Genomic DNA, 576,716 nt, shown 5'->3' on the forward strand with positions numbered 1-576,716 from the left:
CTTGAATTCTCGCGGCACAGTCATAGATATTATTATTATTATTATTATTATTATTATTATTATTATTATTATTATTATTATTATTATTATTATTATTATTATTATTATTATTATTTGCAAGTATAAAATACCATAGTATTTCTTTTCTGTGATTACTGATCTTCTTCTCACAGAGATGAAAGCTCGATCACTGGTTTTCCACTATGCTAATTCATTATGATGATTTTTTTTATTCTAATTTTAAAATAGCAAAGAATTGCAATGAAATATAGGACTCAGATTTTTAAAAATACGCTTTCTTTTTCGAAAACTGTATCCAATCTTTCACTAAGAACGAAGATCACTAAATAACGAACGAACAAACAAATGTCTTGTACTTTTAACTTTGCTGTTTTTACCAAAATCGGTGCATATTATTGCAATCACACAGCTTGCGATACTTCGAAGTCAGAACATACCTGTTTAATAAACTGTTGTTCTGTCATTCACGTGCGAATGAGTGTTCTACGAACGTTCACTTGACGCGTACCGTACAAGTGCTTTCATTTCTCGGTGTAAGTATAACTCTCAATTGAAGCGTAACATAGCAGCTAACCGTGGAAACGTGTACGAACCAAAATACTGTCTGCTACATAGTAATAGATGTAGAATAATATATTACAATTACAGAAATTTTTTCCATGGTAGAAATTCATAGTAATGTGAAATACAAAAATATACATTTTTTCGTATGTCTTGCAATTTGGTTGCTATAGAATTAATAATTTTGTTTCGATTTCCTCGCGGCACACCAGCGGTCCATTCGCGGCACACCAGTGTGCCGCGGCACGCCGGTTAGGAAACGCTGATATAGATAAACGCTCAGCGTTAAAGAAAAAAATATGGAAGGAAGTGTGTTTCGCTGTTATAAGAAACTAGAATGAGCTTTCCAGCCAAGAAAAAAACACAGGTAGGTACATTTTTCGATAATGACATATCGCTGTCATACTACACACTACTACTTTCATTAATTTCCCACAACTAGAAAAAAAAATACAGATATAATTATCATTTTCAAGTTTCTTTCCATTTCAATTATAAACAAGAAAAAAAACTGTATTGTATAAAAATGGCCGATTTTAAAACGTGAAGAATACGCGGGAAGAACGAAGAAAGCCAATTTTTATTTTATGGCTATACATAGAAGATTGAGAGTACAGTTACTGTACAGTGTTGTCGGATTGCCGCTTTTGTTAGTTTTGATCTCTTAGTTATTTCCAGTCGTTTTATATTTTCGTTATTCTTGTTATCTTTTGATTCAAATAATTGTTCCCGTTCGTATTAGCTTACACAATGCCGTTATTTTTGTCACTCATTGACGTTCATTGACGTCATTTAGGGGGGGCAGGAGGTGCAATTGCTCCCCGAGAGCTTGAGGAATACATATACTTTAATCAATTGTCTACTAATATACTAGTACAAAACGTGAAAATCTTATGTCGGTGGTGCTCTTGCGCCCCTAAAGTGAAGACTGAAATAACGCCCCTGTTGAGACTACCTTCGAAAGTTTATTTAAATTTATTTATTTAACCATTGGAATGGGTGGTAGTTTTTTTTTTTTTTTTGTGTCCGAAACCAGCGATTATGTGAACTGTTCCGGTTGCCGATTATGTAAATTGTGATATGAAATGCTTGGCAACTTTTCTGTTGCCGTCGCCAGTGAGCGAGGGTATGGCAACAAAACTGTTTTGTCTCCGTGAAGTTGCTGACTGCAGGCGACAGCGACGAGATAGTTGCGCAACTGTTTTGTCGCCAGTGAGCGGTAGGCCTTAGACGTCCCAAATTAAAAAAAAAAAAATGAAACGAAGAATGAAAGGAAATCTTTCAGTTTTACGTTCCACTCATATGCCCTGTATCCTAAGGAACATGAAGATGATGATAATGAATGAAATCGTGGAATGAAAAATGGGAGGAGCAGGGGCGGATCCAGGGGGGCGATCGGGGCGATTGCCCCCCCCCCCAGAAGAGTAAACTTTCTTATTTTATATATATAAATAAAATCCATCCCAAAGTTTGGAGCCCTTAAAAGTAGCAGTATGACAACCCACCGCCCCCTCCAGAAATCGGTCCTGGATCCGCCCCTGGATAAATCTCGTGTAATCTCACGCACACGGTGCTTGTCCACAACAAAGACCACTTGGCACGTGCTGCCATCGATCGAACCAGGGACCCCACGTATCAGATGTGAAAACTCTACCACTGAGCCGCCGCGGCCCCTTGATTCTCTATTAGTATGGTATTCGAGTACCTGTAGCCATTCTGAAATTTAGTGTTGCACACTTTTCTAATAATTAAAACCATTTTTTCGTCTCTTTCGGTTCTATAACCTCCAAGTCCTGTAACACACAGTGATGGAATGGGTTTACGAACTCCGTTACCCGTGACTAGGAAGACCCAGAGGCAGTCAGACCCATGACTTTGAGTGACTCAAACAGACCAATGACCAGCAGTAACCCAGACAGACTCATGACAGGGAGTGACCTGGACAGATCACTGACCCACAGTGAACCGATCTGACTCAACAGACTCATGACTCAGAATAACTTGGACAGATCGATCTGAGCTGGATAGACTCATGACTAAGATTGAGCTGAACAGACCCAGTCTGACTCATGACTCGGAATGACCCGGTGACTCGACAAAACCCAGAGATGAAACGTCGTCACACACATGAGGAGTATCTGTGAGGTTAGTAATGCAATCCCGAGAAACATGATTCTCGCCTCTCTCATTGGCTTTTCAATAAATATAATTTTCTTTTGTGTTGTTTGCTCATTTCTGTGTCAGACATTGCACTGAAAGAAAACTACAAGGTTTATCGGGTTACAAACCCATCAGAATAACAGAAAAGGTAAGGTACATGTTCCTCTTACGAGGAATCGTCAAAGTTTAATCGACCTGTAAAACTTGTCATTCAGAATATAAAACATACTGCTGAGGCCAAATAATGATTTGTTAATTATTTTTGTAAACGCTATGTGCAAAACCCCGTTTCCACCCACACTCTCATTCTATCAATTATTCCATCATCATTGACTTACCTTGATCATCCGTGGGACGTTAAACAGGAATAAAAGTGGGACATTCAACTAGGGTGACCAGACGTACTGCTTTTCGCAGTACAATACTGTTTTTTAAAGAATTGTCCTGCGTGTTACGAAGACGCCCAGAAAATCGAGAAATGTTCGTCTTTTTTTTTTTAAATGTCCAACGAAATGTCTTGAGTTAATTTATTTTCAATATTTAAATGTTTCATTCTTTATTCACAACATTTTGAATCACAGGCACTCTTTTCCTGAATGATGAACCGCTGTTTTATAACCTCATCAAAAGTTTAGGAAAAGAGAACAATCAACAAACCATTTTTTTTTTTCAATACATTGATTTTACCGAGAAGACGTTGTGGAAATATTTTAAGGTAGAAAATATTTCTAGTTGAAGTTAAGAAAGTGATGCTAGGCCAGTAGAAGTTCCCTTGTGCCTGTTTAAATTTTCCCTCATTCCTTAAAATAATCCCAGGCTCCGAAAATCGGTTTTAAAAAATATTTAGCCCTACACGAAGTTTCACTGTACGTTCATAAAAATGAACCACTTTGTCAATCATCAAAGCATTTGAAGTTGTCTTGAATTTCTTCAGTACTTTTGTTGAGTACCTCCTTAAAAAAAAAAAAAAAAAAAAAAAAAAAAAGTGAATGGTTAACTTACGGTTAAGGTTAAACGAAATAAGGACTTGCGTATTCCCGAGGCAGTAAACTATCGAATACTATTATATTTGTGTCCTACTTTTCGCTTGTCAGAATCTGGTCACTCTACATTAAACTGAAAGATTTCACTTCATCTAAGTGATGGAAAGAAAGCAAGACAATTTAATTCATATCGCCCTGTATCATACAGGGTGTCTCAAAAGTCCCCTGATGTAGGGCAACTCTGTTATTATCAGAGTTACAACAAAATGTAAGAGCGGAATCCGCCTCCAAATATGACATTTTCAATCTACAGTGAAGGATTTTTTTTTTTTTTTTAAATCGGACAAGCCGTTTGGGCTGTACACTCTTTATGCGCCTGATGTTAAATGAAAATGCAACGTTGCCATTCGTTGCCATTTACCTGGACCCACAACATGACAGGATAAAGTTACTCTCTTTTGCGTAGCGTGTCGATGGTCACCCTCCATTTCAAACATGCCCCATTCACTATACTCTTACAAAATTTATCCATCTCCCAGTAAATGGTAACGTTGCCTTTTCGTTTAACATTGGACGCATAAAGAGTGTACAGCCCAAACGGCTCATCCGATTTAAAAATATCCTTCACTTTAGATTGAAAACATCATATTTGGAGATGGTTTCTTCTCTTACATTTTGTTGTAACTGTGATAATAACAGTTATCCTATGTCAGTAGACTTTGAAACACCCTGTATAGTACATGATAACAAGGTATTACCAACTTATGTAAATGTGTAGCCTATATACAAACTTTCTCTTGCCGGGCACCTTGCTACCTGTACTTGTCTGCCGGTGTTCTGAAGTTTTCTTTTATTTTCAAGGTCCTGTACAATAATGTAGTAACTTAACCCTCTCATGCGTACTGGCCTGATATGAGGACACATATATAAGAGATCGTTCCTTATCCAATTCAAAGCGGAATTTTCTGTAAATGTACGAGTGCCTTGTAGAAGAACAGGAAAGCATCGATGAGATGTCAGAAGGTGGCAGCACCTCTCTCTCTGTTGTTGCAGTTACAGGAAGATATGAAAACGTGTCTGAAGGAATGTTGAGCATATGCTCGTAAATAATATAATTTTTTCAGCGATTGGAATCACTTTTTGACGTAAATATTTTTTAGTTTGTTACTTTGGTGTAGTTTTATGAGATTGTCTTGTTATTTTGACTAAATGTATTATACGAAACGAGATAATAGCGACAAAAGACGTGTCTTCAAGTGTGAACGTTATGCAGCTGAGGTTTCAAAACTTTTCTCATTGTCATTATATTGGATACGCAAATATTGCATCTTATATGCTTTATTTTCAGTCTTTATGATTCGAAATTGTAAAAATCAGTAACATAAAACGAAGTACGGTCAAAATCATATAAGTCTGTGTATTTTAGAATCTCTTTTATCATTTAATTTGAGAGCACCATTACGAAATGGAATGTGTACAACCACTGCCTTACAAGATTGACCTGTTACCATACGAGTGTATAAAACCATAATTCAATTTTTGAATAAATATGGCAATTTTGGAGTTCATCCATTGTAACATCATCTGATGATGTAACAGTTGTGCGGTGGTTGGACAATTCTTTAGTTCATACCGTATCAAGTTATGCTGCACTAGAACCTCACGACGAAGCCTCAAGATTCTCCAGAAAAGAGAAGAAAGTTATCAAAATTCAACGTCCATTTGCAGTCTCAAAGTACAATCTTCATATGGGAGGAGTTGATTTGATGGAATCGCTTGTAGCTCGTTACAGAAATGACGTTAGAAATAAGAGGTGGTATATGCGTATATTTTATCATTTCTTGAATGTTACTGTGGTAAACGCCTGTATACTATGGAACAATTCAAAAGATGAGCATATGGATTTGCTTGAGTTCAAAAGTCGTCTGGCTATAGAAGGAAATTCCACTACACCTGCAAGACCTAGAGGAAGACCCAGCAGTGAGACTTCGCCACTTCCACTAAAGAAGAAAGCAATCCTGACCGTACCCAGGGAGAAAAGATTTGATGGAGGAGGTCATTACCCAAAAAAGGTGACTCAAAATAGGCTATGCAAATCATTGTCGTGAGCTGTGATGTAAAAGTAAGACACGACACATTTGTGGCAGGTGTGATGTACCATTGTATCCAGAGTGCTTTGAAGTGTTTCATACAGCCCAATAAATGATCGTTCTCATTGTTTAGGGAGTTAACATAAACTTTTTTTGGTATCATTTTCATTATTTTGTTGCTTCAAACAAAGCAATAAGGATTTATATTACTTTTTTGATGCTTCATAAAAATTATACTCCTTATTTTATTGTATTGATGTTCTAAATGTTCTCTTCCATTGTTTTGGCTTTCCAAGGATTCATCTTAACTGACTTGCAACAGATTTTTGCCTTTTTATGTAGTTTTTCAACAATATTTCACACTTTTGTATCTGTTATATGTCACTAGTAAATTCGTCTTTTGAAACAATATTTTCCCCTTTACTGCATAGCGTCCTCATATGAGGACATGTCATATCTCAGTTATCAAACCACAATTTTCTTTTCAGATATCTATTTTAAGGAATCTGCTTGATCAGAATATCAAACAAAAAAAAAAAAAAATATTTTATAACTTTTTCATAATTCATGCATGAGAGGGTTAATTCCAGTAATAATGATAAGTCACCTAACTTAATCAATAACTATGAAAGTCTCGATATTTTAAAGTCCTGACAGAGTTAAGTCACGACGTGGGACATTTATTCCGCAATCGGGACTGTTTGGACAAAATCGAGACGGTTCGTAATCCCACTCACCCATATAGAGGTCTGCACAGGCTCGAGCCAAGCCCGCAGGCCTAGGCCTGACCAGACTCGCGGACCTGAATCGGGCCTACAAAACATATATCACTTCGGGCCGGGGTTGGGCTTGGGTAGTAAATTTTTAAATATACAACCATATTTCTTTTCGGGTCTAAATTTGTAAATATACCGTACTGTACAACGATATTTATTGGACCATTTTTCCTGGAGAACTTTTAAAGCACAAATGCAAAATTAAACCTGTAATTGCTGTAAACAAAAATATAATTTTGCGTTAATTATTAAGTTTCTGTAATTCGGGTTTATTTCGGGCTCATTTGATTATCACACGAGCTTGGATCTAAATACTAAAACATATTTCGGATTTGGGTCGGGTCTCACATTATAAATTCATAGACCAGGTTGGGCTCGGGCTAAAAATTCCAGCCCGTGCAGACCTTACATCCATAACACATTTTGTCACCTCGATAAAATCTATGGTCATTTCTTTGGGCATTTGTTTCGATAAATGTTAATATTAGACCTTGTACAGTCAGTATAGACAGGTAATGTAAATTAGTGATATTAGCAACCGACAACTATTGCATAATATCTTTAGTGCCTAACGATAAAACAAGTGAAAAAATTGTGTTGTGCGAGTATCTTAAGCGTTCAGGAACATTGAAATGTTCTCTCGAGGACACTGCTTTATTTCAATTCTTGTAAAACAACAGCACAGTGTGAAGCACTGACAGAGATGACTATGCTTATTCATTCTCATCATCTGATAACATCTTCTTTTACTATGACATATGACATTTTACGAGGTAGACGACATGATAGTGAACGAATGTGACACAGACAAATCGTTATAGATGTTTTACCAAGGTGTCTTTTACGTTTTTTTAAAATTAAAACGTAGCCTTCCTTTAGCAAAGCGGAAACTCTAGTCTAGAAAAAGACTCAGTGGCACATCGTCAGATATCGTAGATATGATCCTGTAAGGCAACATGGACAATGACAAATTTGAATCGAAGAAGATAAAATATTTCGTACAGATTGAGAAGGAAGCAAGTTCAACATAATGTAACTACAAAATAATGCTTATTTTTGGCAAAACTCTTAACCCCTTGACTAGGCTCAATATGTTACTATCTTGCTATGCTTCTCTGTAGAAAAGAATTAGCGTATTAAGTGATTTTTCTTTTCTTAGCTTCTAGTGGTAATATTAACCGATATAGACTTCTCTCATGAGTAGAGACCGGATGTTTAAGCATTAGAAACCTGGAAATTAAGCAGACTAATGGGCACTTAAAATTTAAAAAATAGGCAGTTAAATAGGCACTAAAATGCAACTCGACATAATGAACTTAATTACTCAGTACAATTAAAAAATTAATTGAAGTCACAGACAATGTTCAAAGAATATAGAAACATGCCTGTTTCTTATTATTTTAGTTATATATAGTTAGTAGTCCAAAATTTTACGAAATCTTATCACTACAAATAGCACTTATCTCGGAAGAAGCGGAATCCTTTCTTGAAATACTAAATTATATATGTTTTCCCAAATAAAGTCTTACTTGCAAAAAAAAAAAAAAAAAAAAAAAAAATCCATAGAATAGGCAACGTTAGGCACTAAGCCAACCATTTAAGCAGGAATGGGCAAAATAGGCAAAATAAAATTGGCTTAAATTGAAACTATAACCACCCATATAAACTTTAAAACGTTATTTTTGATCATATCTTTAATATTAACGAATAGGCATTTTACGTAACATCCGGTTTATCTACTCATGAGTAACCAGTGATCAGAGATTAGTACCTACATTCCCTATTTAGTAGATTAACATGTCAATGGGTCTACTAAACACAACATTACCATTAATGAGTTTTTTTTTCTAAAATTATTTATCCAATTATAGGCCTACTATGAAAAAATGCAAAATATGAATTTCTTATATACTCATGGAGAATTGTATCTTTTAGTTTTCTTAACAGAAAAAGCACTCGGAAGAGCTTTCTACATAATTATATATTTTACATGTTGTTCCAAGGTTAGTTGGCTGTCTATCCTCATATCAAGAAATTTAACCTCAGTTTCATTATAATTGTCTTTATCATTGCAGTGATTACAGTGATACTTTAAAGAAATAGCTCCCAGAACGACTCAGGGAATCGTTTGAAGCAAGAAAATTTGAGGGAGCATTCTGCACCTATAAACATTTTGTATATATATACAGGGTGTTTCAAAACAACACCGACAATGTTTGGGAGGTGATTCCTAACACGAAGATAAGACAAAAAGTATAGATCAACCTGGGTGCTCAAATGCTTCCTCTCGGAGTTATAAGCTGTGGAAAGCATGAAAAATTGAACTGTAAAGATCCATAGCTCCAAAACTATGGAACCTACCGAAGTGGGTCAAGACTTTATTGAGGAACTAGTATGTGCCCTATCCTGCGCTACTTCCCCAACAATTTGTATGGAGGTGGTTGGAGAGTACTTCTAATTATTTACCAGTAGCCAAACTCCCTCTATAAAACTTGCTATTTGAGTACCTTAAGATTCTGAAACATGTATTTTTGGGTAGCCCACATATTAGTTCCTAAGTGAAGTCTTGACCCGACTTTGGTAGGTTCCATAGTTTTGGAGCTATGGATAATTAAAGTTCAATTTTTCATGTTTTCCATAGCTTGTAACTCCGAAAGGAAGCATTTGTGCACCCAGGTTGATCTATACTTTTTGTCTTATTTGGGTGTCAGGAATCATCTCCCAAACGTTGTCGGTGTTGTTTTGAAACACTCTGTATATATATATACACAAAGTATTCGTATAATTGGCAGACACACAGACTGAGAAATATATTCACGTCTTACATACAGAGTGTTACAAAAAAATTGTCACTATTTTGGAAATAGATTCCTCATTTCAAAATAAGAAAGAAATTCAAAGGTACCTGTGGTCTGAAGTGCATAGATTCCTAGTTATACAGTACAACCCCTCAAATCCGAACTAATTGGGGCTGAAGCCTGTTCGGATTTCGGGGGGTCGTATTACCCGGGAAATAATATTACGTACTTATTTCGTCACTGAATTGGCGGTAAAACAACGACTGAGGTTAGACAGGGTGGCCCAGTGGTCGAAAGGGCAGTGGCCTTGACTGGCGGGTGTACACTCATGTCCAAAATCATTGTCGCATATCTAGAACTGTCTTCTTATAAGAATATAATTAGATAATGATTTTGCAGGATACTTTTAATGCTAATACTATGTGTATAACCGGAAATGTATATTTGTGGCAAATTTCACAGGAATACAATTATAAATACGAAAATTAGAGTGAGTAAAACAAAATGTTGCTAAATGGACAAGAAAGTTTTATTTTTGTTTTATTGTTCTTAATTACTGCTCTTTTGACATGAAATTTGCAACATACATGTCTTTGTCGATTATAAACATACTAACATTATAAGAAATACCGGACAAATTCGTTATCAAATTATATTGCTACAACAACATATTTATAGATATATCACAATAATTTTGGACATGAATGTATATACATGCATTAATATGCTTGTATATGCATTAATGCATGCTTAATATGCATTAATAAGCATTAAGTCTAAAAATGTTAAAACCTTAAAAAAACTAAATTTGTGTGATTAAATCTATTTTTTTTTTTTTATTTTCCAGCTGTAGTTATTTTTTCCCCCCTGAGAACGTGTTCGGATTTGCCGGGTTTTCGGATTTCCGGGGTTCGGATTTGACGGGTTGTACTGTAGTGCGCTAAGGTCAAATAGTTCCACTACTATAGGAGCAATGGTAATCGAGTCAAGACGTCACTGAGGAACTGGTATGTGAGCTATCCAAATATTCATGTTTAAGAATGTTCCAGTAGCTGCACAATCATGTTTAGAGAGGATGTTTGAGAGTACTTGATCACTGTCCAGCTACCTCTCTAAAAATTGGTGTGCAAGTACTGGAGTATTCTTAAACATGGATATTTGGACAGTTCATATACCAGTTCCTCAGTGATGTCTTGACCCGACTACAGTAGGTCCCATAATAGTGAAGTTAGGAATTTTTAAGTTCACTTGCTTCACGTTTTCTGCATCCTATAACTCCGAAACTATGTATTGAACTTTTGAGCACAGGTCCATTTGAACGTTTTTTTCTTATTTTGATGTAAGGAACAAGGCCGGATTTAGCATTTTGGCGCCCCTAGGCGCAATAACACTGGTATACAAAATTTTGCTTATTATTATTTCTTGATGAATTTTTATGTATTTTGACCCCCTGAACACGAATCTGGCACTTATTTTTATGTAGTGTCAATATTTTCAATGATATAAGCATGTTTTATTTTTCTCCTATACTGATTTATGCAGAATAATTTTTGTTCTTTTACTTCGATACTCGCTAGGTGGTATCGCATTTGTTATTAAAGATAATTGTTCGGAGTACGAAACAGAGAATATAGATTCTAAAGATACATAGCAGAATTGTAAATTGATTAAATAGAGTTATTCAAGTGTGAAGCTGATTTTGGAGAAAACAAAATATAAGGAACATCAATGGGACGTGTGTGGGGATTTCAAAATTATTGGTTTTCTTCTTGGGTTGCAAAGTGGTTATACTAAATATTCCTGCTTTCTATGTCTGTGGGACAGTCGGACAACTAACCAGCATTATGATCAAACCACGTGGCCTGAAAGAATGGAGCTTATTCCAGGAACACATAATGTGATAAATGAAGCATTAGTGCCCAGGGAGAAGATTCTCATGCCAACATTACATATTAACCTGGGATTGGCAAAACAATTTGTGAAAGCTCTGGGTCGCAATTCACCTGCCCTACAATGTATCAAACAAATGTTTCCAGCTTTATCCGAGGCAAAAGTTCTGGCTGGCATTTTCACAGGGCCTCAGATTCATGTCATGCTTAATAGTGGTCCACTTAAACAAAAAATAACGGAGTTGGAAAGAAACGCTTGGGGGGACCTTTCATAAATTGGTGACGGAATTTCTTGTGCAGAACCGAAGTGAAGCGTTTGAACACCAAGTTAAGACACTCATTGATCAATATCGAGCATTGGGATGTAGAATGTCTTTAAAATTACATATGCTACATTCGTACTTGGATTTCTTTAGGGAGAATTAAGGAGATGTTAGCGAAGAGCAGGGGAACGTTTCCATAAGGGCATTGAGGTAATGGAAAGCAGATACCAAGAAAGGTGGGACTGTGCAATGATGGGTGATTATATTTGGGGGTTAGTCCATGACGAAGTAAACGTTTCCCACAAAAGAAAAAGAACCACTAACTTTCACTTTTGACTACGGAATTCCAGTACTTGATGAACACTTTCCTCCAATCTCAGTACTTTTGTATATAATTTTTATAAGAAATGTAATATTCATATATTTTAGTATTTATGTATTGTTATGTAGATTTTTGTTACCCAGAAAGTTGATGTCCAAAATGTGTTATGTTTGTAATTCCATGTTCCTATAAGACACAATTGTATAATATATTACTGTTTGAGTAAAATCTAATATGCTTATAGCATTACAAATTTTGACATTACGGGAAAATAACTGTCATACTCGTGTTCAGCGGGTGCAAATCATTAAGAAACCAATGAAAAATCAACAGAAGCACTACTACAATGTTTGTGTTATGCTTGTAGTTCAATGTTCTCGTAATATACAATTGTATAATATGTTACTGTTTTAATAAAATCTGATATGCTTATACTATCACAAATTTTGACATTACGGGAAAATAACTGCCATACTCGTGTTCAGCGGGTGCAAATCATTAAGAAACCGACGAAAGACCAACATAAGCACAACCTTGATCAAAATTTGTATACCAGTGTAATATTTTCCGCCCCCCTAGTGTGGTTAAAGTTACTTTCCTAAAAACCTTTATTAAAAAATTATATCAGGCATATATGTTAATTGCATAAACACCACTCCACGATGCAATTTTATCATTGCAAGTTTTTTGAGGAATTTACTTGGTTCTGGGCTTAACAAAATACCGTTAATGTATTAACAAAAGATTGGTGAACTTTACCAACAATTATTTATTCCAATGAACTTAAAAATCAGAGTGCTTTATTAGCCTGATTTTTTAAAAATCAATTCAAAAAATATGTTAAATTATGTCTATTTATTTTTATTTCTAGATATTTTTTTAATTTATTTTCTCTCGGCCGTGCGCCCCCTGCGAGCTTGCACCCATAGGCCCGGGCCTACCAGGCCTATTGGGAAATCCGCCCCTGGTAAGGGTTCTGTTCTCAAAATATTGTGACAAGTTTTAGTAAAACCCTGTATACTCTGGGACAAGCTCACTTTTCATTTCCGAAATAACCGTGCACTTTATACATATTTCAAACAAATTGAAGATATGCACAGAAAGAACCAGTAAAATTATTATTTTTATCACGAACAATTAATGCAAGAAATAATATACTATCAACATACATAATTTATATATATATATATATATATATATATATATATATATATTTCTCGATATAATTAAAGTAAACTATCGATTGAATTCTACATAAAAGAGAAAAAAACTAAATCTCCTCTGAATTATTATCATGTTAAGAGAAACATTTTTTTAAAAAAACGTTATTCTTTTGTTTATTTATCGAGGAACAAAGAAAGATTCTCAAGTATTATACAAGGAGTGGTAGAGCTGCTTTTAATGACTCCAAGTTAATTATCAAACCCGTCCCCTCAGTATTGGATATTTATATTTTATTACTTGTTTGCACATACAACGAGATGAAAAATTGGTACTTCAAACCAGCTGATATTAATGAGGCACGCCATTTTGGTACGTAGGTACCACCTCTGGGAAAAGGTAAGACTTATTTTTGTAATAAGTGAAGCCGCTTTTTTTGTTAGTTCATGAACTAAACAAAAAGATAACAAAAGTCATATGATCAATTTGTGTAAAATAACGAAACCTATCATTGAGGCCTATAATATATTAGGTGTTAAATTGCGCTGATAATTAAACGGGGTCGTAAAGGTTATCTTGTTATGTAATCCGGTGCGTTAAGGCGTGATTCTGTTTTTTGTTTTGTTTTCTTGTTGCTTCTTCTATTGAGGTTATTTAGAGGTTATTCGGAGCGTTAGTCACTGTTAAGTGAGGACCTATCGTAAGGAAAGAGCTCGTGCTGTTAATAAGATCAAAAGATGTTTCGTTTGCTCGAATCCCGCCGTGTTCTATATAAGTAATTGTCTGTCGGTGTTTCCCGCCTCTTTCGCCATTTGCCCACAATTCCTCATCCAATGAGGATTCAAGACGACCGACATCTTTCTTTTATTACTCTCACATTATTGTTAATATTCTAGTAGTAGTAGCAGCAGCAAAATAATAATTTTAGAATAACGAGAACAAAGACACAGGGCCATCCCGTCAATTTGCGGGGCCTAGGTGAAAGTAAATTTGGGAATCATTAATACAGATGAAAATTCCATATCCAGTAGGCAGAAACGACAGCAAGACTTACTAAGGATGGGGGAGGGGATAAAAAACCGACATACAAGCGAAGTCGAGAATTTACACATTTGATGCGCATACATAAAGAACATATGTCATTGACGCAGATTGCGTAACTTAATTAATTATAGTAAATATAGTAAATACAGTACTACAATGTGTGAGTCAGAGATGGGTAGGATCAGTGAGTCGTGGGTCAAGATTTGTGAATGGGTCAGTTTGTCGTGGGTCAAGATTTGTGAGTGGGTCAATGGGTCGTGAATCAACAGGTGACCCACTGTGACCCATCGCCCATTGTGACCCATTCTGATTCAACGACCCACCATGACCTACTATGTTCAGTGCATTGTAGACAGCATCTGAACACTGGTAAATTTGTCTACGATTCACTTTGAAGGCCTAAATTTTTCTTCCTTTTTCATTTGTCTCTACTTATCTGAGATGATTAAACCTATATGTAAGTGAAAAAAGAACTTCAAACACTCTTGGATAATGATATTTGTAATTGTAATAATAGTAATAGGACTTACTACTTGGCTTTCGAGAGACAGTCGAATTTTACACTTTTATTTTAAGTTGTTCGACTTTACCTTAATTTGAGATTTTCAAATTTCATCCTATTTTCCACTAAAAAGTACCTGTAATTCCACAACGAAATAATTATATTTGATAATTAAATTAAAATTAATTGTAATATGGTTCATGACAAACACTTTACATTTTATATCATAAAGGTCAGATCCACCGATATTGTAACAAAGCGGTGCTTGAGCAATTGACCGTAAAAATTCAAACTCCGTAGTGATTAGTGATAATTTCACAGCCTTGTTTTACAGTATTACAAGTGTTCACTCTTTATTCAGTGGACAGGAGGGCGCGCGTCATAGGTCTGAGTTGATGACGATGGGCTTTGGTAGGTGTGGGATCATGGTGAATCATAGGTCAGATTGGGTCACGGAGGGTGGTAGGTTCAGTGGGTTGTGGGTCATGGTGTGTCCTGGATAATGGTAAAGTTTTCATTGATCCTCGCCATCTCTGATGTTAAAACAAATGCAACATATTTTCACATGTATTTCGAAGAACGGAATTTCTTTATAAAATACAAAGAGGGGAAATATTCCCCGTGCGCCCGGATGTGGGTGGCCTGCAACACAAATAAATTATTTTCTGAAAATTTTGACTTTTTCATATCAATAATATTCCAATGTGAGTGCATTTCGCGGTAAATATACGAAGGCCATCCAGAAAGTGGTATCGAAAGTGGTATCGACAGGCCTGTATGAAGCGCTGGCGACTCGGAGAGCCGCTGGGTAAGGTCAGACTGCGTCAGTGGCTTGTCTGCCTGCTCTGTGCGAGGTTACGTGACGCTGGCAGTGCCTGTGTTGTGTCTGTGCTCGTTTATAATGATTAAACGAATTGAGAACCCCGCCAATTGTGAAGTGAGGGCCGTGATTAAATTTCTTAATGCACGAAACGTTCGACCTTCTGAAATTCATCACCAAATTAACGGAGGTGTATGGCGACAATGTGATGGACGAGTCGTCTGTTCGGCGCTGGTGTCGCAACTTCAACCTGGGAGGGGGATACACACGACGAGGAGCGTTCAGGGAGACCATCTGTCATTACAGACGAACTTCTGAGGTCACTGGACGAATGAGTGAGGAACGATCGGCGCTTCACAATTGATGAACTCTGTGAACATTTTTCTAATGTGTTTCGACTTTCTGGCGGGAAAAAGACAGCGATGAAGAACTTAAACGAGGCGTGACTACGTATCTCAATACGCTGGCGGCGGAGGACTATGATGCTGGAATGCCTCGTACTTGTCACACGGTGTGACAAATGCCTCAATTTGCTTGGTGATTATGTGGAGAAGTAGTGTAAAGTATGCTCTTTCAATTAAAAATGTATATATTTGTTAATATATACTACTGTGTCTTTATTGCACAAACGGGTACCACTTTCCGGATGGCCCTTGTATATACATTGTGACTTCGATTATAGTAAATAGTCGTAAAAGTATCTTATAAAATTATTGTCGATCGCCTCCAAATGTTTTGAATCTAAAGAATGACTTATTGTTTTGTTCATTTTCCTGAAGACCATAACTTTCCTGAGACTCCACTTTCGCCTCTTACAGGACGGTTGTGATTTGACATAACATTATGTTAGTGAATATGAGATTAATGGTGTAAAACTAGAAAAAAATAGTATAATAATTAACATAAAATTCAAATTCGATTATCAGATTAAGTCCTACTATAAGTACAATCTTATTAAAAAGAAGAAAAAAAACTGGCCACAAAACTCAATTGAAATATTCTTAAAAACATTTAGGACGATATTTTGGCTTGAAACAAGGACAATTATAAATTATGAAAGTATAGTCACAATTGTTTAATTTAATTTCTCTTTTGGATAAGAGTATGACTAGAAATGGTTGGCCAGTACCTTTTAGGTTATATCGCCTATTTTCATATGATAGAGTAGTATCTTCATTATTCGATTTTTTTTTAAAACAAAAAAGTACTGATAAAGCTTTTTACTTCGTTTCTTTTCTTTTTGTTTGTTTTTTAAAGCCTGGAGGCATTGTAGAACACGCTATGTGTACTTTCACGCCTTTTCTGCGTCGAGACATAGGGTGTGATGACGTCATAACTTGAAACAAAGGAATTTTTTGGTTGGCTTACAAAACGGTTTTGGTTGGCACGTAGAAGATTGAAATTTTACACACTTTCAGTGCTTCTCTTAGTATTTATCAGATTTGTTTAAGATCTCTACGTTAGCATAGTTGGATCCAGAGGGGGGGGGGAAGAATTATATTTTTAACAAAAAAGAAAGCCCATTTTCTCACCTCAGATACACGATGGAGACATGTGAATGATACTGTTTGAAAGGCTGTTCTATTCTGAACAGAATGATGTACGAACCATGATCCTAGGCTAAATAGGGATGTTTCAGGAGGTTTTTATCTGAGATCCTGTTTCATTCAGGAATCTTGGGTATAGTGGGGATATTCTTAACACATTGGTAAATATTGAAATTTTGTACATGCATTCAGCATACACCTTAGTATTTTTCAGTTGATTTTGAGATCTGTGCGTTAACACACGGCAGATCCAGAGGGTCACAAACTTAGAAGAAGGATTTTTTCACCAAAAATCCTCATTTCCCTCCTTAGGGACATGATAGGCTCATGTGAGTGGTACCGTTTGAAAGGTTATTCTATTCTGAAGAGAATGAGGTACAAAACATGACCCTAGGATAAATAGGGAAGGCTCAGAAATGTTTATATTACATCTGGGTCATTTGGGGTCATCTGGGGCATTGTAGGGATGTTCTTAGCTCATTGATAATTTTTCCTCCTTTACTATTCAAGATAGAAGCTTGAAATTTTGTACACACATGTAGTACATCCCTTAGTATTTTTCAGTTGATTTTGAGATGTGTGCGTTAACGTACGGGGTCCAGAAGGGCTAAAAATTTGAAAAAGAAAATTAGAATAAATCCCAATTTCTCTCAAAATTTTAGAACTCAGGGACATGATAAGAAAATTTCAATGATACTATTTGAAAGGGTGTTTAACTCTGAAGAGAATGAGGTACAAATCATGATCCTAGGACAAATAGGGATGATGCTGTAGTTGCTTGACTGAAAGTCTATAATTTACAAAGGGCATAATTTAAAATTGTTAAAGAATACTGTTACTTTAGTTTTCAAAATGGCCACCTACTTCCCTTTCAAAGGATGTATTCTGAAGAGCCACAAAAAATACAAGTAAATCTTAATAATAATCCAAACAAGATATGAATTTGTTCAATTTAATTCCATCTTTAGATAAGAACATAAAGCTTATCAAAATTATATGGACTCGAGATTTGAAATATACTGTACAGTGAGGTAGAAAGCAGATAGGTTTCATTTTGAAGTAATGATCTGTTTTGTTCTAAAATGACAGGATGTATATGTATTTACACAAGCTTTTCTATTTCAACTTTGCCCTCGGAAAATATATGAAACATATTTCGGACCCACCCACCCACGCCATCCTCCTTTGGAGGAATCCTTCCTTTTGCTTTGGGGGAAAGAACTCTGTCTGCATCCAACTATTGAAGGATCTCGGTCACACTACCTTGTCCATCCTCTTTCGAGGAGGTACGGGGAAAACACACATTGGCAGAAGCGCCAACAGGGGCACACTTAATAAAGAAAGGTTCTAGTTATAAAACCAACCGATATTAGCATTTTGGTTCTGTAAAATAGAAAAGCATTTCTTCAACTTTGGCAGTCAGTGTGAAATCTATACTAAAGAATTTTATTAGATTATGTTTCAAAGTGAAAATGAATCATTATCCCCACAATTTGAGGCATTGGAATAATCACGGAGTTTTAAGACAACCTTAGTGACAAAATCAAAAATTCTGTTCAAAACATTTTCTCTAAAACTTCTACTACTTGCATATGTTGACATTAAGAAAAAAATCCCACATACACGGTTGCCAGTGCCAGAAAGTCACGTTACCCTTGAAAATAAGTAACATAAACCACTAAACGTACATAAATAACTACACGGAAAGAACTGAATGACATGAACAACACTGCTTTCGAGAACTTTTATTGAGATAGGAAGCATTAAGTGTCCAAAGGATCAGTCTGTTGACCGTCATTCTTATGACAAAGGATAATACGCCGACAGGTTTTGTGCGACACTTTCGGGAGCATTGCAGATGTAACTTCAATGAAACCTTGTTTCACAGCTTCTGTCACTTCGGTAGTGATATCGCAACAGTTCGGTGCAACGATGTCCTTTATGAAACCTCATAGCGCATTATCGCAGGTGGTGAGGTCTGGGCACCCAACAACTTGCAATAACAAGTTTCTCAATACTGTAACTGGAAGTGTCAGCCATCGTTCACACAATCTGAAAGAACGGAAAACCTTACATTAGCATTTATTAAGGGGTAACGGGAAAACTTACATTAGCATTTATAAAGGGATGACTGGACTTCGTGGCCACCCTGTATATGTGACAAAAATTATCTGTACACCATAAAGTAGGGTCATTTGGGGCAAATACCGAAACCTAAGGACATTAACGCTACTACAAGATTGTAATGAATTATTAAAGAAACGAATTATAGTCCATGGTTAAGTATATTATTTCAGCTAGTTGAGATAGAATACATGTTACACAAAAGCAATATCTAGCTGTGGAGCCAGAATTGAAATAAACGTTGAAGAAGTGTCGGTCTTCCCCATAGAGTTGGTAAAGACCGACAAGTTGTTGGGGTAATACCAACATCAACATTAAAACCTTACATACTACGATAGTGTCACTAATAATTCCACAACGCACATTACTATTCGTAAAGTAGTTCATATACTTTAAACAAACACGGGAATCTATAAGTTTAGGAATGTGAAATACCTTTATTTACAGCTCCGGAAAATATTTAAAAATGTCACTGAGTTACAAATGAGGGAAAGAATAATATCAAAATCGTTCAGTTACAAGAAATAGGCCTATATGAAACAAGAATTTCTTTTAAAAATTAATGTACTAAATGTAAGCTAGTGTAGAGAGCAGAAAAATTCTGTACTTCATGATAAAGTATTTGTTAATTTATGTTAATCATATGTAACCAAAAGTGTGGTTATAGATTAAAATATTAATGTTAGCATCATATACAGGAAAGAGCAAACATTGTACCTCTATTTGTTTGAGATTTCACATTGTTGACAAACAAAGAAGGGATCGTCTGGATGAAGAACACAGTCCTCGTTAAACCGATGAAAATATTTGGTACATTGAACTCAATCAGCGGAATTGTTTTTGCCGTAAACTAACCTCGACAGATAGCACAATAATTTTCTTTTTGAGTTTTCTCATTTTTGTTACTGTGTTTTACAACATTTTTATATCTGTTCATTCTTTTATGTGTCACTACCTTTTGATTTTTCTATCTTATTATTTTTCTGTGCAGATGTTAAAAGTTTGGCACTATTGTCTTTCGCTTTACAGTACCACATCTCATTTTCTTGGATGAACCCATACCCGTCTAATATAATTAACTTTTTTTCTAGTGCGTGTTCATATTCTTCAGTAAATGTTGTATGTTCACCAAAATGTTTTTTGCAGTTAACTTTCAATAACCTGTCACGTAATGTATCCAAGGGACTTGAAAAGCACTTGAAGCAGTAGCAAGTAGCATTGCATTCTTTACGGCCTCAATGGTTACTGACATTTTGTTCAAATTCCAGAAGCATCTCATGCAATGGAAAAAGGATGCAGATATTTTATTTTCTATATGTTAATACTAATGTAGTATTTTTGATATATATTTATTAAAAATCACAACGAAAGGGGGGGAAAGCATCTGTCGAAAGTGCCCCAAATGTGAGTGTGGAAAGTACCCCGAATGTATATGTTGCACTTAACTATATTTTTTGGAAGTTAGAAACACTGCACACTGATGAACCAACTACCTGTGATTGCACAACTTTCAGCTGTATGTTGTCCACCATGAGTGCTGAACAATACAACTTTTACTACTAAACAAGAGCTTAACAAAACATACTCAAATTTTACAGTGACCCTTCACTTCTCACATATCCCTCACACCTTATCTCATAAACTTAGACCTTTGTCGTCAAATTATTCTACTTATTTTTAAATTTTTACAGATAAACATTCCATACACTCTACAGTTTCATTTAGTACTGATTACGCCAACTCCTTCACTTGCAGGTAGAATTGATAGCGCTTTATGGTTGCTGTAAAGGGACAAGTTTTTCCAATAGATGTCACTACAGTCTTCGTATCTCTCTCATGCATTTTTTACCTTTCACGAAAATTTACAATTTCTCTTACAAATTTTAACGTACAGACTTCAAATTTTTGGAGAAGGAACTTCATAATCTATCGAAGGCAACAATCCGTCCCGATTTCTTATCTAGAATTTTCTTCATTGTTGAAACAGTTATATTGTTAAAGGTTTGGATATCCCTTTCAACAAATAAGCCATTTCAACAATGAAGAAAATTCTAAATAAAAAAATCGGCACGGATTGTTGCCTTCGATAGGTTATGAAGTTCCTTCTCTAAAAATTTGAAATCTCTAGGTTGAAATTTGTATAAGAAATCGTGAATTTTCGTGAAAGGTAAAAAATACATGAGAGAGATACGAAGACTGCAGTGACATCTATCGGCAAAACTTGTCCCTTTAAACTAACCTTAAGCTTAGAAGTGTCGGTATTCCCCAACTGTCACTCATTCCCTGAATGACTATATTAAATAAATTAAAAGTTAGATATTCTATTATTTCCCTTCTCCCTATTCTATATGATATAGAAACACACAAAGTTGGTTCTGTTTCAGATGAAACATTTCCGACAACCAGGAACCTCTTTTCTTCATTTTTGTTTTTGTTTGCATTCTTCAGTGGTTAGCGTACTTGCGTTCGAGAAACTAAGGTTCGATTCCCGTTTCTGGTAGTTCAAATGATTTGTAATCAACATTGAAACTATAGGCCCTACCAGGGGTGTAGTCAGCAGGTTTTGGTAAGGGGGGCCCGTCGTTTTTGAAGGGGGGCCAGCTGCAATGTACAAAATTAAAAAAAAATGTGTTGCAGCTTGTGTTTCTGAGCCCTGAAAAACCGGAAAATTTTGGTTTCCTTCATTGTTTTTAGCTTATTATTATTATTATTATTATTATTATTATTATTATTATTATTATTATTATTATTATTATTATTATTATTTTATTTATTTTTGTTTTTTCTTCATAAATTATATTCCTGGTATTTTTATTATGTTTAACTAAGAATACTGCCCCGGACCAAACATTATACCTTTGTGCATAACTATTTCAATTTAAGCCCTTGTACACAGAACCTATCTATAAAGGTAACTAAGAAAGTTTTATCGCTTTCTCACCCACCACCTTCCAACATCCATATGTCACCTAAGACGTACCATTTCACTAATCCACCCACGCCCTTAGTTTAATATCATTGTTTTATGGTATTCATTAGAACGTTTGTCTTCAAACTGTCAAATACAAAGCACAGTAAATTGTGCAATCTGTTGTCACAAAAAAGTATACCATACTATTTTCCGATCGGTATAAGGAAGAGAAACCATAGCTACTATTTTTCGAATGGTATGGTAAAATACTATTTTTCCATACTATTTTACCGTAAATTATTAATACGTAAACTTTGTTATTTTTAAATGATTGAAGCGAGGTAATCTCACCACAATGTTTTGAAAGCTGGTCATTTGGGGAGGCCAGGAAATCATTTGGGGGGGCCTGGCCCCGATGGGCCCCCCGTGGCTACACCCCTGGGCCTTCCTCTCATTTATCCACAATGCTGAAAAGGAGCACTAAATTCATAAGAATAAGTGTAATGATTTTGCAGAATTTAAACCAAAAAGAAATTAAAGAAAAATATATATCACTGAATGTTAAAATACATAAATTACTTTGACAGAAGAACCATAGAAGATGTTGTTATACAATGCTTGCAGCCGACTAATGAAGCGTAATTTGCTTTTACTTGGTAGACCAAACTACTTCACCTCATGAATAATAACTATATGTGTACTTAACTTTACCTGCAAGTAACAACCTAAATGACGATCCGCATTCATTTTCATACACAAAACTTTTTTTTTTTTTCTATTCATATGTAAAGACCACACTTTTAATGTGATCTTGCGCCTTGTATTCACGTACATCCGCCACATTGTTTTATAAAGCTTTTGTTTATCTTACTTTGATGAATAATATTCACTATCTTGAATGGCGGCTTTCTTAGCTTCTTTTTTCTAAATCAGAGAGAAGCAATTTAATGAACTTTTGATTCATTATTCACTAAAAACATATTCAACGTCTATAAATTTTGTCACGTAAAAAAAACTCATGTGATAAAGTCATATATCAAACTTAGGTGTGGTCCTTAACTTCGCGGTGTATATATATATATATATATATATATATATATATATATATACCTGGTATATATGTATATATTTAACTCCATTATGCACAAGCTATTACCTACATAGCTAACATTAGAGTTACCAACGAGGAATGTGTACAGCTTTTTCGTTTCTTTTTTATGTGTCTACGCAACGCTTTCATTTCGTTAATCTTTACTTCTGTATGTATCCCGCGTGCATCACAGAATATACGCAGATCATATCTGAACAAGAATTTTAAGAATGATCTGCCCAAAAAATGGATCAAAAGATTGCGATCTTGGCCAATAATTAGTTTTTCAATCAGGGGCCACAAAATTTTTGAACGACCCCTAAATCGAGTTTTCATATTTTCTCCAGAATGAGCACATCATACTGAGTTAAGTGATAATTTGAGTTCAGCTACACTATGTAGTTCTCCAGATATAAGACCTACAAGAATTTTTTTAATTGAAATATAACGGCTCTTTGAATTTAAAATTGGATCAGGGGCCACAAAAATTTTAAACAGACCCTAAATCGAGTTTTTCGTATTTTCTGCGGAATAAGCACCTCATACTGAGTTAAGTTATAGTTTGCTTTTGGATACACTATAATTCCCCAGATATAAGGCGTGCACAAAATTTTTTTATTGAAATATCATTTATCTTTTTGATCCAATAAAACCACAGATTACTGTTACTACTCACCTGCTGTTAGAAGAATTAGGCTTATTTGTTGAATATGCAATTATAATATCGATCACCTCCTCCTTCAATATCTCCACCTGGCCATGGTGGTGGTGGTGGGGAGTTTGCATCCCAAGAGCTATAACGGAGATAGCTTCGTTGTCAGAGGGCTTGCCATGCCGGACAGGTCTTTAGGGGTAGGAGACGGACAAAGAGAAATATTATGGTAGTGGGCAGCAGCTCTACCATTACCACCAAGGATGTTATAAAATAGAAGATCTGCCCATACAACAAAATCGTCAAGCCATACGTCACAGCTTCGCCACACCTACTCTGTCCACTCTGCGCCACTAAGATCGCGATGTTTCGAGCCAACAATCATGTCGGAAACGAGAGTAGCCAATCAAACGTGCCGGCTCAGACGATGCTCGGTTGTTTTATGGCTTCATTGAGTTCATATGATGAAGATACGTATTGGCAGATCCTCTATTTTATAACATCCTTGATTACCACACTGAGGCCGAAGATGATTGACGTCGGCAAGGCTCAGATTTGGACAAAAACAGGCACGGACAGGGTGCCCTATATGGCTGTTTCACTGCGAGGTGGAAAATTTTAGATCCCACCACCACCACCACTACTGTTTCACAGAGGGTCGTCCCCGTCAGTGGAGGGAAACAAAGCAAGGCCTCCTCGGTCGTCATCAAACGAAACCCCTGCTGGATATGAACTTGGAATGTGTGATCGCTTGGAATGTGTACAGTATGGGAAACTGGAAAACCTGAAAAAAGAAGTGGAATGCATGAAGATAGATATCTTGGAAATCAGCGAAGTTAGGTGGCTTGATGGAGGTGACATGTGGAGCGGGGAATTCAGAATGATAAATTCAGGAGCTGTAAACGGTACAGCAGGAATCGGTTTTGTCTTGAATAAGAAGATAGGACAGAAAGTTATAGGCAGCTGGAGATACAATGAAAGGGTAATATTGTTGAAGATAGCATCAGAACCGAGGAATATAACGATAATCCAAGTATGCATGCCTACATCAAATTACAGATGAGGAAGTAGAAGAAACCTATGAGCAAATAGAAGAAGTATTCATGAAATTTCAAGACAAGGACAACTTAATCATCATGGGTGACTGGAACGCAGTAGTCGGCAAAGAAGAGAACGTCACTGGGAATTTCGACCTAGGAGAAAGGAATGCGAGATGTGCACGATTAGTTGAGTTCTGCAAAAGCCATAATCTGATTGTAACAAACACTTTATTCGAACAACCACTAAGAAGAAGATACACATGGACAAAACCAGTAGGCAAAGAAAGATACCAAATAGACTATATACTGGTCCGACAAGTATTTAGAAATCAAGTGAAAAACAGTAAGAGTTACCCAGGTGCAGACATTGACTCAGACCATAATTTAGTTTTGATGAAGAGCGAACTCCGACTAAAGAAGAAAAGAGCGGTAGCACCAAACAAAAGATGGAACACAATCAAATTAAGAAGAGATGAAAACAAGGAAAGAGGATTTGCAACTGCGACAGACAAAAAGACGTCTAAGGTAGCTTTAGCAGGTGATGACATCATCTCGAAATGAGAAGCCGTGAAAGCAGGGATTACAAAAGCAGCAGATGAGCACATAGGGAGAGAAGCGAGAAACCAACATAAACCCAGAATAACAGCAGAAATATTGGAAATGATGGAGAAAAGAAGACAGTTCAAGATAAACAAACAAAGAAGAGGAATACAGAAGGTGCAGGAATCACATCAACAGAGAAGTTAAGAAATTGAGGAAAATATAGTCAAAGACAATACAGAAACGGCTTATAGAAAGGTTAGGTTAGAAAGGCTGAAAGGAAGGAAAACAGTTCGGTGAGAAAAAGAAACACACAGACACTATCATAGACAAGAACGGGACAACGCTAATAGTGAACAAGGAAGAGATAGAGAAGGAAGAAGACGTTAATGAAAATGAATTAGGACCATCAATTCTACAGTGCGAATTTGACAATCCTTTGGAGAAAATGCAACAGGTAAAGCCCCAGGAACAGATCAAATACCAACGGAAGTGGTTAAGAATCTCGGAATAGAAACAAAGAAGAGACTCTTTTAATCTTATTAATGAAATGTACATCTTGGGAAAAATACCAAGAGACCTCGAGGAAAGCATATTAATCCCTATCTTGAAAAGAAAAGGCGCACGGAAATGCAAAGAACACAGAACGATAAGTTTTCTTTTCCATGCATCAAAAATACTGTGCAAAATTATCGCACAACTAATGGAAGGGAAAATCGAAGAATGGCTATCGGAGGACCAGTTTGGATTCAGGATAAATGGGGGATCAAGGGAAGCAGTACTAAGTCTACGGTTGATCGCGGACCAGCATATCCAAACAAACAAACCAATTGTGATAGCATTTGTAGATATAGAAAAAAAAAACTTTTGTCAACGTAGACTGGAATATCATGTTTAGAGCACTGAAGAATCTGAAGGTGGATTACAAAAACAGAATAATAATATACCAAGTTTACAGGCACCACATAGCTATTATAGGAAGAGATCAGAAGGAAGCAAGAATAAGTAAAGGAGTAAAGCAAAGGTGTGGACTTTCACCTCCTGTTCAACGTCTATATAGAAGAGGCAATGAAAGAATTCTTTGATTTAAAAAAGAAAGAAAGAAAGGAGTAAAAGTAAATGGCCAGGTTTTCAGCACAATAAGGTTCGCTGATGACATAGCACTGATAGCAAAGAGCGAAATGGACTTGCAGGAAGCACTTTCAAACTTGAACAACCAACTGAAGAAAACATGCTAAATGAAGGTAAATAAGAAGAAAACCAAAGTGACAAAGTGTACAAGAGCAGAACAGGAAGGGGCAAACGTATGGCTAGAGGGAAAGAAAATCGAAGACGTTAAGACATTCCCCTACTTTAGGAAGTCTAATATCCTCGGACAGAAAAAGTGAAAAAGTTCCAGAATAGCGCAGGCTATCAAGAATTCAATAGGAAGAAAGGACTGCTAACACCAAGAAATGTGTCGTTGAATGTTCGAAAACAATTTATTAAGACCCTGGTATTTATCCTGACGCTTTACGGATCAGAGACGTGGACATTGAGAAAAGCGGAAATATCCAAGCTGGAAGCATTTGAAATGTAGTGTTGGCATAGAATCCTGCGCATATCATGGACCGAAAGGCAAATGAATGAAGACGAACTAAAGGAAGCTAATGAAGGGCGACATATTATGAAGAAACCGCATGCTTGGCCATCTTATTAGGCACTCCGATTGATCACCGTGTTGATAGGGGAAAGGCAGAAGGAAAATCAGGAAGAGGAAGACCAAAGATAGAATATCTAGATGCAGTTACGAACAAGAGACCTCATCAAAGTATAAAACAGCTCTCCAAAGGAAGACAAAAGTTTTAAAAAATTTCCGTGTTGCCCACCAACCTATGGTTGAGGTGAATAACAAAAAGAAAATTGATTATCATTCACATATGAGCATGAATCTCCTTGTCATTCCTCACAACATCTGTATATGTCCCTTTACAGACACAAGTGAAAGACGTCTTGATAAAAATCGGCAAGGGGTACCATAAAGGGGAGATTTTTCCTTTATTTTTTCAATATCTCGCACCGTTTGCAAGATTTGAGCCTACTTCCAGTTGGAGTTTCTAATTCATATATGATCGGTGTTTTCTTTCTTCTTGCATGCAGTATGTAATAAGCAGCTACATCAAACACACAATTAATTATAACGTCAATGGTATATGGTGTTTATTTGGCAAAACCCTCCAAACAATAGATTCATGTTAGATTGGAAAAATAGTTGTCCTTAGTCTTTCATTATCATTTGGGCATGAAACAAACGCCGGAGAGATATACTACTCCCGTATACAATTATGTTGTGTTAGAATGTATAATTCGTAGGATATGATGCTTTACTTTTTTAAAATTTCAACATTTCCAGTATACCCCTAAAAATGTAATTAAGAAATAACGGCCATATATATATATTTTTTTAAATATATTCAATTACGACTGAACAATCTACACCAAATTTGCAATCGATCATTTGAAACGGCATCTTTCTAGATCCTATAGTTCCCGAGAACTCACTGTCGAAAGGATTGGCCACAAACATATAAACCTAGCAGTTTAATATATAGATGAGTGCAAAATATATAATATAAATATGTACTAAATCAGCAATGACTAGTTCCTAGGAAATAAAAATACTAATTTTTAGGAAATAAAATATTTTGAACTTTAAAAATCGTTTCCTGAAAAATTAGTAAAAATGGGCATGCCCCCTTTTCCCCTGGACTCTTCTTATCTGTGGGGGGCGCGATGGCTCAGTGGTAGAGCGTTCGCCCCCGGTGCTTGGAGTCCCTGATTCGATCCTAGCTCGCACCGTGTGGACTTTGCGGTGGACAAACACCGTGCTCGTGAGTTTTCTCGGGGTTTTCCCGTTTCTTCCCACTTTCTTTGTTCCATCATTTCACTCATCTCTCATCATCACCGTCTACTTTAGCCTAACCGGCATAAGCTTGGGACGTAAAACTTAAAGATTTCATATCTAAATACAGTACGCATTTCACACATCAGCTGCTGCACCTAAACTATAGTAGCCTCAGTCTATGGACAGCCACTTGCTCACAAAGGGATGCCGCCCCCGTGTGAGGTTTCTTTTCATACTGTCCTGTTTGGTTTCCTCTCCCTTGAAAACTAACTGACAGGCAATAAACTGAACCCAAACTGTAGGCAAATTTTTGCCAATGATCTTTTTTCTTTGACACAACCTCACCCCAAGACACATGGATGAAAGAGAAAGAGAGGGGAAGAGGGAGAGGAAGGCATTACGTATGGCAACGTTTAGTTTTGTCTTCTCCCAAAGGAACCACAAACTTTATGACGGCTCCTTTGTGCAAAATTCAAAATCTCCCGACTGGCTATCATCTGGGCGCGCTTTCTATACCTGTCTTCGCTCTCTCAGATCGGTGCACAAGTAAAACTCCTCGTGCAAAATTCGCTTCCCCCTACCCAAAGATAAATAATACATACGCAGTTATGGAATATAAGTTTAGATCTTGTTTTGAACCAGCACGAAAGAAATATCTTAATATAGTAAATTATTTTACAAATAATGCAGAAAATTTATTCTTAACGAAAAACTTCAAACAAAGTTAGCTTCTCTCCTTCCAAATTCCTTATTTTTTTTCTACCATAACTTCTGCATATTTTTCTTCTTTTTAAGTTCTGCGTATGACGTAACACTCTGACAAAGTTAAATGTTTACACATTTATTTAAGGATTAACTTAAGTGGGAATCGTGTTTCAAGAATCTCAAGTTACAACGAAAGTAGTAGATGTCTCCATTGTTGTAGAAATTGTCATACCTGTAAGCAAACTAACAGTCTTCGTTGGTAATAACCTCGGTCGAATACAAAACACAAAAAACGAAGACTTGTAAAACGTACAAACGGAAAAATGAAAGCGTGTTGTTCCATTCAGAGAACACAGAATTAAATATTGTGATCTGGTGTGATAATTCGTGAAACAGTGTTTGAAAAATGGCTTGAGGTAGATGATGTTAATTTTATTTTTGATTTTTTTTTTTTTTTTTTTTTTTTTGTCAGACTTTTGTATTATTTTGTTGATATGTGAAGCATAGGTCGGGATGTTAAACTGATGGTTACTAACTAACCTTCTGTTTATCTTGATGCCAAAACCTGAACACTTTATCTTCCTCCGAAAAACTTTTCATGCTGCGAGAAAGTAGATGCTGTCATTTTTCAATGTTACCAGCTACTTATGAAGCGAAAATTAATCTTACGCCTCTGATACAATGAGATAAGAAAACATTTTTTTATATTTATTTGCTTCCTCTTTGTATATACAAGTATTTTTCTAACAATCGAAAATAAGAAAATGTCTGCTGTTAGTCTATGAAAGCTATGTCTGCTGTTAGTTACTATTTTGGTTATCTTTACCTTTATAAATAATAATAATAAACGAAATTTCTAATGTTATATGTTTTATACTACAGATTAAGAATATGTGGTCAAATTCGTACATTTAAAATCACATTTCCTTGTGGAAACGCTATTCTAATGACTTTTCTTGGAGTACTACTACGTACTCTACTTGGTACCACTGGCGCAAATCCCGGAGGATGAGGGAAACATGTCTCTCAATCTTGGGACTGGGGGATTGGGCTGGGCCCCCCATAATCCGATTTTTTTTTTTTTTTTTTTTTTTTTTTTTTTTTTTTTTTTTGGAGAAATGTGATGATTTGTGTCCAACTACCATAAAGGAAGATGGAATTGATGTCCCTTGCTGTACAATAACATTATACAACAGGTTCATCTCAGAAATCAGATTAATCTACCGTAATATGAGTCTCATACCCCCTCCCCAAGAATAAGCTTCAAATCTGCCGGCCTCCCAATAATCGATACTACTCCCCTGATCCTTCACAGCATTGTTTTTCAACATCATAAACATTTTGAACATCGCTTAAAAAAAGACAGATTCTGGGAACTGTCTTACCCCCCACCCCAATGTTGAAGACAGATTTGCGCCGATGCTTAGTACAGTAAAACTAACCTGTTAGCCTCCCCCTTCCTCTATGTAAGCAAATTTCATTGGAATTGGGTCAGATTGTATGATCGCCAACAGTTATCGTTCGATCACCAGATCAAACACCATCAAACGATCTGGCTCAATTCCAATCAAATTTGCTCACATGAAGGGGGAGGCGGTAACAAGTCACCGGTTAAAATTAAGGAGTACTATCTCGAAGATAGCTGTCCAAAAATTGAATTTATTTCAGTGTCTCCTAAGCCTTCTATACTTATTTTCTTAACATCTGCCCAACAACTATCTACCGATTTATAATGTCAGTAAACCTATATACCAGAACTAATATGGTTGCGAACTTACATGTCATAAAAACGGTTGGTGCAGAAAAAAACTACATTAGGTGTACACTACAAACTAGATTTATGTTTCAATTGTATACTATCTACACATTTTAATGCTTGTCTATGTTCATAGATATTCTGCATAAATAAATGTGTTAAGCATTACTCATTTGTTCTCTGCAACAAGATCTCTTTACGTTTAAAATAATAATGAATTACGAGTTAATTTCACTATATTATTAAGATATTTATTAATTACTCAATTACTATGTCCAATATCTTTCACTTACGTGTACAACGTCGGTTCTCAACCTGAGGTACGTTCTGGACGCAAGCACGGAGAATAATTATTCGTACTGATTAAAAAATACACCTTTACTTTTGTATATAGAGTAATCAAAATTATCATTAAAATTTAGGCTGCGGCGAAGGAGGGGGTTTGATATGATCCAAACAATGACATACTTCCGGTGTAAGCTTTACATAGAGCTGCTCACAGGAGATAATGAGTAATAATTTTTGTAACGATATTGAGTTCTTCCAGTAAGCACAGATACACTTTCCGGCACTTCCAGTAGACATTTCCACGACACCTTTCTGCGAACGCGTATTATTCTGCACCCGAAAACACGATAACTAATTGAAAAATATCTGCAATTATATTTCGAGAAAAAAATATAAAACTAAATTGTTTTTAGAAGACAAAGAGTACAGATGAAGTGTAAGATTAAATTTTAATGCTACATCGATAATTTCTTTGTCAGTGTAGTTTTATTGACAAAGTGTACATATGTATGTTAAGTTAAGAAATGTTTGAGAATCCGGCCCCCACACATGGAACATGCTGCATGTAAGCAGAATCCATTTTCAATATCACTGTACTAAATGGGGCAATTTAAAAGGGGTAAACCCCCTGCTACGACAAAATTTTATAGAAGGAAGTCTGTATACGTGTAACGTAATTTTAACAAAGTAAGTAACACTTAAATAAATTGTTTCAGTTTTAGGTTCCACGATTATGCCGGTTAGGCTAAAGGAGACGATGATGATAAATGAATTGGGTGAATAAAGTGGGAGGAAACCCACGAACACGGTGTTTGTCCACCACAAAGTTCATTTGGAGCGAGTTGGTGTCGAGCCAGTGAGCTAGAAGTGAACGCTCTATCTCTGAGCCACTGTGGCCCTAAATAAATTGAAAGAAGAAATCAGTACCCTTATTAATTTCAAAGAAAACCAAAGAATAATTCTCTCCAATCAAAGGACTAAAATTAGGGAAGGCTCAGGTATTCGACAGAGTAGTAGTAGGTCATTTAAAACAAAACAAACAGAGAAAAAAGTATGAAAGTTATGATTTTATACATAGATACTATAATTTATGTCAGCATGTTTTAGACTAAACAACTTATGATAAATTAAGAAAAATATGAAATAACAAATATTTGTAAAAAGTCTCTCATTAGCCATTCAAGCTCTAAATAAATTATTTCCTTTCCTGCAGGCAGAAATTAGAAGTGACAGTCTCCCATCAAACCACAGAATGGATACAGGATTTTTTGTGATGTTCTTATGTTTATTAATGACGAATTCTCGATCATTTCTTATATCTAGCCGGGCCTTTTTCTCTTACAACAGAATTAATTATTGTGCTTTTAATGTGATTATGAGATTACATTATGAATTTAATTAACCGATGAATAAAACATAACTGTATGATATTCCCCCGAATGGAAACAAATGTCGGGTGTAATCAACGTTGACAACAGCAGCGCCCTCTGTGAGGCGACAGAAGATTTACGATCGAGATCCTTCGAGAACAATAATTCGTTGCGGACTTAATGGGAGAAGAAAGGCTTTTCTTGTTTCTACGATAACAGAATTAATGCAGTGCCGAAAACTCCACATGACTGGTCAATGCGTACGCACGCTTTTGTGGTCACGATAGCAATCGTACTTTTTTCAGTCTACGCGGCAATTTCGGAGCCATCTTTCGTATGCAGCCAAAGCTACTGTTGATAATAACTTGAATAGATTTTAGTACTAATGAGACGGATATTATCATAAGAGAGAAGCATTTAGATAGCTAGGCATAAATTTAGTAGATACAATGCCAACATTAGAGTATCCATTTGCGCAAGTTAAAATAAAATAAAATAAAATAAATAAAAGCATGCTTAGGATCTGTACCTTGAAATACAATAGTGTATCAAAACATCGGCCACCCATACTTCAGTTTGTTCATATCCCAAAAAGTAGTTACTACTACTAGTAGTAGTAGTACTAGTACTAGGGGCCGCGGTTGCTCAGTGGTAGAGCTTTCACCTCTGGTGTATGAGGTCCTTGGTTCGATCCCAGCTCGCTCCAAGTAGGTGTTGGGGTACACAAACAGTGTGTGGGGATTTTCTCGAAGTTCTCTCGTTTCCTCTCACTTTCTTCAATCCACCATTTCATTCATTTCTCATTATCACCGTCTCCTTTAGCCTAACCGGCATAACCGTGGGACGTAAAACAAAGATTTCATTTCATTTTCATTACTGGTACTAATACTAGTAATAATAATCTGGGGCGTCATTTAGGGAGGGCAGGAGGGGGCAATTCCCCCCCAACAGTTTGAGAAATACATATACTTTAATGGATTGTCTACCAATATACTATAGTACAAAACGTGAAAGTCTTATGTCGGTGGTGCTCTTCCCTCGCTCAAGCGAAGTTTGAAATGCCCCTGCTAATAATAGGTCTAATCAATGCCGTCGTGACTCAGTGGTAGAATATTTATTTATTTCGGAATTTCATCCCAGGTTCCTCAAAGTGAGATTTGCAGTAAACAAATACCGTGTACGTGAGTTTCATAGGGTGATCCTATTTTGTCCCACTTTCGTCATTTCACCACTACTGTGTATTTCATCATTACTGTCTTCCTTAGCCAGTACAAAATCGTGGACCATTAAACTACAAAGAAAAAGAAATCTTATAAGCCGTAGACTAATATAATCTGCTGACCCAAATAATCCGCTTCCTAAACTTTAACGGAGCAAAAAAGAAGAAATGTGATACCTAAATATAAGCCAAGGGGGGGGGGGAACGGGTAACCATTAACCGGCAAGTTCAGGGGAAAAGGAGTATAATTATGTATATATATATATATAATTTTATCCTAAGCTTGATTATTTTTCTTCTCTGCACGATCATCCATATTGGCCCTACACCTATAGATATACTTCAGTAGAAAAATGAAATAAAATGAGAATCTTTGAGTTTAACGTCCGACGATTATGCCTATTAGTCTAAGAGAGACGATGATTAAAGCAAGTCAATGATTTATAGAAGAATTGGTGGAATGAAAAAGTGAAAGGAAACGGAAGTATCCCGAGAAATCCCACGAGCACGATCTTATCCACAAATGTGTGTGCATATGAAAGATGACTGTAGTAGATAATATTTTCCACCGGCGGAGTATTTCTCCACAGTGTACAAAAGTTGTATTTTATGTTTACAAGTGTAGCGTTACTAGTGTGATACCGTTACAAATGTTATAGGAACGCGTATCATTGCTAAAAGCAACGTGTTTTCACTACACTCGCTTACTCATTTTTCACTACACCATTGCTGATAGGGATGGGAAAACCGGTTTTTATAAAAATCGGAAACCGGTTTCTAGAAAAACCGACATTTCGGTTTCTCCAAAACCGATTCGGTTTTTCACCGAAACCCCTTCGGTTTTCTAAAAAAACGGTTCGTTTTTTCGCCGAAACCGGTTTCGGTTTTCAAAACCGGTTCGGTTTTCACCGAAACTGGTTTCGGTGAAAACTTTTGGAAGATACATAAATCTATTTCTGTGGAAACAATTCGGTTTCCGGAGAAAAACAAAACACTATTCTGGTCAGAAATAATACAAATTTTGGAAAGAAACGGAACGGGTTTTGAAGGAAACCGAAACCGGAACCGCTGAAAAACCGAACCGGTTTTGGAGAGAACCGAAACCTTATTTTTGAAAATTTTCAAAAACTGGATTTGGCTTTTCTAAAAAGCAAAAACCGAAAAATTGGTTTTTGTGCCCACCACTTTCATTCATTCATTCACTCTTTTATTCATCCATATCGTACATTATTGGTCAGAAACCAGTACATAGGACTTGTCAAATAATAAGAAGACATTTCAATATAATTGATATTACATTATTTTACAAACTATCACCCAAGTATTCATTAATATTATAATACATTTTGTTACACAAAAAATTAAATAGTTCATTTTTGAAACTCCGTATGTTTTTGATATCCGTCAAATAACTTGGGAGCTTATTAAACAACTTAGCGGACATAGGAAGAACACTTCTTTTGGTGCACTGACGGATCTGCCAGATTCATAAATTTCAGGAAGTAATGGTCGATTACCTAGACCTAGTATTTACGCATACCTATTGTCGTTTCTCGCCTTTCTCTACTCATATACTGCAGTGCAATCGCGCAGATCCAGTGCTTCGTCACAGCATGAATCAGAATAAAGAGAAATAGTTCTTTTTAAGGATCAACTAGCACAGATTGATATGTGTTCTTCGCACTAAACCTCATTTATGCACATACCCACCATCACTTTACACCTAATCCCTACGGACGCGCCTCATTTATGGCATGGTCACACCAGCTTCACCCTTCTCTGAAGCAGAATAGATAAAAATCATACATAGTAATCCCTAGCACGGTATTTGTGATAACTGTTAACTAACTACATACCTGTAGTAATATTGATCTAGTATAGCACTAGATAGGCTATACATCGTCTACTTCCAAACATGCACTGTAAAATATCATTCGAAAGTTAATACGAAGTTAAAATTAGTTATGGTAATGTGGAACTTCGATAATCAAGATTTGACTATGGTAATAAGCGAGAATGATATATAAGATACGCGAGAACGACCCTGGAGGCAACCTTCTCTTGCTCTAAGTAGTGGAGGATCTAGCCCCCGCCCCCGCAGTTTTTTTAGTGACAAAAGTAATTTAAGCTATTATTTGGAACTTTATAGTAATCTCATTATATACTTTCCATATTCTGAATTCTGCCTGCCCTCTCCCCAGTTTTCAATTTCTAGATCCGCCTCTACTCCAATGTAAGTACTGCTACAAATAGATGAATTAACAAAACAGCTTACATTACTGTATTGGTCCTTTTATTCATAATTTTAGAGAAATTTCAATTAGTGCAGCTAAGCCGAAATAGTTAGTAATTGGTAAATTTGAATATAGGATTGTTCAAACTTATAGATAATAGCTATATGTTATATGTTTTACTAGCTAAATACCATGCAATAATTACTAGATATAACAATAGAGAGACAATATTGATAACACTGTTGTTACTTTCGATTTTATTTTATTTTATTTTATTTATTTATTTATTTATTTATTACTTAAAAGAGAATGGAACTTAAAATAATCTGAATTCTAACATAGAAACAACTGTTTAATTTAAAAATATTGGAAGATATTGCGTTTATTGTAGGTTTATTGTTGTTCTTGTTGTAACTAATAAGAAATATAAACAATATAAATAAAATAAAGAGTTTGTCTGTGTGTGTGCGACCTGAGTACCAGTCGAGTGGACCGAGAGTTACCTGGCCCCAGACCAAGACAAAGTTTTTTTTTTTTTTTTCAAACTCGAACCAGGGGGTTTCAGGGAAGCGTTTACCGGGACATGTAAAACTAGTAGAAAATGACCAATATTCGTTTCTTTCGTTGTTCAGTTTGTTTACGTAGATAGTACTTTATCTGACCCATGCAAAAAAATGGATATTTCAGCTAATAAATAATATTATATCGAGAGGGAAGATCCATCTGCTATTTTAGATCGTCTATCGTTTTTATAAGTTTTTAAATTAAAGTAACTATATAACAAAAGAATTATTTACGATCAAATTCAGTGATATTAGTGTTTGGGATCTCGGTCCGCACCCAAGGATAGAGAACGTAAATTGAGGTTAAGAAAGTAAAAGAGGGTTCAACAGTGGCCGTTACGGAGAGTGCCTCGTGTCTAGTGGTGCTCTATGAGGCAGCGAGTGGGTCTTTCTTAACATGTACGCTACACTGACACTCTTTTTACCTTTACACGTACATACATTTCCTATCTCTTCTACTTTATTTTCCTACATTTTACACTTCCCACTTTTCTCTTACTTTTGCCCCGTCTACCTGGGCCTTCTGCCCTCACACTGTTTGAGCTTCTCTCCCGATTTTGACCTAATCCCGACTTTGACATTCCTTTTCCCGATTTTGACTTTCTCTTTTACCCGTTTCTTACAAAAATCCTCCTTTGTGGGGTGTACACAAGACTATTTGATTATTACATTTATTCATTCGGAATCAGGCAATTCGGTTCGTCCGTGCCAACCTTTCGCAGTTTACTGCACATAATTAATCAATTTCTATTCGTAATCGTCTTTTACACAAAACAATTTTAGTGATTTGGCTTACTTGACCCTATGGTTGAGGCCTAAGTGTTATTTGATTCTTCGTGAGTTTTGTGAAGTGAAATGAAGTGAAGTGAAGTGAAGTAAAAGAAACATTCAATAGGAAGAAGGTGGATTATAGTATGAGAGAAATTTCAAACAACTATGGATACTGTTAAGAGTTTGGCCTTTATTATTTCTTACATAATCATTTTACCTCAGGAGCTGTCTTGTATCAGGTGTAACGATTGTACTTTCAACGCAATTGCAACTCCAGGTAAAGAATGTGGATTGAATAATGAGACAGCATGCGATAGCGAAACCATGTGTCTTCAAGTGTCAATACTTGACAGAAACAAAACTATGGTTCTTTTCCACTGTCTCCAATGCCTTGAAAATTTGGCGGTCATGACTCAGGGAGTACTAAAGTTCATTGGCGATCTTTGGAAATCAGAAATAATAATCGAACCGTTTGTTGATCTTTGTACCTGCGACGAGGAGCTATGTAACCTGGGCTATTGTAAAGATACTAAAGCTATATTAGCTAGACAAAAGTAAAAACAAACAAAAACGCCTGTTTTAAATTTCACAGTGTTAAGTAGTGCATATTTAGTGAGTTATTTCATAAGGCAATTGGATCATAAAGATATTTCATTATAATAAAAAGTTATCGGTAATTTGAAACTATTTCAATGTTACTTTATCTCTAATACGAAAAAAGAAAATTTGGGGCATTTATTCCGAAATTGGGCGTCCGCTTTCGCCACGTTTTTTTCACTAACATTATCTCCTTTCCACACTTTCTGCAATTTGTTATTAGGTTCATTAATCCGTGCTCTTTACAATCTTTTAAAAGATTTTGCTCGTTATCAGCGTATTGCTTCACAAATGTTAAAACTGTTAGTTCATTGCCCTTGTAAATTCGCCATGTTGATAACATAAATGCTCGTTTCTCTCCCACAATGCAACTGTTCGGTTACCTTGCGCCAAGTAGTTCCCTCCGCTCGGCGTATAGTCCCATGTTTATAACCACTTATATATAACAAATAAACAGAGTTTTCGAGACTCTTATATATTATCAAGCACAGAAACGATCAAATTATCCATATGTTTCCTGTAGATTTTAAAAATTTTGTCGGAAACGGACGCCCAACTTTGGAACTTAACCCAAAAAAAAAACACCATGTTTACAGGAGAATGAGTTGATGTTACGTAAGGGTAACCACGAAGTAGGCCCTACTAACTTAACATAACCTAATGTAACCTGACCTAACCTAACCTAACCTAAATCATCAAAACCATAGAAAATATATAAAGTACGAATTTTAAGCAAAGAATTCTAGCTCCCCAGATCCAAAAATCCTAACCTATCCTACCCTAAACTAACCAAACCTAAACCATCCAAAATACAGAAAATGTAGCAAGAAAATACGGATAAAGTAATTGAGTATATGAAAGATGACTAGATACTATTTTCCGCCGACGAGTATTTCTGCACAATGTACAAAAGTCATATTTTTGTTTTAAAATATATCGTTATTAGTGTAAAGCCATTACAGGTGCTGTTGGAACTCGTATCATTGCGAAAACCCGAATGTTTTAACTTACGCGTATACTCACCATCGCTGATGTGCCTGCTCCGTTCGGACGCACCTCCATGCTACCATGCTGCCTCACCAGATTCGGCCTTGGTTGATACCATTCGTTCTTTTCAGTGGCCACCTAGTACATGTTGGTTTGTGTTTTTGCACTGTAGTTTTCATGCCATACATCTGGATACACAAATCGTAAAAGAATTGTAATTTTTCAACAAATACTTCTGGTAGCCCCCATAAATTTCATCTATGCTAAGTGGAATAACTAATATCATGTCGCTTAGTGTAAATCTTTTGAAGGACAATAAGGAAATATGTGTAAGAATTATAATGTTTCAACAATTATTTTGAGTGGTGTACATAAACTTGACCTGCACGAGCTTGGTGATGTTGATCGACTGTTCCTAATATTTTTCGGTCCAACACACTTGTTTCTGCTGCGATTAAAGATGTGGGTCGGGTAAATACCCAGTGGGTGGGTAAATAAAAAATGGGTATTTGCCCTTTTTGTATTTACGTACCCCCAAAAATGCGTATTTTACGAAAATTCAATTATTATGAATTTTTAAGAATTATTAACTATACCGGTGACTTTTTTCTGTATTTTATTAATTACTGAAATTGTTACAAACATTACACTACGGATATTTTACACAAATTTTAGGTCTAGAATGCGAAATGATATTTTAAGTCTTGTGCCATTTAGGTTTTGTGCCTTTTCTCAATCACTTGTCTTAGTTCTGAAATTCGCCACCACCACACGAAATTGCGACGATGCAGTAACTATAGTACTCGCGCCGAGTCGTGAAGCTTGGGTTCTAAACCAATCAGAAATATTAAGCTTGAACTCCAACACATCGGAAAACTTCGGTACAATTCGTGGAGCCGCTTCCCGAGCGCACACTTGCAGAAACGTCGAACAGCAGAAATTCACCAACGGAAATTGACGCCAATCCGACATCGCTGTAGAGCTCCTTCGTGGCTAAGTGGTTAGCGTACACGCCTTTGGCGTGGGTGACCCGGGTTCGATTCCCGGCGGGAGCTCATGTGGTTCGGATTCCACGTTAATCAGTAGGTCCACGTCTCATATAGCCTCGCTGCTGAACGGGACGTAAAACTCAAAGTCAACTCAACCGACATCGCTGTACTCTCGGGAGATGTTTTCCGTGTAGCGCGAGAGAAGACACTGATAAAATTTGATGGGTGGGGGGTTGACGACTGGAACACACCCTCGCATTCTATTGGGTGGTGAAATCGGTAGATCTAGGTCAAGCTTCACGACTCGGCGCGAGTACTATAGTTGGCAATAATGTTACGAACGTAGCTAATTCCAACGGTGATTGCTATATTTGTACTACTAAAATTATTATTATCATTATCTGTTCTACAGTTATACATGAATTACATAATATAACCTATTTCATTCTATTAATTTATTATATAATTGGTTAAGAAATTCATTTCTTTCAAATGGATATACAGAAATCCCAAGACAAATTCCTATAAAAGAATTAAATAAAAATGTTTAAAAAGCATCTTTTTCGAGAGTCGTCTCAAACGAAGCTAGCATTCAGAAATGCAATATATACTCCATGGGGTGTATTTTATTAAGAATAGGACAAAAGCCCTACTCACAAGTGAACATTAAATACCGACTGCATACATTAAGAACACAGTAAATTTAAAACTGAACAAAGAACATTTATTATGCAATACAGTTATTATATTTCACATTGTGTTTTGATAGAGTTGATATGTATAAGCAAGAAAATCAACAAATAGCGCTAAATTACTAATTTAATATGCAACACAGTACGTTTAAAAAAACGAATATACAGTCATTTAGATGTGTAGCCTCTTTTCAAGGAGAGCAGGCTTTTTTCATATTGAAAGCAAACCAAAATTGTATTTCCAAATTACGAAAATCTTTTGAGTTTTACGTCCCACGGTTATGCCGGTTAGGCTAAAGGAGACGGTGATGATGAGTAATGAATGAAATGGTGGAATGAAGAAAGTGGGAGGAAACGGGAGAACCCCGAGAAAACCCACGCACACGGTGTTTGTCCACCACAAAGTTCACTTGGCGGGGGCTGGGATCGAACCCGGGACCCCAAGCACCAGAGGTGAACGCTCTACCAAATTACGAAAGTTTCAATTAGACAATAAATATATACATATTACACACGTACATAAATACATATATTATTATTATATTTCCAGTTTGTTACCTTTCTGAAACCTGGGTCTTGACAATGCCTGAATTTAAAACCACAGCTTGTGGGAAATGTGGGAATAAGTTAGTCATAAGAAATCGGAAACTATTCATGGAAGTACATTTGTTTGACTGTGTTTGTCTTCTGTACTCTTATATAAGAGAGTAAAGGTGAGTGACTTTCTGGGCATTCTACTACAAGTAGAGTCGTTAAATTTTAATTTTTAAAAAATCATTTTCTTACGAAAGAAGGATATAAGAATTTTTGGAAATACGTTTTTTAAAAAGGGTGGGGTAAGATTTTTTTAAAGAGTAGTGTATCTCGCAAATCTCCGAAGCTAGTATAATGAAACTTGGCATATAAAAGAAAGGATTTGCTTAAGGTGGATGCGTGAAACTCGGTATTTCAACTTTTAACTAAAAGTAATAAAATATATGTTTCAGCGTCTTGAAAATTACAATTGAAGGGAGGTTAATTTCTGTAATATTAAAATTTCCCACAGCTTATGAGATTTGGACAGAAAACTCTTTTCCTGTTTTCTTACACTATCTATTATAAGCATTCTTAATTTGCTGTAATTATTAAACACGTTTAATAAACATAAAACAGACTAACACCCATTTGGAGGTCCTTGAGTTTGTTTTGGGTGTTAAGCCATCATTTGCCGTCCGAAACATAATCTTTGATTTTAACTTTGCAACGGTCCCTCTTTTTGCGTTATTATTTTGCGATAACGAAACGCAAAAGTGTAATTATACAAATATCTCATAAACTAGTAAACTTAGGGATAACATTGCAAAATATGCAAAAGGAATTATAAAAAGGGGAACAACTAAAGACTCATTTTATTATTATTATTATTATTATTATTATTATTATTATTATTATTATTATTATTATTATTATTATTATTATTATTATTATTATTATTATAGTTAATTCAAACGGAGCTATATTAGTAATACTAAAAATATTATTAATAATGGTAACGAGTAATGAGTGGTTAAATACAATTATGACAACTTTTTTGCTACAAAAAGAGTTCAATACAATAAATACAATGTGTAGAAATAATTTACTTCAAATCAGTACAAACAAACAAAATTTATGACGTATATAATTAAAACACAACATTATGTTACAAATACCAGGTCAATGGTATGGAAGTAGAAAGAAACAGACATTATGAAGGATCTGCACTGTTAAAAATAATTTCTTAAATTTGAGAAACCATTTCTTCTCTGTACACCGAGACAATATTTTCTTAGAAATGAGATTTGTAAACTCCCATTTATAAGGAAAGTAACAGTATATTTTCTCGTTTCGCTTTATACAACCTCATCTACTTTTCTTCATTTCTCATTAATGAGAGTTTCAAACTTAAGGAAGTATTTTTAACAGTGTGGGAATCACATTTAATAGGCAGTTTAAATTCTGTAACCATACAAAGGCTATCATGCAAAGAGCAAGTAAGGACAATAGGCTCTATTATTTATTTATTTTTTATTTCAGAACTATAGAATATTTACTTATACAAACTCCTTAAAAGAACTAAGGTAGAATCTGATTTTATAATATAAAACAGTATATCTAAAACTTTGACTAACAGATTGATAGTATTCTTAGCATGGACTCGATGGTAGCGCCACAAGAGATTATTAGGTCTAATGCTGCTTAGGACTTGTGCCGCGAAAGGATTTGTAAGACATGTGCTGTTTAGGTCTTATGCGGTTTAGGACTTGTGTCGCGAAATGACTTTTAGGTCATGTGTCGTTTAGGTCTTATGCCGTTTAGGACTAGTGGCATTTAACTTGTTCCGGGAAATGATTTTTAGGTCTTGTGCCGTTTACGACTTGTGCCGCGCCCCCGAATAAAATACCTTACTAATGTATGACTGAGATCAGAATTGCGAACCTCAGAGAACAAAATTATCGATTTTCGTCTTATCATATATTACAAAAAACATTTTTGTTATGCACGTGATAACTGTAGAAATGAGCATAATACTGTATTGCTAATAATGGCAATAATATATAATAAATTTATCTAGTAATCTTCAGCTTTGAACTCCAAATCTGCGTCACTATAATAGCTATTTATTTTTATCCTTATTAACTCTACCATGAACAACATTCCCCACCCTCGTGAACGTGGCTAGTTGAATTTAAAGAATGTGTGCAAGGTTCCCATTTGCTAATTTTTAAATCGTTATTGATTTGTTTAAGCGGGAATGACTGTTAGAAACTTCAGTGTATTTGTTTTATTGCACATTTACAATTTAATTGTACATTTAAGAACTGCAAACAAAAACAAAAAATAGGTCGTTCCAAAATTATCGTATATTCAACTATTATCGCAAGGGTATTATCGTATATAGCAGTGGTTTTTAATCTAATTCCTATAATGACATTCAGTTTAATATATCCTCTTGCCAGCGACTGCCTTATAATTTCTGGTTTGTAATAAGCTTGGGATTTTTAATATAGCTATTGCGGAAATCTGACGACAAGGGCGCCGATGCTGGGGGACCGAGGGGGCCCGCCCCCCCCCCCCCAAGCTCATGTTGGCCCCTATTGTATTTATAAATATACACACAGAGAAAAATCCGTTCTCCGGACAGCGGTATATTGTACAAATATACAGTATCCTCTTGCTTACTATAGAAATCAGTACGGAGCATACTTTATCCGTATGCTACATAGGCACTACCGTTAGATGTTAGACTACATCATGCCGTTATAGGATGTCTGACATCTAACAGTTTTCCGTATAACACATACATATACTTACGTTACCTTCGTCGGCTATATGCTATATACATCAATTTGTATGTGAGATCCTGACCACCTACATTGTTTCATACAGAAAGTACGTATAGATGGAACACTTATACAGAAAGTAATATAAAATATGCGTTTTCAGTTATACGTCTGCTGTACGTTGTCTAAAAACTACAGGAATTACGCATGTAACCTATCTTTTTAAGTACGCCACCTACAATTTTTTTCTCAGTGCAATATTTGGCATAATTTGAGTGCAATTTGTCTTAAAATCTTCATATATATACCTTCTGCATCTGAATGACCCCCCCCCCCCAAATTTACATAGAAATCGGCGCCCTTGTCTCACGATATCCATCTATTTCTATAATAGTAGAATTAGATACAGTAACTTTCCTAAAAGCGAATAGATTACAATCTAATTTGATCAGTTCATTTAAATTACAAATATCGAATCCGATTCGTAGTACTGTTTCAAAGTGAAGGCGTTTGAAAAATTTTTAAACTTAATTCTTAACTCCCTTAACTTTGGGTCATATGATAAAAAAAATAAAGTGATTTCTAATTTTAATTAAAAAATTATCGTGTGACAAGTCCTTGCAACTGGTTTTCTGTAGCGAAGACTTGGACAAGTTCTGGGTCAAAAGGAGGAAAGAATATCCTGATAGTATCTGTTCCTTTAAAACTAATAATTCCATTTGTTACATCGTACCTGTGCGAAAGTAGTTTTTCTTCCGCAGCAAGCATTAAAACAAAGACAAGAAATCACTTATCAGTTGAAAATAACTTGATAATGAGCATCACGAAGATTGAAACCGACATTGCTGCACTAGTGAAATCACACCATTACATGCTCAGGTATCTCATTAGCTTTCAATTTTAATTGCATTTCAATATACAGGTTTTGTTGCATTTGTATTTCTCTGGTATTTCAATATGCAGTTCTCATTAGTTTCATATCGTACTTCTTTCATTTTAATTGATTTTTAAACAACTCTGCACCTGTTGAAAATGCTTACGAGGAAACGGTCTCAAGAGTAAACAACCGATTTGGCTGGGGTCCGGATATGTGTTACGCGAGACGAAATTAGGCGACACGTATTTTGGCGTTTGGGCCCATATGCAGAAATTTTCCAAATACGGGGCCCCAAAGTGCCCCTACATGCTATAACTAGGAAGCGAATGACGTTACTTATACACAACCGATTTGGCTGGGGTCCGGATATGTGTTACGGGAGATCAAAGTAGTAGACACGTATTTTGGCGTTTGGGTCTACACGCAGAAATTTCCGAAATACGGGGCCCCAAAGTGCCCCTACATGCTATAACTAGGAAGCGAATGACGTTACTTGTACACAACCGATTTCGCTGGGGTCCGGATGTGTGTTACGGGAGATCAAAGTAGGAGACACGTATTTTGGCGTTTGGGTCTACACGTAGAAATTTCCGAAATACGGGGCCCCAAAGTGCCCCTACATGCTATAACTAGGAAGCGAATGACGTTACTTGTACACAACCGATTTGGCTGGGGTCCGGATATGTGCTACGGGAGATCAAAGTAGGAGACACGTATTTTGCCGTTTGGTCCCGTACGCAGAAATTTCCGAAATTCGGGGCCCCAAAGTGCCCCTACATGCTATAACTAGGAAGGGAATGACGTTACTTGTACACAACCGATTTGGCTGGGGTCTGGATATGTGTTACGCGAGACGAAATTAGGGGACCCATATTTTGGCGTTTGGGCCCATATGCAGACATTTTCCAAATACGGGGCCCCAAAGTGCCCCTACATGCTATAACTAGGAAGCGAATGACGTTACTTATACACAACCGATTTGGCTGGGGTCCGGATATGTGTTACGGGAGATCAAAGTAGTAGACACGTATTTTGGCGTTTGGGTCTACACGCAGAAATTTCCGAAATACGGGACCCCAAAATGCCCCTACGTGCCTTAACTAGGAAGCGAATGACGTTACTTGTACACAACCGATTTGGCTGAGGTCCGGATGTTTGTTACGGGAGATCAAAGTAGTAGACACGCAGTTTGGCGTTTGGGCCCATACGCAGAGATTTCCGAAATACGGGGCCCCAAAATGACCCTCCATGCTATAACTAGAAAGCGAATGACGTTACTTGTACACAACCGATTTCGCTGGGGTCCGAATATGGCCATTATAAGCCCAAGTCGAAGATATGTAGTTCTTTTTTCGACCGAACCTGACAGGCCGGCAAACTTTTCTTCCGCCACACTGCCCGGTTTTGGGGCATCACACGCCGCATCGATTAAATATTAATGTTCACTCTCTTGAACAAAAGTGATCCGCCCAGTTTCCACATATCCTAGCCATAGAAATACAGGCGAAAATCGCAAACATTCTTTTACTCCGTTGACACCCTCGTGGTCAGGAGATCCACCCTCGACGGCTCGTGCCAGCTGAACATTTGTTCAGAATAGCATGGGTACCACATATGCCAACTTCATGGCCTTATTGAAAATCTAGCAATATGGGACCATGTATATTCGACATTCCTTTTTGTTGGACCTAACAACAAACACAAGTCACATACTTTTGCATATATATTAACATCTTATTCCAAGCCAAGCCAACATTCCGTACCAGTAACGTAATTTGCTTCCTACTTATAGCATGAAGGGCAAATTTGGGACCCCGTATTTCGGAAATTTCTGCGTATGGACAAAAAAAGCCAAAATACGTGTCTCCTAATTTGGTCTCCCGTAACACATATCCGGACCCCAGCCAAATCGGTTGTGTACAATTAACGTCATTCGCTTCCTTGTTATAGCATGTAGGGGCACTTTGGGGCCCCGTATTTGGGAAATTTCTGCGTATGGGCCCAAACGCAAAAATACGTGTCTACTACTTTGATCTCCCGTAACACATATCCGGACCCCAGCCAAATCGGTTGTGTACAAGTAACGTCATTCGCTTCTTAGTTATAGCATGTAGGGGCACTTTGGGGGCCCATATTTCGGAAATTTCTGCGTATGGGCCCAAACGCCAAAATACGTGTCTCCTACTTTCATCTCCCGTAACACATATCCGGACACCAGCGAAATCGGTTGTGTACAAGTAACGTCATTCGCTTCCTAGTTATAGCATGTAGGGGCACTTTGGAACCCCGTATTTCGGAAATTTTTGGTTATGGGCCCAAACGCCAAAATACGTGTCTCTTACTTTGATCTCCCGTAACACATATCCGGACCCCAGCCAAATCGATTGTTTTCACTTAAGACCGTTTCCTCGTTAGTACACCTATTTTTATTGGTCTTAACAGTATATATAAAAATAAAAATATACCTATCAGAACACAATTCAAAATAATATTTAAAAATATTTTCCGGTATTAGATTATAATTATATTTATCTCTTCCACTTATCTTCGCGACCCATGAAACTCTCTCTCGACTCCATAGGGGTCGCGACTCCCAAGTTGAGAAACCCTGGTGTATATAGCATTGAGGCTTAACTGATAAATTTTCGCATGGTTGGCAAGCCTGACCCAGATAATCAAGTTCTATTGTACCCATTACAATGGTAAATACTCGGATCTATGTGCTTAAATCGTAATTTCAGTTGGAAATTTAGCTTAGAAGTACTGAAACGAAAAATTATTATCTGGCAGCCGGCGATACAAGAAATTACTTTAGCATAAAAATACATCAATAAAATTCGAAAGTAAAAGCAACTCGAATTTACCCTTTTAAATTACTTTAAAATACATGTTATAAGAATTCAACTCACAAACCAATGCTCGTGTCCATTGTAGAATAGATAGAGATACGAAGGGAAAATGCTAGTTTATTATATGCTAATGCCAAATCAATTTAGTTAAAAAGTAGTTGCTCTGTCTGTGATGTGCATTTGAATGTGGTTCAAAGGGAGGTAGGGGAACCGCTTTCCCTTCCCGAGAAACAATAAGAACGAAAATAAAACGACAATGAAGTGATTCGTTGTTGTAGAACAGGATGAATGATTGTTGTAAGAAGAGGAGATGCGTTGAATGTGGTTTCGGAAGCAATTAGATTCTAACACCCTGGACACGGGCGGCAGAGGAGGTTATGAAAGGGGACATCACAACATAATCAGTCATTTATATGATGAAAGGAAATTTTGTTTGTGTTCTCTTTTTTTTCACTGTAAATAAATGGAAAAGGCAGGGCCTTCTCGCAACTACAAACAACTACCTCTAAGTATGCGTAGCATTACACTTAAAGTTTACAAAAAGGAATATCAAGCTGATGTGCAAACTATAAAAAAAGATTTAGCGTGGAGGTAAATAAGACAGAGTACGTGGTTTCCTATGCAGTGATAGAATGGGTCACGAAGTTCGTGACCCGTGACTCGAAGAGCTCAGAGGCAGTGACTCGGACAAACCCATGGCCCACAGTGACCCGATCTGACACGGACAGACTCATGACTCGGTATAAACGTGGACAGACCGAGTGTGACCTGGATAAATTCATGATCAGGATTGACCCTAACAAACCCAGTGTGACCCATGACTCGAAATGACCTAGTGACTCGGTAAAACCCAGAGACGAAACGTCGTCGTACACACAGGAAGTACGTTTGAGGCTACTCCTCTCCTCTCATCATTACCTTTTCACTATAAAACAAATCAAACAATCAAACAAAAAGTGTGTATATATATATATATATATATATATATATATATATATATATATATATATATATATATATATATATATATACACTTTTTGTTTGATTCTTTGTGTGTCAAACATTGCACTGAAAGATAGCTGCAAGGTTTATCACACTACGTAGATCGATACTAAAACCGGAACTGGTGATATATTTATACCACTTTCGGTTTTAGTAGAGAGTTAAGGATCGAAATGAAATGTATTCTTAGCACGCTTAATTGATTTTAAGAAAGCACTTTCTTTATCTATTACCATTTTTGCTCTATAGCGATCACTGTTTAAAACCGGAAGTGGTTGATTTTTTGCCACTTCCGGTTTGAAAAGAAGCTTAAGAGAGAAGGTATACCTATTGTTAGAATCCTAAATCCATTCCAGAAAATTGCTTCTCGTTATCTGTTAACATTTTTGCTCTATGTAGATCAAGCTGGAAGTTGTAGTATATTTAAACCACTTTCAATTTAGTTAAGAGTCTTCACTACAGTGAAATTAAATTACCGCTAATTTTAGAGATTTTCTGTAATATCTTCAAAACAAATAAAAATATTCGAAAAGCAGAAACGTAGCGAAATAGACAATACGATTTTGCATGTGATACCTTTACCACAATTCACCAATCTGCTTTCGGTATGTCACTATTCACAGAACCCTCAAAAAATGCTAAATCTATCTACAGTTGCAAATCGAAAGCAAATAGATGAGTTGTGATAACGGTATCACATGCAAAATCGTATTGTCTAGTTCACTACGTTTCTGCTTTTCGAATATTTTTATTTGTTTTGAACATATTACAGAAAAACTCTAAAATTAGCGGTAATTTAATTTCACTGTAGTGAAGACCCTTAATAGAGCCCATACACGGTCCACGGTTTGTGCAAACAAAGCTGTTTGTGCAAACAGTTTGATAGTGTATGGTGCTGTATGAACGGTTATCGCAAACGTTTGTGCAAACATTTTTCACATCGAACTCGTTCGAAAATTGTTTACACGAACATGATGTTTGCGCAATCACGTGGACCGTGTATGGGAATGTTTATGCAAACACGAGGTTTATTTCCGAGTAGGAGGCCTAGTGTACAGACGCTTACTTCTTGCGCTGTGGCGTCAATGAACAGAATTCCAGAATTCTGTCGAGAATTTACTGAATTTTACCGAAATTTACCTGAACTATGAAAATTAAAGTGTGAAGTTTATAAAAACAGGAATCTGAAAAATGTTGCCTCACATGTTTCTATAATAATTTGTCCAAGCGTCTGGGGTTCAACGGTTGTTTCAACTTTAATTCCTCGCACGTGTTTCCACCCCAAGATAACGCAAAGTGGCAAACAACCTCTGCTCGGGAGATATCTCATATTTGTATCCTGTTGTCGCATAAGAGGTGTAACCATTTCCAATATTTCAGCAAATATAGTTGAATCCATTCGTAAATAATTCCACAGTCGAACTTATCTCAAGGTCGGCTACTAAATTTTGGTGACTAAACTAGACCGTTTCTAGGACCATTCTTTCATCCAAACCCTCTTCTTCCTTCTTGGTTTCACGAGCCTTTTCGCTTCCAAAGCACAAGCAATTACTATCGCTAAACAAGCCGCTTCAGTGGACATCTTTACGCGATCAGACTAAAAATTGAATTGAAGTTTGTGCAAACAGTTGAACTGTGTATGGCCGAGTATTTGCACAAACCGTGGATCGTCTATGGGCCCCTTAAGGATGGAGATATGGTATGTCCTTGGGAGGCTTAATCGATTACATAAAACCGGTTCTCTATACACATTATAGTCTTTTATCTATAATGATCAACATTAAAACCAGAAGTCGTTAATTTCTACTACTTCCGGTTTGAATATTAGCTTCAGAAAAGAACTCGAACCGCAACTTTCGATTCTCTATACTCTGATCAAATTTGGTAATGATTAACCTAGTAGTACGAGTATTTGATATTTTTTCTCCTCGATATACAGTAAATACACTAATATAATATATTAGTACATGTAGAAGTAGTAGAAAGTGACCTACATATTATGTAGGTCACTTTCTACTACTTCTACATGTACTAGTAAAGGCTCCCCTCCTTAGACACTGATTCGAATTTTGAAGAAAACACTTCGTCTTGGTCTGGGACCTGGACCAAAGTACCCGTGACCAAAATTTGGTAACTCTCGGTCCACTCGTCTGGTTCCCAAGTCACACACACACATGCACACAAACATTTTATTTTATTTATATTTGATTTCACTCGTATTAAATAATAATAATAATAATAATAATAATAATAATAATAATAATAATAATAATAATAATAATAATAATAATAATAATAATAATAATAATAATAATACAGCGAAACCTGTCTTTAGCGGAATCGAGCGGGACTTGCAAAAATTTCCGTTAAAGTCAGGTTTCCGCTTAGTGGAGGTAAACCTTTCCTCTTTTAAAAAAATACATGCTTATAAAGGGGCATACTGAGAAAATATATTGCTGTACGTACATTGTTCGATTACAGTACTTCTTTCTTCTACGAATAAATACACAAAAAATTAAAATGAATACAAAATATACTATGCACACGTTTTCTTTATTTTTCTAATAGCCAAGCAGGGTTTCCTGTGTACATTGCTCCTTGGCTGCGTGACTTTCCGCATACACTTTAGCCTGAGAAATTATACTAAGTGAATCAGAATCATTTTTCCGTAAGACAAATTTTTCAGTTCCTTTAAACTTCTGAGAGCATCTTGATATGTATTTATTCTACACTCTTCTTCGAACTCGGTATCGTATTCCTCTTCTTCCTCTATCTCGTTTTCTTCTTTCGGACATTCCGTATGATTTTTGATTAAGTTGCGGGGATTAAGGACATTTTGTGGGGGTGAACATGAGTAGTGGTTGGGGAAGGTAAACACTGTCCAGAAATATTTAACAAAAGAACTAGCATTTTATCGCAGACAGTGTAATGTATATATCTCACAAAATGTCTAAACATCTTTTAAACGCTGTAGTCCGGAACTCAGAATTTTCCGTTAAATGTTTATTTTTCTTTCCGTTGTCCGCGTAACACAGTTTCCACTTAATGAAGCGACTTTTTACACGTTTTGTTCTCGAAAATTCATGGGACCGTGAAATATTTCCGTTTAAGACAGTTTTCCGTTTAATAAAGGGTCCGTTGAAGACAGGTTTTACTGTAATAATAATAATAATAATAATAATAATAATAATAATAATAATAATAATAATAATAATAATAATAATAATAGTAATAATAATAATAATGTTTTCCTTGACTGCCGAGAGTGCGATGCAAATTTAAATTTGTTACGCAATTTGCAACGCAAAACTCAAAATCTTAATTTAAAAAAAAAAAAAAGCTGATTCGTACATATTGTTAATCGATGCATTTACTGCCCAAATCAATATTAACTCGAGGCTGAACTTCGCCTTCAAAATGATCCAAAGAGGAATAGTACGGAAGAACTATAATGTGGTTGTGTGTTTGTATATTACCCCCTCTTTTCTCCCCCTCTGCTTTGACGCCCCTTCAGCCCGTAGCAGGAGCAGCTGCAAGGGCATGCGGCGACCGTTGCGGAAGGGTGGTTCGCTTCCAATCAAGAAGTGAAGGGAAAGAGGCGGAGATAAAAAGAGATGGTATTATTTCATAAGTGTGTGTGTGTACAACAGTTGGTACCCCTGATCTATCTTTTTTTCTTTTTCTTTTTAACTAACAAACCGTGAAAAATAAATAGTGTGTATGCAAATCTTAATTTCATCTTAACCTATAAGGAAGAGTTAGATGCACAAACCTAAGTACCATATGGTAATTGCAACATCTATTAAACATAGTGATTAATGTAATAAACAAATCATCTTAAAATCAGGTTCAACTTAAAAAGACCAGTGGCGGATCTAACCCGGGATCAGGGGGTCCTAGGTCGCCCAGTTTTTTAAGTAACAAAAATAATTTAAGCTATTATTTATATATTTTTAATAGTTTATAGTAAAATCATGATATACCTATCATAGTCTAGCTTCTACTTGCCCCCCCCCCCCCAGTTTTTACCTTGTAGATCCGCCTCTGCCAAAGACTAAAGCGACTCAGCTGCTAACTCTCGATGCTTAGGTCAAACTATAACAGCAATATACATAAGACCTGGACAAATACTCCTTTCGACACAAAAACAACTGAAAAGAAAGAATTTTTATAAATAAGTACCCAAGGGGTATGTTAAAAAGGGGCTTCAAAATTTTCCTTAAGAGTTTTCATCCTGGCGAAATTAAAATACCGCTAATTTTACAGTAATTATGTGATATCTTCAAATAGATAAAAGATAATTGAAATATGGTACAAGAGCGCCCTAGACGATATTATTTTGCGTGAGGTACAGTTTTCACAAGTCACCTAGAGACTTTCCGTTTTCAGCTGTTTAGAAACGCGAAAATAAATGCCGATTTTCCAAATGGCTCGAAATCGAAAGCCGATAAGTGAGTCGTGATAACGGTTTCTCATGTAAAATAATATTGTCTAGGGCGCTCTTGTTCCACATTTCGATTATCTTTTATCTATTTGAAGATATCACATAATTACTGCAAAATTAGCGGTATTTTAATTTCGCCGGGATGAAGACTCTTAAGAATAAAGCATCTCACGGATCTCTAAAGTTAGGAAGCTGAAGTCTTTAAGTTTTATGTGCCACGGTTATAGCGTGTGGACCAAAGGAGACGGTGATGATGAGAAATTAATGAAATGGTGGAATGATGAAAGTGGGAAGGAACGGGAGAACTCCGAGAAAACCCATGCACTCGGTGTTGCTAGAAAGTTGACTAAGCCCCAAATATGAGAATAATCATCTTCCTTAGAAATGGCCATTTGAAATCAGCTAGGTCTTCAAGATGCAGCATCTCCTGTAATAGAACAAATAGTATTTTTTCATGATCTCGGTACATAAACCCTTCTTTTAAAATAAGAGAGAGGAGCGCGATGGCTCTGTGGTAAAGCGCTTACCTCTGGTGCGTAGGAACCCTGGTTCGATCTCCGGTCAAGTACGTTTGTGGTAGACAATACTGTGTCCTTAGGTTCTCTGAGGCGTTCATGTTTCCTCCCACTTTCTCATTCCATCAATTCTTTCATAATCGTTCACTTGCTTTAATCATCGTCTCCCTTAGCGTAAACGGCATAACGTGGGACGTTAAATTGAATGATTTTTAAAAATAAGATAAAGAAAGAGTTGAGTTTCGGCGTTTTATAGAAAATCCACTCCTAAGAGGAAGAAATGGGACAATTCGTAAAATATAATAATTTCCGACTTCGTTAAAGAAATACGTAATCAAGAATATTTGAGAGAGACTTTAAAGTACAAAAACAAATATGAATATAAAATTAGAATATTGTATATTTATTCATTCGTAATCATATCCCCGAAACCCTTAGGCATAAGAACTTGAAAGTTTGAAGAAAAATATTTTTCATAAACCTACGTTGAAAATGAGTTAGACGGATTTTGAGAAATTTTACTTCAAAGGGTACATAGAGGATTGAAAGATATTAGTAGCCTATACTTCTTTACATTTTAACGGAACTAAGAATTCAGTTTGATTTTCTCTAAGAGAAGGTATTTGGAAAATTCATTTTGGAGCTAAGAATTTTAAGTAACAATTTTCAAGAAGTGGGAATCTTCTTTTGATTTCGGGTGTAGTACAAAAATTCAATTGTGACTGTGTCAGAGACTTTCACAAGTATCTGTTCATTATTTAAGTTTAATAAATATATTTTACGTTAAACGTGCAACCTCATTATTACTTGTAAGATTGTGCTAAGCCCCAAAGTAATCGAATAGTTGTTCATATTCTTGGCTGTGTTAGGTATGATCATTAAAAATAATCTCGTAGGGCCCCTGGTTCGATCCTCGAGATGGACAACATCATGTCCATGAATTTTCCTGGGGTACTCCCGTTTCCTCCCACTTTCTTCCATCATCATTCATTTGCCTTAATCAACGTCTCCCTTAGCCTAAAGGACATATTCGTGGAACGTTAAACTTAAAGATTTCCTTTCATTTCATTAAGCCTTTGAAGGAACTTTTGGAATACTTCACTTCACTTCTCAGGTATTTCGTAACTCCATGGGTTCTAGAACTCCACAATTTCAATAAAGATGAAGAAAGTGAATGTAGACTTAAGAATATTCTCAGTTAGCTTATAATGAAGTGAAGTGATAACTTTTTTATGTGAAATTAATTATCTGAAGGTATTCGTTTGAATCGTGGATACAATTGCTTAGTGTAATGTGCGAGGTCATAAGGAATGTTATATTTATGGACACTTCTGTTGGTGATTGCAGTTCAAATTTTTGTGATTTGAATTTCGGTGGATAACCATTAACATAATAATGGCAACCACTATTCCATAACCTCAGTCTTTTGTCTTCACCGTTTTGTTTATTATTTCCTTTCTGAAAATTTGTAAAACTTCAGTTTATTATACGTTCAATATCATTTTTCTTTTAACGTTTCACAATGATATACTGAGGTTAAGGGAGAAAAAGATGATAATAGTGATTGAAAAGATGGAACGAAGAAAGGGGAAGCGACAGAATCCCGAGAAAACCCATGCACTCAATGTTTGTACACCAAAAGCCCACTCGGTGCGAGCTGGGATCAAACCAGGAATCTCTACCACTGAGACACCACAGCACCTATAATCAATTTTCACAACTTCCAGTCATCATTTGTTCCCTTTCCTTCGTAAACCTATATATATACGTTATGAGAACTTACGAAGTTATTTGAGCAAAGGAAAATAGTGTTCCATAGCCTTTTCTTTATTAATCTATATACTTAAATGTTAGGTTTATACGTTTGTGGTAAATTCCATTTATATGTTTGTGCCAAATACCTTTTGACAATCAGATCTCGGAAACCACAAGCTCTAGAAACGTGCTGTTTTCAGTGGTCTATTTGAAATTTTGCTTAGATCTGCCAATTCTCATTTTGTAAAAGAAAAAAAATTAAAAAAGGCCCTTATTATTCAACATTTTATGGGTAATTTTGAGTCCATAAGATTAACATTGCAGATAGGACGAAGCTAAGGTTCATATCCTTATGTTAGGCAACCAGTAGAGGAGTTACGTATGGCGGGTTGACGGACATTGCGGGCGCTTTGCTTAAATCTGAATGGCGAAGAAGCGTACTTGGATGGATATAGATTTATAAGGGGAAAAAACCATTTGACTTTATCTGTCACTTCTCCAAGCTTGCCAGAAACTCACCCCAATATCATTGAAATACTACGCTTATATGTTTGTTTATAGAAACGCACTGCCTTTGTGAGCCGTCCTGTTCTTCACTTGTGTGTGTAAAGAGATATGGACAGATATAGTGACTAAGTGTAAAGAAGATCTAAGGTGATGTCCAGTGTACCTTTCAGAAAACATGTAGTTACAGACACAAGGTACCACCATTTTTTTTTTTTTTTTTTTTAAGTTTCAGCTATAGAACACTTGTAAAGTAGCAATAATAAAATGTTTATTTATTTATTTATTGTATTCTGAAACTATTTCTCTCCCACTGCTGATATTATTCTAGTACGTATTAACCTTATCTGGCACTGACCCCCCCCCCCAAAAAAAACATTCCCGAAACAAATATTGATCATATCAGAATGACCAGTGGACAGCGCAGGTTCAGCTAGTTAATAATAATAATAATAATAATAATAATAATAATAATAATAATAATAATAATAATAATAATAATAATAATAATAATAATAATAATAGCGAGTATCGTGTTGAGGTTTATTATTATTTTAGTTATTGTAATTAGGAGAATTTGTATTTTCATCAGTAGCAAAATTTTCATTCAATTCTTTTTATCTAATGCCTGTTGTTGCCATCCTAAAATTAAATTATCCTCCGCCACTGAAAACACAAATTTCATAACAATATTGCTTAGATTTAGAAATAGTGAAATAAATTCCAACATTACCAATACCAACCGTTCTCAGTGTAACATAAATTAATGTAAGGATCTGATAATATGGCAGACTAGATATTTTATTTATGATTTTTATGCCTCACATTTGTGCCCTATTGTTAAAAGAAAATGAAAATGATATGAAATCTTTGAGTTTTACGTCTCACACTTATGCCGTGTGAACTAAAGCATCCGCTGATGAGAAATAAATGAAATGATGGAATGAAGAAAGTAAGGGCAAACGTGGGAACCCCGAGAAAACCCACGCACACTATTTTTGTGCACCATGCACTAACTCCACTTGACGCAAGCTGGAACATAACGAGGGACCCCACACACCAGAGGTGAATGCTCTTCCACTGATATTGTTAAAAGAGACGATAGAGACTCAATGACAACAATGAGATGATTAGTGGAACTAAAATACGTTACACCCGAGTCGTGAGTTGGATTCGAATCTGTGGCAGACAAGTCTTGTGACCGATGTCAACCGGTTCGAGAATTTAATTGGAGGATTAATTTGATTTGATTCTTAAGTTTACCGTCAATTTCTGCAGTGAGGCAGTATGAGACGTGGACCTATTAGCTTAACGTGGAATCCTAATCACATGAACTTCTGCTGGGAATCGAACCTGGGTCTCTTCCGCCAAAGCGCGTGCGGTACCCACATAGCCAAGAGCGAAATCTTTCTCTCTTTTTTTCAATGGAATTATCACACTTCTAACTCTACATAGCCTTGTTAATAATAATAATAATAATAATAATAATAATAATAATAATAATAATAATAATAATAATAATAATAATAATGATAATAATAATAGGTACAAAAATGTTTCTAAGCTTTTTATTACCACTATTATTATTACTAATTGCAATTGCCTACCCTTCAACTTGTTGATTACTAGAGCTTTCTGGTTCTAGCACTTAAAGCTAGACTTCAATTACATCCCGAAATTTTTAATTCGTCGATGTTGGTACCCCTATATTTGGCGCGCGACTGCCACGCTTCATGTCTTGTGTTCCGGTAGCGCGGCTCTTTCAAGCAAGCTGCTACGGGTCTTGGTTCGCCATCTGTTCATACTGCAAGCCATCCTCCCCCCTCCCCTCCTCCTCTTTTATTTTTTTTTTTTTCTTCAACAACTCACAACAAAACCTTATCCTACCATTCTATGCCATTCGCCTCGTTATTCGAATTTACACACCGTATATGTATGCACTTCCTAGAATGTTTCATCAATAAAATATCTTCAATTTCTCCTTAATTTAAGAAACAGAATATTGAAGAAACAATTAAGAATATACATGCAAAAATTATCATTGATAATAGAAGATATATAATATGGTGACAATATGTGATTTTGTGTGTGTGTGTGTGTTCGCAAAAGAAAATATAGTGTGATCGCCTTCGTTTTTCTTTTAGAGATCTTATCGCAGTGCAACTGTTAAGCTTAACAAAAAATAACAATAGACTATCGATTTCCGTGTGAAGTAACCAATCCATTGTTTTCAATGATGTAAAATTATTATTGTCAGGTTTTATATTTTTTTTTCTTAGTGTTCCATGTTCAGAAGTATAGACCCTTATGTTTGTATATATGCAGTAAGTGAAGTGGAAAATTGGTTATAGCGTTTTGTTTTTATAATTTACGGAAAAAGTGGATATAAATTACGTGTTGAGACGGACGCATGGATACCCGACAGGAGTTAAACACGACACTACAACACTGCAGAGGCTGGAAACGATCTTTATCGGTGAGTAATATTTAGTAATATTTAGTAATAACTAGTATATATATATATATATCAACTACTTGTTGTTGGCAACGTAAATAAAATGCGCGCTTGCTAATTCAGTCACTTATTCAAGTAACGTAAGTAAGGAGGGGCAAACGGGGCTTGTGCCCTGGACGCCGGATTGCAAGCAGGCGCAAAACTGGGCTAATATATATTTTCATTATAAGGCAAGGGAGCAAACTAAAGATCATTTTTTTAAAAATACCTCAGAAACTTAACAGGACAACAACGACTAACCAACCTTAAGACCTTCATCCTGGCGAAATTACAATACCGCGAATTTTACAGTAATTATGTCATATCTTCAAATAGATAAAAGATAATCAAAAAGTGGAACAAGATCGCCCTAGACAATGTTATTTTGTATGAGATACCGTTATCACGACTCACTTATCTGCTTTCGATTTCCAACCATTTCGAAAATCGGCATTCATTTTCGCGTTTCTAAATGGCTGCAAACAGAAAACTACTAGGTGACTCGTGATACAGGTACCTCATATAAAATAATATTGTCTAGGGCGATCTTGTTCCACATTTTTGATTATCTTTTTAAGTTTGAAAATATCACAAAATAACTGTAAAATTCGTGGTATTTTAATTTCGCAGTGATAAGGCCTCTTTAAGATCATATCCATACAAGATAAGTTAGCTTCAAAGCTATCTTTTGAGGACATTTTTAAAACCTTTGATGCCAAAAGTGCTCGCAAAGTTAAATTTTAGTTCCAGCTTTTTGTGTTTTCATTTAATTCAAATCAATTTAAGAGACTGCAAAATGTCCAAACCAACAGCCTCACTGATTGCCATAATTAAATATTCTATTCTAAAGCAACAGACTGTTGATTCATTCCATACAGAAGTACATTCCGATATAATTCCAAAAACATTGTGATTTGCAGTTATTATGATAAGACTATAAGAATATGTCAAGCATGCTGCTCTCAGGTTATTTGGCACTAAAATACTAATTAGTTTAGTGTTTTATCTTGTACTAAAAATTAAACTATGTACAGCTCACAGATCACGAGAAGAACCCTAGCAGAAGTAGTGTGACTTAGGTATGGGCTCGCCCACTTTTCGCACGGGAGTTTCAAATGACACCACGGAATAGCACACATATAACTTTACCCGGAGTGGCAGACGACATCAAAGTATAGACCACACCTCAAAAACCGAAAATGGACTTGACCGTGTCGTTGACCTTTCCCCTCTACCCCTGTTTTAGGGTTCTTCTCGTCATCTGTGAGCTGTACTACAATTTTGAAATCAAGCTTTATCACTTGAAGAAAAAATGTAATAGGAGAATTACTGTGATGCCAATATCAGGTGTAATCGGAGAGCGTTTAGCTTTGGTTGGTCACTAAGACGAGTTCTTGCCCCGGGCGATAACTAGCCTAGTTGTGTCGCTGATTTCTTCGCACAGATTGGTGTTAGCGGTCCCGGGTTCGATTCCGGTTGGTATACTCTGTCGAAACAGAGTAAATGCTTTTTGAGGCTAGTCATTGTGACTGAGGTTTTCCCAGATTTTCCTCATTCATAGCAGGAAAATGCCGGGATGGTACCTAATATATGGGTCCCAGACCGCTTACTTACTTCCCTTTCCTCGGATAGTGTAAGCACTGAGGGACGTCGTCCCTCATACGTGTAGGACTAACATAGATGCCAAAAGCTTAGAAATCTAATTCCTAATCCTAATCTTCGTACAAAGAGAAGCCGATTTAGTAAACTTGGAGATTATTGACGGCGCATATTCTTTTCTATTTACATTTCATGTCTTTACAAGTAGGTATGGACGTCTCTGTTAAGATAAATGAAACAACAATAAATAAATCTTGTACAGTCAGCAACAAAAGTTCTTTCCGTAAGATGAAATTAGTTTCGTGATTAACTTCAGAATAGAAGGATAATTTGAGTATAGCTTTCGGTAAATTAAAAAGAATGTAATTTTCTATGTTCCAGCAATACCACTGTTATTCCCGAAATAAAGTTTACCAAACGGAAAAAACTTTTGTTCCTGATTGTACTTAATAGTGCATACAATTCATACACTAAATAGCGCTTCCTCTTAGCTAAGCGGTTAGCGTACGCGCCTTTGGTGTATGAGACCCAGGGTTCAATTTCCAGCATGATCTCATGTGGTTTGGATCCCACGTTAATCAGTAGATCCACATCTCATATAGCCTCGCGGCTGTAAGCGACGCTAAACTTAAAAATCAAATCAAATAGTACACTAAATAAATAAAATGATCTGTTCAAGGAGAACCGACTGGCAACCAGTGACGTATTTTTAGCACCATAAAAATTTGTTTTTCTCAACAATCTGGAAAACTCCGCATCAGAATTTGCCGTCATGAATGTCACTTTGTTTTATTCGATATAGGCTTGCTACACATCCCGGTTTGACCGTGACACTCCTGCTTTTGAGAGGTCCTCTCAGTATGCCGGTCCGGTTTTGTTTTTTTAGTCCCGGTCAGATGGAAAAAATTAATTTCTAGTCCCGAAGTTATTTAACAATTTCTAGCGCTTTTTCCGTAGAAAAGTTTACTAGAAAAGTCAACAGTGAGAGTATTAACGCTCTGCAAAATGAACTTTACTATTACTGGCAGTGAATTCTTTGATGAAATAAAGAACAATATGTGTTTTTTGAGAAAGTACATTCAAGTTAAATATATAAGTCTGATTAATGTATAGTAGTTCTTTTTTCCCTCCACGTGTTGCAGATGTCAAACTGGTTAGTTGTTAAATTTTGTCTTGCTAAAAATGGTTCCTTTTTCATAGGTATGCATTTCAGTACACAAGTCTTGAGATAAATTGAACTGCTTGAGAAAATAGAGCACCAAATTTGACTACCGAACAGCAAACTTTGAGACTAAAATACGTCAGGCTGATTTCTGTATTATTATTATTATTATTATTATTATTATTATTATTATTATTATTATTATTATTATTATTATTATTATTATTATTATTATTATTATTATTATTAGGTACTATAAATCAAACTACTGTCTTTGTGCATACTGATATTTATGCAGTGTAAATTTGTTTGAGTTGATTTTGAGATTTTTAACGTCCCGTTCAGCAGCGAGGCTATATGAGACGTGGATCTACTGGTTAACGTGGAATCCGAATCACATGAGCTCGCACTGGCATTCAAACCCGGGTCTCCCACACGCCAAAGGCACATACGGTACCCGCTTAGCCGGAATTAGCTCTGTAAATTTGTCTGAATCCTGAGTGATGTGTAAGAAGAAATCTTACATTAGAATTTTGACAAACGTCCACTATGAATTTTCATTATGCATGTGTTTTCTTAAGTTGAGAAAATTTATTGCGAGAATTATTGATTAAAAATTGGCATTAAAAATGTCCGGGCTTGGAGCTTGAGAAATCTGACAAGTCTAATTCGGTAAGATATGCTATTGGTCAATATAATTATGCCTTCTGTTTGAATAATATCAGAGTTAAACAAACTTTTAGAGTTGATTATAATTATTGGATATACTCATTAACCATACTGTATCCTGTCGTCCTTGCTAGTATCATAATGAAAACCTTAATTACTGCATATTTCTGTCAGTTTAATAAGTCTCTTATTTTTGTACAGTGTCAATATAATAATAATAATAATAATAATAATAATAATAATAATAATAATAATAATAATAATAATCTATATATTAAAATGCTAGGTCATGTTTGTTGTCAAGAAAAGTTTATATTTGTATATATTTTTGTGGTCAATCCTTTCGACAGTGAGTTCTTGGGAACCACAAGCTCTTGAAAGATGCCGTTTTCACTGATCGATTGCAAATTTTGCGTAGATTGTTCAGTTTTAATTGAATGTTTTTTTAATGGCCGTTACTTCTTTATTGCATTTTTGGGGGGCATTCAGGAAGTATTGAAATTTTGAAAAAACAAAGCATCTTATCCTAAGAGTTATACATTGCAACATCACATATTTGTATATGGGGTATATATATATATATATATATATATATATATATATATATATATATATATATATATATATATATATATATATCAGACGATTGTTTCATGTCCAAATGATAATGAAAAATGAAGAATAACCATTTCTAAAGTCCAAGATGAAACTTATATAATAATGTTTGGAAAGTTTTGCCCAATGAATGCCATACATCACTGGCATTATAATTAATTGTGTGTGTAATGTATTTGCTTTTTACATACTGCATGCAAGAAGAAAGAAAACACTGGTCATACATGAATTAAAAACTCCAACCGGAAGTACGCTCAAATCTTGCAAACAATGTGAGATATTGAGAAAATAATTTTTTTAAAAAACTCACCTTTATGGTACCTTTTGTCGATTTTTATCAAGACGTCTTTCACTTATGTCTGTAAAGGGACAGGTACATATGTTGTGAGGAATGACAAGGAGATTCGCTCATATGTGAATGACGCGCGCTGTGTAGAGAGCGCAGGTTCAGCTAGTAATAATATTTTTTTCTCAATTTCAATAGCGCAGCCAGGTTTATTTTTAAAAAGGGTCAGTGAGGGAACTACTAAGATAAAATTTGATGAGTTAAAAGAAAAGGCCTATATCAGGCGGTCCACTTGCGCCGTATAATACGTAAATAGATGACCAACCATACTTATGTGAAAAAGCAGTTGCCTAACTCTACGGCGGACACAGGTTGCTAATAATAACGAAAGCAATTACAATTGAGTATGATAGCTAGATGGAACTCGTTTATTCCTTTTGAGTTTTTATTTCCGTGTGATAGTTATAGATGCACTAATAGTGGCAATCAGTAGTAAGTGACTTCATTTGTAACGACATTGCTGGTGTTGGAAATGCTTTTACGTGAGTAGACGGACATATTCTTATCTATGACGAAACGCGGCAAAATGGGTCCGAAGCTCCGAGGATTATATCAGGAACGATTCCTAATGCGACAATTGCCGTCAGTACTTGCATTTAAATGTACAGAAATAAGACTTAAAACACACGGTCCATACAAGGTGCAAGCAAGAACACACGCACCAGTACATACCAACGAGAATAATGTAGAAAAAGTAATTGGCTATTTTCAAGAACATCTGACACATAGTATGTATGTAATGGTATTTCGTAATGTTTGTTGTATTTCTTAGAATTTAAGGTGTCGCACTTAAGCTGTAACAAACTACTTCGAGTTGATAATTTTGCTCGTCGGGACTCCCAGAGGTGTCACGGCTCAATGTGAGCATCGTAGTGATTTGTGAAATTTCATTTAAAATGCTCCATTAAACAACAGCTCGTATCTTTACGTGTCGTAATTACTTCACAATGGATAGTAGTCACTCCTTTGTATGAACAGTTCGAGAACAACTTAGACGGGTTAACACAAGCACAATCAGGAAAATTCTTATCGTTTAAGATGTTAATTCTCGTTGTTATTCTCTCTCTCTCTTATCACCTTGTAGAACACAAGGAATTCAATCTTACAGGTGTCTTCGAGAAAGTATTCTTTCTATCGAAGCCTCACTCAATGGCTTTTAAAGTAAATTGCGTATATACTTTTCTGAAGATGTTACCCAATATAACTGGATACGTATCTTATTCCCTAATCTCGTGGAATATAATCTCGAAAAATTGTAAATAGGCTTCAGAATTGGAAATTTCGATTAACCTGGAAAATATTATTTGTAAACTTACTTTCAAATGAAATGTTAGATTCACACGTTCACAACTTTCCTGACGTGAAATTTGAACAATTACGCGATTCCAACTGGAAAGACAGGAAAATGCGTTTGCACTTAGAAAACCCCAAAAACGAGGAAGCATATGAAAACATATCTACCTGGTGTCTTTTGGACATAAACCATAGGTCACCGTCTATTGTGAGGAACATGTAAAGAAAAAGAATATATGGAATTGGAGACTACAGCGTTGCCGGACTTTGGCAAGTATGGAAAACGGATAATCCATACTTGCCTGGATCACAGCATGTATTCTCCAAGGAAGGTTTTCCACTAGTTGCTGATAGGTATCAGGTGGGATAGCAGCCGACTTCTCCAGTAAGGCAGTTCCAAGTACGTCAGGTGAATTTGGACGAGTTGGTCTGGGCCTTAAACGCCGCTCCAATTCATCCCTCAGATATTCCACGGGATTCAAATCAGGCTATTGAGCAGGCTACTGGAGTCGTTGCACATTGTACTCGTCATACCACGACATAACATTGGCAGTTTTATGGCAACGGGGGTTATCATCCTGATAGTAACGTGGCTCCGTTCCAAAGAATTTCCACAATGTGTGAAGCACTAAATTTTTTAAAATGTTCAGATAATTTACACAGTTTGGGTACAAAACCTCGCGGCGACAACGTCGCGGACCAAAATCTCACCTCCCAAAACCTCGCGGGACAAAATCTCGCCGGGCCAAAACCCCGCCTGGCCAAAACCTCGCCGCCCAAAACGTCGCGGGCCAAAACCTCGCGGGGCCAAAGCCTCACCTGGCCAAAACCTCACCACCCAAAACCTCTTGGGCCAAACCTCGCCTTGCCAAAACCACGTCTTCCAAAACCTCGCGCCCCAAAATATCGCCATACCCAAAATCTCGCCTGACCAAAATGTAAATGTTCCAACAGATGATAAGGATGACGGTATAAAAGACGCTGTTTCAGAAGAAGTATCACGGGTATTTGACCAAGTCCCGGGATACCATATGAAAATTCTATTTCTGTATTAGAGGATTTCAATGTGAAGGTAGGGCAACAGGATGTTTTTTAAACTGGTTATAGGGAAAGAAAGTCTGCATAAGGAAAGTAATAACAACTAACGGGGCTAGTTTCGTGAACTTTAGAACATCCAAAAACTTAAAATTTTAGCAAAAATCTAATAATATTTATGAAAGTATGAAATAATATATGAGTTTTTACGACGTCCCTTGATTATGTCCTGTAGGTTAAAGGAGACGTAGATGACCAGGATGAAGGAAATGATCGAAAAAAGGAAGTGGGAGAAAACGGGAATAACCCGAGAAAGCCCACGCACTCGATGTTTTGTATCTTTTTCTTTTCTTCGTCTTCTTCTTCTTCTTCTTCTTCTTCTTCTTATTATTATTATTATTATTATTATTATTATTATTATTATTATTATTATTATTATTATTATTATTATTATTATTATTATTTGTAATGTGGAATTGCATATTAAGAAACTCATTGGGTAAATTTTAAATAAAAGTTTCATTCGCGGCGAGGTTTTGGTCCGGCGAGATTTTGTCCCGCGAGGTTTTGGGTGGCGAGGTTTTGGCCACGCTAGGTTTTTGACCGGCGAGATTTTGTCCCGCAATGTTTTGGGCGGCGAGGTTTTGGCCAGGCGAGATTTTGTCCCGGCGAGATTTTGTCCCGCGAGGTTTTGGGCGGCGATATTTCGGCCGCGAGATTTTGTCCGTATCCCAATTTACACTCGTCATGTTACCAGGCAGAACAACAAGCGGGTCTAGGCCAAACCAACAACATGCATCTCCCACCATTACACCACCACCACCAAATTTCACTGTTGTTACAATGCAGTCTGGTAAGAAACGTTCCCCAAGTTGTTGTCACACCTACACCCGATCAACTGACATAAAAGGCGTGTAGCGTGATTCATCATTCCATAACACATGTTTCTATTGGTCTAGGGTCCAATTTCGATTAGCCTTATTCCATGCGAACCTCCTAGCTTTGTTCGTTGGAGTGGTGTGTAGCTTGTGGGTAGCTGCTCTACAATGGAAACGAAATTCATGCAGTTCTGTCCCGACAGTGTTCAGTGAAACTGATATGCCCGATGCAGTGTGGAACTCATGCTGGATGGCAGATGCAATTTGACGGTAATTCCTAGATACCACTCGTTTCAGCACTCTCCGGTCTCTGTCCATCAATGTCGTGGGTCGTCTGGGCCGTTTATTGACACTGGTGGCACCGTGAAGTTTCCATTTCAGGATTGCATTATCCACCGTTGAATTTGGGTAGCGTAATAGGGCACTAATGGCACGATTCGACAAACCCGCAACATGACAGCTGATGATGACGCCTTTATCGAACTCACTAAGGTCTTATCTGTGCGCCATTCTCAGTCAAACTAACTCTTCGCCTGACGCATGATCACTGATAATGCCGACTGGCGCCGTGCAGGTTGCTCTGGATTCCTTACGGGGCGATGTCCTAGCAGACTGACTGGTGATTTTTTTGTAGATATTATATATATATATATATATATATATATATATATATATATATATATATATATATATATATATATATATACAGTGAAACCTGTCAACTTGGCCACCTCTCTAAGTTGGCCACCTGCTTATCTTGGCCTAGTTAGTCTTGAACCTGCATTTTCCCATAAGACATTTGTTACTTACTACTCTATAAGTTGGCCACCTGTCTATCTTGGAAGTTGGCCACACTGAAGCAATGTTTACCCTATGATGATAATGATAAACTTACCTGCGTATCTTGGCCACGAAAAATACAGTTTTGTTATTTTTCTTAACTCTTTCGAATTCCCATATAAGAGGCAGATGTTCTGTATTTGTAACTGGACACAAAGAGCATAGATTCGCACGATTTATTCTTGGAGGTCAATGGCCAGAACACTACCCTCATAAAAGGGTGGTGAAGGAAGATGTGAATAAGAAAAAGCACGTACAGGAATTCAGGAAATGGTTGTACGTATCAAGGTACGTATTTGTTTATCCTGTCTGTTTTGGTAAAACCATTAGCTATATCGGCTCCTTTCATCAGTGGGAAGCTTCCGGAAAATTCTCAAGGTTAAAGCTCAATTGTCATTTATTGGCACCTGACTGCATGTCAAAAGGTAGCGGAGGTTTTGAGATATGAATTCCCTCAAGATTTTCTCAAAACATCTTTTGCTCCGAGGGAAAATTAGAATGTGCATATCTGCCAAAAAAAATAAAGCAAATATGTTTAGAATGAACCACCATTCAGTAACAACTGAAAAGAAGTCATATAAATTGCATGTGAATTTCGCAATTTATAACTTAGCTTTTCTTGTTTTCAATCTGAATAACTCAGTATGCTATAATATCAATTTTAATAAACTGCGTACATACACTTCTATTTCATGGTTGTTTGTGTTATTGTGTTTTCAATTCGAATAATCCAATGTACCAGGCTAGTTTTCAGGAAGAAAAAGGTATTCATATATATTAAACATACTATCTAGAGCGCCGATCCTGGGGGGACCGAGGGGGCCCTGGCCCCCCAAAGCTCATGTGGCCCCTATTTTATTTATGAGTATACAATATTTGGTATAATTTGAGTGCAATTTGTCTTAAAATCTTCATATATCCTTCTGCATCTGAATGCCCCCCCCCCCAAATTGACAGAGAAATCGGCGCTCTTGCATACTATAGTAATGTTTTCTAGTACTGTATATTTTTATGATTACTCTATATACATTATTTATAAGTAGCTGTCGTGCCACTGCTTATTAAAATTTTACAATCAAGTAATACTAGAAATCCTATTCGAAAAATACACAAATCACACTTATTTTCTGTAAGTTGGCCACCTGTCTAAGTTGGCCACTTTTCGATGGAACCGATGGTGGCCAACATAGACAGGTTTCACTGTATATATATATATATATATATATATATATATATATATATATATATATATATATATATATATATATATATATATATATATATATATATATATATATATATATATATATATATATATATATATATATATATATATATATATATATATTATATATATATATATATATATATATATATATACTGCTCAAAAAATTAGGGGATGAGCTGAAATATCACACAAGACCTTAAGACAGTGTATGGATAAGATTGTGTTTGACTCACATATATCATACAAGAAGGAATGCGTTAAGATACACTAGAAAAATGGGGCACATACTGGTGTTGGGGCACGGATAACCTTGTTCACATGGCTCATGAAACAAGACGTTTATGTGTGCACCTCTCGAACTGCTCACAAACAGGCAAGGCAACAACACTGATTGTTCCTTAATGTGGTGTATGATCACCTCGAACAGCCAACACAACCTCGCACCTGCCTGCATGGATTCAATCAGATTATCGGTCAGTTCTTGGGGGATGTTGTGCCACTCATCCAGAAGAGCAACTTCCAGCTCTGGAATGGTTGTTGGAAGTACTGGCCTAGCGGCAATTCATCTACCAAGCATATCCCAGGATACTCAATTGGATTGAGATCCGAAGAGCAACTGGCCACTTCATCCGAGCGATACCCTCAGCTTCCAGCATCTCATCCACTAACCGAGCTCTGTGAGGACGAGCATTGTCATCCATGAAAAACAACGAATCACCAGTGGCACCAGCATAGGAAGAACAAAAGGTTGCAGAATCTCCTATACCTGAGAGCCGACAAAGAGACATTTTGGAGCCCGTCAAAGAGCTCAGTACGCCCAGCAATGCTGATTCCTGCCCACACCATTAGTCCACCACCATGATACTGGGATCTTTCTCGGACAAACATGGCATTGTGTCGTGTTCCACACTCTCTCCAGATGAAAACACGTCGATTATCAGGCTCCACACTGAATCGAAACTCGTCAGAGAACAAAACATTGTCCCATTCATTGCGTCCTTACCCACGATGTTCCTCCGCCCACACTCTTCAATCAACACGGTGTCGTGCAGGTAATGGGACACACACCATACTCCTACGTGCGTAGAGGCCACCTTCCCGAAGGCGATTGCGCACCGTTTGAGTAGATATTGTGCGTCCTGTTGCTGTTCGAAACGCTCGCTGGAGCAGAATTGCATTCTGACGCCAGTTTCGACGGGCTGTTAAGAAGAGATAACAATCGTCTCTGGCTGTGGTTGCTCGTGGACGGCCCTGTCCTTGTCTTCTTCGAACACTTCCAGTTGCTTGAGATCTATTCCACAATCAGGAAATCACACTTTGTGCCACTCCTATGGTATTTGCCACGTCCCGCTGTGACTGACCAGCTTCCAACCTGCCGACAGCTCCCCATGTCAGCGATTCTGGCAAATCACGTTGTTGCGACATTTCAGTACCTGGAGTTGTGTCACACTAATACTTACAATGAGAACAGAGGTATCCTGGAGTTGGGATGTGTTGGCAGCGCCACACTACAAAATAGCCTCTGGTAGCCTCACGTCACCGATCACGTGCACAGGTGTTTCAAATGGTTCGTTTCCACGTTGTGCCTTCATACTAGTCGCTTTTAATCCGAACTAGAGCAAATACATTGTTGTCACATTATTCATAAGAAGTTTTACATGAGTTTTCATCTGAACCCCTAATTTTTTTGACCAGTATATATATATATATATATATATATATATATATATATATATATATATATATATATATATATATATATATATATATATATATATATATATATATATATATAGATAGATAGATAGATAGATAGATAGATAGATAGATAGATAACAATTACACGCAGAATGAACTGTCCTCATAATTACCAGTAGTTTAATCAATTTCTAGTAGACCTATTTGTTATTTTCGCGGCCCGTATCTAATTAAGGTAATGAATATTATTATTGTTATTCATCACCAACATCATTATCAACCGCTGTCGATCCACTGTTGGCTAAAGTCATTCCAATATTTCCCTATAACCATCTGTGTTGGGCAGTCTATTTTCATTACATCGCCTCGTTTTGGGATATTTCCTAACTCTCTTCTTGAGTATTTGTATGCAAGCCAAGGATTAATTTTGTCCATCTGGCATCAGTTCTTCTTACAATGTTTCCAGCCCACTGCCTTTTGAATCCTTTTATTTTAGCGATTATATCCGTTATTTCTATCATTATTCTGAGCCATGTATTTCTTTTCCTATTTTTTCTGCTTATTCCTAGCATATTTAGCTTAACTTGTTGTTTTCCTACGTTGTGCTAATAAAAAATCGTCAAAGTTCCTATATCCTGTGCACATACTAGTAGAATTACCATTCGTAAATGGGATGAACATAAATGTCCAACATAGTGTAATATAAATTATTTTAAGTTTAACGTGCGTGTGAGGTAAATTGTGTGAAATTACATACAATTTGAAAAACACTTGTGTATGATATTTCCACATACACTTATGACTCTTTTCTTCTCTCTTCTCTGAGTTTTACGTCCCACGGTTATGCCGGTTAGGCTAAAGGAGACGGTGATTATGAGAAATGAATGAAATGGTGGAATGAAGAAAGTGGGCGGAAACGGGAGAACTCCGAGAAAACCCACGCACGCGGTGTTTGTCCACCACAAAGTTTACTTGGCGGGGGCTGGGATCGAACCCGGGACCCCAAGCACCAGAGGTGAACGCTCTACCACTGAGCCACCGCGGCCCCGGCACATCAACTTATGAGAACTTTGATTCTGTTATTGATGGTGTAAATGTCGCACGGAATTCGGTGTAAGGAATGGTAATGAACGTCTACGAATGTTCTCCAAAAGCTCTTTTGCTAGTATTCTCTATTCTTCGTTTGGTTGTGCATGATTCTCTATGAACGTTAGCGTGTATTATTATTATTATTATTATTATTATTATTATTATTATTATTATTATTATTATTATTATTATTATTATTATTATTATTATTATTATTTGATAAATAAGCGGTTTCTGTGTATGACTTAGATGTTCTTAATGTTCGTATTAGTTTGTTTGAAGTTATTATTTGGTATAATTAGATGAAGTCAGTTAAATAAAAAAAAACAAAAGGAGATTGTGTGAATTTGTTGGCGTCGAAGATTTAGATATGTAACAGAGATTATTTAGTTTAGATGGAAGATGACATATTTAGTGATGGTTTTGAAATCTACTGACTTCTAGTAATTGGAAACTACAGATGTAGTTTAGATTATCTACAATACGTAAAATGGTTTCTTGGGTTTAATTGGTGAACAAATTAGATCCGTGCTTTGGTTATTAAGCATTTGTTTACCAATTGCTAGGATATTATTCAGGAATTTCAGCTAGACTTCATTAGAAACACTCCCGATTGATACTAAACAGACCTTTTGTCAAAGAGCTCGATCCCATAATGAAATAATTGCTGAAACACATAACCTACCATAGCAATTTTCTTCACTCGAACTTTTGGACTCTTTTCTTTTCTTTTTTACATCATTCATGGTATATATGTATATATATGTATATATATATATATATGTATATATATGTATATATATATATATATATATATATATATATATATATATATATATATATATATATATATATATATATATATATATATATATATATATATATATATATATATATATATATGTGTGTGTGTGTGTGTGTGTGTGTGTGTGTGTGTAACTTTAGGATTAAAGCGATTCTCATGATGCTTCTAATATAATTATTCAATGCATGATATACATTTATTTATAAGAAGAAAAAGTGATTTTATAAGCATGCTACCCATTGAATGCTAGCAACCGTGCTTATTTCGCTGTGTGGTTGGTTGTCCAACTTCACTAATTGTACGGCGCAAGTGGATCACCTGTAAATAATTAGGATCCAGTATCGAGAAACAGTTATTTTGAATTTCTTGTTTGAATAGACATTTTTATTTCCATAGGTATTGTCAGTCTGGTTTTCTACTTGTACAAGCAAAAATTGATGCTGTTAAAACAATTTTGACACAGGCCAGTAGGTCTAGTATGACCGCATCTTATTTCAACACCAAGGTCCGGTGTCGTTACTAACAAAGACTTAGTGTTACTAGTTTTACACAAATACTGGGTTGAGCAGTGTGAAAATAAAACCACGGTGGTGTTACAAAACTAGCTTACTAAACGTGAAAATAGGAACATTGCCACGGTGATCTTTGTATATAATACATATATGCTGTTAGTAACATTCCAGCTAGCACGTCGAACACAAGCTATTATATAATAATAATAACTGTGTTATTCGTCAGTAGAAAGCTTTTATTTGTTAAAAGCAATAACTTAACAACGTTACCACAAAATTTTGTGCATCTGGTAGATATATCTATACTGTAATTTCAATCGTGCATATTGCCTTCCAACAATATCATAAATCTGTTGTAATTGGCATTGAAAAATTGTGTTACTTTTTATTTGTTGTTACGAGCGAAGCTTTATGTAGTATGTTTGACATTTATACCAAGTAACGAATAACGTATTACATTTTCTGTAATTCTATACAAAAATGGTTTTGTGAGGGTATGAATTTTCTGACATTTACATCAGTAAAGTGCTGCCATCTGTTTTTTCCTATGTGCCTACATGCATCTTTGTCAATAACTAAATTTCATTCCTGGTAACTTCTCTCTCTCTCTCTGTTTTTTCCCACTTTTGTGGGGGTCGACGGTTCTTATTAGTCTTCTCCATACGACTCTGTCCCGAAATTCTTTCCCTGATAGACCTTTCTCCTTGAAGTCATTCTTAAACATATCCATCAATTTCCTTCTTGATCTCCCTCTGCCTCTCTTCCACACTCTTCTGTCCTCAGAGTCTTTTGTTGTTCTTATTAGATGGCCATACGGCTGCAGTCATTTTTCTTGGATCATCTTAGCTATCTCTGCAACCTTGATTGTTCCCCTTTAATTTCTCACTCCTCACTCTGTCTCTTGGGGCCGCGGTGGCTCAGTGGTAGAGCGTTCACCTCTGATGCTTGGGGTCCCGGGTTCGATCTCTGCCCTCGCCAAGTGAACTTTGTGGTGGACAAACACCGTGTAGGTGGGTTTCTCCCGTTTCCTCCCACTTTCTTCATTCCATCATTTCATTCATTTCTCATAAATCACCGTCTCCTTTAGCCTGGCCGGCATAACCGTGGGACGTAAAACTCAAAGATTTCATTTCATTTTTGTTCACTCTGTCTCTTCTTGTTATCCCACACATTCAGAGTAGCATTTTCATTTCAGTAATATTCAATCTTCTTCCTGTACTTTATTGGCCATGTTTCTGCTTCATACATCATTGCTGGTCTACCCACTATTTCGTAAATATTTCCTTTATTCTTTACCGTGATTTTGCAGTTATAGACCTAAATCAACACAATATTATGTTTAACAAAACCCTTCAACAATTAGTACACCTAAATATGGTATGGAGTTTTGAGATGATTGTAGACAAAAAAAAAAAAAAAAAAAAAAAAAGTTAAATGTGAACACTTATAAACAGTTTCACCAACCTCCATTATTATATCATTTAAAGGAGCTTAAGGTCTTTAACGGAGTTGTACAAATATTTTTTGTTTCACCATTCATGTTTAGGCGTGTCGTTGCATTAAGCTCTCCGTTAAAGTTAACCAGGCCATTGGTTATAGTTAAAATTTTGACGAATTGCTAGTTTAATAATAACAAGGAAAAGAGGAAACAAGTTGTACACCTCCTGACGTTGATATTTTCTGTTTCATTTTTTAAATAAAGGTAACCAAGAAAGTTCTGTCACTTTTCACCTACCAACTTCGAACATCGATATGTCACCTAAGACTTACTTCAAGATCAAAAATAGTCCTCATCATCAACAACGACTTTCTGCTAACGTTCTGGAAAGCCATTGTTTCATCACGGTAGAACTTGGTTGACCGTGAAGCGAAGAAATTATCAAGTGCATTTTGCACCTCTACTAGGGATTTGAACTGGCGTCCTGTAAGGTGATTGTCCAATGAATGGAACACGTGATAATCGGACGGTGCAACGTCCGGGGAGTATGGCGAGTGCAATAATGTTTCCCATGCAAGGCGTAGAATGGTGTCCCGAGTCATCCTAGCCATGTGGGGCTTAGCGTTGTCCTGTAAGAGGAGAACCCCTTGGCGATTCAGAAGTTCTGGCTCCAGAGTTTTGAGTTTTTTTCTTGAACACGGCTTAACAGTTTACAGTACACTGTTGAATTGATGCTCTGGCCAGCTGATAACAGTTCCCGATGCACAATGCCGCGAACAGTCCACCAAACACACAAGAGGACCTTCTTCTGGTGCATGAGAATGGCGTCGTGGAGCTTCGTACAGAACTCACTTCTCATCCCATATCAACACCCCGTCCAAAAATTGCTTCTTCCTCAGACGAGACAGCAAAGAAACACAGGTGTCTGCTCGCGTTGCCTTTTTTCCCAGAGTCAAATCATGTGAGACCCATCGACCCAACTTATAGTGCTTCTTAAGTTGATGGAGATGCTACCGAATGGTTTTCTCCACTCATACTGAATTATAGTCCCAGTTCTTCACATGTCTGGCCATTGTTCGCCTCAGTTACTGTCTGAAGATCTACATATGTTGGTCTTCTGGCACGTGGTGCGTCTTCGAGTGTTCCATCAGCGCCCTTAAACTTATTAAACCACCACTACACTATCCACGTAGTCACGATACCCTTACCAAAGGCCTGGCATATCTTCTGGCCAGCTGCAGCGACGTTTGACACCGGTTTGAACTCGCACAGCATGCACGCCCTTATGACACTCTGTGAAGGCCTCATGTTCACTCTGTTCTTATTCAAGTTCACGGTGTAACTGAACTGCCACAATCAGGTAGTATGTTGGATATACCCACACCAACAACAGTCCTTCGCCTTTCTCCATTCTCATTCAACTCCCGGTGTGAGAACCAATTGAACACAGAACTCCACAAAAAGCGACAAAACTTTGTTGGTTACCTTTACAGTGAGACTTTTGTAAATTTTTACACCACTACAACAATTACAGTTTTAAATAATTTAATACACAAACCGAAAATAATTGGAGAAGCTAATTTCCGCTGAATTAGCCATTGGGCGCTGAATTAGTCTATGAGTTTACAGTAATATAGTTTTAATGGTTTGCTAACGTATGTTACAGTAACAAATACAGTTTTCATTCCGTGGATTTTCTCGGGGTACTTCTGTTTCCTCCCACATTCTCATTCAACCTGTGCTTGCCTTAATCATTCATCTCCCTTGGCCAAAAGGGCACAGCAGTGGGACGTTAACTGAAAGATTTCAATTTGATTTAAACCTTGCCGAGCAAAGCAATAATTTTATTGGGAAAAAAACAAAAATAACTTGTAACAGTTTAGCCAAATATCTACTTTGGTTTCATCAGACACTATGTATATACAAATAGTAATAGATATAATATAAAAGAGTGGAAAAAAACCTCTGCCTGATTCGTTAGTATAGGGAGCTGTTTCGTGGCTAAGCGGTTAACGTACGCACCTTTGGCGCAGGGGACCTGGGTTCGATTCCCGACAGGAGCTCAAGTGGTTCGGAGTCCACGTTAATCAGTAGGTCCACGTCTCATATAGCCTCGCTGCTGAACGGGACGTTAAACTCAAAACCAACTCAACTCAACTCGTTAGTATAGGCTACAACAGCCAATTCCCTTACATCACATACCAAAAAATAAAAAATAAAAAGGATGAGTGTGAGTTTATTGAGATTAGGGAGCATGATTCTTATTGAACATAGCAAGTCTTGATCCTGAGAGAGATAAATCGAATGAGATTCATGAGCGCGAACCCAGCTCGCGTGAGTTTCATTGAGATTAGTGAGCATAATTTATTGAACACAGCGAGCCTTGATCCTTAGTGAGCGTAAGCCCAATGAGATTCATGAGCGCGAATTCTAGCTAGCGTGAGTTTCATTGAGATTAGTAAGCATAATTTATTGAACATAGCTAGTCTTGATCCTTAGTGAGCATAAGCCCAATGAGATTTATGAACGTGAATTCTAGCTAGCGCGTGAGTTTCATTAAGATTAGTGAGAATGACCGCTATTAAACATAGCAAGCCTTGATCCTTAACGAGCGTGAGTCCAATTAAATTCACGAGCGCAAAATCGAGCTAGCGTAAGTTTCATTCAGGATAGCGAGTTCAAACAAGTGTAAGTCTGAGTTAGCGTGAGTTTTATTGAGATTAGTGAGCATGACTCTTATTGAACATAACAAGCCTTGGTCCTTAGTAAGCGTAAGCTCATTAAGATTCATGAGCGCAAAATCGAGCTAGCGTGAGTTTCAATATGAGAGAGCGAGGTCGAACGAGTAGGATACCGAATTAGCGTGAGTTTTATTGAGATTAGAGAGCTCGAGCCTCATTAAGGATGGTGATCCTGAGCCCGAATGAGTTCAATTGCAAAATGACCGTAGCAGTTGAAACCGTTTGCCCTGTAATATACTTAGAAGACCAGACATTAAATCTCGTAAGTTTGAATTAAGTCAAAGTTACGTGTTAGTTGGCAACAATGAAAAAAACCCTAAAATGTTGGAGGATTCCCTTCTTTCAAAACGAAAGTAAAAGTATCCTTTTTTTTTCTTTTTGAGACCCTTATTTTTTAGAGAAAGTAGCATATGAGGGTGCAAATGGTGCTACAGCTGTTAAGCAATTCTCCTAACATAATATTTTTCCCTTTCAAGTGTCCTTCACGTAATCTGTTCATATGAGATGTTTTTGCTTTCATTGTTCTCAAGAATAAGAGAAAGTACTGTGGACCCTTTACATTTGCGCTATCCAGATGGGGCCTCTCGATGTATATAGGGCAGTGGAACAAACAACATTTGGTAGCTGGATGGGAATCCTCACTTTGAAAGAAAGATCAAGATTGCTGTCTTGGACTCTTGGTTGTAAATGGCTCAGAAATGAGGTCAACAAGAAGTGATCTGATATGTTGTTGTTATTCAATCGATATAAGACTTCCCTACATTTTTTAAGTGAAAAAGGTCTTTGGAAATTTTGCTTCTAGTCTGCAGAGTGGGTGAGATGTTACTAACCATTGAAAATATGCTTTAGCGTTTCTTTACTTTTTTTTTTTTTTAACATTTAAGGAATCTCACTGAAACTTTGTATACATGAAAGCATTATATGTGTTAGCTCTAAATTCAGTACAGTATCATATGTATCTACCAACCTCTTTGAACAAACAAGGATGTTTATGATAGCATCCTGAATTTGTGCCTCCAATTGTTTCAAAGTGCCTCGTTATCTCTTGTTCACTTTCTCTTTTGTCCATTCCTAGAAAAAAAAAAAGACACACGGAAAGAAATCTGGACTTCTGTCAGGCCATTCGTGAGATCATCATAGTGTCAAGCAACGCTGCAGAAAATTGTGAGCAAACCAGTCTCATACAGTAAATGCTAACTCTGGTGGCCGTAACTAATCTTGTGATCATCAACTTCTTACAGCAATTCTTGATCTATTTGCTACCGGATGGTTTTATTTCTACTGTTTACAATATGTCTCTAACTCTGCACAGCAACACTGAATTACGTTGGTAGCGTGTTGGTCTCTTCGCTAATCAACAACAGTGTTCCTTCCTGGAATGCTTTCGGAGGATGGAGCTTATACAAATTACTAATGTAATTCGCTCACATTTTGACCTACCCCGGGCAAAATTTTCTGGAATCAAGTTTTATTGGATTTCATACAAAATGAACACCTCAGATCATTAGTATGTTCCACAAAATATTTGAGTATGAAATCTCCTAATATTTTGGACACAGTCCTGAAATAGATAGTACCAATGTATCAATAGTTGTGATGTTATGCTGATAATGAATGGAATAAGCTAGAAGTGCGATAATAATTTTGCACTAATTTGGAGCCATATTTGAATAATGTGAAAAATTGATTACTCTCATCAAAAAATTTAAACAAAAGCTGTGATATATCGTGGCATGAGAACCAGAGGAACGTAACTCCATTTTCGTAGGTATACAGGCGAGAGGACAAAAATAATATTTTCTTAGAAAGATGTGTTTTTAATAAGATGGTAATTGAGCTACATTACAACAGATGATTGATAAGGGGAACAGATGGCGTTACGTGCCATTTACACCAAAGTGAGGCTTTCAAAATTGTGTCCAAACATGAAGAAAACGAAAACCACATTTTTGGAGTTACTTCCTCTGGTTCCTATGTTCAAGTTTATTGAGGACTTTTTAAAATGAAATACTTTACACATTATAAAATGTTATTCTCTCCCCAATTTTTTCTCATTTCTTATCCTGTTCTAAAAGTTTATTCTGATTTTTACATAAACTAAAAATTTAACAATGTAGTATTATTGTCATTTTGAATTTATGTAGAACTCTACATGTATCATATATAGTTTCACTCCTAAGATTATGCCAAATGTAATGAGTCCACCTCATTAACCAACTTATATTCAGTTCTTTAGATTCTACGTGGGAATTTTCGTCTCAAAACATGGTGCCAACTGTAAGCCATATTGAATATCACATAGCGCCATATATTTAGTGTTAATACTGAGATCACGACAAATGTCGATCCCCCATTTATCAAATTCTGTCCGCTTATCTGGCCTATATGAAAATAAAGAAATTCACATACTTACACAGGCACATAGACGGGGAAATATATTAATTTCCTTAGAGTCATATTGAAGTCATACTATACTCGTGTATATATATATAGACCCTATACATACATACGTATATATATATATATATATATATATATATATATATATATATATATATATATATATATATATATATATATATATATATATATATAGTGGCGGATCCAGGATATGATCAAGGAAGAAGCCAAACCATAGTTTGCCGCTTTATCCAGTGTAAAACAGGATTGAAGTCCATTTTATCCAATGTATACCTGAGGGTCAAGGGGGTGGGCTATAGCCCCAATAGCCCCACTTGGATCCACCCTTGTATATATATATATATATATATATATATATATATATATATATATATATATAAGGCAAAGAATACACACTCATTTTGATGCACGTGTGCACAAAATACCGTATAAAACGTTACACATATATACTTATTAATTACAGTAAATATTTTTTCTTCTACTGTACAATACTGTAGTAATTAATTAAATACATCAAGTACTGTAGAATGTAAGAGTAAATAAGTATATTTTTGACATATATTTCCAAGAACTGAACACCTTTCGAAAATCCGGGAGATGGGATACTACACCCTTACCCCACCAGATATGACATGGGTAAATGAAAAATTGATCCATGATCTACACCCACCACCCACCGTGATGCACTCTGACCTACCTACCACCTATCAAAACTTATCGTCATTAAATCTGACCCACGATCCACGCCCTCCTTCTCTCCACTGACTAAAGAGTTTACACTTGCAATAAAACAAGGCTGTAAAATTATTACTTATAGGAGTTTGAATTTCTACGGTCAATCGCTCAAGCACCGCTCTGTTACAATATCGACGATGTGACCTTTACGATATAAAATGGTAAAGTGTTTGTCATGAGATAAATTATGATGAATTTCAATTTAATTTGAAGTAAGATTTGAAGCTTTCCTGGCGGCGTATATGATAATGTTCTTCTCGGGCAATCAGCCAGGTGAAAACTGGTAGATAGGCCAACGTTTCGAGAGCTGTCATCGTTCTCATCATCAGGGCAATTATGTAGAGATCAGCGGATATAAGTAATATATACTCTGGACTGGCGAAAATGCTGGTTCCTGATTGGCTGAAAATGCTGGTTCCTGATTGGCTGATTCAATCTGAAAACTGGAGCTGTGATTGGCTTCTCTATTCCGCTGATCTCTACATAATTGCCCTGATGATGAGAACGATGACAGCTCTCGAAACGTTGGCCTATCCACCAGTTTTCACCTGGCTGATTGCCCGAGAAGAACTTTATCATTCAATTTAATTATCATATATGATTATTTCCTTGTTGAATTACAGATATTTTTCAGTGGAAAATACGATGAAATTGAAAAGTCAAATCAAGGTAAAGGGCAAAAAAACTGTAAATTTCAACTGTGTTTCGAAAGCCAAGTAGTAAGTTCTATAGCTATTATTACAAATACATAATCAATATCAAAAAGTGCCTGAAGTTCTTTCTTCCGCTTAGATATGCTCATTTCAGGTAAGTAAATAGAAACAAATGAAAAATGAAAAAAAAAGGAAGTCTTTGAAAGAAAACGTAGACAAATTCATTAGTGTTCAGAAGCTGATGTCTACAATGCACTAATCAGAGTGGAAATGAAATGAAATCCTTGAGTTTTCCGTCCCACGGTTCTGCCGGTTAGGCTAAAGGAGGCTGTGATTATGAGAAATTAATGAAATGGTGGAATGAAGAAAGTGGGAGGAAACGGGAGAACCCCTGAGAAAACCCACGAGCACGGTGTTTGTCCAGCACAAAGTCACACGGCGCGAGCTGCGATCGAACCAGGGACCCCAAGCACCGGAAGTGAACGCTCTACCGCTGAGCCACAGCGCCCCCCACTTATCAGAGTGGGTAGGTGGGTCAGAGTGGGTCACATCGGGCCACAAGCTCTATCACTAAAGGTTGACTTCACACGAGGATCTTGTGTGCAGCTAATGTCAACCTCATGTGAAGGCATTCAATACTTCTGAGCCGCTCAAACGAACGCGACAACAAAATGACAGCCATGCTAGAGCCAGAAGAAGCTGCAGCTTTAATGGTAATAAATTGCAAGAAAAAAAGAAAAAGTAGATATAGAACAATGTGGATTCATCCTATAAATTGATCAAGACTGAAAGAATGCTCATTTTACAGTCTGTTTCCTAAACTGAGAAAAGATGGAAGATAATTTTTCAGTTACTTCAGGATGTCTGTATCTTCGTTTGAACTGTATAATAGTACAAAATGTGCATTTCATGTGACTAACACCAAAATGAGAAAATTTTCAACATCAAATAAATGTACACCTTTCTCCATTCCAATTGATATGCAACTCTATCCAACACGACTCTGGAACTCACTAATAGAATAATTAACACTTCTGACCATAGTATATACACTTATTTATTAAAAACTAGAATACAGTGTAACGGTTTCGACAACTTAACGTCATCTCTGTTAATAAATAAGTGTATATACTATGGTCAGAAGTGTTAAATATTCCATTTCAACTGAGTTCACACTTATGTGTGAAGGGCTCTCATAAGACTGCATGTTATTTTCTTCCCCGCCAGTATCCCGCTCGAGCCAGCTACTGGCGGGATGATCATAGCAGCTCAGAGCCGCGGCTCATGTGTGAAGGCGTACATATAAGACAATGTAAAGCTAGCAGCTGTAGCTCAGGCGAGCGACTCAGAGGATCCTAGTGTGAAGGCTACCTAAATATTTCATTTACGTGTTTTCTTCCAAGAAATTACCACCCACTAAAGTAAATGATAAGACGATTATAATTAAAGTCACCCTAATGATATTGTAACTGACTTTTAGATAACATTAGCAGACAACAAAACTTAAAACACAGAAAAGAAAAATTATGTTTATTCTTTTTCTTTAAAAAAACGTATTTTTTTCTTATAATAAAGAAATTAAATCTTTTAAATCGTTTTCTCTTCCCAATATTGTCGAGAATTATTTTCATAAATTTTGCTGTTTATTAGAAAATTATCGTTTTTCTCACAATATTCAATGTTATGTTCTATAATTTATTGGAAGGAAACATGTAAATAAAATATATTTTTTAAATAATAATAATTCAATATATCGCACTATAATCCAGACTTCACTTAGGAACTAGTATGTGCTCTATCCAAAAATCCATGTTTCGGAGTCCTTCGGTACTTCCGTAACAATTTTTATAGAGGTGGTTGATGAGTACTTCATATTATATGCCCGCAGCAAAAATTCCTCTATAAAAACTGTTGCGGAAGTACCGTAGGATTTTGAAACATGAATTTTTGGATATCACACATATTAGTTCTTTAAGTGAAGTCTTGACCCGACTTCGGTAGGTCCCATATTTTTGGAGCTATGGGTAGGGATGCGCACGATCCGAGTCGAGACAGAATTTTCCTGACAAAATTCTAGTCGAGACACAGCTCTTCCAATAGAAAAATATACGTTTTTCGAGTCGAGACACCACTTTTACAGCACATTTTCGAGACGAGACAGCCTCAAATCTTGTCTCGTGCGCATCCCTAGCTATGGACCTTAAAAGTTCAATTTTTCATGATTTCGGCAGGCTATAACTCCGAAAGGAAGCATTTGTGCACCCAAGTTGGTCTATACTTTTTGTCTTATCTTGGTGTCAGGAATCACCTCCCAAATGTTGTCGGTGTTGTTTTGAATTACCCTGTATATATTCTCTCAGCTATACCCATGGTATAAATAAACATATATATTATTTCGGTTATACCAGTAGTATAGATAAACGTGTATATTGTCTCGGCTATACGCATAGTACAAATAAACGTATATATTCTCTCGGCTATACCCATGATATAAATAAATGTATATATTCTCTCGGCTATATCCGTGGTATAAATATATTCTACCATGGGTTATGTCTAAGTTTCTTCTCCCGCAAGTAACGATACAGCTATTTTAGATCGTTGAAATTTTGCTTTCGGATACCGTTTTTCGTTTGTTTTATGTACGAATGAGGTATAACCGACAGTAGCTCATGGAGACAGAATGATGACACAAGAGTATTTGTGACGATTTGTCAACTGTTAGGGGGATGGGGTGAATACATCTGTCTCTCCCACAGGCAGAGCAGATGCAAAGTAAAAAAAGAAAAAAAAAACAAAACTTCTCTCTCTGTTTTCCGCTGTACACTCTCAGTTGGCAGGGGTGTGTGCACCTGATATGTAGCCACCTTCTGCAGCAGCTGCTTCGGTTGACATCAACCCCCCAGAGGAAAACATAGCACAAAGTTAGTTTTGAACAACAGAATGAAATACATCACGTTATTTGGTATTGTATCTTATTTATACATCTTTTGAATATACGAGAAAAAACTTCTACTTCATTAAGTTGAGTTTCAACTTAAGAATCTTCATCCCGGCGAAATTAAAATACCGCTAATTTTACAGTAATTATGTGATATCTTCAAATAGATAAAAGATAATCGAAATGTGGAACTAGAGCGCCCTAGACAATATTATTTTACATGAGATACCGTTATCACGACTCAATTATCTGCTTTCGATTTCGAGCCATTTTGAAAATCGGTATTTATTTTCGCGTTTGTAAAGGCTGAAAACGGAAAGTCACTAGGTGACTTGTGATAACGGTACCTCACGCAAAATAATATTGTCTTGTTCCATATTTTAATTATCTTTTATCTATTTGAAGATATCACATAATTACTGTAAAATTAGCGGTATTTTAATTTCGCCGGGATGAAGACTATTAACGCTTATACTTCGAATTCATACCAGAATCGACAGGTCTAACAAAGAAATATCGAAGTGAGGGACGGTAGCTCAGTGGTAAAGTGCTTGCCTCTTGTACGTTGGATCCTTGGTTCGATCCTTGGTTAAGTAAGTTTGTGGTGGACAACATGGGTTTTCTTGGGGTATTCCCGTTTCATCCCACATTAATGTTATTAATAATAATAATAATAATTCAAGGGCTAGAGATGCGCACGAGACAAGATTTGAGACTGTCTCGTCTCGAAACTGTGCTGTAAAAGTGAGGTCTCGACTGGAAAAATATATTTTTTTCTATTGGAAAAGCTGGGTCTTGACTCGAATTTTGTCAGGAAAATTCTGTCTCGAGTCGACTCGAGCGCATCCCTATCAAGGGCGCACCTTCGCAGCGTTCACTGGGTCCGGAGCCTTTGCCCCCCCCCCCCCAAACAATATAATTACTCAACTCACATTCGAACAAGTTGTTAACACAGAAATTATATTCATGTAGCCAAAAGATTTGATTATACACCTTATCTGTACTCTTTCTATTCTTATCAAGACTCGGGTTTGATTCCCGGTGGGAGCTCATTAAATTTGGATTCCACGTAAAGCTGTAGGTTCATGTCTCATATAGCCTCGCTGCTCAAAGGAACGTTAAAATCAAATCCAAGATCTATTCTTATAAAAGCAATCCAGTTCTATCATTTATTCTGATAATATAGGTGCTAATAATTAACAATTACTTATCGCCTTTTTTTTAGGTACCAAATAACAGGTTCAATACTACATAGGCGTATTAGACCTCAACCTTAAAAAATTTTTGAACCCCTGCCAACAAAAACTTATGGGTACGCGCCTGTGCGAACTACTACCAAGTCGATAGATGCTGCGAAGCAGAAGCGTAGCCAGGATGTGTGTTTGAGGGGGCGGGGGCAAGTGCTGTTATAAGTACACTCATGTCCAAAATGATTGTCGCATATCTATAACTGTCTTCTTGTAAGAAAATAATTTGATAATGATTTTGCACGGTACTTTTAACACTGATCGGGAAATGTATGTGTATAATCGGGAAATGTATATTTGTGGTCAATTTCATAGGAAAAGAATTATAAATATGAAAATTAGAATGAGTAAAACAAAATGTTGCTAAATGGACAAGAAAGTTTTATTTTCGTTTTATTGTTTTTATTTACTGCTCTTTTGATATGAAATTTACCACATACATGTCTTTGCCGATTATACAAATACTAACATTATAAGAAATACCGGGCGAATTCGTTATCAAATTATATTCCTACAACAACATATTTATAGACATGCGACAATAATTTTGGACATGGGTGTACATATAGAAACATTACAAACAAAAAATACATAAACATAAAAATATATTTAAAAAATTGCAAACGTCAAAGTACCAAAGTACATTGTCGGACCTCTTTGGAGGGGCCCGGCCCCTCTGGGCCCCCCTTCCCTACGCCACTGCTGCGTAGTGTATGTTTAGGTAAAAGTTGGACAATTTTATTGATAAGTCTCACTACAAGAAAAGAAAGAAAGAAACGAGTAGATATTATAGTAACGGGACTTGTAGCATATTCTCTGTTATTTGTTTTCACCGCGAATGCATAAATTCCGTCAATGTTAATTCTATGAAAAGCAGGTGTAGCTACTATATAAACTGTGTCACAGAAATACTACAACAAACTGTAGCAGTGCAAAGCGCGGCAGGTGCTTTTAGTATGTAGTACTACAACATATGTTAAGAATAACGCAATAAAAACAAGTTTAATGAAAACATAATAATTATAAAGGTGTCTCTGAAAACGTTTGGGAGATGATCAAGCAGAAAAGATAAGAACCAAAATTTGCCCCCCTTTTTACCTCATTATATTTGACAATTCAGGTAATTACAGATGGAAATTTCGGGGCGGGGGGAAGTAAGGTAGAGAGGAAAGGGTGGGTAATAACTAAAAGAAAAAGAAGTGGAAGAGAGATAGAATAAATAAGAAGAAAGAGGAAAGAAGAGAAATGAGATCAAAAGACGAAATGCAGCTGAATTCTTGACCCACGTGTTTCCGGTTCGTTTCTACCAGCTGAATCAGTTTCCGCCCCACATAAACTAAAGACATCTTCGATATAAGAGTCTGCAAGATTTTTTTTTTTTCGATGTTGATTTTTGACCGACGCAAGTGGTTTTTGTTTGAGGTCCTTTTGCGTCCGCAGCTGTAGCTTGTAGGTGCATTGCTCCTTCGGTAGTCATCTTCCGTTCACCCTGTTCTCATTCTGTCTGCCTGGTTTCCCTCAACTCAACAAACTGGTAGTTTGCACACAGACATCCGAGAGTGGCAATTGTGGAGCCATCTGGCACCTGAGGCAGGAAGTTTCTCTCTCGTCAGACGTACACTTATACACGCATGTTTGCAAAAACTGGGTTCTTTTGTGGATTTTTCTTTCAATTGACCTTTGCAGAACCATCCTTGCTTTCCTGATTAATAGGTCGTGAGTTCAATACCCTTATTCATAAGTAAGCATCCGCCTGAGCTTAGGTCTTCATAATAAGTCTGATTTCAATGTCAACTTTTATTTACTTTCGAGAGAACGTTGACTCAGTGGTAGAGCGTTTACCTTTGGTACGAAAGGTCCCTGGTTCGATTCTAGATCATGCGAGTTGGAGTTCATGAGTTTTCTACGAATTTTCACACATTTTCATTTCATCCATTCTTTCACAATTATTCAATCCTATTGAACGTCTTCTTTAGCTTATAGGGGAGGGGGGCTGTGTGAGACGTGGAACTATAAATTTTCTTTCACATATTGACATTTACATTCAGCAGCATTTCCAGACAGTGGCGGATTTAGAAAATAAAAACTGGAGGGGCCAGCCAGAACCCAGACTATAATACATATAGGCCTATAATGATTTTACTACGAGGGCGAGTCAAAAATTATCTACACTTTTGTCTTAACTTTTCTTACATTGCGCACTTTGTCTTCTGTCCTCGCATATTTTATTGTTATACTGTTGTCTTAATGCTGTGAAAGCGTGATCTTAAGTCCTAAATTTTTCTTCCTTCTGCTGCAGATACACTAAGTGATCAAAAGTATCCGGACACCCCCAAAAACATACGTTTTTCATATTAGGTGCATTGTGCTGCCACCTACTGCCAGGTACTCATTATCAGTGACCTCAGTAGTCATTAGACATCATAAGAAAGCAGAATGGGGCGCTCCGCGGAACTCATGGACTTCGAACGTGGTCAGATGATTGGGTTTCACTTGTGTCAGAAGTCTGTACGCGAGATTTCCACACTCCTAAATATCCCTAGGTCCACTGTGTCTGATGTGATAGAGAAGTGGAAACGTGAAGGGACACGTACAGCACAAAAGCGTACAGGCCGACCTCGTCTGTTGACTGACAAAGACCGCCGACAGTTGAAGAGGGTCGTAAAGTGTAATAGACAGATATGTATCCAGACCGTCACACAGGAATTCTAAACTGCATCAGGATCCACTCCAAGTGCTATGACAGTTAGGCGTGAGGTGAGAAAACTTGGATTTCATGGTCGAGCGGCTGCTCATAAGCCACACATCACGCAGGTAAATGCCAAACGACGCGTCGCTTGGTGTAAGGAGCGTAAACATTGGACGATTGAACAGTGGAAAAACGTTGTGTGGAGTGTGGCGATCCGATGGCAGGATGTGGGTATGGCGAATGCCCGGTAAACGTCATCTGTCAGCGTGTGTAGTGCTAACAGTAAAATTCGGAGGTGGTGGTGTTATGGTGTGGTCATGTTTTTCTTGGACTGGGCTTGCACCCCTTGTTGTTTTGCGTGACACTCTCACAGCGCAGGCCTACATTGATGTTTTAAACACCTTCTTGCTTCCCATTGTTGAAGAGCAATTCGGGGATGGCGATTGCATCTTTCAACACGATCGAGCATCTGTTCATACTGCACGGCCTGTGACGGAGTGGTTAAACGACCATAACATCCCTGTAATAGACTGGCCTGCACAGAGCCCTGACTTGAATACTATAGAACACCTTTGGGATGTTTTGGAACGCCACCTTCGTGTCAGGCCTCACCGACCTACATCGATACCTGTCCTCAGTTCAGCACTCCGTGAAGAATGGGCTGCCATTTTCCAAGAAACCTTCCAGCATCTGATTGAAAGTATGCCTGCGAGAGTGGAAACTGTCATCAAGACTAAGAGTGGGTCAACACGATATTGAATTCCAGCAGTACCGATGGAGGGCGCCACGAACTTGTAAGTAATTTTCAGCCAGGTGTCCGGATACTTTTGGTCACATAGTGTATATCATGGCTGCTCCCTTAGAAGTTTGCACCAAAGAGGAACAACGAGCAGTGATCCGATTCCTCTGGTCGGAGGGTGTCAAAGGGTCAGACATTCATCACAGACTATCATCGAAATATGGGAGAAGTGCACTATCACGTAAAACTGTGTTTTTATGGTTCGAGAAGTTTAAAAGTGGTCGAACAAGTGTAACGCATGAAGAGGGAGCAGGACGGCCATCAACCTCCACTACAGATGACAACATTCAGCAAGCTTGAGAGATGGTTCTGGCGAATAGGAGAATCACTATCGATAAGGTAGCAGCTGCTTTGAACATCAGTCATGGCTCTGCCTATCAAATCATGCACGACGAGCTCGGTTTTCATACTCATAAAGTAAGATTTAGACATTCAAAATGCGATGCAAAAGTGGCTTCACGACCAACCAAAAACCTTTTATTTGGAAAGAATACGTAAGCTCGTTGACCGTTGGGCCAAGCACATTGATAAGGAGGGAGATTTCGTAGAAAAATGATGTGCATATTATAACCCTAGCTTCATGTAAATAAATTATAGAATGAAAAGTGTAGATAATTTTTGACTCGCCCTCGTATAAACTTTCAAAAATATATAAATAATAGCTTCAATTATTTTTGTCACCCAAGAAATGGGGATCTAGATACGCCCCTGGCTGAGTGAATATATACGTTTATTTATACCATGGATATAACTAGAAATTATATACGTATATTAGTGGCGGATCAACGGAGAGGGCGATGGAGGCAACCGCTCCCACACCCGATAGCTAGTTTTCCCCTAAACTCGCCATTTAACATTACATCACAAAATTATTAAAGCATATCATAATATAGTTTACCAACAAATCTTGTAGATCATTTATTATATCACGTGTTGAAAATTTGTATTGCCTATAGCTATTTATATGAAATTTCATGTAAAACTCTGTACTTTGAGTCTACGTTCATCATCCTGGAGATGTTCGATTCACTTCAAATTATCCTTCTACACTCCTCACGGGTAAGATCCCTACATATTTTCATAGACTACACAATGCTCTGTCAAATTAATATTACATATTTCTCTTGTAAATTTTACAAATAGCTATATGGACCTCTGTTGTAAATCTTTACCCCCTTCGCTTCAAGAGAGGTGTCTGTCACACAATAGGAACTGTCCTATGAAATACTGATAAGTAGCACAGAAATGTCTCATATGAATATCATAAGCGAATATCTGGAATACCGAAGGATGTCCAAGGTATATCCAATGGTAAAATTAAGTGGACATCCAAATATCTCGATATGCCATAGACGTCCAATGGACATTTCCATGCTGTGTAGGAAGTTAGGTGGGAAAAGCTATTGATTAAAACTTCTCGAACTTGCGACGAAATATTTCTCAGCAGAACTTGATAAAAAAAAAAAAAAAATGTGTATATATGAAGTAATTCTCCAAAACAACGACCGATTTTACTTTTAGCCTGCAATGTCTTTCGTTATTTTATTTATTTATTTATTTACGTTTTTAAATATCAGTGCACGCCAATACCTTTAGGAGTAACAACACCCTCTATATGAGTTTGACGAGATGAAACGGCAAATACTTATAAATGACAAACGGTTAAAGATAAAAAATTTAAAACAAAAACAGGTATTCCATTGTTTATATTTAAGAATTTATATACCGAATTGTCGATCTCCAACTTCAGCAATCTCCATTTTCGGCGTTGTGAATAAATAAAAAGAAATTACAAGTTTCCTGTTCCTCCCCAGTGTCGTATTTACGATTTTGTTTCGGGAAGGGCTTTGCTAACTTTCGGGGGGGCTTTGCTGAAAATGTGAAAATTCTGCAATATATTTCACATACTTTACTATAGTAAGTAAGATTTCGGGGGGGCTTAAGCCCGGAAGCCCCCCCCAAATACGCCACTGCTCCTTCCCCCTTGATGGACTTTAATGCTTCTCAGAGTTGCTTCCCTATTAGGGACCATTGACTATTTGATTTCTCAAAAAGTAGAATACGAAACGTTGGGATTTACTGTATCTTATAAGTATCGACGCATAAGTGCCCATTAAAAATTAAAAGTCGGTGTTAGGGCTACTATTATAGTTGGCTTCGGCGGCTGACATATTCTGTTGGTCCCGAATTCTCAATACCCCAACCACCATTACCCCAACTGCCCATAGTTTTCCCACGATAAAAAGCACACTATTATCTTTGATAAAGCACACGTTTCTTTAGTAGTCATACTGTACATTATATTTAATACTATAAAGATCATAATTAGAGCAACCCACATTATGCTTTATTTTTTGTTTAATTATGCTTTATTTTTTCCTAATTATGCTTTATTATGCTCTATTGTTAATTTCAATAATTGTTTTACAATAATCATGTATAATGTAAAATATTTACTATATATTAAATATTCAGAATATCTTGATCTATTTATTAATATTTTATGTGACCAGTTTCTTTCATATTTAATGATCTTGCTACTTAATGCACTGTAGAGAGATATGCTTTACTCGAGTCAGTTTTTTCATCACGGGGGCGCGGTGGCTCAGTGATACAGCGTTCACCTCCGGTGCTTGGGGTCCTTGGTTCGATCCTAGCTCGCGCCGTGTGGACCTTGTGGTGGACAAACATCGTGCTCGTGTGTTTTCTCGGGGTTCTCCCGTTTCCTCCCACTTTCTTCATTCCACCATTTCATTCATTACTCATCATCACCGTCTCCTTTAGCATAACCTGCATAACCGTGGGACGTAAAACTTAAAGATTTCATTTTATTTCATTTTTTTCATCACTTGTGTACTCCTTAGTGGTGCATATATACAGGGAAAGTAAAAGATGCCACCAAAAAAATACAGACAGTGCTCAAGTTCAAGAGGTACACATAACAATATAGTGTGGAGTTCTTGTGTACTATTCATTGTTGGTGAAAAGTTTTCTTCTTTTCCTTTTTGATTTTCTCCACATCAAAGGATTACACCGAAAAATTTACAGAAATAAAAAACAAACTTTTCATTGTTGCATTGTTACATTATCAATGATTTTGCATTGTAAATATTGGTTTTAAAAGTAGTCTATTAATACAGTATGTTAAACTTGCAGTTAAACAGAATTTTCCAAGAATTGAGCTATATATTTTAAATTATGCTTTATGCTTTATTTTCTAAAATTATGCTTTATTATGCTTTTAAAATTAGTTTCTTCCGGACCCATAGACAATCAGAACCATGCTCAAGGTACGAAACATATCTCTAAATTGCTATTATGCTTTTGGGTTCCTCAGTGCCGTGCCGTGGAAAATCAGCGCCCGGGGTGAGAGTATACGACGGCGCCCCCGTACATATATTTCAAGTATTTTTTCCTATCTTTTTTCCTTTCTCCCGATTTTTTCGCCCTCTTAATTCGGCGCTCGGGGCCGTCGCCCCGCTCGCCCCCCTACGGCACGGCCCTGGGTTGCCCTAATCATAATATAGAACCAGGTATATGTTATGTAACAATATTTATGATAATAATAGAGATAGTAATCTTTAGCATATTTTTATTTTCTTTTATCTCGCCTTGGAATGGCTAAAATTTTGAATTTTTTCATAAAGAACTACGAACAAATTAGTTTAAAGTTATCACTGGCGGTTTCAGTATTCGTCAACAAGGGGTAAGATAAGCTGCAAAGGACCGCCCACTCAGTGTAGCCTGAAATCTTTTTCCGGGGGGATATACCCTCCGGAACAAGCATGACAAATTATTCTCGTAAAGACATTAATATTAGTAAGCACTTGTGGTCACGAACTATGTCAAGTATCCAGATTGTGTGTATTGATGCACATCGTGTGCACATATAGGCCTACAGGGTGATCGTAATGGAATTATCTACTATGGTTGTGACGTAATAAAACATCAGAAAAGAAATAATCAATACTAAATCTTAATATTGCAACCAGTAATTTTAGTAATGTAATTTCATTTCGATTTACGTAATTTTTTTCCAAATTTATGTGACCTCCTCTCTTTATTAAAATTTTCATTTGGCTCTCTTTTGATTTCACCCCTGTTTGGGTGGCGATCGCCGTCTAGCCACCTAAACCGCCCGGATCTGGTCGGCACCAGTTCTCATTAACACCATCAATTGAATTGAATCAGTAAATACTTGAGTATAAAGTACAGTACAGTATTTAAGTCTTAAAGCAAAGAAAACATACAAAGAAAGAAAAAAAAAATACTTTAAAAATGAAAAATTCATTAATGATATAGCTTCAACCCCTCGTATTGGCTTCAGCACGTACGATAAAAGAAGCAGGTGAAAGGGTGACCAGTTGCACTTCGATGGTAGTCGCCTGGAAAAGCCATTGCCATACCTTCCGCTTGTCATTATTAACAGGTATTTTATGAAGAACATTATAGTGAGAAACCTTCGAACTGAAATCCGAAAACAAGAGAAACTCCACAATCCTTTTATAGAATCTAGTGGCCATTCGGAGAGGAAGGAGGATCAGGAGTCTTAAGTCAATGATGTAGTGAGGAACCTTTTCTCCTTCCCCCATCGGCTACCACTATCTCAGAGTCTGTGTTACAAGAACCAAGAATGCAACCTGATCAATAAAGACAAGCAAAAGGGGTTGGATTACATTTCTGCTTTCCGGACCAAACGAGGTAGATGCTACACAATAGTTTCCAACTCTTAAAAATGTTCATTTTCTAGTCAGAAGTTAGAAAACTAGTATGTCTTGACCCTATCCAATGAATTATGTTTAAAGCCTCTACTTGAATAAAATAAATTGTAGATTCCTGTTAAGAATGGGGCTTGCAATGTGCTAACAACAGATTATTCTATCTAAAGTCGCTGGTTGGTAGATTTGAACAATTTGCAGGTCCGTGGCAAGAAGTTAAGAATAGACCATCAAAGGTCGAAATTTTTTATTTACAAGTAAAATCTATTATTGACAGAGAAAGTGTAATATCTAGAAAGTTCATTTCTACAAGCACAACCCTTACTAGTACTAAAGTACGTAAACCGTGTGAACTTAACTGCCATATATCTAAGTCGTCCATAAGAGGAATATCTATATCTATATCTATATATCTATATCTATATATATCTATATCTATATATATCTATATATATCTATATATATATATCTATATATATATATATATATATATATATATATATATATATATATATATATATATATATATATATATATATATATATATATATATGCTTACGAAACAAACCTCCTCGCACAAGTACACCCACCACAACGTCAATTCACTAACAGAGTAAGTTCATTAAAGGCATTGGGAGGTTAATTTCGTCAATGAATCGCCATTTTGGGATAAACTTTTATTACGTGACATATGTTTAAATTCTAGTAAGGAAAGATTAACTCAATAAAATCCTTACCCAACATCTTTATCTAATAAAATGTTTCCAAGACGTTTAGCTATTAAAACTTTCCGTAAAATGTTCAACCAATTAAATATTTCGCAAAACGTTTAAAAGTTTCCTTATATGTTGAGCTAATTAAACATTCTATGGAACGTTTAGCTAATAAAATAATTCCCAAAATGCTTAACGAATTCAATTTTTCGCACTATGTTTAGCTGCTTAAGAGCATCACATAATATTCAGCTAATTAAACGTTTCACAAAATGTGTAACTAATTAAGTAGTTTGCAAAACATTTAAACAATTAAATGTTTTGGAAACGAAATTACTAAACTAATTAAATGTTTGTTGGAAGATTTAAAAAATGGTTAAAAATTTTGATATAGTTTAACTTTTAAGAAGAAGGATTATATAATATTTTGTTATTTCTTGCTTTACTTCCAAGATGTCTAAAATGTTTATTAGCCATAAAACACAATTAATGAGTTCTCACATATTTTTCAAGTTCCTTCTGTGTAACATGAGTCAGCAACACTGCCTTTGACTTATCTGATAGCTTTAGAGTGGAGGATAGATATCGGTTTCCATGGTTTTTAAGAGCGAAAAGTAATCTTCGACGAGGAACCACAAAAGATGTCTCCGAATTCCTCGTAAAGATATCAATGAAACTTTTTTATTCTGTCCTGTAAATACCTGGCAGCATTGAGGTCAAAATGAGTTCATAAAACCTTCACCTTGGCGACAATTTCTGATATAATGACCACATAAAGAGCGTTCTGCAGGCCGAAATAGAAAGAAAGAGCACAATGATAAAAATCTATAGCACGAGAATCGAACAGTGAAACTTCTTCGCCACTGGTTAAGCATAACATTACAACGTATACGCTCGTAGTCTGAACTCTACTTTACAACATTTTACGATCATGTCAAACAACCCCGAAACATTGTGGTAACTAAAGCGTTGTTGTATCAAAGATCTAGACACACCCTATAAATGTATGTTACTCTCTTTCAGACCTCATTGTTATGCATAGAAGGAAGGCATCTGTTGGTGTCGAACAGAAAGATGTATCTACCGAATTATTTGGTTGGGGTATTCCAAGTAGATGCATAACAATTTATATAGGGCATCATTTTTATTTCTTTTGTATTTAAGAATACTACGCTGCAGGTTACCAGTTCTCTTTGTAACGGTTTTAGAAATGAATATTCCGAAAGGAAAAAAAGCTATGCTATTTATGGGAAGATAATTGAAAACATACGAGAAGATAATAGAAAAGATATGGGAAGATAATAGAGAAGATATGTGAAGATAATAGAAGTATGGGAAGGTAATAGAGCAGATATGGAAAGATAATAGAAAAGATATGGGAAGATAATAGAAACGATATTGGAAGATAATAGAGAAGATATAGGAAGACAATAGAAGCTTGGGGAAATAATAGAAGTATGAGGAAATAATAGAGAAGATATGGGAAGTTAATATAACAGATATGGAAAGATAATAGAAAAGATATGGGAAGATAATAGAGAAGATATGGGAAGATAATAGAGAAAATATGAAAAGCTAATAGAAGTATTGGAAGATAATAGAGAAGATACAGAAAGATAATAGAAGTATGGAAGGATAATGTATAAGATATGAGAATATAATAGAGAAGATATGGGAAGATAATAAAAGTATGGGAAGCTAATAGAGAAGATACGGGAAGATAATAGAAGTATGGGAACGTGATAGACTTAATAAGTCCGTCAGTCCATTCATCTGTTTGTCTGTCAGTGCACTATCTACCTGAATATTTTATTTTCTCAAAGACTTTAACTTACAAGCCTTTCAGTATTTGAGTATATATTTTTGTAATTGAAAGAGAGGTATTTAATTTGTATCTTGTTGGTTTTAGCTTTGGACATATTCCACAGCTTTGGAAATATTCTTGGATTGGTCTTTCATAACGTGTCTGAAGAAGGCGATGTTACACTGCCGAACCTGTTGCACAAGTATTGTATTTAGCGCTTTGGTCCGTTTTGTTTTATTACTGCTATGGTTATCTTCAAGACAAGGCTGTCTTAATGCAAGTACCCGATGATCAATTGCCGGATTAGGGGGGAAGAGCACGAGCAGATTACATGTATTACGTGTAAAATTTAGTCGTAGAAGTCCCTACACATTGATTTGACCAGGGAACCATAATGCTAGTAACACGGCAATTCTTCAAGCTAAGCAAAATATTCAAATTTTGCTTACACACTCTGAAGATTTGCAGCAATGAAATTAAGAGGATTGATACCAATTTTGGTAGATGTCCGATCTTCATTTTGTATCCAGATCGTGCTCATTAATCTGTTTGGGGTTAGCGCTTAGTAATGTAAATGGGTATCGCGTTCATTAATCTCTGATGAGTCTCGCGCTTACTACTGTCAATAGAGTTCGCACTCATTAATCTCAATAGGGTCACCTGATTAATCTTAACAATACTCGCGCTTACTCGAGTTTCGGTGACTAACTTCAGTGGGGGTCATGCTCTCTCTCACTACCCTACATGGGGGTTACGCTCAGAGATGGTGTGGGTGTTGGATCAAGATTTGTGAGTGGGTCGTGGGTCAACACAACATGACCCATTGCCGCCCTCCACCATCCGTGATGAACTCTGATTCACCATGACTCACTGTGACTCACCGTTGTACTCTGCTCAGTGCATTGTAAACAGCATATTCTGAAAACTGATGAATTTGTCTACATTTTACTTTCAAGGCCTCCATTTTTTTTCTTTTTTTTCCTTGGTTTGCATTCATTTGTAGCTTAGATAAATATACCTAAGTGTAAAAGTAATTTCAGACACTTTTGGATATTGATGTTCATAATTGTAATAATGGGACTTACTACGTAAGTTTCAAGACACAGCCTGTAAGTTTTAAACTTTTTTTTTTTTTTTTTTTTTAGGAAATAATTATATATGACAATTAAATTTAAATTTATCGTAATATGACCCATGACAAATATTTTAGTATTTGATATCGTAAAGGTCAGATGCACCGGTATTCTAATAGAGCGATACTTGAGAGATTGACCATAGAAATTCAAACTCTGATTAATGATAATTTCATAGCCTTGTTTTATTACAAATATACTCTTTAGTCACTGGAGAGGAGGGCGTGGATCAAGTGTCAGAATTAATGACGATGAGTTTAGTGGGTGGTGGGTCAGAGAGGGTCATAGTGGGTTGGAGATCGGAGTGGGTCACGGTGGGTGATGGGCCATGGTGAGTCGTGGGCTAAAGTGTGTCGCAGTGGTCGGGGGTCCAGTGAGTCATCAGCCAAGTTTTCATTGACCCACGTCACTTCTGATCACTCTTACTACCCTGAATGGGGCTTTCGCTCACTACGCTCAATAGGGTTAACGCTTACTCGGTCTCGCACTTACTCACCTGAATGTGACTTGGGTGTCTCACTAAGTTAGTCTATTGATTTTAGTTTAGCATCCCTTCCCAGAACCGAGCCTATATGAGACGTAAACCTACAGTTTAAAGTGCAATAAGAACTGTAGTAATGCGTTCAAATTTCGAGTCTCCTATCGGGAATGGAACTCAGGAACCCGAGCACCGCGCGCTTGCTACCGTAATACACGGCTGAATCTCATTGGAGCTCATGTTCATTATTGCAATAGAGCTTACACCGACATCTCTGATGATATTTTAGAGAAATGTATCAGAAAATAGTTAACTTTTACCAGTGAGTTTCTTATATTTGCAGTTTACTATTCCTTTTCGGTACTCAAGATTAGGTATAGTGCAAGAGATATTTCGGTAATTTTAACTCCCGAAACACTATTGAGTATTATCAAAGGCACGCGCCATATCTAAATCTAGCTCAGGAACGTACGCTAAGAAATTATGCATGTTAGTCACTTGACTCCAAACGGCAACTTGCCCTTTCTGCATGTTGCGCCCGCACCTTTGGTGTATGTGGTCCTGAGGTCGATTCCCAGTGAGAGAGCATTGATCTCATTACGATGGTCATTTATAGACTCTGTGCTGAAACAATTAACAAATAAATAAAAGAGGGACAATAAATATGTATTAATACGAAGTAAGCATGACGTGTAAGCGCGAATTCCAAATCATGATGTGAGCGTGAGGTCGAAATTATGTGAGTGTGAGGTCGAGTAAGTGTGATGTCAAAAACAGCTTGCAGGCGTGAGGTCGAGTGAGCATAATGTCGGAAAGATCTTGTAGGCTTAACGTCGAGTGAGTATCATGTCCAAATAATGTTGTGAGAGTGAGGTCAAATGAGTGTGATGTCAAACGGTTGTTGTGAGTAAAAATGAAATGAAACGAAATAGTCTATTTGAGTTTTGCGTCCCACGGAATACCGGCCAGACCAAAGGAAACGGTGATGATGAGAAATTAATGCAATGGTGGTAATAAATACAGTGGGAGAAAGCGAGGAAGTCCGAGAAAACCCGCGCACACCACAAACTTCACTTGGCGTGAGCCGGGATCGAACCAAGGAACCCCATGCACCAGAGGGTTGTTGTGAGTATGAGGTCAAGCGAAAGTGATATTAAAGGCATGTTAAAACCACAAGGTTGAGTGAGTTTAGTCCAGTGTGGACACCTTTTGATACTGACTATTAGCCAAGTGAGCTACAAAGATTAGGGGTCTATGTATGATACTTTGAAAGCTCCTTCCGAAGCCATGCTAGCTCTGAACGTAAGTCCATATATTCAGCGTATTCTTAACTTTGAAATGTTCCTAATACTTATTCCTTAGACAATAGCAGAAGACAGGTGAACCGAAGATACCTAAATTGTGTAATACATTCTACCTGTAAAAGTAGGTCATGAGATAATCGTCCCTTTTCTTAACTATACAGAAGTTTAAAATAGGTCTAAAACACGCCAAATTACTGAAAAGAAAAATGAGCATGTTGCAAACTTAACCACGAAGGACACAATAATGATATACGAATCATATAACCAACTATACCGCAATTCATTATCTAATGTATTAAGGAATACTTTTTTCTCAAACTTTTGTTGTAATCTTCTGGGTGGTCTCATCAGATTTTGTCTAAAAAGCCCAACATAGTTGCTAACGAGAGTATAAAAGCTATTACTATATTTTTTGGTAAGGAAATAGGCAATATCCAATTTCCTGTAATTTCCAGAGTTTTTGGAATCAAAAATTAATCCTAATTGTTTTCTTTTTTTCTTCTAATGACCCATTGCAACCAAGAGTTTATCCTTTCATTAAAAGACCTCCCGTGAACTAGAAAAAAAAAATCTCTTTTGCCTCTGATTTTGACCTCAATTACTTCATCATCGCGACCAACGCTGATGCTTCTCAACGTGAAAGGGAAATCTTGCAATTAAAATATGAAGGATGAGGTAAATGGTTGAGGGTAGTTGTTCGCAATTTCTGTTGAACAGACGGTTGTCTTTAATTTTGTGAAGAACCCACGCGTGTCCCACTAAAAAGGTGTATTGAAAAATTCAGGTGGAGTGTACATTTCAAGCGTTAAGCTCCGGGTTCGATTCTGAATAGCTCATGGATTTTAGGAGCATTGTGAGAAAATTAGGAAGTTTGTTGAGTTCGGGAATAGTGGAGTTTCGTCCACAAATTTCCTTCTTCCACCGCCCTCACCCCTAACACACACACGCGCACAGAGTATGAGCCAAGGACGGGAAGGCACGGGATGATGTTCCTTAAACGTTATATAAAAGCAGTGTTGTCAGTAGTAGATATGCCCAAACCGGGGCTTTCGGGTTCAATTGGCCTCAAACTTAATAAATGAAGGTAAGCTTGTGTGAGCACAATGTCTATAGGTGGATACCGAGACAGAGTTCCAGTCCGAGGGAGTGCGAGCCCCAATGACGCAAAAGGGCGCAAGTAGAGATGGTGTGGGTGAATGAAAATTTGACCCATGACTCAGTGACCCACGACCTCCGTGGTCCAGGTCGTGGTCCATGCTGACCAACGACCCACCATCCACCATGACCCACTCTGACCCACCAAAACCCATCGTCATCAACTCTGATCCATGATCGACGCCCTCATCTCAACTGAATAAAGAGCTTACGCTTGTAATAAAACAAGGCTGTGAAATGATCACTAATCGGAGTTTGAATTTCTACAGTCAATCGCTCAAATACCGCTTTGTTACAATACCAGTGGATCTGACCTTTACGATATAAAATGTAAAGTGTTTGTCATGGGCCATATTACGATGAATTTCAATTTAATTATCATATATAATTATTTCCTTGTTGAATAACAAATATTTTTCAGTGAAAAATAGGATGAAATTTAAAGTCTCAAATCAAAGTAAAGTAGGCTAACGTAAAGGAAAAACAAAAACAGTGTAAAATTCGGCTGTGTCTCAATAGTCAAGTAAAGTAGTAAGTCCTATTGCTATTATTATAATTACAAATATCAAAATCCAAAAGTGCCTGAAGTTTTACTTTTTTATTTAGATCTACTCATCTCACTGTCATGTAGATAAGTAGAAACAAATGGAAAAAGGAGGAAAATGGAGGCCTTGAACGTAAAACGTAGACAAATTCACCAGTATCTGGAAGATGCTGCCTACAATGCAGTGAGCAGAGTGAGTCGGTGGGTCATGGTGGATCAGTGTGGATCACGATGGGTGGTGGGTCGTGGTGGGTCACACCTTGTTGACCCAGGATCCACTGACCCACTCTAGCCCCAATGATTCAAGTGGGCGCAAGCACAAGCAAGTGGAAAGCCTCATTGAAAATAGCGAGCCCGACCCCTTAGTGATTACGAGCCTAATGATCTTAATAAACGTGGAATCGAGCTGATGAGAGTTATATTGAGGATAAGGAAACTGAACTCTAACAAGTGTATATCTGTGCTACCTTGATATTCATTGAGATAGGTGGTCGCAAGCCCCATTGGAAATAGTGAATGAATTCCGAGCGGAACTTTTACTATTTGTTGATCGCAACCATTCATGAGCTTATGAGTTACCTTATTCTTGACGAAATCGACTACTCAAGCCTGTGACAAACATCTTGGCATTTCAGCTCAACGAATAAAACGCAAGCTCTAACACGACGTTGCCGAGTGCTAAGGGTGTAGATACGGCTAAGAAGACGGATTACAGCGCGATCAGGTGGCAGAGGATAGACGTGGATGCGTACAAAATAAACATGGCAATACCGCTGGCCTCTCATTTGCTAGCAGCATTTAAAGGGAACTTGGAGCGCCACCTTCAAATGCCAAGATGTTTGTCACGCCGTTTAGTATCTCATGAATTGCTTCGGCCAAAATGCCAGATAAGGGCCCCTAAGATAGATTGCATAAACAAGATGGATAGAGTAGGGTAAGGTAGAGTACAGTAGAGTAGGTTAGTTTAGGGTAGTTTTCATCTATATATTTGTGGCTCCCTTCTTCGGCAATTAATCCATTGTTTCTTATGGGAAGAGTGACACATAGTAATTGGGTTCCCGCTATTTTGTTGGGTATCCGGTGAACAAAACACGCTCCGCTAGAAAGTGTGCACTCATGTCCAAAATTATTGTCGCATATCTATAAATATGTTGTTGTAGAAATATAATTTGATAACGAATTCGCCCGGTATTTCTTATAATGTTAGTATGTGAACAGTGGCGGATCCAGGATATGATCAAGGGAGGGGCTAAACCATAATTTGCCGTTTTATCCAGTGTAAAGCAGAATTGAAGCCCATTTTATCCAGTGTAAACCTGAGCGTCAAGGGGGGGGGCTATAGCCCCGTAGCCCCCCTTAGATCCGCCCTTGTATGTGAATAATCGGTAAAGACATCTATGTGGCAAATTTCATGTCAAAAGAGCAGTTAAATAAAAACAATAAAACGAAAATAAAACTTTCTTGTCCATTTAGCGACATTTTGTTTTACTCATTGTAATTTTCGTATTTATAATTCTTTTCCTATGAAATTTACCACAAATTTCTCGATTATACACATAGTATCAGTATTAAAAGTACCCTGCAAAATCATTATCAAATTATATTTTTACAAGAAGGCAGCTATAGATATGCGACAATCATTTTGGACATGAGTGTACTCTTTTATATATACAGTGAAACCTCTCTAAAGCGGATAGCCGTGGGGAATCCAAAATTTGTCCGCTATAGAGAGGTGTCCGCCTTAAAGAGGTTTCAGTATTTTCTTACGTAAACTAGTAAACAAGGTAATATGCAATTTTAAAAAAATTGCATGAATCGTGTATTCACGAATATTACGAAAATGTACCTGTGCCTGTATTATCCTTCACTATCAAATATTCTATGTTTGAGGTACAACATGGAAATAAAATGTTATAGTTCTCTGCACTTTACACTTATCACTACTTACTACCTTTTCGATATGTTGCTTTAATTAATTGAATTAATTGCAGTTCAGTGGTGTCTTTTTTGAGACAATATGCGTACTTGCGGGCAAAAAATACCAAACTTGTCTTCTGCTTAGTTAGAGATTCCAGCAGGACAATAGAATGACGTGTCATCCCAAATGGCAGAGAAGTGTCAATCACTTTTGCCTCTAAAACAGGTTGGATTGGAGAGGATTGCAAGCAAAGGACATGAGAGCATTATTACACACAGACGCTCTGTCTGAGTTGCTGAACATACAGTTGAGGAGACAAAATGTTGTCACAGTGCTTCTGTGGTGACAAATGTATGAATTACTAAAACTGTGTTTTTACTGTACTTTTCAACTTGTTTCTAGAGAAAGTGTCCGTAATACTGAGGTAAATAATATCTATAAAAGACAGGAAAGACTGTCTGTGTCCGTACTTGAGAGTGTCCGCTTTAGAGAGGTTTGCTAATATGTTTTTTTTTTTCCTATTACAGTGTTTGGGGATTACAAAATATGTCCGTTAAGGGAGGTGTCCGCTTTATAGAGGTGTTCGTTAGTAGAGGTTTCACTATATATATATATATACTGAAGCGTAGAGGGCATCATGCAGGAAAGAAAACATACTTAAGCTAGACTACAAAACTTTGAGAAAGTCTGCCTAATGAATTATGCTTTGATTGTGTGTTTACCGCCAGGAAACGCGGTAACATTGGGAAATAGCCGCTGCTGTGGATACCTCGTCAATCTACCGTATATAGCCTACTTGAAAGTTATAGTTAAAAAACCAGAAACCAATCCATTTGGCGTAACGGCCCATTTGTGAGCCTAAGCCCGCTCCAGCGCCATCCATTAGTGGCCAGCTGAACTACGTGCAGCCTTGAGCTTACTACGCCGTGTCCGTAGACCTAGTGGCCTAGTGACGTAGACCTAATGGCCGTCACGTCTTGTTTTCACATGACTCTCCAGTTTGCCTCACGACACTGGGTGGACGCCGAAAATTCGGAAGCACAAGCGGGGAATCGAACCCGGGTTCACTCGGACATGAGTCTAACGCTCCAACCACTAGTCTACTATGTTTCTTCAGTGTTCACGCACTTAGAAAACAGCTACAAGAAAGAAAAAATTAAAGAAACCCAAATAATGTGCAGTTCTGGCAATCTTGTTGCATTATGGAAATATACGGCAAAAGCTTCTGAAAAAGAATATATATATACAGTGGCGGATCCAGGATATGATCAAGGGAGGGGCTAAACCATAATTTGCCGTTTTATCCAGTGTAAAGCAGAATTGAAGCTCATTTTATCCAGTGTAAACCTGAGCGTCAAGGGGGGGCTACAGCCACTTAGCCCCTCCCTTGGATCCTCCCTTGTATATATATATATATAAAATGGTTACTCCAGTTTCAGTTACGGCAGGAAGATCAGGAATAAATAGTTATATATATATAAATACATAATTAACAGAATTTAATAGAAAACAGAGACTAATATTACCAAGGTCATACAAACTAACGAATATTGGATAAAACGCAAAAGAAACCGATATATCAGAACAGATAAGGTTATTAGAAAATTTACCCTTTTAACGTGAAATTGTTTTTTAACTCTTTTTTTTTTTTCACTTCACTCCCCTTGTGTTTCCATCATTAAACAGAAAAAAAAAAAGGTTAGCGGCTTCTTTTAACTTTCCATTTCCTTCTGGATATTTTAATAAGAGGGTGTAGCAATTTGACAAGGAAAAGTTTATGGATTACGTAAAGAATAGTAATTATACTCTACAATGGACCTCAATTTTAAAATATATTTCTCTAAAATGTTTTGACAATGATTTTTTTTTTTTTTTTTTTTTTTTTTTAACGAAACAGCTGTTAAGTTTCGTTTTTCACTTCTGTGGAAAAGTGCACGAAATATGTCAATTACACACATAATGTATCAGGACGAGAATTCATTTCCCACTAAATCTATGACAAATACAAAAAAAAAAATATATATATATATATATATATATATATATATATATATATATATATATATATATATATGCGATTATAGTATTCGAAGGGCTACGACCGACCAGATTACTTTACTTTATGCAATGTTTTGTAATTTCCTCAACTTTCGTAGCCGTTATTCCTAATTTTCTGGGGACCGCGGTGGCTCAGTGGTAGAGCATTCACCTCTGGTTCTTGGGTTCGATTCCAGCCCACGCCAAGTGAACTTGTGGTGGACAAACACCGTGCGCGTGGGTTTTCTCGGGGTTCTCCCGTTTCCTCCCACTTTCTTCATTCCACCATTTCATTCAATTCTCATCATCACCGTCTCCTTTAGCCTAACCGGCATAACTGTGGGACGTAAAACACAAAGATTTCATTTCATTTTTTCCTAATTTTCTGATAGTGGCGGAGCTATAGAGGAGCCAGATTCCCCTACATGAAAACTTGGATCCCTTTTTAAGCTTCTCGTAAAATATTTATAAACGTAGTAATGGCAGACAGTGGCGGACCTAGTAGCCCGGGGTCAGGGGACCTAAGCTCCCCAGTTTTTTCAGTGACAAAAATAATTTAAGCTACCATTTATATGTTTTTGAACGTTTATAGTAAAGTAATGGCGTACCTATCATAGTCTGGGTTTTGGCTGACGCCCTCCGTTTTTATATTCTAGATCCGACTCTGTTGGCAGACAAATTTCACACATTCGAAACTACTATTTAAAAAAAAAAAAAAATGAAATAGCAACTACGGATATTCCTAAAGTCTAGAATGTACACTCATGTGCAAAATGATTGTCGCATGTCTATAACTGTCTTCTTGTAAGAATATAATTTGATAATGATTTTGTAGGATACTTTTAATATTGATACTATGTGTATAATCGGGAAATGTATATTTGTGGTAAATTTCATAGGAAAAGAATTATAAATACGAAAATTAGAATGAGTAAAACAAAATGTTGCTAAATGAACAAGAAAGTTTTATTTTCGTTTTATTGTTCTTATTTACTGCTCTTTTGACATGAAATTTGTCATATACACGTCTTTGCCGATTATACACATACTAACGTTATAAGAAATACCGGGCGAATTCGTTATCAAATTATATTCCTACAACAACATATTTATAGACATGCGACAATAATTTTGGACATGAGTGTACCCAGAAGGTGGGTTGTGGGAGTCCAGATCTCCCTATAAATTTAGTCTAATTTTAGAATGATTTTGCATATTTTACACATATTTAACTTGAACCTTAACCCCGAAATACGTCTCTCCTTAAAGTATAAACCTTTGAGTTGATTACTAGAAAAAAACATTTACTAATGAGTCTGGAGTCTGATGTCCGTTGTAATGTGATTATTTTATTTTTATATATTTTTTTCTATTCAAGGATTAGAATTAGGAATTAGATTTATGAGTTTTTGGTATAAATGGTCATGTTAGCCTACCATGTATGAGGGATGAAGTCCTCGGCGATCACACTATTCGAGGAAAGGGAAGGAAGGATGCGGCCTAGGACCTATATGTTAGGTACCATCCGGGCATTTGCCTGGTGTGAATGAGGAAAATCCAGGAAAACGTCCCTCAGGATAGCTGGCCTGAAAAGCTTTTACATCTTTTCGACCAAGTGTCTCTAAAGGCAGTGGCGTATTTGGAGGGGGGCTTCCGGGCTTAAGCCCCCCACACCGAAATCTTACTTACTATAGTAAAGTATATGAAATATCTTGCAGAATTTTCATATTTTCAGGCAAAGCCTCCCCCCCAAAATTTAGCAAAGCCCCTCCCGGAACAAAATCGTAAATACGCCACTGTCTAAGGGAAACCGAATGTATCTGTTCAAAAGTATTTTCACTTTGCTTAAAGGAAGTAAAGGCAATGATCATTTCAGATATTACACTTCAAGGAAGGAAAATTGACTTTCTCGTTTATAGTGACAGTGAGAGAGTATGTAAGTTATTTTTCATTTTCTGCGAAGTGTGTTAACGTGAATACTCACCCTCAAAGTGCCCTTATTGGCCCCTTATTGTTAAAAAAAATCCTAGTTACAACACTGCTTCATACACCAGTCATTTCTAACTAGTAGAAGTACGCTTTCATAATCAGAGAAATGACAGAGAGAAGCACAAAGGGGGAAAGCAAGGGGAATGCAATAAACCAATATTACTAATGAGCAAGTATTCATGGATTCACGAGTAATGAATCTGCAAAACCATTGATTTTCTTCTTTTGTTTTCACCACTGCAGTATCAACACTAGATTTCCTATTTGCTCCTTGTTCCCTCCAAATGGGTTAGTGAGAATAGGAGCAACAATCAGTTATATCACAACCCGGCGTGTTCGAAATGACTGTCGTAGGTAGAAGTCTGCAAGAAAATTCAATAAATTCCGGTAATCAAATGCAAATAGATGTACCGCAGATAGGTGCGTTCAGGGCCGCCCACAGGGGGGATGTATGGCGCAAGCTGCGCCATTGAGAAAAATTTTGGGGGGGATTTTACTCTACTTTCGAACTAGCAACTTTACTGTCGGAATAGGATTAAAACACGATTTTGAGAAGCTGATTTTCAAAAATTTTCCGGGGTGAACCCCCGTACCCCCTGCTTCGATACTCGATGAATGAAGTACCGCGCAAGTAGCCGTATGAAAGGAAAGGTTGGTTCGTTTTAAGAGAGATGGGCCGCTCACAGGAGGGATGAATGGCGCAAGTTGTGCCATCGAGAAAAAAATTGGGGGGAATAAAAAAATTGGGGAAGAATTTTACTCTAATGTCGAATAAGTCATTTTGCTGTCGTCAGAATAACATTGGAACACGATGAGATTTTTTTTTTAAACCTCGAGAATGAATCCCCTTACCCCTGCTTAGAAACTCTATGAATGAAGTACCGCTCAAGTTGCTATATGAAAGGATGGCGCCAAATTCTGGTGAACAACAGTTACAAACACTCAAGGAATCACTTTCAAATTTAGATTTGAAACTTGCCTATGTTGTCTGTTGAAAATTATAAAGTAGTTTGACATAATTGTGAGCTAGTGGTAACCATACAGACAACAGCCAAGTTTCAAATCTAAATTTGAAGTGAGCCAGTGAGTGTTTGTAAGTGTTGTCCACCAGAACTTGGCGCCTATTTTTGTGATTTCGATTCTTTTTAAGGCCACTCATACTTGGCTCTTTTACAGGAATGTTTTTTGTTGGATATCACTTCTTTTTGTAGGCTAATTTCGAGGATAACATTTTCTTTTGGTATCAAACTCAATAACTTGTAACTTGCGTCTTACTTTTCATGTACAAGGGAATTATATCAATTTTTTGTAAAGAAAAAAATAATACTACTAATTGTAAAAAAAGAATACCTGTGCCATACACAGTGTGTAGAAGTTTTTATACCCTCCAATATCCTTATAGAACATATTTAGTATTGTACACTACCAAGACTACTAATAAAACTAATGCCATTTTTATAATTACTACTGCCCCTACTACTACTACAAGCATTCTATAATACTACTACAGGAAATAAAAACAACAACAAAAATAACAATTACTAGTACTATAAAAACTACTGCTACACTGGGCAATTGATTTTAGATGACTTGAGTTTTGAGGAGGGAAGAGATTATTAGTTTTGGGGGGGAGTGCGCCATCAGCTTTGCGGGGGATGGGCACCCCTGGGTGCGTTCACCCTTAGGCCAGTAATTTACGATTCAATATTCTGTAACGCCATAGGTTTGTCTTCAATTCTCAATAAAGTAAACGGAAAAATAATATATAAAAAAAAACAGGCCGAGTAGCGTGGCGATTGGCTAAGGCTATTGACCAGAAAACAGTGCAGAGGGGACGAGACGCTGTGCAGGAAGATAATTGTAAACAGTGGAATAACCTCACACCGTAAACCCACTCGAACACTTGCTAGACAAAGACTTCTTCAAACGTAGAAATTGATTTACACAATCGTTGCACTGAGGCCTTTCTCTTCCCCATCCTCTCAGCCTGGCTTCCCTGTCCTCTGGTCAATATTGTAAAATTGCTTATTAAGGTACAAGTAGAGCAATACACACGGGATTCGATTTTCACCTACAACCTATCATTATAAAAGTATCTCTTATAAAACAATATAACACAGAATCACTAAGATCAATACAAAATTCACTAAATAATTAAAGTAAGCAGGTGTCCAAAGGTTCAGACAAAAAAGGGAAGGATACCCACAAAGTTCCAGGCAACCTGACTGAATGTAGGCTGGGATTCTCAGTCTTCCAGGCAAGCAAGAAGGGCTGGAGTCCTCCAAAGCTCCAGGCAAGCTGAGCGATGAGGAAAACTACGAAGCTCCACGCAAGCTGGGTGATTGCGGTTAGGAATCTCTCAGAGCTCCACGGAAGCCAGGAGAGCGGTTAAGTTTCCACAATGCTAAAGGCAAGCAGAGCGGGCAGGAGGCCTCAGAGCTCCGGGTAAGGTTACGAGTAGGGACTTGACCAGGCAAGCTGGGTGATTGCGGTTAGGAATCTCTCAGAGCTCCACGAAAGCCAGGAGAGCGGTTAAGTTTCCACAATGCTAAAGGCAAGCAGAGCGAGCAGGAGGCCTCAGAGCTCCGGGCAAGCTTAAGAGTAGGGACTTGACCAGGCAAGCTGGGTGATTGCGGTTAGGAATCTCTCAGAGCTCCACGGAAGCCAGGAGAGCGGTTAAGTTTCCACAATGCTAAAGGCAAGCAGAGCGGGCAGGAGGCCTCAGAGCTCCGGGCAAGCTTAAGAGTAGGGACTTGACCAGGCAAGCTGGGTGATTGCGGTTAGGAATCTCTCAGAGCTCCACGGAAGCCAGGAGAGCGGTTAAGTTTCCACAATGCTAAAGGCAAGCAGAGCGGGCAGGAGGCCTCAGAGCTCCGGGTAAGGTTACGAGTAGGGACTTGACCAGGCAAGCTGGGTGATTGCGGTTAGGAATCTCTCAGAGCTCCACGAAAGCCAGGAGAGCGGTTAAGTTTCCACAATGCTAAAGGCAAGCAGAGCGAGCAGGAGGCCTCAGAGCTCCGGGCAAGCTTAAGAGTAGGGACTTGACCAGGCAAGCTGGGTGATTGCGGTTAGGAATCTCTCAGAGCTCCACGGAAGCCAGGAGAGCGGTTAAGTTTCCACAATGCTAAAGGCAAGCAGAGCGGGCAGGAGGCCTCAGAGCTCCGGGCAAGCTTAAGAGTAGGGACTTGACCAGGCAAGCTGGGTGATTGCGGTTAGGAATCTCTCAGAGCTCCACGGAAGCCAGGAGAGCGGTTAAGTTTCCACAATGCTAAAGGCAAGCAGAGCCTGCAGGAGACCTCAGAGCTCCGGGCAAGCTGATCAGCTGAAATTGATGTAGGTTGAATCAATGCATGGAGTTTTGTATCTTCTTCTAAACAGCAGTGATGCTGGTGTTCCTCTTGCATCACATAACTAAGTAGTGATGTTGATTCCTGTTGTCTGCTTGATGTGGTAAATTCTAATGGAAGAACACGTCCTTTTGTTTATAAATAAAAAGAACTTCTTGATTTTTATAGATATAACACTTGCAGGATATTACAAGGCAGTGGTGGCATGCAAATATGAACATTCATGACAGAGTTGATTATTTTGCCGTTTCACCATGTCTGTTTCTTTTAATCATATTTTATGTTGTTATGGAGAATTTGCAAAATACTAGTAAAACTAGAGATGAGCTTCGTGGGAAGTTTATTTCTTCATTTGCTGAAGGAGAGAGCAGTGGAAAAATATAACATGCTTGACTTCTAACACTCACTATCCTCCCCGATGGTTTAGTGGCTAGAGCTCATAACTTTGATTTGAGGAGATCCATGTCCTACTGTTGGTGGGAGAGCGTATTGAACGGTGACTCCGATTCCACTGTAGGTTCCTCGTCAGTGGCGGATCTAGCCGGCGACAGGAGGGTATAAGTCCCCCAGTCTCTTGAGTGACGAAAATAATTTAATCTATTATTTATATAATTCTGAAAGTTTATAGCAAGCGTTGCATTTTATTCTTTATTGGACACTTTTAGAATAACATTTATAATAGTAAATTGTATATTTATATTCAACACTTATTTTCTCCGACAATTTATAACTTGAATGTCAAATACATTTTTTTTTTTTTTTTTTTTTTTTTTTTTGTCATATAAAGCGCAATGTCCTGTGACTAATCTGTTACTGTTTAGCTACCGTACCCGTAAATACCTACAATTTATTAATTGCTAATTCATACTTCATGTCTAACTGTAACTGGTGAAAGGAATTATGCATTTTTTTTTTTTTTTTTTGTTACTAGTTCCTGTTAACGAAGTGCGTAAACGGAAAAATTGAAATTAAATTTTTGAGTTTTACGTCTCGCCGTTATACCGGTTAGGCTAAAGGAGACGGTGATGATGAGTAATGAATGAAATGGTGGAATGAAGAAAGTGGGAGGAAACGGGAGAAACCCGAGAAAACCAACGCACACGGTGTTTGTCCACCACAAAGTTCACTTTGCGGGTGCGTAAACGGATTTAAAATTAAAATGATTTGCGTAAAGTCATGATATACCTATCATAGTCTGGGTTCTCACTGGCTCCCCTGTTTTTACCTTCTAAATCCGCCACTGTTTCTCTCCCATATAACCTCGTAACTCAAAGAAAACGCTAAAAATCCAATCCAAGCAATTAACTGTAGTATGCAAACACGATTGTACGTGTTAGATTAAGGATATAGTCTCACATAGTTAACCATTTTGAATATTTTGTTTCTTTCTGGCAGGATCCATGTCTAATGCAAGCGGATGAAAAGAAACGCCATTATGAAGAGAGGCAAAGCCGAAGCTTCGAGGATGTAACAAGGTGTTTTGAGACGTTCGCAGTGATGCCAACATTAACGGTAAGTAAATAATAATAATAATAATAATAATAATAATAATAATAATAATAATAATAATAATAATAATAATAATAATAATAATAATAATAATAATAATAGAAAGTAAATTTATGAGGAGTGTCAAGTTACAATGTGTTCAACATTTACCAGGTGCATTCAAGTTACAATACCTCCACTTTTTTTCTTCTCAGGACTGGTAACAAATAAAAACGCGCTGTTTGTTTCAAAATAGCGAGCACTCGTTGTCAATGCGTGACAGAGATGACAACACCGCACAGCACACTCTAGCTTCAGCGGTAAGAGTGATAACTGTTCTTTATACTTAACGATACTCGTAAAATGGCGACATTTTTATTACAAGAACATCGTATAATCATTCGTTTTCTCCATTTGCGTGGTGTGGTACCTTTTAAAATTCATCGTCAGTTGAATGAGACGTGATGAAGGTGTTATGGATCCCCCAGAAGAGGAAACTTTCTTTTATTTTATATATAAATAAAACCCATCCCAGAATTTGGAGCTCTTAAAAGTAGCTCCAAGTAGCAATATAACAATCCACCGCCAGGACCAGAAGTCCGTCCTGGATTCGTCCCTGGATCTGTCTAATGTGCGTTCGTGGGTGCAACAGTTCAAAGATGGCAGAACATCGTGTGAAAACAAACCAAGATAATCTGGTCTTGCACAAGCCGGTCTAACGACAGTGTGCACAGATCCCACGGAAACGCCAACTTTGGAAGAGATATGTTCCACGCTTATTCAGCGATCCTCCAAAACAATTTTCTCCACTCGTTTGATCATCTCGTCAGACCGGCTTGTGTGAGGCCGAGATTGTCTGGGTTTGTTCTCACACAATGTTCTGTCTTCTTTGAACTGTCACACCCACGAACGCACATTACACACAACCAGTGGCGGCGATTGGACGTTAAAAGTGGGGGAGCAAGACATGATCTGAATATTTGTATATCAATGTTAGTTTACCTGGTTGATGCTAACACTTGGTTTGACGAAAGGTTGTATAACTAATAGGATACTATCTTTTTCAGCTAAAATACCGTATATCGTATTTCATATTTTATTAAGTAAATTGACAAGAGCAACGGAAGTAGGTACTAGCCCTTTGTATTGTTAAACAACGAAAGTGTAAGAGGTTTGATTTCTTGCTTATGAACATCTTAAAATTCTGTCTGGAAAATTGTGTGATCTTATTATTTAATAACAAATTTACAAAACAAATAAATAGAAAAGATAATATTAATCACAGTAATGAATAATGAGGCTTGTTTTGCAAAAGTTACATTGAAACCGGGAAATAATGAACAACTTATTTTTAATTCTACGCATGCTATTAAATGTAAGTTATTACTCTTAAAAAGACAGTAAATACTACGAGCGTATGCTACATTTAAGAAAATACTTTTGTAGCTTTCCGAAACATGTTCGTTGCCATTAGGTGCAGTTTTCAGTTTCTTGGAATACATCTAAACTCAACAATACTTAGAATCACTCACGAAATAATTCTGAAACCTAGAATTATGTTGAATTCACTAAATTTAATTGTACACCCCTCGTACACCCCTAAACACACCAGTTCACTCGTACATTACACTGCAAAACAATGGAAAGGTAGAAGTTGTTTCTTATTACTCTGTTTTTATTCAATATTCTTTGCTATTAGAAAAAAGAAAATACATTTTAGTAACTCAATTTTTATGCAATTAAAGAATAACTTGTGAAAGACTTTTTTTTTTTTTTTTTTTTTTTTTTTTTTTTTTTTTTTACGAAATGTTATCTCAATTAGTTTCAAAGCGGCCGAATAACATTGTAAGTAAGAAATGAAAGTACGCTGCAGTTATTGCGCTCCAATAGGTTAAATTTTGGACCATTTTCCGTGGCAATTAAAACTCAATTCCTGTAGCTTTCTGAACACCACGGGAAGAGAAATAACCAATACGTACTCTCGCAGCGGCAAATATATGGCATCATTCTTTTCTATGAACCAGTAATATATACAATAACTTCACATTTCCAAACGAAACTATATACATCAATGGATCACTTCAGAAAAGTGGGGGGAGCAACTGCCCCCTTTGCCCTCCCCCCATGCACACAACCATGATACCATCGTGACATGTCTCAGTCAACTAGTGATAAATTTGAAGCTGTGTCACACCACGCAAATAGAGAATACGACACGCTTACCGCTACCACTAGAATTGCGTGCTGTACGGTGTTGCCATCTCTATCACGCATTGACAACGTCTGCTCGCGTATTTTAAAATAAATAGCACATTTCTATGTTACCAGTCCTGAGGAAAAGAAATTGGACGTATTATAACTTGAATGCACCCCGTAGTATGTGTAAGAAGAAAAACGTATCTATGCTGAGAAAAGAAATGGAAAAATTAGGGATTTGGTGGTTGGAAGGAATTGGTGTGTATCAATTTTAGATTGGTAATTGTTTCAGCTACTTTATTTTATACAACGGAGAAAAATACAAGAACTAACTTTTGAAAGTTAAGGTTGGCTAAAGTTATTGCTAAATATATGATGCAAAAACGGGCGAAATACTGACAAGAATGGTCGAAGAATCATTAGGAAGAAGAAAATCATAGACATATGAATGAAAAATTAAGACAAGAACTTACGTGTAAAGATTCCAAGTTATGGCGTGAGAGCAAGAAAACACATAAAACAAAAACAAAAACAAACAAAAAATTAAAATATTGTATTTATAAAGTGCAATAAAACATATTTTGTGGGGGAGGGGGGGGGAAGTAAAATCAAGAAACTAAAGCTTAAAGCATTGAGTGCGAGCCCTCGACCGTTGGAGGAGCGGCGGCAAGGTGGCTTTCTATCTAGAGCCACTTCTGGTGAGTGCGGTCCCTGGTTCAGCTCCCTTGTGATTATTGTGTACGCGGGCTTCCACCATTATTCACTTGCCTTAATCATCGTCTTCCTTAGCCTAAAACGGCATAATTATGAAACGTAAAACTGAAAGATTTTCATTTCGAATACGGCTCCATCGACATTTTCTGCATTTTATAAATCAGAGTAATTGTATCATATTATGATTCTTTTTTCTAAAAAAAAAAAAAAAAAAAAAAAAAAATCCAGCTTTCCTGAAGAGTGATAGTGAGGTGGGAAATGATCTACAATGTTGATTTCGCATGTTGGGTCCAGTATTTCATAGCCTTAATTGTTGTATAAATACTCAAAACACAAAAACTCAACTCACATGTAAAAATTCAAAAAAAAAAAAATGTTGCTTTTCTTTGTAAAAATAATACTTACAATGTGAATTTTAATTATGAATTCAAGAATTAATTACATTTGAGGCCAATAGTTACTGCACATACTCTTAAAGTTATTGATTTATTTATTTATTTTGTAGCCTTTCTATCTAGATCTATGAAATTTTAATTATAAAGCGAAGAATAATTTATTTACGTTCTAGTTAGCAACACTGACGCAAGCGCTTCATCAGAAGTAACAGTTGAAAACATCATTTGCGCACCACTCTGCTCCAATTTACATCAACTTGCTACGTTCCTCGGAGAAACAAAAAAAGAACCAATGAACAATGCTCGAATGGATGCAGCGTGTGATAGCCATCGCCTTCCAAAGAGAAAAGGGCGTACCTCAAGGCTATGCTCTCTCACCCTTACAATTGACGGAACCTTTCGATCTATTTGACTTCTGGTTTCACTCTATCTCGTGTCCTTTCTAATGGCATCGGATCCTCAGAAAAAGATTCAAGCATTTTTTTTAACGTTAATTATACTTGGCAGACTCAATACACGTGGCTGGTAAAACGCCGAAAGGAGTCTATAATCCACTGAAAATAACATGTCATGAAATATGCATATTCTCAACTCTGTTATCTTTTCTCTTGAGCTTGAAGAAACAGAGTGTGCTTCCGAGATCTTAAGTGGGAGTGGTTGATCATTGATAACATCCTTGCTTCTATGAGCTTCCGTTCCAAATGCATTTCTGCAGGCATTGTTGTCGAAAACTTTTTAAATAGTGGTCAAGAAGAATTGCATGATAGCCTATAGCAGAAACTGAAAAGCTCTTATCAATTTTTCACAAACAGTAGTCTTGCAATGAATTTCATGTCTATGTAGGGTCTAATTCTATGTGACAATGTCATGCGTGACACAATGCTTCATGACACCTATTGTATCAAAGTCAACGTTTTTTTCAAGTCTTGCAATTTTTTTTTGACAGTAAATTTCTAAGCTTTACTTAACCGTAAATGCATTCCAAGAGAAACAGATGAATATCATTTTTAATAAATAACGTAAGATCAGGAAGCGTATTAATTTATTTTATTCAATGATACTGACTATGCAGTGCAATGCTTCTCAACCTTTCTTGAATCACGACACACTTTACTGGACGTATATGACATCAAGTTAGATAAGTTAGGTTAGTATTGAGCCTCGTTGGTGCTGTTGGAAGCATTGACTGTTGAGCTGAAAGAGTCTGCCTCAAAATTGATTTTAAAATTCTACTAGACTTTACGTTGAATGAAGTTTATTAGGCAAATGATTCTTCATGAGACCCATTTCTGTTTGGCTGGCTACAGTAATTTTAGCTGTGGTCATTGTTATAGTTCTCCTATAGCGATATCGCTGGTTCTTTATCTTTAATATTGAGCCATTAAAACATCTTTATTTATCTGTTTTCACACTTTGTTTAATAATCATAAACGAGAAATGTACATTTTACCTTTACACACTTTTTCTTCAAGATGTCTACCCCGTTTAAGTGATTGAATCTATTTATTTTCGGTTGTCCTGACAACGACATCCAAAATCATATTATTTAAAAATATTTTGAATATCTTTTTTATATTGACATTATAACTAACTTATTTCTTTCTCTTTTTCTTCTTCTGATAGTAGAATCAGCCTAGTACATATTTAAAATATCTTACGGCCCAAGATTACAAGAAAATAATGATTTACAAGTAAAAATATACAACGTACTGTTGTACTCCCGACACTTTTTCACTGTTTGGTTGTACGAAAATGTGTGTGTGGAAAAGAGTCATGATGTGCCCCTCCGAATAACGTTCATTTTCGGTGACATTTCACTAGCACTAACGCAAGACTTCGGCACATGCAAGTTGAGACTGATAACAACACATTAACACAAGACTCCGGCACCTGCAAGTTGAGACTGATAACAACTCATTAACACAAGACTCCAGCACCTGCAAGTTGAGACTGATAACAACACACTAACACAAGACTCCGGCACCTGCAAGTTGAGACCCATAACAACACACTAACACAAGACTTCAACATTTGCAAACTGAAATCGATAACAACACACTAATAACGAGACCGGTTTAACGTTTCTGGCGCAACCATACAGATGACACCAATGTTGCCAAATTGGTCAAATATGAACCGCACAACCTTTTGTAATGTCTTAAACTCTCCATGCATTCCAGTCTATGCAGGGTTATGTCCGGCCGGATTGATAATTTACGATCAATAATATGATGCATGGTCAGCTTTTTGGGTTTTAACGCAAGTATTTTTCTGGACCGAAATTCACTATTTAATTAAACATTTTTTAAAAAAATATTTCAATCACATTTTTAAAATGTATTTTAAGATATTTTGAGTTCCATCACTTTCTAATATTTTTATGCCAAAACTGATATTTTGATTTCTACACGCCCACCGTATGTCAATCACTATCAAGGGCTGAGTGGATGTAAGTCTTCACACTTTCTGAGCTTCAGCAAGGAGTTCTGGGCTCGGTTTCTGGTGGGAGAACAATTTCAACGCATTGTAATGGTTTTGATTCCAACTTTAACTTTTTTATCCATGTCACATATAGCTTCTGTGCTGAAAAATGACACTAAACTTCAATAAACAAAGAATTGACGTCAGCACATACAGAAGGCCATAAAGTTATCATCACACATTCCAGCCGCCTTTACTCTCAGGTTTCTCCAGGGATCCATTTTACAGAAACTTGGTGAGACATTGATTTGCAATGAAACGAGAAAAATTCCCTACTCAAACCGGGAATTGAACTTGGTTTGATCAGTTGGTAGAAGAATCCCTTATCGACTCCTCCATTGCGATTCTGAACACAATAGGCGATGCTTTTTAACTTAGGTGAGAAGAGCTGGCCCCCAATATATGTCAATATTTCTGTCCTACACTTTATAATGTTTAGATCCAGTGGCTGAAAGCCTGGGTGGTAAAGCTACAGCACTGCTTTGTTAAAAGACCTTCGTTTGTCGGTGGTTCTTTACACGTTTGTTCGGGTCATATGGAGGTCCGTAGCTAATGTTCCCATTTTTCCATAAGGAAAAGAGCTGTTTGCTAAAAGTTCAGTGTTGGAAGTCGTTCCTTCTTCCTTCATATTAATCCTTTGGCGGCAATAGTCAATTCTTAAACAATGTCAACACCGTTGTAGATGATAGCAACAAATTATCCTATTTGGCTAACTCTTTCGTAAGATTTCAGTAAGTTTATTTTGCAGCAAGGGGAGAAACTGTCAACGTGTTTAAAATCTATTAATAATAGCAAGAAAAGTTTGGTGAGTCTGGCAGCTATGTAGGTTTTCAATTAGTCTTTTATACATTTAGGGCAGCTATATCGTTAATGTCAATTCCTTATACTCAAGACTCAAACCGAGGGTGAAGTTAGCAGAGTTCTTGCTTTCTAGACCAGAGTTCGTTAATTGACTTTCTAGGCAGTAGTACGGTACTAGATAGTAGTTCGTTATAGTCCTGCGAGACAGAAGTTCGTTACTGACATTATAGACAAAAAATTCCTACTGGCTTTCTAGACCGCAATTCACTATTTTCTTTATAGACAAAAGAAATCGTTATTGGCTTTTTAGACGAATATTCGTAACTAATTTGTTGAACCGAAGTTCATTACTGGTTTCTAGATCGAAGTTCATTGCAGATTTTCAAGACCAGATTTTTTTAAGATTAAAATTCATAGACCAAAATTTACTACTTTTATCATAAACAAATGCTCGTTACTGGCCTCTCTAAACCCAGATTAATTAAAGGTTTTTCTTGAACCGAAATTCGTTACTACCTCTCAAGACCGAAATTCGCTTTGGCTAACTGAACTAAAATTCGCTACTTTCTTTATAGATAAAAATTCGTTACTGGTTTTCTAGCCGAAATTTGTTACTTTCTTCATGGACGAGAAACTGACCTTATAGACTGGAATTCGTTACAAGCTTTCTAGACCGGAGTTCCTTACTATTTTTCTAGACTGAAATTCACTTCTTTCTTTATAGACAAAAGTTTGTTACTGGTTTTCTAGAGCTAAGTTCGTAACTGACTTCTTTCATACTGAATTTTGCTACTGGCTTTCTAGCCGAAATTCGCTACTTTCTTCATAGATAAAAGTTCGTAACTGACCTTCTAAGCTGGAATTCGTTACAAGCTTTCTAGACCGGAGTTCCTTACTATTTCTCTAGACCGAAATTCGCTATTAGATTTCTAGACTGAAATTCACTTCTTTCTTTATAGGCAAAAGTTTGTTATTGGTTTTCTAGAGCTAAGTTCGTAACTGACTTCTTTCATACTGAATTTTGCTACTGGCTTTCTAGCCGAAATTCGCTACTTTCTTCATAGATAAAAGTTCGTAACTGACCTTCTAGGCTGGAATTCGTTACAAGCTTTCTAGACCGGAGTTCGTTACTATTTCTCTAGACCGAAATTCGCTATTAGATTTCCATACCGAAATTCGCTTCTTTCCTTATAGGCAAAACTTTGTTACTGGTTTTCTAGAGCTAAGTTCGTAACTGACTTCTTTCATACTGAATTTTGCTACTGGCTTTCTAGCCGAAATTCGCTACTTTCTTCATAGATAAAAGTTCGTAACTGACCTTCTAGGCTGGAATTCGTTACAAGCTTTCTAGACCGGAGTTCGTTACTATTTCTCTAGACCGAAATTCGCTATTAGATTTCCATACCGAAATTCGCTTCTTTCCTTATAGGCAAAACTTTGTTACTGGTTTTCTAGAGCTAAGTTCGTAACTGACTTCTTTCATACTGAATTTTGCTACTGGCTTTCTAGCCGAAATTCGCTACTTTCTTCATAGATAAAAGTTCGTAACTGACCTTCTAGGCTGGAATTCGTTACAAGCTTTCTAGACCGGAGTTCGTTGCTATTTCTCTAGACCGAAATTCGCTATTAGATTTCCATACCGAAATTCGCTTCTTTCCTTATAGGCAAAACTTTGTTACTGGTTTTCTAGAGCTAAGTTCGTAACTGACTTCTTTCATACTGAATTTTGCTACTGGCTTTCTAGCCGAAATTCGCTACTTTCTTCATAGATAAAAGTTCGTAACTGACCTTCTAGGCTGGAATTCGTTACAAGCTTTCTAGACCGGAGTTCGTTACTATTTCTCTAGACCGAAATTCGCTATTAGATTTCTAGACTGAAATTCACTTCTTTCTTTATAGGCAAAAGTTTGTTATTGGTTTTCTAGAGCTAAGTTCGTAACTGACTTCTTTCATACTGAATTTTGCTACTGGCTTTCTAGCCGAAATTCGCTACTTTCTTCATAGATAAAAGTTCGTAACTGACCTTCTAGGCTGGAATTCGTTACAAGCTTTCTAGACCGGAGTTCGTTGCTATTTCTCTAGACCGAAATTCGCTATTAGATTTCCATACCGAAATTCGCTTCTTTCCTTATAGGCAAAACTTTGTTACTGGTTTTCTAGAGCTAAGTTCGTAACTGACTTCTTTCATACTGAATTTTGCTACTGGCTTTCTAGCCGAAATTCGCTACTTTCTTCATAGATAAAAGTTCGTAACTGACCTTCTAGGCTGGAATTCGTTACAAGCTTTCTAGACCGGAGTTCGTTGCTATTTCTCTAGACCGAAATTCGCTATTAGATTTCCATACCGAAATTCGCTTCTTTCCTTATAGGCAAAACTTTGTTACTGGTTTTCTAGAGCTAAGTTCGTAACTGACTTCTTTCATACTGAATTTTGCTACTGGCTTTCTAGCCGAAATTCGCTACTTTCTTCATAGATAAAAGTTCGTAACTGACCTTCTAGGCTGGAATTCGTTACAAGCTTTCTAGACCGGAGTTCGTTACTATTTCTCTAGACCGAAATTCGCTATTAGATTTCTAGACTGAAATTCACTTCTTTCTTTATAGGCAAAAGTTTGTTATTGGTTTTCTAGAGCTAAGTTCGTAACTGACTTCTTTCATACTGAATTTTGCTACTGGCTTTCTAGCCGAAATTCGCTACTTTCTTCATAGATAAAAGTTCGTAACTGACCTTCTAGGCTGGAATTCGTTACAAGCTTTCTAGACCGGAGTTCGTTACTATTTCTCTAGACCGAAATTCGCTATTAGATTTCCATACCGAAATTCGCTTCTTTCCTTATAGGCAAAACTTTGTTACTGGTTTTCTAGAGCTAAGTTCGTAACTGACTTCTTTCATACTGAATTTTGCTACTGGCTTTCTAGCCGAAATTCGCTACTTTCTTCATAGATAAAAGTTCGTAACTGACCTTCTAGGCTGGAATTCGTTACAAGCTTTCTAGACCGGAGTTCGTTACTATTTCTCTAGACCGAAATTCGCTATTAGATTTCCATACCGAAATTCGCTTCTTTCCTTATAGGCAAAACTTTGTTACTGGTTTTCTAGAGCTAAGTTCGTAACTGACTTCTTTCATACTGAATTTTGCTACTGGCTTTCTAGCCGAAATTCGCTACTTTCTTCATAGATAAAAGTTCGTAACTGACCTTCTAGGCTGGAATTCGTTACAAGCTTTCTAGACCGGAGTTCCTTACTATTTCTCTAGACCGAAATTCGCTATTAGATTTCTAGACTGAAATTCACTTCTTTCTTTATAGGCAAAAGTTTGTTACTGGTTTTCTAGAGCTAAGTTCGTAACTGACTTCTTTCATACTGAATTTTGCTACTGGCTTTCTAGCCGAAATTCGCTACTTTCTTCATAGATAAAAGTTCGTAACTGACCTTCTAAGCTGGAATTCGTTACAAGCTTTCTAGACCGGAGTTCGTTACTATTTCTCTAGACCGAAATTCGCTATTAGATTTCCATACCGAAATTCGCTTCTTTCCTTATAGGCAAAACTTTGTTACTGGTTTTCTAGAGCTAAGTTCGTAACTGACTTCTTTCATACTGAATTTTGCTACTGGCTTTCTAGCCGAAATTCGCTACTTTCTTCATAGATAAAAGTTCGTAACTGACCTTCTAGGCTGGAATTCGTTACAAGCTTTCTAGACCGGAGTTCCTTACTATTTCTCTAGACCGAAATTCGCTATTAGATTTCTAGACTGAAATTCACTTCTTTCTTTATAGGCAAAAGTTTGTTACTGGTTTTCTAGAGCTAAGTTCGTAACTGACTTCTTTCATACTGAATTTTGCTACTGGCTTTCTAGCCGAAATTCGCTACTTTCTTCATAGATAAAAGTTCGTAACTGACCTTCTAGGCTGGAATTCGTTACAAGCTTTCTAGACCGGAGTTCGTTACTATTTCTCTAGACCGAAATTCGCTATTAGATTTCTAGACTGAAATTCACTTCTTTCTTTATAGGCAAAAGTTTGTTACTGGTTTTCTAGAGCTAAGTTCGTAACTGACTTCTTTCATACTGAATTTTGCTACTGGCTTTCTAGCCGAAATTCGCTACTTTCTTCATAGATAAAAGTTCGTAACTGACCTTCTAGGCTGGAATTCGTTACAAGCTTTCTAGACCGGAGTTCGTTACTATTTCTCTAGACCGAAATTCGCTATTAGATTTCCATACCGAAATTCGCTTCTTTCCTTATAGGCAAAACTTTGTTACTGGTTTTCTAGAGCTAAGTTCGTAACTGACTTCTTTCATACTGAATTTTGCTACTGGCTTTCTAGCCGAAATTCGCTACTTTCTTCATAGATAAAAGTTCGTAACTGACCTTCTAGGCTGGAATTCGTTACAAGCTTTCTAGACCGGAGTTCCTTACTATTTCTCTAGACCGAAATTCGCTATTAGATTTCTAGACTGAAATTCACTTCTTTCTTTATAGGCAAAAGTTTGTTACTGGTTTTCTAGAGCTAAGTTCGTAACTGACTTCTTTCATACTGAATTTTGCTACTGGCTTTCTAGCCGAAATTCGCTACTTTCTTCATAGATAAAAGTTCGTAACTGACCTTCTAGGCTGGAATTCGTTACAAGCTTTCTAGACCGGAGTTCGTTACTATTTCTCTAGACCGAAATTCGCTATTAGATTTCTAGACTGAAATTCACTTCTTTCTTTATAGGCAAAAGTTTGTTACTGGTTTTCTAGAGCTAAGTTCGTAACTGACTTCTTTCATACTGAATTTTGCTACTGGCTTTCTAGCCGAAATTCGCTACTTTCTTCATAGATAAAAGTTCGTAACTGACCTTCTAAGCTGGAATTCGTTACAAGCTTTCTAGACCGGAGTTCCTTACTATTTCTCTAGACCGAAATTCGCTATTAGATTTCTAGACTGAAATTCACTTCTTTCTTTATAGGCAAAAGTTTGTTATTGGTTTTCTAGAGCTAAGTTCGTAACTGACTTCTTTCATACTGAATTTTGCTACTGGCTTTCTAGCCGAAATTCGCTACTTTCTTCATAGATAAAAGTTCGTAACTGACCTTCTAGGCTGGAATTCGTTACAAGCTTTCTAGACCGGAGTTCGTTACTATTTCTCTAGACCGAAATTCGCTATTAGATTTCCATATCGAAATTCGCTTCTTTCCTTATAGGCAAAACTTTGTTACTGGTTTTCTAGAGCTAAGTTCGTAACTGACTTCTTTCATACTGAATTTTGCTACTGGCTTTCTAGCCGAAATTCGCTACTTTCTTCATAGATAAAAGTTCGTAACTGACCTTCTAGGCTGGAATTCGTTACAAGCTTTCTAGACCGGAGTTCGTTGCTATTTCTCTAGACCGAAATTCGCTATTAGATTTCCATACCGAAATTCGCTTCTTTCCTTATAGGCAAAACTTTGTTACTGGTTTTCTAGAGCTAAGTTCGTAACTGACTTCTTTCATACTGAATTTTGCTACTGGCTTTCTAGTCGAAATTCGCTACTTTCTTCATAGATAAAAGTTCGTAACTGACCTTCTAGGCTGGAATTCGTTACAAGCTTTCTAGACCGGAGTTCGTTACTATTTCTCTAGACCGAAATTCGCTATTAGATTTCTAGACTGAAATTCACTTCTTTCTTTATAGGCAAAAGTTTGTTATTGGTTTTCTAGAGCTAAGTTCGTAACTGACTTCTTTCATAATGAATTTTGCTACTGGCTTTCTAGCCGAAATTCGCTACTTTCTTCATAGATAAAAGTTCGTAACTGACCTTCTAGGCTGGAATTCGTTACAAGCTTTCTAGACCGGAGTTCGTTGCTATTTCTCTAGACCGAAATTCGCTATTAGATTTCCATACCGAAATTCGCTTCTTTCCTTATAGGCAAAACTTTGTTACTGGTTTTCTAGAGCTAAGTTCGTAACTGACTTCTTTCATACTGAATTTTGCTACTGGCTTTCTAGCCGAAATTCGCTACTTTCTTCATAGATAAAAGTTCGTAACTGACCTTCTAGGCTGGAATTCGTTACAAGCTTTCTAGACCGGAGTTCGTTACTATTTCTCTAGACCGAAATTCGCTATTAGATTTCCATACCGAAATTCGCTTCTTTCCTTATAGGCAAAACTTTGTTACTGGTTTTCTAGAGCTAAGTTCGTAACTGACTTCTTTCATACTGAATTTTGCTACTGGCTTTCTAGCCGAAATTCGCTACTTTCTTCATAGATAAAAGTTCGTAACTGACCTTCTAGGCTGGAATTCGTTACAAGCTTTCTAGACCGGAGTTCCTTACTATTTCTCTAGACCGAAATTCGCTATTAGATTTCTAGACTGAAATTCACTTCTTTCTTTATAGGCAAAAGTTTGTTATTGGTTTTCTAGAGCTAAGTTCGTAACTGACTTCTTTCATACTGAATTTTGCTACTGGCTTTCTAGCCGAAATTCGCTACTTTCTTCATAGATAAAAGTTCGTAACTGACCTTCTAGGCTGGAATTCGTTACAAGCTTTCTAGATCGGAGTTCGTTCGTTACTATTTCTCTAGACCGAAATTCGCTATTAGATTTCCATACCGAAATTCGCTTCTTTCCTTATAGGCAAAACTTTGTTACTGGTTTTCTAGAGCTAAGTTCGTAACTGACTTCTTTCATACTGAATTTTGCTACTGGCTTTCTAGCCGAAATTCGCTACTTTCTTCATAGATAAAAGTTCGTAACTGACCTTCTAGGCTGGAATTCGTTACAAGCTTTCTAGACCGGAGTTCGTTACTATTTCTCTAGACCGAAATTCGCTATTAGATTTCCATACCGAAATTCGCTTCTTTCCTTATAGGCAAAACTTTGTTACTGGTTTTCTAGAGCTAAGTTCGTAACTGACTTCTTTCATACTGAATTTTGCTACTGGCTTTCTAGCCGAAATTCGCTACTTTCTTCATAGATAAAAGTTCGTAACTGACCTTCTAGGCTGGAATTCGTTACAAGCTTTCTAGACCGGAGTTCGTTACTATTTCTCTAGACCGAAATTCGCTATTAGATTTCCATACCGAAATTCGCTTCTTTCCTTATAGGCAAAAGTTTGTTATTGGTTTTCTAGAGCTAAGTTCGTAACTGACTTCTTTCATACTGAATTTTGCTACTGGCTTTCTAGCCGAAATTCGCTACTTTCTTCATAGATAAAAGTTCGTAACTGACCTTCTAGGCTGGAATTCGTTACAAGCTTTCTAGACCGGAGTTCGTTGCTATTTCTCTAGACCGAAATTCGCTATTAGATTTCCATACCGAAATTCGCTTCTTTCCTTATAGGCAAAACTTTGTTACTGGTTTTCTAGAGCTAAGTTCGTAACTGACTTCTTTCATACTGAATTTTGCTACTGGCTTTCTAGCCGAAATTCGCTACTTTCTTCATAGATAAAAGTTCGTAACTGACCTTCTAGGCTGGAATTCGTTACAAGCTTTCTAGACCGGAGTTCGTTACTATTTCTCTAGACCGAAATTCGCTATTAGATTTCTAGACTGAAATTCACTTCTTTCTTTATAGGCAAAAGTTTGTTATTGGTTTTCTAGAGCTAAGTTCGTAACTGACTTCTTTCATACTGAATTTTGCTACTGGCTTTCTAGCCGAAATTCGCTACTTTCTTCATAGATAAAAGTTCGTAACTGACCTTCTAGGCTGGAATTCGTTACAAGCTTTCTAGACCGGAGTTCGTTACTATTTCTCTAGACCGAAATTCGCTATTAGATTTCCATACCGAAATTCGCTTCTTTCCTTATAGGCAAAACTTTGTTACTGGTTTTCTAGAGCTAAGTTCGTAACTGACTTCTTTCATACTGAATTTTGCTACTGGCTTTCTAGCCGAAATTCGCTACTTTCTTCATAGATAAAAGTTCGTAACTGACCTTCTAGGCTGGAATTCGTTACAAGCTTTCTAGACCGGAGTTCGTTACTATTTCTCTAGACCGAAATTCGCTATTAGATTTCCATACCGAAATTCGCTTCTTTCCTTATAGGCAAAACTTTGTTACTGGTTTTCTAGAGCTAAGTTCGTAACTGACTTCTTTCATACTGAATTTTGCTACTGGCTTTCTAGCCGAAATTCGCTACTTTCTTCATAGATAAAAGTTCGTAACTGACCTTCTAGGCTGGAATTCGTTACAAGCTTTCTAGACCGGAGTTCCTTACTATTTCTCTAGACCGAAATTCGCTATTAGATTTCTAGACTGAAATTCACTTCTTTCTTTATAGGCAAAAGTTTGTTATTGGTTTTCTAGAGCTAAGTTCGTAACTGACTTCTTTCATACTGAATTTTGCTACTGGCTTTCTAGCCGAAATTCGCTACTTTCTTCATAGATAAAAGTTCGTAACTGACCTTCTAGGCTGGAATTCGTTACAAGCTTTCTAGACCGGAGTTCGTTACTATTTCTCTAGACCGAAATTCGCTATTAGATTTCCATACCGAAATTCGCTTCTTTCCTTATAGGCAAAACTTTGTTACTGGTTTTCTAGAGCTAAGTTCGTAACTGACTTCTTTCATACTGGATTTTGCTACTGGCTTTCTAGCCGAAATTCGCTACTTTCTTCATAGATAAAAGTTCGTAACTGACCTTCTAAGCTGGAATTCGTTACAAGCTTTCTAGACCGGAGTTCGTTGCTATTTCTCTAGACCGAAATTCGCTATTAGATTTCCATATCGAAATTCGCTTCTTTCCTTATAGGCAAAACTTTGTTACTGGTTTTCTAGAGCTAAGTTCGTAACTGACTTCTTTCATACTGAATTTTGCTACTGGCTTTCTAGCCGAAATTCGCTACTTTCTTCATAGATAAAAGTTCGTAACTGACCTTCTAGGCTGGAATTCGTTACAAGCTTTCTAGACCGGAGTTCGTTACTATTTCTCTAGACCGAAATTCGCTATTAGATTTCCATACCGAAATTCGCTTCTTTCCTTATAGGCAAAACTTTGTTACTGGTTTTCTAGAGCTAAGTTCGTAACTGACTTCTTTCATACTGAATTTTGCTACTGGCTTTCTAGCCGAAATTCGCTACTTTCTTCATAGATAAAAGTTCGTAACTGACCTTCTAAGCTGGAATTCGTTACAAGCTTTCTAGACCGGAGTTCCTTACTATTTCTCTAGACCGAAATTCGCTATTAGATTTCTAGACTGAAATTCACTTCTTTCTTTATAGGCAAAAGTTTGTTATTGGTTTTCTAGAGCTAAGTTCGTAACTGACTTCTTTCATACTGAATTTTGCTACTGGCTTTCTAGCCGAAATTCGCTACTTTCTTCATAGATAAAAGTTCGTAACTGACCTTCTAGGCTGGAATTCGTTACAAGCTTTCTAGACCGGAGTTCGTTACTATTTCTCTAGACCGAAATTCGCTATTAGATTTCCATATCGAAATTCGCTTCTTTCCTTATAGGCAAAACTTTGTTACTGGTTTTCTAGAGCTAAGTTCGTAACTGACTTCTTTCATACTGAATTTTGCTACTGGCTTTCTAGCCGAAATTCGCTACTTTCTTCATAGATAAAAGTTCGTAACTGACCTTCTAGGCTGGAATTCGTTACAAGCTTTCTAGACCGGAGTTCGTTGCTATTTCTCTAGACCGAAATTCGCTATTAGATTTCCATACCGAAATTCGCTTCTTTCCTTATAGGCAAAACTTTGTTACTGGTTTTCTAGAGCTAAGTTCGTAACTGACTTCTTTCATACTGAATTTTGCTACTGGCTTTCTAGCCGAAATTCGCTACTTTCTTCATAGATAAAAGTTCGTAACTGACCTTCTAGGCTGGAATTCGTTACAAGCTTTCTAGACCGGAGTTCGTTACTATTTCTCTAGACCGAAATTCGCTATTAGATTTCTAGACTGAAATTCACTTCTTTCTTTATAGGCAAAAGTTTGTTATTGGTTTTCTAGAGCTAAGTTCGTAACTGACTTCTTTCATACTGAATTTTGCTACTGGCTTTCTAGCCGAAATTCGCTACTTTCTTCATAGATAAAAGTTCGTAACTGACCTTCTAGGCTGGAATTCGTTACAAGCTTTCTAGACCGGAGTTCGTTGCTATTTCTCTAGACCGAAATTCGCTATTAGATTTCCATACCGAAATTCGCTTCTTTCCTTATAGGCAAAACTTTGTTACTGGTTTTCTAGAGCTAAGTTCGTAACTGACTTCTTTCATACTGAATTTTGCTACTGGCTTTCTAGCCGAAATTCGCTACTTTCTTCATAGATAAAAGTTCGTAACTGACCTTCTAGGCTGGAATTCGTTACAAGCTTTCTAGACCGGAGTTCGTTACTATTTCTCTAGACCGAAATTCGCTATTAGATTTCCATACCGAAATTCGCTTCTTTCCTTATAGGCAAAACTTTGTTACTGGTTTTCTAGAGCTAAGTTCGTAACTGACTTCTTTCATACTGAATTTTGCTACTGGCTTTCTAGCCGAAATTCGCTACTTTCTTCATAGATAAAAGTTCGTAACTGACCTTCTAGGCTGGAATTCGTTACAAGCTTTCTAGACCGGAGTTCGTTACTATTTCTCTAGACCGAAATTCGCTATTAGATTTCCATACCGAAATTCGCTTCTTTCCTTATAGGCAAAACTTTGTTACTGGTTTTCTAGAGCTAAGTTCGTAACTGACTTCTTTCATACTGAATTTTGCTACTGGCTTTCTAGCCGAAATTCGCTACTTTCTTCATAGATAAAAGTTCGTAACTGACCTTCTAGGCTGGAATTCGTTACAAGCTTTCTAGACCGGAGTTCGTTACTATTTCTCTAGACCGAAATTCGCTATTAGATTTCTAGACTGAAATTCACTTCTTTCTTTATAGGCAAAAGTTTGTTATTGGTTTTCTAGAGCTAAGTTCGTAACTGACTTCTTTCATACTGAATTTTGCTACTGGCTTTCTAGCCGAAATTCGCTACTTTCTTCATAGATAAAAGTTCGTAACTGACCTTCTAGGCTGGAATTCGTTACAAGCTTTCTAGACCGGAGTTCGTTACTATTTCTCTAGACCGAAATTCGCTATTAGATTTCCATACCGAAATTCGCTTCTTTCCTTATAGGCAAAACTTTGTTACTGGTTTTCTAGAGCTAAGTTCGTAACTGACTTCTTTCATACTGAATTTTGCTACTGGCTTTCTAGCCGAAATTCGCTACTTTCTTCATAGATAAAAGTTCGTAACTGACCTTCTAGGCTGGAATTCGTTACAAGCTTTCTAGACCGGAGTTCGTTACTATTTCTCTAGACCGAAATTCGCTATTAGATTTCCATACCGAAATTCGCTTCTTTCCTTATAGGCAAAACTTTGTTACTGGTTTTCTAGAGCTAAGTTCGTAACTGACTTCTTTCATACTGAATTTTGCTACTGGCTTTCTAGCCGAAATTCGCTACTTTCTTCATAGATAAAAGTTCGTAACTGACCTTCTAGGCTGGAATTCGTTACAAGCTTTCTAGACCGGAGTTCGTTACTATTTCTCTAGACCGAAATTCGCTATTAGATTTCTAGACTGAAATTCACTTCTTTCTTTATAGGCAAAAGTTTGTTATTGGTTTTCTAGAGCTAAGTTCGTAACTGACTTCTTTCATACTGAATTTTGCTACTGGCTTTCTAGCCGAAATTCGCTACTTTCTTCATAGATAAAAGTTCGTAACTGACCTTCTAGGCTGGAATTCGTTACAAGCTTTCTAGACCGGAGTTCGTTACTATTTCTCTAGACCGAAATTCGCTATTAGATTTCCATACCGAAATTCGCTTCTTTCCTTATAGGCAAAACTTTGTTACTGGTTTTCTAGAGCTAAGTTCGTAACTGACTTCTTTCATACTGAATTTTGCTACTGGCTTTCTAGCCGAAATTCGCTACTTTCTTCATAGATAAAAGTTCGTAACTGACCTTCTAAGCTGGAATTCGTTACAAGCTTTCTAGACCGGAGTTCCTTACTATTTCTCTAGACCGAAATTCGCTATTAGATTTCTAGACTGAAATTCACTTCTTTCTTTATAGGCAAAAGTTTGTTATTGGTTTTCTAGAGCTAAGTTCGTAACTGACTTCTTTCATACTGAATTTTGCTACTGGCTTTCTAGCCGAAATTCGCTACTTTCTTCATAGATAAAAGTTCGTAACTGACCTTCTAGGCTGGAATTCGTTACAAGCTTTCTAGACCGGAGTTCGTTACTATTTCTCTAGACCGAAATTCGCTATTAGATTTCCATATCGAAATTCGCTTCTTTCCTTATAGGCAAAACTTTGTTACTGGTTTTCTAGAGCTAAGTTCGTAACTGACTTCTTTCATACTGAATTTTGCTACTGGCTTTCTAGCCGAAATTCGCTACTTTCTTCATAGATAAAAGTTCGTAACTGACCTTCTAGGCTGGAATTCGTTACAAGCTTTCTAGACCGGAGTTCGTTGCTATTTCTCTAGACCGAAATTCGCTATTAGATTTCCATACCGAAATTCGCTTCTTTCCTTATAGGCAAAACTTTGTTACTGGTTTTCTAGAGCTAAGTTCGTAACTGACTTCTTTCATACTGAATTTTGCTACTGGCTTTCTAGCCGAAATTCGCTACTTTCTTCATAGACAAGAGTTCCTAACTGACTTTCTAGACTGGGGTTCGTTAATAGTCCTCTATACCGAAATTCGTTACTGGTTTTCTATATTTAAGTTCATAACTATTTATGGTGTTAGTAGTCCCTGGTTCGATCCCAAGCAACTGTGTTTGTGACGGACAACATTATATTGATGTTCATGGGATTTCTTGGATTCTACAGTTCTCCTACATTTTCATTTTACCAACTCTATTATAATTGTCCATTTTTATTAATCATCTGTCTTCTTTAGCCTAAAGAACATAACCATAGGATACTCAATCAAACATTTCATATATATTAAGTACATAACTGACTTTCTGCTGAAGTTCGTTACAGGTTTTCTAGGAGGAATTCGTTACTGGCTTTCTACATCGAAATTTGCTACATTGTTTACAGAAGAAAAGTTCATAACTGGCTTTCTAGACAGGAGTTCACTATTATGTTTCTACATCAGAGTTCATTACTGAAGAGAAGCTAACATACCAGAATTAGTTGCTGACTTTCTAGACAGAACATTAGTACTGGCAGTCTAGATTTAAGTTCATAGTGGACTTTCTAGACCCAGGTTCATTACTAGCTTCGTACACGGAAATTCACTACTAGCTTTCTCTACCAAAGATTTCTGCTTTCTTTATGGAGTCAAGATCTTTACTGGCTTTGTAGATGGAAGTTTGCTACTAGTTTTCATCCATCCCCGAAAAATTAATATCAATGACAAGTGTACGAGTTTAACCGAATGAATCATACTTGGCATAATGCTAGACCTTGAGCTGTTATTCAAGCTTGTGAAATATTCTGGTATGTAGGTTTTCGGTTCCTAAATTATACGTAAAATAAAAATTAAATGATTAACTATTTTTATGACTATGCGTAAGTTTTACTAGTCAAAACTGTATTGCTTCTTCAATCGAAGTATTCTCCAATTATATCACAATACTAAGTTTAAAAAAGTGCCTGATAAAAAGTGCCCACTTTGGACTAACCTTACATCACGATATCATTTCTACTTCACACTCCAAACTCACTTGACCTCACGCTCACACCATCATTTCGACATCACGCTGACTCGAACTCATGCTTACAACATCATTTTGACAACACGTTTACTCGAACTCACGCTCATAACACGCTCATAAGTATGTTTCAACATCACGCTCACTCGACTTACCCTCACATTGTCAAAACAACATCACCTCACTCGATCTTACACCCACTATATCATTTCCACATCATGCTCACTAGACCTCACACTCACACCATCACTTGGACATCACACTGACTCGAACTATGCTTACAACGTTATTTTGACATTAAGCTCACTCGAACTTACGCTCACATCATTTCGACATCACGCTCACTCAACGTCAAACTCACATTGTCAAATCAACATTACACTCACTCAACCTCATACTGAATTGAATTGAATTTCTCTTTATTTCAGCGGGCGAGGTTCAGCCAGAGGCTGGTCTGCCACCTAACCCTTGTTATCATTACAAAGAAAAGAAAGAAAAAATAAAGACACAAATAAGATACAAGATACAAATAACAACATAACATGATATATTCAATAATACTAAAGATAAACAAAACACTCAGTAAATGTAAATAAAAAAAACTATACTCATACTGCAAGTCCAGTTTCATACCAATTTCAGTCCAATTTCAAACTGTAGTAACCTTTCATGTGTGCCAATGCTTTGTCTCTGATCTGTAAATAGTAATGTTTGGAGTGATGATTTAAATGAATTATACGGTTTGTCAGTGATTGACTTTGGTAGGGAGTTCCAGATTCTTACTGCCGAAATTGAAAATGCCTTTTCTATTATTTTTAAAGACTGCTGGGGCATATTCAGTTTATTATACTCACAACATCATTTCGACATCATTGTCCCTCAACGTCACACTCACATCATCATTTCAATATAACGCTCACTCGACCTCATGCTCACTTCGAGTGATCGTGATTTCCGAACTCATGAGCGCCGACCTCATGAGTTCGGGCACCTTTGGTTCTGGATGAAATCAATGACGGAACAACAACATATAAGGAACACAAACTAGTCTGAGCTAAAGACAAATTCGAACCGATGATTTTAAAAAATAATTATAATGATACCCGCCATAATGCCTTAAATCTAGCTATCTTTCAGCCAATTACGTTGGACAACTTTAGAATTTTAAATTACAAATTGTATTTTATATCTAGAGTAACTATAAAAATTACATTTATTTTTAATCAGGATATCCATAACACTACCAGCTTTTTTTCTTTAATATAAAAATGCAGGTAAGGACATTGAACATTGAAAAGAAAAGAAAAATCTCAGACGCTAAAATATGTCTTGACCTTGACATGTCTTCGTTGTCTTGAGAAAGTTGATATTTCACTTGGTACCTTGGGCTGACATCCAGGTAAAACAGCGTGTCAATGTAAAAAGGGGACCCCCGTTGTACAAAGTCCGTACCCCGGAGTTATAGCTGAGAAAAACGAAGAAAAGAAGCCGGAGCAAGCAAGCGTTAGTATATTTCACTATGAAAAGTTCCCTCAACGAAGAAGGAACAGCAAATGAAAGAAAAGGCATCCAGGCGTGATACGGGGGCTGGATCTCCTAAAAACCAAAAGATGAATATGGAACTTCCGCAGGTCTCAGATTCTTATAAAACACATCGCACCATGACGGAAAGACGTGTATCTTTGTAGGTCCCTTATTCATTCTGTTCCCTTCGGAGTCGTCATTTAAAACTTCTTTCATAGCCTGACTCCCGCCCACTTTTGGCATTATGGCACTCCAGAAGTCATTCATGCACGCAAAATTATTTCTTCTGCTTTTCTTGCGTTCATGCATTCAGACACCCATTAGCTTCCTCCTTCAGAATGAAATTCGTAGGGTACATTCCGGCATCCAGTTCAACATAAGAATTGTTTCCATCAGTGTTTGCAACTATCTCGTGGTAGCCCGGTACTAGAGTTATAAACGAGTGCTGAAAAGTTCGTGGTCTGACTAATAAAAAATGTACCCTTTTGGTGGGGAAGACCCGGGTTCGATTCCCGGTGGAAGCTCAAGTAGTTTGGATCGGAGATGGAGTGAGTCAGTGCGTCGTGGGTCAACGGGACGTGATTCACTGCAACCCAGCACCCATCGTAACCCATTCTGACCCACCGACCCACCATGACTCACTGTGACTCATCAACCCACTCTAGTCAGTGCATTGTAAGCAGCATCTTCTGAACACTGATGAATTTGTCTACGTTTTTTAAATTTTTCTTCCTTTTTTCATTTGTGTCTATTTCCTTACCTGAGATGAGTATATCTAAGTGAAAAAAGAACTTCAACCTCTTTTGGATAATGGAAAAAAATATATTTTTAAATCACCTCTAATACATGAATTATTATATAAGAATTGAATGTAACTATGTATACGTGATCACCACGGCTAAATGTCAAGACCAAATGAAATGACTTTTGGTATATATTTAGGTCTCAATCCCAACTGGGATGTTATCGTATCGCTTTCATTATAATACTGTATCCTAAGGGGAGCTGGGGTTCGAATTTTTGTGAACGTATCGGTTCAACTTCGCAAGCTGAAATTCAGTATATCAATCCTTTATTAAAAATAAACAGAATTGGTCATGGTGAGTGGTAGATCATGGTGGATCTTGGGTCAGAGTGGATCTCGATAGGTCCTGGGTCACAGTGGGTATTGGGTCAGTTAGTCATGCATCAAGTTTTCATTGACCCATGCCATCTCTGGTTTGAATCCCACGTTAAGCTTCAACCAACTAGAAATGATGTACTGGGAATAATGCAATTTCAAGTTATTCAACTTATTCTTCTTTCTCGAAGTTCAATACTTTTCCTTGCACAATGCTCCTAATTTAGAATACTTCTCACACTGACATTTTTGAGGCAGTACTTTATCTTTTGATATGATCGTAATGGAAAACGTAAGTTAAATGGAAAACGTAATTAATATTGGATATTACTATATTAACTACGGTAATGACATTTGATTATTTTCTATTTTCATGTTATTGTAATGTACAATATCCATGGTGAGCATGTGTATGTGTGCATGTGAAATGTGCGAGATATGTATGTGTGTTCGTGCATATATATTTGCATGTATGTGCTTGGGGTTCCTCGTTCGATCCCAGCCCCCGCCAAGTGAACTTTGTGGTGGACAAACACCGTGTGCGTGGGTTTTCTCGGGGTTCCCCCGTTTCCTCCCACTTTCTTCATTCCACCATTTCATTAATTACTCATCATTACCGTCTCCTTTAGCCTAACCGGCATAACCGTGGGACGTAAAACTCAAAGATTCCATTTCATTTGCATGTATAAATATTGGTATATGGATATGTGTATGTATATATATTATTAGTATATGTGTATGTAAATGTATATATATATATTATGTATGTATGCCTATTTCTAGAATGAGAGCATGAGTTTGTGCTTCATAAAATGTATGCATTGATCTATGGAATGTCCGTATACAAAGTTATGTATTGTATTTGCTTATTGCTACCTTAATATTCTTACTATTTTCATTTTTATTATTTTCATTTATAAATTTCTGTTTTACTTATTATTATTATTATTATTATTATTATTATTATTATTATTATTATTATTATTATTATTATTATTATTATTATTATTATATAATGTAATCAATTGTGTACACCTCCTATAATTGGAGAGATCTCTGTGTTGGAGGAAATAAATAAATAAATAAATAAATAGCATCTCTTCAGGTGTTCTTTCTAGGGAAATAGGGAGTAATTTAACGGAATCAGGTCAGGGAATAGCGATAATAATCAAGTCATTGCTTGATGGACATTCGCATAGTGACCTAACCACTAGTGAAAATGAAATCTTTGAGTTTTACGCCCGACGGTTATGCCGGTTAGGCTAAAGGAGGCGGTGCTGACGAGAAATGAATGAAATGGTGGAATGAAGAAAGTGGGAGGAAACGGGAGAACCCCGAGAAAACCCACGCACGCGGTGTTTGTTCGCCACAAAGTTCACTTGTCGTGAGCTGGAATCTAACCAGAGACCCCACTCACTAGAGGAGAACGCTGTACCACTGAGCCATCTCAGCCCATCAACATCCAGTTAGAAATGACTAATATAGGATAATGAAAGTGGAATGTAGAAAGTCTAAAATACTAATTATGGGGAGCTAATGTGCTGCCAACGGCGGGGTGTGAGCCTAGAGACCTCGCAATTGCTGGAAAAGGAAACTAGTATTGCTTACAAGACAAAAGTAAATTTTTTTAACATCCCACGATTATGCACTAAAGCTAAGAAAGACAATGATGACATGGATGATATGGTGGAATGATGAAAGTTAGAGGAAATAGAAGAACACCGAGAAAACCCACGCACGCTGTGTTTGTCTAGAACAAAACTCATTTGGCAGTAGCTGGGATCAAACCACGGACCTTATGCGCGAGAGAGTGAACTCTACCATTGAACCACCCCGTTCCGGAAACGAGAAGTACCTTTTGGAATTTGAGACGAGATGAGGAACATACCATTCTCCCCTTCCCTTCAACAATTCGTGCGAATGGTCCCGGGGAGGGGGGGGGACATTTGGTCGAAAAGTGTAAATTTCAGATAAGCCATCCTGAATGAGTTATTCCTGGGTTTCTCTCATTCACACCGGGCAAGTGCTGGGATTGTACCTAACATACAAATCCCAGGCCGCTTCATGCCTTTCCCAATCTTTTCTTCCCTTTCCTCGGATAGTGTGACTGCCGATTAATGTCATTCCTCATATGCAGGATATGATCAAGGGAGGGGCTAAACCATATTTTGCCGTTTTATCCGGTGTAAAGCAGGTTTGAAGCCCATTTTATCCAGTGTATACCTGAGCGTCAAGGGGAAGGGCTATAGCCCCCATAGCCCCCCTTGGATCCGCCACTGCTCATACGTGACGGGCTAACATGGCCATAGATGCCGAGAGCCCAGAACCTCCTAATCTACCTCTAACATTTATCCAATTCCTAACAGTTTCTAATCATTCGTTTGTTTAGCGTACAAGCTATATTCTTTTAACGTTAAATTTAAAATATTTCGACATTTCCACTAATTAATAAAGTTCCTTACTAGGCCAGAGCATTATCGTGGTAATATAAAGGTAACCAATAAAGTTCCTGTCGCTTTTTGTGGAGGTCTATGTTCAATTGGCCCTCACGCCGTGAGTTGAATGCGAATTGAGATGAGGCGCAGGTGAGTTGTTGGTGTGGGTATATACTACCTGGTTGCGGCAGTTCAGTTACACCGTGAACTTGCGTAACGACAGAGCTTCATAAGGGCGTATATGCTGTACGACTTCAAACTGGGGTCAAACGCCGCTGCAGCGGGGCGGCAAATATGCTAGGCTTTGAGTGAGGGTGTCGTGACTATGGGTCCGACAGTGCAGCGCTGGTTTAACACGTTTAAGGACGGTGACTAAACCCTCGATGACGCACCACATGCCGGAAGACCAACATGAAGATCTTCAGGCAGCAGTTGAGGCGAACAGTGCTCAGGCATGTGAGGAACTGGGACTAAAATTCAGTGTGAGTGGAGAAACCATTCGGCAGCACTTCCATCAACTTTGGAAGCACTACAAGGTGGTTCGATGAGTTCCACATGATTTGACTCCGGGCCAGAAGGGGACACGAGCAGATACCTGAGTTTCTTTGCTGTCTCGTCTAAGGGAGGAGCAATTTCTGGACAGAGTGTTGACATGTGATGGGAAGTGGGTCCTGTATGAAGCTCCACGGTACCGTCATCATTAGTTAGCATCCCACGAACCGATTCCAAAACAGCCGAAACCAGCACTGCGCCAGAAGAAGGTCCTCCTGTGTGTTTGGTAGACTGCTCGCGGCATCGTGCGTGGGAACTGCTATCAGGTGGTCAGAGCATAAATGCAACTGTGTACTGTCAGCAGTTGAGCCGTGTTCAAGAAAAACTGAAAACTCTGGAGCCAGCACTTCTGAATCGCAAAAGGAGTCCTCCTCTTACAGGATAACGCTAAGTCCCACGTGGTTAGGATGACCCGGGACATCATTTAATACCTTGAATGGGAAATACTATTGCATCCACCATACTCCCTGGACATTGCACCGTCTGATTATCACCTGTTCCATTTCTTGGACAATCATCTTCGAAGACGCCAGTTCAAATCGCTAGAAGAGGTGCAAAATATATTTGACACCTTCTTCGCTTCAGGACCCATCAAGTTCTACTGCGATAGAACCCATGGCCTTCCAGAACGTTGGCAGAAGGTCGTTGATGCTGATGGGGACTATTTTTGATCTTCCAGGTACATCTTAGGTGGCATATCAATGTTCGAAGGTGATGGGTGAAAAAGCGGCAAAACTTTCTTGGTTACCTTTATAGTAAGGCTATAGAGATATTTTTTAAAAGGGAGGAAAGAAGTTAACTTACAAAAGGCGTTTTTTTTAAGTATAATTAAAACTAATTAATGTATTAGTAAAGCAATTTTCAAACTAGTCATTGCTTCTTAAGTTTTATTTAGTAATCGGACCGTTTAAAACTATTTTAAGATTTCCCCCTTTCATAATAGTTATCCTTATTATTCTTTATTATTATGATTCTAAGAACAATTAGTTACTTTCCCTGCGAGTCACATTAGATGTCAAGTTATCCTATCCCTGGTATTTCATTATCATTAAACTGTCCAATTATCTTTCTTTAGGCTCTATTCATGTTCTTTTTCTTTTTCTCATACCATCCAAAGTCTAACGTCGTTGCCATTTTACCTGAGGCTAGTTATAGCTGCCATTTTCCTTCACTCGTATCACGTAATGGAGGACACATCAACAAAACCATGTGATTTGCACAGAACATGAATTACTCCCGTTTTTTTTTTTTTTTTATCTGGTTCTTTTTATCGTTCTTTTGTCATTGTAGAACATCACAGTCCTTGAGCACGGGTCACCTAATGACAGAGGAAAGTCTTGCCTTGCAATTAAATACGAATTCTTCGTTTTGGGTTTTGTTCTATTCTTATTAGCGCTCTTAGTTGATGATGATGATTATTCTTTGTCTAAAAGAAATTGAAAGCATTTCTAGGCTGGGAACATGGACTATGTGTGCGTTAATTGTATATACGGACATTTCCTTTGTAGTTGTGATGAGTCACTCTGGTCGTCTGTGATAAAGTCACTGTTACTTTGTCACTGAAACTATTAGGAGAGATTTTTTGTCCTTTTTACATTGTTCAATAAATTAACACCATGGCTTAAGGTAGTGGTTCCCAACTACTGAACACTCATGAGAGCTCCTTCGTGGCTAAGCGGTTAGCGTACGCGCCTTTGGCGTGGGAGACCCTGGCTCGGTTCCCGGTGCAAGCTCATGTGGTTCGGATTCCACGTTAATCAGTAGATCCTGTCTCATATAGCCTCGCTACTGAAAGAGACGTTAAACTCAAAATCAACTCAACTGGACACTCATGATATAGCAACACACTACTATATAAATTATTATAACAATGTGATCCTATAAGCTTCTGTAAAGTAGTGACTATGTGCTACTGAACGATTTTGCTGTCACTGGAGCCACTGTGACTGGTATAATTTGTATCAAAATTCATTTTACGTAAGTCATTACATGCGTCGTGATTTTTAAATTCTGAAATTTCGCGATACACTTACGGGACTGCGAGACACATCGGTTGGGAACAACTGGTTGAAGAGGCCCTCAAGGTGTCTCGTCTCGAAAAGGCGTCGTGAAAGTGATTATTCGACTCTGGAAGAATAGTTGGAAAATCTCTGTCTTCTCCCACACCTCATCAAGAAATATCAGTTTCGTTTCCTCTCAGAAAAGGGATTGCACCATAAGTAAGTGCAGAACGTACATGTCTGTGCAGGCCGGATTTCTGTGGAAGCATGCAAATTCATTTACATTCTACTAATACTCTGGATAATTTCTTCCCGGTGGAAAAACAAATGAAGTAGTTGAGGAGGAACATTTCGGGTTCAGGAGAGGTAAGGGCACAATAGATGCAATTGGATTATTAAGGATCGTTGATGAAAGGTTTATAGAAAAAGGGAAACAGGTGTATGTGGTATTTATTGATCTAGAAAAGACGTGAATTGGGAATTGTGTTGAGAGTTCTAAAGAAAGTTGGGTTGCAATGAAAAGATCGAAGACCCATAAGAATCTTATACATGAACCAACAAGTAAGTGTTAGAATACGATAGTGGAGCAAATGACAGACGAGAGTGCAATTGGAAAGGGAGTTCGACACGGATGCTGTCTCTTGCCAATATTATTTAATATCTATCTAGAAAAGATAGTGAAAAAGAGCGTACATAATGAAGACAGCATTTCAGTAGGAGAAAATCAATAAAATGTTAGAAAACTTGAGAAAGAGCTGTGAAGAATATGGGACGATAATAAATGTTAGAAAGACAAAAGCCATGGTGTTTGGAACGAAGAGTCAGTGTCAAATAAAGAAGTAGAAAGGGAGAAAATAGAGCAGGTGACTAGTTTTCGATACCTGGGTAATATTATTAGCGATGATATGAAATGTGAATGTGAAATAAAAGCAAAGATAGGAATGGGGAATGAAGCCTTTAGGAGGAAGAAACTACTATTTTGTGGGACTTTGAATAAAGAGTTGAGAAAAAGACTCATAAAATGCTTCGTGTGGAGTATTGCTCCGTATAAGTCAGAAACATAGACATTACGCAAAAATGATTAAAAACGACTGGAAGCGTTCGAAATGTTAATGTGAAGAAGAATTGAGAAAATTTGGCTGGGACGAGCGGAAAACGAATGAGAGGGTGTTAGATATGGTGGAGGGAAAATAACAATTTTAAATATTATTAAGAAGAGGAAGCGAAACGGGTTGGAACATTGGCTAAGAAGGACCTGTATCATGAGGGACGTGTTAGAAACTATGGTGACAGGAAAGAGAGGGAGGAAGCGAAGGAGACTACAATTAATAGACGATATCACAAGAGAAAGATCGTGCGTGAAGACGAAGAGGCTAGCGAAAGACCGTGGAGCATGGGTGCTCTTCAGTCGCGGCAAGTGACCTGCTAATAATGGCAGAATAGTTATGATGATGATGAATACTCTGGAATGTGGCCAATTGTTAAGTCGGCGTGTTGCTATCGAACCAAGATCGGCTAAGTTATATAAGTTCCCTCTTTATTATATCCAAAATCTTATCAAATACCAGTGCGAAATATGACGATTGATTACAAACTATAATTATCAGGAAATAAGTGTATTTTGTACCAAAAAAAATTAATATATATATTCAAAAACACTGACCACTCATATTAAATAATATGGAAACCTTTTACAAAATAGTCAAATAAGGGCTATATAAATAATAATATGCGTGAAACAACTTTGAGTAAAAAAAATAAATGAACCAGACGAGCGAAGTAACTGGGGGGCATGTCTGGTTGAGTAATTTTGAAGTTAGTGAAAGGACAGCAGGTCGTAAAGAACTTCTTGTCTCAGAATTTTATCTTCTTTTCGGAAGGAATTAAATAAGAAGAGGCACCAAAAAAAAAAAAAAAAAAAGCACCACAACAGAAGATAACGTAAAGATTATTTGGGAAACTTTTGACAGAAATTGGATAATAAGAAAAAGTCCGTTTTTTGTTCTCATCTCCTGGTATCTTCTTTGTTTTTGTTTTTATAGTGTATATTTTTTATATTTAAACATTATAATACTTGACGACCAAAATTAAACAAAAAACACAACAAAAGCGCATTATTTGTTTTACAAATTGAGTTTCTCTTAAAGAGATAAGCAAAAAACTTTCTTCTTAGCGTCTACTATATATATATAGGATTTTTTGTAAGAACCGACAAATCGTGTCTAATGGTGCGTGATTGCTGATGTCGTATCCCCGCCCACTTCATCCGATTGGAAAAAGAAGGTCGTTTAGATTTACCCTTCACCCATCATTACAACTTCCCTCCCCCATCTTTTATTCTGCTAAAACAAACTTTTCTCCCCTTTCGATTATTTTTTTCTATCTTTTTTTGTGCTTCCGATTGATTAGACCATGTCAGCTGCTGTCTCAGAAATGCTCAAAACAAACATACATTCTGATCCATTGTCATGTGCAATCATCTTTCTGCTTCAATGGTTATGTATTCCTATGTTTATCTACGTTTATTAGTCTTTCCAAAAAAAAAAAAAAAAAACATATCAATCTAACATTAAATCCGAGTTAACTCTTAACCCTACAATGCATTATTTGCTATCGGCAGATGCGGGCAATCTTGGGAAGTAACGTAACGGAAGTAACGCGTTACCTTTTAAGTACAGTTTCCTAGTAACACGTTACATTTTTCCAAACTAACTGTAACGTTAACGCGTTACAAATTTTAAGTAACGTTTATATACAATAATTGTGCTTATACTGTTTCATGATTTATGTAATTGTACTTTTACTGCTTTATAATAATTTTTAAATTTAGAAACTACAAATTTTTGTGCCATTTCATGTCAGTACTACTAACGTAATTTCGCATTAGGCAAATCTTGAATTCAAGATTCGCCTATGCTTTCTCTTACAAGACTTAACATCTGTAAATTCCATTGCCAGAGGTTATTAGGCGAATCTTGAATAGGCGAAAGTTGAAGTCAACCAAAATCTATGACAAAATTTTCCAGGTGCTTACAATCAGTACACGTGAATTCCCTGAGGCTGTTCTCATTTTCCAAAAACTGGCACTATGATCTCAGTTTCTCTGTGTGTCGGTGACTGTTGGTCATTAACATACCTAGTTCACGCTTCATTGTTCCATTCTGAGAAATTCACTTACAGGAAAGAAACATTTGTTTGTGAAAAAAATATACATATATTATAGCTACTCATCCGAAATGTAACGCGAAAAAAGTAACGCAAACTAGAGTAAAAGTGGGATAATATTTCCAATTACACTTTTATGCATCATATAATAGTGACGCACTGGTCTTCTGTCAGTATTTCACGCCAGTCACTCATCCCTCAGTTTTACCCATAAGAGCAAGTGTGAGGAGACGACACGTATTGAAGCAAACTCGGCTGGAGCAAGATATTCCAGCAAGTGATTGGGGATCGGAGGAGAAAATGAAGAATGCTATCCAAGTACTTGTTAGGACATACCAGTATCAAACTATTTTTGAAACTGGTGTATTGCAAATGTAAAACCTTCAAGTACTTAGTTCAACTGTTCTTGTACGAGATTGTTTTACTCAGACATGTGTATTAATTGTGAGGAAATCACATTTGGGAATCAAATAAGAAGATGAAAGTGACATGTTGGCGTTATACCCTCGAACTACCCTCGAATTATACATAACTTTTATGAATCTTTCGAAGTTCCTTCTTTCTTATTCTTTTTAGTTTTTCCAGTGTAATACATACCTTTCCTGTTCTGAAAGAAGCAGAGTTTATTATATGAAATTTAAATTATTAAAATATAAACGCTCTCCTTAAAACTCGTTGTTTCAATGACCTTTTTCATCTAAAGCAGCCGTAGGTCTAATCCAACACAACCCTATCGTTCATGTCCCAACAGTGCACAGTGCCCAGGATTGGTTAATTTTTGTGTCTTTTATGTACTATTAATTGTTTCTATCGTTTATTTAAAAAAAAAAAAAACTTAATTTTGCTTAAATAACATTTTCTCTACGGACCATTTTGCTAAATAAGTTCACAGAAACCTCCGTATAATGCTCCATTGTGATCAAATGTACCGTATTTTGTATATATCAATTGTAATTTTGGTATGTTGACATATTTTCTTTATTTTCTTTTTACTTATATAGATATTTTATGTATAGAAAACAAAGAAATGAGAAAAATGCGCTTGAAAGAAGCACAGGTCTAAGCGATACAAGCCTACTCTATCATTTGTAACTTTATATCTACCTGACCTACAGAGATGAATTATGTAACGAACAAACGAAATTTTATTTTCAAAATATTTTGTTATTAGTTCGAAGACCGTATAATTGAACCTAAGGTAAGAAATTAAGGAAAACATGATTGTTCAACAGACAGTGGCGCGGCCAAATTGGATATATTTTATTTTTATCTATTTGAAGATATCACATAATTACTGTAAAATTAGTGGTATTTTAATTTCGCCATGATGGAGCCTCTTAATGTCTGCTTTCCTTGAACTTCTGATTTGTCTCTTTAGAAATGTGTCCTGTACAATTACTTTTTTCGTCTTTCAATCGAACATAGGAATGGAGCTAACCTCGTAAACGCAAAAATATCGAATTCATGTCGAGATCTCAGTGATTTAACAAGTTTCACAACTCTATCAATGAAGCAAAGGAAATTTGTTGTAAGTGTGCAGTATTTTTATAATTAACTTGAAAAGTCTTCAAGCTTACCACAAGGTTATTGTGTAAGTTACCACCAATTTGAAGTCAGCCAAATGGTTACCTAGAAGAAAGCTTGGGTCAAGCTTGTTTCTGCAAGGTAATTTATTGTCTTACGCTCTACTTGATGAAAGATTGCCGGAATTTTGTAATGAATCAGAAGAAATCGTTTTGACTATCGAAGAAGTGAAGCATTCTGAGAAAAAGATTTTGGCGAAAGAACTGTCAGAGTTTGGACAATTCGAAATCAAAAGGCAGTCCGGGAGATATTGATGTAATACTTTTTTTTTTTTTAGTATGTCACGTAACCAAATTCTTACGTGCAACTTATGTTATTTAAACAAAGTTATTGTTAACTAAAGTAGCTGATACGAAGCCTCTAAGGGCCTAAGCTGACCAGCCTCCAGGCACGTAGCCAAGGGGGGTCCGGGGGAGTCCGGACCCTCCCCTTCGAGACCACAAATGAAAAAAAATAAGCAAGGATGAAACAAAAAGAAACGAAAAAAAGAATCAGCGTTAATAATAAAAAGATAGAGCAAGATAGAGATAGAGATTTGGTTACTCTTTCTTATGATGAGATTTGTATTACTTGCATACATGGTGGCGAGGGCCGCGGTGGCTCAGTGGTAGAGTGTTCACCTCTGGTGCTTGGGGTCCCAGTTTCGATCCCAGCCCCAGCCAAATCAACCTTGTGGTGGACAAACACCGTGTGAGTGGCTTTTCTCGGGTTTTTCCCGTTTCCTCCCACTTTCTTCATTCCACCATTTCATTCATCACTCATCATCACCGTCTCCTTTAGCCTAACCGGCATAATCGTGGGACGTAAAACTTACAGATTTCATTTCATTTTACATAGTGGCGAATGAGCGGGATATCCTGAAAACTTCAGGGAATTTGAAATTTCTAGAACAGTTACGGAATTTTCAGAATTTCTGCTACTAGTCAGGGAAATTTCAAGCTTTCGAAAGCATAGTGTCATTCTGTAACAGCGTAGACATTTTTTTTTATCATAATTTTTCGACATTGCTTTTCTACAGTATCAAACATGTTATTTCGGAAACAGTTCTCTACTGCTCCTTTAACCTGTCATTTGGAGCAGACAGTAGTTGACGGAATAATGAAAACAAAAAAGCTGTGGAAAGAAAGTTCCGTTAACATTTGATTAGTGAACGCAAATATTGTAAAATATTTTGCAAGACATTATTGAATATGTACTTTTTATAATAGTGAATATGTGCTTTTTATAATAGTTGAGGTCATAATGAAAGGAAAATTGTTATGTTTGAATGAACAGAGGACGGAACGTAAAAATTGTAAAATATTTTTCAATACTTTTTTTTATTCCTTTACTCGAGATTACTTCATAGTTTCTTATTGAATTACTTACTAACATATCCTAATTTTATTGTCCTAACAAACCAGTATATGTTGCCAATAAAGTAGTTTAGATTGATGGAGCTCCTTGACCCTCAGTATTTCATGTTACTCCTCCCTCCCCGCATTATGAAATCCTGGCTAAACAAACCAATATATGTTTCAATAAAATAGTTTAGAATAATTGAGCCCCTGGAGTGATGACTACAGTACTTAATGTCACGGACCCCCTCCCCCCTTTATAAAATCCTGGCTACGTGCCTGCCAGCCGGTGACTTTATGTTGGGAAATGTGTGGACAGCACATTACAAATCATATCAGTTTTCTTGACCACAGATCGCTACTTTTCATGTTACGAAGAGTCACCTATTTTACGTCCCTCGTAAATCCCGGGATGTCCACTTATGGTCTAGAACTTCTTGCGGAATTATTTAGGTACATTTCAGGGGCCTTTGCGGGACAGGACAACTTTCGGACATCCAAATATCATCCCGGGAGTGGCATTTCATTAAAATCCAACGGAATCTATCCGTGGTCAAAATATTCTGAATTTAATTGGATATAATACTGTACATAAGATGTGGGTATTATAGAGAAGTGTTATTTCTTTCTAAACATTCGCCAATTATTTAATCTTTCGTTTATTTGAATGTATTATTACTTGTTTTCACCAAAAAGAAGATGAACACCTGGCTCAATTTACAGTTTAATTCGCAGTGTTCCAATAAAATTACCTTCAGACACGTGTTTGAATAACTTCAGTTCCACAATATAGGAAAACAAAAAGTACATTCCCGTTCTGCAACAGTTGGAACTAATATTCACTATTTTGATGTGTTCAATGACTCCTTTTGTAATAGAAGCTACGGAATACGCACATAACACATTCAACGTAGCGTTATGGGAGGTTTTCTTTGTGGGTGGGAAACGCTTAAATTATGGCAATTTGTGGCTAAAATGTCCAAAAGAGAAAAACTGAAACTAAACAGTGGAAAAAAGAAGTAAGATTGTGTTCCTCTGGTTCTTGCAGCTTCACAAAAGCCGGTAGCTCCTTTTAGTCTATTCTTTGGACCAGTAGTACACAATGAATGAAAGGCTATTTGGTGTGGTAGGTGGGGTTTCGGGCTTTGAAGTTTCAGTATATACGCTGTAACAATACCAGTTTTCTACCCTTAACCCATTGTTCCGTTTACAATTACTGTAGAAATAGCAGAAATGTTCCATTTGAAATATTTTTCTGCATGGTTGCATATTCGAGTGGTGTTGTTTCACGCCTTTTACAGGGCGTTTACTGTTCAAAGAAATCTGCCTGTACCTTTTGCCCACTTGTTCTGTATTTCTTGGTTACCCACCTGGTTGCGAAGTCAGGTTTTTTATTTCTTGTACCTTATCTACCGCCCGATACTGATTTCCGAATCTTGCTTTTCCTTATTCAATATTTTGGTGATATTCTGAGAATATCTCTACCAACTCCTTATATTATCTTTCTTATTTTTCCGATTTTTTTAAAATAAAAAGAAACGCTTAAAACAAGTGCTTAGAGAGAAATTAAAATCAATGAGAAAACAAATAATAGGTTGTGTCATTCCAGAGATGATGCTCAGTTGCACAGTGGTGGGGTGCTTACCTCTGGTACGTGGATCAATGGTTCGATCCCCTGGGTTTGCGGTGGTTCAGCGGTAGAGCTTTCACTTATGATGCATGGAGTCCTTGGTTCGATCCCACTTGCGCCACGTGAACTTTGTGGTGGACAAACACCATGTGTGTGAGTTTTCTGGGTGTTCTCCCATTTCCTCCCACTTTCTTCATTCCACCATTTCATTCATTTCTCATCATCACCATCTCCTTTAGCCTAGCCTGTATAACCGTGGGAAGTAAAACTTAAAGATTTCATTTCATTTCATTTGATTCGATTCGAAGCTAATAAGTACTGTAGTACACAACATCGTCTCCGTGGGTTTTCTCGGGGAGCCCCCGTTTCCTCCCATCTTCTCATTCCACCAATTCTTCTATTATCAATCACTTGCGCTAATCATAATCTCCCTTAGCCTAAAGGGCATAATCGTGGGACGTTAAACAAAGGTATCATTTCATTTTCTTACACACCAGTGGTGAGTGCTATACCATTTATCTCATGTAGACTCATATATATATAGGCGTGGATCCAAGGGGGCTATACCCCCCCTTGACGCTGAGGTATACACTGGATAAAATGGGCTTCAATCCTGCTCTACACTGGATAAAGCTGCAAACTATGGTTTAACCCCTCCCTTTATCATATCCTGGATCCGCCACTATATATATAATGATGACCTTTGTACCTATGCATTATGACGATAAATTTTAGTATGATTCACTTTCTACACTGTGTTAATATAAGAGGCACACCCCGATATCACACAGAACGAGTCAATGGCATGTTTATAGTGTGGGAGAATGAAGCTACCAGATCATATATTAGTGTCATTGCCTTTCGTATCTAGTTCTTAAATTACGTAAAGTTTTGAATTGTTTTCTCCAGCCGACAAACATTAATGTAGCTACCCGAAGGCAAGTAGCTAATCGAACCAAGAAACACAGATAGTAAAGGGTGGGGAAGCCAGTTTTCTTATTCTTATAGCTGAAAATTGTATTACAAAGGTTGAAATCGAAATGCTGGAACGAACAAACAGATTCTATATAATCATTAGAGGAACAGCTCAAACAACAATTGAACAATTATGAATTCATTACAAAATGATTCACTGAAGTAACGAAACTAAATTAGTTAGTTTTCTTTATATCCTAATTAGCATCTGTTACCCGCTTCTCTGAGTTAAAATATTCTAAGGGAAATTAGTAATATGTTCAGTAATTCAGTCATTTTACTATTTCTGAAGTGCTTTCTGATAGACGATGTTTTTAGTCTTAAAAATTAAATATTACTATTGTGGGCTAAATGAGGATTTAAGTGGCATCGGAATTATCATTGTTGATCTCAGCGATTCCGAAAACTATGGATTCGACACTAATATCGGCCATTTTTAATCATTTTATATATCTCTCCCATTTCTCCTTCTCCTCCCCTAAGTTACACCGTCAAAGTAAAATGATAAAAACCATCCCAGGTCCGAACCTCATCTGTGTTGAAAATTTGATCCAGATCGGTTGGGTGGTTCAAGAGTTATTAAGTCACAAACGTAGTTACTTTCATTTTTATTCATATAGATAATCGCCTTGTATTCAATTTTTTAAAAAAAAATCAATAAAAAGAACAATATACAGGGTGATCCAAAAGTCTTGTCTCATAGGTAATAATTAAAAGTTGCTAATTTACATTACACTTAGTTGAATAAGTAGAACCAGTTGGAACATTTGCTGCCGTAATGCACAGAGGTACACTCATGTCCAAAATTATTGTCGCATGTCTATAAATATGTTGTTGTAGGAATATAATTTGATAACGAATTCGGCCGGTATTTCTTATAATGTTAGTATGTGTATAATTGGCAAAGACATGTATGTGGCAAATTTCAAGTCAAAAGAGCACTAAATAAGAAAAATAAAACGAAAATAAGACTTTCTTGTCCATTTAGCAACATTTTGTTTTACTCATTCTAATTTTCGTATTTATAATTCTTTTCCTATGAAATTTACCACAAATATACATTTATCGATTATACACATAGTATCAGTATTAAAAGTACCCTGAAAAATCATTATCAAATTATATTCTTACAAGAAGACAGATATAGATACGCGACAATCATTTTGGACATGAGTGTACATTGTACAAATATACGGTATCCTCTTGCTTACTATAGACTGCTCTTAGATGTTACATCATGCCGTTGCAGGATGTCTGACATCTAACAGTTTTCCGTATATTACATACATATACTTATGTTACCTTCGTCAGCTATATGTTATATACGTCTATTTGTATGTGAGATCCTGACTGCCTACATTGTTTCATACAGAAAGTACGTATAGATGGAACACTTATACAGAAAGTATTATAAAACATGCGTTTTCAGTTATACGTCTACTGTACGTTAAGTCCAAAAACTACAGGAATTACGCATGGAACCTCTCTTTTTAAGTACGCCACTTACAATTTTTTTTCTCAGTGTGCTTTTGAAAATCTTTGAGTTTTACGTCCCACAGTTATGCCAGTTAGGCTAAAGGAGACGGTGATGATGAGTGATGAATGAAACGGTGGAATGAAGAAAGTGGGAGGAAATGGAAGAACCCCGAAAATGAAATGAAATCTTTGAGTTTTACGTCCCACGCTTATGCCGGTTAGGCTAAAGGAGACGGTGATGATGAGTGATATGGTGGAATGAAGAAAGTGGGAGGAAACGGGAGAACCCCGAGAAAACTCACGCACACGGTGTTTGTCCACCACAAAGTTCACTTGGCGGGAGCAGGGTTTGAACCCGGGACCCGATGCACCAGAGGTGAACGCTCTACCACTGAGCCACCGCGGCCCCTAAGGAAAAACCCCGAGAAAACCCACGCACACGGTGTTTGTACACTACAAAGTTTACTTGGCGCGGACTGGGATCGAGCCCGAAACCCCAAGCACCAGAGGTAAGCGCTCTACCACTGTGCCACCACGGCCCCTTCAGTGTGCTTTTGATATCTGAAACAACAGCTATAGTGCATCTATGTTGCTCTAAATCTAAAATCTTTCAACATTCCCCATAAAACGGAACTTTTGGGAAGAGTTGCTAACGAGTTTCTCGTCTCTTCTTGATTCTTGTCTCAAAAACGAGATGACAATCGAGACGAGAAGTGCATTTTTAAATTCGAGACGGCACGGTATTTTGTTCAGAGTTTTGTGGACAACACTAATTCATTCTAGTTTCAGATCTCAAATAGTGTTTCAGTGTTACATCATGCATTGTTTTAACAAAGTTAAAAACTGTTAAAGTGATTGTACGAACATAATGACGTTTAAAGATATACAACTCATTGTACAATATACTCCAATAATAAATATGCTTTACAAGTTGTTATATCACACCCCTCGTGGACCTCTCGTCACGAGGAAGAATTCCAATAATATCTCGGCGAAATTAAGAAAAAATCAGGATATATATACTTTGTACATATATTTGTAAAACGAGACGAGATTAGAGATTTTTTTTTCAAGAATTGAGACGAGATAAAAAAAAAAGAATTCGAGACGAAAACATAAATTTACAAAACGAGACCATGTTAAGAAAACTTTTTAAGAATCAAGACTTGATTTCTACAACAACAAAAAAATGATACGAGACGAAACGAGAAAACTTTATTTCTCATGGACACCACTATTTTTGGAACACACTGTATATTGTACGCTATGTACAAAATTCATCTCATCTTGACCAAAGTTCGCATGGAAAGAGGCATTTATGACTGTAGTCTGCCTATCGTAAAAAAGAATTTAATTTAATTTGATTTTTAGTTTAGTGTCAGCAACTAGACGATATGTGACGTATACCTACAGCTTAATTAACGTGGAATCCAAGTCACATGAACTCCCGCCCGGGACTCCCACGCCACAAGCGCATACGCTATCCGCTTAGCCACGAAGGAAGTCTCATTAAGAGAAAAAGTACTTATATGATACAAAGAATTAATCCGTTTCGAATATAATTTTTTCTTTGGGTTTCCGCTTTTATTGTTTTTATTTTTAGTGAAAGTTTTAAAATTGTTGAAAAACAATGATTGATCGTACGTTTAGTTTGAGTTTTTGTTTTTTTGAGACGTTATACAACACCGAAGAACGGGACCTACTATAGCACGGCCAACAAGAGATGGTCTCTGACGTTTCTCACCACATGCGGTGGGATTGCAGCCCCTACTTTGATACCAGTGTTACCAACCACGATCACTCTGTCTTATACCATTAATTAAATTGCCACTACAGTTGCACCGAAAAAAACCTTGACACGCGAGTAGTGGCAATGTCACTGCGAGCTGTCAGAGACGTTCTCTTACTGGACGCACTATAGTAACGTAGGCTCCGAACCATGACCGAAGTTTGAACCCAGGCCGTTGATGTGTACACAATCAATCATGGAAGATTAACTTGCACGGTACATGCTGTTCCGCACCACACGACCTCGCCTACAAGAGACTGAATTACACGACCAGTCATCGTTATTGATCGTAACTGTTATGCACAGCCTCGTATATAAAGTGTAAGTATCAGAATACTGGCTTCTTATATTGATAAAAAAAAATACATAATTAGTAACATTATCAGCGGAACATCCTGTATATATATCTAGCTGATGTCTTCAGGCAATAATTTTTCTTCTGTGGCATTTTTTATAGTATGAAAAACCATGATGATGTTTATCATAAAAGATTTCGGATGCTTTAAATTGCTTGCAAATTACATAGGTGTCCGTCTAAAAAGACTTGCTGGTCAGATAGAAAGTGGGAACAATGTGCAAGCATCATTACATCGCGAAATCAGAGAGGTGTAATTTTTTCCTGGAGGTGACAATGACCACAAACGAATAAAAGCTACTGGAATGTCCATACGTACACCGTCCATCTGCTGGAAGTGCAAATATATCCCTCGGAGGGGAACAGGGCTATTAAAACACAACATTCACAAACCTTGGATGCCTCCAATCTGCTTTTTCCGACTACAACTCTCTCTCTTTTTTTTTCATTTTTCTCTGACTTTTATTATTTATTTTTCGCTCCTTAATACGTGGTAATTCTTGGATATTATGGCACGAAAACGCAGGGAATCCCACTTACGAGTTCTTCTTATTGTTATTAACTAGATATGTTCATGCTGTACGCGATAGTAAATACCTCATGATAATAATACTTTTGTGTTTGATTTTCTTTTAATAAAACCAAAAATCTAGCAGTTATGATACCTAAAGTGCTTCATTCTCGTATATGTTTCTCAGTAATCCTCGTTCTATGCCTAAATTAATTTCAGTACATTTTATCTAATTACAGTAGAGCCCCGAAAACTCGGCCTAATATAGACAGAAGGGTGGCCGAGTTTGTGAAAATGCCGGATCATCGGGAATGGGAATGGGAATGGGAATGGGGTTAAAAAAAAACAATAAGTACTTGTGTTTCCTTAGAAAATACAGTACTGTGCTTGTATGTGTTGGTTGCTTTAGAATACAACAGAGAATTAACTGTCAAATTACCTTTAAACAAGGGAAAAGTACGTACTTTATGAAGGCTTTAGAGCCTTTACTATACATGAAATTGAAAATTAATGAATACACACTGTACAGTAATTTACCTGATAAGTAGAGAGCGGACTTTAAGGTGCAACACCTTTTCTAAAAATGTAGTTGTTATAACAACCAAAGTTCAAAATATGTATTTCCGGGCATTAAATGAACTGAAATGAACGCACTTTGTTGTACCTTTTTAGTGAATGTTGCACCTTTTTTCCTAGATTCATAAAATTTCCCTTTTTCTTACTTCTTTTAGCCTTCAGCACCTTTATTGTCCCTTTTTTCTCTCTTTAAAAAAAAAATGGACAACAATATGTTTTATTTCCAATCTAGTTTGCACATAACATTCCATAAATTTAGACGCAATCTTGACGGATTTGCTAGGGATAAATTTGAACTGAATTTGCGAAACAATCCGGACATAAAAACCTTTGCAACGTCAACTGAAACTTCCTGTCCCTGTGCTTACAAGATGCGTACCACTTTGTTACCGTTGATGTCGAGCGAAGTTTCTCTACATAAGGATCTCCTGAGCTCCAAGCGACAGAAACTAACATTTGAAAATATAGAAATGTTGTGCATAATCAAGTATAACCAGTTTCTGAAGACCCAGTAGTATGTGACACGACATGTTTCTCAAGCCACTATATTGGTAAATTAAAGTTTTCTTTTTTAAAATACCGAGTTGGTTTTAACCACAATTTTATTACAAGAATGTTCAATGTTGTACAAGTTTAAGATTAAATAAAACAATTTTGCAATTTATGCCCAATGTTTCAAGCCAAGACTTTAACAATATCTGTTGGTGTAATGAGTAAAGAATGTTCATGTAATTGCATACTATAGCACTTAATAAAGATCCTATTAGCACCTTTTTTGCACTTTGTGAATAATTTTTCAGCCCCTTTTATTCCCTTTTTCCTACCACACTTTTGCACCTTAAAATCCGGTCTTTACTGATAACACAGATCTCAAAAAAAAAAAAAAAAAAAAAACTTTATAAAAGCATTGCCGGCGCCGGACGCCGGCATCTTTCAACGCGATTTTCGACCGCGACGAATAGTTGCCTTGGCGAGCGGTCGGCAAACAGCCGGAAATGAGCATTAAATGCGCCGGCACCGCCGTCGGAAAGTTGTCTTGCCGAGCAGTCGGCAAACAACCGTAAAGGCGCAGTAAATGCGCCGGCGCCGCCGTCGAAAAGAGGCCGGCATAAGGAGTCGGCAGAGGGTCGGAAAGAGGCCTTTCCGATTGTTTTGCCGGCTCTGACGGTCGGCAACAGTCGGCAAAGAGTCGGCAAAGGGAATTTTACTTGACGATTTTCGACCGCTTGCCGCCTCGGCAAAAGGTCGACAACTTTGAACAAGTAGATCGTCGCGCCGCCGCGGACGGGTGCCGGCTGCCTCCGGCGGCCCGCCACCGTCGACGGCGGCAATCCCTCTTTCCGACCGCGACTTCCTGATGGGGTATATAATCTTCAAACAGAATTGTGAAGATGTGGAAATAAACTGTAATCAGGGTTGAGTGACTTTCTTCTCACTGACTTAATGGCTAACGCGTGTCTTTGGTGCATGTTTTCCTCGGTTCGATTCACAATGGGAAAGTATTGAATGCATCCAGTGAATTCCATCTTTAGCTGTAGGTCCATGTCTCGTGTAGTTTTGGTGCTGAAATGGTACATGAAACTTGAACAAACAGCAACAAGGTTAAGTAAAAGTCAAAATAAGCATTGGTTAAAATAAGATTTATTCAGTGTTGATTACAAATTAAAATAAGTTTTAACCAGTGTTAGAAACAACAATAAATTTTAAGAAGAGACAAATAAATTTCAACCAGTGTTAAATAGAAACTACAATAAAATTTGACCAATGGTTAAGTAGAGACTAAAATAAGATTTAACGATTGTTAAGAAGAGATTAAAATAAGATTTAACCAGTGTTAAGTAAAAAATAAGAGAAGTTTCAATCAATACTAAGTAAAGATTAAAAGATCAGTGTTAAGTAGATTTTAAAAGAAGTTTCAACCAGTGTTAAGTAGAGAATAAAAGAAGCTTTAATCAGTATTAAGTGGAAACTAAAATAAGATTTAACCTGTGTTAAGTAGAGATTAAAATAAGATTTAACCAGTGTTAAGTAAAAAATAAGAGAAGTACTAACTAGTGTTAAGTAGAGATTAAAAGAAATTTTAATCACTGTTAAGTAGAGATTAAAGTAAGATTTAACAAATGTTAGTTAGGGACTAAAATAAGATTTAATCAGTGTTAAGTAGAGTTTAAAAGAAGATGTAACCAGTGTTAAGTAGGGAGTAAAATAAGATTTAACCAGGTTAGTTAGGGACTAAAATAAAATTTAATAAGTGTTATATAGAGATTAAAAGAAGATTTAACCAGTGTTAGAGATTAAAATAAGATTTAACCTGTCTTAATTAGGGACGAAAATAAGATCTAACCGGTATTAATTAGGGATTAAAATAAGATTTAACCAGTGTTAAGTAGAAATTACAATAAGGTTTAACCAGTGTTAAGTAGAGACTAAGATATTTTAATCAGTGTTAAGTAGTGAATAAAAAGAAGGTTTAATCGGTGTTAAGTAATGAAAAAAGAAGGTTAACCAATGTTAAGTAGGAACTAAAATAAGTTTCAACCAGTGTTAAGTTGGAGTGACAATAAGGGTTAATCAAGATTAAGTAGAGATAGAATAAGCTTTATTCAGGTTTCAAGTATAAGCATTAAAATAAATAGGGCTGGCCATGAGACAAATGTTGAGGCTGTCTCGTCGCGAAAAGTTGTTCGTAAATTGATGTTTTGTCTCGGAAAATGTACTTCCTTCTACTGTCTCTTATAGTAACGCATGTTGAAAATTTTGTCTTGTCTCGTCTCGTCACCTGGTCAACCCTAAAAATAAACTTTAATCATGGTTGAGAAAGAGGTTAAAGTATATTTTAATCAGGGTTAAATGGATGTTAAAATATTTTAACCAGTACTAAGTACCAGTCAAAATTTAATTCAAATAAGATTTAACTAAGGTTAATTAAGGGTTGAAATTAGCTTTACCTAAGGTTAAAAGCCTGTCATACTAAAAATAATACCAAATTTACCATTCTTTTTTTTGTTTGTTTTTCATAAGTGAAAGGAGATAATGAAATGCAGATAGACAATGTTATTCTACAGCAGAAAATATAAACCTGAAGAATTTTCAGTGTTGCCATCGATAGAAATTACAGTGTTGCCAGAATAACATTTCCCCCAAGATCAAAGTTAAGGCAGCGACTAGAGGAACGAATTCAACTACATTTGATTACGTATCACGTTGTTTTGGTATTCTGTGAACTATTTTTTAAAATAATAGTTGTACGGTATTTAGTTTGTAATAAACAAAATAGTTTTAACATACAGTTATTAAAATTAAATAATAATGTTATTTAAAAAGTAGTATGTGTGTCACTTTTAGGAGTAACTGTCACTGTTAGAAGTACATGTGCCACTGTTGGAGCTACGTGTGTCACTGTTAAAAGTTTCTGTGTCACTGTTAAAAGTTCCTGTGTCACTGTTAGGGCTACTTGCGTAATTGTTACAATTATGTATGTCATTGTTACAGCTAAATTTTTGATTGTTAGGAGTATCTGTGTCATTGTTAGGAATAGTGTGTCATTGTTAGAGCTACGTGGCTCACTATTAGGGCCACGTGTATCACTTTTAGAAGCATACGTGTCACTGTTAGGAGTATGTGTGTCATTGTGAAAAGTACGTGTGTCACTGTTGAGGCTGCGTGTGTCAATGTTAGGGCTACTCATTTCAATAGAATTATTTTTTAAAAAAATAGAAAAATAATTCTGCAATAAAAAATGGTGGTACCTTTTTTAAATTTTCAACAATTCTCCCCAGGATACCCTCCAGGAGGACGAGTGAGAGGAAATTTTATAACAGGTGAATTTCCCTTTTCAAACTAAATGGCTCTTTAGTTTGAACATATATTTCGTCTGATGTTTATTTTTCCAGATATTTTGCAGTCTCAAGTAAAAAAAAAAATACTCCATATACGAGACGCATCCAGAAAGTAAGTTTCCCACGCGTCCCATAGTTAGGAAACGGTATGTTGCGCAAAGCGACTACGTGTAGGTAAGAAAGTAAGGTCCTAGCATGGCACATGCAGCAGCGGAACTTCCTAGTGCTCTCAGTAGCGTCGTGGCAGTGATTGAAGATGGACGTTCCTATTGCAGCTCCCGCGACTTGATCAAGAAGTTTTGTGTTGAAGCAACTGACCCTAGAACGCAAAGCAAGGAGCACAGGGTCAACATTGACATTTTTGCAACGATACAGCTGACGATGGATTTCAATCGGTGCTATGCACTGTACATTCAAAAACTTTATCACTGCTCGCACTTCACACGCGGCGGGAGTTGGAATAGGAACGCCAATCTTTAATCACTGCCACGACGCTACTAAGAGAATTAGAGAAGTTCTGTTGGCGCATGCGCCATGTTAGGACCTTGCTCTCTCACGTACACGCAGTCGCTTCGCGCAACGTACGGTTTCCTAGCTATGGGACGCGTGGGAAACTTACTTTCTGGATGCGCCACGTATATAAAACAAGGTGTGTTCAAAAAGTATCGGACCTTATTTTTTTCCCGCGTAAACAATGAATCGCGGGAGACTTTTTTGTGTAGATGTTGAGGAGACACTCATGCACAATCGTGATTTTTTCCGCCCACAGAAAGTGTCAGTCACTGCTAGTAAGTCAACGTGTGTAGACGTACAGTGAGCGGTCGTCGGATTTCATTTTTTTTTTAAATAAAATGACAGAAAAACTTGAGCAGCGATATTGCATGAAATTTTGCCAAAAGCTTGGCTATACCCAAACGGAAATTATTCAATTGGATCTGTATAGGGATGCGCACGAAACAAGATTTGAGGCTGTCTCGTCTCGAAAATGTGCTGTAAAAGTGATGTCTCGACTCGAAAAACGTATATTTTTCTATTGAAACAGCTGTGTCTCTACTCGAATTTTCTCAGGAAAATTCTGTCTCGACTCGACTCGTGCGCATCCCTAGATCTTTACATTCAATTTTGAACGAAAATTTTTGCATGAGGAGAGTGTCCGCGAAGTTTGTTTCATTCTTGGATCGCCAAACACAACATTCGTGTGTGTCGTCAGATTCCTTACTCACCCGACGTAGCGCCGTGTGACTTTTGGTTATTTTCCCAAGCTGAAAATGCCACTAAAAGAGACCAGATTTGAATCAAGAGAAGACATCATGCGGAATGCGACGACACCATTCACCATTTCAAAACCTGTGTTCCAGAAGTGTTTCCAACAAGAAGGGAATGCTGGGAGAAATGTGTGCATTACCACTACTTTCAAGGGAACTACTTTCAAGGGAATTGGTGTTTCGGATTACCAAATCAATAAATTTATTTTTTGCCAATCAAAGGTTCAATACTTTTTGAACACAACTTTATTGATTCCATCATTGCATTCATTTCTCATCATCACCATCTCCTTTAGCCTAGTCCGCGTAAGAGTGGGACGTAAAAACTTGAAGATTTCATTTTATATTCCATCGGGAATCGAGCCCGGGACGACGTAAACGAAAAGCACTCGTGCCAGCTTCTAGAGCAGCAGGGACCTAATAATTATATTTTTTTAAAAAGTTGTACATACGAGCGAAAATATACTAAAAACATTTTAAGAAAGCATTAGCAAAGAGATTGTATAATAGTCTGTCCAAAAGTAGAGAAAAAATGACTGTATATAGCCTTGCACAGAAGCAAGAAAATGAAAAAAAAAAAAAAAACAATATTGCATGACACGAATTCTACTGTAAGAACAATCATCGACATTTTTTGTGCACAAAAAAATTTGCTGAAAAAAATAGACCACACAGAAGTATAAAAATGATTGCTAACACAAAACAAAAAAACACACACACAATGTTATTGTTTTTGTTTGCGTACTAATTTGTTTCTGAGTATCCAAAAATTAATTTACAAAAACAAGAACGCAAAATTAAAAATGTTTTCTAAATATTATTACAGTTACCCTTTGATATAACAGATATTTCATTATTTTCCCATCATCATCATCACGCATTATTTCATTAATAAAAATGGAGTCTAATAGGACAATTACGAATTAAGGTCTTAATGGAGGTATTACTGCATTATGGGAGCTCCCCGGAAAACTCCTCCTTAATAATTTTAATGGATGCTGGAAGGGAGATAAATGTAAAGTTTTTTTTTTTTTTATTTATTTATTTCTTTTTGTCTTCGTTGGTGTTAGTCCCTCGATAACAAACTGCTGTGCAACTTTGTCTCCTTAATCTTACCGTAACAAATTCAATTTTCTCCGCATTCTGTCAGGCAAACATTCCTGGTCCGTGCAAGTAAATAATGTTGATGTAACTCTCACAAACTCTACGGTCAATTCAAGTGACCCTTTGCACTCTCTTACCTCATGCGTTTAGTTTCAAGGCCTCTATTTTATTTTATTGTTTATTATTTTTTTTTAAGTCCAGAAGGAGGAAATCAAGAGGAAGAAAGAAAAGAAAAGAGTCAGAAAATAAACTGACAACACCACATGCACGTGATTCCTACGAAAGGGGGGGAGTAGTAGTGATGTTAACCGGCTTTGCTCGGTTCAACTGAATCAACAGCTCGAGCCGGCTCGATTAGAATGAGCCATTGGCTCGGTTCAACTTGGCTTGAGCCGGCTCGATTGCGATGAGCCACCGGCTGGATTCGGCTCGGTCCAGGTGACCCATTCGAATCGAGTCGGCTCAGTTGGAATGAGCCGTCGGCTCAGCTCGGTTGGATGAGCTGTTGACTGGGCTTAATTCTATTCTCGGTTCGGCTCGGTGGTGACTAAGCTGTGAGCCAAGCCCCTGGAATCGTTTCTTTTCTGTATTTATATATATATATATATATATATATATATATATATATATATATATATATATATATATATATATATATATATATATATATATATATATATATATATATCCAAAATGTATGTATATGTGTGTGCTTTAGGATGAGTCTGGAACACTTGGAGCAATTTTAACCAAATGTCCTACAAGTATTACTTAAGTCTGGAAAAGAGTACTGGTGAGATAAATTCCATTAGCAGTAGTGATGTCAACTGGCTCGGCTCGAGTACTGAGCCACCGGCTCAGCTCAAGCTACGTCTCGCCTCGGTTCAACTGAGTCAACAGCTCGCACTGAGAAAAATGATTGGGTTGAAACGTGACCACGCGGTATGGTTAAAAGGTTTCAAACCAAATTAGGTTGTTTGGGAACGATATGTGGTCACTTGCAACCCAACTGCATTGACTGTTGGGTCAACAAAATGACTATATGTCACTGTATAGAATTTTAAACCAACACTTGGGTCATATCTGGTTAACTGAAAGCGTCATGATGCGTGAAACATATAGTCTAAACTAAGCTGATTTACGTGGACAATTTAGTACTGCTAAATTACAACTCGTTTCGGCTCAACTGAGCCGAGGGCTCGAGCCTTCTCGATTGGGTGGGCTGTTGGCTCGGCTTACTTCCCGGCTCGGCAGGTGGTGGACTGAGCCGTGAGCCGAGCTGCTCAAGCCGTTGACAACACTAGGGAAGACGGAGGGAATCAGAAATTCAAATAAATTGTTTAAGTCAGCAATACTTCTGACAGAACCCTAGAGAAGAATAAACGTTATTTTTTATTAGCTTTAGTAAAAGTGGACTAGTGTTAGTGTTATACACGAGACTCCTGAAATACCTCGTCTTGTCTCGAATTCAAAATGTACTCCTTGTCTCATGAGAACCACTAGCGAGAATAAAGATAGTCTTGAGATCTGGGAATTGGGCGGGCCAGGGAAGGTGTTGTAGATCATGCTGTTGTGCTGCTACGCCTCAACCGGTTAACTAGTATGAATTGTTGCCCTACCAAGTTCGAAAATTGCGTCGTTGGCTGTAATATAAACCACGCTCGGACTACAGAATACATGTGGCCAGCTAAAACGTTTACGTGATTACTGGTACAGAACTAATTTGTCTTCTGAACGTTATCGTAGGACCTACAAAACACCAGGGTATTGTGGTCCACTGTATCACAAACCCATCCGCTGAGAGCAGACATCTCGGATTGTGACCATGAAGTTCTTTAGGCATGCGCTATATATATTTACGACTGGTTGGCACGTTTAGGAACAGTATGATCAGAAGCCGGAGACACTAAGAAGATTCTCATTAGACACAACTGTAGTTGGAGTGGGAGGAGCAAGATGTAGCAGATATTCTGTGATATAAGTGCTGTACGGGTAAGATCAGTGATGCAAAACAGTAACTTTATAAAATCACATCTCGAAAGCCAGAAATTCCCATTCAGCTCTTAAATTTCCCACGCGTTATACTAATTACAAAGATTTCAAAATTTATAAGTTACGAAGTTTAAAACTATTGTATATCACTTTTTTTTGTTTCAATATTTGAGTGAATTATTCATTAATTCTGATCTTCTAATTTTATCAAATAATTCATGAATAAGTATTTTTCTTAATTTAAAGAAACTATTGAACGTGTTGATAAGAACAAGTATATTTTGTTGCCGGAAATTAGTATTCTCATCATGCTTTTGTGCAATAATGTTTTACTAAACGCAGTGAAGTAGACAAGCTTCATTCTTCAGTTCTTTCGTATGAGACGTTTTAACTAGAAATTTTCTGGTTTTCGTTTGATAATTTACTTTCTTCGCTTCATTTTCTTTTAAAAAATTCCAGAATACAATTTACATTTATTTTTTGGCGCTTGTTTTACGAAATCACAAAAATCACGAAATTATCTGCAAAAATCACTTCCACACTAAGATAAATTTTCCAATAACAAAATTTGGCAATTAACACTGATTTCACGTTTTATGCTGCCAATTTTAACGAAAATTCCCTTGATCCGTATTCGAGAAATTAATGGCAAAAAATCCCATAAAATGACATTTCTCTCACTTGGTATTACCGGGGAAGTTTTTTAAAGTGTGGTTTCATTCCTATCAATAGATGGACAGCCACAGAAGGTAATGCCTTCTCTTGGGCCAGTGGTAAGAAGGTATTAGAAGTGCGTATCAGGATTTTTTATTTATTGATTTACTGTCATTAATACATAAGAATGCGGTGAGAGATGAAGGGATGGTAGCATTGAAGTGCTGTTCACATAATATGAAGTGACATAATATTAACTGAGACGAGGGTGTTAATCATGCGTTGTCCTGTACGGTTGCGAAACATGATCGCTTACTCTGAGGGAAGAACATAGACTGACATTTTTTCGAGAACAAGATCCTGAGATGAATATTCGAACCGAAGAGGAACGGGAATGGGGAATGGCGGAAACTTCATAACGAGGAACTACATAATTTATATGATTTCCCAAACATTGTAAGGGTCCAAGTCTAGGAGGCTTAGGTGGGCAAGTCATGTAGCCAGGATGGAAGAAAGTAGAAACGCTTTCAAACTCTTCACTCGCAGACCAATCGGAAAACGACGATTAGGAAGACCTAGGCGCAGATGGGAGGACAATATTAAGATGGATCTTGCAGAAATAGGAATACAAAGTAGAAACCGGATCCAGTTGGCTAAGTATAGAAGTCAGTGGAGAGCTTTTGTGAACGCGGCATTGAACCTTCGGGTTCTATAGGCCATAGAGTTAACTAGGGTGTTTATCTTCTGCTCTGTATCTACTTAGGGCAGGTTGAGATAATTGGAGCCATGTTAGTGAGAACAAAGGAGCGCAAGAATGAAATTATGCCCAATAGATATGCGAAAGATGTTTTGATAGCTCGAAAAAAGTATACGTAGATCAGTACGTAATACCAACTGTGTGATATTATTTCATATGAAAAGAATATGTTCATTCCAAGTCTACCAAGTTTCAAGCTCCTTATGAGTGAAACAAAACTTGTTAAAAAACCAGCGGTTTATATGAGATTTTGCACACTATGATGTGATATAATAATTAAAACTCTTCAACGCTGTGTTTCAAATTTATACACGATGGCATCTTGTAACGTGTTTAACAATTTAGCTACTGCAAAACGTGCTATGTAATTCCAACGCATGCAACATGATGATTCAGACTTCACGACTTTTTTTTTTTTTTTTGAGTAAAAAATAAAATATCTTGTAAGGTAAAGAAGAAAAATAAAGAAATAGCAATTTTCAGAGGCACTCTGAATTCCTTGTACCCTGTTATTACAACATGATGTTTGGTAGACCCGTTCTCTTTTTAACGAACGTGTAAGATGCTTAAGGACTGGTTTTACAAGCAACAGGTCGGTGTAAATATTCGCTCTTTTTTTTTCTTCAAAAAGAAATCTTCTTGTTGGGTGTGGTATTGGTGTGGGATCTTCTAGAGGTTGTTACGTTTTAAGAACTTGAGAAGAGAGATGCAGACGATGATGATGATGGGTCAAATGATGGCAACTTCCTGACATAACATCAGCTACCGCTGCTAATACAGACATTTTGCCGTCGAAGTGCAAAGACTTTTTTCCTCTTGATAATTTTATTTTATTATTTTTTTTCAAATTTTCCCTCTTTTTTTCTTGTTAAGTTTACCCTAAGGTTCGTCGTTGTTAGTGTTTCCAAACACATTACGTAAAGAAAAACCTCTCGTTATAATTTAACTGCAGTCGGAAAGCTAACATAAACTAAACAGAAGTCCCAATTTTCTTTGTTAATTCCAACCTACAAGTTGTATTAGCGTATGATTAAACAAATGTTCTAAGATCAGACATACACTAATTGATAGATCTCAATGTGCTGAACAATACGATATGAAAAGTGTAAAACCTGATGCGTAGTTTTGAAGAAAAATTTTTAAAAAACGTGGTTTGGATTGTAGCTTTTCATTTTTCGGAAAAAGAGTATTGATAAATAAGTAATACCAGCTGTGTGATATTATTTCATATTAAAAGAAAATTGCTTATTCATAGCTTACAAAGCTTAAACTATTTATGAGGGAAAAAAAGTTCTTGAAGAATGAGAGATTTATCTCTATAAACAACATGTACAGATAGAATGCACTGAGAAAAATCCGTTATCCGGACAGCAGTATATTTGTGCAAATATACGGAATCCTCATGATTACTACAGAAATCAGTACGGAGCGTACGTTACACATATCTTACATATGTACTACCCTTTTTCTCACTTAGATCTTACATCATGCAGGATGTCTGACATCTAAGAGTCTTCTCTATATTACATACGTATACATATGTTACATACGTCAGATATATGTTACATACGTCCATCTGTATGTGAAATCCTGGCCGCCTATGTACTGATCTTTCGTTGTTACGGAAAGTACCTTTGTTCGAAACATTTATATGGAAAGTATGTGTAAAATATATGTTTTCACACTGAGAAAAAAAAATGTAGGTGGCATACTTAAAAACGTAGGTTACATTCGTAATTCCTGTAGTTTCTGGACTTAACGTACAACCGTATATAACATCCTGCAGCAAACGTATAGCTGAAAAAGTATGTATTATACGCACTGTCTGCATAAGTGCAATGACGTCATTCGTGTGACGTCATCTGCAGTAACAAATATATACGGAGGTGATATCTAGCTTTGTGACGTCAGGATCGTATGTAGCATGTGGGTTAATAATGACGACACACACTGACTATCAGGACGGAGCATAATTTCAAGAAGTATGCAATATACGTTCTTTACGTATGTTTCTTTCGTTCAACCCCAAGACAGCATCTATATTGTACTTGTGCCCCGTACGTACGACTAGATACAGTATACGTATTGTACGTATGTATTATACAGATTTTCCTTATGTCGCACACAGCTTGTCCAGATACAGCATACAGAATATCCATATGCACCATACAGAGTGCACATATGTAGCTTACAGACTGTATGCATGCAGCATATAGATTATACGTATGTCGCGTACAGGTTGGCCATATGTAATGTATGGATTGGATGTATATAGCTAATAGGTTGTCCATATGAAATATACGGATTTTACCTGTATCGCATACGTATTGCCTTCTTGTAATATATGGATTGGACATATTTAGGATCTAGATTGTACGTATAGTGCACCATTATTAAAGTGCTGCAACATACTGCAAAATGCATGATACATTCTTACTGTAATGTCAAATATTGTTTTACTCTGTATGAAAACTAAATAGCTTAAAATATGTTTGATCTCCTTTGTGCCAATAATAATAAAATTAACAATCTTAGTTTGGAGCAGTGAAAGTGTCCAAAGAAATGTATTTACCTGCAGGGTGTCCTATAAGTTTGGATTTCCTGCTAATTCGTTGGGAAGCTACTGCAAAGCCAAGTGTTGAAAACTGACACAAGCGTTAATTTTAAAATTATGGGCACAAAGGAGGTTAACCATATGTTAAACTATTTTCGTTTTCATACAGAGTAAATCAATATGTGATATATTACTGTAAGAATTTATCATATGCTTTGTTGTTAGTTAGTTCCAGCACTTTAATAATAATGCAAAATGCACAGCCATATACAATCCTATATTCAAACTCAAACAACTTCTCTGTACATTTTAATTAACAGGTATGTTTTTTTTTTTTTTTTTTTTTTTTTTTTAATGTCGCAACAATTAAAAGTATGGTGTCAGCTGAAAACGTGTTCGCTCACAAGATGATTTCTACTCAGTACTCGCCATAAAAATGCAACACCAAGAAGGAGGCTGGGTAGCTGCGCCAAAGTTCCCAGGCCGATACCTAATAGTAAGTGCAGAATACTCTTAAACGTCCGCCGTATTCGCTGTGCGACAACGTGGTGACAGCGGAGGCGTTGTGCAGCCATCGACTAAACATATTTATCCTTCCCTGCTCTAGACATTCTGCAAATTTGGATTTTCGTGGGTGCATCCTTCTTAGTGCAACATTTTAAGCAACGAGCGGATTAACAGTCTCATACATTGCTTAAAGAAAGAGCAATGATTCTCAGAATTACTCGGAAGATATTATATATATATATACAATAATTTAAAACTGTTATTTCAAACTTTGCAATTCAGAGCACGAAAAGAACTATAGCTAAAGGAACACTGATTTTAGCCAGATAGTAACTAGTAAACTCAATCACACTCAGTACCATTAGTTCATGTTGTTATCCGTAAGTCAGAGATCATGGTATCTCATTTCGTGTAGACTTTTGCATTTGTTTAATGCTAAAAATGTATTTTATCGCTACTTGAACCCAGTACCATATATATATACCGACAGGACGTACCTTACTCACAAGGTGACATGAGTGAAACACTAAACTATTCGATTGACACCTGCGGCCTTGTCAACACTAGAGAAAGTTACAAAGTGATTAAGTAAATACGGAACATAGTTCATACAAAGTATAGCGATGTATGAAGTCTCCGTTTCATACGACTTGGATAAAGGATACATCTGAAATTGCAACAAAAAATATATGATTTCTCTGGATAATTTGGATTAGTCCAGAATTCGAACACATATACGTTGGTAAGTCGAACTTTTTTTTTTTTTTAACTTCTTTCTTCGGATTCCCAATAAAGTTGACTACTGAAAAGCTGAGTTACAGATTCTGTATTAAAACAACACCTTTGCTAGACATGTTCAGTATACACATTGTCTTACATACAGAACAATACATTAGTTATTAATGCATGTCTGAAATAATAGTGCTTCGTATAGAATTTTACTTCATTCAAACGTAATAGCACGAAGATAAAAAAATATTGCGAAAGATAATGTTCTTATTACAGAGAAAAAGAGTTGAAATGACTTAACAGTAACAAACATTTTCTTTAAACAGAGACAATATTTTATTCTAATTTATGGAAGAAAGAAATAATTTGTAGTACAGTATCTTTATTAGGGTTATATGTTCGTACAAAAGAATGTAAATACAATTGGGTCTGTCTTCAGAAAGGACGTACTTTTAGCCACAACCTACACTGCTTCTTTTCACTGTCTTTCAAGCAGAATCCTGGTTTGATGCACGAAATACCTGAAACAAAAATCAGAAAACATTTAAAATGTTACATTCGGTGTGCTCAACTTGGTTGTACTTAACAATACAAAGTATCTTAACATTTTTGAGATTAAATGGACAAAATCTGTTCGGTCAGGTATGGACTTTTAGGTTGCACATAGAAAAATTACGAAGTGTTTATTGATGCTGAATAACAACTCAAAATGTATTACTATTCAAAAGTAAGTGGGTACCCCAATGGTGTTCGGGGTACCATGGGGTATCTAATGTCTGTATTTTTTTAGATATATGGAAATGTATGTCTCTAAAATGTAAGGAACTGACATCTGTTTACCGAAAACCTCAACTCGGTAAGCCTTATGGATATTGAGATATGGGAAAATAAAGAGCGACACCATAGAAGTGTGGGGTTTGAGTACTAGATGGTGCAGTTTCGGAAATGTAATTACGAGGGCTTACAACAACCTCAAAAGTAATTTCAATTAAATACACTACACACACGCCCTGATGGGGCTTTTCGGGTACCATGATATTCGCAGAACTCTCATTTCTAAATATTCTAAAATATGTCTTAATAACGTTTTAAAGAACGTTAGAGGTGTGTGTTTGCCGAAACTGCAAGTCGGTACGCCTAACAGTTACCGAAATATGGTGAAATAAAAAGCGACACCATAGGTACGTGGAGCTTGCATATTAGACAGTACAATTTAGAAAATTAATTAAAATATGACTATCAAGATATTGTCAAATAAAGGGAGGATCCATACAGTTATGGGATTTTCGTGTTAGGTGGTAAAGTTTCCGAAACCGGTCATGGAAAGTTAATAAGCATCAGTAGCAATTTCATCTTAAAGTAATTAGGTACTTCCATGGAGTTTAAGAACATCATGGGGTCTACCAAGGTTAAATTTTAAAAGCTTTGGAAAATATATTTTGACATTTGTAAAGAGTATTAGAAATATGTATTTACCTCAAATTTCCAGCTAGTACATCTAGCAGCTAGAGAGACACCATACAATAAAAGCGTATTAGATCTTGAAATTTCAGAAAACAATTATTGATCCTAACAAACGTTAAATAAGATGGTACTTCTATGGGTTAAGTGACTACCTCAGACTTGTCAGTACAATTTCGATCGAAAGATTAATTCAGCTCTAAATTTTCTTTGGACAATTCCAAGCGTTCATCGGGCTCTGAAATAAGTGAACATTTTTTGTCAATATCTAATATAGCAAGCGAGATATAAGAAATTATTTTATGACGTCGTAAAAATAGAGACCCACATGGATTTGTACTTTTGAGTCTTTGCTGTAAGAAGAAATTTCAGAAAACAACGGTATATACCTTAATAGAAAATTAAATGGGCGGGAGCACGGTGGCTTAGTGGTAGAGTGCTTACCTCTGGTGTATTGGGTTCGTGGTTCGATCCGCGGCCGTCAGTTTGTAGTGGACATCGTATTCGTGGGTTTTCTAGGGGTACTACCTCTCCTCCCACCTTTGCATTCCATCAATTCTGTCAACAACATTCACTTGCTTTAATCGTAATCTCCCTGAGACTAAAATGCATAATCGTGGGTCGCTACTCTGAAATATTTCCTTTTATTTAATTTTAAAATGAAATAGGGAGTTAAGTATGATCGTATCTCTATGGGATAAGTGAAAACTCCAATAGTTTCTGCAAAAGAAGACTAGTTAAAAACCCTACCACTAAGCTACTGTATCCCCGTCCATTGAATTGTCTATTAAGGTATATACAGTAGTTCCCTGAATTTTTTTCTTATGGGAAAGACCCAAAAGTACAAATCCATAAAGATCTATTTTTACGTCATAAAATATATAATTCCTTATATCTTCTCGACTATCTTAGATATTGACAGCGACTTTTTATTCTTTTGCACAGCTCGATGAACCCTTGGAATTGCCTGAAGAAAACCTAGGACTGAACTAAATTTTCGATCGAAATTGTACTAAGGTACTCATTTAACCCATAGAAGTACCCATCTGATTTAATTTTGTTGCGACCAATAATTGTTTCCGAAATTTCAAGATCTCATACGCTTTTATTTCAGTGTTTCTCCAGATGTTAGATGTACTAGCTGGAAGTTTTGGGTAAACACATATTTCAAATATTGTTTACAAATGTCAGATTATATTTTCAAAGGCTTTTAAAATTTAATTTTGGTAGACTCCATGATGTTCTAACACCCCCTGAAGATATCTAATTACTTTAAGATGAAATTGCTACTGGTGTTTATTAACTTTCTATGACCGATTTCGGAAATTTTAGCATCTAACACTAAAACCCCTTAACTGTGTTGGTCCTCCCTTTATTTGACAACATCTTGATAGCCGTTAGTCATATTTTAATTCAATTTCCGAATTCTAGCGTCAAATATGCAAGTCCCACATACCTATAGTATCGCTCTTTATTTTCCCATATCTCGGTATCCATAAGGCTTACCGAGTTGCAGTTTTCAGTTAAAAAAAAAAAAAAAATCAGTTGTTTACATTTTAGAGACATGTATTTCCAAATATCTAAAATGCAGAAATTAGGTACCGCATTGGAACCCCATTGGAGTACTCACTTACTTTTGCATAGCAGGGTAAAAACGCCAATGGTTCTCACTTTAAGGTTGAAAACATACTATTTTGTCTCTTCTCTGAGCATCGTGAATCTGTCGGAGCTGTACCATAGTTGGAAGGACTCACTGATCCTTCCTATAATGACCATATAGTCAGAATTCAAAAAGGAGTAGCCGTTGAAGGAAAAACAATATTTTAAAATCCTTGCACCAGTAGTCGTCACCTTAAAATCAAAATGTTCCAGTAGTAGTCAGGATTTTCTACCAGTATTCGTCACTCAAATAACTTGATATAATTTATTCAAAAACGCACTGTGTATCAGTTTAGGGTTAAGAATACAATATAAAGTAGTAAGCTTAATAACTTTGCATCACTTTTAGCACTCAAGAAAGAAAATAGAAACGTTTTTACATACTTTTTAAAGCAATTTCAGAAAGAAAAATGTTAACTGAATTCAAAAGTTAACTGTATATCACTTTCACGTTAAGAGTACAATATTAAATACTATGTTTAATAACTATACATCACTTTAAACACTCAAGAATGAAAATAAACGTTTGTACATTCATTTTAAAAACAATTTGAGAAATAAAATAAGTTAACTGAATTCAAAATTTAATTATACATCACCTTAAGCTTAAGAATACACTATAAAATACTGAGATTAATAAAAAATGAAATCTTTAACGTCCCACGGTTATGCTGGTTAGGCTAAAGGAGACGGTGATAATGAGAAATGACTGAAATGGTGGAATAAAGAAAGTGGCAGGAAATGGGAGAACCCCGAGAAAACCCACGAGCACGGTGTTTGTCCACCACAAAGTCCACACGGCGCAGCTGGGATCGAACCAGGAACCCCCTGCACCGGAGGTGAACGCTCTACCACTGAGCCACCGAAGAGTTTACGACTGAAGGCGCAAGTAGCATACAAATTTATGATGCTGAAGGCGTTATTTTTCACAGCTATGGAGGAAAGAGATAGAAACAAAAAAAAAATAACAGGAAATCTTTGTTTTACGTCCTACGAATATGCTATGTAGGTTGACGGTCAGAATTGAGTAATGAAAATTGATGATCTTGGAATACGATTTGGCCGAATAACGAGGGAGAAAATAATCATTGATTAAATATTAAATTGAAAAGAATTAAGAACCTGACGCTTAAATACTTATCTATCCGGCACCCATCTTGATCCCCATAAAATATCATGAAGTGCTTGATTGATTCTAAACCCAATAATAGTAATAGTAATTTAACAAGAAACACAGAATATATAATTTACGCACCTTGTAATGTAGAAATTAATGATTGTAATCCCCAGCTTTCCAATAGACCTTTGATTTCTTCAAATGAAGATTCGGATATCTTGTTTCTTCTCAAGCAATAATGGGTTACAATAATCAGTTGCAGTCCAAAGCCAAGTCACTAAGTGAAGCATGAATATAAAAGAATTCATTAGTTAGATGCATACAAAATCCTACGCATGTAAATCCGAATCTACTTATATTAAATTGTAAATTTAAACAAACTAAATTATACTACAGTTATAGTGACATAAAACATACATTAAATAAGGTATACAGGGTGTCTCAAAAGTCCCCTGACATAGGGTAACTCTGTTATTATCAGAGTTACAACAAAATGTAGGAGAGGAAAGCATCTCCAAATATGATGTTTTCAATCTAAAGTGAAGGAATTTTTAAAATCGGATGACTCGTTTGCGCTGTACACTCTTTATGCGCCTAATGTGAAATGAAAATGCAACGTTGCCATTTACCTGGACCTACAACATAAGTGAATGAAGTTACTTTCTTCTGCGCTAACATTTCGATGGCCAGCCCCCGTTTCAAACAGGAACTTCATTCACTTATGTTGTGGGTCCAGGTAAATGACAACGTTGCATTTTCATTTAAATTTGGGTGCATAAAGAGTATACAGCACAAATATCTCGTCCGATTTTTTTTTGAAAAAAAAAAAAGTGTTCACTTTAGATTGAAAACGTCATATTTCGATATGATTTTTCCTCTTACATTTTGCTGTAACTCTGATAATAACAGAGTTATCCTATGTCAGGGAACTTTTGAGACATATTGTATACATCATAAGAAGTTCCTTTCTAAATTCTACACGGATGTGGTTTCATTGAATGTGAGGTGGGTGATACACATTAGGCCTTTTGGGAGTACATCACACGGACGACCGTAATTTTGTGTTCAAAATTTTTATTATGAACTGGTGGGATATGTGATACATATGGCCACGGGCTAGAATTTTCTCAGTATGTCAAAAATGCAATCAGATTTCATGCAGCTTAATTTGGTGAAAAGCTATTGCCAATTGAACGTTACATTTACCTCTTTCTTGCAGATGTTAAACCATGCCGTTAGCACGTGAGGAATGGATCGAAATAATAAAACTGTGGGACTGGAGGAGTATATGTGCAGTGGTTGCCGATTGCAGAGTCATCCACAACGTGACTCTGTGTCACATGTTTCAGTGCTACAGTAATTAACTAAATATGAGAAGACGAGCACATTCGTGAACATACATCGTAACGGTTCAAACTCGCGGGCCCTTTTTCCTTCCCCATTTTGAACCGGTACATGAAAATGCCATTTTCTCTATGTTTGCCTGCGCCGATTTTGAAAATTCCTTCACTAATCGATTTCTCTCGACGAGTACTACAAGAATCAGTTAAAATCGCACGGGCCCTTTTTTCTTCCCCATTTTGAACCGGTACATGAAAATGCGTTTTTCTTCATGCTTGCCTGCGCCGATTTTGAAAATTTCTTCACTAGTCGATTTCTCTCGTTGAGTACTACAAGAATCAGTTAAAATTTCGCGGCCCTTTTTTCTTCCCCATTTTGATCCGGTACATGAAAATGGGTTTTTCTTCATGCTTGCCTGCGCCGATTTTGAAAATTCCCTCACTATTCGATTTCTCTCGTTGAGTACTACAAGAATCAGTTAAAATCTCGCGGGCCCTTTTTCCTTCCCCATTTTGAACAGGTACATGAAAATATGATTTTCTCCATATTTGCCTGCGCCGATTTTGAAAATTCTTTCAGTAATCGATTTCTGTCGTCGAGTACTACAAGAATCTGTTAAAATCTCGCGGGCCCTTTTTTCTTTCCCAACCCAATATTTTTATATATTTTGAATGTATTCAAGTATGGAACAAAAGTGTTTAATTAATTCCCTTAGTAGGCTTCTCAACTTAATATTTTTCAACTTAAATTTTATTTGTTTTGATTATTTATTTTCTTGTGACTCAATATTTAATTGCAATCGTTCATTGGGGAGAAGGGTGGCCATTCTCAAATATATAAATATAGTATTCTTAAAATTTATGTCTTCTCGTATTATTAGTTTCTTCCACTAGACCTGGAAATTGCAAAATTAATACCTGGAAAACCTGGAAAATTCAGGGAAATTGAGTTCCATATTTATGTATGAACCATGCTATTTACAATTTTTTTCGAATAGGGAGAATTGTACAAAAGGGTGTTTTGGGAATGGTATAACAGTAGGTTTCTGGGGGTGTTGTTCGAAATGAAATAAAATCTTTAAGTTTTACGTCCCACTATTATGCTTGCTAGGCTACAGATGACTTGGTGTTGTTCGGTGGGGGTCAATGTTGCCAATTTTGGGAAAAGTCACTAAATCAGGGGAATTCGACCTCAACGATAGCGTAGGGTGACATAAAATTTTCAGTTAAAAACGGGATAGGTTCTGGCTTTTAGATCTACCTTTGTTCTTACCAGTGCCTTGGGGCCGCGGTGGCTCAGTGGTAGAGCGTTCACCTCTGGTGCTTGGGGTTCCGGGTTCAAACCCTGCTCCCGCCAAGTGAACTTTGTGGTGTACAAACACCGTGTGCGTGGGTTTTCTCGGGGTTCTCCCGTTTCCTCCCACTTTCTTCATTCCACCATTTCATTCATCTCTCATCATCACCGTCTCCTTTAGCCTAATCGGCATAACCGTGGGACGTAAAACTCAAAAATTTCATTTCATTTCATTTATCAGTGCCTTGATATCAGAGTTCCCCCTCTCTCTCTCTTAGTTACTGAGCGGGTACTTATGAAAAAGGAAAGACACGTTGAAGTTTGTTCAACACACAACCAACTGCTAAATCTCTGCTGTCTTTCGAGCAGTACTACGAACTATAGAGTATGTTTAATATAGGGAATTTCAGTTCAATTTTTGCCTCTTTGTTGTTATTAATACTTTTAAAAGGAGTAAAGGTACTGGGTTTGTTATTTACTTCTTTCATTTACATAAAATGGGACGAATACTACTTTTTTCCATCTACTGACGGGAAGGCCGGGAAACGCCCCTAAAACGGGACTGTCCCGGTCAAAACGGGACGTATGGTCGCCCTACGAATAATTTTTCCGATTGGAGACTTTTATGGGTGATTTTTAAATGACGATTCAGCTACTTATACATTTAGCGACTTTTTGCTGCAAACAAAATTTTCATCTGTAGAGAAGCATTATTAGTTCAAAACAGTTTTTGAACTAATAATACTTCTGTTTGTTCTTTTTTCTGTTTGTTTGTTTTAATCAGCGCAAGTGATGAAGAGTTTGGAAATACAGCGTACCCACTGGCCCACAATCCTGCATTGTTATGTTGCCCTTGTCCTCTAACGAAGAAGAACTACAAACTTGATGTCCTTTAGTTCGCAGTTTCCGTTGAGAGACACACGTAATACATCTTTACCGATAGCAAAAAGATTAGCTATAGATGCGTGAATAAAGGCGATGTGGATGTTTGTTATATTTGTTCTTTGGGGTCTTTTAATTATTCTGCAGTTTTTCTTTTACAAAAAATTGCTTAACGTAAGTACTGTAGTGTTAATTATTTCGGAACTATTTTGACTCCACAATATGAACAAAAGTACCCGAAACAATCTGAAATGATCCCTGAATTCAAGGATTGGTTGCGCCCTGTTTACAAAGATGTGAGTAGAACCAGCGGCGCAAATCTGTCTTCAACATTGGGGGGGAAGGGTAAGACCGTTACCATACTTTTTATTTTGCGATGTCCAAAATAGTTATGAAGTTGAAAAACAATGTTGTGGAGTATCAGAGTTGTCTTCAGCATTGGGAAGCTGCAGATTTGAGGCTTATTCTGGGAGACGTCTATTTTATCTCACGTTCCTTTGTAGCAATTGGACAAAAATCATCAAATTTCTCCCAAAAAACACATTTCAAATCGGATTATTGGGGAAAACTCCCCCTCAGTTCCAAGATTGGAGGGGACATGTATCCGTCATCCCCCCCCCCGGGATTTGCGGCAGTGAGTAGAGCATATTGTTTAGTTTACATCTACAACTTTAAAACAATGCTTATAGACAATGAATTTCTCGATTATTTTTTATAGCGACTTTTCACCCAAAATTCGAGTCGCCACCTCTCGTTTCGCAAACTTATTGTCAACATTTTGGCAACACTGGTTGCGGGGAGAGCTACAATGGAAATGAAAATGAAATGAAATCTTTGAGTTTTATGTCTCACGGTTATGCCGGTTAGGCTAAAGGAGACGGTGATGATGAGCAATGAATGAAATGGTGGAATGAAGAAAGTGGGAGGAAACGGGAAAATCCCGAGGAAACCCACGCACGCGGTGTTTGTTCACCACAAAGTTCATTTGGCGGGAGCTGGGATCGAACCCGGGACCCCAAGCACCAGAGGTGAACGCTCTACCATTGAGCCACCGTGGCCCTAAGAGATTGAGAGTCATAAACTTAGTCACTTTCAATTTTGTAATATATATATATACTGTATATATATATTACAGTATATATTACTGTATATATATATTACATCACTGACTGATAACTAAAATGCTTGGATTGTATATATAAAAGTCACCCCCTGCCCGTAAAAAGCTTCATTCGAACTCGGAATCGAACAATTGCATCTGTAAAGCAGTGCTGAGTTCATTTTAACGTTCCTTTCAGCAGCAAGGCTGTATGAGACATGGACTTACAGATTAACGTGAAATCCGAACCACATAAGCTCCGGCCGGGAATCGAACCCGGGTGTCCCACGCCAAAGGCGTGTACACTAACCACTTAGCCACGAGGGAACCCATCTGGGTAATAGTTAAGAACAGCTACTTCTCATCTCCCGTGCACGAGGATACATCTTATTGTTGCACTACCTAAACATCCTAAGTACAAGGGCAAGAACTCAGTCTATTACCTGCTTTTTAACATCCTAGATCAGCGTTTCCTAACCTTTTTCAACTTGCGGCACACTACGGATGTAACTTGAATTCTCGCGGCGCACTCATAGATATTATTATTTGTAAATATAAAACTAGTATTTTTTCTGCGATTATTGATCTCCTTCTCACAGAGAAGAAAGCTCAATCACTGTTTTTTTCCCCGTGGTAAATTATTATGCTTATTTTTCATTCTAATTTAAAAATATAAAACAATTGCAATGAAATATTGGACTCAGGTTTTTAAAACTAAGCTTTCTTGTTCGAAAACTGTATCCAACCTTTCACTAAGAAGTAAGATCACTAAATAACGAACGAACAAACAAATCTTTTTTACTTTTAAAATACAAATGTATTTAATTTGTCGAAAGGATTGAATGTTATTTTAAATTTTCAAGTTACAAAATAGTCTGCAACAATAAAGAAGCAATAATAGTCACAACAATGATAACCAATATATATTTTCAACATTAAAAATGTACAGAAAAGTAACACGGTATGAAACTTAAAGTTGTAGATTCATAGTAGAGGTTCATAGTAATGTGAAATAAAAATATACATTTTTCCTTCGTCTTGCAATTTGATTGCTATAGAATTAATAATTTGCTTCGACTTCCTCGCGGCACACTAGCGGCCCATTCACGGCACACCAGTGTGCCGCGGCGCACCGGTTGGGAAACGCTGTCCTAGATAGTCAATGAATAATTCCTGAAAGTATGGCGTTTCTCGTCCTTCCCTAAATGGGAAGTACGGCTCCTTAACTATAACCCTCATCTGTAAGGCAGTGTAAGCAACAAAAAATTAAAAAAAAAAAAAAAACGCACACTGGATGTTTGCGCAACTGAGGATCAAAACATCCTCAATGGAGTATGAGAAATCGTAAACATCAATCAAAGTGTGTTTTTGCTTATTCATTACTTCGTTAATAGTTAATTCCTTCTAGAAATAGTGAAACAATACTATGAAGAAACACTAATTAAACTAATAACTATTACGTTGTGTTTCTTACCATACCGTTTTTACCAGCCATAGAATTTGAACCTAGTACTATACTGCATTAGTCACGCCGGAACGAAGGGTGAAATTCAAACGCCTGGCACTCGTAGGTGTTGAAGCTGTGTTGTAGTTACGCGGCCTGCGTTGGTACTCCTCAACATAAATACGTCACTGCCCAAAACCAGGAAACATCACAGACAGAAGACAGGGGCACAATCAGTGCCTGACACTTCACGAACTCAAACCCGCCAAGACTCAACTCAACATGACCTTCAATTACGTTCTACAGTAGAAACCAAACCAATGCTAAGGCACAAACTTACCAACTTCCTATATGAAAACACAAGAAAAAAAAAATTCAAACTTTTTGGTTCCAAAGTGATGCCATAACAATAATACTAAAAAGGTTTTAATTCTCAGTAACCCAAACATTAATTAACTAGGGAACATAACAAGCAAAAATAAATAAATAGAAATCAAATCAAATTAAATTTAAAAAATAAAAACCTGACAAGTAAGCTCTCCCTGACTACTTTTTTTTTTTTTTAAATTTCAGTGAGGCTGTAAAATATATCAATATCTTCGTCAAATATATATATTTCAATGTAAACAAGTTCTTTAAACAAAAGAAAGCTCTGTAGTAGAGCGCTTACCTCTGACCTGTTAGGTCCCTGGTTCGATTCCTGCTCCCGACAAATAGCCTTTTGGTGAACACTGTAGGTGTGGTTATTCTTAAGACTTTCCAGTTTCCTTACATTTTCTTGATTCCACCATTATCATGTATCTCATCGTCACCTTCTCACTTACGTTTATGTACAATCATGGGGCGTTAAACTAAAAGTCAAAAAAAAAAAAAAAATGCAAATATCCTAATAAAAATGAGTTTTCTAGACTACACAAGTGGCCCCGCGTAGCGTAGTTGCTAACGCTCTCGCCTTCGGTGCGAACGGTCCCGGGTTCGATCCCGTTGGGGATCGATTTCCTCAGTCGAAAAAGTATCAAAAGATTTTAAGTCCAGCCATCCTGAATGAGATTTCCTTGGGTTTTCCTCATTCACAGCAGGAAAATGCCGGAGTGGTACCTAACATATAGGTCCCAGGCCGTTTTCTTCCTTCCCCAATCCTTTCTTCCCTTCCTTTACCCGGATAGTGTGCTCATCGAGGGACGTCATCCCTCATATGTGACGGGCTAACAAGGCCATTGATGCCGAAAGCCCAGAGACCTAAAGCCTAAATCTTCACTACACAAGGGAATTTTCGCGCTGAAAACGGTTTCTTAGCAATTATGTTAAGCAGTCCTGTAGTAACTCTGCACCACGTAATAAATCGTCACATATAAAACGGAATGAATAAACACATAACATTCATTTTGCTCCCTTGTAACGTAAAATGTTTCAAAACATTAATATTCAAAGATTTCTCAAAATTCAGATTCACCCATTCCATTCTCCTCAATCATTAACGAGTTGTAGTCATAAACTATATTACTTACTTAGTACTATACTAAAGCAAGTTACACTAAAAGAATTGGAATATTTAACTAAAGTAATAGTTAACTAGTGCACTTACCCAGGTTTTGTTTCCTTCCTCTCTTCTTTTCCGATTGTAACAACCTCGTTTCGCAAGCAAAAGACGCTAGTTCAATGACGTCAGCCATGGCGAAAGAAAGAGTGTCTATAGGTGGTCTGGATCTCACGTACAGATGGACGTATATAACGTATAACTGAAGTACTTAACATACGTATATGTATGTAAAATACAGAAGATTGTTAGATGTCAGACATCCTGCAGCGAAATGATGTAATATCTAAGCGGGTAAAAGGCAGTACCTGTGTAGTATATGGATAAAGTACGCTCCGTACAGATTTCCTTAGTAAACATAACGAATCCTTGTATTTGTACAATATACCGCTGTCCGGATAATGGATTTTTCTCAGTGCAGTTATACGTTTGCTGTGCGTTAAGTCCAAAAGCTACAGGATTTACACATTTATCCTATGCTTTTACACCACTTACGTTTCTTTCTCTGTGTGTTCCCGGGTTCGATTCCCGGTGGGGGCACACGGTCGAAAAAGTGTACAGCGCTTTTTCAGGCCAGCCACTCTGAATGAGATTTTTCTGGGTTTTCCTCATTCATACCAGGCAAATGCCGGGGTGATACCTAATGTATAGGTCCCAGGCCGCTTCCTTCCTTCCTCTATCCTTTCCCCGGATAGTGTGCTCGCCGAGGGACGTCATCCCTCAAAACGTAAAGGGCTAAATGGCCTTAGGTGCCGAAAGCCCAGAAATCTAAATCCTAAATCCTTTCTCTGTGTGTCTATAAATACATGTTAAAACATACTAATTTGGTCTTAGATATCATAGTACTTAATATATTTATCTTAAATACTATAGTGCTATTTATTGTAGTTAATAAGTAGCTATACATTTTTTTGTAGTTATTGTATGTATACACTGAGAAAAAAAACTAGGATTTCCGTGTGGATACATCGTATTTACGCGGGTGCGCTTCTAAGTAATGTAATTTAATGTATAAAAGTACAGCAGATGGGAACACCATGCCAAGTCTGGAGTTCGGTGTCGAACTAGACTCCCTGTGATTGGATAATTTTATTCACATGATTGATTTCGTGTTAAATACTATTACACTCGTAAGGTAGGGAGTTACAGATTTAGAAAGAACCAAGAGGGGACACTCGTAGGAAGGTAGTAACAACATTATATACCTAAGTTACCACAGTCGGAATGGGTATGGTGTTAATTCTAGATTTGAAATGGTGGTTCCACAATACAAAATTTTCGCTGGACGGTGGTGTAGATCGTACTACTGATGAAACAACATTACTTAATGTGGTGACGCGCGTAACCTGGTAAAAACAGCATTTACATGCCGACTGGATTATGCATTTTTCTCCGTGTAACAATAGTATATATTTACTGTAATGAAGAAGAATTTTTATTTCATTACGTGCACGCAGACATCAAAGTGTGTATGTTCGCGACTGCGGTTGTGTGTTGGTACTTTTGTGCCCCTTTGAAATCGATCTTTCGCCCTTCCTCTCTTAGAAAAATTCCTGTAGGTGTCCCTAATTGGCATTTTTACTAGAGGTAACCCACATATCTTTCAATTTTTCATATGTTAAGGAAGGAGCTCTTTCCTGGCTAAGCGGTTAAAGTACGCACCTTTGGCGTGGGAGAACCGGGTTCTATTCTCGGCGGGAGCTCATATGGTTCGGACTCTACATTAATCAGTAAGTCCCGTATCATATAGCATCGCTGCTGAAAGGGACATTCAGTTCAAAATCAACTCAACTCATAAGTTAAGGAACGGTTTTATTAATTCAATGGATCTCTAGGCTTTCCGCATGCATGGCATTTATTACAATGTTTTATTATGTTATCTTTTTGTTTGTTTGTTTGTCAATTCTTCCAATTTAAATTTCATGCATTTTAACTATATACTTAAACCCGATGACAATAGAACGAGTGTTGGAAACAGTCGTGGGAAGCTCAAATTTGCACTACTGGAGAACAAAAAAAAAGAAAAAGAAAAAAAAGAAAAAGAAAAAGAAAAAAGAAAGAAAAGAAAAGAAAGAAAATGTAATTTCTCTATATAAATGAAGTTTCATAACTTGCAGAGAGACCATGAAAGCCGCTTCCCATGCACTACGAGACCGATATCGCTGTCACTAGTGACAGTGCACTAGTAAACATAGTCCCATTAGTAGTACTGGTATGTCAAAACCAAGGATGTTATAAATAGAGGATCTGCCCATATGTATAGTCATCCTATTAAATCGATGAAGCCAAAAAACAACCGAGCATCGACACGTCTGATTGGCTACTCTCGTTTCCGACATCGTCTGATTGGCTACTTTCGTTTCCGCCATGATTGTTGGCTCAAAACATAGCGATCCTATTGGGCGGAGTGGGCAGATTAGGGGTGGCGAAACTGTGACGTATGGCTTCAGATTTTGTTGTAAGGGCAGATCCTCTATTTTATAAGATCCTTGGTCAAAACCATCGACCACGCCATCCGTGTTCTGATTTGTCTGTTACTTCTGTAATTTTCAACTTTATGTTTTATGTTCACTCCGCTCCTTGTTTACTCTGTGTGATTTACTAAGAATGGGAACAATCCCGCTGGTCTAGTTCCTAGTGGTCCGAGTTATATTGCTTTACATTAGTTATGGATAGTTAAGTTTAGGTTTGGTAAAAGTAGTTTACCTTACTTAGCATAGTTTTTAAAACTTACCTTTTTAAAAATATTATTTTAATGATTTTCTTAGGTTAGGTAAGATTTCTGGTCTTTTTGCAGCTAATGCCATGTTAGCTCGTCACGTAAGAGGGATGACGCCCCTCAGTGATCAAACTTCCGTTTTTCTTTTCTGTCAATTCATGCGGTACCCAGTTTCCTAATTTTTTGATCATTCCCATTACTTGATGCGTTGACATTTTCAGCGTCTGAGATGATTTTACTTTCAGTAATGCTTCTAATTCTCCACATTTAAACTGTTTTGGTGAATCAGAACACTCTTTGTCAGTCACGTAAAAATCGGTGTCTTTCAATCTTTTAAACAACTCTCTGCAAGTTGTTTCAGATAGAGTGTTCTCTCTGTACGCCTTCACTAGCAAGTGATTATTTTCAGCGGTAGATTTCTTAAGATAAAGAAGAAAAAACCTAAAACATACTTCACGCTACATTCTCAAGGCAATAAATAGCTATGTTCATATCACTCCAATTTAAAGTTACACACTGATATTAAAGCCTATTGATAGGGCTTGTTCTTTTATGTATATTTTGTATTACTTTCCATTATAGTGGGGTCCCTGATTCAATTCCAGGCCAAGTAAGTTTGTAGTGGACTGTTATTTCCTCCCATCAATTCATCTATCTTCATTCATTTGCCTTACGGGCATAAAACTGGAACATTAAACTGAAAGATTTCATTTTACTATCCACACAGAGAAAAATCCGTTCTCCGGACAGCGGTATATTGTACAAATATACGGAATCCTCTTGCTTACTATAGAAAGCAGTACGGAGCATACGTTATCCGTATGCTACATAGTCACTGCCCTTAGATGTTATATCATGCCGTATGCTATATAGGCACTGTCCTTACATCATGCCGTTGTAGGATGTCTGACATCTATATCACATGCATATACTCAGGGGCTGATCCAGGATATGATCAAGGGAAGGGCTAAACCATATTTTGCCGTTTTATCCAGTGTAAAGCGGGATTGAAGCCCATTTTATCCAGTGTATACCTGAGCGTCAAAGGGGCTATAGCCCCCCTTGGATCCGCCAGTGCATATACTTATGTAACCTTCGTCAGCTATATGTTATATACGTCCATTTGTATGTGAGATCCTGACCGCCTACATTATTTCATACGGAAAGTACGTATAGACGGAACACTTATACAGAAAGAATTATAAAACATGCGTTTTCAGTTATACGTCTACTGTACGTCAAGTCCGAAAAACTACAGGAATTACGCATGTAACCTATCTTTTTAAGTACGCCACCTACATTTTTTTCTCAGTACACTATGTTAAAATAGTACAAGTACTGAACTGGGCGAGTCAACAGCAAGAATAATTTCAAATCTAATCTAATATATAAAATTGAAGTGACTGTGTTTGTGACTTAATAACCCAATAACTCTTGAACCACCCGACCGATCTCGATCAAATTTTCAGCGTAGATCAGGTTTGGATCTGGGATTGTTTCTATCATTTCAGTATGACGATACAATGTGGAAGAGAGGGATATATATCATTTTCAGTCATATACATATATATGACTGAAAATTATCAATATTAGTGTCGAATCCATAATTTCCGGAATCGCTGAGACGGACAGTGACACTTCCGATGCCGTTTAAACCCTAATTCAACCATTCATGTTCAAAATGAAACTAATTTTCCCCGTGCGAAGAACGAGTATTCTGCTAATATAACGTAATGAAAGAATTGGTATGATGAAAGAGTGGGTGAATTGGGGAAAGCCCACCCGGCGAAATTAAAATACTTCTAATTTTACAGTAATTATGTGATATCTTCAAATAGATAAAAGATAATTGAAATATGAAACAAGAGCGCCCTAGACAATATTATTTTGCGTGAGGTACCGTTATCTCAAGTCACCTAGTGACTTTCCGTGTTCAGCTGTTTAGAAACGCGAAAATAAATGCCGATTTTCAAAATGGCTCGAAATCGAAAGCAGATAAGTGAGTCGTGATAACGGTTTCTCATGTAAAATAATATTGTCTAGGGCGCTCTTGTTCCACATTTCGATTATATTTTATCTATTTGGAGATATCACATAATTACTGTAAAATTAGCGGTATTTTAATTTCGCCAGGATGAAGACTCTTAAAGTCTGTTTAAATAAGAAGAAAACCATATATCTAAATAGCAGTTACTAAATATCTACTTGTGACATTTAGTATATATACTTTTGTTCGTTCAAGGAATTAGGCAGTGGTGCCCACCCCCCCTTAGGTCCATGACGCACCCTCCCGCAATTGTCTATACATAGGTGTTCTCCCATGAAAAAAAATCTTTAAGATTAATTTTTACAACCCCTCAAACATATTTATATAGATTTTAACCCCCCCAAACATTTCAATGACGCAGTTTGCGTCATAACCCCCCCTTGTGGGCACCCCTGAATTAGGGATTAGATTTCTGGGCTTCCAGCATCTTTGACCGAGTTATCCCGTCACACATATGAACAATGGCGTCCCTCGCGATCACACTGCCCGGGGAATTGAAGAGGAAGAAGGGAATGGGGAAGGAAGGAAGCATCCTGGGAATATGTTAGGTACCATCCTGGAACTTTCTGGTGTGAATGAGGAAAGCCCAGAAAAAAAACCTCATTCAGAATGACTGGCCTGAAATAGCTGTTACATCTTTTCGACGATCTCAGCGGAAATCGAATCCAGGACCACTTTCATCAAAGACCAGATCATTAGCGACTACGCTACGTGGGGCCATATTTCTCCGTTCAAAATTGAATTTATTGCAGCTGTATACCAACTGAGTTTGTTCTGCAGTAAAAAATAGTAATTGTACTGTGAGGATAGCTACACTGTTGATGGCACCTACTTGACATTTGACCTTTGCTGTTCACAAATGTTCATCAACTGAGGTTTCTAAAAATGATTCTCAACGAATATGCAATTAACGACTTAGAACAGCTTCTCATTATTCCGGTTTTGTTCTTTTGTTTTTTTTTTTTTTTCATCTACTTTTTTTCGAGTTTCGCAGAGCGTTGTTCTGTTTTTACCCTCCTACTGGAAACAAATGCCCTCATTTTTCAAGAACCATTGCTTCAAATTGCTATTAAATCATTCGATTTTTTTTTTGTGTGTGTATGTGTGTGTGCGTGCATCTTTTAACTTAGTATGTTATGCACATATTTTTCGTGAAGAGGGCATGTCAGAGGAGGCTCTTGAAGGAAATCACACACACATAAAATGAAATGAAAAGAAATGAAATCTTTGATTTTAACGTCCCACGATTATGCCCTTTTGGCTAAGGGACACGATGATTAAAGCAAGTCGGTGATGATGGAATAATTGGTGGAATGAGAAAGTGGGAGGAAACGGGAGTTTTCGGGCCGCGAAAACTCACTAGCATAGTGTTGTCCACCACAAACTTACTTGGTCGAGGATCGATTGATTGATTGATTGATTTTAGTTTTGCGTCCCTTTCAGCAGCGAGGCTATATGAGACGTGGACCTACTGATTAACGTGGAATCCGAACCACATGAGCTCCCGCCGGGAATCGAACCCGGGTCTCCCACGCCAAAGGCGCGTACGCTAACCGCTTAGCCACGAAGGAGCTCTGGTCGAGGATCGAATCAGAGACTCATGCACCAGAGGTAAGCGCTCTAGCACTGAGCCCCACTCGTAAAATTTTTGATGTTACAATTCAAGTGACGACGCTAGAAGAGAGAAAGGGGACAGGCGCCCCTGGTATCATTGTCCTCCCCCCCTGACTGCCCCCAGACATGCTGTATTTCGAGATGCGCACCCGACGAGTCGAGACAGGATTTTTCTGTCAAAATTCGAGCCAAGACACTTCTCTTCCAATAGAGAAATATACATTTTTCGAGTCGAGACATCACTTTTACAGCCCATTTTCGAGACGAGATAGCCACAAATCTTGTGTTGTGCGCATTCCTAGATGTATTGTACTTACCTCAAGTAATATGATCATTATTTTCAGCATATAAAAAAATGTTACCCCCAAAATGTCTCTGACTGACCCTACATTTGTCCCCCGGGGGCTAGGGGTTTGCACGGCTCGGGCCTACAAAGCAAATATCACTTCGGGCTCGGGCTGTAAATTTGTATATATGCAACCATATTTCTCGGGCTTTTTCTCGCCTATCTTTGTAAATACTGTACAACGATATTTATTGGACCGTTCTTTCTGGAGAACATTCTGAAGCGCATCTAAATTTGTAACTTTAGAGCCCACACTAAAAATCTGATTATCATTGTATATACAATTGAGAGTAAAACTAACTGTGTAGTGGAGAGAGAAACTAAAAGTAACAGAAATAAACATGCTTAACTTATCTGTGAGTGAAAGTTTGAGTAGCCAGATTGTGGATTCTATTCTTTTTCTTCACAGCAATCGATAATGATTGCTTTGAGGACTATCTAAGTGAGTTCAGTACACATTCATTTGCATAAGAATTTACACACATTGATATTTTGTTTTAAATATTTGAAGTATTTCATGTTTCCATTTCATGAGGATTTATGTAAAGAAAATGAAATGAAATATTAAGTTTAACGTCCCACGTGGCTAAGGGAGGCATGGTCCGAGGCTAAGGGAGACGGAATTTATATACATGATCATTTTCTTTAGATAACTGATATAGTTAGTAAGTATAAACAATAACCTTTATTTCGTTATTCTCTCTGAATCATGTGAGCTTTTAAAATGTAAAATTAAACCTAATTGTCGTAAATAAGAAAACAATTTTGAATTAATTATTAAGCTTCTGTAATTCGGGCTTATTTATTAAGAGCTTATTTGATTATCAAATGAACACGGGACGGGCTCAGGTCTAAAGGCTAAAACATATTTTGGACTCGAGTCGGACCTTATGTTATAAATTCACGGGCCGGGCCGGGCCCGTGTAGACCTCTACCGGGGACACGGTGGCACAGTAGTAAAGTGTTTATCTCTGGCACGTGAGATGATCTCTTGTTCGATTCCCGACCAAGTAAGTTTGTGGTGGACAACATCGTGTCCGTGGGTTTTCTCGGGGTACTACTGTTTTTCCCACATTCTCATTCCACCAAATATTGAATTATAATTCACTTTCCTTATCGTGTCCATTAGCCTAAAGGGCATAATTGTGGAATCTTAAACTGAAAGATGGGCTCGTGCTCAGTTATTGAACTGGATCTCGCAAGCTAGGCTCCCGAGTTTTGCCATTTTAACAGATTGCTTCTTTAAGAGGATATGTCTATCCCACATGATTAATTTTGAATTTTCTTCTTCTTTCGAAAGAAACTTGGAAATTAGTTGTTACGTTTACATACGTATAAAAGTAACAAGTGGCATACTGCGGGGAAACCGGTAGATTACAACGCTTGTACTAATCATGCCGCGTCGATTTCAGAATAGGCTTCATTAAGTATGCTGAGGATTTTCTTCTGGAAGTTGCAGGGAGATAATTGTTGCAGACGGTTTCCTGGAAGAACGGTTTCCTCTGGTCAAAATATTGGATATTCACGTATCCACCAACACTCATTCCATTTAACCTTCATTTTTACGGTCTTCGAAATAAGAAAAAAAAAATATTGTTAAAACCATCTAATTATACAGAAAAAAGGAAACCCTTTCTTGGCTTTTCTGACCGCATTTTCTTATTTTTTTAACAGATAGGATCGTATTTCTGGCTGGATTTTTTTCTTTTTCGTTTCCAAACGTCTGGCTAGCTTATATACTTTTTATCCAGTATATTCTGTTGCCACTTCTTCGAAATGCACCTGCTACTGATATTCTTAATGTGACGTTACTGTTCTTATCATGCGTTGAGATCACTGGTAGCTGAATTTAATTATAAAAGTCAGAAATTTCTACTTTTGATTCATTATTTACAGCTAAATCTGTTCAGCCACCTCTGTGGCCTGGTCACCAGATTAACTTGACCAAATATCTTTTCGTGTAGCTGTATAGAATTGTCCCTCTGCTGTTACCACTTTGAAAATCATAAAGTGTCCTCATTCCAGATACTACTTGTTCCTGCCAATCAAGTAGCAGACGATTCGCGATGTTGCCACGTTGTAGACATAGCATGCAAAAGACAATTAATTTCCATGAATTCATACGAAGGCAAATGATGTTAAATAACTCGTCGATCAGTTTAGGCCGATAAAAATAGAACTTTCGTTATCAGATACAAAATAAGAATAAAGAATACTATTTACACTCAAAACGGTGCTCCTTCTAGTTGATGATGAACCACTCGTAACAGATAAAGTTAAAATCTGACTAAACCAAACACTTTTTATTACTAATCTGTGTTAATCATATATTGTCGAAGGTGTAACACAATAATATATAATCTATGTATATAAAGGGTGCACTGAAATTGCGCAAACTTTCACTCCCTTATCTGTTAACACAGATAAAGCCTTAATGAGCTGGGAACAAAATTAGAAATTGCGCAAAAAAAATGTTGTGCAACGTTGCCATCATTACCACAAGCATATCGACTATTAAAAAACAGTCACCAAAACGCAAGTCATTTTAGGGAAAAAGATACAAAGTAATGGATGACAATATCATTTTCAGTTATCGTTATTATATGTGTGCATGGGCGTCTAACATATAATAGGAGTCAACAGGGGCGGATCCAGGGGGGCGATCGGGGCGATTGCCTCCCAGAAGAGAAAGCTTTCTTATTTTATGTATATAAATAAAACCCATCCCAAAGTTTGGAGCCCTTAAAAGTAGCAGTATGACAACTCATCGCCCCCCAGAAGTCGGTCCTGGATCCGCCCCTGGGAGTCAATAAACTGGAGAAACATTAGTGAAACTTTCAGGGTAAAATTTATATTGACAAAAACAGAAAAAAAGGGGGGCCGCGGTGGCTCAGTGGTAGAGCGTTCACCTCTGGTGCTAGGGGTCTCGGGTTCAAACCCTGCTCCCACCAAGTGCACTTTGTGGTGGACAAACACCGTGTGCGTGGGTTTTCCCGGGGTTCTCCCGTTTCCTCCCACTTTCTTCATTCCACCATTTCATTCATCTCTCATCATCACCGTTTCCTTTAGCCTAACCGGCATAACCGTGGGACGTAAACCTCAAAAATTTCATTTCATTTCAAAAACAGATAAAGGTGTACCTTGTGTATTAATGGGAGGCCTTGTGTATTAATTTGAGTATCGTTTCTTTCGCCAAGAAAGAAAAAAGGCTCAAATTGGTGGCAATTTACTGTAGTACATAATTTTTGTGTATATGTAGGCCTATGCCTAGTTAAGTGATGCAAAGCCTACATAAGTATTTTTAGTAGTCTAGCTTGACCTATATTTTAGTAAGTAATGTATACCTATATTAGTATTTATGCTAGTCAACAAGACTAGCATATTTAATTTATTTTGTTTAAAGATGTAAGGCTCTAGTAATATTTATGTCATTAAGTTGCTTCTATATTTTGTTAAGTAATGTAATGTTATATGGTATCTATGTCAGTCAATTGGGCCTACACTTTGCTAAAATGTGTGTCTAGGCCCTATTTTAATGTTTATGATAAGTATATCTCACTAAAGAATAGCGTTAATACATTTTCCTTCGGTGCAAAATTTCACATAATTTCCTGAATCCTGTTGTTGGTAACGTGGGGGTGAAAATTTGCACAATTTCAACACTTTCTGCTCCTCATTAATAAGTCATAGATTACAGAGATTATCAACGATCTAATCCTTAGGAAAATTTGCACCGTATATAAAAATGAAAGTCACAATGTTTATGACGTCGTACCTTTTGAACTACCCAACCAATCTCGATCAAATTTTCAACATAGACGAGTTCGGGCTTGACATAGTTTTTATCATTTCACTTTGACGGTAGAACTTAGGAGAGGGTGAGGAGTTAGAGATATATAAAAATAAATACAACTTAATAACTCTTGAACCACCCGACAAATCTCGATCAAATTTGCCCCATAGATGAGGTTCCGGCATGGGATGTTTTTTTATCATTTCATTTTGACGGTCCAACTTTGGGGAAGGGGCGGAGGGAAATATCTAAAAATGATCTAAAATGACTGATATTACTGTCAAATTCATAGTTTTCGAAGTCCCTGAGATGAACAGTGACACTTCTGATGCAGTTTAAATTCAAATTCAGTCACGCAACTTGGGGGAGGGCGAGGTATATAAAAGCGATTGAAAATTATAGATATTAGTGTCCAATCCATTGTTTTCGGAGAAGCTGAGACAAACGGTGACAATTTCGATGCCGTTTAAATCCAAATTCAGCCCTTTATTCCAAAATGAAACGTATTCTGCCCGTGCGAAGAACGAGTATTCTGGTACTTAATAATAACTATTCGCTTTGATTAGATTTTCTTTTTATTTTATTTATCAGTCGTAAACATAATAATTTGCTAATAGATGGAAATCTTTGACAAAGTTTTATATCAGGAAAGAGTGTAGTATTCCACGTGACTACCTCGTTTATTGACGACAGATGATAGCGTAAAACCTCAGTGGCAAGACTAAGCAAAAGTTAAGGTGTACTGACTACAGACAAATTATTCCTGTACACCTTTGGAGACTACATGTCATAATAAATTAGGAAGTTAAGGAAAAACAGCTTGGTGTTAGAAGAGAAAATTGCTCAGAAAAGCATTTTGACCGGATGAACTGGAGTATCTCCATACAAATGGTAATGATGGTTAGGTTACAGTGGAAAGATCGAAGGCTCATAAGAAAAACTTACATATGAACGAATGTGTTAGAGTTGTGGAATATGTCAAGGAATGATAGAGGCAACTATAATGGGAAAAGGATTTCAGAAAAGCTGTTGTCTCTCCGCAGTATCATTGAGGGTATGTATTTATAGCAATAGTTAAGATGGATTTACATGTGGGTGACGGTTGTTTGAGAATTTAGTGCACTTACTTTGCAGATGATATGAATGTGATAGCAGAATTCCAAACAGAAATTTAAATAAAAGCAAACATCGAGTAGAACACTCACTGGTGCCAAAAGTGTCAGAAGTATAACAGTGTGTCAACAGTGAACAGCAAGAACGTAACATGTGATACTACTAAGCAAAGCCAAATCGAAAACGTCTTAGTCTAATATGCATCAAATTGTCCGACTTGTGAAGACAAACTTTCTGCTTGAAGCTACTGTTGTAAATTCAAATCTACTTCCAAATCAACATCCATAATTACAATAGTTGTCCCCTGAGGCATACAGAACACTTCTTTGAATGCCAATTAACACGTAGACGATACAGACATAGACCAGTTGATGTTTTTACTCGAGAATATTTATTTCTTTCACCATGAGCCATTCTACAACAACTCCTTTTCCCGGCAAAACAACTTCCCATACATCTTCTTACGTCATATTCTCACACAACCAAATCTGAAACATCTCCACAACTTTTCATCAACGTGGATTTGACTTTCTTCACCTTCTCATATTCTCTTCTGAAAAACAAAATACTCTTTAAAACATTTTTGTTGTGGGAGAACACATTATGAACAATAAATACGGAAGTTTCATAATGAATATCGGGGTTTTAAGCCTTTGTAGTATTTATTACATAAAATTATAAATAATAAATGAAATGAAAGATCAGCTCAAATAGATTTGTACGCACGCATGCACATGCACTGTTTCCTCCGTCTGCCGTTACAAAACGCTAGTAGCAAAGATGGCGACTAAGGAGTAGAAAGCGGTGACGCAACTGTAACTGGTGATTCTTATCTTGATGCGCTACAACTATGGTTCTTTCCTCAATTGGAAGAAGGTAAATCAGAGAAGTTTATTTGGCAGCAAGATAGAGCGCCATCTCACTGGCATAACGAAGTATGCGATTGGTTTAAGGACGTTGTACCCGACCGCTGAATTTGGCCGCAAGGGACCGAATGACAGAGCTTGTTTCGCATGGCCTCCACGTTCGCTAGATCTAACGCCATGAGATTTTTACCTTTGGGGATTCATAAAGGATAATGTGTGTGCCTCCGCTACCAGCTGAACTACCCGACTTAAGTGGATAGAAGCAGTTGTTGCAACAATTATTCCAAACACACTGATCAAGGTTGGGAAGAACTCGTCTATCTACTCGATGTGTGCCGTCTGACAAGTGGTGATCACATTTAACACTTATAGCAAAAACTGTTTGAGTTCCTCTTTCATTTGATGTAGATATTATTCATAATTGTACGTTCAATATAATAAATATTACAAAGTCTTAAAACCCCAATATTAATTTGGAAATACCCTGTATTTTTTCTTACGAATATTTTCTCAAAGACCTAAAGAAAGACTTCATGTTCTGTTTACTCTTCTGGCAGCTATTTACAACTTCCTCTCCGTACAAACTTCTCAACAGATTGAATATTTTATTCGATTTTATTCGACTTAAAGAAGGCATTTGACAAAATTTAACATCTCACTCCTATTCATAAGTTTATTGGTCTTAAACTTCCAGCTATACTACCTACATCATATATAATTTTATTGTCAATCCAATGGTTTACAGCCCATCAATGATCAGTAATTCTATTCTACCTTCCGTATATCCGGTGTCCCATAAGGCTCGTCATTATCACCACTACTTTATTTTTCATCGTTGCTGATTTTCCTCAGTGGCCTTCACATATTCATTTGTAGCGTATTTATTTTCACTAGCTGTTTATTTCCTTAATTAAATGAAATAAATATCTTTTTGCTTTATTTTTCATCCATATCCAATACCTAGGTTATGAAGAATAGAACTTGCTATTAAAAGCACGTTAATCCACGACTGGGGATTATATCAGTTGCAGTTAGCTGGTGTACAGGTCGTTGCCCACGACACTATCTCGTCACTATCTCGGAGTTGCATTACAGGCTACTCCGTTGATTCTAGTAAATACATATCATTCTAATATCTAAATGAACATAACATCATCAAATATATATATATATATATATATATATATATATTTATTCTAATATCTAAATATTAGCACGAGTGGAAGTTTGCACATTTATTTTATTTTTATTTCTTTATTTTGTAAGCGAACGGAATAAATTACGAGTACTCGCAGGTACAAACAAGGACATAGAAAAAGATGTGGTGGGTCTGTGTGTCGCTCGCGTGTCGTCAATTACACAATTTTTACTTTTACAAACTGCATGAATACCGTATGTGTTTGCGTCATTGACTAATTATTTCAGCAGTTATAACATAATTTATTTTCTTCCACAGGTGGAGCACGATGAACGAGCTTTACTTCAAATCGCTCTAGATAAGATTAGTGATCTTCAAAGAAGATTGGGTGCCAGCGATTCGGATGGTAAGTGCTTACATTACAAATATATAAGATATGTTCTACAATTAAACCCTGAGGTAGCTACTAAATATACTTCACAAGACCATTTTTAAAGCAAAATTGACTTATTTTTTTAATACGAATAGTAAAGGAAGTTAATGATTCATTAATTTTTGGCTTATATATAATTGAAGTAACAAGTTTTCTCTAAAAGAAAAAAATAATTAATGCTCTTAAAACCAATCCTTGGTGAAATGAATTATTTCTACGTTTATGATTGTTGTAGTCTTGTGCAACCTCAGACAAAGAATATACATACGTGCTTTTTCTTTCTTTCTTTTTCTTTTTTTCTTTTTTTTTAAATTTAAGTTCTATGGGCTATACAAGTAGTAGCCAATTAGGTGCGAAAAGTGTCGTGGAAGATTGGGGCTGTCGTCGGTTTTTCTCCTTACGACACTATAGAAACAGAGAGGAGATATAGAATATCCGGATGCAGTTATAGATGGAAAACATTCAAGAAAATCTGGAAGAGTGTAATACTATATTGAGTTAAATTAATAAACTATCATTCGAAAAGTTGAAAAGAAACGACTTGTTCCTCTAATATACAGAGTGGCCCAAAAGTAGGTATTACTTGACCAGGATATTAGTGCGGTTTTTAGCAAAGGGTGCTGCTGTTGTGTTTACATCAGTTTCTAGGTAAGCGCAGTGGGACAGGGGAGTGGAGAGCGTCACTCTGCAGTGTATCCAACGATTTCTAAAAGTTGCAGTTTACATGTTATAAGTAGCCTAATCTGTTTCGCTTAATAAAGAACGCCATAAATTATACAGTTGTTATTGAATGCAAGAATGGTTATTCCTGCAGTAATGCAAATCTATTGTGGATAATGACATATGCATGGAAATTAACAATTTAAGAACAACATACAGTAATACGCAAGTGAGTTTCTACCATGTATTAAGTAGAAAAATTGATTCGTTTTATTTGATTTCATTATAAGACAGGAGCAACCTGAAAACGCAGGAATAACGATGCCAATGACTAAAGATTAATTAAGGGTTGATAGCTTCGAGTTTTGCGCAATACCTTGTCACTGTAAGCTTAAATCAAGTTAAGGCTCGCGATGCTTGTTTGTTTTGAATGTATATTTATCGGTTGAAAAATAAATTATTTTCTCGAGTTTTAGCCAAGGAAGAATTTCAATACCTTTCCACTCGAGAACTGTGGAAGTCCTCTCCGTTGGTCTATTGTTGTGCGTGGTTCTGGGTTGAAATCCCAGTGAGAGCTCAAAAATTAATTTTATAATCTTTCACTTTCATTAATCATCTGTCTCCTCTAGCATAAAGAGCATAATCATGGGACGTTAAACTAAAGAAATTTCATTTCATTTTTCGATGAATGTAAACCCTTTGGGGGGAAAAGGAGGTGAAAAAGAAATGTTTCCTTCATTTTTCAAAGGGCTATGGGATTCGATAGCTTGCCTTTCGGGATTGACTTGTAAAATCTGATTACAGTGCATCTTTCTTTTAGGATTATTATCGTAATCCAGTCTTTTGGTAAATGTGGAATAAAAGTATTGATACAACATCAGCGTAAGTATCATAATGTAAGCATAAGTATTATTGCTTCAACACATAATAAATTCACAACTTTTATTTATGAGTACAGAAATTACTCTTGAACTCCCTCTAAATTACTTTCAGACTCTAGGTGTCAGGTGGCAAAGAATTAATTCTACTGTCTATTTTCATACACAATATAATTTTAAAACTTGGGAGCCTAGTGTTATCTTTGTATCTGTAATATATAATCATTTGTCGATTGACTTCAGAGAACTGAGTTTAGCCCGTAAGCACAAGTTGCATATATAGTTCAAACCAGGGTGCGAATTGGCGGGGGGATGCCAGGGATTTCCCCCCCTGACAAAAATCTTTCCCACCCTGGAGAAGAAAATTTTTATCCCTGGCAGGGATAACTGTTTCCCCCTCTGGAGTATTTTTAACTGGACATAAAGATAAGATAGAAAAAGGGAACAATTCTTACTTTGCGTAGCTAACCTAAATATTGCTTGAGTGAAAATTTATGAAAGATCTCACATCTCAACTGTTTTGTACTTGTTAGTATATATATATATATATATATATATATATATATATATGTGTGTGTGTGTGTGTGTGTGTGTGTGTGTGAGAGAGAGAGAGAGAGAGAGAGAGGACTGGGTGCGCATATGGGTGAAATTCATCCCCCCCTGGGAAAATTTTTCAATTCGCACACTGGTTCAAACATACAGATTTACGGTCTTGTTTAACAAAACCTGCCCCTCGCCTCCTCTATCTGAAAAGCTCTATATTGTTGTCTACATATGAAATTCAAAGACAAAGGGAATCATCTTTAAACAGCTGTATTTTTATTTCAAGTTTAAGTATTAAAATGTGCTAGGTGTGATTGCAAGAGGTTGGGTGGCTTATTTTGCTAATACTGAGCTTAGGTACCTAACATTGCACTCATCTTCTTCATCATGAATTGATGTAAGAAGCGGCCGAGTGATTTCCGGTCAATTGTTTCATCACCGGTATCTTTGGGCAATGAGATAACAGTGGAAGACAAACTTCGTTCTTCAAACTTGATACTTTGAAACACTTGTGCAAGTGATTTTGTTATTCAAATACATATCTATTCACTCTATTCAGTTTCAGAAGTAGCATTAATTTTATAATAACAATGCCTGTAAAAGTTACCCTGAAAATGTATTTTGCGATCCTTTTTTAATACGTAATTCATTTTTTTCTGAATTTCGCTGTAGTTCAATTGCTTGGAAGGACAAATAATCTTCAATTGTCAGGCACCCCACTTTAAACTTTAATCGCTCCCCTATCGCCTCCAATATAACACTGCGTATATTTCTTTTAAATCAAGTTTTCAAAATATGGCAGAAATACTGGATTTTTTAAATTACCAAACCATAGTAAATAATGACAGATTAGACATCAGAGAGAGTTATCTTTATCTACCATCTCAATCAGGGGCGGATCCAAGTCTCCCTCGGAGGTAGTTAGGAGTGTGGTGGTGAAATATCAGTTTCTGTCTGACCGGACTTTTGCAGCACATCCGAAAATGATCTCAATGCAAAATAATTTTGTTACTCAAGACACTGCTTAGACAATCGATCAGAAATCACATGGTCCAACTTAATCGCAGTTTCGAACACGTCTTATCTCAAAACTACACAATAGAACTTGCATTAAACAATGAAAGAGCAGTTGCCAAAATATAACTTTGATTCACGAAGATGAACTTCCAGGTTTTGTTAATAGAAGAAGTGGGAGTTCCTTACACTCGAATGCTACGGGGTTCTTAGTGTTTCTTTATACAACACTGAGATTAGTTTACTCGCAAGTTATTGCCAACTTAATATGCAGGGCGTATGTACTTTTTTTTTCAGTCCCTTCAAGTGTTCTGGAAATAATTTCTGTAACTTTTGAAACTGTGTTTGTCTTAACTTGAACATATGCATAAAGTGGTTTATTACGAACACGACAAAAATAACTATGATAGATTACTTACAAGTAATCCAGTTAGAAACACTGTTGTTTGTATTTTAGTTCCACAACCGGCCGCTCGCACTCGTTCGCTGGTCAAGTAATATACACCCCTGCATTGATCAAGTATAACATTCTAGCTTTTGGGTTTATTTGCTTCGGCTGTTCCGAGCTTAAGATATAAGTAAAAAGACATTAAGAAAAAGTAATAAAGAAACTAAGTCTACCTGATGGATAACAATAAGAAATTATATAAAATGCAATGAGCTGTTTAGTACGGAATTGTATACCTACTTTTGGGCCACAGAAATCAAAATCACATTAAAATACTTTTCCTGTTGTAACTTTTATGTAGTCGTAAATCTTTATATGTATATGAGGATTCCTGTACGGCTACAAATTCTGAGCAACACTCTTCTTCCATTACTACCCTACACTCGACAGTTACGATAAATATAGTAATTTCTTTGTTTGATCCCCGGCCAAGTATGTTTATGGTGGCTAACATCGTGTTCGTTGGTTTTCCCGGGATTTTTCCCATTTTCTGCCACAAAATTTCATCCATCATCATTCACTTGCCTTAATCATCCGTTTCTTATTATTATTTTTTTTAGCATAAACGGAATAATTGTGGGACGTTAAACTGAAAGATATATATATAAAACCTCTGAATTAAGGACACTGATGGAACGTGACTTTCTTCGTAAGGTTTGACCATCACAGAAAGGCTACGAAAATGCGTTACTCAGCTTATGCAGTATGTAATAAGTACATTAATTATCTAAAGGTGAATGTGGGGGTCACGATGGCTCAGTGTTAAAGAATGTGGGGTCCTTGGTTCGATCCTCGTTCAAGTAAGTTTGTGGTGGACAACATCATGTCCATGGGTTTTCTCATGGTACTCCCCTTTCCTCCCATATTCTCATTCCACCAATTCTTTCATTATCATTCACTTGTGTTAATTATCCGTCTTTCTTAGCCTAAAGAGTATAATCGCAGAGTGTTAAATTGGAAGATTTCGTTTCATTTTTAAACATAAATGTAGCCTAATCTCGAAATATCATACTGACTGTTCGAATTACCGAAGAGTCCAGGGGAAAGTCCACTGTAAAGAAACATAAGTATTGCTGGGGGATGTGTTTACATAGGCATGTTCTGTATAATATACTGCATGTCTGGTAATTTTCTTTTCAAGTATATGTCATCCCTGTTTAAAAACACCTTACTTCGAATACTGACTGTACTAAAACGTAAATGTAAGAACTCTTTCAAAATTTTCTAGGATTCCCGTTAGAAAACAGTTTCTTGTGGACAGGATAATAATTTGAAATAATACAGGATAATAAGAATAATAAATGCAGAAGAATAATTAAAAATATGCAGGATAATAATTTCAAGTTTAGACTCCAGCTTTTTTTTTTTTTTTTTTTTTTTGTCACTTTTGACAAAGACTTATGACAAGACATTATGTTATTAACTTATGACAAAAATATTTTGTGAGGAAGAGATTTTCTGATTACTACACTGCATCACTGGTTAATTAAAAAGAAAAAAAAAAGAATGCTCAAATTATTTTCTGTGCTAAATAAGTATAAACTGAGCGTAGTTAGTATTCCTTATGAAGAACTTATTACAAGGAAATGAAGGTTGGCCGTGTCCATAGAACGAGGGATTCTTCTACAGGGTGCTTCAAAATGAATATCGAGGCTTTAAAGCTTTATAATGTTTATTACAATTAACTTACAATTATAAATAATATATCAAATTAAAAAGCCACTCAAACAGTTTTGTACGCACGCATGTGCATGTAGTGTTTCTTCTGTCTGCCGTTAGAAAGCGCTACTATCAAAGATGGCGACTAGTGAGCAGAAAGCTCTTTGTGTTTTACATTTTGCAAACATTGAATCTGCAGTTACAAAGCAATGTCACTTCCGTATTAAGTTCGATTGCAAACCACCAAGTGATAACATCCGTAGATGGTATCACCACTTTGAAAACACCGGCTGTCTGTGCAAAGAGAAGACCAAGAGTGACTGAAGAATGTGTTGAACGAGTGAGAAAGTCTTTCACGTGTAGCCGTAAGAAATCAATTCGGAAGGCTAGGCATGAATCAGCAATGCCAGTGACGTCTGTGTTTAGAATTTTAAGGAGATTGACGAATTTAAAAAAGAGGATTGAAGCAGGTGTTGCAACAATTAAGGAGGAGGATTGGAGCAGTTGTTGCAACAATTAAGGAGGAGAATTAAAGCAGTTGTTGCAACAATTAAGGAGGAGGATTGAAGCAGTTGTTGCAACAATTAAGGAGGAGGATTGAAGCAGGTGTTGCAATAATTAAGGAGGAGGATTGAAGCAGTTGTTGCAACAATTAAGAAAGAGGATTGAAGCAGGTGTTGCAACAATTAAGAAAGAGGATTGAAGCAGGTGTTGCAACAATTAAGGAGGAGGATTGAACCAGTTGTTGCAACAATTAAGAAAGAGGATTGAAGCAGGTGTTGGAACAATTCCTCCAAACACACTGATCAAGGTTTGGGAAAACTCTCCTATCGACTCGATATAACGAATGGTGCTCACATTGAACACTGATGACAGAAACTGTTTGAGTTGCTCTTTCACTTGATGTATTATTTATAATTCTACGTTATATGTAATAAATACCAAAATGCCTTAAAACTTCCATATTCATTTTCAAACACTCTGTATAATAATGCATACATTTTTAGTGTGTTACGATCTCTGTTAAGGAAAATTTTACTGTAGTATTTTCATTATTGTTTTATATTTGCCAGTAACAGACATAACAAATTAAACATATGAATACACAAAATATCAGTCTAACAAGAATTTGATTGTATGAACATTACATGAAAAGCCTTTAAAATATTACTCACAAAATCCAAAAAATTATGGCTCAAGCTACGAAGGCTCCAGCACGAAAATCTAAAAAAAAAACTGAAAACTTATTGTACCTTTAATGATGTTGTCTTTTATGAATTACGGCTTCCTAAACTCTCCAAATGTCCCTTTAAGCACCAATGGTTAAAAAAATATGCGTGTTGCCTTGATTATATATTTTTCCTGAATTTTACGCCATCTCTTTCAAACCACTTTAAAATAATAAAACATGGAATTTTGTGATAAACATTGACTTTTAAGAGCTTACCATGAAAATAGTATTTGAAGAATATCCACGATGTAACCAAAGGCAGTATTAAGAGTTTTACGTTGCAATTAAAATTCATGCAGTGTTCTCTTTTAGTGGATATAAACTCGGAAAAAATATTGGCTGTTTATTTATTTTTTGTAAAAGAAAAAAATAAAATAAAAGTAAACGCAAATGAGGTGGAACATCCAATAGGTGGATCTATTTAGACCTTATAAGGTTGTTGAATATGTTAAAAAGAAAGAGGTCAGAAAAGACACTTCTGAAATTCCATGAAGAATTTATAGATGGTAAATTGTAACGGTTTCTTGTTTAAAATTCCTCTCCGTAAGGACAGAATAAAACACAGAGTACTATTAACGTCTGCAAAATTCTAAAAGTTTTTCATTTGAACTCATCTTAAAACGTCAATATGCCTTTTAGGATTTATGCGTATGTATTATGAAAATTGTAATGTACCTTCTTTATGCACAGCAAATGTCAAACCAGTACGGAAATAGAAAAACGCACCTGAAGTTCTCACGACCAGGATTACTATTTGATATAACATCAACATATCTTCTTGTGTTCTTGTGTAATATGAGATACTAATATTTTCCTTTCGGTATTAAAATATTTTTTCCACGGTACTCATATTAAGGGATTCCTACATCCCGATTTAGCCGGAACAGACAGGAATTTACATTATCTGTAGCCCCGGAAATTGTTCAAAACTCCAAATACCCCGATTTTTCTCCAAAATGTCAGGATTTAGGAATTAGATCTCTGGGTTTTCGGCATCTATGGCCATTTAGCCCGTAACATGTGAGGGATGACGTCCTTCGGCGAGCACACTATCCGGGGAAAGGAAGGGAAGAACTGATTGGGGAAGAAAGGAAGTGGCATGGGACCTATAAGTTAGGTACCACCCCGGCATTGGCCTGGTGTGAATGAGGAAAACCCAGGAAAACCTCATTCAGGAAGGCTGGGCTATAAAAGCTTTTTATACTATTCGACAGAGTCCCCCACTGGGAATCGAACCCGGGACCGATCTCACGGAAGATGAGAACGTTAACGAGTACGATACGTGGGGCCACATCTCTCCAAAATGTATGTTAATATTATTCGTGACATAATGAAGATGGTGTTTTGGTAGGAAGTAGAATTATTAGGTGTATACGAATTACAGACGATATGGATCTTGTTAAGGAATCTGAAAAGAAAATCAACAAGATGTTAAAAAAACTTGAGGAAGAGCTGTGAAGAATATGGGATGAAAATAAATGTTAGAACAAAAGCTGTGGTATGATTGGAACGAAGTGGCCGGTGTCAAATATAGATGAAGGAGGGAAGCAAATAGAATAGGTGACTAGTTTTCGATACCTGGGTAGTATTATTAGTGATGAGATGAAGTGTGAACGTGAAATAAAAGCAAGGATAGGAATGACAAAAGAAGCCTTTAGGAGGAAGAAAAGTATATTTTCTAAAATCCTGAATAAAGAGTTGAGAAAAAAACTCATATAATGTTTCATGTGAAGTATTGTACTGTATGTGACAGAAATATGGACATTACGCAAAAATGATGAATAACAACTGGAAGGTTTAGAAATGTAGGTGTGGAAAAGAATGGAGATATTGGCTGGGTCGAGAGGCAAGGGCGCCGATTTCTCTGTAAATTTGGAGAGACCCATTCAGATGCAGAAGGTATATATATATATATATATATATATATATATATATATATATATATATATATATATATATATATATATATATATATATATATATATATATATGGGGATTTTAAGACAAATTGCATTCAAATTATGCCAAATATTGTATATTCATAAATACAATAGGGGCCCACATGAGCTTTGGGGCGCCCCCCCTGGATCGGTGCCCTTGTCGAGAGGAAAACAAATGAGAGGGCCTTTGAAATGGTGGGGGAGAAAAGAATAATTTTAGATATTATTAAGAAAAGGAAGAGAAACTGGTTGGTACCTTGGTCATGAAGGAAGTGTACCATGAGGGACGTGCTAGAGCGTATGGTGGCAGGAAAGAGAGGGAGGGGCCAAGGGGATTGCAATCAATGGATGATATCAAAACAGAAAAATCGTACGTGAAGACGAAGAGATTTGCTGAAGACTGTGGAGCTTGGAAGCATCTCAGCTGCGGCAAGTGACCTGCCAATAATGGTAGAATACCTATAATGGTGATGATATTTAAAAAAAAAAAACATTACTTATTAATGATCGATGCTCAACTAATAGGAATGCTTTACTCTCACTTCCTCACTTTTGGTGAGTACTGACCCATTATTTAAACAAAACCCATCATGTTAGTTGCCTTTGCCATGCTTTCAAAATTTCCTCTGTCAGTAAAAGTGATTTGAACTGTAATTTAAAACTGCCAAAACGTTCCATTTAGTTCTAACTTAATTTTTAAGAACTCTCTAAGCCAAAATAAGAGTTCAGCTTATGTTAATCCTTGAGATTTACTAATCTGCAAACAGATTAAAAACAAGTTAAATCATTGATGAAATAAGAGTTACTTTATTCACTCAGATATTTTCCCAAATTATTATATTTAATAGATTTTCTTCAGCAAATTTATTCCAATAATTCTTTTCGAGCTTTATTAATGCGCTTCAGTTGTCAAAACATACCGTATTTCCGATTAAATTAGCAAAATCATTAAATACTGTATCTTCCGCAACAAAAACTAAGCACTACAGGCTTCAATTTTCAGTCACTGTTTACTGCTTAATCTCAAGCCCAGACGTTCCTCAAATCAGGGGTTCACACACTTATTTCCACGGCAACGTTTTCATTAAACCATATAAGAATATAAATATATACAAAACAATGAATATGATCCGCCAATTTTCAATAATTGTCGGATTTACTAACTGAATGACTTTGAAATTATTTATCCCAATTAAAGTGATGTAAACAATAACTTGGAATGATTGAGCACATATTATTATTAACGAAATTTTCAACAAATTGCGCTAATATTACAAAAAAAAAAAAAAAATGAAGGAAAAATTAACTTGGATTCTTACAATTGGTAAAAGAATTTAGTGTACACATCTTTGGTGCCTGTACTAGGAAGTATTAACCCCCAATGACCCCTGTGATCATATAAATACGATCAAATAGTAGCCAAGAACACAAGATTTTTTCCGCAAAGTTTGGTGGGAGGTCTTGGAGGCGTCTGTTGTTATGTTCTGACGCCAGAGTCATAAAAGCGTTTAATGGCGGTTCACAAGCAGGTGAAGAACAGTGTTAACATTACAATGTAAAAATCTTGAGATGACAACACTTGATATCAGACGAAACTTACAAGATGCTTAGATATCATCACTTTCTTTAATAAATTCCTCAGCATGCGATTATGTTCGAGAGTCTGCAATTTTTTTTTTTTTTTTTCTGTATGTTATTCGTATCTTGCAAGTTGGAGTAAGCGAGCATATTATCAGCATAGTATAGCATATAAAGAGAGGTGCCGATCCTCTTAAAGTTCACGATGAGCCACCTAAATTCTTCTGACATGTCTCTCCACACAAGCAGCGTTTATTTCTAAATTTTTTTTTAACACTTCTGAGCAGCAACATTTGTCTATCACACACATAAACGTACACTCAAGGTACACCCTTGTTTAGAACTTTTTCTCTTATATATGCGAGTATAAGCCGGGCTTTCTCAACCTGGATGTCTGAATCAGGCCCATATCCAAGGAGATTTTGGGGGGCTAAGCCCCCTAAATTTTTACAACCTCCTAAAATTTTCATGGTAGACATGTAATGAACCATAATTTGCTAATGGTATATAATATGGTTGAATCGGGACCCCCTAACTTCCACTGTTAGGAACGAGTGACAGGGGGGCGTGTATGAGTGACAGGAGGGCCAACTTGGAATCCAAAATCGAATCCTGATAATTGGAACGACACATAAAGGTGTTCACATACTTCGGGAGGTGATTCGTGACATCCAAGAGGACTTTTTGTCTTCTTTTCATGTCACGAATCACCTCTCAAAGTATGTGCACATCTTTCGGTTCCGTTCCAATTGTCAGGATTCACTTTTCAATACCAAATTGGCACTCTGTCAGTCGTACAAGACACGGAATTCGACAAAATACAAGAAAACATATTGCCTTCTTTTGATATTACTAATCACCTCCCGAAGTATGTGCACATGTTTGAAGTTCACCATGTATATATATATCGTAACGTACCAAGTGCTTGTGTTTACAAACACTTAATATGTGTGTATTATTTATGTTATATAAATTATATATTTTCCCAATGAAGGCTTATTTTGAAGAAAATGCATAGAATAGGCAATATTAGGCACTAAAGCAATTGTTTAGGCACTAAAGGTCAAAATAGGCAAAAAGTATAAATCCCCATATAAACTTTAAAACGTTATTTTTGATCATATCTTTTAATAATAAAGAATAGGCATTTTGCCTAACATCCGGTCTCTATTTATTACAAACGGAAAATTTGTTATGGGTATCGCTGACAAGAGGGTGTGATATCATAAAAGAATGATCGTGAAGCGAAGTAAGGTTGAAAAAGCCTCGAATAAGCTAAATACTTTTCAAACAAATTGTCAGTTGTCAAATGGTTATTTTCTTTAGAGAAATGTTCCAAACGTGTAAACGGCACCGGAGAAAAATAGAAGAGGTTTCATTCAAGTTTTTGGATAATTCTATATAGTAGGCCTATATAGCATTATTACAACGAGATTAGTGAAGAACTCTCGTCCACGAAACTCTTAAATTACGAAAAGTCACGTGGCCATATTGACAAAATACTCATGACGGTGATTAGAGCAATGTTGGTCACGCTTCTTTATTCAGGTAGCTCTTCAGTTCTCTCACGAATACCAAGCAAGTCTGTACGACAACCGAATTTGAGTATCGAAAAATGATCGGAACTTAATGGAAATATTTATACACAAAAGTACAAAACATCGGAATCATCGAAATATATATAATATGAATAGTATTGAATAAAGAAAAGCACAGCTTTTTTTACAAGCCTGGCTAGAATATTTATTATAAAAAAAATAAACTAGAGAACAATCCTTTCTTTATTGTATATAATTTTATTTCTGATTTCAGTTGTAGAGTGTAGTCTGCGGAAGGAAGTGCTATACTTTCGAAACTGTTACTTTTCTAGTTTAATTTTTTATAATAAATATTCTAGCCAGCCTTGCAAGAAAGCTGTGTTTTTATTTATTCAACATAGACACAAGGCCATATTGTCATAATAAGAATAGTATTGAACATACCAAATTATTATTGGGCACAATAGCTTAGTGGCAGAGTGCTCATGTTTGGTAGAAGGAATCCCTGAGTTGATACCAGGCCATGTTAGTTTGTGGTAGACAACATGGTGTACGTGTATATGTTTTAAGACTGTTCCGTTTCTTAAGAGTCTTCATCCCGGCGAAATTAAAATACCGCTAATTTTACAGTAATTATGTGATATCTTCAAATAGATAAAAGATAATCGAAATGTGGAACAAGAGCGCCCTAGACAATATTATTTTATATGAGAAACCGGTATCACGACTCACTTGTCTGCTTTCGATTTCGAGCCATTTTAAAAATCGGCATTTATTTTCGCGTTTCTAAACAGCTGAAAACGGAAAGCCACTAGGTGACTTGTGATAACGGTACCTCACGCAAAATAATATTGTCTAGGGGGCTCTTGTTCCATATTTCAATTATCTTTTATCTATTTGAAGATATCACATAATTACTGTAAAATTAGCGGTATTTTAATTTCGCCGGGACGAAGACTCTTAAATCCAGTTTAACGTCCCACGTTATGCCCTTTAGGCTAAAGGAGACAGATGATTTAAGACAAGTGAACTATCTTATATAAATTGGTGGGATGAGAATCTCTAAGGCAACGGGAGTATCCAGAGGAAAAAAAACATGGACACGATGTTGTCTACTACAAGTTTATTTCACCGTGGATCGAACCAGGGACTCAACACACCAGAGGTAAGCGCTCTATCTCTCAGCCACAGTGCCTCCACCTTTTCGAAAATCGAGACGAGATTTAAAAAAATTACGAAACCAGGCTCGTCTCGTAGGCAGCACTGCTCCACGTTAACCAAGAGAAAACACGCTTAAGAGTCTTCATCCCGACGAAATTAAAATACCGCTAAATTTTACAGTAATTATGTGATATCTTCAAATAGATAAGAGATAATTGAAATATGGAACAAGAGCGCCCTAGACAGTATTATTTTGCGTGAGGTACCGTTATCACAAGTCACCTAGTGGCTTTCCGTTTTCAGCCGTTTAGAAACGCGAAAATAAATGCCGATTTTCAAAATGGCTCGAAATGGAAAACAGATAAGTGAATCATGATAACGGCTTCTCATGTATAATGTTATTGTCTAGGGCGCTCTTGTTCCACATTTCGATTATCTTTTATCTATTTGAATATATCACATAATTACTGTAAAATTAGCGGTATTTTAATTTCGTCGGGATGAAGACTCTTAAACGAATCAATCACATTTTTAGCTGGTATTTTCAACGCATCATGAAACATACTGTAAGGTTGGTTTCTGATACACATTTTATAGAAATACTTTTTTTTTTTTTTTTTTTTTTGAATCGATAGAAAACGAAACGAAAGATGTTACGCGCAGAAGCACCTGCTCCGTTCGTTGAACCTTTCTTCTGCTTCTTTTGTCGTCATGTTTCGAATGGAGCGTCACAGGTCCTGCCAGGGTCCCCGGCGGAACACACACAACCTGTGTGATGCTTCATTTGAGTTGCCCCTGTAACACCTGCTCTTCACACCCCCTCCCTCTTTGCGTCTTGATAATAGATGTCTGGCAGAAAAAAATAGAAAAAATCTTTCATTTTTTTTCCTTTTTGTAAAACATTCTTATCGTTTTATAAGATCAAGTATTTCTGTTTTTTCAACTACAATGTATATATTCGTATATGAGCTATCCCGGAAGTCAAATAACAATTACTAGGATGCGACAAACATGCATTAAAAAAAAAAAAAAAAAAAAAAAAACAGAAAGGAAAAATATTTACGTTGTGAAAAATGCGATGCTGACCCAAAATTAGTCGAAATTCTGTTTATGAATTTTGGTCATCAACTCTTTTTTTAAACTTTTTTAAAAAATCTGTCTGGTATTATCTGATTGTTATACATTCTTCCTGACTGCTGCATTCATATATTGTTGTCTATTGTCAGTCATTATCAGTCCACTGCTGGATGATTGTTTCCTCAAATCTTGTCCACAACATATCCTTTCCGCTTGGCTAAAAGTCATTAAAAAAAAAATCTAATATTTTATATGGTTAGAAAATACTTATTTATCCTCTATTGAAATAGAAGTGCTACATGTAGATGTCCTATTTTGGATTCAAGCCTAGATGACCATCATTGAGATGTCTTGCTGGTCACAATAGAGGGGTCAGTAAGAGAAGGTCTCTGACAGCTCGCAGCAGCGTTCCCACTACTCATGTATCAAGGGTTTTTTCGGTGCATATATAATGGCAATTTAATGAATTGTATAAAACGGTGATTGTGGTTGGTAACACTGGCAACTAAATAGGAGTTGAATATTTTTCCCTACACGTGGTCAGAAGTTTCAGAGACCATCTTTTGTTGACCCTGCTATATATAGGCTTTTGGTGCGCAACATCCAGTTGTTGGTGCCGAATAAACGGGTAAGGTAGACACTCAAAATCTTTGTAAATGGAAATGGAAGAATCTTTGTAAGTATAACAGAGCTCTACTACTCATTAAGGAGCAACATTATATTTACGGAGACAAAGATAGTTATGTCCAATGTCAAGGACGGTCTTCTGCACAGCAGGCCACCTTCAAATGTCATATATTGAAATTTAATTTATGATTTCTTACTGTGACATTAATTATCATCAAGTATGCGATTTATTTGGTTTATCAGATACCTGAAGTAAAAAATTATTTATTTATTTATTTATTTATTTTTTTTTGGTATAGGGTATATTTCTTGCTTTTCTTTACTAAACATATTAATACATCTGAGATTTTATATTTTATATTATATATAAATATCATGGCTTATCTTTGAGATAAGCAGTGGCGTAGGGAAGGGGGTTCAGAGGGGCCTCCCCCCCAAAGAGGTTCGACAATGTACTTTCGTACTTTGACGTTTGTAATTTTTTTATATATTTTTATGTTTATATATTTTTAGTTTGTAATGTTTCTATATGTACATATAACAGCACTTGCCCCCCCCCCCAAACACACATCCTAGGCTACTGGAGACAAGCATATACAGTGATCTCTGTTGGCCAGCATCGGTTCCATTGAAAAATGGCCGCCTTAGACAGGTGGGAAACTTACAGAAAATAAGTGTGATTGGTGTATCTTTAGAATAGAATTTCTAGTACTACTTGATTGTAAAATTTAAATAAGCAACCTCACGAGAGCTACTTTTAAATAATGTGTGAGTAATCTTAACAATAAACAACACTAGAAAAAATATTACAGTATGTTTAATATTTCTTTTATTGTTTTTGACACATGCACATTTTAATTTTGTAGTTCACTGTCTCTTGTTAATGAACTACAAGTGTTTCCCTTGGAGCAAAAGATGTTTTGAGAAAATCTTAAGGAAATCCATATCTCAAAACCTCCACCACCTTTCGACAAGCCGTCAGGTAGCAATAGTTGACAATTGCGATGGTTAGCTTTAACGTTGAGAATTTTCCGGAATTACCGAAGCTCCCCCACTGATGAAAGGAGCCGATACCGCTAATGATTTTTACGAAAACAGACAGTGTAAACAAATACGTACAACCATTTCCTGAATTCCTGCATTGATTTTTCTTATTTACATCTTCCTTCACCATCCCTTTTTTAGGTTAGTGTTCTTGACATCTGCCTCTCATATGGGAATACGAAAGAGTTAAGATAAATAACAAAACAGTACACTGTAGAAAATGAGGTGTTGAAATAACACAAAATGACTACCACTTTAGTGTGTTACTTGTGTGTTAATTCAGCACCAAGCACATCGCCTTCCGAGCATATCAGAAATAACTCTTTACTACCTAACAGAATTTGTATTAGTATTTATCGTTTAATATGAGCAAAGCTTTGCGAAATATATTTGGCACTTATGCCAAACAACGAATAATGTTCTATGTTTTCTGCAATCGGTCACAATAATATTGTTGCAAACATGTGAATCCTCTGACAACAGTTACACAGGCAACAGTTGTGCCATCTTCTGTTCATACGTGCTAAGACACAAGAATAACAGATAAAGAAAATAGATGGAAGCACTTCTATTTGTGTAACTGTTCTCAGATGATTCATGGGTTTACAACAGTAATATTGTGACCGATTACAGATAACATAGAATGTTATTAGTTACTTGCCATAAATGCGAAATATATTTCGCAAAGCTTTGCTCATACCAAATAATAGGAAACAATGCAAATACTCACAGCCAGTAAGAAGGTATTGCTGATATACTCTGAAGGCGATGGGTTTGGTGTTGGAACCCGAAGAAAGGGCACAACCCTTTAAACGGGACGACGAACAAAAAAAAAATTTGGTGTTGGATGTTGATGCAAACAAGACAGTGTGTAGTGTTTGCCGCTCCCGTGTTAATAGTGTTTTCTTGTGAAAAAATAAACTTTTCACCCCAAAAAACATTATCATCATAAACATTAACATCTCTGCTCCCATCTCAGAATTTTTAGTGTCAAGAAGTGTAGGGAAAGTGCTGTGGAGTGACTATTTAGTAGGTTGCGTGTGCATGCTGCATGTTGCATGAGAGCACAAAAAGCGCTCCACAGCCCACCACGCCAGAACTGACGCTGAAAACATAGTCATTCCAGAGCACCGACTAAATAAAAGTCACCTCTCTGTGATTGGCCAATTCAATTGAGAATCCACGCTCCTGATTGGTCGACGCATTTTACATTGCTAGGAATCATATAAAAGCTCAGAAGAAGACCAGGGCCACTCCAGTTCACTGCCGGCAGGAGCCGGTGCTTCAGTGAGAAGAAAATAGTGAAAAATAGTGCCCTCCCAAACCGAAATAAACTGAACATTCCCTGCATATAGACGAAACGCTAAAATACATTGGCAAAAAGAAAAATAGGCCAGTCGGGGGCAAGCCTAAAAGGCTCCCGACACTAACTGTGCTCACATCTAGCCGAAGCTACGCTAAATATCACCACGAACAGTGCTCCGTATAGGCCTTTTCAAGAGCCACGGTCAAAGCAGTGTACACCGGCCCTTTCAAGAGCCACAAGTGCATCTCTCCACAACAACGCCACACAGTGACACCCCATCTACAAAAACGCACCAGCCATGACAAAGCAACCCCCTGAACCGTCAGGCCCAAACCCCCCAGTGGACCCAAATGCCCCCCCAGTGAGGAAGCCCCCCCAACCACCATCAATGGGCAGCTTAACTAAGCAGTTCAAGCCAATGAAGTTCATTAGTCTAGGGACAGTGCAACGACGCCGTAGTGCATCGAACAAGCCTATCCCAGCACTCAGTCAGGAAGAACTAGAATCAGTGGCTACCACCAGCGCCCCCCCCCCACAAAAAGTTCCGGCAGCATTCCCCAGCCAGTAGCACCCGACATACATGACAAAACAGACGACCCATCAAGCAATCTTATAGAAATGACGTCAGACGCTGACGAGAGTGACTCCCAATATTCAGACGCCGAGTTCAAGCACCCCAAGAAGAGGGCCAGAAGACAACTCCGACCGCCTCATTAGTGGACTTTCGGGATCGAAACAAGTTTGCAGCCCTTCCCCAGACAGATGACCACAACCCAGACACTCAAACTGACGACGATGACGTACCATCAGTGGCCAAGAGGAATGTCCCCCCCTGATAGTGTATGGCATCGAAAAACAACATAATTTCATCCGCTCCATGTCCAAACTCTGCCAGGTCCCACCGATCGCCAGGCACTGCAAGGACTCCATCAGATTTCAATTTTCCACAATGAAAGACTACGCCAAAATTGAAACGTACTGCATGCAGACCAACACGCAGTACGCATCCGAACTCCCCAAAACAGGCCGACCACTTAAGGTAGTCATCAGAAAACTACCAATTGACACAGAAGTAACTGAAATTGAAGCCGAACTGAAATCCTTGAACTATCCAGTGGAGTCAGTCACCCAGCTCAAGGGACGCTGTGATGAACGAGGCGAGCGCCCCCTGTTCCTAGTGTCACTTGAGAAGTCGCCAGGACTAGCCGAAATATACAATCTGAAATATCTGATGAATTATCGAATACAAGTGGAAGCCTATCGGGGGCAGAACGTGCTGCAGTGCTACCGATGCCAGCGAGTGGGTCATTCCCAAAAATACTGTCGGGCTAACCCCAGATGCGTCAAGTGCGAGAACTCTCACCTTAGCACAATGTGCCCGAAAACTTCCAGGGAAACTCCCGCCAAGTGTGTGAACTGCGGGGGGAATCACCCAGCTAGTTACCAAGGATGTCCCCTACTCAAGGCAGAACGAGCGAGGAGACAACCATCGAAACGAAAAGACAACCAACCTCAGCCAAACCCTCCCGACAGCAAGCCTCCCCCACCACCGAAAGATCCAGCGCCCATGCAGACCAACGACTACAACCAAGCAGAACCGTCCACATCACATAAAGAAAAAACCAACAACACACAAGAGAAAAGCCGGAACCAAGGCAACCGACGCACTGAAACACATGACCAGCCAACACAACCGCTACCCAGCGCCACACCGACTGACAAGACTGCCAAAGACAACTCCATAGGGTCCACGATCAAGGAAATCATGTCCCTATTTCAAGGACTCAATCTCAAGACTTTCCTTGACAATCTGAAGAAAGGCCTCCAGAAAGTTGCTGCCGCCACTGACCCAATCAGCAAGATGACCACCATGTTGGAAGTAGTCGCCACGCTCATGGATGATGGCTCAAACTAAGCGCAACGTCTCCCGTGACCTACGTGTCGTCCATTGGAATGCGGAAGGTATCCGCACTCAGAAACCCATCCTGGAAGACTTCCTTCATCGTGAACGAGTCAACGTCCTCTTAGTCACCGAAACCTTCCTCAAACCTCCCATCTCCTTTCACCTACGCAACTATAGCGTCTACCGAACACATCGCCCCGGAGCAACCAGCCGAGGGGGAACAGCAATCCTGATCAAAACTTCCCTACCCCACGACCCACTTCCACCCATGCAACTGCATTCCCTCGAGGTCACGGGAGTCACATTGCACTCACCCGAAGGACCCATGCAATTGATCACCGCCTACCGACCACCAGGAACCAGGCTGGACCCACGTGATCTCCAGACGCTGCGCCAACTAGGAAGGAAAATCGTCATCGGTGGCGATTTAAATTGCAAACATCCAGAGTGGAACTCAAGGGTATCCAACGCCAACGGCAGACTACTACATCAAGCACTGCGACACATGGACTACATCCCATCTGCACCAACAGAGCCCACACACTACCCTCGGAACGGAGGTCGTCCGGATGTGCTGGACATGGTTCTACTGGCCAACGTTGCAATCCTTGAAGGCCCGGAGGTCATACATGCCATGCGCTCTGACCACATACCAGTTTTACAAACAGTTTCCATAACCCATCACCTCAATAGCTCCAGACTCCCGACAATCGCCACCACTGACTGGGAACAATTCACAAAACTGATGGCAGAACTGACAGACACACGACTTCCCCTTGGCACGACGGACGAGCTAGAGGCTGCAGTCAAAACAATCACAACTAACATCAACACCGCTCACAGGCTCACCACCACCACGACCAGAGGACAGCCGCAACCCACAACAGCAGAGGAACGCCGGACCACATTTCTGATCCACCTCAAACGCTGGGCTCGGAAACAGTGGCAACGGACCAGACACCCAAGCTACAAAACGCTCTGGAACAATCTGACAACGAGGGTACGCAAACGCCTACTAAGAATCAAGTTAACCAGATGGAACGCCAAACTGCAGGAACTTGAAAGCCCCAGCAGAGACTTTTGGAGGCTGGTCCGAGCCATCTCGTGGCCATCCTCAGGAAGCAGAACCTTTCCCCTGCAAGGACCACAAGGCATGCTCCACGACCTAAACGATCAGGCGGAACTCTTTGCAGACAGTCTGGAAACAACAATGCGCCCACTCCCGCACCCAGCACCAGCCGACATTCGCGCAGAGGTTCATCGCAGTCTCTATTACACGCCAATAGAAGATCCAACTCCACCTGAAGTGCTCACCACCCCGCGGGAAGTAGAAGAACCATAAGAAAAATCAACGCCCACAGAGCTTCAGGCCCAGACAACATCAGTCCGCAGGCCCTGAAACATCTCCCACGGAAGGCCCTCGTGCTGCTCACCAGAATCTTCAACGCGGTACTCTTGCTAGGGCACTATCCTCAATCATGGAAGGAAGCCCGAATAGTGATGATACCAAAACCAGGAAAGACAAGAACACAACCAACGAACTATAGGCTCATCAGTCTTCTGTCGCACGCAAGTAAAGTATTTGAACGGATCCTCCAGAGCAGACTCCTACAACACATCGACAACGCCCAGCTACTACCAGACCACCAATTTGGATTCCGTGGAGGCCACAGTGCTGAGCAGCAACTAGTTCGTGTGGTTGAATTACTGACGGACAGATTTAACGAAGGAGGCCACACCTTGGGAGTGTTCCTGGACGTGGAGAAAGCCTTCGACAAGGTGTGACACGACGGACTGATCCACAAATTACACAAGCAGCGCTTCCCACACTACCAGATACGGCTTCTCATCTCGTATCTTAGAGACCGGAAATTCAGAGTTGCCCACGCAGGAACCACCACCACTCAACACACCATCCACGCAGGGGTCCCACAAGGCTCCTGCATTTCCCCCATCCTTTACGCTCTATACACAGCTGACATACCCACCACCCCAACCACAACCCTGGCTACCTTTGCTGCCGACACGGCTATCTTTGCAAGTCATGGGAACATCCGATATGCCTCCACCTATCTTCGAAGACATCTAGAAGAACTGGATCGTTTGACAGAGAAGTGGAAGATCAAAATCAATCCAACGAAATCAGTCGTCATAGACTTCACCAGGTACCGCACCCGGCAGCATCTCCAGTTCCAATTAGCCGGTTCACCTCTCACGGAAGCCGACGAAGCGAAGTACCTGGGAGTCCAACTCGACAGGAAACTGCTATTCGACACCCATGTAGCAACAACAACTAAGAAAGCGTCGCAAAGGCTCCAAGCCCTCCTTCCTATTCTCCTCTCCCCATCCCTCACACACAAAACCCGACGACACGTATACGAAATGAGCATACGCCCCATTCTCCTATACGCTCACCCTGCGTGGGAACACACATCCAAAAGCAGATTGAACTCACAACAAGTTGTACAAAATAGAGCAGCCAGGGCCATCACTGGGCACTCAAAGGACACGAGATTGGATCAAATCCATGAAGACCTCGATCTTCCATTTCTTCAGGAAGTCAGGGAAAGACGTTCTGCCAACTTCTGGAGAAAAATCAAGAATTCCCCTCACCCGCATATAGCAGCCATAGGAACAAAAATCCCAAGAAGAAACTCCTACAAGATGCCAGGACCACCACGCTGAACCTAACTCAACCCACGACTGCACAGAGGGGCCTTGCGACAGTTGCAAGCCCAACCCAAGCTAACTAACAGTCCCACAACCCGAGAATCCCACAACACTGAATGAAGGCAAGGGCTTCGGCCCGAAACTTCCCCCAGAGGCCAAAAGGCCTGCCAAGAAAGAATGAATGAATGAATGAATTGGTGTTGACCTCATAGTTTCATTTTCATTTTCACCGATGCTCTGCTCTCTCCAATCTCATGATGAATTGTTCGCCAGTGTACATTTCCCTTTTCCAAACCTGATGATTATGGTTAAAGGCCATAATGTCCTCTAATGATCATGAAGTTCAGATATAATAAAGTTAATAAAATCTCCTTTGCCTGACGACAATAGTCCAACACCTAAAGTTCCTGTCAACTCCGCATCCCAAATAAAGGGTGTAACCCCCCCCCCAAAAAAAAAAAGTTTGGTGTTGAATTGATACACGAGAAACACGCTAAAGTGGTAGTCATTTTGTGTTGCTTCAACACTTCTTTTTTTTCTGTGTATTTTGCGTGGCCAAGATACGCAGGTAAATTTATCATTATCATCATAGGATAAACATTGCTTCAATGCGGCCAACTTCCAAGATAGACAGGTGGCTAATTTACAGAGTAATAAGTAACGAATGTCTTATGGGAAACTACATATTCAAGACGATCCAGGCCAAGATGAGCAGGTGGCCAACTTAGAGAGGTGACCAAGTTAACAGGTTTTACTGTAAATACTGGCAGGATCAACCAGGGATAATGAGCCATTCACGGTTTCACCTTATTTTGGCTTGCACTGAGACATATATGAAAAGAAACACATGGTATTTATTCAAATCTATAATTATTATAGTGCATCCCATTCTTAAATCTTCAACTACAACCCAAGAAATAGCGGAAGAGGCAAGGTAATAACGAAATAATATTAATTATATTAGCGGCACAGCAAAATATATTTGATAGTATCTCAAAGCTTTTGGTTACGTAATACATATGCCGTTTGTTAGGAACGGAGAACGGCATAAGGATGTCTAAGGTTGTGTAACTCTACCGATCCCATCGACTCTGTCTATGCACCGGCGTGTTGTTGGTCATGTTTCCTGTTGTTCGCTTGTTTGTTGTAAGTAGAGACCAGATATTTAGGCATTAAAAACCTGGAAAATTGGCAAGCAAATAGGCACTTAAAAATTTAAAAAATAGGCAGAAAAATAATCACTAAATATAACTCGAAATAATGAAGATAAATACTCAAAACACTAAAAAAAAACAAAATGAAGTAATAGATAATGTTCAAAGAATATAGAAACCAGTGGCGGTTCGTGGAATAAAAGTTAGGGTGGGCCAAGCCTAAAGACAAATACTTTATGGTTACTACTACTACTACTAATTTATTATTATTGTTATTATTAAGTGAATTGATTAAAAAACTCGAAATTGCAGTCAGATAAACTTATCATACTAACACGTTAAGTATAATCATACGGCAACAACACTATGTCCACCAGTTTTGACATCTCAGAAAATGTATCTGTTAAGTCATTGTCACGCAGAAATAGTAATAAATCACTTTTGTTACTAATTGTGTAAAGAATATCATTGCTCTATGTGGCCGGTAGTTCGGATTTGAGCTTTTATTTTTGTTCCTCATCGGATAGGAACAGGATAAAACTGTTAAGTCATTTTCCGGGAAGGAATGTTTAAAAGTGGAAGAGTTCTAAACGTTCACCTATTGGAAATGCGCGTAATACTTTCTAACTATATTCATTTACGCACAACCACACGAAAACACAGGAGGGAAAATAGCACAAAATACACTAAGAAGTTGCACGTCTAAACTGAGGGGTGGACATGCGGTTGATTTTGGATCCCTTCAGCAGAAGTAACACAAGAAAGCAAGGTCAAGAAACAAAATAACTGAAAGTGCGGAATCAATAACCTCTGCTCTACAGACAAAAACGAATTTTGGCAACAAGCAAGTTTCAAACCTTTTCGTTGTTCGGAAGTTGTCGGATGCAATCGTGTGATGAGGGCCTACGATTCTTGGCCCATGGCACCTACAATCAAGCTGGGTTTTCACATTGTTTGCCACACAAGTCAATACGAGAATTATACTAAGTCCACACTGAAACAGCTCAGGCCCTTTCTGTCTTTATTTTGTACTGACCGTGTGGATAGCGTGCTCATAAGAGTAAGTAGTACATGGAAAAACTGATTTGAAGGAGTCAGAACTACTGTTTTTGGTTAAGAGGGAAATTATAACAACAATAATAGCAGAATAACTTAAGATACATACATATTTCTATGTTAATACAAAAACGATGGGAGGGCCGAGCCCATTGGGCACCTTATGACGGGCCGCCTCTGATAGAAACATATCTTCTTTTATTGTATGTATAGAAACGAAGCTTGACATGTATTCCATGTATATTTGGTATATACTACTACACATAACAGTCCAAATTTTATACACTTTATTTGTACACACTGCAGTCGAAACTTTTAGAGCAATTTATTATTACTCATACGAGCATCCAAATTTCTACGGCATCTTATCACTAAAAGCAGCACTTATATTTCTCGGAAGAGACAGAATCCTTTCTTGAAACACTAAATTTGTTGCTGAGCATTTTCACCTGTTACTACATTACAACGTTAGAAATATAGAAAAATATAGTGAAAACAGGAACCTGTTGAAAGAGGAAATGGGCACGGATATGGCAAATATTGACGTAGGAGAGATTAATTTAAAAAGGAGTAGTTCAAACATTGTTTCATACAACCGAGATTTAGAAAGACAGAAAAGATTTGAATAATTTGGGAAGTTCAATATCAATTTAGAGTCTCTATCACAAATCAAACTCGGTTAATTTAAAAGAAGAGAAAAATCATATCAGAATAATATATGTTATAGAAAATGCGCACTGTAAGCCCAAGGGTCAATTTCATAAGTAGCCGAAGACAGGGCCGGATCAGAATTTTCTGACGGAGGGTGCACCAATAACCAGTACATTTAAATTCAATTCGATTTTTTAAAAATGCTTTTAGGCATTTGTGGTGTGAGTGGGGAATTACCCCGGAAATTCTCAGTGTCTGATCTCGGGAATCGAACCCATGACACTCCGAATGCAAAGGTAACGAACGCTTTACCAATATGAGCCACGGCCTCTTTGTATCGGTATAATTTTCAGTATATAATTAGCTTGCTGCTTTAAATCAGGAATTTCTTTAGTCATGAACACTTGGAATATGACGGTTACTTGTATCGTACAAAATCCTCCTGAAAGTGTTGCTATTTTAAGTGCTAGCTTCTGGTTTTAGATAGTGTATATTTATGGCGAAAGGGGGTGCACGTGCACCGATGCACCCCCTAAATCCGATCCTGACGGAAGTTTTTCAGAACCATGTTATAAAACTTAAAAATCAGAGCAAAAAAAGAATGTAAAAATATTGTTATTTACTTGTGGCCTTTCGGAGATAGGGACACATTAAAAACGCATGTACCAACTATTCTATTACAAACGTTTATATCTTAAACTAATACTTTAAATTAAAATTTCAGAGAAGAAATGTTATTTATGGTGAAAATTTACTTTTATATTAGTTTCGCTACGATACATTGCCTTTTTTTAAGTCTTGACCTGTTCCAGTGAGACCTGCTCCAACCACCAGGGAGAAATTAACCATGTCTTGAGTAACTATGGTGACCTTCAAAACAGTGTTGCTGGCAATCCGCCCTAAAAGTCCATTTGCTGAAAGACAAATGTACTACGGTATTATATTTCGATTAGACGAAACTGGAGGGATTTATCAGATGTAAAAATAAATATAAGTCTCCATTGTATATATTTAAAGTATGTCTGCCGCAGAATGTCATTTTACCATCATCTTTCCATTACAAAGGACAAAATAACTCTTATTAATAAATTAAAAAAAAAAAAAATACAAGGTAATTTTCTACCACATCATTGAAAACGGAAAGTGTTTTCAAGGGAATTCTGCGAAAATAACCCTTCCTTTAATGAGTATGAATAACTGTAAATCGAGTTCCTTGTACGGTCTTTTCTGTAAACGGAGCCAAGCGCCCTCCATTATTGTAAAATCTTCTACAAGCAATTTGTGTTCCCATGTAAGCTTCCTCCATTTACCACGCTTTCGTTTGATTTGCGGAGTGACCGGTTCGACTCCAGGTGGAAGACAGAATTTCTGATGGTTATCTATCCAGCGCTAAGAGGCAATTAGGAAGCTAGTTGGATTATAAGACAATGAAGTTTGTCAATTTAGAAAGTCAGAAATACCAATGATATCCGACGCCTAATGAATAACTACTTAAAAATCGTCTCATAGCAGGTACCGGGGTGGTTTCAGCAAGTAATCTGAGGATCTGTAGTTATAAAGTTAGACTCACATCTGCGTGGTCCCTGTTTCGATTCCCAACCGGGGCATCCCAATTTTCCGCGTCCATTCAGCGTCGTCTGGCAAACTGGGGAGTCATGTGAATAAAAGATATGACGGCCACGAGGTCTGAAAGCTCCTTACATGCATATTAGAGACAGAGCGACGCAACGCGCTGACAACCTGTTCGTCATAACTCTGGACGTAGTTCCGTTGGTCGCTAATAGATGGCTTTGGAGCGGTTCAGACCAATAAAGGGCTGTAGCACCAGTGGTTATTTTTTTAAAGTCTTTAAAACGAATAATTATGTATACAAACTTCACTGTTGTATATTGAGGACAAACTCCATGTCACTATGCCTTAAGTGAAAAATGAGTTTTAATATCTGCTGACCACTAAAATATACTTATTTTGTCAACATGCTTCATTTGTTTTAAATGTGTAATTGCTCAAACTTTTTTCTTCTCAGAAAATCAGATCATAATTCTCTATTTCTGGAGAATGACCTATATGTTATTTTGCCCTTACCCCTTAATTTTCCTCCTTGGAAGGGGAAATTTTGGATTTCTGTTTGTTTGTTTTTTTTTTTTTTTTTTTTAAATTTTTAAACAAATTCTACACTTGTACCAAATTTGAAGCTTCGATGTCTACTAGAAGTAATCAATAGGTTTTGAAAACAAAAGTGATTTAACTATGTGTGATTTTTTCTTATCCCCTAATTATTCTCCTTGCAGGATAAGTTTCCAATTTTCAGATTTCCCCCTATTTTTTATATAAAACCTACATTATTCTCAAAATTTTAAGTGTTCATGTCTACAGAAAGTACCTTATAGGTTTCGGCTCAAGTAACATAATTATGTAATATTTCGGCTTTCCCCGTTGATTTTCTTCCTTGAAGGGAAAGTTAGCTTCCAGGTTTCGCTTTTTTCTTTTTTTTCTTTTTGCTTTATTTGTGTGGCCAATCCTATGTCAATCAAATGTCGTAGCAATGTCATTCTCTCCCCCCCCCCTTCCTTTGTCCTCTATTAACTCCTTAAAATTTGAAGTTTTCGGGTTTTCTTCCTTTATTTGTGTTACAAACACTACCTTTGTTCCAAATTTGAAGTTCCCATGTCTATAGGTTTTGAATCAAGTAACATAACTATAATGTAACAAAGAGGAGAAATTTACAGTTTTCAAATATTTTCTTTTATTTGTATTACAAATCCTAAATTTATGTAAAATTTCACGGTTCCAGGTATACAAGAAGTACCCTATAGGTTTTGAATTAAGTGATTTAACTTTGACCTTGCTTCCTAATTTTTCCCCTTAGAGGAGAAAATTTCCAGTTGTTGGATTTTTTCCCCTTTATTTGTATTATAAATCTACATTTGTGCCGGATTTCAAGCTTCCATGTCTACAAAAAGTGCCTTATAGGTTTTGATAAGTGAGTGCTAAAATCTGAGTTTATTTATTTATTTATTTTTAGGAATTCATGACCTACCTTGTAAACGGTTGTAGATAAAACATTGAAACCTTGCAAAGAACATGACGTGGTGCAGGTTAGTGAGACAGCAAATTTCCGTTGCACTATCTTTATGAGGAGTGAAATTATGGCTATTCGAAAAAATGCCCGAGTTACTTCGTGTAATATACACAGCTCTCTCCAGCCAGAGAACTTGGCTTGGCGCACTGCCTTGCGCCTTGATATACAATACTTGAGGGTCTTCACTGCAGCGAAATTAAACTACCGCTAATTTTAAAAATTTTTCTTTAATATCTTCAAAACAAATAAAAATATTCGAAAAGCAGAAACGTAGTGAACTAGACAATACGATTTTCCATGTGATACGTTTACCATAATTCACATATCTGCTTGTGGTATGCGCTATTTACAGAACCCGCAAATAATGCTAAATCTATCTACAATTGCAAATCGAAAGCAGATAAGTGAGTTGTGATAACGCTATTACATGCAAAATCGTATTGTCTAGTTCACTACGTTTCTCCTTTTCGAATATATTTTATTTATTTTAAAGGTATTACAGAAAAACTTTAAAATTAGCGGTAGTTTAATTTCGCTGTAATGAAGACTCTTAAATATAAGATAAAACTCCAGTTGGGGAGAGAGAATTTTGAACCTTAAAGAAAACTTTTGCCCCCGGAACACCCGTAGACCATAACTGCTTGTAATACTATATGCAGATGAAACAAGCGTCCTTTCTTCTAGAACATTTTTTCAGCGGTCAAGGATATTTACAACAATGACCCACATTAGATAGACTATATACTTTTTTATATATATAATCATCATTATGTAACATTAGAATATATTAAACCCTGTAGCCTAAAAGCAGAATTATGTCGTTTGGTCCTGAGGAACAGCTCAAAATACGTGTTAACTAAATTCGCGTACAAATTAAGAACGTCATTTTGCCTAATTATACATTTACATCTCAGTATTTTTGTATATATATAACACTGGTCATTTAGCGACGAAAGAGCTACACAAATTGACCTAGTACAACAAATTTTAACACACACACACACACATATATATATATATATATATATATATATATATATATATATATATATATATATATATATATATATATATATATATGTGTGTGTGTGTGTGTGTGTGTGTGTGTGTTAAAATTTGTTGTACTAGGTCAATTTGTGTAGCTCTTTCGTCGCTAAATGACCAGTGTTCGATTTTCCAATAGGAATTCTTATGATTTGGATCCGACAATAAGTTCCACGTGTTCTAACAAGTCGTATTGAAAGAGTAGTTACACTAATTCACAATTAAAAAGCAAGCAAAGAGAAGATAAGAAGCAATTGCAAAACTTTTTGTCTCATTTCTTCACAGTTAGCGTTACAAGCCCGTGAATGAAGATTACATAACTAAATTACCATAATACATTAAATAATTGAAAATGACATCTTTCAGTTTAACGTTACACAAATATGTCCTTTAAGCTAAGGGAAACGGATGATTAAGGAAAGTAAATGATGGAAGAATCAGGGGCGGATCCAGGGGGTTCGATCGGTGCCATCGCCCCCCCCAGAAGAGGGAACTTTATTATTTTGTATATATATAAATAAAACCCATCCAAAAGTTTGGAGCCCTTAAAAGTAGCAGTATGACAACCCACCGCCCCCCCCCCCGCAGAAGTCGGTCCTGGATCCGTCCCTGGGAAGAATTGCTGGAATGAATTGAGAGAGAAAGCGGGAATACCTCGAGAAAATATAGAGACACGATATTGTCCACCACAAAATTACTTGGAAGTGGATCGAACCAGGAACCGCACTCACCAGAAGTAATGCTTTTCCACTGAACTCTCGGTAATTAATACGCGAAGCGTAATTTACTCCAGATATTCAGTTCTGCCCTTGTTATGTTCTTATAGCTTTGCTAGAAGAAGGCTACAAAGGGAATGAAATCAATTCTCGGAAGAAGGGGTTCCTAGGTTGCTGCAGCCAGGATTTCCAGATTTTTCACAGAAAAAAAAGAGGAAAATTTTTACGATTTTTAGAGGGAGCATCACTTTTGTGCTATTTTTAAGAGTCTTCATCCCGGTGAAATTAAAATACCGCTAATTTTACACTAATTATGTGATATCTTCAAATAGATAAAAGATAATCGAAATGTGGAACAAGAGCGCCCTAGACAATATTATTTTACATGAGAAACCGTTATCACGACTCACTTATCTGCTTTCGATTTCGAGCCATTTTGAAAATCGGCATTTATTTTCGCGTTTCTAAACAGCTGAAAACGGAAAGCCACTAGGTGACTTTTGATAACGGTACCTCTACGCAAAATAATATTGTCTAGGGCGCTCTTGTTCCATATTTCTATTATCTTTTATCTATTTGAAGATATCACAAAATTACTGTAAAATTAGCGGTATTTTAATTTCGCCGGGATGAAGACTCTTAAGGAATGATGTTTACCAAAACTCCATTATATATTTACCTTGTTTGTCCGTCCAAGAGACAAAAAAAAAATTAAGTGTATCACCATCAATTTTGGCCAAGATATAGAGGATCATAGGTCTAGAAAGCTCTTTATAAACTTGTTAGAGACAGTGTGACGCAGTGCTCTGACCACGTGTTCTTCAGTAGGCTAGACATAGCTCAAGCGGTCGCTAACAGATGGCGTTGGAGCAGCTCAGGTCTACAAGAAAGGGCTGTTACGCCAGGTGGTTTGATTTTTGGATTTTAAGTAGAGGGTAGAAAGTTACTATTTAGAAAAAGGAACACGTTAATCAAGCTAATATTCAAACCGGATGTGGTAGAAATCAACCATTTCCGTTTTAACGTTGATCACTATAGAGCAAAAACTGTAATAGCGAGAAAGTGCTGTCTACAACCGATTAAGTGTTCTAAGAACATTTCATTCTCCACCTTTAATTCTCTACTGAAAATAGAAATAGAAATATACGTCTTATACCTTTAAGGTGGATCAGTAGGTGTTCTCGTTGCTATGATAAACACTGCTTGAATGGTGCGGCGTTGCCAGGTAGTGTCGAGTGTTTACTGGTACCAGAATACTTACTTACTGGAGAAATTAGTTTTCGACTTTTACTGCAACTCACAGCTAAGTTCCGCTTCTCGAACTGCGCTGCAACGCTAGAATCCAGGAAGTAAACGTACAAATTTAGCAACAACGCATTATGGCGTTCTGCGCAAGTTTCTTCTCAAAATCTATTTCCTTAAATGTAAATTAATAATTAAATAAAATGTGAAACATAACACGAAAAACGGTCAAAGAGTATATCTACTTCGTAATAGGATCGTTACTTTAAAATACTTTACACATTCAAATAAACATTTCATAAAATTGAGTACTTCTAGTAAGATCTAACAGCAAGTGCCATCTTGTGTGCTCATTGTAAAACGAATCAAATATTTTATTTTATTTGTTACCTTTTTCGATATCAGAAGACACAACCAAATGAATTAGTGTCTTGTGCTGTAGCTGAAACAATACTTTATCTTGTAGTACAATATTTATAATGTGTAACGTTTCATTGCGCAGTAGTTAAGGAAATGAGCTAAAATGTGTACTGACTTCCGGGTAGTGATCCACCTTAATATTGATCTACGTAGAGCCAAAACTATAAGAGATAGCGGGAACCGGTTTTTGGAACCGATTTAAAATTCTAAAAATAGGCACTATCTTCTGTTTTAACCGTCTTTTCAAACCGGAAATGGAAGAAATCAACCACTAATAGTCTTAACGTTCATCACTAAAGAGTAAAACCTGTAATAACAGATATTATAGATATTACCGTAATTTCTTTATATATATATATTCAATTTCCACTATTATTATTATTATTATTATTATTATTATTATTATTATTATTATTATTATTAAGTATTCCGCCTTTTGATAGGTCCTGGGGCTAATGCGGTTTATCTCTTCTTAATTTTAGGCTTGGATTTTTTTTTTCATATTTCTTGATTTTCAGGTTCCTCTTGTAACTCCCAATATTTTCTTCTATTTTTCAAATCATCGATCTGTTGTGTTTTTCTTCTTCCTATTCGTCGTTTTCCTTCCATCTTTCCTTCTATGACCGTATGAAAGAGACAATTTCTTCCCAAGGTGTGTCCAATGTAACTGGCCTTCCTACGTAGGATGATGGCTAGAAGCGTCCTCTTCTCTCCTATCCGTTTTAAAACGCCTTCGTTTGTTACTCTTGTAGTATAATATCCATGCTAAAAGCAGAAGTGACAGAAATCTATTACCACTGTTCAGGTGCGCACCTAGAAATTTTTGTTGGGGATTATTCTTCACGCTAAATGATGAGTACTTGTTAAGAGTCTTCATCCCGGCGAAATTAAAATACCGCTAATTTTACAGTAATTATGTGATATCTTCAAATACAGTAGATAAAAGATAATTGAAATATGGAACAAGAGCGCGTGAGGTACCGTGATCACGAGTCACCTAGTGGCTTTCCGTTTTTAGCTGTTTAGAAACGCGAAAATAAATGCCGATTTTCAAAATGGCTCGAAATCGAAAGCAGATAAGTAAGTCGGGTTAACGGTTTCTCATGTAAAATAACATTGTCTAGGGCGCTCTTGTTCCACATTTTGATTATCTTTTGTCTATTTGGAGATATCACATAATTACTGTAAAATTAGCGGCATTTTAATTTCGCCGGGATGAAGACAGTTCTGCAACCTCTAGTTTCTGAAAAATGACGGAACTCAGAATGTTTTTATGAGAAAAGAAAAAAGTACAAATGAAGTGTAATATCAAATCTTTATACCACACCAACCATTTCCTTGCAATACAAATACAGTTTTATTAAGAAAGTGTATAATACAAATTCATGTCTAAATATGAAAATTTAGGTTGGGTCCGGAACCAGTGAACCCCCACGTGGATACGCCCCTGCCACTATTAATTTGGAAAAATATCACGTTATATAAACCAAGTTCCTTTACGTTATGTACACGTAGGATTTCTACTTGTTTTGTAGCTTCATTTGTTTTTTGTTTTTTTAACGTTAGAATCTTAGTAAAAACATTGCTTTATGTCAGCATAAGCCAACCAGGGTGTCCGTCACTTATAATCTGTGAGAAGGGTTTATTATAATTAGATAAGATTTACTCTGTTTAACAAGACAACAATGCCCTACGTCAACTGTGTTTAAGAGAAAAAGATACGGCATCATAGAAAATTTCAATGCAAATGTGTTGTACGCAAGAAAAGATTGTAAAGAAAAAACTCTTTTAGCCTTTACAACAAGACAAGTGCTCACAAAACGTTTGTTTCTAACTACTTCGGCTGCATTTCAGTATTGTTAGGAAGAGGGTTAGATTAAAGAATAAAAGATAAATGAAAATAAAAGATGAACAAGAATAAGTAAAATTGTGTAGATGAGGATCTGATAGGTGTCAAGGAAAAGAATCCAAAATGTTAAACAGGAAATAATAGCAATAATAATAAAAAAGAAAAAGAAGACGGAAGAAGCTTGTCTGAGACGAAACAGCAGAGAACATGACTAGGCTTCTCATTCCTTCTTTTCGGAAGCTGATCTTTGGTCGGCGAAAATGAAAACAAAATTATTCAAGACAAGAACTATTTTTTTTTTTTTTTTTGTAAAAGTCAGACAGACAGACAGACTAGCTGCTAGATGTTAAGGCAGGTGAACATTGTAATGAAACAATAGCTATCTTCCCTTTTGTGTTCATTTGAAATATTGTTGGGCCAAGAGTACTTTTGTGAAAACATCACACGCTGCAAGAGTTTACACTGTTGTACAACTGCTGTGGAAACACCATTGCTGATTGGTGTGAGTAGATTGTTTTTTTTTTCTTTCTTTTACCAGTTTTTATTTATATTTCCTAGATCATGATACTTTTACGAGGGTAAGTCAAAAATTATCCGCAATTTTAACATGACCTCTGTCCTCTTATATTTTATTGTTATGCTGTTGTAGTCATGCTATGAAAGTTTGCTCCTAATTCATCCATTTGTCTTCCTTTTGTTGCAGATAGATCATGGCCGCTCCATTAGAAATTTGCATCAAAGAATGAACAACGAGCAGTGATCTGGTTTTTGTGGTCGGAAGGTGGATCAGGAACCATTATTAATTTCCAGATAATGTACCATTTCATCAATAGCAGTGTTGCCATACTTGGTACAATTGTACCAAATTCAGCGCTTTTTGTCATTCATCGGCCCCTTCAGGGGTGTAGCCAGCAGGTTTATGTAGGGGGGCCCGTCGGTTTTGAGGGGGGGCCAGCTACAAAGCCAAAAGAAATTATGTTGCAGCTAGTGTTTTTGAGGCCTGAAAAAACCGGCAAATTTTTGTTTCCTTCCGGGAAACTAAAAACCACTGGTTTCTAACATTATTATTATTATTATTATTATTATTATTATTATTATTATTATTATTATTATTATTATTATTATTATTATTATTATTATTTACTTTTTGTCCATAAATTATATTCCAGGTAGTTTTTATTATCTTTAACCAATAATTACTGTCCTGGACCAAACGTTATACCTTTTTGCATAACTATTTTAGTTTAAGCCCTTGTACACAGAACCTATCTACATAAGGCTGATTTTCTTTGAAATTTCAGTTATTTTCTTTAAAATTTCCTGACAAAAATAATTTATTATTATTTGTGACTAAAAAACAATTATTTTATTAACATCCATGTCTCATTTGCTGTTCTAGGGGCCGTCCACATATTACGTAACGCTATTTTTGACCAATTTTTACCCCCTCCCTCCTGCTTGTCACACTTCGTAATGCAAGGCCGAACCCTTCCCCTTTGTTACGTAACACTTTTTGATCTTTGTTTCTTTCATTATTTTGATTATTTTAGGGGTTATTACAATAAAGCTATTTTTAATGGTAGAACTTTTTATTATAAAATGCTTATATTATTGTGAATATAACGTTATTTGTAGTGTTTTTCGCCAACAAATCAAAGTTTTAGAAAATGGTAGACTCGTAATAATATTTTATCCCCATAAGGTTGTTTAATCAACCAATCATAATTCTTCAAAACTACTCTCGTTTCCTCAAGGGGATCGCACCCATCATTTTAGGTCACTGGTGATTGGCAAGGAGAAAGTACTGCGGAAGATGCAGTTAAAACAGGATTGAAAGAAATAACATCGACCTCTTCTTCCGAGATCCAGGATGCTTCATGCATTTAAAGTTCGCCAGTGTTAACGATGCAGAGTTCTGTTCCTCGTCGACCACAGATTCGAAGTGGCTGCACACGTGAAGAAACAGGGACATCTCGTTTGTAAACAAGCTTTCGAGCATCTTCTTTGGACTTAGGATTTCAGTTTACCACTTTACAAATTCTTTTTTCCTAAATCAGTGCGAGAATGCGAATAAACTCGATTTCTTCAGAAATATTTAAATCCAATAATAATAATAAAAAAGTAGTAACACATTAATATCCGACGAATTAGGTTTTTAATATCTTTAGGTCTGCAAATCGTGCATTGTTCCGTCGCGGAAAATATTTCACACACACAAAAATAGTTTCTTCTGTTTCACATGCGAAACTTCTTCGAAGAAAAGGGTGGGTAATGATTCGAATCAGTAGTTTTAAATAACATTCTCAGAAATAGCGATACAAGTGCGAATGCGAAGAAATTTTAAAGCGGTGGTTACGATCACTAACAACTAACTCCAGAAAAGCGTGTGACGTAAATGCAATGCTGCAATAGCCGCAAAACGGAGTTTTATTGTATTGTAATACACAGGGTTCTTCACCAGTCATGCTGGTGTCTAGTGCGTCTTCGAATAACTTCTGTATGATTCAATTTATATAGGCTATAGTTCACAACTTTCCGAAATAAAGTAATTATTTATTTATATATCTATATATACAGGGTGAACGGTAACTATGTGGACGAACTTGGACGGATGATAGTACATCTTAAAAAAAGCAAAAAAGTCCTAGTGAACATGGGGGAAATTCCGTCCTGTTTAGGAATGACAGTGTTGAAAGCGTGGGAACATGAACTTCAGAGGCCAACAGCTTAAAAACAATACATCGTGGAGAGTGCGGTTAAAAACGTCACTTAGAAAGTCATATCTACTCTATTGAAAAATGCATATTTGAAAACGCAGTTACGTGTGCGCACGGAATTAACAACGTGTGACACTTCTTTCCTTTACAGCATGTCCGGGAATCCCTCCGTTCCTTTGGGGAATCCCGTGCGCACGCATAGCTGCGTTTCCAAATATGCATTTTTCAACAGAGTAGGTATGACTTTCTAAGTGACGTTTTTAACCATACTCTCTATGATGTATTGTTTTTAAGCTGTTGGCCTTTGAAGTTCATGTTCTCACGCTTTCGACACTCTGTCACTCCTAAACGGGCCGGAATTTGTCCCATGTTCACTACGACTTTTGTTTTGCTTCTTGTTAGATGTACTATCACCCGCTCAAATTTGTCCACGTAGTTACCGTTCACACTCTCTCTCTCTCTCTCTCTCTCTCTCTCTCTCTATATATATATATATATATATATATATATATATATATATATATATATATATATATATATATATATATATATATATAATGAAATGACTACATTTGTAACAACTCTTGAGCCAACCGACTGATTTCGTTTAAATTTTCAACGTAGATGGAATGGTTCGGGCCTGGAATGGTTTTTAAGCTTCACTTTGAAGGTGCACTTTGAAGAGAAGGGGAAGATATACAAAAATGATCGAAAATGACCAATATTAATGTCGAATCATAGTTTTTGGAGTGGCTGATATGAACAGTGCCACTTCCGATGCCGTTTAAATCCAAATTCAGTCCCCATTAGTACTCCTACGGGGGATGGTGACATGTAAAAATAATTGAAAATTACCGATTAATTGAAATCCATACTGAAAAACGTTGTTTTTCACCACTTTTTTCATCTGATATAAATGTTTTTTTTTTTTTTTTAATATCTACTAGTTACAGCATATAAAAAATGTGATGCAGGTCTACTTACAAATCAGTTTAGTACCATTGTTTTATGGTAATATTTACAGTACCATGTTGAAACGTTTGTCTTCAAAGTGGCATATATAAATCGCAATAAATTGTGTAATCTGCTGTAAAAAAAATTAAACCATACTGTTTTCCGATAGGTATAAGGAGCAAATACCATACTATTTTTCGATTAGTATGGTAAAATAGAATTGTTCATACTATTTTACCGTAAATTATTAATTATATGTAAATGTTGTTATTTTTAAGTGACTGAAGCGAGGTAATCTTACAATGATGTTTTAAAAGCTGGTCATTTTGGGGGGCCAGGAAATCATTTGGGGGGCCCGGCCCCGATAGCCTTCCCCGTGGCTACACCCCTGGACCCCTTGGTACCACACTGGCATTTTCAGTCCCTTTTGTGAAAGAGTTGGTACAATTCTACCCAATTCAGCACCATTTAACAAATATTTGTCAGGTTTTCAGGAAGACACTAAACCAGTTGCACTTTTTTTTTTTTTTTTTTTTTTTACAAATATCAGTTTACTTACCTTATATTCTTCTTACAGTCTATCCTCCTCCTTCGGCCGTGAAATAAACGATAATAAGGTGCAGTAATTTATATCTTAATATTTTATTATAACGTACCGTTTACACACGAACTCGGAGATGATTTATTCGTTCCTCGTTTTATAATTTTTTTCATATATGGCCATAATACCATTTTATATTGGTTTATTGGTCACTTTGAAATAGAGGCGTTTGGTTTATTTACAATACATACCGAAGATGATAATTGTTTTCCCTTTTAATTTTCGGCCTCTGTTATACTTTCTACGTGCGAAAAAAGTTTCAGCTACTTGCATAGTTGTTCGGGGTTCTCCTATTTGGATGTTCTTAAAAAGTAAATTTTAAAAAGAGCACTTTCTTGATTTGGACTCTTGGAAGACGGGGAGGGTAGTGTTCTATAACTTTACCTCTTTTAGTTTCATGTTATAGAGCCATGTACTACACTGGTATAATATAATGAATTCAGCCCTTTTTGTTTCAATTTGGTACTATTTTTCAGCCCACTCCAGAGCTAAGACTGTGGCAACACTGATCAATAGTCACTGGTCACTCGTCTGTCTAACAGAACCATGTCACGTGTACGCTCAATGTTGTCACCATTTGTAGCCGTAGATGGTCGTTTGGCTCCTTCCTCGTGCCTAACATTTTCTGCGACCATTTTTCAATTTTCCAATCCATTCGTAGAAATTCTCTAGCGGCAATACACTGTTCCCGTATTGTGCCGAAAGTCTTCAACGGATTGCGCACCCCGACACACTTTACGACCGCAAAAACCGGATCACTTCTCGTTGTTCCACGTTGTTGCAAACTTCTAATGGAGCGGCCATGATCTATCTGCAACAAAAACAAAACAAACGGAGGAATTAGGATCAAACATTCATAGCATGACCACAACAGCATAACAACAAAATAAACGAGGACAGAGGTCAGTATGAGAAGAGTTACGTCAAAATTGCGGATAATTTTTGGGCTTGCCCTCGTAGTAATCGGTAGTTTAGACATTAGAAACTCTATCGTAAATAAGCAGCTCGACCAGCATAAAGCAGCGTTTCTCAAACTATGAACCAAGAATCGCACGTGTTATTCTAGTAATCTTACATTGAACAGTGATCAAAGAAACAAGAGAAGAAATTCAAGTGAATTTGGTATCACACAATGGATGGGTCAAGTGATTTGGTCACTTCCGCTCTTAACTTAAGTGCAAGGATCTAAAACTCACATTTGCGGTTTCAAACAATAATGTCTTCTAGGTAAAGAAACCATAGACCAACGAATGTTTCACTTTATTTTTATGTAAGTAAGTTTCCCTACCCTTATTTATGGCTGATATATTTGTTCTTAAAGGTTTCCTACTTCAAATATCAGTGGGCACGGTGCTCAGTGGTAGAACGTTAACCTCTGGTGCGTGAGGTCCCTGGTTCGACTCCAGCTCACGTTAAGTGAACTTTGTGGTGGGGTCAGTCCATGTCAATTCATCCAGGTCATGAAACCCATAGTCTCAGAATGGCATGAAGATTTTTCTGTTTACTCTACTTGCCATCCTTATTGATCACACCAAATTTTAATTTGATATCTTATATACTTTTTTAGTTATTTTTTTTTTAGTTTGGGAAAATATACGTTTTTGTTGTTGCCGAGGGTTAAAGAGATTACGACATTGATATACTAAAAAGATCATAACTTTGTTAATTCTCATCATATAACAATGATTTTTTCACTAAAATGATCACAATAAGATGCAGAATAAGGTAAAAATACATTCAGCTACTTGTACTTGAATTGTTGTAGTAAATATTAGCTCAAACCTGGATATTACGATTTTTTTAAAGAAAAAACATAAAATTTTAAAATACAGTGAAAACTTAAAGGCACTACATAAACCAAAGTATTTTATATGTATTTATAAGCCTAAAGGCATGAGCTAATGTGTTCTGAAAGAAAAACTGTGGGTTTTTAACTGCAAATATTTTTAAACCATTTATCTTTAGAGTACGGCCAGGTATTTCAAGAAAATCGTAGATCTTCACGTTGGCAGCCCTAGCGTTGTCCGTAATTGTCACAGGGACATGAACCATATCTCGTTACAAAGCTTATGAAACACAGATTCCAACAAGGTAACCTCTGTGCCCCCTTGTTTCCAACCCACAGAAGAAGAAGAAGAAGAAAAATGGCTTTTTAAAAAATATATTTTGTCGGACTCTGGCAACACTGTTCATTGTCACACGCAGGAAAAAAAATTCTCGCATACACACCAGCCATTGGGTGGAATCATATAAAAAATAAAGGGCGTAGGTGCAATAGCTTGCGAGATAAGTATATACTATGGTCAACCTGTATATATTTTACGAAGGAGCTGTGGTCTACCCTCAGATTGGCAACCCTGGCGACTTCCCTAATTGTCACAGAGACGCGAATGATACCTCGTTGCAAAGCTTACGGAACACTGGTTCCAATGAAGTAACTTTTGTGCCCCCCCCCCCCGTTCCCAACCCACAAAAGAAGAAAATAGCTATTCACTATGAGTTTAATGAATTATACATATTCATCACATACATCAGATTGAATATAATCAGTGAACGAAAAAATAATTTACCAAATCATCTTAAAGTCCTGAAGTGGTTCATTTACTATTGTGACTTGGGGGGGGGGGTTAAACATGAAATTATGTTACTCATAGGAATCCAGCAAACACCTTTTGGGGGCCAGTGAAAAGATGGAGCAGGCCCATGGGGATGCATAAATTTAACTTTAACGTCACCTTCATCTTCATGTTTTGACAAAACTAATCCAAAATACCACCGGTCATCATAAAGGCATGCAATGTAATTGTGCACACCCACATCAGGCATTTTCACCGAATGATCTTCTCCAGAAAAGTTGAATATTGTGCAAAAGTTGTCATCTAAACTTACTCGTTTTGTTGCAGTGGAGTCTTCAGATTTGAGCTCAAAGTGATGAAAACTACGTGTTCCAGGTACTGTCCTGGCTTGAGTGAAACGCCCTTCTAAGTTTTTTTCGTGCCTCTATCAATGTTTCTTTTCTGATCATTGTGAACTTTACATTTTCTATATTTTCCTTGCAAAAATAAGAAAAATATTTCGGAATTATCAATAGCATTACCAGGACTACGTTGGAGACTTGCTTTTGTCACGATGCGCTTGACCGTGCCACCTATACCGTCACAAGGAGACTTCCCATGGCTGGTGGCAAAAAAACACCACGTAGCTTTTAATCCAAAGTCTTTTTCATGAACCTCAGGGCTGTAGGATTCGCACTCCTCAAGATACCGAACGAAATTGCTAAATAAACTGTTATAAGATTCCAACGAACTGTTTTGATTTGTGAAATACTTTGTGAAATAACCTTACTTTCTAAATACATTAAATATACTTTTAATTTATTAAAAACTAAGACAGTTATCGAAAGTGCTTATGAGTAAAAATAATAAATTATATTTTGGTTATTTGATTTTAAAGTTTACTGTAAAAGCTTATGCGCAGTTGTATTAGTTCTAGAACATTGATAAATTTACTGCAGCTTAAATAATTTAACATCTTCAGCTTCATTAAAATTTCATAATTTAATTACGCCCTACATGTAAATCATTCAATGAGTTTTTCAGAAAGTAAAATGTGCACTATTTTAACCCTTAGAAGATGCCTGGCTCATACCTTTCTCTTAGCGCCAGTACTTCAAACCTCTGTTGCTCGGCTCCTAATGAACCTTAGCCCAGTCAATGAAGGTCAAAAAAACATCAAAGTTCGGAAAAAATTTGGGTAAAGCTGATTTTCTCTCAAGTGATAGACCACTATGAGAGGAACATTTTCCCAAAAGTCCCCGCCCCTCCCCCTGGAGCTTCTCCCTCCACGCCCCCTCAAAGTTAAAAAATGGGCGTTTTAGAAAAAAGGCCATATCTTCAAAACTAATGGACATATTGACATGCTTCTTTTTTTCTCGTAATCTGTAAAATGTGCTCTACAATTTCGTATATTTTAATGTTTTTCATAAACCTAATGGTTTCTTGGCAATTTTAACCTAAAGAGTAAAAAATGAAAAAAATCGCCCGCGCCATTTTGTTTTTCCTCTTGTATTTCCTTAGTTAGTTGTGATATGGAAAAATGTTTCAAATAAATCTTAAAGAGCATAAAATTATCTTTCCAACGGTGTATATATTGTGTGGGTTGCTCTTAAAATTAGCCATGTAGTGAGGTACGTCTGAAGACGAGCGGGCTCAAATTTTCGCCTCAAATATCAGTCACTATGTTTCATTTCGGAAGAAAAAAAAAGACAAAGCTTTTTGTTTTTCAAATAATAAACCACTGCATTGTTAGAAAAGCATTTTCGTGATATCCCTTCTCTCCTCTGTATCTCCCGCCTTACCCCCTTCCCATTCTAAAGTTAAAAATGAGCGTTATCCATCAAAAGAAGTTTTGTAGTTGTGTCATATGATTTTGGTATTAATAAGAAAATATAAAAAATGTAGTTTTAATGTGGTTAAATGACTAAATGAGCATTACTTTATTAAAATTAATGTTTCTATTGACTTTTGCAGTATGTTTAGACTATGTAGGCTGTATGTGTAGCGACATTATTGTTCACGTTGTTGGCAACACTGCCCCTTCCACTAAATCTTTATCAGATTCGGGAAGAACAAACGGAAACGAGTCAGTTGAGTCATAACAACTGGTGGGCTAGGTTGTTGTGTTCAGCGTCTCTGTGAAATACTAATTGTTTGATAACAATGGCCAGTTCAAGTTTCTCATGTATTATTTGTGGGGATGAATTGGAAGAAGATACCGTAATAGTTGAAAGGGGGCTGAAAACGATTATTGAAAGTAGCTTAAAGCTCAACTATGGGCTTCATGAAAAGTTGGAAGGAAAACAAAATATTACAGTTCATAAAAGATGCAGACAAAATTATACTCGACCTTCGAGTATTAACGCTGCTATTAGAAAATCAGATAAATGCGAAAGTAATCCATCTTCAATGGCATCTTCGGTTTTGAGTAGTTCGGAAGTGAAATTTGACTTTAGAAAAGATTGTTTTCTTTGTGCAAAACCAGCAGAAATTGACACAAAGGCACCTTCAAACCGAAGGAAACCTATTCACATTGTAACGACAACTGAAATAAGAGAAAACATGCTGAAAAAGTGTGAAGAAAGAAACGATACCTGGGGACAGAAAGTAAAGGCCAGGCTTCTCAGTGTTAGCGACCTTATAGCTCCTGAAGCAAGGTATCACAAATATTGTTACAATGATTTTTGTAGAACTACCAAACATGATCACGGGTCGTTTGGTAGGCCAAAATCAGAGTTGAACGAAGCATTTTCTAGTTTATGTGAACATATAGAGAATAGTGACGAATTCCAGTACACAATAAAGGAACTACAGAACCTTTTAACGGAATTTTCCGGTCTCCAGGAAACGTACACAGATAAACACTTGAAGAACCTTCTTAAGGAACATTTTAAGAATCGTTTATTCATGTCAAATATAAAAGGACAACAAAATGTTCTGTGTTTATCTGATAAAGCTAACAAACTGATTGATCAGTGGTACAGAGATAGAGACACAGATCCTGCTACAGAGCGTAGTGTTAGTAGCTGCAGACATTATTAGAGAGGATATACAGAAAATGATGTACGATTTTTAGAAATATCCAAGTGTTGATGAGATCAGAAGTGGAGGGGAAAATCTTGTTCCAGAGACTCTTAAATGTTTTACTAATCTCTGAAATGTGTCTTTAAATGTTTAAATGTTTACTAATGTTTAAAGACATATTTTGAATATGAATTGGCAGTACGCCCACCAGCTCTGTTTGACGAAGTTTCTCTTCGAAAAGGTACAAAATCATCCTTGATGAAAGTTTTTGAAGAAGGAATCATCGAAGAACTAGATGTAAAGGATGCAACATATATTGTAGACGGAGGGTTTCTTCTTCACCATCTGCCATGGTCAAAAAATTGTACCTTTGGAGCTGTCTTAGAGAACTATTGTACACATGTTCTTAATAAATATGGTCAAAAATCTATCGTTGTTTTTGATGGTTACCCTAGTGAGCCTACCACGAGAAATGAAGAACAAAACAGAAGAGCGGCGAAAAAATCTTCACAAGACATAATTTTTTGTCAAAACACAGTCTGTACCACGGAAAAAGACGAGTTCTTAGGTAATAGAAACAATAAGAGATTATCGTTGGCTCTGGGGTCTGAACTCGTGAAATGGGGATTGACTGTAATTACAGCAGAGGAAGACGCAGATGTTGACATTGTAATGACGGCCATTCAACAGTTGAAAACTGCTTCAAAAGTTATTGTTGTAGGATCTGATACTGACCTGGTAGTCTTACTGCTTTGTCTCCTGAGAAAGAAAGTGCTTCTGTTTACTTCTGTAAAGAGAAGGTGGTGTGACTCCGAACACACGGTACTTCAGGATCGAAACATTGATTGAAAAGTTTGGAGATTGCCGGCAACTACTTTTGTTCTGTCATGCGTTTACAGAATGTGACACGACATCGTGTTTTTATGGTATGGGTAAATTAAAAGTAATAGATATGCTCAAATCACCGGAATTTCAAAACTGGGCCAGAGTGTTTTTGGATATTTCAAAATCTAAAGGAGAAATATTATCTACAGTGAAAAATTAGTTTTGGCTTTGTATGGGTTGGGAAAATACTCAAATTTGAATGAAGCCCGATTTTTGTCTTTGACTAAGAAAAGTTCACTAAGATCTAACTTTGACCTGGCCAAACTACCTCCAACTTCTAAAGCGTGTAATGAACATCCGCTCAGAGTATTTTTGCAAGTACAGAAATGATTAGGAAATAAACTTCCTGACATAGAATGGGGTTGGAGGATAGAATTAATTAAAGAAAACGGACGCTCCAAAAAGACATTGAAGCCTATTCCCACATCCAAGCCATTTGCATCAGACGAACTTCTGTACATAATATCATGTTCGTGTAAGTAAGGATGTGGCCAATACTGTAAATGTAAAATAACTAAAATAGATTGCTCTGCAATGTGTGAGCACTGTAGTGGGCTGTCTTGCCTAAATTCACATTTCTATTCCGAGGAAGAACTTGTAGAATCATCATCCGAAAATTAAATAGTATACTGTATAGCTACGGAAGATTAAGTTGAAAGTACTGCAGTAAGCATAGGGGGCATGTTCAAAATTAAGATATAAACATAATAAAAAATGTTATAGATATAATTTCATATGCTAATTGACTGAGGAGATCCAAGGCAAAAAAAAAAAAAAAAAAGGGAAAGGAAGAGCAAACAAAATATTTCAAATTTTTATAGTTTATTTGTTTATCTAGAAATTATTAGATTTATAAAATAATAGAAAATAAAATAATTTTATCACTTTTTAAGAATAAAACAGAATGTGAAAATTATCAGTGTGTTGAATAGTTTTGGAGATAATACCTTTTGTCAGAAACGCTTATTTTTAAATTTGGAATGATAATGGGGATAGAATAAGGGTTAAAGCTTCACAGGGGAGGCAGGACTAAACAAAAATGCTTTTCTAACAATGCAGTGGTTTATTATTTGAAAAAAAAAAGCTTTGTCTTTTTCGAAATGAAACATAGTGACTGATATTTGAGGCGAAAATTTGAGCCCGCTTGTCTTCAAACTTACCTCGCTAGATGGCTAATTTTAAGACTAACCCCCACAATATATACACCGTTGGAAAGATAATTTTATGTTCTTTAAGATTTATTTGAAACATTTTTCCATATCACAACTCACTAAGGAAATATAAGAGGAAAAACAAAATGGCGCGGGCGATTTTTTTCATTTTTTACTCTTTAGGTTAAAATTGCCAAGAAACCATTAGGTTTATGAAAAACATTAAGGAATACGAAATTGTAGAGCACATTTCACAGATTACGAGAAAAAAAGAAGCATGTCAATATGTCCATTAGTTTTGAAGATATGACCTTTTTTCTAAAACGCCCATTTTTTAACTTTGAGGGGGCGTGGAGGGGGAAGCTCCAGGGGGAGGGGCGGGGACTTTTGAGAAAATGTTCCCATCATAGTGGTCTACCACTTGGGAGAAAATCAGCTTTACCCAAATTTTTTCCTTGCAAAAACCTTTATTGACTGGGCTACCTAGACTGTGCCTCCCCATGCCGAATCCGTAGGAGAAAGTGATTTTTCTTTTATGACAAAAAACAGCGTTGCCAAAGTCCCACAAAAGTTACCTCAATGGAACCAATGTTCCGTGAGCTTTGCAACGAGGTATCATTCGCGTCTCTGTGACAATTAGGGAAGTCGCCAGGGTTGCCAACCTGAGGGTAGACCACAGTTCCTTCGTAAAATATATACAGGTTGACCATAGTATATACGAGGTTTCGAATTTATATCTCGCAAGCTATTGCACCTACGCCCTTTATTTTTTATATGATTCCACCCAATGGCTGGTGTGTATGCGAGAATTTTTTTTCCTCCGTGTGACAATGAACAGTGTTGCCAGAGTCCGACAAAATATTTTTTTAAAAAAAAGCCATTTTTCTTCTTCTTCTTCTTCTGTGGGTTGGAAACAAGGGGGCACAGAAGTTACCTTGTTGGAATCTGTGTTCCATAAGCTTTGTAACGAGATATGGTTCATGCTCCTGTGACAATTACGGACAACGCTAGGGCTGCCAACGTGAAGGTCTACGATTTTCTTGAAATACCTGGCCGTACTCTGACGATAAATGGTTTAAAAATATTTGCAGTTAAAAACCCACAGTTTTTCTTTCAGAACACATTAGCTCATGCCTTTAGGCTTATAAATACATATAAAATACTTTGGTTTATGTAGTGCCTTTAAGTTTTTACTGCATTTTAAAATTTTATGTTTTTTCTTTAAAAAAATCGTAATATCCAGGTTTGAGCTAATATTTACTACAACAATTCAAGTACAAGTAGCTGAATGTATTTTTACCTTATTCTGTATCTTATTGTGATCATTTTAGTGAAAAAATTATTGTGATATGATGAGAATTAACAAAGTTATGATCTTTTTAGTATACCAATGTCGTAATCTCTTTAACCCTCGGCAACAACAAAAACGTATATTTTCCCATACTAAAAAAAAAAAAAAAAAAAAAAATTAACTAAAAAAGTATATAAGATATCAAATTAAAATTTGGTGTGATTAATAAGGATGGCAAGTAGAGTAAACAGAAAAATTTTCGTGCCATTCTGAGACTGTGGGTTTCATTTGATATTTTAGCTGGATGATTTGAAATGGACTGACCCGGTGGACAAACACCGTGTGCGTGGGTTTTCTCGGAGTTCGCTCGTTCCCTCCCACTTTCCTCATTCCACCATTTCAATAATTTCTCACCATTACCGTCTCCTTAGCCTAGGCGGCATAGTAATGGGAAGTAACGCTTAAAGATTTCATTTCATTTCCTTAAGATTTTAATTATCTAAAAGAAAAACAGAAACTAATGAGTATTTTCTTCTTGTTGATACCAATTTCAATTCTTGGAGCGTCATCTATTTGATCACAACTCCTTTCACCAGCAACCTATCACTAACAGATGAAATGAACTTTGACACGTACCCAACCAAATATATAACTATCCTTTCCGGTATACACAAAAGTGTTTGGCTTTCAAAATGTCTCTGCCACCTTGCTCCCCTTCCCCGAAGAAATTAAAGCTGATGGCGTTACTGTTCTTGGTTGGAATCTGTGTGATTCGAAAGCTGTATGTGCATGTCTCATATTGCCTTAGTACTGAACAAGGGCGTGTTAATCCCCCAACCCCCCAAAAAAGATATTCAGTTATACGTACCTTGGTTATGGCCTTTAGGGCAAAATTGACCATCAAATGATTATTTAATATCTAGTGTAGATTGAAAATGTAGAGAAAACCAGAGAACCCCTACAAGAAAACTTACGACACGATATATCAGAAATAACCTAATTTGTAATGGGATCCCTTGCATCACAAGTAGGCTCCCTAACTCTAACCCAGGTTCCTGGGGTATCAACGTTCCCCTAAATTTTGTCGATTATTGGCTGAAAATATTACAGCAAAAAAAAAAAAAGAATAATAATGTAGTTCATGTATAATAATAATAATAATAATAATAATAATAATAATAATAATAATAATAATAATAATAATAATAATAATAATAATAAGTAGTAGTAGTAGTAGTAGTAGTAGTAGTAGTGTCGTTTAAAAAGATTTTGATAAAGGGGAAAGATTGTCCATCGGCATAAGAAAAAAATGAAATCTAAGTTTTACATCCCACTATTATGCCGGCTAGGTTAAAAGAGACGGTGACGATGAGAAATGAAGGAATAAAGAAAGTAAGAGGAAACGAGAGAACCCTGAGAAAACCCACGCACACGGTGTTTGTCCAGCACAAAGTTCACTTGGCGCGAGCGCCAGTCCAGCACCAAGGACCCCATGCACCAGAGATGAACGCTCTACCACTGAGCTACCGCTGTTCCTTCCATCGACGTAAGATTTTAACGTCTTTATTAATATACAATTTATCAAGAAGCGTATATTTTTCAAACTCAGGGGGTCATTACTACCCTCTGCCCAGCGTCGCAACTACCCTAATTGTCGCCCGGTGCAAGACCTCGCCTTAGAACAAGTCTGACCAACTAAACCAAAACGCTCCCCCAAATATTTGCCCAAGTTTCCGCCCTCCCAATCTAGCGCTCGGGGTACAAGTCCCATTTCCTCCTCTAGTTACGTCACTGCCTCTGCCCTCCTTAAATGACGACCTTGATAATAATAAAGCTTATGTATATTGTCGGTAACTGTTCAAACATAAGAATTAATATTAAGTGCCAGTTTATTCTTTTAAAAGGTGAACGAACTGTGATAGATTACAAGTTCGGATCCATGTAATCGATTCTGCTCTTTTATGATTATTTTAACAGCGTGAAATTCCGTCGAAAAATAGCAAAAAAAGGGAGTAAGAAACAGATCAGAAGACAAGATAGAAAGACTTTTTATAGGATTTGACAAGTATTGGTTTCACTCTGAATATATATAGTTTTCTATATAAAGACAGAAATTTCCTTTAAAGAAAAAAAAATGATCAAACTAAAACTGCAGACTTTGTCTGAACCTGTATCTTGTTGATGGTGATATATCTTCCTTTGTAACACGTGAATTAGAACTTTATCGTACGTAAAAAAAACTCTCTTCAAAAGCGTGAACGATAGAAGAAAAGGAAGAAAGGATACTATATCTTTTTGTTCCTTCCTTTCGGAGTAGAAGACGCTTTCTCGTAGAATCTAAAATGAAAAAAAAAAAAAAAAAGCCTCAGAGCGACACATATTTGTCACAACGTTTGATCTCACTGTGATCTGCTTTTTAAACCTTTTTTCTTCTCTCTTTGTTGTATGAAAAATTCCTTCGTTGTGTCAAAAAGAGAGGGCGTTGAGGTGTAAACAAGTTCGCTATCGACCCTTTTTCTTCCTTCTTTCCAAAATCTTCTTTGGTCCTTTATCCACCACCTACCCTTCCGTTCCTTAATTCATCCTTTCGTGTTCAAAGTTTCGAGAATACTGTGCTCAAAGAGATTTATATTTATTTCTCCAGCGATGAAAGATTTAACTAATTCAAGGCCTTCTAGACGTCTGCCTTCAGGGAATGCCATGGTTCACGGCAAGTTCACAGGTTGATATTCTCCCACATTTTTGATACAACCAAGATTTATATTGTCCTTACGCCTTTCATGTAAATATTACAAATAATATCGTAGCTTGTGATAAAGTAAACATGGAATACAGGCGCGCACTCAAAAATTTTTGTTCGGAGATGTCCACGCTTTGTGCGGGGTCCAATACTAAAAGCAACTACGTCTATGTAGTGTTAAACGTGTATTATTCTGCAACCAAAATGACGATACGTACGGTAATTGTGAAATACTTTCATCTATATTTTCGGGGGAAAAAATGATAGAACCAGATTGTTTTTATAAGAGAAAAAGTACAGATGAAATGTAAGATCAAATGTTCATGCTACATCAATCATTTCCCTGTTAAACAAGTAGTGGTTTATTGAGAAGGTGTTCAAATGTATGGTGAGTTAGGAAGTTTGGGGGGAGTCCGGATCGGATATACCCCATCTCCCTTGTGTGCGCCTCCTATGGAATTCAGATATCATTGATACATCCTATAAACCTGCATTTGTCAATATTTTTTGAATTGGAGACCACTTGCGTTAGTTGTACGGACTGCCCTACCTCTATCTCCTTTTAAAGCAAATTTATCTTTCTTTTTTTTTTTCGAGCGACAATAGGAGAGTAGGGTTGCCAACTGTCTAGTATTTTACTGAATAGTTCGGTTTTTGATCTCTTGTCCGGTGTCCGATACCAGCTCAAAGTCGTACTTAAATGTCCGGTAATTTTCCCTCTTACTAGTCTTATTCTCTGTTCTATTCAGATTATTTTGGAGCGACGAAAGGAATTATTTATCGATGAACATGCTTAAAGCAGAGCCTACTGTATGGACTTCGCTTTGGTATGGACCTGTCGTGCGCGGAAATTTGCTGAAGATTTGAAGGCAGGAAAACTTACTGAACTTTTCAAAACTGCTAGTCAACGAAAGCACATTTTCAAGAGCGCATCTAGCACTGATTCATCCACAGCTACATCTTCCAATTAAATAATGTATCTAGTGTTGCCACGAGACGAGACGAGACGAGACTTCAGCCTGTCTCGTCTCGTCTCATGCAAAGCATGTCTCGTCTCGAAAAAGTGTGCTCGTCCCGTCTCGTGTCTCGTCTCGAGAGGCTCTGTCCCGTCCCGTCTCGTCTCGTCTCGTTTGTCTCGTTTTGTCTCGTCTTGTCTCGTAAAAAATATAGCAGCATACCATGGGAACGAAAGTAAAATATAGCAGACTGCACTATGCTAATCAAGATACAACTAAGTTACAAGTATTACCCAGACCACACAAGACAAGAAATGTCACGGTAGCTACACCGTGAAGCCTTTACCTCTAGTGTGTGTGGTAGTCGGTTCGATCTCGGTTAGTGCCATGTCAGCTTTGTGATGGACAAACATTGAATGTGTGTGGGGACCGCGGGGGCTCAGTGGTAGAGCGTTCACCTCTGGTGCTTGGGGTCTCGGGTTCGATCCCAGCCCCGCCAAGTCAACTTTGTGGTGGACAAACACCGTGTGCGTGAGTTTTCTCGGGGTTCTCCCGTTTCTTCCCACTTTCTTCATTCCACCATTTCATTCATTACTCATCATCATTGTCTCCTTTAGCCTAATCGGCATAACCGTGGGACGTAAAACTCAAAGATTTCATTTCATTTCATTTCATTTTTCGAATGTGTGTGTTTTCTCGAAGTTGCCTAGTATCCTACCACTTTCTTCATTCCACTAATTTCCCCATCATCATCCATTCGGCCAAAGTTGCCTAAAGGTCTTAAAAATAAATTCAAATAAGCTCGCAAGGCAAGGACAAATAGTTTACGAGATAATATATCTCTACTGTTAGTTGTCTGAGGCTTCTCGACCCTGGCCTTTTTTTTTCTTTACCATTCTGAAACATTGAAATTTGTTTCACCAGTTTCAATACACGAATATACAGCAAATTGCTCATAAGTACGTCGAAGATGAAGACACTAATGTCAAATAATGTTTACACGACAAGGAAAGTTCGATGTAAAGGTGTCACTATCCCCGACACTATCGTATACTATCAGCCCACTTGCTTTATAGTGTCTATATATATATATATATATATATATATATATATATATATATAGAGAGAGAGAGAGAGAGAGAGAGATATGGAAATATGTGTGTACACTTTGATTTCATATATTCCAGCCTTTAGGTTTCACAGTGTTAACCCATAACAATCCAAAAACTACTTTCCATTTTAGCATGTTTAGATTTGTTGCATTTTTTTAAAAAAAATAGCTCGGAACCAAATAATTTTATTAAGTAATGGAAAGTATTTGATTGAAATTTTATATGTTACTGCACAGTAATCTCTACTTAAAGTGCCATAGTAATGGGAGTTGAACGACACATCGGACGAAAGAATGCTTGGGGCCAGTCTTCACCTCCATGGTTCAAATCTGTTCCCATAACCGCGGGGTGTGTGCTACTATGTGGTGTTTGCCCCGTTTCTGTAACAAACTCATGACAGTACACCCAGATTTGCTAGTGGCTAAAAAAGAGTTGATTTTTGGTTCGCCATTTTGGATTAAAGTTTCTTATATTGTCGTGATCTATTCGCAATCATACAACGTACCTCTTCATACCAAGCCGAGCGGTCTGCGGCGATAGACCATGGCTTGAAGGCCCCGGGTTGAGCCCTGGAAGGGTCATGTGTATGGATTTTAACAGCATTTGTTTTTTCGTATTGTGTCAGGGGGCGAAATCGTACGGGATAAAAGGATTTCAGTCTGAAAAAATTGGAGAGAATATCCTCCCCAGGATACTTTCATGGGAGTAAGGAATTAGTAAAAATATAGGATATACATTTTATAGCAGGTTTAAAATATGGTTTGGGTATCCTATTTCTTTTCTGTTAATTATGTTCTCCAATGTTCGAATTTTGATCATTCTCATGATATTTTCTGCTTTCAACGGAGTTCCATGAATATTATACCAAATGTTCTTTAAACTTATCAAGTTCGGAAGATTTTATATGCCTGTAAGAAACAATTTCTGAAGATAATTCAGGGCCTAATGATTATTATTCACTAGGAAAGGGAAGTATTCCCCTCCTCTCAACATGGAAGCAGAGGACAATTTCGCACTCTCGTCAGATCAAACATTTTCGCGTTACAAAACGAAGGTCCCCCTGTAAAACCTCTTCACCTAAAGTGTTATTGTTAGTATCATAAATTTGCTGAAAGCAAACAATTTGAAGGGTTCGTCGATAATATCTTTGCTTTCTTTGTCCTTCGCCTCCAAACGAAGAGGTGAATTTTACAACATGACTGCTGTATAATAAGCGAGCGATTGGTAAAATGGTAAAAGTATGTTTTATGTGTATGAGTGTGTGTGTGTGTGAGAGAGAGAGAGAGAGAGAGAAGACAAAATTTTAGTTGCAAGATGACATACTTCAATTGCCGTTTTCGGTTCATATAGCAAAAAGAATACCGAAACCAGAGAATAGAGACAAGTGAGGTCTGTTATCTTCCACCATCTCAGCCAGAACTTTCAACTACAGTCTGTAATGAGTGTAGACCTTACCCAGTTTTCAAATTGAATAGATGGTGGTAGTAGTTCGGTTTCTTGACCTTGTAAAAATCTTCCCTGTCTTTGATTTTGTTTGTCATCATTCCAGCCAGAAATAAAAAAAAAGAGAATTCCTCAGTTTACAGCAAGGGCAATTGGGGACAAGTTATTAAGGATGATACTCCTGGAAGCTCATGTATCACGATTGTTTCATTCAATAGACAGAGGACACTTTTCTATGAAGGCTTTTCAACATGTTTTCTCACAAAAGGGGTTTTTCTTTTTGCAATCTATATGACCACTGGCAATTTCAATCTTGGCAATTCCCGCCAGCGTTTTCATTTTCGAGACACGAGACGAGACGAGACATTTCACGAGACGTCTCGTCTCGTCTCGTTTTCGAGACGGGACAAATAGTCTGTCTCGTCTCGTGTCTCGTCTAAAAGGGTTCTGTCCCGTCTCGTGTCTCGTCTCGTTTACGAGACGAGACGAGACACGAGAAATGTCTCGTCTCGTGGCAACACTAAATGTATCCAGATCCAGTAAAAGTGTGTATGCATTATGAGACATTACCAGACTCAGCGAAGCTAGTGAGACTTATTTTTCAAGTAGATTTTGTGCATGGCATAATTATATTGCCAATGATATTTGCTTTTCTGTTGTAAATACAATGTGTTATTGACAGTAGACTACAACACTTATACGTGCCGACGTGGCCCCGCGTGGTGTAGTCGCTAACGCTCTCGCCTTTGTTGCGAGCGGTCTTGGGTTCGATTCCCGGTGCAGCCCTGCGGTCGAAAAAGTATAACAGCTTTTCAGACCAGCCATATCCTGGGCTTCCCTCATTCATACCAGGCAAATGCCGGGATGGCACCTAACATAATGGTCCCAGGCTGCTTCTTTCCTTCCCAATCCTTTCTTGACTACCGAGATATGTGCGGGTGCGTTGTCATGGTGCAGGAACCAGTTTTTCGTTTACCACGGCTCTGGCCGTTTGCGTAAACATCTTCCCTTAGTCTCTTTGAAACCTGACAGTAAAACTTCCCCTAGACATTCTGACCAGGTGGAACAAACTCCTTATGAACAATCCCTCGAATGACAAAAAACTGATCTGCATCGACTTGATGTTACTGCGAAATTGTCGAGTTTTTTTCGGCCTTGAAAAGAATGGCGTCTTCCATTATGATGATTGCTGGTTCGTTTCCGGGTCATAACCACAGATCCAAGATTCATCAACTGCAATGACTTTGGATAAGAAGTTTGGACACTTGAATTCTTTCGTTGATGCTGAGAAGGCGAGGGACTGCACTTCGTCGCATGTTCAGTTCATCGAATAGAATTTGTTGGCATACCGTACGACAGTGGAAGTCTGTTACAAACATCGTGAATTTTCTGCCTTTTGTATTCGCGAATCACGTCACACACTTTCATGATCATTTCCGGTGTTGTGAATGTTGACGATCGACTAGAATGTCTGTGATCTTCCACAGATTCGCGGCCTTCTTAGAAACGCTTGAACCACTCAAATTTTCTTGCTTGACTAAGTGCACTCTCACTAAATGCCTCTTTCAGCGTGTGGTGGGTGTCGGATGCTGTTTTCTTGAACTTTATGCAAATTCATTACTCGTTAACGTCAGCCATTTGACAAATCGCAGAAGCATTGAAACACATCAGACACCCACAACTACAACTCACAATCCTGACACGCACAACTACAACTCACAACTGAATGCAGCAAAGATGACGCAACTTTGTTGTGCAGTAATTAATATATGTACGTCGAGATATCTAGCGGAGGAATATCATATTGCTACTGGTTTACCCGGTTATTTAAAATACTCGGATATTTTGGGTACCTAATATATATAATCCTAAACTGAAGGCTCATATATAAAGAGTTGCAGGAGTCCTGTATACACAGGATTCTTCTGTATTTTACAATTTATTTTCCAATCTATCTACATTTGTTCTGTACTTCCTTATTAATTCCTTAAGTTCAAATTTTAAACAATGGCAAAGAAAGAGATTTTCGTTACTGTCCTGGGTTTATGACTTGCACTGTAATTCTTAATTATGTGTTGCAAGACTAATAGTTACTGAGAAATGTCAAAACAGCAAGTAAATACATCAGTGAAGGCCATTGTTGAAATAACAATTGGTGTTAGAAAAGAACATTATGAAGTTTATGAAGTAGGCCTACCTTGTAATCAAAATGATCAAAAAGGAAATCTTTCAGTTTAACGCTCCAGGATTATTCCCTTTAGTCTAAGGGAGACTGATGATTAGGGCAAATGAATGATAATGCAAGAATTAGTGGAATGGGAATGTAGGAGAAAAAGGCAGTACTCCGCGAAAACCCACGGACAAGTTGTCCACCACAAATTTATCTTGTCAGAGATCGAACCAAGGACCCTACTCACCAGAGGTAAGTGCTCTACTATTGAGCCACCGTGTTCTCTCCCCCCCCCCCACATCAAATTGGTTAAGAGGCCTCATTCCGTCGAAATTAAAATACCGCTAATTTTACAGTAATAATGTGATATCTTCAAATAGATAAAAGATAATCGAAATGTGGAACAAGACGCTCTAGATAATATCATTTTACACGAGATACCGTTTTCACGACTCACTTATCTGCTTTCGATTTCAAGCCATTTTGAAAATCGGCATTGATTTTCGCGTTTCTAAATGGTTGAAAACGGAAAGAAACTAGGTGACTTGTGATAACGGCAGGCCCGTAGCCAGCCCAAAAATTTAGGGGGGGCCCGGTAGAAGTTAGGGGGGCCCGACCCAATCATATTATACTTAATCACCATATTATAGTTCATTTGCAAGCCTACCGTGAAACTTTTAGGGGCCAGCCAAAATTTAGGGGGGGCCCGGGCCCCCCTAGCCCCCCCGTGGATACGGGCCTGGATAACGGTACCTCACGCAAAATAATATTGTCTAGGGCGCTCTTGTTCCACATTTCAATAATATTTTATGTATTTGAAGATATCACATAATTACTGTAAAATTAGCGGTATTTTAATTTTACTGGGATGAGGCCTCGTAAGTAATTAAGTGTACTCTTTAAAAGTTAGCTTAATCTATCTATCTATCTATATCTATATCTATATCTATCTATATAAAGTGACTATCTTTGTGAATTCGTACCTTTTGAACCACCCGACCGATCTCGATCAAATTTACAACGTAGATGAGATTCGGGGCTGGAATAGTTTTTATCATGTCACTTTGACTATGCAACTTAGCGGAGGGGAAGGATAATTAAAAAATGATCGAAAATGACCGATATTAGTGCCAAATCCATAGTTTTCAGGGTCGCTGAGGTGAACAATGATACTTCCGATGCTGTTAAAATCCAAATTCTGTCCTGCAAATTGGGTGAGAGGAGAGGTATATAAAAATGATCGAAAAATGACTGATATTAGTGCCAAATCCGTAGTTTTCGGGATCGCTGAGATGGACAGTAACACTTCCGATACCGTTTAAATCCCAATTCAGCCCTATGTGCCCAAAATGAAATTATTCTCGCCGTGCGAAGAACGGTTATTCTGCTAGTATATTCTAAATGCTACAATAACTTGTGTATTCCATATACACTTAGAAACCTACTTTCAATATTATTATGATTATTATTATTATTATTATTATTTGACAACGCAGTCCAGAATTTACAGTGGGAAAATATGGCGAACCTACCTTAGGTATAAAAATTTTAAACAAGAGAATCGTCAACTAATTCATGTAGTCTATATAGCCCTGGAGACAGAATCTGCTCTGACGGTTTTGACTGTAGTATGGAGATGACCTAAGGAAAGGTAAAAGATTGTTATCAGCGCTTTGTACTCTTGTCTCGAAACTCTCCCCCGAAGAACATAGTGTTTAATTGCTCATCTGCATAAGATCACTATTATTGCCGTCTTCTTTACCACCCTGGACGCCCCATATCTCTCTCATTGAATACGCCGTTGGCCCAGGCCAGCCAATTCAAACTGTTTGTCTTCTTTTAGCAACCGGAGGCCATTTTAGCAGTTCCTGCATAAACTGCGTGTGTGTAGGTGCTCCTTGGAACCCCGTAAGGCGAATACACACTGATTCCCATAAGGTGGCCGCTTTTGGACAATGATATACTGACGCATAAATTATCACATGTGTTTGTATAACAGCATTTCTGGGCCTACACACACACACATACATATACTTTGTTATACTAGGAACTAAGGGGAAGGAGGGGTACAGAATCTTGAAAGACGCACTTCAATTGTTTTTGGCCTCTTGGCATCGGATTACCTTGATTACTTTATTTCGTGTGAACTGGAAAATAGGGTGGGGTCGTGATGGTTTAGCGGTAGGAATCTCGTCTTTGGAGCGTGGGATTGCATATTCCATTCCAGACTGTGGCATTGAGTTTTCTAGCGGAGAAGACAGTTCATTGCAGCGATATTTCTCTTTTCTTTTCAAAACATTAAACCAAGCACATACGGAAAATATTTTATAAAATATTTGATTAAGGACTGAACTCCCCCCTTTTTTTTCCCTGGCACTTCATGTGTAAATTCTATGTTCTCTTAGTTTGTATAGTACTATACTTGCCTTTGGTACACGACAGCGGTGTAAGCAAGGGGGTGTCCCAGCTCATCTCGCTCGCCCCCGTTAATATAGTGATATCGAAAATGGATTCTACGTATATACAATATGTAGCATTTGTGATTCCGATCATAGGAGGTTTTTCTATAATTTATTTTTGAAGAGCATTGTATAGTCATGTTCAAATATGTATCTATATACAGGGTGTTTCAAAGTATGGAGGATTTAAGGCCTTGTAGTATTTATTACAATTAACTTACAATTAAAGATAATACATCAAATGAAAGAACAACTCAAACATTTTGTACGTAAGCATGCCCATGCACTGTTTCCTCTTTCTGCCGTTAGAGAGCGCTAGCAGCAAAGATGGCGACTAGCAAGAAGAAGACGTTTTGTATTTTACATTTTGCAAAAACAGAATCTATAGTTACATTGCAACGGTCTGCGTAAAAAGTTTTAAGGGTACACTTGCAACTACGTCCTTATCGTTTGCAATTGCTACAAGCTCTAAAGCCTACAAACTACGGTTTACGTGTCATCTTTGCAAATGAAATGTTGCTGCATGACGATGAAGATTTTCAGGAGATCGTGTCATCTTCAGTGATGAATCGACATTTCACTTAAGTGGCGATGCCAACACACATAATGTTCGCATTTGGGGGTCAGAAAATTCCCACGAGATGCTACAGTTGCAACTAGACTCCCTAAGTTGAATGTGTTTTGTGCCAAAAAAAAAATTCGACCGAAACATTATACCCAAGCCTTTCTCGCCTTTCATGTGTGCCATGTGACGAATGGTACTCATATTGAACACTTGTAGCAAAAACTGTTTGAGTTGTTATGTCATTTGTTGTATTATTTATAATTCTACGTTAAATGTAATAAATACTACAAAGGCTTAAAACCCCAATATTCGGTTTGAAACATATGTATATACGTGCCAGTGTGTGTGTGTGTGTGTGTGTGTATGAGCTTCTATGGCAAGGCAAGTATCTGTTTCTTAATTACATGTTTTAGCTACCAAACTATGCATGATCCGGGGTTCATATTCAGATGAACAGGAGCTCATGTGGTTCGGATTCCAAGTTAATCAGTAGGTCTCGTCTAATATAGCCTCGCTACTGAAAAGGACGTTTAACTCAAAATCAACTCAATTCAAATTCAGATGAGAATGTATTGAATAGTACATTATTATTTCTCGTAATCTACATTACCTTATGCAGTACACAAACTTTCATTAACGTGCAGCCTCTTTCCTGATCATTACCCAGTGGACAACCTTGGAATTTGAATTACAGTGGTTTGGATTCCACCTTCAATTGTAGGTCCACGTATCAAATAGCCTTGATGCTGAAACGGACGCTAAACTCCAGTCCAATCAACTTTTCATGCCACCCAGTTATAAGTCGTCAATTTAGGATTATAGTAATACTTAATTTTATCCATTGGACATTTAATAAGTTAAATTCATTCCATGTATATTTAAGACACGGAATGGTCTCAGCTTACTGTTTGGATATCCAAACAGACAGATTCACGGAAATAAAATCCTAAAATTTTGTGTTTTACTGTTGGTTAATTAGATCTTGAAACCTCAATATCAAATTTGTAAATCTAAATACCATCTCCAGTGCTTGTACACTCATGTCCAAAATTATTGTCGCATGTCTATAGATATGTTGTTGTAAAAATATAATTCGATAACCAATTCGTCCGGTATTTCTTATAATGTTATTATGTGTATAATCGGCAAAGACATGTATGTGGCAAATTCCATGTCAAAAGAGCAGTAAATAAGAACAATAAAACGAAAATAAAACTTTCTTGTCCACTCAGCAACATTTTGTTTTACTCATTCTAATTTTCGTATTTATAATTCTTTTCCTATGAAATTTACCACAAATATACTTTTTCCGATTATACTCATAGTATCAGTATTAAAAGTACACTGCAAAATCATTTTCAAATTATATTCTTACAAGAATGCAGTTATAGATATGCGAAAATCATTTTGGACATGAGTGTACGTTGGTGTTTTTGTTACTTGCAATACCAAGAAAGCTACGTATGGATGAAATGAAATTTTCACCCAAATATCATTTACATGACCATATAGAAATCATTACTGGTAGAGCGCTTACCTCTGGTGCGTGGGGCTTCTGATTCTATCTCCGGCCAAGTAAGTTTGTGGCCTACAACATCGTGTGTGTGGGTTTTTTCGGAGTACTCCCGTTTCCTCCCTTAGCCTAAAGGGCAGAATCGTGATACGTTAAACTGAAAGATTTTTTTTTGAAAAGTTATTGTTGAGTTGATTTTAGTTTAGCGTCCCTTTCAGCAGCGAGGCTATATGAGACGTGGACCTACTGATTAACGTGGAATCCGAACCACATGAGCTCCCACCGGGAATCGAAGCCGGGTCTCCCACGCCAAAGGCGCGTACGCTAACCGCTTAGCCACGGAGGAGCTCTTAAAAAGTTATAATCTCAGAACTGTGCAACATCTTTAACCATAATAAACCCGTGTGACGTATGTTCTCTGCTACTGCAGTCAACGTCTCAGTACATCAAAAGCTCGAATCAAAGAGGTGTTTGAACGCATTCGTGAAGAATCGCGTGACACGCTGTCACAAAACATCAACGCTAATTGCTGGGCTCGGTGACAATGAGAAAACAAGTTTCCGACCAATCATCTATGAGGCAACTGAGATAATTGAGTGATACTGGAGCCCTGTAGGAATTGTTAAGTCTAAGGTCCTTAGTTGGTAGGTGACCTATAGCACTATAAAGACGGAACGGAAATTATGCTTTCATATTTGTTTTTGTTGAAGTGTAACGTAATGAAATAAAATCTTTCAGTTTAACGTTTCTCGATTATGTTCCTTTTACGCTAAGGGAGGTGATGATTAAGGCAAGGGAATGTTGATGGAAGAATTGATGGAATGAGAAAGTGGGAGGAAACGGGAGCGGGACACGATTTTATCCACCTCAAACTTACTTGACCAGAGATCGAATCAGCGACCTCACACACCAGAGGTAAGCGCTCTACCACTGAACCACCGTGCTTTCCACTTGAAGTGTAATGTTGGTCACGAGAGGAGAAATTAGGTTTTCTCGTCTCGTCTCGTAAATTTGATAAAAAAATTCTGTTTTCTCATTTGACGAAAAATTCAATCTCATCTCGTGGAAAACCTTTACCGTCTCGCAGGATCGTCATTTCAGATTTTGCTTGGGGGGGCAAGACCCCTTGATATAAGTAAAATTTCGCGTTTTTCACTGGTTTTCTACTATTCTGTTGATAAAATCTATATAAACCTCAAACTCAAGAAGGATATTTCTCGCTAGTAAGCAACGGTATTGTCGTATAGAGTGCTAATATATCCCTTTCGCACCGTCCAAGAGCTTGAGATATGAATTTTAAATCAAACAGTCGTGATGGTTTAATTTAAACTGTTCAAACTTTGGGTTCAGTCAAAGCGCAAAACTCTACTGTCCATACTCGAATTTCATTTCAGTTGCAAGTGAAGGAGGAGGCACGGTGGCTCAGTGGTAGAGCGTTCATCTCCGGTGCTTGGGGTCCCTGGTTCAATCCCAGCTCGCGCCATGTGGACTTTGTGGTGGAGAAACACTTTGCTCGTGGGTTTTCTCGAGGTTCTCCCACTTTCTTCATTCCACCATTTTCACTGATCTTCATCGCTGTCTCCATTAGCCTAACCGGCATAACCGTAGGACGTAAAACTTAAAGATTTCATTTCATTTTAAATTAGCACTTCTGAAGATATACCGCAACTTAAAAATAAATAAATAAATAAATAAATAAATAAAAGTGATAAGAAAAAGAAAAACATTTGTAAAGCTGAAGAATTTACTGCACTGCTCAAGAGTCAAGACACAGAATTAAAAAGAATATTTCTTAGATTCGTATGACCTGACGCCTAAGCAATTGCACTCCGGAAGTAATAACTCAAATGAAATTGACGTCTGCTTCATTGTGCTTTTATATATATATATATATATATATATATATATATATATATATATATATATATATATATATATATATATATATATATATATATATATATATACAATAAATAAGAGGTTAGAATATGAAAATAAAACAATAAAAGCACACTTGAACTACGCTCTGTGAATGAAACTTGTTTTTCTGAAGGCGTCTCTCTACAACGAAGACGTATGTTCTGTCTTTAGCGCGAAATTGTTGCAACGTACTGTGTTTATGAGTGCTTCAGTAACAAGTTTTGCGGTATTCTTTTCAGTAAAAACTGTTGTTAATATCTGTCTTTGATTTATTGGGCTCATTGCTGCAGAAACAACCAATGGATTTCTATTTAGTGCCAAATCCTAGAGTTACCTTTTAACAAAATGCAGTAAATGATACCAATTAAACTCCATTTTTTTAGTTTTCCGTTCTTATACAAAGCCGAAGTTATAAAGGACAGAATCTATTAAGAGTCCCCATCACGGCGAAATTAAAATACCGCTAATTTTACAGTAATTATGTGATATATTCAATTATATAAAAGATAATCGAAAAGTGGAACAAGTGCTCGCTAGACAGTATTATTTGACATGGGATACCATTTTCACGACTCACTTATCTGCTTTTGATTTCCAGCCATTTAGAAAATCGGCATTTATTTTCGCGTTTCTAAATGGCTGCAAACGGAAAGCTACTAGGTGACTTGTGATAACGGTACCTCACGCCACGCAAAATAACATCGTCTTCCGCGCTCTTATTCCACATTTTGATTATCTTTTATCTATTCGAAGATGTATGATTACTGTAAAATTAGCGGTATTTTAATTTCGCAGTAATTAGATTTGTTAACGTAGGCTGTGAACGAGAACCAAGGTTTGAATACATTTCAGTTGGTTGATGCACAAATCACCAGCCAGGATAAACCCTCACAGTAAAGGTCGTTCCCCATCGCAATATCTCGCCTTCGAGAGAACTGGATCACGACATGACGGCCTAAGCTCCGGCCAATGATATTTGAGAATTGCCCCTCTTCTCTCAGCTATAACCCGAGAAGTGGTTTGGACCCCATGGAATTTAATATTATTTTTCCTTATTGTTATTTCTTTCCTTACCTTATTTCTTTCCTCTCTCCCTAAGTTGGGATACTTCGCCCCTTTAGAAGCCAAACATTCTCAAGTCCTTTTTGAAACGCGCAAAACCATTCTCAGGCGCGTGAAATTGTCGATACACGCAGGGCCGTGCCGTGAGGGGGGCGAGCGGGGCAACGGCACCGGGCGCCGATATAAGGGGGGCGAAAAATCGGGAGAAAAAGGGACAAAAGAAAGGAACAATTACTTGGAATATATGTATGGGGGTTCCGTCGTATACTCTCGCCCCGGGCGCTGATTTTCCACGGCACGACCCTGGATACAGGCATGTGTGTGCGTTCATATCTCGAAATATTGTTCGCAAGCAGAGGAAAAAATTGCTCCATAAAACTTGTTCGTAAAACGAAGGGTTCGTAGGTCGTTAGTCCACTGTACACATTTCTGGTTCCTAATATACAGCAAAATTAAAATAAAGAAAGACGAGGAAATGCGAAGGCCAGCTGTTTGAGAATGAGGGCCCGTCATAAAGTTCCCGGAATGTTGTTGTAGCTTTGGCAGTTGTGATGCAATCAGAATGAATCTCAGGCAGTGTATGAGTAATGTAGCTGAACGGAGGATTCAGTATAGTGAACAGTCAGCGTAATGTCACAGATCGAGCAACGCGCAGACATGAGGTTCATGTGCAATTTGGAGAAAATTTGATTCACAGAGTTTGATAGCCTTAAAAATAGTTTACCACCATTGGATTCCAAAACTAAAAATGGGGCCTTTTCGTTTAGCCAACGTAGAAGGGATCAAAACCAATGCGACGGCTAAACTTCGGAAGATACGAAAAGAGGCCTTTCGTCGCTGTTTCCACCAATCACAGGAGTGTTGAACAAGGGTGTGTGTGTGTGTTCCGAAGGTGGCAACTTTCAAGGCGATTATGTAAATGTGTACTTATATTGTGGTAATAAAGAGCTAGAACAAAACCCCGGAAACTCCGCGTAAGTGATGGCGCCCACATCACGTGTTTGTACCCAAGTAGCATTTTGGGTTGGCAAATGGTTGGGCCAACCGACCATAATAAGTTGGCCAACTATGATTTTGGCGGTACTGCAAATCGTTATGCCAATAATTATTTGCAAGGTTGGACCAACAGAAGATTGTGTACAGTTGGCCAACCAACCAATAGACGACAGTCTGCCAACCATGGAGGAGTTGGGCCAACGAGCTTCCAACACAATGCCAATGCCAACGAGATCGTTATCCTACAATCTACCAACTATGGTGTAGTTGGATCAACGGAATGCCAACAAAACGCCAACGTGAAAAAGACAGTTGGCCAACGATCGTTATGCTACAGAACGCCAACATTGTAACAACAAAATAAAACGTCGTCTTTCGATGCGTTGCCGAAACAACGATGCACTACGTTGAACCACTGTTTTGTTTTCGCTTGTTGGCATTGATGGTTGATGGATTGTTGAATTTGCCGTTGGCATTTTGATAGTGGCTTTGCTAACGATGCCTACAAATAGACAACGGTTGGCACACCGTTTGACAACGAAAATGTTACTTGGGTAATTTCAATCAGTATCGCCAAAAAATTTTTGATTTACGTAGCTACTACGAAAGTTTGAGCAGAAAAGTTATGCACCCTTATGCAATCAGAGACTGAGCTCCTTCGTGGCTAAGCGGTTAGCATACGCGCCTTTAGCGTGGGAGACCCGGGTTCGATTCCCGGCGGGAGCTCATGTGGTTCGGATTCCACGTTAATCAGTAGGTCCACGTCTCATATATCCTCGCTGCTGAAAGCCCGAGGCGGGAGCCAAACTAAAATCAACTCAAATCAATCAGAGACTGCTTTTGTTGATTGATTGATTAATTCAGAGTTTAACGTCCCGTTCAGCAGCGAGACTATATAAGACGTGGACCTACTGATTAACGTGGAATCCGAACCACATGAGCTCCCGCCGGGAGTCGAACCCGGGACTCCCACGCCAAAGGCGCGTTCGCTAACCGCTTAGCCACGAAGGAGCTCGAAACTGCTTTTGTGCTCACCCTGTATATAATATCGTGTTTCTGTCTTTCGAACTGATTGATTGCATTTAGATTAATTTCAATGGAAAAAGTAATTTCTATTTATAAACGTTTTGGGTCCAATGAATATATATATATTGTTTTCAGAGCTACATTAAAAACAAAAAAACATAATTCAACAGGATGAAAAACACCTGTAAAAAGAACCGTTAACTTCGAAGCAATAACCTGAGCGACTGTAGGAGCATGAGCAGATATGTCATTTTGAATAACACGATCGGTACATTTCATGTATTATGTAAAAGCTATTGTCTTTTAATTTCATAGTAAGCAGTTACGCCGAATCTTTGGCAGAGATTTTGAATAAATTACATACAAATTTTATTGGATCATTCATGTGGACCAAAGTCACCAAGAAACAGAGTTTTCAAGTAATGTTTTTATAACTACGTGGCTATGCGTTGTATTTTCCCGTGTTTTTTCTTCCAGTATGTCTTCGGATGGTTATTAAAAGAAAAAAAATGAGAAAAGGTTAGATTACAGCAAATTATTTATTGTTGTATAAAACTGAAAAATTGGTTTTACAAGAAATTTATTAAGGCCCGTTACAAAATTAAAAAGTCAAAAGAATATAACGTATCAGTAGGGGGTATCTGTGGTGTATTTTAAGAGTTATAGTATACGAGAATTGAAAAGAAAGAGTGGTAAAATATGAACGTATAATTGAGCCTATGTTATTTATAAAAGTAAACTAAGGAATTTTCCTTATACGTTTTAACTTACTTAATTTGTGTTCAGATTTTTTTCTTTTATTTTAATTTTCCAATGTTCTCTTTTAAGGAAAGATTTCCAGTTTACAAAATTAAGATGTAGAATTATAACTAGTTATCTCAGTATTCATACGCAGTTGGGGGTTCAAAAGCATTTAACTTTTTCGCGTTCACAGTAACTTAAGTCTGCAATACAAGGAATTTCAGAAGGGAGAGCAGTATTTCTAGTCAATCGTGCTTCGATCCCCGGCCAAGTAAGTTTGTGGTAGAAAACATCGTGTCCGTGGATTTTCTCGAGGTACTCCCGTTTCCTCCCACTTTCTGTTCCACCAATTCTTCCATCATCATTCATCACTCCCTTAGCCTAAGGAGCATAATCGTGCGACGTTAAACTGAAGGATTTCATTTTCATTTTTCCTATTAAACGATATGTATAACACTTTATGTATACTGATAAAAAAAAAAGACAAAAGCTTTAGTCTGTGTATTACACTAACAGATGTCGCTACGTATCCAGATAACGAACAATATTGAATAAATACGGTATGGTATGAGGTTTTGCTTGGTGGATGGACAAAGTAAAAAGATAATAAATAAACAGGCCTAAATAAATAAGTTTGTATAATGTAGATAATTAGAGCTTTTAATTACGCACGATTTTAACCTAGAGTTAAGGCTAGATTTCGGCCGAAGGTTTGGCGGAAACAACTAAGTTTAATTAATTCTGCTTCAGGAATTTTTGAGACGATTTCCTAATGCGGCGACTAGTGTACACCAGAGTTGGCGTGGATCAATGAAAACTTGACCCACGACCCACTGACCCACCACCCACCGTGATCCACCACCCACCATGACCCACGACCCACCATGACCCACCACCCACCGTGACCCACCACCCACCATGAACCACTCTCATCCACTTTGACCTACTCTGACTTACCAAAATCCATCGTCATCAACTCTGAACACGATCCACGGCCTCTTCTGAACTGACTAAAGAGTTTACACTTGTAATAAAACAAGACTGTGAAATTGTCACTAATATGAGTTTGAATTTCTAGTCAATCGCTCAAGCACCACTCTGTTACAATAACGGTGGATCTGACCTTTACGATATAAAATGGTAAAGTGTTTGTCAGTGAGGAAATTAAAACAGTTCGAGGTGGGGGGGGGGGAATTAGTGTGAGCCTAAAATATACTTGTACTAAGAGAGTATTCTTGCAAGTGTTAATTTCTGAACGCATTCCACAAGAAACTTCTATTCGCAGGAAAATACCCTTGTACAATATGGAAAAGGTTATGGTTTCTCAGTTCACAATATTTTTCTCAAAAAAGACTTGAAAAATCAGTTGTTCATAGGGTATAAAGGTGCTCGGGTACCCTATGTGAGAGCATCTCCATAAAGTATGCTCATAATTGTAATTTGTGTAATCACTAAAACACCATGTTAAATTTAAGTTACAAATATGCATAATTGCAATTATTATGAATATTTATTCAAAACTAGTTTACCTAAAGTAAAGAAGAGAGTTACTAAAAAGTAGGTACAAAGTTGAATAACACAAATAAGCCATTAGTAATACAAGTATACATTTTCTATAACTCGTAATTTTCCACCTTAAAACAAATCTGAAATCGGATTTATTTCCTGTTAGTAACTTTTTGGCGGTAAATCATCCGCAGTGGAATGATGTCCATCCTTCAGCCAAGAAATAACTAGCTCGTCTACTTTGAGCTTGTCTAGCGGTGGGCCATTAACATTGATGAGCAACAAGTTAGACAATGTTTGAGCACTTAATCTATTTCTAATATCAGTCATCTGTAAATTCATAAGGGGAAATCTCCGCTCGCACTCTGTCGTGGAAATTGATAATACTTCTACCCGATTTCTGCAACTTCTCATCGACAATCTACTTGTTAGACTTAAGTCTGATAACGATTTTTCTCGGTCAGTTTTGAAATACTCAGCAAGAAGTATAATCTCTTTATCACCATACAACATCTTTTCCATATCGACCATGTCAGTTGGCAATGTCGACCCATGTAGAACAGAAACTTCATCTACCACGCTTTCGATAGGGAATCTTGTGAATAAATTATCAATTAAAGCCTGATAAACTGATGATTTCTTATTTGTTTATAAATTTAATTTTTGTAATTACACATGAAGGTTTGATACCATTATCAAGTTCCCTCCCCCGTCTAGGAAGCGAAAGGGAACGAGGTTTCTGGAAAGTATTCATAGGTGAATGGGAATTTCAATCCTTCTTTAACTTCAATTACCACATTGCTGTTTGCCATGTGCCAAATTACTATGAGTTTCAATTAAATTATCATAGTATAATTATTACCTTGTTGAATTATCAATACTTTTCAGTGGAAAAAAGGATGAAATTTCAAAGTTCCAAATCAAAGTAAGTAGACCAACGCAAAGGAAAAAAAAAGGTAAAATTTTCCATACAATTATGCGTACAATCCAAACTTCAAATTTCCGTGTAATTAAGCTTACAGTACAAATTTTATGCATATTTTTCTCACAACTTTATGGGTTGATTGCTCTGTGCTGTAGGCGCTCCATATAATAAACATAAGCTTCAGCAATTATTATGGCAGAAAGCAATGGATATATGAAGCCAAGCACGTATTTTTTGTTTCTGATTTTTTTTTCTTAAATAACATAGATTGTTTTCAATCATTTTTACAAACCAACTCACTACCAATTTTCCACATATAGAAGGTGCCCTCCTCCACATAAAGGAGAGTTTTAAAAAATGCTAGGACACATTCTGTTTATTTTCAATAAAGAGTTAATACACTGAATTTCAGCTCCGTAAGTTTAACGGCTTGCGAGATACTCATTTTTTTCGCAAAAATTCGGATTCTCACTGTCTCCTTAGGATATTATGCATTATTATAAAAGCAATATAACATTCTAATTTGGATTAAGGCCTAACTATATACCAAAAGTAATTTCATTTGACTTTGCAATTTGACCGTGATGATCAGGCACACATAGTTACATTATTTTTTTATATATATTACAGTGATTCAAAAATGTATTTTTTCCAGAAGTTAGCTCTAAAAACCCACAGGTCTCGAAAGCCAAGTTGTAGTGTAAGTCCTGTTGCTATTATTACTATTAAAAATATCAATGTCCAAAAGTGCCCAAAGTTCCTTTTTCACTTGGTTAGATATACTCACCTCAGGTAAGTAGACAGAAAAAAGTGGAAAAGAAAGGGAAAGGAAGGTCTTGAAAGTAAAACGGAGACAAATTTAAAGTCTTCAGAAGATACTGTCTACAATGCAGTGAGCAGAGAGTGTCGGTAGATGATACTGAGTCGGTGGGTTGCAGTGGGTCACGGTGGGTGGTGGGTCGCAGTGGGTCATGGTGGATGGTGGGTCGCAGTGGGTCACGGTGGGTGGTGGGTCGCAGTGGGTCACGGTGGGTAGTGGGTCACAGTGGGTCACATGTTGTTGACCCACGACCCACTGACCCACTCAGAAAACTTGACCCACTTGACCCACTCCATCTCTGGTGTACACCTATCTTTAGAAATACGGCTTGTTTCTAGAGCTTTCTCGTGGCTAAAAGACTGGCGTACGCTCTTTTCTTTGTGGGAGACGGATTTCTGGCGGGAGCTAATGTTTTTTTCGAATCATCACTTTAAACTGTAGATCCACGTCCCATATAACCTTGCCTGCTGAAAGGGACATTAAACTAAAAATTAAATCAAACGGCTTGTTTCTACTAGCCCTGAGGGCAGAGATGCAACTTATTTTTGGTATGCTGAATGTACTTGAAAAAATCATTTCTCGCTATTTCCTACTATTTTCATTCATGGAAAGTCAAAGATAGAAACCAGTAGCGGTATTGCACGTCTGGTTTCAATAGAGGGATTCTCAATCCATGTTTAAAGGCTATTTCTCGCTCTTATCATGTTCGCTGTATCCAATAGTAAAAGCGGAAGTGGTAAATGTGTGAATTCCGGTTTCAGTTGAAGGCTAAGAGAGAAGACAGGACCCTTCTTGGGTCACTACGTTCATATTGGAAAACTATTTCTCTCTGTTACCATGCTTTCTCTATGAAGACCAAGACTGAAATGGGAAATGGCTAATATACCGTTTCCAGTTACAATACGAGGTGCATACAAGTAGTAAAAAGTCCTATTTTTTCCTCACTAACTAATCACACGAAAACTATGAAACCAGTGTTACTTCTTGACGTAATCTTCCTGCAGCCGTACACATTTTTTACAACGTCGATGCCATGATTCCATGGCCGCAGCAAACGGTTCTTTAGGAGTGTGTTTTGATCACTGGAAAATCGATGATGCAATAGTGGCATGGCTATTGAATGTGCAACCACGAAGAGTATCTTTCATCGTTGGAATCAGCCAAGAGTCTCTAGGAAAATGCTTAAATTGCCTGATAACATGCCATGCGCGCAGCCTTGTGGTCGTCCATCAGCATTTGCGGCACCCACCTGGAGGACGTTTCCCATTTTGGGGTCTTTATACAGGATTGTGTGCATAGATCCCAGGGAAATACCAACTTTGGGCGATGTGTTCCACACTCATTCTGCCATCCTCCAATCATTTGATCATGTGTCAGACCGGCTTGTGCGAAGCCGAGATTGTCTTGGTTTGTTGTTACAAGACCTTCTGGCTTCTTTGAACTGTCGCAGTCACGAACCCACATACGACACATTCATGAAACCATCATTACATGTCTCACTCAACTGGCGATGAATTTTAAGGTGTCACGCTACGCAAATGGACAAAACGGACTCTGTTCTTACGAGTATCATAGACCTATTAGAAAAGTTATCATTCTCATTACTGCTGCTAGAGTTCCGTGTGCCATAAGGTATTGCCACACATTGACAACGAGTGCTTGCGTATTTTAAAATAAACAGCGCGTTATCTGTTACCAGTCCTGAGGGGGGAATTGGAGGTGTTATAAATTGAATGCACCTCGTAGAAGGATAATAGCACAAATATGATTTGTTATTGTGATGAAGAATCCATATTAAAAGGGTATTTCTCGTTATACCTTACCATGCTTCCTCTGATACCTGTCGACAGACGGATAAACGAACAGACCGAGGCGTTCTATAAGAATTTCCGTACTTCATGCTTAGCATCTTTTGAAAATCGAACAACGGACTTGTCATGTCGACTTCCAGCTCCGCCAAAATCTACCGTATTCTACCAAGGTAGTTAGCAGCTAATTGCTATTTCCAAAGTGCTCCGTAAATTTTCTTGGCTTGAACAGTAGCCTACAGCTTACTATGTTATTTGCCATCCCATGTAGTTGCATTCTCACTTATTAAGAACAAAAAAAGGAACAACCAGTCCACAATTGCATTCCTCTGAGCTAGATTTATAGATTAATTATAGAGATAGTGCCATCACCGAGACTAATTTCTTTGGGAACCGCTGAGTATTTAACATACGCAGGCGATCATACATCGAGTATTTACGTTAATACAATTGCAGTCCATAGAGTTTTATTATTTTATTTTGTTTTTGAGACAAAAAACGTGACTCGAATTGTAAAAATGTCATTTAAACTTTATACCAAAACAGGCAGGTGGAAAAATCTTGCTGGGTATCCTGTTTGAAAGCAGCCTATAGCTAACTTGAACAGAAGAAGTATCTAATTTTAAATGTCGCTTTCGTACGTACTTGTCTGCTCACTGAATAAGTGATTTTCCGGAGCCGTTCCTGTCACGGAATCGGATTCAGTTGAAGAATCAAAAAAAAAAAAAAAAAAAAGTTACAAGTATTAAAAAGTCAGTAATTATTGCGCACTTCCTTCTGAAAAATGAATGAGTTTTACGTCCCACGGTAATGCCGGTTAGGCTAAAGGATGCAGTTGATGATGAGAAACGAATGAAATTGTGGAATGAAGAAAGTGGGAGGAAACGGGAGAACACCGAGGAAACCCACGAGCACAGTGTTTGTCCACCACAAAGTCCACACGGCGCGAGCTGGGATCGAACCAGGGACCCCAAGCACCGGAGGTGAACGCTCTACCACTGAGCCCCCGCGCCCCCACACTTCCTTCTATAGTCGACTCACTATCAGAATTACTTTATTGTCCCGAGTTCTCGCCAATGGGTTAATTGAAGAGATTGGCTCAGGTTAATGTTTATTTTCTGGGGAGAAGGGTGGCTCAGTGGTAGAGTCCTTGGTGCGTTCAGCCCCTGGTTGAATCCTTAGCCAAGTAAGTTTCTGGTGGATAACATTCTGTCTGTGGGTTTTCTGGAGATTCTCCCGTTTCTTCCCAGATTCTCGTCCCACCAATTTATTTTTATACCATCCACTTTCATTAATTATCTGTTTACGTAAGTCTAAAGGGTAAAGCTGTGGAATATTAATTTTTTTTAAAAATCAATTTTGTTCATTAGTTCGAAATAATGCACAATATTGAAGAAGACAAAATGTTATTTTGTATTAATTGCCCCTATTAAATACTATATTTCTAAGATTATTTTCGCGTGAAATGTGACTAGGTGACACTATTTCATAGGTTATCAGCCGTGGACAGCCTCGAAGAAAGAAAAAATGTATGTGCCTAGAAGGATTTCTCATTGTTTGCTATATTTCATAAATTGAATCGTTATTGTTAAATGGGGATATGTGCAATGTACTTCATATGATACATATCCCTTTTTAACAATTATCATTGTTGACATAATTTCGGATAATTTGGGGTCTTTTTTATTTCCCATTAAATTCTATGGAAAGGATTTTTTTCTTTTTCTTTTCTTCTTTTTTCTTATTTCTTTTTAAGTGTGTGAGGATTCCACTATTGCACTTGCAATTCCAAATCTGACCACCCTATATATATTCCCATCAGTGGTCACTAAGTCTGTACAAAATTTAGTCAGAATAAATTGAATAATGTCAATAAGCAATTTATATAATTTGGCGAGGAAAAGAGCTGTGATTGCTTTGCTCAAATGAGGATTGAAACCTGTTATGAATCTTGTATCTCAATAATAAAGATTGGTCAAATACGTGTTGTTTATTTACTTGATGAAAATTTTCTATACAAGGTGTCCCTGGAGAAAGCGGAAATACTTCGGAAAGTGATAGTATGGGTGACTAAGGAAAAAAGTTGATATTAACATGGATCTTCTCAACGGTTTGAAATGAAATGTAATGAAATATTTTACGTCCCACAATTATTCTATGTGGGCTAAAGGAGACGATGATGATATGAAATGAATGAAATGATGGAATCAAGGAAGTGGAAGGAAATGGGAGAATCCCGAGAAAACCCACGAATACGGTGTTTGTCCACCTCAAAGCTCACTTGGCGCGAGCTGGGATCGAACGAAGGACCCCATACACCAGATGTGAACGCTCTACCACGGAGTCACCGCGGCCCTTTCCAACGTATTGAGAGTTACAGGTTGTGAACTATTATTGACATGTTAATTACTACTCACCCTGTAGTTATTCTTCAGAGATGAGACATTGCACTTTTGAAAAGTGACCAAATGGCCTTTTTCTAGCTGTTTGCAACATATGGCAGTGGTGTCTTTTCGAAGAGAAGTTATTGAGGAAAAATTAGGAATCAGTGTTGACATTCAATTACATTAAATAATCTTAACTTTCCCAAATTTTCCTCAATAACTTCCCTTCCAAAGTCATCACTGTAACGTGTTACATACCGTTGGAAAGATTATTTTGCCACATTTTTACAATTTTTATAAATTAAAAACGAAGAAAATTTATTTTTTTAATTACACTTCCGTATACTTCTCAGGATAAGAGCACCTTCAACTACAACTGAACCAAAAATCGGAATTGGAATCGGAACTGAAAAAAAGAAAGATGGTATTTCATCCTGGAACTTCATCTAGAACCAGAAGAACGTGTGACTCGCCAGTCATTCTTAGATGATGCATGGATCTAGTGATATTAAGCTTGCTGAGAGAAAATGTTTCGAATGTCAGCAGGTCTCTGTCTCCCACGCGGTGATTTGTGGGTAGATTTTACCCCTGTTCACCACATCAGATACACCATCTCCTTTTAAAGCTATAGTTGTATTTTTTCATTTGGTTCTGTTTAAGCATTGGACCCTACTATCAGTCAGTATTCGTCTCTTTTTTTGACTATATATATTTTTTCGATTATGTGTAAGTCGTCAACATGTGAAATAAATTTTCTGCTAATCATATTGTAATAAAATACATGCATTTTTTGATGTTGATCTTTTTCTCATTCATTCGAAGCATGACATAAGAAGGTTGAGAAATGTTTCGAGTCTTCGAGATCTAATAGGCTTCAGTGGTGGACGTAACGAGATGGTACAGTTGCAACGAGACTCCCTTAAGAGTCTTCATCCCAGTAAAATTAAAATACCGCTAATTTTACAGTAATTATGTGATATCTTCAAATAGATAAAAGATCATTAAAATATGGAACAAGAGCGCCCTAGACAATATTATTTTGCGTGAGGTACCGTTACCGCAAGTCACCTAGTGGGTTTCCGTCTTCAGCCGTTTAGAAACGCGAAAATAAATGCCGATTTTTCAAAATGGCTCGAAATCGAAAGCAGATAAGTGACTTGTGATAACGGTTTCTTATGTAAAATAATAGACCCCCTATTGTCTAGGGCGCTCTTGTTCCACATTTCGATTATCTTTTATCTATTTGAAGATATCACATAATTACTGTAAAATTAGCGGTATTTTAATTTCGCCGGGATGAAGACTCTTAATAATTCGTCTCCCTTAGTTTAAAGGTTGAACGTTAAACTTAAAGATTTCATTTCATTTCGTTTCGTTTCTAAAGTGAGTAAATAATTTATTGATGAACCGTGATGATAAGATGGATGATAATGGTGGAATGGCAAAAGTAAGAGGAAACGGGAGAACCGTGCAAACCCAGGCATAAGATATTTGCCTACCATAAAATCTACACTGAGAAAAAAAATTGTAGGTGGCGTACTTAAAAAGATAGGTTACATGCGTAATTACTGTAGTTTTTGGTCTTAACGTACAGCAGACGTATAACTGAAAACGCATGTTTTATAATACTTTCTGTATAAGGGTTCCATCTATACGTACTTTCCGTATGAAACAATGTAGGCGGTCAGGATCTCACATACAAATGGACGTATATAACATATAGCTGACGAGGTAACATAAGTATATGCATGTGATATACGGAAAACTGTTAGATGTCAGACATTCTGTAGCGGCATGATGTAGCATCTAAAGGCAGTGCCTATGTAGCATACGGATAACGTATGCTCCGTACTGACTTCTATAGTAAGGAAGAGGATACCGTATATTTGTACAATATACCGCTGTCCGGAGAACGGATTTTTCTCTGTATATTTGACAGGATCTGGAATCTAACCAGGGACACCACGTGTCAGAGAGGAGCGTTCTACCATTGAACCACCTTGGCTCCACTATTTAACGTAGAATTTGAACTGCTTCTACCGGGAATCGAATCCTGGCATCCCATGACGAAGACGAGTTTGCCAACTATATGTCCATTTTATTTTTCGACATTTTGCTATTCCCTGCTTATTCAAATTTTGTTATTATTTATTTCAATTACAAATGTAGCACTTACATACTTGAGAACCTGTGCCGTCTGTGGCATATTTACGGGGGGATTCCAGGCTTAAGCCCCCCCCGAAATCTTACTTACTACAGTAAAGTATATGAAATATCTTGCAGAATTTTTACATTTTCAGGCAAAGCCCCCCACCCCCGAAAGTTAGCAAAGCCACCCCTGAAACAAAATCGTAAATACGCCACTGTGTGTCGTATAGAATAAAATGTGTAGAGGATTTTAAAAATTGTGCTTATTGAACTGTTTTAGAGGCCAGTAACGCATTATATACTTAACCAACGTTCAGCTTGCCATTACAGAATCCACGAAGATAACTGTACCTGGTTTCCTTTCATGGCTATTTAGTTACTTTTCCCTTTAGTGTATAATTAACGAAGTGATTATAACTAGAATATGTTTGGCAACGATGTTGGCTGTTTTGTGTCTTTTACGAGTGTTGGCTACGCATTGTGCATAGCGATGAACACCTTTCAACAGCTTCATCAACGAAGAACTCAACCAAAACATGAAAAGAGGAAGAAGAAGAAAGCGCGCGAACGAAGACAATTATATAGCCCGGCATCACCTAACTGCTATAAAACCACTCGATTCTTTCGTTAGAAGCAGCCCTTGAACCCAACATTAACTCTCTAGATGACAGAGCACTCCGACCGAATTCATCACTCTTATTGTCTAAAATTTTGTTGATAAAAATCTTAGGACAATTTTTCAAAACAACACCATTACAACTTTTGCTTGTTTCGCTTCCATGTTTGTTAAATTACGTCAAACTTTTCGTAATATCTCACTTTCTTTATACATTATCTTTTTAAAATGAAGTGTCTGTGAAAATGTATTCGTGATTAATACGAGAAAGTCCGCATTTATTGTTGTAAAATGAATTGAAATCTTTGAATTTAATGTCCTACAATTATGGCTTAGAATTTGTGGAATGAAAAAGTGAGAGGAAACGGTAGAAAACCCACGAGCACGATGTCCACAACAAACTTACTCGAGCAAGGGTCGAACGAGTAAATCTCACAAACGAGAGGTAAGCGCTCTTCCACTGAGTCATCCTGCCCCCTCTACTTACTGTTGTGTTCTAGTTCTATGACAAGTCTGTGAGAAACTAGTTGGAAAATTGGCTAAGAAGGAATTGCATCATGAGGGACGTGCTAAAGTGTATGGTGGCAGGAAAAAGAGGAAGGGGGCAAAGGAGATTATAATATTAATGGACGATATGGAAACAGAAAAATCGTACGTGAAGACTAAGAGGTTAGCGGAAGACCATGGAGCATGGAAGTTTCTCAGCTGCTGCAAGTAACCTGCGAATAATGGCAGAATATCTGTGATAATGATGATGATGAATTCTGTGAGAGTCAATCTTGCAGCTTAATTTCTCATACTTCTATATTAACGAGAGATCTGAAAGTTTGTAGGCGCATTGACATACGATAGCGTTCTCAGGGCTCAGGGCTCAGGGTGATTCCACCCCGATTTTTCTATAAATTCCCCTTATATCAAATCTCCCCTAGTGAGAAACAAAATTTTTGACCTAATATTTCTGCATAAAATTGTAAATGGCCATATATTATGTGAACAGTTATTAAGCCAGATCAATTTTCGCGTACCCGCTAGAACAACAGTGTCTAGTGATCTCTTTTACACTCGAGCTGCGAGGGTAAATATTGTCCAAAGAACCGAACCCCCTTCTTCTGAACCGAATTGTCAGTCAGTTACCAGAAACTATAGATGTTTTTCACAAATGAATATACTTTCAGATTTTGTATAAACAAGCTATTTTTGTAATGTTGCTGTTGTGGTGTACTATCTTGAGCTCGAATTGTTATGTTATCAAAATGTTAACATGTCTCAGTGTAAAATGGCTTAGTGCCAGGCCCGCAGCCAGAGGGAGGCTAGGGGGTCCGCCCCCCAAAAACTTTTCGTGGCCCCTCCAGACCTCAACACAAAAAAACAAAATTAAGATATGGGTAAGAGAACTTTTAATGACTTCCCCCCCCCAAACCTCTGTGACTGGTTGCGGGCCTGCTTAGTGCAGTATCTAAAACCTATTATAAATAAATAAATTTAATCTAATTTTAAGGGGGATTTTATAATTTTAATATAATTTATTGTCATATTGAATTTGGAAACCTTTAAAAGCTTTTCATCCCTCCTGAAATAAATTTCTTGCTTACTTGCCTGCCAAGGCTACAAATTTATTTGCAGATCTGCAGATTTTTCATAGCAATATGGAAAAAGAACAGATAGTACACTCCATTTCAGCTAATCCTTTCTTTTTATGTCTTAACCAGAGTTCGCTTGTGGCTAAGCGGCTACCATATGCACTTTTGGCATGGGAGACCCAGGCTCGATTCCCGTGGAGCTCATATGGTTCGGACTCCAGTGGCGTAACTAAAGGTTTGGGGGCCTCCCCGCAGACAGCATTGAGAGGGGCTCCTTCTCAACGTCCAACTTCACGATTTGGGGGCCCCTGATGGCTTGAGCCCCCCCCCCGCAATTCAGGGTCTGCGGGCCCTTATTTACGCCCCTGTCAGACTCCACGTTAGTCTGTAGCTCCACGTCTTATATAGCCTCGTTACTGAAAAGAACATTAAACAGAAAATCAAATCAAGCTATCTCTTAACAGTTTTTTTTTTTTTTTGATACGAGTCTACAGACAGACGAACAGACGAAGAGAGGGGTGCTACCAAGCTTCCCGTACTATACTTACACGAAACAATTTGTAAGTCTAAAACAGCAAAGAGTAACTTCATGATACAATTTATTAATAATTAAATACTGTGCACCTAATAATTTCGCTTCAACATTGCCCGGTAGCATTCTCCTTTCATATGACAGCATTAAATAAATAATGCACATCGTAATTATCACTGATCACAAATTCTATTCTAGTTTTAAGTATTGATAATTAGCATGTCATCTATATAAATCTTTCCGTAGCGATCGATCGATATCAGCAACACAGAATCCTGGTAAAACAATAGAGAATTTGACGAAGATATGAGATTAGAATGGCTGCATCTCAGAGATTTTTATCTTGTGCATTGTTTAAATATTTAAAAAAAAGTTAAAGCAATATTTAAAAGCAACTGTCAGTTAATTTGGAATGGGGATGCCTGTATTAAAATGTGGATGGATTTGTGCCTTAGGATATAATTTTGTAAATTTTGACCGTGGAAACTATACATCATAATTAGACACATGTTGGGACAAAAGGATGCGACATTATATTAAAATGTATGCAGAGAATGGATTCTACAGATGCCTGAGTCAAATTCATGCTTTGTCTACTTGGTTCTAATATATAAACGAATGATGGCATTCAACTTTAGTATCTGTGTTTCAGTTTAACATCGTTGTGTTTTAGTTTAACATTCGGGAATTGTGTCCTTTAGGCTAAGGGAGACAGATGATTAAGGAAAGTAAATGATGATGCAAAAATTGGTGGAATGAGAATGTGGTAGGAAACGGGAGTACCTGGGAAAACCCACGGACACCACAACCTTACTTGTCCAAGGATCGAACCAAGGACCCCACCCACCAGAGGTAAGCGCCACCCTACTCCCCTTCAAATTTAGTAGTGAGGCACGGTAACTTACTGGCAGATTGTCTTCTACTTTTGGTACGAGGGGTCTTTCCCCATCAGGATCCTGCCGCCTATAGTCGGACAACTTGTCCATGCCGACCAAATGCCGCGGTGGGATTCCGGCGCCGGAAACCGGTGTCTTTCCGCGCGATTTTCGACCGCGACGAATCGTTGCCTTGCGGAGCAGTCACCAAACAGCAGGAAATGAGCATTAAATGCGTCGGCGCTGCCGTCGGAAAGAGGCCGGCATAAGGAGTCGGCAGAGGGTCGGAAAGAGGCCTTTCCGACTGTTTTGTCGACTCTGACGGTCGGCAATAATCGACAAAGAGTCGGCAAAGGGCATTTTATTTTACGATTTTCGACCGCTTGCCGCCTCGGCAAAAGGTCGGCAACTTTGAACAAGTAGATCGTCGTGCCGCCGCGGACGGGTGCCAGCTACCTCTGGTGGCCCACCACCGTCGACAGCGGCAATCCCTCTTTCCGACCGCGACTTCCTGATGGGGTTTCTTTTGATTCCAGCTTATGTGAGTTTGTGATGTACAAAATCGTATTCGTAGGTTTTCTCGCACTTCTCTCGTTTCCTCCCACATTCCCTCTTAACAAATTGTTTTAAAATGATTCACTTTCTTTAACCAATCTGTCTCCTTGCCCTAAAAGTTATAACCGTCATATCTTTATAAAACTAGAAATTCCTTTTATTTTATGTAAAACTTAATACTTTAAATAACAAACTGAATGGTACGAAACAAGAGAGTAACAGCTCCGTTTGTCTGATGTATGAGCGTCACTAGTTAGAATCACCACACTTCTAGTTTTCATGCCACGGGAAGCGAATGGTTAATCATCAAAATAATTGGAAGAATGGAATGAAAATGTGAGAAATGAGGAACGGGGAAAATCCTGACCAAGTCCACGACATAATATTAACCACAACCATCTTACTTAGTCTGGGTATGTAAGTCCATAATACTTCTCGAAACCAGCTCCAACAGTATTCTTCATAGGAGTCACGGTGACTCAATGGTAGAGTGTTATGTCTGGTGTATGGGGTCCCTGGCTCGATCTCCGGCCACGTAAGTCTGTGGTGGACAACATCGTGCCTGTGGGTTTTCTCGGGGTACTCCCATTTCCTCCCACTTTGCCATTCTACAAATTCTTCCATCACCATGCACTTGCTTTAATCATCTCTCCTTTAGACTAAAGGGTATATTCGTTGGATGTTAAACTAAAAGATTTAATTTCCATTTCAATTTTCTTTATAAATATTTCAGAAGCAACTCTACCTAGGTATATTTTTGTTCGGCTTCATTTGCCCGTATTAAATTAAGTAAAATTGTATTTTTAATGTCTTTGTGGAAAGAAAATGTGGAGGGAATGGGATAAACTCGAAAATCTACTATCATGTCCACCACCGACTCGTATAGCCTGCGATCTAACAAGGGTCCTCTCGCATTGGAAATTATCTTTCTACTTCCGACCCACAGAGCTTCCATAGTTTTTATTAACTTTAAAGTGTGGCGTCCCTAAATATTGGTTCGTTTGGAGCTTATTGTCCCTTTCGACAAGGAGTCAATATGGGACGTGATCCTACAGTTTAATGTGGAAAAATGAAATGAAATCTTTGAGTTGAACGTCTCACGGTTATGCCGGCTAGGCTAGAGGAGACGGTGATAATGAGAAATGAGTGAAAGGGTGGAATGAAGCAAGTGGGAGGAAAGGCGGAACCTCGGGGAAACCCACGCACACGGCGTTTGTCCACCGCAAAGTTTTGTTGGCGGGAGTAGGGTTTGAACCCGGGACCCCGTGCACCAGAGGTGAACGCTCTACTACTGAGCCACCGCGGCCCCAGTTTAATATGGAATTCGGACCATATGAGTTCTCTCCGAGAATTGAACCCGGCCCTCCCGTGTGCTAACCATATATGTATGAGTGATCTCTAAAAATCTCCCAGGAGTAGTTTAACGGTGGAGTTACTTGAATGTTCTAATTTTACATCTACTAAGAAATCAGACAGCAGCGTCGTTTCTGTTTTGCTTGCGAAGAGTTCAGGGGATACAAGATATTTGAAACTAAATACAACACACTGAGTAAGGTTATGTGATATATATATATATATATATATATATATATATATATATATATATATATATATATATATATATATATATATATATATATATATATATATAGCCACAAACACGTAACAGTTGTCAATGTAGCATCGCCTTCATCAGATACGTTATGTGGTGAAGGACATATTACATTGCCAAAACTCTTACGTGTTTGTATATTTATATACGAGGGCCGTCCAGAAATTAAAGAATGATAGTGCATCGTGCGCGGCGTCGACTCCCCACTACTGTGCAGCAGTTAGCTCCTTCCTTCGTCTTCGTGTGAGCCGAGTCTCAATGTTGTGTGGTCACGTTATTTGTTTTTGCAGTGATTCAAAATTTCAGCATCAATCGAAAATCTCTCCAAATGTGACGTACGGAGTGCCATTCATTTTCTGAACTCGCAAAAAGTAAATCCTATTGAAATTTATAAGCAAATAAAAAATTTTATGGTGCTAGTGCAATGAACGAGTCATTAGTAAGGAAACGGTGCATTATTATTAATAAAGGAAGAACCCGTGTGCATGATGAAGATCAGAGTGGGAGGCCATCAGTTGTTACGGAAGAACTGAAGGAAAATTCGGAAGAAAATAATCAGGAAAACCGACGTTTCACTTTGAGCACGTTACATGAATCCTTTTTTGTGGAAAACAGTTCATAAACAATGAGGAACTCAAGCAAGCATTGACATCCTGGCTCAAATCTTTAGCAGCAGATGAGTATAACATCGACATTGAAAAACTAGTCCAACGTTATTGCAAGTGTCTTAACAACTATGGCGATTACGTAGAAAACTAGAATAAGGACCTGGGCTTTGTAAATAAAATTTTGTGTTGATATATATTGTTTTTATTTAACCATGCCAAAACGTTCTTTACTTTCTGGACGACCCTCGTATTTTTATCACATAGCCTTGCTCACTGTGTTGTGTTTAGTTTTACAATGTGGTGGCCCCGTGTAGCGTAGTCGCTAACGCTCTCGCCTCCGGTGCGAGCGGTCCCGGGTTCGATTCCCGGTGGGGGCACTCGGTCGAAGAAGTGTAAAACGCTTTTTCAGGCCAGCCACCTTGAATGAGGTTTTCCTGGGTTTTCCTCATTCCCACCAGGCAAATGCCGGGGTGGTACCTAATTTATAGGTCCCAGGCCGCTTCCTTCCTTTCCCAATCCTTTCTTCCTTTCCTTTCCCCGGATTGTGTGCTCGCCGAGGGACGTCATCCCTCAAAACGTGAAGGGCTAAATGGTCTTAGATGCCGAAAGCCCAGAAATCTAAATCCCATCCCCCTTCCCCATCAGTTTTACAATGTGGAAACAAGTCCTGTGAGAATTGTCATAAGATTTTTCACTGACATAGGATTTTTTTATTAATATATTAGAATACAATTCATTTAAAGAAATGTGTATTTCTTACACATCATTTCTACCCTATCCCTGCCCTCTCCCAACGGGGTGTTAGCCCATTTCACCTATCAATTTATCAGCTACTGATGTCCCCAAGATGAGAATGTTCACCATTTTAGGTGAGATGAGAATTCCCATCTTGCCTAAAATGGCGGACATTTTTATCTTGGAGACATAAGTGGCTGATAAATCGTTAGGCGAGATGGGATGGAATACCAAATGGCGTTCCTGAAATCAAGAATGGAGCGAAAAAGCAATGCCCTTCTTTTATTGCATAATTTGAGGTTTTAAAAACAAAATGAATCTTGAAGATCCCTTATAGTATACTATTGACTTATTTTTATTATAAGATCAGCGGTAATATACCTTTGTCAGAAGGAACATATTTCACTGAAGAATTATGGAAGAGAAATTATAATATGCAACAGGAAGCTACGTCCCTTTCTCTAATTTTCATAAAACAAATTATTGTTATTTAAGTATTCTACTGTTGTGCTGCATGTTAAGAGGATGTAGGTTTAGGTTAAGAGACACTGCTTCTTTCCACGGCGGTAGATCCATCTATGGACGCTTCGAGCGACGACGAGTTATTAGTGTCAAAGGTTAGTAACTTATTTTCTCTACGAGCAACTGGCTTTTACATTCTGCGGTTCTCTTGCCCTGCCACAAAATAAAACAACATTCGCTTTCTGAAACGTTCGGAGAAGATTTATATGTCTTCAGGTGGTCAGAAGGAGTAATTCCAATTTGAGAATCAAAGGAAGGAATCCAAATTATCAATGTGGTGGGTCAACAATGATCTGCATAGTTTTAGTTTATCTCGAATTGAAGTTCTACTGAAAACAAAAAAAAAGTGCCCTTAAGCATAAAAGACTGACAGTAGTGAAAAATTAATTCTACAGTGTTTTTAGCCTTTAACGAAAAAAAAAAATATTCAGAGATGATGTACACAGTGCTCGAAGATGGGGGACATAATGTAGAGATATGGAGTACTATGATCAGCGTGCCCCTACCTCTGATTACTTTTTCCGCGTCACGGTTGCAAAACTTAACCTTTCTAGTTTACATATGAGGGATGTTGTCGACATGAGACTATAAACTCTCGGTCTCGTCTCGCTTGACAAATAGCTGTCTTGATCTCATCTCGAGTCGAATATTGCCGTTTCGATCTCGGTCTCGTCTCTATTAACAGATAGGGCTACAGTGGTTCAATAGTGAAGTGCTTATCTCTGATGTGTAGAGTCCTGGCTCGATCCCTGGTCAAGTAAGTTTGAAGTGGATAACACCGAGTCCATGGGTTTTCTCGGGGTACTCCGTTTCCTCCCTCATTATCATTCCGCCAAATGTACTATTATACTTTATTTGCCTTAATAAACCGTCTCCCTTAGCCTAACAGCCATATACGTAGGACATTAAAGTGAAATATTTCATTTTATTTCGATTAACAGATTCTTGTCTCAGTCTCGATCTCGAGGGCCAAGACTCGATCTGGTCTTGGTCTCGTTTCGATAGTCTTAAATTAAATTGTGTGAAATTAAAAATGTATAAAGCAGAATCATTCTATAGCCTGTCGTTTGCTCCTTCGATTTTTTAAAATTCAATCTTGAGTGGGGAATTATTACAGGCCACTCACCCATTCATAGCTAATGGCTAATGCACTTGCTTTCGAGCGTGTGTTCGCGGGTTCAATCCTTAGTGGGTGTATCAAAACTTGGATAAAATCCAAATAACAATCCACTTCCCAATTTAACCAGAAGTTCTTCGAAATGTCATATTTTGTTAAGATTATAAATATTTTGAGAAGGAAATCAGTACCTGTAAACACTAATATGGATAAAGGCTTTCCTCAAACTATATGAAAAGCAATTCACGCTGCAATGTATCTTCTCATTCGTATCTTGTCTCAAAATAAGTTGTTTTAAATACTTGACCAATTATGTTTTGCAATGTAGCTGTTTGATCAACAGAAACATGTTAATCAGAGTGGATTGATTACGTAGAATACAACATGTAACTTCAATCGACTAAGGTCTTTTCTTAATCTACATGTACAGGTACTTCCTTTAAAAAAAATAGAACCACGATGGTTTAATCAGTAACAGTTTACTTAGTATTTTTTCATTGTAAAATACTTTTCTACGTCTATGAAATAAGGGAAAGTATTCCTTATGTTTATTTTGTAATATCCTTAATGTCCATCTTTAATTCAGTGGTTGTAGTTCAGAACAGATGCACGAAGAATGTTACTTCTCTCTAAATAGAAGATACATTCTCCGTTTCATTTCGTTTCAAAGGCAGTACGGCTTCATACTTCCAGGACCTCGGTGTTGACAAGAGCTAATGCAGTCAGTACCAAACTTCGGTTTCCTTTACCATCAAGTTTCCCCAGAAATCCGAAAAATGAAATGAAATCTTTGAGTTTTACGTCCCACATTTATACCGGCTAGGCTAAAGGAGACGGTATTGATGAGAAATGAATGAAATGGTGGAATGAAGAGTGTGGGAGGAAACGAGAGAACCCCGAGAAAAACTACGCACACGATGTTTACCCACCACAAAGTTCACTTGGCGGGAGCAGGGTTTGAACCCGGAACCCCATGCACCAGAGGTGAACGCTCTACTACTGAGCCACCGCGGCCCCTCCCTAGGTATCTGTTTCATAGAGATTGGGTGAATTACCAAGTTATATTTGGACTAGGGTAAAACGAGAGAGAAAATCTTCACCCGAAAAAGGATCTAAACCTGTTAGTAAGCAGATAACTTACCGATATAATTAATTTCGTAGAAGCAAAGTTCCTCTTTGAAATTCTACAAGCATAAAAATAAATTTTGAATTTGAATTTCAAACTCTGTGAGAAAATGTATGCATGTTTCTCGTGTCTCATGGTTTCTAAGAACGCCTTGCATGTATACAACCAACATCATATATTGGTTTGCGGGTTTACATAACAGCAGAGGATAAACATCCGGACAATGAAATAAGGATATTTTTCTTCTTCACTGTTTATCCAGGTTCTGAATTAAGATTTGATTTAATTTGATTTTAAGTTTAGCGTCGCTTTCAGCAGCGAGGCTATTCGAGCCATGGACCTACTGCTTAACACGGGACCCTAACCAGATAACCTTTCACCGCGAATCGAACCCGAAATCTGTTCCGAATTAAAACCCTTTAACGACAACTTCTTACAGCTAGTAACATAATAGAATAATTTGTACTATTACTTTAATAAAAATATTTGATTTTGACCAGGGACGCGCACCTACGACAGGTCCGTTGGGTCTCTACGTTCTCTCCGAACTTCCTAACTCAACATACATTTGTACAATTTCTCAATAGAACTATCCTTGTTTAGCAGGGAAATGGTTGATGTGGCATGAAAATTTGATCTTACACTTCATCTGTACTCTTTCTCTTAAGAAAACAATCTAGTTTTATCATTTTTTCCCTAAAAATATAGGTCAAAGTATTTTACAATTGAGGGGGTGAGCGCAGCAGTGGTCTTACCGACATTTTTAAAAATGGAGAAAAATCAAGTTAAACACATGCGGTTTTTTGTACAATATATGTATGTATCGTCATCCGCAAAAAAAAGTTCGCATATACTGTAACTTCCACATTTTCATTAATAACTCAGTTTTCTTAATATATTATCGCTTCTTTGTGCTTTCCTTAACAAAGCAGTGTAGTAATGAATAATGATTTTTGATTTTTGTGAAAAAATAAAGCAAAATAAGAAAATTATAAGCAAAAAACTGTGATTGTTATGAAACTTTAGTCTGTCAGATAATTACGCGAAGAATATCCCGAGGGAAATTCACTCCATACAGTGCACAGGTATTAGGAGCACTCACAAATACGTAAAATTGAAGGAACAGAAAATAATGTATTTTTGAGATGAACATACAATTCACACTTCACGTGAAGTTCCAATATGGGAAATCAATCAATATCTTCAGTTGAAATTACTGAAAAAAAAAAAAAAAACAGAAAATGGCTATTTAAAACTTCAAGTGTAAACCTGCGCTTGGAGCGAGTCTATTTCTAATATCAGAACGCGTTATTTCGGAGCATGCCTGCGTGGCCAAGCGGGTTTAGCAATGCGGTTGAAGTTCTAGAACCGAAGGGTGGCAGTTTGAGCCTGAGTGCGGAACGCTTTTTTTTTCAATATAGTGAAATATTTTTTTAAAATATAAATGTCTAGTTTTAAGTGCTTAAAAACACAAGACCAGATGAACAATCACTTTTCAAAGCTCAGTCACATTTATTCACTATGTTCATCAATTAGGCTATATACGAAGACACTAAAATGTGGAACGTTAACGATCCTTATTAACGTTAATACCACATCCGTTATAATGAGAACAGATTTGTGATCTGAATACCAACCTTAAACCATACGTCCAAAATGAAAATTATTCATGTTCTTGATACCTATTGCAACACTCAGTTGTAATATAGAGAGTGAGAGTGCGAAAGAGAGAGATAAAATACTGTATACAGGGTGCGGAAAAATTCCCGGAACGGTCCAATATCTCGCGAAGTATAAATATCACCAAAACAAAAATAACACATGTTAAATAGTTTTAAAGAAGCTATCCAATGATACAAAATGCAATCACCTATCCCTACCTCCTTGGGGACTACGGGGGATAACTTTAAAATTTTAAATGGGAACCCCTATTTCTTATTTCATATGTGGATTCTCCAGAAAAAGTGATAGTGATTTGATCAAAAATTGAAAACAGTGTGTGCGAAGATGAAGTTACATGGAATACAATATCGATAATTGTTTTGCAAAGTAGCTTTATGAAGTAGTTCTTAGTAGTAGGGTTATTTACAACAAAAATAAGCCCTTTTGTCACCATTTTTATTTTCTTGCAAATTAATAAATATGGACAAATGCATTATTTTATGGAAGTTAAAATGTATGAATTCGTTATGTGGGTAAATAAATCACATAAAAATTTTACTCTGTGTGGGAATCGAACTCACGACCTTTCATGCCGGAATCCCGTACGCTAACCGCATGGCCCAGAGCTCGACACTGAGAGGCCACATTTTCATAAAGATTTACCGCCTCCATTTTTTATGGGTCGATTCAAGTGCTATCCGTGAAGGCACTGTTTTCAATTTTGGGTCAAATCACTGTTACTTGTTCTGAAGAATCCAAATGTGCAACAAAATATGGGGATTTCCATTTAAAATTTTAAAGTTACCCCCCGTGTGGGAATGGAGGGTTGCGTTTGGTATCATTGGATAGATTTTTCAAAACTGTTTAACACGTGTTATTTTTGTTTTGCTGATCTGTATATTTCGCGATATATTGGACCGTTCCGGACTTTCCCCGCACCCTGTATAAGCTTGTATTTTTAATTAAAACAGTTAGTGTAAATCATAATCTGGATTTTTATAAAGTAAATTAAACAATCATATAGAAAATGTATACAGTTTAAAATTGAATTAAATTGCAATTCCAGAATCTGTAACATTATACATTTCTTATTTATTTACATCGAATGTTAACTTATTGTATAGTTTATAGCATGAGTATCAGCTGATATGTAACACAAAATTATCTATAAATTGAATTTAAATAGGAAATGATATAGTTGCTATAAGAACAAGTTTATGAAAATGAACTGTATAATAATGGTTGTATTTGAAACAGAGTTTGCGTAATGGAGTAAATATTTACACCGCCAGCTTTGCAATACTGTGCGGTTTAAATTGTCAATCTCATCAATTTTACTTATTTCGCTTGAATGCTTATGGAATTTAGTATAGCATTATGAAACATTCAACAACTGATCTAGTAGTGAAACATATTTAATAAGATTACCGCACATTACGGTAGAGTCCGAGATCGCTCCCAGCTTTGCGAGCACTTGATAATATTTTGTTATTATATTAGATAAAATATTATGTGGAAGAGCTAAATTAAATTAGAAAATGAAATGAAATATTTAACATCCCACTATTACGCCCTTTAGGCGGGAAGGTTCTAGATTGCCGGTCCTCACATAGAGGAGAATTTGGATTAGTAACCAGTTTGGTTCTTTCCTTTATCAAATCTCAATACACAATTCATATAGTAATGTCGAGCAAGCGATAGCGAGTGAAGGCAGGTTAACCAGGTTGATTGCTTTCTTCATCACCACTCAATTGGTATACGGACCAGTGTTCTAGAAGCCTGCTATTTTAGGCTAAGGGAAAAGATAATTAAAGTGAGAAAAATGATATAAGAATTGGTGGAATGAGAAAGTGGAAGGAAAAGGAAATGCTGTGAGAAAAGTCACGGACATAATGTTGTCCACCACAAGCTTACTTGGACGGAATAAAACCAGAGACCGCATGCACCAAAGGTAAGCGCTCTACCAGTGAACCATCGCGCCCCATAAATTAAATAAGAAAGATAAGTAGTAGGCATTTTATAATTGAATATTGTATGTAAGAAACTTATTGTCCATAAAGATTCTTTCTCTTCAAGCTTTTGTAATTGATGTTGCAAATTGTCCGATGCTTTGCAATGCGGGTCAAAGGAATAAATGCATTTTTTCGGGATAGTATCGTCTGCCCCTTGCTGCTATTGGTGGTATAAAAGTAGTGTTGAGTTGATTTTTAGTTTCTTGTTCCTTTTGTTATGTGAATATAGACTAGACCAAAATTTTTTACTGGTGTTCATTTCAGGATCACTCGGTAGCATGTTTTTAGTGGAGGAATGTTACGTGAATATAGATTACACCAAGTCACAAATATTTTGACAAAGATATACATTTTTATTACACAAATAGTTTCTGCTTTTATTTTTACTGCAAATGTTTGTTTCTAATAGTGATTTTTATTCTTATTGTATCCGTGAATACACATTCAAGACTTTTTTAAAAAAAATAAGTTGTTTAATAAGGCACTGAAAAGTGTTGGATTTTGTAACACTCTAACACTTAAAAACATAATACTGAGTGATCCTGAAATGGACACCAATAATTAATTTTTGTCTAGTCTATATTCACGTAACACTTTCAACAGCGAGGCTATATGAAACGTGGGCTTACTAATTAACGTGGAATAAAAATAAAAAAGTCTAGTGGCTAGCGCGAGTGTTTTTGGTTCTTGTAGTCTCGGGTTCGATTCCCCGTAAGGGTTGATTCAGGTTAAATTTTCAGGGGAGTTTATGGGAAAACCGTTAAAAAATATAATTGCAAAAGTCTGATGCCAGTGTTTTGTAAGCTATTGACAAAATAATAGAAAGACAGGAAAGAAATTCTCTTGAGTACTGAAAGTGAACAATGTTTTCGCATTTATGCTTAATTTGCTACTAGCGTGACAAAAATCCACTTTTGAGGGGGAAATGGGGCAAGTTCCAAATAAGGCGGTCAATATGTAAAAGTGACGTCGTGTTTGTCTGTCCGATCATCACGGGAAATCAAATCAGCCGTTTGAAATAAATATTTGAATACATTTAGTACTTGGAAGAAAATGGTTAGCTGACGTTCACTAGAAACTTGACAAAACTTCGATACAAATTAGAGGATAGTCAGCTATGCCTAAATCTAATATTGTAGGTGGAAGTGAAAACGATGACCGAAGTAACAGCGGATTAAAATTTAGCATTAGAAGTCATTGAAAAACAGAATGTGATGCGCGAAAACGAGAAAAAAAGAAAAGAAAAAACGTAACGTTGCCGACGACAACACACTGGATGGTGCTTATCGAAAGACCCATAAACGCTATTCATTAGCTCATTCTTCACGGTTTGGATTGCAAGAAATAAAACTATTTCTTTGTGCTAATACGCCTCTCAAAACGAAATGTTGTATTTCTGCAAAATTTGTTTTTCTCACATGACTGAATATTTTTTTAAAAAAAATTCTATTGTGCTGAAGAAAACAAAACCATATGACAAGCTGTATTTGATCTGAAGACCCCATGATCTTTACTACATGTTGTTATTCATTACATCAGCGAGACGTTGTTTGCAATGACACTGATACATTGAGTGGTTTGTTCGAGAAAGTTGCTTGTCTCGATTTTGTTTACTCTTTAGGTTTTTCGTAGAATACATGAAAAAGAAATACATTTTTCGCTTAGATATCCAGGAATCCTGTTTTAATTGATCAGAAAACAGCAATCTATTGGTGAAATGATATGGGGTAATGTGTAGCATTTTGTTTTCATGCCATCGATAACAGCAAGGGGCACATGAATTACATAAAAAGAGAGTGTGTTGTTATGAACTACTAATATCTTTTTGAAAAAAAAAACCTACGTGTTACTTCGTAGCTCAGGGGATAAGTGAGAGATTACAATACATAAGTTCGCACGATCGAGTCTTATCCACTGCTATTATGTTGATTTTTTTTTTTTCATTTTCGGTGAAAATGACGTAGATACATTTTCATTGGCATTCAAAAAAAAAAAAAAAAGAATGGAAGGGAATACGTAGCCCTGAAAAGGGCTGTTTATATATAAGTGTCTAATAGGAGGTCCAATGACCTTCTACATCGATGACTGCCTGGAGCCTTCTGGACATGCTTGTTTGACTACAAGGGAGCACTTCGCAACTGATTACTGAGTGATAAGATCTGTGGTATTCTGTTCAACTTTCCTTTAGGCAATTTTAAACGTAATAGACAATATTTGTCTGACCTTGTCAATGCCTGCGGCAGAAGACAAAATCAATGAAAATGTTTTCAACATAACATTTTCGATTTATGTTTATCTCCTATCCGTTTTTATTACGATTGCCTCCTTTAGAAATATCAGCTCTCTTTTTTTGGGCCCGTATAAGGAAATGCTATTGCGGTTTGCCAACGTTCAATATTTTTGGCAAAATTAACACTTTCAAATAAAGCTAAACAAGCATATGTTTCACAGACAAAACAATATGTAAAGTTCTACTTTCCAGTTAGGCAACATTCCTTCAAAAAATTGCAACTATAGTTTGCATCTCAAGTAATTGGGTAAATGTGCCAGTAGTCGACCATTTAAGGAGATTTTCAACTTTGTTAAAGTATAAAAAAATCATTTTTAACTAATAACTTTTACTGCATATGTCATTAGAAAGAACAGTGTTTAAATTTTACGTTTGTGTAGCTCGCATAGGAAATCTTTCATAAATAATTACACAGGAAAAAGAAAATACCAGAAACCCTGAAAAAAAAAACAGTAGTCGGCCTATGAAAACCAAAGGTCAGCCATTACTTTAACCAGTACTCAGCCACACTATAGAATTGACTTTTTTAATGGAATTTTAGAGATCAATTCCTCAGTAGCAAATTAAGGGACAAATATATTGCACTCAGAGTTCCTACAAAGAAAAACTACGTGGAAAACAGGCCCGCAACTAGAGGGAGCTAGTTGGCATGGCCCTCCTAAACTTTTCGTGGCCCCTCCAGACCTCAACACTAAAAACACAATTTAGATATGTGTAAGAGATTTTTAATGACTTGCCCCCCCTAACATATCTATGCCCCCCCCAAACCTCTGTGGCTACAAGCAGGCCTGGTGGAAAATATATTGCGATACAGGAAAAAAGACTTTTTGTATGATATTTACCATAAACTACGAAAAATGTGCCTCGGCCTAGACTAGCCTATTTAAAACTAATATATAGGCCTATTTATATTTACATTGATATTTATATTTAGCTATGACATTAACCCTTTAATATGAAGTTCATTAAGCACATTCAGGACACATAAGCACTTGTTTAGCAGGTTCCTCGTACGATAATTAACTGAGTCACGTGCATTTTAGTGGTACCAGTGATCACAAAAGTGACACCCAATATATTTAAGTGTATCGTTCTCAATATCACTTAGAAAAAATATGAATTCTTCTTCAGGCCTTAGACGGCATTTCAACAACTTCTTGCGTCTCGTCTTTTTAACTAGTGCTACTTGGCTTGACAGTCCTTTTCTTTTTGTTTGACTTAAAATTTTTCCTTTCTTTTGTATTCTCTCCCTTTTTCATTTTAGACGTTCCTCTTCTAGTTTTCTTTTCTTTTCATTCTTTACCATCTGATAATTTCTCCATGCTTGGGAGGATACTGCACTTTGAACTTTTTCTCTGGGCACATGTTTGGTAGTTTTGTTTTTGATTGGAGCTAGCCAGAAAAGATGCTAATCAAAGCCAGATGATATGGAAGTATTTTTACGAAGGTTTTCTTTGAATTTCTTCTGAGATCATATGGAGTTATTTCTGGCTCTACTGACTGTAGAAACAGAAGCAGACCTTTCACCTTGCGTCGCTTCAGTACAAGATGCCATAACGGATATGTTGTTTTCCTGGTTTGAGTCAGACGTAACGTCTATTTCTGATATCGAAGATATATTTGTAGGCTCTAGACGGCCAATTGCTAAAATTTGGTATGTTCCAGGACTAAGATATCGAACATTTCACTAGCAAGTATCTATTGATAGCAGATCGATCCTCTTCGGACAGAACAATAGCCTTATATGTGTTCATTAGTGTAGAATAAGAAGACTCTTTGGATAGAGTATCCTCAACGCACCTGATTGCAAAAACATCTGACACTGAGTCTATTCCAGTAGATGTCTTTGGACTGGTTGAAAGAAACGCTAAATCACGCGTTCTTAAACTGTTAGACATATTTTCCTCACGCTCACAGTGAGTTAGAATGTAAATATTTATGATTATTCTGTATTGTTTCGGCAATCAGGCAACTCTAGGAACAGAGCAGATAAGAACAGATAATAATAATAATAATAATAATAATAATAATAATAATAATAATAATAATAATAATAATAATAATAATAATAGTTGAAGAGCAATTGCAGCCTTGGAATTAAAAACGTGCAGAAACGCGACATTGTGCGGAGTAATTTAAAAAAATAAATCAATTAGATATTGATAACCCTTATTTCCACATAGCTACCTTAGATTAAAAGACTAAGCTATGATCAGGGTCAAGGGCGTCGATCCTGCTAGGGCCGGGGGGCCCGGGCCCCCAAAGCTTATGTGGGCCCCCTATTGTATTTATGAATATACAATATTTGGCATAATTTGAATGCAATTTGTCTTAAAATCCTAACCTTCCGCATCCGAATAACCCCCAAATTTACAGGGAAATCGGCGCCCTTGATTAGGGTAAAATAAATACTCATTACCTGTCCTTTTTAAATTTTAGAGAAATAATTCAGACCAGCCATAAATCCTTAACCTTTTTTCCCTCAGTTCTAGAAAAATACAAGAATTGAAATGGTTACAATACCAGACTGATATTAAAGTACGGGACAAAAATAAACGACCAACATCGTCATAAGTTTTAATGGCATTTTCGATCGTTTAATTTTGTCCCGTACTTTATAACTGTATTATACTTGTATGATGCAATTAGTGACATCATAACAGTTACTTTTTCATTAAATCGTTAGAAAAGTCTTCTACGTATTAGTTAAGTGTCTTACTTGTATGTCATGTGTCATTTAAATTGAATGAATGATAAGTGGATGACTACTGGAGTATATGTATCCAGTAGTCGTCCGTTGAAAGTAATGGGGGGCTGACCATTGGAAATTGAAGTGAAGAGTCATTTCCAGTAGTCAGCCCCTAATGGCTGACTACCGGAAAACGTTATCAAAAATGCAACTTGTAGTCAGCCCCCTTATTTCTACGCAATATCTTGTTTTGTATCATAAACCACGAATCTTTAATAAGCTACGATACATTCATGCATAGAAGAAAGCAATAATTCGTACTATTTTACAATAATATAATTTTAACTTAACTTTGAAGTAAAGCTTCTTCCTTATTTTTTTTATTAACAAAATGCGCACTTTGCTCACTTGCATCAGCAGACCTCAAATGATAATTTTTCTTTTCTGCCACGAGGAGTCACACCAGGCCAGAACAAATGAGGTTGAATACTGGAGCTCTGATTTAAGTTGTAGTTGATTATTTGTTTGATAACAAGCTACTGTATGTTTATTTAATATGCTTTTTACTGAAAAATGGCTGACTACTGGAGACGGCTGACTTTAGGCACACTTACCCTCCTAACTAACTAACTAATTCTATGGCCTATGGAACCCGGAGGTTCAATGCCGCATTCACAAAAGCTCTCCACTGACTTCTATCCTTAGCTAACTGGATCCAGTTTCTACTTTGTATTCCTATTTCTGCGAGATCCATCTTAATATTGTCCTCCCATCTGCGCCTAGGTCTTCCTAATTATAAGTTCAAGTAATATGTAACATAATAATAATAATAATAATAATAATAATAATAATAATAATAATAATAATAATAATAATAATATCTTAGTATCAAACTTTAAGCGATTTTTATATGATGCATATATTCATGAAAATAGTCACTACTTGTTATGTACTCATTTGGTGTTCCCCTAGGGTTACTAGGAATTGAAATCAGGATCTCTGACTGTGCAGTCCAGTATGCTAACTGTATGACCACAGAGCACGGATCTGACAAAAAACATTTTCATAACGTTTTACTACCCCTCCTTTTCCCGTATCGATTAAAGTGCCATCCGTGAAGGAATTGTTTTCAATTCTGGGTGAAATCAGTCACTTTTCTCTGGAGAATCGAAATGTCCAATAAGAAATGGGGGTCCCACTTTAAAATTTTAAAGTTACCCCTACCGCCAAAGGGAATGGGGATAGCAGAATTTGTTTGGTATAATTGAACTATACATATAAAGCAGAAACATATATTCTCATTTTGGGCGTGTGTTTTCAATTTGATATTAACTTAGAAATCTATTTGAACTTTGGTAGTGCTAGCATTTCCATAGCGTCATCTTCGTATACAAACAGATGGTGAATAAAAGTGACAGAGGTTTGAAAGCTGACAGTTTATCTGATTTTGTTTTTATAACCAATTCAAATGTTAAAAATGTAACGTTGTATTTAGAAAAAAAAAAATCCTTATATTGAAAGAAAACCGGACTGGGAACCGAACCGTCAATCATTACTGTAATTTCAAGCGCCTCGCTAAACCCACTTATTTTCTTCTTAATTTACGTCGCGAAAGGCGGCCTCGAAGTTCACTTACCAAAGTCTGCTTTCCCCTTATCAGTACTTTCTGTATATTTCCTACTCGGTTATACACGTTTTACAGTAACCTTGAATGATAGGGACACAAACACAGACACGTTGAGAACATTTAAAATTCCAAAAGTTCTCCCACCGGGAATCAAACCCGGTACCCTGTACACCACAGACACACATGCCAGCCACTAGACCACACAGCCAAGTTATAAAGCCAGCGCGTTTTAATAATTCTACTGGAAATGCACGAGATATGCACTTGTAATACATTGAGTGATTTATTCGAGAGAGTCAAAGCACTTTACTTTGAATTCATTTCTTGGTTTCGTTTCTACTGTGTTTATTCTTTGTATTTTTCGTACACTACTTGAAAAAGCAAATACATTTTTCGCTACGGTGTCCAGAAATACTATTTTAACTGATCATAAAACAGAAATCTTTCGGTGAAATAATATGGGGTAATGTGTGCTATTCTAGTTTCATACCGAGTTTCTTCGTAGCTAAGCGGTTAGCATACGCACCTTTGACGTAAGAGAGCCGGTTCGATTCCCGGTGTGAGCTCATGTGGTTCGGATTTCACGCTAATCAGTAGGTAAACGTCTCATATAGCCTCGATGCTGAAAGGGATGTTAAAATCAACTCAACATTATTTTATACCATCAATTGAAGCAGAAGGTAGACGATACTATCCTGTTAAAAACATGCATTTATTTGTTTGGCACATATTACAAAGCATCGGACTATTTGCGACACTTCAAGAAAGAGATGCTTTATGAATATTAAGTCGCTTCAAGCGTTGAAATCGCTTTGTAAAAATCCAGATTATGAATTGCAATAACTTTTTACGTTGTAATTAAAATAACAGCATATATAGTTTTTTATCTCTCTCACATACTTTCTCTCTCTTTCTTTCTTTCTCTATATATACACACCTGTATATTACAATAGGTATCAGAACATGAATAATTTTCATTTTGGACGTGTGATTTAAGGTTGGTATTCAAATCAGAAAGTTGTTCCCATTATAACAATGTTAACGTTCCTCATTTTAGCGTCTTCGTATATAAATGATGACAGGGTGAACAAATGTAACAGGCTTTGAAACGTGATAGTTCATCTGATTTTTTTTTCAAGCACTTCAAAGCAGAACTTTATATTTAAAGAAATGTTTCCATATGTTGAAAAAAATCAAAACTGCCGGGAGGCAGATTCGAACTGCCGCCCTCCGATGCTAGACTTTCAAGAACACTACTAAACACGCTTGACCACCGAGACAATTCATGAAAAAGTATGTTGTAATAATGCTCATATATCGCTCCAAGCGCACGTTCACACCTGAAGTTTTAAATAGTCATTTTCTCGCTATATCAGTAATTTCAACTGAAGATATTGACTGATTTTGCATATTGGAACTGTGCATGAAGTGTGAATTGCAAATTAAACGTAGAAATACGTAGTTGACTCTTCAGTTGACAATGTATGACACATTCAACTACTTGTGCTTGCTTTTGGTATATTGTACAAAAAAACACATGTGTTTAACTTGATTTTCCTCCAATTTTAAAAATGTGGGCTAGACCACTGTTGCGCTCACTCCCTCAATTACTTATTTACTTTTGGGTGCAGAATAATATCTGTTCAATACTATATAGACATAATGGATTGTAATATTGAACCCGCAACCCCAAAGTTGGACAGCTCATAACAAAAATTTCTGGGTGAGCGTCTAATTTTGAAACAACATTATGTGTATTTTCTTCATTACTTTCTTATTATCTTCATTGCCTAGGGTTGAGATCGATCAAAGACAGCGGGGGTAAAAGCAGGCCCGTAACCAGCCCGAAAATTTAGGGGGGCTGGTGAAAGTTAGGCGGAGCCCGATCAAAAAAATATTATAGTTTATCACCACAATTTAGTTCATTTGCAAGCCTACTGTGGAAATTTTAGAGAGGGGCAGTAAAAATTTAGGGGGGCCCGGCCCCCTAGACCCCCCTGGATACGGACCTGGGTAAAAGGGTAAATTAATCCCAACTTGGAAGTAGTTTCATATGCTTAATATAAGATTATTTTTCACTAAAACTTAACTAATAATTATTCGATTTTAGTGGCACATTGTGTATTCTTTCTGAAACGGTTTTCAATTATCCTCCGAGGTTCGGGTTGAAATTGGTTAAGTATGAGAAGTGAATTTACATCCTCCCCGATTTAAAATAATAATTAATCATAAATCATAGCGTGTGTTTTATTTGCGACCTTAGTCTTAAGTTTCGGGTTGAAATTAGTGATAGGTAATGACAAGAAATAAACAAATCTTCGAAAAGGCATATTTCACCATTTTTTTTTCTTCTCAAAATCTATCAACTTTGATGAAACGTTGTTTGTATTATTTTTTTGAAGCTTTCTAATAGATCTTATTCCTTATAGTTGACATGTGTAAATCAGAATCGAGAGATGAGTACACTTCCTAGGAGACTTAAGGTCTTCATCCCGGCGAAATTAAAATACCGCTAATTTTACAGTAATTATGTGATATCTTCAAATAGATAAAAGATAATCGAAATGTGGAACAAGAGCGCCCTAGACAATATTATTTTACATGAAAAACCGTTATCACGACTCACTTATCTGCTTTCGATTTTGAGACATTTTGAAAATCGGCATTTATTTTCGCGTTTCTAAACAGCTGAAAACGGAAAGCCACTAGGTGACTTGTGATAACGGTACCTCACGCAAAATAATATTGTCTAGGGCGCTCTTGTTCCATATTTCAATTATCTTTTTATCTATTTGAAAATATCACATAATTACTGTAAAATTAGCGGTATTTTAATTTCGCCGGGATGAAGGCTCTTAAGTATTACTGCTACTGATTGGAAAGGAAATCAGCTAATAATAATAATAATAATAATAATAATAATAATAATAATAATAATAATAATAATAATAATAATAATAATAATAATAATAATTTTACCCACTTCTGTGCAGCGCATAACATCACTGGTCCCAATTCTCTAGCTGAGAGCATGGTGGTTCAGTGGTAGAGCGCTTACCTCTGATGCGTGGGATCCCTGTTTCGATTCCCGGTCAAGTAAGTTTGTGGTGGACAAACACCGTGTCCGTGGGTTTTCTCGGGGTTAGACTAAAGTGTATAAGCGTGGGACGTTAAACTGAAAGATTTCATTTCATTTCCCAATTCTCTAACTAACCTACGCGCCGCGATGGTTCAATAATAGAGCGTTCACCTCTGTAGATTGGGTTCTTGGTTCGACCCCAGCTCGCGATAACTGAACTTTGTGGTGGACAGACACCATGTGCGTGGGTTTTCCTTGGGGCTCTTTTCGTTTCTTCCCACTTTCTTCATTCTCATCATCACCGTCTCCTTAGGCTTTGCTGGCATAACCGTTGGATGTTAAACTTAAAGATTTCAATTTCTAACTAGCCTGCACCTCCCCTTGGTCTAGTAGGTAGCGCACGCACCTTTGGTACATGTAGTCCCGGGTTCGATTTCTGGTAGAAAAGCATTGAACTCATTATGTTAGTTCTGATTTCACCTTATACTGTATGTTCACGTCTCATATAGCCTCGATGCTGAAAAAGGAACGCTAAATTTCGAAGAACAACAATCTAATTGCTCCTCCACTCCAGTTCTTAATTTCTTGTCTGGTATGTTTATTTTAGAAACATAGGGAAAAGAGTTGAGTTGATTTTGAGTTTAACGTCCCGTTCAGCAGCGAGGCTATATGAGACGTGGACCTACTGATTAACGTGAAATCCGAACCACATGAGCTCCCGCCGGGAATCGAACCCGGGTCTTCCCATAGGGAAAAGAGTTGGCTACCCTATCCCTAATATTAATTTTATGGTCCTGCCGAAGATTAGATCCAGCTCTGAGACAGAACATTCCTTAAAAATCTACGTTAACGATTTAGTTTAAGAAAATAAGTTATTAATAAATCAAAATTAGATATTTTATGAAGACAAACGGACTTTAAAAAAAAAAATCGATAAGATATTGATATCAAAAGATGTAACGAACGGAGAGGCAAAAAGTAATAAAATCCGAAAATGAAAGTATCGGGAGATAAATTATGGATTTAGAAAAAGCCCATTTAAACCGCGTCCAAGGCCATTTTTGAAGCGTGAAATTGTTACCTACTCCGAAGACCGTGACAGAAAAACAGAGAAAATGAACCAAAAATTTAACATCAACAACAACAACGAAAAGCAGAAAATAAAAAGACAAAAACTTCTTTCTTTTTAACCACATTCCACCTGCATTGTTCTGGTCGACTTGGTAAAATATCCTTCAGTTTGGTGTCTCGGTTGCTTGACTTGTACGAAGCTTGAGTAGAGGGTGTCTCGTTCTCTCAAGTTCCAAGCAGTTTGTTTAGTATTTTGTTTTGTTTTCGTTTTTTTTTAATATTTAAAAATAGATTAACAAAAAATGTTAATTACCCCTTAACAAAACGGTTAGTTCTCGTAACGTTGCTTTCCTTAAATCCGAATATACAATTTACCAACTATACAAGAATAGCAGTTGGAATTATTACCGTACTCATTAACGTGTTATTCACTAGAAGTACCTTTTTAAGTTCGGGACGAAACGAAAAACTTCATGAGTCTTATGGACAATACTAATCTTAGACTTGCAAACACTGTTTTAGTGTTACGTGTACTCCCTCACTAGAAATCGAATCTGGGATCACATCCGAAGACGAGCGCGCTAACCACTAGAGCAACAAGTAGGACTCCTTGGTCACAGACTACGGTGACTTACTACTAAACTATGACACGTAGAAATCGAAAATGTCTATAAACCAAACGTGTCTGGTAGAGGGTAAAATCACCGCAAGACCGACAATACGATAATACCTATAGACAAGGGCGCTCATCAGGAGGGGCAAGGTGGGACGCTCGCCCCCCTAGAGGAAATTGCACTTCAGAATATCGAAAATTCAATAGAATTTTTACATTAGTTACATCAAAATTTGAAACTATTTTTGAAACGTCGCTTATATTTGCCCCCCCCCCTTGAAAACCACAACATGAGCGCCCTTGCCTATGGATGGTACCATAAGTGCTTCCCAACCTACTTACCACTTTAGTCAACGTTCACGACATTGCAACACAATTAGGTAAGGTTAGATTAGGTCATTGTTGCTGTCGTTTCAGACGTTGACTGGCATAGTATGTCTCAAATGTTTTATGGTATAAATGTGTCATAAAATCTAGTCTTATGGACTTTTTGGTTGACATAAAATTTCGCTACACAATGCATTCCGCTACGCTACACAGGTTGCGAAAGCTTGCTTATTATCTTATTAAACAGGGTTTAGCTTAAAATGTTATTGTGTAGATGGCATACTAGACTTAAGCATTTTAACTTAATAAGGAACTCCCATACACTGTTTCCAACGGTTTGACCTGGAGAAAGCACTGGACAGTGTGTGTCATAGTGAGCTAATATGTAAACTCTATTTTAAAAAAACAGCGGTCTATATTGTCTGATATATTACTTTCTCCATAATAATAATGCTTATGTACCCATTCATGAAATCCTATGGCACGCAAAGTTTCAATTTCAAAGAGATGCTTTAGGTTCAGTTTTATCTACGCTGTTGTACATCTTATATACAAAGATGCTGCCATTTAACTTTACATACAAAGATATTGCAAGTGATGGTACGTAAGCATGATTCTTTACAAAATCGCACAGGACAAAATCACGTGGAGTTAAACCAGGACAACGAGGTGGCCAACGAAGGAAAGGTAGCTTGTCCGATCAACGCCATATTCCTTAACTGCTCGCTGCTGACTATTAGCGATATAATGTGGAAACTAAACGTTGGAATTAACCTTTCGCAGCGCATATCTTACAATAACATATATATATATATATATATATTAAATTTCACAGAATAAGTTTCTGAAATCGGTTTCATGGTTTCCACTTGCCCTATATTAGTTTGAATGGGATATGTAACTCTTTGTATCACAAAATCAACTGATCCTTAAAAGGAAAAAGTAGGCTTTGGGGCTATGATAATCGGCCATTACGCCCTTTCTGTTGTCCCACCACTGTGTACTACACTAACTCGAAATCTATGCAATTTTTATATTATACATCCTAACTGTACACTCAACAAAGTGATACGACAGATGGAATCGCTTTTAGTTGGGAGATGCATGAACAGAACATGTAATTCTGGTTGTTATTTTTATGACCCTCTACTTCCTAGCTCGTTATTTCTTATCCAAACAGTTCGTCAATGACCTAACAATACTGGACGAAACCTAGGGTGTGAAATTCTCGGAAGGTAGAGGGATTTCCTCTCTCAATATTAAAAAAAAAAAAAAAAAAAAATGTTCCCACACTAATAAGTTACTGAGAGATGAACACTAATGCTCAAGTGACACTAATGCTAAAAGTTTACAAATTAATTATAATAATTCTTCGTATGTAATTAAGGGGTGAATTTGTGGTTAACGGTGTCACTAATCTTACATAGTTTTTTAAGAATTAAAGATGTGGAAATATCTGAACTCTTTATGACGAGAACGTTCCGTTAGCATCTGTGCATGATCATAGAACATTAAATTAAAAGAAAATGCAGTGTAGAGTTTTATTTTTACACTATTTGAACTTGCGTTCTCTACACACCACGTCATTCACATACGAGCATGAATCTCCTTGTTATTCTTCACAACATCTGTACATGTCCCTTTACAGACACAAGTAAAGCAAGTCTTGATAAAAGTCGGCAAGGAGTATCATAATCAGAAGATTTCTTCGATTATTTTTTTCAATATCTCGCATAGTTTGCAAGATTTACGCCTATTTTCGGTTGGGGTTTCTAATTCATGTATGATCAGTGTTTTCTTTCTTCTTGCATGCAGTATGTAATAAGCAAATACATTACACACATAATTAATTATAATGTCAGTGATATATAGTGTTCATTGGGCAAAACACTCCAAACAATAATGATTCATCTTAGTCTGGTGACATGGTTATCCTTCGTTTTCACTACCATTTGGCCATGAAACAAACGCCGGATAGATATACTAACCCCGTGTACAAAAATGTGGTGTTGGGACGTATAACTCGCAGGAAATTACACTTTACTATTTGAAATTTCAATACTTCCAGTGTACCCCTAAAAATGTAATAAAGAAATAACTGCCTTTTTTTTAAAAAAAAATATTCAATTGGAACTGAAAACGGCATCTTTCTAGAACTTGTGGTTGTCAAAAGAGTTGACCACAAATATAAACTTTTCTTGACCACAAACATATATACCTAGTTTTTTAATATCTAGATTCTTGTCTCTCCCCCTACCCTATTTCGACTGCTATAATTTCGCAATCTGATCAAACTCAAAATTATATCTACTGAGAATCGAACGCGGACCATGAGCACCAAATAATCACATGCTAATTGTTGAGATTATAAATAAACCAATCTGAATAATACAAGATTTAATTGAAATAAAATAATTTTTATGTATTTAATGGAGGTGAATTGTCAAACTATTCTCATAAAATATGACAAAAAATTCAGTTAATATTTCGTCTTCTTCTTCTTCTTCTTTTATATTGCTGAAATAATTTTCGAGATTAAATCTTACATAAACGATTTATAAAGCCTACTGTTGTTCATTTTGTCAGTATATTTTTCCTCTTCGCCAAGACCAGTTTGTGACAGAATAATGGGCCATATAAACGTTTAATACCCAAAAGTTATATAGGATTCATTCCCATTAGAAGTCATCTCATAAATTCTCGGTTGACTTTTCTGGAAGCATAAATGATAAGAAACTGACATATGAAAACATTTTTCTAACCTATTATAAAAGACTATTCCGGTATAATTCCTTATTATCTTTACTTTATGGAGATCGTAAAGTACGTTTGAAATCGTTCACCAATTGTATTCATGCTCGGTGAGTTATTATATTTTCTTCTTCTGTATTGGAACAACTTAAGCATTGTTATGTGTAAGATATTATGTTTATCAAGAAATCTTAAAGAGCTGTTTTGGAGACAACGCCATGATTAATATTTTTTAAAATAATTTATATAGTGTAAAAATATTTACATGTCTAAGGTGCAACTCGTAATGTATGTTTTCTAAAGCGATTGTCATTTGTTCCTTCTTGTGTTGAAATCGTAAACATTCAAACAAGTGGCCTTGAATCAAAACTGGTTTCAACTTGTTTAGAGACAAGGTATATACTTGCTATATAGGCTACACTAAATGTAGAATTGTATTGTTGTAACATAAGCATTAAAAAAGATCATGTTTACATGTAACATGGTAATTTTTAATGTCTACTTTTCGAGCAAAAGGTCAATGTATACGGAGAGTAGGACAAAATCCAAGCGGACAAAATCCAAGCTAAATTCTGGTAAGGCGGACAAAATCCAAGCGGATAAATTCCAATGAGCAGTATCATGTGCGTAGCTGTGGTATGTACCTGTGAACACCCTAATTAAATTTTATGTTTGTTTCTTTCTTCAATTGTCATGCATTCTAAAGTTTTATCTGTAATTCTTCAATTTATTGAGATAATATTTGATTTACATTTAAAGAACTGAAAATCCAATAAAATATGTAAGATTGACACAGTAAGAGTGCAGATGAGCTTTAATTACTCATAAAATAGTCTGGTCACTGCTAGGACATGCCCAGGTGAATCCAATTTAGGATGATCAGAAATATTTTGACTAAAAAGAGTATACTCACATAAATTAACCAGAAAATGAAAGCACTGGCTTGCTATATCAGAGATAACAAATAACAGCAAAGCAGCCCAGTCTTAAAAAGAGTACACTACTTACTTAATCCTATTATATTTATTGAGAATTAAAGTAAAAATAAAATTAAAAAGGTATAATTTAGATAAAAAAAAATCTCTACCCTCAAACCCCTTACTTCAGTTACACTTGTCAAAATAACCAGTCACACACATTATTACATTATTAAAAATACACACTACATATTTCACATTTTGATTATTTTTATCGAAAATTTGATTAGTATATCATAATTATTTGTTTCAAAATATACATAAAACACTACCAACAAACAAATCAAGACTTCTGTATGCCACCTCATAAGAATGGAATTAAAATACTCCAATGATTGGTCTCACAATAATATGCTGAGTGTCTTAAATGTATTATACTGTATATAATAAAATTGAGAAGAAAATGTATTTATACACACACAATATTTTTACATACTTTCATATGGATGTGATAAGTAATTAAAGCTCATCTTCACTCTTACTGTGACAATCTTACATGTTTTATTGGATTTTCAATTCTTTGAAAGTAAATGAAATGTTATTTCAATAAATTGAAGAATTACAGATAAAACTTTAGAATGCATGACAATTGAAGAAAGAAACAAACATACAATTTAATTAGGGTGTTCACAGGCACATATCACAGCTGTGAACATGATACTGTTCCTTGGATTTTATCCGCTTGGATTTTGTCCGCCTTGTCAGAATTTAGCTTGGATTTTGTCCTCTTGGATTTTGTCCGCTTGGATTTTGTCCTCTTGGATTTTGTCCGCTTGGATTTTGTCCTCTTGGATTTTATCCACTTGGATTTTGTCCGCGCCCCATGTATACGCTCCCCTCAATGTTACCTGAAAGCCCAAACTGTACATAGTTTTTACCAAAAGAAACCATATCGTACGCTTTGCAAATTGTAAATGTAACTGAGAATAACTCAGCCTGATTTCAACTGCAGCCTTTACCCAAATGAATTTCAAATTACAATTCTAGACTGGTTATAAAATCCGTGGTAAGTGCTAAAATGAAAATGTTGAGTAGAAAGCCCAGATTTCAGTTCAGAATAGGTAGAACATATAAGCTACCCGTATTCTTCTGGTGATTATTTGAACTACTTCCATAGTGAGTACTAGATAGCCCGATTTTATCTGAGCAGTGTTAGGCACATAGCCCACCGAATTTTTCCATTTTTGGTACTTAGCACTGATTTCATTTTCAGTCTACAATATTGATCTAGACAGCAGAATACCTGTATTCCGAAGCGTTTAAAATATGACTTTAGACTATTTAAACATAAATTTATAGGCCCCGGCCAAGTAAGTCTGTGCTGGACAAACTCCGTGCTCGTAAATTTTCTCAGGGTACCCCCGTTTTCTCCAGCTTTCTCATTCCACCAATTATTCCATCATCATTCACTTACTTTATCCATCGCCTTCCTTAAGGCATAACCGTGGAACGTTAAACTGAAATATTTTTTTTTTTTTTTTACAAAAAAATGCCTAAAACAAGGGCGTCGATCCTGGGAGGCTCGGGTTCTCACAAAGCTCATGTGGGTCCCCCGCATTGTATTTATGAATATCTAATATTTGGCATAATTTGAATGCAATTTGTCTTAAAATCCTCATATATGCCTTCTGCATCTGAATGCTCCCCTCCCAAAATTTACAGAGAAATCGGCCCCCTTGCCTAAAATATTTTCGTTTTTCGATTAGAACTTCTCTAATATTTAATAAATGAATCTGACATATGTCTGAACTTCAAAAACCAGAGTTCGGGTGTTTTAATATTTCCCAAGGTAATAAATCTTGATCCATTTACAAAAGGCATGAAAATGCCTCCAAGAAATGTTGTTGAGCACACACAAATTTACGACCTGACCTCTGATTCATGAATTCATCTCCAGCTCGTACAAATCTCTAAGTGACATTTGTATATCCTGTCCAATGTCCTTTGGGCGTTCTATAAAATGAAATAATCGATCGTTTTACAAAATTAAAAAAGAGAGTATTTGAAAATTAAACATGTATAAATATCCCATTATTATTGCCATTAAGGACTTATTACTAAGTATTTATAATAGATATGATATTCAATATTTAATTGCCATCTTATAAAATCTCTGAAAGGGAGAATTATAAACACCAGAAACTCGGCTTCTTCCTGAATCACGTGCTAGGGCGTTTACTTCTGCACTCAGAAAAATCCGTTTTCCGGACAGCTGTATATTGTACAAATATACGAAATCCTCTTGCTTACTACAGAAATCAGTATGGAGCACACGTTATCCGTATGCTACATAAGCACTGTCCTTAGATGTTACATCATGCCGTTGCAGGATGTCTGATATCTAACGGTCTTCCTTATATTATATACATATATGTATGTTACCTTCGTCACTATATGTTATATACGTCCATTTGTATGAAGGACCCTGACCGCCTATATTGTTTCATACGGAAAGTACGTATAGATGGAATACTTATACGGAAAGTATTATAAAACATGCGTTTTCAGTTATACGTCTGCTGTACGTTAAGTCCAAAAATTACAGGAATTACGCATGTAACCTATCTTTTTAAGTACGCCACCTACATTTTTTTCTCCGTGTGGTGCGTGGGATCTGTGGTGACTAACATCTTGTCCGTAGGTTTTCTTCGGCTTCTACCGTTTCCTCCCACTTTCTTCATTCCATCATTTCCTTAATTTCTCCTTTTCACCGTCTCCTTTAGAGTACCAGTCATGTGCGTGGGACGTAAAACTTAAAAAGAAGAAGAAGAAAAACTTACTTTGGTATGCCCATATAGGTTTCATGTAAACCATGTAGCTCAAAGGTCCTCCCTTTCTATCAACTTCTACAACAGAGTTTTGTTTTAGCAACTTCGAAAAACTTTAACAAGAAGTTCCTTTAGCGTCGGTAGCTTCATAGAAAAATTTAAACTTTTTTTTTTTACTTCTTTTTCGTATATTTGGCTCAGGTATCTAAAATATCATATTTCGTTGTTTTAAAAAACCGTAAGAACCAAACCATTCCCTGCTGGGTCGATGTATATTCATATATAGATGTCTGCATATGCTATGGTCGTGGCGGGGGAGGGATGAGGGGTAAGAAAGATGGAAAAAAGAGAACAAATCGGCTTTCATCTTTAATTAGGGCAACACTCTTCTTTTAACATTTTTCTTTTGCCTCCGTTTCTTTGATGTTGCAGTTAAGTCTTCTCACCTCCTGAGACTTCCCACCTTCCTCAACACTTATCTTCATCTTATCTTAAATCAAAAAGTCACAGAGTCTTTTGGATTACCTTCTTTCCACGGGAATCTTGAATTAGTTTTCCTACCTTATTTATTTATATAGACTGAAGAAAGTTTTCTGTATGTTTGTAGATACAACTTCTCAGCCTTGTGAAACCTAATTCTTTCTGAAGGTTGAAGAAAGAAATACGAGACCTGTACGTATTTTTTTACCAATTCGCATAGTGTTGCAAACTCTAGATTAAATCTCTAAAAAACGTATTTCAAGCGCTTAACAATATCCTATAAAGATGGCTCTTAAGAGTCTTCATCCCGGCGAGATTAAAATACCGCTAATTTTACAGTAATTATGTGATATCTTCAAATAAATAAAAGATAATTGAAATATCGAACAAGAGCGCCCTAGACAATATTTTGCGTGAGGTACGGTACCGTTATCACAAGTCACCTAGTGCTTTTCCGTTTTCAGCTGTTTAGAAACGCGAAAATAAATGCCGATTTTCTAAATGGCTCAAAAATCGAAAGCAGATAAGTGAGTCGTGATAACGGTTTCTCATGTAAGATAATATTGTCTAGGGCGCTCTTGTTCCATATTTCGATTATCTTTTATCTATTTGACGATATCACATAATTACTGTAAAATTAGCTGTATTTTAATTTCGCCAGGATGAAGACTCTTAATCAAATCGCCATGTCAATTATCTGAACTAAGATTTCTTGAGCTTTCCCTGAGCCAAAGCCAAACTAAGCTGGAATGGAAATATTTAACATACGTACATGTCTTGATTATAATCTTTTCAGCAATTCATTCTCAACTTCCATTGTTGTTATTATTGCTAAGTATTTTGCCTTTTGGTAGATCCTGCGACTAATGAGTTTTCAATTTTAGGTTTGAGTCTGGAAATGTTTCTTCCACGTTCCTCGATCTTCAGCTTCTTCCCAATATTTTCTTCTATTTTTCAAATCATCGATGAGTTGTGTTCTTCTTCCTATTCTCGCTTTCGTTCCGTCTTTCTTTCTATGGCTGTATGAAGAAGATAATCTCTTCGCAAGATATGTCCAATTCAATTAGGCTTCCTACGAAAGATGCTGCCTAGAAGTGTCCTCTTCACTCCTATCTGTTTCAAAACATTCTAATTTTTTATCCTCTCTGTCCATTTTAACGTATCCATCTGCAACATCACATTTTGAAGCTCTCTAACTATTTGTTCTCTAACTTCCTTAAGTGTCCAAGTCTTAACCGTAAAATCCAATGCTCCATACATAACACTTGACCTATGCTCCATACATAACACTTGACCTATGCTCCATACATAACACTTGACCAACCTCCAATTCACCCCCTGATCTGTGTAAAATGGCATTACTACTTGTACCCGTTGTAACAGAAATACTGTGTTGTTAATATATACCATAAATAAATCTTTGATTTAATTGATCGAGGGTTCAACGCAGCGAAACGAAGTTCATCCATTCATTCACTATAAAGATTGAATGAGAGGTTTCTGTGTATTTTGCAACAGTACGCCATCCTTCCACTTCTCTAAGATATATATATATATATATATATATATATATATATATATATATATATATATATATATATATATATATATATATATATATATATATATATATATATATATATATATATATATATATATATATATATATAAATTAGATTTATATTCTACAGTCACATATACTGTACATAGAGAAAAATCCGTTCTCCGGACAGCGGTACACTGTACCAATATACGGTATTCTCTTGCTTACTATAGAAATCAGTACGGAGCACACGTTATCCGTATGCTACATAGGCACTGCCCTTAGATGTTAAGTCATGCCATTGCAGGATGTCTGACATCTAACAGTTTTCCGTATATTACATGCAGATACTTATGTTACCTTCGTCAGCTATATGTTATATACGTCCATTTGTATGTGAGATCCTGACCGCCTACATTGTTTCATACGGAAAGTACGTATAGATGGAACACTTACACAGAAAGTATTATAAAACATGCGTTTTCAGTTATACATCTGTTGTACGTTAAGTCCAAAAACTACAGGAATTACGCATGAAACCTATCTTTTTAAGTACGCCACCTACATTTTTTTTCTCAGTGTATATAAATTAGATTTAAATTAGATATTCTGGGTACAATATTTTATAGTCCTGTATCTTATACTACAGTATTTTTATTAAAAATACATTCAAAAAATATTGAATTGTGAATATCTAGAAAAAAAAAACAGCCTTTCCTTTCTTTTCTTGCGCATGGCACCCACTCGTTTGAAGAAGTGTCTGTCATACATACACTATTAATACTTAAATTTTGTTCAAATGAAAATTCTGTTCTTTTTAAACGTTTGAGAGTTGCAAACACCGGAAGGCACTACTCACTTTGAAACAAACCTCTGAACATGTTTCTACGAGTAGAATTACAAAAGAGTGCCTTTCCACTTTTAATGAATGCTGCAAGAAAACATATCCAAGGATCTTAGAATGCAAATATATTGAGAGGGGGGAAAGCCGTAGAAGATACGGAAAAAATAATTAGGTTGTTAAAAAAAAGGGTTGCAAGGAAGAAGAGAAAAAATGGCTCTAGTGTGAAGGGTGCGTGAGAGGGGGTTGTGATTGATGCGACAGAAAGAAGCTACCCAGAGTAATTTAACCACCTGAAACAGGATCTGGGAAGTACCTATGCATTGTAATTAAAGCATAATTAAATTAGAACGAAAAATGTCTCACTGCTTATCCCAGCGTTTATACTGTCAGTGGTAGTAGACATGTATGGATGTCAGGGGGTGAATTTTGAGCAGATACAGGGATGCGATGCTAAACAGATTGGATGAGAAAACGCAACCCTAATTTCGTTCATCCTTGCAGTATAAATAGCCGCTTCTACTTAAGCCCATCAGAAGATACTTTTTAAAAAAAAAAAATCTCCTTTATGTTTTGCTAAGCAGCTGATTCTAATGTAGTATTTCTTGACATTCTTGTTGTATATAGTTTATTTAAATTTTAGCTTTCTTTTAACAATGTAATTTACTTCCATTCACAATTCAAGGTTAAATGGAATAACATACACAATACAAAGCATAGGTTATGCATATGTTTATCAAGTCATAATCGCCACACCTAAAAGTTATAACAAAACTTATACCAATTGTTGATATTACATTAGTGTTGGCTAGTGCTACAAGCACAACGTTAATGCTTCTAAATACGTAAAGTTATTAATAAATTAAACTGGCGAATCTGGCATGACGTCAAGGTATAATTTGACGAAAGCCAGTTTTTACAAATAAACTTTGCGAAAAACAAGAAGGGTATCAATCGTTAGTGCTGCTTAGTGCTACAAACACAGAATTAGTACTCCTACGTACTGAAAGTAATTAAGGAATTAAAGTCGCCAATTTTACAAATACGCTTTGCATAAAATGAAAAGGGCGTCAATCGTTAGTGCTACGTTAGTGCTGGTTAATGCTACAAGCACAACGTTAGTGCATCAACGTGCGAAATGTTATTAACAAGTTGAAGTAACGATTCTGGCTTCCTGTCAAGTCAGATTCGACAATTTTACAAATAAACTTTGGGGAGCACAAAACAGGTGTAAATTGTTAGTGCTGGTTAGTGTTATAAGCATAATATTAGTGCTCATATGTACGAAAAATGCTTAACAAATTGAAGTGGCGATTCTGCTTGATGTCAAGGCAAAATCGACCCTTTTATACATATGCTTTGCGGAAAACGAAAGAGGGTCAACCGTTAGTTCTACGCAGGGCCGTGCTGTGGAAAATCAGCGCCCGGGGCGAGAGTATACGACGGCGCCCCCATACATATATTCCAAAGAATTTTTCGCATCTTTTTTCCTTTTTTCACTCGAATTTTTCGCCCCTCTTACTTCGGCGCCGTCGCCCCGCTCGCCTCCCCCACGGCACGGCCCTGTTCTACGTTAGTGTTGGTTAGTGTAATAAGCATAACGTTAGAGCTCCTACATATGAAAGTTATTAACAAATTAAAGTGGCAGCCAAACCAGAAGTCACAGTTTTACTAATAAACATTGCGAGAAATGAATATAATATTAATCGTTAGTGCTAGCTAGTGCTACAAGCATAACTCTAATGTTCCAAGGTACCGGTATGGAAAGTTATTAACAAATTAAAAATAACCAATTTTACAAAGAAGCTTTGGAAAGAACAATAGAAGTATCAATCGTTAGTGCTGGTTAGTGCTCCGACGTGGGAAAAAATTTTATCAAATTAAAATGGTGTCAAGCCACAATTGTCCCATTTACAAACAAGTTTTTCAAGAAATGAAAAAGAAGTGAATCTTTAGTGAAACTTTAGTGCTAGTTAGTATTACAAGTTTAACGTTAGTGTTCCTACGTGGGAAAAGTTATTAATAAATTAATGTGGCGATTCTAGTTTGAGATAGAGGTCTGTACGGGCTCGGGTCTACAAAGCATATATCAGTTCGGGCCCGGGCCGTAAATTTTTAAATAGACAACCATACTTCTCGGGCCTTTTCGGACCTAACTTTGTAAATATGATGTACAACGATATATATTGCACCGTTCTTTCTGGAGAACTTTTAAAACACAACTGCAAAATTAAATCTCTAATTGCTGTAAATAAAAATACAATTTTGAGTTAATTATTAAGTGTCTGTAATTCGGGCTTATTTCGGGCTCATTTGATTATCACACGAGCTCGGGCCGGGCTTGGGCATAAATGCTAAAACATATTTCGGACTCGGGTCTCGCCTCAGTTTGTAAATTCACAGGCCAGGCCGGGCCCGGGCTAAAAATTCCGGCCCGTACAGCCCTCTTGTTTGAGATCACATGAACTCTTTAATAACTTTTTGTACGTATGAGCACTAACGTTGTGCTTGTAGCACTAAAGATTGGTATAAGTTTTGCTAAGACTTCGAGATGTGGCAATTTTGACTTGATAAAGATGTTACCGTATCCATCTATAAATATACCACATTGACTTGATCCCTAGTCTTCCGTTGCAAGCGCTGCTATCGGCTGAAGGAATTCCACTCGCATTCTCTTGCTTAGCCACAGCTGAACCCTTATTGGCTCAACGCGTGGGTGTGTGAGGGTGTGTGAGCTTTAGTTCGCATTTTTGCCACGGCTCAAGACATTTTGGCAGCCCAATAAATTAGTGGCACCAATAACAATTGTACTCGCAGATCTTTTCCCAGTGAATTACGTAAAATATTTAAATATTTTCGTCAACACAATTTTGGCGAGATTTTTCCTTTTATATTCTCGTATTTTGTTTTTTCCATAGTGATGTATGTTTGGGTGGGAAACGGCCCAGGGGACAAATAGTGTATTGAGAGAAAGTAAGAACATTGAAATTTATTTTGATATAGATCCTCATTACGAAATAATTATTTCTCATTATCTGAAATTAAATTTCTGTTATTGAGTTGCATTTGTTTTGTGTATTTTATGATCAAAAGTATGAAGTAACTTGGCATTAAGTATGAAAAAATTGGTAAAATTGTATAGATGTGTTCTAGAATTTTAAATTACACTTCCTGTGAAAATATCTTAAAAATAAGACTTTATAAGTACACCTTAAGTTACACTTTAAGTTAGTGCACTAAAAAAATGAAAAATCTGTTTTAAATGTTGTTTAAGCACGAAATTAATGTGTTTTTTTAATCTAATTTTGTCCATAAAAAACTGTTTAAAAATATTTTGTATTCACTTTATAGATACCGTCTGTTAGTAGAAACAAATATACATATTTCTTTTTATATGCAGTAAAGGTAAGATTATCCGTGAAATTGGGTGGCAAGGACACCGCGGATAATCTGAAAAAAGACTAAAAATCAGGTGCAAACACACACACACACACACAAAATACAGTATTTCAGCATAAAAACTATGTATTATTGTTTGTTTTGCTGGAGTTGTCAAGGTCATGCCACTCATTCACAAATTCTGACAAGACCTATAGGATTACGTTGCACCATAATTATGTTATAGATATGCTACATTGACTTGATCCCTAGTCTTCAGTTGCAAGCGCTGCTATCGGCTGAAGGAATTCCACTCGCTTTCTCTCGCTTAGCAACAGCTGAAGTCTTATTGGCTCAACGCGTGGGTGTGTGAGGGTGTGAGCGTTAGTTCGCATTTTTGCCACGGCTCAAGACATTTTGGCAGCACAATAGTAATTTTCGACCTTCGGACTGTTGAGCCTATTGTATTTTCCTTGTTGTTAGCTTTTTTTTTTTTTGTTTTTTAAGGTTCGTACTTAACCTTCCTGTGGTGGCCTGCGGACTAGCACTCCGCAGTGAACTATGCCACGCAAATAACTCTTATAAATTCCCGTTTTTTCATACCTTACAGCAATCGGCTTTTACTTATCAAAGTAAAGTTGCACTTCGAAACGTGCACTATTGTTGAAAATATTGATTTTTACAATGCAATGTATTTTTATGTTTTAGAACATACAGTACTTATTTGCATGCGGAGTGTCAATTGGCAGCGACTGCTTATGAATAATAATTGAGCGCCACTGCAGCGATGTTAAAAAAAAATCTGCGGCACTTGCGGATAATCGAGGTTTTACTGTATATAATAAAAATAACCGACTTAATAAAAGCGCTAAAAAGCATAAAAGAATGTAAAAAAGCGTTAAAAAAGGAGAAAAGAATTTTATAATAGCACTAAAATGTTACTATTATCATTAAAAAAAAGTTAGAGGCCTGTTCCAAGCCAAACAGATAATTGACTAAAATAAGATTATAGTTTTAATAATAATTTTAACAAAATTTGTTTGGCTTGGCACAGACTTCGATGTTTTTATTGATAAAATTTGTTTTATTGCATGCGTGTAGATAATGGGTGGAATTAAAACTCTTCCTTCTTTTGAAGCCTGTTAAAATTATAAAATTATCTATTTATTAAAGTGGTAAGTTTATATGTTTCTTTCCAATTCTTTCGACAATGAGATCTCGAAAACCGCTAGTACTAGAAACGTGCCGTTTCCGTTGCTCGATTCCAAATTTTCTGTAGATTGTCCACTTCTAATTGATTGTTTTTTTAAAAAAAAACATGGCCGTTATTTCTTTATTACACTTTTTAGTGGTACACTGGAAGTGTTGAAAGTTCAAAAAAGTAAAGCATCATATCTTACAAGTTATACATTCCAACATCACACATTTGTATAAGGGGCTGTATTTTTCTCAGGTGTTTGTTTCATAGCCAAATGGTAATGAAAAACAAAGGATAACTATTTCTCCAGGCTAAGATGAATCTTCATTGTTTGGTGTGTTTTTCTCTGTGAACACCATGCATCACTGACATTATAATTAACTGTGTGTGTAATGCATTTGCTTATTATACGCAAGAAGAAAGAAAGCACTGATCATACATGAATTAGAAACTCCAACGGGAAGTAGGCTTAATCGTGCAAACGGTGCAATATATTGAAAAACTCTCTCCTTTATGGTACCCCTTGCCGATTTATATATATATATTCTCAACTATTACTCGTATCGTGCCAAAACTGGGATGAAGTTGCGTTGAATAAGTTGCATCCGTCTACTATCTGAAGTAGACGGGAATGACAGACTTTGATATGTTCTTGCGAGAGGTTATTAGTTAAATGAGAACATGACCACATGCTATTAAAAGCATGTATTGTCGTAAACGACTTATTAAGTGTAATGTTGTGTGTGAGTGAATTAGTTTGTGAATACCATCAGATCACACAAATAGACTTTTGGCGGTTTACTCAATTGAGAGCAACAGAGATGAAACACCACATACCTGTTGACCTTTAGATGAGAACTAATGGAATCTGATTTCCTTCCCTTCAGGATGTTGGTTCGACTCTGGACGTCCTGACTTCGCTGAAGTAGCAGTGGAAAGAACTTCCACTGATTATGGACTTCGAACAACTAATCTTATTTGACTGAGCTGATCCATCCAACTGATCGTTATATAGGCTCCCTGCAACTGATCTCTGCGACTGATCCCGATTCTTCCCAACATTACCTTTTTATTTCGTCGTCCAGACGACGATGTTGCGTTCTCATCTCTTAGTTCATTTTTGTGTTGTTTCATCTCTTTGCTGAAACCATTGGTTTCTCCATTGTCTCTCAATGAATTAAATTTCCAAATAGTCTACGTCTGCGATTTTAATAGTTTTGACAAACTCCTAAAATGTGTTCAGGTTAACAAAATTTTACAAGAATTTTACAATTAAGATTTTCTCAATGTTTGTTGTTACAATGACGACACGTGCAGACTCGTGTCTGTATCATTACTTCACACATGTAAACAAAAGCAAAACATAAACTTAATGAAATCCTATTTAGAAATTATTCTGTCTGCAGCAGCTTTCCATTACAAATGTCTAAAACCCGGTTCTTTCCATTACCAACATAAACAATAAGAAAGTCTGGGATATGGAAGAAAATATTGTTATTCTTATATGAAAATATAAACTACTAGCTGAATCTGCGCTCTCTGCACAGTGCATCGTTTACATATGAACATGAAACTTCTTGTCATTCCTCTCAACATCTGTACATGTCCTTTTACAGACCCAAAAGAAAGACGTCTTGATATATATATATATATATATATATATATATAAATCGACAAGGGGTATCATAAAGGAGAGAGTTTTTCAATACAGGGTTTTCATAAAGTCTGGACGGATTTAATTTGCTTATAATTTTCATAAAAATGCTCATAATGAAATCAAATAAAGTGCAAACGGTAGCGGAAGGATTAAAGTTTTAGTTGGTAACACTGTTAGGTAAGCGGCAAATCTGAACACGTTGAGAGAGGGAGAGGGAGGGCAAGGGTCAGTTTCTTACCAAATTCCATCCATTGTTGTTTTCATTGTTGTTTCAACGTTGACTGTTAAAACAATGTTGACTGTGCAACGTTGTTGTTTCAATGTTGCACCCCCTCACTATGCAATCAAGGTGAGACAGTTCCTTGACGAGAAATTCCCTAACCGATGGATTGGCCGCGGTGGCCCGACCGCTTGGCCGCCAAGATCACCCGATCTTACCCCTGCGACTTCTGGCTTTGGGGTCATGTGAAAACGGAAGTTTATGCAAAGAAACCAAGTGGTTTGGAGAACTTAAAGGACAAAATCAGGGCGTCTGTGGCTGGCATTTCGGATCAAACACGGCGGAACGCTGTGAGTGGATTCCAGCGTCGCCTACGCGAATGTGTGGACGTAGATGGCGCCCAGTTGGAGGTGTGGCGGTGAATGAACTGAGCTGGTGCAGATTACAGGTAAAACTTTAATCCTTCCGCTACCGTTTGCACTTTATTTGATTTCATTATGAGCATTTTTATGAAAATTATAAGCAAATTAAATCCGTCCAGACTTTATGAAAACCCTGTATTGAAAAACTCTCTCCTTTATGATACCCCTTGTCGATTTATATATATATATATATATATATATATATATATATATATATATATATATATATATATATATATATATATATATATATATATATATATATATATATCAAGACGTCTTTCTTTTGGGTCTGTAAAAGGACATGTACAGATGTTGAGAGGAATGACAAGAAGTTTCATGTTCATATGTAAACGATGCACTGTGCAGAGAGCGCAGATTCAGCTAGTAGTTTATATTTTCATATAAGAATAACAATATTTTCTTCCATATCCCAGACCTTCTTATTGTTTATGTTGGTAATGGAAAGAACCGGGTTTTAGACATTTATAATGGAAAGAGGCACTATACTGATTAAGGTGTAACTCATCAATTAGTTCTTGAGACTTTTGTCTTTCAAACGGATGGACTAACGAAATAAATAAAAGCGTTTTGGTAAACCAAATTCCTTAAACATTGATCTATAAAAATTTAAATCAACCCTTTGGAGTTCTAGCACCTATTTTTAGGCACTAAAGTAGTTTCATTATTCCATTAAAAATACAATCAATAAAGCTCCTTACTTCGGTTTTTTGTTTTTTGAAGTCTAGAGGCATTGTAGAATACGTTACGTGTGGTTTCACGCCTTTCTGCTACGACACATAGGAGCTGATGACGTCATAACTTTTTTTTAAATCTTTTTTTAAGCTTGTTTTTATTATTTTTACTGGTCTTATTTTTGCACCTAGAAGATTGAAATTTTGCACAATCATTTAAGTGTTAACACAGGGGGGTCCAGAGGGGCAAAAGGGCAAAGAAAATTCTTTTTTTTTTAACCAAAAAATCCCTTTTTTTCGCGATTTTCACGCCTCAGATACATGATGGAGACATGTGAATGGTACCGTTTGAAAGGCTGTTCTATTCGGAAGAGAACGAGGTACAAAACATGATCTTACGATAGATAGGGGTGTCTCAGGAAATTTTTTACCTAAGATCAGGGTCTTTTGCGGTAATCTGGGGCATTGTGGGGATCGTTGGTAAATATTTTTCCCGCACTTGCTATTCAAGATAGAAGCTTGAAATTTTGTACGCACATTTAACACAACCATTAGTATTTTTCAATTGATTTTCAGATCTCTGCGCTAACACGGAGGGTCCAGAAGGGTTAATTGTTTTTAAATCAGAGAAAAATCCCGATTTCTCTCAAAATTTCCCGTCTCAGGTACATGATACGGAAATGGGAATGGTATCGTTTGAAAGTTTGCTTTATTGTGAAAAAATAACAAGGTATGAACCATGATCCTAGGATAAATAGGGAAGATGCTGTAGCCGCTTGACTGAAAGTCTATAATTTACTTTTTTAAAAAAGCCGAAATTTAAAAAGGATAAACCCGATTGAACCTATGACAATTCATTAAAATAGAAACTTCTAAATCACAAATTACATTGAGATATCTGCGCTTCTCATACGAATTGATTGTGACACTAACACAACCTCCTGCACTTGCCTGTGACGAGCTAAATTTATGTTTACACCACTGGAAAAAATGTTCTTTGCGTCACCACTTTGAGAGGTCATCGTAAATAATTGATGTTGGCATGCCAAAAAGAAGAGAAGAGTGAATTAACAAGTACAAGAGCGGAATTATATTGACATCAATAAAAATAAAAAGATAGGAGGAGGGGGGAAGGAGAACTCTTGCTGAGAGGCTTTCTTTCATACGGAGCAAATTCTGACTTGTTATTGTCCATTAAATGTTGGTTTTATAGTTTTATTTGCCTTTTTTTATATTATATGAGCAGTGGATGCGTTCCCAGACTTCTTGCTGATCATCACTATAACAGTCGTAATAAGACCATAACGTGTCAGTTACAGTTCCCTTTATCTCTATTAACTCTTTGTTAACCCTTTCTTCGAAGGAGACCTTATGCAAACGAGCAAAAGAGCTAATGTAAAACAGTAAGATGCGAAATTTAAAGCCAAAACACATGTGATGAAATACACTCATTAATCTAAAGATAGAAACACAAGGAGTGATCGGAAAGTAAGGTGTAAGTGAAATGTATATATTTATTATTTCATACAGCCAATACAGCCAACACAGTTAGTACATGCACTAGGTTATTTTTCGACATAGTCTCCATATTGGTTGAGGCACTAGTTGCATCGTGGAATGAGTTTGAAGATTCCCTCCTGGCAAAAATTTTGTCCTTGGGTGTTCAGCCACGTTGTCACAAAACGTTGCACCTCCTCATCTGAAGCGAAGCAACGGCTTCCGAGGTGCTCCTTCAAGTGCAGGAACAAGTGAAAGTCGCTTGGAGTGAGGCTCGGGTTGTAGGAAGGATGGTCGGTCATTCAAATCTGTTGATGCCGTGCTGGTTCGGCCACTACGCTTCTTGTTGGTGACGTCTTCTCTATCAGCCGCAACACTTTCGACACCATTCTGCGACATTCTGTAACCACATAGTGAGAGTCACAGTTTTGCCAGCGCCCTCTCCGTAAACACCACACCAAACGATTACTTTGATAGGATGTAATGGCTTTTGCGAATTACATACCGGTACGGATTATCAGTGGTCCGCATAGGTGAAAACGCTTATGATGGTTTTTAATGCAAAATTCTGAGTTTCGCGAGCGAGGTTTAGGAGGGCTTGGCTAAATTGCACACGCACCTGTCGCTCTGCAGGGAATAACTAATTTGTTGTTTGCACTTTGTATGGGAACATCTGTAAGTCTCACACCAAACTTCGCTGTAACGACAGTGTGTTGATACCCAATTGAAGTAGCCCGTCGTCTGGTTAATGTTTGAGTGCAGTCTTCGACATCTGCACTCTTCGGCATCTGCAGCAACGTTCTCAGCCAAAGGGACGCTACGGGACCAGCCAATTCTCCTACTGTCTCCCGTTGAGCCAATTTCCTCAAGGCGAGCAGCTACACGTCACAGTGTCTAGCCAATTGGTACCGTACGCGCAAGAAATCAACGACAAAATTCATGTTGACCCAAAATAACCTACTCATTGTTTCTCAAAATCATTCAGAGGATTATGTCGCAATCCTGAGGACTATAGCGATCCATGACTGATTACGTGTATTTTGGATCTGTCAAGAATAAAAATAAATTGATTAATACATAATTAACAACTATTTGCCAGCACGAGAGTATCTTACAATAGAAGGATGTCTTACGCCACCCTGTATAGGACATCCCGTACTTTTTTTGATTTGATTTGATATTAGCGTTCCTTTCAGCAGTGAGGCTATATGAGACGTGGATCTGTAGTTTAACGTGGAATCCGAACCACATAACTCCCGCCGGGAATCGAACCCGAATCTTCCATTTCCTATACTTATGCATAGCATAGTTTGGAAATTTAAGAGAAATTAATTTGAATCACGAATCTACACGTACGATGTTGACAGATAACTACTAACTATATTAATAAGTACTGGCTCATGGCAAACACTGTAAACTAAGATTAAAAGAATAAGAAAAACAGACAGTTTGTGATGTGTGATTGATATTTGAGCTTATTGTGGCTTTTACTGGATTATATTAAATACCCATTTTGATGTCTAATCTTTATATGTATTTACATTGACATCATTTTCTGCGGCAACTTCTAATGGTATTAAAGTATAAGGGTGACCCAAAAGTAGGTATACAGTACCGTTACATTCATCATCGCATTTTATGTCCTTTCTTATTGTTATCCATCAGGTAGATTTCGTTTCTTTATTGTTTGTTCTTAATGTTTTTTTTTTAACTTATATCTTCAGCTCGGAACAGCCAAAGCAAATAAACTCATAAACTAGAATGTTATACTTGATCAATGCAGGGGTGTATATTTACTTTTGGGCCATCCTGTATTTCTAATAGGTAACTTGGTAATGATTTGTTTGGTGTATGGAAATGATTTGAATTGTTAGTCCTAATCAGTAACCCTAACATGATACAGTTTAAATACAAACAGTAGCACATACTTACAAACGCCTTTGGTGCGAGAGGTCCCGGGTTCGACTCTCGATGGTGACACGCGGTCGAAAAAGTGTAAAAGATACCTACTTTTGGGTAAAAGCTTCTTCAGTCCACCCATCCTGATTGAGGTTTTCCTGTATTTTCTTCATTCACCAGGTAAATGCCGGGATGATATCTAACATGCAGGTCCCAGGCCGCTTGCTTCCTTCCCTTGTCTCAGATAATGTGATCACCAAGGGACGTCATTCCCCATACTGACGGGCTAACGTAGCCATATACGCCGAAAACCCAGAAATCTAATTACTATTCCTAATCCTAATATAACTACACATAAAATAAATTAGAAGTAGCCTACGGTTTGACTATAGATGAATGTTGTTTACACTTTTTGTAACATCAAAACTTCTTTCTACTTCTTTTGAAATGAAATGAAATGAAATCTTTAAGTTTTACGTCCCACGGTTATGCCGGTTAGGCTAAAGGAGACGGTGATGATGAGAGATGAGTGAAATGGTGGAATGAAGAAAGTGGGAGGAAACGGGAGAACCCCGAGAAAACCCACGAGCACGGTGTTTGTCCACCACAAAGTTCACTTGGCGGGGGCTGGGATCGAACCCGGGACCCCAAGCACCAGAGGTGAACGCTCTACCACTGAGCCACCGCGCCCCCCTCTACTTCTTTTGAATCACCAGTGGCGTATCTAGGATTTTGTTTCTGGCGGGGCTATGTACAACAAATGAATAAGCACTTATGTTTTTCCTCTTAACCCTTTAAAACCCAAACACACAAGGGTGTCATTGGGGAAGCAGGAGGGGGCAGTGGCCCATATCAGTTTGGGAATTAAATGTATTTAAATCGATTGTCTACTAATGTACTAAGAAAAGACGTGAAACTCGTATGTCAATGGATTTTACTCCCCCAGACAAATCTGAAATAACGCTCCTGTAAACACACGTTGAATATTTGTAATCTCATTTCAACTTAACTGATTGTATTTTGGGGAAAAAATGGAAATATTCAGTTTTATTTGTGTATGTTTTTACCTGAAAGAAAATGTTGAGACAAGTTGAAGCTGAAATATGATACAAACGAAAGAAAGTACAGCTCACAGATGACGAGAAGAACTCTAGCAGAAGTAGTGTGACGTAGGTATGGGCTCGCCCACTTTTTGCACGCGGGATGCGCAAATGACACCACGGAATAGCACACAGATAACTACCCGGAGTAGCAGACGACATCTAAGTATAGACCACACCTCAAAAACCGAAAATGAACTTGAGCGTGTCGTTGACCTTTCCCCGCTTCCCCTGTTTTAGGGTTCTTCTCGTCATCTGTGAGCTATAACAACGAAGAAAAAAAACAGAACAGTAGATTGGACGAAAGAAAGAAAAAAGAACTCAGTTCTTACAGTAAATGAAATTTGATAAATACAGTATTATTTCTGAACAAAGAGCATAGGAAAATGGAAAGTTAATGAAATTCTTAGAAAAGGTAAGAAGGATTATTGTTGTACGTGGAATGCGAAAACTAAGAAATTTATTTCGAGCCGGGGGGGGGAGGTTTGAGCCAGATAGCCACCTCCCTAAATACGCCACTGCTAATCAAATATTCAGCTGAAAAATTAGTGTAGACGATGCATTATCTTTTATCTACGTTTTCCCTCTTAAGTTGAAGGAATTTTTGCTGAAATTTTCATACCGTAGTTTGACTATTATCCAAAGTACAAAACATGTTTCAAAAGGTTTAACCCAAAGAAGGTTAGAAATAATGGTTAGAAGCAAGCAAGCTAGAAAGTGATTTTGCTAATGCTCCCAAATGGTGATTAAGTTATTTTCTGAGCTAACGACTGTTTATAGTTCTTCTGTATGCCTGTGGAATTTAAGAGAGTCATATAACGCAAAAGCTAATAAGAAGTGGCTGTGTATGTAATGTTTTTAAATGGAGTCGTAAATTCTTTTTGTCTGTTTCTCCAAGGAAGAACTTTTAGCCGAAGGGATTATGTTTGAACGTCTACTGCAAGAGACGAACTGATCTTGCTTCATGATTAAGTCATTTGCGGTAGTATTTTGCCTGAAACTCAGATGAATTCAGAAGCGAATATTTATCATTTTGTTTTTGACAATTGTAATAACAGATATTTCCAGGGCAAGGAGTCTTCTCCAAGTCATTCTTGTGCCTTTTATTGTTTGGTCCAACTGTAATCAGATCATTATGATTGTTTGGTATCATGAATACTGTGTACTCAGGCATTTTTTCCCTGCTTATCTTTTGTATACGTAATTACTCTTCATTCATGGTCACTCGTATTATGTCTCCTTCTATGGCGTGGTTATTATACACTTAAATCTCATTTAGAGTTACTAAATCTTCCTTGCCAAACGTTCTTTGCATTTCTTTAATTATTTACTTACGGAAAAAGAAAAACTAGGTCTCATTTTTCTAGATAAAGATCATATTACAATTTCTTAACAGAAATTACTTATTATACTTGATCTTGTATTCAAACAAAACAAGAATTTTGAAAAAAAAAATCAAAAGATTGCGATCTTGGCCAAAAATTAGTTTCGGGATCAGGGGCCACAAATGGCCACTAAATCGACCTTTCGTATTGCTACGGAATAAGCACATCATATTGAGTTAACTGATACTTTGACTCTGGCTACACTGTCTGTATTTCTGAAATGTTTTGATTGAAATATTCAAAAAGGAAAACAAAGTTTAATATTCCTAGATAAAGATCATTTTACAATTTCTTAACAGAAATTTACTGATTATACTTGTCTTATTTTATCTTGTATTCAAACAAAATAAAGATAAACAAACTGAAGGACAAACTAAATTCAATGAGTGAGAGCAACAACCACGTAACTCTTTACATTTTATGTCCGTTTTACAAGGAAGAAGCATTTGGACGAATTAAAATTGCAGTAGTGTAAACCATATTTTCTTTGTTTCCAGAAGTTAACCCAAAAAGGTATTGAATTAAATTTGGGAGCAAAACAATTCTTTCCTTTGTCACTGCCATCTGTTTGCATTTGAACGAAGTTCTGACCTAGTTTTCTGTTAATTGGTTGACTTATCTATATATGGTTTCTGTGTCTATCTTTCTTTTTGCAAAAGTGACTTACACCACTGAAAGTTTAACCAATCCATTTATCGTAGCAGAAGTGAGAAGTGCGGCTAAATAACGCGATAGGCGTCAGCTTGATTAAAGTAGGGTTAGACTTTGGCATGTCGAGATAATTGTTAAAAAGAGATTCTTTATAAATACTGGCCCTTTATATATGTGCAAACTTAAGTGGAACAACGGAATACATGCACATTTGAACAATCCACTCTAGGTGGAAGCAAAATGAGCTCACACCTTTTAAATTGCCTCTCCTGTCGTCCTAGGTGGATACAAAATAAGCTGAGGCCTTTTATTGTCTCTTCTGTCGTCCTAGGTAGGTGCAAAATGAGCTGAAACGTTTTAAATTGCCTGTTCTGTCGCTATAAATCGGTGAAAATTGAGCTGAAATCTTTCTAATTGCTTCTTCTGTCATCCTAGGTGAGTGCAAAATGGTTTGAAGCGTTTAAAATTGTCTTTCCTGTTCTATGTGAATGAAAATCAGCTGAAGCCTTTTGAACTCGATTTCCTGCACATTTAGCTTGGTTGGCACTTATCTCGTTGTTCGGCTGCTGACTGCGTTTGAAAGATCTTTTGTCTTTAAACGTACAGGGGGCCGCGGTGGCTCAGTGATAGAACGTTCACTCCTACATGGCGTCCTAGGTTAGATCCTAGCTTGCGCCAAGTGAAATTTGTGGTCGACAAACTCTGTGTTAGCGAGTTTTCCCGGGGTTCTCCCGTTTCCTCCGACTTTCTTCATTCCGACAATTCATTCATTTCTCATCACCGTCTCCTTTAGCCAAGCCGGCATAATCGTGGGACGTAAAACTGAAAGATTTTATTTAATACAGATACCTTAAAATACTTTTATGGTTAATTTATTCAGTTTTTCCACTACGATTCCTTGCTACAATATGTTATTTATGTTGGATGTTAACATTTGCTACCTTTGACATGTCGAAGTTGATGATCTTAATAAAAGCTTAATCGAGTTAAATTTCCATTGTTGACCGGTGTCATAGTAATTGTCGCGAGATATTTGGTGCGAGAAATTCTATGATAAATGTTAGAAGGACTTTTGACTCATATTGTGTGCAGGAAGTACTAAATTCAGAGAATTACTTTAAATTAACATAAAAGGTTCGTTAACAAAGTGAGTCAACACTCCTGATCAAAACTGAGATAAATTTGTCTTATTATTGTGTTCCGGGATGCCTCATTCTTAGTGATGAGTTTTATGAAATCTCCTCCGTGGGTTCGTGTCTCCGCTCGTATTCAATGTGGTTTACCAGAATTTCGAAGTTCTGCTTTTCACCCTTAGTGTATTGAAATTCTTCCCAGGGAAATAATCTCAAATCATCATCATTATCGTCATTGTCGTGGTAAATTCCTAATCCTAAATCTTGACAGATTTGGCTGAATGTGTGTGAAGCCTCTCCAATCAGTGGTGATGTAGGCCTAAGGGATTTAGCACTGGAGTGGAGGAGAATTCTCCTGCTGGAAAATATGCCTGATTATACTCAGCGTGGGTAGTTTTCCAGTATTATTTTCATTCGCAGTTAGGTATTGAAGTTCTCCTGTCCCAGGAGAAATCTTCTGAAATCATCACTGCCTCCAACAATGTCTTCATTTGGGGCACGATGGCTCCGTGGTAGACCTGTTACTTCTGGTACGTGGGGTCCCTGGTTCCATTCCCGGCCAAGTAAGTTTATGGTGGACATCATCGTGTCCGTGGGTTTTCTCGTTTCTTCCCACATTCTCATTCCACCACCATCATCATCCGTCTCCCTTAGATTAACGGGTATAATCGTAGAACGTTACACTGAAAGATTTCATTTCATTTCTTTATTTGTGCACCTGTGAAGTAAATCTAAGTGATTGTCAGGTCGCGTACCAAGTACTTTTTCGTAAGGCATACGAAATACATTGGGGGGCCGCGGTGTTTTATTTTTGTTGCGTGAGTCTCTTCCTTTCATCTCAACTCTCGCCAAGTAAGGTCTGTAGTAGACAAATATTGTATGTGTGCTGGTGGGGGGGAATCTCGGACTTCTTCCGTTTCTTCCCACTTTCTTCTCTCTATTTCGTTAGCTAGCGTTACTGTCTCCCTTAACCTGGGAGCATAATCGTAGAATTTTATTTATTTATTTATTTATTTATTAAGTATACCATTCATTTTAGCTTTGGAACTTCTGGTATACACTAAAAGACAAATTCTGACCAAAGCATATATTAACTAATAAATAATAGCGTTATAGTTTCAAGATAATGTGTCTAATGAAGACAAAGTTAATTTGCCGAAACTGTAACGCTATTATTTATTAGTTAATATATGCTTTGGTCAGAATTTGTCTTTTAGTGTATACCAGAAGTTCCAAAGCTAAAATGAATGGTATACTTAAAAAAAAAAAAAAAAAAAAATTCTACGACTATGCTCCCAGGTTAAGGGATACAGTAACGCTAGCTAACGAAATAGAGAGAAGAAAGTGCTAAGAAACGGAAGAAGTCCGAGATTCTTCCCCCCAGCACACATACAATAAAAGAATTTGTCTTTTATTGTATATATAAAAAAGTATATTTATTCCAAGAAAGGCACATTTGTGGTCATTTTCTTGTGACTCTCTTAAGAGGCCTAATCACTGCGCAATTAAAATACCGCTAATTTTACAGTAATTTTGTGATATTTTCAAATAGATAAAAAATAATTGAAATGTGGAACAAGAGCGCGCTAGATAATATTATTTTGCATGAAGTACCGTTATCACAAGTCACCTAGTAGCTTTCCGTTTGCAGCCATTTAGAAACGCGAAAATAAATTCCGATTTTCTAAATGGCTGGAAATCAAAAGCAGATAAGTGAGTCGTGATAACGGTATCTCATGTAAAATAATATTGTCTAGGGGGCTCTTGTTCCACATTTCAATTATATTTTATTTATTTGGAGATATCACATAATTACTGTAAAATTAGTTGTATTTTAATTTCGCACGGGGCATCTTAAAGTATATCTGGATGCTAGTTTCTAAGAAGAAAAACTATTGTTAGTATTCATAGATAGTAAACCCAATTTTTTTTTTCGGCAATGGAAATCGTAAGAAGCGAATAGAACAATTATGTTTTCTTTGACCACATATATATACACACATAAGCTTTTTATCTGTGGTATACGCCAATTACTAACCATATCAAAGTTTGATATCAGTAAAAGAAGCAGTAATTGTTCCCTCTCATTCCCAGACTAACTGGTATTTGAAGATTGTGCAGCCGGAAAGAAAATGCTATCTACCCTTTCGTCCCAGAATTCATTGCATAATCTTATGCATCAATTCTTTAATCCTGGGAAAGAAACGCAACTAAGATTAGAAGAGGAATATAGGACGAGAAGAAGGAGATAAAATATCATTGCTATCTCTGGTAGAGACTCACATCAAAAGTGCTTTTGTAGTAGCCTGTGATCCGAATCATTCTTTGAATGCGTTACTTTGTGCTCGCTTTTCTTTTGAACAGAATTCTTAAAATTCCAAGCAATGCATTTTTATTGTTGGTTTTGATCTTTTTTGTTTGTTTGTTTGTTTGTTTGTTTTTATGCTAAAATAATGAAATGCCAAACATCTCTGCTTTCTAAATAAGCAGCACTACTGAAATGCTTCAAATTTTATGATCAAATTTTGTTGAAAATCTTGAGTGTCTGTAATGCAAAACATATGTCTACGTGGATAGAACAAAATTACTATTTTTTTTCCTTCTCTGTGTTTTGCATTCCTTATTTTCTTGGTTGATGTGCCACTTAGTGTCTGGGCTAGGGTTGCCAACTTTTGAAAAATGGAAAAACCGGACACCCTCCTGGAGCATAGATGGTAATTTTTCCTAACCCTCCCTCACCCTCACCCTCAATTGACGCCCCTTACCCTCACCCTCCATCACACTCACCCTCCATTGACGCCCTCCCCTGACCCTCCCTCACACTTACCCTCCATTGACGCCCTCACACTTACCCTCCATTGACGCCCACACACTCACTCTCCATTGACGCCCTCCCTCACACTCACCCTCCATTGGCACCTTCACTTCACCCTCCCTCACACTCACCCTCCATTGACGCCCTCACACTCACCTTCCCTCACACTCGCCCTCCATTGACGCCCTCACACTCACCCTCAATTACTTTATCGCCCTCACCCTCCAACGCCCTCACCCTCAACTACTAAAATGAGGGTGAGGTGAGGGTGAGGGCGGCCCTCATGAGGGCAAAATGAGGGAGGATGACCATCTCTGTCCTGGAGTACGTACAGTCTTAAGATTGTAACATCATTGCTAGTCAAGACATAAATAACCTGAGAGTGGTTACTTCGCATAAAATTGAGCAATTCGAAGTTCGAATTTAATAAGTTTAGTTACTTTTGAAGCATTTATTAAACCTACTTATTCCAGTTTCGGTTCAGTTGACACATGTAATTTTTTGTAGTTTACCATCAATAATACATTGTATTTAAAACAGAAAAGCAATTATAATTGACACAAAATATACTTTAAAAATAAGTCTTACCAGCTTCGCTGGGGCTGGCAATGTCTCATAGTGCTTAAATATTTCTACTGGATCTGGATACATTATTTAATTGGAGGATGTAGCTGAGGATGAAGCAGTGCTAGCTGCGCTCTTAAAAGTATACTTTTGTTGATCTTTAGCCGTTTTTGATAAGTTCAGTAAGTTTTCCTGCCTTCAACTCTTCAGCAAAACCCGAGCACAACAGGTCGATATCAAAGCGAACTATGAGCTCTGCTTTAACAAACGTTAATCAACAAACGATTCCTTTCGTCACTCCAAAGTAATCCGAACAGAACAGAGAAAATGAAACGAGATTGTTGAGTTTTACGTCCCACAGATATGCTAAAGGAGACGGTGATGATGAGAGATGAATGAAATGGTGGAATGAAGAAAGTGGGAGGAAACAGGAGAACCCCGAGAAAACCCACGCATACGGTGTTTGTCCACCACAAAGTTCACTTGGCGGGAGCAGGGTTTGAACCCGAGACCCCAAGCACCAGAGGTGAACGCTCTACAAACAGAACAGAGAATACGACTAGTAAGAGGAAAAATTACCGGACATTTCACGTCCGGTTTCGAGATCGTACCGGACAAGGAGGTCAAAAACTGAATTGTCTTGTAAAATATCGAACGGTTGGCAACCCTAGTCTGGGGTGACTTTTATATCATAATGTTTTTATAGCCTTACATTGACGCAATGCGACTAACGTGCTAATGGCTATTTCTTCAATTATGCAACTTGCATGTCAAGTGACTTTTTTTGGGGAAGAGAAATGCAGGGAAAGAACACATCACTATCTTTACTTTTTTTTTTTTTGCCAACACTAATTAAAATCTTAATTATGTTTAATTAACATGATTGTAAAGTAAGTAATCCAATTCCTAAGCAGCTTGTAAAGCAATTACCTGTCAGTATGTGTGCATTCTGTTTGCTAAATAACTTAATAACAGTTGCATTTTCGAACAACAAAATGTATAATAATGATATTTACTTCGTAATTATGTATTATTAAACTTTTATCTCTAAGGTTATTATTGTTAATTTACGTTGATTATTTTTCCCCAATTGCTTTTTGTGTATTGTGATAAAACATTATGGAAATTGCTCTTTTCCTAACTTTGAAATGTCTGGTTATTCTGTCCGAATATGTCCTATTTACCAAATAAACATGGCTTTCAATTTAGTTTAATTCAAATTAAGCTTAAAATACTATATTTTCTCTCCGTTTGCTCTTAGCTTCTAAACTGCTATAAACAAAATCAGTGACTTCTGCAGGGGGTACTGAAGTTAGTATCGGAACACAGATATTACTGATATACAGAGGCGGCCCGTTATAAGGGGCCCGATGGACCCGGCCCTCCCATCGTTTTTGTATTAACATAGAAAAATGTATGTATCTTAAGTTATTCTGCTAGTATTATTGGTATAATTTCCCTCTTAACCAAAAACAGTAGTTCTGACTCCTTCAAATCAGTTTATCCATGTACTACTTACTCTTATGAGCACGCTATTCACGCGGTCAGTACAAAATAAAGGCAGAAAGGGCCTGAGCTGTTTCAGTGTGGACTTAGTATCATCTCGTATTGACTCGTGTAGCGAACAATGTGAAAACCCAGCTTGATTATAAGTGCCATGGGAAAAGAATCGTAGACCCTTATCACATGATTGAACCCGACAACTTCCGAACGAAAAGATTTGAAGCTTGCTTGTTGCCAAAATTCGTTTTGTCTGTAGAGGTTATTGATTCCGCACTTTCAGTTGTTTTGTCCCTTGACCTTGCTTTCTTGTGTTACTTCTGCTGAAGGAATCCAAAATCAACCGCGTGTCCACTCTCAGTTTAGATGTGCATCTTCTTAGTGTCTTTTGTGCTATTTTCCCTCCTGTGTTTTCGTGTGGTTGTGCGAAAATGAATATAGTTAGAAAGTATTACGCGCATTTCCAATAGGTGAACTCTTAGAACTTTTCCACTTTTAAACATTCCTTCCTGGAAAATGACTTAACAGTTTTATCCTGTTCCTATCCGATGCTGAACATAGAAAAGCTGATTCACTTTCCCGCCACTGGTAGTGTGCACACGCAGGTATTGGCGGGAAAGTGAATCAGCGGTGTCTTCCCGTTGTGCCTACTTCCCGTTATGCCTACAGGCCCTCCAGCACTTTGTAGAAAATATTTTTAATGATCTTATCTGTAGGCAGAACGGTAATTCCCGTTGTGCCTACTTCCCGTTCTGCCTACTCTTTCGAGACGGGGAATTCTGTGCAGGGAGGGATCTTTTCTAGGGATTTTTTCTTTAGTAATTCTAATAGATTCTGTAAGAAGAATAACTATTCCTTTAAATTTCATCATATATTTTAAATGTTATCTTACTTGCTCTTCTCAGAAAAAATGACTAGGTACAGTTTTGTTATTAGCAGCGTTATTCACGTCTACTTTAGTAGAGATGTGTTTTTTTAATACTTACAGAGAAATGGAAAATTAATTGATTCAGTTACAAGAAAATAAACTTATTTCGGTCTAATATCACAACAAAATCACAACAAAATTTTATTCAGTTTTCCAGTAGTTCATCTCCAACATTCTAAGGCTCGCAGTACGTAATAGGTGCTACAGTTCACATCCTCAAAATATATTTGGCCATATATTAAACAAACAATGCAAGAAGATGCATAATTCGGTCTCTTTTCTTTTTCTAAAAAAAGCCTTTGTCTTCTACATCACAGATCTTTTTCCGGCATCACCTCTATATATGATCAGGTGCTTTGTCCTCTATACATGATTCTGTATTACACGCAATATGTCGTACTTATATTGTAAAAAAAGAAAAAAATGGGACCGCAATGGCTCAGGGGTAGAGCGTTCACCTCTGGTGCATGGGGTCCATGGTTCGATCCCAGCTCGAGCCAGGTGAGCTTTGTGGTGGACAAACACCGTGTGCGTTGGTTTTCTCGGTGTTCTACCGTTTTCTCCTACTTTCCACTATTTCATTCATTTCTCATCATCACCGTCTCCTTTAGCCTAGCCAGCATTACCGTAGGACGTAAAACTTAAAAATTTCATTTCATTTCATTTATACTGTCAATGTAAATACTAAATACCACATATCGTCAATATACCCAATGTAATTTAAATAAAGATCTCATAATCGTTGTTCAAAATGTAAACAGTATGCAACCACATCTATGTAAGCCATCAAGCCTATTACACGTGGTTCCAGCCTTCCTAATAATCGTAAATATCTGTGATTTTATTCTGTATGTGACCACACAAATAGCATTTTAATTTCGATTATTTTACGGTAAAAATATTCTGTGAAATGTAATGGAAATTCAGAAGGAGCCTTCTTTGCGAATTTCTCAGAGTTTTCATTCTCACCGTCGTGAGTAATCCGATTGGGTAGAGAAGCGTGATTATCTAAGCAAACTCATCACCAACAAAACGCCGAACACGTATTTCATACTTTGACCGTTTCTGATTTTGAAAACACTCCTGTGTAGACTATAAGTCATTACTAGGCACCTTGCTTATCACACTGACACTAACAAATCATATATAATAACTTTTTAACGTAATAAGTAAAAGCTTGTTGTGATTCTTATTGAAACGTTTATGTTGCGAGCGGAGCAAGCAAGAAAATTTTTATCATATCTATTTCTTTGCAAACTAACAATATTGATTTAATCGGACGCCAATACGTTTTCAGGGCGACGCGTCGTTTACTGACTTCCCATATTTTTTCTTTCTTCTTGCTTGTTCGGCGACCCCTACTATTAGCGCTCAGGGCAACAGCCCCGCTCGTTCCCCTCTAGCTACGCATCTGATTACTATAACAGTCTTATGTGTTTCGTTGGGTTTTCAGTATTTAGAAAATGTTATTTCAATAAAGTGAAGAATTATATATAACATTTTAGATGCATGGCCGCTGAAAAAAAAAAATCTCTTTATTAAACTGCAACTATGATTCTGTTCCTTGAATTTTGTCAGTTTTATCAGAAATTTTCCATGGGTTTTGTCTTGCATTCGCAATAATCTGTTTCGTAATTCTAAGAAATTATGTAAGAAGAATAACTATTTCTTCAAGTTTCATCATAAATTTTAGATGTTATTCTACTTTTTCTTCTGGGAAAAATTGCTGGGATATAGTTCTGTTATTAGCAGGGTTGTTTGCATCTACTTTAGTAAATATGAATATTATTTCTTTTTAATTCCTACAGGAAAATGGAAAATTGATTCAGTTGAAAAAAAAAAAATAAAATTTTGTTCTGAAATTGCTTGATATTAGATCTTTTTTTTTTTTTTTTTTTTTTTTTTAATGTTTGTTTCACATACAATGTCTAACATTCTTGCAACTGAGTCAACCAATTTTCCATGTATGATGAAACTTGTAGAGGTGGTGGTTGTTTTTACAGAAGCTTTTAGAAATACTAAAGAAATATTCCCTACAAAAATTCCTCCCTGCACATAATTCCCCGTCTCGAAAGAGTAGGCACAACGGGAAGTAGGCACAACGGGAATTACCGTTCTGCCTAGAGATAAGATAATTAAAAATATTTTCTTTAAAGTGCTGGAGGGTCTGTAGGCAGAACGGGAAGTAGGCACAACGGGAATGAATGCAGGGACAAGCGCCGAGCGGCGTCCGGCGCATATGCCAAATTCAGTACTGGACGCCGATGGGCGTCCTCAGCAGCATCGTAAAACGCCAAATTAAAATTGTCACTTCGTTTTCATAGGAAGGTTTTCACTGAATGACATCCTTTTAAGATTTTTCCCTCTGAGGGCACTGTGGCTCAGTGGTAGGATGCTTATGTCTGGTGCGTGGGGTCTTTGGTTCGATACCCGACCAAATAAGTTTGTGGTGGGCAACATCATATCCGTGGGTTTCCTCGGAAACCTCAGTTTCCTCCCGTGTTCTCATTCCACCAATTCTTTCATCATCATTCACTTGCCTTAATCATCATCTCCATTAGGCTAACAGGCATTATCGTAGGATACTAAAATATAAGATTTCATTTCATTTTAAGATTTTTCCTTAATGTCACTACACAAATGCTGTAATTGTGACTTAAATATATCTAGTTATTTGGAGAGGTAAAATTCGCCTTTTTTATTTATTTGCTCTTGATTTTAAAATGAAAAGACCGATCAGTTTTTTCCTGAAATTAATAAATAAAATAATTGTTTTCTTTGCTTTCAGGCGAAGAAGACGACAGCGGATTGGCCCTTTCTCCTGACACGTCAGCCGATGACAGCGAAGTGGTACTGGCGGGATACGATTATTGTTCGAAAGAAGCTCTCAAGTTCCTAATCCACGAAGAGAATCTTCCGGTTGATCATCCAGTTGTGAGAGAACTCAGTCGCCATCTTTCTCAACAGAAGATGAATCTCGATTGCTCACAAGTTCTGGAAAAATACAGGAACCAGGATGAAGACCTTCTATATCTCCCGTCTGACCATTTATCTAGTCAGGGTGCTCAGGTGTCATCCACTTCTTCACAAGCAGCGCCCAGAAACGACTATTTTGGTTCTTTCTGAAAAAAAAAAAAAAATTAAGAAATCTGTCACAAGACAATACTATTCATACTCCATGGTATATGACGGAGTAGATGTAGTTCGCTTAGAGGTACTACAGTACATTGATGTTCAAGACAACATAGTCTGTAATTTTGTCTTCAAAACGTTCTAGTTAAAAAATTAGAATATTAATAATAAGCAGTGGCGTATTTAGGGGGCTGTAATCCCCCCCCCCGAAATCTTACTTACTATAGTTAAGTATATGAAATATCTTGCAGAATTTTTACATTTTCAGGCAAAGCCTCCCCCCCCGAAACAAAATCGTAAATACGCCACTGATAATAAGTATATACAAGGTGACGACGTTGTAAGTGGAAATAAAGAAAGGAAATAGATTTGTCAGTAAATTTTGTGAAATACGAGGTGTTTTCAAAAAGTATCGAAGCGTTGACTGGCAAAAGTACGTTAATTGGTTTGGAAATCCGAAACATTAATCCCCTTTAAACTATTATAGTCTCCTTGGTAATGTACACATTTTTTTTTCCAGCGCTCCCGTCATTGTTGAAAACATTTCTGAAACAGGGTTTTTGGAATGGTGAGAAACCGCGGTGTCGCATTCCGCATGATGTCTTCTCTTGACTCAAATCGGGTCCCATTTAGTGGCATTTTCAGCTTGTGAAATAACCAAAAGTCACATGGAGCCACATCGGGTGAGTAGGAAGCCTGACGATACACAGGAATGTTGTGTTTAGCAATGAAAACCTTAATCAAATTTCGCGAACACTCATTTCTCGATTAAAACTGAATGTACCAATCCAATTGAATAGTTTCCTCTTTAATATCCCGCACTTCATTGGTTTACGCGGGAAAAATGTTCGATACTTTTTAAACACACCTCGTATATGGTAATTGGTATTTCATAAGAAGCTAAATTACTATACTAGTGATGTATTATTAGGACTGAATTTAGAATAATCATGCCTATCTAAATCAAACTCATACATTTGAGTCATAACCGTAGAATCTCAATTCAAGAATAGGCTGTGTAGCCTACGTATTAGAGAAATGATAAATCCGAGCCTATTTTCAAAGTTTGCTTTAGTTACCGTATTATTCCAGAGCTATATTTATTTTTCTAAAAAAAAATATGAATAATTAAGTACATTAAATTTATTCTTATTTTTTTTATATTTTTATAATTCTTTTCACATTCTTTATATTTCTTTTTTCTTTATATACAGATTTTATATATTTCTTTTCAACTGACTGTCCTTTTTTCTTACATTCACAACTTACTACATCTTTCTTCAGGATATAGTAAGATTTGATTTATAAAAATATGTATGTACTTTTTTATTATTATTATTTTTAAGAAAGCCATTCCAGAGGACAATTATCTTGGACAAGGAGTGCAATTTTAAGTTTGACGATTTTACTTAGACATTTGATGATGACACAAGTATATGTATTACGATATAATTGTTTATAGAACAAGATGGCTCAGTGATAGAGCATTTAACTCTGCCGCGTGCGATTCCTGATTCGATTCTATTTGGGGGCCGCGGTGGCTCAGTTGTAGAGTGTTCACCTCTGGTGCTTGGGGTCCCGGGTTCGATCCCAGCCCCCGCCAAGTGAACTTTTGGTGGACAAACACCGTGGGCGTGGGTTTTCTCGGGGTTCTCCCGTTTCCTCCCACTTTCTTCATTCCACCATTTCATTATTACTCATCATCACTGTCTCCTTTAGCCTAACCGTCATAACTGTGGGACGTAAAACTCAAAGGTTTCATTTCATTTCATTTTCGATTCTAGGTGGGACTTGAGGGGAGCAGACAGCGTGTACGTGGGTTTTCTCTGGGTTCTCCCGTTTCCTCCCACTTTCGTCATTCCAAAATTTCCATCCTCCTTATCATATAATCGTAGTGCGGGAGGTTAAACTGAAAAAAAACTACAGAATACCTTTGCGACGTAAAAGGGACTTTTTTTTTTTTACGACGCTTTCTTTGGTCACGAAGACTGACAGATAATAACCAAGTAAATTCTGAACAGTGGCGGATCTAGAAGATAAAAAGTAAGGGCGCAGGCAGAACCTAGATTATGATAGGTATATCATGAGTTTACTATAAACTCAAAAATTTATAAATAATAACTTAATTTTTTTACTCAAAAAACTGAGGGGACTTCGGCTCCGGGTAGATCCTCCACTGATTCTGAGTGGGTATTATTGTTTTAAACAAATGTTCAAAACGTCCCTGTGTTAAGTAGCGTACGCAGGAATTTATTTCGGGAGGGGTCCAAACTCAATACGAAGGTATTTTATATTAAAATTCCTAAAATTGCCCCCGAAAATTAGGCTAAATTTACACAAAAGTCGAAATTACGGGGAGGGTCCGGACCCCCAGGACCCACCCCCTGCGTACGTCCCTGCCTGTGTTACTTCTTTTTATATATTGTGTGCGAGCATTACATATATCACAAGAAAGCTTACTTAACTGTAATTCAAACGAGCCTTAGATTCTATATACACCAGGGGCGGATCCAGGACCCACTTCTGGGGGGGCGGTGGGTTGTCATACTGTTACTTTTAAGGGCTCGAAACTTTGAGATGGGTTTTATTTATATATATAAAATGAAAAAAGTTCCCTCTTCTGAGGGGGGGGGGGCGATCGCCCCGATCGCCTCCCCCTGTATCCGCCCCTGATATACACATATTCCAATTAGAACATATCAGAATGAACATTATGCTCCACTTTGATAAATTTAATTATTTATTTTTTCATTACAAGAATGACAATATGCTGCTCTTCTTCGATAATACTGAAACGATGACAACAACATTCACGCACCATCTTCGAAATGTAATGAAGATATGTCACAATTCTTCTTTGCTTTTCTTCAAGACAGTGTTGCCATGTTACAAGCAAATACAAATTAAGAAACGAACATTTTTATCGAAGAATGTTCGAAACTTCCCTGTTATTTCCCGGTTTTTGTAATACCAAAGGGAAGGCCAGTTAATTGTAATTCAAAATCATTTTACTTTTACGTCCCACGGTTATGCCGGCTTGGCTAAAGGAGACGGTGATGGTGAGAAATGAATTAAATGGTGGAATGAATAAAGTAGGAGGAAACGGCAGAACCCTGAGGTAACCTACGAACACTATGTTTGTCCACCCAAGGCCCACTGGCGCGACCTGGGATCGAACCAGGGACCCCATGCACCAGAGGTGAGCGCTCTAATTGAGATATAACTCGAGATATAATTGAGATAATTTAAATGAGATATAACTAGTATTTGTTTTTTTTAATTACGGGTCAAGTTATAAGCGTGTAAGTAAACATCCACGATTTTAAATTCTATACTAAAAGGTGAAAGCTTTAAATACATTTTCCTGTCTAATCAATAAACGATCGAGTTGTGAATGTTTGCATGTGTACTTATTTTGAACTGAATACAAAGATGAAAAAAAAAAAAGTTTGTTTTTCTAGATCTTACGAACACTTGCTTGTTAGCTAAAAGTAAAGAATTCCAATATTCTCTGTACGTACTGAAAAATTTGTCATAATTAGTTAATCTTTCTGATTAAATAAATATAGAATTTTGAAGAGTTGGTATAGTTACGCTTTAGTAGTAAAACATTATGTCAATTTCTTTCGTGTACCTACTGTAGAGTGAGCCAAAAATAGCCTTGCTACATATCATCATCATCATCATAGGTATTCTGCCATTATTGGCAGGTCACTTGCCGCAGCTCAGAAGCTTCCATGCTCCACGGTCTTCTGCTAACCTCTTCGTCTTCACGTATGATTTTTCTGTTTTGATATCGTGTATTAATTGTAGTCTCCTTGGTCCCCTCCTTTTCTTCCCTACCACCATACTCTCTAGCACGTCCCTCATGATACAATTTCTTCCTAATCCAATGTCCTAACCAATTTCCCTTCCTCTTAATAATATCGAAAATTCTTGTTTTCTCCCCCATCATTTCTAATCCCTTTCATTCGTTTTCCGCTCGATTCATCTAATTCTCTCCATTCTTCTCCACACCCACATTTGAAAGCTTCCAGCCGTTTTTCAACATTTTTGCGTAATGTCCATATTTCTGACCCAAACAGAATAATACTCGACGTGAATCATTTTATGAGTCTTTTTCTCAACTCTTTATTCAAGGTCCCAGAAAATAGTATTTTTTTCTCCTAAAGGCTTCTTTCGCCATTCCTATCCTTGCTTTTATTTCACATTCACACTTCATAACATCACTAATAATATTGCCCATGTCTAGTCACCTGTTCAATTTTCTCCCCTACTTTTTCTATATTTGACACCAAACCGTTCGTTCCAATCACCACGGGTTTTGTCTTTCTCACATTTATTTTCATCTCATATTCTTCATGGCGCTTCCTCCAATTTTCTAACATCCTATTGATTTTCTGTTCAGATTCCGCAACAAGTACCATTCATCTGCAAACCATGTACACCTAATCATTGTACCTCCTACTGGAATGCCGTCTTCATTATTTGGGATCTTTTTCACTATAACTTCTAGATAGATATTAAATATTGTTCGCGAAAGACAGCATTTCCCTCCCAAATTCCCCTTCCAATTGACTTCTCCTCTGTCATTTCCTCCTTTATTCAAATACCTACATTTTGGTTCATATATATGTTTCTTATGAGTCTTCGAACTTTCCATTCCAACTCAACTTTCTTCAGAACTTCCAACAACGATTTCCAATTCATGCAGTGAAAACCCTTTTCTAAATCAACAAATACCACATACATCTGTTTCCCTTTTTCTATAAACTTTTCACTGATAAGCCTTAATAATCCAATTGCATCTCTTGTCCCCTTACCTCTCCTGAACCCGAATTGTTCCTCTTCAAGTTTTTCGTTTGTTCTTCCATACAATCTTCTGTTCAGAATTCGGAGGAAAATGTTTGCTCCTTACCATATAAGATAATAAGAAATAAAATCGGATAACATGATAAAATAGCTTAATCACATTTCTAAACTGTAGATAAAGGATATAAAATTCTGGTTTGAAATCATTATTTGGAAGAAAAAAAATCTAAAACGTGTAAGCAATAATGAAACAAGTGTAAGGTTACTTTTGGCCCACTCGGACAATCCAAAGCACAGCGTATCTAAGTTTACTGATAACTGAAACTTATATATCACAAGGTTTAAATTTGCTATAGCACTATTTTCATGTGTTTGGTGGCAACGTTTCAGATAACAATTCATGATCACACACACACACACACACACACACAATCAAATTTAATGGTTAGAACTTACGTTTACGTTATGTTCAAAATGTCTTTAAATGTTTAATTTTTCAGTTTTAGCGACCATGCCAGGACATTAGTGGTACTTCAAATTAGTCAGTATATAAACGGTTATTTAATGTAACTTTGTTTGTTCTTCCGATTCAATGACCAAAAAACGGGCTGCGGTGGCTCAGTGGTAGAGCGTTCACCTCTGGTGTTTGGGGTCCCGGGTTCGATCCCAGCCCCCGCTAAGTGAACTTTGTGGTGGACAAACACCGTGTATGTGGATTTTCTCGGGGTTCTCCCGTTTCCTCCCACTTTCTTCATTCCACCATATCATTCATCACTCATCGTCACCGTCTCCTTTAGCCTAACCGGCATAACCGTGGGACGTAAAACTCAAAGATATTTCAATGACCAAAAAAAAAAAAAAATCAAATTAAATTAACTCCCCTAATTGAGAACACACTAAAAGTTGATGAAACAAAAAAACTATCACGAACAGGTATATTTATTAATGCATTTATCTAACATTTATTAATGTTCGTAACACATATTGATGTGATCACTCTGATAAAACGTTAATATTATACTCGATCCATTGTTAAACATATCTAACACTAAAATAGGCTCATTATAATCTATTTTGTTGCAGTAATAATTGTAATAATGATAGCAGACCTGTATTTAGACTAGAATGTTGTTTAGGTTTTTCATCGTTCTGTGACACCTGCTTGCACTTAATGTAGTCTGACCCTATTCTCGAAAAAATCTCAGTAATTAGAGTCAAATACTTAAAAAAAAAAAAAAGTAGAATGAAAATTACAGAGTATTTAGACATTACACTCTCTGATGACTGACAGGAGGGCCAGCTTATTAGAATAAGATGCCCAACCATCAATTATAAGACCGCAATTAAGATTGTAGCTTAACATGACCTGGTAACATTGGTTTTAAGTTTGTTCCGAAAAGAAGCAATAAAAATATTTTTTTCTTTGCTATTTTATAAAGTATATTTCTTGTTGTGTATGCCAATAATAATAATAATAATAATAATAAAACAAACAAAACCTGATTTTTGAGTAGCTTCGATTTATCAGTGTTCTCTCTTGATAATTTGACAATGAGTATGCAATTGTTTTTTTCTTCTTTTTTCTTTATAACAAAATGGCATTAATTAGTGGTTATGTCCTGGTAGTATTGCTTCTTTGGAACTAGTCTTGACTTGTTCTTATGAGTAATAAAAAAGAAAACGTATTGAGTGTAGCAGAAACGCTTGTCGCCCCAACATAAAGCAAGCAATCATTATAGGAGTAATTACCGAAAGATTTCATTAGCATTAATCAAGATTGGCAAATATCTGAGTGTCGCCATTATTTGCTAGCAGTTTTCTTTTTTGTTTCTTTAATTAAAAACCTGGCCTCAGATAGAAAACAATGTTGTATTTCTAGTTTATAGATAAAAGGTTTGCCGTATTGACATACATTTATCGAAAATGTTAAGCGATAATTAGGTACTATGAACATGTACAGACAAAGGATTTAGCCGTTGCTCATTGGTCTACAAAAAAATTTTAGTTTGAAAAAAGCACAAATGTTCTTAATATATGGTAAAACAAAGAAAGAACAGAAAAAAACGCAACTATTGTTTTCTTCAACCGGATGTAGTAAATGATTAAAAAGTAGAATTTAATATGAAATTGTATGCACTATTTTTTTAATTAGGTACGTGTGCATGAGTATATAAATGGGGACTAAAAAACTAGTTCCAATAAGTTACCTGATTTTGGTAGAAGGATGTGGGGGACATATATGGAAGTTGAAGGCGTACATGGGCTAACATGACAGCCCAATCAGAAAGGGGGAAAGTATTGGATACATTTCCAATTGCAATTACAAGAAAACAAGTTTGGTGCAACATGAATACTTTGCATTTTGAATTCTCACTCTGATGAATGAAAAGTTTCAGGTCCTGCATTCGTTGAATTGCTTCAACGTCATCTGTCCTGTTTTCATGGCCACCAAGATGTCCTGTTGTTAACCATGGGGCATTTTTCCGCCTTTGACGGTGTGAAGTACTTTCTTCATTAACCCATTGATTTATATGAGAAATTGTTTTTCAGTTTTCTTTGAAATCAAACTGGAATTTCAAATGCTGCGATTTTTCCTGATTTTTTTAAAAATTCAAGTCCATTGTCTTTTCAAAATGAATTTTCAGTGCATCTAAATGTAATATTACTTAAATTGAATTAAAAAATTGTTAAATCTTAAAATTAAATATCACCAAATTTAATTTTCATGACGTATGGGATACTGAACGAATCAGTGAACGTATGGGATCGGTGCATCTAAATGTAATATTACTTAAATTGAATTAAAAAATTGTTAAATCTTAAAATTAAATATCACCAAATTTAATTTTCATGACGTATGGGATACTGAACGACGGTATTTCTAAAAGTTTTCAGTCTGACTCACTGATGTATCGCGCCGCCATTTGTAATAAGTCGTTCATGGCATGTAGTGCCATCTATGGAAGAAATGTTATCAGTTTCAAACTCTAATAGTTGCGTTCAGTTTTTTGGACTTTGGTGGCAGTCATTTGAATCAGTTAAACTCTTTTAGCCCACATGACTATTTGTTGACGAGACTATGCAATAAAAGATGTGGCTTCGAGGAGATTCAGCACTCACTCTGACACGTCATTTGAGGATTCAGGGAGCTATTGCCCCTCCCTTAAGTTTGATATTTTGAGTGTTCTAAAAAATAAAGTTCTTGTCTAGAAACACAAATTGCACTATGTGGCAACGTCGCAGATAAAGAACCACAGAATAGAGCTACCAATTCATCAAACAGTTAGATCCATTCTTTCATGATGGCAGTTAGTCGATACACGTTGACATTAGCTCCACTTATTAACATAATAATCGATGTATCTGTTCGATGATTGGAGCAAAGCTAATGATGCCAAGTTAATCCGCAACGTTGCCACATACTGAAATTTTTGATTCCACATACTGACTAAGGGGGCGGCCGAAAATGGCAAAAATGTCAATACGGTCCCGCAGAGATTACATTTACATCGAACAATGACACTTTAAAAAAAAAATGCGAACTGAATCCGATAAGTAACGCAGAGACCATGTGCATCACCACGCATCAGCTTAGCGCATAGCAAGAAGCCATATTTGTTTTTGTTGTCATGACCAATTTTGTGTATTATCTTTGTGAAGGTACCTTGCGAGAGAGATCGACAAGATGGTCTTGCGTACATATTGAAAAATTAAAAGTTTCACAAACGGAAAAACTAGGATTTTAATACATTATGAGTATAGAACAACTGACGGAACACTGAAACACTAAACTTCAAAGCAAGATATTAGAGCTAGTTTGTTTTGCGGTTCAATTCTATAAAACATATCTGGTTACTTTTCATTCAGAAATATACTCCAATTAAGGGTAATAGACTTATATCCTGTTCAAGATATGATTCTAGTCAATTAGTATTATTTTAAGATATATGATATATGTATTTTATGTCCTTTTCATATGCACTTATGTACTTATGGCGTAGTAATAGCACTTTATTTTATTCAAATGAAACCACAAAGTAGATTTTTTTGTATAATTATTAATATTATTTGATGAACGAATAAAACATTTATATATACATAATTTTGTATGTTTATTTCCACTACACTGTGTCTCTATAGTGATAATTCTCAAATCAGTTCTTCTATTTCAGGCTAATTACCTTATTTCCAATTTGCCTTGCTTCTTTTTGAACCGCGAGGTGAAAGAACTCGAGTTCCTACCTTGCAGTAGTATTACCTACGTATGTTGGAGTAAGTAGGGGCTGCAACCTGCCGTCGGTCAGAATACTCAGTATTTAGGAGTAGCGTATATCTCCCTATGAGGAGAAATCAAATAACGGTAGTTAATAGTAGTTTTATAGCACATTAATAAATAAATAAATAACCTATTCAAGCAGAATAAATAAATAAATAAATAAATAAATAAATAAATAAATAAATAAATAAATAAATAAATAAATAAACATACTCAAGCAGAATAAATAAATAAATAAATAAATAAATAACCTATTCAAGCAGAAAAAATAAATAAATAAATAAATAAATAACATATTCACGAGAATAAATAAATGAAGAACCTACACAAGCAGAATACATAGTAAATAAATAACCTATTCAAGCATAATAAATGAATAATTAACCTATTCAACACATCAAATAAATAAATAAATAAATAACCTATTTAAGCAGAATGAATGAAAAAATAAATAACCTATTCAAGCAGAATAAATAAATAAATAAACTACATATTCAAGCAGAATAAATAAATAAATAAATAACCTATTCAAGTGAATAAATAAATAACATACTCAAGCAGAATAAATAAATAAATAAATGACATTCAAGCAGAATAAAAAATAAATAGCCTGTACAAGCAGAATAAATAAATAAAGAACCTATACAAGCAGAATAAATAAATAAATAACCTATTCAAGCAGGATAAATCAATAACCTATTCATGCAGAGCAAATACCATGAACTGCATCAGATTGGAAACGAACGTCGTACTTTTTAATCGACTACAAGAAAGGAGAAGGTTCTTAATTTGGTCCACTGATCATGAGGGGACAAACAGCTTTGATCCTGATTGCCCCATTAACCTTTATTTTACGACTTGTCAGTACACTGCCAGAATAGTAAATCCATTCTTTCCCTTGTGGCACTGTACTGACACAGGCGAAAGGTCTACTTTGACCCGCGAGCACACATATTTTTTTTTTAAATGATGTGCCTTATTGTATGAAGAGATAGTCCATAGTGAAATTAACCAAAAACGTTGGTTCTCAACCGGCGTGCTCGCGGGTCAAAGTAGACCTTTCGCCTGTGTCAGTGCAGTGACACGCGGGAAAGAACGGATTTACTATTCTGGCAGTGTACTGACAAGTCGTAAAATAAAGGTTAAACCTCAAATCAATCAATTCGAACTTTATATACATGTTGTGCCTATGTTCATCCTTAACTTCAACATAGGTACACCACTTTTGGTTACTTTTTTGTTCGATTATTTGTTTGTTTGAAAGAGTATTCTTTTCTGGTGATTTCATATAAATTTTGTAAGCATGTATTGATATTGCAAGGCTCTACACGTCCTCCCAACACCATGTGCTGGCTGTAAACACACTTCAGACGACAGCCACGAAGAAAACGTCGTTAACCATCGCCAGCGATCGGCATATGGCAAAGATTCGAACAGTCAGCAATATTTCTGGATAAAAATAACCAGAACACCACAGAAGTTATCAATCTTCACCGATTAATCATCACCTCCACTCTCTAGGACGCCTGGTCTCTGAGAATTCCTTTATCCTTACCACTCTCTGGGACATCTGGTCTCTGAGAACTCCTTTATCCTTACCACTCTCTAGGACGCCTGGTCTCTGAGAACTCCTTTATCCTTTCCAAGTTGTTCCTTTTTGGCATGTCCCTCTGTTTGGGATTCCTTACGTTTGTGATGTATGGAAATTGCATTAATGCACATCTTTAGCACTGAGATTAATTGAAGTCCACGTTAAAAAGGCTAAAAATACATTCCATGTGTCTTGAAAATGTGGGATAAAGAATTTTTAATAAAACATCATTTGCACAGGTAGAATTTTGGAGTAAAATTAATAACATTTTGCCCTTTGCCAATATCTTCAACACATCTTCCCATTGATGATAATACGTAATCATATGAATATCACCTTTTTCTGTGTATTGTCCATGCATCACTTTTAATCCTGTATCCCCATATGACATACACACATGCAGGAAGACCAATGTGGCTTCTCAGGATCTTCGAATGAGTTTTACTTTTACCGCATGAAGTTTAACTCTCGACTAAAGCAATAACATTTAACATACAGGTATTACAATAGCAGGTCCGTATCCAGAGGGTCTAGGGGGCCTGGTCCCCCTAAAATTTTCACGGTGATTTGCAAATGAATTATAATATGGTGATGAACAATAATATAGTTGGATCGGGTCCCCTACATGGATACCGGCCTGTACAATAGTACGCATTCCGTCATCTTGGTCGCCAGAGTTGAATGTAATCCTGTGTGAGAATGTTGATTTTTTCCTATATATCCACAGCACTATGGCTTCTCATAGGTTGAGCAAGGGTGGATAACTTAACGAAATGTGCAATATTTACAATTTGTTATCTGTTACGGTTACTATTTTGTAACCCATTTCTGCACCTAGTTAATAACGTTATTGGTCAGTGTAACTTTTAAAATGGTACGCTCTGAATTATGTTACGCTGAGTAACGTTACTCAATGGAACATTCTGCATTTTGGTATTGTAGTTACGGTCACCAAGGGATTAGCGTTACTCGAAATACCCACGTATGTCGTACCTGCTTGAGATTGTTAAGATAAAACTGGTTCCACTGAATACCAGTTCTCTCTCGAACCCAAAGGGTTTTGTTCCTTGATTTTAGCGATATGAAACGTATTGAAATTCTGCAGAACATTTTTGTGTAAGTAGACATATTTTTGTTATGATGAGTACCATTTCTATGTTTCTCTTTTCTTTATCGGTTACCTTTTGTACCTGTATTTCATCTTCTTCAATTCTGATGGTCTTGGAGTTACGCTTGAGTAACGTTTAAACATCCTTGGCGACAGGGAGTCTAAGGTTGGCTTTACAAGAATCTCCATTATACTAGTAAATAAATTCCACGTTTTTCAGTCTGTTTTCTTTTTCCTCATACTTAAGATTCAGTAAACACCTTAGGCCAGCGTTTCCCAACTGGTGTGCCGCGAAAAAATCGAAACAAATTATTAATTCTATACGAACCAAATTGCAAGACAGGGGAAAATGTATATTTATATTTCACATTACTATGAACCTCTACTATAAATCTACAATTTTAAATTTCATACTGTGTTACTTTTCTGTACATTTTTAATGTTGAAAAACGTATTTATCATTGTCATGACCATTATTACTTCTTTGTTGTTGCAGACTATTTCGTAACTTGAAATTTTAACATATCATTCAATAAATTCAACAAAGCAAGCATGCATACAAATTACCTACATTTGTGTTTTAAAAGTATAGGAGATTTGTTTATTTGTTTGTTATTTAGTGATCTTCCCTTTTAGTTAGAGGTTAGATACAGTTTTCGAAAGAGAAAGTGGATTTTTAAAAACCCGAGTCCTATATTTCATTGCTATTGTTTTCTATTTTAAAATTAGAATTAAAAATAAATATAATTATTTAGCACGGGGGAAAATCAGTGATCGAGCTTTCTTCTCTGTAAGAAGGAAATTAGTAATCACATTAAAATACCACGGTAATTATATATATATATATATATATATATATATATATATATATATATATATATATGGGTGTGCCGCGAGAATTCAAGTTACACCTGTAGTGTGCCGCAAGTTGAAAAAGGTTGGGAAACTCTGCCTTAAGCCCTCAGGTACATGTCCTTTGAGAATAGCATTACTTTGATTGCTCTGTATTTAAAAAGAGGAAAAAGAGAAATGATCAAAGAGTGAAGTTTCTAATGTAAGCTTATTGATAAGATTTTTACTTCTTGTGATGACACTGCCGATAGTTGAGTTGATTTGGAGTTTAACGTCCTTTTCGGCAGCGAGGCTTTATGAGACGGGACCTACTGATTAACATGGAATCGAAACCACATGTGCTCACGCCGGGAATCGAACCCGGGTCTTCCAGGCGAAAGGCGCGTACGCTAAGCGCTTAGGCATGAAGGAGTTCACTGCCGGTAGTCACCATATATGTTTATTTTACAACAGTCTTGCACTGACCAATGTGGTTGAAGCTCGAGCTCACTTCCCAACAAGGATCGAACCCGGAGCTACATTCACCAAAGTTACACATATACTGCCCCCCAGGGAAGCAGGAAGGACATTTCATTTGCTTGCAAACAATTTAGTTTATAAATCAAATACATATCAGACATCAGTGGCGTAGCGAGAAACTCATCAAGGGGGACCAACACACAAGATTTGGTAGAAAGGATCTTCTGAGGGGTGCACCAATAACTACCAGTAGGCCTACATTTGAATTGAATTGGATTTTTTTAAATGCCTTTAGGCACCTGTGGTGTGAATGAGGAAATGCCCTGGATATCCTAAGTATCTGTTCTCGGTGAATCCTTTTGTTGAACTTTTAGAAAATTGACTTAAACTATCGATTTTGCAAAACTTCCCTTTGATTTAAGCCCAAATCGAAACATGACAGAGGAAAATTTCGGAAAGTGTTGCTATTTTCACTCCTAGTTTCTCACTTTAGGTAGTGTATATTTACAAGGAAGGGGGTGCACGTGTACCTTTGCACCTTTAAACATATTTCTATTTTATCTTATTTTTGTAAAAAAAAAAAAAAAAAAAAAAAAAATCTGCCAGAGAAAGAAAATTGTCAAAAAGTGCTACCCATTCAGAAGACTATTTTCTTCTCATGTGAATGTTTTGACTTCTCGTGGCAATATGGTAATCTACAGTTTATTTTGTCTCTTTTTCTCCCTTTGATTTTTAATGTTCATTGTATTGTTTAAATGCTTATAAGTTAACTTGCGAGAAAGTGTCATAGTCGAAGGTTGTACTACTTGTAGAACTGATATTAAAAAGTAAATAAAAGAATTATCATGGAAACAATTTTTTCATGTTGTATTCAGAAAACAAACATAGGGTTCTTGCGGTTCTAAATTGCGGTTCTGAAATTAATATATCGCAGGCATTCGTTGATATAGTAGCCTACATGTTGGTTTTCACCAGGTACATTCGTGAAGTGTCCCCTCGAGATTCGTGTAAAATTGATTTAAATACAAAGTTCTCTGCTGTCTAATGTGTATTGTACTAAATTTAGCTGCCCATGCCGGTAATTGCCATATTTATGGGTCTTCATATATCCGGAATTCTATCATACACTACCATAACGCTCGGACACAAAATTCATTTTAGTTTCTTTAGATGTTACTCACTGGACATGAATATGGGCATATGAAAAGCAAATTGGATCAAGTACTGCTTCTGATACATGTTACCCATCCCGGCCGCCATCTTAGATCTGCCATATTAGATTTTACTTTTGGTTTTTCAAATGGAAATAGGTGCAAGTGTTACATCGGACATTTACGTTTACATTCACTGGTGTAATGTATTTTACCGTAGCTTGTACCATTTGGAAGGTATTACATGTTCATTCCCTCCAGCCACTTTGCGAATAGACATTGCAGGTTACTATCAGTTACGCTTACGTTTTTGGTGTTGACAAATCAAAACAATTTCTAACTGGTAAACTCCTTACAACATAGGTGTCATAATCTTATTACATTTCCATGAGTGATTGTTATTACTTCCATGTTATACTATAATAAGGAAGTATTGTATTACTGTCAAAACGCCTAATGTAGATCCAGATACGGCCCGATTTGGGTGAAGACCTACCATTTCCGTATTGACATCTGTGTGTCTGCATGTATATAAGTTCAGAGAATATTTCATCAACGATAACACATAAAAGATTGCATATACACACGGGGCCCTGCACAACTTTCTATTTGGTTCAATATGAAGTGCTTGACATTTAATGGTATATACAAGCTACGATAAAACTCAGTACACCAATGAAATTCCGAGAAAAGTTTACATTAATTTGATGTATCATTTGAACCTATTGCCATTTGAAAAACCGAAAGTTAAATCCAAGATGGCGGCCAAGGTGGGTAACATATGTCAGAGAAGGAGTACTTGATTCAATTTGTTCTGCATATGCCCATATTCATGTCCAGTGAAATCTAAAGAAACTAAAAACAACTTTGTGTCCGAGTGTTATAGTAGTGTATGATTGAATTCCGGATATATGAAGGCCCATAAATATGGAAATTACCGGTATGGGCCGCTTAAATTAGTACAATACATATTAGGCCACGGAGAACTTTGCATTTGAATCAATGTTACACGAATTCCGAGGGGACACTTCGCGAATGTACCTTGTCAGTCTCCGTACAGCTTGGAATCGCTTAACATTAGTTTTACGGGAAGAAAAAAACGACATCATTTGGAACAACTTTCCAGTTTCGATCATCTGTATTTCCTCCTTATTTGTTCGGTGTAAGGACCTCAAACTTATTTTGTTGGATCTTGCTTATCGAAAGGTTTTTAAAACTGCCTTACTGCCCCCAAAGTCTGAAATTCAGGGTGGGGTGGGGGCGGATGCCCTCCTGCCCCATTGACGCCCCTATCTAGCGGCTGTCATATGAAACTATCCCACGGCCTTTACGTGGTTTTAGTTATACTTATTGCGGACTCTTGACTGCGAAAATATTACGTTTGGAAATAGAATTCATTTGCTGAGCAAACCTGAACCTTATTGAAAATGGACTTGGATCCATAGTGCTCTGAACGCCTCATATATTACTTTTCTTCAATGAATTATTGACTTAAAAAACAACCAATTACATAGGCTTGCAGAAAATATTCTAAAGTTAGTACAACATGAAGTGTGCTTCAAACTATCATTACTTTTCGAAAATTTATTTTAAGATAATTTCATTAGTATGAGTGTTCTGAAATAGTAATCAAATTTTTGCAATTAAAAATCACACCCGCCTCCATGAAACGCGATCTAAGCCCCTAAGAGCATAATTAGGAAATTTTCAGAAGCAGTAACTCCGAAATGACTTGTTTTAAGGCTAAAGTAACCGCACAAGCGTATTTCTGGTAAAGTTCTAGCCTTAAAACACGTAACATGACTCCATTTGTATTTGAAATTTTGAATTCCAATCAAAAATGGCAGCCATGATGCTTGATAGCACTATCTGATGTCAGACCACTTAAAAGTTTCATAATTCTCCCTCAACCCGTTCTTAACGCACAAGGGTGGTGAGGACTTTTGTTTCACCATGCATATTGATAGATTGTGTGAAATCTCCACAGTAGGTAGATTTTAAAATCTACCTAAAAAGCTAATTACAACCAAGAAAGTACTTATGAGAATCACTGGCAAGAGGGTGTAATAAAAAGGGGTTGGAATATGAAATAAGTTGAGAATTACTAATCTATACTGAAATATTCTGTACCCAGCACAGTGTTATTAATCAGGATAAAATAAATGAAAAGGTCGGTTGCTAGTAAAGAGCAAAAAGTCCTAAGAAATAAGTTATTACATGATTTTGAAACATGTTAAAAATCGTGTTTTAAACTGTTCAAAATGTTTGACATGTTTTTTTCCGTCTGTGTTTTAAAACATCTTTAAAACGTTTTGAACATTTTTTTTATGTTTTAAACACATGTTTTGTTCTTTTTTTTTTTAAATAAAACTATTTTTTCCAACCCTTGTCTGGTGCCTAAGTAATATAAAACAAAACCATGTACCAAATATGTCGCCAGGTTGGAATTTTCGATCGCCAGATCGCCAATGATGACTGAATATTTCAGTTTGGCGATAGACATTTGCATAAATTATATCTTGCAAAAAAAAAAATAAAAAATAAAAAATAAAAAAAAATAAAAGAAAAAAGAAAAAAAACTATATGATCTTGTTGCTGGATTCAGACTTGAGGTTTCGTGGCGTGCCTGTAATATATAGCAAATCAATATATAGAAGTCATTACATATGCTGAAACCCCCAACTACGTCACTCCTCCTACATTCTGGTTATAATTTGTTTTGTTGGTCGCCAAGGCAATTGTAATAAGCCTAACGGATTTAAATGATTTATGAAGGTATTAAAGTTTTAAAAGGCAATGGACTTCCGAAATTATATTTTATTTTCTTTTAGTTATATGACCGTGTCCAGAACGGAGGATGAGGACGAGTGGTTTTCAATTTAAAAAGAATGACACGAAATTACCTTTTCTAAGATAATTTCATGCTATTGTTAGCTTGTAGTATCAGAAATTCGAAGTTAACAGTAAATCGGAACCAGGCTGATTCATATTCAATTACGCCAAATAATTGAATATGAACCGAGATCCTCCTTGGTAAGCTGCGAATTGATATGAATGTACTAATCATATTTCAGAGTGAATTTCTAATAAAATGGTACCGTTAACTTAAATTATCGTATTCATTATTTTCTTCTATCATGATGATGCACCACCTCACGTTTTATTCATTAGGCTTTTGATGGTAACTCTGTTAAATGTTGATATTTATGGATTTCCAAGTTTAAAGTAATTCTGTTGACTTGTCATAGATTACTAGTATCACACCAAAACTATCTTATTACATATTCCTAAATTATACTAAACACTAAAGTCAAAGTCAGGTACTACTCACTACTAATACATGTTGAATCAAATAATTCAATTCCACAAAACATTTTAATAAACGAAATATTCATTTTAACATACAGAAAAAGATTGGAAGAAAAGCAAAAAAAAAAATGTATAACAGAATATAATAAAATTCGAAAGCAAGATTTTAGAATTTTATCATTCGCAAAATAGATTTAACTTATGAGTTTTAAGAAAACGGTATAACATTTGAGATTATGAAAGTATCCAACACATCGGTAACCAAATTATTAAAACATAAGTGAAATTAATATACATAGATATATTACATATTTTAGAAAGTTTCATAGCGTTTGCGTATGTAAAATTTAATAAGCATGTCTAGAAAACAAAATCAGTGTCTTAGCTCCACTATCAGTGTGGCATTACGATTGATACTATACGAAGAATGGTTGATAATAAAACGTCCAATAGTGAACCACTTCCTTTAAGATATTTGAAAGAGTTTCAAGTTTGCAAAGTAACAAAAGATAATAAAATAAAACAAAATTCTTGAAGAAGTTAGGATTAATTAGAACGTTGAGTCTCTTCGCTCACATCCACTTAAATCTTAAATCGTTTGATTAAAAAAAATCTATATTGGGTCCTATCTTGATTAGATTGTAGTTCAAAATTTCACTAAAAGTACACAGCACACTTTCATAAGTATATATATATATATTTTCCCTGCTTCTGATCAGCGCTCCAACTGATCTGCTTGGAGGAACCATATCGGTTTACTTATTTATACGTATCATACCTGAAGAAAATTAGATTTCCACACAGAAATCATAAGTCTCATCCGGGAATAGCATATTTAGTCATTATAAGAAATTTTAAATGATGGATTGTAGTCTAATATTTTACTGCTTCCACTTAACATAACGACCGCAAAACTTATTAGATCAGGATATATATATTTTTGGGACAGCTTCTTAACTTTGATTTCACTAAGTTGGAAAGATATAATTTGGTATTCCTGAGTGCTTGGTTTAGACTGTTACTATATTACTTGCCACCACTGATTTTTGAAATCACTATTTCACTGAGAAGTTGATGCATAATTATGTCTCTCCACCCAATTTACAAAATTTTTAACAGTATTGAATGTTACGTATACACAAATATCGTACTACGAATTGTATTAAAATCAGCAAATATATTTTTAAAAAAATCAAACAAAATATGGCTAGCACCCCAGATGGCAATTCGAACAATGTACTGGTAGGTTGGGACTCGACGAAAATCATGTAGAATCGGTAAATACAGGGACCAGTTCAACAACGAAAATGTAAATTGAACAAAATCAGCTAATTCTTATTGATTTTGTGGTGCTGATCACGAATTTGAAAGTTATTTTCGAATATTAGCTCTACTTTTCGTTTTACAGGCATGTCTAATAATAACGCTTTAAAAATAAATATATTCGCTTCGTTTGGGGTAAAATGTTACACTGATCCGGCAACACTGGAGAAACTATATGAACGCTTGGTTTCATTGTGTTCCTTATCTCAGTAGTGTTCTGCTATTGTTAGAAAAGACAGGTTTAGTGCAGTTATCAGCGTTTTGGGTTTGACGTTTGTGTAGTGCAGGACATAAAAATACAACTACAAGTACGCAAAAATACTGGTATTTCGAATGTATATTTTTAAATAGTTGTCGGAACTATTTCAAGTGACATTTTGAGGATTTCAATAAACAAAAATGCCGCGAAATTGTGTAAACACTGCGGATAGCTTCTGCTACGTGTGTGGGGAAGTGACATTTTCCTCACAAAAGCAGACTATAACACCACTAATAAGAAAAGCCTATCAATATTACTTTGGTTGTAAAATTGGAGACCAAGATAAATCTTGGGCGCCCCACATTGTGTGTAACACTTGTGCTAGCAATCTAAGAAATTGGATTAATGGGAAGGGGCGCTCAATGCCTTTTGCAGTGCCCATGATTTGGAGGGAGCCAAGCGACCACATCAGAGACTGTCATTTTTGTATGGTTCCTTCCGTCAAGAAGGGAATTTCCACGAAGAAGAAGCGGGCCTTGATCTATCCTAACATTCCTTCTGCAATGCGCCCTGTTCCACATGGAGAAGGACTACCTGTTCCTGACCCACCTAAAGAATACGATCTTTTTTCTGATGATGATCAAGGAGTTGAAGCTCCTGAATCAAGTACTTCGAAGGACCCTACGTTTGTTGTAGAAGAACCTCCATGTGAACCACATAGACTTACTCAAGAGGAACTAAGTGATCTAATCAGAGACTTGGACCTCTCGAAAAGCAAAGCCGAAATTTTAGCGTCACGCTTAAAGCAATGGAATTTATTGCAGGAAAAAGTAAATATTTCAGTGTATCGGAATAGGGAGAAGATGTTCACTTCATTTTTTACTATGGAAGACACACTTGTGGCATGTACAGACGTAAATGGTCTCATGAGGTCACTTAAAATTAATTACGAACCTACGGAGTGGGGGCTCTTTATAGATTCGTCCAAGGTGAGTTTAAAGGCAGTGCTTTTACATATTGGAAATGAACTTCCTTCAATTCCTGTAGGTTACGCAGTTCATATGAAGGAATCTTATGAGAACTTGAAACGTTTACTTCAAGCCATTAAATATTACGATTTTCAGTGGCTCATTTGTGGTGACCTTAAAGTAATAGCACTGTTGCTAGGTATGCAGTTAGGGTATACAAAGTATTGTTGCTTTATATGTGAATGGGACAGTAGAGATCATGGATCTCATTACCGCAAAAGTGATTGGAGTACCAGAGAAACTCTTCAGCCGGGAGTGAAAAATGTGCAGCATGAACCACTGGTAGATCGTAACCGAATTTTGCTTCCCCCTCTACATATTAAATTAGGTCTTATGAAAAGTTTTGTTAAGAGCATGAACCAAGAGGATGAGGCCTATAAGTACCTAAGAGGACAATTCCCTCGATTAAGTGATGCCAAAGATAAAGAGGGTGTTTTCATAGGGCCACAGATTAGGCAACTATTCAAAGATCACAAGTTCGACGAAATTCTCCAAGGTGAGGAGAAAGCTGCGTGGGAAAGCTTGAAGAGTGTTTGTTCACAGTTCTTGGGAAGACACCGAGCAACAAATTACAAACAACTGGTAGCAAAGTTGTTATTGTGCTACGAAAATCTTGGTTGCAATATGTCTCTGAAACTCCACTTTCTTCATTCACATCTAGACTTCTTTCCCGAAGATTGTGGAGCAGTAAGTGACTAACATGGTGAGCGTTTCCATCAAGATATTGCAGCCATGGAGAAGAGATATGAGGGAAAGTGGAGCTCTAACATATTGGCCGACTACTGTTGGACTATTGCAAGGGATGCTCCAGATGTAACCTACAAAAGGCGAGCCAAGCGAAGACGCTCAAAATAAAATAAACATAATCCTGTACAAGGGATCACTTGAAACTTTTGTCTACATTGCAGTGTAGTTCTTGCACAAAAAAGGTATTTGTACATATTTTTCATGTTTTGATGTTAATACTGATTTTTATTACGGAATTGTTAATGTTTAACTTGACCACTGTTACTTTATTTTCTGTACCGCTGTGAAACTGGTATTTGCGCAATTTTGAAAAAGGAAGTACAAAGGTATAGAAAGCTATAGGTTAGGGTACTTCTTAACTTCCCAGCTTATCACATCACAGTGAAATAGATAAAAAAAAAGTGAAATATAGGTTTTTACAAGGATTTTGCTTAAATGTTCTATAAATATTAATACATTTGTATATATACAGCTACTGTTGTACAAGGGCGTTTTTTTCACAACCTGAGCTAAGAAAATTCTTCTATTATCATTTCCTTTCATATTATGCTTAAATGAATGTGTAAAATTGCAATTTCAAAGAATTTGCATACTTTCGATCAAAATTTGTTCAACATTGTAATCTGTGAACACGCTGCAAAAAAAAGCTTGAAGTGGTACGTTTTGTCGCGGATTAAATATCCGAAATGTTTTAATTAGTCCAAGACAGGTTGTAATTTATATAAGTGGTACGTTTTGTCGTGGAATAAATATCAGAAATGCTTTAATTAATCCATGACAGGTTGTCATTTATGACAGGTCGTCAAAAGTGGTACGTTTTGTCGCAAAAATTCAAGTGGTACGTTTTGTCGCTGGTACGTTTTGTCGGGACACCTGGGCTAGAGCCTAAGTTGGGATAAAGCGGGAAGTATAAAACACATTTTTGTAATGAAAGTCTTGATTCTGAGCGAAAACAGCTAGTTGACCTTTGACCTCGAGTTGGACCGGTTTGCGGTCACTTCTTAAGATTGAGACCGAGATCAGTCGAATTAGCACCCTCAAGTTGCAGTTATTCATTTTGTTTTAAAGAAGGGGCCATGGCTACAAAACTTTTAATTTATTTAGATTACATATGGATAGAAATAAGTATTTTCTAGCCCGTTCTTATGTAACAGGGGGGTTATAAAGGACGGGACCTACAGTTTAAAGTGGGTTACAAACCATTACTCGGTTTGAATCGGAGAGAAATTGTCCTCTAGCTGGGCTCAAACCTGGGACCCCTGCCTGATTACAAAAGTGACAATTCTACAGACTCATCCACGGAGAACACCTGATAAAGATATATTGTACTGATATTGCATGTACTGTACTTGTGAATATTTTAAGAATCGCTTTACAAGAAGAGAAAAAAACTGCACAAGTTAAATCAGTACAAAGTACAGAAGATATACTTTATTCCTCCAAGTTAGTTCACAGAGTCAAAAATTTAGCGACCTAATTTAATTTGCATATAAATATAAGAAGTGAATAAAGATATGAATCAATTGAGTTCACTCTGGTTCTGAACCATTTATATTATTTTATTGGTTTAAATCAATTGTTTGTTTAACATACACATACAAATTCTATGAACTTCAATAGGAAAATAATTTTGGATCTTTGGATAATTTTAGCACCAGTCGAGCTAACACTCGACTCGACTCGAAACTCAAGTCAAGTTTGGAGTCGAGTCAAAGGTAATTTTCTCGAGTGGAGTTCCGAGCCGAGTCACTGTTTTTGACGTCGAGTTTCGAGTGAGTCGAGTTTGTTAAATGGCTCGCTCGTTCAGCTCGTTTTAACTCGTTTTGAAATAATGGTCTGATTAGACTGGAAAGCGAAAGCCATGAGAAATGTAAGCAGCAGTGTGAAATACTTTTAGTGTTGCTCACGACAAGGAACACTACTCGCATCTCGTCTCGTCTCGATAACGAGACGACAATAATTTTTTATTTTTTATAACGAGACAGCCTCAAGTGTCATGAGCATCAATATAAGTATATACTGTAGCTCTTACTATCAAAGCTGAGATCTGCACGTTCGAATTTTTGAACTCAAGCAGAAGCCCAACCCGAGTGGTGATGTCAATCGGTTCGGCACTCGGTTCAACTGAGCGAACAACTCGAGCCGGCTTGGATCAGATGAGCCATCGGCTCGGCCCAATTGAGCCAATGGCTTGAGCCATCTCGGTTGAGACGAGCCGTCGGCTGGCACAATTGAGCTTTTGGCCCGAGCTTGCTCGGTTGGGATGAGCTACCGACTCGGCTCAGATGATTCACCAACTCAGCTGAGATGAGCCATCGGCTCGAGCCAGCTCCGTTGAAACGAGTTCATCGCCTTGGTTCGACTCGGATCAACTGAGCCGATTGCTCGAGTTGGCTCGGTTGGGTGAGCTGTTGGCTTGGCTCACTTCTCGGTTCGGCTCGATAGTGAATGAGCTATGAACCAAGCCGCTCGAGCCACTGACAACCCTAGACCCGAGCCGAGCAGTTTTGAACATGTTTGACCGGCGCCCTATAACTTTTAACAATTTTTGGCTCGAGTCTGAATACTTTCTTCTCCGGAACTCAAACCCAGATCCTCGTGAACAATGTCCTTGCCTCCTGAAGACTTCTCGGTGACCGAGATCGGAAGTCAACTAGTTTTTAGTATACAGGTACACCCCGCCTACTTTCTTGGTTATACATGATGTTATAATAATAATAATAATAATAATAATAATAATAATAATAATAATAATAATAATAATAATAATAAAAGTAGTAGTAGTATCATTGATCTATTATCTATGTTGGATACTTAAAAATAGTAATTGAAACTACACACGACTCGACTCGAGTCGAAACTCGACCTGAATTCGAGTCGAGTTGGAGGAAATTTTTCGAGCCGAGCTCAAAAATGTCTGCTTCGAGTCGAGTCGAGTTTCAAAGAAAACTCACTCGTATCCATCCCTACAGTGGAATAGATATAAAGTTCGTGACCCGAGGTCTCGCTATGTATGTTCACAGGGTGTTCGAAAACGACATCAAATTGCTTAAGGAATTTAATCCTTAAACGAGAACATAAAATGAAAGTTACGGGTCACCGTACTAAAAACATTCTCGCTTATATTTCTTAGGTTAAATCATATTATGTTGCTGTCAAATACAACAAAACTTTAAGGCGTTTTCGGAAAACTCCAAAATATTGCTCGAGTTGTTGCTTTCTTGTACCGTTACGACCAATTTTCTGTGGACAATATATCTGAAATAACGCAACTGTGCACCAAGGTTGGTCTATAGGCTTTTTCATGTTTTCGTCCGAGGATTCACATCCCGAAGTTATTTCCTGACACCATGTGTATATATTATATTTGCTTATTTTCGAGTAACAAGATCTAGAAATGTTCGAGGCCCTAGTTCCACTTATATTTATTACCATAATGAAAACTTTAAAAAATCGTTCACGTAGTCTAAATTATAGTGACATTACTATGTCCGTTCTTCATTAGCTTGGTTGGTTTGGTGGGTTTAGAGTTTATTGTCCCTTTCTGTACCGATGTTATAAGAGACGTGAGCCTTCAGTGGAATCCGAGTCCTTAGTGATCTGTTGATATTTCAAGGCTCTTCCGCCGGGTATCGAACCCGAGATCTGTGACCCAAAGTTGCGCGAGCTAGCCACTAGACAGACGAACGGGAAGGGTTATTGTATTTTTTTAGAATGTTACCTATGTATGTTTATTCACGGGAAAGTTGGTTCATCGGGTTCAATCTATCGTTTCAATCTGTTGAATTTAGCTTGAAGTAAAGTTGATTTTTTTTATTACATCCAGAAAAATATGTGTTGAATAGCTAATGTTGCCAGAAAGTAAAAGTAACTACCTGTCACGAATTTCAAATCCCAGTTACTAGAGGGAATTCTGTAGTTTGTATCCATGCAAACGTCTCATACAAACTTAGTGCTGCAAAGGAAAGCTAAATTTCAACCATGATCTGTATCAAATTGTTGATCCTCCTCTTCAAAGTATATACTCTCCCCTATTTTCTACTGTTGAGGCAGTGTTATTACAAAGAGTTGGAACGTACTAATATGAAATTAGTGGTTAGCAATAATTATCTAACTAGAGTTACTAGTAATGAAGAAATTGGCGTTCTCTACCTGATCTTTGCTTTCGCAGTATACATCATACAGCATGAAATCGCAAGAAGCAAATATTTCAAATTGTCTTGGAAGCAAATATTCTTCCTTTGTAACATTTACAGAAAATCTATCCGCTCTGCAGAAACGGAGGAAAGAAATGGGATGAGGGTGGCACCCCGCGGCGTTCTACCACACCCATTGGAAAAGGACTTCAGAGGGGGAGGGAAATACCTGTCTGTCAACAGGACATCTGTTCGCGAAGATCACATTGGAAAACACAACCTTCAATATATAGTCCATTACAATGTTACTTTAAAAAGTTCATTACTCTTGATCTACGTCATTAAGCGTGAAATTGAAACAATCATTTCATTTCTATTGCTTTTCTGTATACGTATGAAAAATTTTAAGTTGTTACGTACCATATTTCGTTAGATATTCATGAAATAAAGTTTACATGTTATCTTATGGGGACTGAGAAACCAGTGGCAAAAGGTATAAATAACATCCCCTTAAAGATAACCTCCCGACATTCACTTTGTGGAACAACGAAAAAAGCTTGTAAAACCGGTCAGGGTAGCAGGCCACATGCTTTGAACCCAGGATATCCCTTTTGCGAAAGAAGAACGCTAGCCACTAGGCTATGCTCGCTAGACATAATAATAATAATAATAATAATAATAATAATAATAATAATAATAATAATAATAATAATAATAATAATAATAATAATAATAATAATAATAATAATAATAACAATATAGTTTGATTCAATATAGTGAACAAATTGGGGATGTGCCTGGATTAAGAATCAGCAAACAACGGTGAAATATTCCAAAAATAATGCAGATTGATAGCCAATGACGTGGCCATGCATCACACAATTTCCTAGCTATTTTGTGGGCTTTGTTTTAATAATAATAATAATATGATTTTCACAGGCTTGCGCCCACCATTCATGGAACAGTTCTAACATAAATTAATCCTACTCTTGTTGTGGACAGCTAAGAGCGCTATGAAAACAAAGCAAGATGAAGAATGAAAGAGATTGTCTATTTTCCCTCCCCTTTGCTACTTTTGTCTCACTCTGTGCTTCCCCCTGACCCTGCTATCCCCTTCCACCTGCCTTTTTCCTTGTATGTGACTGACTTCCTCCTATGATATTCACAGAAATCGATCTCTTTTTTTTCTCCCTGTCTCTACTTCATATTTGCAATAACAACACATGAAAGTGAAATATTCATTCTGCTTCACCACCTGAAGAACGAAATTCAATGTGACCCTCTGAAGAACAATACAATAGATACCATGTCCGAGGAACTCTCCAAAGATCTGATAAGATCTGTAACTGATGAACACAATACCTTTACCAAACCTGTCTGGTCAACTGTGTTACTCATGTGGCAAATAGTATTTGTAACGAAATAGCTTCTGTTCCACACATTTTCGTTCCATTAGATACCCGCAGAGGAAAGAATCTCATTCAGCTGGTACCAGTTGTTGATTTTCTCCCACCAAGCGTGAAAGGAATACCCGAAACAGATTTGTTCCTTCAATTAGTTACGGTACAATACCGTTACATGCTCGAATAACGTTACGGTGTCGTAACAAAAATTGGTGGTATACCTTGTACCTACCTACATTAAATAACCAATAATTTTGTTACAGAGAACTATTTTCGTTACGTTACAGTTACGTTAAGTTATCCACCCCTGAGGTTGAGTTGAGTTGATTTTGGGTTTAACATCCCGTTCAGCAGCGAGGCTATATGAGACGTGGATTAACATGGAATCTGAACTCCCACCGGGAATCGAACCAGGGTATCCCACGCCAAAGGCGCATACGCTAACCGTTTAGCCACGGAGAAGCTCGGCTTCTCATTGGCTTTACTTTCGTGACATAACGGCCAATACAATTGGTTGGAACTAAACTAATAATAATATCTTGATTTACTAGAAAGAACTATTTTTAGTAAATTATTTTAGATTTAATTGCTAATTTGGGCCAGACATACAAGCAATACGTGATTTTCTTAGCTTTGACGTAACATATGATACTGTAGATGACAAAATACGTATTATCATTGCAGATACACATAAACGGATTGAAAAAAAAAATGGTTTTCGTTTCACATTGTCAAATCACACGAGACTTTCAAACTACGAGGACTCAATACTCGAACCGGAAGTGGTATCATATTTCTTCCACTTCCGGTTTCAATAAGTAGTTAAAAATGGAGATGGAACCAAATTATTGAACTTTTAATCCCTATCATAAGGCCATTACTTTTTTGCCCTATGGTCACCAGATTAAAACCACACTGAGAAAGAAAATGTAGGTGGTGTATTTAAAAAGATAGGTTACATGCACGCATGTTTTATAATACTTTCTGTATAAGTCTTCAATCTATACGTACTTTCTGTATGAAACAATATAGGCGGTCGGGATCTCACATACAAATGGACGTATATAACATATGCTCCGTGTTGATTTCTATAGTAAGCAAGAGGATACCGTATATTTGTACAATATACCGCTGTCCGCAGAACGGATTTTTCTCTGTGTAGAAATGGTAGGCTATATTTGACTATTTCCGGTTTGAATACTAGGTAAAAAAAATGGAAAGTGGTACTTAGGGTTATCCACGAGGAAAGACGAAACAGAGCTCTTCAAATCGAAACATTTTCCGAGGCAAAACTTGACTTTCACCAACTCTTGTCATATGTGTATTTCTAGAATAGAAGGTACGTAAAAGGAGGTACTAGGGCTACCTTTCCTCTGGACACTGAATGTTATCAATAAAAAACTGTTTTAAATTATGTCTGATCATTTTTGCTCTGATTACCTGTCAATAAACGCGCAGAAGGACACAAATTCATTCCTTAAGACTTCCAATATTCACTCATAGCATAGGCTAATTTTTATGTTGGAAGTCTAAAAATGCATCAATAAAGCAGAAACATACATCACAAAATTCCAGTCGTGGAGAGTGGAGAGAAGCCCGTACTCACGGGGGTAGGGATGCGCACGAGACGAGTCGAGACAGAATTTTCCTGACAAAATTCGAGTCGAGACACAGCTATTCCAATAGAGAAGAATACATTTTTCGAGTGGAGACATCACTTTTACAGCAAATATTCGAGACGAGACAGCCTGAAATCTTACCTCGTGCGCATCCCTACACGGGGAGCTATTATGGACCGCCGCCCCCACTAAATTTTTACTGCCCCTCCTAAATTTTTCATGGTAGGCTTGCAAATGATGAACTATAATATGGTTGGGTCGGGTCCCCCTCTAATTTCTACTGGCCCCCTACATTTTTAGGCTGGCTACTGGCCTGGAGAGAACGGTATAATAATAATAATAATAATAATAATAATAATAATAATAATAATAATAATAATAATAATAATAATAATAATAATAATAATAATAATAATAATGAAATCTTAATTTAAGGTCCGACGATTACGCCCCTTAGGCTAAAGGAAACGATAGTGAAAGCAAATGAATGATGATGGAAGAATTGGTGGAATGATTAAGTGGGAGAAAAGGAGAGTACCCTGAGAAACCCACAGACATTGTTAATCCACCACAAACTTACTTTACCGGGGATCGAACCAAGGACCCTAAAGCTCAACCACTGAGCCACCGTGCCGCCAATAATAATAATAATAATAATAATAATAATAATAATAATAATAATAATAATAATAATAATAATAATAATAATAATAATAATAATACAATTTTCACCACGAGTTCAAACAATAGTGCAAAACTTAATAATGAAGACTTACGAAAAATTGTGCAGTAATAGAATGGCCTGTGGATAATCAACATTTTCAAATAAATAATCGTACGTCTTAATTTTTTTCCAAATGAACTCCAGGTAGGTGGTTTATAGCCATATCATAATCATCATCATACAGAACGAAGAACTGACGAAATTAATCGTCCAACCAAGAGGTGCGAATGCGAACACACGCAAAGACGTCTGTTCATAACAATAGGCAGTGGGAGATTTGCATGCGGCGACAGTAAGCGAGGCGAATTAACATACAACAAACATTGGCTACTGCTTGGTACGACTGCAATTTTTTTTAACAATGAATGAAGAATGGGTGATAATGCATCAGACATTTACACTGAAGTTGTATCTTTATCATGGTTACTTTTAACATAGAGACTCGACAGTCACGTAAGCTTGGTTCACATATTGCCTACTTTACATAAATTTTTACCATAACTTCACGTAACAAAATAAGAATTTTTTGCTATAAATTCTGTGAAATTTTAACTTGTAATGAAAATCGCATAGCTTTTTACTTTTATTTTTCACAATACTGTATTTCATTCGATTCGCTGGAACGAATGCTGTAGGCTATAACATTACACACTGATATCTTGGAATAGGAACTCACACAGTGAGGCAATTTGAAATCGAGACTGTAGCTATATATATATATAAAAGAATGAACATGACTGGTTCTTCTTCTTCTTTTTTTTATCTGTTTTGACAAGTATCCATACATCCATACATCGTTGCGCCCTGGCCGTCAGTGCATATATAGAAGGATTGCTGGAAGTCCTTTTTGTGAAATGCTGTTGAAAACCCTTGTCGCAGCCTTTTTGATAGTCTTTACGTCATTAAAGCACGAACCTTTGATTGCAGACTTGAGTTTAGGAAATACAAAATAAGCACACGGGACCAGATCTGGTGAATAGGGAGAATGGAACAACACAGATTCCCTTTTGGGACAAAAAGTCTTCCACAATGACTGCATTGTGGCTTGGAGCATTATCATGAAGCAGATGTCACTGAACTGGGATGTCACTGAAATGGGATTTTTCCCACGAGTTGGAATCACCGACTGAACGATAAACCCAATGGGTGTCCCAAGCACAGAGGAAATGTACGCACAAACATTCGAAAAAGATTGTTGCCAAATATGCTTGATTTTCCCGTGCTACAAGAGTGTCCTCCCACTTGCGCACATTCCCATTTCCGTACATGTCAAAATCCTTCCCAGTTCCGTATAAGTGCCTAAAGCAATGAAATGTATTTTTGTTAATTTTTGAGCAGAGGGGGCTATGGAATCTAAAGATTTCGTTTCGAGTACCAGTCACAGCGACTAAATTCGTTTGTAGACTGCCTACCAGGCCGGCACGACCTACTTTATTGACGGCACGTTTAAGAACTACACAAACTTTTCTCCCAAATTTTTTTAATTCATGCCGATATTGGAAGTCTAATAGAGGAAACTCATGTAATTCCAGTGGTTTATTTTGCCTACTTCCGAACAAGAGAAAGCCTGAAGGTTTGAAGTCCTGAATTACGCCGATACTCGGGCGTGACACATGTGATACGTTGCAGTAACCGCTTCAATACCTCAAAGTAAAATGAGGCATTAACTCCTGTATCCTGTATTCTGTAGTTACAAATTCCCTATGAACAATGTATTTATTATCGTAAAAAGAAAAATGACCGAAAGCTTGACTTTGGATTTTGACTGGTGCAGTTTTCTGGCTTGTAGGGAGTTAAGAAACTTCCACTCTGCACTCTGACGTTTCATCGATGGTTCATATTGAAAAACCCATGTCTTATCCCGTAACGATATTCCGGTGGAAATTAGGGTCCCTATTGGCGGTAGCAATTAATTCTTTGTACTGACTAATTCTGTCCTTTTTTTGGTCATTTGTTAAAGAATGAAGTACGAAATGGGCACAGACCTTCCTCTTGTTGAGTTCTGGGTTATTATTTGCCACACTACTTCTTTATTCACGTGCAACTCTGTAGCAAGGATTCTTAATGTCACATATCGGTCTTTCGTAATCAGTGTCCCCTCACATTCTCTAGCAATTCCTATGTTCCCACTGTCCTTGCTACACCCGAACGTTCGTCATCTTTATTTGACTCCCGTCCCTTTGTGAAACGCCTGTGCCATGCTAATACAAGTGCACCGGGTAAACAAGTGGACCCAATCACTTGTTGCAATATTTGATAAGTTTCAGTCTTACCCGGACGTGCCAAAACTTGATGTTCGCTCATGTTGAACTCACAACGCACCTTCACAACACATGTCTACACTCACCACGCCTACACATGTGACTGTGAGTCAAGATCAATTCACCTGGTATCAGCTACTCATAAAACATTCTTCTTTTGTTTACACCAAAGTTCATTTGCACAGCTGCGTCACATGTTGAGAGAAAATCAGTCTTGATTTCAAATTGCCGCACTGGCTAATCCGCTGTTGCAGTCCCAAATTGTACGAGTTTCAAGACAGTTTTTCCCAATTAAAGTAATATTCTGTACTGGATTAATCTATTCCTGAGTCCCATTAAGTCGAAATTTCCAAATGATTTTTACAGTAAATACACTGGGTACTATGGTAAAATATAATATTAACAAAATAATACCTGAATAAAAAGTAGCTTTCTATGACACAGGCGAATACATTAAGTTGTTATTATTATAGGTATACCTGGAGTGGATCGGGCCCCACTGGTACACTTTTGCCCACTCTAGAGTACCGTCTGTATTCATTGAAAGGCTCTCTCAACTCTCAGGAGTAAGGGCATACGGTCAATCCTCGCAAGATATCCTAGTTACGCTTACACACAACAGATATAATAGCATAAAATTATCAGCAAAAAATCACAAAAGATGGTTTTACTACAGCTTCCGACAACGAACTCAACGCAGTGATGTCAATCCGAAACGTTATAAAATCCCATCCCGAGAGGCGGAAATTCCCATTTTGTTCTTGAATTTTTCCACGTTATACTAATTACGAAATTTACAGTATATATCGTAAAGATTTAGTATCTGCATTATGTCTTTGAGGCATCATCTTCTAATGAAGGTAACGACACATATAAGAAATCATTTTATGTGGAACGTTTTCCAAGTTGGTTACTTCTCATTTTATATTTAACGTTTTTTCCGATAATATAACAGTAGAGCAAGATTTCTGTCTCTTGGAGTTACTTCTGCACAAGCATGCTTGCATTTTCCGCTATCGAAATTTGAAAATTGGCACTGATTGGACACATGGGTCTACTTCCCATCCATAGATGAGCTCCTCCGTGGCTAAGCGGCCTTTGGCGTGGGAGGCCAAGGTTCGATTCCCGGCGGGAGCTCATGTGGTTCGGATTCCACGTTAATCAGTAGGTCCACGTATCATACAGTTTCGCTGCTGAAAAGGGACGTTAAACTCAAAATCAACTCAACTCCCATCCATAGAGAATTTTGTTGCTGTCATAGAAGTACGAAAATTCCCTTTATCCCTTTCAAAAAAAATGAATGTCAAAAAATCTCACAAAATGGGATTTTTCCCACGAGCTGGAATCACCGACTGAACGATAAGCCCAATGGGTGGCCCAAGCACAGAGGAAATGTACGCACAAACACATTCGAAAAACACTGTTGCCAAATATGCTTGATTTTCCCGTGCTACAAGAGTTACTTTCCAACTAGCCACATCAATCATATTCAACAATTCACCTGGATAATTCGGTACAAGGAGATTTTTGCTGAAACGCAAATAATTTTTGTTGTGTTAATTTTCCTATCGCTAGTTATGGTAGTTACGGATAATTTAGTTTATTTTCGTGTACCGAATAATTCCGGCTTTTATCAAATTATATCTGTTTTCCGTAACAATTCAATCCATTCTGGTCTTGCCGTATTTTACGGGCTATAACACATACTATTGTCTTCCAAAAAAAAAAAAAATGTCTCCAAAATTCAGGTGCGTTTTACACTTGAAATTAATATAAAAATGTCCAGTGTTTGATTTAAAATTCCCGCCAGTCTTAAAAATAGCCATATATATTCGATGCTGCGAGAAACCTATTTCTGTCTGGCAACATTGGATTCAACTGGCCGCAGAAGTGCACCGATGCGATGAACACGAATTGCGGGGATTCAGAAGCTTCCTAACACTATCTCACCTCCTGCCCCGCCATCACAAACCCAGAACCACAGACTAGAATATACATACTAGAATATATTGTTTAAGTCCGGCTTTGCAATCTAATAATTAAAATGTAAAAAATGTTACGGAGTTTTTTCTAATGCTTAAAAATTAAGGTGCGCCTTATAGTCCTTAAAATAAGGTATATTGCTGTGCGTTTTATTTATAATTTTATTATTTTAGACAACCCTTTCGAGTTAGGCTATTTTTATTTTATTTTTATTTACTACACGAAATCATGTTTTGCTCTGGTTTCAGCAGTCCCTAGGATTTGAGAGGAAAATGTTAATTTGTTAACAGTTCTAACGTGAAATTTGAATTTGCTGTAAATACCCTAGCCTATCTATATATTATAATGTTAGAAAAGTTGATATGTTTGTGGCCAATCCTTTCGATAGAGAGTTCTCGGGAACCATAGGTTCTAGAAAGATGCCGTTTAATTTAATCGATTGCAAATTTTGTGTAAATTGTTCAGTTCTAATTGAATAGTTTTTTTTTTTAAATGCCGTTATTTGTTTATTACATTTTTAGGGGTACACTGGAAGTGTTGAAATGTTCAAAAAATGCATCATATCATATACATTCCAACAGCACATAATTGTATACGGGAGTAGTATATCTCTCAGGCGTTTGTTTCATGACCAAATGATAATGAAAAACGAAGGATAACCATTTCTCAGTCTAAGATGAATCTTTATCGTTTGGAGTGTTTTGCCCAAAGAACACCATATATTACTGACATTATAATTAATTGTATGTGTAATGGATTTGCTTATTATATACTGCATGCAAAAAGAAAGAAAACACTGATCATACATAAATTAGGAATTCCAACCGGAAGTAGGTTCATGGTACCCCTTGCCGAATTTTATCAAGACATCTTTCACTTGTGTCTGTAAAGGGACGTTGTGAGGAATAACAAGGAGATTCATGCTTATATGTGAATAATTGCGCTGCATAGAGAGCGCAGGTTCAGTAGTATCTCTTTAAGATTTTTGAATGACCGTATGATTCAAGGCAGATGTCTCTTTACTGATTGTGCTTAGCTAAATTGTAGGTGTTGTTCCGTCAGATCATGTGTACCTCATAAGATCATGTGTAATCATTTATATATGGAAACACACAATATACATCATCTTTTAGCTTTCCTTTTTTCAGGGTGCGAAATCATAACGGTCGACGTGAGGGAGGCAGGGATGACAGAAGTGTAAATAATAATAATAATAATAATAATAATAATAATAATAATAATAATAATAATAATAATAATAATAATAATAATAATAATGAGATAAATATGACCTATAAGGTGTTCATTGGAAAACGCGCTCTGAACCATAGAGATTCATCTCAGAAGGAGAACTGTTTCGTGCGTCATCTACTCACAATATTGCTTGCATAAAGACTTGATTCAGTGCTACCAACTGCTGTCCTTGTGAGGAAATGTTTCGTGTTAAGTTGGATTGCATTTGCCTAGACGTTTTAGAAACTGCAAATGATTTGTACACTAGGTAATGGAATTTGAGCACTCATCGCAGGAGGGGGGGGGGGGGAGATACTTCTGCTGGTGAGTGACCATAGACCAACAAAACAGAGTTTCTTTTGGCATAACTATACTTGTAAAGCACAATATTTTTGTAAAAAGTGCATGTAGTTGAAGAAATCACAATTAGTGTAAAATTAAAAAAAAAAAAAAGTATTTTACAGTAAAAATCAATATGTCTTATTACAGTTTAAGAATCATTGTTATCGTTAGTTTATGACACTTTGTTACATATCTGTAAACTTAGTTTACCCTCAAATTGACAATATCTTTAGTACCAAGTTACTAAAGATGCTTAGGCCAGTTTTAGACTATGAGATAAATCCTTGAAAATATCTTAGGATTTATCGTCGAATCTGGTAGGAAATCCTACTTTTTTGTACCATACACGTAAAGATTTTTTCTGTATGACCTGATTACGTTCTTGAGAAGTTCAACATGCATTTCTCACGAAATATTAAACTCATAGGTACTACGCCCACGAAATGTTCTTTCAAAATATTTTTACACATTTCTTCCGTAAATTTCACAAATTTGCGAGATCAAAAATAGGATAGCACCAGGATAAACTACGCTCATTTTTGTCAATTGTTAATTTGCACACCTCTATAAAAAAAAAAAAAAAAAAAAAGTATGCTTTCTCTCTCCTGATGTTGCTTAAATCGTAATCTTACGAATTTTCTTTCCGAAATAGAGCGTGCTCTAAACAACAGAAATCTCATAAGATTATTCAGAACATAGGAAATGGTATGTTGATCTGATGCCAACCATACACATTGAGATTTTGACTCTAGGAAAAATTGTAGATTTCCTAGGATCTATCCTATAGTGTATAGCAGGCCTTTGTTACAGAAATTTGCTAAGATTTTTCTTTTGCATTTAGCGTCAGGAAGATAAGAAGCCTAACACACAAAATTGGAGTCCTATACAAACGCAGGGGCGGATCCAGGACGGACTTCTGGGGGGCGGTGGGTTGTAGTACTGCTACTTACAGCTACTTTTAAGAGCTCCAAACTCTGGGATGGGTTTTATTTATATATATAAAATAAGAAAAAAAAATCATCTTCTGTGGGGGCAATTACCCCGATCGCCCCCCCTGGATTCGCCCCTGTACAAACGTAATTTGCACACTAGAATAAAGCATACTTTCTACTTTGTTTAGAGAAATTCTGTTATACAATTCGTTACTACGCGACGAATCACAAGCTAATTAGTTTAAACTAAGATTATTTTTTAAACGTGTAAATTCAATAAATATCCAGATTCTGGTAATAATAGCTCGTCACTATTCATTTATTTCCGATAACCTCAGAAATCTGTAGAACAACAAATTGATTACCTGAGAAATAAAAAGAACATATTGCATATAAATTATTTCATTTATTTACAAGTACAATATTTTGATAAGCTCATTTTTTTTTTCAATATAACTCTTACACCTTTAAAATATTTTTAAATAAATATTTTATAAATACTTATTTTCATTTTATGAAATTAAAAAAATAAATAGCAATCAAAGACTAGATTAAGTAGCAAAAAGGAGGGATTATACATGTATTTTCTTCAAAAAAAAAAAAATCCTTAATAAAAGTACAACAGTTACTTTGAACTGATGAATACCACATTAGCAATGCTACCTGAAAGTTCCCATCAGAATGCAGCTCAAACTCGCTCAAATTCAACTAGACAGTGATTGAAACCTAACTTAAACCCACGAATGATAACCAACCCATTTTATTTACCATCTAATTCTCTTTTATTAATAAAAACAACCACATACTGTAATAACTAGATTAACTACAGTAAAGCCCGGATTATCCGCGAATGCCGCGAAAATACTTTTAACTCTGCTGCAGTCGTCCTCAATTATATTTCATGAGTAGTCGCTGCGGATTGACACTCAGCACGCAGATAAATACTGTATGTTCTAAAATTAAAATAATAATAATAATAATAATAATAATAATAATAATAATAATAATAATAATAAATAAATTGCATTGTAAAAATCAATACTTCCAACGATAGTGCAAGTTTAGAAGTGCAACTCTACTCTGATAAGCAGAAACCGATTGTTGTAAAATATGAGAAATGGGAATTGGGAAGAGTGATTTGCGTGATAGTAAATTACATTCATTGTTCACTGGGGAATTAAGGGCTCGCGGGTGACCACTGGAGGGTTAATCGCGAATCTTAATTAATTAATTAATTAATAATAATCCAAGCCAACAATTAATAATAATCGAATATTACTGACAAATATATTGTGCATCGTAATCCTGTAGGCCTTCTCGGAATTTGTAGATGAGTGGCAGTCTCTCTCTTTTGTTTTCGCCATGGCTTTCACATTCTCTGATCACTGATCTTGACGACTCCAGCACGCACAAACAATAAAATATAGTATTTAAGCTAGAATACTGTACTTTTTTGTTTGTATCTCGTTTTTAATCTTCTTTCCGGGTTATCTGTGATTTTCGCTCTCCACGGGCCACCCAATTCTGCAGGTAATCGAGGCTTTACTGTATATGAAAATGAAAGAAAATAGTAATAAGAGAGAACTTACGACTCACAAGTAGATTCACAGGTCCGAAAATTCTATTCGGTTGAGATTAGTTCACGGTAAGAGGGAATGAATATGTATTTTTTATATTATACAGTAATTTATGTTATCTTAACGCGTTTTTAGCCAAACTTTCCTGTAATATGTCAACTTTGGTATACAGCGCAACTCTGGTCTGATATCTACTGGGGCAATGAGACTTTCCTGTATAATTTACTCACAAGAAACGGACATGAAGGTGTCATCCGGACATCCGAATCAAATCTAATCCATTCGATAAACATGACAAAGATATGTTCATGCACAAAAAATTAGGTGCCATGGACAACGGAGTAAGTCCTGTTAGTATAAAAAAGTGTCCTGATAGTAGACTCGCAGTGAAATAGCTATTGCAACAGTGTTCATTGCAAAGTCATGGTTGATAGTTTATTCTCTTCAGCATGAAACAAGCTATGTATTGGGGCCCATAATATACTTGAAAAGGGAAAATTGGGAGAATTTGGAAAATTCCCTCCAGAAATCCCAACCATTAAGTTTGAACCCCTCTGGAGTGGCCCCGGGCAAAAGCAAACAATCCAAATGTATCTCAAGTTATTACAGGGATAAGGAAAAGAGTGTACTAAGTTTTGTATTGATATACGGAATAGATATGAGGAAAAATATGTATTGATGCGTATTGTTATACAAGCTTTTCCCTGATATCTATTAGGTCTATCAATACAAAACTTGGTACACTCATTTCCCAATTCCCATTGTATTTTTAGAGATGCATTTGGATTGTGTGCCTTTACCCGGGTCACTCCAGAGAGGTAAAAATTTGATAGTAGGGGTGTCTGGAGGGAATTTTCCCGACATTCTCCCAATTTTCGCTGTTTAAGTACATTATTGGCTCCAATACATAGCACCTCTGGAAAGCTTGTTTCATGCTGAAGAGAATGAACTATAAACCATGACTTGCCAATGAACAGTGTTGATGCAATAGCTATTTCACTGCGAGTCTACGATTTTCCTTATATTAACAGGGTTAGTGGGCCCCAGGGACTTACTTCGTTGTCCATGGCACCTAATTTTTTGTGCATGAACATATCTTTGTTATGTTTATCGAATGGATTAGGTTTGATTCGGATGTCCGGATGACATGTTCATGTTCTCTCCTTGTCAGTATCAATTCTGAACAAAAGAGAAAACTGAAAAATATTCGAAAACTAAACATAAGCTATTAAAGAAGATTAACTCTTGTATTCTACCATTTTTCTTACAATTTTTCTTATCCGCGAAATTGGGTGGCAAGGGTACCGCAGATAACGAAAATCGCGGATAACCCGTTAAAAAATGAGGTACAAACACGAAAAGAAATTTCAGCATAAAAAACATGTTTTGTTGTACCAAAAAGATAATAAAACTTTTAAAATGCTTTTGCTCTACATCTAAATAGCTAAAGTAAAGAACAGTAAACAAAAAACAATACTGCACTATAAACCTGTCAATAATTTTTGACCTTTGCACTGCATGATTTACTGTATTTTCCTTTCGTTCATTTGAATTATTTATTTATTTATTTATTTATTAAGGTTCATAATTAATCCTCCAATGATTGCCCAAGGATTTTCACTCCTCAGTGAACAATGAATGTAACTTATTACCACGCAAATTACTTTTCCCAATTATTGTTTTTCATCCTTACAACAATCGGCTTCTGTTTATCAGAGTACAGTGAGAAAAAAAAATTGAATATGACGTACGTAAAATATGTTACATTTGTAAATCATGTAGTTTCTGGACTTAACGTACAGCAAACGTGCAACTGAAAACACATATTTTATAATACTTTCTGGATCAATGTTCCATCTATACGTACTTTCCGTATGAAATAATATAGGCGGTCAGAATCTCACATACAAATGGACGTATATAACATATAGCTGATGAAGGTAACATACATATATGTATGTAATATAAGGAAAGCTGTTAGGTATCAGACATCCTGCAATGGCATGATGTAACATCTAAGAGCAGTGCCTATGTAGCATACGGATAACGTATGCTCCGAACTGATTTCTGTAGTAAGCAAGAGGATTCCGTATATTTGTGCAATATACCGCTGTCCGAAGAACGGATTTTTCTCAGGGTAGAGATGCACTTCGAAACATGCACTATTGTTGATAGTACATACAGTATTTATTTGCATGTGGAATGTCATTCCGCAGTGATTACTTATGAAAAATAATTCAGCGCGACTGCAGCACGGTTAAAAATTTTCTCTCAGGCACTCGCGGATAATCGGGACTTTACTGTATAATATTTTTGCTCAAAGCCTGTATTTTCCTCGAAGTTGTTCGCAGCACTATAATAAAGATTATTATTATTATTATTATTATTATTATTATTATTATTATTATTATTATTATTATTATTATTATTATTATTATTATTATTATTCGTAGTAGTAGTAGGAGGAGGAGGAGGAGGAACAGGCCCATATCCACCGGGGGTCTAGGGGGGCAGGTACTCCTAAACTTTAACTGGTTCTGCTAAATTTTCAAGGTAGGCTTGCAAATGAACTATAATAAAGTTGGATTGTGCCCTCCCTAACTTCTACCGCCCCCCCCTACAGTTTTGGGCTGGCTACGGGCCTGAGTAATAATAATAATAATAATAATAATAATAATAATAATAATAATAATAATAATAATAATAATAATAATAATAGTTATTATTATTATTATTATTATTATTATTATTATTATTATTATAACAATATTTTAAGGGTTGCGGTACATTACATTATAGCATCATTGCAACTAACTACAATGGATTATGTCATGAACAAATGTAAAGTTGGGAATCACCACAATGATCTAGATTAATGATACGATCCTTCTTATGCAGAGATCACAAATTTTAATTAAATCAACTTGACTCTTTAAAACACCAATTTTACAGTTCTTTTTTCTATTTATCAAAACACTAGCCTTGGAAATTAATTTCAACTGTATATGAAGTATGTCTCCCCGTGAATTCTATAAGAATGGTATTATGACTAGATATATAATAGGCTTAAAACTTTTTTATGTATGAAGAAGGTTTAAAAGAAATGAGGGCTTAAAATAGGCGCGTGTGGATCATAGTTGTTCACAGCACCAACATGAGTTAAGTCCATTTGTGGGCAGGAGGCTATAAAGTCACACCCTCGATAGGTTGCAATCAACAAACTTCTCCTGGCCGCTTCCTCTTCATGTTTACTAATCTTCTTTGTTTGTAGATGAAGTGTGAGGTCGTGCATCGCCCTGTCGAATTCAATGTACGCTTGTTGTTTGGTCAGGTGCATTAGAAGACCACGCACAAATGGATGCGTCATTGATAGTCCCTCTACGTCCAGCAAGTAGCGTATAGCTTCCCGAGTGCATTCCCTGTATCCTGCCAGTGTGGTGTCGTTTGTAGAGTTCGAAGGTTCCTGAGCTGACTTCATATCTTGAGATATCATGCGAAGTGTGAGGATTCCTGTAAAGATAAACGCAACAAGATTTTAGATAGCTTACGCAAAATTCTAAACTGCGTAATAACAATCTACAAGATATTATCAATAAGATAAATAATAAATTTAGCGAACCTGGTTTCATGGAGTTTAATGGGCTTTTTCAGCACAGAGGCTATATTTGACCATAGCTAGTTCTTAAAGTGGGGTCCGAACCAACCTCCATCGGGTATCGAACGCGCAACCACGCGCAGTAAGAGTAAGATTGTTAAGTACTTGAGGAAGAAGGTGTACTATAGCAAATGTAAGGAAAAAGAAGAATGGGGATGAATAAATAGCTAGTTGGAAATAAAATGAATGAAATTTCTATTTGTATTTAATTCTAGTTTAACGTCTTTTGCTTATGCTTTTTGGATTAAAGGAAACGGATGACTGATGAAAGTGAAAGATTTGGTGGAAGAAAAATGTGGGAAACCGAGAAAGTCGAACCAGGGACCCCCCACTAGAGAGTGACACCTCTACCATTCGTCATGAACTACTTTACTTCCCAAAATAATGGAGCCACGGTGGCTCAGTGGTACCCTCCCGGTTGGTCTAGTGGTTAGTGCGTGCGCCTTTGGTGTACGTGGTGCCGGGTTCGAGTCTCGGTGGAAGAGAGTGGAATTTTAACTGTCTTTTAAATGAAATATTTAACTTTCACGTCCTACGATTATACCAGCTAGGCTAAGGAAGAAGATGATGATAAGAAATGAAGGAAATAGTAGGATGAACGAAGTGGGAAGAAAACCAACGCAGACATTGTTTGTCCACCACAAAGTTCACAGCGACAGCAGGAAGGGATCGAACAAAAGACCCCCATGCACCAGAGGTGAATGCTCTATCACTAAGTCACCCCCACTAAATTGTTCTCGATGTTTGTGTGTTCGTGTTCCTCTCGTCTCACGTTGCTGGAAAAATTAGAAAATGAAGTAAACCATGGTAAAGTAATTAAGTTATTGAGGTACGTTCGATGAATTAGTAGTTTAAAAAAAAAAAAAGTGGTAGAGCGGTTATCTTTGGTGTATGGGATCCCTGGTCCTAGTAAGTCCAAGTAAGTTTGTGGAGGACAATATCCTATCCATGGCTACTCCCATTTCCTCCCACATTTCATTCCACCAATTCTTCCCCTGTTATTCGCTTGCCACAATCATTTGTCTCCCTTAGGCTAAAGAACATAGTCGTGGGACTTCTAACTGAAAGATTTCATTTTATTTCCAGATATAAAGCTTGCACTTTTATTAATATCATACGGAAAATGAATTTTGCTAATAGTAACATCATCATAACACTAATACTGTTCTTAAAATACCAATTTATATTGATCATTTAATCATAAAGTTAAACCCAAAACAATGACATCACTTTATGACCTTCGTGTGGCCATTTTGCAAACTTAATGTTGACACATAATGGCATGCGAAGAAGTTGTGTTCTTTAGTACTTCTTTGACCTAAATTTACAACAAAACACTCTGCTTAATATATGGTTATGTGAAGCAAATAGGAAAGGCTTAAACTTAAAACAACTTTAATAAAAGATAAAGAAAGATTAAAAAAAAACTACTAGAGAGGAGAACTGAAGGTTAAATGCATTGGAAAAGTGGAAGAGCATTAGAAAATGAAGCGGGAATCGAGGCTAATTGTTTTTAGCCTAGACGCGGGTCAATAAATCATAATCAGAAGTCCTCAACAGAAGAGAAGAGAATAGACGAAAGAGGGAGGAAGAGTGTGTGATAAATAAAGTGGAAAGAAGGAGGGGCGAGAAACCACCGAACGAAAATTGAAAGATTGATTACGATGAGGTTTATAAGAGTCAACAGAGGATCTTTTTCTTGTATTGACCTTTTCGGATTCTTCCAATTCTCTCTCGTTAACAGTTCTGAAGATCAAGGAGGGTCGGAACGTCATTTTTTCAACACTCACTGTACCCCCTATGACCCCAGTTTTTTTTTTTTTTTTTTTTTTTTTTTTTTAATGCTGAATGCCTTCTCATTAATCGCTTTCTCAGGAAGAATTGAAATAACTGAAATTAGTCCTGACAATCAATTCTAAGTGGACGCTCAGGAGCTTTACCATAATTCAGGAAGCGACCGTAAGCAAGCATTCCACTCAACATGATCGAACCATGGCCCTCTCACACCAGAGGAAATTGCTCTAGTACTGAACTATTGTGCTCCTCTTCATTCAACATGCATTTGTATGACTATCTTGTGTGATCTTCGTATCTGTGGCTTCCCACCGGCAACCAAACCCTGGTGTTTCATGTTGAATTTGCGTATGCCATTCATATAGCCACGGGTGGCAGCTCTAAAATTGAGGAGTTTGATGCAATAAGGGGATAAGTCTGAAACATGTATTTGGAGAAAAACAATGTTGAAAATTTAAGTAGTTTTTTTTTTTTTTTTTTTTTTTACGTAAAACAATGTAATATGTAGCATTATATTCCGATATTGAATTGAAGGCTGAACAAGCATGGTAAAAGCCACAAATGCGTTTGATGCATATATGGTGTAAACTCGCTTACGCCCTTATCATATCAAAGTTCTCAATTATGCGAGCTTCGTGATATATATATCAGGGTACTCAATTCTTTTGATCATTACAAACATTCAATTCGGTTCAAAATCTCTTGTCGCCGAGAATTCTGTCGACGAATTTGAAGCTTAAAATATATAAATCGATAATCATGCCTGTTGTTTTGTATGGCTGTGAAACATGGTCACTTACTCTGAGGGAAGAACATAGACTGAAAGTATTTGAGAACAAGATCCTGAGACGAATATTCGGACCCAAGAGGAACAGGAATGGGGAATGGCGGAAACTTCATAACGAGGAACTACATAATTTATACGGTTTACCCAACATTGTTAGAGTCGTCAAGTTTAGGAGGCTTAGGTGGGCGGGTCATGTAGCTAGAATGAAAGAAAGTAGAAACGCTTTCAAAGTCTTGACTGGAAGACCCATCGTTAAACGACCATTAGGAAGACCTAGGCGCAGATGGGAGGACAATATTAAGATGGATCTCACCGAGATAGGAATACAAAGTAGAAACTGGATGCAGTTAGCTAAGGATAGAAGTTAGTGGAGAGCTTTTGTCGGGTTCCATAGGCCATAGAGTTAGTTAGAGTTAGTTATTACAAACAGTCATAAGTTCATAAGGCATAAAATATGACACAGACAAATACTTGTTATCGTAAATTGCATGTAACATATTCAGGCTTGTGTACACAATGAATTTTTACTTGTGATCCTTTCGTTGCCCAAAGGATATCCTGGCGATATTCCGAATTCCACCCATGTGTTAGTCAACATTACATGAAGAATGAATGTTATGATCTCAGTAATTCTGCGTCGTAATGCTGCGATGTCGTTCACTTTTGTTTGATAAACCTAATCTTTGACATAACCGCAAAGGAAGAAATCCAGTGGTGTTATGACCGGTGATCGCAAAGGCCAGTTTAAGGTACCATCACGCCCGTTCCATCTTCTCGAAAATGTTGTATCCAAATAGGCACGAACGTCTAATCCTCAATAAGGTGGCGCACCATCTTGTTCGAAAATTAAGTCCGGAGTGTACTGAATCTGTAGCACGACAAATAACTGTAACATATCAAGATAGGCATTGGCTGTATTCACTGAAGAAAAATGGTCCTGTGATTTTATTGTGCAAAAGACTGCACCACACGTTCAACTTAGGGCTGTCTCTGAAGTTCTCAAATACAGCGTGGGGATTCTCGGACTCCCAGATCTTAGCATTGTGTCAGTTGACAACACCGTTCAAATGAAATGTGGTCTCATCTGAAGAAAAGGACCCGTTTTGAGATAGTCATCATCTTCCTCAATATCAGACAGTATGGTAGCAGTAAAGTGATAACGAGCACTATAAACCGTTGGTTGTAGGGACTGCACAATCTGGACTTTATACGCACGGAAAAGAAGATATTTATGTAGGATGCGGCGCGCTGATGTCTTAGGAATCTGTAACTCACGTGAGGGTCTGCTGACTGACTTCATGGGACTTCTCATGAAAGCGTCTCTCACTGTCTGAATCAAGGATGTTATAAAATAGAGGTTCTGCCCTTACAACAAAATCTTGAAACCATACGTCACAGTTTCGCCACCCCTACTCTGCCCGCTCCGCCCAATGAGATTGCAATGTTTTGAGCCAACAATCATGGCGAAAACGAAAGTAGCCAATCAGAAGATGTCGAAAACGGCAGTAGCCAATCAGACGTGCCGATGCTCGGTTGTTTTTTGGCTTCATTAATTTAATAGGATGAAGATAGATATGGACAGATCCTCTATTTTATAACATCCTTGGTCTGAATGGTCTGCGCACTAGGTCCGGGCCTGCCTGTTCTAGGGAGATCACTGACGCTGCCTGTTTCCTTAAACTAAGCATACCACATCTTGATGCTTTTAACTCTGGTGGCTATCTATGGTATGCCGTCTGGAATTGTCTCTGGACTGTTTCTGGTAACTGTGTCATGGTGCCACATTGGGCTTTTTTATTCCTAGTTCGAGTCATATTTCTGCAAATGGTGTCCAATTCCGCGGTTGTACCGTCATTGGGCGCTGTTACAACTAAAATAACAGTAAGTATGTACCCAAAAACTTGAATATTTTACATGCAATTCAAAATAAAAGTGTTTGTAATATGTGTCATATTTTATGCCTTATGGCTCTTTGTAATCAGGGAAAAAATTCTGGGACACCCGGTATATATACCTGTAGTAAGAGTGAAACCAAAATTCGTTAAAGTAATGATTGATTCGTGCATTCAGTCCGCGTTATATATATATATATATATATATATATATATATATATATATATATATATATATATATATATATATATATATATATATATATATATATATATATATATATATATATATGAGATTTGTTCATTTTGTATAACTCCATGCGTAACAGCAAGACCGCAACTGGTTATTATGATGTACTTGAATTGAGACTTACATTTTTACTGAAAATATTTTCTTAATCTTTGGTTATGAACTCCATTATGTAAGAGAAGGCCGTTAGTACTGAGCTGATATAAAGGATCTGCATATTATTTTCATGCAGATTTCATGGTTATTTTTTAAAAAATTCATTGCTTAAGCCGTAATTGACGTAATCACATGAAATTAATAGCAGGACACAAAGTTCCCTCGCTGCTGTATGGTTAGTGAACGTGTTTTTGGCGCAGGAGATCCCGATACGGGAGCTTATGTGGTTCGGGTTCCACATTAAGCTGTAAATCAAGGTGTCATATTATCTTTGTGCTGAAAGTAACGCTAAATTATAATGCAACTGACGCAAAAACTAGGATACGGAGTATACGACAAAGATCCAGAGTGTATAACTTACGCACATTCAAAGAACCGTCTCCTCAGAAACGGGGGAGGGGGGGGGGGGGCAAGAGTAAATTGCCTCCAAGTTTGGTTCCTGTTTTGTTATGACCTTCGGTACGTTATCTTTCATTCTTTTATTTCGCACAGCATCGTCATTTCAGATTTTGCCTTGTGTGTGTGTGTGCAAAACCTTAGATGTCAATAGATTTTCAGGGTTTTCGTTGATAAATGTATAATATATAGGGTGGTCACAAAGTCCTGTTACCTCTTGATAAATGCTAATGTAACTCTTCCCGTTACCCCTTGATAAATGCTAATCTAAGTTTTCCCGTTACCCCTTGATAAATGCTTACCTAAGTTTTTCCGTTACCCCTTAATAAATGCTAATCTAAGATTCTTCGTTGCCCCTCGATAAATGCTAATCTAAGTTTTCCTGTTACCCCTTGATAAATGCTAATGTAAGTTTTCCCGTTATCGATTTATAAATGCTAATTTAAAATTTTCCATTGTGTCAGATTGTGTGAATGATGGCTGATTCTTCCAGTTACAATATTGAAGAACGTGTTATTGCAAGTTGTTGGGTGTAATTTACAGGAGTTCCCGCGCACGCAATGTGGTCTCTTGGTCCAAGAACAATCCACACTTTTATGAGGAGTTGGAACAGAATTCCTCGTATGTAATGATATGGGTAGGCGTGGACAGTAGACGCGTGCTTGGGCCCGTTCTTTCTCGACGGTGTTGTGCATCACCAGCGATACCTGAACATGTTGCAGAACTATTGTTTGTTCCTTTCTTGGAGGAGCACGAAAAGAGACATGTTGGTTTCACCATGATACGGTACCTGCCCATTATGCTTTCGCCGTACGCGAATATCTCACGGAAGTCTTTCTTGGGTGTTGGATTGGTTGTGGCAGTCCGGATCTGCCCTCATCACTTACCTGACCACCACGAAGCTCAGACTTCACCATCTGCGATAGTGCGCTATAGAGGTTCATAAAAGGCATCGTTGCAAAAAAAAAAAAAAAAATTACGATACCACTGCCGAACTGACAGAAGCTGTGAAACAAGTTTTCAATTAAGTTACATCTGAAATGCTCCGCAAAATGTCGGAGAGAACCTGAAGGCGTATTCCTTTGTCATGAGAATGACGGTCGACAGACTGATTCTTTGGAAACTTAATATTTCCTATCTCAATAAAATTTCTCGAAAGCATTCTTGTAGATGTCATTCATTTCCCTCCCTATAGCTATTTACGTACGTTCAGTAGTTTATATTACTTATTTTCAGGGGTAACATGGCTTTTCTGGCCACCCTGTACAAATACCGAACTCCAGATTCCACACCAGTCACTTGAAGTCCTACTAAATATTTAACATGTAAGTTAGTGAAGACAATCACAAAATATAAATAAAATAAAATAAAATATACTGATGGAATAATCGTTTTTATATTCAAACTGTTAATGGAAAGATAATTAAATTTATTACTGGAAATGCCATCTTATTTCGTTTGATACTAGAAATTAAATTTATGAAGGTTTGGTAACGTGTAATGCAAGTCACGAGTACAAACTAGGACAGTTTTTTTTTTCTCTGGCTACACTGGTTACCAATCATTCATTACTGATAGATGAAGCAAAGAGAGAAAGAAAGAAAAAAAAAGATGCGATCCTTTCTATCCGAAACGAATGCAACAGAACATTAATAATGAAATGAACTATTCAACTATCATTCCACGCTTATAAAATGTAACATCACAAATTAATGAACTTTTGATGAATGCAATCAGGGTTGCTATCCAACTAACTTTATTCACTATCAATTTTTTGTTCTCAGTGGTCTATAAAATGATAGAAAAAAAAACTTGTAACATTTCAGTAGTACACATCCAATACAAAAATGTCAAGAAAAGGCGAATATGAGCTTAAGAGTTGCAGGTTAAATTTCAGGAACACAAAAATCTTATTTAGAGGGATTAAATTTTCGCTAGTGACACAAATAAATGATGAATAATATGGGAAAAATGAAATGGGGAGTTATGTGACATCTCACATAACAATAAAGCAATATCAATTGCTGTGGATATTCAAACATGATACACTGAGAAAAATCCGTTATCTGGACAGCGGTATATTGTACAATTGTACGAATTCCTTATGTTTACTACGGAAGTCTGTACGGAGCATACGTTATCCATATGCTACATACAATACGCATCTTTTCCCGCTTCGATGTTACATCATGCAGGTCCAGGACGTTTGACATCTAACAATCTTTTGTATATCACATACGTATACGTATGTTACATACGTCAGCTATATGTTATATACGTCAATCTGTATGTGAGATCTTTACAGTCTATATACAATCATACGGAAAGTATGTATAGATGGAACACTTATACGGACAGTATTATAGAACACACGTTTACAGTTATATGTTTGCTGCAGGATTTTATATATATAGTCGTACTATAAGTACAAAAACTACAGGATTTACGCATGTAACCTACATTTTTACGTACAACACAAACTTTTTTTTTTCTGTCTAGATATTTTACCAATCATCTCTATACCTTTCGGATTGAGAATGTGTACTACATTCTTATTTATTTACAAAATTCATCCTTACAAACGCCTATTCTATTTATCAGGGATTTTACATATTTTAAATGATGTACAGTGAGAAATTCCATCATTTAACTACGTATAAATTTGATACAAGTTTTCACGAAATTATTTGTGAATTTTAAGTTGTTCAGTGTACTTTAGTGTAGAACAATAAAACAAAAAAAGATCGGATAGCGCCCACCCAACACTTTCGCCTTTCTAACACTGTGCTACTCATCTGCCTCTGCTGAGTATCGCTCTCACCAAATCCTATACGTCCTAGTGGGTCACGAAACAAATTCTTCTATGCGGATCATACCTAGTAAAAATGGACAATTTCAAATTGAATGTAAACTTTTAAGGTATTATGTGAAGATTCTTTTAAAGGACTTCTAACAATATGTTTGTGGTATCTTCCGTTAGTTTTATGTATACCTAGTACAAATGGAAGGCTGTTAATAAAATGCGAGTTTGTTAGGGATGCGCACGAGACAAGATTTGTGGCTGTCTCGTCTCGAAAATGTGCTGTAAAAGTGATGTCTCGACTCGAAAAATGTATATTTCTCTATTGGAAGACCCGTGTCTCAACTCGAATTTTGTCAGGAAAATCCTGTCTCGACTCGTCTCATGCGCATCCCTAGAGTTTGTAAGGCAGCAGATGATAATGTTTGCAAAAGAAGAAAACAAATTATATATTTATAGCAGGAGTCACCGTAATCTTCACCTGTACCGAACAGAAGCAATATCATATCTTTCATTATCATTCACTTGCCTAATCATGCATACTTTTGCAAAGAGATGGAAAGGTAATAAGTGAAAGAGTTTTAATTTTTGGACAATTACTTAGGGACACGGTGATTCAGTGTAGAACGCTCACCACTGGGGCGAGCGCTCCTTCCTCCGATCGCAGGCTATGTGAGTTTGTGGTGGACAACATTGTATCCGAAAGGTTTTCCCCAGATTCTCCCATTTGCTCCAACATCCTCATTCCACCAAACATTCACTTTCTTTAATTATTCACCTCCTTTAGCCTAAAGGGTACAGTATAACTGTGGGACGTTAAATTCAAAATTTAGTTTCATATTATTTTTTGAACAATTATTTGTAGTGATATCTTTAAGAGGCCTCATCCCGGCGAAATTAAAATATCGCTAATTTTACAGTAATTATGTAATATCTTCAAATAGGTAAAAGATAATCGAAATGTGGAACAAGAGCGCCCTAGACAATATAATTTTACATGAGATACCGTTATCACGACTCACTTATCTGCTTTCGATTTCGAGCTATTTTGAAAATCGGCATTTATCTTCGCGTTTCTAAACGGCTAAAAACGGAAAGCCACTAGGTGACTAGTGATAACGGTACCTCACGCAAAACAATATTGTCTAGGGCGCTCTTGTTCCATATTTCAATTCTCTTTTATCTATTTGAAGATATCACATAATTACTGTAAAATTAGCGGTATTTTATTATAATTTCGTCGGGATGAGGCCTCTTAAGCTTAATCTCCTCGACTTAAAGCATGGCTTCGAATAAATGTTTCAGTATTTCGTAAAAAGATACAAAAGTTATCACCCAATCTACATTTCCAGTTCCTCCATTGGTCTCGATCACCAACTGCACTTAAGGAACAATTAATATTCGTGAATAAATGCGTTAATAAATAAACTCTATTTATTAATTTCAGTGGGATAACAATTAGAGTTAACGGTATTTTTTCCCGAGTATCTACAGTAGAGTGAGCAGTAATAAAAGATATTCTTATATACTGTACCAAAGAGTGACGGGTAGTATGTCGTTTAACAGATATTTTCGAAACAATATTCTAAGACGACTACGTATTCTCTTAAAAACGGCAGACAAATAGATTTTAGAAATTGGACTACATTATATCTGAGCCCACCTCCTATATTTTCTGATATGAATGAAGTAGAATAAAATTACGATACATGAATTCAATTAATTTGCGAGGTTAATATTTTCAGGTAACAAAATTGGACTAATAGCATAACCAACTGGGATAGGAATGAACATTTTATTTATTTATTTATTTATTTATTTATTTATTTATCATTATTTTTTAACAATTCAACTTATAGCCTATGCCACTGTGGAATATGTGCCTTCTTCTAGAATTCATTTGATTGTTGAGCCACTGATTAAAAATACTGTAGTGTATAAATGCCAAATCTTAATTCAATAATTTTGTTACCTAGGATGGCAATCTTTAACCCCAATGCATGCGTTGATAATAATAATTTAAAAAATCATATTCAATGAATAATAAAGAAGAGCTGAAAGAATATAATGAAAAATGTAACAGCCAAAAAAAGAAGATGGCGATCACATCTAAATAGTCAATCGGCAGAAGAAAACGATTGATCTTTTGAATGCTTATGTAAACACTTGTTAAGCGACAAAAGAAAAGTTTTAATCCGTGCAACGTTCCACTGTTGCATTCAATGATAAGAAAAAACTAATCTTAAAAGACTCATAATACAGTTCTTTTGGGGATCTAATCGTTAGCTTTTGTTTGCGATTAAAGCGTGCCATTGCGCTGTGGGAGACCATTTTCTTCTATAGATGCCGCCATCTTAGATGTTAACCAATCAGCAACACTTAAGAGAAGTGATATCTCGAAGTAAGATTATTGCATGTTACGGGAAGTGCTGCAAAAATAAGGAGACAATTAACCTAGTAATAGCTTATCTGCTGAAGAAGTTAGTGGTTGTTTTTCGCGCTGTAAGAATTTTAGTTTTTTTTTTTTTTTCTTAATAACAATTTTCTACGAAAACGAAATGAAAACTAAGTTTTACGTCCCGGCTAGACTAAAGGAGACAGGGATGATGAAAAATAAATGAAATAGTGGAATAAAGAAAGTGCGAGGAAACGGGAGAACCTCGATAAAACCCACATACACGGTGTTTGTCCACCACAAAGCTCACTTGGCGAAGCTGGGGTCGGACCAAGGACCCCCATGCACCAGAGGTGAATGTTCTATCACTGACCGAAGGGCCCCTAGTTTTCTTCGATTTTCTCAAAAATTGCACATGAGAATTTACACTCACCCGCTAAATGTGGTTGAGCTCAATCAGATATATTAATTGGTATAGGTATCATCTTTAACTTATCTTTTCGTGACAAGTTAATAACGTTGTACAAAATTAAGACTTTATTGTTTTCTTTATCTACAAATAGTGAAAGGGGCATGGAGTTCAGTAGTAGAGTGCTTAGTACGTGAGGTCTGTGATTCGATTCCCGGCCAAGTAAGTTTGTGGGACAACATAATCGTTTCCGTGGGTTTTCTCGGGGTACTCCTGTTTCCTCCCTTCTTCTCATTCCACCAATTATTTCCTCATCATTCACTTGCCTTAATTATCGTCTTCTTTAGTCTATATGTATAATCGTTGAACGTTAAATTGAAGTATTTCATCTCATTTCATGTACGCATAGTCCCGGAAGTACGTAAATTCGATATACACAAATTCACACTTATACAAGAAATTGCCAGTGTAAATAAAATTTAGGAACGGTACTTAATTCTGTTTTGAGAGCGTCCTCTTCACGTGGACGTCAGTTTCTCCGATATTGCCGAGGCTGCATTTGATGACTTCTTCTTTAATTTGATTACCTTTGTGTTTGAGTAATTACGTATTGTTGAACTGTTATTAGTTAATTATTTCTTTGAACCATCGGAAATGTAAAAATGGATTCTGCATCTTATTTATAAATCAAATTATGTACAGAAGTTTTTTCAATGCAGTATTGCGAAACAGTTTAATTTTCGATTCTTGTGTATGTGTGTGTCTTTCGTATTTTTTTAAATAACGTGTTTGCGACAAATCTTAAGTAATTGCAAAAAAATTGACTTATGTAAATTTAGAGTTATATAAAGGCATTGGCGTAACTGGGATATTACTCCAAGGGGGTGCATAGTCTAGAGGTTTGCACGGGCCGGAATTTTTAGCCAGAGCCCCGCCCGGAGCGTGAATTTACAATGTGAGGCCCGACCCGAGTCCGAAATATGTTTTAGCCTTTAGACCCGAGCCCGGTACGAGATCGAATGATAATCAAATGAGACCGAAATGAGCCCGAATCAGGGGCGTACGCAGGGGGTGGGTCCTGGGGGGTCCAGACTCCCCCGAAAGCCCGACTTTTTGTAAATGTAGTCTACTTTTAGGGGGCAATTTTAGAAATTTTCATATAATTTAGCCTCAAATTGTATTTGGACCCCTCCCGAAATAAATTCCTGCGTACGTCCCTGACCCGAATTACAGAAACTTAATAATTAAATTAAAATAGTATTTTAATTTACAGCAATTAGAGGTTTAACCTTGCAGCTGCGCTTTGAAAGTTCTCCAGAAAGAACGGTGATGTATCGTTGCACAAAATATTTACAAAGTAAAGCCCGAAAAGGCCCGAGAAAGGTGGTTGGTTGTATATCTAAAAATTTATGGCCGAGCCCGGCCCGGACCCGAAGTGATACTGTATATGCTTTGTAAGAACCAGCCTGTGCAAACCTCTAACATAGTCCTGTATTTTCGAGAAAGAATCTGATATGCATTCCAATTCTATTGTAGGTAGTATTTTGCCTACAAGACGAGAAAGTTCTCAAAATTTCTCAATATTCAAAATCGAAACGAGACGAGACATTTTTCGAGTCTCGTAGTCTATATTAGTTCACCCAAGTCTTAGATTCTAAACACTACTTTAGTCAATATTAGTTCACCCAAGTCTTAAATTCTAAACACTACTTTAGTCAATATTAGTTCACCCAAGTCTTAAATTCTAAACACTACTTTAATCAATATTAGTTCACCCAAGTCTTAAATTCTAAACACTACTTTAGTGTCTTATGATTCACAATAATAAAAAAAGCACTATAAAGTGATCGTGCGAACGTAATGAAGGCCATTTATCAACGTTTAAAAATACCCAAATCAGTAAAAATGAAAGTCATTATGTTTGTGACGTCATACCTCTTGAATTACCAGACCGATCTTGTTCAAATTTTCGACTTAGATGAGGTTCGGACCTGGAATATTTTTATCATTTCACTTTGACGATGCAACTTAGGAGAGGGGGAAGGGATATATATGTACAGTTTGGACCAGAAAAAATATCCCCGCTATGAATTTTGAATGAAAAATTTTCTTTCAATGAAAATTGCGTTCAAGTTTCCGTTTCTACACGGTTTGTTTTGCGAACTGGATAATGGCATTTTACCCTTAAATCGTTTGTAGGTGTTTTCACAGACATCTGGATTTGTAGGACTAAATTTCTGTGTTGTGTGTTCGTTTAAGGGGAAAATGTACTTAATCTACAATGTTTCCAATGCTCGGAAATAATTATTAAACTGAAGCGAATTGAGATCATAAGACATGCCATTTAGTGTACTGTGTGAGTATTAGATGCAGAAATATGTTTGAAGTTCCAAAATGCTTGCCCTAGATGGTGCGATTGTTCGGTTCCCGCCATTTTTGAGAAAGCTGTTTTCTAGGAGGCAAAGTGGTGGGAAAAGAGTGCATATTGACAAGTTTGAAGACTGATGGTCCAGTATTCTAAATTTCAATGCTTAGTTTGTGAATACTAAGCTGTGTATATGTTAATACTTGTTACATTCAGTGATTTGGTCATATATATTTTTAGTTTCTACATCATGAGAAAGAAGGAAAGCAAGGTATGATATTGGGACTGAAGGCGCAAGAAATAACGAATGGAGAAATCGCAAGATTAGACATTGACCACAAAACAGTGCGTAATGTTTTATAATGTCAAACAGAAACTGCAGTGGTATGTCTACGGCATCATTGTAGATTTAAAGAAAAGGCAAATCCAAGATTGTGCAGAGCAATCATAAGGATTGCGAAGGAAGAGAGAAGATTAAGTGTAAGGCAGGCTGCTGCGAAGATAAAAGAGGACTTAAGTGAGAGTATTTCACACCAAATAGTCGGACATGAATATTAAAAAGAAACCAAGCGTAAGGAAGTCTCGTTTGACAGAAAAGCACCTGAAGGACAACGTTAGAAATAATTGATGGATATGTCTTTGTAAAGTGGAGAGTTGATTATTGGAAAGCGGTAATTTTCTGGAATGAGAAGAAATCCAACGTTTTCAGTAATGATAGTGGTGTAAATCCGTGGATGGAGCCGCAAGAAAAGTTAAAGTAAGAGTGCATCATGGAGACAGAAATGTTCAGTGAAAATGTAATGCTATGGCGAGGAATGTGTTTCAAATGTGTGGGAAGAATTAAAGTTTGCACAGGTCCAAACGATGGTTTATCATACTATGAAATATTAAAGAAGGAGCTTTTGAATTCAACTAGGGACCATTTCAGTGGTTTAAACAATGGGCCATTCATTTTTCAAGATGACAATGCATCATGCCACTGATCTAGGATAATCCAACAGTGTACGTCAGAATTGGTTAGGGTGGCCGGCTAATTCACCTGATAGAAACCCCATCGAAAATGTGTGGGCTATTATGTCTTCTAAATTGAGGAAATACTTTTGTGGTAACAAAACAACAAAAATAATGGAAAAATTGCTCATGTTTGGTACCATGAAATCGAGCCAGGTACATGTAGGTAAAAAAGCTAATGAACGACAAACAAAATATTAAAACACTGTTCATTTATATGATGTTAAATAATGTAAACTGTATTGTGAAGCAATAACACGAAGATATATTACGTAATATCAGTAAATATCCTCTCATTAAACTCACGAACAAACTTTTCAAGAAAACGTGTGGGTGGGGATATTTTTGGGACCGAACTATATATATATAAAAATCATCCAAAATGACCGATATTAGTGCCGAATCCGTCGCTGAGGTGAACAGTGACACTTCCGATACCGTTTAAATCCAAATTTAGCCCCGCAACTTGCTGGACGGTTAGGGGAAGATATATAAAAGTGATCGAAAATGAGCGATATCAGAGAGCGCTTCACTAATAGTAAAAAGTTATTGATTAACGAAACATATTACTAGATTTTCTTACTTTAACCCAGCGAAGCGCTAGGAATAAATATGGTTTAAATGTTGTTATATCACACCCTACGTGGGCCTCTCGTGACGTGGCAAGTTTCTAATAACTTCTATATGTAACTAGCCCTTCTAAATTATGATGGCACAACATCTGTGCCATAGCGTCGACCTTCGGAATTTGCTTTATAAGTCTCAAGTAAAGCTTTTTAGACCGGGTTTTTTTGCATTCATTCAAATACGGAAGCATCATACAACATATTTTATGGGTATTTTGCAGCCTCGCGTGATCTGTCTGGTGGTGTGACGTCACAAATATGGACGATGGATTTTTTTAAAAAAAGGTACATTTGAAAAGTTTTTGCAAAAAATCCCTGACAAATAACAATTTACCCTAGAATCATGGTTTGTATCTCGTTGGTTTCGTTATGAGACAGGCTTTCGAAATGTACTACTCAAATTTCCCTATCGTGTACCAGAAGCGGGAAAATCTCGTCCAAAATGGAAAAAAGGAGATTTTTTAAGAAAAATTCCCTTTTCCCCCTTTTTGTCTTCACAGGTACACGATAGCGAAATTTGAGTGGTACCATTTGAAAGGCTGCCTTACGCTGAAGAAAATGAGGTATGACTCATGTTGCTAGAGTCAACAGACGTGTGTCATAAAAATCTCGATTTCTTTATTTTTGTCATTTTTTTATACATTTTTAGTCAATTACTTTAGTAAAGTATCTATAGTATTATCACTATTTATTCTAAAGTCATGATACGTACCTCGTTTTCTTTGGCATGATTGATACACCGTTTTGTTTGGCCGAAACCAGTCTTGACACAGGGGCCGGTCAGAGGTTCCCAAAATCGGGGGAAAGGGATTTTTTGATAAAAATTTCCCTTTTTCGCGAATTTTCTCAACTATGGTACATGCTAGAGACATACGAGTGATACCGTTTAAAAGACTGGTTTTGGACAAACAAAACGGTGTATCAATCATGTCCCTACGATAATTAGGGATGAGTCAGAAAATGTTTATATAAAAATGGGTTATCCATTGCTCACATAGGTGAAAGCTGATACTGTTCGCACATGGGGCAATATTTTTTCCTCTCTCATTTTTCAAGATATAACATTGAAACTTCGTACAGTTATTACACATAGTATGTAGTATGTTTGAGATTTTTGGGGCCCTGTGGGTTGAAACAGGAGCAGGCCAGAGGGGCCCAAAATCGGGGAAAAGGGATTTTTGACAAAAATTTCCCTTTTTCGCGAATTTTCTCCACTATGGTACACGCTAGAGACATGCAAGTTGCACTGTTTAAAAGACTGATTCATGGCAAAGAAAACGAGGTACAATTCGTGTTCCCATAATGAACAGTCTTGATGATAATGATAGTATAGAAATTCAGTAAAAAGGCATTATCAAGGGAAAATATGTAAATCGGCTGTAGCATCAAAACTGTTCATCCCAGGGCCACTCTTTGTATCTCATTCTCTTCACCATACAGCAAAGTTTTTTAGTAGTATTCACATGATCGTATCCTATACCAAAGGGGAAATATTCACCATAAAATAGGGATTTTTAAAAAGAAAATCCCTTTTTCCCACTTTGAGCGATAATTTCCGCATTTGGTACACTTTAGGGAAATTTTACGAACGCAGTTGGATACACTGCTTTACTAGAAACAAAAGGGGGATGAACCATGATCCTACGATAAATAGTCTTGACGCAATAGATGATTAAGTGAAAGTCTACAAAATACCTCAAAAAAGCCTTAATTTAAAAGGGTTAAGAAGAAAAATTAGAGCATAAACATGGTACATAAATTCAGAAAACGAAAGAGATAAGAAGTCGACAAATATTTACGAGACCAGACCAGAAGTCGTTATTTCGGCTCTCGTGAGTAACACTAGGCCTATTCTAGGAGGACAACAGTGTTCTATGGGGATCTGGTTCCTCTAGTTACGCCCATGGTAAAGAACATTGGAGCAATTTGTTTATACGTGAGTCGAGAATTGCAATCTCTCTATAAATGAGTGGTATTATATTTCCATACTCTCTATACTGAATGTGAATCTTGAAAATGAATAAAATGTTTCGTTCAACAATGCTCTCTTTGTTCTTATCTAGTATTTTACTCTCCCAGGAGCATTTTTCGTAACAAACGTGGAAACAAGGAAGTTTGCTTAGTTTGCTTTTTACAAGGAGTTGCATCAAATAGTGTATCACACGTGAACCAAACCATACGTTTTCTGGAGAAGCCAGTGAAGAAGACATGAACGGTCCCAAGTCGCAGCTGATTACCTACGCATATTTGAACATTAGAGGCAAGCCGCCCGTCTTCCAAAACTTAAATACTGTTTCCTTTTTCAGTTGTAACAGACCACAACGAACTGAGTCCTGACATCACCAACAGAAATCCTTGTGCAGAGTATTTTTTTGGTGGGTGGACCAAAAAGCGAATTCTTCCAACAAGGCAACTGCGAAAAGAGCAAAAGAGCATGCTTGTAATGTTTCTGGTCCATTAAAGAATTTCTTTGACTACAGGTACGAATCTTCCCTTTCGAAGACGCTACATCAGCGAAAGAAAGAAAGAAAAAAAAAAACGAACTACAGTTATATCTTTTGTACTTACATAGTTATTGATGTTCACTCAGATGCTTGAAAAAACTGTACAAGGGTTATCTAATTTTTTTATCTTCCACAATGAACGTTGATTTTTGTCCTGATTTTGAGGAACTTATTTGAAGGTGTGAAGGTGGATGATTCTAATACAAAACGCTTAAAATGGGAACGATAATCATTTTCTTTTTCATTCGTTTTTGTGCAGAAAATGGCTTCACTTTAGAATTCTGCTGTCAGACTTCTACGTCTTTCAGGTTTTAAAAAAAATTGAATATAGTTTTTTGTGCTTTGAATATTAACAAAAAAATAACATGGGCTGTAAAGAACATTTTTCTGACAAGTTGATCAAGTTGATTTTTTTTTTTTTTTTTTTTTTTTGTAAGACTATCGAGGAATAGCGGATTTTTCTTTTTAATGTTTTACAACTCAAGCATTAATTTCCATGTTCGCGACGCGCAGTAATAATTTCAGAAGATTTATCCCCAGAGGCGAGGACCTTAAATAGATAGGGGGGTGAAAGAAGTACTGCCCAAAAATACTGGTAGCCCACGTCGAGGACAATCCGAAGTGACCCCGGGTGGAGTTCCGTAGTTTCGGGAGAAACTTCCCGTTTCCTCTGTAATCATCACTTTCGGATAACCACATGAAATATCGAAATTACAAAATGAACACTTACTTATAAACGGTATATACAGCGTGTTTCGAAACAACATCGACAACATTTGGGAGGTGATTCCTGACACCAAAATGAGACAAAAAGTATATACCAACCTGGGTGCACAAATGCTTCCTTTCCTAGTTATAGGCTGCGAAAACATGAACTGCGAAGAATGAACTTTAAAGGTCTATAGCTCCAAAACTATGGGATCTACCGTAGTCGGATCAAGACTTCATTTAGGAACTAGTATGTACCCTATCCAAATATCTAAATTCCAGAATCCTTAAGTACTTCAGCAACAATTTTTATGTAGGTAGTTGGTGAGTACTTCAAATTATATGCCTATAGCCAAACTCCCTCTACAGAAATTGTTGTGTGAGTAATTTAGGGTTCTGAAACATGTATTTTTGGATAGCGCACATATTGGTTGCTAAGTGAAGTTTTGATCCGAGTACGGTAGGTCCAATAGTTTTAGAGCTTCATTGTTGAAACAGTGTATCGTTCAAGATTTGGATATTCAGTTTCAACAATTAAACCAACAATGAAGAAAATACTAAATTAAAAGTCGGCACGGATTGTTGCCTTCGATAAGTTATGAACTTTCTTCTCTAAAAAATTGAAGTCTGTAGCTTGAAATTTGTAAGAGAAATCATGAATTTTTGTGAAAGGTAAAAAATACAAAAGGGAGATACCAAGACTGTAGTGACACCTATCGGCAAAACCTGTCCCTTTAAACCAACCTTAAAGTTGAGCAGTTAAAATGTCTTCCATGGGGAATGTGCACGAGATGCCAATGTGAACCTTACAGAGTCTCTCGCAGGGTCCCAGACGGGGTCCAACTCAAAATGTTGAAATGGGAAAGGGGTTCATGTTGAGTATCGTATGAAAGCTGATCTTAAGTGAAAGAAGATTAAACAAGTCTCGACTCTTGTGCAAAATGGTGGTGGGTCGAAATGTCAACACAATCGTCATTGAAAAGTCTATGGCCACTCCTATTAATCTCAAAACTAGAATATTTCAAAGTAAAAAAGAAATGTTCCAGGATTCCAGACGGGGTCCAACTCAAAAAGTTTAAAATGCCAAAGAGGGCAAATAAGCACATCATGTGAAAGCTTAACTTGAACCCCTTTCCAATTTCAAATTTTGAGTTGGACCCCATCTGGGACCCTGCGAGGGACCCTGAAACATTTTTTTAGGTACTTTTTAGATCAGGGATAAAAGTGAGGGTTAATGCGGGGAGACGTCGTTCCTCCACCTCGAAAAAATATCTACGGCCTCTCCCAGTTTCTAAAATATTACAATGGGCAAAGATAGGCAGGGGGACGTCATACGTGACGTCATACCGCTACCTACCGTCCCCCTACCTTTTCAGATCCACTTTTATCCCTGCTGTAGATATGATCAGAAAACTTTTGCTGAAGCCCAGTTGTAAGCAGGGACGCTTGATGTTGCGCCGTCTCCCGTGCCTATCTTTGCACATTGTAATTTTTTAAGAACTGGAGGGACTCCATAGTTATTTTTGGAAGTGGGGGAACGAGATCCCCTCGCGTTTCCCCTCACTTTTACCCCTGATTGTACGTGAAATTGGTAAATTCAAGCCTGAAGAAAGAAGAATATGGTCACAAATACTAAGCTGATTGTCTGTAAAGTAACGATTCCAAAATAAATCCGGGTAATGTGCTCTGTACTTGAGAAAAAAAGATTCTTTTAAATAAATAAATAAAAGCTTGTTAGACATAGATTAGTAAACAAGCAAAACAATTTAAGAAACTGAAAAATAATAAAAAGAAAAATCAACAAGCAGGGAATGATAGTCTATTCCGCGAGAAGAGCCACACCTATTTCGCAAAACAGTCTGGGTTATATCACATTTCGCACAATTCTTGGTCGTATAATGCAATCTTTTTTTTCTGCCAGTGCAGATAACTACAACAATGATTTATGGTCGAAATCACCATATTTACATCAGACAACAATAAAAGTAAATTAGAAGCTGCACCTCGTAACGCGAATCAACGAAGTTTATGGTTTTTCCACTACTGATGGACTTTGTATGCAATTTGTTATGGCGTACAGACCACAAATATAGTATTGATAAACGGAGGATACTTGTTGAAAGATTTAATGGCGAACTACTGTGTTCTATGTAACAGATTAGCAACAATGCGCCTGACATTTATTGACCATCAAATTAAACGAACAAGGCAGTAAGGTAAAATGGCTGCCATGAGATGATAGATATATTAACAACTCTAATAGCTTAAAGGCGTTTTTACTGTGAGAACCAAATAACAATTTCAATTTAATAGTTGTGGTTTTAATGAAGGTGGAAAAGTACACAGTGAACAAAGTAGTTAGCTAAGGCTTTAGTTTAAATTAGAAGCCGAATTAGGTAGAAGGTTGTAAGAACCTGCTTCGTAATGGTTGCCTTGTACAAGTGACAAAGATGACCCCGTCATGTATAACCATTTATTTAATGTAAAGTACAATTAAAATGAACGAGAACCAGCATTTCTTTCTACTGTCTTTGTCACTTGTTTCAATCTTATTGATAAAAAGAACCATGTAATCACGCATTTTCTACATTGTAAATTATTACCACTAGAACCAGTGAATTCTAAGACTAGATGCTTTCGAGCCGATACCTGTTACCACGTTCTGGTCATCGTAATCCATTTTTGCAGTAGGGGAAGTTGCTCAACCAAGGAACATCTTATATATAAAAGAGAACGCACAAATCCTTTGTTCCCTCATCACGCTAATACGGCTGAACCAATTTCTTTCATTTTTGGGGGGTTATTAGGATTTGGACCCTAGATGGTTTTTATCATATCACTTTAATTTTCAATTACCAGTGTCTTGAGATAATTGACCATTCAAGTGTCCATAACGTACAAATCCTTTGTTAGTTCATCATAGGTAAAAATAAACGTATTTATATGCAACCCGCATGACCGTGTCACTCGGCGGGTTAACATAAATGACAGGCGATATAATGTTAACATTTACTGCAATCTACTATGGTTTTTATCATATCACTTGAAAGCGAAAAAGTAAAAATTATCTAAGTAACAAAGTTTATTGCGTTCCGGGGTGACCGCAGCGAAGCGGGGTGAACGCTGCTAGTTTCTTATATTTTATTTTACTGAAATGTGTACATTTGTGCAAGTCTAACGTAAAGGAAAAATATGTTCCTAGCATATATTGTATTTAAGCCTAATTTAAAAGAGTATTGAATAAGGTTGCCATACGATATTTTCAGAACGTGAAATCAGGACATTTTTTCCTCAAATTTTCTCACTGAATAATAGAATGTTAAGAATACATTGCAATTATTGGCAATTTACTTCGACGTGAAGCTACAAGATCACGGCTTAAAGTGGGTAGAAACCACCCATTGTGAATTTTATAACAAGAAATCATTTTAAGTTACATTGTATAGCTTTTAATGAAATATGTATTAAACATATTTCATGTCTGCCCTGTAGGCTAAAGAAAACGGATGATTGACATGGATGGCTATGAAAGGATTCGTGCAATGATAGTGTGGGAGGAAATGCAAAAACAGAAAACCCATGATTTTTTTTAAAAAAAGGTGATCAGTGATGTTAATAATGAATAAAATGGTGGCATTAAGAGTCTTCATCCCGACGAAATTAAAATACCGCTAATTTTACAGTAATTATGTGATATCTTCAAATAGATAAAAGATAATTGAAATATGGAACAAGAGCGCCCTAGACAATATTATTTTGCGTGAGGTACCGTTATCACAAGTCACCTAGCTGCTTTCCGTTTTTAGCTGTCTAGAAACGCGAAAATAAATGCCAATTTTCAAAATGGCTCGAAATCGAAAGCAGATAAGTGAGTCGTGATAACGGTTTCTCATGTAAAATAATATTGGCTAGGGTGCTCTTGTTCCACATTTCGATTATCTTTTATCTATTCGAAGATATCATATTATTACTGTAAAATTAGCGGTATTTTAATTTCGCCGGGGTGAAGACTCTTAAGAAAGTGAGAGGAAACGAGAAAACTTCGAAAAAATGAAATCTTTCAGTTTAACGTCCCACGCTATGACCCACTGCGACCCACCACTCACATTGACCCACTATGACCTACTGACTCACTCTGACCCACCGACTTACTCTGACCTACTGACCTACTTTGCTCAGTAGATTGTAGACAGCATCTTCAAAACACTGCTGAATTTGTCTACGTTTTACTTCCAAGGCCTTCATTTTTCTTCCTTTTTCATTTGTTTGTATTTACGTACCTCAGATGAATATATCTAAATGAAAAAAAAAACTTCAGGCAGTTTTGGATGTTGATATTTGTAATTGTAATAGGCCTAATAACAATTGGATTTACTACCTGGCTTTCAAGACAAGTCGAATTTTACTTTTTTTTTTTTTTTTCACGTTGGTCTACTTTCCCTTGATTTGAGGCTTTCAAATTACATCCTATTTTTCACTGAAAAGTATATGTAATTCAAGAAGAAAATAATTATATATGATAATTAAATTGAAGTTTATCGTATGACAAACACTTTACCATTTTATATCTTAAAGGTCAAATCCACCGTTATTGTAACAGAGCAGTGCTTGAACAATTAACCGTAGAAATTCAAACACCGATTAATGGTACACAGCCTTGTTTTGTTACAAGTTTAAACCCTTCAGGCAGTGGAGAAGAGGGCGTGGATCATGGGTCAGAGTTGATGACGATGGGTTTCGGTGGTGGTGGATCAGAGTAGGTCATGGTAGGTAGTGGGTCGGAGTGGGTCATGATGGGTGGTGGTTAAGAGTAGGTCATGGTAGGTAGTGGGTCGGAGTGGGTCATGATGGGTGGTGGTTAAGAGTAGGTCATGGTAGGTAGTGAGTCGGAGTAGATCATGATGACTGGTGGTTCAGAGTAGGTCATGGTAGGTAGTGAGTCGGAGTGGGTCATGATGGGTGGTGGTTCAGAGTAGGTCATGGTAGGTAGTGGGTCGGAGTGGGTCATGATGACTGGTGGTTCAGAGTAGGTCATGGTAGGTAGTGAGTCGGAGTGGGTCATGATGGGTGGTGGTTCAGAGTAGGTCATGGTAGGTAGTGGGTCGGAGTGGGTCATGATGAGTGGTGGGTCGGAGTGTGTTATGGTTGGTGGTGGGTTCAGTGGATCGTGGGTCACATTTTCATTGACACACGCCAACCCTGAATGGTCGTTAGGCTAAGGAAAACGATGATTAAGGCATGCGAATGATGTTGGAAGAGTTGGTAAAATGAGAATAGGGAGAAAACGTAAATACTCCGAGAAAACCCACGGACACAATGTTGCCCACCAAAATGTTACTTGGCTGGGGTCGAATTAGAGACCCCACGCAGCAGAGATAAGCGCTCTACCACTAAGTTACCGTGCCCCCAAAAGAGACCTTTGAGAACACAGTGTTTGTCTAGTACAAAGTCCGCTTGGTGCGAGCTGAGATCGAACCAGGACGTCACGCACTAGAGGCGAACACTGAACCGCCCCGGCCCGAGAAATATGATCTTGTCCTCTACAAACTCACATTTCTTAGCATAGAACCTGAAACTTGTTTGTTACAGCAGAGATCAGTGTTCTACCACTGAGCTAACGTGCCATCCGTTGATGTTGATAGTGATAGTATTCACTGGATGTACAAGGTGATTTTTTTAAAAAACTCACGGATTTCATTTAGGTCTAGATTTTCTAACAGATGTCCGATTTTCATGCGGTTTGTGGCAAATGATCAAGGAAGGATGGGAGATTTATGGGAGCATGTTTACTGGTTTAAATTCATCCGGGATAATATCGACCACGCTTCAAGATAAACCGCAAATATTCGCCAGTGTACCTTACAATTGGAATCAAGTGCGGTGCGGTGTGAAGATTTGAGTTTTCTTCGTACATGGAAACCTCGCCAAGGTCAATAAGAATAAGAGATAGAAAAAAGGATCGCTGTATTGGGAATTGCGTTGTACAAGTCTGTGCTACTGTGTGAGTATAATGAGGACACAGTGAGAATAGTGTATACTTTGGAGCAACATGAGTTTATCGTTAAAAGTTTTTGGTAAACGGAATCTGTTGTTGCTTCGCGAAGGACATTTAGAAACAAATTTGCCTCACGTTCTGCCCCAGATAGTAACACAATATACCTATGGTCGCTAGTGAATAAATTGGAAGAAACAGGATCGCTTCTGAGTGAGACAGGGAAGCATCGGACCCTGTAGGCAGCTCTTGTGAACAGGGGCGGATCCACGACCGACTTCTGGGGGGGGGGGGGGTTGTCATACTGCTACTTTTAAGGGCTCCAAACTTTGGGATGGGTTTTATTTATATATAAAAAATAAGAAAGCTTCCTCTTCTGGAGGGGGGCGATTGCCCCGATCGCCCCCCCCTGGATCCGCCCCTGCTTGTGAAAAATGTCATTTATCAACTCCTTAGGTCACCCAAGAAATCTCTCCGTTGTTTGTCGCAAGAAATCAGCCGTAGCTCTTGAATATGGGATTTTTGGGTGTTACCGTTAACACACTAACATTTAATTTGTATTCTGTAATTTAGCTTCAAAAATCCAAAACCTCATTCCAATTGCAAGGTACACTGGTGAATATTTGCTGTTTTTATTGAGGCGTAGCCGATATTACCCAGGATGAATTTAAACCAGTAAACATAGTCCCATAAATCTTCCATTCTTACTTGATCATTTGCCACAAACCGCATGAAAATCGGACTTCAGTTAGAAATTCTAGATCCAAATGAAATCCGTGAGTTTTAAAAGAATCACTCTGTACTGTGCTTGTTGAATTATGTTTCGACACTATTTGAAAGGAACAAAGATTTTTATTTCCTTTTTTAAAAAGAAAATATGATTTACGTAAAGATAGAAAAAAAGAATTTCAAATATTGTGCAGTGGAATGTGAGTCTGATAACCTCTGAAGACCAGTTAAGATAATCTTTCTTGCAAATCTAACAAGATTTATGTCTCGAGTACCAAAAATCACAAACGTGAGTAACACCATCACTAAATTAGGAGACAAGGATAAGAAAACAATCCATGAGTAATAGACCTTATCTTGATGTTGATAGGTAGCAGGGAGCCCATAATCACTTTTCATGGCTAGTCTCAGCAGGGGTCCGAACCTTGGACCTCCCGTCACGACCGCTTCCTTTATAAGGTCAACTTCTCCGCAACAGATTCATCTCTTGGCGATCTCGCGAGTGCGTTATTATCATTATCACCACCATCGTCAGCGAGCAAGAGTTATAAAAAAGAAACCTGGGCAGAGGCCCACCTAGATGGAATGCTGTTCATTACATGGGCGCCCCGTTGGGAATCTCTGTTTCATCATAGGGTGGTCTCTATATCAACTCACACATTAAACAAAGCGGCATTTTAACCTCTTCGCAGCATTTTATATTGTTTCTATATTTTTTCGTAAGTCTATAACGATGTCTTCAGATGAATTAAGAGATAAGACTCCCCGATAACTATTTGAACAGCCACGAGTTCCCTATTATATACTTTCGATTTCAAATTTCTTTGAAAAGAATTAACTTTCTTTTCGCCTTATATACAACAATGGCATGTTTATCTTGACAGGATTCTGTGCTACGAGTAATTATTTATTAAAAATTACAGATATCCACACCTATCAGTGGCGTATTTAGGGGAACTATCGGGCTCAAGCCCTCCCTCTGAGATAAATTTGTTAGTTTTTCGTATTCCACTTACAACAATAATTCTTCTTACCATATCAAAGAATTTTCCATTTTCTTATGCTCTTTGTTCAGAAATAATACTGTATTTGTCAAATTTCATTTCATGTAAGAACTGTATTTTTTTTTTTTTTTAACTTTCTTTCGTCCATTCTACTCTTCTGTTTCTTTCTCTTAGTTGTTACTTTCTTTCGTTTCTCCTATCATACTTTCGACCGTTGTTAGTTGTGATTCAAATCGGTCGTCGTCAGTAACACCAAAACTAAGAGGAGCTGATAAGCGAAACTGGTGTTCCACACGAACTTGCACTGATATCAACATAACGGGACTTTAGTTATTATAGCAAAGGAATATTTACATTGTTTGGTTATAAAGAAAGGCAAATATTACAATTAAAGAAACTCAAGAGGGAAGAATAAGTAGCCCGGGAAATTACTGTAGGTAGGCCATGAGAATGCTTCCTTTTTCTTCTATGAATAAAATAAAAGGTTAGAGTCACTGCAAATGTTTGTGTGTATTGTAAAATTTGAAAAATGAAAAGAGAAAGATCCCGGTGGTGATCGCTTGTAGCGCCAGGTTTTGTAATAATAAAAAGAAAAAAATTGAGATGGCGGGTTTTGGGTTCATATTCCGTCTGTCCCTATTTATTCCCTGTGCACCACCGTTAAAGTCTCCGTTCCTCGAACTAAAATGGTTTGTGACTCGATAAGGATTGATCTCACGGTTAGGAAATCCTATCTCCCCGCGGTGTCCCAGGGCTTTAGGGAAATAAGATCCCTCTAAAACCGTGTAAGCAAATGAAACTTGATATTATTCGCATACGTATCCTGAATTCACATGCTGCAACGCTGAAAGAGAGTTTTGCTCTAATGTTTGGTTTGTGTGAACGAACTAGACTGACTCTCACTTTCCAAGTGGACTGAACAATAATAGTAGTAATAAGAATAAAACCAGAAAATAAACGAATATCTAGAATTTAGAATTTAGTTGAAAATTCTGAAAATCAGTCTAATCCCCACTAGAATCGAGAAATGCTTATATTGCCTAATTTGCCTAACAGATCCTTTGGAAACCAATGTTATGCTTGAGGTTTGGGATACAACTTGTTTATGAAAGAAAAAGCTTACGAATTTGATTAACAATGTAATAAAAGTTTTAATGAGCAAATGAAAACAATAACAAAAAAATGTTTTCTAAAAAAATTAAGCAAGCTGAAGGTTAATATTGAATTTTGGGTTTTCTGACAACAAATGTTCAGAATAAGGCATAAGGCCTTAACACAAAAAGAAATCAATTTAAGTAAATTACCTCGGGGCTTTCTTTCTTGAACTATGTAGTGAATGAATTGTTATCATTAACCTGATAATAATAAACAATCTGTGGAATTGATGTTTATAACCAGTGCTAGATGCAATCTTACATTGTTTACATTTTATATATATGGCTTTCCTGATTTACATAGATATCATGCCAAACTGGTTAAATTACAATTTTGCATTTGAAAAATACCTAATTATTTGACATCGCATGCTAAGTATATAGTTCACGTTGATCAGCTGATATGTTTTGACCATAACCTTTTTAATACTTACGAGATTAAGATATTACATAGCTGGACGGAATTTTGAATATAACAACCTATATTTTATTCGGGTGAAAACTAAGTATTGAAATGATTTAAAATGAGTTAATCTAGTTGAAGTAAGTGGAAATGAGTTGAAATAACTTGAATTGAAATAAAATAAATCGAGAAACAAGTCATGACTTTGATTTGAGATTTGTAGGAAGTATGAAAGAAACATAGAATGATCTAAAGGAGTTAAATAAACCTACTGCCTGACTGCTAACCATTTCTAATTATTTAAATTAATAACTGAGAATGAGAATAAGTGCACTAAATATGCACTTTGACATTTACCTAACAAGCATACACTATCAAATACATAAAATCAATGAGCGTAGCATTACCATTTCGTTATGCATAAAGGCTACATATATATACTCATATTAACACAAGTAGAAAATTAATAGACACAAACATATATAGATATATATATATATATAAAATCATAAGTAAATACATGCATACATACATAAAAATCAAGTAACATATGAATATTAATAATAAATGTCAAGACGTCTCTCGAGATTTCTTTAATCTGAATATATTGAGTTTTTCGTGATTTTCTCTTTATCATTAATAGGATTGGTATACGGCCGGACATTTTCATGTATTCCTCTAGTTTGTTCGTCTAGTTTATGCGCATAAACGTCTGATCGCTCGATTGTTAGAGGATCAGACTGACGTAATAATTGCGGCTTTACTTAGCCTACTTCGTATTTTTCATCTGTATTCTACCTGACTGTACTAATGTCGGTTCCGCTTTATTTATGGATTACGTATCTCCAACCAAGAAAATGATTAATTGCGAGACTAGTCGTATATACATCATAGTTACTAATTAATCCTTTAGCTCTCTTACGTAACATATTTTTGATGACTCATTACAATATTATTTATTAGAGTTTTACTAGTATATAGATCGAAATAGACTCATTTAGTACGTTCACTTCTATGCAAAATTACTTTACAAACACTATAATCTCTGGACAATTAAAGCAATGTCTTGAATATATTTTCTAGGAATATCTATTATGTCTTGTTCAAAATTATCTTAAAGTTCTCATATTACATGTACATAGCGCAGATGATGCATTTTTACTTCATACAAATTTCCATATGTTAAAGTAAATACTTCTTTCATCGTTAAAGGTCTACAACCTGTCATTCGATCTACTTTTAAATTAACTTTCTTTATATGTTATCAAAAAAATCTAAGTGACAAATAGAGTAATGGCCTAAACTACTATCTCCTTAATAAAAACAACGACATATTCACTAAAGTCACAGAATATCTATATATAAGTATCATAAAAAAAATATCTCTATTTTAATAAGCCTTGCTCAAAAAGAAAGAAAAAAAAAGAGTTTTAATTGTTTAGCAATTACAGTTCGAGTTGGAAAATCTTTTCTCCACGCGGTGTAAATACATTAACAGTTTTCAAATAGTTCCGACTTTATATCGCGAACGTCTTGCATTTTATTCAATGACGAAAATTTCCCTTTTGGAATCAACAAAAAAATAATTTGGATGGGTCCTACCTTTCGCCGTACACACTGCTCTCACCACCAAGCTCACAACTAAGCTCAGCACACACATACAGATGTCCCTGCGTTTACTGGCTTCCTTCTTTCGTGCGAAGTGTCCTGGATTCGGAGTTCCTCTCTTCGATTCCCGCTGCGTCCTCCTCTCAAACTGGAAGGGGCGTCGCTCTTGGGCGTCTCCTGATCCATCAAGGTGGGGCTTCTGTTGGTCCATTTCTGATAGGATGCACTCTCACTAAAAGCACTTTCAGACGTCACACTGCACCAACATCACTCTCGGTGTTAAAAGTGTAGTGTTACACGGATAAACAGTGTTTATTGTTTTTAAGCATTGTGTATAATACTTCAAAAACTGATTATGTATGATTAAAACTAGTTCAAGTGCTTTCGGTGCGTATGTAGGTTATTCTAATTGTCTGTAATAGCCCGTGATTATGTTTATAAGTACGAAACTCTGTCACTCAAAAACAATGTTTGTAGGCGTTTCGCGATCTATATATATATATATATATATATATTAGCAGCGTTACAAAGTTTATATATATATGTTTATATATATAAATATATTTTGAAGAAGATCAATGTGTAGGTTACTATGCTAAGGAAAGATTGTAATTTCGTACACTCGGCTTCGGTAAGTTTAGCCGCACATTGTTATTGTGAACTTAACTTTTGATTATGAATGTAGTGTGTGTGTAAGTTCCGGGTATGTTTTTGTGTTGCGGTGGTACGCTGTTTCCCGGTGAAGAATTATTTTACGACTGACTTGGAGTTTTGAATTTTTTAGCCTGCCGAACTTTTTGGATACGCCTCTAACGGTGTCTTCGATTTCGTCTCTGCTCTCTTATTCGTTAACTTATTTTGGTGTCCTAAATTTTGATTCTCTTGGTCTCCTCCTATTTACGGTTTTCGGGCGTCGTTTCTCTAACGTACGTGCTTCCTTCAAATTTCACATGTTATATCGAAAATTTTTATGAGAGTTGATTTGGCTCCTAGTCGTCTCGTGCATGGTTTTGGACCATTTCACAGTTCTATGTTAAAATTTTATCTTGGTTCTGAGTGGCGACATATGGTCTATGCTGTGATTTTGACAAATTTGCAGAGATTATATTTCTACTTGGATTCTATTCAACGTGTTAGGACTTTATTATTTTTCTCAATTTCACAAAAAGATGCTAAAAGCTGTTTTGTTCTTCTTTCTTGCTTTCACGCCGGGAACTCTGCTGTGTGTGGTCTACGTATGTGGCTTAGGCAGTGGTATTGAGAGACAATGGAAGGGTCTTTCAACTGTCCTCGCCGCACGGACAGGTATACAGAAAAAAAAAATAAAACATCTTACTTCTCGGATAGTAAGGGAAAATAAAGAGAATGTTCTTTGGCTCTTTAAACAAACAAAAATGAAAATGAAAATTATATTCACTAATGTCCATAATTATACGCAAAATTGAATTTAAAAGATTTATTTAAAAATTAAATAAAAATGGTAATGATGCAACTGTCACAGTATTATATTACATAAGATTCACCAGTTTGCAATTCTTGCCATTAAAACTGCAATCAGTATATTTCAGCTTCAACTTGTCTCAACATTTTCTTTCAGGTAAAAACGTACACAGATAAAACTGAATATTTCTATATATTTTTTTTTTCTAAAACGAAGTCAGTTAAATTGAAATGAGAGTACAAACATTCAACGTGTGTTTGCAGGAGCGTCATTTTAGATTTGCCTGGACGGGGGGGAGTAAATCCTTCATTGATATGAGTTTCACATTTTTTTCTTGGTATATTAGCAGACAATCCGATTAAAATATATTTAATTCTCAAAATCTGGTGGGCAATGGTTCTTCTGGTTCCCAAAAGACACGCTTGTGTGTTTGGGTTTTAAAACTTGAAAAGGAAAAATTATAAGAGCTTATTCACGTGTTGTGCATAGCCAACCCTGAAACAAATCCTAAATACGCCACTGACACCTATTATTAGTTTTCATAGGTTATAAGTGAACAAATTGATTTTTAAGCTATTTACTGCTGTTTAACATGTTCATAATTATTAGAGCGTTCCAAGTGGTAAGTGCAAAATTAACAACGGTTTGCTTCCTGTAAATGCACTCTCAACCAGTTTCGCCCTTAAGACGAGTTTTCGAGACGAGACGAGAGTCGAGAAACATTGTTTTAAATTCGAGACGAGACAAGAAACATGGCAGTTCTCATCTTGTTTTCGACACGGGACGAGGCATTTCATGAGTCCCAAGTCTAGTTTACCCAAGTCTTAAATTTCAATCACTGTTCGAATGTTGCATGATTCATATTATTATTATTATTATTATTATTATTATTATTATTATTATTATTATTATTATTATTATTATTATTATTATTATTATTATTATTATTATTATTATTATTATAAGTATTCTGCCTCTTGGCAGGTCCTGCGAGTAGTGAGTTTTTTTTTTTTTAATTTAATTTTAGGTTTGGGCCTGGAAATCTTTCTTCCACGTTTTTCGATCTTCAACTTCTTTTAACTCCCAATATTTTCTTCAATTTTTCAAATCAAAGATCGGTTGTGTTCGTCATCTTCCTATTCCTAGCTTTCCTTTCATCTTTTCTCCTATAGCGGTTTGAAGAAGACAATTTCTTTGGAAGATGTGTCCAATCCAATTGGCTTTCCTAAGAAGAAGGACACTGGCAAAAAGCGTCGTCCTCTTCTTTCCTATCCGTTTTAAAACATCTTCGTTTGTTGCTCTCTCTGTCCATTTTATCTTCTCAATCTTCCTCCAACACCACATTTCGAACCTCTCTCAATATTTCTTCTCTAACTTCCGTAATGTCCAAGTTTCTGAACCATACAATCCAATGTTACGTATATAGAACTTGACCAACTGCTTCCTTAGTCTAATATTAAGCCTGCAAGTTAAGAGTGACCTTTTCTTGTTGAATGCTTCTTTAGCTATGACAATTCTTGACCTGATCTCTTTGGTGCAGTAAGCGTCTCTCGTCAAAATACTTCTCAGATGCTTGAATCTATCGACCTCTTTAAGTTCTTTCTGTTCTGCTCTGACCAGATTCATAGTACAAAAACTACAAACAGATGAAGTGATTGTATGTACGAACATAATACAGAGCATTTATCAACGTTTAAAGATATGCAAAATCATTATACACCATTTTCCAATAACAAAATTGTTTTAAATGTTGTTATAACACACCCTTCGACGATCTCTCATGACGCAGAAGAATTCTGATAACTTTTAGATAAAATTAAGAAATAATTCAGGTTATAAATTTTGTACATAAATTATACGAAAAGAGACGAGATGAGACTTTTTTGAGAATTGAGACGAGAAATATTCTTCAAGAATCGAAACGAGACGTAAAATCCTTATTTTTCTTCTCATGAGCAACACTTCTCTTAACGGTCGAAATAATGATTCATTTATTTTCAAACTGTTTTTTTTAATAGAAAGAAGAACGACTTCCACAAACTATATATAAAACTGGCTGTTAAAGAGCAGTTGGGTATTACTACTTGAAGATCTAAAATGTAAAAAATGAAATGAAATCTTTGAGTTTTACGTCCCACGGTTATGCCGGTTAGGCTAGAGACGGTGATGATGAGTTATGAATGAAATGGTGGAATGAAGAAAGTGGGAGGAAACGGGATAACCCCAAGAAAACCCACGCACGCGGTGTTTGTCCACCACAAGGTTCACTTAGCGGGGGCTGGGATCGAACCCGAGACCCCAAGCACCAGAGGTGAACGCTCTACCACTGAGCCACCGCGGCCTCTAATCTAAAATGTAATTGGGAGCACAGTGGTACAGTGGTAGAGCGCTTACCTCTGGTGCGTGTGGTCCCTAGTTCGATCCCCGGCCAGGTAAGTTCGTGGTGGACAACATCGTATCCGTGGGATTTGTCGGGTACCCCGTTTCCTCCAACTTTCTCATTTCACTAATTTTTCCATCATCATCCACTTGCTGTAGTCATCGCCCTTAGCCTAAAGAGCGTAATCGTAGGACTATTAATATAACTGAAACATATTCTAAAACGTAATTCACGAGCATTCAGATTTGACTTAACCTTTAAATTCGCTATTACTACCCGGAACGCCTTATACTTTCCCATTACGTATATTGTATCTAACTTTTCCTGTATGGAAGTTTGAAAATACAAGTTACATGGAACATCTATAGATCTTACACACGATAAAGTGTTTAAAATTATAATTTTCAATACTCATCCCTTATCGTTTCTCCAGTCGATTCTTTGTTCACATATTTGGGAGACCACGGGTTCGATTCTCGGAGGGAGCTCATGTGGTTCGGATTCCTCGTTAATCAGTAGGTCCACGTCTCATATAGCCTCGCTGCTGAACGGGACGTTAAACTCAAAATCAACTCAACTGTTTGATCACATAGGTAATTCAATAGTTTTATTTTATACTAGCGTCCATTACCCGCTTTGCTGGATTAAAGGAACAAAAATTGGTAATATGTTCCTTTAGTCAATCACTTTTTACTAATACTGAAGCCCTCTCTGATATCGGCCATTTTTATATATCTCCCTCTCCCCGAGTTGCGAGACTGAATTTGAATTTAAACGACATCGGAAGTGTCACTGTTCATCTCAGCGAACCCCGAAAACTATAAATTTGACACTAATATCGGTCATTTTTGATCATTTTTATATATATCTTCTCCTCCCCCTCCTCCAAGCTGCATCGTCAAAGTGAAATTATAAAGACCATCCCAGGTCCGAACCTCATCTATGTTGAAAATTTGATCGAAATCGATCGGCTGGTTCAAGAGTCACAAACATAGTTACTTTCATTTTTATAACATATATGTAGGTAAATTCTTCATATCCTTGTCTATCTCTACGATAGTGGTCTGCACGGGTTCGGGACTACAAAGCATATATAACTTCGGGTCCGGGTCGGACTTAGACCGTCAATTTTTAATATACAACCACAGTTCTCGGACCTTTTCGGGCCTAACTTTGTAAATACTGTACAACGATATATATTGCACCGTTCTTTCTGGAGAACTTTTAAAGCGCAACTGCAAAATTAAACCTTTAATTGCTGTAAATAAAAATACAATTTTGCGTTAATTATTAAGTTTCTGTAATTCATGCTTATTTGGGGCTTATTTGATTATCACACGAACTCGGGCTGGGCTCGGGCCTAAAGGTTAAAACATATTTCGGAGTCGGGTCGGGCCTCACATTGTAAATTCATGGGCCGGGCCGGGCTGGGCTAAAAATACCGGCCCGTGCAGACCTCTACTCTACGACGACGTACCAAAGTGAATAAAAAATATTTGATGCATTTAGTTTGTCTACACTGATAGCGTTAACCGCGAGAAGAGATGAATAGAGCAATAAAATTTTTTTGTCTCGTTTAGCAAATTTTATCTAAACTCGTCTTGATTACCGTATTAAAAAAAAAAGAAAGAAAAAGAAAAACTTTCACCGCATCGTCTCGATCTTTTTTTTTTTCGTTATTTAAATTTATGTAGCATATAATTTTTGTTTTTCTCTTAACTTCATCTACAAGTTGTCAGAATCCTTCCTCTTGAGAAAAGGTCCACAAAGGGTCTGATATGACAACATTTATACCATGTTAATTATTGAAGTATATTGTAATATTAGGTACAGTAACGGTACACTGGTTTTCCCCTCACAATTCTTTTATTACAGAGTACATTGTACACTTTACATACAAGAGTACAAATAAGTAATTATCTAAAAATTTATTTCCTCTATAATTGGACCACGTTGCAGCTCGAAGGTTGGAGTTTGGTTTGTTAAGAGGCCTCATCCCGGCGAAATTAAAATACCGCTAATTTTACAGTAATTATGCGATATCTTCAAATAGATAAAAGATAATTGAAATGTGGAAAAAGAGAGCCCTAGACAATATTATTTTGCGTGAGGTGCCGTTATCACAAGTCACCTAGTGGCTCTCCGTTTTCAGCCGTTTAGAAACGCGAAAATAAATGCCTATTTTCAAAATGGCTCAAAATCGAAAGTAGATAAGTGAGTCGTGATAACGGTATCTGATGTTAAATAATATTGTCTAGGGCGCTCTTTTTCCACATTTCGATTATCTTTTATCTATTTGAAGATATCACACAATTACTGTAAAATTAGCGGTATTTTAATTTCGCTGGGATGAGGCCTCTTAAGAATGAGCCTGCCCGTTACAACTGGGCATAAAGGAACTTGTGTTGCCACGAGACGAGACATTTCTCGTGTCTCGTCTCGTCTCGTCTCGTAAACGAGACGAGACACGAGACGGGACAGAACCCTTTTAGACGAGACACGAGACGAGACAGACTACTTGTCCCGTCTCGAAAACGAGACGAGACACGAGACGAGACGGGACGTCTCGTGAAATGTCTCGTCTCGTCTCGTGTCTCGAAAATCAAAACGCTGGCGGGAATGGCCAAGATTGAAATTGCCAGTGGTCATATAGATTGCAAAAGGAAAATCCCCTTTGTGAGAAAACATGTTGAAAAGCCTTCATAGAAAAGTGTCCTGTCTATTGAATGAAACAATCGTGATACATGAGCTTCCAGGAGTATCATCCTTAATAACTTGTCCCCAATTCCCCTTGCTGTAAACTGAGGAATTCTCTTTTTTTTATTTCTGGCTGGAATGATGACAAACAAAATCAAAGACAGGCAAGATTTTTACAAGGTCAAGAAACCGAACTACCACCACCATCTATTCAATTTGAAAACTGGGTAAGGTCTACACTCATTACAGGCTGTAGTTGAAAGTTCTGGCTGAGATGGTGTAAGATAACAGACCACACTTGTCTTTATTCTCTGGTGGCGGTATTCTTTTTGCTATATGAACCGAAAACGGCAATTGAAGTATGTCATCTTGCAACTAAAATTTTGTCTTCTCTCTCTCTCTCTCTCTCTCTCTCTCTCTCTCTCTCTCTCTCTCTCTCTCACACACACACACACACACACACACACACACTCATACACATAAAACATACTTTTACCATTTTACCAATTGCTCGCTTATTATACAGCAGTCATGTTGTAAAATTCACCTCTTCGTTTGGAGGCGAAGGACAAAGAAAGCAAAGATATTATCGACAAACCCTTCAAATTGTTTGCTTTCAGCAAATTTATGATACTAACAATAACACTTTAGGTGAAGATGTTTTACAGGGGTACCTTCGTTTAGTTACGCGGAAATGTTTGATCTGACCAGAGTGCGAAATTGTCCTCTGCTTCCATGTTGAGAGGAGGGGAATACTTCCCTTTCCTAGTGAATAATAATCATTAGGACCTGAATTATCTTCAGAAATTGTTTCTTACAGGCATATAAAATCTTACGAACTTGATAAGTTTAAAGAACATTTGGTATAATATTCATGGAACTCCGTTGAAAGCAGAAAATATCATGAGAATGATCAAAATTCGAACATTGGAGAACATAATTAACAGAAAAGAAATAGGATACCCAAACCATATTTTTAAACCTGCTATAAAATGTATACCCTATATTTTTACTAATTCCTTACTCCCATGAAAGTATCCTGGGGAGGATATTCTCTCCAATTTTTTCAGACTGAAATCCTTTTATCCCGTACGATTTCGCCCCCTGACACAATACGAAAAAACAAATGCTGTTAAAATCCATACACATGACCCTTCCAGGACTCAACCCGGGGCCTTCAAGCCATGGTCTATCGCCGCAGACCGCTCGGCTTGGTATGAAGAGGTACGTTGTATGATTGCGAATAGATCACGACAATTTAAGAAACTTTAATCCAAAATGGCGAACCAAAAATCAACTCTTTTTTTAGCCACTAGCTAATCTGGGTGTACTGTCATGAGTTTGTTACAGAAACGGGGCAACCATCACATAGTAGCACACACCCCGCGGTTATGGGAACAGATTTGAACCATGGAGGTGAAGACTAGCCCCAAGCATTCTTTCGTCCGATGTGTCGTTCAGCTCCCATTACTATGGCACTTTAAGTAGAGCTTACTGTGCAGTAACATATAAAATTTCAATCAAATACTTTCCATTACTCAACAAAATTATTTGGTTCCGAGCTATTTTTTTTAAATGCACCAAATCTAAACATGCTAAAATGGAAAGTAGTTTTTGGATTGTTATGGGTTAACACTGTGAAACCTAAAGGCTGGAATATATGAAATCAAAGTGTAAACACATATCTATCTCTCTATTTATCTATATATCTTTCCATCTCTCTCTCTCTCTCTCTCTCTCTCTCTCTCTATATATATATATATATATATATATATATATATATATATATATATATATATATATATATATATATATATATATATATATATATATATAGACACTATAAAGCAAGTGGGCTGATAGTATACGATAGTGTTGGGGATAGTGTCACCTTTACATCGAACTTTCCTTGTCGTGTAAACATTATTTGACATTAGTGTCTTCATCTTCGACGTACCTATGAGCAATTTACTGTATATTCGTGTATTGAAACTGGTGAAACAAATTTCAATGTTTCAGAATGGTAAAAAAAAAAGAAAGAAAGCCAGGGTCGAGAAGCCTCAGACAACTAACAGTAGAGATATATTATCTCGTAAACTATATGTCCTTGCCTTGTGAGGTTATTTGAATTTATTTTTAAGACCTTTAGGCAACTTTGGCCGAATGGATGATGATGGGGAAATTAGTGGAATGAAGAAAGTGGTAGGATACTAGGCAACTTCGAGAAAACACACACATTCGAAAAATGAAATGAAATGAAATGAAATCTTTGAGTTTTACGTCCCACGGTTATGCCGATTTGGCTAAAGGAGACAATGATGATGAGTAATGAATGAAATGGTGGAATGAAGAAAGTGGGAAGAAACGGGAGAACCCCGAGAAGACCCACGCACACGGTGTTTGTCCACCACAAAGTTGACTTGGCGGGGCTGGGATCGAACCCGAGACCCCAAGCACCAGAGGCGAACGCTCTACCACTGAGCCACCGCGGTCCCCACACACATTCAATGTTTGTCCATCACAAAGCTGACATGGCACTAACCGAGATCGAACCGACTACCACATACACCAGAGGTAAAGGCTTCACGGTGTAGCTACCGTGACATTTCTTGTCTTGTGTGGTCTGGGTAATACTTGTAACTTAGTTGTATCTTGATTAGCATAGTGCAGTCTGCTACATTTTACTTTCGTTCCCATGGTATGCAGCTATATTTTTTACGAGACAAGACGAGACAAAACGAGACAAACGAGACGAGACGAGACGGGACGGGACAGAGCCTCTCGAGGCGAGACACGAGACGGGACGAGCACATTTTTTCGAGACCTAGACACGAGACGGGACATGATTTGCACGAGACGAGACGAGACAGCCTGAAGTCTCGTCTCGTCTCGTCTCGTGGCAACACTAAAAGGAACCTCTTGCACGTTGTAGCTCAGAGCTAGGGTTGGTATCTCATGCCTGTTGTAGCTCGGAGAGAGGTGAGGATACCTCTTGTCTGTTGCAGCTTACAAGTAAGGGACCATATGGTTGTCGCGCAAACCAGATGCAGACATACGCCATCTGATTGAGCATGAAAAGATATGGAGAACACAGAAGTTTAAGGTGCTAAGGGCCATAGGGAGCGGAGCGAGGAAAGAGGAAACATTGAATGTCGGTATAATTGAAGAAAGTCAGGAATGACGGGAAAAGTTAATTTCGTGTAAACAGGGAAAGAAAGTCAACCAAAAGAAAGAAACTAAACATAACAAGGGCATCAAGGACGAAGAAAGATCATAGTCAGGGTTGCCATCCGGACCGCAGTGTTGCCAGTGCTGCATAACATTGATATGGAAGGTATAGCACTGTATAGCAATTCATGCACAAGGAAAAATATTAGTAACACAAAAGACAATTGAAAAGACTCTGTACGCGTGCGTAAAAGGGTTTAACGATAGTCGTGAGTGAATAATGTACATGAGGGAGGACAAATATAGACATGAAAGTGAAGGGGGTACACATGATAACATAGAAGCGAAAGTGTTTGGGAGCATCGTTCCATGATGATGATGATGATCGGTGTTCTGCCCGAAGGCAGGTTTTGACCTGAAGGTCCCCAGGCTGGATGAACCCATGGTGGTTTCCTATTGCCTTCCATGGGATGATAATGATGTATAAAGGACGGGAGCTACAGTTTAACGAGGGATCCGAACCTTTTCTGTTCGATCCGGGATTTGCAAATCTTACTGGAAGAAGTTTTGTGGCCCGATCTTCAGGGTAAGGATCGTGTTTTGCTTTTGGTTGACTCCTGGACTCCAAACAAGGATGACACTCTTTACAACATGACAGTTCCTAACGGTGTTCAATTTTACAAAAAGTTGATTCCCCTGAAATGTACAGGCCTTATACAACCTGCTGATGTGTTCTTCTTTCGTCCATTCAAAAACATGGTAAAGTTCATCACAGATACGTTAGTGTTCTCCAGTATTAATGTGTGGCAACGTGAGAACTTTCTCCGCCTTCAGTCATTTGTTCATTACCAGTTTTCCTACAGGCGATTTCAAAAGATGATACGCTTTGCGTTTTTCAAATGTGGCTACTCCAATGAACATCCTGGACAGTTTGAAACACCTTCCGCATATTGCTTTGAAAAAGGACTCAAAGAGGAATGCTGCAGAGTCCTTTTTCAGCTTGCTTTCATCCGCTGTACTCACTGCGAGAAATGTTTGTGTGTTGACCACGCATTCATTCGTGATCTTCACGTCAACTGCAATTAAACTACAAACGGTGCATACTGTTCCCTATTTTCCTCCATTTATATATTCACACGGGTGTAATATTCACTCATGACTACGTTAAACCTTTTTACGCACGTGTACAGAGTCTTTTCAATTGTCTTTTGTGTTGCTAATATTTTTCCTTGTGCATGAATTGCTATACTGTGCTATATCTTCCATATCAATGTTATGCAGCGCTGGCAACACTGCGATCCGGATGGCAACCCTGACTATGATCTTTCTTCGTCCTTGATGCCCTTGTTATGTTTAGTTTCTTTCTTTTGGTTAACTTTCTTTCCCTGTTTACACGAAATTAACTTTTCCCGTCATTCCTGACTTTCTCCAATTATGCCGACATTCAATGTTTCCTCTTCCCTCGCTCCGCTCCCTATGGCCCTTAGCACCTTAAATTTCTGTGTTCTCCATATCTTTTCATGCTCAATCAGATGGCGTATGTCTGCATATGATTTGCGCGACAACCATATGGTCCCTTACTTGTTAGCGGAGAGGTTAGAGGAGTCTCTCCCGCCTGATGTAGCTTGAAGAGATTGATAGGATATGACTGGTTAAGAAGTGATGCCTGCTGCTTCGAGGTATCCGCTTTTATAGCCAGTCTTTGGAGCTGGAGTCTGTGGAGGGGTTGAAGGGGTCTTCTTCGTGTCCTCTTCGTGTTCCATCCGTGATGACGTCATCCATCGGCTGCTTGGAGATGTTTGTGGCGAACCCGCGGTTTTGCTACTAATATAGAGATATTGCAATATTGAATAATGACTTGCGTCTTTAAAAGTTGATAAATGCTATTCATCGTCTTTCTGCAATCGTGTTATCAATTTATAGTTTTCCTACTATGGATCATGTAACATTCAAATAGGTCTGCGATCTAAGACTGGGTGAGCTAGTGTTTGGTTACGACAGTTGTCATTTATATATATATATATATATATAGGGTCGTATCCAGGATTGTCTGAGGGTGAGTGCATCAATAATTCCCAAAATAACCAATCACACTGAAACTCTTCGAAGTGCCATATGACAACCCCTGACAACGCTGATGCAATGAACGGAGGGGACTGTTTTAAAGAGGGTCGCAAGTATTATGCAGGAAAAAATGTACTTCTATCATCCTGGCTTTTTTTTTCATACTTGGCAAATGCTATATTATTTCCCTTGATGAATCCTTTTCCTTCAACCTTTAGAAAATCGACTTAAGAGGCCTCATCCTGTAGAAATTAAAATACCGCTAATTTTACAGTAATTATGTAATATCTTCAAATAGGTCAAAGATAACCGAAATGTGGAACAAGAGCGCCCTAGACAATATCATTTTATATGAGATACCGTTATCACGACTCACTTATCTGCTTTCGATTTCGAGCCATTTTGAAAATCGGCATTTATTTTCGCGTTTCTAAACAGCTGAAAACGGAAGGCCACTAGGTGACTTGTGATAACGGTACCTCACGCAAAATAATATTGTCTAGGGCGCTCTTGTTCCACATTTCAGTTATCTTTTATCTATTTGAAGATATCACATAATTACTGTAAAATTAGCGGTATTTTAATTTCGCACTGATTAGGCCTCTTAAACTTTGCTTTTGCAAAGCTCTGCTTTCTTTTAAGCCCCAAACGGAAAAATAATGGTAAAAAGTTTCGAAAAGTTGCTATTTTCACTGCCAGCTTATCTTTTTAGATAGTGTATATTTACAATGAAGAAGGGAGGGTGCACGTGCACCGGTGCACCCCCTAAATCCGACCCTGTATATATATATATATATACGTGTATGAAATCTAAATAATGGAAAACCAACGAAGCCCATTCCTTGTTTCAAAGAAGTGACGCGAAATAAAATTTATCAGTATAGTGTGAACGTCGAATAGACATCCGTGAGAGGTCTGCACGAACTCGAGCCTACAAAGCATATACTGTATATTACTTCTACCTCGAGCCCGACTCGGGTCGTAAATTTTTAAATGTACAACCATATTTCTCGGGCATTTTAGGGTCTAAGTTTGTAAATATAATGAACAACGATATTTATTGGACCGTTCTTTTTGGAGAAGTTTTAAAGCACAACTGCAAAATTAAGCCTCTAATTCTGTAAATAAAAATAAAATTTTGCGTTAATTATTGCGTTTCTGTTCTTCGGGCCTATTTGAGGCTCATTTGATTACCACACGAGCTCGGGCCGGGCTTAGGCCTAAATGCCAAAATATATTTCGGACTCGGGTCGGGCATCACATTATAAATTCACATACCGGGCCAGGCCTGGGTTAAAAATTCCGACCCGTGCAGACCTCTTACATCTAGTGATGTTAACATTTACATTGCGAGATTTCTGCTTAGGTTCCTTTGATTACAAGTTGCATCGCTTATCCAGCTGAGATTAATTCGCCTTTTCTTTGACTATATTATAGTTGAGAGACAACTACGTATGCATTCTTTCAAATAAACTGGCGTCCTTTATACAACATATGAAAGTTTTACCCAAACATATGCTCTCACATATTAATTTCGAAAGAAAAAAAAAAGTAATAATAACATCCCTACGCGTAGTATTCATCTGTCAAAATATTGTAGCTGTCCTTACGGAAAGGTTAACGTACTTTACTGAGATGTTTTCAATGGAGATTTAAGAAAGTAGGGTTTTTATGTACAAAGTATATCATTTTTTTTACTGTATAAAGAACATACATAGTATGGAGAGTAATTATAGAAGTAAAAAATAAACTCTTTTCTGGCCTATGGTAGCATGCACGGCCTTGACCTTGTATTACACACACACACACACACACACACACACATATATATATATATATATATATATATATATATATATATATATATATATATATATATATATATATATATATATGAAAACACGTGGGTGGATGAAGGAATTATGCAAAGTATTCTAAAACCACGTGTATCTCGCTATCTGGGGGTCAACATCTCCTCATTTGTTTATTTCTTTCTTTTTTTCTTTTCTTTCAAGGAGAGAAAAAAGGAGTTATTAAGCAAATAAACCAAAATAACGCCTAAGCATGCATCTGGTCTCCAGCTGTTTTCTCCTTTAAGAGCAGGGCAACAATCAAAATGGTTTAAATAGCTTGAACTTCTAGCGTGTCTGACATTGAATAAACGAGCAGAATTGTTAAAGACACTCACATAATGACAGTAAAATTTATATATATGTATGATCTCCCTCCTGAATTCAACTGACATGATCCCTTTCCGAAAACAGGCATTAATTTGTTTTTTAACCTAATCGTTATGACGAAATTTACCCCTGAGACGAGACGAGACAACCTAATTTCTCGTCTCATATTAGTTTTGTACAAGTCTCGTCTCGATACTCGGAAAGCGTCTCGTCTCGTCTCGAAATGTTTCTAGTATTCTCGTTTTGTAAATTTCTGTATCATATTGTTTTGATTATTTTTTAAAAAATTGTATATAGAAGTTATGAGAATCCTTCCGCTTTACGAGAGTTCCACGCAGGGTGTGATATAACAACATTTAACTATTTTTATATAATTGAAGTATATTATGTAATGATCTTTAAACGTTGATGCAAGCTTCTCTATTCTGTTTGTATAATCATTTTATCAATTAATAGATTTTATGCTATGGATCATGTAATATCAAAACCGTATTTGACGCCTAAGACTTGTTTGGACTTGCATTCCCCACCACGAGCCTCGAGAAAATTTCTCGTCTCCTCTCGTAGGCAACACTGCTACTACCGTGGGGTCCGAATCAGGGTTGCCAACCATACGATAATTTAAGCCTTAATACGATATACGATAATGCCTTTGCGATAATAGGTGAATATATGATAATTTTAGAACGTACACTTTTTAGCAGTTTTTGAATGTGCAAATAAATTGTAGGTGTGCAATAAAGAATTATAAAACACACATTTTTAACAGTCATTCTCGCCAAAATAAATCAATAACGATTTGAGAATTGGTAACCCTACATCCATCACATTTACGTGGAGGTGGCAATATTGTTTGTTCATGATAGATGGCTCTATTATTCGCTCACGTGAATGTTAGCACCTTTGTTTGGATGTGAAAAACAAAGAAGTTAGAATCGTTCTGTGGCAAGTGAAATTACGTAACGCGTAATTACTTTGCGTAATTAGGTATGATAAGGATAGTGACACCGATGTGGAGCTCGAAACTGAAGATTACTAGGTAAATTTATTATATATTAATGATATTATTAGTAGTATTATACTTGCTTGTACAATTATCACGCCTATAACGAATATACGATAATTTTTTGTAATATACGATAATTTTACGGACGAAAATCTATAATTTTGTTCTCCGAGGTTGGCAACGCTGGTCCGAATCATGATTTGAGTCCGATGCAGTCACTAGCATGCGCAGGACATTGGGAATGTGGGTGCCAGATCTAAAGTACCACCATATGGAATGTCGTCCCCCTTCCACTTTCCCCTAAGAGAAGATAGCGTCATTGCACCCGACGCTGTGTCGGCGACGCACGGCACACATGCAGACGGGAAATAATTTACACGTAATCTCTTCTCAGTTTGTAATAATTCTACATAAAATAAACTTTGTCTAATGGGGGTGCCAAGGCACCCATGGCACCCACGTTGCCCACGCCTGTGGATGCAGTTGGCGAATGCAAAGACCATTACGTTAAATCAACTCGCACTATAAATGCAGTTCCCCACCAAACTATCTAGCCTAAAAGAGAACTGGATTATAGACCATATCAACTAACCCAGTAGCAAATCTTTTGTGCTGCCATAGTAACATATATCCAATCTCAAATGAACAATAGGGGGAGCAACAGCAAGGTGACTCAGAGATACCCTCTCCGCTGGTCTAGTAGCTAGCACGTTCATCTTTCTATGGTACGATTCCCGTTCGTTGGAATCTTAACTGTCTTCGATGTTTCTGTGTTCGTGACCTTGTCGTTTTACCTTATTGGAAAAACGAATACAATTAAGTAAAAATAAAAATCATAATAATTAGTTAAGCAAGTTATTGAGACACGTTCGGTGAATCGGATAACTTTAAAAAAAAAGTTAGTAGGGCATTTACCTCTTCTGCATGTGGTCTGTGATTCGATTCCCGGCCAAGTAAGTTTATGGGACATCATCATCGTTTCCGTGGGTTTTCTCGGTATTCTCCTGTTTCCTTCCACATTCTCATTCCACCAATTATTTCATCATAATTCACTTGCCTTAATCATTGTCTCCCTTAACCTAAAAGGCATAATCGTAAGACGTTAAGCTGAAATACAGTACAACCCCTCAAATCCGAACTAATTGGGGCTGAAGCCTGTTCGGATTTCGGGGGGTTCGGATTACCCGGGAAATAATATTACGTACTTATTTCGTCACTGAATTGGCGGTAAAACAACGACTGAGGTTAGACAGGGTGGACCAGTGGTCGAAAGGGCAGTGACCTTGACTGGCGGGTGTACACTCATGTCCAAAATGATTCTTGCATAGCTATAACTGTCTTCTTGTAAGAATATAATTAGGTCAAAACCTTAAAAAACTAAATTTGTGTGATTAAGTCTATTTTTTTTCATTTTCCAGCTGTAGTTAATATTTTTCTCCTGAGAACGTGTTCGGATTTGCCGGGTTTTCGGATTTCTGGGGTTCGGATTTGAGGGGTTGTACTGTATTTCGTTTCATTTCATTTTTCAGATGAACAATTAATGCAATGGTTTGTGTTAGTGATCATACAGACCTGGATTCGATTCTGGGTAATATCTTAATGTGGTTTTGTCTCCACATTAAGCCCTACGTCCACACCACCGTCTCATAATGTTTTGTATCAGAAAAAAAGGACGATCAACCGAATCCAATTATTCAAGAAAGTTGATTCAGTAGCCCAGTCTTTATTATTATTATTATTATTTTTATTAGTAGTAGTTTTCTAGGGAGAGGGAGAAGTAAAAAAGAGTTTGCGTAGGAGGAAGGGGTGCAGGTGTTGTGTGTATATTGGTGAGTATCAAGTTGGCAACAGCCTCCAGAGGAAAAAAAAAGTGGGGGAAAGGGTTAGACAGAACATTGGCAAGAGAAAGGAAGCTTAGCAAAACATCTGCTGCAGATGCCATTTCGTGTGATTACTTTCAACATATGAAGTACTCTACACATTTTGCAGTGTTTGGCTCATGTGGACACAACAACAACACATCTTAAGTAAATAATAATTCACAGAAGTATTCTAGTTTATTGTTTTTAACTATTTGTCATCAAATATTATAATTAAGTATTATTATTAAATATTCTGCCTTTCGCCAGCTACTGGGACTAATGAGTTTTTTTTTTCTTTCCTCAATTTTAGATTTAGGTCTCGAAATTTTTCTTCCACCTTTTTCGATCTTCAGCTTCCTCTTTTAACTCCCAATATTTTCTTCTATTTTTCAAATAATCGATCAGTTGTGTTCTTCTTCCTATTCCTCGCTTTCCTTCCGTCTTTCCTTCTGTGGCGGTATGAAGAAGACAATTTCTTCGCAAGATGTGTCCAATCCAATTGGCCTTTCTACGAAGGATGCTAGCTAGAAGTGTCCTCTTTTCTTCTATCCGTTTTAAAACATCTTCCTTTGTTACTCTTTCTATCCATTTTATCTTCTCCATCTTCCTCCAATACCACATTTCGAAGCTATCTAAATATTTTTTCTCTAATTTCCGTAATGTCCAAGTCTCTGAACCATACAGTCCAATGCTCCATATATAGCACTTGACCAAGATCTTCTTAAGTCCAATATTGAGCCTGCTAGTTAAGAGTGATCTTTTCTTGTTGAATGCTTCTTTAGCTATGGCAATTCTTGACCTGATCTCTTTGGTGCAGTAAGCGTCTCTTGTCAAAATACTTCCCAGATACTTGAAATTATCGACCTCTTTAAGTTATCTTTGTTCTAATATCTACTTTCCACGGAATATTCTAAAATATTATCATCATCATGATCATAGGTATTCTGCCTTTAATGGCAGGTCACTTGCCGCAGCTGAGAAGCTTCCATGCTCCACGATCCTCCGCTAACCTTTTCGTCTTCGCGTATGATCTTTCTGTTTTAATATCGTCCATTAATTGTAGTCTCTTTCGCCCCCTCCCTCTCTTTCCCGTCACCATACCCTCTAGGACGTCCCTCATGATACAATCTCTTCTTAGGCAATGTCCCAACCAGTTTCTCTTCCTCTTCCTAATAATATCTAAAAGTGTTCTTTTCTCACCCACCATTTCTAACACTCTCTCATTCGTTTTCCGCTCGACCCAACTAACTCTTTCCATTCTTCTCCACACCCACATTTCGAAGGCTTCCAGTCGATTTTCGTCACCCTTACGCAATGTCCACGTTTCCGCCCCATACAGCACAAGACTCCACACGAAGCATTTTATGAATGTTTTTCTCAACTCTTTGTTCAAGGTCCCACAAAACAGACTTTTCTTTCTTTTAAAGGCTTCTTTCGCCATTCCTATCCTTGCTTTTATTTCACGTTCGCATTTCATGTCATTACTAAGAACACTACCCAGGTATCGAAAACTATTCACTTGTTCTATTTTCTCCCCTCCTATTTTTATATTTGACACAGACCCCTTCGTTCCAATCACCATGGCTTTTGTCTTTCTAACATTTATTTTCATCCCATATTCTTCAAAGCCCCTTCTCATTTTTTCTAACATTTTATTGATTTTCTTTTCAGATTCTGCAACAAGGGCCATATCGTCTGCAAATCTTATGCATCTAATCATTCTACCTCCTACCGAAATGCCATCATCATCATGTAAACTCTTTTTCACTATCTCTTCTAGATAGACATTAAATAGTGTTGGCGAGAGGCAGCATCCTTGTCGAACTCCCCTTCCAATTGCACTCTCTTCCGTCAGTTCTTCCCCTATCCTAACATTTACTTGTTGGTTCATGTAAATTATTATAATAATTACTAAAATTACTAAATTAATTACTAAATTAATTTAGTAAATTAAAAAATAATTACTAAAATATTATAATAAGCTGCAAATAGGCTAGTTGTTCTAATTTTCGATATTTTTCTTTACATAAATTCAAATTGGCGTGAAACTATGAATTGCTGTATAATACGAAATAATGTCCTTATTGCCAACTTCGAGGATCCATATCATAACATTCACTGAAACACAGACTGCTCGTTCTCATTCAGGTGCAGTCACGCAAATTCCTAATAGTTCACAATCAGGTTAATAGTGTCGCCAGCTGCGTTGACTTATTCCTAACAGCAAGAAATAGCTGTTGGCAATTTTCATACCACCCGAACTTACAGGGTTGGGGGAAGAACTAGCAATAATAAACATATTGCAGTTTTTTTTTTTTTTTTAATGTCTATGTTTCACTGTTATTGCCGATAAGAAATAAATCAACTAAACTACCCGTATTTTCGAGAAAATTGTCCAAAAAATCCTCCAAGAGTAAACTAACCCTTTTGAATTTGTTTGTATGAGAAATTACTTATGCAACATTTTAGACCTGTTATTGAAACATCCAATGATAGAACACTCAATTCTGGTGCTTGGGGTTTGTGGTTTGATTCCAGTTCGCGCCAAGGGGACAAGGTGGCTCAGTGGTAGAGCGCTTGTTGCGTGGAGTCCCTGGTTCTCTTCCTGACCAAGTAAGTTTGTGGTGGACAACACCGTGTCCATAGGTTTTCTGAGGGTACTCCCGTTTCCTGTCTCCTACCACACTCTCATTCCACCATTCCACCACCATTCCTCATTAGCATCATGCCTGCCCCTGGACTTAACCATCCGTCTCCCTTAGTCTAAAGGGCATAACTGTGGGAATTTAAACGGAAAGATTTCATTTCATTTTTTTCCAGTTCGCGCCAATTTAGTTTTGTGGTAGATAAACATAGTGTGCATGTTTTCTCGGAGTTACTCCGTTTGCTTCCACTTTTTTCATTGTAATCCATCTCATCATCACCACCTCTCTTAGACTCGAAGCATAGTTGTGGGACGTTAAACTAAAAAAAAAAAGTGTTTATGAAATTTAAAAAAGTTCCTGAGCCCTATTTGAGAAAATTATCAGAAAAACTCACCCCGAGGGTAAATCACACCTTGTGGACTTCTTTTTGAGAAATCAGCTACGCCAAATTGTAGAAGTTTATTAAATATATACATATTTAAGAAATGAGAATTAAATAAAATTAGTATTTTCTCTGAAAATTGTCCGAAGGTGATTCTCCCTTCCCCACCCTCCAAGAGTAAAGTGTCCCTTGTAGACTCTTGCAAGAAAAAAAAATATTATTGATATATTTTAGAGTTCGTAGTAAAATATTTATTTATGAAATTTAAACAAAATTGAATGAGTCATTTTTGAGAAATTTGTTCGAAAATAAGTCATCACAACAAAATAAATTATTCCTTGTGAATTGCCCCAGAGAAACAACTTTGGTGAAAATCCTCCAGAAAAAAGTTACCCTTAAACTACTCCTCGATTTCTTCCAGAAAAGTTATAGAAAATATTGAACGTTATGCAAAGTCTTGACGTTTGATTAGCGCCATACTAAAGTTTGACTAACGCATCATTATAAGAAGCGTATTCAGAATCAGAATCTGATCAGCACGTAGTAGTTGACTAAGTTAATCACATGTGACTAATTAATTTAGAGCAGAGGGTATCATGGTTTAGCCACAATACACTTACATTATGAGAATACAAAGGCAATTAAATACCTGTCTTTCTTACGTTTCACCTCATCGGGTGAGTTAACTATGAAGCAGATATTAAGGCGAATCTTCTACAATAGCAGAACTGTTTCTTAAAGTGAACAATGAGAGATGAGTAGAAAATTTAGTTTTTTGAGGGATACATAGAACTGATCGTTAGATTATCTTCTCTTATAATTACAGCATAATCCTTTTATTGTCGCTAATATTTGTTGACTTCTATTTATATCCCCTAAAGACATCTCTCAGAAATCAATACGTTAATTATAATTCGATTTCGTAACTATTTATAAATTGTAATATCAAACCACCTATCGAATTTCGAATTTCATATATTTTCATTTTTAGAGACGACGCATGCTCTGTCACATTTATTTCTCTCACTTGAGATATTAGACCTTATGCAGAGTTGTTTTAACGTATGATTAGCATCATACTAAAAGTCTGACTACTGCAGTAAAGGTTAGTCGAACTATTTAGTATGGTACTAATCACGCGTGAGAACCACTCTACATAAGGCCTATTGGATTTATAGTAGTTAATCATACTCAAATCAGCTTATTAGCTGAACTCTAAGCTGTCTGAACATCAAAAAGTACTCTCCTTAGTACAGGTCTAATACAAGACTAACTAATCGTGTGACTAACGCTTTATTAAGGAATTATCTCTGAATATCGCCCATTAAGATTAAAGTTTGATCCGGATACCTAGTTGAGATCTCGAATTCCAGATTTTTTTTTCACGATCACCATTCTTTTGTCTCTACTATCGTCACTCGAAAATAAAAATGTGAATTGACTCACCTAGGCCTATGTGGATTTTGTCCGTTTTCTAAACACAAATTTCTCCGCATCTATACCTCAAACACACGTAGCAAACAGCCTCGGTTTTTGAGCTTGATTACGTAAATTTGTGTAACATTTTTTAAACAATATTTAAGGACATGACGCTGGAATATACACGAGTCATGTAACACAACACCTAAAAATCAATGAATGTGTTATTATCACAGGACATGTCACGGATGAAGAACGCCCTTAATGAAACATGAAGGTTTCTGATAAGGAAAGCAACGTACGTTTCTTTTTTTCGTAATAGATGTTCCTCACACTTGCGTTATCTAAAATACCATTAGAAGTCTTTCGCCATAACTTAAAATGCTAATTTGTTAACCGAAGTAACATATATATACGCGAGGTTCAACATTCAAGAGAGTATTTGAATTTAATGCTTGGAAAATAATGTCAAAAGATAAGCAGTGGAAGTTAAGACTTACTTTAATTTAAATACAACATTAGGATTATACGGCCTTCTCACTTCAAACAAAGTGGTTTATCTTATGTAATTACAGAACAGCATTCTTTTAAACTTGTGTGTGTAACTGCTTTGAACAATCAAGAAGCGTCCGCTTAAATCACTTTAACAATTCTATTATCGCTGGAAAAATAATTTTATTTAACGCTACATTTTTCATGATAAGAGCCAGCAACGACTTGAACAAAGTTAGCGTTCAGATTAAGACTCTGGGTGCCAGCAGATAATAACGATTAAAGTCACGTATCTTGGACAAAATGGCCTACAAACACCTTAATATCTGTTATTGTATTGCAGTTTGTCTACAAAGTGCGTACAGATTGATAATATGTGTGCAAACATGGAATGAGAATAAATGCAGTACAAACGAGAATTTCAATGTCTAGTATTCACTGTTACTAGGTATACTTGCTTGAGGGCGTTTGTTTTGTGACCCACCGTAAAGTGTGGCAACCTAAGGCAGTGGTTCTCAACCTTTTTTGACTGACGGCACACCTCACTGAACGTCCAGGACATCCCGACATAATAATAATAATAATAATAATAATAATAATAATAATAATAATAATAATAATAATAATAATATATTATTATTATTATTATTATTATTATTATTATTATTATTATTATAAAACCAATTAGTTTTTTATAATGACTCTGAGCATTATTGCTGCCTTTGGAGATGACTGGTACAAGCTGTCTCGATTTTAACTAATTATTAAATTCTTCATGATTTTTAAATTTTCAAATTTCGCGACATACCTTAGTGGACTGTGTGACATACCATTGTGTCGCAACACATCAGTTGAATGAAAACCACTGGCCTAATACAAACAATTGCTAGCGAAAGTAGACAAATAATCCTAACAAGCAGGATGCCGAAGGCACAAGAAAGATCAAATACACAATCACTCAATAGATGATGATCTAATACATTATATAAATAGAAGTTCATGTTACACACAAGACACTATAAGTATTATGGTTACTTTATAATGCGCTTTTTTTTTTTTTTTTTTTTTTTTACGGTTTCCTCAAATTGCTCCATTCACGTTATCACTTCCTTGTTATTAATGTCACGTGTCTTGTTATGAAAAAACTTTCAGAACTCCGTACTGACTGAATGATTGACTTATACGCCTTTTGGCGAGGGAGACTTGGGTTTTGTTCCCGATGAAAGTTCATGTGGTTCCTTTTCCACGTTAAATTGGAAGTTCATTCGTTCACATCTCATAATTGTCGATGGTTAATGGGCTGAACTCTAAATAGCTTCTCGAAATTTTGCCTCCCATTATAGTTCTTTAGGCCAAAGGGTCTAATGGATGATTAAGGGAAGAAAATATAGTTATCATAGAATTGGTAGAGTAAGAATGTGGAAGGACACTTCAAAACCCGATGGGAATATTTTTTAGTTTAACGTCCCACGGTTATGCAAATTTCACATGGCATGGGCTAGAAATGTACCAGGGACCCCACACAGCAGAGGTGAGCGACAGGGGCGTCATTTAGGAAAGGCAGGAGGGGGGCAATTAACCCCTCAAGAGTTTGAGGAATACATATAGTTCAATCGACTGTATACTAATATACAGGGTGCGGCACGTAAAACCGGCCCGTAAAGTGAACACATAAAATGAAATGTAATGTATTGAATATGATTAACTACAACACATAAATGAAATGCAATGTATTGAATATGACTAATCACCTTCACAGCAGGTGCTGAAAGTGTCCTCCGCCCACTTCAACACACATGTGAGCACGATTGAGGAGATTCATATATACCCTTGTCAGTTCTTGTGTTGTAATGCTATTGGTGACATCCTGGATCCTGGTCTTGAGTTCTTCAATTGTGTGTGGATTTGTTTCGTATACTCTTCCCTTTAACAGTCCCCATAAGTAAAAGTCACACGTGGACAAGTCTGGTGACCGAGGAGGCCACAAGCCTTTGCTGATTGTCCTCTCTGGTGTAAACATCTCATGCACAAGGGACAATGATGCAGCTGATGTGTGGCATGTTGCACCGTCCTGCTGAAAGTAACATAACTGACGCTCCTCTTCGGTCAAGTGTGTATAAAACTCCTCCAGGATTCCCATATACACGTCACTGTTCACTGTCGTCTCAAAGAATATGGGCCCAATAACGCGTGTGGCGGAAATGGCACACCAAACACCAATCTTCTCATCATGCAAGGGTACCTGGTGGATTGCGTGTGGATTTTCTGTCGACCAATACCGGTTGTTTTGTGAATTTACGTACCCAGACAGGTGGAACCACGCCTCGTCACTCATGATGAGCATTAGTGGATCCAAGAAACCACTGGCAACATTGCTCAACAGCTATGAACAGAAATGCACCCTCTTCTGCAGGTCAGGCTCCTTCAGTTCTTGCACAACACTTATCCGGTACGGTTTTAACTTCAGTCCCCTTAAAACACGTCTGCAACTTATCTCACTCGCATGAACATGTTGACTCAATCTCCTGGTTGACTTTCGAGGACTTCTTGTCATTATCTCCTCCACCTGCATCTTTAATTCAGGTGTGCAGACAGATGGTCGTCTGTTCCTGGGAGCATTTTGAACCGATCCTGTACGCCGCCATTTTTCAATCAATTCCTGAATGGTGCTTTTTGCTGGCACAGAACGTCCTGGAAATTTCTCCCGAAACAAATTCTCTGTTTTCACAAAAGATTCAGTGAGAATGAACCCTTCAACAATGGTAACACGCTCGGGTATCGAATACGGCATTATCACACACTGACACTCACCCAGCTTAACACAACGAGGCCTTTTTCTCAACTGGTTTCGACAAGTTTCACTGGCTTAGTGATGGGCACTATCGAATGAATACTATCGAATTATTCGATAGTTTTGTACTATCGAATGTATTCGATAGGCCCGACAGACTATCGAATGATTTTTTTTCTTTGTAGAGGCAAACACTTGAGCTTAACTATCTGACAGGCTGCTTTCGTTCTCCAGACCAGACTATCGATAGTTTACCGTTAGGCGGCCCTGCTGCTTTGCTGTATGTTGAAAGGGAGAAACCAGAAGTGTTATTACCCCCTATTCCGGCCACGTGAATGAATGTTTCTGAATAGCAGCGAGTGAATTCCAGCCTGTTGAAATGTTTCGTACTATAGATAGTTATATTAAGACTTCAGGAGCCGTAGTGTCTTTCTATGAGGCCCTGAAGAAGGCTTAATATCACTACTAGCTTTTCGCTACCGAATGAATTTCAACCAATAGTAGACTGTTAAAAACTATCGAATGAATTTCAGCCAATGGCAGGCAACGGAGAATTGAGGAAAGAAGTGACTGCATACATATGCTCATTTTACAACGTTATCGTGTCACCAGAGGAGAGAGGGGAGCGTATAATTCCACTTCAAGTTCCATTTCGAAGGGTATTGCATCCCGAAAAGAGATGCCCCGATCTAAGAGGACAGTTAATTTACCCTACGTGGACAACTGTCATCTAATCTCAGCAATTTTCAAGCGCGCACCAGTTATGATAAAGATAAAATATATGTAGTATATGGTGCGAAGAGGAAAATCTTGTGATTTTACTTACCGTAATTAAAATTTTGAAAATACTAATCTTTCTTCTTCTGGCAATATTATAATTTCATAATTGGACTGAAAATATTTATAGGTTCTTAACTTAATGATATTTTTAAAATAGGTTTCTTAGGGAATTTAAAGTAGAAATGAAACCTCATTTAGTGCCCAACAGTTATGCCTCTAAGTGGATTTTTTTTTTTTGCATAGTATTATGAGATAAGCGGAAGGTTGGTTAGCGCAAGGGACATTATGATACCAGTGGCTTGAGGACACTTTCTGACTGGCATACACAGTCATCATATTAGTATTCTTAGGCACTGGCGCAAATCCTGGGGGAATGAAGGGGACATGTCCCCCCAATAATTCGATTTGAAATGTGCTTTTTCGGGAGAAATGTGATGATTTTTGTCCGACTTCCTTCCAGTGTTGAAGACAACTCTGCTCCCCTGATCCTCTACAGCAGTGGTTCTCAAACTTTCCGATAACGCGGACCCCCTGTTCATTCGGAAAGTGAGCTGCGGACCCCCTTGCAATGCTAATTTGAAATTTCACATGCTATTAAAATATACTAATTAGAATTATTAAAGAAAAATAATGCAATAGGTAATTTATTCTAAAGATACATGATTGTTTCCTAGTGAACGAAATTTCAGTTGAAAATACCGTAATTTTAAGACTGAAAATCAATTTTTTTAAAAGGAAATTTACTTGATAAACAACGTTCTCAAATCTGTGGGGTCACTAATGTGAGAAATGAAATTCTTTGTGTTTTTCCATAATTGCACTGAAATGTGGAATAATTTTTGTCACCACCAATCTTAGGTCTGATTCCATTATTAAGACGATTTCGCTTTAAAATTCTAATACTGCAAAGAGCAGGAAAGGTCTGCTTGCATAAATAAGTGGTAGGGAAAGGCATCAAATGTTGCAATACCTTTTTAGACAACTCTTTGTACTGACAGCACACACACAAATCAATTTGAGTCATAAATTACTCGCAGTGGCGGATGTAGGAACATTTTGGGATAGGTTTTTTAGTTTCTTAAATACCAGAATTGGGAGAGGATTGATGTTTATAAGCATAGAAATGAATAACATTTACTTTTTTTTTAAAAAAAAAATGTGGAATTGGTGGTAGTGCTGGGAACTTTCCGCCACTTGAAGTACAACTGCTCTTGAAAAAGTGTCCTAACAAAGAAGAAATTTCTCTCACTTCAAGTAGTCCTATATAATGGTTGACTAGCCTCAGGGCAGAAATTTAGTAAAGTAGGAAAACATTTAAATTTACACACGTAAGTGTAATTTCTAATTGCTTTCTTTTTAGTAACTGCTTTAGTAACCGAAAAAATACTTCTTGATTAACAGGTGTGAGTTCCATTTTATTACAACACATTTCAATTTTTAGGAGTCACAGACCCCCTGGCTAGATTCTGTATTGTTTTTCAACTTTATATCGTAAATATTTAAAACATAAATAGAAAATAAGGAATGATCGTAGCCCCCCCTCCAATGTTGAAGAGGGGCCGCGGTGGCTCAGTGGTAGAGCGTTCACCTCTGGTGCTTGGGGTCCCGGGTTCGATCCCAGCCCTCGCCAAGTGAACTTTGTGGTGGACAAATACCGTGTGCGTGGGTTTTCTCGGGGTTCTCCCGTTTCCTCCCACTTTCTTCATTCCACCATTTCATTCATCACTCATCATCATCGTCTCCATTAGCCTAACCGGCATAACCGTGGGACGTAAAACTCAAAGCTTTTTCCAATGTTGAAGACAGAGTTTCGCCGATATAGGCGAAGCATCATAAGCTATCTGAATAGACAAATATAAAAAAGGGGAAAAATAATGAAAATTAAAAAAATAGATATTCTTTATCGGGTTATGTCTACTCTACACACAAATACTGTTGCAGTCCCAACAATTAAGGAGATTGCAATTCTTATTTCAATTCTACCACGTGGCCCTGCGTGACGTAGTCGCTAATGCTCTCGCCATTGGTGCGAGCGGACCCCGGTTCGATTCCCGGTGGGGTTACTCGGTCGAAAAGATGTAACATCTTTTTTTGTTCAGCCATCCTGAGTGAGGTTTTTCCTGGTTTTCGTTAGTAAAGACTGCTTCAAAAAAAAAAAAAAATCGCCAAGCAATCTTTGCATTCTCGAAATGTATTTTTTGTTCCACTTTTACTGTTTGATATAATAGCATGAACATCATAAAATAAAAAAAATAAATAAAATAAACCAGAGATTGGGTTGAATAGTAGCTGAGGAAAAAATCTGTTATAAACACTGCAAAGGAGAAACGAATTTCTTTAGTCTTTAGCTTTCATTCGAACGACGCGGTACCGCGCTTCTGCTTCTACTTGTAAACAACGCTCTTCCCTCCTTAACCGCCTTGTCAATCTGTGGACCTCTCCCTAGAGACTCCAGGGAGTCTAGTACAGTGTACATTTGTCAGGCAGACTATCGAATGAATGTTTAGGTACCAGAGAAGCACGTTAAGAACATGATATTTGAATGAATGAAAAAACTATCGGACTATCGAATAAAAACTATCGATAGTTCAAAACAACTATCGAATGATCATTCGATAGGAAAAAGTATTCGATAGTGCCCATCACTACACTGGCTGCGGCTGCACGTGACTGCTGCAGGTAACGTAAGTCGACCCGACCTCGGCACGCCATCTCTTGGTAGGAAGGTAGATTATTTAAGTGTTGCCAAAAACACAATATACCAGAATATTACGACGGGCCGGTTTTACGTGCCGCACCCTGTACTAGTACAAAACGTGAAAGTCTTATGTCGGTGGTGCTCTTGTCCCTCTCAAGAGAAATTGAAATGACGCCACTGGTGAACGATGGAGTGGGTCAAGATTTGTGAATGTCAGTAACTCGTGGGTCAACAGGACGTGACCCACTGCGACCCACCGATGCACTCTGCTCAGTGCATTGTAGGCAGTATCTTCTGAACACTTGTGAATTTATCTACGTTTTACTTTCAAGGTCTCAATTTTTCTTTCTTTTTCATTTATTTCTATTTACTTACCTGAGATAAATTGTACCGTGTTATGCAAAAGTGAACTAAGCGCCAAATTTTGAAAATCCACGTAAATGCGACGATTGGTTCCTGATAAGCATTAGAACGTTTTGCACAATCGAAAAGAGAGGGAAACCAACACCTTTCCAAAAAAAGAAACATAATTTCACTTTTGATTACGGCTACACTAATGCTGGACATCAACCTTTAAACGTAATTTTCTCAAAAGCACGAAAGTGGCGCTTAGTTCGTTTTCGCATGACACGGTACAATTCATCTAAGTGAAGCATTTTTGGATATTGATATTTGTAATTGTAATAATAGCAATAGGATTTGGCTTTTGAGATTCAGTCTAATCTTACTTTTTTTTTTTTTTTTTTTACTTTGACCTACTTTGCATTGATTTGAGACTTTCAAACGTTGTCCTATTCTCCATTGAAAAGTATTTGTAATTCAACAAGGAAATAATTATATATTGCAATTAAATTGAAATTCATCGTAATTTGGCCTATGATAAATACTTTACCATTTTATATCGTAAAGGTCAGATCCGCCGGTATTATAACAAAGCGCTGCTTGAGCGAATGATCGTAGAAATTCAAACTTCGGTCAGTGATAATTTCACAGCCTTATTTTATTATAAGTATAAATTCTTTAATCAATGGAGAGAATTGTATGGATCACGGGTCAGAGTTGACGATGGATTTGGTAGGTCGTGGGTCATGGTGGGTCGGGGATCATAGTGGGTCACAAAGGGTGGATCATTGGGTCACGGGTCAAGTTTTCATTGATCCACGCCATCTCTGTCTTTTATCTTTGAGTCACTACGGCCCTAACAAACACGATATTGTCAACCTAATTGACATGGGGTGGGATCGATCCAGGAATCCCTTGCACTAGAGGGTGAACGCTTCGCCACTGAAACACCGGATTTTATCTCTGCATAAATACGAAGTATGGCAAAGAAAGTTAAAATTGACTGTTATCCCCTTCAATATACTCCCCTTCCCTATCTACACACCGCTTTATACGTGCCTTTCATTGCAATGCTGTAGATCATCAGATGTCACCCTGTTCAACAACTCTGCCGGTTTTCGTTTCACCTCTACCACAGACTGAAAATGTGTTTCCTTCAATGCACTTTTCACTTTTGGGAATAGATAAAAGTCATAGGGAGCAAGGCCTGGGGAATACGGTGGATGGTCGAGCACAGGAATGCGCTTGGCTGCTAAAAACTGCTTTACAGAAAGGGCATTATGGACAAGCGCATTATCTTGGTGGAGGATCCATGCATCGTTCTTCCACAAATCCGATCTCTTCTTCCTTATTCTTTCCACCAACTTGATTAGGACTTCTTTGCAGTAGGTCTGATTTACCGCTTGACCCTGAGGCACCCATTCAGTCATGATGATACCCCTGATATAGAAAAAAAAACTATGAGCATTGCCTTCACTTTCGACTTGCTCATTAGTGCTTTTTTTCATTCTTGGCGATGTGGTATTCTTCCAGTGCGTGAATTGACACTTAGTTTCAGGGCCATACTGGAAAATCCATGTTTCATCACATGTGATGACACGTGTTAGCAAGTCTACTTCTGCTTTGAGTCTTTTCATGACGTCACAGCAAATGGTCTTTCGAATGTCTTTTTGTTCCTGAGAGAGGTTTTTCGGGATAATTTTTGCACAAACTTTTGTCATGTTTAAATTGTCATGCAAAATTTGTCTTACTGTCTCTTTGCTAATGTTCGTCATGTCTGCGATCATCTGAATGCTCAGACGTCTGTCTTTCCGCACAAATTCATTAATTTTTTGATCATTTTCGTCCGTTTTTGAACTCAAAGGACGGCCAGGTCGTTCATCATCTTCAACCTCCTCCCTACCTTCTGAAAATCGTTTGTTCCATTCGAAAACTCGCGTACGTGACATAGCATTATCACCATACACATCTTTTAACATTGCATAACATTGCACAACATTCCGTCGGTGTTTTGTTTAATTTCACCAGAAATTTGATGTTAATGCGCTGCTCAGCTTTACTGTTCACCATGATTCCGGCACTACTACAGAATTCTGTCCTCTTCATGCAAGCCTGTACAGAAAAGAAAAGCTTTTAAAATCATGAAACAAACAGTGGCTGCTCGTGAAGGTTCAAGATTAACAATACATCATTAGCTACCTCCCCCCTCCCACGATCCTGCGCGACAGGAGGTGGGCAGTCTCGTTATTTAATTGCCCCACCTCGTGCACCTAGTTCCGGTCTCTTGTCTTATATAGCTCATATTAAAAAGTGGACAAAAACTGGAATAAAAGTAAATAAAAAGAACTACTCATTATGTGCTATTTTGTTTGATTTTCACTTCCACGATATACCAAGCGTCGCTACATCTGTTTTATCTAAATGTTTTTGGAATATTGCTAAGGCGTGACCTACATTTGTTTCTAAGGGTGACAGAACGATTTACTAACATGGTAGAGTAAACCTTTGATATATTACGCTGTCTAGTTTGGTAATCGATACGGAGGTCCCCAAAAATTATGTTTACGAAAAGTGTGAGATAGAGCGATGAATATCTCTTGTTCGAGAAATACAAAAAGAGCCCATTTTATCTGGACAAACTTATTTTGCTTTTTATGATTCCAACCATATTCTTTTCCTCCTTTTTTCTAATACCTTTTTTTTTTTTACCCGTAATTTGTTACTTAACACGTTCAGGAACGAGATAAAAAAAACGCCATGAATTTAAAATGTTAGAATTGATAAATGGTATAGATATGGTTTTAAACTGCCCGAGGAGACTCAAAATGTGTATTCTAGTCCTTAACAAACAAATAAACAAGGAACTACATTGTAAGTTGAGGATTGGATTAAAGAAAAAAAAACAAGCGTAAAAAATAGTATACTTTTCTTAACTAGAAGTTTAAGCGACTCCATTTCATAAGAAGAGGGTTTCTTTTACATTGTGAAAATACAGTAAACTTCCATATTACGAGGACTCAACTTTGAGGCCTACTACTTCCGGTTTTAGTTAATGGCTAAAGTTCGAGATGGAACCTGTTTTTGGGATACTGATTCCATATCTAAACCAGTTCCTTGCTATCTCTTAGCAGTTTTTGCTCTGGGAAGCAAATGCAATCGGAGTGGTACTAGACAGACAGACAGATAAGGCTGTAGGGTGTAATGGGTCGGAATCTATTCTTAATAAGGTGTACGTCGAATCCACATCGAGAAATTGCTACTTGCTATTAATTACTGTATTTTTGCTCTATGGTGATTAATGTTGAAACTGGAAAATAAAGATTTGAATCACTTTGGACTTGAATAGAGGGATAATCATCATCATAATTATCATCAGAGGTATTCTGCTATTATTGACTAAGAAGCTCTCATGCTTTACGGTTTTCCGCTAACCTCTTCGTCTTAACGTACGATTTCTCTGTTTTGATATCTTTCAATAATTGTAGTCTCTTTCGCCTTCCCTCTCTTTCCTGCCACCATACCCTCTAGCACGTCATTCATGATACAGTACCTTCTTAGCCAATGTCCCATCCAGTTTCTCTTCCTCTTCTTAATAATATCTAAAATTATTGTTTTCTCCCCCATCATTTCAAACACCCTCTCATTCTTTTTCTGTTCGACCCAGCTAATTCTCTCCGTTCTTCTCCACACCCACATTTCGAAGGCTTCCAGTCATTTTAAATCATTTTTGCATAATATCTATATTTCTGAACCATATAGTACAATATTCTACACGATGCATTTTGTAACTCTTTTTCTCAATCTTTATTCAAGGTCCCACAAAATAGTATTTTCTTCCTACTAAAGGCTTCTTTCCCCATTCTTATCCTTGCTTTTATTTCACGATCGCACTTCTAGCATCACTAAAAATACTACCCAATAGGCACGTAGCCAGGATTTCGTAATAGGGGGGGGGGATCTGTGACGAAATACTGTGGTTATCACACCAGAGGCTCAATCATTGTAAACTATTTTACTGGCAACATATATTGGTTCGTTTAGCCAGGATGTCGTAATAGGGGGATGGGGTGACATGAAATACTGTGGTTATCACACCAGAGGCTCAATCATTGTAAACTATTTTACTGGCAACATATATTTGTTCGTTTAGCCAGGATGTCGTATTAGGGGGGGGGGGTGACATGAAATACTGTGGTTATCACACCAGAGGCTCAATCATTGTAAACTATTTTACTGGCAACATATATTGGTTCGTTTAGCCAGGATTTCGTAATAGGGGGGGAGGGGTCTGTGACGAAATACTGTGGTTATCACACCAGAGGCTCAATCATTGTAAACTATTTTACTGGCAACATATATTGGTTCGTTTAGCCAGGATGTCGTAATAGGGGGATGGGGTGACATGAAATACTGTGGTTATCACACCAGAGGCTCAATCATTGTAAACTATTTTACTGGCAACATATATTGGTTCGTTTAGCCAGGATGTCGTAATAGGGGGATGGGGTGACATGAAATACTGTGGTTATCACACCAGAGGCTCAATCATTGTAAACTATTTTACTGGCAACATATATTGGTTCGTTTAGCCAGGATTTCGTAATAGGGGGGGAGGGGTCTGTGACGAAATACTGTGGTTATCACACCAGAGGCTCAATCATTGTAAACTATTTTACTGGCAACATATATTGGTTCGTTTAGCCAGGATGTCGTAATAGGGGGATGGGGTGACATGAAATACTGTGGTTATCACACCAGAGGCTCAATCATTGTAAACTATTTTACTGGCAACATATATTGGTTCGTTTAGCCAGGATGTCGTAATAGGGGGATGGGGTGACATGAAATACTGTGGTTATCACACCAGAGGCTCAATCATTGTAAACTATTTTACTGGCAACATATATTGGTTCGTTTAGCCAGGATGTCGTAATAGGGGGATGGGGTGACATGAAATACTGTGGTTATCACACCAGAGGCTCAATCATTGTAAACTATTTTACTGGCAACATATATTGGTTCGTTTAGCCAGGATGTCGTAATAGGGGGATGGGGTGACATGAAATACTGTGGTTATCACACCAGAGGCTCAATCATTGTAAACTATTTTACTGGCAACATATATTGGTTCGTTTAGCCAGGATGTCGTAATAGGGGGATGGGGTGACATGAAATACTGTGGTTATCACACCAGAGGCTCAATCATTGTAAACTATTTTACTGGCAACATATATTTGTTCGTTTAGCCAGGATGTCGTATTAGGGGGGGTGACATGAAATACTGTGGTTACACACCAGGGGCTCGATCAATCTCAACTATTTTACTGGCAAATGCCCATATTAGGACAATAAAATGAGGATATGTTAGTAAGTATTTTAATAATAAACTATGAAGAAATCTCGAGTAAAAGAATATGAAAAAGGCATTGAAAAAGATATAGTCTTTCCAGGTCATTCGAACTCGGTTCTTCTTGTCTTCTTCTTCTTTTTTTCTCATCTTCGTTTAATGCCAGCAAGGATAACAACGAGATCTCTTTTGGCAGTTAAAGACATCCTATAAAATGGATTAGGGTTGACACGAAATTGAAAATTTCTTTAACAACTGTTACTGAAAGCTATGTTGTCAGGCTCATATTATTGGTGATTATAAGCATTTCTTAAGTTCTAGCTGAGAGTCTATCTGATCGAACCAGTTTATCGATCGTCATTTGTAGTCCATAGGATTAGCATTGAGCTAGATGGAATTCGGAATGTTCCGTTACAATAATATCCATTTTTAACATGACTTCCCTCCTTTTCCTCCATGCAAAGTTACTCGGAAGAAAGAGTAACCAAACGCTTGCTGTAGCTTTATATTTTTAACGCTGATTCTTCTTTTGCTCGTTTCTCTTTGTTTCATCCTGCCTTATTTTTTTATTTCTGCTTTGAAGGGGGGTACGGACTCCGGGACCCACCCCTTGGCTACGTGCCTGTACCCAGGTATCGAAAACTAGTCACCTGCTCTATTTTCTCCCATCCGACTACTATATTTGACACCGACTTTTGTCTTTCTAACATTTACTTTCATGTCATATTTTCCGCAGCCTTCCCTCGAGTTTTCTAACAGCATCTTATTAATTTTGTTTTCAAATTCCTCAACAAGCACCATATTATCTGCAAACCGTATATACCTAATCATTCTATCTCTTATCGAAATACCGTATTTATTTTGTAAGCTCTTTTTCACAATCTCTTCTAGATAGATATTAAATAATGTAGGCGAAAGACAGAATTCCTGTCAAACTGTCCTAATTGCACTTTCCTCTGTTATTTCCTCCCTTTCTGTAACAAAGTTTCTTATAAGTCTTCAATCTTTCCATTCGAAACCAAACTTCTTTGGAACTTCCAAGAACGATTCCCAATTTAGGTGATCAAAAGCCTTTTCAATATCATAGGCTATAGAGGAATAAAGAAGATAAAATTTCGCTATGACTTATCGTTTCTTTACTACCGAGATATTATTTTGAAGTGGTAGACTGGTAGTACATTTTTCACCATTTCCGGTTTTAGTTGAGCAAGAAGAGTGGAGATACAGCATAGTGTTCAATGCGACCTACTTCAATGTGGTTTGGCTAGGATGACCAACCGTCCCGTAAAAACGGGATTGTCTCGTTTTTTCACTACCATTCCCGGTGTCCCGAAAAAATCTCCCGGGACGCCACAATGTCCCGTATTTACATTGGGTACAAAGACACTTTGCAATCTCTAAAATTTCCTAATTGATACTATTTTCTAAGCTATGTGATTATATTGGAACATGTCTAATTACTGAGTAACATCACTACGAAGTTTGCGATGGTGGATGTGGTGGCTGTATTGTTTCACCTCCCAGGTCTCCTCAGTCCAAGACTTCCACTCCGCAGATGACAATGCAAAGGGCTGAAAGCCTAACGAAGAACAAATGCAACCTGTTTTTGCTCTCGAGCTCTTTTGTGGTTAAACTGTTAGTATTTTTGAATAGGTTTTAAAACAAAAAGTGTAAATTTGCCCATTTTTATGAGAGACACAAAAAGAGAGAGAACGGAGAGGTTAAACGGGAGCAACCTATCCAAAAATAAGAAGTGTCCCGTTTTTTCTAGTTTATGATTTGGTCACCCTAAGTTTGGCACTATTTAAGACCACAGAATTGTTTATCACTTGTCGTGCTTTTACCATTTGTGGGTAAGTTTCCATATCAGAGGAAGCAAAACCACGTATTTAAAAAAAGCTTTAGTGGAAGCCAGGCCCACACCCAGAAATTTTGTTGCGTGGAGAGCAAGCTTTGCGGAGAGGGACTCCAATGCTACAAGCCACTACGTCTAGGTAGTATTCAAAGGGTATTATTCTGCACTCGTAAAGACGATAAATAATTGTAAAATGCTTCCACCTATATTTTCAGACAAAATTATAGATTATTTTTATAAGAGAAAGAGTACAGGTGAAGTGCAAGATCAAATTTTCATGCTACGTCTATCATTTCCCTGTTAAAAAGATATAATTTTATTGAGAAAATGTACAAATGTATGTTGAGTTAGGAAGTTTTGTTGGGTCCGGATTCTGGACCCAGTGGACACCTTGTGACTGCGCCCCTGTTTTGAGGTATTTTGAAGATTTCTTTCTGAGTAATTTCAACTACTTTTTTTTTTTTTTTTTTTTTAATCTCTGTTGTTCTATCCATGAAGATGGCTCATTTCATAACACGGACGTATATTATCTAAAGGACACAGCATGTAAATCTATCATAGAAAATCTTGCAATTTATTGATGGTATCAAACGTAGAAATATATCCATTGCTAAGCATAACGAACTGAACATGGTGTTATGAACGACTAAGACTTAAGGGCCTTCACTACAGCGAAATTAAACTACCGCGAATTTTAGAGTCTTCTGGAATTTCTTCAAAACAAATTAAAAATATTCGAAAAGCAGAAACGTAGTGAACTAGACAATACGATTTTGCATGTGATATCTTCACCACAATTCACCTATCTGCTTTTGGTATGCCGCTATTTACAGAACCCGCAAAAAATGCTAAATCCAACTATAGTTGCAAATCGAAAGCAGATACATGAGTTGTGATAAAGGTACCACATGCAAAATCATATTATCTACTCGTATTTCAGCACGTTTCTGCTTTTCGAATACTTTTATTTGTTTTGAAGATATTAGAGAAAAACTCTAAAATAAGCGGTAGTTTAATTTCGCTGTAGTGAAGACCCTTAACACTAACTTTCACATATTACCAACAGGAACATAGTTTCCGCAGTGCCCAGAAATAACGCAACACGATATGCGTGAAAATACATAAGGATTTCTCTCTTCTTCTTAGAGTAAATTATTGCCTTGCGGATTACAGCAAACATAGCCGTACTAGAGGATATATGTATATATACAACAGGCAAAAATAAATCACACACGAGAAGAAGATATAGTGTCTGAAGGATAAAATTAAGAGAAAAGCTTAAAAGAAGAGTGGATAGTTGTATGGCTGGCAGCAATTCACAAAGTGCATAAATAATGAATGCACAGGCATCCGTATGTATCCAGCAGCCAGTCGGATGTTATTCAAACAATACAAACAGCATTCAGTTGGGAGGCGACACCATTTTGATTTATATAGTTAAAGTGTGAAGATTCCAGCGGCAAAACGCAATAGCATATTCATGCTTTCACACTTTAATGCGATCGAAACGCCATCTAATGGAAAGAACCAAAACGCACGCAGCGCGGGCCGGGAATACACCATTTCAGGTTGAGGTATCTACAGAAAATGCAAACAGCATTATCAGCATGACCAGCGCCACCGTTTGTCTAGCGGAACTAAATATATTCTTTGGCGGCTGCATACATTTTCTAGCCGTGGCCAAAAAAAATATAAATATATTACCTGATGAAATGAAGGAAAAATTATACTGTAATAAATCATGAGGTTTGCTTCTTTTCCTAAGTTCAGAATAACATTTAAAAATTAGAGAAACCTCCTGGCAGGGATATATTATTATTCAAAATTCAGGAAAAGTAATTACATTCCCTTACTGTATAGAATATATAATTATTATGTTAGGCTCGTATCACACATTTGAACAGTACAGTAAGTCTACAGACATACGAAGAACACAACGATAATGAGAGAATATTAAGCCATACCGGAAATCTTATGATCCTCAGCACTTTGTGGAGAAATCGGTAACTTCATACAGCCAATCGTGATTGGACAAAGAAATGTTCACGAGTAATAGAATTCGAATGATAACAATTTATTAACCGTATTCAATTATTACAATTATTATTACGAGGTGTGCTCAGAAAGTAATGTTACAAAGCCTGCAGTGAAACGTGTAGATATTATTTCATACAACCAATACAGCCAACACAGATAGTACATTCATTAGGTTATTCTTCGACATAGTCTCCATAACGGTCGAGACTCTTGTAGCATCATGGGATGAATTTGAAGATTCCCTCCTGGTAAAAATCTTGTCCTTGTGTCCTTGGCCATGTTATCACGAAGTGTTTCATCTCCTCCTCTAAAGCGAAGCGACGGCCTCCTAAGTGACTCTCCAAGTACGGGAAAAGCTGAAAGTCTCCTGGAGCGAGGTCTGGGCTGTAGGGAGAGTGGTTGATAATGTCCGATATTGCTTGAACAGCGTGGTGGTTTTCTGGACTGTATGCGGCCACTACGCTCCACATCGTTGACGTTTCCTCTACCAGCCGCAAACTCTACACATCGTTCTGCGAAATACTGACGAGACATTACAGTCTCGCCGTAAATCTATACCAGCTGCCGGTGAATTTCAGCTGAGGTTACATGTTTCGCTCACAGAAATCGAATAACTCATCGGACTTTTTTGCGAGACCAGTTTCCCAAACGAGTAGCCATTTGTGTTTTCCTACAACTAGCGAAGGAAGTAGCGGGCAGCTGAAACGCAGCACATTTACCAATTCCAAGTATTAAAATTATCACACACTCCTCATTCCTCCATAATGAATGAAAGTCCAGAAATATCGGCATTGTAATCTTTAGCCTAGCCGGCATATTCGTGGGACGTAAAACTTCATGTAACCTTAGTTTTTGATCATCCCTCGTTTTATTATTATTTTAAACTAGCTGAAATGCCCATTCTTTCGTACAGAGAAAACATCGTAGGGTTATGGAAAGTATTTGAATCAACTGATGATTTCAGGGATAGCTTGGGGAGAAAGTACCCCCACCCCACCCAGATCCATGAAATAACCCCCGGGACCATGTATCCCATCACGGTCAATGTATTGTAGATTCAAAATATTTTCGTAATATTACTTCTCACCCTCAGCGTATTTAAATCCCCCCCAGGAGAAATCTGAAATCATAATTGTTTCAACCCCTTCTCACTCAGGATACAAATTTCACACTCCATGTCGGTGGGGCCGAACTTTCACTTACACGGCATCTGTAGGGCCACTGTTCATCTCAGCAAGCCCGAAAACTATTGATTGGACACTTAATATCCATCGTTTTCGATTTTTACGTCACCCACTTCTCACTTCACCCCTAATTTCTATACCGATGGTGGATGAATTTGAGTCTAAATGATGTTGGAAGTGTCACTATTCATCCGAGTAACAACGAAAACTATTGATTGTACACAATATCGGGCGTTTTCAATTATTTTTACATCACTTAACACCCCCTGATCCCCATCCGAAAATTGTTAATGTAATATCACAAGGCTCCTGGCGAATGTAAGATTGAAATTCATGCCGAATATAATTTTACATTTGTGTATTGTGTGATTCTTCAGTGTTAGGGTATACTAGACACTGAAAGTCAATAATCTGTTCTGCTTCCACTAGTATTGGCCGTCGAGTAGAGTCTAGAGCGGAGGCAAGAAGTGCATGTTCAAATTCGAGAAGATACGAAAAACCTGAATATTCTTATCTCATTTTCCAAACGAGATAAGAAATTTCTCAATTCTCATTGGTGGCATTAGTTCAACCAAGTTTTAGACCTCAATCACTTTTTTACTGTTAAGATCGAGTTTTCGTGTTTTTTTCTAATATACGGAATTAATCACATCATACTGAGTTAAGTGATAGTTTGGGTTTGGCTACACTATTTGTAATTCTTCAGATATAAAGCGTACAAGAAAATGTTGGATTAAATAAAATATATTTGATTTTTTTTCTTGGATCAGGGGCCACAAATTTTTGAACGGTCCCTAAATCGACTTTTCGTTTTTTTTTTTTGTTTTGTTTTTTTACGGGATAAACATATTATACTGACGTGAGTTAAGTGATAGGTGGTCTACTTTGGGTTTTGATATAAAACCTACAAGAATTTTTTTCCTGAAATATATTGGATCTTTTGATCCAAAAACAACCATTATAAATTCATAAAGTTATTATACAAATGTAATGAAGAGCATTTACCAATGTTTTATAGTACAGAATTCATTACACAATAAACTCCAATGAGAAATATGATTTAAATATTGTCATAGCACAACTTTCGTTTATCTCTTGTAACAAAGAAGAGTCAGGGGCGGATCCAGGACCGACTTCTGGAAGGAGGCGGTGGGTTGTCATACTGCTACTTTTAAGGGCTCCAAACTTTGAGATGGGCTTTATTTATATATGTAAAATAAGAAAGTTTCCTTTTCTGCGGGAGCGATCGCTCCCCCCCCTGAATCCGCCTCTGAGAAGAGCTATGGTAACTTCTAGATAAACTTAAGAAAAAACTGAGAATGCTCCAAGGGCACTGCCAGAACGAACTTAAAAAGAATTAAAATTTCTTATTAACTTCTACAGGCTTTATACCAATTGTTCTATATACGGTACTTTATCATTATACTTATTAAACAATTCTTCTAATATATCTATCCATTTATAATTTCCTTGAGTACTCAATTTTTCCACATGTTCTGTTTAAGAGTTCTGTTAAAACGTTCTACAATATGTTGTTTTACGAAGACACGTGTTAACATGAAGAGCTCAAAATTGAAAAATTCGCAAAATATCATATCTCTATGACTTACGATTCCCAACATATTGCTCCTTAAATCTCCCAAAATCTGAACTTTTTGGGCTAATATCTGGCAAACAGTGGCCAGTTGGCCAGTGGCCACCGGTTACTATTTGATACCAAAATGTTCACTATCCTCTTACGTACTGATTAACACCAATACCATCTCTCTATGAGTTACAATTCCTGAGATGTGAGATATGACTCTTTAAATCTCCGGAAATCGGAACTTTTTTGGCCAATATCTCGGGAACGGTAAGTCATAGAGTGGTGATATTGGTGTTGATCAATACCCAAGAGGATGGTAAACATTCTAGTATTAATAGTAACCGATGGCCACTGGCCAAACCAGTGACCACCGGTAGCTATTTGGTACCAAAATGTTCACCATCCTCTTAGATACTGATCAACATCAATATCATCTCTCTATGACTTACGGTTCCTGAGATATGGAACTTTAAATCTTCCGAATTTTTTTTTTTTTTTTTTTTTTTTTTTTTGTTCAATACCTCGGGAATGGTAAGAATGACGGGAGAAATTCCATCATTTTCTCAGGTAGTTTTTGGTGCTCTATCGAATGGAAGGCTCAAAATTGGAAACTTCGTAAATAACATACACACAGACATAGAGAAAATTCAGTAACGAACTTAAGTTCGTTGAAAATTTAAACGCATAACATACACATAAAAGGGATCACATATATCTATATGCTCAACTCAAATCCAATATGTGCTTTCATATGCCGTCTCTCTCTCTCTCCCATCGCATGCATATAGATATATCCTATATTAAATTGTAGATTCAGAGCCTCTTAATCATTGTGTCTCGATGGCATTTTTGGAAGCAATAAATTACCAACCGTCAAAACAGGAAAACTATTAACGAGCGTTTCTCATTTGCATACAACCATTCTTTTTTTTTTCAACTGCGTACATCCTATCTGTAATTTATATAGCTAATTGGGCTGTTTTCTGAGAGCCGATGTTGCAATGAACGAATGAAACGAGAGAAAGAGAGAGAGAGAGAAGGAACGTGTTGTCCTATTGTTATTACGTTTTTTTTTTTTTTTTTCCCTTTCGCAGAGATTCACAAACGAAAAATTTATGTCGACAAATAACCAGGAAGGTCTGCGAATAAATTTTACAAATGAGCATATTGGTTTCGTGATTGGCATTACTTTTTTTTTTTTTTTTTTTTTTTTTTTTTACAGGGCAAACTAGTTTGCAGTCCGTGTCTTTGAAATATATGTATTATAGATGCTACAGAATTATTTACCATATGATCTGCAAAACAGTGACTAAATGATATAGCCATGTACATAGTTTGAGCATTTAAGATAAGGTATATGATTCATTGAGGGAAACCTGTATCAAACTTCTAATAGTCTAAGAGAGACAACACGCCATGATTTCTCAAAATCAGTTTTAAAAAAAAGTTACCAACAGTTTTGTTTTGTCAAAGAAGAATGGATTGAACGTTTGTTTCTACCTAGCCTTACCCCGTTCATCAAGTTGCTGGCGCATGTCTTTCCTGGTTCCGGACACGATTCCCAGCAGGAGACCTTCGAAATTTGAACACACAGAAGGTGGTCCAAATTTTACCTTAAATTGAAGGTCAAGTCTCACATTGCCTCGGTGGTGAAAGGGACGGTACACTCGAACCAACGATACAATTTCAACCGCAAGTTCCGATGGGGACACTCCGTCCAAAAGGTGAAAAATGTTTGCTTTTCAGACCAGCCATCCTGAATGTTGTTTTACCTCACTCACACCAGCCAAATGTCGGGATGGTATCTAACATAAAGGTCCCAGCCTGCTTCCTTCTTTTTGTTCATTACTTACTTTCTTCACTATTTCCCAGGTAGTATGAGGGAGCACGGTGGTTCAGTAGTAGAGCGGTTACCTCTGCTGCTACGTGCCAGTGGTTCAATCCCCGCCCAAGTAAGCTTGTGGTGTGGTTGTGAATTGTCATTCACTTCCCTTAATCTCTGAATACCTTAGCCTAAAGGGCATAATCGTGGGACGTTAAACTGAAAGATTTCATTTCATTTCATTCTTCCCCCGTAGAGTGATTGCCGAGAAACGTATGCCTCAGTTGTCACGGTGTAAAAGCTCACAGATACCAGCAATGCCAAGAAATTTAATACATATTCCTTCAGCCTCAAGTATCAGGGAATGCTTCAAGTTTCAATGAAAGCGTATGCTTTGATTAAAGAAAGATCTTAAAATTTTCACAGAAGTTAGAGTAGAATATATCATACATTTTAAATGGCGTAAATTCATCCCCTGATTCCTGACTGATTTTAAGCTCAAGTAATGGGGAGAATTTGGAAAACTTTGAGAAGGTGAATACCATATTGCACCAAAATCGAGATAAAGTAATCAAGGAAAATATTTGTGTATGAATTGTACGCATGCAAAACCCCTCCTCCCCCTCCCACACAAACAAGCTGGTATTGAAAAAAAAATGAAATGAAATCTTTAAGTTTTACGTCCACCAGAGGTGAACGCTCTACCACTGAGCCACCGCGCCCCCAAGCTGATATTGAGTATATCATCTTTTACTTACCACCTTGCAAGGACATGGTAAAATGATTTTTGATTGTGTAATTATATAGGCAGTGGCGGGTCTAGAAGGTAAAAACTGGGGGGGCAGCCAGAATCCAAACTAAAAATATATAAATAATAGCTTAAATTATTTTTGTCACTGAAAAAACTGGAAGGCTAGGAAACCCTGGCCCCAGACTAAATCCGCCACTGATTTCGGGATGCACAGACCTTCTGCTTTCTAACCAAAATTAACTTTTATCTATCAAGTGGTTGCATGAGATTACGTGTTTCTCAGGGAGGCAGAGTTAATATAGAAAGGAACACGGTTATGCCTGGTAAACTAAAGGAGATAGTGATGATAAGAAATGGTGTAATGAAAAGAGTGGGAGGCAAGGAGAAAACCCTGAGAAAACCAACGCATACGAAGTTTGTCCACAAAACCCATTTGATGCGAGATCGGATCGAACCACGGACCCCATGTACAGTAGCTAAACGCTATACTATTGACCCACCGTAGCCTAAATATATATATAATAAAGGGCTGGATCCAGGATTCTATGAGGGGGGGTTGCACCAATAACTACCAGTACATTTGAATTAAATTTGATTTTTTTAAAATGCCTTTAGGCATCTGTGATGTGAATGAGGAATTTCTTTGGAAATGCTAAGTGTCTGGTCTCCATGAATTCTTTTCCTTTAACTTTCAGAAAATTGACTTTAACTATTGATTTTGCAAAACTCACTGTTAGCTTCTCACTTTAGGTAGTGTATATTTACAACGGAGGGGGGGGGTGCACGTGCACCTTTGCATCCCCCTAAATCCGGCCCTGTATATATATATATATATATATATAGGGGCGGATCCAGGATATGATCAAGGAAGGGGCTAAACCATATTTTGCCATTTTTCCAGTGTAAAGCAGGATTGAAGCCCATTTTATCCAGTGTATACCTGAGCGTCAAGGGGGGGGAACTATAGCCCATATAGCCCTCCCCTTGGATCCGCCACTGTATATATATAATCACTGTATATCTAAGATAATCAATTTACACATTATGTGTAAACTTTCAACTTGAGATAAAATTGATTCCATTTTACCACTTTTTCTTATATACTTATCAACCCCAGACGAAAGAGTTGGTCTCTAAGTGTCATAGCATACACACCACTTTTTATTAAAATCGGGGAATTTACAAAAGTTATCTTAGATTCACACAAACGCATATTAAGTCGAATAATAAGTTCGCTTCAATACATGTTTGTTAATTGAATACATTCCATTATTTAGAAATAAAAAATATCGTATTCTTGTAACTCTAATCGGACAGGATAATATAAAATTTAGAGCATTTACATTAGAGAAACTAATAAAAATCTTAGTAAGTAGTTTTCATCATAGATAAACTTACAGGTTTTACAAGAGAAAAATTAATATTTTATTTAGTTTAACGTCCCACGACTACGTTCTTTAGGCTAACTGAGGCGATGCTTAAGGCAAGTGAATAATGATGAAAGAATTGGTGGAATGAGAAAGTGGGAGAAAATGGAAGTACCCTAGAAAACACACGGACAGGATGTTGTTCACTTACTTGGCCGGAGATCGAATCAGGGACTCCACATACAAAAGATAAGAGCTTTACCACTGAATTATTGTGTCCCCTCTATTATTAACCTGGGGCCGCGGTGGCTCAGTGGTATGGGGTCACTGGTGGCTGGTGTATGGGGTCACTAGTTCAAACCCTGCTCCCGCCAAGTGAACTTTGTGGTGGACAAACACCGTGTGCGTGGGTTTCCTCGGGATTCTCCCGTTTCCTCCCACTTTCTTCATTCCACCATTTCATTCATTTCTCATCATCACCGTCTCCTTTAGCCTAACTAGCATAAACGTGGGACGTAAAACTCAAAGATTTCATTTCATTTTTTTCTCTTATTAACCAATAATACCTAATGGAAACATACGTGCGGGCAATGGAAATTTCTTTTATTGTAAAAAAAAATCTCGAACAAATGCAACAAAAAGAACCGTAGGGAGAAGGGGATTCGGGCAGATGATTTAGGGTCAAATTCACACTCAAAGGGGGAGCAGTCACCAACGTGGAGGATGGGTGCAATGTACAACAAACTAAGTAAATGTAAAAAAAGTTCTGGATATACACGGTATGATTTCGCAAATATATTACAGGCATTCTATGTAACTCTGATATGAACACTGTAATTGGGTAGAATTGCCTGTTGTGTTCTTAACTAAATTAATTAATTAATTATTTAAAATCATTAGATTCTTTGAAGTTTCATATTATAAAAAATTAACGCAAAATTTAGAGTTAAGTTGAATTGAGTTGATTTTGAGTTTAATGTCCCTTTCAGCAGCGGGGCTACATGAGACGGGACCTACTGATTAACATGGAATCCGAACCACATGAGCTCCCTCCGGGAATCGAACTCGAATACAAATTTACTGAATAAATTTGTTGATAACCATACTAGATGCTTGTATTAGAAAATGTAATAAAACTTTAGAAACTTAATTTTATTGATAAAATGAATTACATTCTTAGAGTTATTATATATATATATATATATATATATATATATATATATATATATATATATATATATATATATATATATATATATATATTAGAAAATGTGATAAACATTTAGAGAGTTTGTTTATTAATAAAATCATTGTGTACTTGTAGGTTTTGCAATAAGAAAATAAATTAAAAAAAGAAAATAAGTTCTATTAACAAATGTATTAATCTGTTGCAAGCACTCTCCTATAGTGAGAATAAACCATCAAAGAAATAGGCGCGCACCTAGAATTTTTTGTTGCTAGTGGTCCAAGCTTTCGTGGGAGAAGATCCAATACTATTGTGCTGCCAAAATGTCTTGAGCCGTGGCAAAAATGCGAACTAAAGCTCACACCCTCACACACCGACGCGTTGAGCTAATAAGGGTTCAACTGTTGCTAAGCGAGAGAAAGCGAGTGAAATTCCTTCAGCCGATAGCAGCGCTTGCAACGGAAGGCTAGGGATCAAGTCAATGTGGTATATTTATAGCCATTACGTCTATGTAATACTGAACTGGGATTCTGTATTCTGCACTCGAAAAGACGATAAGTAATTGTAAAATACTTCCACTTATATTTTCAGAAAAAAAAAAATATGATAAAACCAGATTGTTTTTCATAAGAGAAAGATTACAAATGAAGTGTAAGATGAAATTTTTATCATGCATGAATCATTTCCCTGTTAAACAAGTATAGTTTTATGGAAAAAGTGTACAAATGTGTGAGGAGTTAGAAAGTTTTTTTTGGGGGGGGAGTCCGGACCCGGTGGACCCCCTTGAGCAGGGGCGGATCTAGTCCGGAGCCGGGGAGGCCTAGCCCTCATATTTTTTTAGTGACAAAAAAAATTAAGTTATTATTTATATAGTTTTGAAAGTTTATAGTAAACTGATGATTTATCTATCATAGTCTGGTTCTGGCTGAACTCCGCCTCCCCCCCCCCCCCGAGTTTTTACCTTTTAGGTCCGGCACTGCCTTTGAGTGTTCTCCTGTAAAGTATATTTTTATTGGATGCGAGGTGAAACCTTCCCAGTGGGCAAAAAGAGTGTGCTGGGCAGTAGCGTCACTTCAGATTTGGCTTGGGGGGGCAAGACCCCTTGATATAAGTAAAATTTCGCATTTTTCACTGACTTACTACTATTCTATTGATAAAATCTATATATAAATCTCAAACTCAGGAGGGGGCAAATGCCCCTCCCTTCCCCCCTAAATGACGCCCCTGGTGCTGGGATAGAATCACTGCGAACAAGCAAGAGCCGTCTCCTAGTTAAAGCAACAGATGTAATTTGTATAAAGGTATAAATAAAATAGTAAGTTGTTAGCGTTTGTCTTATATGCTTATGTAACTTTAGACACAAGTTTCAGGAACTTCTCAGAATTGCCATTCGTCTCTCTTATAAGAATTATAGATTTAAAAAGAAGAGGAAAAAAAGTTAAAAGCGAAATAAACGTATGAAGTATCTACTTACCAGCTGTCAAAATTGTCAGCCTTCGTTGTCCGTCGTAAAAACGTAGTTTCTGGTCGTAACTATAAGATTCCAGCTCCGTTCAGTAACCACTTCTGTCCCCCAGAGTAAAGTTCAATATGGCCAAACGCTCGTTAAAGTATTGCCGAAACTGAAATAAATATTGCTGAAGAATTTATTCAAAAAATGCGCGTGCTCATTGATTCAGAGACAAGATGCCGCCAAAAGTATTTACAGACGAACAGCTGTTACTCAGGGTTGCCAGAGGATATTTCATAATGTTAAAATTTCGTTTAATAAATAATATGTTTTTCATCGCACCAGACTAGCAGAAGATATCATACCACTTGCTGCCTGCTATCATCTAATAACTAAAGAGGGTACGGTGGTCATGTGATAGAGACTGATCTGAGGGGTTCCGTGATCGATTCTGGGCAATGATGTGTTCAGATGATTTCCCTCAAAAGTAAAGCAGTACTGCAATATTATTGGTCACTCACGTTGAGCAGAACCCGAGATATGCTCCGGGGAGGAAATTTCCCAGAAGTCACAAAATGAAATCGTCATTGACCCCAAGTCGTGAGTTTGTGCAGACAACAACTGGGCTGAGAGTTTCCTCTGAGTTTTTCTACTTCCACAATTCCACCAATTCTTTCGTAATCATTCATCGTTACCTTTAGTGCGGCATTATTATTATTATTATTATTATTATTATTATTATTATTATTATTATTATTATTATTATTATTATTATTATTATTATTATTATTATTTTAAATCTTTTCGTTTGATAATTTGATACAATCCTATCTTAAAAGTAGTGCTTTGTGGTACGGTCCAAGAAAAAGCCTACGGAGGAAAAATTTCATTTTTCATTTAGCATAGCGTGGTTAGTTAGTTCCTGTGTATTTCTTTGGATGGATCTTATGACCTTGGTGTATGTAGTCCTGGGTTCGATTCCGGTAAGGACACAGAACATCAGATACTGATCCTTCATAATGGAGCGATTGGGGAGCTACTAATGAAGTACAGCCTAGAAGGAAACTTGAGTTCAATCTCCAGTGGGAGCAAATTTGTCTCGGATTCCAGAGAGGGCAATTTGCTGCCCCGTGCAATGGTATCATTTTCCATCCCCCTTTTCTAAAGAAAGAGCATATCTTAAAATCCACGATTTTAAGTATGCTATCCCAGTATGAACAACAAAAGGGAAGGAAAGGGCACTCGCGCTCAGAAAGGCCTAAACACTACAAATACAATCCAGTTGTGTCTTGTTTTTTTAAAAAAATAATAATCTTTTATGTTAGTGAAAGATAAAGCAAATATACCTGCAGAGGAAAGATGGTAATCCTTTTTATAGAATTCAATATATCAGTTTGCAATTCTAGTGCAACCCGCAACTAACTCTTTTATCGTTATTTCTTGATTTTCCTTCTACATCTGTTAATGTTTTTAAAACTTGTTTCCACCTTCAATGATAAGGAATTTGTTTGTAACAAGGACAAGACTAATTTTCGTATCACAACTGTGATAACTAACTAAATGGAACAGATGTTCGCTACTGTTCGAGTATTGAGTTCTTACATTTTGAATACTCAAGCAATTGGTGGTGGGATTTGTTTGACAGTTTGCTTTAGCAGTATCCATGTGACCTTAAACTAATAGAACCTAAACATGATTTATAAATGTAGTGTTCAAATAGAAGGTCAGATTAGTAAATCTAACTACCATCATCATGAAGTCTGTTTTCAACAATATTTATTTTAAATAATATAGTTATGATAAATTTTGCCGCCCCATGCAAATGCACGTGTTGCACATATGGTAGAGCCGGCCCTGATTATGCTGTAAAGGGGCGCTAAACTCCAAATCAACTAACCTACAGCCCAGAAGGCGAGAAAATAACATAAACACCACGGATCTTTTAATGAAAACTTCTTTCTTCGTTGGCTGAGCGCGGAGGCGTTTATTTCATCTGAGTGGTCGATAAGGTTCCCACGAGACGAGACGAGACAAAATTTTCCTGACGAGTAGATAAGGTTTTCTCATCTCGTCTGGATTTTCGATTTTTTTTTCTTGTATTATCTCGTTTTCTAAACTCAGGTACAAAATTTATGCTCTGATTTTTTATTCTTGATTTCAACTAGAAATTATTAGAATTCTTTCACGTTACGTGAGGTCCACTAAAAATGTTTGATATAACCATATTTAAAAGAGATTTATTATTGGAATATATTGTGTAGAGAGTTGCGTATCTTTAAACGTTGATAAATGCTCTTCATTATGTTCGTACAATTCCTTTATCAATTTATAGCTTTTATAGAGGAGGGTTACCAAAGAGTACGCACGCCCTAAGAGCGCGCAGTGCCAATTATGCTGAAGTGGTAACACACAGATTTGTTATTGCTACGCTGTTTGATGCGTCTTTGTGTGAGAGTTGATACGAAGAAAAGGGAAGTTAACGGATCGCTGCAAACAGAAAATACAGCTAAAAATAACTTTTTTGAATTCTTGATGTAATATTTTAATACTCTTAGTTAAGAAATTATTCTGATATAGCAGCTAACTACAGTAGTCTTGTTGCATGGTAGGAAACATGAATGCAGATAGAATTGTTTACCATGGCTTTGTTTCGGGGGTCTTGCATATGCAGCCACATGGATGAATTTTACTCGAGTTGACTGCTGTTTCCCAAAGAGTGCGCGTTAGTGAGTTACCAAAGAACGCGCACGTACTCTTTGGGAGAATTTCTTTGATAGCGTGTGTGGGTAACGGCATTCATATTACAGACTATGGTTATTCTTATCAGTTACTCTCGGAGTGTAACATGATGTTTGAATGGATTGTAGAATTATTTGTAATTGTTTATCTTCGATTCAAGCACCAACTGTAAATCATATATAAGAAGTATTTTAAATTCACAAAATTTCTTAAATTACAATGATGATGTGGTGTTCTGCCCGAAGGTAGGCCTTTGGTCCATGGTAGTTTGCCATTGCCTTTCATGGTATGATGATGTTGTCCTAAGTAGTGAGGAAATGATCAAAATAAAGGTTCTGGAAGTGTTCTGGAGGAAGATGCTGAGTGAAATATGGCTTCGATTACGATTGTAATGAAACCACAAACTAAGAATTAAAAAAGACATACACTAAAGGTGTTGTTCAGGATTTTTTTCCAGTTGGTGGAATAATGTAATGAAACCACGAACTAAGAATTTAAAAAATCATCATTAATTTTACTCATAAAAATCATAATTTGTGGGTGAAACTAAACGAAGATTTTCTCTAATGTTTTAAATTTCGTGTACATTCATAATAAATTCTTTAAAACCACATGGACGTGTAATGAAGAGATTGTTGGAAGCAAAATAGTTTAGAATTGCCTGTATACGAACAATTGGAAGCAAACCTTAGGGTAAATTAAAGTTTACGAAGGGGTTTAGGTTTCAAGTATGATAGGTGTTGAGTGCGCCCTCTTAGGGACCGCAAAACGCACTCTTTGGGACACTGGTCCTTAAGAGTACGCATTTGAGTTTTTTAACTTTTTAACGTATATCTCTATTTCTACATCTAGTAGTAAACTTTTCTATTTCTTACAATGTAGCCTAAACTTCAATTAAAATTTTGTACAATTTATATAATTTTTGCTTCATTACTTTCGGAGCTATTTGAAAATGAATATTAAGTGTGTGCTCTTTGGTAACCTTCCTCTAGTATGAATCATGTAATACTAAAACATGTTTGAGATCTAATACTTTAATGAGCTAGTTCTGTTTCTCCTCATATTACAATGAAGGAAACATTGAGAATTCGTTATTTAAAAAAAAAAAAAAAAAAAAAAACTAGTGATTTTCTTGCAATTTGATGCGCAAACGTTGTTAGATATGGTGGCCTCAACTCAGGGGCGGATCCAGGACCGATTTCTGGGGGGAGGCGGTGGGTTGTCATACTGCTATTTTTAAGGGCTCCAAACTTAGGGATGGGCTTTATTTATATATATAAAATAAGAAAGGAAAGAAAACAAACAAAATAAGAAGTTTATTTTATTTTGTAATTGTTAATATTTTCTATATATTGGTGCTTTTTTTTTAAAAAAAAAAATGTATGCACGTGGTTAAGTGCTCGGAGAAGGCTGCAGAGCCTTAACTTCGCCACGTAAAAGAAGTCATAAATAAATAAAATAAATAAGAAAGTTTCCTTTTCTAGGGGGGCGATCGCCCCGATCGCCTCCCCCCTGAATTCGCCCCTGCCTCAACTTTCAAGAACTCTTTTAATTGTGTTTTCTGGAACTTCATTTCAGGGATTGCCTCAATTATATTAAAAACCAACAAAGGATTTTTATTAAATATTTTACAAATGGGTTTTCGCGTACAATAAAGCGATTTAGCTATGGCTAAATTACCTGAAATTAGTTTACTGGCACATTTGGGCTTTTATTTTGGGATGACCTGAGTTACATTTCGAAAACAAGATCTTCACGAAATCTTGTTCGAATGTGTTTCTGCATACGAGGAAGCAATTTTGGTATGGCTACCGGAATATATTGCCAACATATTGTATATACATAGTAACAAATCACACACTCACACAGTTACACATGATAGGTGTAAAGATATTCACAGTCACTTCAACTGGATCCCTTCCATCATCATTGTGTTTCAACGTATTCTACAGTAGTTATGAAATTGAAGATCTGCTTGAATCATGAACTTTGTACTATATTTGTAGATTAATCTATATTGAATCTGCATTTTATTTTAACTTATCTTCTCTTTAAGGGAAAGTTTCATTTTTTTCACAGAACTTACATTAAAACACGAAACTAGCAAGAAAAATATGTAACGTATATTTTCTATATGATGTCGACAATTAGATGGCCCTCCCAGGTGTGACATATGAACCTCGTGACATCAGTGTTTTGAGGCTTTCTATATCGATTTCTAAGACTTTTTCCCAGGGGGAGCTAATTGGTTTGGATACCACGTGAAGCTGTAGGTCAACGGCTCATATAGCCTCGATGCAGAAAGGGACGCTAAACTCAGATCAAATCCGAAGTCCAGAGATTATTGAGCATAATTCGGAAGTTGAATGATTCGGAGAAGTGATTGATGTAGAATGAAGATTTTGATCTTACACTTCATTTGTATTCTTTTTTTTTCTGAGCTCTCTCGTGGCCAAGCGGTTAGCGTACGCGCCTTTGGTGTGGGATAACCAGGTTCGATTCCCTGCTGAGGCTCATGTGGTTCAAGATTACACGTTAAACTGTAAATCCACTTCTCATATAGCCTCGATGCTCTTTCCTTCTAGAAACAACAAAGTTCTATCATTTCTTTCTGAGAATATAGGTAGTAGTACTTAACAATTACTTATTATCTACTCGGGTGTAGGATAACACAGTACTGTATAGGCGTAGGGTCTTCTAATATTAGACCGCCTCCAAACTTTGGATCGATCCTAAGAAAATAATATGGGTGCGCATCTGATTTAGATATGGACAATGCCTTGCAGATATGCTACCCACCTTACACTGTAGTTTGTCATAGTTGTCTTCTCTGCAGGATATTCTGTAGTACATACGCTAGTACAGTAAAAGCGTACTTAATTTATAACAATAGGAAATGGGTTAAAAATTAATCCTTTATTTTCCCCCTAGATTTTGAAGATATATGATGCGAGTTTTGTATGTTAGTAGAAGTTTGATAGTTATACAAGAATTGGAGTATATGAATGCAATTGAAATAACCAGGAACTTGAGACAGCATCACATAAAAAGCACTGAGTTCAAGTTTATGATTTTTGGTGTCATACTCATGCCATACCTCAAACCATAGATAGTTATTTTCATAATTTTACTTTGGTTATTGAATTTTCAGATAAAAGTATCCATTGAGTTGCAATGGGAAGTGGAACGAAGGCTTACACTTGAAGTGTACGTTGTAATGAAACTAAAGACACGTGCTTTCTTTAAGTTTACAATTTTGATCAATTTGATTTGATTTAAGAAAGAAAAAAAAGAATGAATCGCAATTACAGAACTCATCCAATATCGGCCAAACTTGACATGGATATGAATATTGTTGCCCCCAAGGCAAGAAATTTCTCGTCCCTATATGAATGTCTGGCTGAATGTGAGCCTGTATGTTTTCTTGCTCTGTTTAGCAAATAAAGGTTGAAATTCATTTGCGGAGACCAGTGGCGTAATTAAATGCTTGGGGACCAACCCGCAGACAGAGTGGAGTGGGGCCCCTTCTCTACGTCCCACTTCAGGAGTTGGGGCCCCCTGATGGCTTGGGGCCCCTGCAATGCGGGGTCTGCGGGGCTCTTATTTACGCCCCTGGTGGAGACACTTCTTTAGGTTAGAACAGTCTTGGATTAAACACATTTGGAGTATTCCTTTTCTTACATTTCTTTCTCGGAAAACTATTAATTGATCATCAAACACAGGTTTCTTTTTAAATAAGTTCAAATTAAACTTCTTGTCACAGAGCTACAAAGAGCAATTGACAATTAATGGTAATTGGAAATTGGGAAGAAGAGTTACTGCACATTGTTGGTCTCACAGCCGTTGTTGCTTCTTTCTTCAGCCCAGGCCGCGGTAGCTCAGTGGTAGAGCGTTCACCCTGTTGTATGGGGTCTCTGGTTCGATCACAACTCGTGCTAAGTGAACTTTGTGGTGGACAAACACAGTGTGTGTGGGTTTTGGGTTCTCCCGTTTTCTCCCACTTTCTTCATTCCACCATTTCATTTATCTCTCTTCATCACCGTCTCCTTTAGCCTAGAAGGCATAACCGTTGGACGTAAAACTCAAAGAATTTTTTCTTTCTTCAACCAGAGTTGTGTAGCAAATTCTTTCTCTCAATAGATCCCATATGCCATCATGCTGGTAGATGAGCTCCGCACAGAGCTGATATTGCTTGACTTCAGTGATCTAGTGGGACCGTACTTTGTGTTTAATACGAATCTTATACTTTATAAATGTTATTTCAATTTAAGACCAAGTTTTTTTTTTCTTACGTAAGACTTTAAATACTTAGACAGAATATGGTGAATAATAGTGGCTTAGTGGTACAGCACCAACCTCTAATGCATAATGTTTATCCCGTGGTTAGTTCATTTCCCTTGTATATCATCATTACTCACTTAATTATTTATCGTTTTGTTAAAAAAATTCTGTGTTTGATTGAACTTTTAACACCTTTTCCGATTACCATGCTCTATGAGATGTGCCTCTGTAATTTTACATTTTATTAGAACCACGAAAATTTCTACCGGGAATCGAACCCGGATTTCCCACATACAAATTGAAAACGCTAACCGTTCAGTCCTAAATGAACAAGTAACTTTTTCTACTTTGAAACTGAGATGTCCTATGTTCAAATGCTGCGATTGAATATCGTAACTGAAGTTCCTTTTCTTTGTATCACGTGTCGAATGTTGAAATGGTAGCTTAAATATGAGTTCCTTCTAGTTGGCCTCCTTTCCAAACATCCTTTTCCATTGTAATTCGTTGTTGTCTCCAATGTCCTCTTCACTGTATTTAGAGTATTTCATTAAATGCATTATTTGTTGTTGCCTGTCTGCTTTAGCTAACAAAGCACTTTATTTTTTAAGGTTGTCCATTTTCAAGAAAGGGCATAAAGACCCGAAAACTGTGGACGGCTTTATAGTTTCTTGACTTTGGTATATTATGCAGAGGATGAAGTTAGCACTCTTCAGGTTGCTCCTTTTTACTTCCTCAGGTTGCTCCAGATATACATTTTAAAGAGATTGGGTTAAACTCAGAGCCCTCTATTGGAACGAGAATCACTTCCGGATCCACGGGGAAGAGCGGTGGAGGCGGTCGCTCCCTCCCCAAAAGATATCTTTTTATCATTATAATCATATATTCTGCCGTTATTGGCGGTTACTTCCTGTTTCGCAGAATGCTTTAAAGCTATGCAGCGTTGCCAAGTTTATACATTCCTGTTTCGCAGAAACGCATGAAAAGTTTTGATAGGACCTCAATACTATAAATGTTTGGTGAAATGAACAAAACACCGACATAAATCCAAAGAGGTGCAGCTCACAGTAGAACCTTGTCGCACAAGTGCAATCATGATTTACTGCAACAAAAATGAATTACCATCTCACAGACAAATAATTAAAAAAAATAGTTTGCAATGAACAATAATGACATGAACCTTACGTAATAAATGTAGTCTACAGGTGAGACTCTTATTATTACCTTTTTTCATTGGATTGTTATTTCAACTATAACCTACTCTTAAGAACCAGAGTGCGACTGTCTAAACGTCCCCACAATCTCCGAAAGTTAAATTGCCTGCTTCCAGCAGCCGCATTCTCGGATCGTGCTTGCTTCAAAAGTAGAATGAATCTGTATATATAGAGATGATTTATGGCTACTTCCTATTAAACTTGAATACTAAACCTCGACATGATTGGTTTCCTATTGCCATGAAACATTAATAAACATAAAATTAGTACAACGTAAGAAAAAAATGAAATGAAATTTTTTGAGTTTTACGTTCAACGGTTATGCCGGCTAGGCTAAAGAAGACGGTGATGATGAGTAATGAATGAAATGGTGGAATGAAGAAAGTGGGAGGAAACGGGAGAACCCCGAGAAAACCCACGCACACGGTGTTTGTCCACCATAAACTTCACTTGGCGGGGGCTTACAATGTAAGGAGTCAAATAACAATCCAATATAAAAAAGTAAAGTTTAAATATTGCTCTCTTAATGAGTGGAAGGTTGCATTCAGGTCAACATAGGTGTCCGACAAATAATCTAGGAAAACCTGTGCGTCTGGGATGTCGGGTACATCGTTTTGTACATATGGAAATGCATCAGGAATCAGACCCGTATCCACGGGGGGGGGGGGGCTAGGGTGGGCCGGGCCCCCCTAAAATTTTCACGGTAGGCTTGCAAATGAACTATAATATGGTTGGGTCGGCCCCCCAACTTCTACCGCCCCCTATATTTTTGGGCTGGCTATGGGCCGTCAGGAATGTCTTCAAGAGGAACGAGTGGAAGTGCATCTGCTCTTCTAACCTATTTCCTCATATTATTATGAGCCTTGTAAAGTGAAGCCAATCCAATATCTTATACTTTTCTCCATATGGATTGGTTAAAATGAAACGAACAAACGCGCAATATCGCTTGCTGGAATGTTTCTCTTGTAGCATTTATTGCCACTTGTTCAAAGTCAGTCATAAATTCTTGCACACGAAACTGGAAGCAACAATCTTCAGCTTTTCCCTTGATTTGCTGAAGCATGAGTGTATACAATGACTTAGTATTGCTTTGCTATAAGCAGAAGAGGAGTTGAAAAAAAAATGTCCGAAATACTTTCCGTGCAATGTATATAACTATGAAAATACATGTGAACAAATTTTAAATGATCCATTGTCACTGTCTTTTTATTCCTTTCACTTTATGATGTGCTGATATACCAGCTATCTTGATTTTCACAATAATTAATGAAGTTTTTTTTTGTTACAATTTGTATATATGGCTACAACATTACGATGGAATCAATTTCTCAACATCTAATACAAAATATAGGCGCAGGCTTTCCACAAACGTATATAAAAGGTAACATTTATCTTTCTGCGAAACAGGAACACAAGCATTGGAGTATTTTCCTGTTCTTCAAAACATGGCAACGCTGAGCATGAAAAACCAGTTTGAACCCCTTTCTGCGAAACAGGAAAACACGTTATTGGCAGGTCACTTGCCACAATTGAGAAGGTTCCATATTCCACGGTCCTCTTCGTCTTCACGTAATATTTCTCTGTTCTAATGCCGTCCATTAATTGCAGTCTCCTTCGCCCTCTCCCTCGCGTTCCTGCCACCATACTCTCTAGCACGTCCCTCATGATACAATTTCTTCTTCTAAAGGCAATGTACCAACCAGTTTCTCTTCCTCGTCTTAACAATACCTAAAAGTGTTCTTTACTTCTCCACCATTTCAAAGACCCTCTCATTCGTTTTTCTCTCGACCAATGAAACTAATTCTCTCCATTCTTCTTCACGCCCACATTTCGTAAGCTTCCGTGCGTTTTTCATCATTTTTGCGTAATTCCATGTTTCCGCCCCATATAGAACAATACTCCGGACGAAGCACGTTATGAGTCTTTTTCTTAACTCTTGGTCCCACAAAGTAGTATTTTTTTCCTCCCAAAGGCTTGTTTCGCTATTCCTTTCCTTGCTTCTTTTTTCACGTCCGCACTTTATATAATCACTAATAATACTACCTAGGTATCGGAAATTAGTTACCTGTTCTATGTTTTTCCCTCCTACTTCTATATTTGACACTGACCGCTCACTACAGTCACCATGGCTTTTGTCCTTTTAAACATTTATTTTCATCCCATATTCTTCACAATCCTTCCTCAAGATTTCTAGGGAAGCATGTTTTATGGGTGTTTGCATAAAAAATAAAGAGAAAGACTTAGCAAAGATTTCACGTGGAGTATTATGAAGATATGGAACGTGGAACTACACAAGAGCTCTGATTTGATTAAGCCACAATTAATGAAGTTTTAGAAATGTGGCTATGGAGAAGAATAGAGAAACTAACTTTACCGAACGGGAAACCAATAAGTGCTAGCAACAATATTAGAAGGCAGGATGTCTCAATGGTGTACCAGTCATCTCTGGTGCGAGTGGTCCACGCTTCTGTCTCCATACATACGAGTTTGTATTGGATATCGTGATCGTGTGTTTCCTTGGGCTCTCTTTTCTTCCAACATTCTCATTCCACCATTTCTTCATTGATTAGCCGTTTCTTTTAGCCTAATGGGTGTAATCGTGGAACATAAACTGGAAGCAATATTAGATGTGATTAACAAAAAGAAGATACAATGGTTGAGACGTTGACTGAGAAAATGAGATGAAAGCTTCCACTTTACGTCGGGCGATTACGCCGTATAGGCTATAGGATAATAAAAGCTTCCACTTTACGTCGGACGATTACGCCGTATAGGTTATAGGAAAATGAAAGCTTCCACTTTACGACGGTCGATTACGCCGTATAACCTATAGGAAAATGAAAGCTTCCACTTTACGTCGGGCGATTACGCCGTATAGGCTATAGGAAAATAAAAGCTTCCACTTTACGTCGGACGATTACGCAGTATAGGCTATAGGAAAATGAAAGCTTCCACTTTACGTCGGACGATTACGCCGTATAGGCTATAAGAAAATGAAAGCTTCCATTTTACGACGGTCGATTACGCAGTATAGGCTATAGGAAAATGGAAGCTTCCACTTTACGTCGGACGATTACGCCGTATAGTCTATAGGAAACTGAAAGCTTCCACTTTACGTCGGACGATTACGCAGTATAGGCTATAGGAAAATGAAAGCTTCCACTTTACGTCGGACGATTACGCAGTATAGGCTATAGGAAAATGAAAGCTTCCACTTTACGACGGTCGATTACGCCGTATAGGCTATATGAAAATGAAAGCTTCCACTTTACGTCGGACGATTACGCCGTATAGGCTATAGGAAACGATGATGATTAGAACAAATGAAACGGTGGATTGAAGAAAGTAGGACGAAAAGGAACAACCCCAAAGAAAATCCACGCACACGGTGTGTGTCCACCACAAAGCCCACTTGGCGCGAAACTCTCACTGATTAGAATTAAGGTTAGGAATTAAATTTCTGTTCTTTCAGCATCTATGACTATGTTAGCCCGTCGCTTATGATGGATGAGGTCTCTCGGTGATCACACTATCCGAGGAAAGGAAAGCAAGGAAGCAGTTTGGGACCTGTTTGTTAGATACCATCCCAGCAGTTGCCTTTTGGGAATGAGGAAAACCCAGGAAAACCTCACTCAGGATGACTCGCTTTAAAAACCTTTTACATATTTTTGACCGAGTGTCCCCACCGGGAATCGAACCTGGAGATGTTGGCTGAGAAGGAACTGTACTTATAATGAAGGCCCTAATAGAAGATGCGCTGACCGGGAAAGATGCTACAATTCCTACGTGAAGACGAAGTTAGCTGAAGACTATGCTACATGGAAACTTAACAATTTGCAATAAGTGCCTCCAGAATACCTCTGATCTTTATTTTTATTTCTATTATTATTGTTATTATTATTATTATTATTATTTTATTATTATTATTATTTTAATCATTATTATTATTATTATTATTATTATTATTATTATTATTATTATTATTATTATTATTATTATTATTATTATTATTATTATTATTATTATTATTATAGTTTAATTTTCGGACGAACTAAAAATAACATAACCTCGAGCAACCCTGCAGGGAGATGCTGCGACATATGTCTATGACGTCACAAAACAACCCGTTTTTGCAGACTGTCTCTTGTTACTGAGTGGAAGGGGTCCTCGGTAGATCCCGCCATCTGCTCGGGCGTTGCGTTGGGGGCTTTTTAAAAAGTGCAACAGCCGGACGGCAAAGCGAAACGGAAGCAGCTGTTTCGTTTTTCACGCCAGAGCCCTCCTCTGGTTTCGCTTGCTTCAGATTATATAGGGCTGGCGCTGGAGTGCAGACTTCAGACTGCTATCACTGTAGGAGCTAAAGCAAAGAGTTGATGGTCGGAATGGATGAGCGCTCACAGATGGAGAGGGGAATGAACTAAAAGTATAGTGGAAGTCTGGTAAACTATTGATAAACCCAAAACACAAGTATTTGACAGAACTGAGGTCCAAACGAAAGGTGTTTTTGCCCTTTATGTGTCTCTGGGCAACTCAGAGTCTCTCAAATTAGATTTAAAATACTCGTTCAGCAAAACAATAATTTTATTGTATATACAAAATATTGACGTGTAACAGTTTCACCAACCAACTATCTACTTTGGATACATCAGTGGATAGTTAGCGAAACTGTTACCTTTTTTTTTTTTTTTTTTTTTTACAATAAACATATTTTTTGCCTCCCGGCGAAATTAAAATACCGCTAATTTTACAGTAATTATGTGATATCTTCAAATAAATAAAAGATAATTGAAATATGGAACAAGAGCGCCCTTGACAATATTATTTTGCGTGAGGTACCGTTATCACAAGTCACCTAGTGGCTTTCCGTTTACAGCTGTTTAGAAACGCGAAAATAAATGCCGATTTTGAAAATGGCTCGAAATCGAAAGCAGATAAAGTGAGTCGTGATACCGGTCTCTCATGTAAAATAATATTGTCTAGGGCGCTCTTGTTCCACATTTCGATTATCTTTTATCTATTTGAAGATATCACATAATTACTGTAAAATTAGCGGTATTTTAATTTCGCCGGGATGAAGACTCTTAAGTCAAATTTAAGACTATAAAATGCAAAGCTTGTACAATGGGAAACATTACAGCCTCGAATTAAACTGTGATGTTTAAGGTACATTTTGTGAAAATCCTGGTCATCTATATTTTCTTTTTTTTTTAAAAGGAGTCAGATCTCTCTCTTTTTTTTTTAATCTTCCTGCTTTAGTGGCTAGTAATTGTGAATTTCGTGCATAAATGCCCGGGTTTGATTCCATGTGGGATAGCACAGGCTCGTAGACAGCTCAAAATGTAGGGAGGGGCCGGTAGAAGTTAAGGGTCCAAATCCAACCATATTACAGTTCAACATCGTATTATAGTTAATTTGCAAGACTACCGTGAAAATTTAAGGGGGCCAGTAAATATTTAGGGAGCTTTGCCCCCCCCCCCGTGGATACAGGCCTGAGACAGCATCGAACGCGCTATAGTGCTTCAAATTAGTACTATGAAAATCATTCGCTCTCGTCTTTGGTGCGAGCGGCTCCGGGTTGGATTCCCGATGGGAACACTCGGTCGAAAATATATAACAGCTTTGTCAAGCCAGCCTCCTGAATGTTTTCCCTGGGTTTTCCTCATTTCATCAGGCAAATTCTGGGATGGTACCTAACATATAAGCCCCAGACCGTATCCTTCCTTCCACTCTTCCCCGAGTTGTGTGATCGCAAAGGGACATCATCCTTCATACATGAGGGGCTTAAAACCATAGATGGTGTTAATGCACAGAATTTGTATAAATAAATAAGAATTGAAATTATTATGATATTCCTTATTCGTTTTTTTTTTTCTCTTTTCTTTTCTGTTGTTATTCCAATTTTCGAGTATTGTGAAGCGGTCGGTGTCAAATAAAGAAATAGGATGGCAGAAAATAGAACAGGCACTAGTTTTCGATACTTGGATAGTATTATTACTGATTATATGAAGTGTGAACGTGAAATAAAAGCAATGATAGGAATGGCGAAAAAAGCCTTTAGAAGGAAGAAAAGTGTTTTGTAGGACCTTAAATAAAGAGTTGAGAAAATTACTCATAAAAAAAAGCTTCTTGTGGAGTATTCCTATCGTATGTGACAGGAATGTAGACATTACAGAAAAATGATGAAAAACGACTGAATGCTTTCGAAATGTGGATGTGGAGAAAAATGGAGAGAATTAGTTGAGTCAAGCGAAAAACGAATGAGAGGGTGTTAGAAATGGTGGGGAAGAAAATAATAAGTTAGATATTATTAAGAAGAGGAAGAGAAACTGGTTGGGATATTGGCTAAGAAGGAACTGTATCATGACCCTAACAGCACAATTGCATATCAGGCATATGCCTATCATGTTCTTTCAGGTACATGGGAATGTGTCCAGTATGTGCCTTATGTACCTCTGAGAGAGAAATCACATGGATGGCAAGTGATAGCCACAGTCTATGTCCGCCACTAGGCACATGCCTGACATGTACCTGGGGAACGTGCCTAGTATGTTCCCCATGCCGTAAGCGTCAATGAATCACAAAATTAGCCCCCCAAAATATGTTAAATCGCCTATATGCGCAATGTGTTTACATTAAGGTGAGTCTAAAAACAACTTTAAACAAGTAAAAAATATGTAGGCCTATCCTAGGGTGGGCGCGAACCTCCAACCTTAAAATTAATGGTTGCGTGCTCTACCAACTTTACCACAGAGGCGTTGAAGATACTATCGCTTGTAGAGGGGTAAATTGTTGAGGTCTTTGAATTTGGCTAATCAGAGTGCTCCTTTAGCCGCGTATATTCGACGATAACCGTTTGAGATCAGATAAAATCTATTCGCCATGTAATTTTATAACAAAATGACAAGTGTCTATGTACTTTATCTCATGGTTCTTTCATATTCACTTTCCAATGATCGGCGACAGTTGCCATCTAATAAAGTTGATGTGTTTATTGCTTCTAGTACCCAATCGCTTAGAAAAAGAAGCAACAAATGCATCAAATGTGGAAGATGAATTTAGAACACCTAAATGTAGCATGGCTAGCATACATATCTTGTGCTGTTAGAGTATCTGAAACAGTATGTACCTAAAGGAAAAAATGAAATGAAATCTTTGAGTTTTACGTCTCACGGTTATGCCGGTTAGGCTAAAGGAGACGGTGATGATGAGTAATGAATGGAAATGGTGGAATGAAGAAAGTGGGAGAACCCCGAGAAAACCCACGCACACTTTGTTTGTCCACCATAAAGTTCACTTGGCGGGAGCTGGGATCGAACCCGGGACCGCAAGTACCAGAGGTGAACGCTCTACCACTGAGCCACCGCGGTCCATGTACCTGAAGGACGTACCTAGAACGTGACAGATGCATGTCGCAAGTGACGACATAAAAGAAATGACTGTTAGAGTGCGAAACTGAGCCAGGTATATAAATGCTATATTCGTGGTACATAGTTGCAAATATCAATTAGGTGTAACAAATACCTAGAACTGTAGGTAGCTAAAGTACATACTTAGCACATGAATATCATGTGTGCCAAGTGTCGGGTACCTAAAAAGTAGCTGGGACACCTAAATGTCACCTGCCTAGCACATCCTGTGCTGTTAGGGGAGAGACGTGGTAGAGGCCATGGTTCCAAGAAAGACAGAAATGAGAGGAGAATACAATTGATGGACGCATTATGATCCCTACAACTTGAAGAGGGGTCCATATTATCATATATAAAAATGATCAAAAATGACAGATATTGGTGTCGAATCCGTAGTTTCCGGGATCACTGAGACGAATAATGACACTTTCGATGGCGTTTAAAAACAAATTCAGCGCCCATTAGTACTTTATGCCCAAAATGAAACGTATTCTCCCCGTGCGAAGAACGGGTATTCTTCTACTAAAGGATAAAACGCAACGTTTACTATAAACTTTCAAAATATATACTTAATGGTTTCAATTATTTTGTCAGTTAAAAAACTGGGGGCTAGCCCCCTCCCCCGGTGGGAACTCATGTGGTTTGGATTCCACGTTAATCATTAGGTCCCGTCTCATATAGCCTCGCTGCTGAAAGGGACGTTAAACTCAAAATCAACACAACTCTGCTCAGAAAAACACTGGTAATGCCTCAATAATATTCCTTTCGACTTTCTTGCGATGAGACCTATCTATCCTTATTTTGAGTGATTGGAGTCAAATATTTGTTAATTTTTTGAAAGGGTTCGGCTGTTTGTCTTAAACTGTTTCAAGTCAGCTACATTCTATCTCTTCAGGAAATAAACAGAAGAATAACTCTCTTTTGTATAGCCAGAAGGAAAGAATCTTCTAGTGTTTACCATGTTACACATATCATTAATCAATGACAACGAGAATTGTTTTTGTTCAGCTTTTAATCAAACAATTCTCTATCTACAATCTCAAAAGTGTTAAAATAGATTTCTTTTAGTTTAGAAGTTACATCTAGATTTTTATTAATTTTTTTTTAATAAAATGGTTCCTTTCTACGAGTACCGAAAGTTGATCAAAACTGAAAGTTGACTTATAAACGATTTACAAGATTCACTGTTGCAACCCTCATATTTGAAAAAGTACTACAGAATGTTTTCTTTCATTTGACCCATGTATTGAGAAAGTTACATAGTGTTTAAAACCTCTTAATATATCTCAATAAAAGTTAAAATTTCAAATCAGTATAAAGCACGAAATACAAAAATAAAGGAAAAGAAAGGGAAAAAGAAAAGGAAAAGAAAAGAGAGAAAGAAAAGAAAAAGAAATGAAAGGAAAAGAAATGAAAATAAAGGAAAGGTAAAGAAATGAAATGAAATTAAAGAAAAGGAAAGGAGAGGAAAGGAAAGAAATAAAAATAAGAGAAAGGAAAATAAAGGAAAGGAAAAGACATGAAAGGAAATTAAAGAAAAGAGAAGTTAAATAAAGGAAAATAAAATAAAAGAAAGGAAAAAGGAAAGGAAAATAAAAGAAAGGGAAATAAATGAAAGGAAAGAAAATGAAAGAAAAGCAAAGGGAAAAGGAAAGGAAAATAAATTAAAGAGAAGGATAATAAAGGAAAGAAAAAGAAAGTTAAGGAAATTAAAAGAAAGGAAAGGAAAAGAAATGAAACTAAATGAAAGAAAAATAAAGGAAATGGACAAAAACGTACAAAAATGAAAGGAAAGGAAAGAAAAGGAAAATAAAGGAAAGAGAAGTAAAGGAAATTAAAAGAAAGGAGAAAAGGAAAATAAAGGAAAAGAAATAAGTTAGAAGTAAAGAAAAGGAAAGGAAAATAAAAGAAAGGAAAAGAAAGGAAATTTTAGTTTAACGTTCCACGTTTATGCACCAATACTAAGAGAAAGGGTGATTATGTTATGATAATGAATAAAATGGTGGAATGAAGAAAGTAGAATTACGTCAACCCGTTAAACTCCACATATATAGTGTTTGTTCACCACAAAGTCTATTCGGCGTAGCCAAGGAAGCATTTAACAAGAAAAGATCACTCTTAACTAGCAGGCTTAATATTGGACTCAGAGAGAAGTTGGCCAAGTGCTATATTTGGAGCATTGGACTGTATGGTTCAGAGACTTTGACATTACGGAAGTTAAAGAAGAAATATTTAGAGAACTTCGAAATGTGGTGTTGGAGGAAGATGGAGAAGATAAAATGGACAGAGAAAGCAACAAACAAAGATTTTTTAAAACGGATAGGAGAGAAGAGGACACTTTATGCAGCATCCTTCGCAGGAAGGCCAATTGGATTGGACACATATTGCGAAGAAATTGTCTTCTTTATACCGCAATAGAAGAGAAATGGGAAGAAAGCGAGAAATAGGAAGATGAAAAACAGAACTGATCGATAATTTTGAGAAACAGACGAAAATATTGGGAGTTATTAGAGGAAGCTGAAGATAGGGAAACGTGGAAGAAACATTTCCAGGCCTAAATCTAAACTTTAAAAAAAAAAAAACTCATTAGTCCCAGAATCTGCAGTCCCAAGCAGAATACTTAATGATAATTATGATAATAACCTAAAGTAATCTAACCTAACTCAACCTTATTCATAAGTAATTATTATCATGTTGAAAAAGCTGGCTGATAAGAAAACAATTTGAAGTCAGCAACACTGTCCGGAAAGTAGTCTCTCAGAAAGTGCAAGGGTGAATTAATTAACTGTTTATAAACAGAAATTCATTTTTCTTTCTTTTCCTTTTTTTATTTTTCTTTTTTTAAAAATGTATATAATCCTCACTCGGGAGTAGTTTTTCATTCAGCAAGTAAAAAAACTGTTATATCATTTGACAAAATACATATATTTTTTAACGAGAGTTGTAAGTATATCTATTTTTATATTTTCAAAAAAAAAAAAAATACTAATCTCTAGCATCAAACAATTTGTTAACGAGAACTTAAAATAAAGTTTTTTTCATTCTGTGGGTGAAACAAGATAGATAGATATACCGTATATTGAAACAAGAGCAAAAGAGAAACCTCATTGAATTTTGATTATATTTTGATCGATATCTCTCAAAAACACACAACACATATATAGTTATACACACACATCAGAAGCTCCGGTTTTATTTTGTGGTCATGTTCATTTAAGATAAGTGCCAACCTGCAGACTGACACGATTCAGTTGCCTTGGAATAAATATATTCACAGGCTCTTAATTAAGATGTAAAGTTTCTTATAAGAGTAACAAGAGAACTGAACTATGCTAGATAGTATCTTCCTTAATCCTTTTAGAACATATCCTTACTGTTTTCAAGTTATGATGGTCATTGTTATTTACCAAACGCTGTAGCCGAAACTTGCTGCTCCCCTTGAAATAACGAAGTCCAGTAGTGCAGGGTTTGATTAGAACTATTTATGGACACCCGTTGGGAATAACAGCAGGGTGACGTTCGCATTGCGTCGTGAGAAGGTTTGGGGAGCTACCTGAAAGAAATGAATATGAATCAGAGTTCAATCAAAGAAAGTAGCAACAGCAACAATATAACTTATGTGATATCCCATACATATTCTGAACTTGTTGCGGGAGACCTGGGTTTCATTCCCGGTGGGATCGTATGTGGTTTGGATCCCATATTAACCTTTGCGTTACCAAAGATTAAACTGTTCCACTTTCTTAGTTACTACATTCGTACTTTTTTCTAAGAAACTTATTTTAAATATAACTTTCTCTCAAAATGTGTATCTGTTTTGTTAATATCTATGATTAACAACAAATATAAGATCATAACAGCAGAGTATAAGGGCTGAAGTAGGTACTAGTGATAAATATAGTGGGAGACTGCCAGTTAGCCTTTAAAAAAGGTCATTTTCAGAGTCTCACACTGCTCTTCGTGATGGATGGAACTAGATACCTGTAAAACTTTGGAGCCATCTCGTAGAGAGCATGCTATGTCGTTGCAAGGCATATAATCATACTCCATAATCATCTCCTATTTTGAAGGAAATATTCCAATTTATCATTTCTTAGTTCCATTTTCTAAGTTTACAGAATAAAGTGAAAAATATGAGAAATGTAGAAACTAAGCCACCTAGAAAACGCTATTAGATCATTTAATATGTTTCCAAAGCTCTTCTTATAGACCAGAAATTTGGAACTGAAATGAAATAAAAGTCGTTCAGTTTAACGTCCCACGATTATGCCCTTTAGGCTAAGAGAGATAATTATTAAAGTAAGTGAATTATGATGGAAGAATTGGTGGAATGAGAAAGTGAGAGGAAATGAAGTACTCCGAGAAAAATCCGCGGACACGATATTATCCATCACCAGAGGCGGATCCAGGACCGACTTCTGGGGGGGAGGGTTGTCATACTGCTACTTTTAAGGGTTCCAAACTTTGGGATGGGTTCTATTTATATATATAAAATAGGAAAGCTTCCAGTTTTTGGGGGGGCGATTGCCCCCTGGATCCGCCCCTGTCCATCACAAACTTACTTTGCCGGAGATCGAAAGAAGGACCCGACGTACCAGAAGTAAGCACTATACCACTCGACCAGAAATTGGGTGGGCAGTTTGTGACGTCATAATTGTTGGATACCCAAACTTATGCACTATACAGTGGTTCTCAACCGTTGTGTCGCAAACTTTTAGAATTTAAAGATCATGAAGAATTTAATAATAATTAATTAAAATCTAGACACACTGTACAGTCAGCGTACAAACAATGGTCAGTGGTATGTAGAGTCATTATAAAAACTAATTGGTTTCACTATTATAATATATTATTATTATTATTATTATTATTATTATTATTATTATTATTATTATTATTATTATTATTATTATTATTACCAATAAAATTATCAAACAATTGTCGCTATATCCCGGACGCTCAGTACAGCATGTCATCAGTCAAAAAAGGTTGAGAACCACTGCACTACACGAAGGGTGTTGAAAACAATTATTACTTCATATAGGTCTAATATCGTTACTTTCTACATTTTTGGTATACTACGTTATCTGTAAGTAAACTGTAACAGTTATCTGTTTAAATAACTGCGGTTGAGTTTAGCGAACAGCCTTGCAAAGAAAAAAAAGAAAGAAAAACAAAGAAAGGAAGAAGAAGAAGAAGAGAGTGAATGTATACTACTCTATTGCATACCAGATAAACTTCTGACTAATTTCTTATCCCCGTTGTGTAAGATTCTAACGCTAAATTAATAAAACACATTCTTGTATAGTTATACTTCACAGATGGCGTGGGTCAATGAAAACTTAACCCATGACCCACCGTGACCCACTCTGGCGCACTATCCACCAAAACCCATCATCATCAACTCTGATCCATGATCTATGCCTTCCTCTCCACTGACTAAAGAATTTACACTTGTAATAAAACAAGGCTATGACATTATGACTAATCGAAGTTTGAATTTCTACGGTCAATCACTCAAGCACCGCTTTGTTACAATACCGGTGAATCTGACCTTTACGATACAAAATGTGAAGTGTTTGTCATGGGTCATATTATGATTAATTTCAATTTTATTATATACATATATATAGTTCAATAATTATTGGCACTCCCCCTATAACTGGTGCCAAGTAGCAGTTTGAAATGTTTGTTGATGTATGCATTAAAATAGACTACAGTACTATCAAACCCACTAAATGGTTTTGTTTCTTTCCGTAGATAGCACATTGTAGCAGAAGTTGTTCCAACTTGCTAGGACGCTGGTGAACAGCGAAAAGACAGCATGGAAGCAGACACACATGGGCAACGGCGGACAGTTTGGTTTCTCTGGAGGGAAGGAGTGAATACTTCAGACATCCACAACAGATTATTAGCCGTATGTGAGGACACAGCACCAAGTCGCAGATCCGTGTTTCGTTGAGTATCAGAATTCAAAGAAGGCAAAGACAGTGCTACAAAAAACAAAAGCACTGGACGTTCTGCAACTGCATGCAGACCAAGCATTGCCGCGCGAGTGAATGATTTCATAACGGAGCACAGGAGAATCACGTTTGATGAACTAGAGAAAGAAACAGGTATATCACGGGGTTCAATCTACACTATCATTCATGAGGATTTGAGGCTCCACAAGGTGTGTACACATTGGGTGCCTCATGACCTCACAGTTGCACAGAAACGAAAGCGTGTGGAGATTTGCCGAGTACTTTGAGCGTCTGGTCACCGTGGACGTTGGTTCCTCTACGAGACTCCAGAAAAGAAACGCCAGTCCATGGAATGAAGGCATACTGAAAGCCCTCGTACCAAGAAGGCACGGATGGGACTATTCGTGCGGAAACAAATGGCGACCATTTTCTGGAATCAGGAAGGGATACTGCTGGTGGAATGGCTCCCTCCCAATACGTCCATAGACAGTGAGTGCTACTGCAGTTTACTGCATAGACTCCGTTTACGCATCCAACAATGCCGACAAGGAAAATGTCGTTCTTCTCCAACACGACAATGCACGGCCACATGTCAGTCGCCAAACAATTGCCACAGTGTATTAACTAGGGTTTAGTGTACTGCCGCATCCTCCATATTCACCGGATCTGGGTTCCTAGCGACTACGCTTTATTCGACACAATGAAAGAGGGCATCAGAGGTAAAAAGTTCAACACAAATGATGAACTCCACGCATTTGTCCGCCAGTGGCAGAGAGATACCTCCAAAGAATGGTTTGCTACATAAATAAGAAAGCTTGCAGAACGATGGCAAAGGTGAATAGACATTGCCGGAGAATACCTCTAAAATAAACTGAAATCGTTTGTTCAATAAATGGTTCCTGTGAAAACAAATTAATTGTAGTGCCAATCATTTCTGAACGCCCCAAGTATCATATATAATTATTTCGTTGTGTAATTACAGATACTTTTCAGTGGAAAATAGGATGAAATTTGAAAGTCTCGGTTGGCCGACGTAAAAGAAAAAAAAAACTAAAATTCGACTGTGTCCCGAAAGTTAAGTAGTATGCCCCATTGCTATTATTACAATTATAAATATCAATATTCAAAAATGCATTAACTTTTCTTTTTCACTTATATATACTCATCTCAGGTAAGTAAATAGAAACAAATGGAAAAGGAAAAGAGACCTTGAAAGTAAAACTTCCATAAATAAATTCGCCAGTGTTCAGAAGATGCTATTTACAATGCATTAGGCAGAATGAGTCGGTGGGTCAGAGTAGATCGGTGTGTCTGACTGGGTCACGGAGTGTGGTGAGTCGCAGTGGATCACGTCGTCTGACTGGGTCACGACACACTGACCCACTTAATTCAAGACCCACGACCCACTTCATCTCTGTTATGCTTAACTGTTAGATACTAGTGTAATTATTTTGTACAGTATTGTCGTAGAGACGTTAGAAAGTTACTCCCAATTGTAAAGAGATTAAGATATATCACGAAAATAGATTTGTCTTATAGTGAGACCCTCTTCAGATATCAAATGTACGGTATTTGGGAAAAGTGTCAACAGCAAACTGTCGTTTCTATTTTATTTATTCGTTTGATATCTTTATTCTGCGAAGAACGAGAGAAATGCCATATCATGATAGGAATCTAAAAGTCTAGGGTAACAGACATATTAGATTTTCCCATGACTACTATAGGGGGAAAAAACTTGTCAATTGTATACAGAGAAAAAATACTCCTTAAAAAGAATGTAATACTTCAGTTTCGTTGAGTTTTCGAAATCTGGGAAATTTCTCACACAATTGTATCGCAATTTTAAAATCGTTATATATACGTAAGGTTATATATAAATGCTGAAAACATCTATGTTCTTTGTAGTAACATCTATAACACTACTCAATCCTTTATACGAATTTATAAAAGGGTTTATGCTAGCAGCACCTTCTTCACAGAAAATGTACAAAAATAATAGAACGTCGTATTACGTTAGCAAAAAATCTTACCACAAAAAAACATACACAAAAAATTTAAAGAATGTATTTTTTAGGGGTACGCTTTGAAAGGGGAAATTTCGGAAATATGGTATTCCGCGATCATCATTCTGTGTTCTTACAGAAAATTGAAAGGAAGGGTAAAAAAAAGGTTTAAAAACATGAAAAAGAACGATATTTTTGCTCAGAAAACCAGCAAAAAATCTTTTTTTCATCAACCTGACTCAATCTGGGAAGCAGTAATAGAAAAAGAAAGAGGTTGATTTATTTAAACCGATGTTAGAAGAAGGGTAAAAATTGTATAAATGTATGATTCAACCGATTCCGCAAAGAAGGAAAGAAATCAAGTTTCTCCTCTGAGGGGAAGAAAGAAAAAGTATGATGACAGGGTTAAAGGAATTATCTTTAAAAAAAGGTCGGTTTTGCACAATAAAAGAGGAAGTTGTTCAAGAAACAGGTTTCTTCCCTAAAACTTGGGAAAGGGGATTGACTACTTCTGTCGCGTATTATAATATTTTAAGTTGTCACCACTTTCTCGTGGATTAAATAAATTTTGTTACCCTTTTTCAAACTTTATGGAAGTGTATATACGTATATATGGAAGTGTATACATATATGCCATACAAGCAATTGCTGTTTCATATCTGTCAGCCACATAATTCCTCTTCATTTTATTCCTTTCTTTCTTGCAATTGATCTTGATGTTCCGTTAAATCAAGAATATAGCTTCAACATGATTGGCAAATGGAAGAACGATATATGGGATATTTTTCTTTTTTCTTCTCCTCTTTCAATGAAATTGAAAAATAAGAACGAAATTGTAAATAGTTTTGTCAATTTCTTTCTGGCCCCTTTTCTTTCCCAAGATATTTTTTTATGCGAATATTCTAACCGTTTTTACCGTGCAAAGAAAGGATTGACAACCAGCAGTCTATTTACAAAAATAACGATCCCCTATACTGTCTACATAATCTTAGTACATCTTTGTAATTATTACTTTTAATTTCTTAATTAACAAACTAATACACAAGTATTACGGGAAACTAACGAATAACGACAGATTATGAAGATAATAGAAACAAGAAGAAACAGCATGCTTGGCCATCTTATTCAGCATTCCGATTAAATCACCGTGTTGATAGAAGGAAAGGCAGAAGGAAAACCAGGAAGAGGAAGACCAAAGATGGAATATCTAGACGCAGTTATAAAGAAGAGACCTTATCAATGTATAAAACAGCTCTCCCATGGGGGAGAAAAGTTTTAAAATTTCCATGTTGCCCACCAACCTACGGTTGAGGTGAACAAGAAGGCATACAAACATACAATACTAAACATTTCTGATATTTGAAAGTGTATTCTTTGATTAACAAATCTTTCTATTGGAAATCTCTCAGATCACAAATCAAAAATTATATCAATGATTGCGAGGAATGTATGAAAATTGAACACAATTATCAATCTTTATATAAACCTATGATGTCGATAATGCCTGAACGACCCCACTCCTTTATTTCAGTAGATTTGTATAGACCTCTTCCTAGAACGGCTATCGGTGAAACTTTCTTTTTCACGGTTATGGACATTTTTACCAGATATTTAGTACCATATCCTTTGCTTAAAGCGACTTCTTCAGCAATTGTCAACCGAATTTTAAATGTATATGAAAGTAAAGTGAAATCGTGAATTTTCATGAAAGGTAAAAAATACATGAGAAAGATACGAAGACTGTAGTGACATCTATCGACAAAACTTGTCCCTTTAAATTATCCTTAAGTTATGGCGTCCTTCAAAATATACTAAAAGTAAATGGATGCAATTAGTTAAAACATTAATTCCCTCTGAGATTGTGACCAAAGTTAACATGAATGTCATATAATTTTTGAATTTATTCTTAGTATGACAATTTCTTTACTTGTGTTAGTTTTTTGTTGTGGTGTTAATTATCGTGTTTTGTTCTGGATATTGTCGATATTTCAATTTTAATTTATATTTTGTTGGAATATGTCATATATTTGATCCTTTCTTGTTTAAAAGACCAATTATGTAAATGTCATAATGATATCCTCTTCACAATCTTCTTAGTTGTGCCCGATAAAATAACATAGATTTTGTTCACCTTCGACTTATAATTCGTATCAATGGCGTCAAAAGGACCTAAAATTAAAACAACTTTTATGCCGTTATTTGAATGTACCTCTTATTATCGACGTTGAAGTTTATAAATATTCGAGATGAAATTAATTAAGAGAGTTAAGATAACATATGAAAATAATATTGATATAAAAGTAAATATGATACATGATTATATGAATTGTAATCTTTATATACACGGGGGTCATTCAAAAATTTAAGTAATTAGTATGTAATAGTTAACGGTCCAGAACTTCTTTTTTTTTTCTTTTAGAAAAAAGGTGCTATTGTTCATTCGCCACATGCAACGACACTTGTATTTTTAACATCTTTATTATATCTTTATTTGTATTTATGGGCAAAAAGTACTTTTAAAATATGCACAAGCTGTTTAAGAAAGGAAGAAGAAGAATATGAAAAGAGAAATAGAAGTAATTTCTTTTCTGTTATTATGTGATAATGTTCTGTTATGATAGTGATTCGACGATGTAAGTTTAGTTGTCATAGCAACAAAAAAAATAAATAATATATAACAGCGGATCCATCTCGTGAAATCTATATGTACAATTTTTAAAGAGTGTAAGTGATTAACTTGTTTCGTATTACAATAAAAGGTAATACCATGATGCAATGTGTAAAATGGATTTTGAAAACCTTAGTTATATAAATAAACTAACTGTGGACCTTACGTTATAAATAGGCGTCATCCGCTAAAAGATTACGTCTTAATTGCACATCAAATTAGAATACACTGCTCAAGTCGGTTAAAAATACGGGGGAGATGATCATTTTATTTTTATTTATCTCTTTTTTTAAGGTATAATATTCTTCATCAAAATTCCCATATCCTGGGATCAAAACATGAACTCTGCGTCCAGTGGTAATTTCAGATTACTCTCGGTAGGAAGGAACTTGTAGCACTGTGTAATTATTTGTCACCTACTTTTCGCTAGAATAGAGATAGAATAGAGAGATGCGTACAAGGCAAAAGTTGAGAGACTGTCTCGTCTCAAACATGGATAGTGAAAGAGATGTATCATCTCGAATTTCGGTGCGAAAATGTCTCGTCTCGTCTTGTGCTGGGGGAAATTTCATCCTTGGACCACCCCTTCAAACCATCACTGTCTACACCTGAGAACGTAATCACACTTGCAACGATTCTTCGCTGCTCCCTACACTTCTAACTGTCAGTGGTATTTAAAATACCTTTGTGTTATTCCCTAGTATTTAATGAAGAAAGGCACGTAACAGAAGTATAATAATAATAATAATAATAATAATAATAATAATAATAATAATAATAATAATAATAATAATAATAATAATAATAATAATAATAATAATAATAATAATAATAAAGTACTTTCTTAATTGGAGTGAATTTGATGTATAATTTTGCGTGTGTTTATTTCAATTATTTCAAGTTAATTTGTATAGTTGAAAAAAGTAAGAAAAGTGAGAATCGCTTGGATATCCCTCTTCCCTCTGCAAATAAGTGTGTATAAGTTCGAAATATCAATGGGAATGAGTCGGAAGGAGCGGTAACTGTACATGGATGCAAGAATCCCCTGAAGACTTTGATCGTATCACGTAAAACACTGAAAGAAATTTAGTACCACCGTGATAGGCCACCAACTGAAAATACTTGGGTGGTTTCAGAGTATTCATGTTAATTGTAGCGACTTTTAGGTGGTTCTTTCGTTCCTTTACCCCACTCACTCCTTCCTTCTTTACATTGTAAACCATAAAATGATTTTTTTTTCTCTTTTAATTAAGACTCAAAAATATCGCTGGAGGAGGCTCCAATATGGACTAATCGCTCGCTTCTCCACCCTAAAAGCAAAAGGATTCATAAACAGATTTTGAAAATCCAAATGTTTTGTGGAAACCGTGATTTTTGTTTCTTTTTTAGCAATTATCCGATTCCGTTCCTAGATAACCGATTCCAGTGACGACAAATATATTAAGATGTCTTTAAACAAATTCATGACAGAAGTATAACAAAAGGCAGTAGATCTTCCTGAAGATATAACCCTAAAGAAAAAATAAATTGTTTTAAAAACTAAATAATTCATCTTATTTCATTGAAATATGTATATGTATTTTCCAATGATATTATCTGAGTTGCTCCGAGGAATATTTAGTGTTATTTATGCTACCGAAAACGGCTACTTTAAAAAATTATTATTAGAAAGCTATTTTGGTTAAAGGCGTTTATCAAAATCAACTTCATCAAGTTTTCGAGTTGTGCATGTATATATGTATATATAACCCTATGGTTTATGGAACCCGGAGGTTCAATGCCACGTTCACATAAGCTCTCCACTGGCTTCTATCCTTAGCTAATTGGATCCAGTTTCTACTTTGTATTCCTATCTCTGCGAGATCCATCTTAATATTGTCCTCCCATCTGCGCCTAGGTCTTCCTAATGGTCGTTTTTCGATTGGTCTTCCAGTCAAGACTTTGAAAGCGTTTCTACTTTCTTCCATTCTAGCTACATGACCCGCCCACCTAAGCCTCCTAGACTTGGTGACCCTAACAATGTTGGGTAAACCATATAAATTGTGTAGTTCCTCGTTATGAAGTTTCCGCCATTCCCCATTCCCGTTCCTCTTGGGTTCGAATATTCGTCTCAGGATCTTTTTCTCTAATACTTTCAGTCTATGTTCTTCCCTCAGAGTGAGCGACCATGTTTTGCTACCATATAGAACAACAGGCATGATTATCCTTTTTGTATATTTTAAGCTTCAAATTCCTCTACAGAATTCGCGACGACAAGAGATTTTGAACTGAATAATAACACGAATTCCCTGCTTTTAGTCGACATTTAATTTCTTCGTGAATATAGTTTTCGTCTGTTAGTATTGATCCTAGATATTTGAAAGTATGCACTTTATCAAAGATATTATTTGATATTTTAACGCATCCATAATTTGCCGTATTACGATCCCGACGAACTTCCCTATATTTACTGTAGTTTTCTCTGCATTTACTTGTAAATCACTTTCTCATATATAGAGAGGGTAGGGTACAGTTAACTTCCTGTTGAAAATTGTATATAACGTTTTGAATACTCAATCAATTTTCATGAAACAAAAAGAATTTTCTCCCTTACAATGGTAGAATATATTACATACGTGATATCACATTTACGTCATTGCAGGTATCAGTGGCGGACCATGGCGCATGCATGAGCAACTGAGTTGACAAGCCGGTACGAAGTATTGCAATCCGTGGTACAAGTACGGAGAAAGTGGCGAAGTGTGAAAGGACCTCGTGACCCGATAGTTGCAAATATCATAAGATATTGCTATTCGAAGGTAATGGATACAGGTTTTGTAGCAAATTTTAGGAAACACGGTCTCCCCTCAACATCCCGAACAAAGTAAAATGTGCAAGTGGTTCAGGAAATATTCACTCGAAGTTCTCAGAAAGCACAAAGACAGTCATCTCGCGAAAGTGGTTTAACCCGACACACAATCCGAGTTGAATCCTCGTAAATGGAAACCATATTATTGCCATAAATCATCGTCAGAAGACTGTGATCTTTGGTTGGAATATAGGGAGATTATGCTTGCTTAGTATGAAGATTGGACCGATCTTTTGGGCAATATCCTGTGATTAGATCACACTATTTCGTGTTGAGAGGGTTGTTTAATGGCACAATTATTATTATTGGGCAGGGTGGTTGCTTAAAAAAGTTAACATCGCCCAAAGGTTACAGTGTGATTAGGCATGACATCCACAAATATGTTGGCCTATACATCATTCAGGACACAATGAATGCAGAACAGTACCTTGATATGCTTGAAGATGATGTTCCAGTATTGTATCCATGTGGAACAATTAAAACGACCTAATATTTATGCAAGATGGGGCCCCGCCTCATTTCGTACGTCCCGTTCGTGTGTAGCTGAGCACCCATTTCCCAGGACACTGGTTGGGAAGTCATGGCCCTCTTGAATGGAGAGCAAGCAGTCCTGATCAAACCCCCTCGATTTCTTTATCTCGAGGTGGGCGAAAGAAGAACTTTGTCACACAAAACCAAGCTGTCTTGGTGAATTGGAGGAGTGATTTTTTAAAGTTCTGGCAAATGTACCACTGGAATGTCTGCAGAAATCTGTCGCAAGCATCCCCAACCGTTCACGAAAACTGGTGGATAGTTGTGGTGCTTATGTGAAATTTTAGCAATGCATAACAATTCTACCATTGTAAGCAACAAAATCCTTTTTGTTTCATGAAAATTGGTTAAGTATTAAAAAAGTTGTCAATAATTTTCAATTGAAAATAAATTTCCATCCACCCTGTATATATATAGAAAGACTCTCCAGCCCTTCCCTGCAAATATCTATTCCAAGAAATTTTGAACTTTTCTTCCATGTTTGCTTCCAGTTCTTCTTGATTTTACCACACGACTTTTAACTAGGTTATTTTCTTGGTCGTTTCATGCCTATGCTATCTAACCAAGGATCGGTTTTGTCTGTCTACTTTATAAATTTTCACAGTTAATAATTTGTTTGAAATTAAGTACTTCATCATAAAATTCATTAATGCCTTTCTATTCTAAATGTTTAAACGTTAATTAGTACAAAGTGATATAAAATAACAAATATTATGGATGTATTCTAACAAGTTAAAATAGAATAAAGTATAAATGTAATGTTTTGTAAGAAATTAGATTTGTAAGAATTTAATTTCTATGTAAAAAGAAATAGAAAAGAAAATAAGAAATAAATTAGTGATGCCTTCCCCATACTCATCTGAACCTGATTTTCCTACCTCTTAAAAAATTATAATCTTTTGTCATATCTTACAGTTCTGCGATGGTGTCTGTGGAGTGTAACATCATCATCTAATTCATAACCCTGGAAATTGGAATTGCAAGCTTGAACCTGAAGATGGGCACTTTTCCCCAGTCATCGTTCGGTTCAAGCACAGATGATACTACTTGTCAACATATTTGGTACCGCATTTCAGACACTTGACATAGCATAGGATCAACTTCTGTATTTCGATGTCGTAACAGTCAGCTGTCTGGGAGTGGAACCAGTGTATGACAGCCATCTGCAATTGTTCATTACTATCAAAATGATTGCCGATCAGAAATGTCTTGTAATATAGGAAGATTTAAAAATTGCTTGGAACAAGCTCCGAACTATATAGCGGGGACGACCGAATTTTCTGCAGTTGTTCCACTGGGACGTGTTTGAACAACCAATGTATAATCCGGATCTTGCTCCAAGCTATTTTAATCATCTTACATATCAAGAAATTCGTATCCTGAAAACATTTTAGTAGTAATGAACAATTGCAAATGGCTACCATACGCTTGCATCAGTCCCAGGCAGCTGACTTTTATGACATTGAAATACAAAAGTTGATCTCAAGGTATGACAAGTATCCAAATCCCGGTGGTGAATATGTTGAAAAGTGATATCACGTGTTCTAAATCTGTGGGAATAAATATTTCAAGGCCATTGTGCCTTCTTTGCGCCCATCGCAATAGGGAAACTTACTTTCTGGTCGGATCTCGAAATATAGTTTCCCTTTTCCCTAATACATCCCCATTGGCATTGGTTTTCCGTTCGATCCAGCCATTTTTTTTTTTAAATTCTTTTCCACACATTTCGCAAGGATAATCGCTAGTGCGTAGTGTCTATGTTTCTGCCCCGTTGAGCATAATATTCCATACCAAATAGCTTTATGAATTATTACTTTATTGTTCAAAAGACCCACGAAATAAAATTTTCTTCTTCCACCATTCCTATGCTTGCTTTTATTTAAATCTTTATCAATAGTATTTATTAAGCACCGAAAACTAGTTATCAGCAGTAGTTCCTCCAGATTTATTGATTGCTTCGTTCCAATTACCACTAATTTTGTCTTTCTAACATTTGCCTCACTGAAAACAGAAAAGTGTCGTCTAGTTTCCCTTCGCAAACCCGTGCGAGTATGGGAGATAAAAGCAGAAAATAACCAAGTATAGCCTATATCAACCGGAACTGATTCTGCAAAATAATTAAAAACGATTCCGATTCCGTGACTTGGAGCGATCGATTCTGATTCAATAGCATGGCAGTTGTAATGGATGGACAGAGGCATTCTTTCAGTTCAAAATCAAGATGTCGTGTCGGGAGAATGATAGACCTCCCAGACGACTGACGTGGATAACATCTGTTGTTTCGAAATCTGCGAGAAGGGTTACTTCACCCCACCCCCATTTCTTTTCTGCTGCTTTCCAACAAGTCACGGATATTTTAGCAAAATGGTTATTATTTTTTCTCTCTTTTTTCCTACCGGTGGACAAGGCAAACACCTCATTCCTCTTGCGTGCGCCAAATACGGGTAGTAAGAGGGATAATAACACATAATTAACCATTAAGAATCAATAAAATTACTACCTTTTAGAAAAACGACGTCAAGCGATCATTGATAAATTATACCATTTATGATACTGTATCTAAGACGGAAGACAATGGTCTATGGTGTTCTTTTAGTTATCTTAATTTTAATTCGTGTTTTATTATTATTTTTTTTCCTTTATTCGTCTTTGATTGGGTGATATTCGGCCACCAAAGTAGTTAGGTACTTCTTAAGGACATTTGCGTACACTCGGACTACAGAACTCGAACCCTAGTGTGGCTTCTTAACTGTAAAAAAAAAAATTGTTAGTTTTGAAGTTGTGCCCCTTGGTTATATACCTTTCATGCTTTGTACTTTTATTTCCGATTTATATCATTTATTGTTTCAGGTAAATTCATATCGTGTGAAGTCCAGAAGTGCATGCCTACACAGAGAAAAATCCGTTCTCCGGACAGCGGTATATTGTACAAATATACGGTATCCTCTTGTTTACTATAGAAATCAGTACGGAGCATATGTTATCCGTATGCTACATAGGCACTGCCCTTAGATGTTACATCATGCCGTTGCAGGATGTTTGACATCTAACAGTTTTCCGTATATCACATGCATATACTTATGTTACCTTCGTCAGCTATATGTTATATACGTCGATTTGTATGTGAGATCCTGACCGCCTACATTGTTTCACACGGAAAGTACGTATAGATGGAACACTTATACAGAAAGTATTATAAAACATGCGTTTTCAGTTATACGTCTGCTGTACGTTAAGTCCAAAAACTGCAGGAATTACGCATGTAACCTACCTTTTTAAGTACGCCACCTACAATTTTTTTCTCAGTGTTAATTCATGAATAAATACACTCGAATACATTATTATTATTATTATTATTATTATTATTATTATTATTATTATTATTATTATTATTATTATTATTAAAGTTGAGATTTTATGTTTTTCGTCCTTGTGCAACAGTGAGGTTGTAAAGGATATTACCCACTGTTAATCTGCACTTTGAACTAACGATTGTAGCTTAAGACCAGTGTAATTGGTGGGTGCACAGATTACTATGCTAGATTAACTTTCATATTAGTCTGTAGGTCGTTCATCATCTCATCACGGGGAGACCTGAATTATAGAACCATGCTATTATTATTTATTACTAGTAGGTTGCCTGTTTTTCTCACGGGGGAGAATACGTTTCATTTTCACATAAAGGGCAATGTCGGCTGAATTTGCTTTTAAACCGCATCGGAAGTGTCACCGTTCGTCTCAGCAATCCTGAAAACTATGGATGCAACACTAATATCGGTCATTTTCGATCATTTTTAATTGCATCGTCAAAGGAAAACCACAAAACCATCCCAGATCTGAACCTCATCTATATTGAAAACTTGATCGAGATCGATCGGGTAGTTCAAGAGACATAAAGTCACAAATATAGTCACTTTCAATTTTATATATTAGATTAACCGAAATATCTATTCTTCGCAAGAAAATAATAGACTTATGGAAAATATTTGAAGTTATACTTGAACTTATTTCCCTCCCCCTTTAGAATGCGTATTTGAATCGAAATGAATTTTAAAATATCAAGAATTTAAATCCCCTGTCCCATTAAGATATACATTTCAGGTCAACCCAAACAATAATGATGTTACAAAATTCTTTTCAATCAGTTCAGAAGTTTTCCAATCGTGAAGAGACAGAAAACGTGGATTTGTACGTGGAAAGGAAAATACTGCAATTACCTTAAGAAACGCTAGAGACTTTTGGGTGTAATAAGATACTCTAGCAATTTTATGATTTGTTCCGCAAATTTCAGAGCGTTGTGCAAAAAAAAAAAAAAAAAAAAGTTCTGTTCGATTAATATTTGGTTCTCTCCATTCTTTTCCACACATAAATTTCGAAAGCCTCTAACTAACTAACTAACTCTATGGCCTATGGAACCCAGAGATTGAATGCCGCGTTCACATAAGCTCTCCACTGACTTCTATCCTTAGCTAACTGCATCCAGTTTCTACTTTGTATTCCAATCTCTGCGAGATCCATCTTAATATTGTCCTCCCATCTGCGCCTAGGTCTTCCTAATGGTCGTTTTCCGATTGGTCTTCCAGTCAAGACTTTGAAAGCGTTTCTATTTTCTTCCATTCTAGCTACATGACCCGCCCACCTAAGCCTCCTAGACTTGACGACCCTAACAATGTTGGGTAAACCATATAAATTATGTAGTTCCTCGTTATGAAGTTTCCGCCATTCCCCATTCCCGTTCCTCTTGGGTCCGAATATTCGTCTCAGGATCTTGTTCTCAAATACTTTCAGTCTATGCTCTTCCCTGAGAGTAAGTGACCATGTTTCGCAGCCATACAAAATAACAGGCATGCTTATCGTTTTGTATATTTTAAGCTTCAAATTCCTCGAGACAATTCGCGACGACAAGAGATTTTGAACTGAATAGTAACACGAATTCCCTGCTTTTAGTCGACATTTAATTTCTTCGTGAATATGATTTTCCTCTGTTAATATTGATCCTAGATATTTGAAACTATGCATTTTTTCAAAAGTATTATTTAATTCTAACGCATCCATAATTTGCTGTATTCCGGTCCCAAAACACTTCCATGTATTTAGTTTTCTCTGCATTTACTTCTAAACCCATGTCCCAGCAAGCGTTTAATAAGATCTCTGCATTTCTTTCTATTGTTCTCCTATCATCCTCTATTAAATTTACATCAGCATATGCCATAAAATGGTGAATACCGTTCAACTGTAGGCCCTGGTTGCTATCTTTGATTTTCCTTATAGCGTATTCCAGAACGAAGTTAAATAATAATGGCGACAACGCATCTCCTTGTTTCAGGCCATTTTCGACGTGAAAGCTCGTGGACAAAAAGCTCGTCGATAGCCTCTAGTCTTTTTAAATAATTTTTGCGTAATGTCCATGCTTCTGCCCCGTAGAGTACAGTACTTCACACGAAGTGTTTTATGAGTCTTTTTCAGTGGCGGATCCAGATTGTAAAAACTGGGGGAGCAGTTAGAACCCAAACTATGATAGGTATATTATGAGTTTACTATAAACTTTCAAAACTATATAGACCCTCTAAATAATATATTCAATTATTTTGTCACTCAAAAACTGGGGGCCTAGGCCCACCCGACCCTGGCCTAGATCCGCTGCTGATCTTTTTCTAATCTTTTTATTCAAGGACCAGCATAACAGATTTTTCTTCGTCTTCCTGAATGTTTTTCTTTTTTCACGTCATTGATATCCTTAGTTCTACTTAAGGTTCTGTAGAATTCAGAGAAGTGTGAACCAAAGAAGTTGTCTATTGTGTGTATCACCTGGTCAAGGATTCGAATAAGTTATTTCAGGATTATAGCTATGTAATGAATGGAACGAACGGTAATCTGACAGTAAAGTGTTTGGAGAATAGGAGGGAAGCATTATAAAGTTTTCCGAACTAACTTGGATACTAGTGGGAGGGATTGTTGAAATGGATACCCAAAACTTTAACAATGGAACTGTTTCAACAGTGAAGAAAATTCTAAATAAAAAAATCGGCATGGATTGTTCCCTTTAATAGGTTATGAAGTTCCTTCTCTAAAAATTTGAAGTCTCTAGGTTGAAATTTATGAGAGAAATTGTAAATTTTCGTGAAAGGTAAAAAATACATGGGAGAGAGATACGAAGACTGTAGCGACATCTATCGGCAAAACTTGTCCCTTTACACTAACCTTAATCTCAAGTATCTTTGCGATTCAGAACCGCAGTCCCTGGTTCGATCCCCGGCCAGAACGTTTGCAGTGAACAACATGGTGTTCGTGGGTTTTCTCAGGGTACTTCCACTTTCTCATTCCACCAAATCTTCCATGATCATTCACGTGCCTTAATCATCGTCTCTCTTAGCATAAAAAGGGATAACGTGGGACGTTAAGCTGAACTATTCCATTTTTCCACTTTGTCATGCACAAACTGTATCTGAATTATTACCCGTAACCAGTTGCCTTGATCGTCTCGATAGAAGGCGATTGTTTATAATGCACGTTACTCCAAGCAGCAGAAGAAAAACAGAGCATAATCTGTTGATGTAGCACTGGTTTTCGTTGCTTGAGAGTGTGTTCATGTGTTACCAACCAATGACAATGATAACATGCAGTGACGTAAAGAATCCACTTTTCACCATAGCTGTTGTTCAGAAACGGAGTCCTTTCTCTGATGAAACAATAAAGAAACACAAGTACTTGCTCGTTTTGATTTCTAGTCCTCAATCAACTCAGGTATCTGGACATTATGTCCGGGGGTTTTCTCAGGGTACTCCCCTTTCCTCCAACTTTCTCATTCCATAAATTCTTTTATCATCATTAATTTGTCTTAATCATCGTCTCCCTTAGCCTATACGACATAATCGTGGGACGTTAAACTGAAAACTGAAACTCAGATACGACTTATATTGTAAAGAGTCGGAAAAACCTGGAAATTAAAAGAAAAACCTCATGAAATTCGATTTTTTTTAACTATCAGCATAGTTTAACGTGATTTTTATAACTTTTGAAAATTCTTTCGACAAAATAGTCGAACTTGTGAAAACAAGAAATGCAAGGAATCGTTGTCAGGCTAATAAGAACAGAAACCTTCAGGTAACTGCTGTTATTTTAAACTCTTTTCTTTTCTCTCGAAGAAGGAATAGACCACAAATAACATTTTAAACTATGTTCTCTATTCCGTTCAACATATAAATCAGATTCTTGATTTTTTCTCCCCCCCCCCCCCCCGCATCAAACGAAATAAACTGTAAGAACCCATCTAAATAAATAATATGCAGTGGGTAAAGATTGTTGTAGGGGACGCCGTTATAGAGGTGTAGTCGCTGGTGCAAAACAAAACACAATCGGTGTAATCAAACTACAAGTCGTAGAAATATAGGAGAATCTAGCAAATATACAGATGGAAAAATGAATTAAGCTAATACTAATGCAGGTGTATTCTATTAGAGAAAAGAAACCTCCTTTAACAGATGTTTATTTTACAAATTTAATGAATAAAAAAATGCAACAATTCACTCTTCAAACAAATCACTACGACAAAAACATTATTTCCTGACAGGACAATAGATATAAAACAATTTGGGATCTAGGGTTTGGTTTGTTTGGCTTTTTTTCTTTCCTTTTACTTTCAAAACCACCCTTCCATATTAATTCCTTACCCCTAAATTACGTTACGCTGACAAAGGCTTTTCACCCTCAAAGAACGCACATAACAAATTACTACGTGTACTATCATCAGACACAATCATAAATTTCATTTCTACATCTTGGTGTGTCTGGAAGGCATCATCCGCCCTTATGTTCGAGCTTCTGTTTCGAATTGCTGAGTGAATACGGCATTTAAATTAAGTTACGCCAATGACCGAAACTATGGCCATGATAAATAATTAGCTGTATTAATCTTAACTTTTTTTTTTTCAAATTAATTCTTCGGAAAATAATTATTAATGACAAAATTTTACTGATAAAAATCGTTTAAACTAGAAATACAAATCTCTGAGAAAAGCAACGTTTATTCAAAGATAATAAATGTGTAAGAGTTTCGCCAACTAACTGAACACAGAGTGCTTCGGGTAGAGATGCCTATAGGGGAGAGATGCTAGTTTTACTATAACTTCGTCGTACTAACAATATATGGCACAAGCTTGCGCAGGCTGTTAGCGGAGGTCAAGAAGAAAGAAGGAACATCGTCAGTCACGTCGATGAGTATGTTATGCACTTGTTTCATGGTAAAATGTAGAAACTATCAATAAATTTACACATGTTTTTGTTTGTGAATAAGTCGTATTTTCTGCATGAGTTTGTAATACAATTAATAATGACGCGAAACACGTAGTTGCTGTACAGAGAGGATTATAGTGTTAAGAGTCTTCATCCCGGCGAAATTAAAATACCGCTAATTTTACAGTAATTATGTGATATCTTCAAATAGATAAAAGATAATCGAAATGTGGAACAAGAGCGCCCTAGACAATATTATTTTACATGAGAAACCGTTATCACAACTCACTTATCTCCTTTCGATTTCGAGTCATTTTGAAAATCGGCATTTATTTTCACGTTTCTAAACATCTGAAAACAGAAAGCCACTAGGTGACTTGTGATAACGGTACCTCACGCAAAATAATATTGTTTAGGGCGCTCTTGTTCCATATTTCAATTATCTTTTATCTATTTGAAGATATCACATAATTACTGTAAAATTAGCGGTATTTTAATTTTGCCGGGATGAAGACTCTTAAAGTGCAAGTGAGTCTCAGCATAGCTTGTAGCAGTTTTGGCGCGAAAATTTAGCTGGCATCATTTCCCGATGTTTGGGAAAGTTGCTACTTCAATGTCGGGTAAAGATGCATGTGTACATTTTCTCTGGTAAAGATGCAAGTTTAATTCTTGCTCGGCTAGTCACGAATTCCTAACCTCGCGATTAATATCAAGAAAGAAACTATACAGAACTGTTATTCTCCCGGTATTATTTTAAAGTTCGGAAAGGGCGAACGTTTGATATAGCTGCTATGAGTTCCATAAGAGTTAGTTATTAGTAAATCCCTTCGTATACAATGCACATACACTTCTATACATATTCCATAACACATCGTGTGATCATTGTGTATTTATATTTTTCCAGGTTGTCTTGGTCATGAATATTTAAAATTGCTCTTTTCCTGCATATAGAAACTACAAAATGCAGGATTTGCTCCAACTAGATGAGAGATACGAACACTAGCATACAACTTCGCTGAACGTTATGGTGTGAAGCATAACTTTAACAAAGGGAGTGGAATGGCTGGATACGATTGGTTGTAGTCTTTCATGAGATTTCCTATGTTAGTAAGAAGAAAGTTTCAGAATTTGTCTAGCGATCGAGCAGAAGCTATGAATCGTGAGAATGTTGGAAATTATTTTAAATTTCTTTTAGAAATCTGTGAGAAACATGATTTATTCAACAGAGCAGGTAGTATTTTTAATTGTGATAAAATAGGACTACAATTAAATTCTTGCTCAGAAACTATAGTAGCAGCAAAAGGTTCTAAACAAGTTAGTGTGCTTTCGTCAGCAGACAAAGTTGAAAATATTTCACTGATTGCTTGTTCCAATGCAGAAGGCTATTTTCTGCCTAAGTTATGTATTTTGAGAAGGAAAAATAAGAGGTCCGAGTGGGAAGATGCTCTTTCTAATGGTTCTAGAGCAGTTATGAATAAAAAACATGCCTATACAAATTCTGAATCTTTATGAATTGGTTGCAAAAAACACTTTCTGCCACGCAAATCCCCAGGAAAAGTCTTACTCATTCTGAACGGTCACTCGCCTCATTGCACTAATCCTGATATGCTGAACTTTGCAACAGAAAATAATATTATCATGCTTTGCCTCCCCAGTCACCGCACTCGTTATTTGTGGCCATTAGAAAAGAGCTTCTTTCGTCCATTGAAGCGTTGTTCCCACAGAGCTGTGTCACAATGTCAGCGAACATATCCACATAGAAAACTATCCAGGTCACTATTTCCTATCTTGCATCGTCAAGTCTGGGATAAAGCTGCAACACAGAGAAACGGTACTTCAGGTTTCCAAGCATGTGGGATGGTGCCCTACGATCCTATAGTACTCGCGCCGAGTCGTGAAGCTTGGGCTCTAAACCAATCATAGAAATATTTTCCTTAAGCTCCAACACATCGGAAAACTTCGGTACAATTCGTGGAGCCGCTTCCCGAGCGCACACTTGGGGAAACGTCAGACAGCTGAAATTCAGCAACTATGTTGCCAAACTTTGAAGACATAGTAAACGAGTATATATATATATATATATATATATAAAAATTAAAAATTACCAATAATAATATTGTACAACAATAACTACTGTAACAACTATTCTAAAATGGTAACAATAGCACAAATAATAACAACGAAAACATAACGCAACAAAAAAGAATTAACAAAACTGAACTTGACGCCAATTCGACAACACTGTACTCTCGGGAGATGTTTTCTGTGTAGCGCGAAAGAAGACACTGACAAAATTTGATGGGTGGGGGTTGACGACCGGAACACATCCTCGCGTTCTATTGGGTGGTGAAATCGGTAGATCTAGGTCAAGCTTCACGACTCGGCGTGAGTACTATAATATCATCCCTGACGAAGCTTTTGCTATTTCAGATTTTAGTATTGCTTCAACTAACGAACGAAATTCTGCTTCTCCCTCTCCATCAGACGACAGCACTCTTTCAGAACACCTTCCTCGAGATTTTGCAAGTCTTAGCTGCTCAAATGACTTGTCTCAATCTTCTATTCCTGCATTTCCCGTTAATATTGTACGTTCATCCTCTCTCCCTCAGAAAACACCTTTTGAAGACATATCTTCAATTCATCCCGTAGATCGCGAAGAAACCCCAACTGGTAGGAGACAGAAACCAAAAAGAGCAGCACATATTTTAAATGACACTGAACTTACACTCTCAAACCTGTTCCTTAATTTCAACCTGTTCCCGGTTTGAGTTGAGAGCTTAACCTACGATATAAAACTTATTTATGGGACGCTGAATCGATTCAAAAATGAAACATTTCTGTTTAACGTCTCACGATTATACCCTCTTAGGCTAAGGGAGACGATGATTAGAGCAAGTGAATGATGATGGAAAAAAGGGTGGAATGAAAATTAGGGAGGAAACGGGAGTATCCCGAGAAAACCCACAGACACGATGTTCTCCACCACAAATTTATTAGATCGTAGATCCAACCAGGGACCCCACGCACCAGAGATAAGCGCTCTACTGCTGAATCGCTTGCAGAAAACAATTTCTCGATATTTCGTACTGCTTTTGCTCTGATACCTATCCTATCGGCAATCTGACGTGCACACGGTCACAGCCACTCTATAAGATTTCCGATACTTTCGCATAGTCCAAAATCAATTTATTTGCATTATAGCAACAGATTTAAGATTTGTTGAGCAGTGTTATATAAAACTGGTCTTAATATGACTCGTTCCAGTAAATAACCGGCTAAGTCAACTTTTTTTTTTTTTTTTTTTTTTTTTTAATTGAGATTTTACAGGTATAAGCTTCTTTTGGTGAGTTCTACATTGTGTAGAAGCGGCTAAGGCGAATTCATAAAATTGAGGAAGTTACAGCATTTGGTTACGTCAAAATTAGCCAGGAAACTGCTGTAAAATTTACCCTTAAACTGCTCTCCTGTAAAATTTACTTTTCCCGACTTAGTCGGTTATTCACTGGAACCAGCCAATATTCCCCAACATTTTACGTACATTGATTTCTCCTTGATTTCATTCGAAATTGAAAGCTTCATTCAGACCTAAAAAATCTTATAAAGACTGAACATCAAGATCTCCAATTATAGACCAAGCTCAAGTATCTAAGAATATGTGTGGTGTACCATTAGTATGCTGTTTGCTTAATTTCATATTATTAAGCTATCTCTGTTTATCTCTCGTGATTCCTACCTCCGGTGCTTGGGGTCCCTAGTTCGATCCCAGCTCGCGCCGTGTGGACTTTGTGGTGGACAAACACTGTGCTCGTGGGTTTTCTCGGCGTTCTCCCGTTTTCTCCCACTTTCTTCATTCCAACATTTTACTCATCTCTCATCATCACCGTCTCCTTTAGCCTAACCGGCATAATCATGGGACGTAAAAATTAAAGATTTCATTTCATTTCTCTCGTGATTCCTTTGGTTCTGGTAGTTCCGCAGTATCACAGGTTACGCTATTTCTCTCTCTCTCTCTTCTTTTAAATCTTCTGGTTGTTCCTGCTGTTCCCAAAGCGCTGGGACTCCAAAGGGTGTGGCCCATATGTGTCCATCATTAGCTTATCAGATCAGGTATCGTAGTCACTACAACATCCATCATCCCAGTAGCAAGATTGCGGCATACACACAAAGGTGGGAAATTATGCTGCGAAATATGCAACACAGTCTGAAATGAAATAATAAATAATAAAATGAATTGATTTGTATCACTGGCGAAAAGAACATGGAGAGAAGTACAGGGTGTCAAATAAGTATGCTTATTCATAGAATCTCATTGGTTTGGAGTCTGTGTTCTGTAATATTCTTTTGCACTTTTCTATGATAGAACAGTCCTTTCTTGTAAATATTTGGATGGGGTTGCCTAGGGTCAAAGGCACACCCACGAGGGGGTCCACCGGTTCCGGAATCCCCCCAAAATTTCATAACTCGACTAACATTTGTACACTTTCTTAACAGAGCTATAATTGGTTAACAGAGAAATAATTGATGTAGGCTAAAAGTTTGATTTTACACTTTATCTGTACTCTTTCTTTTCTTATAAAAATAATCTAATTCTATCATTTTTTCTAAAAATATGGATGGCAGTAGTTGACAGTTACTTATCGTCTTTTTGGGTGCAATATAAGACGTGTTCAATATTACATTGACATATTGGACTCCTCAAAAATACTTTCGAGCCCACCTAGCAAACATTTCTGGGTGCACACCTGAAGGTTACCACATTTTGAAATGCCAAAGTGCAGACATACTTGTATTCTGAATGCACTGTCCTTCTAACTGATATACTGGCCGGAAATCATGCAATAAATCACAATAATAACAAACAGAATCATGGTATGCTTTGATTTAATCATTTTAGTAGTTAAATATTAGAGTAAGTTCACAAAACGCTAGCACAGCAAAGTACGCGGACGTACTCCTAGGATTGACTTCAAAACAATAGGTGAGACATGATTAGGCTATGGCTACATAAGGATGCGTTTCCGATGTGTTACCTCCAGCAGCAAACGTGACCTAGGTGGCTACTCTGTAATTTTATTTTCGTCAGAGTTATAGATAAATCATACTGTGAGCCAGTCAGGGTTTCCATGCTTTTTTTTACTTCCCGCTCCGGAAGGATAGAATCAGAATAATCTGTTTTAGTTGGTTTGTTGTGACAAGACATGAATTTTATCAAAGAAGTATTGCTCTTAGCTCCAGTTTCTTCTTATGTAAATAAAAAAGATGCCGACGCAAACGCCGATTTAAAGTGCATCCCATCAATACACAAAGACTACTGCACGACAAATTTCACTGGCAACACGTCTTTCCTTTTTTACTCTTCCTTTATATATATGTTACTGATTTAAATCAGCTGGAGTCTGTTGTTCCGAAACGCACCAAATACGCTCGAGCCGACGTATTCTGCGCGGTTTTTATTACTTTCGCGTTTGCAGTGCATTGTTATTAGCCATCCACATTTAAATACATGGTCAGCGTATTCCAAGCGTACACATGAATCATAAAAACGCATAGATAACCGAGCACTTAGGGAGAAAATGTGTAGTGACCGCAATAACTCAGGGAAGAGCGTTTATCTCTGGCTTCTGCAATCCCAGTTCCCGCCAAGTGGCTTTTGTGTCGAATAAACACCATGCGCATGGATTTTCCCGAAGTTCTCTCGTTTGATCCCACTTTGGTCATCCAACATTATTATTAATCTCATCATCACTGTTTCCTTAACTTTGGTTCATAGTCGTGGGACTTCGAAGTCAAAAGAAATATTTTTTTAAGGAACCGTACATCCAATGAAAATGAAATGAAATGAAATCTTTAATTTTTATGTCCAACGATTATGCCGCTTAGGCTAAAGGAGACGGTGGTGATGAGAGATGAGTGAAATGGTGGAATGAAGGAAGTGGAAGGAAACGGGAGAACCCCGAGAAAACCCACGAGCACGGTGTTTGTCCACCACAAAGTCCACACGGTGCGAGCTGGGATCAAACCAGGGACCCCAAGCACCGGAGGTGCGTACCTTCCATGAATATGTGTACTTGGTATAAGAGGACAAATTGCCAGAGAATTTCTTATTCTGCATAGAAAAACTTGAACCCGAAAGGAGCCCCTTCTTTCGTAAAATGTTGTCTGTTCCAAACCCATGTTAGGTGGTAAAATTCTCTTGTCATCGTATCGCTCGTTACCCACAACAAGTCTCTGCTGTGACGCAGAACGTCAGTGCATATTGTACGTACAATTACAAAAATGTATTGTTTATGGAAACCTGGTATTTTTAAAAGGTGCATTTCTAACATTAAAACAAAGATTTCACAGTAAAATCATCATCATCATCACCATAAGTAATTGCCATTATTGGCAGGTCAAGCAGTGCAACTGAGAAACTATCATGTTCCACGGTCTTCCGCTAACCTCTTCGTATACACGTACGATTTTTCTGTTTTCATATCGTCCCTTTGCCTTCTCCCTCTCATTCTTTCCACTATATCCTCTAGCACATCCCTAATGATACAGGCCCTTCTTAGCCAGTGTCCCAACCAGTTTCTCTTCCTCTTCTTAGTAATATCTAAAATCGCTCTTTTCTCCCCTACCATTTCTATCACTCTCTCATCCGCTTTCCGCTCGACCCAGCTAATTCTGTCCATTTCCCTCCACACCCACATTTCGAAAGCTTTCAGTAATTTTTCATCATTTTTGCATAATGTCCATGTTTTTGAATCATACAGCACAATACTCCACACAAAATACTTTTTGAGTCTTTGTTTCAACTCTTTATTCAAGGTCCCACAAAATATTACTTTCTTCCTCCTAAAGGTTTCTTTCGCCATTCCTATTCTTGCTTTTATTTCAGGTTCACATTTCATATCATCACTAATAATACTACTTAGGTATCGAAAACTAGTCACCAGTTCTATTTTCTCTCCTCCTACTTCTGTATTTGACACCGACCCCTTAGTTCCAATCACCATGGCTTTTGACTTCCTAACATTTATTTTCATTCCATAGTCTTCACAATCCTTCCTGAAGTTTTCTAACATCTTATTCATTTTCTCTTTAGATTCTGCAACAAGCACCTTATCATCTACAAACCGTTATCACAGTAAAAAGTAAAACATTTAAATAATATCCTTGTAGAACTATCTTCAGCCATGTAAAGATGTTACTACGCCTTCATCCATCAGTACAAATAAGTGAAAAAACAACCGCATTTCCAGAATGAACTAGTAAGCAATTAAAAAAAGTTTCTTAGCCAACTGCAAATGGAGAAAGAAGAGCAACCCACTTTTGAGTGATTTTCAAAATGGAAGAAACTAATATTGCATACTCAAAATATGTACATCTCCCGAACAGCCTTACTCGTCACCTCTGATTACCCTGATGAATCACTCCCTATTTCTTAATGGAAATCCAAATCGTTCCCATCATGCAATGAAAGCGACTCTGCGACACTACCGGCTAGAGTTGTAACTAACTGCATCGTCTGCTACTGCCAGTAGTTAAGTATATCATTGGCTTGTTCTATCAGACTAACGCGTTCTGAATGATTTGATTGGTTCTTGTTTTTAATCGTTAGTACTACTCAACTCCCTTGAGTGGCGGCGCCACAGTCTCCACAGTTTTAGCGGGAAGAGCAGCTGTAACCTTTTATACTATACAGGATGTTTCAAAACAACACCGACAACGTTTGGGAGGTGATTCCTCACACCAAGATAAGACAAAAAGTATAGACCAACCTTAGTGCACAAATGCTTCCTTTCGGAGTTATAGGCTGCCGAAAACTTCAAAAAATTAACTTTAAAGGTTCATAGCTCCAAAACTATGGGACCTAACGAGAATTACTGTAATGTATCACGTTAAAACAATAGATACCTAAAGCACTTTCTATCCATTATGATAATGTAATGTTAATCCATTCTTGTTTCTAGAAAATAAAACACGTACCTATGGTAATATTTTAACATAAATATTGAAGCAAACAATAAGAAATGACTTTTTGTTTATTAGCATTTAGATAAACATTAAGTTTGTCTGACCATCCTTACATGAGACGTGTTAGTATCCAACGTGAATTTTCTCTTGCTTATCTATCAACACTCACTTTTGAACGACAACAGAGGATTTTGGGGGATAAAAGAAATATGGATTCGGTTGCCCAGAAAGTTTTCCTCTTCAAATTCTGTGAAATGATGCTCTCCATATTGTGTACCTTGTTGTATTTGGACTCCCCGTGTGAATGTGACGGTCGTCGATGTCACGTCCCATCAGGAACGTTTATTGGTTTTACCTTCATAACATTTGCCTTTATGGTTGGAATGATGTTGGGGGAGGAAGTTCACGCAGGAGAGATTTTGGTGGTTTTATCCGTTGGACTCCTGTTCTATATTATTAGTACTATTATTCTGACAGATGTCTTCTTTCGAACCAAAATAGCCAAAGATCAATTCAAAGGACGATTGTTTTTCGCTGCTGTCTTGAATTTTGTGATGGTTGGAGTTCTTACGGCTGATATCGCATTCACATCAAAACTTTAGTTTGTAATATCCTTATGGCTTGGTTTCATTAAAAAGAAAATCGTTCATGTTTAGTGAACATTAATGTGCATTTTGTGATTTTAATCAAAACCTATCACATTAAAAATTGTATTACGAAAATAGGTAAGGCGTAGATTAAGAGTACGGGAGCATCATCTTTTCTTTTTCTTTTTCTTTTTTTAAGGGAAAATTTAGAGGTAAATTATTTTAATTCACAAATAAGAAAATAAAATGTTAAGGAACTTATGCATGTGCTAAATATGTACAGTAGACTCACCATTATCCGAGATAATTGGAACCGAGCCTACTTCGGATACACAAAAACTCGGACAATCCCGTAACCAACTGTTATTAGATACAAGAGTACGATCTGTAAATGACAAAGCATTTTTATACAGGAATTGTTTATTACATTATACTCAAACTAACAAAAACAAAAGAGCAATATTTTTTACATATTTACACACACACACACACACACACACACACACATATATATATATATATATATATATATATATATATATATATATATATATATATATATATATATATATATATATATATATATATATATACCGGGTGCACCATTTATAATGTCCCACCTTTATAACAGAGGAACCAAGAGAGAGAGAAAAGCAAAACTTTGCACAAAGAAACTACAGGAAGGGGGACATTTATCCGTATATTGGGTACCATCGCCAGGTGAACAGTGTTGCCAACCCAATATAAAGTTATGATTTTTTAAATGGAATGACCTAAATTTAATTTCATAATTCGAATCAACAATGAAAACAAAGACGAAAGAGATGACAATCGCAGATCAGTGTTGCATACTTTTTGAGAAATAACGTTAAACGTGTGTCAAATTTAAACGCCTTTAACACACACAAGGAATGAAGTAGTAACTATTTATCCACATTAAATTAAATACTGGGAAGAACTCTTTAAAATGACTTCAAGTTTAGAAGGACCAGTTAAACAGTATTGCCACAACAGAAGAGAGAAAAGGTGAGTTTGGAAATAGTTCAATAAGTTGAAAAAGGTCCCTAGTACAGTATGGTTTAAAATTCATAGAGCAAATCACTATGTCATAAGGAGCATTGTGACGTTTATTTGAGATCGATAAGTCAAGTACTTACCAAGATATTCGGTATTCTGTAAAAGCTGAGAATTTTGTGCTGTACAAGATGGCAACGATGTTTCAAAATTCCCTTTTTTCCCTCACCGTTGGAGAAATCGTGAAGAAATGATTAAAACGAAATAAAACATTAATGAATGGACATACAATGAAATGAAACCCATTTGAGTTCTTGAAGGGATTAATTAAACGTAATGTGGATATAATTGTTCTTGAGTTAGTAGTAATATGAATTCACATTTCAACAAAATGGTAGAAATACGTTTATGAGAGTTACCTAATAACTATTTCGTGTGATGAATATACTTATTCTCGTGCAACTTTAGGAGGGTAATATCGAAACAATTCAATATTATCTGTAAATATTACCGACCTGTTATCATTTCTTTTTTAAACACGAATGAATGAAATAAGTAATATTTTGTTGCAATTGAAGTAATACAAAAGATGGTTTCCAAGCACAATTTTGTTGGCTGTGTTGTAGCTGGTGGGTGTAGGCAAGTGAATGTAACCAAGATAATTACCCACTTCCTTCGTTTGCTAACATACGTCTAAGGGGATTATTCGGAAGCGATGTTCAAGAAATTATACATACAAGAAATGCAAGAAGTCATTATAACTGCTATGCCGATGATCACTAACAAAATGGTAAATATTGCTTTGCGTTGACGCAATCCATATCGGAATAGTTCCCCAAGTCTTTCGCATTACGCACCAGTTCAAGAAACAAATTTCTTTGTGTGGTATACTTAGTACATATGAACTCTCACTTAGAAACTTAAAATTTTAAAGTCATTGGTCTTGAGTACTTTTTATTTATTTATTATTATTATTTTGCTGCCATATTATAAATCTCTGTAAAGGTTAGCTGTATGAGTTGTACCCTATATGCACCAATAAAATAGGCATTTTTCTGTAAATACATAATTATATGTACCATAAAATTCGTGTATTTTTTTAAATTTCTACTTTAAAGCCAGCTTGTCAAACTGCACGTTATCATCTGTATTTGTCAGCTCATTTATTGAATAAGTTTGAAACGCGCTACTGCTTTTCATGTGAAGCTCGACATAATGTTTTAAGCACATTTTTAGGAAGATTTCTTGTTCAGGTTTACTTTTGCCGCACCACTCGAAATAATTGTTCAAAAATTAGAATTTTTTCACAAATCTTCTTATTGTTTACTAAATGATTTGCGCTGGCCGACATGAAAACATCTCAAATTGCATAGTTAAATTTCAAGGGGACTATCATAATCAATTATTGAAAAATTAAAATTCTTCTAGGATCTGCGTGTAAATACGGCGTCCGGATGTATGCATAAAAACTGGAATGCCAAAAAAAAAAAAAAAAAAAAAAAAACTGTGCTAGTAGGCCACTAAAAAGCACTAACCGAGTCACGGGAGGGTGTGCATCCGAAGGGAGAAGGTGCGTCAGCGATGGTTGGTATATGCAAAAATGAGGATAGTGAAAACGAGTGGATTTTGGCAGAAATGAGTTTCAATAATACTTGTCACGGTTTCATACTTGTAGCGTTGCACTTGTAAACATAAAATACAACTTCTGTACACTGTGCACAAATACAGCACCGGTGGAAAATAGTTTCTAATACAACCATCATTTATATGCACTCTCTTATTTTACCCCTAGTAAATACTCGTAAGGATTTTACACTAGTAACCTCACTTGTAAACACTAGCGGATCCAGAAGGATCGTTTGGGAGGGGCGGTTCGCTTTCTCGAAGATGAGCGTAGCTCAAGGTGACCAGAATTTTAATTTGCAAGAATGGGACTCATATGAATCCGGGGCTGAAGGGAGGTGGGTGTAAAAAAGATTCCCAGATTCCCCTTTGGGAGCCGAACTTTTTTTTTTTTTTTTTTTTTTTTGTAATTGAAGTATTTTTTTCTGTAGATTTTAATTAAATACATACTTTCGTTTCAGAGGCGTGAAAGTGTCATGATTCACTTCACACACAGTCACCGGAACATATGCGACGCCCTGTCTGGCACAGTACTTCCACAAAAGAAAATACTGTATTGACGATAACATTCATTTTAACGAAAGAGTGTACAATTTGCTCTAATCATTTATATTTTGAGTAACAATTGCGGGACAGCAGTTAGAAAAATTAATACAAAATTAATCTATCTATATATTTGTGTGGGGTCCACGAAACATAGTATAATTATAGTTATGCTTATAACAACAATAAAATTACCTAATTATATTATATTAGCCTTCGTCTAGGTGGGGCTTCGCCCCCAGATCCCCAATCTGCTCGGCATACGGCCTAGCACAATATAGCAAATGCTACTACGTGGTACTGTGGCACAATATTTTGCGTTCTTCCTTCTGTCTTTCATATAGAACTGGATTGAGCTAAAACTGTCACGAAATTCAAACACCTCGTAAGGCATTTTAATGAACCTTTTTTTTTCTCTTCTACGTTAAGTGAAAAAAAAACGTTTAAATACATGTTGAATTATTTTAAATGAAAAATCAAACTACCAACTTTCATGTTTCTAACCACAAGAGATCCCGAGATATGGGCATCTTATAATAATAATAATAAATAATAAATAATAATAATAATAATAATAATAATAATAATAATAATAATAATAATAATAATAATAATAATAATAATTCCACCCCTTTTCTTCCCTTCTAGGTAAAATATCAAAAACGCTGGGATACGTATTGAATTATTTTAAGTCCAAAGTCCATATACGAAATTTCATGTTTCTAACCTTCAAATATTCTTAGATATTGATATCTTATTATAATATTTGCAATCGCCGCCACTTTTTCTTTCCATCTCTTTTTTCTCCGTTTTACTATAATATAAAAAAAAACGTTGAAACGCGTGTCAAATTATTTTAAATGAGGAATCCAAATGCCAAATTTCAAGTCTCTAGTCTTAACGGATTTGAAGAGATGACTATCTTATTAAAATAATTTCCACCCCATTCTCCCTTCCTTTCTTCGAATCCCCCCCCCCAAAAAAAAAAAAATCTTACCTTAGTGATACTCTACGTAACAAATCTTATCTACTATCCTAATTTCCAGTTTCTGACTTAAGTGGTTTGGCCTGTGCGAAGTTACTCACTCAGGATATCGTCTTTTATGTATGAATTGCAATAACAGCTTGTAGCTTTTCTTATTTCTCAAGAAAAGATGAAATGCCATTTGAAGTCACAATAAATCCCTGGTCCCTTCCTAATGTTTCCGTGTTGAATCCCAAAAGTAACGGCTCTCTTTATTGATCTATTAGCTAGCGAACGTACCTATTATCTTTGATGCATGAGGTTCTGTGGTTAATTCCCGGTGAGTGAGCATTGAACGCACTACAGTGGCTCAGACCTAACTTTAAACTCTAGTTCTCGTTCTGTAAAGCATCGCTTTTGACAAACGACTTAAATACATATTAATCAATCAACCAACCGAAAAGTCTCCTTTTAGATTCAGAGACCTTTTCTATATTTCTCTTTATTAAAGGTAAAGATAATTGAGGTTATAATCCGGATTTCCGAAATCCATTTCATATCCTTTTTCTAGGACACAATAACACATTTTTAGTACAGAGTAAGCCGTCTTACTCTCCTTCCTACAGCTGTTCGTCTAACGAATGAATCATATTCTCGCTACTTTGGGGCTTATGGTGACCGCCCCAAGGAACTAGCGAGAGAAGTATTCGCAATTCAAATATGTCTGTATTAAAACTATAAGTACCACACATTTTGATTAGATTCTGCTATGCTTGTCACACAGATTGTATCTGTCGGGAAAAAGACCATATTTGTATTTCCCAATGATAAATGCTGAAAGTTCAAAAAATTCTTTGGAGGGGGTGGTCGCCCCCTCCGCCCTCCCCGTGGATCCGCCAGTGCTTGTAAACATAATATACAGGTGTATTACTTTGTATTTAACTGTATCGCTTGCAAAAATTGTTCTTTATAAATGTGTCTTTTCATACGAAGTACGGAATTTTTCTTGCAAATCTTTCAAAATTTGGTGCACCAAAAGTAAACCAGAACCATATTTATTATAAATTCAAAGGTAAATAAATTGACCAAAATGCAAGTAGTAAGACTGACTGACAATGTACTATACACAGGCTCACGCAAAACAATGCATGATATGTTTTACTTCCGTAATATAGTGCTGATGGGGTTCACTAAAATTTTCTTAGGTGTTTTATTTTTCTTTCTTTTTGTCCTTGAACATAAAATATGAGTTAGGATATGTAGGTTGGCTTTGGTTAGGTTAGCAAAGTATACATTTAGTAAACTCGTTCTATGATACTTCACCAAACGTAAAAATGTGTTAACTGAGCATTAATATCACAAAAATCACAGGTTCAAGTTTTCTTTTACATACGCAGCAGCTGGGGCGTAATTAATGAATGTCTTAAAATGTTTTATACTGCTTCATTCTGCAGTGGATTGTGTTAACGAAATGTAAAGTTTGGCTTTTATGCTATATTTGGTAGCCCTATGCAATTATAATTATTTATTTCATTATTTAGGTTCGTTTGCGATCCGCAAAGTTTGCGAACATTATTACGAAATTAGACTCATATACTGTTATTTGTTATGATACCAATAGTTTCTAATGTTTGCATTTAGTGGTTATGTGTACCGTTACGTACAATATTATGTCCTAGCAATTATTTGGAATATTTTTTGCAATATATTGTACGATAGTCATTTCAAAATTTCTGTAGACTGAAAGATATTATGGAAGTAAAGAATTTATTGTACAAAATACCTTTACAGACTTTCAATACAATCTGACTTGGTTGAATACTTCCTTTCTTTTTGTGACCATCCAGCATAGATTTGATCATTTTTTTTAATACTGTACTCATTTACTTGCCAGCACACTACGGATCCAACCGTTCATGGACCCACTAGGTTCAAGTTTCTTAACCGATCACATACATTTCTTGTTTTTAATGACCACCCAACACAGATTGCTTGGTGTTTGTTCCACTATAGCTTTTATGGCATATATCTACGTGCTGTATTTTGACTCATAACGTTTGAGTCCTCATAAGGGAATCGATACTTATGAATCCATAAATGCAACTCACATCTTAAAGAACAATTTGTAAATTATTTGTACTTAATTTCGTGGTGAATGAAATACAAAATAAGTTGTGTATGTTCCCATAAGATTGGACAGTACGTATAAATATTGGGTAATCTAAAAAATTTTGCTACCATTTAACTGAATTTAGCCTATGTATTTTCAATTAAAATTGGGAACTATTAATATCTACGTTTTATTTTATTTTCTAACTTATATTCAGGAGAAAGAAATTAAATTAAATAAATATATGTTTATGATGACCAAGAAACAAATATTCGTAACATACATTATAAAATTCATGAAACATGTACATTTGCTTTAGTTCGACAGAATATAACTTCAGTCACAGATTATTACTTTAATATTCCTCCAACGCAGAGGGGGTAAAAAGGGAATTTTGAAACAGCGTTACCATCTTGTACGGCACAAAATTCTCAGCTTTTACAGTGTACCGAATATCTTGGTAAGTACTTGACTTATCGATCTCAAATAAACGCGACAATACTCCTTATGACATAGTGATTTGCTCTATGAATTTTAAACCATACTGTACTAGGGACCTTTTCCAAGTTATTGAACTATTTCCAAACTCACCTTTTCTCTCTTCTGTTGTGGCAATACTGTTTAACTGATCCTTCTAAACTTGAAGTCATTTTAAAGAGTTCTTCCCAGTATTTAATCTAATGTGGATAAATAGTTACTACTTCATTCCTTGTGTGTGTTAAAGGCGTTTAAATTTGACACACGTTTAACGTTATTTCTCAAAAAGTGTGCAACACTGATCTGCGATTGTCATCTCCTTCGTCTTTGTTTTCATTGCTGATTCGAATTATGAAATTAAATTCAGGTCATTCCATTTAAAAAATCATAACTTTATATTGGGTTGGCAACACTGTTCACCTGGTGATGGTACCCAATATATGGATAGATGTCCCCCTTCTTGTAGTTTCTTTGTGCAAAGTTTCGCTTCTCTCTCTCTCTTGGTTCCTCTGTTAGAAAGGTGGGACATTATAAATGGTGCATCCGGTATATATATATATATATATATATATATATTAATATAATGCAAAACTATTTTTAAAAAATCTGATGCTGCAATGTTGTAGCGATACACAATGACAGACGGCTGATCCGGAGGATTTGGGACTTAGCTGTTCGACAATAACAACCAGTATGCACGCCATTCCTAACAACAACTTTAATTTGAATTTTTCTTTTTAGACTTCTCGGTTAACCAGAGGCTCAGTTAACTGGGACTCGAATAATAGTGAGTCTACTGTAATTCATTTATTAGCAAAGAAATAGCACTAAGAAATGTACTTTATTACAATGTCATTTTATGTAAACAAACAATTCCTGGTGAAGATTAAGCTGGTATATATAGTGTTTAGATTCGTTCTCGCAGTGACTTCATAAAGCTGTCGCCCTGGGTCTTGCGTTCTTAACCCTTAGTGTAGGGGGACACAGTGATCCAGTGGCTTACTGTGGTGTGTGGGGTCTCTGATTCGATACTAGGCCAAATAAGCTTGTGGTAAACAACATCGTGTCCTTGGGCTTTCTCCGGGTACTCTCGTTTCCTGGCACATTACCATTCTATCAATTCGTCCACTATCATTCATTTACCCTAATTATCGTCTCCTTAGCCTAAAGGACATAATTGTAGGATGTTGAACAGAAAGAATTCATTTCATTAACCCTTAGTGCTACTCACGTGCCTCCGGTCCGCAAATTCTGCATTGCGTTACCAAACAAATCTCACACTCAAAGGCACATTGTAAAAGTGAACAATAGATACAGGATTAATCGTTTTATGGCATATACATGTAAGTTTGCAGGTAGATTATAAATCTGTACAGAGTTGGTGGACTTATACCAAGGAAATAAGAGTGCAGACACGAAGAAACGTAATGTTGAAGTATTGTATTAATGTGTCTCCATTTTCTTAACTGCACGAGAAACTATATTTAAAGTATATTGTAGTATATGGATTGTGGTGATCATAAGTTTTTTTTTTAATGTAAGTTTTCTTTTGTTTGCTAAAGTATGAGCCATAAAAATTGTTCTAGAATAATTTTCTTAAATGGTATTCGATTTTAACACAATATGATGTACAGGGTTTTTCCGTAAAGTAGTGAGAATAACGGCCGCGCTTAGCTCCAGTCGCTTGCAGTGCGCTTCCCGGCGGAGACTAAGCTAAGCAAAGTACCAGACGACAGTTATGTCCGAGCTCTGACGTAGAGACCTGCACGGGCCGAATTTTTCGGCCCGAGCCCAATCCAGCCCGAACGTACCTAGGCCCGGCCCAGCCCGGGCCCGAAAAGTTTTGGAGATTTTCGGCCCGAGCCCGGCCCGGCCCGATAAGTTTTTTAAAATTCATGGCCCAGGCCCGGCCCGGGCCCGAAAAATTTTTAAAGTTTTTGGCCCGACCCCGGCCCGATAATTTTTTTAAAAAATTATCTCGAGCCCCAATCTTTCTCAAAATTTAGTACTAAATTTGACCTAACCTCAGAAACATTTACTAAACTCTGGTTTACAACCTGACTCTTGCCTCCCGAATGGTACCATTGCCTCCTAGAACTTTGCCTGTCATCGAGAGAACAAAAACTCCATTCCCTGTAACAAAAATCTAACTTAATTGATTTTTAGCATAAAGTGAAGATGGCAATATTGTTTAGCGACAGGCAAAACATTCCCACCCCTTCTTGTTATAATTTGAGTTCAGTGAAGGTCAAGGTCAGAGCTCAATTTACCGCATAATGCCTGCAATCCTGTATAGTGAAAGTGGAGCCGCTAAGCAACACAAACTGTAAATAGCTATTGCATTCTTTGTAACATTTTTCACGGACACACTTCTTTAACGTTTGGCTTTATTCTAATTATCGTTTAACGAAAGTCAATAATTATTAAAGAATTGCAATTGGTCAGCCCCAGCCCAGCCCGACCTGAAGAGAAATCAGTGTCGTTCAGCCCAAGCCCGGCCCGGCCCAAAGAAATAACAGTGTCGGCCCGCCCAAGCCCGGCCCGGCACAAAGATATAACAGAGTCGGCCCGCCCAAGCCCGGCCCGTGCAGGTCTCTACTCTGACGCAGTGAGGATCACGTGAGTCACAAAAGTTGTTTTAGAGTTTTTGTCACGTAAAATACCGTTTTTAAGAAGTCCTTCTGTGCCTGCACAGAGCCGTCTAACAGAAGCCGCGAGATTGCCGATTATTGGAAGTTCTACCACAGCAACGCTCCAACCCACACCACTTTCGTTGTGATCGCCTACTTGGCCCAGGTTGGTTTTTCAACCTTGCCGCAGCCATCGTACAGCCCCGGTGTGAGCACCCACGCAAAGATTTAAGTATGAATTCTATGATAACTTACGTTAAAAAATTGCAATTTTTGTTAATATGGTTTATTTTTCTCTGAGAATTTCCAGTCGTTTCTTTTACTTGCAGTTGAAATGGACCAATAATAAATAAGCACGTTCTCCCTTCTTCCCAATAGCATATTTCTCTAAATATTTATTAAACACATTGAAATTTTAAAAGAACATTATGTGCGTTTTGTCTGAGATTAGAAACTTTATTTCCACAGTTTGTGACTGTAATTAGTGATAGGAAGGATCATTCTCTTCAACAATGCATACAGTGTCACTACTATACCGTCTAATTAAGTATAAAAGGTAGCTAAGCGATTTACTCTAAAACAATTATTACTTAAGGGTTTTAAAGGTTTATTGAAAAGAAATACACATCCAGAGCCATCTTGTTAGTTTTAAAATGGACGGATGCTTAAGTGTGTTTCTGTACAAGTTTATCCAGATGCTGATGTCAATATTATGTAGTGTGGTTTACTTGGATTCTCTATTTGCCTTTGACAACGTGATATGGTATATACCATGTGTTACCTATATTAGCTACAGTTATCTAACGTTTGCTATGTTAGTGCGAATAGCGGAAGATAAGAAATGTGAAGGCGTTGAAATGCTTTTGGGTTTATTCCTAGGATTGTTCCTCTTCATTATCAGCTGGATAACACTTCTCAAATTATGGCGTCACCTGGTGACAGATCTAAATCCTGAAATTGCCTGCAGATTGGTGTGGGTTGGAATTTTTAACGTAATGACCATTGGAATGATTTTCAGTGATATTGTGTATACTTGTTTACGACGGTAATATATTTTCTTTCTCTTATTTTTTTTCGTGGAAACTATATTGCATGTGTATCTAAATAGATTTTTATTTCGGATTCATTTTTTTGTAATTGCTTTGGATTACGTCAGAACTATCTTTTTTATTATAATAGGATATAAATAAGTTGATTGGTTATAGTTTACATTCATTTCAGCAGCAAGGCGATACGAGACGTTGACATGGGATCAGAATCGTATGAGCTCCTGCTGGGAATCGAACCTGGATCTATCAAACCAAAGAGGCCTACGCTAACCATATAGGTAAGAGGGAGCTCATATACATAAATAGAAAAAAATGAAATGAAATTTTTGAGTTTTACGTCCCACAGTTATCCTGGCTAGGCTAAAGGAGACGGTGATGATGAGGAATGAATGAAATGATGGAATGAAGAAAGTGAGAGGAAACGGGAGACCCCGAGAAAACCGACACACAGTGTTTGTCCATTACAAAGTTCACTTGGCGGGATGAGGGTTTGAACCCGGGATCCCATGCACCAGAGGTGAACGCTCTACCACTGAGCCACCGCGGCCCCATAAATAAATAAAATTGCATACTAGAGAAGACTTGGGGCTGTCTCAGAGAGTGTATTTGTTTCTATAGGAAGAGTTACATCTTGTCTCTTATCTCTTCAGGAAAATCCTATCCTTTCTTAGCTCATATGCAACCCTATGATTGAGACTTCAAAACAAAACAAAAAAAAAAAACTTTTTGTAGTTGTCTATTCTTCAGATAGTAATTATGCAAAAAAAAAAAATCAAACCATCAAACCACTTGGCATAACGGCCCATTTGTGAGCCTAAACCTGCTCCAGCCTTATCGACTAGCGACAATCTGAACTACGTGCAGCCTAGCGGCTAGCACGAAGCCTGTGCGCTGCTAGGCCCTGTCCCTAGTAGGCTCATCAGGAACTTTCCAGATCTAGAGCCTGTCTATTCCACCTGTGCCCTCGGAAACTATTAGCGACGATCTAAACTACGTGCAGCCTAGCGGCTAGCACGAGGCCTATGCGCTGCTAGGCCCTGTCCCTAATAGGCTCATCAGGAACTTTCTAGAACTAGAGCCTGTCTATTCCACCTGTGCCCTCGGAAACTATTAGCGACGATCTAAACTACGTGCAGCCTAGCGGCTAGCACGAGGCCTATGCGCTGCTAGGCCCTGTCCCTAACAGGCTCATCAGGAACTTTCTAGAACTAGAGCCTGTCTATTCCACCTGTGCCCTCGGAAACTATTTGCGACGGTCTAAACTACGTGTAGCCTAGCGGCTAGCACGAGGCCTATGCGCTGCTAGGCCCTGTCCCTAATAGGCTCATCAGGAACTTTCTAGAACTAGAGCCTGTCTATTCCACCTGTGCCCTCGGAAACTATTAGCGACGATCTAAACTACGTGCAGCCTAGCGGCTAGCACGAGGTCTGTGCTCTGCTAGGCCCTGTCCCTAGTAGGCTCATCAGGAACTTTCCAGATCTAGAGCCTGTCTATTCCACCTGTGCCCTCGGAAAATATGCGAAGTATACTTCGGCTCCACCCGCACTACTCTCTGACGGAAGAAATCCTCTTTTTTGCTTACTGAAAAGAAGTAAATGATCTCGGCTGTGTTGCCAATTTGTCATTCAGTCGTCTGGTCTCGACAAGTGCTATTGAAACTAGTAACACTGCTAAAATCCACTTATTTTCACTATTATCCTCCCTTATGTACATAGTCCCCATCGCTGACGCGCCTGCTTTCTTCGGACGCATCTCCGCGCGGCTCGGCAGTTTCACTCTGCCCTGACTCGGTTAGATAGCATTCGTGCTTTTTAGTGGCCACTGGCAGAGGTAGGCTTGTGTTTTTACATTGTAGTTTTTATGCCACACCTTTGAAAGCCAAACAAACCTTAAAATAATTGTAAATTTTGTACAACTTCTTCTGGTGGTCACGTAACCAAGCTCAAATCCTCTAGGGGACAATAAGAAGGAAATTAGTGAAATAGTTATAATTTTTCAACATTCTTTTCTAGTGGTGCGCCAAATGTAAAACAGTGCGCTGTTCACCACCCCTTCCTCTTCGAATTTCCAATAATCCTTGGCCTGTCAAAATTTCAAGTTTCCATCTCAAGCGGTTTGGCCATTGCATTGATTAATCAATCAAAATTTCTCTTATATAAAGAGATTTTCATACAGTCATCTTATTCAATTACTAATTGCCAATTTCCATATTAAAACTTCTTAACAGAATTCGTTTTCAACGAGAATTGAAATCAGAATTTCGTACACTAAAGACTTCAAGCTCAATGAAATCAGTGGCTTATTTAGGGGGGTGTCTTCCGGGCTTAAGCCCCCCCGAAATCTTACTTAGTATAGTAAAGTAAATGAAATATCTTGCAGAATTTTCACATTTCCAGGCAAAGCCCACCCCGAAAGTTAGCAAAGCCCCTCCCGAAACAAAATCGTAAATACGCCACTGAATGAAATGTATAATAAATGTATTCTTTCTGCACTATAGCAGAGTACATAGAGTAACTTGATTGCAGTGACATAACTAAGGAGGGGGAAAACGGAGCTTGTGCACCGGGTGCCAAATTGAGGGGCGCAAAACTGGGCAAATATTTATTTTTACTATAAGGCAAGGAAAGGAGTTTTAGCGAAGATCATAAAAATCATATATCATATAACTAAGGATCATTAAAAAAAATATCTCAGAAAGTTAACACAACAACAACGACTCACCAATCTTAGGATCATATCGATAGAGCATATAATAGCTTCAAAGTTATCTTTTGAGGACATTGTAAAAAGCTCTGCAGCCAAAAGAGCTCGCAAAGTTAAATTTTAGTTCCAGCTTTTCGTGATTTCATTTAACTCACATTGATTTAAGAGATTTGTAAAATGTCCGAGTATAATGCTCGAGACAACAGCAATTTAAAAAAAAAAAAAAAACGTGTTTTTCTGAGATTTATGTTCTCTTTGACACATACGTAGATAATTCTCTTAAATATGCAATAAAAGATCAAAGACAATAAGGTAGTGTTCCTGTCATATACAAGATAGAATCCAACATAAACATTAAAAAAATATTCCTATCAAAAAACTTCTTTCATTTGATAAAAACAAGAACAGACTAAGGGAGGTTTTCAGTGCTTCTCTAGTGAAAACAAGCTTGGATAATGGGAAAAATATTGTAATGTTCTATCGGAATCAGGCTTTTGCTACTAATCGATGTCTTGAATCTCTAGTAACAACTCGAGAAGATGCTGATACAAAAATCATATTACATGCTCTCTTCACAAGTTTAAATGGAGCATAACTCTAAAGATATTTTGTCCTGATACTGATGTGCTAGTACTAGGGATGAATTTCTACCCTCAACTTCCACAGGATACCTGGTTTGTTGTCTCAGGAGCTAAAACACGTGAGATTTCTGTTCGTATGGTATATCAAGTGTTAGGTCACAAACGAGCTGAGGCTTTGATTAGATTGCATTCTCTCTCAGGGACAGATCATTTTATGGTAAAACGAAAACAAGTTTCTTCAATACATTTATGGGCGCTGATGAGACAGAACTTGACGCTTTGTCATCAGTGGGAAAAGATACTTTTAATGAAGAAGAAACGTTCCGAGTTCTGGAAGCATTTATATGCTCTGTTTACTTAAGAATTCCAAACATAACATCCCTGAAAGAATTGCGGTGGTGGTTTTTCACTACAAAACAAGTCGATTGATCATGCATGCCTCCAACACAATATACTCTGGTCCGGCCATTAAAAAAAAGCAGATTTTCAAGCCGTAATATGGCATAAAGCACATATTGCGAATCCTGAACTACCTACAGTGACTGACTGGGGTTGGACTGTTAATGGGAAAGGGCAATACGTGCCAATAATGTGTAATATTCCTTGTGGACCTAAAGAGCTTCTCTCAGCGATGAATTTGAATCTTGGTTATGAGAGGGGTACCTCGAAGTGGACTACGCAGATAGAGAATCTGTTAATAGGATAATGCGAATGAAATAATCTCTCGTGAAACAAGAAGGAACTGAGCACTGTCATAACTCGATTAAGGGAATATCTTTGTTATGTGACTTCTTATTCTATTCTTTCGTGAATCAGTCCGTTCGTCTTTCGACCTGCTGCGGATCGGTTGAACAGCGTAAAATCCCAGTGACGTGAAGGAATTGAAATGAGTGTTTTCTGTGTGTTTTGTGTGTTTTCTTTGTCCCCCTTTTAACCATTTCTTATTTTTTCTTAGTGCGTTCTGATTGTGGTGTCATAGTGTAGTGTAGTGTATATTAAAATATTAAGAAGAATTAATGTTATGAAGATTGAAGCAAGAAGGACAACCTCGGAATCTCGAAGTGTCTCGATGACTAATGTGTGTATATCACACCAGAAGAAGAGTATCCTTTATTTTTCAGTAAATGAATATAATAAGAAAACACATGACTGGAGTACTTATTCCATGATAATTAAAACATATTTCTAAAATACTTGTGAACATCTACAGAGTTAATATAGATCACATAATATAATAAAAAAAATGAAATGAAATCTTTGAGTTTTACGTCCCACGGTTATGCCGGTTAGGCTAAAGGAGACGGTGATGAGTGATATGAAGAAAGTGGGAGGAAACGGGAGAACCCCGAGAAAACCCACGCACACGGTGTTTGTCTACCACAAACTTCACTTGGCGGGGGCTGGGATCGAACCCGGGACCCCAAGCACCAGAGGTGAACGCTCTACCACTGAGCCACCGCGGCCCCACATAATATAATAAATTGTAGGAATAGGTTTAATAATAATTTAAAAAATATATTAATTGCTTTTCTTGAGTGAGATATTAGATTTCGTGTACTGTTCTTTTCCTTACGTTTTATGTAACAACGATTTTGAAAATAGTAAAAATTTATTCGTATTTCATTCTCCTGTTATAAATTCAGCTATTTGGCATAAACAAATAATACAAGAATGATTATTTTGTCAAATGAAATATTTTTTCTTACGAAAAGTCATTTTTCGAAATGTTAAGGAAAACGACTACATTTACGTAAAAGGTGCTAATAACATAATGTGTAGAACGTACTTAGACCTTTCTTTTAAAAGAAAGAAAATTAAAATCGAATGATTAGGAGCGAAGTTATAAGGAGTTAAGCGAACGATGACTCATCATTTTCCCCCACCCCTCCCAGCCACGGGTCTCGGGTGTCCACCATCACTTTTCTTATTCCTTACCTTATAAGGAACAAAATGATACCATCCATAATACTCTACCATTAAATTGCACACGGAATACCACTACAAAACCCACTAATTATCTGGCAATCAAATACTAATTAGTTGGTGTTTTATTTTGTACTAAAAATTAAATTAAGTACTGCAATTTGGAAATCAAACTTTACCACTTGAAGAAAAATGTAATAGGAGAATTACTGTCTGATGCCAATATCAGAATGTTGTCGGAAGATTTTGGTTTGTTTAGTTACGGGGGGGGGGGGGGGGGGAGAGAGAAGCACTAAGGCGAGTTCTTCCTCTGGGCGACAATTAGTCTAGTTGCGTCGCTGCTTGATTGGCTCCTTGTAACCACGAACAAACCAATAATACATAAAATAGATTACCCATGTGCAGTATTTTCCAAGTTACAAAGCGATGTGATAGTGCAAAATGTGTTCTTTGTTTATCTGACGTGACAATGACCTTTCCGATGTTTTAAGGTCAATGACAGAAGACGGAAATGAAACCAAAGGTGCAAAAATCAAGATAAATATAGCAAGCATTAAGTATTTGTTCAGGCAATCACCTCTTGCCAAATAATTCCCCTAACATAATATGAGCATTTTGCGTTTACAGAATCAACAGATTACGGGTAAAATAAATTTAGATAAAAACATAACAATAAAGTGTTGTATGAAATGTCAACAATTGCACGAGACACTTAAGAGCTACTCTTTAAAGAAAGTATGCGGTATGAAATACTACTTTATTTGAAGGTTTTATTTATATATGATAACGTTTTATGCAATTATCTACCTTAATAAGGCTTCCGTATTTCCGTACGAAGAAATTTAATGTGGGAAAGTTGATAGCAGAAACAGTACAAGAAGAGTTGTAGGCAACAAATGGTGTTGATTTATAATATTGGGGTAATTGACCTTTAGAGAAAGTTATTGTTCAATATTATGTCAAACATAATATCAGAGTAGAGGTGAGGAGTGTTCATATATTATTCTCCTCCCCCTTTTTTTAAGCTTAAGAGTCTTCATCCCGGCGAAATTAAAATACTGCTAATTTTACAGTAATTATGTGATATCTTCAAATAGATAAAAGATAATTGAAATGTGGAACAAGAGCGCTCTAAACAATATTGTTTTGCGTAAGGTACCGTTATCACAAGTCACTTAGTGGCTTTCCGTTTTCAGCTGTTTAGAAACGCGAAAATAAATGCCGATTTTCAAAATGGCTCGAAATCGAAAGCAGATAAGTGAGTCGTGATAACGGGTTCTCGTGTAAAATAATATTGTCTAGGGCGCTCTTGTTCCAAATTTCGATTATCTTTTATCTATTTAAAGATATCACATAATTACTGTAAAATTAGCGGTATTTTAATTTCGCCGGGATGAAGACTCTTAACATTACAAAATTTCAGTAACGGTGGTATTGACATTACATCTTACAGACCGAATTTGTAATTAAACACTGCTTGTATCTTATGTCATTTTCTTATTTTTCTTTTTAACCTTCAAGTGATTCAGAAATGTAACCACGAACAAGGGCGCATCTACGGGGGGTCTACTCGGTCCAGACCCATCTAATCTTCCTAACTCAACATAAATTTGTACACTTTCTCAATAAAACTATCCTATATGTTTAACCAGAAAGTGATTGATATAGCATGAACATTTCATTTTACACTTCATCTGTACTCTTTCTCTCATAAAAAAAAAACAATCTAGTTCTATCATTTTCCTCCGAAAATATATGTGGAAGTATTTTACAATTACTTATCGCCCTTTTATACTACATAGAGGCATAGTAGCTTGTAGTATTAAACTCACCCCCCCCCCTCCACACACACACACACAAAGCTTGGGTTCTTCCCAACAGAAATTTCTGGGTCGCGCCTGACCACGAGGATGGCAGTTAGGGGCTTGGCTCCCAAACGACTTCCTGTCCCCCCCCCAAATGAAGTTGGTTAAATGTTCATTTAAACACGCTTACTATAGCAAACGAAGGACGTTTATAATAGAGCAAGTAGAACTGCCTGTTTTACGCATGGAAGGAATGAGATTTACTGAATATCAGGCCCGTAGCCAGCCCGAAAATGTAGGGGGGCCGGTGAAAGTTAGGGGGGCCCGATCAAAAAAATATAGTTCATCACCATATTATAGGTATAGTTCATTTACAAGCCTACTGTAAAAGTTTTAGAGGGGCCAGTAAAAATTTAGGGGTGCCCAGCCCCCCTAGACCCTCCTGGATACGGGCCTGCTGAATATACAACCGGAAATTTGAATATTGTAAAAGTGTCCATTTTTTCCTCTTCAGAAGCTGAATTTTCGATATTAACTCATTTTATATTGTGTGTTTCTATATCGAATTTCACACCTCCAACCTAAACAAATCCTCACATTATGTATTTTCTGAATAAAGAATCCAAAATTTTAATTTTTTTTTTTAAAATTCCGTTTAGGAGCCGAATTTCTGAAAAGGCTGGAACACTTTCAATTAATTTTCCATTAGGAATTTATATATGAGACTTCATACCTCCAACTTAAAGTGAACAATCAGATGAATTTTTCTGTACGTAGAATCAGAAATTTGAACATTATAGAAATTCCTCCCTTTTTCTTCATTAGAAGTAGAATTGTCGAATTTCTAATTAAGAGTTTATGCCTAGGTATATTGAATTCAACACCTTTAAATTGAGTGAATCCTCGCATTTAGCAATTTCACATTAAAGAGTCAAAATTTGTCATATATCTAAGGTAGAAATTGCCTGATTTTATCTACTCAAGAAATGGCGAAACACATGTTCAAATATTTTTAATGGGAACCTTATATGCCAAGTTCTATCTTCCTAGCGTGAGATACTTCTATTTTTTTTTTTTTTTTTATGTAGTCGTTTAAGCTCCGCTAGGATAAACATTTAAAAAAAATCCATTCTTATTCTTCGTTCCCATGCTAAAAGGACTTTCCTGTCCAAATTTCATGTTTCTAGGTACAGTAGTATGCTGATGGGTGAGTCACTTTTCTTTTTTACATAATATAATGGATATGAAAGGGAAGAAAATTAAAAACGTCACAGTATAATAATTGCGAACTTAGCAAATGCAATAATTAGTGTAAAAGTGATTAGCATCCTACAGTAGCGCACCCATTGAAGATCTTACACTTCATATGTACTCTTTCTCTTATAAAAACAATTTAAATGTATCAGTTTTATTTTTTTTAATTCTGAAAATATAAGTGGAAAATATAAGTTAACATGTGCTGTATCGTTTCCGAAAATTCCGCTTTTAAAGAGGAAAAAGGGACATTTTTACAATATTCAAATTTCCAGTTGTATATTCAGTAAACCTTATATTTTACAATTATTTATCGTCTTTTCGAGTGCAGAATAATACCCATTCTATACTACGTAGACATAGTGACTTATAGTATTGGACCTCCCGAAATGTTTGGACTCCTCCCAACAAAAATTTCTGGGTGTGCGTCTGCTAGAGACCTACACGGGCCGAATTTTTCGGCCCGAGCCCAATCCAGCCCGGATGTACGTAGGCCCGGCCCAGCCCGGGCCCGAAAAGTTTTGGAGATTTTCGGCCCAAGCCCGGCCCGGCCCGATAAGTTTTTTAAAATTCTTGGCCCAAGCCCGGCTCGGGCCCGATAAATTTTCGAAGTTTCATTTTGTAACATTTTTCACGGGCACACTTCTTCAACGTTTGCGTTTATTCTAATTATCGTTTAACGAATGTCAATAATTATTAAAGAATTGCAATTAATCGGCCCCAGCCCGGCCCGACCTGAAGAGAAATCAGTGTCGGCCCGCCCAAGCCCGGCCCGGCCCAAAGAAATAATTGAGTCGGCCCGCGGGCCGGGCCAGGTCCAGCCCGTGCAGGTCTCTAGCGTCTGCTGGTCTGTGGCATAGCTAGAAATACGTCATGAAGAACACTAATAATTGTCACAACAAAGAAGCGAGAGTGCACGTCACCGGCTGAAATGTGAGCCATGACCAGGGTACTTCATAGGCTCTTGTAATAAAACGCAAGAGGTAAGACGAATTCCAGGAGAAACGATAAGAAAGAACTCACATTCTTTTTAGTGTTCTTTAGTTATACAGTATTGAGATACTGATGTCATTTGCTAACAAGTACTAAATTAAACTTCTTCTTGCTTCAGCTCATGAAAGGATATGGCAAGCCAAATGGAAATGAAATGAAATGAAATTTTTGAGTTTTAAGTCCAACGGTTATGCCGGCTAGGCTAAAGAAGACTGTGATGATGAGAAATAAATCAAATGGTGGAATGAAGAAAGTGGGAAGAAACGAGAGAACCCCGAGGAAACCCACGCACACGGTGTTTGTCCACCACAAAGTTCACTTGGTGGGAGTAGGGTTTGAAGCCGGGACCTCAAGCACCAGAAGTGAACGCTCTACCACTGAGCCACCGCGGCCCCACAAGCCAAATAGCTCACGTTCAACTAGGTGATAAATTAGTTTACAGACGTCATTATTTCTGGCTTTCTGGATCGGAGTTCTTAATTCAGGTAGCTCCCCAGTTGCCACATGATGCTGGATAAATATTGAAAAATAAGGATTCGCACGAGACGAGTCGAGACAGGATTTTCCTGATAAAATTCGAGTCGAGACACGGCTCTTCCAATAGAGAAATATACATTTTTCGAGTAGAGACATCACTTTTACAGCACATTTTCGAGACGAGACAGTCACAAATCTTGTCTCGTGCTCGCTCCAAGAATAGAGCCAGGAACCATGCACACCGGGGTTCTCCACTAACAATTCGGCTAAACATGACTACTGCTCCGTCTCTATTAGCACCCGAAGGTGACCAAATTTTGATACATATGGTAACGAAAGAGTTGGAAAAGATTAAGAATATATAAGTAATCTGATAAAATATTGTGTATGGTTAAAGATAAAGTTTATGGAAACTTCTTTTTCTTTTTTTTAGCGTCTGTGTAATGTTTGTTTTTCGTCATAAACTATATAAATTATGGTTTATTACTAAAATATATTCGCAGAATTGCCTAAATTAACACATGTTACCTGTAAATTTTCTTTTTTAAAAAAGGCACTCATATTCCCTATCTGCAGGTAATATCTCATAAAAATACGTCTCAGTGTTTGAAAATGGAGAGGGACAAACAGTCCAAATATTTTCCATAAGCGTATTTTCTTCGTGCGAAGAACAGGCGTTTCTTCTAGTATTAGAAAATAACCCTTTTGTGATTTTTTTAAAAAGAATTTTTAAGGTAAATTTTAGACTTTCAGTTAAGCAGCTACTGCATTATCACTATTCATCCTAGTGGTTGTGGTTCATACCTAATTCTCTTTAGTATAAAGCAACCTTCCAAACGGTACTATTCGCATGTCTGTATCATATACCTGAAAAGGAGAATTCAAGGAAAATGGGGGAATTTTTCTGAAAAAAAAAAAATCTCTTTTTCTCAAAGTAAACGAAAATAAGGAAATTGTATAAAGGAGGGGAGAGAAACAAAAAAAAAAGGAAAGAATCTATAACACGTGTACTCTGTCTGACGATCATGTCGATGACATATGTGTGTTCTTGGATCCCATAACACATTTTAGACAGTTTGCAAAAAAACAAAATAAGCCTTTTGCGTTGAACTCTTGAAGGCCAAACTGAAGACGTCATGACCCTCACCAACATGACGAGCTCCTTCTCAAAATGCATGTTTCGCAATACATGTATGACTGAACAATTGGAGACCTGAATTACAAAACATCTCGGGCCATATGCAGAGTCCTTCTGACGCGTGATTAGTGCCATACTAAAGCGTTCGACTTACATATGCTTCCTGCAGAAGTCGGGCGTTTAGCATGACGCTAATCATTTGTTAAAACGACTCTGCATAGGGCGGCTCAAGTCCACCGGAGTACTTTTTTTGTTATTAGAAGAAAGACAAGGAAATTACGTTTCGCATGCTATTCTGTTTACTTGAAATTATTTTGATTTTTTTTTAAAAGAGGTTTTATTTGGACTTGCGTATTATGCAAGTGAATAGCCCTTAAAACATAGATGCCAACATAAAAAAACAAAAAAAAAAACGCAAAATACGCAGAAAAAGAGTGGACTTGGGACGTTTTGCAATTCAGGTCTTCAATTTTAAAAAATCAGCAGTAGATGTTGCGATGAGCGTTTTAAAACAATACATACCTGTACGTATGATCTATATTTACGCGTACCATAAATCCCGAAAGGGCTAAATGTATACAATTAATCATTACCTCTAAAAGAGTAAGATTCTTCTAAACTTTTACAAAATAATATTCCAATAACTCTAACTAACTAACTAATTAACTAACTCTATGGCCTATGGAACCCGGAGGTTCAGTGCCGCGTTCACAAAAGCTCTCCACTGACTTCTATCCTTAGCTAATTGCATCCAGTTTCTACTTTGTATTCCTATCTCTGCGAGATCCATCTTAATATTGTCCTCCCATCTGCGCCTAGGTCTTCCTAATGGTCGTTTTCCTATGGGTCTACCAGTCAAGACTTTGAAAGCGTTTCTACTTTCTTCCATTCTAGCTACATGACCTGCCCATCTAAGCCTCCTAGACTTGACGACCCTAACAATGTTGGGTAAATCGTATAAACTATGTAGTTCCTCGTTATGAAGCTTCCGCCATTCCCCATTCTCGTTCCTCTTGGGTCCGAATATTCTTCTCAGGATCCTGTTCTCAAATACTTTCAGTCTATGTTCTTCCCTCAGAGTAAGCGACCATGTTTCGCAACCATACAGAACAACAGGCATGATTATCGTTTTATATATTTTAAGCTTCAAATTCCTCGACAGAATTCGCGACGACAAGAGATTTTGAACCGAGTAGTAACACGAGTTCCCTGCTTTTAGTCGACATTTAATTTCTTCGTGAATATGATTTTCGTCTGTTAATATTGATCCTAAATATTTGAAAGTATCCACTTTATCAAAAGCATTATTTAATATTTTAACGCCTCCACAATTTGCCGTGTTACGGTCCCGACGCACTTCCATGTATTTAGTTTTCTCTGCATTTACTTCTAAACCCATGTTCCTGCAAGCGTTTAATAAGATCTCTGCATTTATTTCTACTGTTCTCCTATCATCCCCTATTAAATTTACATCATCAGCATATGCCATAACCTGGTGAATGCCGTTCAACTCTAGGCCCTGGTTGCTATCTTTGATTTTCCTTATGGCGTATTTCAGCACAAAGTTAAATAATAATGGCGACAACGCATCTCCTTGTTTCAGGCCATTTTCGACGTGGAAGCTCGTGGACAAAAATTTTCCTACCCGGACTTTACTTTGGGATTCACTTAAACATATCTTAATTAATCTAATTAGCTTTCTCGGTATTCCAAGTTCTGTATGAACGTTGTATAATGTTTCTCTTCTAACCGAGTCGTAAGCCTTTCTAAAATCAATAAATAGTTGATGTACCGGGGTATTGTATTCCCACTTCTTTTCGAGTATTTGGCGATTATTTGGTCGATAGTTGATCGATTTCGTCTAAATCCGCACTGATAATCTCCAATAATTTCATCTGCGTATGGGGTCAATCTTGCTAACAGAATATACCATTATTTATTAACAAAAGTAATTTGAATGTTTTGAATGTTCTTCCTCATGATATTAATAGCCTTGTACAATTAAGACAATTCAACTCGTTGACACTTCTATTGCTTTTCTGATTAAACTGATATTCTTATTCTCACTGAAGTGAACATGGAGTTAATGACACGAAGCAGGCTATAAAGAAAGAAAGGAATAAAAACAGTAGAAACAAGAGAGACACATAAAAAAATAAACAAATAAATAAAGCAGGAGAGGACAAGAGATGAAAAATCTATTTGGTAATCCGACACACTTATCCCTGGCAGTGACAAGGGTGAAATTGCCTTTATGTCACCGTCAGGGTGAAACATGAGGGTTTTGTCTAACAAATGAAAGAGAATTGAGTCTCTGTATCACAAGTGACGAGATTTAAAACAGTTTGGTAGTAATCTACTAACTGCAATACCCTTTGTATAAAGGAGGACGTAATCGTATCGGAAATGTATCTGTGTATTGCAAGATAGTACAATGGTGAGAACGTTCAGACAATTAATATTTGCTACTGATAAGAGTGAAGATTATGTTTATGATGGAATTCGGAGAACAATATGAGTCAGTGGAAGAGCAAATTTGTTTGATGATTACGATTATACTGAATTCGTAATATTTTCAGTTGAGTAATTTGTACCTACTCAGCATCAATAACCATAAGTTAGAATTTTCCCCTGACATGTAACTTACTTCGTGTTTTCTTTGCTGCTATTTCTGTGTAATAACACGAAATCTATTCTTTATTGGGCCTATATACGTACTACAATTTGGATCTTGAATGTCGAATGTGAGTACGTGAGGTTTGATTTTTATTAGTTACTGAGTTATTCACTTCCAAACAGGGCCGAATTTAGGGGGGTGCAAAGGTACACGTGCACTCTCGTGACTCTCCTACGTTGTAAATATACAGTATCTAAAATGAGAAGCTAGGAGTAAAAATGGCAACACTTTCCAAAACTTTCTGCCATTATTTTCCCGCTTGGGGCTTAAGAGAAAGCAGAGTTTTGCAAAAAGCAATAGTTTGTCAATTTTCTTAACATTGAAGGAAAAGAATTCACCAAGCAAAACAGTATAACATTTGTTAAATAGGGGAAAAAAACAGAAGCCATGAGGAGAAACCATTTTTTCCTGCATATTACTTGCGACCCTCTTCAAAATAATATCCCCCTGTTTTCTGTATCAGCATTGTTAGGAATGAACAATATCGTGTTTCACTCACTTTAAAGAGTTTCAGTGTGATTGATTATTTTGGTAGTTACTGGTACACCCTCCCTCAGAAAATACTGGATCCGACCCTGCTTCCAAATATAGAAGGAATGATTACAAAAAGCACCTTAAATTAAGAACACACTTCTACTTAATTTTTATCAGCTGCATCATACGAGATTGTACTTAATGTTGAACGCTTTGAACGGTAAGTACATGTATGCATATTTCAATTTTTAATACTGGGTACAAAGGTGACCTCAGTGTCAGAGGCAGATCTTGCCCAGGGCCAGGGCCAGGGCCGTGACAAAAATAATTTAAGCTATTACATATATATTTTTGAAAGTTTATAGTAAACCTATGATATACCTATCATGGTTTGGGTTCTGGGTACCCCCCCCCCTCAGTTTTTACTTTCTAGATCCGCCTCTGCTCAATGTAAGGCGATTTGCTAAGCAGTCCCTCTCCTTAGGATTTACCAAATCTAATATTTGGAAGCAAATAACATAGTAACTAATAAAATCCAAGATCAAGAACTCACATTCAAACTTAGGAATATGATCAAAAAATTATCAGTGATATTCAGAAACGTGTTTTCGGGTGATAAGTGGCATGTTGTGCTACATACAAAACAAGTTATAGTTATATCTGTACTAGCGTCGATTTATCCGCTTCGTTGGGTTAAAATAAAAACTTTATATGCACAACTCCCTATCTCACATGTTTGGTACCCGTGATTTTTTTTTTTAGTTGGAAGCAGTCTTACGCGGTTTTTGTGCGTCTTCGGTAACATGGATGTATTCGACACTAATATCGGTCATTTTCGAACATTTTTATATATATCCTTCCCTTTTCCTCCACCAAGTTGCAGAGTTGAATATGGATTTAAACGGCATTGGAAGGTTCACTGTTCACCTCAGCAACTCTGAAAACTATAGATTCGACACTAAATGAAATGAAATCTTTGTTTTACGTCCCACGGTTATGCCGGTTAGGCCGGCACCCTATAACTCCGAATCTATCCAGTTTTGAGCACAGGTCCATCTGAACTTTTTTTCTTATTTCGATGTGAGAAATTTGTTCCCATTTTTGTAATATCCTGTATACGTCAACGGTTATCCATTATAGGCTAAAAGAGGCGGGAAATTAACGAGAGGAATAATTACGAAGTAATTTGTGAAGGAAAATGGGAGCATACCGAGAAAACCGACAAATATGATGTCACTGCAAATTCAAGTCACAGGGGACCAAACCAGGTACCCTTCACATCAGACAGTAAGTGCTCTACAAATGAGCTATCGTGCATACCATCAGTAAGTAAGTAAGAAAATAAAATTATATTTTACTTTCTTAAATTATCTCCCCAACCCTCTCCCCAGGCAATTCAAGAAAAAAACTTCATTATGCAAACAAAAACTACATTTAAATATTGACTATTTGCATATCTCTGCTTTTACGACTTGTGGCAATGTAATACCATTGTAATGTCATTATAATAAAATACAGACAACAGTACGTTATATTACTCCCTTCGTATATAATATATAAAAAAAAAACGAACCGTTACAAACTCTTTATTTAATATACTGGGCACTTTTATTGTGGTAATAATTAGCAGAAGTAAACAATGGAAAAATGTTATTTGGTGTATTGCGGACGAAGAAAATGTAATTTAGAGCCACGCATTGTATGTACCTCTAAACATATCTACTATTTTTCTTGTGTGAAGCTCCCAATTTGCACCAATGACAATTCCCTTTTGTCTTTCCACTGTAAAAGGCATTCACTTGTCTGAGAAACTGATGTTGTTAATTGATATGGCTGAGAGAATTGTGTTCCTTTTCTCGGGAAATTTTCTCAGCAATAAACGGTCGTATAGTTTGTATGTGTAAGAGTATCGACCTAATTTTTTTTCTTTTAACATAGTTGTCATTCAGCTTCTGCAGTATTTAATATCCATCGTCATTTTCGCTGTTGTTTGGGACTTATTTTTTCCTTTTAAAAATTAGCCGTAACGTAAAGATGCTCCAGTCACTCAACTGAGTTTGTTTTTTTGTGAAATGAAATTTCCAGTTTTAAGTTCTCATTGTTATACTATGGACGTTAACATTTAGACTGGTGTTTAGCCCACACCGTGGGCTACCTCTGTAGTAGGCCTATACCAGGGCGCCGAGCAGCCCACCATGTGGGCATGTATAGATATTGCTGCTCAGGCCGAGCTGCCCAGTGTGTGCACAACGATCATTAGTTCCTAATGGGAGCTTCATTTAGTCGGACTGCTGGTATAATAAATTGGTTTATAAAGAAAATAAACACTTTTTGTTTTGTCACGAGAGTAATACATATTGATCATGCAACTTATGATATATACCACATTGCTCATGGCTTGGGAGGATAAAAAAAAAATATTTTTATGGCGGCTGGTGGAACGAGAATTTGGGAAGAAACAACAAAATTTCAAGAAAATCCACAGACACAACAATCAACAGAGAAGAATATCCACAGACACAACATTCAACAGAGAAGAATACCCACAGACATGACAATCCACAAACAAGAAAATCCACAGACACAACAATTCACAGACACGACAATCCACAGTTAAGAAATTCCACACACAAGTAAATCCACAAACTAGAAAAGCCACGGACACAACAATCCACAAACAAGAAAATCCACAGACACGACAATCTACAGACAAGGATATCCACAGACATGAAAATTCACAGACACAATGATCCACAGGCTAGTGATGAGCAAATGCAAGACTAAGACCAAGACCCGGGTGGTCTTGGTCTTGGTGTTGCACCCGTATCCTTGGTCTTGGTCTTGGTCTTGCTTGCAAGAATCTTGCAAGTCTTGCTTCTAAGAAATCTTATGTTTTTCATAGGAAAATTTTACTCTGGATATAAGGGATAATAAATTATACAATGCGCCAATAGTAACAGAAATACAATATGTGTTTCTAAATGTAATATACAGTTTACCTTCATGTAAGTATGGTGGTAGTATACAGCTTAGGCGATGACCTTAATTAATTTATTTATTTTTTCAATGGGTGTCCACGCTTCACTACTTATAAGATAAATCACAACGTTTCGTAATCTTTTTCAATTTTTTTTAACAGATCAAATACTCTACTGGTTCCCAAACTGGTGAAGCTACTCCTGAGACGCATGAAAGAAAATCAAGACGACACACATTGCTGAAATACATGAATTGCAAAATTATTTTTACATTCTAAAGGCATCAGATTTCTTTTGTTTTCAACCTCGATTAGCTCTTCTTTGTATTGAACAAAATTCCTATTAAATATTGATATTTTGTTTTACTGATTCCAAATATGTACTCTATGGGCAGAAACATGGACATTACGCAAAAGCGATGAAAAAAATTAAGAGGCTTTCGAAACGTGGGCATGGAGAAAAAAGGAGTGAATTAGCTGGGTTGAACGGAAAACGAACGGGAAGGTGTTGGAAATAGTAGCAGTAGGGGAGAAAACAAGAATTTTAGATGTAGTTAAGAGGAGGAAGAGGAACTGGTTGGGACATTGGCTGAGGAAGAACTGTATTATGAGAGAAGTACTAGAGGGTATGGTAGAAGGATAGAGAGGGTGCGTCGAAGGAGATTGTAGTTGAAGGAAGGTATTAAAACAGAAAATCGCTACGTAAGACGAAGAGACCAGCTAAGGATCACCGAACATCGAAGCTTCTTAGTTGCAGCAAGTTATCTGGTAATGATGGCAGAATAGCTATGATGATGATGATAATGATATGTTTAGCAATATTGGTTAAAAAATAGAAAAAATAAAATAATATTGATTATAATCGAACCAGGTTTTTAAAAAATCTGCAATATTTCGAATTTGCTGTTGCTTTATTGGAAATAGTTCCTGCGCTTCGTTCTTATGAACTGATAAATGATAATTTTTCAGGCCTAAAGTGTTTGTGTTTTTCATTTTTATTGCAACTTTGCTTTGATTTTCTGCATAGTTTGCATAACCCATGCTCCCCACTTTCCGCAACAACTTCGAAATACAGGTGAAAGTTACTTTTTTGCGCTCGCCACTTACGTGTTTTACTTTGCAAATTTCTTCTTACTGGACGTTTGTGGCGTTTCGTCAGCAGACTGTCTGAGGCAAAGCAACTGAAGGGTGAAAAACAAATCCCTCACTTGATCCAGGGTGCGAATTACCGGGGGGGATGAGGGGGATTTTCCCCCTCAATCACATTTTGTTCCCCCCCAAAGAAGTCAACTGAAGTATCCCCACCGGGGATGCTCGCTTTCCCCCTCAAACTATGCTTAGTATACCTCCAAATTTCACTGATTTTTGTTATTTCTTGTAAATTTAATCTTCTAGCTGTATTTCGAAATGATCGATATAAACTGTTCAGTTTTGGTCATTTCTACTTACCACCTAATCAGGCACGTAGCCAAGGGGTGGGTCCAGGGGGTCCGGACCCCCCCTTTCGGATCCAGAAAAGAAAAATACTACGGAAGGATGAAACAAAAAGAAACGAGAAAAAGATGAATCAGCATCAAAAATATAAAGCTACAGCAAGTGTTTGGTTACTCGTTCTTATGAGGAGCTTTGTGTGGAGAAAACCGTAGGGGAAGTTGAAAATTGGTATTATTGTAACGAAGCATTCCTAATACCATCTATCTGCATAGATATCATACACTCTCAGGTAGAACTTAAGAAATGCCCAGAATCACCAATAATATGAGCCATTTTGAATTTCGCGGCACCTCTAGTCCATTATATAGGATGTCTTTACTCCCGAAAGAGTATCTCGTTGCTATCCTTGATGGCATTAAACGAAGATAAGAAAAAGAAGACAAGTAGAACCGAGTTCGAATGACCTCGGAAGTCTCTATCTTTTACAATACTTTTTTATTTTCTTTTACTCGAGATTTCTTCATAGTTATTCTTCTTAAAATACTTACTAACATGTCCTCATTTTATTGTCCTAAAAGACCAATATGGGTTTGTTGTCAGTAAAAAAATAGTTTAGATTGCTCGATCCCCTGGTGTGTAACCATAGTATTTCATGTCCCCCCGCCACCCCCACCCCCGCGATTACGAAATCCTGGCTAAACGAACGAATATATGCTGCCACTAAAATAATTTAGAATGATCGAGCACCTGGTGTGATAACCACAGTATTTCGTCACGGACCCCCCCCCCCTATTTCGAAATCCTGGCTACGTGCCTGACCTAATTACCCACTATTTTCAACGTTGTTTAGTAGAACTATATTATTATGACTACGGTTGTTACTTGCAACTGTACCTTCGTACCCTTCAGTTCGTCATCGTTTGTGAATTTGAATGTACTAATTGCGTATATCAAAGCCACATATAGATTTATAAATGTTCTTAGCGGTTGGCCAAGAAGAAGTAAACAAATAGCTTCTTCTACCATACTTGGCGAAGTTCGGATATGTCATATTCATCCTCTATATTTGTATCGATTATCATCTTATTTTAATTTTTGTTATAACATGTTATTTCATTTTCCAGTGTACTCTTTGTTAGCACATGGTCTTCATTCCCTAGTAGATTGTGTGTATGCAACTCAAAAGTTGCATTTAATTTGTGATAATTAGCATAGTAATCACTGCTTTTACAGTTTACGGAAATGAACTTTTGAAACTGTACTCAAAATCTGAAATATAGGTATTCTCTCGTAAGTATATGTTAACGTACACGCTGGGGGATACGCTCCTAGTGAGCAGACATGTTAATGAAGGTGATTTTTAAGTGAATAAGCGAATAATTCAAGATTTTTTTTTGAGCATTTGTTAATACGGCTGGTTCTCCGTGTCATTGTCCGTGTCTGTATAAGCATTTCAACTGGAGCGGTTTTTATTTTTAAAGTTAACCCTTCATTTTTCCATCTTTTCGCTGTACAGTTTGCTGTCCACGCAATTAATGTTGTCTGAAAAACTTCAGTGTAATGTTTTACTTTATTTGAATAACGTAGCCCATAGTGAATCAACTCATCTTCAACCTAACAGTAAAGTAATTTTTAAGTGTTGACTTTCTGTGCCCATCACGGAATCGATATTTGGAGAAAAAAAGTCGTGATGAACACAGCTTTAGCGGGAAATAGAAGCACAAGCTCGAAATTTGAATTGAGAGATTTTAAATATTTGCCCTTCGATTTGACCTTGATGTGAAAAATCGGGACCAGCAACAATCCATTTCTTATTTGATAGGCTAATATCTAGATTTTCTTATGTATTAATGCAAAGTGGAAGCTTTCAATATGAGTGGAAAAATTAACATATGCTTGTGATCATGGCTATCGCTCGAGCCGAATTATTAACTAAATAAACCTTAGAGAGCTACGGGGACAAGAGTGAGTACAACATTAAAACACGTTCAGAAAGGTTTAGTGGGGTGTGTGTATGTCAGACAATATATATATGCATAGTTATTGTCGGTAGATTTATTAAATTAATAAATCTCTTATTTATTACAGATGTCACACACACACATTATATATATATATATATATATATATATATATATATATATATATATATATATATATATATATATATATAATGGGGGTAAGGCATTTATTGTCTCATTTTGAAATTTGAACCTTCAGACTATGTCCTTTGGCCTAATTTTATCCCCCCCAATATAGATTATCTAATTCGCACACTGCTTGATACATTTATTCCAAGACAAGCCGAGAAACTTTACAAGCTCGAAGGTCAAAGGCTTAAGTCCAGATAATACGCATCTGCAGAATAGTGTATGATTTCCCGACAAGTAATCCTCATTGTTTAAAAACGGAGGAATGCATCGTAGTCCAGCACCAATGACACATTTTTTGTGTGTGCAACAAGCTTTGATTAGAATGACATTTGTGTGGCTTGAAAACGAGTAATAAGCAGAAAACGCGAACAGCCGATTCACAAAACGATATACTGTAGCTATATGTTACAGGGGAAGATCAACTCACACGGATTGCATAAATTATTAGGAACATCTTCACTCCAGCTGCATTTTTACTGAAGCCAAGATGCAGTGAAAGATGTAGATCAAGTGAATGATGTAATGATTTTTCCCCTTTTAACATTCTATAAAAGAGTTCAAGTAGTACCGGTACTTGTGCAAGCCTCTTGCACAAGAGTTTGGTCTTGGTCTTGCAGGTATGGTTTTGGTCTTAGTCTTGGTCTTGCACCCCTTGGTCTTGGTCTTGGTCTTGCATGCAAGACTCTTGCAAAAACTGCAAGAGCAAGACTCTTGCACTCATCACTACCACAGACGCGACGATCTTCAGACAAGAATATCCACGGACACGACAATCCACAGACACAACAATCCACATATAACAAAATCCATAGACACGACAATCCATAGACACGAATATCCACAGGCAAGAAAATCTACAGACACAGCAGGCCACAGACATGACAATCCAAAGGCAAGAAAATCCACAGACCCAACAATCCACATATAACAAAATCCACAGAGAAAATCCACAAGCTCAACAATCCACAGATACAACAATCCACATAAAACAAAATCCACAGACACAATAATCCACAGGCATGACAATCCACATGCAAGAAAATCCACAAATACAACAATCCACAGACAAGAAAATCTACAGTCATGACAATTCAGATGCAAAAAGTTTGAGCTTTAGTTTGAGCTTTTGTGTATTGCATCCTTACACAATGCGGCGGCACCTGCTATTAACGTGTGCTCCGAACCACGATCAAGCCTTGAATTCAATTCAGTTGGCAAACGTACAGACCCCACAGTAAAAACTATTTCCCACCACACTGTTTTACCTTAAAGAGAGTTGGACTATGCCACTAGCCGGAAACTACTGCCTGCCACTACTACTGTCTTCTTTATTCTTAGGTTGTTCCAGGTACCTATTTCACAACACTGAAAGGAGAGTAGAACGAGTTCACCGGACCACTATTTTGATATATATCTATACAAGATAGACTTCCGTTAATCCAGCAACAGTCCAGAATTCCGTATGAACCGGCACCTGACAAAATGGAGTATCTTTTAGATGCAAATGCTTTAACGCAAATCAAATCAGACGATCACGTCTGTAGCTGGTGCTCGAAAGTGTTCGGCTGGTTCGAAAGTAATTTGAACAGTATAGTACAGTAATTCTGTACCACTTTATATTCTCTAAAATGTAGAATTAAAATTTGTTTTTGTTGTATTATACTTGACTTGGAATGATTATCTCATTGATCCTGGTAAACACTCTTTGCTGCTAACATAAACATTAAGCTATAGCTGTATTCACTCTATAATTTAACGTTGAGGAGGCTAATATCTGCGAAATTAAAATATCGCTAAATTTTACAGTAATTATGTGATATCTTCAAATGTATAAAAGATAATCGAAATGTGGAACAAGAGTTTGGTAGACGATATTATTTTGCATGAGTTACCGTTATCACGAATCTCTTAGTAGCTTCTGTTTGCAGCCATTTTAACCGCGAAAATAAATGCCGATTTTCTAAATGGATGGAAATCTAAAGCAGATAAGTTAGTCGAGAAAACGGTATCTCATGTAAAATAATATTGTCTAGCGAGCTCTTGTTCCACATTTCGATTATCTTTTATCTATTTGAAGATATCACATGATTACTGTAAAATTAGCGGTATTTTAATTTCACCGTGATGGGGCTACTTAACAATCGCAGAAGGCACTGACCGATAATCCGACATTTTCGATAATACGGCATTGGCCAAGTCTCGAACATGATAGAATATCGTAAGTCTACTGTTCGCGAATGCGGACTTGAACATGGTTGGAGGGGCTTGGTGGTTCAATAGTAGAGCACTTACCTCTGGTGGATGGGGCTCTTGGTTCGATCCCAGGCCAAGTAAGTTTGTGGTGGACAACATCGTATCGGTGGGTTTTCTTAGGGAACTGTTGTTTCCTCCCACTTTCTCATTCCACCAATTCTTCCATCATTATTCACTTGCTTTAATCATCCTTTCCTTTAGCCTAAAGGGCATAATTGTGGAACGTTAAACCCAAAGATTTTCATTTTTCAACACGGTTGGCCGAAAGAAGAACACTAACGATTGTTCTCTCTTCATATTTCGTGATAAAGGAAGTACAGAATAGAAGATTGATATGTAATCACAAGTTAATTTGTCTTACTTTTGGAAGGCAAATTTTGAATCTCCAGAAGGTTTTCTCCAGCGGTCCAACCCCTACATTCACCACTGTTACTCCTTAAGAGTCTTCATCCCGGCGAAATTAAAATACAGCTAATTTTACAGTAATCATGTGATATCTTCAAATAGATAAAAGATAATTGAAATATGGAACAAGAGCGCCCTAGATAATATTATTTTGCGTGAGGTACCGTTATCACAAGTCACCTAGTGGCTTTCCGTTTTCAGCCGTTTAGAAACGCGAAAATAAATGCCGATTTTCAAAATGGCTCATAATCGAAAGCAAATAAGTGAGTCGTGATAACGTTTTCTCATGTAAAATAATATTGTCTAGGGCGCTCTTGTTCCACATTTCGATTAACTTTTATCTATTTGAAGATATCACATAATTACTGTAAAATTAGCGGTATTTTAATTTCGCCGGGATGAAGGCTCTTAAGTTTGTTAAGGCGACAGTGATACTGAGTTCAGTTCTTCTAACATAGGATAGAAAATTTTAACCTAAAAAAAGAAATAAATAAAAGGTAATGATAAAAATTTCGAGAGGCTAACTATCTCCTTGTTTTCTAAAGGATTTGAGGCAATCTGCTCCAAGATAGCTACTTAGTCAGATGGCTCTGTTATCCTAAGAGAGATCCCGCGAACACTGAAGTGGAGGAAGTAGAAGAAAGGTTGTAACCAATCAAGAAGTTGTCATACAGGAAAAGCTCTCCAAATATAAGCTTAAGAGACTTTGCTACTTTTTTGTTTCTCATAGTGAATCTGATGGGTCGCTGGGTGTAAGGAGTTAGGACCACTTCAGCTAAAAGAAGGGTAGCCAGCGGTGCCGACTGATATTCTGATAAGACGAAAGGCTTAATAAGGAAGAAGGTATAAAAAAATATAAATGTCGATTGTCGTTTCAATCTTCTTAAGCAAACAGAAATGGCAGCCAATGATTGCCTATCGTCTTTTATCACCCTGGCCCAATCTCTTCTCCAGAAATTGTCAGAAGAATCCATTGAGACAGCCTATGATTAACACATCGACATTAAAGCTTAAGGAAGGTGTCTGGATCGGGAGTCTTCTTCGCCTAAAAGAACAGAACATAAGATTAAAAGAAAAGAGAAGAAGCCAATAGCACTTTTTTCTTCTTTCTTGACATTGAGCCAGAAGGCCCTTGAAAACAAGAGTCCATTTTGCGCGGCATATGGCTGACTGGGTAGTCTTCTTCGCTGATATCAAAGAGGAAAACAGCTAACCTAATTCTCCTTCGCCAGATGGGCACTTTCCACGATAGATGTTCATCCACTGTAAAGTATCTATCTACGTAATCTCTCCAAGTCAGGTTAAAATTATCAGTAATTATAATAATAATAATATAATGCAGTTACTTTAATTTATTGTAATTTGTAATGTTAAAAACAACCAAAAGCCTCTACACTTCTATATAGCCCTCTAACTAGAAATTGAAATGAAATCTTTGTTTAACGTCCGACGGTTATGCGGACTAGACTAAAGGAGACGGTGATGATGAGACATGAATGAAATGGTGGAATGAAGAAAGTGGGAGGAAACGGGAGAGCCCCCCCAGAAAACACGCACACGGTGTTTGTCCACCACAAAGCTAACTTGGCACGAGCTAGGATTGAACCAAGAACCCCATGCAGTAGAGGTGAACGCTGTACCACTGTGCCATCCTGTCCCTCCCTATAGCAAGAGTATGATCAGGCAGGGGCGGATCCAGGGGGGCGATCGCTTCTCCCCCAGAAGAGGAAACTTTCTTGTTTTATATATATAAATAAAATCCATCCCAGAGTTTGGAGTCCTTAAAAGTAGCATTATGACAACCCCCCGCCCCCCCGAAGTCTGTCCTGGATCCACCCCTGTGATCAGGGTGGCTCAGCTAATGGCGACAATTTTTGTATAATTATAAGGGGCTCGTTCAGATAACCACGTATCTATTGTTGTCAAATGTCTTTAACAAGAAATCAATGATAATTTTAATGCAAAAACGGGAGCACCCATATAAATTTCGGGGTGAGGGGACTTGTCCCCCCGGATCACTGCCAATGGCTCATCCCCCTGAAGCTTTCAGTTGTTTGTTGGTATTGATGGAGGCTAAATCAAAATCCACCCTAAGTATTGTTGCCGTGTATTATGGCAGGTTTAAATTGTATAAATCGTATTGTGGTGCAAGAACTCCATCCGCCAGAGGTAAGCGCTCTAACACTGAGGCACCGTGACCCCTAAATTAAAAAAAAAAAAAAAAAAAAAAGAGTGCAGATTGGTATAATTATAGAGAGGATTAAGTGAAGGAAAATCATTGTCTTGTGCGTGGCTTTGGTGGACGAGGTTCCGGGTTCAAAGCTATTTGAAGTAAGAGATAACGAATTCCTTATTAGAAAGTCAGGAATAACGGCAATTGAGGGCTGTCGTGCTGATCACACATCACTAGGGTTGCAAGACTTTTCAAAGAGAAAATAAACAAATCTATGATTTTTAGGGGGGGGGAATGTATGATCTGGGAACCTTACACATCACCCAACTATAAAGCTATGTGGCCAACCATAGCCCTAGGAGAGCTACGAGAATGTCTCTACTAGAGATGCAAGGGCTCGGAAAAAAACCGGCTTTTTTGGAAAAAAACTCGGTTTTTTCTGCTTCGCTTTTTTGCTTGGGAAATTTTGGGCTTTTTTCAAAATACTGCTTTAAATTGATAAAACAGACTTTGTATCGCTTCTCTATAACACAAAAAATCATTTAATTAGTGGTTGATGCTGATAATAATATAAAACATCGAAAATAAACTATGAATTTCGAAAAGATATTTCAAACAATTTTTCTTGAACATTTTTACATTATAAATTCCACAGGATTAACCAATGTATATAATAAGAATTTTTTAACCTTCTATATACAAAAGTAAGCAGAGTTGGCAAGAACCGTGGTTGTCTTTGAAAATGCCAAAAACCCGTTTTTGGGGGGATGTTTAAACCAGGCTTTTTTGGTTTAAACAAGGCTTTTTTGATTTAGATTTTTTGCTTTATGTATTTATATTACATATTCACAGAAATAAGTTTGTTTCGCCTTGGTGTTATTATGCAACAGCGGGGTTATGCCGGAAGAACTCCCATAAGCTTAAAGAAGTCCGGTCAGTAAATTTCTTAAATTGAGAATCTCCCGCCCTAGCCATTGGGAAAATCCCGTCATTACTTGAAATGTAAGACAATAACGGGAAAATCCTGTTATTGCTTTGTATGTAAAATTTAAAGGTCAACGTACCATAATCAGTACGCTAAAACTAAGGTATTAAATTACAAATTTAGTACGTAGATATCATTGAAAGTCCAATCCAAGCTAATGTTGGAAGCTACGTAGGCAATTGATAAATTTTGCCAATTTCTATCAATATATTTAAGCAATCTTGTCTTCTTTATAAAACAACACGCATTTAGGCATGCAGAAATATACAATTTGGTTTGTTTCGCATATTTAGGCTTAACATCCTTACGAAATACGAGGTTATCAAGGAGAAGACTTTCGCTTAAACTGACATCCGAACCGCTACTTGGGTTACGCATGAAAGAAGGTTTGTGGTTCGACCGAGAATTGAACATGGGACACCTTGATTAAAAGGTGAAAGGGAAATAAAACTATTGCAGGTGGTTTGATATTTGGAAACGTCACCATGAAGTTCACACGATTCGCATTTTTCATTCTTTTTATTTTTGTGGTTTAAACCAGTTATTAAAAAAAAAAGTTGGTGTAAACCAGCCAACCCTAAAAGTAAACACTTCTTTTAAAAGAATACACAAATAACTAGCAAAATAGTATGTAGTATTTTTACTTCAAAATATTCCATACCCTCTTTTTGAAACAAAATAAAATTAAAATAAAACATAAGAGAAATACTTAGATTTATATGATACACTTAAAGGCTGCACATCTAGAGCTATTGGTTCTGTATATTCTTGAAATTCTACAGTTAAGTTTTATAGAACCACCATCACAGTTTACCCAATCCTCAAGTTTTCTGGATTTTTAACAAGAGGGATTCAACATATCATTACGGAACTCCCCCCCCCCCCCCAAAAAAAAAGGACTACGGAATATATTTAAGTTAAGCTAAATACAATTGCACAACAAACATGACTGAGTGATTAGCTTTTGCGCTTCTATCGGGAAGTCCGGGATTCAACCAGCACTCGACCATTCTGACAAAGCTTTTCTTCATTCCATCTGTGAATGTGGAAATAGTGCGTATACTGTGAATTGGGCAACTTCCTTTCTTATTGTTTTTAAATCGTTATTATTACTAATTACCAGCAGTGACGGTTTTGCGAAGGTTAGGGGAGCGGTCTTTCGGACTGAAGCCCGTTCCCCAAAGTTACGGAATGTCTGCAACAAACGAAATATCTATTATTTATGCCTTTACTCATAAACTTTAAGCTCCCGTCAAATAAAAATTACGAATGTTTAAAAAAACTAAACATTAGTAAGAAAAACCCTTCCCAAAATACGTTTCTAAATCCGCCACTGATTCTCAGTATAAAATGATTTTTAAAGTTGTATCCGGAAGATTATTGCTAAACATATAAACGAAACGAAATATTAGTTATGCCTGTACTCATAAACTTCAAGCATCTCCCAAATAAAGTTAGGACTATTTAGGAAACGAAACAATCAGAAAAACCCCTCCTAAAGTACTTTTCTAAATCCGCTACTGATTATTTGTATAAAGTGGTATTCAAGGTTGCGTCCGGAAAATTATTGCTAAATCACTTCACAGCTCCAGTATAACATAAATGTGGAAGTACGGTTTGACGGATATATTGAAAAACGTACGCTTTGACCGATAAATAGAAAAACGGGCAAGTTTAACATTTGCGCTAGAAGCTAGAGTACTAAAAGCTCTTAGAAATGAAACATGGATGACAAACTAGAGAAGAAAAAAGATGTCGATAACTCAAAAGTTAAAATAAAGTTAAATAGTCTCTAAAATTACCCTCAAATACTACATTTTCATGTTAGCTTTAATTCGTAAAACATGTGCTCCATCCATCTTGATGGTGAATTTCAGAGCGAAATATCACATTCAGGTCATGGAATTCTTATCTAACTATAGAATATACTATAAGAAAGCTATTTAGATAGAAAAATCATGAAGTTGAAAAAAGCCAAAATTTCCAAAATTCTCGTTTTTTTCCCAAAAAAGCCGGCTTTTTATGTGAAAAAAACCATCGATTAAAAAAAGCCGGCTTTTTTGCATCTCTAGACTCTACAATACTAAATAGCTTCGATAAAGAAATGAAATGAAATGAAATCTTTGAGTTTAACGTCCCACGATTATGCCGGCTAGGCTAAAGACGGTGATGATGAGAAATAAATGAAATGGTGAAATGAACAAAATGGGAGTAACGGGAGAATCCCGAGGAAACCCAAGAATACGGTGTTTGTCCACCACAAACTTCACTTGCCTCGAGCTGGATCCCAGCTTGCACAAATATTTACTATAGTTCTCAATAACGATCGATTAGTCTTAAATGGGATTGGTTTTCAAACACTGGTCTACGAATCACAACCTTTGTGGTGTTCTGAGATTTAAATCCTTCATTTTAACGTATCATGATTATGCTCTTTAAGCAAAGGAAGACAATGATTAAGGCAAGTGAATGGTGATGATATAATTGGTGGAATGAGAATCTGGGAGGAAACGAGAGTACTCTAACAAAACCCACGGACACGATGTTGTCTACCAAACTTGGTTGGTCGGGGATCGAACTATGGACCTCACGCATGAGAGGTAAACGCTCTACCACTGCTCGTCTGCTCTTAGATTGAAACATTAGTCCTACAGAGATAGAAAAAATAGAATTCCAGTGAATCGTGTGCCACAAACTACAGGGTGGGCCATAAGTCCCTTACCATTCCTTGTAAAATCCGTGTTCGTGGAAAATAGTGAACAACAACCATGTAGTAACATAGTAGGCCGAGGGGGAAGTCGGATTGCGATAGTGATCAAGATGACGGCCATCTTGAAAGCCGCCATCTTGAATCCACGTCAAGATTTTTAAATGGGAACATGGTCACGCGGCACATCATTTTAGGCTAGAATTTAAAAGGAAACACAATGGTGAAATAAGTTTGTTGATATCTTGATCTTAATCTTTTGTATTATTATACTAAAGTATTATTAATAGCTTTCAATTTAAAGGTAACCAAGAAAGTTCTGTCCAATCAGCATCGATGACCTTCTAGAAGGCCATGAATTACATCGCCGTATACCTTATTCGTGAGCCGTGAATCGAATAAGGTATCAAGTGAATTTTGCACCTCTACTAGGGATTTGAACTGGTATCCTCTAAGGTAATTGCCCAAGAAATTGAACAAGTAATAATCAGGTGGTGCAATGTTCAGGGAGTATGGCGCATGCAATAGTGTTTCCCATCCAAGGCGTAGAATGGTGTCCCGGGTCATCCTAGCCACGTGGTTAACGTTGTCCTGTAACAGGAGGACCTCTTTGCGATTCAGAAGTGCTGGATCCAGCGTTTTGAGTTTTTTCTTGAACACGGCTCAACTGCTGACAGTACACAGTAGCATTAATTCTCTCATCAGCTGGTAGCAGTTCCCAATGCACGATGCCGCGAGCAGTCCATCAAACACACATGAGGACCTTCTTGTGCAGTACTTGTTTCGGCTGTTTTGGAACCGGTTCATGGGATGTTAACCAATGATGACGGCGCCGTGGAACTTCGTACAGGACCCACTTCTCATCATATGTTAACGCCCTCTCCAGAAATGGGTCCTGCGTCAGATGAGACAGCAAAGAAACACAGGCGTCTGCTCGTGTTGCCTTCTGGCCCGGAGTCAAATCATGTGGGATCCGTCGACTCAATTTGAGGTGCTTTCCCAGTTGATGTAGAGATGCTGCCGAACGGTTTCTCCACTTACACTGAATTGTAGTCTCAGTTCCTCGCGTGTCTGGCCACTGTTCGCCTCAATTGCTGCCTGAAGATCTTTGTTTTGTACATGTGCTGGTCGTCCGGCATGTGGTACGTCTTCAAGTCTTTCGTGGCATCCTTAAACTTGTTAAACCACCGCTGTATTGTTCACATAGTCACGACACCTTCACCAAAGACCTGGCATATCTTCCGCCCCGCTGCAGCGGTGTTTGACCCGAGTTTGAACTCGTACAGGATACGCGCCCTTTATGGTGGTCTGTGGAGTCCCATGTTCACTCTATCCTTACGCAAGTTCACGGTATAACTGAAATGCAACAAGGTAGTATGTTGGACATACCCACTGACCTTCGCCTTATCTCCATTCGCATTCAAGTCACGGTGTGAAGGCCAATTGAACACAGACCTCCACAAAAAGCGACAGAACTTTCTTGGTTACCTTTATATTTTTAAAAAAATACTAACTTGTATTTTTAAAATTATATCCGTATTAAAATATTAAGGAAATTTTAATAATATGATAATATTTTGGAAATATGGATATTCTGGTATATGCTCAAAACAAAACACACCTCCAAATAAAAGATAAATTTGCTTTCAAAGGGAATACAAGTAGGGTGCTCCGTACAAGAATCTGAGTAGTAAAAGTAGTTCCCACTTCAAAAATGTTTGGGAAAAGCTGGTTCAATCTCATCGTAACACTAGCATCAGAACGCCATCTGTTGCAAAGGGTTGACAGATACAAAAAAGGGTTCTCATTTAGCGGTAGCAGGGGTAGGAATGCTTTCTTTCAACGTCTGTTGCAAAACCGCTAGAACCTTCTACTTCTTTGCACTGTCTTTAAAAAGTTTTTTTGTTTTCTTCTTAAGTTTACTGACTTTTTGGACATATGAACAGCTGCGAGAGTAGAGACTAGGACCTAGCATTAACACACACATACAGACACACACACACAGACACACACACACACACACACATATATATATATATATATATATATATATATATATATATATATATATATATATATATATATATATATACATACACACACGCACACACAGAGATAGAGAGAGAAGAGAAAGAAGAAGATTAATTGACAACTATTAGAAAATTTAAGGAAGGGCTGTTAAGAATATGGGATGAAAAATAAATGTTAGAAAGACTAAAGCCATGGTGATTGGAACGAACGGGTTGATGTCCAACATAGAAGTAGGAAGAAAGAAAATAGAGCAGATGACTAGTTTTCGATATTTGGGTAGTATTGTAAGTAATGATATGAAGTGTGAACGTGAAATAAAAGCAAGGATAGGAATTATGAAATAAGCCTTTAGAAGGAACAAAATACTATTTGAAATGAAATGAAATGAAATTTTGAGTTTTACGTCTCACACTTATGCCCGTTAGGCTAAAGGAGACGGCGATGATGAGAAATGAGTGAAATGGTGGAATGAAGAAAGTGGGAGGAAACGGGAGAATCCCGAGGAAACCCACACACACCGTGTTTGTCCACCACAAAGTTCACTTGGCGGGGGCTGGGATCTAAGCAACTTACATATTATATTTTTGCAGTATATGTTATCTGTGATTATGTATGAAATATGACATTACTCAAATGCCTTCCATGACTCTGCAGGCACGCTCTCGTTTTTTCGACGAAAATTTTTCCATACCTTTTCGGCACACTTAGACTTCTAGTTTGAAATTACTTGAATATCGGCCTTGAACTCTGGAAGTTATTGTGGCTTGTTGGACCACACACGAGATTTCAAATACCCAACAGGAAGAAATTACATTGTATCAACACATAAGATCGGGGTGACCAATTCACGTCACCGTTGCGTGACGTCACCCAGATTGGGAACCTCTCTCGTAAGTCCATACAGTTCCTACCCGGTGCTCCATGACTACTAACCACAGAGACAAGAGATGGAAATCGTGTAACATTCAGTGCTGCCAACTTACTAGAACAGAAATGGCGGTCATTTCAAAAGTTGTGTTCTTTACAGGATACCCTCTACAAAATTTTGAGGGTCTTTTAATGCACAGGCCACTACAAAGGTAGGGGGATGCATGACGTCACGCCGTCCCACGTGCCTATCTTTGCCCATTGTATTTTTTTAAGAAGTAGGGGATTCCATAGATATTTTCTGGAAGTGGAGTAACGGCGTTCCTTCACGTTCTCCCTCATTTTTTACAGCTGGTCTGCTGTGAATTTCATTAGACGCAATCATATTAGTTACACACAAACCTTCGCTAGACCAATTATAATTTCGTTGTGGTATGTCGTTCTTAAACGCGTACGAATAAATTACAGATAAATGAAGTTTATATAATCTATTCCTAAACAATATTAAAAGTATAATTATCTGTATAAGTAACAGTAAATATATACTTACCATAATAACAAACGAACATATTCTATTTCATGCATATTAAGAATATTGATATACTTCCAGCATCACGCTTCTTCGTGGAAATAGTTTCTCAATACCTTTCCCAATAGTACAAGATGGGCCAAATATCAAGAAAAGGTTATAACTGTGAATAGCTTTTTTTTTATATTTATTTACGATTAGTTTTCACTTTATATTTCACAGACTTCAAGATCAAGGATGGGAGACTGTGTATACTTGTGTGTGTGGAATATAATCTCAGGTAGGTGTCTGCCAATACGGGCCTCACAGATACGAACCCTGTGTAGCACATTATTCATGACAGAAGTCAACATTTCTGGTCCGACTGCCTGTATTTGTGCACGAATGTTGTCCTTCAGCTGCTGTATTTTTTGTAGTTTGTTCACATACACTTTGTCCTTCAGAGAGCCCCCCCCCCCCCCAAAAAAAAATACCTAATGAAACGGAGCGAGGTTAGGCGAACAAGAGAACCAGTTTATGCCAGTAATTGCAATTATGTGTAGGTAGCAATCACCATTCACCATTACTGCATTGGATTCTTGATTGCTTTAAGTGTACAATTCGTGATAATTTCTTTAGTGATTAATTATTCTTTTCTCCTTTCTTTTGTTTCAGATTCTGACTGACAAAGGACGAGGTTAACCATAAAAACATTCAGCACCGTTCAGCGAACCGAAATTCCCGAGTTCCAGTTCTCCTGAGCTCACTCCACTTGATTATTTTCTTTGAGAGTATCCACAAACAATACAGCAGCTCAAGCACAATATCAGTGCAGAAATACCAGACGAGACACTCTGATGACAAGTGTTGACCCCTGGTATGAATACTGTGCTACACAGGACCAGAGATGTTCACCCTCGCGAGGGTGGCCCTCTCGAGGGCATCCTCACCCTCAAGTTCCCTCGCCCACAGTGACGCGAGGGCGAGGGAGCGCGAGGGCGAGGACAAGTTTTGACCGCGAGGGCGAGGGTGCGCGAGGGCAAGGACAAGCTTCGATGGCGAGGGTGAGGGTGCGCGAGGGCGAGGACAAGTTTTGGCCGCGAGGGCGAGGACAAGCTTCGATGGCGAGGGTGAGGGTGCGCAAGGGCGAGGAAAAGCTTCGACGAAGAGGGCGAGGGTGCGCGAGGGCGAGGACAAACTTCGATGGCGAGGGTAAGGGTGCGCGAGGGCGAGGAAAAGCTTCGACGAAGAGGGCGAGGGTGCGCGAGGGCGAGGACAAGTTTCGGCAGTGAGGGCGATGGTGCGCGAGGGCGAGGACAAACTTCGATGGCGAGGACAAGTTTCGACAGCGAGGGTGAGGGCGCGCGAGGGCGATGGACAATTCCATTCGCGAGGGCGAGGGTGAACGAGGGCGAGGGCCAACTGCTACTGCGAGGGCGAGGGTGAGTGAGGTCGAAGTAAAATGAACATCTATGCACAGGACTCGTATCTGTGAGCCCCATAATGGCGGACACTTACCTGAGATCATCTTCCACGTATAAATGTAAACAATCTTCCATCCTTAGTCTTTAAATCTGTGAAACATCGATGGAAATTAATGATAAATAAAAAAAGTTATTAACAGTTATAATCTTTTTGACTTTTGGCACACCTTGTTTTTTTTTTTTTTTTTTTTCACCTGCTCATAGTCTACGTACAGATTTATGATATCCATGCAAACTTATATTTCATAAAAACGACTGTTTCAAGCAACGCTAGTGATTGTGAACATAAGCAAAAGAACGCAAGTGCGAGAAACTCGCACTAACATGTACTAAGGGGCATTGTGGCAGAGCTTTCACCTCTTGTGTTACGTGTCGCTGGTTCCATTCTAGTGTAACTCTTGTGTAACTCAACTCATATTTTTTGAAAAACAGAGCACTAATTTTGAAATAACAAAAACAATTAATTTTTAAAAATTACTTTTTTATTGTCTTTCATTCTCTTCTTTATCAGAAAACTGAAAGTACTGTACAAAAATCGCATGATTATTTTTTTATTTTAAAAAAATCACACATAAAACATGTTAGTAACAAACTCAAATATATATATTTGTGTGTATATATATACTGTATGTGTAACTGAGCAACAATTCTTCACAATTTCAAGTGTCTTCAAGAAAAAAAAAAAAGAAAAACAGAAACACACACACACACAAACACTTAATAACATGTTAAGTTTACTAGTCATGTTGAATTCTCAATAGACAGAAAGGAAGTTTTATTTATTTTTTCTAACATATTTGTAGAAACGAAAGATATAGAATTATATACATAATATATTTTCACAAACAATTCTTTACAGATGAAAGGTATAAATTCTGTTTAGATTAGTTATTATGTTATCAGTTTACCAATTCAAAATAGATTGCAATGTAGTGCTTTTGTGTTTGTTTACAGATAGTTTTCTTCAAATGTTTTATTTACATGATTAAGCTGAAAACAAAATCCAGACATACTGATTGCTTGTCATTAATGAGACCTTTGTACACGATAAAGGAAATTGTAAAAATAATTTTAGCTTTATCCCAGCAGTACTGGTGTTGGAGTGTTATGAATGCCTCACAATGTAAAACATTGTTCTCCAAACTGATTTAATAAACCTTTGATATCTTTGACATCTTTCCATCAACACGTCTAATCTAACTGTAAGAGGAAACATACCACAATTGACATAATTTAATTTAGGGTGCAAACGCCCTGGTCCAGTACTAATGTTAATTATTGAGGTGCGGTACACTGTTGACATCTCGGTTCAGTGAACCATTTTGATTCATTAAAAACAAACCAATGATGACTTTTGTTTTAAAATCATTGCAAACACTCTACGATTATATGAATGAAACAAGAATTTTAAGAATGATTTAAAAAAAAAAATGGATCAAAAGATTGCGATCTTGGCCAATAAATAGTTTTTGGCTCAGAAGTCATAAAATTTTTGAACGGACTCTAAATCGAGTTTTCGTATTTTGTACGGAATAAGCACATCATACTGAGTTAACTGATAGTTCAGTTTTGGCTATACTATATGTAGTTCTCCAGACCTACAAGACTTTTTTTTTTTGCTTGAAATAACATTGAATCTTTTGTTACAAAATGTTTTATAGTATAGCTACAGTGACAGTATAATAATATGCAATATTACACTGAAAAGTTATAGAAGTTATTTGATAAGTAACTGAAAATGTTTCATTTTACTTACAAATCACAATATATAATTACGTTGCATATCATATTTAAAGATATTTTCCATTCAGTATGCTCCTAGCCAGTATTAACGTTATAAAGCAAAGTGACAGTCGGACAAATGTTAAGGTAAAAGTAATAAATTGGTAATGCTAAACACTACCAATGACGTTATGATATGATTATCTCAAGTAATTTTGATTAGGTGACAATATCTAATCATTGGAAGATTAGAAATCACTAAAATACTACAAAGTGTAGCAATAAGAAAGAAAATTGAATCAACTAAGAAAGTTCTACAGCATTTTTTTCTTTTTCTTCTTTTTTTTTAGTATTTGTAGATTCCAATATTATGAAAATTTTCATTTTGCTTATGCTTCAAACATTAAGGAACTCAGTAGGAAAAATATACGTATCTCAAAATGAAATGGCAATTTAAATTCTAATGCTACCTACTAGCTCCCTGTCAATCAGAATAACTTCTATAGTACCATGTGTGTGTATCTTGAGTGATCATAGTTCTATATGAACATTTTGAAATATATAACCAAATAACATCACGTCAAAAATAGTATTTCGATGTATATGTTAGGGGAATTATTTTGTTCTGTAGGGAAAACTATTTTGTGCTAAATGATTCATTTTTTTAAATTTCACTGGAACCTGTCAGCAGTGTCGCGCTGGCCAAGTTGAGGGCCCATGGCGCTGGTTCTTAAAGTACCTCCCATATATATATATATATATATATATATATATATATATATATATATATATATATATATATATATATATATATATATATATATATATATATATATATATATATATATAACATGTCAGTTGGAAAACATGATAAGTGACAAAATGATAAGCGCAAGGTGCCTTTACGGATTATAGGGGGCCTTTCTAAGTACGAAGTGTTACTAGCTCACGGGGCCGTACTAATCTGAGTAAAGGGGACCCGAGAAGACTTCTTTCGGAAAGACGAACTTAGCCTTCCGCAACCTTTTTGGTAGTAAGACTCAAGAAAGCGTTTGCGATCGCTAAAATTCGACCAAGGCATACAGGTTCTGTGCCTCGTGATCCTTGTGGGGCTCCTCGAGTGTTGGGCCCTTGGCGATTGCCAAGTAGCTAACGTGACCAGTTCGATACTGCCTGTCAGTTATAAAAATAAACAAACATGATGATTTTTTTTATTATTATTGCAAGATTTACTGAAGAATTTTCAATATAACTGTTTACTAAGAGGAAAACAATAATTCTTAGCAAAATTATTTTATATTAGTAAGTTACCTAATGTGTAATACAAATATAGAATACACCTTTATTTTGTTATTTTGAAACAGATAAAGAAACTTTGAACTTTAAACTTTGAATTTACCAAACAGTAGCTAATATTGACACAAAATATTGAGGAGCGCACTGTTGCCATGTGAAACTAATAAAATCATACCTTAAATGTTTACAGTAATTTACTCCATACATCTTTCAGAATTATTATTTACAAAGTTGGATGATAGAAATAAGTTTTATGTACTTGGTGTAACAAATGCAGTAGAAAAAAATAAAAAAAATATCGTAATTTGAAAACTTTTTTTTTTTATAGTTACACAAGATTAGTTAACTGTTATGAATTATTTATCGCACTGTTTACACTCACCAATACATGAAAAAGATTTTATGTTTACTTTTAACTAATTTGAACTTGAAAAATAGTTACATTATTTCTAAAAAAAAAAAATGGCTTCCTAAATATGTAAATTTTTAATTAGAAACCGTAATGAAATATATCTATATCCCTGATTAATATTTCCTTTTTTAATAGTATCTTGATGTATACACGAACTGTTTTCGTGATTACAATTTCCTGTTTAACTTGCATATACGTAGGCTGCACATGAACTACGAAGAAACATGGAAGAAAAAAAAAGATACTGAACAGGTTGTATGCCATTTTGCTTTCGGAATAATGAATGCAACTACGTTGCAGTATTCACAAATCAGTTAAAAAAAAAAAAAAGTCCTGGCAATCCATTGTCGTGCTCGTGTGTCAAATATATCAAATTAAAATAAAATGTGAAAAATATTTTTTCATTAAAATTACTTGTTATTCAACGAAATAATACCTGTTTAGTTTTACAATATTAAAAAAAAAATGAGACTTAACTGTTTATTGGTTAATAGAACACTATAAATCATGACGTGTACAAGGGAGCAAAAACTTTTATTTTTGTTTTGTTTTCTTACAAAATCAATAATTATATGTAAACGATAGTCTGATGAATGATGCAAAACGACAATATGTATGCAACGGTTGTTGTTACATTGTCTGAACTGCAACTGAAACCGGACTTATTTTGTAACCCTATTGAGTTGCGCGCTGTCCAAGTCAACGAACTCATAAAAATCATTTTTCAAGATCTTTATCACAGTACAGAATTATGAAAATAAGGTCTCGTTATAAAGTACATCAGTTTACCGGTAAAAATTCAGCTATGTACACACACACACACACACGCACACACATACATACTACATACATACACTTTTGAGCAATCTTTTTTTTCTATCTCACATTTTTCTTTTGTTTTTTTTTTACAAAATATTTTCAATACATTTGATGCATTTTAAAATAATGCATTCTAGACAGTGAAAAAAAAACAATAATAGAGGAACGTTAGCGTACAAGTCTTTTGAACAACAGAAAACAGCCTATTTTACAGTGACTATAATGGGTTATTACGAGAAGAATCACTAGTATTGTTCAGTAACGAACTGACAACACTGAGCACACTAGAGACATCTGGTGAGCTTGTTTGCGGTGTCGTTCCTGCTGATAACGTTATCATTGGTTCCAGAAACATAGAATATTGGCACTGATCGTTCATTGCTCTGGCTGTTTCTAACAACCGTTCAATTTCTAATCGTTCTTGTTGTGAGATAAGATGCTGTTTCAGCCCCTGTACAACAGGGTGTTCCGAAGAATACTGTTCTTCCTCCACGAGAAACCGAATAGCTTCGTCCATACAATTATTGTAACCCGCCAAAATAAGACTACGGTCGTGCATGTTGAGTTCACTTTCCCATTGACCCCCTGTTAACGAAATACCACTGTCTTCGTTATGAGAGTCACCAGTCTCGTGCGCGGATTCACCTTCATGTTCTGCACTGTTACTAAAGGCATCATCTTCATCATCATCTTCGTCGTCGTCTTCGTCGAATGATAGGTCACTTTCGTCGTCATCACCTGACATTGTCGCTGGACACCTTCCCAGAAGACTCGTCAGTCGTTCAGCGACATCTGGGAATAGAAAAATAAATTTTCTTGTAAAAAGAATATTTTTTTTATGTATGAGCATTGTGTAACAAAACATATAAATTCTACAATAGGATTAGAGTGCAATACAGGGTGATTATAAATGATTTATCAGGTTTAAAAGTGAAATCTGTCGAAAGCAATTAATGCAATACATTTGTGCTTAAAAAATATACATTCGGAAGTTAAATTTGTCATATTCGTAATCTATGCTCGTTGCGACAGACGACATCACAAGCCTGGTTTCCAAAATGACGTCTATGCAACAGAATGTAATATAAGGAATACAAGGAATATAAGGAATGTTTTTTCCGTTATTACTGTAGCCCATCGAGAAGATTAGTATTAGAGAGAGGATTAGTACTAGGCAGAGGATTAGTTTAAACCATAGGATTAGTACTAGGAAGAGAATTAGAATTAGATAGAGGATTGGTATTAGGGAGAAGATTAGTATTAGGCAGATGATTAGTACTAGGCAAAGGATTAGTACGGGAAAGATTAGTATTAGGGAAAGTACCAGTATTAGAGAGAGGATTAGTATTAGGCAGACGATTAATATTAGGGAGGAATTATATTATGGATAGGATTAGTATTAGGCAGAGGATTAATATTAGGGAGAAGATTAGTACTGGGCAAAGGATTAGTATGGGGAGAAGATTATTATTAGGAAGAGGATTAGTATTAGCGAGAGAATTAGTAGTAGGCAAAACAGTACGGGGGAGAAAACTAGTATGAGTATTAGTAGAGAGTTAGGCAGATGATTAGTATTAGGGAGAGGATTAGTACGGGGGAAGAGTAGCATTAGGGAGAGGATTAGTATTAGACAGAGGATTAATATTAGGAAGAATACGATTAGGCACAGTATTAGTATTAGGCACAGGATTAGTACTAGACAAAGGATTAGTACGAGGGGAGATTATTATTAGGGAAAGGATTAGCATTAGGGAGAGGATTATTATTAGTTAGAGGATTACGATTAGGCAGAGAATTAGTATTAGGAAAAGGATTAATATCAGACAGAGAATTAGTATAAGGGGTACAACATATACAAAAACTTTGCGATTATGACTTTAGCACACGTCATTTGTTATTTCACCTTAGAGTTGAATACGACACAACAGTCAATACTGTCTCCTCTCGTAAAGATAGGTGTCTTAATTCGCGTTTCGTTCCCGTTTCGTCTCATTTCATGGGTAACCCTGCCCGTACAGCATAAGACACTAGTGTTGGACGCGAGATGAGATGAGACGTAGCTTTTGCAATAGAAATCGGTAAATTTTCCAAGACGAAACACCACTTTCAGGACATCTTGCTGAGCTGAGACAGCCTCATCTTTAGTTTCGTGTAGTATACAACCCTATAAGACACTTTGACTTCTTACAACATCGATGGACAATTTAGGGACAAAGAAAAATGAAAAAAAAAAAACAAAAAAACTTTAGGGGTCCCGTTTGTCCTACGGCCGTGGTTTGCCCACCACTGTCCTACAGTGTCAAGGAATCACGTCCTTTATTACTCATTATTAATTGAAAATTATTTCCATCAGAAAATACTAAGAGGTAAAAAAATCCTGCAGTGCACCATGATTTCGCTGAGTACACAGACGAAGGTTCTTTTCTTTAGTTTTCTTTACCTTCATTTCATTTTACAGAGGAAAGAAAAAAAATAATGAGCATGGAGACGCATTGATTATAGAATTTTCCCTCTCGTAACGTATCATTTAGACAAACGTGATTTAGAGGCGTGATATTCGTGTCTCGAACGTGTGCTCGTGGTCAAGAAACTGTTTTGATCCATAGCACACGCAACAGATGAAGTTTCCACTTTCTCAGTAAAAAAAATTGATAATGCATTTCAGTTTTCTTTCCTTTCTTTTTTTCCATAAGAAATGAAGATCGAGTGATCTTTTTTCTTCGATCTACATTGTTACGTAGTAAAACGCATTTCCTCCGAACCAAATCACTCTCATTTTCAATCTCCAGAAAGTGACGTAGCTTTTATGGTAATTAAACAGATTTATCAATTTGTTTCCCAATAACAAAGTAATCATATTACGAGAAAGGATGTTTATATACGTATCTAACCGTAAAGTGTATCTCTGCATAATCTTCGTAATTTACGCTTGATCGTAAAATTACAGCAATGTAACGACACTTATTTATTTATTTTTTGTCAGTCACCTCTGTAAGTTTAGTGAAAATATTATGACGGAAGTTGGACGTTACAGTTATGCTGCGTAACAAAATATAAATGGATGAATTTATAAAGGTAACCAAGACAGTTCTATCGCTTTTTGTGGAGATCTGTGTTCCATTGCCCTTCACACCGTCAGTTGAATGTGAATGAAGATAAGGCGAAAATCAGTTGTTGGTCTGGGTATATCCAACATACTACCTGGTTGTGGCAGTTCAGGTACACCGTGAACTTGCGTAAGGACAGAATGAACATGGGACTTTCACAGAGCGTAATAAGCGTGTGTATGCTGTACGGGTTCAGACTGGGGTCAAACGCTGCTGCAATGGGGCGAAGATATGCCAGGCCTTTAGTGAAGTTGTGACTGCGCGGACAGTGCAGCAGTGGTTTAACAAGTTTAAGGAAGGTCACGAAACACTCGAAGACGCACCACGTGTACAAAATGAGGCGAACAGTGGCCAGACATGTGAGGAACTGGGACTACAATTCAGTGTGAGTGGAGAAACCATTCGGAAGCATCTCCATCAAGTGGAGAAGCACCTCAAATTGGGTCGACGGGTCCCACTTGATTTGACTCCGGGCCAGAAGGCAACACGAGCAGACACTTGTGTTTCTTTGCTGTCTTATCTGAGGCAGGAGTCATTTCTGGACAGGATGTTGACATGTGATGAGAAGTGATGTACGAAGCTCCACGGCGCCGTCATCATTGGTTGGCATCCCATGAACCGGTTCCAAAACAGCCGAAACCACCAGAAGAAGGTCCTCCTGTGTGTTTGGTGGACTGCTCACAGCATCGTGCATCGGGAACTGTTATCAGCTGACCAGAGTATCAATGCAATTGTATACTATCAGAAGTTGAGCCCTATTCAAGAAAAACTCAAAACTTCTGAATCGCAAAGAGCACAACGCTAAGCAAGACGTGAATAGGATGACTCTGGACACAATTCTACACCTTGGATCGGAAATACTATTGCACTCGCCATACTCCCCGGACATTGCACCGTCCGATTATCACCTGTTCCATTCATTGGACAATCACATTCGATGACGCCAGTTCAAATCCCTAGTAGAGTAGCACATTGCGCTTGGTATCTTCTTTGCTTCACAGCCCATCAAGTTCTACAGCGATGGAATCCATGGCCTTCCAGAACGTTGGCAGAAGGTCGTCGATGCTAATGGGGACTATTTTTGATCTTCCAGGTATGTCTTAGGTGACATATCGATGTTCGAAGGTGGTGGGTGAAAAAAACGACAGAATATTTTGGTTATTTTTATAGGACGTTAATGTTATGGTGCGAAACAGAAACATAAAATACAGAAAATTTAATTTGTTTGACATGATTGTTCTTTGTTTTATAACTAAGCAGGAATAGTAATTAATCATGTTGACCATAATAGTTTTTAAGTTTCTTAAACAATTTTTATCAGATTAACGGGAGAAAGTAGGTAAAGAAAAAAATAATAAATAAATAAATAAATTGTATGAGCAGGTGTGTGTTGGTTTTCAACAACACCTTGTTTGTGTGTGTGTTTTTCTTCCTTCGACCCGCATGTTACGTTCGCTTTCCACATTCTTGTAGATGCGAGACCCTTCGTAAGTTGCCGCTGAAAATGAACAAATGCTCGTTGCTGGTTCCCTGCTGTAAAAAGCACGAAATCCTACATATTTGTTACAAACTGTGATTTGTTTGTTTGGCTTTTAAACGGAATCTTTTTACTTCTTTCTTTGGCGAAAGTCAAATAATTAACCGAGTAAATAAGCAGCTGAAACGGATGTTACTCATGCTTACTGTACTTTAAGGTTACCAGATTTATCCTACGAGAAAAAAAAGGACTTATTCACCTACACACAAATACAAAAAGCAAGGGAAAAAGTTTTATTTTAAAAAAATATTGCAATAATGATAGTGACATATTAGAGCTAGTCTTGTCAGCAAGACAAGACGAGATGAATAACATTTTGTCTCGTCTCGCAGCTTCTGTATTCTCGTCTCGTCTTGATTCTCGGAAAGCTTTTATCGACTAAGTCCACCTCTGAGTGGCTGTGTATGGAAGTTTGCAACTTTTCAATGAAAGTAGGTCCAACCCTGACTTGGTCATTTTTCAATGGAACTAAGTCCACCCCGAGTTGGTCGTGTGTGTATGTAAGTTTGCAACTTTTCAATGGTTCTAAATTCACTCTGACTTCGCAACGTTTCAATGTTACTATGTCCACCTTGAGTTGGACACTTTTCAATGAAACTAAGTCCACTCCTGAGTAGTTGGCCACTTTTCAATGAAATTAAGTCTACCTGGAGTTGGTCGTCTGTTTAAGTTGGTCACTTTTCAATGGAACTAAGTCCAACCCTGAGTTGACCATATGTGTAAGTTGGCCACTTTTCAATGGTACTAAATCCACCCTGAGTTGGCCTCTTTTCACTAAACTAAGTTCAAGCCTGAGTTGGCCACTTTTCAATGATACTAAGACCACCTCTGTGTTGGCCACTTTTCAATGGTACTTAGTCCACCCTGAGTTAGGCACTTTTCAATGGAACTAAATGCACGCCGAGTTGTCCATCCGTATAAGTTGGTCACTTTTCAATGAAACTAAGTGTACCACTGAGTTGGCCGTGTGTATAGATTGGCCATTTTTCAATTATACTAAATCCACCCTGAGTTGGCTGTTTTTCAATGGAAATAAGTCCACGCCTGAATTGGCCATCCGGGTAAGTTGGCTACTTTTCAGTGATACTAAGTTCAGCTTGAGTTGGGCACTTTTCAATGAAACTAAGTCCACCCTGAATTGGCCATTTTTGAATGGAACTAAGTCCACTTCTGAGTTGGTCATCTGTCTAAACTGGCTACATTCCAATGGAACTAATAATGCCCACAGTATATGGCGAGATAGATTTTTTGTGTGTGACGAGACTGAAAATATTGCTCTCCCAATAGAAATAGGTATATACACTTTTCGAGACGAGGCAACATTTTTACATAATTTCGAGACGAAACAAACTCAAATCTCTCGTGAACAACACTAGATGGAACCGACAGTGGCTAATATAAACAGATTTCACTGTAATTGTTAAAATTAAACAACAACATAATTTATATTGTCGAATTGGTTAGCTACAGCCCGTAAAATCAATTTATTTTTTAAATATATTTTTCTTTCTTTTAAATTGAATGTTTCCTTTTCGAGTACGTACTTTTACATCTGCGTGTACAATTAAAAACAAAATGTGAGGAGAAGTTGGAATATGAGCAGCTGTCTCACAGCCAAACCAATCGAAACGAAACCAAACCAAATCCTTGACCCGTTTCAAGCAACAGCTGGGCTTCTGCCCCCTCCCTGCCACGCTCAGCCGCTGCTCACCAAACCAAAAGTTGATACCAAGCAATCACACACACACCTTCACACATCTGCCTCTTTCTCTCCTCTCTCTCTCTGTAGTCGCCGTAGGGCACCAGCATAAAATGTAAACACACATCTGTACTCTGTGTTTATACGTGCTATAAAATACACATACTGGTTGTTTTATGCTTGGAAGACAATAGTGTTCAACCCGAGTAGCTATGCACAATATCTGAATACCTGTATCAGTTTTGAGGAAAAAAAAAATACATTTTCAAAGTCAAAATTCTGAAATATTTAAGTTCCTTGTTTTACTTAAAGATTTGCTTATTTATTTTGATACAAGTTATTGCTTCAATTTGATGAAATTGCCTCCGATTTTTAATAATGGAAATTACTTGACTCCTAGACCTTAATACGTGTTCTGAGCTTCTCCTTCGGATGTATGATTTGAAAGCTCATCTGCATCTCTTAGTCTACTGTTTGCCACATGCTGTTGAACCATGGAGAAAGAAGCTGGCCATTCTACCCCTGATATACTGGCTTAGTGGCCACACCTAGTCACGTTAGAGTAAATGGCCTGAAACGTTCATTCAGGACGTATACTAACAAATGAAAATCTTTGAGTTTTACGTCCCACGATTATGCCGGCTAGGCTAAAGGAAACGGTGATGATGAGAAATGAATGAAATGGTGGAATGAAGAAAGTGGGAGGAAACTGGTGAACTCCGAGAAAACGCCTAAACATCGTGTTAGTCCACCACAAAGTCTACTTGGAGCAAGCTGGGATCGAGCCAGGGACCCCAGACACTAGAGGTGAAAGCTTTAACACTGAGCCATCGTACACTGAAATTAACACTATTTTCTACGTATATTTTCACTGTTTTTCTACAGTTATTTTCTCGTAACAAGGACACTTCAACTCGCTGACGTCCCCACTGAAGTACCAATTAAAGCATACATTTATCTTCTCTCTCCTTTCCTTTTTAATTTGCTTATCCTTGTTCAGTGTGCACTTGAATATGGCTTTTCTAGCTGTGCTTCCATTAAGTAAATAAATAATTACAAATACACATATTCCTAATTGTTGATTGATGATTATTTTTAGTTTAGTGTCCCTTTCAGCAGGAAGACTATATGAGACGTGGTTCTACAACTTAACGTGGGATCTGAACCACATGACCTCCTGCTGGGAATTGATTCCGGATTTCCTATATCAAAGGCGCGTCTGGTAACCGCTTAGTCACAATCTTCAGGAACTTCGCTTAGCTAATCACCACTCATTTTTGTTTTCCAAACTAAGGTTTTTTTATTTTTTATTTTTCAGTGCGTTTTTTGAAGTCGGTTATTTTTCTTTTCAGTTTGTTTAATTTTTCCACTTTCGATATAGCCAAGATGCTCCTCGCAGTGGGCGACCAATCACAGAAAAAGTGGATGGTATTCTGGTAAAAGTTGATCAATGAAAGGCATGTAAGCTGTCACGATGACATCACCAATTACGTAAACATCCATCACTAGTGTTAAACCATTTGGAAAAAGCTGGGTTAAGATTGTTCTTGCCCCTTAGTTGTATGCAACCCATGCTACTTTTTTGATTTTCTGGTTACCGCAAATTTAGGATATTTTCATCGCGCGTTGCAGAAAAATTTTCAAATATTTTATAAGCAAGAACCTTCCTTGAGAATAGCTCATTCGATTTGTGAAAAACAGTGACGTAACTAGGGGTAAACGGGGCTTATGCCCAAGGCGACGGATTGGGAGGGCGCAAAATTTCAAATATTTGGGGGAGCGTTTTGGTTTGGTTGGTCAGGGAGTGCTAAGGAGAGTTCTTGCTCTGGGCAACAACTAGTTGCGTATTTGCGTGCGCTGGTGAAAACCATATCGAAATACGAACAACGTTCTCGATTTAATTGAGAACATCGATACATACATATAGGTCGAACTGAGGACCTCATTTTTTGAAAAGGGAAGCACGGTGGCTGAACGGTAGAGCGCTTATCTCTGGTGCATGGAATCCCTGATTCGATCTCTGGCCAAGTAAGTTTGTGATAGACAATATCGTGTCCGGGAGTTTTCTCGGGGTACTCCCCTTTCCTCCCATATTATCATTCCACCAATTCTTGCATTATCATTCACTTGCCCTAATCATCCGTCTCCCTTAGCCTAAAGGGCATAAGAGTGGGGCGTTAAACTAAAAACACTTTTTCGTTTTCCAACATTGTGAAAAACTTGAAAAATGGTGACGGGGACATATAAATAACCTTAACAAGTGGGCATACTTTCTTTAAAAAAATAAATGCTCAGTGTAAAAAAAAAATCAAAATGTCAGGGGTCTGCACTGGGTTATTACTTGAATTGGAGTTAAGTGTCTCTCTTAACACCGAGGCTATATGAGACGTGGACCTACAGTTTAAAGTAGAATCCGAACCACAGTTATGAGTTAAAATTTCAAGGATTTCCCTGCGGAGGGATAGTAATGGGATATATACGAAGAGTGATCAAAAAGTAAGGTTACTAAGCCTGCAGTGAAACATGTATATATCATTTCATACAACCAGTACAGCCAACACAGATAGTACATGCATTAGGTTATTTTTCGACATAGTCTTCATATCGGTTGGAGGCACTTGTCGCATCATGGGATGAGTTTGAAGGTTTCTTCCTGGTAAAAATCCTGTCCTTGTGTGATCAGCCACGTTGTCACGAAGTATTTCACCTGGTGCTCCTTCAAGTGCGGGAACAGGTGAAAGTGAGCCTCCCGTTCTCCTTAATCAGCTCCTCCAAGGGAGCTGTGTTCAAATCTGGTCATGCCGTGATGGGTCGCCACTGCACTCCTCATCGGTGACATTTTTCTCTACAAGCTGCAAATTTTTGACACCATTCTGCGAGATGCTGACTAGGCATTACAGTCTCTCCGTAAATCTCTACCAGCTGCCGGTGAATTTCAGCCGCGGTTACATGTTTCGCCCACAGAAATAGAATAACAGAGCGGACTTCTTCGCGAGACCAGTTTTGAAAGGACTAGCTCAGGAGAGTAATGCTCCCGGAAGTAGGAACGGAAAACACAGTTCTGATTGGTTGGCGTTATTTATGTCTTGCCACGTTGCATTCAAATAGCAGAATTCAGACAACTGTCGTTGCCGGTCCTCGTGGCCGAGTGGGCTAGCGCTATATGCTAATAACGAAAATCTCTTTTGGCGTGAGTTCAAACCCGGCCCGAGGAAAGTTTTTTTAAACATTTTTTTTTACATTTTTATAACACTTTTTAAATTAAAATAATACGAAAATAATACTCAAAAATGTGATTTACTTACTTTTGTGCAGATAAGTAGTAGTAGTAGTAGTAGTAGGAACGGGTTAGAAGCCCCGCAGGGCTCGTTTTATTGCCCTTGTAGTCCATGATATAAGGCTCGTTCTGTTCCCCTTGTACTAAATGATATAGATTTTGTGACCAACTTAAAACAACTGACTAGGATAGCGCGTAAAACAGCTGGCTAGAGTAGCGCGCGAAAAAACGTACTTCAGGGAGTATTACTCTCCCGAGCGGGTCGTGTTTTGAGAGCGAGTCGCCATTTTGTGTTTACCTACAACTAGCGCCGTACGTGGCGGGTAGCTGAAATTCTGCACAGTTGCCAACTTCATGTATTAAAATTACCGTACCATACACTCCTTATTCCTCTCTAACAGACGATTCCAGAAATATCGACCGTGTAACCTTAGTCGATCCTTCCTCGTATATATAGATAGACAATCGTTCTTTTGGTATTACGTCCTGAAAGATGTGCCTTGTAGAAGAGTGATATGTAATCGCACTTTATTTATCTTAGTTCCACAGGAAAGGGGACGGAAAGCCATCTCCGGGGAGATGGACAATCCTCCCTGCAAAAGTATACCTGAAAGGAACATTGTGCGTGGTACTGGTCAATTAAGCAATGTATTATAAACATACGTTAAAAAAGAAACCAATATTGCATGCACTAATATAGGAGGATCGTGTAGACCTCAGTATGCACTAAAAGGAATACATGCGTAATTAATGTAACATGATCACGTACTCGAAATGCACGTTAAGAAGATATATCAAGACTTTTTAAATGTTGTGACCTGCAGCAATAAAATTTCCCTTAGCGCACTAGTTGAACCAGATCATAGACCATGATCGCTGACTTTTTTCTTTTTTATATCAAATAATTTATTTAGTGTCAAGGCAGGAAATACTGCGTCGCCTCCAAAGCAAAACTCTTCCTGCAGAGTTGGAAAATGTTAAACAATTACCGTACTCAACATGTATACGGAAGTTATACGGCATTGCATATCCTGGATGATTTTTTTTTTTTAACTGTATAGAACTAATGAACAAGAAAACAAAGAAAAAGGAAACAACAAATGCAAATAACTTAAGAGGCCTCATCACGGCGGAATTAAAATACCACTAATTTTACAATAATTATGTGATATCTTTAAATAGATAAAAGATAATCGAAAAGTGGAACAAAAGAGCGCTAGACAATATAATTTTGGATGAGGTATCGTTATCCTGAGTCACCGTTGCAGCTTTCCGTTTACAGCCATTTATAAACGCTAAAATAAATGCCGATTTTCTGGCTGGAAATCGAAACCAGATAAGTGATCATAATAACGGTTTCTCATGTAAAATGATATTGTCTAGGGCTCTCTTGTTCCACTTTTCAATTATCTTTCATCTATTTGAAGATATCACATAATTACTGTAAAATTAGCGGTATTTTAATTTAGCAGTGATTAGGCCTTTTAATTGCTGTCTTCTGAATCTGCAAATCTTATTTATTTATTATTAACAATGTTTTAGTTAATATGTCAACACCATTGGGTCGAAAAGATGTTAACAGCTTTTTCAGGGCAGCCACCCTAAGTGAGGATTTTTCCTGGGTTTTACTCATTCGCACCAGGCAAATGCTGGGATGGTATCTAATAAAATAGTCCCATGCCAATTTCTTTCTTCCCGTCCAATTCCCTAGGCAAGTGATTGCTGAGGAACGTTATCCCTCATATGTGTGATGGGCCAAAGATGGCGAAAGCCCAGAAATCTAATTCCTAATCTTATTTCACTCAACCATGATCGAGTAGAACAAAAAATGAAATGTAATTTTTCAGTTTTACGTCCCATGCTTATGCCGCGTAGGCTAAAGGAGACGTTGATGATGAGAAATGGGTGAAATGGCGGAATGAAGGAAGTGGGAGGAAACGGGAGAACCTTGAGAAGACCCATGCACAGGGCATTTGTCCACCACAAAGTCCACTTGGCGCGAACCACCCTCCGAGTAAGACAGTTTTTTGTGAGGGAAAAGCCACGACGGCATTGCTTATATGGGGCAAAAGCCACGGAATTGGAAGGAAAACGCTACGAGGAGGAAAAAGCACGATACCATAAAACCAACAACCAGGATTCAAACTTGTGACTCGTTACTGCATATAGTCTCTGAATCACCGTTAGCCCAGTTACTACGAGAAAATTGTCAGAACACGAAATAACAATTTTACAAGATCTTCCTACTCGTGTTTTTAATAAACACATGAGATCCTGCTTCTCTGAAGTTATGACCGAGAACTGATTTACTATAGTTGACGAAAGGTGTTTAGCGTACATCACGAGTGAAGGATAATTCATCCACTTAGTATTTTTTTATTATTATTATTTTGTACTGTGTTTCGTATAAATAAATATATGACGTTCGTCTGAATTAACTAATAAAAATACATCAAAAATTAGCAATGCATCACTCAGCCTCAGCTCTATATAACTTGTTCTGATCGGTTGAATGCACTCTAAATCACGGGTCACGTAAAAATCTTTTTACTGGTTTTTGCCAAACGAGTGATTGGATAGGGAGGGGGATTGGATAGACCGAAAATACCTGTATTTCCAGTTCTAATTACAGTCAGTTCATGAATGCTTACGTCAATCAGTAATTCCTTTACTTTGGGCTTACTTGGTTTGCACTTCGCTTTGTATAATATGGTTTAGATGAACGAGTCTTCCTTTCTGAAGATATTATTTTCTCTATTCATTTTCCTGAGGAAATTTGAGTTTAACGTCCCACGATTTTGCCTTTTAGGCTAAGGAAGACAATGATTTAAGCAAGTGAATGATGATGGAAGAATTGGTAGAATGAAAAGTGGGAGGAAACGGGAGTACACCGAGAAATCCCGCGGACTCAAACGTAGTAGGCCGGGGATCGAGTCAGGAATCCCAGGCACCAGAGGTAAGCACCCTACCACTGAACCACCGTGCCTCCTCGTTTTCCTGAAATGAGTGTTTGAAGTACATATTTTGAAGAAAGGGGTTAGTTTATTTGATTCTAAAATATTAATGTAAAGGCACACTTGAGCTACGTACATAGAATTCAAAGCACATTTTAAAAAACATGCTAGTACTTATTATTTTAAGATAATTTCTTTATCTGGGAGCTTATTAGTTCAGGTTCTACTTTAGTTACGAGTACTGCACAGCATAGGTCAGGTGCGTACCCAGAAAGTTTTGTTGACAGGGGTCCAAGCTTTGGGGACGGGGCTCTAATACTACAAGACTAATGTAGCATTGAACGGATATTATTTAACACCCGAAAAGAAAATAAGTATTTCTAAAATACTTCCACATATATTTTCAGAAACATTGATAGAACTACCTGTAGATTGATTTTAAAGAGAAAGAGTACAGATGAAGTGTAAGATGAAATTTTCATGGTATATCAATCATCTCCCTTGTCACGCAAGTATAGTTTTATTCAGAAAGTGTACACATTATTATATGTTGAGTTAGTTAAGTTTTTTTTGGGGGGGGCGGAGGGGTCCGGACCGAAATCCCACCCCGAGACCGCATCTCGGATCGTGGTCAATATGAGTTCCATTTCTTTTCTGGTACTGCCTACTATTTTCCACCTCCATGGTTTGAAAGTCCCTCACGCCCAGGTAGATATTCTGAAATTACCACTGCCCAAACCAGCCAAAGCTTGAAAGACCCGACTTCCATTCCTGATGGAAGCTCCTGTGGTTCTAATTCCACGTTAAGCTGCAATATAGCCTCGATTTCAAAACGTAACGTTAAACTTAATTTACCGAGCCAGACCTTCAAACTAACAATATGACAATTATCCGCCTTTGGTCACCGTCTGTTAGTTAAAGCCTATATATTCCATTGAATCTGAAAGGACATTCGTCTCTGACCTAAACTGGATACCTTCTGAGCAGGGGCACACCCACAAAGAGGGGGGGGGGGGTACATGAGGTCCGGACCTCCCTCCGAAAACTTTCTAACTCAACATACATTTGTACACTTTCTCATTAAAACTATATTTGAAATAAGAAGTTGCGGTGGTTTAGTGGTAGAGCGTTTACCTCTGGTGCATGGGGGGTCCTTGGTTCAATCCCAACTCGCGCCAAGTGAACTTTGTGTTGGACAAACACCATGTGCGTCGGTTTCCTCGGGGTTCTCCCGTTTCCTCTCACTTTCTTCATTTCACCATTTCTTTCATTTCTCATCATCACCGTCTCCTTTAGCCTAGTCAGCATAACCATGGGATGTAACACTTAAGAGTCTTCATCCCGGCGAAATTAAAATACCGCTAATTTTATAGTAATTATGTGATATTTTCAAATAGATAAAAGATAATCGAAATGTGGAACAAAAGCGCCCTAGACAATATTATTTTACATGAGAAACCGTTATCACGACTCACTTATCTGCTTTCGATTTCGAGCCATTTTGAAAATCGGCATTTATTATCGCGTTTCTAAACAGCTGAAAACATAAAGCCACTAGATGACTTGTGATAACGGTATCTCACGCAAAATAATATTGTCTAGAGCGCTCTTGTTCCATATTTCAATTATCTTTTATCTATTTGAAGATATCACATAATTACTGTAAAATTAGCGGTATTTTAATTTCGCCGGGATGAAGACTCTTAAAGATTTCATTTCATTTTGAAATAAGAAATGAAGCTTTCCATGTGTAGTTATGAATATAGCTGTTCTCAGGCAACCAGCCAGATGAATTCTACGCCGTACAATGTTTCGAAAATCGACAATATTGTTCTCGAAACGTTGGACGACGTAGAATTTACCTGGGTGATTGCCCGAGAGCAACTATATTCAAACTATAGGCCTACTTGTTTAACAGGGAAATGATTGATGTAGCATGAAAATTTGATCTTTCACTTCATCTGTACTTTTTCTCTTGTAAAAACAATCTACTTCTATCACTTTTTTTTTTAAATATAGATGGAAGTATTTTAAAACTACCTATCGTCTTTTCGGGTGCAGAATATCCGTTCAATACTACATACACATAGGGGTTTGTAGCATTGGACCCTTCCCAGTGAAAATTTCTAGATGCGCGCCTGTTTCTGAGACGAACACAAAATTTATATTTGGACGCAAAATTTACAGAGTACGAATTCTTTGCCCTTTCTGACTGCTGGTCTAATATAATATTGCAAAAGTCTTGAAATCTATAGAAAAGATGAAAAAAAAAAAAATGTATCTATTGAGGTTCTCGACGGGTGACCTTGCACTCTAGAAGGTGATCTCAGCCATTCCTTCCAATTTCGTTCGTTCGCTCTCTCTCTCTCTCTCACTTTCGGTCACTTAACACTTGAACGGTGAAAGAAACGAAGAGAGAAAGAAAAGAAAAACGGAAAAAATGGTCAACAGGAATCCCATCACGTTATACCAGCATTTTCTGTTACAAATCACAGTACCGGTTCCTTACAAAACAGTTCCATCACAATATTCGAAGCGGAGTCCTGCTATTTGCTGGCATTTCAATTGAAATAAATTATATTAATTTGATTTTAGAGTTTGAGTTTCTATGTCCTGCGTCTTTATGAAAGACGTTCCCCACTATTAACCCGGGTTTCGGTTAAATATTTATAATTTTCTGGATTATCATTGTGGAGGTACTTCATGTTTCTGATAAAAAATGAAATGAAATATTTCAGTTTTACGTCCCACGAATATACCGGCTAGGCTAAAGGAGACGATGATGACGAGAAATCAATGCAATGGTGGAATCAATAAAGTGGGAGGAAACGGAAGAATCCCGAGAAAACCCAGGAACACGATGTTTGTCCAACACAAATCCTACTTGGCGTGAGCTGCGATCGAACCAGGGGCCCTTATGAACCAGAGCTGAACGCTCTACCACTGAGTCTAATAGGTCACCCCTTCATGTTTCTGATTCCGGGCCACGATTTGTATGTTTGGGAGACTAGGGTCAACCATGTTGCAGAGCCTGTAGTAACTAAAAGTAACTCATTATTCAGTGGCAGAATATGAATAAAATATAAAGGAATCAATAAGCTAGTCAAAGCTATAATAATAATAATAATAATAATAATAATAATAATAATAATAATAATAATAATAATAATAATAATAATAATAATAATAATTTCCACTTAATTGGTAAGATTTTGAAGTCATATTTTACACTGAAATAACATTTGCTACTTATTTTAGATAATTTTGTACAAAATTTTAATTTGCATAATTATTTAGTAACCAATAACGTAGACATTTTGAATGGGAATAAGACAGACAAATGCTAAGTTGTAAAAGGTTATTAAAAGTGGTACGTGATTTATAATTTTACAATCTACTTCTGTTAAGTAGCCTGCGCCCCGTTTGATCGATCTTAATGGCAGGGGCGTCCCCTCAGATTGGGAAACACTTGCCTCGACCTATTAGGGTTTCATCTATAAAATCCCCATTTTTCTAAAATAAACACGTAAATAATATTACCCGTAGTAATGGTCTTACTTTGCACAAAGGAATTGATAATCAAAATATTACACTGACAAAAATTCGTTATCCGGACAGCGGTATATTGCACAAATAGACGGAATCCTTGTGTTTACTACGGAAATCAGTACGGAGCATTCGTTATCCATACGCTATATACACATCGCCCTTTTCCCTGCTTATATGTTACAGGATTATCGCAATCTTACGTATTACGATTTTGTTTCGAGGGGGGGGGGCTTTGCTAACTTTATTCCTGGAAATGTGAAAATTCTGCAAGATTTTTCATTTACTTTAAAACAGTAAATAAATTTTCGGCGGCGCTTAAGCGCGGAATCCCCTTCATATTTATTCGGGTCGGATACGCCGTCCGGATACGACACGTTGGCCTCTATTTGGTCATCCACTACACTACCCTTGACTGTAGGACTCAAAGAAAGCTTCTGATTCCGTGATATGTCACTGTTCAAACGGGATAGGTGCTCCGCTGACGGTTCTTTTCTCCCTTTCTTTTTCTTTTTCTTCATATTTGCGTCTGAGAGTGGAAGGAAGGCGGGTAACTACCCAATCCTCCGAAGCAGCCGTGAGAACTTTCCGAACGAGTCGCTTATTTTGTGTCTGTGTTGTAACTTTCTCTGATTATATTCATCTTTCGGGCCTTTTTGGGAAGAAAAGCTATCTTTTATATATCCTCAAAAGAAAAAAAAAATCCACAACCAAGGAAACGAACGGTCGAAAAACATTAAGAAAGAGGCGGAGGAACTGCAATATATCCATCCTTTCTATTGAAAAGTTATTTTGATTCTTGGAATATTTTTTTTCTCACGAACATGGCGCTGCAAGAAGTTTCCCAGACTTATCAATGTTATAGCACAATGTCCATTTTAGGGTTCACAACATACACGAAGGTATTTGTAAAGTGAAAGAAATTGTTTTTCTGAACTTCGTAGGCTATAATGCATAAAGGTAAACAGTGTACGAGGAAAGACAGCCAACAATATATTGTAATTTATGAAATCCTTCGTGTGAAAAATAATGACGCATACACTGTATTTATCTTCCACACTAATCGGCCCTTCCCGCTGGTCTAGTGGCTAGGATGCACGGAACTTTGTATAAAAAATACTTCTACAAAAGTTTTAGCTGAGTATTGGCAAACAATAATGAAACTTTAAATATAATACTTTTGCAAAATGTTGTAGCTGAGTATTAAGAGTCTTCATCCCGGCGAAATTAAAATACCGCTAATTTTACAGTAATTATGTGATATCTTCAAATAGATAAAAGATAATGGAAATATAGAACAAGAGCGCCCTAGACAATATTATTTTGCGTGATGTACCCTTACCACAAGTCACCTAGTGGCTTTCCGTTTTCAGCTGTTTAGAAACGCGAAAATAAATGCCGATTTTCAAAATGGCTCGAAATCGAAAGCAGATAAGTGAGTCGTGATAACGGTATCTCATGTAAAATGATATTGTCTAGGGCGCTCTTGTTCCACATTTCGATTATCTTTTATCTACTTGAAGATATCACATAATTAATGTAAAATTAGCAGTATTTTAATTTCGCCGGGATGAAGACTCTTAAACAAATATGGGACTTTAAATAGAATACTTTTATAAAAATTGTGGCTGCATATTGTCGAACAAATACAATGCTTTCAATGCCTTTATAAATGTTACAGCTGACTTATTGTTAAACAGGTATAAGTTTTGAGCGGGATGAGTTCGTTTATAAATCATATACCCGAATATTAAGAGAAGTATCCTCGTACCCTCTCTGATAGACTCATGGTTGGCGCACGTGTCCTGGGTTCGATTCGCAGTGGAAGAGCATTTAACGCATTCCATCTCAATACTGTGGACCCACGTCTCACATAGTGTTTGCAGCTAACAGGAACGCTAAGCTTCAAAGAAACTAAGTTTCCTTGTAGCTAACATAAATGGTTACTTAGCTCCTTCCTGGCTAAGCGGTTAGCGTACGTGCCTCTGGCGTGGGAGACCTGGGTTCGATTCCCGGCGGCAGTTCATGTGATTTGGGTTTTACATTCATCAGTAGGTACACGTCTCATATAGCCTCGCTGTTGAAAGGGACCTCTAAATTTAAAATCAATCCAATAAGTGGTTACCTTCTCTCTTTTGAGAAGGTATGATTTCGATTCCAGTTGGAAGTACATGAGATTTAGATCCTTTATTAAACTGTGTCCATGTCTGATATAGCCAGCATTGGACACAGACGTTAAACCCTGAATAACGTAGTATTATGAGAAAAAATAATAGCGGTGAATCCTAACAAACCATCACGCTTCAAATGCTGTTAACACTTTAAGAGTCTTCATCCCGGCGAAATTAAAATACCGCTAATTTTACAGTAATTATGTGATGTCTTCAAATAGATAAAAGATAATCGAAATGTGAAACAAGAGCGCCCTAGACAATATTATTTTACATGAGAAACCGTTACCATGATCACTTATCTGCTTTCGATTTCGAGCCATTTTGAAAATCGGCATTTATTTTCGCGTTTCTAAACAGCTGAAAACGGAAAGCCACTAGGTGACTTGTGATAACGGTACCTCACGCAAAATAATATTGTCTAGGGCGCTCTTGTTCCATATTTCAATTATCTTTTATCTATTTGAAGATATCACATAATTCCTGTAAAATTAGCTGTATTTTAATTTCGCCGGGATGAAGACTTTTAAGCGATACATTTGTATTCATCGCGGCAGATTTTAACGTAAAAATTAGTGAATACCCAGAATTAGAATAAATTTCACCTTCAAAGAACCTTGAAGACGATAGAATCATACGATAGGAAGAAAATAAGAAAACGGAGAACAGAGCAGGGGTTACAGAGGACAATGTTCCTTCGTTGAAAAGACTACAAGAATATAGGATTCAGGCCTAAGAATCTTTTTCTTTATTTGGTTCCGGCGACAACTCTTCTCCCACAGAACCTAAACTCAGCTACCTAACAAGAGACTTTTTTTTCACCTTTCTGTCCCTTTCCTTTACCTTTGTACGTGGCCGAGTTTTTGTGGGGGTTCAAGGGCATTTGGGTGGTTTTTGAGGCTAAGGCAGACCCAGGAAGGACACGTAACATACTCGGAGAGACAGTTGAAGTGGGTTAGGTTTTTAAAAGGGGGAACAAGAGGAGAGGGATACTTCTTTTTCTCATACGGAAATGAATTTAGATTTCGGTGGATTAATAAAAGATCAGCAGTGTTGCTATCATCAGAGTTTTCGTTGTAAGTCTGTTTTATTGAAGATTTAAAATGACCATATTACGTTTTTGGATGTTAGTTCCTCTTTACTTACACTGTTTGCTTTGCAAATACATAGAAATACAGTATAACTTTTTCTTGGTGGAAAACAAGACAACAAGTATCTTATTAAATTCGAGACGACACGACACGAAAAATTTCACAAGTCTCGCCTCGTGGGGGACACTAGCACATCCAAGTATTAGATCTTAAGAGTCTTCATCCCGGCGAAATTAAAATACCGCTAATTTTACAGTAATTATGTGATATCTTCAAATAGATAAAAGATAATTGAAATATGGAACAAGAGCGCCCTAGACAATATTATTTTGCGTGAGGTATCGTTATCACAAGTCACCTACTGGCTTTCCGTTTTCAGCTGTTTAGAAACGCGAAAATAAATGCCGATTTTCAAAATAGCTCGAAATCGAAAGCAGATAAGTGAGTCGTGATAACGGTTTCTCATGTAAAATAATATTGTCTAGGGCGCTCTTGTTCCACATTTCGGTTATCTTTTATCTATTTGAAGATATCACATAATTACTGTAAAATTAGCGGTATTTTAATTTCGCCGGGATGAAGACTCTTAAACACTGTTTTAGTGTTATATGATTCATTGTACCGGGTGTTTCAAAATGAATATCGGGGTTTTAAAGCTTTGTAGTATATATTACATTTAACGTACAATTATACATAATACATCAAATGAAGTAACAACAGTTTTTGCTACAAGTGTTTAATGTGAGCGTCATTCGTCATACGGCACACATCAGATCGATACATGAGTTGTTCCCAAACGTTGATCACTGTGTTTGGAGTGATAGTTGTAACGACGGCTTCAATCCTCTTTCTTAAGTCGGGTAGGTCACATACATACATATGAACCGATCCTTTATGAATCATCAAAGATAAAAATCGCATGGCGACAGATCTGGTGAGCGTGAAGGCCATGCGAAACAAGGCCCATAAAATTTCCGCCCGGACATGGCAAAAAAAAAAAAAAAATCAATTTAGGGGAGTCTCGTTGCAATTGTACCATCTCGTGGGGATTTGCTGATAACGTGACGAGTATTCACATCGCCACTTAGGTGAACTGCTGATTCATCACTGAAGACGACACGATGCAGAAAATCTTCATCCGTCATGTAGCAACCAGTCGCCATCTTTGCTATTAGTGCTTTCTAATGAAAGACAGAGGAAAACAGTGCAGATGCATGCATGAGTACAAAGCTGTTTGAGTTGCTCTTTCACAACTTCATGTATTGCTTAGAATTGTAAGTTAATTGTCTGTATTACAAAGCCTTAAAATCCCGATATTGATTTTGAAACACCCTGTATATAAACCATAAGCTGATAAAGTGACTGTACGAACTCAATAGTGTAACAACTCGGCCACAAGTACTTGAAATTAAACTAGAAATGTTGGAGTTTTAAGGAATATTTTGTGGCTTTAAACGTCTCATAGTCGTCTTCAACCGACATACTGTTTCAATGAAACAATTGTTGGCTGCTTGAATTGAAATCCTGTGTCCCCTTTTCAACAACAAGGCCATTAGAGATGTGGGTCTACAGTTTAAAATGCAACACGAACAACTATAATGCGTTCAATTTTCAAATGCTCACTCCCCCTTGAGTCGAACCCAAGACATCATGCAGAAAAGGTTTGCGTGCTACTCAGTAGAAGAGCAGGAAGGTCTTGAACAACTGTGTTTCTGTAATTCACGTACGTAAATTACGTAACGTGGATGCTAATTCGTTTACAAAACCTGAACTTCCGAGTATATTTAAACGAAAATATCTCCATTTAATTTGCATATATTTATATAGGTCTATACAGTATGAAAGGGACTATGTGACTTCATATATATCTTGAACCACCCGAACGATCTCCAGCAAATTTTCAACATAGCTAAGGTTCGGGATGTTTTTTATCATTTCACTTTGACAGTATAACTTAGGGGAGTGGGAGGAGGGATATTATATATAAATGATCGAAAATGATCGATATTAGTGTCCAATCCATAGTTTTCGGCGTCACTGAGACAAACAGTGACACTTCGATGCCGTTTAAAACCAAAATGAAACGGTTCTTTATGCCCAAAATGAAACGTATTCTTCCCGTACGAAGAACGTGTATTCTGCTAGTATTTAAACAAAACCTTACTCTTGCTATGACTTTGTGCTACGTAACTTTCAACACTTAATTTCTTACTGTTCAACTTGGAGTTTTTTTTTTTTTTAGTGTTCAGAGTTGGCAACCTTGTAAATCAACCCAAAGGGACAAACCAGGAAGATGGACCGGGAAATGCTATACTTTTCTTTTTCACATTTGTCCCGTGATCTAGTTTTTTCTCTTTATATACATGTACGTATATTATAAATTCTGTTGTTGAGCATATAACGATAATAACCTTATGAGAAAACGTTGCGTTCTAAGAAGGCTAGTTAACATCTCCCATAAGTCTTAGAAGACAGTTCTACATGAAATAGGACAAAGAAGGGATAGGAATAAGGAAGGCAAAAGAGGAGGTCATAATAAATAAAAGGAATAATCGTGAATGAGAAAAGAAATGTCCGTGACCCTTCCGGGGAATTGTATCTCCTTACAAGGAAGTCTCATTTTCCTTAATGTATATATTACGGCTGATTTTTGTACGCATTGCAAGATGAATACTGTGTGTCCGCTAAGCTATTCAAGTCTTCTGAACCGTCAATAAAAAGATGCAATAGACGTTAACAAATCTGCTCACATATGAAGAATGGTCTTAAAAATGAAGGTTTGTATGAAGTAAACACGAGCTTTCCCCTATTTTCTTAAGATTTTGTCGAACCGCTGAAACAAAACTTACGGAAACTAAAGTTTTGAATAATCTAATTATAAGTATTATATTCAGTAATGTTTTGATTGGTTGACTGCATTTTTAGTGGTTCCTTTTCAACACCGATATGCAAGACACAAGAGTTTCGGTTGTTAAAGTCATGTTTCGTCTCGAAAAAAAAAAAAAACAAAAAAAAACGGGGGTACTTTCAAAAGTTTCCCCTTCTGACATTGAAATATCGTGCTTACTGTGTGGCATGTAGTGCAATCTATGGAACAAATAATGTATCAGTTTCAAACGTCTTTCGGGTGCCCACTTTTGGTTTCAATAGAGGGTTAAGAGGCCTCATCCCAGCGAAATTAAAATACCGCTAATTTTACAGTAATCATGTCATATCTTCAAATAGATAAAATATAATTGAAATATGGAACAAGAGCGCCCTAGATAATATTATTTTGCATGAGGTACCGTTATCACAAGTCGCCTAGTGGTCTTCCGTTTTCAGCCGTTTAGAAACGCGAAAATAAATGCCGATTTTCCTCAAAATGGCTCGAAATCGAAAGCAGATAAGTGAGTCGTGATAACGGTATCTCATGTAAAATGATATTGTCTAGGGCGCTCTTGTTCCACATTTCGATTATCTTTTATCCATTTGAAGATATTACATAATTACTGTAAAATTAGCGGTATTTTAATTTCGCCGGGATGAGGCCTCTTAAGGAAGATGGTACCTATTCTTAGTACGCGTTTTTTTTTTTTAAGACAAAACTGCTTCTCGCTATGTAGCCTATAACCTTTTCTACTTTTATAGTGACCAATGCAAAAACCGGAAATGGCTTATTTCTACCATTTCCGGTAAAAGGACCCCCTACATTACAGAATTCGATTCCTAACATTTGACAATCTACATCCTGGTCAAAATTGATTCTGATCCGTCAAGTAGTTCTTGAGATTTCGGACGGACGGTCGGCGGACACACGGACAGTGTCAGAGGCGTATCCACGGGTCCAGTGGGTCCAGACACCCCAACCAACTTTCTAACTTAACTTACATTTCTATACATGAACAACAGGCCCGTATTTAGGTGAGTGCTATTCTGTGCTCGTGCTGCAGAATTTAGAGGGCGGCAAAATTTTGGATGTTTTTTTAAAAATAGACAATAACGTAATATTTAAAACTAGCAACCCATAGAGCCCCGCGCAAGTGCGAGAAAATATGTTCATGTGTTTAATTCGCTCTAATTACAGTAGTTACTAATTAGCTACCTTATCTGATTATTTTTAACAAATTATCTTCTCCCACCCCCAACCCAAGGGGCGAGAACGAACTTACACATCATGAAAATTAATAACGTTAAACTCAGCGACCTCGAAAACTATGAATTTAACACTAATATCTGTTGTTTTCGATTACTTATAAAATCTCGCCCCCTCCCTGTGGAGTGGAGTATGACCTTGAAGTTGAATTGTTTTCAAACTGTCACTATTCATCTCAGCGAATCCTAAAACTATAAATTCAACTCTAATATAGGTCGTTTTCGGGAAGGGGGTGGCAATTTTTTTAGAGCACAGGGGTGCACAATATATAAATACGGACCTCATGAACAATAAAACTATATTTGTTTAAGAGTCTTCGTCCCGGCGAAATTAAAATATCGCTAATTTTACAGTAATTATGTGATATCTTCAAATATATAAAAGATAATTGAAATATGGAACAAGAGCGCCCTAGACAATATTATTTTGCGTGAGGTACCGTTATTAGAAGTCACCTAGTGGCTTTCCGTTTTCAGCTGTTTAGAAACGCGAAAATAAATGCCGATTTTCAAAATGGCGCGAAATCGAAAGCAGATAAGTGAGTCGTCATAACGGTTTCTTATGTAAAGTAATATTGTCTACGGCGCTCTTGTTCCACATTTCGATTATCTTTCATTTATTTGAAGATATCGCATAATTACTGTAAAATTAGCGGTATTTTAATTTCGCCGGGATGATGACTCTTAAGTGGGGACACTCAGTCCCAAAAGCGTAAAAGCCCCTTTCAGGACAGCCATTCTGAGTGGTTTTTTTCTGGGTTTTCTTGATTCATACAAGACAAATGCTGGAATGGTGCGTAATGGAAGGTACCAGTCGCTTCCTTCCCTTTTTGATCGCCGAGAAACATCATCTCTTATACGTGACGGCTAACATGCCCATAAATGCCGAAAGACCAGAAATTTAATTCCTAATTCCGCTTGTACACTCATGTCCAAAATGATTGTCGCATATCTATAATTGTCTTCTTGTAAGAATATAATTTGATAATGATTTTGCAGGGTACTTTTAATACTGATAGTATGTGTATAATCGGGAAATGTATATTTGTGGTAAATTTCATAGGAAAAGAATTATAAATACGAAAATTACAGTGAGTAAACAAAATGTTGCTAAATGGTCAAGAAAGTTTTACTTTCGCTTTATTGTTCTTATTTACTGCTCTTTTTAACTTGAAATTTGCCATATACATGTCTTTAACCAATTATACACATACTAACATTATAAGAAATAGGGGGCGAATTCGTTATCAAATTATATTCCCACAACAACATATTTATAGACGTGCGACAATAATTTTAGACATGATTGTACTTATTTAGCAGGAAAATGATTAATGTAGCATGACAATTTGATCTTAACACTTCATCTGTACTCTTTCTCTTATAAAAAACATTCTAGTTTTATCCTTTTTTAGGCGGAAATATTCTACAATTACTTATCGTCTTTTCTAGTACAGAATAATACTCGTTCAATACTTCATAGATACAGTGGCTTGCAGTATTGCACTCCCTCCCCCGAAACCTTGAACCCCTCCGAACAAAAAATTCTGGGTGCGCGCCTGGACACACTGAGAAAACAAATTGTAAGTGGCGTACTTAAAAAGATAGGTTACATGCGTAATTCCTGTAGTTTTTGGACTTAACGTACAGCAGACGTACAACTGAAAACGCATGTTTTCTAATACTTTCTGTATAAATGTTCCATCTACATGTACTTTCCGTATGAAACAATATAGGGTGTCAGGATCTCACATACAAATGGACGTATATAACATATAGCTGACGAAGGTAACATAAGTATATGCATGTGATATACGGAAAATTGTTAGATGTCAGACATCCTGCAACGGCATGATGTAACATCTAAGGGCAGTGCCTATGTAGCAGACGGATAACGTATGCTCCGTACTGATTTCTGTAGTAACCAAGAGGATACCGTATATTTGTACAATATACCGCTGTCCGGAGAACGGATTATTCTCTGCGCAGTATAAAGAAATAAAAAAATATTGGTACACCAAGCTCTTTTAAAATAAGTTAAATCTTGCTGTTTTACACAGAAAGAAGTTAAAATTCTTTACAAATAGCAATGAGCAATAATATAACAGGGAAATGAACGAAGTGTTGTTAAGAAGCAATGCAACGTTTGTTCATAGTCTTAATCAGAAGATTAGGAAGGAAATTATTAGGCCTATATCCAAGGGCGCCGATTTCTCTATAACTTTGGGGGGGGGGAGGCATTCATAAAAAAATACGTATAAAAATACATATTCATAAAAATACAGGAGGTCCACATGAGCTTTGGGTTGGCCGGGCCCCCCAGGATCGGCGCCTTTGCCTATATTACCATCATATTAGCTGGAGACATAAAATATAAACATATTTCTTACCGTGTACATCAGCGCCTTCTTCCAACTCCTTAGTTAACTCCAAAAGGTCTGAAATTTCGTCTGTACTTGAGTCCATTACCTCATCATCAATCTGAAATTAATTTAAAATAAATAAATAAAATGACGTTTAGAAACAGTTCAAAACCATTTCACATCTACATTTACGCATGCATATATATACTTCCAAAATGGGAACCACAAAATTTTCTGTTGTAATGCTAGTCAATCGAATGCAGTCTCATTCATCTCCTCCCTCTTTTCTCTTACATCCTACCTTCCAGCACGTTTCACATGATACAGTTAATTCTAAGCCAATGTCTCAACTAGTCTCTTTTCCTCTTTATAATAACATGTAAAATTGTTGTTTCCTCCCCTATTAATTCTAACAGTTTCTCATTCGCTTTCCGCTCGTCCATTCTTCTCCACACCTACATTTCGAAACTTTTCCTCCATACCCCGTTTCTCTATGGTCTCAATGTGAATTTCTTTTGTCAATGTCTGTACAGAGTAAGTGATGCCACGTAATACAATTTACTGGAGGCAAAATATTAAAAACAAAATAATACAATTTCTCAACGTCAGCACTAGATATGTGAAGACATACATGCATATATAACGAATTTTGTGTTACATCTTTTTCTCGTGCTTAAAACTCTGTTGACTAACCGAATATGTTTTATCTTTCTTCGTGCAAAGAGCTCCATATTTTAGCAACTCACAAAAAGACGTAATGAGCATTTAAGGCCGAGAGTCTGTGGTCCTCTTTGGGCGTACTTTTGACGTATTCTAAAACCACATCTCAACGTTGATTGGCAGCTGGCCTATTACAGTTATTAATGGAAAATCATGCGGACAGATTACTCATCTAAGTGGAGCGAAGATGACAGGTTAAATATCTCGCTATTTTAGCAAAATGCCGCTTAACAGAGTTAGGTTCTTCTTAAGTACGTAGTATTAATGTCCAATGGAAGTAAATTAGTGTAACGCCCAAAAAACTGGACCAAGCTAGTTTCGCGTTTGTGCAGGACTGAAGATTTGCAGCATTATTAAGGGTTGTTTTAATTAATCATTTTGAAAATGAGTATTTTTATTTATTTATACATATTTCTGGGCGTTACCGATATCTGTGGCCATAAATCCGGAACATATGAGGGATTACCCAAGGAAGAGGGGAGGGAAGAGGCCTCGGACCCTTATGATAAGATACAATCCCGGAATTTGCCTAGTGTGAATGAAGAAACCCCAGGGAAAAACCTAATTCAAGAAAGCTGGCCTGAAAAAGCTGTGACATCTTTTCGATTGAGTTACATCGGGAATCGAACCCGGGACCGCTCGCACCAAAGGTGAGAGCAAGTAATTGTTAATAAAACATAATATACCTAAGTATAAAATAAGGGATTCGAAACCAATTGCAGTGTATATATTTATACAAGGATTTTCTAATTTCGAAATAGGGTTTTTCTAGGGATTTAGATTTCTGGACTTTCGCCATATAAGGTCATTTAGCCCATCACGTTTGAGGGATCACGTCCCTCAGCGAGTACACCATCCGGGGAAAGGGAAGAAAAAAGGATTGGGAAAGGAAGGAAACAGCCTGAAACCTATAAGTTAGGTACCACCCCGGTATTTGCCTGGTGTTAATAAGGAAAAGTTCATTCAAGGTGGCTGGTTGAAAAAGCTTTCTACACTTTTTCGACCGAGTGCCCCGCCCGGGAATGGAACCCGGGACTACTTGCACCGAGGGCGAGAACGTTAGCGACTACGCCACGCGGGACCACAAGGGTTTCTAAATTGACTGTTCCGCCTTGATGAATTGATTGCATGTGCTGTGTTATTGATCACTGTATCGTGCCATGGATGCTTATCATCTCCAATTGTCTATCTCTAACCCTAAATTTTCTTAACACGTGTCTTTTAAAATCAATATCTTCATTTAAACTTCATCAATGGTTCAGATTTCCAACACTCCCTTCTCCATCACGATACAACCCTGAATATAATTGTTGCTTGTATATATAGGTGTAGTGAAATAAAGAAAATTTATCTGGATATCAAGAAAGTAATTCGCCATGATCCGCTATAGTCAACAACGCCCCATTTTTAATTTTACTCCCACTTTCTCATTCCACCATTTCTTCCATCATCACTCACTTGCTTTAATCATCGTCTTCCTTATTCTAAAGAGCATAATTGTGGGACGTTAAACTGAAAGATTTTATCTTAAGCAGTTCCCCGTTCGTTTTCCGCTCGTCCATTCTTCTCCACACTCACATTTCGAACGTTTCCTCGCTTTTCTTCCTTTTTAAATGCATTTTGTAAAATAATTCTAATTAGAGGTGTTAACAGTTATTATTTTTACTCTTTATTACAAGATAATTTCGGATTCAGTAAGTTGACGATTTAATCCTAGGAAAGCGGATGTTGTAGTAGGGATAAATTATATTAATTAATAAACCGTGGTTACCTGTTTTATGAGCTTAATGATTCGAAAAAGAAAACTCCTTTACTTGCGTTGTGCAAAGCAATACTGCCTAACTTTCCCGTTAGAGGAGCCACATAAAAGTCTCGAACCATCACTGAACGATTCTGCTATTTAAGTAATAATGCTTGCTTTGTCATATTGAAGTAATAATGCTTATTTTGCCATCTATTGAAGTACTAATGATTACTCTGCCATCTATTGAAATATTAATAGTTACTCTGCTATCTATTGAGTAATAATGATTATTCTAAAATCTATTGAAGTAACAATGCTTACTCTGCCATCTATTGAAGTAATAATGATTACTCTGCCATCTATTGAAATAATGGTTACTTTGCCATCTATTAAAGTAATAATGGTTACTTTGCCATCTATTCAAGTAATAATGATTACTCTGCCATCTATTGAAATAATGGTTACTTTGTCATCTATAGAAGTAATAATGATTATTCTACTATCTATTGCGGTAATAATGGTTACTTTGCCATCTATTGAAGTAATAATGCTTACTTTGCCATTTATTGAAGTAATAATGATTACTCTGCCATCTATTAAAATATTAATAGTTACTCTGCCATCTATTGAAGTAATAATGCCTACTCTGCTATCTATTGAAGTAATAATGCTTAACTAACTGACGTTGTCTACCCACACGTACGTGATCTAAATATGATTGTGATAGTTAATTTTTCAGTAAAACAATACTGTCATCGGGTTTATATGTCTGTATGAAATTTCTAAGTTCTAATTGTCTAATTAGTACGGAAGTGGGTAAAATTTAAGTTACAAGATTTTACTTTAATGAACAAATAGAAAAGTATCTTCCTAAAAGCACTGAAAAGAAAGGGAAAACAAGTAAATTACTTAACTGATCTCTTGCAAATGCAAAAACTAGTTGATATGAAGTCAACAAAACGCCTAGTCACTATGACACCAACCAAACGTCTATCAGATTATGTAAGTATAAGCGGTAGGCGCTTCATAATTCTAATTCATTAAGATCACGCTGATTAGAATATAAGTAGAAATAGTACAAAATTGTACTGTAGTCTGTCCGTCCGTTACTTCACACATAATAAATCCTGAACGAAAGGTATTTTTTTTGTTGGACAGTTAGAGTGGTTATCTCGGCCGTGTTCCTTAATGGAGTTAATTCTTTGACATTTTCACTGGCAATGGTGATTTTAACAGCGGCTATCCATTTCCACACTCCACGCATGAAAATATACGCTGCGATTAGGGTTTTCTTAGGTTAAAAATACTATTGATGTTAAAGTGTTTTCACAATTTTTTGATTTAAACCTCAAAAAGTATTCGTGAGGTTGAAACTTCATATATAATACTTGGGAAATGAGTGTATAGTGTGTTCACTCAATACGAGTGCAGTTCGCCAAATAACTATAAAGTTCTCATGGTGAATTTTACAACATTATTCTTTCCTCCCTCCATTCTTCTTTTGGCCGCATTTGCGACGTTGCAACATCTTAACACCCACTGTGTCTGTACTTTCTTCCCAATACTAATATACTGGCTAATATGAAACAGATGACAGGCAGTGTAAGGACAAGGAAACTGGTCTTGGGAACAGAGAATCGACCACTAACTTAAAAGACAGTATTTTGAACAGTGGCAACTAAGACTCCACGTGGAGTTGACAACAGACTGTCAATTATTTGAAATGAGGGTTCTGGTTGGCCATTTAGTTATGGGGGGGAGGGGCATTTTCCGCAAGATCCTTCAGACGATGACTTATTTATGGTAAGCCACCACACGTAGAAGATGGCATTCTTCATATACAAACCGCACTCCGGTTAAAGAAATGAACTATATATAAAATCATGAGTACCAAGTAGAGCGTATATTTCATCTTCTTGGGTATGAAAGAATATCTAAAAATGAAGTCTAGAGTATTGTGGTTTTGCATCAGTTTAAGAGTCTTCATGCCGGCGAAATTAAAATACCGCTAATTTTACAGTAATTATGTGATATCTTCAAATAGATAAAAGATAATGGAAATATGGAACAAGAGCGCCCTAGACAATATTATTTTGCGTGAGGTACCGTTATCACAAGTCACCTAGTGGCTTTCCGTTTTCAGCTGTTTAGAAACGCGAAAATAAATGCCGATTTTCAAAATGGCTCGAATTCGAAAGCAGATAAGTGAGTCGTGATAACGCTATCTCATGTAAAATAATATTGTCTAGGGCGCTCTTGTTCCACATTTCGATTATCTTTTATCTGTTTGAAGATATCACATAATTACTGTAAAATTAGCGGTATTTTAATTTCGCCGGGATGAAGACTTTTAACCTCAAGCATAAGATGTTTTGGTTAAACCTTAAAGAAATGGTGAGGTTAAAACCTCAGATATTTAGGGCATAATACTGACCACTTTAATTACCAGGGTAAAAACAAAAATTAATTCTCGTTCTACCTGAGATCGAACTCGGGCTGTCTAGCGGGTAGCTTAAATCCTTCACCGTCTCCGTGGATCTGCTAATAAGATCAGTAATGATTTGTACCAGAAGCACTAAGATGTTTCAGTACCTCTGAAAACAGCTTTTAATACATAAACCTAGCGTGTTTATACATTTGGAGTCGCGATGCGAAGAGATAGTTTTTTTTTTTTCTGTTCTAGACAATGAAGGTCTACGAACGGGGGAAGGGTTGTTAGGAATTATTTAGTTCCAAAGACTGGAGGAAGCCTATTACCTGTGCACCGAAGCTCAGAAGAACTGACTCCAAGGTCATGATGCATTGCGCGGACGGAAATGCCTCTCCTTTCAATACCATTAGCAAAAGAGTGTTTGGGAGAATTTATATTCCTGAAACAAGACGCTTTTCCAAGGCTTGAATTTCGAGAATTGAATAGCCATTTAATTCTTAGTTCTATGGTTGAAGGTGGACGAAAAGGTCACTGCACTGAACTGAGTCATTTCCATGAATACTAACAACACTTTTTTCTTTTTTTTCTTTTTCTTTTTTTTTATTATGTTGGAAAATAACACATTCAATGTTACGCCTTCGTGATCAAGGAAAAGGAGTCTTAAAAAACAATCGACTATCACGGAATTATGTGTGGATATTAAAAGCCTATATAGGGGAGAAGAAACAAACATCATTATTTTAAACATTATGTGGATTTGTGTTTGCATGCAGTGCAACAACACTATAAAAGCAAACGACGCCAACAAATTTAAAAGGCAAGGAAGGATATACACTCTATGAATATCAGGGGCAGGGACTTTTTTTCTCTCTCTCTTTCCGAGCCATGGTTATGCCACAGTACATTTTAGAAAATTTTTATTCACTTCCTATAGTACCTGGATCGCTGGGATGCCAAGCGATCTAATCCCCAAAATTGAAATTTTCCAGGGAAGAAATTAGAAGCTCGAATATCTCACGAGGAATTCATAATTTTGTTATGTTCGTAACCAAAAACGTAACTACATAGGTTTTGGTTTTATAAATTACTGTTTGCAAAATTAGTTTGAAAATGTACCCATGTATATGAAAGAATTTAAGCACTAGTTCATTTTCTCATTTTTTGGAGTTAGACCAGTTGATATCCATGCGATCCAGTGCTGGAAAAAGCTCAAATTTTAGTAAAATGGAAATGAAATGCCAATTATTTACAACTGCGTGAACACTTAAATTAAAATATCGCCTAAATTAAAGTTACACAGATTGTTCAATAAGAACCATATCGCTCACAGTCACAACTTATCAACTTTTTAAAAAAGCAATTTGAATAATTGCACTGCTGTAATTAACAGAGACGGACAATTACACAATTGCTCCATGGTTCGGTAGAAGAAGAAGGGGAAGGGATGTGGAAAGATGTGCAACTTCACCTATATGATGTTTTTAGACTTTAGGATCAGTTTCAACATCATATCCCAACAACGGTTATTTTTCAGTTTGAGTCCTTTTCTATTAAAAAAAAAAAAAAAAAGACACCATTTGCAAAGCAAGTAAACTCAACTCTTGTACCTTTTGATAGAATAACGGATTCCTCATTGAAATATTCTTTTTTTTTTCTACTTCTTAATATAACAGCATCCCTCGCTGGCTCAAGCAAATATTACGAACACATCGTAACAGAAACATAAATTAAGTAGTTAGTTCTTGACGGAAGTTACATCGGTAAAGATTTAACTTTTAGCGCTACAAGCTAAAGGAACATGAATTTTTATTGGTACAAGCTAGGGGGAAATGAATTTTTATCGTTATAAGTTAAGGGAGATATTTTTTATCGCTAAAAGCTAAGGGAACATGAATGTTCATCGGTACAAGCTAGGAAAAAATGAATTTTTATGGCTACAAGCTAGGGGAAAATGAATTTTTATTGCTATAAGTCACGAGAAGATGAATTTTTATCGCTACAAGCTAAGGGAAGATAAATTTTTACTGCTACAAGCCACGAGAAGATGAATTTTTATCGCCACAAGCTAAGGGAAAATGAATTTTTTATCGCTACAAGCTAACGACGCTATAAGATAAGGGAAGGCACTTTACCTAATGTACTGATTGGTTTATATATGTTTCTAAAGCTATCTTCCTTATTTTGTAGTGATAAAATTAAAGCTTCTTATTGATGTAATTTGTCACAAGAGCCAACACTGAACTGCTTGTGACCATCAAAACTCAACTCTCCTGATACGCTACCACAATGTTATTTGAAGTTAATTTCTTGCGAACAGAAATAACTAAATATTTTCTCCTGAATTTATCAAATACTGTTAGCTAAATGAAAGAAAAAAGTGCATAATAAAGACTTCTCAAGCACCTATAGTTGCACGTCATTGGCTTTTGGTGTCTTAACTTCAAGTTCAAATCCCGCTGATAGTACACGATGTTTAAGTCCGACGTTTATACCTCAGCGTTGAAAATAAATGTTGAATCTTCATGCAAACAAACAAAAGTACAAATAGAACCTCATACTTTTCCAAAATTTTATCAGTAATTGACATGTATACTGGTGTTTGAGAATACAATTTCATGTATATGAAATTATTACATGATTATCATTCTTCCCGAATGTTTATTTTTGTTTGTCTATTAAAATCTTATTTCAGCACTGTGGCTAAGTGGGACGTGTACCATAGTTCAACAATGGATCTAAACTACGTGTACTCGTACCCAGGATCGAACTACGGTGGCCTATTCGAATTGAAATAAATTGAGTTAATAAACATTGAGAATTCTTTCTCCCTTTCTGACGTAGACTGACATCATTTACAAGACTACAAAAACTTTAAAGCGTGTTTTATATGTATAACTAGTGTTTTGCACTACACTTAAAGAAAAGGTGAAAATGAGACCGTAAACATTGTACCGAGTCAAAAGGACATACATTTGTTCTCTTTCGGACTTCGGACCGTTGCAACAATTCCTATAAATAGAACTAACTTAAGCAAAGAAGTTCTAGCAGTATATTATTATTATTATTATTATTATTATTATTATTATTATTATTATTATTATTATTATTATTGAAGTGAAACGGATAGGAGAGGAAGTCAATTAGGATTTAGTAGCGGGAAATATATTTTAAACATTGTTTTGAATTTATTTTCTTGATGAGCATATTTCTATTTACATACTTATTGCCAAACTGTTGTTTCTATTTCTATATAAGGCTTACACATGCATACTATAAAACTATAAGCAATAAATAGCAATAATCGCGAAGCTTATTACAAACTGAAAAAAGGATGTGATAAAAGGGGATCATGATCTGAAATAGGTTGAGAACCCCTGTTCTAGTCTTTGCTGAATTATTTATATTTCTTTTTTTTCTACGTGTTTGTTAAAGTTCGCAAAGCAGATAAGCTAAATATACAATTATTGGTCTTCTTTCGCGTTTTGTTATCTCTGGTGAGTGATATGACTGGTTCAGTCCCCAGTCAAGTAAGTTTGTGGTGGAAAACACCGTGTTCGTGGGTTTTCTCGAAAGTAATACTACTACTACTACTACTACTACTACTACTACTACTACTACTACTACTACTACTACTACTACTACTACTACTAATAATAATAATAATAATAATAATAATAATAATAATAATAATAATAATAATAATAATAAAGTGTAGAGAAGTTAAAGTAACCAATTGGTGATAAGGCCAAAGTTTGCGCACAGCTAACTGCAGAAGAAACTATATAGCATAGGGTTCAAAGAAGGACTAAGAAATTATCTATAGATTAGAAAGCAATGTTGAATAGAAAAGCCATGAAAGGTACAAATATAGGAAGCGGAATAAGAAAATCAATGAAATTAGGAAAGTATATGTTAAAAGTAACCGAATAAATTAAGGTAAATCATCAAAGGAACGGTAGAGGGAGAAATACCTAGAGAAAAGAAGCGATTGAAATATATATGATCTAAGTAATACAAGTGAAGGGAAGAAAAAGTATACGGAAATAAAAAAAAATACAAGATGTTGGGAGGTTGAAGCACATGGAAATGAACAAATACAAAATGTGGGAAGATAAGGTACATGGAAATAAAAAAAAATAAATGGTATAAATAGGTTGAAGTACTTGAACTGAAAAATTCATGATGTAGGGAAGAAAAAAGGACATGGAAATGACAGAATACACGATGTAAGGAAGAAAAAGTACATGGAAAGAAAAATACAAGATGTAGGAAAGAAAGAGTACGTGAAAATGAAAAAAATATAAGATATAGGGAAGAAAGAGTACATGGAGATAAAAGAATGCAAAATGTAGGGAAGAAAACGTGCATGGAAATAAAAGAATTCAAGATGTAGGGAAGAAAAACTACATGGAAAGAAAAATACAGAATGTAAGGAAGAAATAGCACATGGAAATAAAAGACGTAAGATATAGAGAAGAAATAGTACATAGAAATAAAAGAATGCAAGATGTAGGGAAGAAAAAGTACATGGAAATTAAAAATACAGGTTGTAGGGAAGAAACAGTGCATGGAAATGAAAAATATAAAATGTAGAGAAAAAAAGTACATGAAAATGAAAAATCTGGCCAAGGATATAAAACAGTGGGAATGTGCATTAAACCAACCGAGAGACTACTGACCTGAGAAGAAAAATAAGTTAAACCAATGACATAAAGCAAACAAGGAAATAAAAGGACTAAAAAGACAAAATAGAAAAAATAAGAATGAACAGAAATATTGTGAGGGAAAATAGTTTTGGATAAACGGAAAGAACATGTCGGGACGTTATAGTTAAATATGATAGCAAAAACAGATTGTATTTGTAAATAAGCGTTTCTCAAACTTTTTTTCAAATGAGCACTATTTTTATTAGTCAGAATTTCCTACGAACCACAATACTCTTGTTCCCTTTCAAAGCAAATTTATCCATTAAAAAAAAAAGGATATTTTAATACTAAGATACTTCTATTTTTTTTTTTAGAGTAGTTTTAATTAAAATATTAATTTAATTTGGATGTTCACAGAAGAAAATGTATATTAGTTTCTCTTAATAATCACAATTAAGGCTATCATGAATATTTCACAGAGTATATAGGGTACTGCCAGAAAATGCCAGTCCTGGGGAGAGGAAAGGAAAGAGGTTTGTTTAGGTAATTTTCAAACTCAATTTTGAGATCCTGAATGGTAGTGTATAAAAAGAAATTCACAGGCTTTTATTATTATTATGTAAATAAATATTTTCACATTAACGTTCAATCTAAAAGAGACTACAAGAACAGATCTCCGGAATCACTATTGGTCCACGGGCCACAGTTTTAAGAAATGCTGGTCTATAATAGCTAAATGTTAAGGGTGGAAAAAGAAGTAAACAAAACGACAAATGGTTTACCCGGTACAGAAGGAAGAATTGAAGCAAACAGTTCGAGACATGATGAACGCAAAAGTAAACGTTGTAGGTTCTATACCAATGCTGTCCAAATGGTGGCCCGCGGGCCGCTCGCGGCCCGCCAAACCATTTACTGCGGCCCACAGAGTTCTCGCGATTTACGATTGTTATTACTAATACTATTTTCACATATTCATTCTTTTAATGTTTCCACTCTTCTTTCGAAATACGGCATTCATTTAGCGCTTCTGTACAACAGAAAGGGGCAGGCATCCATGGCAACATGTTTCTCTTACTTTTGTGAGTTTGGTCGGAAAACAATGTCAATGTTAGGTAGCATTTGTTTTTGTATAAGTGCATTTTCCAGCATTAAGATTGTGAAGGATCGCTTCAGAAGCTGTCTTGTCGATTATTCTTCTCTACATCTCCTTCGACTCGCAACAACAGGAATGGATTTGGATATCCCAGTCCTTGTTAACGCTGCGAGTCATCCTCATTTGTCACACTGAATAGATAGGCCTATGTAATATTTCAAATAAATTTTTATTCTTTTCTTTTGTAGTCTAATAATAATAATAATAATAATAATAATAATAATAATAATAATAATAATAATAATAATAATAATAATAATAATAATAATAATAATGCCTATTATTATTATTATTATTATTATTATTATTATTATTATTATTATTATTATTATTATTATTATTATTATTATTATTATTAGCTGCGGCCCTTCACCTTACTAGTAAAGGCGGTGATGGCCCTCGGGCTCACTACAATTGGACACCACTGTTCTATACCAATTAAATAAATTAAGAATTTTGGGGAAGAAGGACAAGAAACGAATTGTTTCGTATATACTATGAAATATCAAGCGACAGAATAGCGAGATGGCTTTAGATGGATGCAGTCATTCGATATTCATGTCAACAGAATAGTTGGTGAGACCTTTAGGAACCTTGGCTTTGTGATGAGATTAGGAAGTGATTTTTCTAACACTAATGCCCTTAAAACATTATACACTGCCTATGTACGGTCTAAGGTGGAATATGCAGCGATAATATGGGGTTCTAATAGTAAGAACTATATAAACAAAATCGAAAACATTCAAAACAAATTTGTGTTGTTTTTCAAATATAAAGAAACAAGAATATATTTAAAATTTGAGAACTACGAACGTCTTCGAAACAAATATTCATTACAATCTCTTGAAAGCAGAAGAAGTCTTTCATTTCATCTTTCTTACATAAAATAATTCATAATGTAATAGATTCAGAATATTTATTATAAGAAAAAAAAATCAAGTCCTACATAGAGCAACGAGACCCCATAATGACATATTCCATCTCTCAGCGCAAAGGACTAATGTATTGGATGTATCGCCTGTCAGAAAAATGTGTTTATTGTATAGTTATGATGTCACAAGGACACCCAGATATAGATATTTTTTAGTTATAAACAAAATTTTCATTATATACAAATTTACTGTATCCTGTATATCGTGCTGTGTGTATTTTAACGTATAAAATATATATTTTGCTTTCATATTGTATTTTATTATATAGGCTAGGTATTTTAAAGTGTATTACCATACTATGATGGAAAACTGTAATTAAGCATTCGCCTGTTGTTTTTTTCAAATTAAATTAAATTAAATTAAATGTTTTGATTACAGAAGACAGCCGCGGCGTGCCGGCGATGTAGCTGTAATTTCAAATTTAATCAAAATTTCACGTGCTTTGATTAACAAAACAATCGAACTATTTCGGGTGTTATTTCAGAAAAATATTGTAAATATTTCAGGGAATTTTATTCATTGTTATATATATATATATAATTATAATTATATATTTGTAACCCGGCGGGTTAGTCCACTACTGATAGACCATACAAATTCATTTATTTATTCTGTAGAAATAAGTATAGAATTTAAAATTTTCCTTTTACACTAAAATCTATCAAGCTCGTTAACACATCATCGGAAATAATGAACTTCCAGAAATTTCTATCTTATATATAAAAGAGAACGTACAAATCCTTTGTTCCCTCATCACGCTAATACGGCTGAACCAATTTCTTTCATTTTTGGGGGGTTATTAGGATTTGGACCCTAGATGGTTTTTATCATATCACTTTAATTTTCAATTACCAGTGTCTTGAGATAATTGACCATTCAAGTGTCCATAACGTACAAATCCTTTGTTAGTTCATCATAGGTAAAAATAAACGTATTTATATGCAACCCGCATGACCGTGTCACTCGGCGGGTTAACATAAATGACAGGCGATATAATGTTAACATTTACTGCAATCTACTATGGTTTTTATCATATCACTTGAAAGCGAAAAAGTAAAAATTATCTAAGTAATAAAGTTTATTGCGTTGCGGGGTGACCGCAGCGAAGCGGGGCGGGTTAACATAAATGACAGGCGAGATAATGTTAACATTTACTGCAATCTTCTATGGTTTTTATCATATCACTTGAAAGCAAAAAAGTAAAAATTATCTAAGTAACAAAGTTTATTGCGTTCCGGGGTGACCGCAGCGAAGCGGGGTGAACGCTGCTAGTATTTAATAGAAATTACTTTTAAGAATAGCTTCAATTATGTAGGCGTATATGCCCTTTACTGATTTCAAAACATATAGTGGCGGCTCTTGAGGGGAGCAACGTCAGTAAAGATTAAAATTTTATCCCTACAAGCTAAAGAAAGAAACCTTACCTAATGTATTAATTCTTGAACACGATAAAAATTTTAATTTTTACCGAAGTGAATTCCCTCCAGAGTCGTCACTGACATGGGAAGTTATTGGTTTTAAAAAAAGTCGTGTTTCTCAGAAATTTAATACTAATATATATAGAAAATACTTGTTTAAAAATACGGAATTTTAAAATAAATATTGAATATGCATGCTTACAAGATTTGAATGTATCGACTTTATTAAAAACAATTTGAAATATCGTATATAACAAAACCACACAATAAAACTTCAAAAATTATAGAAAATACTTTTTAAAAATTAACACTAATTAATATAAAATTTAAATTTTGTAATATAATTAACACATTGCGGCGAGGTATTACCATAGATTAACTCTTTAATCTATGGTATTACTTCGCAATGTGTTAATATATTGGACAGGCCGGATTTAGGGGGTACACCCCCGTTCGTTGTAAATATACACTATCTAAAATGAGAAGCTAGCAGTGAAAATAGCAACACGTTCATAAGGATTATGTACGATACAAGTATCCGTCATATTCCAAGTGTCCATGATTAAAGAAATTCCCGATCTATAGCAGCAAGCTACTTATATACTGAAAATTATACTGATACAAAGCGGTCGTGGCTCAGTTGGTAAAGCGTTGGCTTTGCATTCGGAAAGTCGGGAGTTCGATTCCTGAGACCAGACACCGAGCATTTCCAGGGCAATTCCTCATTCTCATCACAGATGCCTAAAGGCATTAAAAATAAATTCAAATTTAATTTAAATGTACTGGTAATTATTGGTGCACCGCCATCAGAAAAGTCTGGATCCGACTCTGATATTGGATATAAATATTAAAACACATTGTCACATATTGTTTTCAAAGTAAACTGTTGAAATTTAATAAAATGTTATGGATTTTTTTTTAAGTCACAAAAATGCGTTTACCCTGTTCCGAGAAAAAATACGCTTTTCGCAACTAATTACTTTGAAAGATTTATAGTAATGAACTTACCTCTGAAATTAAAAAGTCATCAACATCACATTCAACACTTCTGTAACTTCTGTCCTTCATCCTAAACTTACAAATAATTGTTCACAACAGTCTGCAGAACGATAAATTTAATTTATCTTCTGAAATGTATCGATTTCTAATTGACACTATTGTTTATAAATATAGATTTATTTCATTACACAGCGGTTTCCTCCAGTTGTGCTTGGTTTTAGTGTATTAGAAACAATGGTACATAACTGATCACTTGGGACAAGATGCTGGTGTCATTTTGAATTTGTAAATATGCTATTATTTCACGCTCCGCTTACGAAAATTAAGTTTAACGTAAGCTCAAAACATTGTCACGGAATGCACTTCAAAATGTCATCACTGGATGTTTAATTACTTGCTGAAAGAGCACACTACTAAACTGAAACAAACACAGAGCACAGTTTCAAGTACATGCACACAAAAGTTACTGGCCAAATCTTCACCCTCTGCAGTGGTCCACCTTTGTCGGTGGAATGAATGTTAGTTTGCTTTTTAACCCCGGCCAAAATGCTTCTACAGCTTCTCTCACAACGAGCACACCTTCAGCCGGAATCCAAGCTGTCAGACATTGCTGTTCGGGTACGAGGGGGAAGAGGAATAGCAGCCCAACAGCCAATGGAAACGCTTATTGCACATTACGTCACCAGTACCGAAGCGGCATCTTCTTGTATTCACGGCGTTTCGTCTTCCGTTCGGTATTTCAGTTCAGCAGCGCTCGGAACGGGCAAAGAGCAAAATCCAGTACATGAAGCCAGTGTATTTTTTTTTTTTTTGTTTTTCAATTGAAAGATTAACTAAAACAGAGTAAATTAAAGATACAGAATGAAATTTCAATTAAAAAAGATATTAGAAATAATGCTTTTAGCCTTTAGTATATGCACTGTCAAACACTTCCAAGCGGGAACCACTTTTATTTTATCAGTCAGAATGTTTAAGAATCCATTCCATTCTTGTCCCTTAAAAAAAATTATATACTTTTACAAATCTATATTTTGAGGATATGTCTCTATACTAGTATACTTCTGGGGGGGGGGCACAATGGCTTAGTGGTAGTACACTTATCTCTGGTGGGGTCCCTGGTTCGATCCCTGGAAAAATAAGTTTGTAGTGGGCAACATCGAGTCCGCGAATTTTCTCGGACTGCTTCCGTTTCCTTCCACATTCTCATTCCACCAATTGTTCCATCATTCACTTGCCTTAATCATCGTCTCCCTTAGCCTAAAAGGATATAATCGTCGGACAAAGATTTCACTTCAAATTTCAATAATTTTTACCTTATTAAATTGAATAATCTACTTTTATGAGATCTATAGCTGTTGGAGGTTTTCAATTAGAATGTGTAATACGAAATTCACTTAAATTTTCTTTTTTCTCTTTTTGTTTTGGGGGGAAGGATAGTTTTCAAAAGGGCACGCCTAGAGAACTACTAATGGTTCACGGAGTATAGTTTGAGAAGCGTTTGTTAAGTTGATTTTGAGTTTAACGTCCCTTTTAGCAGCGATGCTACATGAGACGTGGACCTACTGATTAACGTAGAATCCGAACCACATGAGCTCCTGCCGGAAATCGAACCCGGGTCTCCCACGCCAAAGGCGAGTACGCTAACCG

At 36.9% G+C, this 576,716-nt stretch overlaps 2 protein-coding genes and 1 non-coding gene across 4 annotated transcripts; 2 read left to right on the top strand and 1 right to left on the bottom strand.

The window, feature by feature from the left end:
- Window positions 1-57,452: 57,452 nt before the first annotated feature.
- LOC145663168 (uncharacterized) lies at window positions 57,453-329,716 on the top strand. Of its 2 annotated transcripts, XM_081729496.1 has the most exons (4): window positions 57,459-58,073; window positions 110,060-110,176; window positions 190,564-190,651; window positions 323,080-329,716. In XM_081729496.1, the coding sequence occupies exons 1-4, from the start codon at window positions 58,008-58,010 to the stop codon at window positions 323,415-323,417; spliced, it is 609 nt and encodes a 202-aa protein (XP_081585622.1). In that variant the 5' UTR covers window positions 57,459-58,007; the 3' UTR covers window positions 323,418-329,716. The 2 variants fall into 2 exon arrangements, with proteins under 2 accessions (XP_081585623.1, XP_081585622.1); XM_081729497.1 differs by lacking the exon at window positions 110,060-110,176 and having other exon boundaries at window positions 57,453-58,073.
- Window positions 271,323-271,396, top strand: TRNAR-CCG (transfer RNA arginine (anticodon CCG)). Its single transcript has one exon. It is a non-coding gene; the product is annotated as a tRNA-Arg (tRNA).
- A 204,653-nt stretch (window positions 329,717-534,369) lies between the features above and the next one.
- On the bottom strand, window positions 534,370-575,674 carry LOC145663169 (uncharacterized). The gene is made up of 3 exons (XM_081729498.1): window positions 575,079-575,674; window positions 561,054-561,144; window positions 534,370-535,939 (listed from the first exon to the last, which is right to left on the bottom strand). Exons 1-3 carry the CDS (start codon window positions 575,136-575,138, stop codon window positions 535,365-535,367), a joined length of 726 nt encoding a protein of 241 aa, XP_081585624.1. The 5' UTR covers window positions 575,139-575,674; the 3' UTR covers window positions 534,370-535,364.
- Between the last annotated feature and the right edge of the window lie 1,042 nt (window positions 575,675-576,716).

Source organism: Thermobia domestica, chromosome 10 (genome assembly GCF_964235325.1).
Source record: "Thermobia domestica chromosome 10, izTheDome1.hap1.1, whole genome shotgun sequence".
NCBI lineage: Eukaryota > Metazoa > Arthropoda > Insecta > Zygentoma > Lepismatidae > Thermobia > Thermobia domestica.

Coding starts and splice junctions, on each gene's coding strand:
- LOC145663168 (XM_081729496.1), top strand. CDS start 58,008: ATGGATACCCGACAGGAGTTAAACACGACACTACAACACTGCAGAGGC. Junction 110,177..190,563: donor CAGTGATGCCAACATTAACG/GTAAGTAAATAA, acceptor TTTCTTCCACAG/GTGGAGCACGATGAACGAGC. Junction 190,652..323,079: donor GGGTGCCAGCGATTCGGATG/GTAAGTGCTTAC, acceptor CTTTGCTTTCAG/GCGAAGAAGACGACAGCGGA.
- LOC145663169 (XM_081729498.1), bottom strand. CDS start 575,138: ATGAAGGACAGAAGTTACAGAAGTGTTGAATGTGATGTTGATGACTTT. Junction 561,145..575,078: donor ATGACTTTTTAATTTCAGAG/GTAAGTTCATTA, acceptor AATTAATTTCAG/ATTGATGATGAGGTAATGGA. Junction 535,940..561,053: donor AGAAGGCGCTGATGTACACG/GTAAGAAATATG, acceptor TTCTATTCCCAG/ATGTCGCTGAACGACTGACG.